The following is a 544,468-nucleotide window of genomic DNA, read 5'->3' on the forward strand; positions in this document are numbered from 1 at the left end:
CTAAACAATCCTAAATCTAACTTTCACTTTCAGCCAATAAAATACATCCGAAAAATCAGAACTTGTAATGTTGTAAATCCAAACCCGCTCATCCCTAATATATATATATATATATATATATATATATATATATATATATATATATATATATATATATGTAGGATGAACACAGTAAACGACTAAACTCTTCAGAGCGATGCAAGTATTCAAATCTAATAAAAATAATTCACATTACCTGTTAACAAAATAGATACTGAGCAAGTTCATTGGATACACGTAACTCATTACCATATATTCTAGACTATCCTGGCAAATGGTTTCTGCTTAAACCAGTTTAGTTGAGGAAGTAGCTGTGATATGCCTATTTAAACACCTGAACCTTCTGCCTTATACACTATCTTATACTGACACAGTTACCAGCCATTCAGGACTTGTCAGACAAGTTTTGTGCATATCACGTTTTGTGCATATCACATTTTTATTTTTTGTTTGTGTGTTTAAGGATTGTCCAAACCCTTTGGCTCAGAATTGTTAAGGAATTTTCCTGTACCAATCAGCTATTCACAACTACAAAATCAAGTTGGTCTACAAAGAAGGAGCATTCAGCTAAGTTCTCCCAGGTACATTTTATACTTCTCTTTCATTGCTCGCTGTAAATGATGACAGGTAGAAGATATCAGATCATTATAATTGACATTGTATCTTTGCCTAGCCCAGACCTTTCAGTAAATGTTTAATTTTGCAATAGGGTGATGTTTGCAGCAGCAAATTAACACAATAGGCTATATTTACTAAACTCAGAGTTTTCAGAAGTGGAGATGTTGCCCATAGCAACCAATCAGATTCTACTTAACATTTAACTAGCACCTTCTAAAAGATAATAGCTAGAATCTGATTGGTTGCTATGGGCAACAACTCCACTTCTGAAAACTCTCACTTTAGTGTGTTATGTTTTCTATTGACATATTATTTTAATACTAAATATTTATTTGGGTACTCAACATACATATAGATACTACATACTCTATATGCCCACATTTCAAAATATTTTAAAGGAACCACTTTACCTCAGATCCAGAAGTCTAATATGCTGTATGTAGCATTTTGTAGTAATTGCGCTTATAACCCAGCATGATATGTTGAACATAGTTATATTTTGTTTGTATATTAAATATTCCTCTGCAATAACTATATTATATCACATGATATTAAAAGATAAGGTGAGAATATATAATGAGTAATTGTACTTTTCAGTTTGGTCAAGGTTCAAGTCCCAAGATTTAAAGATTTGTTTCTAGAAATTTGACACAGTTGACAATCATATTGTTATATACTTTTGTTGCTGGACCACAGGTTTTAAATATATACAACTTTAACTTAGGGGTGTGCATCGGCCACGTTTTGTGTTTTGGTTTTGGATCTGGATCTTTCTTCGTGTTTTGGATCTGGATTGGTTTTGCCAAAACCACCCTTCCGTGTTTTGGGTCTGTATTTTTTGGGGAAAAAGCATAGAAACAGCTAAAATCACAGAATTTGTGTTTTTTTTCCCCTATGCTATTATTAACCTCAATAATATTAATTTCCACTCATTTCCAGTCTATTCTGAACACCTCATACCTCACAATATTGTTTTTAGGCCAAAAGGTTGCACCAAGGTAGCTGGATGACTATGCTAAGCAACACAAGTGGGCGGCACAAACATGTGGCCCATCTAGGAGTGACAATGCAGTGGCAGACAGTATGGCAGTTTGAAAAACTAGGCCAGAAACAGTACAAAATGCAAAGAAAAAAAAGATGTGCAAGATGGAATTGTCCTTGGGCCCTCCCACCCACCCTTATGTTGTATAAACAGGACTAGAGCAGTAACCAGACTTTTTGGTGCCCTGTGCCAGAAAGAGTATTGGCGCCCCCCTCATTTTTCAAAGGGACATAATGCACCCAAAAAAGGGCCATGGCTTCATGGGGAAGGTTCACGGAAGAGATAGGAGAGGCCAGGAGATGCTGGGGATGAAATAAGAGGAAGCTACAAGCAAGAATGTAATAAACAGAAATTTGACAGGCCAAAACAGCGCCCCCTGACCTGTGGTGCCCTGTGCGATGGCACCGGCCGCACTGCCCTAGCTACGGCCCTGAACAGGACATGCACACTTTAAGAAACCATTCATTTCAGCAGCAGGGTCTGCCACACGACTGTGGCTGAAATGTTTGGTTCGTTTGGGTCCCCACAAAGCAAGCTGGCAATTAATCTGTCACTGCGTAAACTGGCTCTACGGAGCCAAGATGTTGTCCTCATCCTCCTCATCCACCAATTCCTCACCCTCTTCAGTGTTGTGTACATCCTCATCCTCTCAGAGTCCCCGCTGGAATCCACCACCACCGGTCCCTCTGTACTTTCTGGAGGCTGGTCTCCCTGGAAGAATTGATAATTCATTTTGATGAACATCATCTTCTCCACATTTTGTGGAATCAACCTCCTACACCTTTTGCTGACAAGGTTTCCGGCTGCACTAAAAACTCTTTCGGAGTACACACTGGAGAGGGGGCAACTTAGGTAAAATAGAGCCAGTTTGTACAGGGGCCTTCAAATTGCCTCTTTGTCCTGCCAGTACAGGTACGGACTGTCTGACATGCCTACTTGGAAGCTGTCACCGATGTAATCCTCCACCATTCTGTCAATGGTGACAGTATCATATGCAGTGACAGTAAACATGTCAGAAATTGTTGGCAGGTCCTTCAGTTCAGACCAGATGTCCAAACTTGGTCCTGCCTGCCCTGCATCACCACCAGCGGGTTGCATAGGATATCTAAGTTGTTCCTGGCAGCCCCAGTTGTGGGACAAAATGAAGAAGGAGCTGTTAACGTGTCACATTCCGCTTCAGCTGACAGTGTTTTCACCAGCAGGTCTTTGCACCTCTGCAGGCTTGTGTCTGTTGGAAAGAGAGACACCAAGTAGGCTTTAAACCTAGGATCGAGCACGGTGCTCAAATCCACACCTGCTGGCTGCTGATGGCACACAGGGAGAGACAAGAGGCTGCTGGAGGGACATGGGTAGATGAGTTGCTGGGGGGATATAATTTGTAAGGGATACTACTATTGTGTGGAATAATGTGTTCTATGGGGCACTACTACTATGTGGCATAATATGTAAAGGGCATTACTTTGTGGTATAATGTGTATGGGGCATTACTGTGTAGTGTAAGGGGAATTATAGTGTGGCATAATATATAAGGGGCACTACTACTGCGTGGTATAATGTATATAAGGATTACTACTGTGTGGCATAATCTGAATGGGGTCTGTGTGGCATAACATGAATGGGTTCTGTGTGGGGGCATATGTATGTTTTATTAACCTCTGGGGGGGCTCTTTTAAGATCTTGCTAAATAACCCACAAAGTTCTAGTTACGCCTAGGGGTGCTGAAAGAGGGGGGAGCGGGTACTAATTCCCTGGATTCAGGCTTATCGGAGGGGCCTGGTGGGGACCCAGGCCTGATGCCACCCCCCCTTACCTGTCTGCAGCCCAGCACATACTGCTGTGTGCTGGGCTGCAATGGGAGACTGCTTGTTGCTGCTGCAGTCTCCTCTGATTGTGGGGGGGAGTGATCGCACTGATTGCGCCCCCCCGGATTTGTGCTGGGTTGAGGGGCTCACACCAGCCCCCTCCCTGGAATGCAGCAAAAGGGTTTATTTTTTTCATACAAACACAGAGGCTCTGGATTTAATATAAACCTGTCTGAGTCATCAAGTTTTCTCAGACTAAGGGTAAAATTATTATTTTGTAGCATTCTCACAGGCTTTTGGCAGACTGCTAATTTCTACTGGAGTTAGCCCTGGAACCTGTATAATTTAAGAGTATCCCCATTTTTAGTGATTATGTGACAGTGTGTGGCGCTAATGAAAACCTAATCCTGGTCAAACTACACCACATTGCCAAATTTGGTGGAGCTAGGTCCAAAACTCTGACTGTACATAAGGGCCAAAAAGACGGATAGACAGACATACTTTCCTGCTTATTATATAGATATATACTTTTAGAGCTTAATTCAATTTCAGTGTTGAAATTACTAATTACATGAAAGGATTGCAAGCTTACTGTTTAAGCAAACGAGCATCCAGCGCTTAAATCAGGTTATTCCTTCATATGGAATTTGTCAACTTGTGGAAAGGAAATGGGGGAAAATAAAAAAAAAACAGTACAAAATAGATGTAATAATGATGATGTCTGGTTTCTGGAAAGCTAACAGTATGTCAAAGAATCTTCAAGTACAGCATAAAGCCATAGTACTGATAAGAAGAGATGTCAAATGAGGCAAAACGTCATCTTTCACTGACATCTCAACACAGATGTCTATGAAAGATGACGTTTTGCCTCAATCTGAACTTTGCGAGAAAATCTTAGCCAAAACCGAACTGCTCATCTCTACTGATAAGTAGAAGTTACTAAAAAAAAAAACCCACATAGTTTGTGTAGTGACTTTAAGGGGTAAATTTACAAAAGTGAGAGTTTTTAGAAGTGGAGCTGTTGCCCATAGCAACCAATCAGATTCTAGCTATTATCTTCTAGAAGGTGCTAGTTAAATGTAAAGTAGAATCTAATTGGTTGCTATGGGTAACATCTCCACCTCTGAAAACTCTTACTTTAGTAAATTTACCCCATGGATTGGATTCTATGTATACGTTCATCATGGTATTGGGTATTCATGCAGTAGATAAATGAAGCAATAATAGGCTGCGATTCAATTCAATGCGATGTTAAATAGCCCCGGGAGAGAGCTCCTGGAGCTATTCAATTCAGCGCGCTGTTAAGTCAGAGAATTCCAGTTCTCACGACTTAACCCGGGTGTTTAGTCGCGAGAACCGGCATTCTCCGACTAAAGTGCCAACCGCGCGGATGTTAGCACTGCACTGAGGACCTCATTCAGAGTCGGTCGTTGCGGCCGCATGGTCGTACGTCAACTGATTTTCGCTATACTGCGCATGCGTAAAGTTCGCAATGCGCGTGCGCAAACTAGCCGCTACGATCAGAAATTTCTCTCTCCTTGAACACAGCCAGGTCGGTAGTTTGAGTGACAGATGGAGGCGTTTGTGGGTGGTAACAGGGGAAGTTGCTTGAAAACGGGGGAGTGGAGATCCAAACGCAGGCGTGCCTGATTATGCGAACGGCGTTTTATGGGAGTGCATACGGATTATGGGAGTGCATAATTAACAAAGTAGCGTCATGGCACATGTGACCTGGGTGGTTTTTACACTGACATGATCGTAGAGCTTAAGAGAGGGTATGGTCAACCTTAAACTCTACGACCTGTTCCGATGGTTCCCGATGGTCTCGATTAATCCTTATATGCCGAAGATGACGTGCAATGCGTACGAGAAGGGGGCGTATTTTTTTGTCTTCCAACCGCTTCCTCCCCTTGGTCGGCCAACTACCGATCCAAACTTAGGGACGCAACTTGCGAGGGAATCATTTGCATATCCGGCCCCTTTTTCCGTACGACTGTGCGGCCGCTTCGACCGACTCTGAATGAGGTCCTGAGACACTTTTGTCAGATTTCTCCTAGCATCCCAGGAGGGTGCAAGAGGAAATCCTTTAGCCCGACCAAACATTGCGTTGAATTAAATAGCTTTGGGTGCTCCCTCCTGGGGCTACTCAACATCGAATTGAAATAAATCACCCCCCTAGTCTTTAAACCCCTTGTTTGTCTTAATTTTCCAAAATCAGCTTTATGTTGTCCATGGTCCACCCATGAATAAACTATAATTGTGTTGCAATCCAGATGTCCCAGACAGTACTGTTTTGATCTTACCCTCTTTACAGCAGGACAATCCCTCATACAAAAAAACATAAGGTAATAATAGAACAAGATAATCCATTCTCACTCTTGCATGATGGTCTGTCAAAAAATCTGACACATTCTGTTCAGTAAGAACTAGGGATGTGCTCCGACCCCGTGTTTTGGTTTTGGACCAGCATCTCCTTTGTGTTTTGGATCTAGATTTGGTTTTGCCAAAACCGCCCTTGCGTGTTTTGGTTTTTGGATCTGTATTTTTTTTTATAAAAATTGCTAAAAAGTTAAAAACTGCTAAAATCACATAATTTGGGCTTTTTTTTGTTCGTACAGTATTATTAACCTCATTAACGGTAATTTCCACTCGTTTCCAGTCAATTTTGACCACCTCACAGCTCACAATATTGTTTTCATCTGGTTTAGTCCCAAAATTTGCAAGCTAGCTGGCTGACTAAGCTAAGCGGCACAAGTGAGCAACACAAACACGTGGCAGTTCAAGTTCCAACATGGCACATAAGGAAACATATGGTTTCATTAATCAAGAGGCCTGAGGAAGATAAAGTATGGATGTAGTTGAATGCAGGGACAGGAAGGGTTGATTGGTAGTAAATGTAATTGAAGTTTTTGATTCCGAAGCAAATTTATGGGGGAGGAGGGGAGTGCATGGGTGAACAATATGTCCCATGTTTTGCCCACAAAATCAACTTGGTGGTTCAGCATATTTTTTTAAATTAAAGGGGCATGCAGGAGATGCTGTCTGTGGCCAGAAACATTTCTGGATATTTTTGCCATTCAGCAACCACATGTCAAAGATTGCAGCAGCTGTGGCAGTTCAACGTCCTCCATGGCACATCAGGAAACAAATATATTTATTATTAAAGAGGACTGAGGGAGTTGGAGTATGTATGTAGTTGAAGGCAGGGAAAGGAAGATTTGATTAGTAGTAAATTTAATTTAATTTTTTGATTCTGAACCAAATTTATGAGGAAGGGGATGAGTGGAGGCATTTACAAAAATATTTAGATCTTTCACATCAGTCCTTGCCCCAGAAGTATCCTTGTGCGCTATGCCCGCTGCTGCTGCTGGGAGTGGATTTTCATCCCAGAAGGGGACCAGGAAGACTACTAATAGTACTTTAAAAAACAATTGACTGTTAAACAATCCTTTGCAAGGTGGAGCAAGTATGACAGCATTTACCCAGTTGCACAGCGGATCACTGACGCCATAACATCTATGCTGGTATTAGATGTGCGGCCAATATCTGCCAATAATGCAGTGGGTTTTAGACAGTTAATTGAGGTCATGTGTCCCCGCTACCAAATCCCATCTAGATTCCACTCCACTAGAAAAGCAATTCCCAACCTTGTAGCAGCCCCTTGTTGAACAACACAGCACCCCTTTCTGGACAACAAAGCACCCCTGAGGAGCAGCAGAGTGCGGACGGACCACCTGCAGAGTCACAAATACATTGATGATAAACTGCGGTCTGGCTGGCAGTTTCACTGAACAATAATAGCGTAACTAGTAGTTACTAACTACGAACTATGCACAGACACAAAAAAATTAGAAAAAATAAGAATTTAATTTTAACTTTTATTTTTATTACTGGGGAAGAGCATCCCTGGATTGACAGAGAACCCCTGGACAACACAGCACCCCTTTATTAACTGCAGCCCTAGCCCCTTGATGGACAAGACAACACAGCAGTACCCCTTTATGTACTGCAGCCAAAGTCCCTTTATGGACCACACAGCAGCAGCCCTTTATGTACTGCAGCCCCTGCCCCTTGATTGACAGGACAACAGTGAGTGACACAGCACCACCCCCCACTTTATGTACTGCAGACCCAGCCTGACAACACTGCACCCTTGAACAAATAGTGATAAGGTGACAACACACAACACTGACTGCACCCTAGAAGAACAGAGCACGTCTGCTCTGTACACTCTCCACAGCCAGAGTGAAAATGGCGCTGATCACCGGGACCTTTATAGAATCCAAAACCCGTGAGAATCCAACAGCAGGAGTATGACATTTTGCCCCATTTTCAGATCCGAGTCATGCGGGAAAACCCGAGCCAGACTCTGATCTCGCCTCAGAACACGAAAGTTCGGGTGGGTCCAGTTCTCCTAGAACCGGACCCGCTTATCTCTTGTATGAACAAGGTATGTGAATAAACGCTCTGCTTTTAATGAACCCTACTATGGTTGTGAACTAAAGCTAGTACGACAACCAAATGATGTGACCATTTAATGTATGTAAAGTATATACAGTAATGTAAAAGAACATAACATCTGAGTACAATAAATCAGGCTTAAAACAACAATATTAGAAAAACCAGCATGACACTCCTTCTTCCCACTGCTATAGGGATTGCTATAATTCACTACTGCTAAGCACTCCACTGTGGGATAGACAATGCTTACTGTTATGGAAGCCCAAAATGGAAAAGCAATATCCAATGCATTTGGTCACTCAGCTACTTTATCAAGGGATTGTGTATATAAGTCTATGCAGCTGGTAACCTCTTTCTATACAGCTACCTTCCTTGATCTAACAGAAATTGGTTAACTGCCTTGCATAAGTCACTTATCCATAAACAGTGGAAAAAAACATTGCTATTGAATTATAAAGATGTACATTTTGTATAATCTGTTTCTTCTATTGCTAATAACATAACAGCAGGAAAAATATTGCTAAGCACAATAGTAATTAAAATCCATCTAGAATATATATAGAACCTCCCCATATATATACATATTCATAGACAAATGAGTACATGATGCTTATATCTTTAAACATATTAATTACACTGGAAATGCTGTCATAAACTAAATACTCACAGCAGCAATCATGTGCAAGTTCAAAACAGGGTGACCTATATCTTATAAGTTGGTGTCACAGTACTATGAGTGAGAACTGAAAGATCGGAGGCAGCTCGCAGGACTGATGGGCGTGTTTTTTTTTCTTCAGGCCGCTCGCTAAGCTGTGGGTGACCACCCACAGCTTTTGCGAGTGGCCTGGAGCCCGTCGCGATTATCACGACCATCTGGCTTGCGAGGAGACCCTGTGGTAGGGTCTCAGCTCTCGCAAACCCGAGTATTCTCCCTGCTCTAATAGAGCAGGAAGTCCACTACTGACATCACGTGTGATGTCAGTAGGGCTGCCCACAAATGCCATGCATTCCTAAGGGAACACCTGCGTTTGTGTAGCCACCCCCCTCCCCGCCTACAAAATGGGGCGAGCTGTCAATCAATATCAACAGCCGCCCCATCTTGTAGCGAGACCCGTAGCAAAGGAGCAGCCTCCGGCGTGTGCATGCACAGTGGGGGACCATCGACCCGCTTGCGAGCGCCAGTGGGGGACCATCGACCCGCTTGCGAGCGCTGTGCGCTTGCGAGCGGGTCTGAATCAGGCCCATAGTGTATATCCGTAGAATACAGCCTAGAAAATACTTTCAATATCTATCACTGCAGTTAGACAGCCACAATTTTTAGTTATTTTGAATTCAATTTCTCTTTTTTGAAATTTAACAAAAATAACTTGTAACCTCTTCTATAAAATCATAGTACATAAATTATTCCCCTAGACACATACCCTCCAATGTCTGCTCACTTTGCAAATTTCCAAAAATGTAAGGCCCCCTAATGATGCATGTGAAACATTGAGTAGGTTATTATCATTATCAGAGCTGTGACAGGGCACAAATGCACCCTGTTCCGGTCGGCCCTCATAGTGTGTAACGTCCTGCCCAGGACTCAGGGTCTGGAGAGCGCCACTGTCACTGCCCCCTTGGCACCTATATTTTACTTGCAGGGTGTCTGGAACAACCAGTAGAGCAGATGCAGAGCTGACGTTCTAAGGACAGTCCAGATGCTCAGGTTCTTCCTGGTCCCTGCGAGCTCACCCCCTTGTTGTGACATCATGGCATCTCATGTGACGGGGCAGGGACTGCACAGGATGAATTATCGCTTTGCTATGACCCTGACTCATCATTGCGAGAGGGAGTATGTAGTGGTGAGTTGCAGAGGGAAGTTCAGCACTTGATGATCCTGTGGCCAACATATGAGTGAGACAACAATGTCAGAGTCACTGAAGGGGAGTAGGAGACATGTGAGCAGAGCACTGGTAACATGTATAGTCAGGGGTAGAACAAGAGGGAAGAGGGTTTTGCCTATGAGAACTTACATACTAAGGGGAAGAGGGGAAAAGTTTGAGGGTGATCTGGTGAATACATGGTGGAAGGGTAGAGGAGATGAGGTCCAAGGATGAGGGGGGCTGATAAGCTCTAATAAAGTAACCTAAAACATTTTCTGAGATCTGCCCTTTAGTACATAGTGTATACATAGTGTATACATAGTGTATACATAGTGTATACATAGAGTATACATAGAGTATACATAGACTTTTTCTTCCCATTTGGGATAACTCTTGGAGGTTGGGTCTTGTTCTCCCGCGCCCCTCCTTCCCCTTTGTCTTTTTCTTTGAATTGGCTCTTTTTTATATCGAATGTTTCCCTATGCTAATTTATTGTATTAGTTCACTATATACGTTGTTTTGTAATCTGCTTATTATGGCCATTGATAGATGGTCACCTCGGTTCATAAATATGTACGCTTCGCCACTGTTCTCCTGTTACGAGATATTCAGCAGCCATGCAATTGTAACACTTATATTACATACTGAATTATGTATAGTTGACACTTTTGATGGTTTACACAATAATATTTATTTGAAAAAAACAAACAAAAACATTTTCTAATATTTCTAAGATGCTCAGTGATCCTGACCTACATGTGAAACTAGTTGAAACACGTGTAATAAATGTTTGATGTTGAAATCCTTGTTTGTTATAATTCATATTAAACAATTAACAGCTTATTGTCTAACTTGTCCTTCCAGAAACATATTTAAATACTTTCATATTTAATAATTAGTCATCATAAATCAATTTGATTCTACTGAGACGATGTGCAAAAGGACCTTATTACAGGATGCTGTCATAATGTCAATAGTGACAATATATCAACATCCATCCAGTTATGTCGATAGGGTTAAAATGTCGACATAATAAATGTTGATGTAGTGTTAGCTTTAGTGTTAGGCTTAGAATGACATTAAACATACAGCATTGACATTCCGACCATGTCAACCATAGCCTCAGTGTCGACATGCTGAATGTAGATAATATGAACATGTCAACATAACCATGTTTAGGTTCTTATGTCAACATTTTGAATGCCAACATGATGAATGGCAACATAATATACCGACACCCCCTTATTACCTCTTTGCTAATATCTGGTTTTATTTTATTTCTGTGTTTGTTCCAAATTGTACAGCTCTGCAGATAAGTAATTAAATAAATAAAAGCTGTGAGGGCAACACAGTTAATCCACACATTAGTACTGTACAGTTAATATATGCCTCAAAGTGAATGTAGAAATGTTTAATGTTTTTATTATGATAGACAATTTACAGTGGGTCTTGATAGACATATGTGCTCTGTTACAGTGCTCTGTGCCTGATACTCTGCTCTGTTACAGTGGTCTATGCCTGATATTCTGCTCTGTTACAGCACTCTGTGCCTGAGACTGCTCTGTTACAGTGCTCTGTGCCTGATACTCTGCACTGTTACAGTGCTCTGTGCCCGATACTCTGCTCTGTTAAAGTGCTCTGTGCCTGAGACTCTGTTCTGTCACAGTGCTCTGTGCCTGAGACTCTGCTCTGTTACAGTACTCTGTGCCTGAGATTCTGCTCTGTTATAGTGCTCTGTGTCTGAGACTCTGCTCTGTTACAGTGCTCTGTGCCTGATACTCTGCTCTGTTAACAGTGGTCTGTGCCTGATGCTCTGCTCTGTTACAGTGCTCTGTGCCTGAGACTCTGCTCTGTTACCGTGCTCTCATTCAGACCCGCTCGCGAGCGCAGGACGCTTGCAAGTGGGTCGATGGTACCAAATGCGCATGTGCATGACAGAGGGAGCTCCGTCGTGCGCATGCGCGAGACCCAAGCTGTCGTTATGGGTCTCGCACTAAAGGGGGCGTACTGTCGATGGTGACAGACAGCACGCCCCCTTTAGTGGGCGTGCCGGGGGCGTGGTTACCAGACGGAGGCGTTCCCATGGGAATGCCTACCGTCTGGGTCCTGCCCCACTAACTAGTGATGTCAGTGGGAGTGATTTTGGCTCTGATAGAGCCAAAATCACTCCTGGGCTTGCGGCAGCGAGACCCTACCGCAGGGTCTCGTCGGAAGCCCGATCGTCGCGATGGTCTTGACCATCACAACCATCATCATGGATGCTCGCATAAGCTGTGGGTGGTCACCCACAGCTATGCGAGCGTCCAAGAGGCTGCTCCATTTTCAGGTAGGAGGGCCCTGATTCAGAGCGAGCGCTCTGGTCAGAGCGTCCGGCTCTCTGCTCTGTGCCTGATACTCTGCTCTGTTACAGTGGTCTGTGCCTGATGCTCTGTTCTGTTACAGTGCTCTGTGCCTGAGACTCTGCTATGTTACAGTGCTCTGTGCCTGATTCTCTACTCTGTTACAGTGCTCTGTGTCTGATACTCTGCTCTGTTATAGTGCTCTGTGCCCGATACTCTGCTCTGTTACAGTGCTCTGTGCCTGAGACTCTGCTCTGTTACAGTGCTCTGTGCCTGAGACTCTGCTCTGTTACAGTGCTCTGTGCCTGAGACTCTGCTCTGTTACAGTGCTCTGTGCCTGAGACTCTGCTCTGTTACAGTGCTCTGTCCCTGATACTCTGCACTGATACAGTGCTCTGTGCCTGATAGTCTGCTCTGTTACAGTGTTCTATGCCTGATACTCTGCACTGTTACAGTGCTCTGTGCCTGATACTCTGCACTGTTCAAGAAACAACAAAAAGTATTCCCCCAGCACTCAGAATGAAATCAGCAATAAGATTTGAAAAACTACATGGTGGTAGATAATTCAGAGATCTCAGTTGCATATATTTGCAAAGATATGGCTAAGCCTCCGGGCCGCGTCACGGCGTCTCGGATACCGGAGGTCCCTATCACTTGGTCAGAATCTGGGGTGCAGAACCCCAAAAAAGCCGGCGATAGCCAGCCACCCCAGCGAAGCACACCAGTGGGAGACTAAAGTGTTAATATAGGATGAAAGGAAAAACTATGGCCCTCATTCAGAGCCGCTCGCTATTTGCGTTCGTTTGTTCAAAAACAAGGGGTGGCTATTCAAATGATCCGTTCGCAAATTGCAGTCTGTTCACACCTCTAAGTCTGAACGAGCGAGCAAAACATACGCTCGTTTATTTGATAACAACGCCCCCTGGCCGCTCGCACCATACGTCATGTCCGCTATTTATTAGATTAATCGAGCACATCGTACAGCGTATGAACTGCTCGCTATTCTTGTGGTTGGTTTTTTCAACCGCTATTTTGCGAGCAGTTCTGAGTTAAAAAAAAACAAGTGACGTGGTCAATGACGCTGCTGTATTAATTATGCACTCCCTTAAAACGCCCGTTTTGACCTTTAAGCACGCCTGCGTTCGAATTCCACTCCCCCGTTTTCAAGCACCTTCCCCTGTTACCACCCACATACGCCTCATTCTGTCACTCAAAATAGCAGGCACTCGCTATATAGCGTACAAACGATTTTTGGCCGCACTGACTGGTTCGCGCATGCGTACTAAAAACCGTACGCATGCGCAGATGTGCAACCATCGCTCGGAACGAGCGTACTGCCGCTAGCGAGCGGCTCTGAATGAGGGCCTATGTGTTAATAAGTGAAGGTGTAATTAAAAAACTAAGAAAAAAAAAAAATATATATATATACACAAAATATATTGGAAAATGTAAAAGTGCTAAATAAAATGTTAATGTGTGCCTCACAAGAGCAGCCCAGCCACACCAACCCCAAGGGGCACCGCACCCCAAACTCATCCCCAAAACTGATAACTATATCCAATTTGGGTAATAATTGCCCAATATAAGGCCACATGATAATGGCACATACAAATATACCTGAATTGAGAGCTAGCTTACCTTGGAGTCACCCCTAAGTCCTCCTAATGGCACTACAAGAACCAGCACGCCCTCCTAACGCTGGTCCCATCTATGCCTCTCAATACAGAAATACAAGTTGGAAGCTGCTCAATCACTTCAGTAATATCACTCAGGTGCATGTAAGGGAGGGGTTAGTCTATACAAGAAACAACAAAAAGTATTCCCCCAGCACTCAGAACTCAGCACTCAAGGTAAGCTAGCTCTCAATTCAGGTATATTTGTATGTGCCATTATCATGTGGCCTTATATTGGGCAATTATTACCCAAATTGGATATAGTTATCAGTTTTGGGGATGAGTTTGGGGTGCGGTGCCCCTTAGGGTTGGTGTGGCTGGGCTGCTCTGGTGAGGCACACATTAACATTTTATTTAGCACTTTTACATTTTCCAATATATTTTGTGTGTGTATGTATGTATGTATGTATGTATGTGTATATATATATATATATATATATTATTAGTATTTTTTTTTTCTTAGTTTTTTAATTACACCTTCACTTATTAACACATAGTTTTTCCTTTCATCCTATATTAACACTTTAGTCTCCCACTGGTGTGCTTCGCTGGGGTGGCTGGCTATCGCCGGCTTTTTTGGGGTTCTGCACCCCAGATTCTGACCAAGTGATAGGGACCTCCGGTATCCGAGACGCCGTGACGCGGCCCGGAGGCTTAGCCATATCTTTGCAAATATATGCAACTGAGATCTCTGAATTATCTACCACCATGTAGTTTTTCAAATCTTATTGCTGATTTCATTCTGAGTGCTGGGGGAATACTTTTAGTTGTTTCTTGTATAGACTAACCCCTCCCTTACATGCACCTGAGTGATATTACTGAAGTGATTGAGCAGCTTCCAACTTGTATTTCTACTCTGCACTGTTACAGTGCTCTGTGCCTGATATCTGTTACAGTGCTCTTTGCCTGAGACTTTGCTCTGTGCCTGATACTCTGCACTGTTACAGTGCTCTGTGCCCGATACTCTGCTCTGTTAGAATGCTCTGTGCCTGATACTCTGCTCTGTTAGAATGCTCTGTGCCTGATACTCTGCTCTGTTAGAATGCTCTGTGCCTGATACTCTGCTCTGTTAGAATGCTCTGTGCCTGATACTCTGCTCTGTTAGAATGCTCTGTGCCTGATACTCTGCTCTGTTAGAATGCTCTGTGCCTGATACTCTGCTCTGTTAGAATGCTCTGTGCCTGATACTCTGCTCTGTTAGAATGCTCTGTGCCTGATACTCTGCTCTGTTAGAATGCTCTGTGCCTGATACTCTGCTCTGTTAGAATGCTCTGTGCCTGATACTCTGCTCTGTTAGAATGCTCTGTGCCTGATACTCTGCTCTGTTAGAATGCTCTGTGCCTGATACTCTGCTCTGTTAGAATGCTCTGTGCCTGATACTCTGCTCTGTTACAGTGCTCTGTGCCTGATACTCTGCACTGTTAGAATGCTCTGTGCCTGATACTCTGCTCTGTTAGAATGCTCTGTGCCTGATACTCTGCTCTGTTAGAATGCTCTGTGCCTGATACTCTGCTCTGTTAGAATGCTCTGTGCCTGATACTCTGCTCTGTTACAGTGCTCTGTGCCTGATATCTGTTACAGTGCTCTGTGTCTGATACTGTGCTCTGTTACAGTGCTCTGTGCCTCATACTCTGCTCTGTTAGAATGCTCTGTGCCTGATACTCTGCTCTGTTAGAATGCTCTGTGCCTGATACTCTGCTCTGTTAGAATGCTCTGTGCCTGATACTCTGCTCTGTTACAGTGCTCTGTGTCTGATATCTGTTACAGTGCTCTGTGTCTGATACTGTGCTCTGTGCCTCATACTCTGCACTGTTACAGTGCTCTGTGCCTCATACTCTGCTCTGACACAGTGCTCTGTGCCCAATACTCTGCTCTGACACAGTGCTCTGTGCCCAATACTCTGCTCTGTTACAGTGCTCTGTGCCTGATATCTGTTACAGTGCTCTGTGTCTGATACTGTGCTCTGTTACAGTGCTCTGTGCCTCATACTCTGCACTGTTACAGTGCTCTGTGCCTCATACTCTGCTCTGACACAGTGCTCTGTGCCCAATACTCTGCTCTGTTACAGTGCTCTGTGCCTGTTACTCTGCTCTGTTACAGTGCTCTGTGCCTGTTACTCTGGACCTCATTCAGAGTAGGTCGAAGCGGCCGCATGTTCGTACGGGAAAAGGGGCCAGGATATGCAAATGATTCCTTCGCAAGTTGCGTCCTTAAGTTCGGATCGGTAGCTGGCCGACCAAGTGGAGGAAGCGGACGGAATTTAAAAAAATACGCCCCATTCTTGTACTCATTGCACGTCATCTCCGGGCATATAAGGATTAATCGAGACCATCAAGAACCATCGGAACTGGTCGTAGAGCTTAAGGTTGACCATACCCTCTCTTAAGCTCTACGATCATGTCAGTGTTAAAACCTCCCATGTCACATGTGCCATGACGCTACTTTGTAAATTATGCACTCCCATAAACCGTATGCACTCCCATAAAACGCCATTCGCATAATTAGGCACGTCTGCGTTCGGATCTCCACTCTCCCGTTTTCAAGCACCTTCCCCTGTTACCACCCACAAACGCCTCAATCTGTCACTCAAACTACCGACCTGGCTGTGTTCAAGGAGAGAGAAATTTTTGATCATAGCGGCTAGTTTGCGCACGCGCATTGCGAACTTTACGCACGCGCAGTATAGCGAACATCGGTGGTGTACGACCGTGCAGCCGCTTCGACCGACTCTGAATGAGGTCCTCTGCTCTGTTACAGTGCTCTGTGCCTGATACTCTGCAATTACACTTTGAGATTGACTGGAGATTTAAGGAGAGGAAGCAGGAAGAATTATCCTCTTTGAATTCATACTTAGTTCTTTTTCCATCATATCTAATCCAGTTGAATTATTTATTTATGGCTAAATTAAGCATATGAAAGCATATTTCTTGTTTTAAGTTTGTTATTAGCTATAGATCAGGTTCTAAGATTCTCAAAGCTGATGCCTTGTCCAGAAGCATCCTTATATTTCATAATGAAAGCATAGAAATCTCCTTCTGATAAATCCAAATTTAGGGGCATATTTGTCAATGAAAATTTGCTGGGGGTACCTGCAAATATTAAAATACCCCTCAATGTATTTAGAGATATATGCTGCAATCCAATTTTCAACTGCAAAAGTAGCCCCTATTCATAATTGCCTATCTTTGTTGTCTCTTCCTTGGGAGATGCCCAGGGAGGAGAAGCAGGTGGGTGGTGATGGGGGTGGGGCCTGAATCATGTCATTAACCCCCAGCCCCCTACACAGGGACCCGCGATCGCCACGGAAATTCTCCCCATTCTGCTCACTTCACTAGGAAGTGGGCAGAATGTGGGAGAAGTGCCTAACCTTCCCGGGGTGCAGAAAAATCGGGAGCCTCCCGCGAAAACCAGGAGGGTAGGCATGTATGCCCCTATATAGGTTACACTCCGCAAAAGGTATTGGGAGAGGGATTCTTATGTTCCTTACCCGTCACCCTCTGCAGCAGCGTGGCCGGCCTCAGAAACTGAAAGTAAAGGGATCGCATGCTTGTGTATTTTAAATTTAATACATGCTGGTGGTACATCATTTCTCATTGCCGCAATAAGAAATTATATTTATTGGATCTTAAACATGGTAATTAATAAATGGACCCCCTAGTGACAAATCAGTTAAAACCAGGGCTATTTTTCAGGTGGAACGGACTGGAATGCTGTTCCTGAAGCTTTTTTGAGAAAGAATGCCATTAAAAGATCCGCTTGTCAGCACAGAGTATCAGGATTCAGGTGGCAGCGGTGTGGATTAGCAACGGGCTGTGAGCTGGTTGCCGATAACGGATCGGCAGCCAGCCAGGCATGGAGAAACAGCAGCGGCATTTTGAATTTGCCGCTTGTGATTGGCTGCCAGTCCTGCGATTAGCTCATGGCCGGCGCCAAATTCAAAATGCTGCCACTGTCTCTCCATGCCTAGCTGCTGGTCCATTATCTGCAACCAGTTCGCAGCTTGGCGCAAATCCACACCTCCCAAATATCCAGTCTTCTTTACCTTGTGCCCTCCACAAAGGTCCAGCCTTCTCTGTCTTGTTTCCCCCCACCAAGGACCAGCCTTGCCTGCCTTGTGCCCCCCATTAAGGTCTACTCTTCCCTGCCCTATGCCATTCCACCACAATGTCTAGCCATCCCTGTGCACCCAATAGATCCAGCACTCCTTGTTCTACACTTCTCCTTTGTCTAGCCCGCTGTTCCCTGTGCCCCCCAGGTCCAGCTCTCTCTGTCTTGCATACCCCCTTAGTTAAATCTTCCCTGCCCTGTGCCCCACCCCAACCTTCCCTGCCCCCCATTAAGGTCCAACCATCCCTGCCCTGTGCCACCCGCCACTATTTCTAGCCATCCCTGTGCACCCAGTAGGTCCAGCCCTCCCTGTCCTGCACTTGCCCTTTGTGTAGACCTTCCTGCCCTGTGCCCCCAGGTCCAGCTCTCCCTGCCCTGCAGACTCCAGGTCCAGTCTTCCCTGTCCGTTGACCTTCCAGTTGCAGTCCTCCCTGACCTCCCATATCCAGGTCTCCCATATATTGCCCCCACCACCTACCTTTCTCCTGTGCCCTTCACAAACCACTTTTCCTCTTGCCCTGCCCCTTATCGTGCCACCCCCTTTCATCCTCCACTTCTCAATTCTTCATCCTTTTCCATCTTCCTTCTCTTCTGCAGAAAGCGATGGAGTCCTGCTGCCCAACGATCAGAAGCGACGTGAAGAAACCAGAGCATGGCAGGTAAGAACAATCTTCTGTTTTAAATATTTTTTCCCTTCTAACGCTGCTATCGCTGGCGAAAACCCTGACAACAGTAAAATTTGCCAGTTTTCGTCAGTGAAGGCTTCCCCAGATGAATTGCACAAGCGTTATGGTGGTACTTGTATCGCCATAATAGCTATTTTATGTGGATCTGGCATTTTTAATGTATTTTATATGGATCTAGCTTTTTAAAAGTGTTTTTCTATGTGAATCTGGCATTTTCAATGTATTTTAGGTGGATATGGCTTTTTCAATTTCTTTTTTTAATGTATTTTAAATGGTTCTGGCTTATTCAATGTATTTATGTGGATCTGGCTTTTTCAATATTAATATGGATCCTGTTTTTCTTATATACTGTATGTATTGTTGTGGCTTGATGTGGCTTTTCCTATATATTTAGTATGGCTTGTGTGAATTTACAGTTTTCGTTCCTATATTTCTGTATTTGTATATATAATTATATAAAGCTCAAACTTTGAAATTTTTTTCCAAATTGGTTACGCACCAATTGATGCCCCACCCCCACTGTAGCTCTGCCCACCTCTGTCCCCACCCCCCAGGCATTCCTGAACCTATTTTTCTACAAAAACAGCACTGCTTAAAATCTTGTTTTGTTATTAATACATTTCTAACCCTAAAGCAATGACTCTAAATAATATACAGTCAGGTGCATAAATATTGGGACATTGACAGAATTTTCATATTTTGGCCTCTATTCACCACCACAATGGCTTTGAAATGAAACAAACAAGATGTACTTTAACTGCAGACTTTCAGATTTAATTTGAGGGTACTTACATCCAAATCAGGTGACCGGTGTAGGAATTACAACAATTTCTATATGTGCCTCTCACTTTTTAAGGGGCCAAAAGTAATGGGACAAACTAAACATTCCTAAATCTAACTTTCACTTTTTAATACTTTGTTGCAAATCCTTTGCAGACAATTACAGCCTGAAGTCTACGCGTTCCAGACATCACCAGACGCTGGGTTTCATCCCTGGTGATTCTCTGCCAGGCCTCTACTGCAAATGTCTTCAGTTCCTGATTGTTCTTGGGGCATTTTCCCTTCAGTTTTGTCTTCATCAAGTGAAATGCATGCTCAATTGGATTCAGGTCAGGGGATTGACTTGGCCATTGCATAACATTCCACTTTTTAGCCTTAAACTCTTTGGTTGCTTTTGCAGTATGCTTCGGGTCATTGTCCATCTGCACTATGAAGCGCCGTCTAATGAGTTCTGAAGCATTTGACTGAATATGAGCATATAATATTGCCCAAAACACTTCAGAATTCATTCTGCTGCTTTTGTCAGCAGTCACATCATCAATAAATACAAAGGGACCAGTTCCATTGGCAGCCATACATGCCCATGCCATGACACTACCACCACCATGCTTCACTGATGAGGTGGTATGTTTTGGATCATGAGCAGTTCCTTTCCTTCTCCATATTCTTCTCTTCCCATTACTCTGGTACAAGTTGATTTTTGTCTCATCTGTCCATAGGATGTTGTTCTAGAACTGTAATGGCTTTTTTAGATGTTTGGCAAACTCTAATCTGGCCCTGTTTTTGTGGCTCACCAATGGTTTACATTTTGTGGTGAACCCTCTATATTCACTCTTGTGAAGTCTTCTCTTGATTGTTGACTTTGACACATATACACCTACCTCCTGGAGAGTGTTCTTGATTTGGCCAACTGTTGTGAAGGGGTTTTTCTTCACCAGGAAAATAATTCTTCTGTCATCCACCACAGTTGTTTTACATGGTCTTCCGGGTCTTTTGGTGTTGCTGAGCTCTCTGGTGCATTCTTTCTTTTTAAGAATGTTCCAAACAGTTGATTTGGCCACACCTAATGTTTTTGCTATCTCTCTGATGGGTTTGTTTTGAGTTTTCAGCCTAATGATGGCTTGCTTGACTGATAGTGACAGCTCTTTGGATCTCATATGGAGAGTCGACAGCAACTGATTTCAAATGCAAATGTCACACCTAGAATCAACTCCAGACCTTTTACCTGCTTAATTGATAATGAAATAACGAGGGAATAGCCCACACCTGTCCATGAAATAGCTTTTGAGTTGATAGTCCCATTACTTTTGGCCCCTTAAAAAGTGGGAGGCACATATAGAAAGCACCGTTCACCTGATTTGGATGTAATTACCCACAAAATAAATCTGAAAGTCTGCAGTTAAAGCACATCTTGTTTGTTTCATTTCAAAGCCATTGTGGTGGTGAATAGAGGCCAAAATATGAAAATTCTGTCAATGTCCCAATATTTATGCACCTGACTGTATATTAAAACAGATGCACTTTCTGTTCCCAACTGTCACCTGAACACATACTAACTAATTCAGCTGGGTAACACAAACTATGGGTCACATCATGTGACATATTCCACAAATTATAGGTATGAAACAAATTATTTACATTTACAGGAAATCCTTTATGTGTTTGAAAGTATCGCTATCTCTGATGATGTGACCATTTACATCAAGACAGATCATATGGTCCATGGCCGTAACTAAAGTAGTGCGACCTGGCACAGGGCACTGCAGGGCAGGGGTCACTGTTCTGGCCTCTCAATTATCTGCTTATTATGATTCTCACTTATACTGTAGCCTCCTCTTCATTTATCCCTAGCATCTCCTGGCCTCCCCTATCTCTGGCCCTTCCTCATGAGGCCTTGGCCCTTTTTCGGGTGCGTGTCTTATGTCCCTATTTGAATAATAATGTGGGGAGGGGGGCACCAATGCTCTTTCTGGCACAGGGCACCAAAAAGTCTAGTTACGGCTCTGATATGGTCGTCCCTTTCTGCAATCCATAAGGCCACCAGACTCAATGAAAATTTGTGTAGTCTTCATTTTCTCAGGCACAATAGTTGTTTCTCAATTTTTTTTTTTACTAAACATTTTTATTGGCATTCAAAACACAATACAATATTGATATTGATATATGATGTAGAGAGTAATCAATATAATAATGTTAGGATTTGCAGTTAGCAAATTATCTTGGTGGCAATTCCCAGTCATAGTTGTTACTGGGATACTGCATCATGTCCTATCCTTGTTCTGGCTTTTTGCAGGAAGCCTGAAATCCTGTCTTGTCTGTGTCAATTCATAGCCTGTCATTCAGGTCTGTCTGTGTTTGTGTTGTTTCATGTGTTCACTAATTAACTAGCTCTCTCCTTGCAGAGCAGGTACACACATGCCTTTTTAATTAGGAATCACTCTCCAGGAATGGTCTCTGATTGGATCCTGCATCTCATAAGTATACACCCAGCCCTGATCTCATATGTCGTCATTACCAGTGTATGTTTGCTGTGTTCAGTTCCTAAGTGCTTGCCAGTCTACTGAGTACTTTGGTTATTGTATCTGTATCCTGTCTCCATTCAGCCCTGCAGTATTATACCACGGTCCTTTCTGTCTGCATTCATCTAGTTACTTGCAGTGTTTCCACCTCACTGCCTCCATTATGTGTTACTGCAGCATCTGAATCCACCTGTCTGCTGTTTAGGACCCTGCCTAGACCATCTCAGCTGCTTGTGTCAACAGGGCCACACAGGCCGCATTACAGAGTGTCTGTCAGTTCTCTCGGCCTGGCTGCAGAGTCAGGTTGTTCCTGTTCACTGAACTCCCACAAGACTTCCTAGCCGCATCTAGCAGTCCCCGAGCTACCGTCTGCTCAGCAATCTCCATATGGCTTCCTAGCCACTCCAAGTAGCTTCCGTGCTACCACCAATCTCCAAACAGCTTCCTAGCAGCTCTCGTGCTGCCAACATTCGCCATATGGCTTCCCAGCCGCTCCAAGTAGCTTCCGTGCTACCACCAATCTCCACACGGCTTTCTAGCCGCATCCAGCAGCTCCCATGCTGCCAACATTCCTCATTTGGCTTCTTAGCCGCTCCAAGCAGCTCCCTTGCCGCAACATCAGCATACTTGCCGCACCATCGGCTCTCAAAGCCATTATCAAACTCTAGACTGTTTATCAATGGCAATTGCCCCAACATCAGCACCATTGCTGCAACATCGGCCCACTTGCCGCACCATCGGCTCTCAAAGTCAATGAGGAATGTTGGCAGCACGGGATCTGCTGGATGCGGCTAGAAAGCCGAGTGGAGATTGGTGGTAGCACTGAAGCTACTTGGAGCGGCTAGGAAGTCGTATGGTGAACGTTGGTAGCACGAGAGCTGCTAGATGCGGCTAGGAAGCCATTGGGAGATTGGTGGTAGCACGGAAGCTACTTGGAGTGGCTAGGAAGCCGTATGGAGATTGCTGAGCAGATGGCAGCTCGGGGGCTGCTAGATGCGGCTAGGAAGCCATGTGGGAGTTCAGTGAACAGGAACAACCTGACTCTGCAGCCAGGCCAAGAGAACTCACAGACACTCTGTAATGTGGCCTGTTTCTCCACTGTCATAGAACCAAACCAAGGTTGGATGGTTGGTAGTGGGGTGTATTGTCTAGGGAGATCTGGCCCACAAAAACAGTGTGCTCCCTACTAGTAAAAACTAGCCCTGTGGTGATAGTTCTAAGGATCTTACCACACCCCTGGGCAGTGGGTGTGCCTTAATTAAATTGTTAATAATAGAATACATTTGCTGCCAATGAAAGAGGAATTAGGGTTGTTGTGTATTGCAGCCATCACTGACCTCTTAAATACTATACCATGGCCTAGACCAGGGTCAGTTATGTGGTGGTGGACAGGTGTACGCTTCTGTTTGTCCACATATTTACTTTACATTGACCATAAATAATTTGATTTGGTGCTGGACCACCAACCTGAGGCACCCCTGCAAGTGTACCAAGGCACTCGAGGGTGCCACGGCCCACAGTTTGGGAACCACTGGCCTAGACACTATTAATGCCACAAGCACAACTGCTCTCTAGGGCCGGATAAGGGCCACATGGGCCCTCCATCTGGCCCTACAGTATATGTGAAATGGCTCTAACACTGTTAGGCCGATAGTCATGGTCAAACCTATTCTACTCAATTTCTAAAATGATTATAAAAAATATAGGTGCCTTTTTTAATTTTAGAGTCTGTTTGTTGACTTGTTCGAAAATCCCAAATGTGACTGATTAAAGCATCTTTACTCATGTCAATTTGGTGTGAATCAGACCTCAGTCTATAGGAAGGAATGGGATGCGGTCAGAATGCCGACCGCCGGAATCCCGAAGATAAGTACTGGGGTTAGGGGGAGGGTTAGGAAGACAGTTCTTGCATACAATGTATCTTGTTTTGATATAAAAGTGTTGAGCAATTACAAGTATGGCATGTTTCCTTGCACTATGTTATAATGACAATGATAATTACCTTCTTTTTCCAGTCAATAGATTTTTTTTGTTTTCAATTTTGTATTAACATAAAGAAGATCTTCAAAAGGTTGTGGAGAAGGGGTCTTTGTGCATAAATATGAAACCATACAAGTTTTTTTAAAGTGTAATTTCAATTTCTATATTTAATTTAAATGTTCTATATTATACTAACTATATTATAATTATATTAATGTATGTAGACATATGCCCAAATACTTCTGTTATATGTGTATAAATATACTTACCATATCATTTTATTTTAATTAGAATGTCTGAATCAGAGGTGCCAATGAAATCTTCCAGAAGGATCACAGTAGCCATCATCAGCATAACCATTTTCATTATTGTGGCAGCAATTATATCAGGCATCGTCATTGCAATTGGTAAGAATTTGTTATAAATATAGTGATTCTTATTATTAGATATTATAACATGGTTGTATGTACATGTGGTTAAACTGTTCATTACCAGAGATACATTAACTCTTCATGACTCCACAATTTTATCTTTGGTTTAGGCTAGTTAAATTAAAATATATTTCTATTTACTAGGGTTTCTAAATGAATGTCCCATTGCATTACTATTCTCATAACAGACATCTTGGGAGGTCAGAATAGACACTGCAAATATAAGTACATTTTTGTACCTCCTACTTGTTAAAACTGGAGCTGAAATATCTTCTCTAATTAAAGCACAATAAACTAAAACATAGCGTTAAGGGAGGGTGGGGCTAAGCTAAGGGAAGGATGATGGTAGGGCGGGGCTAAGTAACTTGTGACAACTAAAAAAACATCTCTGCACCACCATTGGATCACAGCCATCAATGGCAAAACATCACCCATCTGTAGCAAACCATTGATGTTTACTAATTATCGGATGGTCGATGTCCATCACAGCACTTCATTATTTTGAATGCTGCACAGCTGAAATAAGGGAGTCAGGAACTATTAGTAATAGTTTTTGGTCATTTTTCTGGAATTTCAGTCAGTCAATGGCAGACATGGTCCAGGGGTAGATTGTAGAAAAGCTCATCATCAATAGGACAAAAAATCTGTAAAAAGGAAATTTGACCTCTGTTCCCCAGCTATTCACCAGATATTTGAACAGACATCTTATCTATGTATATTTTAAAGTGGATGTAGTTGGCATCCCACGGTCAGGATGCCGACAGTCAGAATCCTGGTGGTGGAATTCCGAAAACAGTCTGAATACCTACTCTAGAATCCTGCTGACATGATGTCATGCCAACATGAGGGTTAGGTTTAGGGTTAGGATTAGGCACTAGGGGGAAGGTTAGGGTTAATTACTAAAGGGGATGAAGTTGAACCAACCATGGCAGATTGCTGATTTTTCCAGCATTCTGGTTTAAAGTAACTTCAAATACTTAAAACAGCCGAGTATTCTGGTTAAATAGGTTGGCATGTGATGAACCAGGGAGTGCTTCATGGGATTACTCACATACAGTCATATGTCACAGTCTTAGGTTAAGAATTTACTGCTGAATGTATTTCATTCAGATGCAGAAAGGAAGAGCAGTCAGTTTGTTTATGCTCAGGTTGATAATCCATACTAGCTAATATAAGCACATTGTGGTAACAGTGCCACCAAGTGGTTTAGTTAAGCATCTATGTACAAAGCCTTGGAGAAAGACAAAGTGGATGCAGATAAAGGACCAACCAACTAGCTCCTAACTGTCATTTTTCAAACAGTCTGTGTCATGGCAGTTAGGAGCTGATTGGCTGGTACTTTATCTCCATTCACTTTATCTCCATCCAAGGCTTAGTAAATAGACCCCCTATATACCAAAATATCACAAGAAAACTTGTATGAAACAACCAAATAAAAACATTATACATTAATTTGCAATTCACTATGAAATAAATAAATACAATCTTGAAAGAAATTTAAAAATTTTAGTTTTCCATTATTTTCCCTTTAATATACATTCTCCTTCAAAATCTTTCTGCATTCTCCTGTTTTTTACGTTCACTTCCATTAGTATCAGATAACTTTGGTGACATGACTTTCTGGATGTACCAAGCCCATCACATGATCACACGTTGCTCAGGAGACCATGGCCCTCATTCAGAGGCGGTCGGAGGATGCAAGCGGTCACTCAGAAACTGTGCGGCCGCTTGCATCCTCACCGGCCGCCTCTGTTTTGGTCGTTAGGCTGTGGGTTAACACCCACAGCTCTAACGACCGCTAGGTTGATGGTCGCGATGGTCATTGACCATCGTGACCATCGGGGCTTACGACGAGACCCTAGGGTAGGGTCTCACTTGTCGTAAGCCCCGGAGAGCTTCTGGCTCTGTCAGAGCCAGAAGCTCTCCACTGACATCACTAGTGATGTCAGTGGGGCCTCCCCCAAACGGCAGGCGTTCACATGGGAATGCCTCCGATTGGGCTGCCACCCCCTCGGCCCGCCTTCCAAACGGGGCGAGCTGTCAATCAACATCGACAGCTCGCCCTCTTTGGAAAGAGACCCGCTATGACTGGCGCTGTCGGTAGTAGCGGGTCTCACGCATGCGCACGAAGGAGCCGGCTCCCTCGTGCGCTTGTGCACTAGACAAACATCGAGGCGGCCGTGCGGTCGTAGACCGTACGGCCGCCTCTGAATAAAGCCTGTCCTGTGATATTGTGGTGCATCTTCAGTTAATGAAATGTATCTGAGACAGCACCAGCTTCAGACTGCAAATCTATAGAATGTGCGGACAGAGCAACAGTAAATATTAATCTATTTAAGGGTGGTTATAGAGCAGACTACAGGTTTGCCCTGTGCAGGGTCCACTTCAATATCATTGTTAATAATCACAGTAACTGTCAATTTTTGGTACCATCCATGGTGACGCTTTTGCATCATTATGGCATCCCTCTGGGATCTGGAAGGGTTTCTTGCCGTCCTGCCAGTCGGAAAGAACTCCCAGGGAATCTAGAGTATCCCAGTGAGTAGACAAGTATATTTAAATGCTCTATAAACCCTGTATGCATCAGGCTGCACTTTTGGTTCCTCAAGCACTTAAAGTCAGTACTATGACAATGGAATCCTGCTAGTCAGGTGGGGGTGGCTACTGCTGTGCTGACTGGTAGAAGTGCAGAAACCCCTGCTGGCTCTATACCACCTTACAATGTGCTCTCTTACTGCTTATAATCTGGTCACAAGAAATTCACAGGGATTGCTTCTTCTTCATTCATTTAATGTCACAGTGAGTATTGTTGGCTTCAGGGCCGTAACTAGGGTAGTGCAACCTGTGCCATGGCACAGGGCACAGCAGGGCAGGGGGCGCTGTTTGGGCCTGTCAATTTTCCTGTTTATTATCATTCTCACTTGTAGCTTCCTCTTTTATCCCCAGCATCTCCTGGCCCACTATATCTCTCCCCTGGCCCTTCCCCATGAGGCCATGGCCCTTTTCAGGTTCACTATCTTATGTCTCTATTTTAAAAATGGGGGGGGGGGGCGGGGCGCCAATGTTCTCTCTGGCACAGGGCACCAAAAAGTCTAGTTACGGCTCTGGTTGGCTTACATAGATGGCTACATTTATCTTAAATGATAAGTGCTTACAATTGATTTGAATTATTCTTTTTTTTTTTTCTGTCTGCAGTAAAAAGTGGTTCATCACGGAGTGCCTCTCATTACTTTATAGGATCATTCCGAATAACTAACTTAATCTACAGTGATGGTTACAGAATAAGCAATAGTGCTGAATATAGAGCACTGGCGGCTCAAACTGAAACAATCGTAAGTATACATTTATATATACAACTGTATATTATTACACTGCCTTCTTAATTTGCCCTGTATGAACAATAAGAGTCCCAGGAAATGGACCTCATCTCTCTAGCAGTGCTCAATTGCTGAATGTGCCATATGGGTGACACTTTGCTTTGCTCTTTGATTATCATGTGTTTTGGTAATGTTTAAAATGTACTCATTTATTATACCTTTTTATATTACCAGGTTAAAGCAACATTTGCAAACTCAGTGCTCCAGCGCTACTATGATATGTCCAAAGTGATCAGCTTTAGGTAAGTCAAACTTTTGTAGATAAAGTGAATCGATGCTTAAACATACTATACATTATAGTTGGTTGATGATTTGGGGAGTCGTACAGACCACTTGGAGTGGACGAGATAGTCAGCTCCCCAATTAACTTTATTACTCTTCATGAGGCAATGCAGGCTGAAATTGTTGCATTAAGGGACAAGGTCAGTGATTTGGAAGATCTTGCAGAAACAACCTTAAAATACAGGACATAATTCCTGGTACCAAAGAGTAATGTGTTCATAAAGGGCTCTGTTAAACTTAACAGCTGACTACCTAAAAAGAGGAATGCCAATCCTCTCAGGGTATAACACAAAAACAGACAGGTAGGTGGCACTATAAAAAGTAAAAACAAAATCATTTTAAATGTAAAACATTTAATAGAATCGTATAATACACAAAATAATAACTACTGGGAGTGGGACAATGGAACCACAAAAAAAATAAAATAAATTATAATAATGTATATAAGCAGTACTAATAGATACATACAAATACAAAATATATGTATAGGTTAAAATAACCGCACTGCAGATATTCAGTCTGGCTGATATATAGCATGTGGTTATAGACAAAATATTATGAATACTGGAGATATGATCATCACTAATAGGTGTCTTGCAGCTCTGGGTAATCACGCAACCAGAGTTTATTTATCACAGAGGGAGTTTCCAATCATTAGTATGATGGAGCTCACGTCATTATATTAGGCGCTTTAGGGGGGTCGCACAGTCTGGTGTTTTCAATGCCAGCAGTGTAAGAGCCGCTAAGATGGAAAGAGACACTGGCCGTACCAGTAGATTAGTCCTCACCGGCAATAACTTTGTGGCTAAATCCTAATTTCAGCTGAAGCATCTAAATTGCTGCTGATTCTCACAGGTAATTGGGGGACCCCACAATCCAATACTCCTAGTGCCAGACAAGGTGACAGATGGCTCTGCTGGTAGCAAGGTTGTGCATTCTAATTCCAGTCGTAGCGTAGCTATCGCTGATAGGCCACACAAGTGCTCCAAGACCAGCATGTGGAACAGTAATATCACTTCAGGCATCCTTGAATCTGTTCCCTTCGCTGGGCTTAAGGATGTTGCATGAGAGCTTTTTCAGAATCTACTGCTGACCACTTATGCCTTTGACTTGCTTATTGACCATACACATTGTGTACTGAAGGCTAAGTATGCACTGGAAGGGGTCCCCAGAGACACACTTATTTGGATGCATTACTTCCATTTAAAGGAGTCAATCCTTTGAGCCTCTCGACCATCATTGGCCTAAGAAACAGCATTATGCGGCTTTTAGAACTTCGGTGACTTATCTCCAGCCACTTTAGCTAGACGTTGCTTCTTCCACCAGTTCACTTGAGTATTACAGAAGGCGAGCATTCCCTACCAGTGGGGATTTCCTACCAAGCTGATTGTCTCTCGCAACAGGTCTACTGCTGTTTTTACTAACCCAGATGATGGTGTCAAGTTGCTCATTTCTTGGAACTTACTCGGTGACTTGCCACCAGTTAGTCCCTGCCCTGTGCTTCAGCAGGATTAGCCACAGTGTGGCCAGCCGGATGACACTGCTTTAATTTGCTGTCTTTCACTTGGTATATTTGTGTCCACTAAAGTTTTTTTGCTTGCCAGATTCTAGACTGTTAGGTCATTTAACTGCTTGATATAGACTTGCCTGGTGTTGGGGGTGCTACCGCCCATGATGTCCAGGTGGTGTCCCAATCCAGGTGTGCTGTTTTATGCTTCCTTTATAGTTCTCAGTATGTGGACTTTCACTTCTTGTTTTCCATTTCTTTTTCACTGCTATGGTTGTGATTCATAATACATTTATTAATACTTATATCACTGTTTGAGTTGCTGTGTTTGGCAATCGCCACTTTAGGGCATTTGTTAAACGTATAGTGTAATGTTATGTTTTTGGGCATCGCACTAGTAGACTGCTTGTGTGGAAGGGGGGGGGGAGGGGAAAATGTTTTCAATAATATTGGCACTAAAGGATCTGACCCTGTAGATATAGCAACTGTTTTCACTGAATATTATTCCCATTTATATAATCTTCGCAATGACCCAAAGCATGACCCATCCCACAGGTGTGGGTATAATAATTTTTTTAGATGGCCCTTCAAATCTCTTCTGCTATTAGACAAGGTCTTAATTTGGCCTTAATGGTGGGTCAAGCTATTGATTCCCAACCTATACACAAGGCACCAGGTCCGGATGGGTACATGACTAACTTTTATAAAGTTTTTAAAACAGTATTAATCCCATACACCAAGACAATCAAAAGATTTATTAGGGCGCTAGTCTATCTGGTGACAATGTTACTAGTTAGATTGCAGCCTTCTAAAGGGTATTGCTCCGTTTTAATAATACAAATAAACTTCAAGGAAAAGATGAATGCGCTATTTAAATAGTACGATTAAAAAATTCAATTTATTAAAATAAATAAAAATAAATAACATACATTATTATAGCATGCTTATAATTTGTTGCAAAAAAAGAGAAAAGGCCTTTGTTTGGTAAAAAAAATAGTCACTTTGTAACCATGGGCTTGTAATCCTTTTATCCAACTATTGATTTTATATTCTAGTTTTGTGAACAAAATCATATGTAGAAGTTTTAATCACCTGTACTAGGAATATTGAGTATAAAATTGAATATGTATTCTTTGGCATCACAAGGGGGGCTCGGGGGCTGCGGCCCGCACCCGGGTGTCACCCAACGATGGGTGACACCAAGTTGCAGACTCCCCTTCAGTGACAGGAGCCGAGTGCTGCACTGTAGCATAAAGTGCAGCACTCTGCTCCTGACATTGTAAGAGAGCCGGGACTGCAACAAGGCACCTCCTGCACCCCCCCTCCAGCAGCAAGAACGGGACCACCGGGGTTCGGGCTGCGAGGCCACGCCCCATCCCACGAGGCCATGCCTCTTTTCGGCGGCGCACGTGGAGCCGCACGCACAGCGTCCCTCCCCGCACCAGGTGACACCGCGGGGAGGGACGCCACTGTATGTATTATATATAGGAAGCATTGAGCTAAAGATTTATATATATATATATATATATATATATATATATATATATATATGTTGTAAGATCCAGGTACCAGCATTGTGGATATATAATATGAATTATTACTCTTATATATGAAATGTATGTTATTTATTTTTGTTTATTTTAATAAATTGAATTTTTTAATCTTACTATTTAAATAGCGCATTCATCTTTTCCTTGAAGTTTATTTGTATTTAATCCCAGTTTTGGTTGAGCTGAACACAGATGTTAAGTTGTACACCAAACTGGTTGTCAATAGACTCGGACCCCTTCTTCCCTCACTCGATAAGCAGTATCAAGGGTGTTTTGTTATGGGCTGTTAGGCCCCTGATAACAAGCGTCGGGTATTTAATCTCTTGGAGTAATGAGAGGCTCATGGGGAACAGGTTTCGCTGCTCTCGCTGGACACCAAAAAGATGTTTGCGAGAATTCATTGGGGCTATCTGACGGATGTTTTGTGGCAGTTTGGAATTCGGGGGTGGTTCCTGGATTCTTTATTAGCTCTATATACTAAATATTCAGCGTGAATATTTTCTAAAGGCTTTCTCACCTTTTGGGTTTTTTTTATATTTTCATTGGGACATGCTAAGGCTGCCCGCTTTCCCCCCTGATTTTCGAGTTGGTGATAGAGCCCCTGGCTGAAAAAATCAGGAGGGTGACCTCTCTTGTGAGACCCAAACTCTGTGCCGTGCAACATAATATCTGTCAGTTTGCAGTAGGGGTGTGCACCGGCCACTTTTCGTGTTTTGTGTTTTGGTTTTGGATCTGGATCTTTCTTCGTGTTTTGGATCTGGATTGGTTTTGCCAAAACCACCCTTGCGTGTTTTGGGTTCTGGGTTTTGTGTTTTGGATCTGTATTTTTTTGAAAAAAAGCATAAAAACAGCTAAAATCACAGAATTTGTAGGTTTTTCTGCTCCTATGCTATTATTAACCTCAATAACCTTAATTTCCACTCATTTCCAGTCTATTCTGAATACCTCACACCTCACAATAGTGTTTTTATGTCCAAAAGGTTGCACCGAGGTAGCTGGATGACTATGCTAAGCGACACAAGTGGGCGGCACAAACACGTGACCCATCTAGGCGTGAAACTGCAGTGGCAGACAGGATGGCATTGAAAAACTAGGCCCCAAACTGTACATAATGCAAAGAAAAAAAAGAGGTGCAAGATGGAATTGTCCTTGGGCCCTCCCACCCACCCTTATGTTGTATAAACAGGACATGCACACTTTAACAAACCAATCATTTCAACGCCAGGGTCTGCCACACAACTGTGGCTGAAATGATTGGTTCGTTTGGGCCCCCACAAAACAAGCTGGCAATTTATCTGTCCCTGCACAAACTGGCTCTACGGAGGCAAGATGTCATCCTCATCCTCCTCATCCACCGATTCCTCACCCTCTTCAGTGTGTACATCCTCATCCTCACAGAGTATTAATTCGTCCCTGCTGGAACCACAGGTCCCTCTGTACGTTCTGGAGGCTGGTCTCCCTGGAAGAGTTGATAATTCATTTTATGAACATCATCTTCTCCACATTTTGTGGAAGCAACCTCCTACGCCTTTCGCTGACAAGGTTCCCGGCTGCACTAAACACTCTTTCGGAGTACACACTGGAGGGGGGGCAACTCAGGTAAAATAGAGCCAGTTTGTACAGGGACCTCCAAATTGCTTCTTTTTCCTGCCAGTACAGGTACGGACTGTCTGACATGCCTACTTGGATGCTGTCACCGATGTAATCCTTTAACAGACAGACGCACGCTTGTCGCTGCTGCTTTGAGGATGCAAGTGCGGCTACAGCCCACACAATTCACAAAGACAGAAGAAAAAAGAACAATATTTTAATTGTTTGTGTAGCACACTTTGAGGGTGTCACCACCCTTTAACAGACAGACGCACGCTTGTCGCTGCTGCTTTAAGGATGCAGGTGCGGCTACAGCCCACACAATTCACAAAGACAGAAGAAAAAAGAACAATATTTTAATTGTTTGTGTAGCACACTTTGAGGGTGTCACCACCCTTTAACAGACAGACGCACGCTTGTCGCTGCTGCTTTGAGGATGCAGGTGGAATCTAGACGGGATTTGGAACCGAGGACACACTACCTCCATCAATTGTCTAAATCCCACTGCACTAATGTCGGATACCGGACGCACGTCTAACACCAACATAGCAGTCAAGGCCTCAGTTATACGTTTTGCTTCAGGATGACTGCTGTCGTACTTCATCCTCATCGCTAGGGACTGTTGGAGGGTCAATTGTTTAGTAAAAGTAGTGATGTTCCTACTTCCTCTCTGGGATGATGAACAACTCCCAGCAGCAGCAACAGCACTAGGAGGAAGTGGTTCTTGATCTTTCCCTATTTTATTTTTATCGGAGAAAGTTTGGTCCTCCATTTATGTTATATTGATATATATACGTGCGGCTAAAGCGCACACAAACACAGAAAATATTATTTTATTTTTGCTGGAGAGTAGTGCACTTTGTGGGTTACACCACCCTTTAAGAAATGAGCCAGCCGGCTCTTTACTTATGGGACACAGGCGCACGCTTGGCGCTGCTCCTTTGTTGATGCACGTGCAGCCACAGTGCACACAATTCACAAACACAGAAAATAATTTTTTTTTTGGTTTGGACTGGAGTGTACTTTCGGGGGTTACAGCACCCTTAACGGTCAAGCCAGCCGGCCCTTTACTTATGACACAGGTGCACGCTTGGCACTACTTTGTTGATGCACGTGCGGCTACTGCGCACACAATTCACAAACACAGAAAATAATTTTTTTTTTGGTTTGGACTGGAGTGTACTTTCGGGGGTTACAGCACCCTTAACGGTCAAGCCAGCCGGCCCTTTACTTATGACACAGGCGCACGCTTGGCACTACTTTGTTGATGCACGTGCGGCTACTGCGCACACAATTCACAAACACAGAAAATAATTTTTTTTTTGGTTTGGACTGGAGTGTACTTTCGGGGGTTACAGCACCCTTAACGGTCAAGCCAGCCGGCCCTTTACTTATGACACAGGCGCACGCTTGGCACTACTTTGTTGATGCACGTGCGGCTACTGCGCACACAATTCACAAACACAGAAAATAATTTTTTTTTTGGTTTGGACTGGAGTGTACTTTCGGGGGTTACAGCACCCTTAACGGTCAAGCCAGCCGGCCCTTTACTTATGACACAGGCGCACGCTTGGCACTACTTTGTTGATGCACGTGCGGCTACTGCGCACACAATTCACAAACACAGAAAATATATTATTTTTTTAGCACTTGGGGGGAGCACCCCTGATGGACAGAGCACCCCCTGGACAACACTGCAGCACTCCTTTAGGACTGGGACACTGCACAGGACTTTGGAGTGGACACAGCCCCTATGGAGAACTGACTGCACAACACAGTCCAGCCAGCCCCTATGGACTTTGAAGTAGTGGACACAGCCCCTATTAACAACAGCAGCACAGCACAACACAGCCAGCCCCTATGGACTTTGAAGTAGTGGACAACAGCAGCACTACACTACACTACACTACACAGCCCTAACTCCCACCCTCCCTCTTCACTGTCCACAGCCGAGTGAGAAAATGGCGCCGACGTGGGTACCTTATATAGGATCCAAAACCCGAGAGACTCGGAAGGCGGGATGATGACGTTTTGCCTCGATTTCAGATCCGAGTCAGGCGGGAAAAGTCGAGCCTGATTCGGATCGGACTCGGATCGGGGGGGTTCGGATTTCAGAAATCCGAACCCGCTCACCCCTAGTTTGCAGGTGATATTTTGTTATGCCTCTCCACTCTTGAGACCTCACTCCCTTCCTACACTGTGGGCCTGATTCAGAGCCGGACGCTATTTGCGCTCGCTCGTTCAGAAAAAGGGGCCGGCTATTTAAATTGTGCGCTCACGAGTGAACGAAACATGCGCTCACTATCCTACGTCATCTCCGCTATTTATTTGATTAATCGAGTACATCGAAAGGCGTCTGAACTGCTCGCAGTGCTTGTGGTAGGATTTTCCTACCGCAATCATGCGAACAGTTCAGGCTAAGAGATAACCAAGTGACGTGGTCGATCACGCTGCTTTGTTAATTATGCACACCCTTAAAACGCCCGTTTTGACCGTTTGGCACGCCTGCGTTCGGATCGCCACTCCCCGTTTTCAAGCACCTTCCCCTGTTACCACCCACAAACGCCTCATCCTGTCACTCAAATTAGCAGGCACTCGCTATTTTGCGAGCGCTCGATTTCCGATGGCACTGACTGGTTGGAGCATGCGCATTACGACCCATACGCATGCGCACATGTGCGAACATCGCTCGGAGCGAACGAGTGGCCGCTTGCGAGCGGCTCTGAATCAGGCCCTGTGTGTTGAAGTGTTATTCCCGGGTGTCTTTGTACAGCTTTAATACTTCTAAGACGAATGCGCCTCCATGCCATGTTCCTCCTGTGAAGTAGTTATAATTATGCTTGGCAATCTAGTAGCCTTAGCTACCTGGTCGGACAAATTTCCTGCACGAGAGAGGGAGGTTATAGCTTGCAATTATCATCCTATTCTTAGAAAGATAGAAAAATTGTCATCAGTCTGGATGTTCCACAAGGTCACATACAATACCTAGCCTACTCCCTGGTTATCTCATCAATAAATTTTACTTTGTCATCTCCTAATTATGTTTGGAAACTAGGGAAGCTCAGATTGGCTTGGAGATTATGTCCCCAACCAAGGCAGGGGCGTGGAGGACTGGCATTCCCTGACTTGGAGAAATATCAGTCTGCATGTCTGTAAAGCCAAGCTAGGGATTGGTTTGTGTTACTGTTGTGTTTCCTGATTAGTGTGACTTACATTTAATGTATCTTTGGGTATATTGTGCATAGAAAGCTTATGTTAATTGCAATTTAATTATACACTAGACTACCTTATTTCTCTATAACAGCGTGTGTACTTAGTTTTGACATAGTCATTGAATGCTTGTTTCGTCTTTTTGATTAATAATGCCTGAAGTTTACTCCTACTGTATGTTTACTGAGTTGTTTATACATTCTACTTGACTATAAATATGTGCACTTATTCTAATTGTTGTATTTGTGGTGAGAATGAGCTAATCTCTTCACTATGTTTTAATGTGTATAGCCTATTTAATTATTTACGTTGTAATCACTGAATTGCTTCTCAGATTGTGGGCAGGTGGAATTATTCAACCACTCTAGCTACAGTAGTAATTCCAGAGGACTGGAAATGAGCAAATGTAGTCCCACTGCACAAAAGTGGAAGCACGGAAAAGGCAAGTAACTACCGACCAGCGAGTCTTACATCAGTAGTAGGGAAAGTAATGGAATCACCATTAAAATAAAGACTTATGGAACATTTCAAATCCAACAATTTACAGGATCCCAAACAGCATGGGTTTACTAGGGGGAGATCATGCCTAACAAATCTTATTGACTTTTTTGATGGGTTACCAAAGTAACAGATCAAGGGGGATGGGCATAGAAGTAGCTTATCTATCCTTTAGTAAGGCTTTTGTCACGGTCCCGCATCGCAGATTGAAAAATAAACTTGAAAACTTGGGACTGGATTCTAAGATGGTTAAATGGATAAGAACTTGGTTGCAGAATAGGAAACAGAGTTGTAGTAAATGGAGTGCAGTCTCAGGAAGGAATTGTGACAAGTGGTGTACCCCAAGGTTCTGTACTTGGACCAATGCTTTTTGATATCTTTGTTGGTGACATTGCAAATGGTGTTAAAGGGAAAGTATGCCTTTTTGCAGATGACACAAAAATATACAACAGGGTAGATACACCTGGAGGGGTAAGACAAATGATGGAGGTTCTAGATAGACAAGAGGCATGGTCAAGAACATGGCAACTGCAGTTTAATGTTAAAAAATGCAAAATCATGCGCTTGGGTCTCAAGAACCCAAAAGCTAAATATAGAATTAAGGGTGCTCTAATGGAAACTACAGAGGAGAAAAGGGATCTAGGAGTCACTATTTCAGGTGACTTAAAGGCAGGTCAGCATTGTAACAAAGCAATGAGAAAGGCAAGTCAGATGCTTGGTTGCATAGGGAACGGAATCAGTAGCAGGAAGAAAGAAATGATAATACCACTGTATAGGTCATTGGTATGGCCTCATCTAGAATACTGTGTTCAGTAGGCCACATCTCCAGAAGGATATAAATAAATTACAGACTGTACAAAGAAGGGCAACAAAAATGTTGCATAGCCTACAGCACAGAACTTACCAGGAAAGACTAAAATATCTTAGTATGTATAGTTTGGAGCAGAGAAGGGAAAGTGGGTACATGATAGAAACTTTTAAATATATCATGGTGCCGGAGGAAGACATTCTTGAAAAGAACACGAGGACATGCACTGAGCCTGGAGGGAGGTAGATTAAAAGTAAATTTGAGGAAAAATGACTCCACGGAAAGGGTAGTGGATTAGTGAAATAGCCTCCCATCAGAGGTGGTAGAGGCTAAGACAGTACATGCTTGAGATAAGCATAAGAATACCCTTACAAAGAACTGAGGATCACATAGGGTTGAGGTTACCAAAAGGTAAAAAAAGGGCAGACTAGGTGGGCCAAGTGGTTCTGATCTGCCGTCAAATTCAATGTTTCTATGAGTTCTGGATTTAAATGGATATAGAAATAATCTTGAACTTGATAAATGACAGTGGGCCTGATTCTGAGTCGCATGCATAGTGGGCGCTGCATCCAGATATAGGACCATATTCTAATGTGGCCACCCGCACGGCTTCATGCACATCTCTCAGGGTGTTTCTGTATGCAGCCACAACCATCACCATTAGTATCAGCACTTAGATCTACCCTATGCTGGGTGCAGGAGATCCATCTGATACAGACGTCCCATGACACTGCCACCACATGGTGCTCTTACGTACGTCTGCAAGGTAGCTGCCAAGTTGGCACCTAGAAACACATGTGAAGTTTGCAAATAATCACTAGATGCATCCGCATTTTGACACATATGATACAGAATCAGGCCCAGTATCCCTAAAGAGGGGTATTTTTAAAGAGTCTTTACAATCTCCAAGATTGGCATCTATTTGGTACATTCAGCGGGATGCAGTGAATAAGCTGGCGGTCGAAATGCTGACCGCCGGCTTCACGACTGTCAAATCCCGATGCCTGTTATTATACCTATGCCGGGACCCCAACGCCCGGCATACCGAACGAAGGTAAGCCGGGCGCCAAGTGCGGAAAGCCGCGGGGAGGAGGGTTAGGTTAGGGGGTCCTGGGGGGGACTTAAGGTTAGGCACCCCCATGGGAGGGTTAGGGTTAGGCCAGGGGAAGGGGGGGTTAGGGTTAGGCACCCCCCCCGGGAGACTTAGGTTTAGGCTGCAGGGACAGGGGGTTAGGTTTAGGCACTAGGGGGGGAGGTTAGGGTTAGGCATCCCTAAGGGAGGGTTAGGGTTAGGGGGGGGAAAGGGTTAGCGATGGGAAAGAAAACTAACTTTGTCGGGATCTTCATCTTCTAAGTTCCGGCGTCGGTATTAGGTCCGCCGGGCTCACGTCCGGCGGTATTGAATACCGATTACCATTCATCAATAGTAGAGTGATCTGACCATAGTTTTGAATAGATGGTCGCCTAAAATAATTTTGAATTCCAACACTACAGCCCATTATAATATCTATTCTGGAGAATGAGCCGTAAGGGTGGAAGAAAGAAGTATAAAGTCTAGATGAAAGATGTCCGTGCATCAAACTGACCAGCCTCATGTGGTTGTTAAAGGGTTTAGGATCAACACTCATAGGGCCAGAATCAGAGATGCATGCTATAGTGGCTGCGACTGCGTCTTTTGCTGCAGCGTGACAGTGTCTTTATGCTAATGCCGCTGATGATGGGATTCATACAGAGACGCCCACTGACTGCGGCCGCCGTAATCAGTGCAACTGCGGCAAAAAATGCAGTCACTGACCGCGACACGCCCGTGACACATCTGCGTCTGGCTGGTCACCCATTTTGTTACACCCAAAAACGGCCACCAAAATTGCCTCTCTGTGGGGTAAGTTTACTAAGAATCGTGTCTGGTTGAAATTGCAATCATGGGTGTGTTTGGCCTTTTTTTTTTTGAAACTCTGAAATTTACTAAAGGGAACCATGATTCTATCTGCAAAACACGGGTGAAAACACAACTAGAAATAAATACACCGTCTGCCAAACTCGCAAGTACGTTAGACAGGAATACAACACCGGAATTTACCAAGAATCGTGATTGCAATTACGGGTGTAAATTTAGCAAACGCTGTCCTAAATAGAAGTTTTAAATAGATCCCTTCCTGAGCAGTGTGTTTATTAGAAACATACACAGATTAGTGTGATCCATGTATGTTCCTTGTAATAAAGTAAAGAAAGGGTTAAAACAACCTCCCTCCTGAGCATAACCAGCCCGAGGCTCTCTGAACTGGCCTTGGTTCACATAATACAGGGGACAAAAAACGTAGGCATCCCCCGTATTTCATTAATCAGCACCAGGGTCTTTGCCCCGATGCTGGTAGTAAAAATACAGGGAAAAAAGGCATGTGGTTACCTCGTATCTTTACTACCAGCATCGGGCTCCACTAGCCAGGGTATAATGCCACAGCCAGGGGACCCATTCACCGGTTCCCATGGCCTAAGTATTAACAACTCAAACTAGTCAGCCTAGACCAGGGATCCCAGGGAAGGTCCCTGGCTATTAAAAAAAAAAAAAAAAAAAAAACACATTGTCCCAAGTCAGACCAGACTGAAAAGCTGTATGTGTTTACACATACAGTAGTAAGTGGTTGCTGATTGGCTGTGAGTGGCCTGGCTGTCAATCAACAGCCAGGCCACTGATTGGCCTGTCTGTTAGCCTTTCAATATCCATAATTAATTTCCGTATATGTATTTAATTGTGGAGATTTACATTAGGGATAGTGTGATCCTTGTTTGTTGTGGTGGGAAAAGTATTGCTTGACATCTGATGATGCCCCCTGTTTGCTATTCATTGTCACTTCTGCATTTTGGCCCACGATTAAATTCATTTAATGTGACATATGTGAAAATAAGGACTCTTGCTGTGATTCATAAGTTCTGGTAAAGGAATGGAACTTCACACTAGATTTTAGAAGAACGTTAACTTTTCCAAATGTCCTTATGTCTTAAAGACACCTTTAGTGAAGGACTGGGGATACATTTCAGAGTGTGGAATGGGATTAGTATAGTTCTTCAAACTTCTTTATCCCAGAGGTCATTCGCAACTGGAAGGGTGAGGGTCAAACTTCAGGTTCCAGACTGGGCAATAGAGCAAAAGACTTTAGCTGAAAATACTCTGTATTTTTAGAGATGACCACTAGAGGTCAGACATCTACACTTGTAACTAATATACTTTTATACTACACTATCAGGGGTATTCAATATGGGAGCGATAACATCGTTTTTGCGTTATTGACGTCATTATCGCAGGTTTGACTTTTACACCGTATTCAATTTCAAAGACTTATCGCAGTTTTGAAAAGTCTTTGATAAAAAAACGGGGATAACTTTTCACCATTGAATAGGTGTCGAAAAAAAGTGCAGAATTGGGGTTTAGGGGTGCAGACTTAAAAAAAATAGCCTGCACCCCTGGGAATGACATTTAAAAATGAACTGTCAAAAAAAGTTAAAAAAAAAATAGGGACACCCCAAAAAATTTATTTAAAAATTGGGGTGAAAAAAAAAAATGGGAAAAAATTGTTTAACAATAGGGAAATAGGTTCAGGGCTATTCTGCAAGTATGCGGCAGATGTTTTCTAGAATAGAATTATAGCGGCAGGTGCACAAATTCAGAATTTTTAAAAACTTACTTTAGGACATCAAAATATGCTAGTACCCATTTTCATGTACCCCAAATTTGATGGGACCACTTAAAAAAACGAAAAAAATAACCTAAGTGGTGCTCTTCTGCATCACTTCTTCAATGTCGGAAAAAAAACACCTGCTGCGGCTATTTAAATCCCCGACTTTCAATTAAAGGCTAAAACGGGGGTACCCATAGTGTTCCCCCATGTTTTTACAACTTTAGGGGGTCTTACAATTTTTTTTAAGGAAAAATTCGTCACTTTACGCAAATCCAACTTCGGAGTTTCCCGTTTTCGTTAATTTTATATTGAATACGGGTATAAGTGGGAGCGCGCCCGATACTTTAACGCAGGTAAAAACTCCGATATGAAACGTTAACTTCGACAGTGAAGTTAACGTTTCATATTGAATACCCCTGTAAGTACTTAAGTTGAAAATTCTTGACAGTTTAGTTATTTCTTAAACATCCTAATCGTTTTAGCAGGTAAGTAGACATATGAGGAAGCCAGGTACATCCAGCAGTGTGCAGTTTGCAGCATTCTGTAAGTGCCCGCTGCGGCCGTTGCTGATTGGCTGCCGTTCCGTGAGCTATGAGTGGATCGTGGCCGGCTCCGTTTTTGAAACGCAGCCTATGCTCTTTCTCCTGTCTGCCATCGTGTATTGTGCACTGCTGCCACCTAGGCCCCCTCTCTCTCCGGGCCCGGGACTGGATTCCCGGCAGTCTCCCCCTGATGGCGGACATTCCAGGAAAGTAGGAAAGAATACCTTGCATTTTACATTCTTTGTGCCTGCTAACATGAAGCCTGGTCTTAATTTTAGTGGTTCAGTTTTACTCAGTTATGTTTCGATCTTAAAAATGGCATCTTATTGGCTAGATGGCTAGCCTTAAGATAAATCCAAACTTGCCCTACTTTGGTGAAAAGAACCATGTCAAAACCAAACCGCTCATTTCTACTTAATTGTGCCTGGATGGGGCTTACAGCAGCAAAGGGACCATAATGTCAACATCGACTAGGGTAGGTGGGTTAAATATGCTATGAAAAGCCTCAGAAAAATGTAATACTACTTGTTATAAATGTTTTTCTATGGGGCTGATTCAGAGTCCGTTTTGTGGACTGGTCATGCGATCTTTCACACTGCACATGGGTCTGAACCAAGCATACACAAATATAAGCTACGATGAGCAATTCATACGCATCTCAGTCTCTTCTCCACTTGGGTCTGAATGGGAGGGGGGGAGGGTTAGGTTTAGGCACCCCCTGGGGGACTCAGGGATAGGCGCCCTACCGCAAGGGTTAGGTTAGGCTAGAGGAAGGGGGGGTTAGGGTTAGGCAACACCGGGGGGAGGTTAGGGTTAGGCACCTCCCTGGGAGGATTACATTTAGGGTGCTGGGAGGGGAGGGGGGTTAGGCACCACGGGGGGGACTTAGGGTTAGGCACCAGCCCTGGAGTTTTAGGATTAGGCACCCCCAAGGGAGGGTTAGGGTTAGTGGGGGAAAGGGAAAGGTTAAATATACTTACCAGCCAGCGTCAGGATATTGATCTGTCGGGATTCCAGGGTATTTCTTACCCAACCCATGCAGAGTTGTGTTTGCAGAGATCCATCTGATTTTGGACAGATCTCATGCACTAAGCGTTGGTGCAAATGGGCACTGATAGTGATGATGGCCACTGTAAACAGATTAAAGGGGAGCAGTGCACCCGCATAGATGTGTGCAACTCTGAATAAGACCCTATGAGAACAGCCAGGCCACAAGCCTGGGCTGGTCCATTTTAAATGTATGTTCTTATATTTTAAAATAACTATCAATATAATTCTGCAGTAATGTACAATGGTGGCATAAAAAGGTACAGAAAGTATATTTGATAACCAACAGATTGAATGGGTGAGGATCCTTTGAGGTTTTATGATTTACAGATTTATTATGTTAGCTAAAATCGTATTAGCTTCAGTGACATCATTATTTTTTAATGTATAGAGGCCAATCTGATAAATACAATACAGTGATCTTGGCTGAGAGCACTGCAGAACATAACTTGGAAGTGTCCTTTACTGGTGCCAATATAATATTTGAGCCAACACTTAGGGCATACTTGCCTACTTTTGAAAAGTAGTTTGAAGGAGATCATTTACGGAAGTAGCAAATGACGCGCGGTGTTGGAGGGCGTGGCCAGCACCGCCCAAAAGGCATGTCTAGATCCATCTATTGGTGTATCTATTACCACACACACACACACACACACACACACACACACACACACACACACACACACACACACACTAATAGGACCCCCCCACAGACACACAGTAATAGGACCCCCCACACAGGGAAGCAATAGGGAAGCCGACTGCCTATATACCAGCAGCCGGCTTCCCGACTGTCTTATCCCGGCATGGGTGAAATGCCGGGCGTCTAGATGTAGACGCCCACATTTCCCCGACGCCGGGAGACCGGCGCCCGGCATCACGATTGTAGTGATGCCGGGCGCCGCGAGCTGACAGCCGCGGGGGGGGGAGGGTTAGGTTTAGGGCTCCCGGGGGGGACTTAGGGTTAGGCACCCCCCCCCGGGAGGGTTAGGCTAGGAGGAGGGAGGGTTAGGGTTAGGCACCCCCGGGGGGGGACTTAGGGTTAGGCACCCCCGGGGGGGGACTTAGGGTTAGGCACCCCCGGGGGGGGACTTAGGGTTAGGCACCCCCGGGGGGGGACTTAGGGTTAGGCACCCCCCCAGGGGACGTAGGGATAGGCCCCCCCCCGGGGGACTTAGGTTTAGGTAGCGGGGAAGGGGGTGGTTAGGGTTAGGCACTTAGAGGGGGGATTAGGGTTAGGCACCCCTAAAGAGGGTTAGGGTTAGGGGGGTTAGGTTAGTGGATACTTACCTATCCACAATCGGGATTTCCAGCGCTGTCGGGCTTCTGCTGTGTCGCACTCTGCTCCTGTCGGGCTGCCGCTCACGGGAATCGAACCGCCGGCCATGCGGCCGGCGGTATTTCATACCTATTCCCCCCCCCCACACCACACACACACAGTAATAGGACCCCCCCACACACACACACAGTAATAGGACCCCCCCACACACTCACATTAATGGTCCCCCCACTGACAAACACACACACAGTAATAGGACCCCCCCACACAGACTCACATTAATGGTCCCCCCACTGACACACACACACACACACACATTAATAGACCCCCACACCCACACACACACTCTCTCTCTCATCCCCTCACCTGTCCTCTCCTGCAGCACCACTGACATTCATGGTTCTTGCTCGAGCTACAGTGCGCTCTGATCAGTCACACAGCTCCTCAGTCAGTTCAGCGTAGGCTCCTCCCCCAGCTGTCTGTCCTCCGTTATGGCTGGGAAGTCTGGGCTGGTCAGGGAATGCTGGAGCATCAGTCTCTCCCAGCAATCAGTGTGTGGTCCATGTGACTGTCAGCTGTGCAGGGGGCTGACCTGGGAGGCATCTCCGGGCTTCATAGCAAACAGACTCCCTGCCCCTGCGTCTTGCTGTATGCAAGCCTGGGCCCCATCGCGGATGCGCAGGTAGGATTTCCAGCAGGGCAGTGGGGAAAGCGGGGGATTGCATATACATTGCGGGGTAGTGGGAGCTCCCATCTTAATTTGGGAGGTTCCCGCAGAAATCGGGAGGGTAGGCAAGCATGACTTAGGGCCTGATTCAGACCCGGACGTAAGCATCCGTTTGCTCATACGCTGTCGCTGTTTTGCTACCGCGCATGTGTCCGGTCCATTATGCTCATGTGCGGCCGTATCTTTGCGATCACTTTTCGATCGCTCGAATGGACTGCGATCAGGAAGTGACTTCTGAAATTTGATTGACAGAATGTGCCGTTTGTGGGTGGTAACAGCAGAAGGTGCTTGTAAACGGGGGGAGTGGTGGTGTGGACACAGGCGTGTCTGACCATCAAAACGGCATTTAATGGGCGTCCATAATTACAAAGACGCGTCATTGTACACATCACCTAGCTTGATTTTTGACTGAAGTACTCACAGAACTTGCGGGCGCCTAGGGCTACCTTAACAATTGCGAGGGCTTCCGATGGTTCTCAATGTTACCGATGGTCTTATACACTTCCTGGAGATGTGTTCTGCAAGAGTAGAGGGGGCGGTATTAAGCTAGTTTGCGATCGCTTCGTCGCTGCTCGCAAAGACAAAAAGGGCGTCTTTGAGCCTTGCATTGCGATCAGGGTTTTTACATGGCCGGCCCATTTTTGTATGTGAGCGCTTCTAGCGAGCGTGTCTGAATCAGGCCCTTAGTCCAACTTATTGCACGTAGAATACATAACAAGGGCTTCTACCACTGTAAAGTGTTTTTATTTTCATGTTTGATGCCATTTTTTACAGACATGTATGTTTTCGTTTTGTTTCTGAATCATAGTATGTTCTATTATACATTTCTCAAAAAAACCTGACTTTTCAGTTAATACACCAGTTAATGTCACAAGGATCGTGGCAAGTACATCATTGTGAAGCATTTTTTAATGCATACAGGGCCTGCAGCATACGCAATTGTGAGTGCAGCTGCGATTTCAAACGGAATGCAGCTGCAAAAATATGCAATTGCTAGCCAAACAACAGCCGGCATAGGGGCGACTACTGCTGCTTTCTCATATTCATCCAACCTCGCTCTTCTGCGTATACATCGGTACCATCGTCGCACACCGGTCCGTCAAGCAGCATTTACACCAGGTCTGACCAGACGCAGAAACTGCAAGACTGCCGCAGTGAGCTCTCATGCTGCATATGCACTCGCAGTGGCTAATTTATGCACACCAATGAAACGGCGTTCAGACAGACACGCCTGCGTTTTTCTGACCACTCCCCTGTCACCACCCTCAAATGCTGTCACTCACTTTGCAATAGATTCCTTTATGCGTCCGTAATCGCAATGCAAATGCTGCTCAGTGCGGCTTGTACGCATGTGCAATGGCAAACAATCGTTCAACTACAGTACATCCGTAATCGCTATTTCGTACGCTGCTAAATGTTATGTATGTGGATATACTGTAGGACTATGTTATTTCACTTGTCTTCCATGATGTAATAATGAAAAATAGAAAACTGCACAGTCCTGCTTTCATGTACGTCACAATAATAACCTCTCTACATGATGATCATGTTCAAGAGTCCTAAGACAAAAGTTCTTGCAATGTAACCACAGCTGCTACAACTGTTACTATTGTACGTTGACAATTAGAAACATGTCCTGAATAACCGGCTGGAAATGTTTCCTTGATTATGTGAATAATATGTACATGGTATTTGCTTGAAGAAATTTTCAACAATGCTTAATGTACTTAGCATAAGCTTACTGCTTTATGGTCTTTGAAGAAGTAAGAAGCATTAGTACATTAGTATTATCTTTTCACAAATCTCCATTTACAGGGTGGTTTGTATGTTTTACTTATGACCTTTATATGGTTTAAGTGTTTTTTTTATTGCGTTTTGTTGTTAAATGCCATTCCATTGCAAAATTATCTGGTAGGAGGCTTCTGTGGATCGCCTCATTATGCTTCTGCTCCTCTGTACGCTGTTTCTATCTTACCGGAGGCTCAGAAGTACATATGCAATACATTTTCTTACCTTATAGGAAAGAATCCTGTTGTTCAAGAATCTTCATCTGACACAGATCTGTGTTGCTGGACATTTTAATGCAGTCATGAATTCGGAACTAATGAACACACAATGGACACAGTGAAACGCCCTGTCCTACAGTAGTGCCAATAGGCATGTACTGTCAGACATACATTTATTAATATAAGACTACAACAAGGATATTTGAAAAATCTAAATTACTAGCATTAGTTACCAACTAAAATAATTTGCAGACGAGATTTGTAAAGCCTCTGCTACTGCTTCTGTAGACGGTAAAATATCACACATTAGAGCTTGGCTTTTCTTGCCTACAATGGAACTGATGTGGAGTTGCAAACAAGTCAGCTGCAATGGCACTCACACTTCGTACATGGAACTAAGGGCCTGATTCAGAGCCGCTCGTTCGCTCTGAGCGATGTTTGCCCAACTGCGCATGCGTACGGATCGTTATACGCATGCGCAAACCAGTCAGTGCGGTCGAAATTCATGTGCTCGCAAAATAGCGAATGCCTGATAATTTGAGTGACAGAAAGAGGCGTATGTGGGTGGTAACAGGGGAAGGTGCTTGAAAACGGGGAGTGGAGATCCGATCGTAGGCGTGCTTAAAGGTCAAAACGGGCGTTTTATCGGTGTGTATAATTAAAACAGCAGCGTCATTGACCACGTCACTGGGTTATTTTACAGCCAGAACTGCTCGCAAAATTGTGGTAGCAAAAACCAACCACAAGAATAGCGAGCAGCTCATACCCTGGTCGATGTACTCGATTAATCTAATAAATAGCGGACATGACGTAGGATGCGAGCGGCCAGGGGGCGTAGTTTCCCAAAAAACGACCGCAAGTTTTGTTCGCTCGTTCAGACCTAGAGGAGTGAACAGACCGCAAATAGCGTCCGGCTCTGAATCAGGCTCTAAATGCAGATATGTATGTATGCCAGGTTTCAAGCATCTATGCTACTTAACTGCCATGATCCATACGTATGCTTGTGGAAGTAGCCACCATCATTAACGTTGTCACTTGCTCTAGCCATAAACTTGGCATAAGAAATCCGTCTGTATTCAGGTGGTTCTCTTCATATGCACAACTCAGCTCTCACTGAACTTCATGCAAACTCTCCTTTGCCAGTTACGCCTCATCAGGAGCAAGTAGAGATGTGTTGCTTACAGTTCTAAATTGCACGTAGCTGCTCATAGCTGCGCATGTTGGGCTTCGGAACACGTACAGTGCTAAAAATAGCAAGGTCTTTCTACAACTTGTGTGTAACTTTGCATCAGCCACTATATGTTTACAAGCCAAAGTTTCAGAAGAAATCCAACCCAAAGGACTCCATAACAGAAATTAATATGTAGTGTTCATCGTCCAAGAGCATATAAATATAAGGTGTACGTCAACATAAAACTCAACTCACTGAAAAAGAATAATTAAAAACCATTCATTGTGCTCATTTATCACTTAGATATAAAAAGAGACAAAAAAGCACAATAGTGTAATTTGTGTGGTAATAGTGTAAAAAAAATATTATAAGGGCTATTTACCTTATATAGACAAGGAGATAGCCTTAACAATGCAATAGTTATTGTCTCCAATAGTCCTGTGACCTTGGAGATGACTGTCATCTCTGTAATCTGATGACATGCTGTCCTTTCTGGAACCCTGGGACACAAGGCTGTTATAATTGGGACAAGGAGCAAGACAGTGATTAAAACCTTTGGCATATCAGTATTCTTTGACATCAGTCTATCCGTTGAATCTCTACCATGACAGTAATCTGTGAAACCTTGGCAAGGCAGTCGTCTCTGAGACTTTGGGTAAAACAGCAATAAAAAGAGATTGATCTCTGAGATCTCAGACAAGGCAGTAACTGAGACCATGGACACATAAGTCATCTCTGAGATCTTTGCTAAGGCAATGACTCAATCCTCAAGAAGGGAAGTAATTTCTAAAACAAGGAAGTATCTGAAACCTTGGGCAAGGCAACGATAAAACCACTGGGACCTTAGACTAGCCAGTAATCTCAAACACCTTGAATTGGGCAGTTGTCTCAGACACCAGGCAGGCAGATATCTTATATACCTCAGACTGGGCAGATAACTGAGACAGCTGGGAATGGGTAGTCATCTCAGACACGTAGGACTGAGAGGTCCTCTCATACAGCTTGAAATGTGCAGTCATCTCATACTGGGCAGATGTTTCAAACACCTAGGACTCAGCAGTCAAATCAGACACCAAAGAGAGGACAGACATTTCAGACAGAGCAATCTTGACAGGGCAATCTTCTCAGACATTGATGGAGGGGTGTGACTGGATTCTTAGGACAGAAAGCCGTGAATTTACTTTTCTGTACAGGACACAGTGACTGAACCTTCAGAACAGGAGGCAATAAATGGACCTCTAGGACAGGAGGCCACAATTGGAACCTTGAAACAGAAGAACTTGACACTGTAAACTTGCAACTGATGTAATTGACAGGAGTCTCAACAAGAAAATATGACTGGAACCTCAAAACCAGAGGACAAGAGAGGACACAACTGGAACCTACGAAGAGGAGGACGCAACTGGAACCTCAGAAAAAGAGGATACTACTGAAACTTTGGAAAGTGAGGATACTTCTTGAATCTTTTTAACAGGAGGATATGACTGGAAAAACTTATTTGAAGGACATGACAGGAACCTCAGAACAGGAGGACACGACTGGAACTTTGGAACCAGAGGACACAAATGGACCCTCAAATCTATTCTTCTATTCAAAATCACTTCCGAACATAGAGCCTCATTCAGCAGTGCAGGTAGGTGCACTGCTGAATGCAGATTCCCAAAAATCATGAATCTGGGCAGGAGCCAGACCCGTTCTGCGCATGTGCAGTTGTGGTCCTGCAGGATTGCATGCACAGTGGCAGCTGTCGTTTGGGGGCGGGGAGGCGACGGCCTCTGTTTCCCAAAAGTGATTGACAGTCTGCTGTCACTTGCGGGCGGTGACGGCCTCCGTTTACCAAAATGAGGAGTGTCGCTGCCGTTGGGGGCAGGGAAGAGGCTAGGATTTCCTGTCCTCTTTCCCTCTTCTGTGATGGCCGGTCTGCATGACCCATGGGCTCTCTGCCGGTCAGGGAGCACGCAGATGATCCGATGCTGCGTCCGAGGATGCATCTCGGATCATTAATGCATTCAGGAGACATGACGCCTCCTACTGCATTAACATAATTGCAAGGACAGAATTGCAAAGCTGCTTGTGTGCAGCTTTGCAATTCCGTCCACTACTGAATCACCCCCATAGATCAACAATTTATTTAAAAACGATTTGTCGTTCCAATCGGTTGAAAACAGCAATATCGTTTAAAAAATCGTACTATATGTGGGGGCCTTAACACTGATGTTGTAATTGGAAACACTCTTACTGAAAAGCTGGGTACACACTAGACGATTTATTGATCAATTTGTTGTTTTGGAACAAATCAGAACGACAAATCGTCCACCTCGTCCAGTGTGTACACACTATTGCAGGCCAATCTGAAGATCTGATGGCCGACATCATAGTTCTGGATGCGGCAGGGGAACAACATATCGGACGGTCAGGCACTAGATTGTGCATTTTGTATGGACTGCCCAGGCGCATCTGCAATCGCTGGGTACACACATCGTCTAGTGTGTACCCAGCATAAGTCTTGTAAGTTTGCAATTGCTTGTTAAAGTTTATAAATGTATTTTGGCCATTTAATATTTCTCCACATGTATATTTTAGTGTGATCTTCAGAATATATATATTTTTGAAAATAGGCTATAATTATGTTATTCATTTTTAAATATTTACTTTGAATATTATGCCCTTAGAATCTGTTTTTTAGGTCAAAATGTCAAATGTGTAAAAATCACTCCAGTCAGAGAAGATTCGGGGTATATTTGATAAAGTGAGAGTTTGTAGCAGTGGGGATATTCCCCGTATCAACCAAGCAGATTCTACTTAACATTTAACTTCACCATCTAGAAGATAACAGCTAGACTCTGGTTGCTATGGGGAATATCTCCACTTCTAAAAACTTTCACTTTAGTAAATATAAGGTGCCAACACACTGGACTACTGGCAAAAGATGCAATGTCATCAGCGATTTCCCAGCTCCCCGGGCAACTCACCGGCACTCCTGGACAGACGATATCTTGCCAAATTGTGCAATGTGACTAACGACATATCGTGCGTCATTAACGATTTCCAGTGCATCGTTAAGGAGATTGCCAGATCTTAACTGCCGTAGGTAAGATCTGGAGATACGACAAACGACTCGTGGGACCATGCACCGGTTCGTTATCGTTCCTGGAAGCTGCACGATTTGCACGTTTTTAAACCATGTATCGTTCCGATGTATCGTTTTCGTGCAAATCGTGCCTAAAATATGTCCAGTGTTAGGGGTAAATTTACTAAGATTCAAGATAGGTCGAGATGACCATCTCGGGTGATTTATTCATTTCTTTCCTGCTTGCAAATTTACTAACGGTAAAGTTGGGTGAGTTAGAGAGATTTCTCTCATCTCACTCGTAAAACTCGGGTGAGATAGCCATCTCAAATCAAATCACCATCTGGCGAAATCGGAAGTACTTTTCACCTAAACCATACATCTCTCAAATTTACCAAGAATCGGGATGACAAGCTCGGTTGAGATAGGAGCAAACTCTCTGTCAAATTAACTTTTCAAACTCTCAAGCCCCTGAGCTGCTAGATGGTCAGAAACATACACAAATCATTGTGATTTGTGTATGTTTCTTTGTGTAAATGGGTAAAATAGAGTTAATTTGTTAAAACAAATTACGTGAGGTTCCCCCCAAAAAACACTAACCAGCCCCGGATTTGGCAACTAGTCCTGGTTCTAAACATTACAGGGACCAAAATGTGTAGAGTTCCACTGTAATTTAAGAACCAGCACCAGGCACCAGGGACAAAGCTGGTTTTGAATATACGGGAAAAAAAAATTACGTGAGGTACCCGGTATATTTAAAACCAGCCCTGGACCCTTTCTAATGGGGGATTGATGCCACAGCCAGGGGTGCCCTTTCACCGGGCCCCCCAGCCACAGCCCAGGGCCTGGATACTCTGAATCAACACGCATCAGCATGTTGATACAGTAACAATAATGAGAACTCAGGGCTTGAGCTCTCATTATTGCCGGGATGTCAGCCAATCAGCGGTGGCTTACATTAGTGGCCGCTCATTGGCTGGGACCCACGTGGACTTAGCCAATGAGCGGCTCCTCCACTTGGGTCCCAGCCAATGAGCGTCCGCTAATGTTAGCCGCCGCTGATTGGCTGGCGGCCCGGGACTAAAGACAACTCTTTCCCACGAGCTGTCAATAGCTCACTGTAACAGCATGTAGAAACATGTTGTTACACTGTATCCGTAGCCCGTATTGGATTTCTAGGCAGAACATCGGCGGACATAAAGGTGAGTATTAGATCTTTTTTAACAGGTCATTCATTGGGATACTTTACATTGACAAGGGGACGGGAACATCTGGAAACAGGTGAGTATGTGTAAGTGTGTTTATGGATGCAATAAAGCTTTATTTTCATGGTGTGTTGTGTGTTTTATTAACCATTTCTTTACAGGTGAACTACAGGTACCAGTGGGCCCTTAATGCTCCGCATGCTGGTACTTGTGGTTCTACAAGTACCAGCCTGCAGGGGAGGCTTGCTGGGACTTGTAGTTCCACTGTAAAGACAATGATGAAAATTCTAATTTTTACACTACACCTAACACTATCAACCCACCACCCACCTCCCAGGGGTGGCGGGGATAGCCACGGGCTATCAGCCTAGGCCAGGGGTGCCCTGGAGAGGGTGACCCCTTTATTGGGGGTGTCCCCAACTTCCCAGGGATCCCTGGCCTGGGCTGACTAACGGTCAGGGCTGATGCTGTGGCTGGGGGGCCTGGTGAAAGGGCATCCCTGGCTGTGGCATCAGTCCCCCATTACAAAAAGGTCCAGGGCTGGTTTTAAATATACGGGGTACCTCACGTAATTTTTTTTTCTACGTATATTTAAAACCAGCTCTGTCCCTGGTGCTGGTTCTTAAATCACAGTGGAACTCTACACATTTTGGTCCCTGTAATGCTAAGAACCAGGACTAGCTGGCATGACCGGGGCTGGTTAGTGTTTTGGGGGGGGACCTCACGTCATTTTTTTAAAAAACATTTATCTATTTTTTACAAGTCTTAACACACAAGCAGCAAGCACATATCTCACTGATATGTGCTGGCTGCTAGCTCGTGAGAGATTTGCAGAGAGAAAACACTGCAATCTCAAGTGAGTAATCTCCTGCAAAACGAGTTACTCAGGAGATATCTCGTTCTGCTTCACCATCGGCAAACTCATTTAGCCTCAAATCGCCTGTTGGTAAATTTGGAAAAGAAAACCGAATTAAATCACCCGACTTTTGGCGAGTGCCAGCGAGATAAATCACTTTGAAAATCAGGACCATCTTGAATCTTAGTAAATCTATCCCTTAGACTCTATAAATCCCTGACCTGTACATCACTCTACAGAGGAAGCAAGAAGTGACCATATATATTATTCTCCCATTTGAGGTTCTCCTTGCCGAGTTTGTTTTGAAAAATAAACCTAAGTAGGCAGAAAAGGCCATGTCCATGTATGCATGATACAATCACACACACACTATATATATATATATATATATATATATATATGTATATTCACACTATGTTTTTGCTATCTCTCTGATAGGTTTGTTTTGATTTTTCAGCCTAATGATGGTTTGCTTCACTGATAGTGACAGCTCTTTGGATCTCATATTGAGAGTCGACAGCAACTGATTCCAAATGCAAATGTCACACCTAGAATCAATCAGACCTTTTACCTGCTTAATTGATCATGAAATAACGTGGGAATAGCCCACACCTGTCCATGAAATAGCTTTTGAGTTGACAGTCCCATTACTTTTGGCCCCTTAAAAAGTGGGAGGCACATATAGAAACTGTTGTAATTCCTACACCTGAATTGGATGTAATTACCCTCAAATTAAATCTGAAAGTCTGCAGTTAAAGCGCATCTTGTTTGTTTCATTTCAAAGCCATTGTGGTGGTGAATAGAGGCCAATATCTGAAAATTCTGTCAATGTCCCAATACTTATGCACCTGACTGTGTGTGTATATATATATATATATATATATATATATATATCTTCTATGATACTGTATCAGAAGTTTAGAAATATTTTTTATAAGTTATTTTAATTGATGAACAACTACATTAATCTATCCTTGTTGAAGTCTGATTTTAATAACCATATGGCTGACAGTACATTCCTAGCAACAGCACTAGCAACGGCACGGCATTCTACTGTTATTTGCTAAGTCATGGGTTCATTACAATGTCTAGAAAGGCAGATCTATATTAGGCTGAAAAGTCTTGTACAACAGGATTCTTTCCTCCATGGAAACAAATATTATTGTAAGTGCATCTTCAGACAAGATAAAACAGTTTTACTGATCGGAAGAAGACAAAAGTAATTGGTCCTCAACTTTCTCTTGGTGTGGATTAGCTGTCTTCTTTTATATTTATAGTGTCTATGTCTTCTGTTGTATTGTACACAAGAAAATAATATTGTCCTTGGGTTACAGAAATACCAAAAGTCCCCATATGTGCTGTGATTCCAAAGGCAATTCAGAGTTTAAGATTTGAAGCCTAGGAAAGAGATAAAGTGGAGAGATAAAGGGTGGGATGTATCATACATCGCATATTATATCCCGCCACTTATCGCATACATATCAGCGTTTAATAATGATGTATGCATGACTAATTGCAAATATAAATGCGAATGATAGCTCTTCTGATATGTTGTCCATTGCGTTGTTAGGACTTCCGGGTGTATGTAGTCGTTGGCCTGTGCATGTCAGAGAGGGATTCTTCAGATCCCTCTCAGCAGAATACTGCAGAAAGAAGTCCATAGGATTCTATAGGCAGCACTATCATTGGTTACAAGCTCCGAAAAGTTTTGCTTTCGAGCACTCGATACATATGGTGAATACGGCAAACCTACGAAAACTGCCTTTTCAGAGATTTGACCGCATTTTATCCTTAGTACATCCTGCCCAAATTATAGACCAATAAGCTTCTGTCATTTTACAGGCTGTGCTTGAAAAATAACAGCTAGAAGCTGATTGGTTTGTACTTTCTGTCTCCACTTTATGGGGTCTATTTACTAAGCAGTGTTAGCAGTGTGAGGAGTGAAAAGTGATAAGAAAGTGATAAGGTGCCAGCCAGTCAGCTCCCAACTGCCATCTCACAGGCTGTGTTTGAAAAATGACGGTTGAGAGCTGATTGGCTGGCACCTTATCACTTTCTTATCACTTTTCACTCTGTCTCCTAACACTGCTTAGTAAATAGACCCCTATATCTCTCAAAGGCTTGATACACCTACCCATTAACATCATAACCTCATACACTTGTACAAATCATCATGTGATCACTGTTGTTGGTGGAACATGCAGTTAAGCTCTAGTAGAGAGCTTACTATGTTTGCTGTCATTTTCCATCTGCAGTTATTGTGCACTGTAGGATCTGGCCATGAACTACTAGATGTCTCTGATTTCACTACATATGTGTGACTATTAGACATAGGCCCACACTGAATACATGTGATTGTTTGGCAGGACATGGTAATGATTCGTTCACATAGTGCCCTCCTGGCTTCCTGTTTGGCTGCTGATTTCACACATTGGCATAGTGGTCTTTGACTGGTCACATTGTATGTTTTGCACATTTTGAATAGTTTCACTGGCAACAAATAATAACAATTTCACCAGTTTCGATGAAAACTACCAAACTGAATGGCTAGGTATGCACGTGTGTGGTCAGCATTACAGGGAAAACTATTGTACACTGGCCCTGATTCAGAGCCGGACGCTCTGACAGAGCGCTTGCTCTGAATCAGGGCAGTCCCCCCTCCTTTTTGGAGCGGCCTCCTGGCTGCTCGCATAGCTGTGGGTGACCACCCACAGCTATAGCGAGCGGCAAAAATGATGGTCGCGATGGTCAAGACCATCGCGACCATCGGGCTTGTGACAAGACCCTTTTGGTAGGGTCTCGCTGCCGCAAGCCCTGGAGTGCTTTTGGCTCTATCAGCCATGGGAACGACCTCCGTCTGGGCAGGCACGCCCACCAAAGGGGGCTTGCTGTCAATCAACATCTACAGCACGCCCCCTTTGGTGCGAGACCCATAACGACGGCTTGGCCATCGTTATTCGGATCTCGTGCATGCGCACGACGGAGCCGCCCCCGTCGTGCGCATGCGCTCTTGGGCAACATCGACCCGCTTGCGTGTGCTCAGCACTCGCGAGCGGGTCTGAATCAGGCCCACTGTTCCATTAAGGATCTGAATATGTTGATTTATAAGATTGTTTTTGTAGAATGAAAAAAGATATAAAGTCTGACATTAGACTTCTGATTTGTATGCATAGCAAAAAATAAGTGTAATAAAGCAGATAGAGGAGATTAAGAGGGTAACCGTGACGTGCAGTGATGTCAATGACTGGGGAGGCACACATGAAGATGGGTCTGAGTCTGGGAGCCTGTCTCATCCCCTACTCTCTGTAACTTTCCCCTTCACTACACTAAGCTTCAGTGTCCATTAATTCTCATACCTGTATCACTGTGTCTTATCTTGGTGCTGCTGATTGAGCTCCGATTTCTAAACACTGCAGTGCACTTCCTGGTCACATGACACATCCAAGGTGTCCATCATCAAGGCTCGCCCCCCAAACTCAGAGGCATGCCTCTATTAGCTCTCTTTCTGTGGAGCTTACTGCTCGTGGTGTGGCCCCCCCTCCAGCTCAGCAAGCAGTGTCTGACTATGTGTAGCTTACTGCTCGTGGTGTGGCCCCCCTCCAGCTCAGCAAGCAGTGTCTGACTATACAGAAATGAGGTTGATTGGCTGTTGCTACCTGGAGGGTAACAATAGGTCAGTACTGTATGTTGATATGAAATTTTGTATGTTGTACATGAAGAGTTCCTCCTCCCACCACTGGCAACATTATAAGACAAGTACTAATGGCGTAGAGGCAACCTATATAGACCACACACTGTAATATTGCCCCAAAATTTTTATCTGAAATTTGTCCAAATGTGTTACTATGATTAGATCTAAATTAGCAGTATTTGATTATTTCTGTCCTAAAAAAGATCTGTTGTTTATTTTGCCCATATTTACAATATTTACAATCATTAAACTCTACCTGTTTTTTTGTAAAGTGTTTCATGTTAATATTAAGCAAGTAAAAATAAGATTCTTTGTAAAGTGGTTTTATTAACATAATGAATTTGTTGCTTTACAGCCCTGGAAGTGTTATACCAGAATTTGTGGTGCTATTTGAGGTTCCCAATGCGGAGAGTGGAACATTTTCCTCAGCCTCTGCCCAGAAAATATTCTCAGACAATTTAAAATATAATACGCAGCCAGGTTTTGACATCGATGAAAGCTCACTTCAGCTGTCAGGTAAGTAGGCATTATACTGCAATTACTGTAAATTTCATTCGCAAAAGGTGACTAGGCAAATGATGTGATGATATTCAACATCCAGCTAAATTGCTCCATCATGCTACAGAAGATATAATGTAAGCAGGAGCATCCTACCATGCAGTGAGGTTAGAATCTCATTCCAGGTGGCATTAAGGGACAGCATAGACCAGGTTGTCACCTTTCCTCCCAACATAATTCCCTTACTATACATTATCGCTATTTTAGTGATTGCATGGGAAAGTACAGTACACGGGCACATATGAGACTGAGACTGATTTTTAAATAAAGTTTATTTGAATAAAACATTCCTCAAACTCTCATTCGCTATAAATCCATCATAGTTCAATGGAAAATTATTGTTTGCAACCCAATTGGGACGTGAATTGGCCAGAACTTTTCTTAGCCGCTAGCCATTCACAAGCAGCCACTCTGTACTTAAAACATTTCCCTAGCCAGCCCCTATGTCTCACCTGCCAGTTACAGTAACACTACACCCTGTCACATACTCAGCCTGTCACCATCACATACTCACACTCACCCTGTCGCCTGTAACACTACACCCTGTCACAGACTCACACTCAGCCTGTCACCTGTAACACTACACCCTGTGACAGACTCACACTCAGCCTGTCACCTGTAACACTACACCCTGTCACATACTCACACTCAGCCTGTCACCTGTAATGCTACACCCTGTCACATACTCACACTCAGCCTGTCACCTGTAATGCTACACCCTGTCACATACTCACACTCAGCCTGTCACCTGTAATGCTACACCCTGTCACAGACTCACACTCAGCCTGTCACCTGTAATGCTACACCCTGTCACATACCTCTGGGGTCCCGGCCCGGGTGTACCGCTGTCAGCCCACATGGGAGCAGGAGCAGCCAGCAGGTACCCTCCCACATCCTCAGCTCCCCGCTGCCCAGCGGCATGTGAGAGGGAGTGTCAGCCGGGTGTCCCGCTGTCAGTCCGCACTGGAGCAGCCGGCAGGTACCCTCCCACATCCTTTGATCTCCGGTGCCTGGGCGGCATGTGAGACGGAGAGTCGGCCGCGGCTGCCGGGGAGGCCGAGCGGGGAGGATCCGGGACAGGGAGGAGGTAGACGGGTGGGGAGGTGCTGGGGCGGGTGAGGAGGAGGTGTCGGGAAGTGACTCCCTCCCACTCACCAACGGCTGCCAGGCCCTGGACGGACATCATAGGGGCGTACCTGGGACTCCCCGGCAGTCCTGTCTTTATTCTATCCCCTGACTATGGGAGGCACTGCCGGACGGCGCCCCCCCTCGGCCGGCGCCCCTGGCGAGTGCCATCCTGGCAATGTGTAGATACGTCCCTGGCCAGTAGTTTGATCTTTTTTGTTTGCTATAGTGAAACTACATATACTAATATACAGTAGCAAACTATGACAGGAATAGCATGGTTGTGCTTGTTGTCCAACAAGCACCAGAATGCCCTTCTAGTCATTGACTGCCAGTACATGCTGAAACTTGTTGTTTCAGTATAACAGACAGCAATAGTTGAAGCAAAAAAGACCTGGAAAATCAGTTTTAGATGTAAGAGAATGATTTTCGTGCTCCCCAAATTCTGCACTTTTGCACAATTTTCAGTGAACAGTAAAGCTCAGTGGTTTCTGAGCGATAGTGGTTTCAGGTGCGATATGTAACACTCATTTTTTCCCAGCAGCAAAAAATGACCTTTATAACACTGGACTCACTGAATAATCCTCTGTATGTCCAAAGCACAGTTTAAAAATGCATCACATTCTCATTACATATACAACACATGCTTTTTGATTATGTATTTATTACTGCAAAAATAATGATGGCTGTCACAGTGATTATACTGTAGCTTTACACTAATGTGCATATTTGACGTCCTTACATACAGTATATAGATAAAAGCTCACTTTCCCCTTGAGGGCACTGCTTTAGTGCGATTGCTTTGTGCCAACCACTGCTGGATTGCTGGTAAAGATTGCAAAGTCCAAATTGTAACATCACAATGCCATTATCAATTACAATATTTCCATTATCCTGCCAAAATAATGCTTGTAAGTTGTAATAGCCTAAATTAATTTTAAGCAAATGTGCCTATAACCAACTCAGTATAAGCCCATTTCTCTCTAATGATGGGCAGCAATCAGGTAGTTTGCAGGAGGAAGGGGCACTGCTGCCATTTGGTAAACTGGGAATATTCACCTCTGCAGCTCATGTAACACAGGCAACTTCTCATGCAAAGCAGTCACAAAATGCCTCCAATTCTTGCAGCGTTGTACGTGTCCCTAACAGGTTGGGTACAGGATTCCCTCACATACGTTTATAAACTTTATACACAGTAAGTATGCTGAGAGGTAAAAGGATACATTTCATGTTAAACCACATTTATATAATGCCAAAGTAACTGATAAAATATTTTCTGTAAAGTGCTATGTAATATCTAAAAGAAACCTGCTGGGTGACATGTCTGGTATAAATGTGACCTATATAAAAGTGTTTAGCTGTACATTTTTTCTATTGAACAATATAACAGCTATCGTGCATTTATAATTAATAAAATGTTGATGTTTTCTCTTAGAAATCCCCATGTCTGCAGCAGAGAATCTCCTCTATAGTGGTAAGATCCTGACACCTGCAATAGTCTATGCTTGTTATTCCGTCATTAAATATATACCTACAGTTAATAGTTTAGATATACAGTAGCTTGGTAGAGATTTCACAATCAGTGCACTTCCCAACATACTCTGCGGCTGATGGAATAGGAACAGCTGAAAATAGAGCATGCTATTCTCTCTCACATCCCTGTTCTATCATTTTCTCTGTAGAGTCAGATTAGTGTACTGTACCTTTGTTTCTCCTGGTGATCTATGTCTGTCTCTCCTCCATTCCGATGCCAAACATATGGGAATGGTGAGAAGATGGGATATAAGAAGAGAGTACACAGGCCAGAGGGCTAACTAATGGTCTGATTCATTACGGATCGCAAATGCGATTGCAATAGATATTACGCACGCAGTCTCACTGCGATAGTATGCTAATCCACTGTGATTGCTATGCCGTCACAGCACAACATAAGGACGCCGACCTTACCTTACACACATCCGGAATCCTTAGCAAAACTGCAAAACCATCGGTAACATCGACGCACACTTGGCCAAGCTCTGACCTTACTCAGGAATTGCTAACCTCATCGCACGCTGTGAGTACTCAAACTGCGTATGGCATTGCAGTGGATAATTTATGCACGCCCCTGCAATGGCGTTCAAACGCACTAGCACGCCGGCATTTTGCCGAACACTCCCCACAAACAGTACTTCCTTTCAATCACTCTGTGATGGGTCTGTGTAGTCACTGCGCAGTTCCGATCGAAGTGGCCAGTTCGCAAATGCGCCCTGTCATGCATATGCATACGCAGAACGCAACAATTGTCTGATTCCGTGCGTATTGCGATCGGTAATGAATCAGGCCCTGAGAACTGTTCTGATACATTCTCTCACCATGGGTCCCATTTCACTTTGTTTTGTCTGCAATTATCACCCACTGATACCGTCATAACTAATATATTCTATGGAACACATCTGAGTTTATAAAGCATGCAGCAATACTGATACTCTTATTAATTTGTAATAAGTTCATTGGGATGCACAGCAGTTTCCACACGACCACACCTTAAACTTAATGCATCTTCTTTCATGTTTTCTTACATCATTGAATGTCAGGGCCCCCTTGCTGCACTGAGCTGCTATTAAATTGCAGCACTGTATATGTACATTCATATAAGGTATAAGTACTGTTGACATTGTGAATATTGGCAGACGGCATGTCAATAATAGGATTTCCCATTCACTTTTACTCCGAGCCTAACAATAACCACAGCCTAACTCTAACCCTAATTTAAGCCTAACCCTAACTCTAATTGATGCTTAACACTAACATGGTGGGCCAAATGTAATAGGGTGAGAGTTTAGAAAATGTGTGAGTTTACCAGACGTCACGGTTCTGATCTTCAAGTGGTTTGGAATTCGGATTTTAAACCTGAATTTTGGGTTTTGGATTGTTTTTAAAAACTTTTTATCATTTAAAAAAAATAAAAATCCAGATCCAAAACTGAAACACTTGAGGGTGGATTTGAAAAACTAAAACATGAGGATGACTCCAGATCCAAAACCAAAACACAGCAGTCAGTGAGCGCATATCTCTATTTTTAGGATTTATCTGAGGGTGTGTCTGGGGGGAGGGGGTTAATGGCCTGACTACAGGAGGTAGTGGTCTGACTACAGGAGGTATAGCCCTCTGGCTCCTGGCTGTGTTAGATCCTGGAACAAAATGGGTAGGGAAAACTTGGTGTATTCTATTTAGCGAGGATCGCTGCAATCCACTGAATTATATTGCCATCAGGAAGTTTGTGCTTAGCCATCCCAAACCAGCATTGTATAGCTGCCCAAGTAACATTTTATTATTTTTTCTAAAAAAAAAAAAATCCAACAAAAAAAACCCCTTAATGTCCCTGACATAATCGCAAACACAGTTATACACTCTGCATCGCCCTTTGGGCCTGATTCAGAGCCGCTCGCAAAAGTGAGCGCTCGCTCTGAATCAGGGCGGGTGCTTGTTTTTTAAGTCGCAGCCTCCTGGCCGCTCGCATAGCTCTGGGTGACAGCTATGCGAGCTGTCGATCAACATCGACAGCTGCCCCGTTTGTTGTGAGCACCGGAGCGAGTGCTTTTTGCGCTCACTCCGGGGATCGCGCGCGCGCAGTGCGCACTGGCCCACCATCGACCCGATTGCGAGCGCTATGCGCTTGCGAGTGGGTCTGAATCAGGTCCTCTGTTCTCTCCTCCACAGCTCTACCGTTACAGTACACAAAGCAATAAAGACATCTCGCACGCACAGATTTTTCCATGTGTAAAGAAAACACAGATGTAACTACAATGCAACTGAATATTCTATTTTGACCTGCTGACTGTTACACTAACAATTGTGTCACACCGTATGCAGTAAGCCCTCTTTTACAAGAGTAGAATTGTAGTTTATAATCTTTTTGCTGCTATTTGAACAGATTGTGGTGTTGGAGGCCCTTCAGTATCAACCAGAATTGTAGGAGGAACATCAGCAACTAAGAATGCATGGCCATGGCAGGCTAGTCTGCGACTGAATGGTAGACATATCTGTGGAGCCTCACTGATCAGCAATACCTGGCTTGTGACTGCCGCTCACTGCTTTGATAATATGTAAGTTGTCTACATTACACTTAGGGGTAAATTTACTAAGAATTGAGTCTGGTTGAGTTTTTCGTTTTTCAACTCGATTAGCATCGCCGAAACTTGGGTGATTTGAGGCTCCTGAAGCTCAGAAATTTACAAAGAAGTGAGTATAGCTGAGAGTTAGTTGGCCGATGGTGAAGCAGATCGAGATATCTTCCCCGAGTAGCAAGTTTTGAAGGAGATTACTCATACGAAATTGCAGTGTTTTCTCTCTGCCTAACTCTCCCGAACAAGCAGCCTGCACATATCAGTGATATATGTGAAGGCTGCTTGTGTGCTGTAGCTGTAAAAATTGTGTTAAATTCTTTTAAAACATGACGACGTAGGGTCCCCCCCAAAAGCATAACCTGCCCCGGACTACTCAGCCAGTCCTGGTTCCAAAAATTATGGGGAACAAAATGAATAGGGTTCCACCGTAATTTAGGAACCAGCACCTGGCTGCAGGGCCAGTGCTGGTTTAAATATAGGGGGCAAAAAATGTGGGGGTCCCCCTATATTTAAATCCAGCACCGGACCCAAACCAAACAGGTTGTAATGCCACAGCCAGGAGACCCCATCACCGGGTCTCAATGGCCAAAGCATTTGCACCCCAAGCCGGGGATCTCAGGGGATGTGGGGACCCCCCCAAAAAGGGGTCCCCCCTCTCCCAAAACCCCAGGCTTGGGCTGAAGCCTGAGGCTCTTCCCGCATCCCTGGGCTGTGGGTACGGGGGTAATAATGTGTTAAATAGTTAGAAACTATTGTATTTTACAGTGGAACTACAGGTGCCAGCATGCCTGCCCTTTTGCACTTGTGGATCTACAAGTGCCAGCAGGCGGCCAGCACCTGTACCCCCACTGTAAAATAAATAGTTAAAAAAAAGAAAAAACACAGACACCGTCTAAAGTAAAACTTTATTACACACCTACTTACCTCACTCACACATACTTACGTGTGCCAGCTGGTCGATCCACTTCTCCCATGTAGAATCCGTTTAGAGCACCTGGAATAAAGATCCTATACTCACCTCCATCCTTGCGCTGCTCTCCGTAGCTTCCAAGGGTCTTGGCAACATAGCAAACTGAGTAACCGAACCCATACTGACAAGTAAATTTGCGAGTTGAAAAAAATGCCCAAACTCGCCAGAGATTTCTAACTCGACCGAACTCGAATCTTAGTAAATTTACCCCTTAGTGATCATAAAGCACTAGTTACAACGTATGTAACCTCAAAAAATATATTTTCATAATTGTGCCTAGCACAGAAGACTGACTGCACATACTAAAAAATCTTGATCTTATGCCACTGTGCAGGCTACAAGTAATTTTTGATGATCGTATCTTGTGTCCTTCTTTGACTGCTTTCTGTATTATCACCCCGATAGTGTTATATCCTGCCAGAGTCAGCTCTAGATTTTCTTTTAGGGGTGTGTGGTTTAATGATTAATCCTGACTCCCCTCTTTACAGTAATGACTCCTACCATTTCCAATCCTGACTCCTCCCCTTTCCAATCCCCACTCCTGTAGGTCGTGCACCGTACTACACTAATGGGCATATTGAATTAAGCGTGGTAAGCGTGTTAGCTCACAGCAGCTGATTCTGGCCCTGATTCAGAGCCGGACGCTCTGACAGAGCGCGCGCTCTGAATCAGGGCCGTCCCTGCTCCTTTTTGGAGCTGCCTCCTGGCCACTCGCATAGCTGTGGGTGATGATCAAGACCATCGCGACCATCGGGCTTGCGACGAGACCCTTGCGGTAGGGTCTCGCTGCCGCAAGCCCTGGAGTGCTTTTGGCTCTGACATCACTAGTGATGTCAGTGGGGCTGGCCCCAGATGGTAGGCGTTCCCATGGGAACGCCTCCATCTGGGCAGCCACGCCCCCGGCATGCCCACCAAAGGGGGCGTGCTGTCAATCACCATCGACAGCATGCCCCCTTTGGTGTGAGACCCATAATGATGGCTTGGCCGTCGTTATTTGGGTCTCGCGCATGCGCATGACGGAGCCGCCTCCGTCGTTCGCATGCGCACTTGGGCAACATCGACCCGCTTGCGAGCGCTCAGCGCTCGAGAGCAGGTCTGAATTAGGCCCTCTGTCCACAGTCAATGGAGTGCAAGCAGAAGTCAGTTACCGTAACTGCCCAAAAAATTAGCAGCTTCATTGCATCACATAAATGAATGTACTTTATGCTAGAAGTCGGTTAAGTTTGTTCTTTGCTTTAACTAAAATCTATGGGGCCTATTCATCATCACTTAATTTTCACAAAAGAATGTGAAAATGCACGTTTTCACATGCAATTGTGAAAATTAAGTTATCGGGCCATTCATCAAGAATGTAAAGCAGGAGATATCACAGATATCTCCTACTTACCTTTCTTTTGCAGAATGGCCCGCTGTCCCCATACACTAGTATGGGGACAGAATTCATGAAGCTCTGAAAATATAATATTTTTGGAGCTTGACTGCGGGAGCATTCGCCATCTTCCATCTGCTCCGGCATCGCAACCCGCTTCTTCCCTATGGGAAGAAGGTCTGGGTTGTGAAGAGGGATCCTTTCGGATCCCTCTGCCCATGTCCGGCTCCTTCCCCTGGACGTCGGGGCTCTTGTGCACGTGCGTGACCTGTAGGTTGTGCATGTGCATTCCCGTCACTGATCCGACAGGAGCAGTGAAGCCACTTGCGGGGCAGCTGATTTCGCATCAGAAGTCACCATGCCGGAGCAAGGATGAATTGTATTGGCAGCCGCAGCGAGTTAGGATGTTACTTACCGGGGTCCGTTCGGACCCCGATAATTAACATGATGAATAGGCCCCTTTATAGCAAAAGAAAAAACAACCCAATAATGGGGCCGAATGTAAGCAAAATGAAACTGCACCTGTGTTGCATGTAACTATTACTAAATGCGTATGTTCATGAAGAATAGAGGAGATTACGTTGCAAGAAACAGAATAAGAAGTAAATACATCATTCCCACTTCAACTGCAGTGTCCCAACAATGTGAGAGAGGCAGAATATATGCTTATACAGAACACAAGTACATAGGAAAACAATCTGGGGCCATCTCTTCAAGTAAAATATATTCTCCTTTATGACTGGAATGTAGAACAACTGGTATTTCGATACAATAGATCAGGTAATTGGAAATGTGCACATGATATATTGTGACAGAAAAAATAAAGCTTCTTTGGAAAGTGATTAGTCATATCCTTATGTGCACCTTTTAGTGACTGGTAGGTTACAAGGGGGGGCTATGTATTTTACATAAAATGATGCAGTAGCTGCAGTATTATGTATTGTTCTTATGTACTAATAGCACAATGCAGGAAATTTCACAGAAATGATCGCAGTCCCCATTATTATCAATGGGGACTGCGATCTGACCCCTATGTAACTCAAAAAAGCAAAGCTTTTCGGAGTTTAGCACTGGTACTTTACACCATCTTCAGATGGTGTAAACTACTGTCAGCCTATGGGTGTTACCAATGCAGGAGATAGACATTTCTATCTCTCCTCCGCAGCCTCCGGCGGGCCCGGGGAGCATGGCCGGATTTATAATGGGGCTAATGGGGCTGATGGAGCTACAGCTCCAGGCCCACCACCAGAATAGGCCCACAGCAGCATCTGCTGTGTGGGCCGTTACAGACAGGAACATTTTTTTCCTGCTTCATTAGCCAGCCAGTTCATGGCCACGCCTCCTCAACCCTGGCCACAACCACCCTCCTCCCCCTGCCTTGCTGCTGCGCTGGAAGATCACAAGCTGGCAACATAGACGGCGGTGCAGTAGAAGGCTTAATTAGCCTTCCCTGCACCGCTAATGCACAGTGACAGCGACGTCACTAAGATGCCGCCCGTCACCACCGCTCCCAGAAGTATCCCGTCGGGTCCAGCAGCACAGCCTCAGCAAACACAGCGGCTCTTGAAGGCGGCCCGGCAGTGGCAGGGTGTCCGACCCTCCTAACTGAGGTGAGGTGTCAGCCTGGCTATTTTTTTCTGATACTGTAGCATAAATTGTATGCATAATGTAGGGCATTCTGTGGCAACAGAGTTTAACAAAAATATAAAAATAAAATAATAATAAAAAATAAATATATATATATATATATATATATATATATAAAATACCTACCCAACAACATGACCCATTAGGTATATATAGGTGTGTGTATGTATGTATGTATATACAGTCAGGTCCATAAATATTGGGACATTGACAGAATTTTCATATTTTGGTCTCTATTCACCACCACAATGGCTTTGAAATGAAACAAACAAGATGTGCTTTAACTGCAGACTTTCAGTTTTAATTTGAGGGTAATTACATCCAAATCAGGTGAACGGTGTAGGAATTACAATGGTTTCTATATGTGCCTCCCACTTTTTAAGGGGCCAAAAGTAATGGGACTATCAACTCAAAAGTTATTTCATGGACAGGTGTGGGCTATTCCTTCGTTATTTCATTATCAATTAAGCAGGTAAAAGGTCTGGAGTTGATTCTAGGTGTGACATTTGCATTTGGAATCAGTTGCTGTCGACTCTCAATATGAGATCCAAAGAGCTGTCACTATCAGTGAAGCAAGCCATCATTAGTCTGAAAAATCATAACAAACCCATCAGAGAGATAGCAAAAACATTAGGTGTGACCAAATCAACTGTTTGGAACATTCTTAAAAAAGAACGCACCTGAGAGCTCAGCAACACCTAAAGACCCAGAAGACCACGGAAAACAACTGTGGTGGATGATAGAAAAATTATTTCCCTGGTGAAGAAAAACCCTTTCACAACAGTTGGCCAAATCAAGAACACTCTCCAGGAGGTAGGTGTATATGTGTCAAAGTCAACAATCAAGAGAAGACTTCACAAGAGTGAATATAGAGGGTTCACCACAAGATGTAAACCATTGGTGAGCCTCAAAAACAGGAAGACCATCTAAAGAAGCCATTACAGTTCTGGAACAACATCCTATGGACAGATGAGACAAAGATCAATTTGTACCAGAGTGATGGGAAGAGAAGAGTATGGAGAAGGAAAGGAACTGCTCATGATCCAAAACATACCACCTCATCAGTGAAGCATGGTGGTGGTAGTGTCATGGCATGGGCATGTATGGCTGCCAATGGAACTGGTCCCCTTGTATTTATTGATGATGTGACTGCTGACAAAAGCAGCAGAATGAATTCTGAAGTGTTTTGGGCAATATTATATGCTCATATTCAGTCAAATGCTTCAGAACTCATTGGACGGCGCTTCACAGTGCAGATGGACAATGACCCGAAGCATACTGCAAAAGCAACCAGAGAGTTTTTTAAGGCTAAAAAGTGGAATGTTATGCAATGGCCAAGTCAATCCCCTGACCTGAATCCGATTGAGCATGCATTTCACTTGATGAAGACAAAACTGAAGGGAAAATGCCCCAAGAACAAGCAGGAACTGAAGACATTTGCAGTAGAGGCCTGGCAGAGCATCACCAGGGATGAAACCCAGCGTCTGGTGATGTCTATGCGTTCCAGACTTCAGGCTGTAATTGCCTGCAAAGGATTTGCAACAAAGTATTAAAAAGTGAAAGTTAGATTTAGGATTGTTTAGTTTGTCCCATTACTTTTGGCCCCTTAAAAAGTGGGAGGCACATATAGAAACCATTGTAATTCCTACACCGTTCACCTGATTTGGATGTAATTACCCTCAAATTAAATCTGAAAGTCTGCAGTTAAAGCACATCTTGTTTGTTTCATTTCATAAGCCATTGTGGTGGTGAATAGAGGCCAAAATATGAAAATTCTGTCAATGTCCCAATATTTATGGACCTGACTGTACATGTGTGTGTGTGTGTGTGTGTGTGTGTGTATATATGTATGTATATATGTGTGTATGTGTATATATATATATATATATATATATATATATATACTGATATAATGTGTGTACATGTTTATGTAGTACAGTATTTGTATCTATATATGCATATCTATGTATATATAATATATGTATGTGCAGGGATTAAAGTGGGCCGGAACGTCAGTTGTAATTGGAGGCAGAACCAGTTCCGCCTCTGTCCCCCCACCATCCCTGACCTAAGATACGCTGCGGGCCAGTACTTATATAAATTGCATCTTAAACTGGTATACAGTACCGGCGTGAAGCAGTAAACGGGGTATGCGTTGCAGGACGGCACCAGCCTGAACAGGCGCCGTCCCTGCATTCTGCGTTGGCCTCATGCTACGACCTGCAATTAGGTTACACGCACTCAGCTCTGGCTATCCCCGGGTTCCTTCATTTCTCTTTCTCCGTGTTCTCGGCTCCTCCTCCCGCAGTCCTTGCCTATGTGAGCTGAGCCCCATCCAGGCAGAGACTTTTTTTGTGTGCGTTTCTATTTTATATTAACTTTCTTAAAATGTGTGGTGCCCTGGCCAGCGCTGGGTGACGTCAGGGTACAGAAGCTAAAGGGGATCATCATCTATCCACTTCCGCTAGCACTGATCAGGAGCTGGCCTGCCCTGGCCTCATCACTGTTCAATAGAGACGGAGCAGACATGAGGCCCCGCCTCCTCATTGCCCTAAGCTCCGTCTCTCACTGATGGCTGCAGCTGCTGCCTGGGCTGGGTAGGCACGCAGGTCTCTTCTCCTCCCACTGAATCGGAGCCGCACCGCCAGGGAAAGTCAGCCACCTCTTACGGACACTCCTCCCAGATTCCAGTAGCAGCCGGAGTTAGAAGGGCTTCTCAGGAGGCTGCTGTATGAGCGTGCAGTGCTGCAGCGAGTATTCGGGGCCTGGCAGAAAAGGTACAGCAGCAGGTGTTCCCAATCCAGTGTTTGCCCCTTCTCCAGCCCGGTTCCCCACCATTACTGATCCACTCATCCCAGTGACTCCCATCCTGTCAGCCCAGTGTCGTCCCCAACCAGCTCACTGCACCTCTATCACTGCCCACCCACCTAGAACCCCCCCATCCAGTACAGTCACAGTGATCACTGTAATTCAGCCCAGTGTCCCCCCCTCACACACTTAACTCACTAGCCCCTTCCCATCCTGCCCACTACCCCCTCCCCATCCAGTCCAGTGCCCCCCTTCATTCCTCCCAGTGTACCCCCTTCAGCTTAGTGTTCCTTCCTTCCACCCCTATCTCACTGCCCAACTTCCAATACAGCCTTGGACCTCCCCATTCACAATGCCCCCCCCATCCAGCACAGAGTCCTCACCATCTCATTGGCCCCCTATCCCACTGTCTCCCACATTTCCAGCCCAGTGTCTCCTCCCTTAACTCCCCAATCAGCCCGCTACCCCTCAGCAAGAACCCCCAGCCAGTCCAATCAGTGCCCCACTATTCAACAATAGTTAATAAACCTTGTCCTTGTACTGCAATGTTTTGTACTGTAATTCACTTTTTTGGGGGAGCTCATACCCTGTTTATGTATGCTGGAAGGTTCTGCAGAGACTTTCTGGCACCATAAAAATAAAGCATAATAATAAAATTGGTCATTGCTTTGGAGTGCTAGTCTCACTCTCGTTCTATACCTCAGTCTCCCCCTGCTCTGCTATATGGATGTATGTGTGACTATATACAGTATAGGTGTATGGTTCACAATCACACTTGAAGGGGAGGGGCTAGGGGTGTGGCATCTGCCAGGTAGTCAGGAAAGGGAGAGGCTCGAGGTGTCACCCATGGAGAGGAGTGTGGAAAGGGGGATGAGTTCCACCACCTCTTTAGGACCACTTTAAACATTGTGTATGTGTATATATTATAAATAAATATATATGTGTATATATTATATATAGAGAGCATGTATGATTTTTGGATGTCGGAAACAATGGCAAAAAAGAGCGCAATATTTGAATGAGATAGGAAGCGGCAGGTGCATGATTAAAATTTTTGTCAGGTTGCATACAAATTTAGGGACTCAGTTATCAACAAGTTTTATCGTCTCGTTGCATATGATAAATGGTGCTCCAGCCAATCAGCTCCCAACTATAATATTTCAAACAGATGTCAGTTGGGAGCTGATTGGCTGGAGCACCTTTATCATATACAACAAGTTTTACCACTCTTTGTGAATGATAAAACTCATTGATAAATGAGGCCCTTAATCCTTACCAAGCTCAATGTCTACACTGCACTTTATGCTAAAGGTAGTTTCCATTCGGCTAATGCAAAAATCCATGCGCCTGCAAGCAGGAAGCCGCTCCCCCCCACTGTTTTTCTGTTCAGAGCCACAAGTGTCATCATTAGTACCGGCACTAGGGAGATTGAGATGGCTGAAGGTAGGCGGGTAGCTATGCCCTCCATGGTGCTTCCTCACCCCTCGGCACAGACCACACACCCCACATCACTGGTCACACCCTCACATCAGAGGCCACACCCCTGTTATGCTGGTCACACCCCCTGCAGCATCACACAATAGGCCCTTCATAAATTTCAGCTCCAGGCCCATGTGGACCTTAATCTGGCACTGCCGGGGAGCTGACACTGTGCGCATGAGCAGTGTCAGCTTCCCCGGGGAAGTCTTTCACTTCTGTGAGGATTTCTCCTAAATGCCGAGGATATAACTCGCTGTCCCTGCGAGTTCCCTGTAGTACATAGCTGGGATATTTTTATTAAGAATCAAAATATCCCCGGCTAATTAGTTACATAAAAATAGCTGCTGGTCCTTAGTACATAGACCCCATAGACTTAGAAGTTCATGTAAAAGAGAAATACAACAATTATATTTAAAATAGATCACATAACGATCTAGGAGGATTTGTATCCTGGCCAGTATGATGACTCCCAGTAATAGACATTACACTGTCAGGATTGTGGGAAGTTATATTATTGGCAAACGCTACCTCTACCGTGCATCCCTGATTTTCTGTCTGTCTTCAGAAGGCACCAAGCTCTGGGGAGTGGTATGCTGATTTTCCAGTGTGGTAATTGTTAGATGAGGTGCCGGGCAATGAGCCGGCCCAGCCAGCCACCCACTCACAACAAATGTGACAACAGAATTCCCTTTACATATACCATTTATAAAATGCGAGGGTAAGGGTAATCGCGCAGGGATGTAGTCACCATCCCGGCGGTCGGGATGCTGGCAGCAGTGCCTGCTGTGGGAGAGGATGAGTATGGATGGACAGTGTTATCCTCCAACCCCCTGGCTTTGTCATTATACTCTGCCCCAAGGACATGTAAACCTTGTCTATTGGGAAAGCCCCAAACTATTGTATTGCGAGACGATTATTGCACCTCAATACAAATTGTAGGAGAATTTGAGGTGGAGATTAATGAGTTATGAGGAAGAATAAATAAAACAAAAGTGTATGTAGTGAATGGTGAAATATGCGCGTAGAGTTACTAGCATAGAAACTACATCAACTGTTTAGACATTTATCCCTTTTTATTTGCATTAGACAAATACTAGGGATACATAAATAATATAGTGTTAGAGTCCTTATAAGGTTAATACAATGAGTCTATTAAAGATTAACGAGTCATTCCAGTTTTGAACCTCAAAATTGAGATGAAAAATATTTGAATATAAGACATGAATAAATGAAATGTGATTAAACAAGTACAAGTATACAATACTCTAGCAACATTGTCTGTATGGGCCCAAACTTACCTCCGATTCCAATCAACACCCTATCAGTACCATCAGATATTAGTTTTGACTGGAGGAAAATAGGTATGGGCGATCTCTGCAGTGTTGGCTATTGTACAACTGCATCAATTGTGCCCCTATAAGATCCAGCCATTTGCCCTGTGCATCAGTCAAATCTTTATACTGTCATTTGGCCACACAGATCTACTGTACTAATTTCATTAGATTCTGGGCTGCGTTCACTTTATTATAGATGTACTTCAATAATGGAGTCTCCTTCTTCTGTTCTGATGGGCTTCAACAGAGGAGGATCTGATGAGCAGAGCTGAGCACAACATAGTGTTCTGTCAGGATACGTTCCCAGTGCTGCTGTTTCATTTCAGGGATCAAACCTTCTAAAGAGGACACATGGAGAAGTTGCCCATAGCAAGCAATCAGCTGCTAGCTATCATTGTATAGACATTACTTGATAAATGATAACTAGAAGCTGATTGGTTGTGTTGGCAAGTTATCCACTTGTGTTCTTTAGAAGATTTGATACATCTCCTCGATGCTGAGATTTGAAAATCCCATCTCCAATCCTTACCATGGCCAAGTATCATTATGGGTGAGATGTATGAAACCATTTAAAGGTGGAAAAGTGTACATGTGGAGAAGTTGCCTATAGCAACCAATCAGCTTCTACCTATCATTTTAAGAAATGTACTTGGTAAATGCTAACGAGCAGCTGATTGGTTGCTATGGGCAACCAATCATTTGAAGTGTGAAATCCTGTTTAAATCTCTCTACGGCTGTTGATGCCACATGGACGCACCTGGCGTATGGCGATACGCAAATGAGGATGCACAGTGTACGCAACGTGTGATGCATACACAATACCTTCCTATATTGTAACCCCAACAGTATGCATAATAGTTGCTATCTTCATATCAAAATACAATGTGAATTACAGTGCAATATATATGTATATATCACAGTATAATAACCTTACGTGAAAGCAAGTGAACACACACACCAGTTTCTGTGGTCCAATGCACAAAAGTAAATATTGTATTGAAAGTATATATAACATAATTATTACAAGTTATACATTGGTACAAAACAGTTCGCATGTGCTCCCTGGATCCAGAGTATAGTCATCACCAGAGGAGAGAATACAGGTAGAGAGCTGCTGCTCTCTGGATCAGGGGAGCCTAATTTATACAGTTAAATTATGGGTGTGTATAATAGCAGGCTGTGTCGTCTTCCATTGGTCCAGGGCCGGGACGTTTCCAGTTCACTGGGGGTCATTGGTTGGTTCAAACAGTGGGCGATGCTAAAGTGAAGTTGATTTTTTCAACTTCACTTTAGCAACTTTTAAATATGCTGACCCCCATTTTCAAGTACCCCAAATTTGCTGGGATAAGTTATTTTCAGGAAAAAATACTCCTGAATACTATTCTGCATCACGTATTGAAAAACGCTATTTAGCAGCTATTGAGCCAGTTTAAAAACACCAAATACCTTCAGCAAGCCAAATCGGGGGGTACCATAGTGAACCCCCATGTCAGAGCATCTTTTGGGGGGGTGTCCGGCTGATTTCCCCAATTCTGACAGTACTTTCCACCTGTTCAAGTTTCGCCGGGTCTCATTTTCGCATACTTTCAAATTGAATAAGGGGTAAAGCAGGCACGCGCACGATAATTTTCCGCCTACAAAACAGGCAAAGTAGGCGAAAAGTCTGGGCCGCAAAAAAGTATCGCAGCTTGGCTCAAATTGAATACGGCTCTTTATCTGTCTCCAAGGTTTAATACATCCCCATGTCTCTTATATGTTAAACATGTATCATTATATGTATATTTCTTGATTTACTTTCTTTTTATGTCTCCCCAGTATCAATGATATAAATATGTGGACAGTGGTATTAGGTACGCTTTCATCAAGCCCTGGATCTGGCCTAAGTCTTCAGAGAATCATAGTTCACGAAAATTATATTGCTCAAACACAACAAAATGACATTGCTGTTCTAGAGCTATCCAGTCCAGTCAACCTTAAAGCTGCTATCCGCCCTGTGTGCCTACCAAAGAGATCTGATGACTTTCCTGACAACTTGTCGTGTTATATCACTGGGTGGGGAGCTCTCGAATATGATGGTCAGTTGAATGTACTATACAAGAATGTGTAACATGTCGCATTGAACTACTTATCATTTCCATGAGATTAATTGCCCTGCATCAGTACTGACTCTGGTAACCCATATCAATGTGGTCCATGTTTTGCTTTGTTCCAAATTTTGTAGAGTCTAATGTTTTAATGTAGAATACTTGTTTTCCTCCTAGTGGGAATGAGTTTATATAGTTTACTCTATTTGAAATGTTAAGTAAGAAGGGATATGGCTTTTATAAATAGACTCCATGACAAGGATTTGACCCATAATTGTTTAAGCACATTACACATACTGTCCCACCATGTTAGTAAATAATTGCAGATTAGAAATTGGTGAATTAAATTTAGTCAGTCTACTGCTATATCAATGACAGCAGGTAATCTATTCCACATGCAGACTATGGAGAGAGACTGTGGATTATGGGCCTGATTCAGAGACGGATACTAATGCGATCTTTGCTGCGATTTCCTACGCATCACAGCTGTGATAATATGCTAATGGCTGCAAAGCTTACCCAAGCATAAGGATGTCCACCGCTGTCTTTTCATATATACGTACAACGACACTTACGTGCATAAATATCGGTAACATCGATGCAGAGGAGTAGCGTGGAACCATGGCAAAGTGCATGTCATATCACCCTTCCCTGTATTGAACTGTGCCGGTGGGTTATAGCCAGCCTGCGGGGGAATACTGAAGTGAAGAGAAAAAACAGCAAACAGTGGCAGTATCACTATCACGCTGGGCATTGAGGCCCAACTGGGGGAATAGAATGCTTAGGTGATGCACTGACATTAAGGGGTAGCTCCTTTGGCATTGCTTTATTTATGTATAGCACCTAGGATCTGACTTTTATCTCCTTTGAATCATTGTTATTAGTCAGTAGAGGAGATTGTATTATATATTCTGATCATTTAACTTAAATTGACAGAGTACATGTGCTAGAGTGAGATTCCACAGGGTGCACAGCTTATTACTGCAATTACTGCCCTGAGCAGCTTTCATTGGAGTGGTAACACCTATAGGAAGCTCCCTTCTCAGCTATGCTCCTACTTCGCTAATATACATTGCACCTATATTAATGTGAGTACTATTAATCATGCCATGTTCTGTCTAGCACCATTATTATTATTTCTGGTCTCCTAATATTTTTTAAAAGACCTTTCAAATAACACTGTGTGGTCATGCCTGGGAACACCTCCATTACTTTAACTATCAAAGCAGTGACTTTGTTTAATCTAATACCTTATAATTGAAGTTTAGGACTTTACCTCAGATGTGTCTCTTTTAAGCCCATTCAAGCACAATGAATGAATGAGGAGAGAAGGAGGGAGGGGATCAAAGAGGAGAAGGGAGAGGAAAGTGCCAATCAGAGAGGGGAGGTGACAGAGGCCAATAAGAAAGGAGAGGGGGGGGCAAAGCCAATCAGAAAGGACCAGCGACAGAAGCCAATAAGAAAAAGAGAGGAGAGGGGTGGTGACGGAAGCCAATAAGAAAGGAGAAGGAAGGAGCAAAGAGTCAATCAGAGAGGGGTGGTGACAGAAGCCAATAAGATAAGAAAGGAGAGGGGAGGGGCAAAGAGTCGATCAGCGAGGGGTGGTGACAGAAGCCAATAAGAAAGGAGTGGACAGGGGCAAAGAGCCAATCACAGGGTAGAGAGGGGAGGGAATTACAGAGGTGTGAAGTGAATGTAATCAATCTGACATGAAAGGGGAGCTGACAGAGGGTGATCATAGAGGAGTGAGCACTGGAGGGGAGGCAATCTGGGCAGCTTGATGGAGCATGAAATGTAGAATTTATTTAGGATATAGAGCAAACAAACCAAGATAAAACTAACAGACGGCCATCATACTGTGCACCGCCCCTTGAATTTGGGAACCCTGGATGGCGCCCTCTGTCCATTTTGGCGCCCAGAACTCATCCTCCACTGGAACCACCCTCGCTACACCCCTGCATCGACGCACATTGAGCAGCCATCTTGCCCTTGCAACAGGTCTGACCTGCCACAGCCATGGGAACACTTCTTATACGCAGAGCTGCTTAGGAAATAGCAATGGCTAATTTATGGATGCCCATGAAACAGCGTTCAAACGGACATGCACGCCTGCGTTTTTCAGCCCACTCCCCATCACCACCCGCAAACGCTGACAGTCTGTCACTCACTTTGCGATGGATTCTTTATTAGGCCTGATTCAGAGAAGTATGCTATTGAAATTTTTACACAGATTGAGCGATTATTTGCCAATGCGCATGCGTATAAGCCGCACTGAGCCCACGCTACAAATGGTTTGCGATTACCATGGGCAGAGGATCCATTTGCAAAGAGAGTGACAGGTAGTCAGCATTTGGGGGAGGTAACGGGGGGTGGTTAATAAAACGCAGGCGTGTTGGACCGTTTAAGCGCCGTTAAATGGGCGTGCAAGAATTAGCCCTTGTGGTCTCCAATGCAGAATGAGAGCCCTCTGCATGTCAGGAGAGCTAGTAGGAAAGATTTCTGGACTGCACACCCTGAATATACATATAATGGGAGGTGCTACCTGGTGAGACTAATTGCAGGCACAGAAACAGACAAATCTCAGGTACACAACTCCAAATTACTGATAATATATAAATGCAATAACATTTTGCAATCAATAGAGGTTTTTAGCATAATCATGGCCAAGGTTATGGGCCTACCCACCATATCCAGGTAACCTCTTTAGGGTAGGTCCCTTACATACAAGGCTTCAAATCCAGAGTGCATGACACCACCAAACTAGCTCAGCTAAGATGCCCCAGGGCACCGCCATAGTAAGAAAAGTGCAGTGTAAAAGAGGTAGTTAAGAGCAGCCACAGCTGCATATAAAGAATGAAAATATAAAAGTGAAGTACATGTATAATAAACAAACAGTGAAGGGTTAAAATGTGTTATAAAAGAAAAATGTGTTATAATGCGGTGCCCTGAAACAGATCAACCAAAGCAATCCAGGGGGACCCACGCCCCAAACCAAAAATGAACCAAAGTTGCAGCTTAGCTGGGCTAGTTTGGTGGTGTGCACCTGAGATTTGTCTGTTTCTGTGCCTGCAATTAGTCTCATCAGGTAGCACCTACCATTATATATATATATGTGTGTGTGTATATGTATATGTATATGTATATGTATATATATATATATATATATATATATATATATATTTTTTTTTTTTCAGGGTGTGCAGTCCAGGAATCTTTCCTATATACTCCATTTAATGTGCTTTATTGCACACCTGAGGGAAAGGAGACGCCTTCAGTCTGCCTTAGCACCCCTTCCTTATTGGTTTAAAAGCATGGAGTATGGTAATTTATATGCACACTGTATTAGGCACAATTCTAGGTAAGTCCTACAAGTTATATACTGTAGTGCAACTTTGGTTCATTTTTGGGGCATAAGTCCCCCTGGATTGCTTTGGTTGATCTGTTTCAGGGCACCGCATTATAACACATTTTTCTTTTATAACACATTTTAACCCTTCACTGTTTGTTTATTATACATGTACTTCACTTTTTTTTTATTTTCATTCATTATATGCAGCTGTGGCTGCTCTTAACTACCTCTTTTACACTGCACTTTTCTTACTATGGCGGGTGCCCTGGGGCGGCTTAGCTGGATTTGAACCCTAGTATGTTAGGGACCTACCCTAAAGAGGTTACCTGGATATGGTGGGTAGGCCCATAACCTTGGCCATGATTATGCTAAAAACCTCTATTGATTGCAAAATGTTATTGCATTTATATATTATCAGTAATTTGGAGTTGTGCACCTGAGATTTGTCTGTTTCTGTGCATGTCAGGAGAGCTGCAGTGTTTGTGGTTGCCTTCTATAAGGGCAAGATGACTGCTTGATGTGCGTCGATGTTAGCGATATTTACGGGTAGGTAAGAGACATTGGCAGCAGTGGGCTTCCCTATGCTCGGGTGATCTCTGAAACTATTAGCATGTTTTCACAGCTGCGTACCGTACGGAAAGACATGGACAGGTTAAGATATATCACACTGCCTAATTATCCCTTAGCGTCCATCTCTGAATCTGGCCCTTTGTCTGTAACAAGAACTGTGAATTGTATAGACAGCTATAATGTAATAGATTAAACATTTTCTTTTCCTAACAGGTCCCGGATCACCAGTTCTTCAACAGGCTGAAGTTAGGATAATAAATACTGATTTATGTCGTCGTGCTCAGGTGTATGGTGATTTAATATATCCGTCTATGATATGTGCTGGTTATATGGAAGGAAAAGTAGATGGTTGTCGGGTGAGTTGCGATAACATTAAGAACTCTATTTGATTGCCATATAATTGTCATTTTTATATTAATTTTGTATTGCTAATTATAGATTGTCTTGTAACATTTGAGTAATAGAAAAGAAAAGGAAAACAACAGTTCATTAAAAATAATATTACATCTTTCTGACACTACCATTCCACACAGCAGTGGTTTCAGCAGACAAGATGAAACCATGCCTGTAGTGAATGTGAGACTCCTCCATCCCATCCTAAGGGTGGCAGAGGTAGTGTTCTCATCCTCAGACTGTTCACGCTGCTATTAGGAAGCACAAGTTCTATGTCTTACACTGCAATTATTGAGGACTGTGGGCTGTGGCAAATGGTGGAGGGATAGGAGGAAGGGAGGGCATTCTGTTGAGTAGTTGTGCCTCAAGTGGTATAAAGTGGAGGAACGCCCATGATGGACAGTAGGAATAGTCATCAATTGGATAACCATCAATTGTGCCATTGGGGCTATACATTGATGAGATGAAATCATGATGGAAAAGCATCAATTATTTAAACCATTTATGGGCATCCCTTCTGTGGGACACGGCAGGCAGTGGGCCAATGAGGGAGCAGTGGATCTATCCCAGGAACAAAAACCCATAGCTGCATTTTTGCCACTGATAGTGGAGAACTGTCAGACCTCTGCCATCGATGACCAAACCATCGGCCACTCAATAAGAATTTAATCTAGATCTTGGGTCACAAAAGTAAAAAATTGTTCAGAGAATGTTATGGTGGAAGTTTATTATTTATAATATTTTCATCTTCATCCTTAACAGTTATACTTGTTAGCTTATATGTGAACAGGATAATACATATTGCATTCCTCTTGCTCCAATCTAGGGTGATTCTGGAGGTCCTCTCGTTGCCAAAAGATATAATGACAAATGGTCACTTGTCGGAATTGCAAGCTTTGGAGAAAACTGCGCTTTACCAAACAAACCCGGTGTCTATGCAAAAGTTACGTACCTGCGTAGCTGGATCACAGACAAAACTGGCCTGTAATGTATAATAGTCCTGATATTTTATTACAAAGTAATGGATGTGAAATTGGATGCTTGCTCCATGATCCTGACGACATTCATAAACCACAAATCAAGCCGTCTCTGACAATTCATTAGTTGAACCCGGAAGATGGGTAGCACAGAAAAATCACCAGAGCTACCCAAGATTTTTAAGTAGTAAGCAAACAAGCTGGATAATGAAACCACTCTCTGGAGAACTGACCATATCATAGATTGATTGATTGCTGTTATCTCGATGGTATAAAATATTCCAGTACTGGGCCAGGATATTCCAGGACAATGTATAATGAAAACTACCATCATGGAAACTTTGGAGAAGGCTTGCTCACAGCTTTTATTTAAAGACGCAAAAAAATTAAAGTAACTAAATATAAAGTTCCTTTAAACTGTGCTTTTTGTAAATGTAAGTTATTTTTAAGTTAAGCATCCTATTTATTTAATATTTCTTTTCACATTAATTAAAAAGGTCAGAGGACAATAAAGTAAATTATAAAGGATAATATAGAACAAATGTTTAAGAAAAAAATGTTAATCATATTTGACAATGTAATTTAGCTCCTTGTGCCACTGTTTTAGATATCTCCTGTTATACAGGATTATGTATGAGTCATTGCTTTTAGACAATGTAAATTTGTTTTGTTATGAATTCAATGTTTGTGCAATAACTATGTTATACCTGAGTACATAGTCATTTGTTTTTGCAAATTATCCACCTGCACGTTTATTCAACATAATAAACTTACTGTTATGGTGCATACACACGGTCAGATTTAGCAGGACGATATAAATGATAACGATATTGTTAGATTGTTTATATCGTCCATTTTTTAGCCCCTTCCAACCCCCAAACAACGGATGATACATTGGCACTGATGGTCGATAACGATAACGACCATCGCCCCTGCATGCAGTCCAACCTGGTCGATACTGACCAGGTTACTATAGGGACCTGCGACAGTTGATTGCGGGTCGTTTTAGTGGTTTGGAGGTTGGTGCTGTGCTGGATGTTCGATAATGATCATCCAGCACATGCAGGACGATCAGACAACAATATCTTTATCGTTGTCTGATCTGACCGTGTGTATGCACCATTACACTCTGGGAAATCAGTAGTGTGTTATACTGGCAAGCTACTTAACAGGCTAATGACTGTTCTATTTACTGTATCTAGATCATATTTTCTATTAGTTCAGTAGCCATGTTTAAAGCTTGTTACACACTTTACAATGTGCGACCCAGCAACAATGCAATGCAGTGTAACAATACATCGCCTGTGCCATACACACTGCACAAAGCGGTGCTTGTAACTGTACTGGGTTGTTCATTGCATTGCCCCATCGGCCGTGCAGAACAGCTGATGGGACAATGTGATGAACGACTGTCGTGAATGACGGATCGGGCGTACACACAGTGGCGTGGGCTAGAAGGGCCGTCGAAAGAAATGCCATAGCCTAAAGGGTGCAGCCATGCGCCCTGCCTGAACTCACCATCGCCCAGCTGGCACCGGCAGAAAATCCCACCCCCCACCCTATCGTTGGCGTTAATGGGTAAACGCTCAGGGGGAGGAAAGGGGCGCAGCAATGCAGCACAGGACGGCGCTGGGCGCAGAGGAGCCTAGCGCCGACCCCCTGTGTACACACTATACAATGAGTCAGAACGATATATTGTACAATATATATCGTATAGTGTGTACCCAGCTTAGTGTCTCTCAAAAACTGTTAAATTTGATACTATTTGTTTGTATTACATATCAATTTTGTACTTATTGAATGATTAAATATTTCTATTTAAACACGCTATATTGCCCTGTTATTTTTTAGATGTTATGAAATGTTATTACTGCAGGAAGACGGTGCCTTTGTATATGTTTATTTCTATAAGTGCAAATCTCTTGTACAAGAAAGGATTTTGCATATGAGCACTTTTAGTCCATCTCCTGCTCTGTTCTGTTCTTGAGAATTGAATGAAGCAATATTTTCACATAAAGAACATTGATATCTGTGATCTGCAGTACATCTCAGAGGTGATTAGCCCCGGTGTAGGGACCAGCAACCTTGGAGCAGGTACCAGCAGGATAGGCCTCCTTTATGGCCAAGGACAACCCTGAGAATCATCATCACCATGCAGATCACCCGCTTAACAACCTCAGTCCTGCCCTAACTTAATTCTCCTCACTACTCCTAGTGCTGCAGTCACGGCCATTCTCACCAATACCCGAATTCAGGAAGAACTGAAGCATAACACACTATATAGTATGTCAACTGTGTTCCTTCCTGCAAACAGTATTTACATATAGTGCCAGGGTCAACCCCACAGATACATATAGTGCCAGAGTCGGTCCCACATATACTTATATATTGTGCCAGGGTCAACCCCACAGATACTTACATATTGTGCCAGGGTCAACCCCACAGATACTTACATATAGTGCCAGGGTCGGCCGCACAGATACTTACACATAGTGCCAGGGTTGTTTATGTATAAGTATTGTATATGTAATAGATATACCACTTTGGGGTGTGTGGTCGCCCTCGGATATACTTATGCATTGGTATGCATTGTGAACTAAGAAGTTCGTATATTAGAGTGTTACCGTACACCCAAGAGTGGTATATCTATCTTATGAAATGGTCCCTGTTGTGACAACATAGTTCTATGTGGAGATGATGTAGGGTGATCTAGATATAGAATAGGAGGAGAAAATAGTTCAGAATAGGCTGTTTCAATTATTTTTAATGAATAAACATTTAACTGGATAACAGTGTAAGTGAATAAAATAGTTGGACATTCAGAATAGGCTGTATAAACAGTTGAATATGAATGACTACTGTCACTGTAAGGGGAATATTTTCTAAAGGTCGATTTCAATTGATATCAAAATCGATGTTCTGTCTCAGGGGCTTAATCACACATTTACATATACTGTAAAAAAACAAATCAATAACTGTTAGCAAATGTTTGATTGAACCCCAGAAACAACATCGATGTTGATCAATTTTAAATCGATAAAATCGATTAAAATTGACCTTTAGTAAATATACTAAATAAGGGGCCTATTCATCATGACATAATTATCACAAGTGATAATTATGTTTTAAATGCGCTGCGAGTTTCAAAAATGTTTTGGAGGCATTCGTCATGCCTCACGAATACCCCTTTTACACTGCTGCAAAAACCCAGGTTATTGTCGAGTCTAACAGGGTCGCGGCTCAGTGGAAAAGGGTCCCTGAAAAATAACCCGGGTCAAGTGACCTGGGAATCCAACTGAGGGTGCTACCAGTCATGCCTTCACACTGAACCCAGGTCATGCCTAAAATGAGCTGATTGGTGGTTGTTGAGCAGTCACCTCCCACTTTTTATGACTTCACAGGTTTAGCAGGGCAGACCTGGGTTCAGTGTGAACAGGGCTGACCTGGGAGTAACCCAGATTGAAGGTGCAGTATAAACGGGGTCTGACCTGGGTTGGAACTATGTCCAAAAACCCAGGCCAGACCCGGGTTTTTGGTGGAAAAGAGGTATCACAAAAGTAGCTGAGGTATCCATAAGGATTTCCTTACTGCTGCATGACTTTCCCTCTCTATGCCCCTGCTGTGTATCACCTACTCCCCTCACGTCCTATGGTGTCCGGCCGCAAACCCTTAATAGATCTTAATAGATCTCTCTGCTGTGGCTGGCTTGTATATCTTCACAGGCTGCCGTTCTAAATAGCAGCCTGTGAAGATTATCAGGGTCTGAACGCCATCTCAGGTTGGCGTTCAGTAACATCATCAAGTTCCGAAAAAAATGCTTTTTCAGAACTTGATGTGTAGCCCTGACACTTACTTTTCACAAAAGTATGTGAACTGAAAATGTAAATTTTCACCTGATTTTGTAAAACATAAGTGATGATGAATAGGCTCCTAAGAAAAAAAAAAAACAAGAGCTTAATGCTTCCTCAGGGTCAGGGCTGGCATGATGTGTATTCCAATTTCCTATCAGAGTGAGGCAGTTATATTGCAAAATAACAAACCGACTGAGCCCAGACCCCTCGGACACTGAAGAGATTTATGTGTTTCCACATACATCTCTTCCCCAGTAAATGACGTAGCCCTCGTGGCTTCCGTCATTTACCGGGCCACCAGCCAATCAGAGACCGATCTAGAGTAAGCAGCTGCTGATTGGTTGTGACCCGCATGGCTGTTGCTTGACAGCTATACGGCTTACAGCCAATCAGCGGCTGCTTACTCTAGAGGGGTATCTGATTGGCTGGAGGCCCGGCAAATGATGAAAACCACCCGGTCTCCCTCATTTACTGGGGAAGAGATGTATGTGGAAACACATATATCTCTTCAGTGTCCGAGGTGTCTGGGCTCAGATGGTTCGTTATTTTGTAAATGCCGGAACTCTACTGGAAAAGAGGACCAACCTGCGCTAGGAGATAGGTGAGTATTTCATTTTTTTTAAGGGAAAACCCTTGGATTACTACTGGAGAAGGGGACCGATCACTGGGGAGAAGATAAGTATGTGTGAGCGTGTGATACAATTTTTACTATCTACGGTGTATGTGTACTGTGGTTTTGTACTCATTTTTTTTCAGTGGGGATACGGGTACCAACTGCTTGCTGGCACTTGTAGTTCCACAAGTGCCAAAGGGCAGGCATGCTGGCACTTGTAGTCCCACTGTAAAAAACAATAGAACACATCTATTATTCCCACCATTACCACTTCACCCACCGGCGAGGGGTGCATGGAAGAGCCCCAGGCTTCAGCCTAGGCCTGGGGTGCTCAGGAGAGGGGGAACCCCTTTATTGGGGGGTCCCCTCCTCCCCTAAGATCCTCCACCTGGGTTGACTAGCTTGGGGTGTTCATGCCTTGGCTGGGGTGACCCAGGGGGAAGCAAATTGGTTTTGTGACTAGGATTGAAGAAAGAAACTTTTGCTAAATCCAATACAACTGCAATTTGTGCTATTGACTAATGGTAGAGCTTATTTCCCCTTCGCGCTAGGGACCTGGAAGTGACATGAATGAGGGTGGAAGTGCAGTTCCATGCCCATAAAGGCCACCTAAAGAAGAAACTTGTCCCCTTGCGGGCTCGGTGGCTTGCCACAAGATTATATTCCTCCTCTATGCTCACATGGATGGTAGGGAATGACGTTGAACAGTAGCTGATGACGTCAGGTTCCTGTCCGCGAAGGGAATCTAGACACTACTATTGACTAAGGCGTCCATTACTTTATTTCAACTAACAATAATAACTCACCTTAAACTAACTTATCAAATGCTAAAATATAGACACTGACACGGCTGCATTGGATTAAGGTCACAGCTTTTATTAGTTGACTGAGCATATTTTAATTCCTAAAGTGTGGCAAAGAAGATGCTACAATACAGTCAGCTCCAGCCAATTTATTCCTAACCCCCCCCTCTGCCCCCCCTTAGGTGTAACCTACACTGTGGACTTACCAACCATTACTATGGCATCTATGGCACAATACAGGTGCTTCCACAAAGAAAAGCTCCCAATGTCCCTCCGCATATGTAGGACATACCTACCATCCTTCAAAAGGGTAAGTGCCTAACAATGACCACTAATGCCACATGTGGCCGCTGGTTTGTAGCACCTTCCCACCACTGCCAGGTTCAATCAACTGTCGCCTGACACAGGAAAAAGTCCCAAAACAAGCTGACAAAAAATTAATCTAAGAAGGAAAAAAGGACCTTAAAAAAAATACCCAGCCTCAAGATGGATAAATGTATAACATCAGGCCTAAAATATTGGGAACTTTCCAAAACTAATAAACAACAATCCCGGCATTCTACATGTGGAGTCCCCCCCCTCAAAAGCATAACAAGCCCAAGACCAGTGACGTGCAGTGAGGTCAGTGGCTGGGGAGGCACACATGTATAAAAACACAGTTTTTATATCAACACTCTGGAGAATGACAGGGAGTATGATAGGGGAGGGAGTATGACGGGAGGCTCTGTCTACCCTGTACATCCCTGCCCTAGACCTCTGAGTTTAGTCTGGGACAGGAAAATTGGGGGAATGTCCCCCTATTTTTCTATAACCAGTATTGGGATACACCAGCTGGGGGGCTGACCAGTTTGGGGCTGGTTTACATTATGGCGGGGGACCCCACACTGTGTGTCTCCCTTGCTATAGTGTAAGCCCCCACTGGTTCGACCCGGTGCTGGTTATAGGAAAATGAGAACCCCACGTTGATCTTTCCCCCAATTTTCCTGTCTCAGACTAGGATCAGAGGTTCAGGGCTGGTTATGCTTTTGGGTGGGGACACCACACCTGTTTTTGAATTTTTCAAATGATCAAACACAATTCCATCAGCAAACACACGATTTAGTCAAACACGATTCGTAATAATTTTGTGAGTTTGACAACACTTTACCATATTTGTAAAATGCCATGAATGTTGTGTGTACATGGCATAACGTTGGGTCCATCCAAGGCAAACAAAATTACCTCCATCTGACAAATACAATTGTTTCCTTTACCTCTCTGACCCAATGTTTTTCATGCTCTTGGTGATAGTGACTGTGACGCAGAATCATTGGTATCTCTAAACGAAGGGTCAGGATTACCTGATACATATTGAGATGAACACTGATATGTAAGATTCAATTAAAAATGCTGATTTGCACAACTTACGGAGAGGTTGCACAATCTCTCTACAAGAAGCAACCTGAGAGAAGTGCATGATAAAGTGGATAAAATAGTCTGGAAACCAAAAAGTAGTAAATGAGATAGCAGGACCCATTAGATGTCTGTTATTGTCCATAAGTAAAGTTCTAAAGCAGGGCCGGATTTTCCACAAGGCAACCTAGGGCCCTGCGGGTCCCAAAGGTCCATGGCAGGGCTCAACGAAATCCGGCCTGTCCATCACAAGATGTAAATGTTTTACAGAGGTTCAGTAATGGGGCTCAGACCAGTATTAATATCTCTAATACGGGAAGTGGGCTCCGTTACTGTGCCTTTGTAAAACGATCCCAGAGAAGTATTGCGTACACCGCCTAACGCCATGACATCATGCGGACCCGCACTGCACTCCCAGAGTCCCACTTGGCACTGTGTCTGCCACCTAGCTGCCACCACAGTACAGTAGCTGCGTGCTGTGGTGGCAGCAAATGAAATGAGGGCCTGGGGAACGGAAGGACTGAGAGAGGCAGCGCTGACTGAGGACCAACATCAGGAGGACTGGTGATGAGCTTCGGGTGACAAGGAAGGCAGCTGCAGCACTGTACAGTCAGGTAATTAAACAAAATATATATATTACTAGTACATAATGGATGATGATTAATTTACCAATATTTTGTTATTGTTCGTGCCCAGGTTACTTGTAATATACTTGCCATATAACCTATATAAGTAGTATATTACAAGTAACCTAAGCACAAACAATAACATCAAAAAAATTTGGTAAATTAATCATCATCCATTATGTTGATGTTGGTGGTGTCTGCCGGTTTAAACGCCTATATGACTCCTTCTAAGGAGTCATAAATTAGGTAACTTAGTCATAACATCTTACTTAGGGTTAGGGTATTAGGGTTAGTTTAGGGGTTTGGTTTTAGGGTATTACGGATAGTGTATTAAAGTTGGCATAGCAGTTTGGGTTAGGGGTTAGGGTTAGTTTAGAGGTTAGAACAGTGGTTCCCAATCTCGGTACTCAAGGCACCCTGACGGTCCAGGTTTTTAGGAAATGCATGATTGAGCACAGGTGAATTAATTAGCACATTGGTCATTCTGATTTAATCATCTGTTCTCAGCCATGGTTAAGGTCAGGATTAGGGTAGGGGTACATGTCATGGACATTTTCCGCGGCAAGTTTCTGCCTTTAGCTGAGATCATGTTTGTAGAGAAACAATGTGTCAGTGTTGCTACTGCTGCTGCTAGACTGCCTAACCATAGGCTCACTTGGGGAGTCGATGTTCCTTGTTTTTGTGTAGATGCTGCATAAGTGTATACTGTGGACTTTGATATGGCTTCGGTTAGGGGTGTGCACCGGCCACTTTTCGTGTTTTGGTTTTGGATCTGGATCTTTCTTCGAGTTTTGGATCTGGATTGGTTTTGCCAAAACCACCCTTCCGTGTTTTGGGTTCTGGGTTTGTGTTTTGGATCTGTATTTTTTTGAAAAAAAGCATAAAAACAGCAAAAATCACAGAATTTGTAGGTTTTTCAGCTCCTATGATATTATTAACCTCAATAACCTTAATTTCCACTCATTTCCAGTCTATTCTGAACATCTCACACCTCACAATAGTGTTTTTATGTCCAAAAGGTTGCACCGAGGTAGCTGGATGACTATGCTAAGCGACACGAGTGGGCGGCACAAACACGTGACCCATCTAGGAGTGACACTGCAGTGGCAGACAGGATGGCAGTTAGAAAAACTAGGCCCCAAACTGTACATAATGCAAAGAAAAAAAAGAAGTGCAAGATGGAATTGTCCTTGGGCCCTCCCACCCACCCTTATGTTGTATAAACAGGACATGCACACTTTAACAAATCAATCATTTCAGCGCCAGGGTCTGCCACACAACTGTGGCTGAAATGATTGGTTCGTTTGGGCCCCCACAAAACAAGCTGGCAATTAATGTGTCCCTGCACAAACTGGCTCTACGGAGGCAAGATGTCATCCTCATCCTCCTCATCCACCGATTCCTCACCCTCTTCAGTGTGTACATCCTCATCCTCACAAAGTATTAACTCGTCCCCACTTGAATCCACCACCACAGGTCCCTCTGTACCTTCTGGAGGCTGGTCTCCCTGGAAGAGCTGATAATTCATTTTGATGAACATCATCTTCTCCACATTCTGTGGAAGCAACCTCCTACGCCTTTCGCTGACAAGGTTCCCGGCTGCACTAAACACTCTTTCGGAGTACACACTGGAGGGGGGGCAACTCAGGTAAAATAGAGCCAGTTTGTACAGGGGCCTCCAAATTGCCTCTTTTTCCTGCCAGTACAGGTATGGACTGTCTGACATGCCTACTTGGATGCTGTCACCGATGTAATCCTCCACCATTCTGTCAATGGTGACAGTATCATATGCAGTGACAGTAGACATGTCAGAAATTGTTGCCAGGTCCTTCAGTCCGGACCAGATGTCCAAACTTGGTCCTGCCTGCCCTGCATCACCGCCAGCGGGTTGCTTAGGATACCTAAGTTTTTTCCTGGCAGCCCCAGTTGCGGGAGAAAATGAAGAAGGAGCCGTTGACGTGTCACGTTCCGCTTCAGCTGACAGTGTGTTCACCAGCAGGTCTTTGCACCTCTGCAGGCTTGTGTCGGCCGGAAAGAGAGACACCACATAGGCTTTAAACCTAGGATCGAGCACGGTGGCCAAAATGTAGTGGTCTGATTTCAACAGATTGACCACCCTGGAATCCTGGCAAAGCGAATGAAGGGCTTCATCCACAAGTCCCACATGCCGAGCGGAATCGCTCCGTCTTAGCTCCTCCTTCACTTTCTCCAGCTGCTTCTGCAAAAGCCCGATGAGGGGAATGACCTGACTCAAGCTGGCAGTGTCTGAACTGACTTCACGTGTGGCAAGTTCGAAGGGCTGGAGAACCTTGCACAACACGGAAATCATTCTCCACTGCGCTTGAGTCAGGTGCATACCCCCTCCTTTGCCTATGTCATAGGTGGATGTATGGGCTTGTATGGCCTTTTGCTGCTCCTCCATCCTCTGAAGCATATAGAGGGTTGAGTTCCACAGCGTCACAACCTCTTGCTTCAGGTGATGGCGGGGCAGGTTCAAGAGTGTTTGCTGGCGCTCCAGTCTTCGGCACGCAGTCGCTGAATGGCGAAAGTGGCCAGAAATTTTTCGGGCCACCCAAAGCGTCTCCTGCACGCCCCTGTCGCTTTTCAGAAAATTCTGCACCACCAAGTTTATTGTGTGAGCAAAACATGGGACGTGCTGGAATTTGCCCAGATGTAATGCCCGCACAATATTGGTGGCGTTGTCAGATATCACAAATCCCCAGGAGAGTCTAAGTGGGGTAAGCCACTGGGCGATGATTTCCCTCAGTTTCTCTAAGAGGTTGTCGGCGGTGTGCCTCTTACTGAAACCGGTGATACACAGAGTAGCCTGCCTTGTAATGAGCTGGCGTTTCTGAGATGCTGCTACTGGTGACGCTGCTGCTGTTGCTGCGTAAGGTGATACATCTACCCAGTGGGCTGTCACAGTCATATAGTCCTTAGTCTGCCCTGTTCCACTTGTCCACATGTCCGTGGTTAAGTGGACATTGTGTACAACGGCATTTTTCAGGACACTGAGGACACTTTTTCTGACGTTTCTGTACAGTCTCTGTATCGCCTGCCTAGTGAAGTGGAATCTAGACGGGATTTGGAACCGGGGACACACTACCTCCATCAATTGTCTAAATCCCACTGCACTAATGGCGGATACCGGACACACGTCTAACACCAACATAGCAGTCAAGGCCTCAGTTATACGTTTTGCTTCAGGATGACTGCTGTCGTACTTCATCCTCCTCGCTAAGGACTGTTGGAGGGTCAATTGTTTAGTAAAAGTAGTGGTGTTCCTACTTCCTCTCTGGGATGATGAACGACTCCCAGCAGCAGCAACAGCAGCAGCGGCAGCAGTAGGCGTAGCAATGCAGGATCCTCCGGAGGAATCCCGGATAGGAGAGTCAGTCATGCCAGTGACATGGCCTGCAGGACTACTTCCGATCCTGACTAAGGAGGAAATTGACGAGGAGGGAGTTGACGGTGTGGTTTGCAGGCGCTTGGATACAACAGGACAACGGGATTTAGGTGTCCCTGGACTGCTTACGGTCTTAGCCAAAGTTTCTGAACTTGACAGTAACTTTTTATGAACGCGCTGCAGGTGCCGTATAAGGGAGGATGTTCCTAGGTGGTTGACGTCCCTACCCCTACTTATTTCACCTTTACATATGGTACATATGGCAAGACAGTTGTTGTCCGGATTTGGATAGAAATATTGCCAGACCAAAGAGGTGGAATGTTTGGTCTTCTGCCCAGGCATGACCGTGATGGGCTTTTTCATCCCACGGACAACAACTGTCTCCCCCGGAGCCTGATTTAAACAAACCACATCACCATCAGAATCCTCCTCGCCAACTTCCTCCTCAGCGCCAGCTACACCAGTATCCTCATCCTGTTGTACTTCAACAGTGACATCTTCAATTTGCATATCAGCAAGTGGACTGTGGGTGCTCCTTTCAGCACTTGCAGGGGGCGTGCAAATGGTGGAAAGAGCCACCTCTTCACGTCCAGTGCTGGGAAGGTCAGGCATCGCAACCACCACCACACTTGGACTCTCCTTGGGGATTTGTGATATCTTCTTAGAAAGCACAGTTCTTCGCTGTGCTTTTGCCAGCTTAACTCTTTTGATTTTTTTAGTGGGAGGAGGGCTTCCATCGTCATGTGAAGCTGAACCACTAGTCATGAACATACTAGGGATCGACCTTAGCCGTTCCTTGCCACTCCGTGTTGTAAATGGCATATTGGCAAGTTTACGTTTCTCTTCAGCTGATTTAAATGTCTTTTTCAAGGTCATTTTCCTGAACTTTGCCATTTGGGATTGTATGTGCCCTCTACTATGACATTGGGCATCGGCCTTGGCAGACGACGTTGATGGCATGTTATCGTCTATGTCATGACTAGTGGCAGCAGCTTCAGCACTAGGAGGAAGTGGTTCTTGATCTTTCTCTATTTTATTTTTATCGGAGAAAGTTTGGTCCTCCATTTATGTTATATCGATTTGATATATACGTGCGGCTAAACACAGAAAATAATTTTTTTTTTGGTTTGGACTGGAGTGTACTTTGGGGGTTACAGCACCCTTTAACGGTCAAGCCAGCCGGCCCTTTACTTATGACACAGGCGCACGCTTGGCACTACTTTGTTGATGCACGTGCGGCTACTGCGCACACAATTCACAAACACAGAAAATAATTTTTTTTTTGGTTTGGACTGGAGTGTACTTTCGGGGGTTACAGCACCCTTAACGGTCAAGCCAGCCGGCCCTTTACTTATGACACAGGCGCACGCTTGGCACTACTTTGTTGATGCACGTGCGGCTACTGCGCACACAATTCCCAAACACAGAAAATAATTTTTTTTTTGGTTTGGACTGGAGTGTACTTTTGGGGGTTACAGCACCCTTAACGGTCAAGCCAGCCGGCCCTTTACTTATGACACAGGCGCACGCTTGGCACGACTTTGTTGATGCACGTGCGGCTACTGCGCACACAATTCACAAACACAGAAAATTATTTTTTTTTGGTTTGGACTGGAGTGTACTTTGGGGGTTACAGCACCCTTTAACGGTCAAGCCAGCCGGCCCTTTACTTATGACACAGGCGCACGCTTGGCACTACTTTGTTGATGCACGTGCGGCTACTGCGCACACAATTCACAAACACAGAAAATATATTATTTTTTTAGCACTTGGGGGGAGCACCCCTGATGGACAGAGCACCCCCTGGACAACACTGCAGCACCCCTTTAGGACTGGGACACTGCACAGGACTTTGGAGTGGACACAGCCCCTATGGAGAACTGACTGCACAACACAGTCCAGCCAGCCCCTATGGACTTTGAAGTAGTGGACACAGCCCCTATTAACAACAGCAGCACAGCACAACACAGCCAGCCCCTATGGACTTTGAAGTAGTGGACAACAGCAGCACTACACTACACTACACTACACAGCCCTAACTCCCACCCTCCCTCTTCACTGTCCACAGCCGAGTGAGAAAATGGCGCCGACGCGGGTACCTTATATAGGATCCAAAACCCGCGAGACTCGGAAGGCGGGATGATGACGTTTTGCCTCGATTTCAGATCCGAGTCAGGCGGAAAAAGTCGAGCCTGACTCGGATCGGACTCGGCTCGGGGGGGTTCGGATTTCAGAAATCCGAACCCGCTCACCCCTAGCTTCGGTGGGTGTTTCTGCTTTTCTCTGGGCGGCTGCTTCACTTGCGATGCTTAGGAAGTCCATAGGCCTCAAAAATCTCAGCTGCATACGCATTAGCATACTAATCTGAATCTAGTGCCCAGTTACTCACTGAGACAGGCTAAAAAATGCCACTTTTAATTTAATTTAATGGTAAAAATTGCACCCTCAGTGTCAGTATTCTGCTATTGCGTGGTCTGTAAACAAAGCTAAATGGTGGTTGTTGTTCTGTGACATGATTGATGTATGTAAAGTCTGGACCTTGTGGTTTTCTTTCTTTGAGCACCATGCCTAAATATAGTAAAATCGCGTATAATGCCCAGTGTTGCCCAGGCCAAGAAACGTAACATACACAGCCACCCTGTCTTCACTAACTGTACCCAATACACAGCCTCTCATTCATTTATTTTACCCAATACACCTGTCACGATTGCAGGAGGGAATCGACTCCGATAGTGCAGAGCAGAGGACAGAGTAAGGAGATAGGTTGGGGGTACCCCTTGTAGATTGGTAGAAAGATAGACCTGCTACAGCCTTGAGGGCTGGAACACTTGGCTAGTGGCGGCCGTTATTGCCTTGAGGGCTGGTGATATGTAGCAGCCTTGAAGGCTGGTAAGCCTTGGCAAGAAGCAGCCTCTGGCTGTGTAACAAGATGCGGCCTTGGCCGTGTAGCAGCCTTGAGAGCTGGTAAGTCTTGGCGAGTAGCAGCCTTTGGGCTGTGATGCAAGATGTGGCCTTGGCCGTGTAGCAGCTTTGAGGGCTGGTAAGCCTTGGCAAGTAGCAGCCTCTGGGCTGTGTAGCGAGATGCAGCCTTGGCCGTGTAGCAGTCTTGAGGGCTGGTAAGCCTTGGCAAGTGGCAGCCTCTGGGCTGTGTAGCCAGATGCAGCCTTGGCCGTGTAGGCCTTGTCAAGTAGCAGCCTCTGGGCTGTGAAGCAAGATGCGGCCTTGGCCGTGTAGCAGCCTTGAGGGCTGGAAAGCCTTTGCAAGTAGCAGCCTCTGGGCTGTGTCGCAAGCGTTGGTACGCTGGATTGCATACTGTGGACGCTGAGGTGCGGCCTATGTTGCCGGGTTGACACAAGCGATGGCACGCTGGGTTGCGTACTTTGGATGCTGAGGTGCGGCCTATGTAGCCAGGTTGATACAAGAGATGGCACGCTGGGTTGTGCACTTTGGATGCTGAGGTGCGGCCTATGTCTCCAGGTTGACACAAGCGATGGTACGCTGATTTGCGCACTCAGGACTGTGAATGCACTGAGTGCCACTGGGATGACACAAGTGGCTGGGAGATGGAATACACACCGTGCCGCCTAGATGACACAAGTAGCAGGTGGAAGATGTTATGCGGACCGTGCTGCCTCAATGGTATAAACGGCAGGAAACAAATAAGGCTGACAGGATAATTGGAACTCGACTGGAAAAACAACAGGAGACTGATCACAACCGGAAACAAGTGAAACGCTATCACCGGAACCTGAGCAGCATTCACACCAGGAGGAGATAGAAGCAGGAGCCAATCCAGGTCGATCCCAGCATGATGGACAGGAGATAGGAGGAGTTTTCAACGAACGCTCGCCTGGCGTTCACCTCGCCCTGCATATGCGGCGGCTTGAGACATCACCACCCTCTTCACTCACTCTCCCCTATGTGCAGTTCTTGACATTATGGACCTGATTCAGACCCGCTCGATAAGACACGATCGCTCGCTCTCAGCGATTTTCGCCCATCTGCACGTGTATAATTCGCAGTGCGCGTGCGCAAGCCATTCCTTGCGATCTGATTTTGGTAGCTCGTAAGCCACTATCAGGTCGCTGCTTTGAGTGACAGATAGTGCCGTTTGTGGGTGGTAACAGGGGAAGGTGCTTGTGAACGGGGAAGTGAATGTGCTAGCCGCAAAAATGCCATTTAAAGGGCGTGCATAATTAGCAAAGTAGCGTCATTGTACATGTCGCCTGCATATATTTCAGCCAGCGCTGATTGCTGTGCTTGCAGCAGGCTAAGGCAGCCCCCAGCTCCGATGGCTCACTATGGTCCCGATTAATCCTTCATTTCCTGGAGATGACGTGTGTTGCGAGTGGCAAGGGGGCGACATTTGCGAGCGCACTTTGCCGTAGCTCGCTAAAAAATAGTGGGCGTCCTTACGCGACGCAGTGCGAGCGCTTAATTTAAATATCCGGCCCCTTTTTGCCAGCGAGCGATCGCATCTTGCGAGCGGGTCGGAATGAGCTCCTATGTACCTTGCGTGACAGCGTGGCGGGGTCTGCTTCCAGACAGGGTGTGTTCACAGGACTTGAGGCTTTTCCACAAACAAAGTACAGCTTGACAAAAGACCCAGTTAGGTTAGTAAATGGAGGGGGCAGGGTGGGGCCAACCCTCATTGAGAGTGCATGCTAGGTTTGTTACACCATGTGGCGCACACTAGGTAAGCTTTAAATTTTTTTATATAAGATGGAAAAACAACAAATAATGTGAGGGGCATGAATCAGCGATGAAAATATAGTGCTATGGATTGTTTGAGGGAGGGGGGCCCCAAAGCGGTATCTTGCCTAGTGCCCCATGAGGTCTAAATCCGGCTCTGTTCTGAAGGTTCTTAAAAGGCGTCAATTGGGTGATTTCAACCATGTCATCATTTTGAATATCAACATTCAGAATGTTGACATTCTTGTGTTGACATTCTGAATGTTGACATTATGACTACATTCCCAGAACATTTGTTTTACTTTTATGTGATCTACCAGTGTTTTTATACAAGGTTATAGAAAGTTGGAAAAAACACTTTTAGCTCCTATTTGCAAGTTCAATAACCACACTCCCATCAATAGAACCTCACCACGTACCCACCCCACATAATTTACACCTTGATACCTGTCCAAGCATAATTTACACCTTGATACCTGTCCCCCATCATTTACACCTCCACATACCTGTCCACATCATTTACACCTCCACATACCTGTCCACATCATTTACACCTCCACATACCTGTCCACATCATTTACACCTCCACATACCTGTCCCACATCATTACACCTCCACATACCTGTCCCACATCATTTACACCTACACACATCTCTCCCACATAAGTTACACCTCCACATATTGTACCTTTCCCACATCATTTATAGTATACCTCCACATACCTGCCCCGCATCATTTACACCTCCACATACCTGTATCGCATCATTTACACCTCCACATACCTGCCCCACATAATTTACACCTCCACATACATGCTCCACACCATTTACACCTCCACATTCCTGACCCACATCATTTACACCTCCACATACCTGTCTCACATCATTTACACTTCCACATACATGTCCCACATAATTTACAGTACCACAAACCTGTCCCGCATAATTTACCCCTCCACATACCTGTCCCACATCATTTACACCTCCACATACCTGTCCCACATCATATACACCTCCACATACCTGTCCCGCATCATTTACACCTCCACATACCTGTCCCTCATCATTTACACCTCCACATACCTGTCCCACATAATATACACATCCACATACCTGTCCCACATCATATACACCTCCTATATACCTATCCCACATAATATACTCCTCCGCATACCTGTCCAACATCATATACACCTCCACATACCTGTCCCACATCATATACACCTCCTATATACCTATCCCACATAATATACACCTCCACATATCTGTCCCACATCATATACACCTCCTATATACCTATCCCACATAATATACACCTCCACATACCTGTCCCACATCATATACACCTCCACATACCTGCCTCACATAATTTACACCTCCACATACCTGTCCCATATCATTACACCTCCACATAGCTCACCCACATCATTTACACCTCCATATACCTGTTCCACATCATTTAACCCATTATTGATGTTTTTAGAGAAATGTACCTGAAGCTGACATGTCTTTATTGGCCAAATTATGCTATTTAAATCCCTCCAAGTGCATGATTATTCATTGGGAGGGGTGTATTAGAGATTTTGCACTGTTGGTCTGATTCACTATGGATCGCTATTGCCATCACAGTCGCGATTACGCAAGCAGATCTGCTGCGAAAATATGCTAATATTTGCAATCGCAAAGTCAGCATAGAGCCGCCCACTACCGCTATCTCGCATCCGTAAGACCTCGCACACCTGCGTATACATCGGTACTATTGAGTAATATTGCTCCCTCACGCACAATTACAGCAGCCCTGACCTGTCTCAGAATATACAACTCTCGTCGCAAGTAGTGAGTACTCAAGCTGCATATGCCATCGCAGTGGCTGATTAATGCATGCCAAAGTAACGGCATTCAAACGGACTGGCACACCTGCACTTCTCCACCCATTCACACATCACCACCCACAAACGCTGACGTCCCGTCACTCACTCTGCGATGGCTTTCTTTCTGCATGTGTGATCGCAGAGCATATGCATGCGCAGTACGTACCATCGACTGATCTGCGTACATGGTTGCAATTGCAATCCATGCTGAATCAGACCCTGTGTCCCGATATTTTTATCTCAAAATTAAGATTTGCCCTTCCTTTTCACCTGCACCTGATCCCTTAGTGTTGCTCAGAAGAGTTAGGAGCTCACCCTTCTCTGAAGTGTGGCAGAAAAGGTACACAGGGGGTGATTCAGCAAGGATCGCAATTGCAAAGCTGCATGCAGACAGCTTCGAAATTATGTCCTTGCTATTATGCAAAATCAGCAGAAGGTGTATGACACCCCCTGGTGCATTTGCGATCCCAGCACTGTGAGGTAGGTCGCAGGCTGGGATCACCATCATGACCATCAGTGGTCGCTAGTCGCGATGGTGGACGGTGCCGTGTGACTATGCAGGACCCATTCTGCGCACTTTCAGAATGGGTCCTGCGCACGTGCAGATTCCCGATAATCTGCTGAATCAGGCACACAGTCTACTACATTAGCCTGTCTCCTAGGAAGAGGGAGGGGGCGACAAATGATCAAACAAGAAAAAAAAAACATCATGTATCCATAATTAAATAAATACATACTGTATCTAATGGCCTATAAGTAATAATTATGCTGCAGCATTTAATTATTTCTTTTTGTGATAAAAACTAATTATTGCTTATTTATTTATTATCGGGGCAATTGATCTTTTTTTTTTTTACTGGGGCAACATTTCTCACTCTACAAATACAAGTAAGCATTTGCATGCTAGTACGTGAAGTTCTACAAGCATGACCATGAAAGAACACTCCTGGACTTCAGTGCATGCTGGTACTTGTAATGCCATAAGGGGTAACATGATGTACTCAGAATTGGGCCAGTAGTCTCAAGGTGTGAAGTTCATTTATTTTAGGAACCCCAATAGATTGTCAAACTCAATATAAGGGGTAAAACCAGATGTGTCATGTTTTACCATGTGGTTTGGCATTCTGCATTTATTTTAGGGGTTAAGATGCATTTTGAGTTACCAACCTCCAAACCACATGATAATAAATCCTATGATTTAGATCTGAAGACCGCATCCAGCATTTGCATACTACATACATACAGTAGCACACTTTTGTAAGTTTCACCCTAAGGTTCAGGGACAGGATCAACAAAATGAGTCAGAGAACTACACACACCAGTTCATGACAAGAAGACCAAAACATTGTCACAAAAGGAGGTTACAATGATAAAATAATCCCAATAAATTGCAAAGAAGCATTCAACGCTGCCAACCAAGTTTAACATATCAACTGTAGCCATATGTGTCACCAATGTCTAAAATATAGGAACCTCAAAGCAATAAGGAAGCTAGCGTACTGTATGAACAGCTAAAGGTAGCAAGATTGATCTGTGTGGCCAGAAGATGATGTAACTTAGCTGCTTGAAATTAAAAATTACAAGGAAGTATTTTTCCCATAAAAGCATTAGCAGTGCTGGTCTTGCCTCACAGACATGATAGAATCAACAAGATATGACAGCCCAGGAAGGAGGAAGGATTTTCTCACATTCATCAATGATTAGTCAAGATGCACAATAGTCTTCCAGTTTCTTAGCAAGGATGGAATTGCTGAAGTAAACTGCTTAAGTAGATAACAAGTGAGACAGGATGCCAGAAATATTCCGTCATGTATTTATCAGATTAGTTAGTTTAGTATTCAATATCACAACTGGAAATCCAGTAGTACAGACACATTCTATCAGTAGTAAGTAGAGATGAGCGGGTCCGGTTCTCTGAAAACCGGACCCACCTGAACAGAGCCGTAGCTAGACATTTTGGTGCCCTGTGTGAGAAAGTTCATTGGTGCCCCCCCAACTACCTATATACAGTATATATATGTGTTATATACTCTTTGTACAGTTATTTGTTTTATTGCTAAATTCAGCACCAGCAGCACAGGAGTTGTAAAAGATGGGGTCTGGGGCAGGCTGCTGGGATGGCCAGTGGCCACAACTTTTAATACTGCCAGCCAGTAAGACCTCACCTGTCTGGCAGGTCCTCGGTCCTGTGTCATCCCACTCCTGTGTGTTGTGTCCACCGTGCCACCGCCACTCCTTGCCAGCCAGCCCCCACCACACAGCAGCCAACCCAGCAGCTCCTCATCGACCTCTGGGAGACTTGGTTGGGGAGACGTCATGACGTCATCACGTCTCCGTCTATCCTACCCTAATAGGTTGCTGGAGTCGGGACGTCAGAAGGAGGCGGGGAGGCTGCGTCTGTCTGACCTGCCTCCTCTGTACTGGGAGCCGCGAACACACAGTAGCGGCCGCCCGGCACTAGTGATTGGAATAAACTAATAGTATTATCAGATGGTGGGTGGGCGGTCGGTGTTCCGCCCTCAGCAATGTTGCGCTCTGTGCGGAGGCACCGACCGCACCACCCTAGCTACGGCCCTGCACCTGAACTCCCATATCCAAGGCGAAATCCGAGTCCAGCTCGGGTTTTCCCACCTGACTCGGATTTCGAAGTGAGGCAAAACGTCATCATCCCGATGTCGGATTCTCACGGGTTTTGGATTATATAAAAGTCCCTCCCCCACGGTGATCGGCGCCATTTGCTTGCTGAGTCTCGGGCTGTCAGGGCTGTTCTTCATCCAAGAGGGGCTGGTGTGTCCATCCTGGGGCTGCTGTATCCATCCAGGGGTTGCTATGTCCATCAAGGGCAGGGGCTTCTGTGTCTATCCAGGGTCTGCTGTGTCCATCCAGGGGTTGCTGTGTCCATCCAGGGGTTTCTGTGTCCATCCAGGGGCAGGGGCTGCTGTGTCCAACAAGGGGTGCTCTGTCCATCCAAGGGTGCCCAGTGTATAAAAAAAATAAAAAGCTAATAAATAATATAATTAATTAAAAAATAATATATTATATATATTTTTTGTGCTGTACCCGAGTGTACTATATATATTATATATATATATTTTTTTTTACTGTGACGCTGCCTGTCAGATCGCAGTGTAATATTCTTACATGTATTGTTTGTGACACTGTAAGTGGATGCGCAGTCTATAATAAATATTGTCACACTGTAAGTGGAAAACGCAGTGTTTTTGTAAAAAATATTGTCACATTGTTACTGGAAACGCAGTGTAGTCATAAAAAATATTGTCACACTGTTAGTGGAAACACAGGCCCTGATTCAGAGCCGGACGCTCTGACAGAGCGTTCGCTCTGAATCAGGGCAGTCCTTCTTCATTTTTAGAGCGGCCTCCCGGCCGCTCGTATAGCTGTGGGTGACCACCCACAGCTATAGCGAGCGGCCAGGAAGATGGTCGCGATGGTCAAGACCATCGCGACCATCGGGCTTGCGACGAGACCCTTGTGGTAGGGTCTCGTTGCCGCAAACCCTGGAGTGCTTTCGGCTCTATCAGAGTCGAGAGCACTCCCACTGACATCACTTGTGATGTCAGTGGGGCCGGCCCCAGATGGTAGGCATTCCCATGGGAACGCCTCCATCTGGGCAGCCATGCCCCCGGCACGCCCACCAAAGGGGGCGTGCTGTCACTCAACAGCGACAGCACACCCCCTTTGTAGCGAGACCCGGAGTGATGGCTTGCCCGTAACTATCCGGGTCTCGCGCATGCGCACGATGGAGCTGCCTCCGTCGTGCACATGACACTGGGCTAACATCGACCCACTTGCGAGCGTTCAGCGCTCGCGAGCCGGTCTGAATCAGGCCCAGAGTGTATTCGTAAAAAATATTGAGACACTGTAAGTGGAAAACGCAGTGTATTCCTAAAAAATATTGTCAAACTGTTAGTGGAAATGCAGTGTATTCGTAAAAAATATTGTCACACTGTTAGTGGAAACACAGTGTATTCGGAAAACATATTGAGACGCTATAAGTGGAAAAGGCAGTGTATTCATAAAAAAATATTGTCAAACTGTTAGTGGAAACGTAGTGTACTTGTATAAAATATTGACACACTGTTAGTGGAAACGCAGTGTATTCGTAAAAAATATTGTGACACTGTAGGTGGAAAACGCAGTGTATTTGTAAAAAATATTGTGACACTAAGGGCCTGATTCAGACCCACTCGCGAGCGCATATCGCTGCAAGCTGGTCGATGGTCGGGCAGTGCGGACACGCGGCATGCGCACTGCACGTGTGCAAGTCCTGGAGCGAGAGAGAACTTCACTCGCACGGGGCCCGCAGCAAAACGGGGCTACCACAAGGGTCTCATCGCAAGCCCGATGATCGCAATAATCGTGACCATCGCCAGGCCGCCCACACAAGCTGTGGGTGGTCACCCACAGCTATGCGAGGGGCCTGGAGGCTGATTTTTTTTTTTAAATCCGCCCTTATTCAGAGCAAGCGCTCACAAGTAGCGAGTGCCTCTGAATCAAGCCCTAAGTGCATTGTATTCGTAAAAAGTATTGTCACACTGTTAGTGGAAACGCAGTGTATTCGTAAAAGATATTGTCACACTGTTAGTGGAAAACGCAGTGTATTCATAAAAAATATTGTGACACTGTAAGTGGAAAACGCATTGTATTCGTAAAAAATATTGTCACACTTTTAGTGGAAACCGCAGTGTATTCATAAAAAATATTGTCAAACTGTTTGTGACAATATTTTTTACAAGTACACTGCGTTTTCCACTCTGTTAGTGGAGAATGCAGTGTATTCGTAAAAAATATTGTGACACTGTAAGTGTCGGCTGTCGATGGTGGGTTGGGAGGGGCGGCTGCATAAACGGAGGCGTTCCCAAAGGAACGCCTGCTGTTTCTGGTTGGCCCTACTGACATCACCCGTGATATGGAGTACTATCAGTTGAGAGGAGAGCAGGAACTACATACTAGTGGTGGAGCTGCTGCCAGTGCCACCAGTCATGACAATACTATTCCATCTACTAAAGCCGATGCCCAAAGGCATACAGTGCTTAAGTCTGGGCAACTAAAATCAAGCAGTACAGTATTACCCACCACAGTACAATAGGCCTCTGTGAGGCCTACTGTACATTAACCCCTACCTACTATAGACCACCAGGTCTGAAGAGAGGAAGAGGCGGCGCTGCTGGCCAGGAAGTGCCAGCAACAGAAGAAAGAAATGAGGACTGGAGAGGACTATGGGGGTGTAAAGCAAAAGAGCTAAAGAAGTTCCCCCTCACAGCTTCTTCCACCATAAAGGGTAGGCCCTCTGTGATGCCTACTGTACATTAACCCCTACTTAGACCACTAGGTGTAGGGCACTAGGCCATTGGGGGTAACGTTAGTAGTCTGGTTATTAATCCATGATCACTTTTGTATGCTCTAACTGTCCTTGAATTGTTTTGTGTGTCGCCATGCAGAGTATATTGATGTACTGTAGCTCTATTACCTGTTGCATTTGCAGATTGTGTTACATCACACACATACTGTAGTTTGTTAGGCTGGTGAGTTAGGGCCGATATTAATGTGGATAGGTGGATTAGTGTGACACACTGTTAGAGCAGGAAAGGGCCCTGCATGGCATATTCTCTCTCCTACAGAGATCTGTGTGTGGGATCGAGCGGGATGAAGAACAAGAGTATCTCCGGTGAGAACCTGTGTGTCTCTGTCTTTTACTGTCTGTTCTTCTCTGACTATCCTCCTTTCTGCAGGGCATACAGTGAACCTTGCACTCTGGTGCGAGGTTGAGTCTTCACCTGGTGCGCAAGCACCTACAGTATAGGTGAAATTCGGGATCTGAGGCCAAAAGTGTCAGTGATGATTCTCACTTAAAACTCAAATCTTTTTATGTAGTCCTCGGTCCGGTAGGGCGTATCGGTCGGCATTGAGGAAGGACAGTTTTCACGTAATCTCCTTCCTCCTAGGTAGTCATGTCCGTGTCCAGCTTGGAATTCCAGGACCGTCTGAGCAAGCTACGTACACCTGCACAGCAGCAGGCACCGCACCCCTCCTAGAAATGCATGCTAATGTCATAGGGCCTGATTCAGAGCCAGACGCAATTAGCGCTCGCTCGTCCAAAAAATAGGGGTGGCTATTCAAATGAACCGTTTGCTCTTTGCGGTCTGTTCACGCCTCTAGGTCTGAACGAGCGAACAAAACTTGCGGTCATTTTTTGGATAAATACGCCCCCTGGCCGCTCGCATCCTACGTCATGTCCGCTATTTATTAGATTAATCGAGTACATCGACCAGCGTATGAACTGCTCGCTATTCTTGTGGTTGGTTTTTGCTACCACAATCTTGCGAGCAGTTCTGGCCATAAAATAACCCAGTGACGTGGTCAATGACGCTGCTGTTTTAATTATGCACACCCATAAAACGCCCGTTTTGGATCTCCACTCCCCGTTTTCAAGCACATACCCCTGTTACCACCCACATACGCCTCTTTCTGTCACTCAAAATAGCAGGCATTCGCTATTTAGCGAACAAACGATTTTTGGCTGCACTGACTGGTTCGCACATGTGTATTACGATCCGTACGCATGCGCAGTTGGGCAAACATCGCTCGGAGTGGGCGTACTGCCGCTTACGAGTGGCTCTGAATCAGACCCATAGTGTAATACAGTTGTTGAGTAAAGACTTACTGAAAAAAAAACTGCAGTAATGTATATACTGTAGTAGATTCATACTGTATACTGTTAAACTATAACAGTGAATATATATTTAGTTCACTGTACACTACTGTGTTTGACCTACAGTACTTACAATAATCATTTTTGTTTACTTTTTCTAGTTGGCATCATGCAGTGACTATTGGCAAATCCATTTTGTTTTCATCTTATCTAAAAGCATGTATTAAAAAGGTGTGATTAACTGCATAAAGTATATTATGTTATGTTAAGTAAAATTGTCATTAATTTTCAAAATTAGTGTTTGTGTATTTCAGTCTTTAAGTGCTTCTAAGACCCAACACGTGCATCTGTCATTGCAAGGTACAGTTGGGGTTGTTGTGAATAATGTAGTGAGTTTGACACACTACCCCACCAGTAGTGAACAGGAATTAATCTTACTGTAAATCAGTACGTGACATACAGTACAGTAAGAACTATCGTGCATGATCTAACGATTTTTATATTAGATCGTATGCAATAGCAGAAGATGCTTGCAGCACGGATCAGGGAGATCCATGCTCCAAGTATCGGTGAAAAAAACAGATTACAGATGCATGCACGGATCAATGAGTACCGTGTTGCATGCAGCTAAAGTATGATAACAAAAAGTCAATAAGACACAGATGCATAATCCAGAGACCCCTTTTTAAAACAGAGCCCACTGCTAGTTTCAAAAGTCATGAAATCACTATAGTATCTAAGTCTGTGATGCACTGTGTGTGACTCCAGACCGGCTCCACTGTGCATGCACAGTACTATGAGACTCTAAACACCATATTGCAACTCGCAAGGCACTACGTGGGTACTGTATTGGAGCGCCGTCCACCACTTTTTTGAGCACACAGTGCATCAGCAATACAGTGGCATAAAGTAGCATAGAAATGCTAGGTGGTATGAAGTTGTAGACAATGTATTGAGTTCAGTTGGCTTTGATAAAAATACTGAACTTCAATTGCTCGGTCTACAGTATATGCAAAACTGGGAGTGCGTCTTTTTGGTCAACTCAGATACTGTACCTGTATAAATGACACAACCCACACACCACCAAGTCCTGTAGTGAAGATTTATTAAAAAAAAAAAATGTCCCTTACTAGGTCTCAAGCCCACGACGGTCACTCTTGCAAAGTGATCACCAAGCCTCTAACCCACAGTCGCACCTGTTGTATACAGCATGCAGTGCATCAGTGTAGTGCTGATAGCACTGTGTCACTCCAGATCAGCTCCACTAGGCATGAGCAGTACTATGAGACTCAATATGCCACAGCATAGTGCAACTAGCAGGGCATATGGAGTGGCTCCACTGGGCATGCACCAGAGATCACATGTGCTAGGCCCAGAGCTGTCAGCCACCACAGCGCAGATGTGATGACAGTGCCGCAAGTGTACGCTTTAAAATGCACAGTCAGTTTCTAATACTGAGATCCCACTTTTAAACAGAGCCCACTACTAGTTTTTAAAGACATGGAATCACTATAATGTCTAAACTGGGATGCACTGAGTGTGACTCCCGACCCACTGGGCATGCGCAGTACTATGAGCCTCCCATACGCCACAGCATAGCGCAACTAGCAAGGCACTGCATGGCTATGGAATTGAAAACATAGACAGCTCTAGAGAAGGGAACATATAACATAAATAAATAAGCCCATATGTATAATAAAGTGAAATAGCATTTAATGGATAATGAATTACTGTTCTAACAATTATAGTGCTAAAAATATATGTAAATACAGTTCACATAAAAAAGGGAACACAACCTTTATACAATTCTACACATATTCAATATATAATACATCAGGAAAAAATTGGCGAAAGTGTGCATTTTAAAATGCTTAGTCAGTTTATAATACAGAGACCCCACTTTTAAACAGAGCCCACTACTAGTTTCTAAATTCGTGAAATCACTATAGTCTGGGATGCAGCGTGTGACTCCTGACCCACTGGGTATGTGCAGTATGAGCCTCCATACACCACAGCATAGCACGACTAGCAGGGCGCTACATGGCATATGCAGCACCGCACACCACTTTCTCGTGTTCACACAGTGCATCAGCAGTACAGTGGCATAAAGTAGCATAGAAATGCCAGGTGCTGGGAAGTTGTGGATAATGTATTGAGTTCAGTAAGGGTTGGATAACAATACTGAACTTCAATAGCTTGGTCTTTAATGCAATGCTGGGAGTGCGTCTTTTTGGTCTACACGGATACAGTATCTGTATAAATGACAGAACTCACACACCACCAAGTGATTTCTTTGTAATCCTGTAGTGAAGATTTAAAAAAAGGTCTTATCCAGGTCTCGAACCCCCGGGATAAGCACTGTAGCAAGGTCGATCACCTAACCTCTAGCCCACACTGGCATATGGAGTGGCTCCATTTGGCATGCACCAGAGATCCCATTGCAACACCCAGAGCTGGCAGCCACCACAGTGTTGACGTGCCGACAGTGCCGCAAGTGTGTGGATTAAAACCCCACTTTAAAACAGCTCAGTGCTACAGTAGTTTCTAAAGTCATGAAATCACTATAGTGTTTGTCTGGGACAGCGCTGATAGTGCCGACATTGACGCAAGTGTGTGGATTAAGGCGCACAGTCAGTTTGTAATATAGAGACCCCTCTTTCAAACAGAGGCCCTGATTCAGAGCTGGATGCTCTGGCAGAGCGCTTGCTCTGAATCAGGGCCGTCCCTCCTACCTTTTGGAGCGGCCTCCTGGCCGCTCACATAGCTGTGGGTGACCATGAAGAGGGTATAATTAGCACTTAAGCGGCTATAATTTATGTCATACGAAGTATAGGGTTTTTAGTAATTCTGGACCAGCAATAACAGTAAGCCATTATATGTGCCTGAGCTGAATGTTTTTGTGTCAGATGTGGGCACCATCCCAAATCATTGGAGCAAGTTCCAGAATCTGGGAGGGGAGGGTGTGTCAGAAAAAGAATCTAGCACTGCCCTGGACATATGAACAGATTGGTCTCCTTTAGTACTGGATAGTGTATTATTATACAGCATTAATAATTTACCCTATAGATGGTCTATGTAGTGCACCCCTAATAGTGCATGTTTTCCAAATCTCCTAGTTGGTGCACAAGTATATATGGCGCTAATTATTTCATTTGTGACACTGAGGGGATCTTAGAAACATGCAACTTTAGTATTATATGCTATTTCTATTGTGACCATCATGGTGTGGGCTAGGGAGGAAGGTTTACCGGCAACCCGAAACCCCCCCTGCGTTTGCCTATGCGTCTCCTTCTCCTCCTATTCTTCTTCCGGGTGCATGGAGGAGGAGCAGGAGCCCAGGACTTCCTGCAGAGGTCACCAGCAGTAAGCTCCCGTGGCTAGGATGGGGAGGACAATATAAGCTCATTGCCTCCCAATGCATTCAATGGGAGATATGTAAGAAGCCCTGAAGCGGTATCAGCGATGTTATGTGCACTGATACCGCTTCTTCCCGATGCATGATTGGGGGTCTGGGCGGTAAATGACAGAGGTGCTATGCGCCCCTGTAATTATCGCCGATAGCCTGGGCCATGTATGAATGGTCAGATCGCCTGACCGTTCGGCCCGCTGTAGCTGTCGCTATAGACAGCTACAGCCTGGCGCTGCCCTATCTCCACAGCAGGGACAGCGCTGTCCCTGCTGCGGCGACTGCCAGCTCCAGGCTGCGCGCGGGGATCTCGTGATACTTGCAAGATCCCGCGCATGCTCAGTGGAGCCGGCTGGGACTGACACACATCGCATCAACACTAGGCTGATGCGATGTGGTCTGTAGCGGGTTGCACCAGAGGGGGGAGTTAACGCTCCCCCTCTCCGGCCGATGAGATGTTCATACATCTCATCGGTAGTGCTTCCTGCTTTGCCTCGGTAAAGAGGAGAAGCAGGCAGCATTATAGCAGCACGTTAAGTGCCGCTATTGTGGGAGGTCCAGGGCAGAGCGCCCCGCCTCCCACAAGGACGCCGACCACAACCGGACCCCGCGTCGCCGGGCGTGCCCACGTGGTGTGGCGCGCCATCACCGAGCGATGTGGAGGGCCAATGAGGACCCGCCGCGTCATCAACTAGAGGATGATGCGCAGCGGGATATTTAAACCCTGGCATGCGGCCCGGGGGCAGTGTCGTGCGGGAGTTACCAGAGCTGCAGGATCGCCACCGGAGAGGATCTAGGATGCGGTTCAGTGGATCAGGTAAGCCCTCAGTGAGGCCCCTTTTTGCTCATCTGTATCTGTGTTAGGTGATTGTATACCCACTGTACCACCACCGTGTGCGGCGCTAGGCTGAGACCACTGTAGCTGTGTTAGGCTATTGTGTACCCACTGTACTACTCCCACCTGCAGAAAACCAACGTCGGGGATTGGGTAACCCTCATGGCCACAAAGAACCTCCCCATTCCCATCCTGGGCATGGTGTGGATCGAGGTGGGACTATACGACTAACCCCTAGGGAAGAAAGGCATCATGGTTGTAGCCGGAGAAGAGTTGAAGCATGGACCTGTCATCCTAGGGATGAATATACTATGTTGCTGGGACCAAGCCCTGTTCCAAGAGAGAGGCCCCAGCTATTGGAGACACCTGGGGGACCAGAAGCCTGTGCAACAGGCCTTGCAGAGGGTGGTGCGCATTTGCGAGGAAACATCCCCAGCCTCCAACGCATCCCCTCTGGGGCGTATCAAAACTGGCCACAACCAAAGGATAAAGATCCCCGCCAGGCAGGAGGTGGTCCTTGACCTGGCCGTAAGAGCACAACAGCGACTGGAGGGAAGGGTAGTCCTGATAGAACCCTGCTGGTTTGGCCAGACCGAAGCCGGATTGATCGTACCTCGGACCTTGGCAGTGGTCAGGCATGGGGTGGTGCCTGTCCGAATCTGTAACCTGGGGGACTCCCCTGCCCGGATTTCACCCAGGACCATCCTGACCCAAGTAGAGGCTGTGCCCGAGGGCGGTGTGCAGTCAGGACAAGCCATTCTACTAGATCCTTACGTGCATTGGCCATGGACACTGGCCGTGAGGGTAGAAGAGCGGGAAGAGCCCACAGAGCACTGGAATGGACGAGTCATACTGGAACAAGTGGATGCCCCTCTGGACGAGTTCAGCCCGGCCGATGTCAAGAAGCTCGAGCGACTACTGTGGAGTAGGCAAAAGGCATTCTCTCGCAGCGAGGAGGACTTCGGCTACACACAGGAGCTGGAACATGAGATCAACACTGGGGACCAGCCACCCATCTGGGAGCACTACAGACCCATCCCACCAAAGCTGTACCAGGAGGTGAAGACCATGATCCGCCAGATGCTGGATAACCACGTCATCAAGGAAAGCAAGAGCCCGTGGGCAGCTCCTATCATCCTGGTTAAAAGGAAGGATGGGGCACTACGCTTCTGCGTGGATAACCAACTGTTGAACAACTGCACTGTACGGGACGCATACCCTCTGCCCCGCATCGAGGAGTCATTGGCGGCCCTTGGGAAGTCTCGTTTCTTCTCGACATTGGACCTGGCCAGTGGCTACTGGCAAGTGCCAGTGGCTGAAGGAGATCAAGCCAAGACCGCCTTTATCACAACCATGGGCCTATTCGACTTCTGCCGGATGCCCTTTGGACTGTCCAATGCGCCAGCTACCTTCCAGCGGCTCATGGAACGTTGTCTAGGGGACCTGAACTTTGACTCCATCTTGATCTATCTGGACGATATCATTGTGTTCGCCCCGACTATGGACGAGCATTTCCGGAGGTTGGATCAGGTACTGCAGAGGCTGAAACGATATGGGCTCAAGCTGAAGCCAAGGAAGTGCCACCTCGTCCAACCCAGCCTGGAGTACTTGGGGCACATCATCTCCCAAGACGGGGTGGAACCCACACCCGGCAAGCTGGCAGCAATTCAGGGATGGAAGACACCCACCACTGTGACAGAAGTACGGGCCTTCCTGGGGCTAGTCGGCTACTACCGCCAGTTCATTCGGGGCTTTGCCAAAATAGCCGGACCCCTGCATGAGCTGCTGAGAGGAGTGGCGACGGATGCAAGAAAAAGGATGGTGGCATGGGGCCGTGCGCAGGTCGACGCCTTAAACCAGCTGAAGGAGGCCCTCACCCAGGCACCAGTACTCGCCTACATGGACTTTGACAAGCCTTTCTTAATCTACACCGATGGCAGTCACAAGGGGCTGGGGGCGGTTCTCTCCCATGTCCAGGATGGGCAAGAACGGGTGATCGCCTATGGGAGCCAGGGGCTGCAGGACTCTGAAAGGAACCCTGAAAACTACAGCTCTTTCAAGCTCAAGTTGCTGTCCTTGGTATGGGCCGTGACTGAGAAGCTTGCAGAGTACCTGACAGCGGCCGAGTTTGAGGTCGTCACTGATAACAACCCCCTGGCACACTTGGGTACAGCCAAGTTGGGGGCCCTGGAGCAGCGCTGGGTCACCCAGCTGGCAAAATTTCAATACAAAATCAGATACCGCCCGGGGAAGGACAATGTCAATGCCGATGCCCTGTCCCACTTCCCCGTTGAGATGCCTAGAGGCCCGTCTGATGAAGACCAGGAGGGGCTGGAAATCCCCGACCTGGCCAGGGTGAGGCCACCCCCCCAACCCCTAGAAACCACCAGCTGTGGCCTCCATCTACAGAGGATTACACCCGAGTGGGCCCTGCAACACAAGCAAGACCCGGATCTGAGAGCCATTTGCGCCTGGAAGAAACAAAGTCATTGGCACTCCGCCAGCAAGAGGGGCCAGCTCGAGGGAATAGGCCAGAGGGTGCTGCACCAGTGGGATCGGCTGACTGTCCACGAGGAAGTGCTGTGCCGGTGCACCTACCTGGAGCAAGAGCTTGTATGGCAGGTGGTACTCCCGGAAGACCTAGCCCGAGGGTTAGTGGTGGAGTCGCATGAGGAGGGGGCCCACCTTGGGGTGGCCAAGACGCTGCAGTGGATCCGCCGCCAGTATTTCTTCCCAGGGCTGCAAGGGTTGGTGGAGGACGTGTGTCGGGCATGCCCAGTGTGCGGGGTCACCAAGCCCCCGCACACTGGGCAGACCATCCACACAAAGCGACCCCTGGAGCTGTTGATGGTGGACTATGTGCTTATCGGGGAATCGACGAGTGGCTATCGGTACGCCCTGCTGATGACGGATCACTTTACCAAGTTTACTGCAGTGGTGCCCACCAGGTACCAAACAGCGGAGACAGCCACCAAGGGCATCGTGGAACACTTCATCCGACGGTATGGCTGTCCTGAACGCATCCATTCGGACCAGGGGGCGTGCTTCCAGGGCCACGTGGTGGAACGACTCTGCCAGACCTATGGCATGCAAAAGTCCAAGACCACGCCATACCATCCCCAGGGGAACCAGGCCTGTGAACGATTCAAGCGGACTCTGCTGCAGATGTTGCGGACCCTGGAAGCTGAGGAACAATGCCGCTGGCCAGAATTCATTCAGGAGTTGGTGTGCTTGTACAACAACAGATTACACCAGACCACGGGCACTTCACCCTACCTCCTGCTGTTCGTTCGACCCGGAAAGGAACTGCAGGACCTCAACCTATCTTTACCCACAGGAGAAGATGAGTGGACCCATAGCGGGTGGATTGAAGAACAAAGACGACGGCTGAGGACCGCAGGAGAAGTGGCAGAATGAAACATCGTGTCCACCAGGCACCCCCAACCACAAGGGGCCATGGGGGACCCCTTGCCGGTTGGGCAGCGAGTCCTGGTCCACGACAAATGCCCTAGGAGCAAGCTAAGTCCGAGGTGGGAAGTGCTGCCCTACATTGTGCAGCGACAAGTCTCCCCCGATAACGCGGTCTACGAGGTAGGGCCAAGGACGGCAGCGGTCACACCTGCATCCTGCACCGAAACCTGTTGCGACGTTGGACCCACACCTCCAGGGGCCACAGGAGTCTGATCGCAACACTCAGCCGGGCAGACCATGCCGGGAAACACCCATTCCGCCAGCCGTACTGGGGGCCCCGAGGGTTACCCCATTCACATGGTGGGTTCCCCCACCCCCTACCAGTGCCCCTGACGCCTCAGCCGCCACAGAGGGGCCAGCAGAGGCCGAAACCCCCCTACTAGAAGCACAGGTAGGCCCGCCCCAGCCCAGACCCCCGGATAACACACCCCCAGGCAACACGACCCCCAATGCTCCAGCCCGGAGGTCCACGAGATCAACCCTGGGAGTGCCACACCACGGTTCGCGGACCTCAACTTCGAGTGGTCATGCGACTCGTTCTTTGTGGGGACCACAAAAGGAAAAGAGGGGGAGAGTGTGGGAGGTCCAGGGCAGAGCGCCCCGCCTCCCACAAGGACGCCAACCAAAACCGGACCCCGCGTCACCGGGCGCGCCCACGCGGTGTGGCGCGCCATCACCAAGCGATGCGGAGGGTCAATGAGGACCTGCCGCGTCATCAACCAGAGGATTACGCGCGGCGGGATATTTAAACCCCGGCGTGTGGCCCGAGTCGTGCGGGAGTTACCAGAGCTGCAGTATCGCCACCGGAGAGGATCTAGGACACGGTTCAGCGGATCAGGTAAGCCCTCAGTGAGGCCCCTTTTTGCTCATCTGTATCTGTGTTAGGTGATTGTGTACCCGCTGTACCACCACCGTGTGCGGCGCAGGCCGAGACCACTGTATCTGTGTTAGGTTATTGTGTACCCACTGTACCACCACCGTGCGGCGCTAGGCCGAGGCCACTGTAGCTGTGTTAGGTTATTGTGTACCCACTGTACCCCCACCGTGCAGCACTAGGCCGAGACCACTGCATCTGTGTTAGGTTATTGTGTACCCACTGTACCACCACTGTGCAGCGCTAGGCCGAGACCACTGCATCTGTGTTAGGTTACTGTGTACTCACTGTACCACCACTGTGCGGCGCTAGGCCGAGACCACTGTATATGTGTTGGGTTATTGTGTATCCACTGTACCATCACCGTGCGGCGCTAGGCCGCAGGTATTGCCCTTGCGCGGTGCTAGGCGTCTGTGCTCTCTTACAGGAGCAGCGACCAGGACTACTCGCCCAGCAAAGGGACAAGGGGTATACCCGGTGAGCGCATTCTGTGTTCGTGTGTCGTATCATTGTCGTGTGTCATCCCCTCTTCCCTTTTCCCTTTTTGGGCGTCTTCGTTCGGGTTGCACCCATGTGCCTGGCACGCGGGTGTAAACCAGTCTGAGGCCAAAAGTGCCAATGATGACCATCTTCTAGTCCCCGTAACACCTGTCTGTCAGTCAGTCCTGTGGCACCAAGGTCCAGCCCATAGGCTCAGCGTGTCCGACCTATCTTACAGGTTAGACTGTCCCTGGCTGTGCCAAACCGGAGAGACCCAGGACCGTCAGTCGGAGTAACCAAGGCAGCCTGAAGGTGAGAGCCACGGGGTGCGAGAGGTAAGTGCTCCGCCACACCTGCACGGCAGCAGGCGCACACACCAACCCACCCCTTGCCCCTCTTACACTATCATACATCAACCCCATTGGCTTCTGTCAGAAAACGTTTTTGTGTTTAGATTGTACAAATACGCTGGAAGTAACGGGAGATTAACATTGGTAGCTCCCTAATCTGTAATCATAGCATATTACATCCGAATTACTATGCAAACTCGCAGAAAACTCGCAGTGAGCCTAGGCGAGTACAATCTTGCACCAAACTTGCATCCTATTACATTTACCCCTACAGGTGGGAATCTATTGGTGAAGATATCTATCAACCATATCAACCAAAGACTATGTATACATACTATATATGCATGAAAACGTCAGCAACTTTTCAAAATACACAGTATCTTATACAGGAATGATGTAATGTACCCATGTGATATTGGTATGTGCATGTGTGGGGTTTTTTCAGTTGTTTTTTTTTTTGTACATCTGATCCAGTCACGGAAGTAATTTATTTTTAGTACACTTTACCAAAGTAACACACGTAGTATAAGTTTGTGTCTGCTTTTCTTTTCTCTTTCATTGAAGATCTCGCGTGTTTATCTAAGCTTGCTAGACAAGTTTTGCTCACAGCACTTGTTTTGTTAGCAGCAGTCGAACCCCCATGCACTCAGAAATAGTGATATATTTTTTAAAGTTATTTAATGTCCAAGCTATCTTTGAAGCTGACCTGACAAGGGACTTTCTCATAGGTAAGTTATACTTAAAATAAATATATATATATATATATATATAAAACAAGGAACCATTTTCATTGTTATGTGTCTAGATACGAGAAATTGGACAACATAATACAGTATTTTGTTGTAGTATCGTATGCAGTATTTTTGTGTTATATGTATATGTAGGTGTCTTGACAGCATCTACTACTCTTCCAATGTAATATATAATACTTTAATACATTACTCCTGAATTTTGGTTTTAATTAGTTTTGAAAAGAATTTTCCCTACTCATTGAAACATTTATTTAAAGTGTGGGATTTGGAAATGTGTTTATTTCTAAAATGCTTTATTTTCTGGTGCTCCTTCTTTTCTATTGTATGTTCCTTATATAAGAAGTATAAATAGGGCTGCAACAACTACTATTAATATTGTTGGTGTTATGTGTACTAAACATACAAAATATTACTAGTACACATTAGAGTTATGGGAAATGTATTTTAGTATTGTGTGTTATACCACTGTGCCATTCATTTATTATAATCCAGTATTCATTTTTATAACAACATCCTCACTTACAACTGAGTATATTTGCTGCTCAATACACATTAAAATGTATGTATTTCATTATGTAACACTATTTATATAATATCCCTATTACTGTATAATGACACTATTTGTCTATACATAAAATTAAGACTAATATGGCAAAAGTCAAGCAGTAAAAAGAATCACTGGTGAATATAATAGATTGGTGTTATTTTCCGGACTCACAATCTCCATTTTTGTAATTTAGTATAAATTTATTCCAAATTGTTAGTGGAGTATAAGAAATAGTATTACCTATAGGGCCAGATTCAATTATACGCGAAAAGCCGTAATCGGCGAAAAAGTTTTGGCTATTGCCGCTTTTCGCCTGTTTGCGTCTTATCTCCAAATTTAATTCCAGGACGTTTTTGCATAAACTCAATGCACAGAAATAGGTGGAAAAGTTTCTCCAATAAAGGTCAGGCGGAAAAAAGTGCAAAATCTCTATTTCGGGGTGCAAATGTGGGGATTTGATTCAGAACCCTTTGGACACCCCCCAAAGGACAAATCAGCCCCCAAAAATAAAAAAAATTATCTCAGAAAACCCCAAAAAAGATATGACATTTTTGGGGTGAAAAAGAAAAATGTGGGGGAAAAGGATAAAAACTAGCTAATTAGATTTCTTGGGGGGCTGTTTGAATGGGGCAGGTGTTTTTAGCATTGTAGGTGCTTGAAGCAGGTGTATTTTTCACTTTTTTTTAAAAGTGCACTTTAGAGATACAAAAATATGCTAGCACCCATTTTCAAGTACCCCAAATTTGACTGGACTATTTATTTTAACCAAAAAATACTGTTTTGTATCATTCTTCACCACTTTTACATAAAAGCATCTAGAAAGCTTTAACAAAACTTAAGGATACAAAGAATGTTTTTTAGGGCTAATATAACACATCAGTAATTATTTCCAGCGTCAGTGCATCTTATTTTGGGGTACAGACTTATTCCCCCATTCTATTCAGTACTTTCCGCCTGTTATGCATTCGCCTATTTGCGTTTTCTCCTGTTCTGCAATTGAATAGAGCAAATCGCAGGGACGCGCATGCCGCGACTTCGAGTCCCAAATAGGCAAATGCAGCGGAAAGTACAACAGGCGAAAAGTCAATGACCATTAAAGTGGATTGTGTGATAAAAGAAATTTTAGTTGTTAGTTTTAAGTCATTTTTAATGATTAAGCCAGTGGTTCCCAAACATTCTCTGGTTCATGGCACCCTTATTGTCTCAGAATCAGTTTGCTGCACCCCTAAGCCAAGGTGTAGATTCAATTAGCATTAAGGTTCTGTTGGAACTTTTCATGCTAATGTAACACTAACAACAGCAAGTGAGATACATACATACATACATACATACATACATACATACAATCAGGGTCACATATAGAAACATACATACAAACAGGCAGGATAAAAACATATACATACATACATACAGGCAGGGTAACACATAGACACATACAGGAATGGTCACATATACATATAAACACACATAGAGACAGTGTCATACATACATACATACACACATACACACACACACACACACACACACACACATAAAGCTGGGTCACACATACAGGCAGGGTCAGACATAGACACATACAGGTATGGTCACATATACATATATACACAGGCATGGTCACATATACATATATACACACATGCATGCAGGGTAACAAAGACATACCTTCATACAGATCACACACAGACACATACATGCATACACACACATACAGGCAGTGTCACATATACATACACTCATACAGGCAAAGTCACACATAGCCACATACAGGCATGGTCACACATACATACAGTGTCACCCAGACACATGCATACATACATTCACACATACAGGGTCACATATACATACACACATATACAGGCCAGTCACACATAGACACATACATACATACATACATGTATACATACACATACATACAGGCAGAGTCATACATACACATATACAGGAAGGGTCACGCATAGACATATACACATACAGGCAGGGTCTCACTTAGACATACAAACACACACATACAGGCAGGGTTACACATACAGTACACACGTAACACACACATACTGGCAGGGCCACACTTTGATACGTACGTACGTATGTACAGGCAGGGAAGGTTACACACTTAGAGGCAGGGTCATACATACATACATATAGTACATACATACAAACACACATAAAGCTGGGTCACACATACAGGCAGGGTCAGACATAAACACATACAGGTATGGTCACATATACATACATGCAGGGTCACACAAACATACCTTCATATAGGTCACACACATACACATACATACACACACATACAGGCAGTGTCACATATACATACACACATACAGGCAAGGTCACACATAGGCATATACATGCATGGTCACACATACATACATACATACACACAAACAGGCAGTGTCACACATGCATGCATGCATACATACAGGGTCAAACAGCCACATGCATGCATACATACTGTACATACATACATACTCACATACAGGCAGGGTCACAATTACATACAGACATGTACAGGCCAGTCACACATACATACATGCTTACATACACATACAGGCAGGGTCATACATACACATATACAGGAAGGATAATACATACATACATACATCCAGGGAGGGTCACACATAGACATATACACGGGATACGTTTAGGAAGCTGGCTGCCGCAATCCCGACCGCCAACTTCCCGAATCCTCCATCCCGCCTAGGGTTAAATGACAGGTGTCTAAAATCTAGACGCCTGTCATTTTCCCGACGCTGGGAGACAGGCACCCGGCATCCCGATTGAAGAGATTCCGGGGTGCCGCGAGCGGACAGCCGCGGAGGGGGAGGGTTAGGTTTAGGGCACCCGGGGGGGAAATAGGGTTAGGCTAGGGTGAGGGAGGGTTAGGGTTAGGCACCCCCGGGGGAGACTTAGGGTTAGGCATCCCCCCGGGGGACTTCGGGTTAGGCACTTAGAGGAGGGAGGTTGGGGTTAGGCACTTTGGGGGGATGTTGGGGTTAGGCACCCCTAAGGAGGGTTAGGGTTAAGGGAGTTGGTTAGGTTAGTTTATACTTACCTTAGGGACGATCGGATTTGCCAGCGCTGTCGGGCTTCCGCTGCCGGGCTCTGCTGTTTTGTCGGGCTGCCGCAGCCGGGAATCGAACTGCTGGGTTCACACATACATACATACATCCAGTACGTACGTACATAACACACACATACTGGCAGGGCCACACTTAGACAAGTACATACATACACACATACAGACAGGGAGGGTTACGCATACAGGTCACACATAGACACAACCAGACAGACAGGGGTACCTCTCTCACCTTGATGTAGAGCTAGTAGCTCCTTCCACCATGCAGCCAGGACATGCTACTGTAGTCCCGCCCTCTGCTGGGGTCAGAGGAACATGTGATCCTATGATCCCAGGACTCAGCGCACACTCTTCTCACACTGGAGTCACCATAGAGCATCAGAAAGGAAGGACTGGAGCTCCTGCTGCTGCTCTGTATCCCAAACCCCCACCCAATACTTCTCTAACACGGTTCTCCCAAAATCAGGAGAATCACATGACTCCAGAGCAGTGGCATAACTAGGGTATTTGGAGCCCAGGGCAAGTAACAAATAGGGGGGACTCCGTTTTCCGCTGAAGGCATGCATCAAAATAGTGGGCGTGGCCACATGCCACAAGGGGCGTCACCAATGGAAAATGGGGGCTTGGCAACATCACACACCACTGTTTCTCGTTACTCTGGGAACATTCCTTTCCATTCCTTATGCACCTTAATGCCCCAAGTAGTAATTCCCCTCTTGCAATGACCACTGTAATAGTGTTCCTTCTGCAACGTCTCCAGTAGCAGTGCCCCTTATGCATTGCCCCCTTTAGTAGTGCCCCTATACAGTGTCCCCAGTAGTGCACCGTTATACAGTACCCCCAGTAATGCACCCTTATACATTGCCCCCAGTAGTACCACTTATACAGTGCCCCCAGTAATGCCCCTTATACAGTGCCGCTAGTAGTGGTCCCCCTATGCAGTGCTCCCAGTAGTGCCCCTTATGTAGTGCCCACAGTAGTGGCCCACTTATGCAGTACCCCTAATACAGTGCCCCAGTAGTAGTCTCCCCTATGTAGTGCCCCCAGTAGTGGTCCCCCCTATGCAGTGCCCCTTATATAGTGCCCCCAGTAGTAACCCCTCCTATGGAGTGCCCCCAGTAGTGCCCCTTATATAGTGCTCCCAGTAGTGGTCCCCCCTATGAAGTGACCCTTATATAATGCTCCCAGTAGTAGTCCACCCTATGCAGTGCCCCCAGTAGTGGTACCCCCTATGAAGTGCCCCCAGTAGTGCCCCTTATATAGTGCCCCCAGTAGTAGCCCCCCTCTGCAGTGCTCCCAGTAGTGGTCCTCCTGATGCAGTGCCTCCAGTAGTAGCCCCCCCAGCAGTGTCAGACAAAGACAAACAAGTAAAAAAAATAAAACACATCCGAATGCTCGCTTCTGCTCCTCCATTCTCCTGGGCTGGCCCAATCTGCATTATGGGAGAGACGTCATGACATCACCCAGTGTGGGAGCCAGAAGATGAAGCTCATGAGTGAGCTCCAGCCCGGGTCCGGCAGTGGGCGCAGCAGTCAATGAGAGTCTATCTGACTGGCTGCCAGAACAAACACACTGCCGCCAGGTAGTATGAGTGTACTAGTCTGCAGCTGTGTTTGTTAGTGTGTAGTGTGGACTGCACTCTGTGACCACCCGTGTCCTGGACCGTGGTCAGCCGTGTCCCCCTCGCTGCTGGTCCGGTGGTGCCCTGGGCACGATCCCCGCTCGACCCCCCCCTAATTACGCCACTGCTCCAGAGACAGGCTAGGGAGAAATTGTTCTCCCTACAGCCTGATAAAAAAATATTACTATTATCATAAATTTTTTATAGAACGGCGAAAGGAATCATTAGTGCTTATAACATGCGTTGAAAAGTACAGTACAAACATACCAGCACATAAGGAGCTTAAAAATGTACAGCAGAAAAATAGCAGGACATAAACAATACCTACATCGTAGTCAAAAACAACACATTTTTATATGAATATATTCACTATAACTAAAAAAAAAAAACTTCACTGGATTAACCTGTTTCCCTATTGGCACAACAGACAGGTTCAGAGCCATATGAAAATATATACAGCTAATTAAACAAAGAGGTAATTACATTGCAAACCCATGTTTATATACACAGTGATTGAGAGGTCTGATTCTCTTTGATATGTGCATATTTATGATAGCATTACCATTGTAACATCTATTATAATGGCCCATGATTGTTTTGAGTATACTCTATATAGTTTGATAGACCTGTTTTATACTGGAAGTTTATTATTTTGTAAATATTTTTTTATGAATGATTTATGTATGAATTTGTAATAATAAATAGAGATGAGCGGTTCCAGTTCTCCGGACCCATCCGAACATTGCAATTCCGAGTCTGATCTGAGTCCAGCTCGGGTTTTACTTACTTACTCGGAATCCAAAACGAGGCAAAATGTGATCATCCCGCTGTCGGATTCTCGGGGGTTTTGGATACTAAAAAAGGTCCCGGTGATCGACGCCATTTACACTCTGGCTGTGGATAGTGGGCCTGATTCAGAGCCGGACGCTATTTGCGCTCGCTCGTTCAGAAAATAGGGGTGGCTATTCAAATGAACCGTTCGCTCTTTGCGGTCTGTTTACGCCTCTATGTCTGAACGAGTGAACAAAACTTGCGGTGGTTTTTTTAAAAAATATGCCCCCTGGCCGCTCACATCCTACGTCATGTCCGCTATTTATTAGATTAATCGAGTACATCGACCAGGGTATGAACTGCTCGCTATTCTTGTGGTTGGTTTTTGCTACCACAATTTTGCGAGCAGTTCTGGCTATAAAGTAACCCAGTGACGTGGTCAATGACGCTGCTGTATTAATTATGCACTCCCTTAAATTGCCCGTTTTGACCTTTAAGCACGCCTGCGTTCGGATCTCCACTCCCCGTTTTCAAGCACCTTCCCCTGTTACCACCCACATACGCCTCATTCTGTCACTCAAAATAGCAGACATTCGCTATTTAGCGAACAAACGATTTTCGTCAGCACTGACTGGTTCGCGCATGCGTATTATGCATGCGCAGTTGGGAAAACATCACTCGGAGCGAACGAGTGGCCACTTACGAGCGGCTCTGAATCAGGCCCAGTGTACAGACAGCAGACGTGCTCTGTGCAGCTCTGTCTGTCCAAGGGTGCAGTGTTGTCGGGGTGGGGCTGCAGTACATAAAGTGGGGGGGGTGCTGCTGTGTCACTGTTGTCCTGTCAATCAAGGGGCTGGGGTGGCTGCAGTAAATAAAGGCCTGCTGCTGTGTTGTCCAAAAAGGGGCCGGGGCTGCAGTACATAAAGTGTGTGTGTGGGGGGGTGCTGCTGTGTCACTGTTGTCCTGTCAATCAAGGGACTGCAGTACATAAAGGGCTGCTGCAGTGTTGTCCATAAGTGGCCTGGGGCTGCAGTACATAAAGGGGGGCTGCAGTACATAAAGAGTGCTGCTGTGTTGTCCTGTCCATCAAGGGGCTAGGGTTGCAGTAGAGGGTTGCGATGTCGTCATAAGGTGCTCAATCAGTCCAGGGGTGCTTTTCCCCAGCGTAAAAAAATAAAAATAAATAATGCATACTAGCCGACAATCAGCTCCAGCCTTCCGTGAGGGAGCTGATTGTCGGCTAACAGCGGGGGGCAGGGATGGCCATTGACAGCACATTGTGGGCAAAGCCAGGGCGGGGCCGCGCGATCGCGTTATCGTGTCCCCGCCCCTTCTTCGCAATGCCGTTATTCTCGGCATTGTGAAGCAGGGGGTGGGGCCACGATGACACGATTCAGAGCAAATCGCGTCACCCCCCCCCGCTGCGGGGGTTTCTAGATTTTTCTGCAGGGAGGTCGGGAGGGTCGCAGGCTTCCGGGAGGCTTGCCTGCCTTTCCGGGGGGCCAGGAGCGGCACCTGAAAATCGAGAGCCTCCTGGCCAAATCGGGAGGGTAGGCAAGCTATAAATAATGATGGTATAGATGCGCTCAAAAAAACCTTTTGCTCTGGTGTGCAAATGAAAATGATAAAAGAAACAAGGTATCTAAAGGTTTAAACTAATCTTTACTATTCGAAACTGAAAGTAAACATGCATAGAAAAATGGTATACATTAACAAAAAGTAGCTCTGATCAATGTCAAAGACGCAATAAAAAAATGTCCATACTAAGTAGCAAAGACAGCTAAAGCTGTAACGATGGTGGTGAACACCTGAATAAGGTGTGGGGGGAGGGGGGGAGTTAGATCTCTTATTCAGTTTAAACCTTTAGATACCTTGTTTCTTTTATCATTTTTATTTGCACATCAGAAAAAAAGGGGTTTTTGAGCGTATCTATACCATCATTATTTAATTTATTATCAGAAGGTCAGACACCCTTCTTCATAGACGCAGCACACCCCGCCCATTAGGACCTTACCCTATGCATAGTGATTTATCCAGATTTTTTTTTTAAAATAAAAATTAATATTTATCATTCCACAAAAAAATAAAAAATCTTTTTTTGTGTGTGTGTGTACTAGCTACACTGTTATTGTTCGGTGACATTGCCAGCCAGACCACAGTTTATGATCCACGTATTTGTGACTCTGTAGGTGGTCCGTCCGCACTCCGCAGGGGTGCATTGTTGTCCATAAAGGGGTGCTGTGTTGTTCATCAAGGGGCTACTACCTCATCCAGGGGTGCTCTTCCCCAGTGTAAAAAAAATTATTGTTCGGTGACACTGCCGGCCAGACCGCAGTTTACCATCCACATATTGTGACACTCTCAGTCATAGCGCAGTGTGTTATTCTTATTCATAAAAAATATTGTGACACTGTAAGTGGTAGCACAGTGTGTTATTCTTTTCTTATTCATAAAAAACCTTGTGACACTGTAAGTGGTAGCACAGTGTGTTATTCTTTTCATATTCATAAAAAATATTATGACACTGTAAGTGGTAGCAAAGTGTGTTATTCTTTTCTTATTCATAAAAAATCTTGTGACACTGTAAGTGGTAGCACAGTGTGTTATTCTTTTCATATTCACAAAAAATATTGTGACACTGTAAGTGGTAGCAAAGTGTGTTATTCTTTTCTTATTCATAAAAAATATTGTGACACTGTAAGTGGTAGCAAAGTGTGTTATTCTTTTCTTATTCATAAAAAATCTTGTGACACTGTAGGTCATTGATACCGCAGTGTAATATTTAAATTAGTACAAATTGACGTGTGTGCTGTATACCACTTCATTCGTGTTTGTTGATATGGAGAACGATCATTTGAGAGGAGAGCAGGAACCACATACTAGGGCTGGAGCTGCTGCCAGTGCCACCAGTCATGACGATACTAGTCCGTCTACATCATCTACTAAAGCCAATGCCCAAGGTCAACAGGGCTTAAGTCAGGGCATCTAAAATCAAAGAAGCAATCTTTTACATTGGTAAAGAAAAAAACATCAAAGAGAAAGTTAGCTGCAGAAAGACATAAAATTGGCAATATGCCTTCCACCACACGATGTGGCAAGGAAAGGCTAAGGCCTTTATTTATGACTGGTGGTTTTGCCTCTTATGAAGATGTAAGCACTTCTCCCTGTAGATGTTTTAAAAAAAAAATTGTTAAGGCACAGGAGCCAACTGTGCGCTCAGAAATGTAACAAATCCCTGAGGAGAGTCTAAAGGTGCCCATACACAGTGTGATTTGCAAACGATCCGATGTCATATGCAGGGGTGTTTCTAGAGAGGAGGAGGCCCATGTGCAGTCTCTGACACGGGCCCCCTCCTCTCCACCCGGCAGCCGGCAGCGTACTGAGCTGTGCGCGGCCAGCGCCGGAGTTATAGACTCTGGGCACTAGAGTGTGCCCAGAGTCTATAGTGTATGCACAGGTCACAGGGAAAATGGCCGCGGCGGGCATTTTCCCCTGTACTGCGCATGCGCAAACGATGGGAAACTGGCCGCCGCAGCCATTTTCCAGTCGTTTTACAGTGCCGGACCCCCGCGCAGATGTGGGACTCCGGAGAGGTAAGTAATATTATGGGTGTAGGGTGTGCGGTGCGGGGCCCCCCTGGAACCAGGGGCCCATGTTCCCCGCACACCCTGCACCCATTATAGATACGCCCCTGGTCGTATGCAATCTCCCTTGAACTCTCTCTGGCAGCTGAAATTACCGATGTGCAGCAAAAGCTGCACGATGTTCACCCAATCTATCATGCATGATCTAAAGAATTACATATTAATTTGATAGAGTGCGATATGACACAGATGCAGGCTCGTATCTGGGAGATCCGTGCTACATGCATCTGTGTCATTGACAGAAGCATGGACAGGATCAGTGAGACCCATCTGTGCTGCTGTGTAATTCAATGACACAGATGCACGCATGGACCAAGGATATCTGTGCTACATGCATCTGTGTCACTAACACAGAAGCACATACGGGATCAGTTAGACCCGTCTGTGCTGCTGTGTATTTCAATGACACAGATGCACGCATGGACCAGGGAGATCTGTGCTACATGCATCTGTGGGATCAGTGAGACCTGTCTGTACTGTTGTGGTAAAAAAAAATGATTCCTGTGTAAAAAAAAAAAAAAAAGGAAAAAAACGGCGTGCCCCCCCACCCCAAAGATCAACCAGCACCGGGCTTTTAGTGACCCAGTGCTGCTTCTGCTTAAATACGGGGGACAAACAATGTAGGGGTCCCCGTATTTTGCGCAACCAGCACAGGGCTCTGATCTGGTCCTTGTTCTGGAAATACAGGGGGAAAAAATTAATAGGGTCCCCCTGTATTATCCAGAACCAGCACCAGAGTTTTTCTAGCAGGGGACTAATGCCACAGCCAGGGGAGCCCTAGTCAGCCCAGGCTGGGGATCCCAGGGGAGATGGGGACCCCCTAATAAAAGAGTCCCCTCTCCAAGGCAACCCAGGCCTAGGCTGATAGCCCGGGGCTATCTCTGGCACCCCTGGGCGGTGGGTGCCGAGTTGATTATGTAGTGTTATCCATTTGAAGTGTGGAATATATTGTCTTTTGCTGTGGAACTGCAGGTCCCAGCAATCCTTCCCCGCATGCTGGTACTTGGAAAACCACAAGTACCAGAATACGGGGCATTTCGGGCCCGCTGGTACCTGTAGTTCCACAGCAAAAGCAATATTAAAATAAACACAGGACACACACTGTACAAAGTAAAAGTTTATTAAAACTAGGGGTGTGCACCGGCCACTTTTCGTGTTTTGGTTTTGGATCTGGATCTTTCTTCGTGTTTTGGATCTGGATTGGTTTTGCCAAAACCACCCTTCCGTGTTTTGGGTTCTGGGTTTTGTGTTTTGGATCTGTATTTTTTTGAAAAAAAGCATAAAACCAGCTAAAATCACAGAATTTGTGGGTTTTTCTGCTCCTATGCTATTATTAACCTCAATAACCTTAATTTCCAGTCTATTCTGAACACCTCACACCTCACAATAGTGTTTTTATGTCCAAAAGGTTGCACCAAGGTAGCTGGATGACTATGCTAAGAGATACGAGTGGGCGGCACAAACACGTGGTCCATCTAGGAGTGACACTGCAGTGGCAGACAGGATGGCAGTTTGAAAAACTAGGCCCCAAACTATACATAATGCAAAGAAAAAAAAGAGGTGCAAGATGGAATTGTCCTTGGGCCCTCCCACCCACCCTTATGTTGTATAAACAGGACATGCACACTTTAACAAACCAAACATTTCAGCGCCAGGGTCTGCCACACGACTGTGGCTGAAATGATTGGTTCGTTTGGGCCCCCACAAAACAAGCTGGCAATTAATCTGTCCCTGCACAAACTGGCTCTACGGAGGCAAGATGTCGTCCTCATCCTCCTCATCCACCGATTCCTCACCCTCTTCAGTGTTGTGTACATCCTCATCCTCACAGAGTTTTAATTCGTCCCCGCTGGAATCCACAACCACAGGTCCCTCTGTATGTTCTGGAGGCTGGTCTCCCTGGAAGAGTTGATAATTCATTTTATGAACATCATCTTCTACACATTTTGTGGAAGCAACCTCCTACGCCTTTCGCTGACAAGGTTCCCGGCTGCACTCAACACTCTTTCGGAGTACACACTGGAGGGGGGGCAACTCAGGTAAAATAGAGCCAGTTTGTACAGGGACCTCCAAATTGCTTCTTTTTCCTGCCAGTACAGGTACGGACTGTCTGACATGCCTACTTGGATGCTGTCACCGATGTAATCCTTTAACAGACAGACGCACGCTTGTCGCTGCTGCTTTGAAGATGCAAGTGCGGCTACATCGCACACAAATCACAAACACATTAAAAAAATAGTTTTTTATTTTTTGGAGCACTTTGAGGGTTACACCACCCTTTAACAGACAGACGCACGCTTGTCGCTGCTGCTTTGAGGATGCAAGTGCGGCTACATCGCAGACAAGTCACAAACACATAAAAAAAATAGTTTTTTATTTTTTGGAGCACTTTGAGAGTTACACCACCCTTTAACAGACAGACGCACGCTTGTCGCTGCTGCTTTGAGGATGCAAGTGCGGCTACAGCCCACACAATTCACAAAGACAGAAAAAAAAAGAACAATATTTTTAGTGTTTGTGTAGCACACTTTGAGGGTGTCACCACCCTTTAACAGACAGATGCACGCTTGTCACTGCTGCTTTGAGGATGCAAGTGCGGCTACAGCCCACACAATTCACAAAGACAGAAAAAAAAAGAACAATATTTTTATTGTTTGTGTAGCACACTTTGAGGGTGTCACCACCCTTTAACAGACAGACGCACGCTTGTCGCTGCTGCTTTGAGGATGCAGGTGGAATCTAGATGGGATTTGGAACCGGGGACACACTACCTCCATCAATTGTCTAAATCCCACTGCACTAATGGCGGATACCGGATGCACGTCTAACACCAACATAGCAGTCAAGGCCTCAGTTATACGTTTTGCTTCAGTATGACTGCTGTCATACTTCATCCTCATCGCTAGGGACTGTTGGAGGGTCAATTGTTTAGTAAAAGTAGTGATGTTCCTACTTCCTCTCTGGGATGATGAACAACTCCCAGCAGCAGCAACAGCACTAGGAGGAAGTGGTTCTTGATCTTTCCCTATTTTATTTTTATCGGAGAAAGTTTGGTCCTCCATTTATGTTATATTGATATATACGTGCGGCTAAAGCGCACACAAACACAGAAAATATTTTTTTATTTTTGCTGGAGAGTACTGCACTTTGTGGGTTACACCACCCTTTAAGAAATGAGCCAGCCGGCTCTTTACTTATGGGACACAGGCGCACGCTTGGCGCTGTTCCTTTGTTGATGCACGTGCAGCCACAGTGCACACAATTCACAAACACAGAAAATTATTTTTTTTTTGGTTTGGACTGGAGTGTACTTTGGGGGTTACAGCACCCTTTACCGGTCAAGCCAGCCGGCCCTTTACTTATGACACAGGCGCATGCTTGGCACTACTTTGTTGATGCACGTGCGGCTACTGCGCACACCATTCACAAACACAGAAAAAATATTTTGTTATTTGGTTTGGAGTGTACTTTGGGGGTTACAGCACCCTTTAACGGTCAAGCCAGCCGGCCCTTTACTTATGACACAGGCGCACGCTTGGCACTACTTTGTTGATGCACGTGCGGCTACTGCGCACACAATTCACAAACACAGAAAATATTATTTTTTTGGTTTGGAGTGTACTTTGGGGGTTACAGCACCCTTTAACGGTCAAGCCAGCCGGCCCTTTGCCTATGACACAGGCGCACGCTTTGCACTACTTTGTTGATGCTCGTGCGGCTACTGCGCACACAATTCACAAACACAGAAAATATTTTTTTTTTTGGTTTGGACTGGAGTGTACTTTGGGGGTTACAGCACCCTTTAACGGTCAAGCCAGCCGGCCCTTTACTTATGACACAGGCGCACGCTTGGCACTACTTTGTTGATGCACGTGCGGCTACTGCGCACACAATTCACAAACACAGAAAATAATTTTTTTTTTGGCTTGGACTGGAGTGTACTTTGGGGGTTACAGCACCCTTTAACGGTCAAGCCAGCCGGCCCTTTACTTATGACACAGGCGCACGCTTGGCACTACTTTGTTGATGCACGTGCGGCTACTGCGCACACAATTCACAAACACAGAAAATAATTTTTTTTTTGGTTTGGACTGGAGTGTACTTTGGGGGTTACAGCACCCTTTAACGGTCAAGCCAGCCGGCCCTTTACTTATGACACAGGTGCACGCTTGGCACTACTTTGTTGATGCACGTGCGGCTACTGCGCACACAATTCACAAACACAGAAAATAATTTTTTTGGTTTGGAGTGTACTTTGGGGGTTACAGCACCCTTTAACGGTCAAGCCAGCTGGCCCTTTACTTATGACACAGGCGCACGCTTGGCACTACTTTGTTGATGCACGTGCGGCTACTGCGCACACAATTCACAAACACAGAAAATAATTTTTTTTTTGGTTTGGACTGGAGTGTACTTTGGGGGTTACAGCACCCTTTAACGGTCAAGCCAGCCGGCCCTTTATTTATGACACAGGCGCATGCTTGGCACTACTTTGTTGATGCACGTGCGGCTACTGCGCACACAATTCACAAACACAGAAAATAATTTTTTTGGTTTGGAGTGTACTTTGGGGGTTACAGCACCCTTTAACGGTCAAGCCAGCTGGCCCTTTACTTATGACACAGGCGCACGCTTGGCACTACTTTGTTGATGCACGTGCGGCTACTGCGCACACAATTCACAAACACAGAAAATAATTTTTTTTTTGGTTTGGACTGGAGTGTACTTTGGGGGTTACAGCACCCTTTAACGGTCAAGCCAGCCGGCCCTTTATTTATGACACAGGCGCACGCTTGGCACTACTTTGTTGATGCACGTGCGACTACTGCGCACACAATTCACAAACACAGAAAATATATATTTTTTTGGTTTGGAGTGTACTTTGGGGGTTACAGCACCCTTTAACGGTCAAGCCAGCCGGCCCTTTACTTATGACACAGGCGCACGCTTGGCACTACTTTGTTGATGCACGTGCGGCTACTGCGCGCACAATTCACAAACACACAAAAAATATTATTTTTTTAGCACTTGGGGGGAGCACCCCTGATGGACAGAGCACCCCCTGGACAACACTACAGCACCCCTTTAGGACTGGGACACTGCACAGGACTTTGGAGTGGACACAGCCCCTATGGAGAACTACACTACACTACACAGCCCAGCAAGCCCTAACTCCCACCCTCCCTCTTCACTGTCCACAGCTGAGTGAGAAAATGGCGCCGACGCGGGTACCTTATATAGGATCCAAAACCCGCGAGACTCGGAAGGCGGGATGATGACGTTTTGCCTCGATTTCAGATCCGAGTCAGACGGGAAAAGTTGAGCCTGACTCGGATCGGCCTCGGATCGGGGCGGCTCGGGGGGGTTCGGATTTCAGAAATCCGAACCCACTCACCCCTAATTAAAACACATGCACACACATGTACTACTAAAAAAATGAAAAATTGCTAAAAATTGCTTTCTTTGTTGTTTTTTTTTTCTTTAAAAAATAAAATAATAATAATAATAATAATAATAATAATAATAATTAATAATAGTGTTAGGAGACAGAGTGAAATGTGATAAGGTGCCAGCCAATCAGCTCCAACTGTAATTTTTCAAACACACCCTGTGAGATGGCAGTTAGTAGCGGATTTGCTTAGTGTTACCTGCACTAGCACTTGAAGCCTATGTTGATAGTAGCAAAGTTGCAACAACCATTTCCAGCCTTTACCAGCCACGGCTGTTGCCACTATAGCAGAGTGACACACAAAGTGGGGTCCCCCACCAGTCCTATGTCAGTCAGAACAGGGCAGTATTCCCTAGTGACCAGCAAGAACAAGCCATTCCTGTGCTGATAGCACGAGAACTCATCCCAGCACCCTTGGGATGTGGGTGATGGGGTAATAATTATAGTTTAATGTTACAAAATATCTTTACTTACTGGCACACTTCAGGTCCCAGCAAGCAATGTCATGCCCAATTTTAATCTAGGGCCTGCTGGAACACACTATCCTCGTTTACCAATTTATGACTCACATGAATCCAATGGGAAGGTCCTGTTTGAGCCATGTCTGTTCCACCTCCTGATAGACAGGCATAGCACCTGTCATTTCTATATAAAGGAATGGTTGTGTACATGGTGTACTGCACATAGCTCTTCAGGCTGAAGGGTTTCCGGAAAGACTTCGCTAAGTGTCTACTGTCAGCAATATGGACGCTTCTGATAATGCTACGTATACAGTAGATGGCGTTGCCTAGTAGGGGAAAGTAAGGCATTACACTGCATGATAAGTAGATTTAAGCCACTGTCCCTATAATGTCTATGAGGATGATGGTAATTGATGGTAAGCTGCTTAAGACCGGAGGACATTAGTCCATTGATACATGGCTCAAATCAGTGAATACCTATTGGCTTTTCACTGTATGATAAATAGAGCCTCTGCTAGGTTAATTTATTGACTGACTGTTAGTGGAAAGGTATTTATTTTTTATATATTAACCTTTATTTATACAGCACATACATATTCTGCAGCACTTTACAGATATTTATTAGTCATTCACATCAGCAAATTTAAGTATAATGGTATATTTGGATGTGATAAATAGTCAATTGAGCAAACTATTTCCCTATAATGGTTTAATCAGTACCTTTTGATAGGATACTAAGATTCAAGTACTGTTTTTAAATGTCTGGGGTCATCACTGGGAATCCCAATCATGAATAGCATAAATAATTAAAATAATAAACAGTAGAAACTGACATTGTAGTACAGGTTGAGTCTCCCATATCCAAATATTCCAAAATACGGAATATTCCGAATTATTTTTGCATGACTGAGATAATGAAACCTTTCATTTTTGATGGTTCAATGTACACAAACTTTGTCTAAGGCACAAATTATTAAAGATATTGTATATAATTACCTTCAGGCTGTGTGTATAAGGTGTATATGAAACATAAATGAATTTCATGTCTGTACAGAAACTTTTCTTGAGCCACAAAATTATTGAAAATATTGTATAAAGTAACCTGCAGTCTTTGTGTATAAGGTGTATATAATACACAAATGCATTCTATGAGTATATTTGGGTCCCATTCCTAAGATATTTCATTATGTTATGCAATTATTCCAAATACGGAATATTCCGTTATCCAAAATACCCCTGGTCCCAAGCATTTTGGATATGGGAGACTCAGCCTGTACTACAATGAAGTCTGTAACCCCAAACAGCGCATTGTAGTCTTGTAGTTTCCACTTGTGTACTGACAACTCCACTTGTTTACTGACAATCACTAGTTGACTAAAACAACACTCAGCTCTTTTAACAGGCTTCAAACCGCAAAATGACAATGACTGGTATTTCTGTAGGCACCAAGACACTGCAGGCATTGGGGAATATTTCTGTAGGTAAAATCTGGACCTTAGAGTGGTAACACTACCTTGCTCATCCTACAACCCCTAGGGTGCCCATCTGCTGCCAGATGACCAATTCTAAATCTTTATTATTATTCATTAAATTGAGTTTGATTTGCTCTGTTCAGCTGTATTTGAATTCTTGACAATCAGAGTGAGGTAACAGAGCATCCTATATGTATCTAGTGCCGAGCTGCAGCCTCTGTATCTAGGGGCAGGTATAGCTGCAGTACTCAGACAGCACATCACAGGGTGATTGGGATCTGTCAATGATGATGGAAGTGACATTGAGGATTTAGAAGTAAGGAGTCTACAGCTTGCTATCTGGGACCATGTCACAGCTAGAACTGGACAGTGGCCACCATGAGCTGCACCCTGCCACCACAGAGGGATGGGGATTCCTTACTGACCTTTTTGCATTGGTATTGTTAGTATTGAGAAAGCTAATATTATTCTGACTATACCCTACGGAACATCATTCAGGGAGACAATGGCCTCCACAGAGTCTGTGGTGGCTTGGGGGCGCCGGGGGTTGTTGCTGCGCCACTGCAACTGTGAACGCTGACCTCTAAAGTGATTAGAGGCTAAAGAAGCCTCTGATTGCTTCAGAAGCCAGTGTTCCCAGTGATGCAGTGCGCGGGTGATATCATGGTTACCCGCGTTGTGAGGAGCCAGCGGGGCCGTGTTCTCAGGATCAAGTTAGATCCTTGCAACGTGGCGGAAGCGGCTGCCTGGACAGCGGCCGTGTGGAGTCAGTGATGCCCAGGCTGGACAGGTAAGTACTGGGGTCAGGTAAGTTCTGGGGGGCACTACTTTAAGCGGCACAACATAGGGCACTACTTTAAGGGGCACAAACGGGGGCACTGCATAAGGGGCTACAACTACAGGGGGCTCTGCATATGGGCTCAACTACAGTGGGCACTGCATATGTGCTCAACTACAGGGGCACTGCATATGGGCACAACTACAGGGGGCCCTGCATAAGGGGCACAACTACAGGGGACACTGCATAATGCGCACTACTACAGGGGGCATTGCATAAGGGGCACTACTACAGGTGGCATTGCATAAGGGGCACTACCACAGGAAGCACTGCATAATGGGCATAACTACAGCGGCAATAATATAGGGGGCACTGAATAAGGGGCACTAACTTGATACACACAGTTTACAGGTTATAAACTATGTTACCAATAATCTGGTTCTACACAGACATAGAAACTGTGCAACCTGTCTTGAGCTGAGGTGACAGATTGACAGGAGCAGAGAGGAGGGTTGGTGAGGTAGATCTTTCAGGGTAGGATGTAATGGGCATTACCGTGTGGCATTATGTGTAAGGGGCATTACTGTGTGGTACAATGTGCTATTAGGGGTATTAGTGTAGCATTATGTGTTATACGGGGCATTATTGTGTGGCATAATGTGTAAGGGGAATTACTGTGTGGCATAATGTGTTGTAAGGGGCACGCGCAGAAAAATGTCATCTTTGGGTGGGTTTGGGGGGGATGCCTGAAACTTTTTTGGCAGGGGGGAGCAAAATTAATATTTACGCCACTGATAATATCATCTGTTTTCCTAGGTGGATGGGGCATGACCAGGTCATGGAGGGATGTGACTAGTACTTTAGAAGATCCCATCTCCCTCCAAAGCAATACTGTGCATAGAACTGCTTGGTGCGGCACTGCCTTCATGTTGCTTGGAGCTGATGGACTCTACAAGGTAATTCTCCTAGTTTATTGAATCTGCTTAAGGTGTTGCCCCTCTAATTCAGCTCATGTCCTTGCATTTAAATATTTTGCCTATCTGCATATATTATACAAGGCCTCACATCTTGTCTCTTCGTCCTCGCACCTCTTTCCCCCTTGTCCTACTACACTTCTCCAGTCTCCCCTCTTTCCAATCCTTCCTGGCAAACACCTCTACCATTATGCCACTGTTATTACACAGTCTCATCCTCCTCAGTTTCGCCTAATCCATTATTTAACCTCCCCCTAATGTATCTTACCCTGTGCTTCTACATTTTAACTTTTTATGGGCAGGATCTTTAATAATATGCCCTATACAGCATGGATGGCCACGTTATAAGCAAAAATGATTATATGGATGATGGGTGTGGGGTGGCGTTAAGTCCTTCACTTTGCCAAGGGTGCCATTCCTAGAACCCCCCCATTATATTTACATATAATAAAATGTTATAAACAAAACACAGACAAAAGGGGTTAAAGCATATATGCCTACTCTCCCGGAGGTCGCGGGAGGCTCCTGATTTGTCAGGTAACCCCCCACACCCCAGGTAGAGTAGGCATTTCTCCCACATTCTGCCCACTTCACAATGAGGACATTTTCCGCGGTGATCGTGGGTCCCCATGTAGGGGACTGGGCTTAATGATGTGATTCTTGAAGAATCGCCTCATTTAGCCCCACCCCCTATTTAAATTTGTGTCAATCACAGCAATTTTCCACAAAGGGGTGGGCTTACCATCAGGCCTCACCCCCGTTGCAACCCGTCTGCTTCTCCTACCCGGCCTTCTCCCGGGGAGGAGAAAAAAAAAGTAGGCAAGTATGGATTAAAAGCCTTGGAAATCAGTTTACATATTTTCCCGTTTGTAATATTGTTTTCCAGTATTAACACAATTGGATTAGTGGGTACATTATTAATATACCACAACATGTTTAAGTCAAATACCAAAAATAAGCTGCTGGCAGTGATTAAGGGGTTTATTTATCATGGTGTGCGGGGGATAATCATCGCTAGAGCAATTCAGCTCTGAAAAGCAGCTGTTCCCATGATCGGTAACACTGCTACTTCAGTAGCAGCGTTACTTACCTGCCCCGTAGCCGGCATCTGCGCATGCATTACCTCAGGTCACACATGCGCATAGCCGCTGATTACGCAGTGATGAGGCAGTGGAGGGATCCATAGGCAAACGCAGGGGGGGTTTCCGTCTGCCTGGAAATCCCCCTCCCCATCCCACACCATGACCACAATAGAAATAGTAATATAATAGACTGCTACTTGTGCTGCATGATCTTCTCAGTATCACAAATGAAATAATTAGCACCACCTGTGGATCTTTTAACATGTATCAGCCAGTAATAAATAACCTGTGCACCAACTAGAAGATCTGGAAAACATGCACTGTTAGAGATGCACTGCTATAGAGCCCAATATGTACATATACAGTATGTCCAGGGCAGTGCTAGGTTCTTCTGCTGCTCCTCCAGGCTCCCGGACTTGCTCCAGTAGTCTGGAATGGTGCCCACATTTAAAATAAATACGTTCAGCTCAGGCAGGATGGCCTACTGGCGCATCTAATGGCTTACTGTGATCGCTGGTCCTGTATATGCAGGAATTATGACACACAATACACTTTGTATGATGCTTATTAAAGCTGGTTAAGTACTAGTTCTGCCCTTTTCATTGACAGTCCACACTCGCTCTAAAATTAAGACTTTGGAAACCCCCCCTCTGGAAATCCTGCGTTTGCCACTGGGATCCGCTGGGATCCCACTTTTCATTCCCAAAACTTCTTCCCATAGGAAGGAGCAGGGCTCCCAGAATGAGTGCCATCTGAAGATGGTGTTTGTTTTCGCAGGCAAACTCTGAAAACTTTTTTTCAGAGTTTGCTGAATATCAGGTGGTCCTATCGGAGCCCTGATGATGAACCTTAATTATGCAGAAACTGTGTAACAAGTCATTAAGGGACGATGAATAGACGTCTTAAACCTTTTGATATAACCACAGAAAGAAAGCAATTTGCAATATTTTATTAAGCTGCATGTTACTGGGATGCTTATTGCAATCAAACATAATGTTTTGACCACGGAGATGTAACTAGTCAATTAATAAAATAAAACTATAACTAAAAAATAAATGGTTCTTATACAAGTTTGACTACACTTGTCACAGCTTATTCAAGCAAGTTTGCAAATCTGATATATGGCTGAGTGCATGGAATATTTTAAGACATAAGAAAGGCTAAAAAAACTAGCATATTTCCATCTACTTTGCAAATAAGTAAGTACTTGTATGCCATTGCAACCCCTTCTAGTGCACTAATCACGATTTTTTTATGATACTTTTGTATTAAAGCTGTGCTATCATGTGCAGCAAATTGGCTCTGCCCCTTCCCAAAGTCCTGGGGGTATATTTACTAAATATAGAAGTAAATATACTTTATAGAAGTTTATAGAAGTGGAGGTGTTGCCCATAGCAACCAATATGATTCTACTTATCATTTATCTAGCACATTGTAGAAGATAATAGTTAGAATCTGATTGGTTGGTATAGGCAATTACTGCACTTCTAAAAACCTGCACTTTAGTAAATATACCCCCTGTTATCCTGTGGATGCAGACTAATAAAACAGGACCTCAGTTCAGTTATTGATCACAGCTGCTTCAAATAAGAAAAATTCTCTGATAAAAAAATTGTTACCAGATAGAAAAACAAAGAAACGCTATAGTAACCACGGCACCAATTAAGTGACATTTTTACTAATAAAATTGTAGTTTCAAAGATATAAGGGTCTATTTACTAAGCCTTGGATGGAGATAAAATGAATGGAGATGAAGTGAATGGAGATAAAGTGAATGGAGATAAAGTGGGACATGTACTAAGCTCTGGAAAGTGATAAATTGGAGAGTGATAAACTACCAGCCACTCATCTCCTAAAGGCCCTCATACACGGTGCAATAAAGCAGCCGATCCGACTGATTGGTACGATTTGGCTGCTATACCACACCATGTATGGGCCTGATGTCGGACCGAGCGTGCGACCCGTACATCGAACCCCCTGGTCTTACTGCAGGTTCAGTTGATCAAGGGATGCGATGTGCAATCTCATGCAATGCTATGTGGGAGGAGGAGGGGGGAGCTGGCATATTGGGCGGTCAGCCACCCGATTGCACCATGTGTGGGGACCGCCCGATATGGTGGACCCCTGATCCCCTGTCATGTCGCACGGTGCCTATCACGTCATGTATGGCCGCCATAACTGTCATGTTACAGGCTGTTTGAAAAATGACAGGAGCTGATTGGTTTGGTACTTTATCACTTTACAATTTATCACTTTCCAGAGCTAAGTACATCTGTCCCAAAGTCCCAACCAATCAGCACCTAACTGCCATCCCACAGGCTGTGTTTGAAAAATGACAGTAAAGGTGCCTAGACACTAGACGATGCAATATCGTCAGTGATTTCCCTTGAACTCTCCCCAGCACTCCAGAACATGATATGGTGAATAAACTGTACAATCTAACCAATGATCAATCATGCACAATCTAAAGATTTGCATATCTATAGTTCGTGCACGATATATAATGGGCTGTCAGAGACACACAAATGCATGAACGGATCAGTGAGATCCATGCAAGCATCTGTGTAAATTTAAAAAAAAAAAAAACGACGTGCCCTTCCCCCTAAACACTACCAGCTACTGGCTTTTCAGAGCCAGTCCTAGTTGTGAAAATACAGGGGACAAACAAGGTAGGGGTCCCCTGTATTTAACACAACCAGCATCAGGATTTTCAGAGCCAGTCCTAGTTGTCAAAATACAGGGTACAAAGGATATAGGGAACCCCTGTATCTAGCACAACCAGCACTGGGCTCAGCTAAGCCGTTCCTGGTTTTGGAAATACAGGGGACAAAAAGAGTATTATCCATAACCAGCACCAACTCTTTCTAGCGTGGGAGTAATGCCACATCCAGGGGAGCCCTTTCCCCGGGTCCCCCAGCCAAAGCATTACCTCCCCCAGCCAAGGCCGGGGGATCCCTGGGGGAGGTGGGATCATCAGTGCATCTGTGTCAAGTAATGACTTTAGCAAAGTGCGGGTCAACTGGACAATATGCTGTGGATCTTACCTGCTGTAGGTAAGATCTGAAGATACAATGGACGACCGGAGGGTACGTGCATCGGCATTGTTATCGTAAGTGGACCCTCATGATTTGCACATATTATGCACAATGTGTCATTCCGATGCGTCGGAATCGGCCAAATCATGCATAATATCGCCTAGTGTGTAGGCACATTTAGGAGCTGAACAGATATGGATTGTGGGAACAGAGCAAATGTAGTGTGTGTATTTAACCACTGCACGTAATATATATATAAAAAAAGGGTCAGTTTATTTATATTACAGAATTTTAATAACCTTCAGAAATTAAACATTCCAGTATCAATAAATATTTTTAGTTTAAAACTTGGTGGTGTATAAAGTAAGTACTAAATTAAAACCAGAAGGGAATCCCGGCATCAAAATATGTAAAGAGTCGCTAGTTGTAATAAGGACCTAACCTGTAGGTAGGTAATTGAAAGTGAGTTACCGTGTCCATACCATATAACAGGAGGATTCCCGAGATGATGGAATTTCTGCAGCTCCATGCAGTCACACTTGGGCTATTTTCTGTAATCCTGTGTTTTTATGAGGTAGGATTCAATAGGATCGGAGAAACAACTCACTCGCTTTTGACCAGCATTCAACTGGAAAATACCCGGAGTGATGGAATTCCTGCAGCTCCGTGCAGTCACTCTTGGGCTGATTCCGGTAGTTCGGTACTTCATGAGTTAGCATTCAATAGGACCGGAGAAACAACTCACTTGGTGGTAGTACTTAGACCAGCTATAATTTGATATGTGATCTGGGATTAATGATGGGGGGGTCTTCTAACACGTTTCACTGTTAGTCACAGCTTAGTCAGAGGCTTAGTGACCCCTTGAACTATTCCATGGGATAAATACCCTCCCAACATGATATCAATTACATGCAGGTGTACCAATTGCAGGGAAATTAATTAATGGATTAGAAATATATGCTACCCATATGTGCAGTGGATTAAGGGAAATAGTGCAGACAGATCTTGTATTCAAATTCAACTATATAAAAAGTATTTAAAAATTACTTACAGCTCTCCCGATTTTCCATTTGGATTTGTTTTACTAACCATAATAAAGAATCACTATGGACTGGAGCCAGTGACACGAATATCACATGTAGGGGTAATCATTGATATGGCTGGAGGTTTACGTGTTATGTCATGTGACCTTGGCTGTTGTTGAAGTAAGCTTCAGCTATGTATCTACTATGGCACATAGCTTGCATGTCTGTATTTCATTAGAGGGCTGTTGTAATCATGTAATCTATGATGTCACTAAGTATTTCTGATTGGCTAGTTTTCTTATCACGTGATGTAAATAGGTATTCGGTTGTCATGTGTCATGTCCACAACTTTAATTTTGTCAGTCAATAAAAATTGTATAGGGTTGTTTTCATTTCAGTACAGTAAATTAAACCGCCGTATCTATATTATTATCGGACATCATATTACATTGGACCAATCATATAGATGCTATAAAAACATCTTTGCAAAACAACCTCTTTGTATATAATCATATATATCACGAATATAGATGCTGGTAGATATGTTCAATTTCAATATATTGTATATAAATATTGATGTGAATAATATATCCTTAACTGACTGTTGCTTGTGTAAATTCTATTTATTTTTGTCTGTTATTTTCTTTAGGGAAATCACATTTTTTGGAGTCACTTCAATGTATATATATATATATACACCACATTCAAGAGGAAGAAATTATATAAAGATGGAGAAGACAGTTTAAAATTATCTTTTGAAACCTAGATAGGGAAAAATTTCCAGGATAACAAAGACCAGGAGGGAGGTGTGGAAGAGAAAGGGACAAGGGGGGAAATTAGGATATATAAAGAAGCTCATATATGATGGAATTGTAGACGAGAGACTGAAAGTTGAGGAATACTGGCATACAGGTTGTAGCCAGGGGTGGATTGTGGGGCCGGGCAGCCCCTAACACCATGCCACAAATCCCCGGTGTATTCGGTTATCGAATGGAATTGAGCTCTATTGCTTCATTGAGGCCATCTGGAAATATGGTGTTCAGCCTATACATCCAGTAAAGTTCTTGTTGACATAGGCGTAAGTACCTAACTCTGCCTCTGTTTGTACACAGGATGTGTTCAATACCCATTACTTTAAGATGTATGGGATTGCTTTGATGAACATCCAAGAAGTGTCTTGGAACACTGTGGTTCACCCTCTTGTTGATGATGTTCCTCCGGTGCTCCAAGAATCTTTCTTTAGGAAGATGTGTGGTTCTACTTACATAAAAGCATGGGCAGCTACAGGATAATATGTAAATGACAAAATTTGTGTCACAATTTATGAATTGTTTAATTTCAATTTGTGTATCTGTATTATATAGATTCAAGCTTTTTTGCCATTTTGTACATGATTACATGTTATGCATTGTTGCTTGTCAGACATGAGGGTTTTTATATGACTTGGTGCTAGTATGTTTTGTAGGTTCATATTCTTTTTATAAATGATAGTGGGTTTGGGTGGTATACAATTGTGCAACAATGGATCACATCTAAGAATGGCATAATTTGTCTGTACAATATTCTTTTTGTCACCTGAAAATGTGTTAAATTTGCATACAAAGAGTAAAGATTCTTCCATAAGGGTTTTTTCCTTTTGTTTTTAATTTTATAGAAATAAGCTCTGAATGATCTAAATTGTTGACCTTTTCTAATGCCTTCTTTAAGAGAGGTCCTAGATATTTTCTATCCCTAAAATTATTGATCATATGTTTTGCTTGTGCGTCAAACAATTCTTGAGATGAGCAATTTCTTTTTATTCTTCGCAGTTGCCCTTTTGGAATGTTGGTTTTCCATGGTCTGTAGTGTTCACTATGAAAGTGTAAATAATTATTTGCATCTATAGGCCTTTGAAAGTTAGAGGTATCTATTTTATTGTCTATTATTTGAAGAGTCACATCCAAGAATTGATACTCAAGGTGTTAAAGTTGTAGGTGAAAAATAAGTTGTAAGAATTGTGTTTAAGTAGTCTACAAAGGAAAGGGCTGTTTCTAGTGTACCATTCCAGATTATAAATAGGTTGTCTATGTATTGACCATAGAGCACCAGGTTCACCGCGAAGGGTCCCCCCTCCACATGGAAAGGCTCAAAGTCTCCCATGTAGAGGTTGGTATAACTCGGGGTGAACCTGGAGCCCATCGCTGTACCATGATTTGGAGATACTGTAATAAACATCCTGAAATAAAAAATAATTATGTTCTAGAATAAATTGTATAGCTTCTATAATGAAATCTCTATGTGACTCCGTTAAGTCCCCATCTTTATTCAATCTGGAATGGATCACAGACAAACCCAAATGGTATATTGGTGTAGAGTGCAGTGACATCTAGTGTTAGAAAAGCATATGTGTCTTGCCAAACCAATCCCTTAATTTTGTAAAAAAAATGGGTGGTATCTTTTATTTGTAAGTTTAAAGTGATTACCCGTCGTTGTAAAAAGTTGTCTACATAAAAGAAAAGATTAGAGGAAAGAGAGTTAATCCCAGAAATTATAGGACGACCCTGGAGTGAAGTGAGGGATTTGTGCAATTTCGTTAAGTGCTAAAAAATAGGAACTGTGGGAAACAGATTAAACAAAAATTATCTTTCTTCCTTGGATATGACCCCTCTAACCACAGCAATATCCAAAATCCTCAACAAATCATCCAGAAAGCTTCTAGTGGGCTTGGCACTCAATTCTTTATAAAAGTTTTTATCTTTCAGTTGTCTTAATGATTCATTGATATAATCTGCTCTATTCAGAATTACTAGCCCCCCCCCCGTCGACTTCTCTAATTACAATCAAACTATCTTTAGTCAAATTCTGATAAGCTATTTTTTCCCATTTATTAAGATTGGATTTGGTATTTTTCTTAACTAGGCACAGACTTCTGAAGTCTTCTAATGTTGTTTTATAAAACAAATTGATGTTATTTGTTTTCGCAGACATGGGGAAGAATTCAGATTGTTTTTACACATATTCTTATCTATCACATTAAACAATGGAATTATTGAATTATTGGTGGAGAAAGAAGAAGTAATCTCAGATTTAGTTTCTTCTAGAAGTTCTGTTAGTATTCCCACAGCCTCTGTATCTTGATGATCTAAGATGATTGGTATTCCTTCCTCTTGATTTTTCTTTAGGGATTTATTAGAAAAATATCTCCTACGGCAGAGTGACCTGGTGAATCTGTTCAATGCGACAAATGGATCAAACAGAATGGGTTCTGTTGTAATGGAAAATTTTAGACCTTTCCCCTGAATTGATAATTCCTCCACACTTAAGTGTCTGGATGATAAGTTAAAGATCCCGTTTTGGGATTTTTTGTTAATAAACATTTATTTTTATTTTTCTGTTGAATATTTTGCCATCCTCTAGGCTTTCTATTTTGGATCTTTTTTGAATGTGTGTAGCATCAAAATAAAGGTCTTGCCATGTACAGTAGATGTACCAGTCAAAGAGAAGAATTAGATTGGTACAACGGTTTTGGCGTGATGGAGTTGCAAATTTCCCATGTAAAGTAGTGTTTTATAATGACAGCATTCCCACTAACATGATTGGACACACTAGATCACGTGACTGTTCATTATTTCCCAACAGCCATAATTTTCCCAGTGTAACTACTCACCTGAACTACTTCCAACTGTCACATAACCACCTGTAAACAAATCCATCTGTAAACAACAGCATTACTGACTGATACAGATTCTACTCACAGGAAAGTAGCACATTGCCTCACTGGCAGCAGCACATCCCTGTCTCACTGACAGATATACACATTTCTGTTGCATACTTACCCATTGCATGTCTTCCCAGCTGCAAAAAAAAGAGAAACCAAATAAAGAGGCCCAGACTATCCAGCCCTCAGCCATCAACCTCTAGACAGCCAACCAAAATGGAGGCATTGATGGCAAACCTTGAAATCCCCGATTTGAACAGGGCCTTGCCACCACCCCATCTTGAACATCAGTGAGACATTGAACCAATTGGGACATCACCACTCTGAGCACTTTGCATATTTTTTGTTGCCCGATACATCAGATGAAGAAGAAGCAGAAGTGATTCCTCTCTTGATGCCAGCTACTTGTATAAGAAGATGTAAACCACACCTTTTGCTGCGTATTGAATCCTGATTTTTTTTGTGTGGGTTATTACAATCTAGGCCCTCTGTCCTTCGAATGTGAGTTCTGCAGAGCTTTACATTTCCATTGCGAAAAAATGTTGGCACCAAGACAAACTTTTACTTTTGTAGCTGTTGCCAAGGTAAAAAAGTTCTCCTGTCACCAACTCTTTCTTCTTCTTATTATTATTTCTCATTACTTGAAAATCTTCTGAAGAAAGATGGCAACTCTGACAAGCGTAATTTCTTAGACAACATCAGGAAATACAACAGCGCAATGTCATTAGCTTCTTTTGTAGCAAATTAAGCTTTTTTACCTGTAGAATGTAGCCCATATACTTTCAAGATCAATGGCCAGCTCCATTACAAATTGTCTCTTTGCATCCTCAGAACATTTTTGAGCAATCTTATACATATCTTTACATTATCAACATTGCTGAGGCAACTGAAATGAAAATTGGATGGAACTCAACCTGCGATCCTAATCTGATGGCAAAACTGCATGAAAAGATGCTCAAAGTCAACCTTCTAGTCCACAAGTACAAGATGATGGCAGAAGTTGAGAAGGCAGAGAACAAACTGGCAGTTATTGAATTAAGTCAAGGACAGACACTTATTTATTTTATTATTTATTTATTAACAGTTTCTTATATAGCGCAGCATATTCCGTTGCGCTTTACAATTGGAAAGCGCAACGGAAAGTCAAAGTCAGATTTTAACTGCCTGAACCACTCTTCTCACATGGTATGTTCTAGATTGCCCTATCTCGAGCAAAATCAAAGGATTCTGTTGCAGTAAAGATCACTCACGAAGATGCACCTGGATTACCTGCTGAAAATGTATGGACTCAAAATATTGTCTTTACTGAAGTCTTTGAATGAATTTGTAATATTTTTTTGTCAATCAAATAAAGTTTACATTAGTTGCTTGATATGAGTTTTTTAGAAAATCGAACCGTCGATTTCAACAGGTTTCTACTAGTTTTCCTTAACTCATGTATGCACGCTTCCACTTAATATGCAATTCATTTGGAAAAAGCTTATTCTGGTCTTTGTTCAACAATTTTTGCTGGTAATACCAACGTTAAGTGTGGGTGAATATGGGGAAATCAGCCTGTACCCCAAAAAATGCAAACTAATATTGGATAACTGTTTAGAAGTCTGATAGTGGAAAAAAACAAAGTATTTGGGGTTCTGTGTCAAATGGCTGTTACTGTATATGCATTTTTCAAAATCAGTGAAAAAAAGATAAAAAGCAAGTGTCTTCTGTAAAATAGTGAATACTTTGGATACATTTGGGGTGCATTAAAATGCATGTAAGTAGATATTTGTGTAATTTTAAGCCACTTTAAAAATGTGTTATCTGTAACTCCCACCTGCAAGCTTAAAAACACCTGTCCCATTCATACGGCACCACCTTATACCTGTCCTACATCTTGTATCCCATTATTTAGCATTTTGTGAAATAATTAGCGTATAATCCCATGGAGAATTAACGTACGTCAACTTGCATGCTAGTTGAATAGCTTAAAATTTGCTTTGACCGTAAAAAGTCACATTTACACACGTAGATGGGTTGTCGTGGCTGATTGAATTCGGCCCTTAAGGCCGGTACACACTAAACGATATCTAGTGTGTACCAACCTCGTTAGCGACGGGACCCATTGGGGTGTTGGCATCAGCAAGTGCGTACACATTTGCAGATGCCGGGAGCAACGGAGCGACAGTGTGGGCCATGCTGCATTCGGCAGCATAGCCCCCGCTGACGTTATCGCCTGTCAGACCTGCATCCGGAAGATGTCGCTGACGACACACGGGAGTGCGCATTGTCAGCTACATAACCGGTACACACTAGGCAATGTGGACGATATGTCGTCCGATCGGGAGTATATCGTCTAGTGTGTACCTGGCTTAAGTGTCACCAGCATGGTTGAGGGATTCCTTGGAGCGATTTATGATGACGATGAGAATCTGTAGAAATGGACAATGTAGCTTTTGTGTGATCTCCCCTCTGACACACTGCAGCCATTTCAGCAGGGTGAATTATTTATACTGAATACTGTAGCATACGTATAATGTACAAAATAAACACACTGGGATTTTTTTTTTAAATACCCCATCTACTGGTTCCTTACTTGTATATAATATTCATTTGTTAATTTAAAAACAGGTACTCCTTAATTTCCGGTAAACATAAGTACTCCTACTTGTATGAACTATAAAGCACTCTAATATTATCTTCCTAAGAAACCATCAACATGTAACAGAACAATTTCTCTACACCATGAGTCTCCACAATCTTCCTCAATTTGGGGGAGAATGCCTCTGTAACCCCTTCACTGCTGGGGTTTTTCTCACCCTTGTTCTAATGCCTAAGGCCATTATACGACGTTAGTGCCGATCACATTCCAAAATCAATATTACTAATTTATTTTATGCGGTACGCACACAAATTATAACTTGTTTTTTTATTTTTTCAGAAGACTTTGTATTTTCAGAAAATACTATTACCATTTTACCCTTTTTAGTCTTTCTAACATGCCAAGAAAAGTTTAACCCAAATGCCAAAAAAGTTTTTTGTTATTGAAATTTCAAGAAAAGGAAACAAAAGCAAATGTGATTTTTTTTCATCTTATAAACACCAGAAAGAAACACTATCAGGGCAATTCAATTTGGAGGGAAAAGTCAGTTTTTGCGATAATTTCGCACCGATGACGTCATTTTCGCTGGTATTGGTTTTACACCGTATTCAATTTCAAAGACTTTTTGCAGGTTCGAAAAGTCTTTGAAAAAAAAGGGGATAACTTTTCACCACTGAATAGGTGCCGAAAAAAAGTGCAGAATTGGGGTTTCGGGGTGCAGGCTTAAAAAAAATAGCCTGCATCCCTGGGAATGTCATTTTAAAATAAACTGTGTCAAAAAAAGTTTTTTCAAAAAAAATAGGGACACCCCAAAAAAATGATTGAAAATTTGGGGTGGAAAAAAAAAAAAAAAAAAAAAGGTAAAAAATTGTTTAAAAATAGGGAAATAGGTTCAGGACTTCGCCGGGTCCCATTTTCGTAGCTTTCAAATTGAATACGGGGATAAAGCGGGCGCGCGTCCGATACTTTATCCTAGGAAAATCTCCAATGTGGAGCGAAAAGTCCAGCACGGACTTTTCGCTCCCATATTGAATACCCCTCTATGTGGTTTGTTGTTTCAATATTTCCAAAATAGTAAAAAGCAGATTTTTAAGTGTAGGTTTTGACAAAAAAAAAATCTGCACTTGAAATGAAAATGCATTTTTTTTTTAAAATGTCACAGTTCGGTTTACCTGAAAAACAAACACACCTGATCCGAGTTGAATCGAGTCCCGGCTCAGATAACTTTTGGGGTTCCGAGTAGAACCGAGTTCTAGCTCGGGTCTGCTGTAAGTTCAGTACTCGGATTTAAAAACTGAACCTCGGGTTTTGGATAGCATGTAAATGGGTCGAATTTACGAGATTTTGGCTGTTTTTATCAATTTTAAAGAAGTCCAAAACCAAACCGAATCTGAACCAAAACAATTGAGGGTGATTTTGCCAAAACCATAACAATTGAGGGTGATTTTGCCAAAACCATAACATTTGAGGGTGGTTTTGCCAAAACCAAAACTAAAACATGGTGTCTGTTATATCTATAATTTAAAAGCTTCCTATGTGTAGGAAGAATAAGTTAGCCCAACCATTTTATAAGCTAGACAACCTACCACATTATATGAAGGGCCACTTTGTTTATTTGACACAAGAGAGGGGAGATGTGAGCTGTAGCTTCCCTCACATGTGGAAAATGTTATTTTTTGTGTACTGTTTCAGTTATTGGGATAAATTTATCACACCTTGGAGAGTGATAAAGTGGAGAGAGATAAAGGGGTCTAATCATATAGCAGTGAAAAGCCCTGTTTAGCTGAAAACAGGGATTTTCACTGCATTCTGCAAATCATTCAGTGGGTTACCATGGAGAAGGTTATTCGTTCTCCAGCGGCACCCCCGCTTTGTGTATGAATTGTATCACCGATTCACCATACTTTTGTATGGTGAGTGCAATTCATTAAAGAACGGAAAACTCAGCTTTCTGTTCCTCTGCAGTGTACAGATTCGCCATCTCAGGATGGAATAATCTGTACTGCGAAACAAGCAGAACAGGGAAGTTGAATACTTCCCTGCTCTCTGCCCAGCACCTGACCTGCTGCTATCAGACGCCGGCCATGCACAGTCAGAAGCAGACATATTGGGCTTCTCACTGATTCCAGGTATCGTGGAGGGGCCGGATACCAAACAAAGATGTCAGACAGGTAAGTGTACATGAATGGCTACTAAACATCACTATACAGTATATCACATCAATGTGATGCGATAGTGATACTTTTCATTAGCCAGTTTATGTTCTACATGAATAGACTCCAAAGTACCATCCAATCAGCCTCTAACTGCAATTTTACAGGCTGTACTTGAAAAACGACAGGCCGGTGCATACTAGATGATTTGCACACCCACAATTTATGGCTCTGGATCCATTAATATACACAGAATATTTTTGTAATTACTGCGATGCTTGCATGCCCCCAATTTTTCTAACAACTGTACAAAAAGACCTGGCGCTGATAGTATAGTAAATCACAATTAAAATAATATTAAATATTATCAATCAAGCAGCAAAGAGCTACTGTGCTTGTGGTTGCACATATAGATACACCTAGATACCAGGTGTTTCACAAAAAAACATTAAAACACCTTTGCGCTGATACTGTAGATGAAAGTCATAAATGCAAAATTATAAACATATTTATTATTACACATATAATATAATTCATTGACCGGTCAACAAAAATAATCCTATAACATCACATAAAATTCTTCATGGAATAAAAATAAATATTACAGGAATTTATACTTGAAAAGTTTTAACTATTATTCCTCTTGATTAGTTAGTTGAAGGAGGTGGATCTTATATTTTACACTGATTTCAATATATCAACAGCGGATTTTTATTGTGTCCACACACAGGCCCTCATTCAGAGCCACTCGCTATTTGCGGTCGTTCGTTCTAAAACAAGGGGTGGCTATTCAAATGAACCATTCGCTGTTTGCGGTCTGTTCACGCCTCTAGGTCTGAACGAGCGAACAAAACTTGCGTTAGCTTTTTGGAAAAATACGCCCCCTGGCCGCTCGCATCCTACGTCATGTCCGCTATTTATTAGATTAATCGAGTACATCGACCAGGGTATGAACTGCTCGCTATTCTTGTGGTTGGTTTTTGCTACCACAATTTTGCGAGCAGTTCTGGCTATAAAAGAACCCAGTGACGTGGTCAATGATGCTGCTGTTTTAAATATGCACACCCATAAAACGCCCGTTTTGACCTTTAAGCACGCCTGCGATCGGATCTCCACTCCCCGTTTTCAAGCACCTTCCCCTGTTACCACCCACATACGCCTCTTTCTGTCACTCAAATTATCAGGTATTCGCTATTTTGCGAGCACATGAATTTCGGCCGCACTGAGTGGTTCGCGCATGCGTATAACGATCCGTACGCATGCGCAGTTGGGCAAACATCGCTCGGAGCGAACGAGCAGCCACTTGCGTCCGGCTCTGTATCAGGGCCACAATTCCTAATGGTGTATAGATATTCAAATGTCCTCCTTTTTGAATATATAGGAAGTCTCTCAGTCTAATAGACTGTAGTCGCAATCAATATAAATACAAATGAATATTATAATACCTCTGTGTTGTTCATGACATGGGACACGGACATGGGTACGGACCTCCACTTTGGGTGGTCCGTACACCCCCTCTGAGCTGATTGGGGGAAAGAGAGGGAGGAGGGAGGCTTAATCTCTCCAACAGGAGACTTTCCAATTAATACCTGTCAGGCTATTATGTGCAGTGTATGTCCGGCTTGAAAAAGCCCCCATTGGTGGTGCGAAACACGTCAGAGGTTTGGACCCCTGGATATTTCTGTGACACCTACTTGTTTGCCGGTAAAGCCTGGAACTCCGGAGAGATGGACATACACTGCACTGTTGGACGTGAACCACCTTTGAGGTTGAAGCTGAGACCATACCACCGCTGATCGGGGGAAAGAGAGTGATTAGGGAGGCTTAATCTCTCCAACGGGAGACTTTCCAATTAATACCTGTCAGGTTATTATGTCCTTTAGTAAGCGGTGGTATGGTCTCAGCTTCAACCTGAAAGATGGTTCACATCTAACAGTGCAGTGTATGTCCGTCTCTCCGGAGTTCCAGGCTTTACCGGCAAACAAGTAGGCGTCACAGAAATATCCAGGGGTCCAAACCTCTGATGTGTTTCGCACCACCAATGGGGGCTTTTTCAAGCCGGACATACACTGCACATAATAGCCTGACAGGTATTAATTGGAAAGTCTCCTGTTGGAGAAATTAAGCCTCCCTCCTCCCTCTCTTTCCCCTATCAGCTCAGAGAGGGTGCACGGACCTCCCGAAGTGGAGCCCCAATTTTTCTACCAACTCTAAAGTTTGAGATCTCAGAAAAACAAATTAATTATTCTTATGCTTTACATTGTGTCCAATCTGATGAAAATATATTGTTAGGCTTTTATTAAATATTAATCAATTAATATCTGAATAATTGTTTCTTTAAATAAAATACTAGTGTAGTTCACGTGTCACATGATGTCTGTGGAATAGTGAGCACTTCAATTTACCAGTGATGAATAAAAATCCTGACTTTGCTACAAATCAGCAATGAATTCAAGTAATAATCCATCCAAAAGAATCCCTTCAATTAAAGACAACTTTTATTACATGATAATTAACCTATGTCCAATTTGCTCCTCCAACAATTTTTATAAATTAAATCATCATAAATTATTTTTATTGTGCTTTTGTTTGCTCATACACATTTCCTATTTTTGTTTGTCTCTTTGGTTATTTTTAGGTCACATGAAGCTGGTCTACCAAGGAAATTAAGTGGACATCGCAAGATATTAATAGCTGTTGCCATCATTATATTATTATTGGTTATTATTGCAGCTGTGACTTCTGCTGTCGTAATTGTAGGCATTAATGGTAAGAAGTACTTTTAATTTGCAGTTTGACAAAAATAAAGATTGCAGGCTTAGAGTGTCTAACTAATCTACTACTTTATTTAACAAGAGCTTCATACTGTATTAAACGTCACAGAGCAATCCATCGATGGTTTGCCACTGATGGTCAATCGTTTTGTCATAAATTGCTACGGTTCGATGGTTCTCTGCCATCAATGGCAGTGATGTACTGATGTTTTTTTCTCCCAGCACAGGGGGGCATGGAGCTTTGCCCTGCATATATAGCGATCTGCTTAGTCCTGCCCCAACTATGATTGGTCCACCACTTAATTCCGCCACCAGTCATGCCGGTCAGTGCCCACCGCATCCTACTGAAGTAATAACTATTGAAGATTCAAACAATTGATTGTTCCCAATGATGGAACCATCAATGGCTAACGCTTTGATGGCCATACCTACTCTTATGAGCATATAAAAGTGAAAAGTGTGAGTAAACAGTATGTATTGTATGTTAATTTCTTAAAACAACTGACACTAAAGGGTCTGAAAGAAGAAAAGTGTTTCAACAGAAGACCTATGACAGATATAAATTCACAGTCTAAAGCTGGGTGCATACTTAGCAATGTGTACTCGGACAATATGACGGCCTGTGGGGGTCATTCAGACCGGCTCGTGAGCGTCAGGATGCTCGCAAGCGGGTCGATGTTCCCCACTGCGCATGCGCACGACGGAGGGAGCTCTGTCGTGCACATGTGCGAGACCCGGGGAGCGACGGGCATTCCATCGCTCCGGGTCTCGCACCAAAGGGGGCGTGCTGTCGATGTTGATTGACAGCACGCCCCCTTTGGTGGGCGTGCCGGGGGCATTCCTGCCAGACAGAGGCGTTCCCATGGGAATGCCTACCGTCTGAAGCCAGCCCCACTGACATCACTAGTGATGTCAGTGGGAGTGATTTTGGCTCTGATAGAGCCAAAATCACTCCAGGGCTTGTGGCTGGGAGAGCCTACCGCAGGGTCTCCATCGCAAGTCCGATGGTCGCGATGGTCAAGACCATCGCGACCATCTTTTTGGCCGCTCACATATGCTGTGGGTGGCCACCCACAGCTATACGAGCGGCCCGGAGGCTGCTCCATTTTCATGGAGGAGGGCCCTGATTCAGAGCGTGTGCTCTGGTCAGAGCGTTCAGCTCTGAATCAGGCCCTGTATCCAATGATGTAACCACAAGGTTCACCTCAAGCAACCTTGTGGTTACATCATTGGATACAATGTCATGGTTCCCACCATAGAATTCAATGGAGATTTCTCACCATTGAAGTCTATGGAGGAGACAGGCTGACCGCACACAGCCAGTCAGCGAGCAGCTCTGACGGAGACACCCACTGATTGGCTGGCGCCTCCTGCAATGACTGGGCACACGTGGGCCCCAGTCATTCGCACGGAGGAAAGGCATGTGTAAACACATACCCTTCCTCCTGTCCGGCATGGTTTCGTTAATTTTCGGTTTGTTTTTTTAACCCCCTGGATGCCTACATGGAACGAAGAGGACCTGAACTATGCATAGAAGAGGTTAGTATGGATTTTTTATCATAGGTACCCCTATGGAATCCTACTGGGCAAGGGGACATGATGTAATCAGGGATACTAGGTGAGTATGTGTGATAGTGAGTGTGAGTGTGCATGTATGTTATAATAAACTTTTACTGATATGGTGTGTGTTGTGTTTTTTTAAGTATTATTTTGGTTGTGGAACTACAGAAACCAGCGGGCCCGTAATGCCCCGCATGTTGGTACTTGTGGTTCTCCAAGTACCAGCACGCGGGGGAGGCTTGCTGAGACGTGTAGTACCACAGCAAAAGACAATATTTACACCTCTATTTTACACTACACTTTGACACTATCAACCCAGCATCCACCACCCATGGGTGCCGGGGATAGCCCCAGGCTATCAGCCTAGGCCTGGGGTGCCCTGGAGATGGGGACTCCTTTATTGGGGGGGGTCCCCAGCTCCCCAGGTATCCCCAGCCTGGGCTTACTAGCGGTCAGGGATAATGCTTTGGCCAGGGAAACCGGTGAAAGGTTTTCCCTTTCTGTGGCATTACCCCCCTGCTAGAAAGAGTCTGGTGCTCATTATGGAGATTACAGGGGACCCCTACTCATTTTGGCCCTGATTCAGTGCCGGACGCTCTGAGAGAGCGCTCGCTCTGAATCAGGGCCGTCCCTGCTCCTTTTTGGAGCAACCTCCTGGCCGCTCGCATAGCTGTGGGTGACCACCCACAGCTATAGCGAGCGGCCAAAATGATGGTCGCGATGGTCAAGACCATAACGACCATCGGGCTTGCGATGAGACCCTTGCAGTAGGGTCTCGCTGCCGCAAGCCCTGGAGTGCTTTTGGCTCTATCAGAGCCAAAAGCACTCCCACTGACATCACTAGTGATGTCAGTGGGGCCGGGCCCAGACGGTAGGCGTTCCTATGGGAACGCCTCCATCTAGGCAGCCACGCCCCCAAAAGGGGGCGTGCTGTCAATCACCATCGACAGCACCCCCCCTTTGGTGCGAGACCCATAACGACAGCTTGGCCGTCGTTATTCGGGTATCACGAATGCGCACGACGGAGCCGCCTCCGTCGTGCGCATGCGCACTTGGGCAACATCGACCCACTTGCGAGCGCTCGCGAGCAGGTCTGAATTAGGCCCTTTGTCCACTATTTTTCACAGCAAAACCCTGGTTCTTAATACACAGGGGCCCCCTACGGATTTTGTCCCCTGTATTTTTAGAACCAGGACAGGCTTTATGAAGCCTGGCCCTGGTTATGCTTTTGGGGAGGGGCTGCACATCATCTTTTCAAACTATTTTCATATGTACACACAGAAAAATGCCCGTATCTCATGGATATGTGCATGTTTCTGAGTTACTCTGAACTGCTCAGGATAAATTTGCTATCCTGAAGCTGGTCTATTATTTGGGATCTTTGGTAAACTTTTTTTTGTCAGTTTGAAACTCGCACCCTATTACATTGGGCAAGTTGAGTGTTTTAAATGGGAAAACATCTGGATGCGATTTGATGATGGCGATTTTTAGTAACTCTGAAAAAATGCGAGTTCTATTGAACTGAGGGCCTGATTCAGACCCACTTGCGAGCGCTATGCGCTCGCAAGCGGGTCGATGGTGGTCCAGTGCGCATGCGCATGATGGAGCCAGCTCTGTTGTGCGCATGCGCGAGACCCGGATAGCGACGGGCAAACCGTCGCTCCGGGTCTCGTACCAAATGGGGCGTGCTGTCGATGTTGCGTGACAGCACGCCCCCTTTGGTGGGTGGGCCGGGGGCGTGGCTGCCCAGACGGAGGCGTTCCCATGGGAACGCCTACCGTCTGGGGCCGACCCCACTGACATCACAAGTGATGTCAATGGGAGAGCTTTCGGCTCTGTTTGAGCCGAAAGCTCTCTGGGGCTTGCGGCAACGAGACCCTACAACAAGGGTCTCGTCGTAAGCCCGATGGTCGCGATGGTCTTGACCATCGCGACCATCTTCCTGGCTGCTCGCTATAGCTGTGGGTGGTCACCCACAGCTATGCTATGCGAGCGGCCAGGAGGCCGCTCTAAAAAACAGAAGGCCGGCCCTGATTCAGAGTGACCGCTCTGTCAGAGCGTCCGGCTCTGAATCAGGCCCTGACACCCTATTACATTGGAGAGTTGTGAAAAAGTACGAATTTACCACAAAACTCGCAATTTACCAAAAACAGACAACCCATAACATTTGGCCCCATATTTAATGTATGGACATTAGACATAGCAGTATGAAATAATTCATACATAAAACAATAATGTATGAATGACCACATTGTAGCTTGGCACAAGGGCTGTTGGAGCACTGAAACATTTTCAACATTCTTTAGCAGTAGAATTGATGGTTGTCCGGAGACCTAAGGTAAGTATCTAATAGAATATTCCCTTCCAGGCAGGTGTACTTGGTGTTACAGCATTAATTTAGTTCTGAGTGGAAATTGTTGATTAAAAATAACTTTGATAAGATTTATTAAAGTGTTTGTTCTTTCATAGGTATAAACAGTGCAAGCACCAACTCTGTTTACTACAGTTGCTCCTTTAGGATCCTAAACTTAAACTACACAGCTGATTATGGACACGGAAATAGCCCTGGATTTCAGACCTTGGCTGCTCAAATTGAAGAATTTGTAAGTAGTTTTAATGTATGTGCTCAATATAATTCTTTCTGCTAAAATCCACATAAGCAGCATCAGGGCGTATCTATAAAAGGGTGCCGGGTGTGCGGTGCTCACTGGTCTCTGAGTCCAGGAGGGACCCAAACCACACACTCAGCACCCATATTACCTAACACTTACCTCTCCAAGGTCCCGCATCGGGTGTCTCAGCCCTGCACAAAACCCCAAAAAATGCCCGCTGCGGTCATTTTTCCGGTGTTTTGCGCATGCAGATTAGTGCCCAGAGTCTGATGCTGTGGTCTGCGGTCATACACGTCAGTCTGCTGCCAGCCACCGGGGAGAGAGGAGGGTGCCCCGGATGGGGAATGCACACGGGCCCCCTCCTCTCTTAATACGCCCCTGGGCAGCATAGTGATACTGAGGAGACAAATATCCTCATACATGTGAGTGTCTCTCCTCTGAAATTTCACTCCTAACATTACATACAAATTTCAGCATCTTTTCATTTTGTTTTAATATATGGTTTTGCATAAATCGATACACCATGTTACCAGATAATAGTATTAGTGGTATAGTTGTTACTGGCAATTGTAGTTATATTCTTCCTCAAAGCTATATTAACTTAATTTGCTCCTACAATAGTACATCAGGCTAGTAACTCTTGGTACTTGTTTGTTCCTCAAATAATTATTTTGAAAGTGATAAGAGGAATTCTCTTCATTGCAATATGGAGTGTCTCTGTGTATATTGAATACTGTTTGACAAATTATAATAACAGGCACAAATTAATTGTTGGGTGAAGATGGTACACACTGGTGGATTCAGATTATTGGCCAACAAGAGTTCCCTCCAGTCCCAAATGACAAATTGTCAGTACCAGGGGGAGACGTATCAAACCTTGGAGAGAGATAAAGCACCAATCAATCGACTTCTAACTTTCAATTTGCAAACACAGCCTGTAAATAGGCAGTAGAAGCTGATTGGTTGGTACTTTATCTCTCTTCACTTTATCTCTCTCCAAGGTTTGTTAAATCTTCTCTCCCCAATCAGAATTGTTGATACGAATTGTAGAGTCATATGCAACTCAGTTGCATCAGTGCTTGAGTATGAATGGGCGTAACTGAACTGTAGCAAGGTATACAGGTTTAGGCAAAGTTCAGTGAGGGCAGGTATACTGAAATGCAGGGTATGCACAGTTGTGCTTGCACATAAATATGCCTGTTTTCAGATGGATCTTTCACACAAGGGATAAAGCTGGTGCAACTGTGCACTGATAGTGGTGACAGCTATGAAACCACGTGTATGGATAGGGATGGTCCTGTCACAGGGATGAGTACATCCCTGCATACAGGTGGATATCTGCATCTAGCTCCATGCACGCAGCAGTGCGGTAGCAATTATGTCCAACTTATGTACAACTCTGCATCAGTCCTATGGTTTATAATATCCATATTATTTACTATAGTGAGAATGTAATACCATATATAATTGAACTGCTCATCTAAAGCTTAGTTTAATTTAGACTGATAGACTTAGCTGAAAAATGGCCATGTAATTACAATCACTGAAGCCGGCTGAGTATGATAATGGACGGGAAGTACTAAAGTGAAAATGTGGTAAAACCCCCCAAAATGCAGTTTTCGGGGTTTTACAGCTTTTCCCATAAGTACTAAGCACCGGAATGGGCTTCTTATTGGGCCTATGGACAGTGGCGTCCCAAGGGGGGTGACACCAAGATGCAGACTCCCCCTCAGTGACAGGAGCCGAGTGCTGCACTGCAGCATTAAGTGCAGCACTCGGCTCCGGATACTGTGAGGGAGCCGGAAACTGCACACAGAGCAGTCTGCACCTCCGGCACCCCACCCTCCCCAGTAAGAAGTACTGGATCTCAGGGGTTTTGGTCACGATGCCACACCCCATTCCCATGAGGACGCACCCCTTTTCGGGGCGTGGCCACACATCCCTCTCTGCAGCGGGGGACACCGCGCAGAGGGGCGCCACTGCCTATAAGCTTCTTACCGGGACGCCCCCTGAGAGGGATCCCATCTCCCTCTGTTGCGCTGGCATCCTTCTGTGCATGCCCATAAGGACAAAAGAGGGACTTCTAGGTGTTAAACCTGGATGTCCCTCTATTAGGGGGCATTGCAAAGGAAAGCTCTTATCGAAAGAGCTATACTTTGCAAATTAAATCGCATTGCTGAGTACATACTGCTGTAATCAACTGCAGTATGTTCCCGATGAGAGGTGGGATGTACCGCATTGTGGATGTGATGCTTAGTACATCCCGCCCAATAACCATAAAAGCATACTTGACATTACAAATGAAGTAATCTTAGCTCAGATATTTATTTGCAGTTAACTTGAAAATCTATGGCTATTCACAGCTAGAAAAGGGTTTATGTGTGCAATGTCTACAGGACCGATGAACACACATGTACATAAATATAGGGTACTAAACTGCTCTGATAAGGAGGTCCTGGCTGATTCTGAATTGGATGGATCTATTTGCATGGAGGCAAGTAGTGAGCATTAGCATAGAGCAAATGCAAATCTAGGAATATTTGCATATCTCCATCCTGTTCTGAGTCAGACGGAACTTTGCCAGATCTGTGTTTCCATGAAATTACTGTTTTGGGGCAATATCTGAGACAATGCTATCGCTGGGAGCTGGTATGCCTTGTGGGAGTGACATAGGTGTGTTGTGAGAGTTTCGTAGGCATGTAATTAGAGTTCTGTGCTAGTCTGAGTCTTACATGCAGAGATTGGAAGCCTAGCATAAGGTTGGTGCAAGTGCTGATACTAAAAATGATGGTTGTGGCTGTGGATGGAAAAACAATAGGTGGAGCAGCTTCCCACTCAAAGCAACATGGATCCTTGCATTACCCCTATGGAAATTTGCGTCAACCTAGGGTAGAAAACCAGACTTCCACAGCATCACACAAAAACAGCCAAAACAGAATCAGCCCCCTATCTGCAGCTTACCTATAGTGCAACAGAGCCCCATAAAGAGTAAGCAATCATTATGGAAGTGTATTTTTGAAGTATGATAATTGATTTGCTGAGGATCCCAAGTTTGAAGAATAATAATTGATTTGTTGAGGATCCGATGTTTGAAGAATAATAATTGATTTGCTGATGACAGTTGGAGATACGAGTGAGGAAAGACGGGGAGAGGTCAGGGGAGGAAAGGAAGATCTGAGTATCATCAGCATAGAGATGATAATTGAGGTCAAAAGAGCTGATGAGTTCACCTAGAGAGGACGTATAGAGGGAGAATAGTAGAGGTCAAAGAACAGAACCTTGGGGAACACCTACTGGAAGAGGCTGTGCTGCGGAAGAGGAGTCATGAGAAGAGACAGAGAAGGACCAGTCTGAAAGGTAGGACGACAGCCAGAAGAGAGCAGTGTCGCGTAAACCAAGGGAGTGAAGGATTTGCAGCAGGAGAGGGTGGTCAACAGTGTCAAAGGCAGCAGAGAGGTCAAGAAGAATAACCAGAGAGTAGTGGCCACTGGATTTGGCAGCAAGGAGGTCATTGCTTACTTTTGTGAAGGCAGTTTCAGTGAAGTAGAGAGAATGGAAGCCAGACTGAAAAGGATCAAGGAGGGAGTGGGAGGAAAGATAGGTGGTAAGGCGGTTGTAAACAACACGCTCAAGGAGCTTGGAGGCAAAAGGGAGGAGAGAGATGGGACTTTAGTTCGAGAGAGTGTTAGGATCAAGGGTAGGTTTATTAAGAATGGGGGAGACTATCGCATGTTTGAATGCAGAAGGGAAAGTGCCAGATGACAGGGAGATTTTGAGGAGGTAGGCAATATTGGAACAGGCACAAAGAGAGAGGTAGCAGAGGAGATGTGAAGGGATAGGGTCAAGGGGGGAGATAGAAGGGGGGGAGGGCCGGATGACAGCCATGACTTCCTCTCCAGATACAGGGGAGAAGGATGTCAGAGTCAGTGAAAGGTATGGAGATGGGTCATTAGGGAAAGGAGGAGGTGTAGAGCAGGGGGACTGGTGGGATATGATGTCCTGAGATATGGAATCGATTTTAGATGTAAAGTATGTAGCAAAGTCAATTGCAGTGAGTGAGGAGGGGAGGCAGGGAGGGGGTGGACAGAGGAGGGAGTTGAAGGTGGTGAAGAGACGCTGGGGATTTGAGGACTGGGAGGAAATGAGGTTCTTGAAATAGGACTGTTTAGTGAGGGAAAGGGCAACACTGTAGGATGAGAGCATAAATTTGAAGTGGAGAAAATCTGCCTTAGAGCGTGATCTTCTCCACTTAGAGGGAGGGCCAAGGGGACGGTAAATGACAGCTACTCACAGGTGTACTGGTTGGAAGAGGAGTATAGCATGAACCTCAAATGTAGAGAATGTAAGGGATTGTTCAGAGGGTAGGAGTTGGTAGGAGTAACCTGGGGATAGAAGGGCCCCCACACAACCACCATTGTGACTCCCGGGCCGACTGGTGTGAGAGAAGGTAAGGGCCCCTGAAGAGAGAGCTGCAGTAAAGTGGTGTCAGAGGGTGAAATCCAGGTTTCAGTAATGGCTTGGAGATGCAAGTTTTTGGAAATGAAATGGTCATGGGTGGGAACCAGTTTATTACAGACTGATCTGGCATTCCAGAGGGCACAAGATAGAGGGACAGTGTTTATGGGAGAGATGTGAATGAGATTATCAGGGTTGCTGTGACGAGAAGGTGAGATTAATTTGGGTGACCGAGATGAATGTAGTGGAGAGATTGTGCAGGCACCAGTGTTGGGAAGGGAACCTGAAGGTGGTGGGCAAGGAGGGAGTTTAATGAGATGTGGGTGGAGGTGGGGTGGCATGGCATGGAAGGGATGCTTGGAGGAAGAATTAGCGGTGTGGTAGTAGGACCCCGTTGAGGTAGAAGAGAACAAATGTGGAGTAATTAGAGAGGAGAGGGAGGAAGACAGACAGAGGAGGGGAGATAAAGGAAGGAGGAGGTGGAGGAGATAAGGGTGAAATGATAAAGGTGGAAGAAGGGGGCAAAGCAGTGGATCAGGTAGACACTGAGTGGAGGAGGAATTGGATGAAAACATGGTCATGGTGTGGCTGGGTTGAGTTTGGGGAGGAATTCTAGATGTAGGAATAAAGTATGAATGTGAGAGAGAGTGCAGGAGATTTGCAGAGAAGGAAGTAAAAGTAGAGTGGAAGAAGGTGTATCTGTGCAATGATAAGAGGTTATAATTGAGTGAAAGAAAAATGGAGATTTAGTGGGGAAGAAATGGAATATTAAAGTAAACTGTGTTAGAAGACAGATGACAGGCTTGGCAAATAATTAAGGTAGAGATAAACCGAAATTGGCACAGATACAGTACATCATGCTGGATGCGTATGCAAATTTGTCAAAGTGACACCACGGGAAGCGAACGCTTGCCATGGCATAATCTCGCCCACCATGTCTTAGCGATCGGCCACGATGTCTGAGCGTACGCCCAACCGCACAGGCAGAGCCGCCCACCAGCAGACGTCATCTCCAGGAAGTGTATTAAAACATTGGTACATCGAGCACCATCGGATGCTAACACAGTGCTTGCGGTTGCTTTACCGTACCGCAAGCATTGTGAGGAAATCAGTGTAAAAAAAAGGCAAGTGACGTGTACTATGACACTGCCTGTTAATTATGCACATCTCTAAAATGGCGTTGAAATACTCAGGCATGCCTATGTTCGCATCTTCAACCCCCCGTTATTAGTGTCCTGCAACTGTTACCACCCACAAACGGCCTCTCCTGTTACTCATTACCCTGGGCTGCCTTTGCTGGGCAAGTGAGAGGGTTGCGATCGCAGTGTGTAGTTTGCGTAGAAAGAAGCGTGCGCATGCACGTACGCAGAACATCGTGCCGCTTGCGAACACACAGCGCGAGCGAGCGGCTCTGAATCAGGCCCAGAGTCCAGTGATTAATGTCCAGGTTAATCAGACAGCGGTTGCTTGTAGAGAAGAGATTGTGAATTTACATAATGTAGTTGATCGGTAATGACTGATGGTGATATGAGAGATAATTCTCAATGGCAATTCCAGACTGCAGCAGATGGCATCTAAGTCTGGTTCCAGATTAAAGAAATAGAATAGGACGGACCGTTCAGATAAGGCATATCCGGGAACTCAGTACTTGAGCTGTAACTTCAGCGATTAGCGACGTTGTACTGGCAACAGAGGCCAGTCAGGAAATTAAATATATAGGGCAGAATCCCTGATGATTGGATACTACAGTCAGCAGGTCAGAAGGTAGTGTTCTGAATGGAAGCATGGCGTCAGGTGACAGAGTACACGATGGCTGCGCCCATATCCCAGTTCAGGAGGGAACTCCGATGTGCGGCCTGTCAGTCATCAAACATCAGCTGGGCACGGTGTGCAGCCCGGATGGACCTCTGTGCCATCCTGCATAGGCACCGGAGAGGAAAGAAGGCAGTTTTAGTAGTGCGAATCGTGACAGTATCTTTCTTAAACGTTTTGTCTGTTAGATCTACAATTAACAATGGTAACCTTATCACATGTAAAACACCTGCCTAGTTGGCTAAGATTTGCTAGTGTAAGCAAGTATCTGTTTTACCCAAATGTGAGTTTGTTAATTGCTGAATTTTGCTAATAGCAACTTTAGCCTATTATGTTATATAATCTGTGGCATGCGATGACCTATATAGTGAGACTGGATAGACTGGTTCCCTATGAGCACTGTTTGAAGTTTGGAGAGTACAGATACAGTAAGGGCTAAATTTACTAAAGTGAGAGTTTTTAGAAGTGGAGATGTTGCCCATAGCAATCAATCAGATTCTAGCTATTATCTTCTAGAAGGTGCTAGTTAAATGTTATGTATAATCTGATTGGTTGCTATGGGCAACATCTCCACTTCTAAAAACTGTCACTTTAGTAAATTTACCCCTAAGAGTCCCGAAGACTTCACTCTTAATGCCGGCAGCCTTGCATCCAAGAGGCACTCGGTCACACTAGTCTGGGACAGGCTATAAAAATCCATCTGGAACGTTTCAGTGTAAGCAGTCAGGGCTGCTTAAAGGTTCTGGATGCCCTAAAATAATACAATTGTGGTACCCCCTCCTTTCCGCTATGCACAGAGGACTGGGGGAATATGGGGTCTTCACTCACAAATTGTGGTTAGGAAGTGTTACTAATACAAAGAAACAGACAGCGTTGAAAGGGAAACATAAAACTCAATGGAAAATAGATGACCCATTATTAATGATAAAATACAATAGTATTTAATGTAGAATAGTTGATCTAACAATTTCATTAATAAAAGGTATGCAATAAGAAATAAAAATAAAAACATAACCTAATATAAATATAAGTACATTCAATGATACATCAAAAAATGATAATAAGAAAAAAATAGTTTTTTTGTTTGTTTGAGATATCCACAACAATGTTCTTGTACACTGAGCTTCCTGCTAGCTCCAATAATTGGAAATGGTGAAGACACAATCAGTCCCACAATGTAAACTGTACAATAATGTGTTCCATATGCTTAGGCTGTTCAGCCGAAAAAACATAGAATGTTACTAATTTGGTAACAGTGGGCCTGATTCAGAGCCGCTCGTAAGCGGCCGCTCGTTCGCTCCGAGCGATGTTTGTACATCTGCGCATGCATATGGGTTGTAATGCGCATGCGCCAACCAGTCAGTGCGGTCGGAAATTGTGTGCTCGCAAAATAGCGAATGCCTGCTAATTTGAGTGACAGAATGAGGCATTTGTGGGTGGTAACAGGGGAAGGTGCTTGAAAACGGGGAGTGGAGATCTGAACGCAGGCGTGCCAAACAGTCAAATGGGCGTTTAATGAGTGTGCATAATTAACAAAGCAGCGTCATTGATCATGTCACTTGGTTGTCTTTTAGCCTGAACTGCTCGCATGATTGCGGTAGGAAAATGCTACCACAAGAATAGCGAGCAGTTCATACGCCTTTCGATGTACTCGAATAATCTAGTAAATAGCGGAGATGACGTATGATGCGAGCGGCCAAGGGGCGTCTTACAAAATAGCGAGCGCATGTTTCGTTCGCTCGCTCAGACATAGAGGCGTCAACAGACCACAAAGAGCGAGCGCTCAATTTAAATATCCAGCCCCTTTTTTAGAACGGCAAATAGCGTTCGGCTCTGAATCAGGCCCTGTGTTCCAGCTCATATAAATGGAGACAAATGATCCGTTCTTCTCACAAGTGATACAAAATATCAAGCTGTGTGTAAAGGCAAAAGTACTGAACAGACAGATGTATATTTAGCTGGTAAAATGATTATTAGATTGTTACCTCCATCTGTGTACACAAAGAAGCCCACCTGAATAAATTGCTCTGTGCGTCTCCTGATCTCTGTATGAGTATGATCGGTGATTGCGTGAGGTAGGGCTCCAGTTTTCAGAGACCCAAATACAGTTGTAGACCTCCCGGTCTTTATCTTGTTGTCCCGGAGAGTGTGTCAATGCACCAGTCGGGAAAATCCAGTGCAGTCAGCCAGACCGCCAATCTCCGCATCCGACCCGCTGCAAGGTGGATGCACAGCACCCGAGTGCTGGCCGGGGAAACACCGAACACACGTGGGCAAGCTGGAAGCTGGAGCCATGATCTGTGCACGGCAATAACTCACGTCCGGCAGTTCAAATAGTGGGTAAGGAGACCCAAGCGGTGGAGCATACATGGTAATCTGTGTGTAGCCCGGCGTAACTTGTGTGGAGATCTCTCAATAGCTCTAACGCGTTTCTTCCCTTATTGGGATTTCATCAGAGGGGTGTTTCTTTGTATTAGTTTCTCATTGGTTTTCCACCTGATTTTGACAGCTGCGTAAGGGCACTTTCAATTCAATAGAATTCATTACATTTTAAACGTACATATTTATTATATATAATCTGTACTCCTACCAGCGCCATTGGCTATATTTTTCTCTCCCTATTTATGGTTAGGAAGTGTGACTGTCTAGATACAATATCTATGGAGATGCTGTGCTATCTATTTCTTGGGAATAGCTTTAGCATATCAAAGGAGTTAGGGGCCTCCAAACTTTGAACGGATTATTTTGACTTCAGGGCGGGTGCTATTTTCTTTATAAAAGCACCTAAAGACTTGTAAACAATGCACCCGGGACATTTGTTTTTTTTACATGTGAATGAAGCATGCAGTTATAGGTTTAATAAATGAATAAAACAGTTGTTTTTTTTATCACATGGCGGCTTTCCAGCAGACCTTGCAAATTGAGTGTGACAACAATAGGACATTTAATTCACTCAACTATTGTTACCAGATCTACTTTTTAATACTAGACACATAGATTTTAGCAGTAAATTACATGGTCACAGCGGAGCAAACATCTAGTGGTCACAATTACATATTCCCTTCATCACTGCTTTCTGATTACCAGATAACTAACAAGCTGTGCGGTGGGCAGGGGTTAGGCAGTCCCTTTAATTAAGCTCTGCGCCACCGACAGCACGGAATAAGTTTGATACTAATTTTATTCCCAGCTTCCATCTCACACCTCCCCAAATCCAGGTGGGTGCCCCAGACTGAAGCCTAATCAGCTTAATGGTTGACCAGACACTGAAGGTAGCCACAGAGTGAACAGCAAATTCTGGAGCACTTCTACGTCTACTGTGGGCGGTTTCATCAGAAGTCAGACCTAGCTAGCGAGAGTTCCAGTTTGAAATATACATGCAATCGTGGCATGGAGCTCCAAGCTCCAGCAAGGGCAGAAGGTGCCGCAAGGTGGAGCTCCAAGCACCAGCAAGGGCAGAAGGTGCCGCAAAGGGCTAGCTGTACCAGGGGTTAAAGTGGGCTGGAACGGGGCCGAACTGCGTTCCGTTATTTGTATTGTTAGGCTGAGCTAGTTCTGCGTCCACTGCGGCTCTGACAATGCAATTGTCCTAACAGGTGCCCAACAGCATCTGTTCCCGGATGGGGGCAGTCCAGGTGCCACGGCCCTGCTTTCTGAATGTGCAGTAAATACAGTGCAGAGTGGATCCCGAATCTCCTCCTCTAAGTCTTGTAATAGTGATTGGAAGCACTCACGAGATGTACACTGACACTGCTATTTTCTTCACTTTAGTGTGCCACAACATTTGGGGTGGGGGGGGGGGGGGGTGCTGTGACATGAGCCTGCTCCAGATGTCAACGGTCCATGCAAAATGTGCCTGTATTTTGGGGTGACAACTTTGCATCGCAGATATGGCCTTAAGCAAATTGGATTTACAGGCATTAATGGCATATGATAATCATATTGTAGTTAACATGTTTAATTCTTGTGCTGGCAAGTGAAATACTGTAAAATTAAATCAAGTTTTGTTACTCACAGGTTAAATCAACATTTGGCAATTCAGAACTCAGGGATCAATACAACAGGTCTCAAGTTGTTAATCTAAGGTATGTGATATTAGATAACTCTATGTATTTTAAATGTAACACCCCTTTCCAGTACCCTCTGAGATATGGTGTTGTCAGGGGCAACAGAATATTTTTAGGTAGGGGGGGCAAGATATAATTTAATTTTGGCACCACTATATATTTATATCTATTTTTATACAATATATATATGTATATAAATATATGGGATGTAATCGGCATCCCAGCGTGCCAATGGTATGAATACCGGCATCCCGAAGGTAAGTATTGGGGTGTTAGGGGGAGGTTAGGGTTAGGTAGCGGGGTTAAGGTTACGCATTAGGGGGAGGGTTAGGGTTAAGCACCGGGTAGGGAGTGTTAGGATTAGGGTGCAGGGCATACTTACCTACTTTTGAAAAAGCATTTCAGGGAGATTGTGAAAGCAGCACCTATGAGCATGGCGGTAAAGTGGGCATGTACTGCTACATCTGAGAGGTGTGTCATAAAACTGATTTACATCCAAATGTAAATGAGCCCAAAAGCATCTACTTGTTGATGAAAACACACTGATACTTTTCAGAAAATACATGTAGATATAGGGATCATTGTGCCTTATAACCAATGCAGGGAAATGACACTAATGATCCAATTTAAATGTATATATCTGTGGGATTTTTTTTAATAACAGCTACAAAATGGGGGTAAGGCGCAATCAGGGAGATTGCTACACCTTTCAGGGAGACAGGGAGATTGCTACTGTTTCAGGGAGTCTCCCTGACAATGAGGGAGAGTTGGCAAGTATGGTGCAGGGAGGGGGAGGTTAGGTTTAGGCACTAGGAGGGAGGTTAGGGTTAGGCACTGGGGAGGGTTGGTTAGGGTAGGGGTTAGAAAAATACTTACTGTGACTTCCTATGGGTGTCGGGATTTTGGCTGTCGGGATGCCGCTGTCGGTATTCTGACCAGCGGCATCCCGACAGCCGGAGTTTCATACCCAACCTATATATATATATATATATATATATATATATATCAGCACATCCAAAGAACATAAACAACATGTGGTAAGTCTATTTATGCTGTGATGGGGTACTGATGACGGGGCTGCGGCCTTGAAACGTCGACCCAAATATAATCTTTCTTGCTTTAAAACCTCTGAGTGCCAGTGTTCTTTGGATGTGCTGCTTATTTGTTTACTGAGCACTGAAAGACCGTTGGATTATTTTGTGAGTGCCAGGAGATTTTGGATGTGTGTGTGTATATATATATATATATATATATATATATATATATAATTCCAGGAATGGACAGCACTCCCTAACTAGTATATCTCAATGCCAGGTGCCTTCCCAAGTAACTCGGTAACACAGGTACAACATAAGCAGTGAAGTGGGCGGCACTCCGGTCAATAAACTCCTCCACACACGGCAGTAATGTTCAACGTTTCGAGGGTACTTTATTCCCTGATGACGAGGGAATAAAGTACCCTCGAAACGTTGAACATTACTGCCGTGTGTGGAGGAGTTTATTGACCGGAGTGCCGCCCACTTCACTGCTTATATATATATATATATATATATATATATATATATTTATATTTATACAATACTTGTGTATCTGGCATTAGCTGTTACTTGAAATCTTCACCCCACTGCCCTCTGCATAACATGCAGTGTAGTCCACATGTAAATTTGTATAGCCTCAATCAGCGGCACCTAGGTGTACAAGAGAGACAGACACTCTTCTAGTCACATTTCAATGTAGTGACATTTTCATCCTGATTGAGGCTGTATATATTTCATCCGTATTGAGGCTAGATGAATGAGGGCACGTTTGTAAAAAGGTTAGTTAGGTAGTAAAGTTATTTTTCTGTACATGTACACTTGTATATTTATTTAAATCATGGAACAGTATGATAAATCTGACCAAATCACCTACTCTCTTTACACCACTGTACTTCCAAATGCGCATTGGTAGTGGATGTGGCAATACCATGACATCCTGCTCTGGACTGTTTTTGGTAAAACTGTCTGCTTGCACCACAAATTTAAATCAGTAAATTGATTTGCAGTTGCTTGCCTGCTTTTCCATACATTAAATTATAATTCTAACAAATGCAATAAACATGATCCTGATATAAAATGCTCACGTCCACAATTGCCCTTTTCATCTGATAGCATCTTAGATACTGTTGCTCATGAAACCATTAAAAATCTCTAGGGTGTTAGGCACTAGTGCTACAGTGTTTCCCACAGGTTGCGGGAGCTACTGGGCACACGAGTTGTCCAGACTCGTAAATTATGGTCAGAGAATGAAAGAGGTTGTGTCCAGTGGTAACCTGAAATCTGAATACCTTAGTGTATAAAGTGATATCCGTACCCAGAAATTTGTACATATAGGAAAAAAAAAAGATGGAAAATTTGCATCTGTTACAACATATTTATTTATAGATGGAGGTAATCATGGTATATTAAAACAATTGGTATGGACAATTGGTCCTGAGTGTATGGCTCTTATTAGGTAAGGTCAGATGGCTCCTGTAGAGTGCCTCTTTCCGTAGGGTAGAGCTGCACCTACGTTTACCTATGGCCAATTGCTGTAAAAACAATTGAGCTGGCAATGTTAGGCTCAGTTCAATATAACATCTCATCCAGATATTTTCCCATTTTGAAGATAAAACTCGACCAATGTGAGAGATTACTGCTAAACTCGCACATTTTCTAAACTATCACCCTATTACAGTTGGCCCCAGGTGTCACTAGACCCAGTGCATTAGCCATAATCATAAGGAACCAGTGCAGCCATATAATGTGATCATCCTGGGATGTTATATTCTGAATTATTACATGAACCCCACCTATGAGGAATCCTTTGATTTCAATATATTTTGTGTCCTTCATTTATTTAGTTGTTTGACTTTTTTTTAATCCGCAACAACTGTATGTTGGGTAGCCAAAAGCAACACTTTTTCACTTTGTCTTTAAAATTAATTGTATGGATTTTATTTATGCAGCATTTTTTTTAGAATGTGTAGGAAATAGTGTTGTTCACTTTTCTATAATAAACATTGATTTCTGCATTTGTACTAAAAAGAGTTTCAATTTTATTACAGATCATATTTTTAAAGTTACAAAACTAATGCGGATATATTCAGCTTCAGGAGCTATCATTCTTCTCATTACTAGAAATGGTGTTCCTAGTGATTAGCCTAATTTGGAAGTTTAATTGATTTATTGCAGAACAGTGTATTACTGCGCTTCAACTGAATATATCTATTTATACAGTATTGCTTCCTCCTCTGCAGCCCAGGAAGTGTGATTCCAGATTTTGTGCTGATTTTCACATTTGCTAATGCAGTTAACAAAAATATATCAGTTCAGAAGATATTCACTGAAAGTATGAACAACTCCACTGGTGCACGATTCAATATTGACAAGAGTTCACTACAATTCAAAGGCAAGTGGACCGCATGCTGTTCACTTTAAAAAAAAATATTTTGTGTATTTACCAAGATGAGTAGAAATTGTACCCAGGACTGCAGATAATAGTATGCCCTATTAAAGCTGCCAATCTGAGACAAAAGAGAAATAATGTATGGTGCTGGTGCTGCTGTGGTGTTAAACCCTAAAGAAAGCAGGAACAAAACTACTCTACTTAATGTAGTATATATATAAATAAATAAATATATATATATATATATATATATACACTATATAGTATATATATTATACATAGTACTCTTATCTCATTTGTCACCATACAAAACCATCCTATAAAGGTTATACTTCTTGTATCACCCTGATTCTTACATTACAGGATATGAAAATGTAGTTAAAGTATTGTCCCCTTTCACAACTGTTCTTATCAAAATGTGGGATATTCCAGGACATGCATCATGTTGTGTAGTCCATGTTCTGGAAATCCTGTCATTAGTTATGTTCGCTTTACTTTTAGCTACTGTGGGGTAAATTGGGGTAAATTGACTAAGAATCGTGTCCTGCCTGTGTCTGTCCGTTTTTAAACACAGGCAGGAACGATCGGAAACGGTTGTTTTTTTCAAAAAAGATATTTGGGATTTTACTGAGCTCCCATGTTTGTCAGGATCGTGTTTCCCGATGGTGTATATGATCGTTCCTACCTGTGTTTAATCTCCATATTTCCTGCCCGTGTTTCCCTCCCAAACAAGCAGCCTGCACATATCAGTGAGATACATGCAGACTGCTTGTGTCTTTGAAAGTTATTAAATGATTAATTTTTTTTTTTTTAAATTGATGTGTGGTATCCCCTCCCAAAAGCATAACCAGACCCGGGCTCTTGAGCCAGTCCTGGTTCTAAAAATACAGGCAATAGACCCCCTCCTGAGCAGGATGTTGGCAGAATCATAGACAGATCAGTGTGATCCATGTATGTTTCTGCCGCTACTTCTTAAAATTAATGGTTAATATTAAAACCAAACAAAATGACGTGGGGCCCCCAGGTTTCTGATCAAGTCCTGGCTCTAAAAATACGTGGGACAAACTGTGTAGGGTTCCCCCGTATTTTAGGACCTAGCACTGGTCTCTGAGAGCCAGTCCTGGTTTTAAAAATAGGGGGAAAACCAGCACTGGACACCTAGCCGGGATGTAATACCACAGCCACCCACAGGGTACCCTTTCACTGGGTCTCCCCGGCCAAAGCATTAACACCCTAAACTAGTCAGCCCAAGCCAGAGATCTCAGGGGAGGTGGGGACCCCCCCAATAAAGGGTCACAGCCAATCAGCGGCCGCTCGAGAGTAAGAGGCTGTTTATAGGCTGTGACTCACTTGGCTGTTGATTGACAGCCATGCGGTCCTCAGCTGCTTACTCAAGCACGGCCTCTGATTGGCTGGCAGCCCGGCAAATGACAGAAACCACCGGGTGTCCATCATTTACCGGGGGAGAGATATATGTGTTAACACATAAATCTCTACATGTCAGAGGGGTCTGTGCAAATCGCTTTTTTATTTTGCCAAGTCCCGGGGAGTCTACTGGACAAGTGGATAAAAGCTACTCAAGAAGGTAGGTGAGTATTGGATGTTTTGTTTTTAGGAAAACCATGGGAATTCTACTGGAGAAGTGGACCGATCACCTGGTAGAAGGCAAGTATGTGTGAGTGTGTCTTGTATGCAATGAAACTGTACTTTCAAAAATGTGTGTGTCTACTTGTTTTTATAACTATATTTTTACAGTGGGGGTACGGGTGCCAGCCACCTACTGACACTTGTAGTTCTACAAGTACCAAAGGGCAGGTATGCTGGCACCTGTAGTCCCACCATAAAAAACAATAGTAACCAGCTTTTATTCACACTATTACCCCTGCACCCACCGGCCAGGGGTGCAGGGAAGATCCCTGGGCTTCAGCCAAAGCCTGGGGTGCTCGGGATAGGGGGGACCCCTTTATTGGGGGGTCCCCACCTCCTCTGAGATCCCCGGCTTGGGCTAACTAGCTTGGGGTGTTAATGCTTTGGCTGGGGTGACCCAGTGAAGGGGACCCTGTCTGTGGCATTACACCCCAATAAGTTGAGTCTGGTTTTAAAAATAGGGGGAACCTCACGCCATTTTTCCCCTTATTTTTTAAACCAACAAGGGCTCTCAGAGCCTAGTGCTGGTTCCTAAAATGCAGGGTAACCCTACAAACTTTGTCCACTGTATTTTAAGAACCAGGATTGGCTCAGGAGCCCGGGGACCCCACATCAATTTTTTTTAATAGTAACCCTTAATTTTAAGAAGTAGAAGCAGAAACATACATGGATCACACTGATCTGTGTATGTTTCTGCCAAATATGCTGCTCAGGAGGGGGTCTATTTGACACTTCTATTTTTAAACCTTGTTTCCTTGGAGTACACCCATGATTATAATAATGATTCTTGATAACTTCCTGTGTTGTATTCCTGTCTATGGAAAGTACTGCCGTTTTCAGACGATGGTGTATTCATTTGTATAGGTAGTTAAATTTGCATTTTAAGTACAAAAACACCCATGTTCACATGTAAAAAAGAGAAAATACTCCCGTTTTTGCCATAGTAAATTCCTGTGTTTGTAAAAATGACAAAATACTCCCGTGAATGCAAAAATGGACCAATACGATTCTTAGTAAGTTTACCCCTGACAGTCTTAAGTGTTCACAAAATGAGGAAAGAAGGAGCTATATCAAACTATTATTCAAGCTGCATGGCCTGAAGTGATGCAGTAGCAAGTGCGGGATAAAGTGTGCATAGATTCTAGTGAATGGAAGCTGCTAGCTAGCCTCCAGAAATAGAGTTTGTATTGTCTACTAGCCACCTATGCATGGACTTTGAATTTACTGGGTCCATCAGACTATGGGCTCGATTCGCTCCGGATCGCTATTGCGAGTGCAGCTGCGATTACGCACGCAGCCTTGCTGCGAAAATATGCTAATGAATGCTATCGTAATGCCGTTGCACAATCAGCATAGAGACGCCCACTGCCTCCCACTACCGCTATCTCACATCCGTAATACCTTGCAGTCCTGCGTATACATCGGTAACATCAAGTAACATCAGCCCCTCACGCACAATTACAGCAGGTTGGACCTTATCCAGACATTGCTAAACTCGTTCTGCAGTGATCAAGCTGCGTATGCCATCGCAGTGAATAACTTATGCACGCCCATGCAATGGCATTCAAATGGCCAGGCACGCCTGCGTTTTCACCGACCACCCCCCGTCACCACCCCCAAATGCTCATTGTCTACCAATCACTCTGCGATGGCTCTCTGTGGTCTGTGTGATCACAGTGATGCCTTCATGCACGTGCACTGCGATGCATGGGCATGCGCAGTACGCAACAATCGGCCATCTGCGTGCGCTTTAGCAGTTGCGATCCATGCTGAATCAGGCCCTATATTCTGTGTTGTGAAGAGTTCAATGTAAAGGTGTCAATAGAACAGGTTCTGTTGTTAGAGTATGGGCTCTTCATTGTTTAAGTGTATCTTTTTGTCACTGCAGGGTGTTCAATTAAACTTTATTTTCTGCAGTGCTACAACCCTTTCCCTAAGCAAGAGCTGGCAACTGTAACTGCAATTCATTCTACATATTATCTTAAAAAGACCAGAGCATATATAGTGCCATTACCGTAGTAGCAAACACAATTCCCCCATAAACACTTCATTAAATGTTAACTCTTATGGTCTGATAAAATACATTTGAACATTGGGCCTGATTCAGAGCTGGACGCTCTGAATCAGGGCCCTCCTACCTAAACTTGGAGCGGCCTCTTGGACGCTCGCATACTGTAGCTGTGGGTTACCATTGTCTGGACCCTTGGATTTAATGAATAAAGTAACAAGAACAGGTAAGTCAGACTTAATATGAGGTATAGCAATAATCAACTTTTTAATTACTATTTAAATTTGCTCATCACCACAGGGAATGCTGTAATTGTATTATTGAATCATAATCACATGTTGTTATTTTCACTTTTAGAAATCACTGCTGAGCTGGCACAGAACCTTATTTACAGTCGTAAGTAAAATCTTCAATATTTAAAGTTCCAATTTTGACACTTATGTTCTGAGACGTTCTGGGGTTAATTCAGAGTTGCATGTAAATCCATTTTGTGGATAGTATTACTATATTTAAACCTGTGAATCAGGGTCATTTTACTGCACACACACTTATTTCATCCATACTATAATTTCTCTTTCCTCGTAACAGATATAATTAATCCAACGTAGCATTTAAATAAAGCCAACTCTTTTTACTTTTGATTAAATTAAATAAACTAGAACACTCTATGGATTTGGTATATATTTACACTATGATTTACATATTTTAGCAAGACCGTGTTTCTTACCTATTTTGTATAGGACATACTATATATATATATATATATATATATATATATATATATAATTTTCTTTTATTTGTATTGTTAAAGTGTGAATATTTGGATGCAGATATTAACATTATATTTTTTGCTGTGATATACAGTAATTAATCAGTGATGTCCCTCCCCGCGGTGTCACCCGGTGCTGGGTGGTACATTGTGCAGGATGTCCCTGTGTGGAGTGCCAGCTGGCTCCCTCAGTGTCAGGAGCCAAGTGCTGCACTTAATGCTACAGTGCAGCGCCCGGCTCCTGTCAGTGAGTGGGAGTCTGCACCTTGGTGTCACCCCTCGGCGGGTGACACCTGGGTGCGGACCGCACCCCCGTTGTGACACCATTGAATTGAAACAATGAAGAATTCAGTTAGTTTATATTTATATATGAGCTGAGAAAATAATTACACTGACATTTTAAATACCTTGAAAGGATGCAAGTTAGTAGCACCTTCATGAGTGTTATTGTTGTTTCTTAATGTCTGCTAAATTGAAAGAATAAAATAAATTTCATTATTTATATTGCAATGAACTAATGCAAGATAGAAAACCATAATTTTCCCTCGAACTTTTTATTACAAAAAAATAAATATATATATATATATCCCTTGAAGAAGTCCAGGACACGGACGAAACGCGTTGGTGGCTCCTATTCTCTTCCCATTCATGAACTTGCCATTTTTATCAGATAAGCTACGATTTTTATCCCTATTTATTCTGATAAACTCACAGCTATTTTTATATATATAATACATATTTTTGTTCATGGTTTATGTGTTTTATGTCTTTTATCCTTCATGTGGGAGGATATTATTGTTGTGTCTGATTAAAAATAATTTATGTAATTTTAAAATGAACCTTTAGCATTTTCATTAATTTGCACTTTAAATTATTTCATGCACTGTTGTAATATTATTGCCATTAATTTATTCACTGATTCTTGAAGGATCTTTGCATTGGCACTTTAGTTGTACAGACTGTTTTTATTCTAAAGGTCACATACTAACAAGTTCATATGTATTTGAGGATGATGGTAGTTTAATACTGCTATCCTTGCATTAGCACTTTAGTTGCACAAAACCACTTTCACTACGTTTTTGGTACTAAGTTTATTTTATAATAAGTTATTTAAGCACAGGAGGCGCTCTATGCCAGCTCTTGCATTTTTTAATATATATATATATTTGTATAAAAGGTAGAACTGATAAACCATTATTTCAGATACTAATTACATAGCTCTAAAATACAAAGATTGTGACACTGTAAGTCAGGGGTGGGGAACCAGTTTTCTGCCGAGGGCCATTTTGACATATATAACATTATTTGCGGGCCCAGTGCAGGCCACGCCCCCTCCATGTGATGTCACACTGGGATGGCGCCACAATCGCCAGTGATTACAGCAATGCCTGGAGCATCCTGAGGATGCTCCGGGGAGCTGTAAGGGCAGAGGTGTGAAGAGTCCTAAGAACGCTCTAGGCGCCACTGCTGCATAGATTCTGGGAGCAGGGTGCCATTATAGGCACCCTGCCATCCAGATGAGGTTAGCAGAAAAAAGTTCAGAGGGCCAGACCAAATGATTCCGGGGGCCTTATCCGGGCCCCGGGCTTGAGGTTCCCCATCCCTGCTGTAAGTAGTAACGCTCCAAAATTGATTTACTTCATAATAGACATACATTATACTAACATTACACTTTTCTTGCATAACTCAGAGATAAATATTTGATTCATTTTCTGTGTCAGGAATTTTCCAATGTTTTAATGAGTTCTAAGAATTCTTGCAGATTCTGGGGCTGATTCAGAGGTGGCCGCAGTGGCGATGTCAGGCGCAAGTGGCCAATGTTTTCAGGCTGAGCATGCGTCCGAGTCACACTGTGCACGCGTCTCCATGGTTACCACCAGGGGGACACAGAACAGATTGGATGCAGAGAGTGATTTTCAGTGGGCATGTTTGGGTGCTAACAGGGGGGTGGCTAGCCAGACGAGGGGGTGTTATGGGTGTGTCACAGTCAACGGTTGCGTACAGAGACGTAGTTGCACTGACACAGGCGGCCATATTCAGAAGTAGAATCTGTGTCTCCATAGGACTGGTGCAATTCTTCCTAATACGCACAGTGACGGATTAGCGCCGCAGCTGGTGGGCATCTCAGTAGGAAGACCATCAACTGCGGCATTAGCATAAAGACACAGTCAGGGCTGCAACTGCGTCCACCTCTAAATCAGGCCCAGAGTTGGGAGCAAAGCAAAAAAGAGCCAGTAACTTTGCACCTTGGCAAATCCATGTTGCACTGCAGGTGGGGAGATCGGACATGTGCAGAGGGATTTAGATTTGACAGATGTGTGTCGAAACTCAAATTTAAATTGTGTAAAAATACAGATGTTCAGTATCTGTGGGCTACATGCAAAAGCAGCCAGTATTTACCCTGCATTCAAAAACCATAAATATATTCCTACCCCATGCAGAACAACATGGTTTGTCCAGGGGCAATGGTACTCCCCTTTTGCTTTACTTCGTACCAACTCTGAAACAGCCTCTCTAGCTTTATTTGTTTTGCGACTCACTCATATTCTCGTTATCTCCTCCCAAAAATCCAGTCTTAATCTAATTAATAGCTTTATAGTAAAACCATTATTGCAGGGATAAGTGAGGTATGTAATTTGGTATATCTGAGAATGTTTCCAAAGGTTACCTGAGATAAACTCAAATGTTATTAATGGATTAGAACATACCACTAATTTAGCAAGAGTGATATGCCACATATGAAGCACACAATAGCAGCTTTCACTGGAATAACATTAGCAGCTGTTTAATAACGCCATTTTAGACGTTACAAGGAAACTCTATGCATGGGGAAGGGAGGGTTAGTTCTGCTTGGAGAATTTGAGTGACTCCTTCTTGCTGTAGTAAACTATAGTTGTTGAGACATCTGGGGTCAGAGGAACGTGTGCTTAACCCTGATTGGTGGAGCCCCACACGTACTTCTCTGACCCAAGCAGGGGGCGGGGCTACATAAATTTGTGGCTGCAGCAGTCATACATAATGGAGAAGGAGGGAGCTCCTGCCATTCCCAGAACAAGGTAGAAGGGAAACACATTGTTGTGTGCCCCGGCTTGCCTGGCTGTGTGTCCCTGCTCCCCTCCCCCCATATATCTGTCACCCCTCCTAGGTATGTCTCTATATGTAATGCTCCATGTATATGTCTCTATATGTGACCCTCCATTTATGTGTATGCCTCTATATGTGATCCCTCATGTATATGTGTCTATATATGTGACTCTCCATGTATATATGTATGTCTCTATCTGTGACCCTCCCTGTATATGTGCATGTCTCTATGGGCTCTATTTATTAATATTATTATTACTAAAATAAAGTGAAAAATGGTGTTTTCACACCCTTTTCACATTATTTTAGTTTCACCTGTAGTTATTACAGGGCAATTGGAGTAGAATTAGTAAAATTGGAGTAGAATTAGTAAAATTCTACTCCAACCCCTAGTATCACTTATTTTTAGTAAAGCAGATCACATTTCCCATCATTGTAATGGGAAATGTGATCCGACCATAGTTACTAAAAATAAATTGTAAAAAAATACCGGGGGAAGCCCTGTGATAATAACGCCACCTGGAGGTGGCGTTATCCAGGGTCTCCCTCGGTTACCGGGCTCCCACTCTGCTCTAATGGGGAGAGCAGAGGTGGGAGCCGGTACCAGTAATCAGCTATGTGGTCTAAACAGACCGCAAGCTGATTGCTGTAAAAAAAAGAAAAAAAAAATGAAACATGGGATCCGCAGGGACAGAGCTTTATCGCAAGCTCTGTCCCTGCAAGGGATTTATAGTAAATCCCTGTGATATTGCCGGAATTCGCAATGCGAATTCACTCGGTAATATCACACTACAATCCGCATTCAGTATGCGGATTGTAGTAAATAGAGCTCTATATGTGACTGAGGTGAAGGAAATGCCTAATGATTTTGATTCTTCCTAACATATTTCATTTTGCGACACATATTAATTTTCTTTACATTAGCCTAAGTTTTTTATTATAATAAGTTGAATAACTTTTGATATCAACTCTTTCTGCACTGGACTTCATTTTTAATTGAATGTATATTTAATTTGTGGTTTAAGGTTTTTTAAGGTGCACTTCCTAACCACTGCCTTAGGCATAGCTACAGTAAAAGCAAGGGGTGTGGCTTCTATGGGGCCTGGGCTACCTCCAGGGCCCGGCCCTCCACTGCACCAGTTATGCTGCACCACACCGAGTCACCTCCTGAGTCTTGTGGACAGTTTCTCATTTCTTAGCAGTGAGCTGCTTCAGGCACAACTGCTGTCCTGTCAGCTCCATCTCTTCGAGTCCTCACTGATGCTGGGAAGAGGCATGGACATGCATAGCCTGCTGCCCTCGGACATCCCCGGACCATGGCCACACCTCCTCCCAGCATCAGGGAGGAGAGGCGAAGCTGGGCAGGACAGCAGATGTTCCTGCAGCACATGGTGCTCAGGAGGTGAGTGCCTTCCATGTACTGAGTAATGCACGGTAGGGGAGGCCTGTGAAAATTTTGCTATGGGGCTCTCATAGGTCTAGTTACATCCCTGACCAATGCCATTTTCTCCTCTTTCCTCTCTAGTTGATATACAGATGAGTCCTCATACTTCTAGCCTCAATGTACCATGCAGCGTTAATTTGATATGCAACACTTGTATATCTGTGTGCACCTAAGTCTGTATATGAATTACAACGAAACTTGGAATGAAAAAAGCTGTGGCCAATAAATTGTAGCATTTTGTATACAGATTCAGAGACTCAGTCGCACACAGATATACATATGTTGCATATCACATTAATCAGCACAGTATGCTGGTGCACAAAAAGACGCCTGAGTCTAGTAGAGTCTCATGGAACCCGGCATGCCGAGAGGGGCTTTTTAGCATGACTGCAGCAAAGATGTGTAAGGACATATCTGCACAGAATGCTTTGCACTTGGTGTTTGTATTTTGTGTTTATTGTATGTATAACATATTTGCCTACTCTCCAGCAATTGTCGGGAGGCTCAAGAAAATCGGGTGGCGTTGCACCTGGAAGAGTGGGCAAGTCTCCCGGCCAGCTGCCATCCCCTACACCCTCCCTCCAGCAACCCTTTTCCCCCCACAGCTGCCCTTTGATACAATACAAGTGGGTGGTATGGAAAGCTGAAATGCATCATCGTGGCCCCACCCCTTGCTGCACAATGCTGGTAATCTTGGCACTGTGTAGCGGGGGTGGGGACGCGATGATACGCTCATACAGACATGTCCTCCACTTAGCCCCCAAACTTGCATCACGAACCTCTCCATACCTCCCGCTGTGCCGACCTGGCTTCCTCCTCCCGGAGGGGGTAGCCAGATTGTCAGCAAGTATAATGTATAGCACTACTAAAATACGTAGGTAAATAGTAGGTTATAAATGGATTAATGGAGGGAGGCCCCAAACTGGTATCTTGCTTAGGGCCCCATGGGAATTTTAGTCCAGCTCTGTTCACATGTGCTTGTAGCTAGCCATGTCCCTGATCTAGTATTCTCGGAGTTCTTTACAAGTAACATTTTCAAGACAGAAGGCACAGGGCCTGATCCTGAGTATCATGCAGAAGCAGACACTTACCATCATTTGCCGCAGTCGCATCTGAAGCCTTATGCTAATACTGTTACAAAGCCGCTCTCTGGTGTATGAATGTTCAAGGACTGAGATGCCCATTTGCAGCATCTTTAGACATTGCTTTACTATCTAGTGCGTAAAGACGCACACATCGGTCGCACTATAGACAGGCATAGTTTCTCCACATGAGTATGGCCTTCTATATGACTGGTAGAGCTTTGTCTGTATGCAACTGATTTCACTGACACGTCTGTGACACTCACCTAATACACCCATAATAAACTTTCTCTGCGTCCACCTTTTTTGCCACCCCCTGTTGCCTCCCAAACACTACCCAGTAACGCCCCATTCATTGTCTATACAGTTTTTCCTGCACGTGCCTGAATTGCTACTGCAGCTTTGTAAGCATACAATGGAACGCATGCAACAGTGCGAGGTTTCCAAGCACGCGCATTAGCTAAAACTTGCTCAACTCCGTGAACATCGGCATTGCGTGCGAATGAAAATCAGGTCACAATGACATAGAATCTGGTACCCTAGATCCAATCCGCTCCCTAGATCAGCACTTTCCTCATCTGAGCAAGGGTAGTGGATGCATGGTGGAACTACTTTTGGGCTCAAGCCAACATAAAGATTCATTGCACATGTGCCAGGGCTGACACACCATTACCCTGGACCAGACACACCACCGTTACCCTGGACTGTGCAACCCCTACATCCATGGGGGTAACTACCATGGGTGAAGGGGGTGCAGCTGCTATGGGGCTCAGGCCACCTCCAGGGCCCAGCCCACCCCCTTCACTCAGTCATGCTGGAGAATGACACTTTTGCTCTCTTTGCTGGGATGGACTAAGTGACGACCACACTTCCAAACAGGCTCCCAAGCTACAAACAGCTCAGCCACCACCACACTGTGACACTACCTATTGCTTAGGGAGCAAGTTATGCCTAGTTAGAAATTGTATTGCACCAAGTCCAACATATGCTTCCTGGTTGGGGCTGGGTTAGTGATGGTGATGGGGGCGGACTCTGCAGCTCCATTGCTGGCTGCCAGTCTGAGGCAGCAGAAAGTAATGATCAAAGGAGCCGCAGTGTTGTGTATTACGTGTCGGCTGCCGGTGGCTTGCAACTGCGAGTGTGCAAGTAGAAGGTAACTGAGGAATTTTGTGCTGTCTGTTGTTGCTGGGCAAAGGTAACTTTCGGTACAGGAATCAGTAGGGACAGAAATAAGTGGGATCAGGTATCAGTGGGTACAGGAATCAATAGGGAAAGGTACAAGTGGGATCAGGTATAAGTAGGTACAGGAATCAGTATGGACAGGAATAGGTGGGATCAGGTATCAGTAGGGACAGGAATCAGCTGTCAGTAGGGACAGGAATCAGTGGGATCAGGTATCAGTAGGAACAAGAATCAGTGGGATCAGGTATCAGTAGGGACAAGAATCAGTGGGATCAGGTATCAGTAGGGACAAGAATTAGTGGGATCAGGTTTCAGTAGGGACAGGAATCAGCTACCAGTAGGGACAGGAATCAGTGGGATCAGGTATCAGTAGGAACAAGAATCAGTGGGATCAGGTATCAATAGGGACAAGAATCAGTGGGATCAGGTATCAGTAGGGACAAGAATAAGTGGGATCAGGTATCAGTAGGGATAGGAATCAGCTTTCAGTAGGGACATTAATCAGATATAAGTAGGGATCAGTGGGGACTTAAATTGGTGGGGACAGTTTGAGATTGCCTTTTATGTTCTTTAGTGAATTAGGTAACTTTTAGCCACCAGGATAATAAAACCCCCATGCCCTAAGCCCACAGTCATGACAGAAATTTATCTAATTAATTATTACTAATTATATTTAAATTTTAGATGTTGCAATGCCACTTTGTTCATCTTTAGATGCAACCTTCGGACACGCCATCTAAACTTGCAATAAACATTTGTCTGAATAGCTGCATCCCAGCAGGGCCGGATTAAGGGGGGGGGTGACAGGGGCGGTTGTCCCTGGGGCCCCCACACGCAGACGACCCCCAAACGGGGTCGGTGTGACCCTGCCGAGAACAGGTGCCGGCGGCACCTGTTCCCGGGAGGAGGGCGCTCTGCAGCTGCCGCCATTCTACTGCATGCAGCTGCACAGTCAGTGCTGCTACATCAGCTTGGGGCAGGGCGATAGTGTGGATGGCACATAAGTGCCATCCGCACTACACAGCACAAACACACAACCGCCGGTGACGGCAGCTGTATTTTTGTTTTAGCAGCCGATGAGAGTCAGTCAGACTCTCATCGGCTGCTGCTCCCACTGCCGGAGACTCCGTCTTCTGGCTCCCGCAGTGGCTGATGGGAGAGATGCCATGACATCTCTCCCATCATGCAGAGCGGCCTGGCCCGGGAGGACGGCGGATGGAGGAGCAGACGACAGAGCGGGGATTAAGGTAAGTGGAAGCTGTTGTTTTTTTTGTGTGGGGGTGGGTACTAGGGGCACTGCAGGGGGTAGTACAAAGGGCACTGCTGGGGGGGTACTACTACTACTAGGAGTACTGCAGGGGGTACTACAAGGGGCACTGCAGGGGGTAATATGAGGGGCACTGCTGGGGTACTACTACTACAACTACTACTACTAGTAGGGGCACTGCTGGGGGGGTACTACTACTAGGGACACTGCAGGGGGTACTACAAGGGGCACTGCTGGGGGGGTACTACTACTACTAGGGGCACTGCAGGGGGTACTATAAGGGGCACTGCTGGGGGTGCACTGCTGGAGGACTACTAGGGGCACTGCTGGGGGGGTACTACTACTAGGGACACTGCAGGGGGTACTACTAGGGGCACTGCTGGGGGGCTACTACTACTACTAGGGGCACTGCAGCGGGTACTACAAGGGGCACTGCTGGGGGTGCACTGCTGGGGGGACTACTAGGGGCACTGCTGGGGGGACTACTAGGGGCACTGCTGGGGGGGTACTACTACTAGGGACACTGCAGGGGGTACTACAAGGGACACTGCTGGGGGGTACTACTACTACTAGGGGCACTGCAGGGGGTACTACAAGGGGCACTGTTGTGGGGCACTACTGGGGGGACTACTAGGGGCACTGCTGGGGGGACTACTAGGGGCACTGCTGGGTGGACTACTAGGGGGACTACTTCTGGGGGCACTACACACTGGTGGGACCACTACTGGGGGACACAGCATAGAGGGGGATTACTACTAGGAGTACTCCTGGGGGGACTACTGTTGAGGGGGGACTACTACTGGGGGCACTGCTGGGGCAGACTGCTACTGGGGGCATGGCTGGGCTTGACTCTGTGTGGCTTGAAGGGGCCCCCCACAACTTAGTTGCCCTGGGGCCCCCACAAGCCTTAATCGGCCCTGCCTCCCAGTCACTGCCAAGGAATGCCTAATTTCCAATACATTTCTGAGTCGGCTTATCTTGATTGGTCTAGGAATTGTGCCTGGATTACATGTATCAAGTCCTCCACATAGAAGTAAAAATAGGCAAAATTTAAAATGTGCCCATCCTGCTTTGGCTGCTGAATTTCCCCTGTCTCCATCATAATTTTGCCTAAGTATCTGCAGAATGTTGCTATAATTATTGTTCTGTGGATTTCTCCCTCATTGGCTCTGTACCGTGTCATGACGTGCATATGTTTTACTCGGTGATACATGAAACAAGGTACACACTATAAGTCAAAGTTATGATGTAGACAGAGAGAGAGAGAGAGAGATACTAACAATGAGAGATGAATGATGTGAAAAGAAGTGAGAAAGAAAAAGTGTGTAAAAGCTGTGGGAAATAAAAAAAAGTGAAAATAGGAGAACAGAAAAGTAAACATAAAAGATAATAAAATTATGAAAGAAGAAAGTGAGAAAATTACTAAGAAAAAGAGCTAAAAAGACATGGAATAGTAGAGAGAAAAAAGTGTGTCAACGAAAAAGGAAAAAAACAGTGTAATAAAGAAAAATTTGGGTAAATTCAATTAGGTGCTAGCTGGTACGAATTGGCTTGTGTGAGCAGTTTTCAAAGAAAATTCAAACTGCGAATTGCATTTGCTATCAAATTCCAAACTCATATTTTTTTTAGAGGAAACTCGCCTTTTTTGTGTCACCCCCCTAGGGGTGTGAGATTGTAGGGAAAATCTTTAATTTAAGATAAAAATGTCGGGACACAGTGCAGAACCCCTTAGACAGCCCCCCTAATGACTAATTAGGAATTTAGATATTTTCAGTTATCTTAATTGGCCTAATCATTTTTGGGGGATTAAAAAACAAATGACTTTCCATTTAAAAAAAAAATAATAATTAAAGTGGCCTCAAATTACTGTAAATTTACTTTTTTTCTCCTTTTTTCAGTTCTTAGTTTAATTCGTTTGAGATTAAATAATTTTTTTTTTAAATGCACAAATCAACCATTTGACACCATTTAAAAACCTCTACTACCAGACTTTTATATGGTCCCGCTAATGAAATAAAAAAATTTGGTCTTACCACTTTCTCATGCACTTCTCCTAAGTTGCATGCTATAGATAATTCGCACACCCTCACTGCGAGTAGTGTGAGTTGGCATCTCTAATTGGATCGCGTGATTATCGGGAGCAAGCATTCATGCAAAGTGTGAGAGTTTAATGCGAAAGATGAACCTTCCAAAGCAATCATAATACTGTTATAAAATGTTTTAAAAAATGGGCATAGTGTTGTGTTATTTAGTAACATTACTGGTAAATGAAGAAGGACATGGGGTCAGCACCAAAACGATACACTAAGCAGCATTATGCTGCACGTAGGGCCCCCAGTGCTCATTTTATAAGGATATTTATGTGGTAAATTAATATTATTATTATTATTATTATTATTATTATCCTTTATTTATATGGCACCACAAGTGTTCCGCAGCACCTTACATAGTACATAAAACAAGTAAGTGAACAAGAAACAAGTAACTTACAGTACATTACAGTGCAGGACAAGGAGACAATTTATATACATTGCTGCAATAGCGATTAAAGCACTCACAATAAGCAGCCGGGAGTTGGCAGTCACGTGTTAGGTGCCCTTATGGGGAGTAAAGAGTAGAAGAAAATGTAAAGAGAAGCACATGATGGAAGAGGTCCCTGCTCGTGAGAGCTTACATTCTATAGGCTTACATTAATAAGATAAAAATGTTCCTAATTTAGTGATTTTAATGTTCCTTACAAACATTTTCAATGAAGAATACATAGTAACATGAAACCAGCCCCATAGAATTTAAATCTGTATGCAGGTTTGTATTATGTGTCACATCTACAAATTCTTCCACAAAGGACCTCATCTATATCTAATATAAACTGCATTTAATACTAAATATATTTTAAAATGTTTATTTATTTATATTTGTACATTTTGCTACAAGATTTCATAATAAAGCATATTGAAATGTAGGATAAAATGTTAAATGAGAAGATCACCAGTCATACAATAATCATAATATTTCCATTTCAGCGCCAAACAATGTTGTAGTTAACGCAACCACTCAAATCTCTGATCAGCCTTTTACAGGTTTGTGTTAAAATACAATACATTGAGTCTCCCATATCCAAAATGCTTGGGACCAGGGGCATTTTGGATAGCAAAATATTCTATATTATGGAATAATTGCATACCATAATGAAATATCTTGGGAGTGGAACCCCAATATACACACAGAATACATTTATGTGTTATACACACCTTATACACACAGCCTGCACGTAATGTTATACAATATTTTCAATAATTTTGTGGCTCAAGCAAAGTTTGTGTACAGAAATTAAATTAATTTATGTTTCATATACACCTTATACACACAGGCTGCAGGTCATTTTATGCAATATTTTTAATAATTTGTGCCTTAGACAAAGTATGTGTACATTGAACCATCAAAAATCAAAGGTTTCATTATCTCAGCCATGCCAAAATTATTCCGTATTTCGGAATATTTGGATATGGGAGACTCAACCTGTACTAACATTTCATTATGTGTCAATATTAACCAGAACTGAATATATGTTTACAAAACAACCGATCCAAATCTCTGAATAGTTGTGTTGTTTACTTATAGACAAACTAAAATAATATTAGGAATTGTGCCTGCATTACATGTATCAAGTCCTCCAGATAGAGATGAAAATTGGCAAAACTGTTCCATAGAAAATTTGCCCTATTCTGTTTTGGCTACTGAATTTCCCTTTTCTCCATCATAATTTTGCGTAAGGCATACCTGCAGAATTTTTATATAATTATTGTTCTGTGCATTTCTCCCTCATTGGTTCTGTACTGTCATGACGTACACATTTTTTATTTGGTGAGACATGAAACTAGGTAAACGCTATGAGCCACAGTTATGAGAAAAAACAACTGATGTAGACAGAAAGAGAGAGAGAGAGAATAACAATGAGAGAGGAATTGTGCGAAATGAAGTGAGTAACCACTGAAATCCCTGATCAGTCTTTTAAGGCGCACATCCACTAGGCGATATTAATGAGCGATTGAACGATAATGACATCATTATGATTCAATTGCTCGTTAATCGTGCACAAATAGTGTACCAAAATGTGGGAAATGACCAGCGAAGTGCGCTCCCGCTGGTCGTTTCCGCCATCAATCATCGCCGGTCAATTTGCTGATAATGACAGATTGGCCATGTTCAGGGATGATGTATGGTTGCTCAGTGTCAGGCTGGGGAATAAATGGCCCACTGGGGGAACGCAGTGATAGGAACCCATACTTATTGGTATGGCCAGCCTCCAGAGTGGATCTGGGCCCCTTTAAGTATATACATACAGTATATATATATATATATATATATATATATATATAAATATGTATATATATATATATATATATATATATAGTAAATACTGCTAGTGAATGTATGATACTGTACCAGATTAATAACAGTAGTGCATTGAAAATACACAATAGTCCTGTGCAGTATAATTCAAGTGCACAGTCTAGAACCTGATCCCTAGAGGAAAGGGTGGGCCATCAGGCAGTGGGGCCCACCGGGGGTTTCCCCTGTACCCCTGTGGGCCAGTCCAACCCTGGAGTTGCTACAATTAATGTATAATCGTTCAGTGTAGGCACCTATTGGGGATGAGAAACGACGGTACAATTACAATGTTGTAATCATACTGTCATTACCCCATCTCCTAGTGGATGTGCACCTTTACTGGGGTGTGTTAAAATACACCATTAATATTTCATTATGTGTCAATATTAACCAGAACTGTATATATGTTTAAAAAACAACTGATCCAAAGGTCTGAATAGTTTTGTTGTTTAACTATAGACAAACTGGAATAATACTAGGAATTATGCCTGCATTACATGTATCAAGTCCTCCAGATAGAGATGAAAATTGAGAAAACAGTTCTACAGAACATTTGCTCAATGCTGCTTTGGCTGCTGAATTTTCCCTTTCTCCATCATAATTTGGCTTAAAGGATACCTGCAGAATTTTGCTATAATTATTGTTCTGAGGATTTCTCCCTTGTTGATGCTGTACCGTGTCATTACATACATGTTTCACTCGGTGAGACATGTAACAAGGTACACACTATGAGCCACAATTATGAGAAAAAACAACTGATGTACAGAGAAAGAGAGAGAGAATAACAATTAGAGAGGAATGGTGAGAAAGAAAGGGTGTGGAAAAACTGGGGAAAATTAAAAATATTAAATGTAAAAGCTGGGGAAGATGAAAATAAATATGAAAATATGACATCAGAAAAGTAAAAATGAAAAATAATAAAATTAAGAAAGAAGAGAGTGAAAAAATTGCTAAGAAAAAGTTTGAAAAAAGAGACAGGAAAAAGGAGAGAGAAAGAAAAGAGTGCATGAAAAAGAGAGTGAGACAACAAAACAATGGAGTTAATCCAAATAGGTGTGAGTTGCCTTGTGTGACCTTTCTTCAGGGTAAACTCGCACAGCAAATTGCATTTGCAATCCAGTTCCAAACTCAAATTTTTTTCAGAGGAAATTCTCGTTTTATTGTGCACCCCACCTGATGGTGTGAGATGGTAGGGAAAATCTTTATTGTAATATAAAAATGTCAGGACACAGTGTAGAACCGCTTAGACAGCCTTCCTAATGACTAATTAGGCATTTAGAAATTTTCAGTTAGCTAAATTGGCAAATAAGTACATGTCATTTTTGGGTATTTAAGAAATAAATGGCCCATGAGCCACAGTTATGAGAAAAAACAACTAATGTAGACAGAGAGAAAAAGAGAGAATAACAATTAAAGAGGAATTGTGAGAAATAACGTGAGATAGAGAAAGTGTAAAAGTTGGAGGAAATTATAAATAAGTGAAAATAGGAGAAAAGAAAAGTAAAAAAGGAGATCGTCTTTATCTAATATAATCTGAATTAATTACTAAATATGTTTTAAAATGTTTGTATATATACATTTTACATTTTACATACATTGTACATTTTGCTACTGGCTTTCAAAGTATATTGAAATGTAGGCTAAAATGTAAAATGAGAAAATCACGTCATAGAATAATCATAAAATTTCCATTTCAGAGCCATACAATGTTGTAGTTAGTGCAACCACTCAAATCCCTCATCAGACTTTAACAGGTGTGTTTTAAAATACACTACTAACATTTATTTATGTATCAGTATTAACCAGCACTGTATATATGTTTACAAAACAACTGATCCAAAGGTCACTAACATTTATTTATGTATCAGTATTAACCAGCACTGTATATATGTTTACAAAACAACTGATCCAAAGGTCTGAATAGTTTTGTTGTTTAACTATAGACAAAATGGAATAATACTAGGAATTATGCCTGCATTACATGTATCAAGTCCTCCAGAACGAGATGAAAATTGAGAAAACTGTTCTACAGAACATTTGCTCAATGCTGCTTTGGCTGCTGAATTTTCCCTTTCTCCATCATAATTTGGCTTAAAGGATACCTGCAGAATTTTGCTATAATTATTGTTCAGAGGATTTGTCCCTTGTTGATGCTGTACCATGTCATTACATACATGTTTCACTCGGTGAGACATGTAACAAGGTACACACTATGAGCCACAGTTATGAGAAAAATCAATTGATGTACAGAGAAAGAGAGAGAGAATAACAATTAGAGAGGAATGGTGAGAAAGAAAGGATGTGGAAAAACTGGGGAAAATGAAAAAAAAATGTAAAAGCTGGGGAAGATGAAAATAAATATGAAAATATGACATCAGAAAAGTAAAAATGAAAAATAATAAAATTAAGAAAGAAGAGAGTGAAAAAATTGCTATGAAAAAGTTTGAAAAAAGAGACAGGAAAAAGGAGAGAGAAAGAAAAGAGTGCATGAAAAAGAGAGTGAGACAACAAAACAATGGAGTTAATCCAAATAGGTGTGAGTTGCCTTGTGTGACCTTTCTTCAGGGTAAACTCGCACAGCAAATTGCATTTGCAATCCAGTTCCAAACTCAAATTTTTTTCAGTGGAAATTCTCAATTTATTGTGCGCCCCACCTGATGGTGTGAGATGGTAGGGAAAATCTTTATTGTAATATAAAAATGTCAGGACACAGTGTAGAACCCCTTAGACAGCCTTCCTAATGACTAATTAGGCATTTAGAAATTTTCAGTTAGCTAAATTGGCAAATAAGTACATGTCATTTTTGGGTATTTAAGAAATAAATGGCCTATGAGCCACAGTTATGAGAAAAAACAACTAATGTAGACAGAGAGAAAAAGAGAGAATAACAATTAAAGAAGAATTGTGAGAAATAACGTGAGATAGAGAAAGTGTAAAAGTTGGAGGAAATGATAAAAAAGTGAAAATAGGAGAAAAGAAAAGGAAAAAAGGATATCGTCTTTATCTAATATAATCTGAATTAATTACTAAATATGTTTTAAAATGTTTGTATATATACATTTTATATTTTACATACATTGTACATTTTGCTACTGGCTTTCAAAGTATATTGAAATGTAGGCTAAAATGTAAAATGAGAAAATCACGTCATACAATAATCATAAAATTTCCATTTCAGTGCCAAACAATGTCGTAGTTAGTGCAACCACTCAAATAATTCATCAGACTTTAACAGGTGTGTTTTAAAATACACTACTCACATTTATTTATGTATCAGTATTAGCCAGCACTGTATATATGTTTACAAAACAACTGATCCAAAGGTCTGAATAGTTTTGTTGTTTAACTATAGACTAACTGGAATAATACTAGGAATTATGCCTGCATTACATGTATCAAGTCCTCCAGATAGAGATGAAAATTGAGAAAACTGTTCTACAGAACATTTGCTCAATGCTGCTTTGGCTGCTGAATTTTCCCTTTCTCCATCATAATTTGGCTTAAAGGATACCTGCAGAATTTTGCTATAATTATTGTTCTGAGGATTTCTCCCTTGTTGATGCTGTACCATGTCATTACATACATGTTTCACTCGGTGAGACATGTAACAAGGTACACACTATGAGCCAAAGTTATGAGAAATAACAACTGATGTACAGAGAAAGAAAGAGAGAATAACAATTAGAGAGGAATGGTGAGAAAGAAAGGGTGTGGAAAAACTGGGGAAAATGAAAAAAAGAGTGTAAAAGCTGGGGAAGATGAAAATAAATATGAAAATATGACATCAGAAAAGTAAAAAAGAAAAATAATAAAATTAAGAAAGAAGAGAGTGAAAAAATTGCTAAGAAAATGTTTGAAAAAAGAGACAGGAAAAAGGAGAGAGAAAGAAAAGAGTGCATGAAAAAGAGAGTGAGACAACAAAACAATGGAGTTAATCCAAATAGGTGCGAGTTGCCTTGTGTGACCTTTCTTCAGGGTAAACTCGCACAGCAAATTGCATTTGCAATCCAGTTCCAAACTCAAATTTTTTTCAGGGGAAATTCTCGTTTTATTGTGCGCCCCACCTGATGGTGTGAGATGGTAGGGAAAATCTTTATTGTAATATAAAAATGTCAGGACACAGTGTAGAACCGCTTAGACAGCCTTCCTAATGACTAATTAGGCATTTAGAAATTTTCAGTTAGCTAAATTGGCAAATAAGTACATGTCATTTTTGGGTATTTAAGAAATAAATGGCCCATGAGCCACAGTTATGAGAAAAAACAACTAATGTAGACAGAGAGAAAAAGAGAGAATAACAATTAAAGAGGAATTGTGAGAAATAACGTGAGATAGAGAAAGTGTAAAAGTTGGAGGAAATTATAAATAAGTGAAAATAGGAGAAAAGAAAAGTAAAAAAGGAGATCGTCTTTATCTAATATAATCTGAATTAATTACTAAATATGTTTTAAAATGTTTGTATATATACATTTTACATTTTACATACATTGTACATTTTGCTACTGGCTTTCAAAGTATATTGAAATGTAGGCTAAAATGTAAAATGAGAAAATCACGTCATAGAATAATCATAAAATTTCCATTTCAGAGCCATACAATGTTGTAGTTAGTGCAACCACTCAAATCCCTCATCAGACTTTAACAGGTGTGTTTTAAAATACACTACTAACATTTATTTATGTATCAGTATTAACCAGCACTGTATATATGTTTACAAAACAACTGATCCAAAGGTCACTAACATTTATTTATGTATCAGTATTAACCAGCACTGTATATATGTTTACAAAACAACTGATCCAAAGGTCTGAATAGTTTTGTTGTTTAACTATAGACAAAATGGAATAATACTAGGAATTATGCCTGCATTACATGTATCAAGTCCTCCAGAACGAGATGAAAATTGAGAAAACTGTTCTACAGAACATTTGCTCAATGCTGCTTTGGCTGCTGAATTTTCCCTTTCTCCATCATAATTTGGCTTAAAGGATACCTGCAGAATTTTGCTATAATTATTGTTCAGAGGATTTGTCCCTTGTTGATGCTGTACCATGTCATTACATACATGTTTCACTCGGTGAGACATGTAACAAGGTACACACTATGAGCCACAGTTATGAGAAAAATCAATTGATGTACAGAGAAAGAGAGAGAGAATAACAATTAGAGAGGAATGGTGAGAAAGAAAGGATGTGGAAAAACTGGGGAAAATGAAAAAAAAATGTAAAAGCTGGGGAAGATGAAAATAAATATGAAAATATGACATCAGAAAAGTAAAAATGAAAAATAATAAAATTAAGAAAGAAGAGAGTGAAAAAATTGCTATGAAAAAGTTTGAAAAAAGAGACAGGAAAAAGGAGAGAGAAAGAAAAGAGTGCATGAAAAAGAGAGTGAGACAACAAAACAATGGAGTTAATCCAAATAGGTGTGAGTTGCCTTGTGTGACCTTTCTTCAGGGTAAACTCGCACAGCAAATTGCATTTGCAATCCAGTTCCAAACTCAAATTTTTTTCAGTGGAAATTCTCAATTTATTGTGCGCCCCACCTGATGGTGTGAGATGGTAGGGAAAATCTTTATTGTAATATAAAAATGTCAGGACACAGTGTAGAACCCCTTAGACAGCCTTCCTAATGACTAATTAGGCATTTAGAAATTTTCAGTTAGCTAAATTGGCAAATAAGTACATGTCATTTTTGGGTATTTAAGAAATAAATGGCCTATGAGCCACAGTTATGAGAAAAAACAACTAATGTAGACAGAGAGAAAAAGAGAGAATAACAATTAAAGAAGAATTGTGAGAAATAACGTGAGATAGAGAAAGTGTAAAAGTTGGAGGAAATGATAAAAAAGTGAAAATAGGAGAAAAGAAAAGGAAAAAAGGATATCGTCTTTATCTAATATAATCTGAATTAATTACTAAATATGTTTTAAAATGTTTGTATATATACATTTTATATTTTACATACATTGTACATTTTGCTACTGGCTTTCAAAGTATATTGAAATGTAGGCTAAAATGTAAAATGAGAAAATCACGTCATACAATAATCATAAAATTTCCATTTCAGTGCCAAACAATGTCGTAGTTAGTGCAACCACTCAAATAATTCATCAGACTTTAACAGGTGTGTTTTAAAATACACTACTCACATTTATTTATGTATCAGTATTAGCCAGCACTGTATATATGTTTACAAAACAACTGATCCAAAGGTCTGAATAGTTTTGTTGTTTAACTATAGACTAACTGGAATAATACTAGGAATTATGCCTGCATTACATGTATCAAGTCCTCCAGATAGAGATGAAAATTGAGAAAACTGTTCTACAGAACATTTGCTCAATGCTGCTTTGGCTGCTGAATTTTCCCTTTCTCCATCATAATTTGGCTTAAAGGATACCTGCAGAATTTTGCTATAATTATTGTTCTGAGGATTTCTCCCTTGTTGATGCTGTACCATGTCATTACATACATGTTTCACTCGGTGAGACATGTAACAAGGTACACACTATGAGCCAAAGTTATGAGAAATAACAACTGATGTACAGAGAAAGAAAGAGAGAATAACAATTAGAGAGGAATGGTGAGAAAGAAAGGGTGTGGAAAAACTGGGGAAAATGAAAAAAAGAGTGTAAAAGCTGGGGAAGATGAAAATAAATATGAAAATATGACATCAGAAAAGTAAAAAAGAAAAATAATAAAATTAAGAAAGAAGAGAGTGAAAAAATTGCTAAGAAAATGTTTGAAAAAAGAGACAGGAAAAAGGAGAGAGAAAGAAAAGAGTGCATGAAAAAGAGAGTGAGACAACAAAACAATGGAGTTAATCCAAATAGGTGCGAGTTGCCTTGTGTGACCTTTCTTCAGGGTAAACTCGCACAGCAAATTGCATTTGCAATCCAGTTCCAAACTCAAATTTTTTTCAGGGGAAATTCTCGTTTTATTGTGCGCCCCACCTGATGGTGTGAGATGGTAGGGAAAATCTTTATTGTAATATAAAAATGTCAGGACACAGTGTAGAACCGCTTAGACAGCCTTCCTAATGACTAATTAGGCATTTAGAAATTTTCAGTTAGCTAAATTGGCAAATAAGTACATGTCATTTTTGGGTATTTAAGAAATAAATGGCCTATGAGCCACAGTTATGAGAAAAAACAACTAATGTAGACAGAGAGAAAAAGAGAGAATAACAATTAAAGAAGAATTGTGAGAAATAACGTGAGATAGAGAAAGTGTAAAAGTTGGAGGAAATTATAAAAAAGTGAAAATAGGAGAAAAGAAAAGTAAAAAAGGAGATCGTCTATATCTAATATAATCTGAATTAATTACTAAATATGTTTTAAAATGTTTGTATATATACATTTTACATTTTACATACATTGTACATTTTGCTACTGGCTTTCAAAGTATATTGAAATGTAGGCTAAAATGTAAAATGAGAAAATCACGTCATAGAATAATCATAAAATCTTCAATTCAGAGCCATACAATGTTGTAGTTAGTGCAACCACTCAAATCCCTCATCAGACTTTAACAGGTGTGTTTTAAAATACACTACTAACATTTATTTATGTATCAGTATTAACCAGCACTGTATATATGTTTACAAAACAACTGATCGAAAGTTCTGAATAGTTTTGTTGTTTAACTATAGACTAACTGGAATAATACTAGGAATTATGCCTGCATTACATGTATCAAGTCCTCCAGATAGAGATGAAAATTGAGAAAACTGTTCTACAGAACATTTGCTCAATGCTGCTTTGGCTGCTGAATTTTCCCTTTCTCCATCATAATTTGGCTTAAAGGATACCTGCAGAATTTTGCTATAATTATTGTTCTGAGGATTTCTCCCTTGTTGATGCTGTACCATGTCATTACATACATGTTTCACTCGGTGAGACATGTAACAAGGTACACACTATGAGCCAAAGTTATGAGAAAAAACAAATGATGTACAGAGAAAGAAAAAGAGAATAACAATTAGAGAGGAATGGTGAGAAAGAAAGGGTGTGGAAAAACAGGGGAAAATGAAAAAAAGAGTGTAAAAGCTGGGGAAGATGAAAATAAATATGAAAATATGACATCAGAAAAGTAAAAAAGAAAAATAATAAAATTAAGAAAGAAGAGAGTGAAAAAATTGCTAAGAAAATGTTTGAAAAAAGAGACAGGAAAAAGGAGAGAGAAAGAAAAGAGTGCATGAAAAAGAGAGTGAGACAACAAAACAATGGAGTTAATCCAAATAGGTGTGAGTTGCCTTGTGTGACCTTTCTTCAGGGTAAACTCGCACAGCAAATTGCATTTGCAATCCAGTTCCAAACTCAAATTTTTTTCAGAGGAAATTCTCGTTTTATTGTGCGCCCCACCTGATGGTGTGAGATGGTAGGGAAAATCTTTATTGTAATATAAAAATGTCAGGACACAGTGTAGAACCGCTTAGACAGCCTTCCTAATGACTAATTAGGCATTTAGAAATTTTCAGTTAGCTAAATTGGCAAATAAGTACATGTCATTTTTGTGTATTTAAAAAATAAATTGCCTATGAGCCACAGTTATGAGAAAAAACAACTAATGTAGACAGAGAGAAAAAGAGAGAATAACAATTAAAGAGGAATTGTGAGAAATAACGTGAGATAGAGAAAGTGTAAAAGTTGGAGGAAATTAAAAATAAGTGAAAATAGGAGAAAAGAAAAGTAAAAAAGGAGATCGTCTATATCTAATATAATCTGAATTAATTACTAAATATGTTTTAAAATGTTTGTATATATACATTTTACATTTTACATACATTGTACATTTTGCTACTGGCTTTCAAAGTATATTGAAATGTAGGCTAAAATGTAAAATGAGAAAATCACGTCATAGAATAATCATAAAATTTTCAATTCAGAGCCAAACAATGTTGTAGTTAGTGCAACCACTCAAATCCCTCATCAGACTTTAACAGGTGTGTTTTAAAATACACTACTAACATTTATTTATGTATCAGTATTAACCAGCACTGTATATATGTTTACAAAACAACTGATCCAAAGGTCTGAATAGTTTTGTTGTTTAACTATAGACTAACTGGAATAATACTAGGAATTATGCCTGCATTACATGTATCAAGTACTCCAGATAGAGATGAAAATTGAGAAAACTGTTCTACAGAATATTTGCTCAATGCTGCTTTGGCTGCTGAATTTTCCCTTTCTCCATCATAATTTGGCTTAAAGGATACCTGCAGAATTTTGCTATAATTAGTGTTCTGAGGATTTCTCCCTTGTTGATGCTGTACTGTGTAATTACATACATGTTTCACTCGGTGAGACATGTAACAAGGTACACACTATGAGCCTAAGTTAAAGGAGAAAACACAACTGATGTACAGAGAAAGAGAGAGAGAATAACAATTAGAGAGGAATGGTGAGAAAGAAAGGGTGTGGAAAAACCGGGGAAAATGAAAAAAAAGAGTGTAAAACCTGGGGAAGATGAAAATAAATATGAAAATATGACATCAGAAAAGTAAAATTGAAAAATAATAAAATTAAGAAAGAAGAGAGTGAAAAAATTGCTAAGAAAAAGTTTGAAAAAAGAGACAGGAAAAAGGAGAGAGAAAGAAAAGAGTGCAAGAAAAAGAGGAAAAAGAGAGTGAGACAACAAAACATTGGAGTTAATCCAAATAGGTGTGAGTTGCCTTGTGTGACCTTTCTTCAGGGTAAACTCGCACAGCAAATTGCATTTGCAATCCAGTTCCAAACTCAAATTTTTTTCAGAGGAAATTCTTGTTTTATTGTGCGCCCCACCTGATGGTGTAAGATGGTAGGGAAAATCTTTATTGTAATATAAAAATGTCAGGACACAGTGTAGAACCACTTAGACAGCCTTCCTAATGACTAATTAGGCATTTAGAAATTTTCAGTTAGCTAAATTGGCAAATAAGTACATGTCATTTTTGGGTATTTAAGAAATAAATGGCCTATGAGCCACAGTTATGAGAAAAAACAACTAATGTAGACAAAGAGAAAAAGAGAGAATAACAATTAAAGAAGAATTGTGAGAAATAACGTGAGATAGAGAAAGTGTAAAAGTTGGAGGAAATGATAAAAAAGTGAAAATAGGAGAAAAGAAAAGTAAAAAAGGAGATCGTCTATATCTAATATAATCTGAATTAATTACTAAATATGTTTTAAAATGTTTGTATATATACATTTTACAATTTACATACATTGTACATTTTGCTACTGGCTTTCAAAGTATATTGAAATGTAGGCTAAAATGTAAAATGAGAAAATCACGTCATAGAATAATCATAAAATTTCCATTTCAGTGCCAAACAATGTTGTAGTTAGTGCAACCACTCAAATCCCTCATCAGACTTTAACAGGTGTGTTTTAAAGTACACTACTAACATTTATTTATGTATCAGTATTAACCAGCACTGTATATAAGTTTACAAAACAACTGATCCAAAGGTCTGAATAGTTTTGTTGTTTAACTATAGACTAACTGGAATAATACTAGGAATTATGCCTGCATTACATGTATCAAGTCCTCCAGATAGAGATGAAAATTGAGAAAACTGTTCTACAGAACATTTGCTCAATGCTGCTTTGGCTGCTGAATTTTCCCTTTCTCCATCATAATTTGGCTTAAAGGATACCTGCAGAATTTTGCTATAATTATTGTTCTGAGGATTTCTCCCTTGTTGATGCTGTACCATGTCATTACATACATGTTTCACTCGGTGAGACATGTAACAAGGTACACACTATGAGCCAAAGTTATGAGAAAAAACAACTGATGTACAGAGAAAGAAAGAGAGAATAACAATTAGAGAGGAATGGTGAGAAAGAAAGGGTGTGGAAAAACTGGGGAAAATGAAAAAAAGAGTGTAAAAGCTGGGGAAGATGAAAATAAATATGAAAATATGACATCAGAAAAGTAAAAAAGAAAAATAATAAAATTAAGAAAGAAGAGAGTGAAAAAATTGCTAAGAAAATGTTTGAAAAAAGAGACAGGAAAAAGGAGAGAGAAAGAAAAGAGTGCATGAAAAAGAGAGTGAGACAACAAAACAATGGAGTTAATCCAAATAGGTGCGAGTTGCCTTGTGTGACCTTTCTTCAGGGTAAACTCGCACAGCAAATTGCATTTGCAATCCAGTTCCAAACTCAAATTTTTTTCAGAGGAAATTCTCGTTTTATTGTGCGCCCCACCTGATGGTGTGAGATGGTAGGGAAAATCTTTATTGTAATATAAAAATGTCAGGACACAGTGTAGAACCGCTTAGACAGCCTTCCTAATGACTAATTAGGCATTTAGAAATTTTCAGTTAGCTAAATTGGCAAATAAGTACATGTCATTTTTGGGTATTTAAGAAATAAATGGCCTATGAGCCACAGTTATGAGAAAAAACAACTAATGTAGACAGAGAGAAAAAGAGAGAATAACAATTAAAGAAGAATTGTGAGAAATAACGTGAGATAGAGAAAGTGTAAAAGTTGGAGGAAATTATAAAAAAGTGAAAATAGGAGAAAAGAAAAGTAAAAAAGGAGATCGTCTATATCTAATATAATCTGAATTAATTACTAAATATGTTTTAAAATGTTTGTATATATACATTTTACATTTTACATACATTGTACATTTTGCTACTGGCTTTCAAAGTATATTGAAATGTAGGCTAAAATGTAAAATGAGAAAATCACGTCATAGAATAATCATAAAATCTTCAATTCAGAGCCATACAATGTTGTAGTTAGTGCAACCACTCAAATCCCTCATCAGACTTTAACAGGTGTGTTTTAAAATACACTACTAACATTTATTTATGTATCAGTATTAACCAGCACTGTATATATGTTTACAAAACAACTGATCGAAAGGTCTGAATAGTTTTGTTGTTTAACTATAGACTAACTGGAATAATACTAGGAATTATGCCTGCATTACATGTATCAAGTCCTCCAGATAGAGATGAAAATTGAGAAAACTGTTCTACAGAACATTTGCTCAATGCTGCTTTGGCTGCTGAATTTTCCCTTTCTCCATCATAATTTGGCTTAAAGGATACCTGCAGAATTTTGCTATAATTATTGTTCTGAGGATTTCTCCCTTGTTGATGCTGTACCATGTCATTACATACATGTTTCACTCGGTGAGACATGTAACAAGGTACACACTATGAGCCAAAGTTATGAGAAAAAACAACTGATGTACAAAGAACGAAAAAGAGAATAACAATTAGAGAGGAATGGTGAGAAAGAAAGGGTGTGGAAAAACAGGGGAAAATGAAAAAAAGAGTGTAAAAGCTGGGGAAGATGAAAATAAATATGAAAATATGACATCAGACAAGTAAAAAAGAAAAATAATAAAATTAAGAAAGAAGAGAGTGAAAAAATTGCTAAGAAAATGTTTGAAAAAAGAGACAGGAAAAAGGAGAGAGAAAGAAAAGAGTGCATGAAAAAGAGAGTGAGACAACAAAACAATGGAGTTAATCCAAATAGGTGTGAGTTGCCTTGTGTGACCTTTCTTCAGGGTAAACTCGCACAGCAAATTGCATTTGCAATCCAGTTCCAAACTCAAATTTTTTTCAGAGGAAATTCTCGTTTTATTGTGCGCCCCACCTGATGGTGTGAGATGGTAGGGAAAATCTTTATTGTAATATAAAAATGTCAGGACACAGTGTAGAACCGCTTAGACAGCCTTCCTAATGACTAATTAGGCATTTTGAAATTTTCAGTTAGCTAAATTGGCAAATAAGTACATGTCATTTTTGGGTATTTAAGAAATAAATGGCCTATGAGCCACAGTTATGAGAAAAAACAACTAATGTAGACAGAGAGAAAAAGAGAGAATAACAATTAAAGAGGAATTGTGAGAAATAACGTGAGATAGAGAAAGTGTAAAAGTTGGAGGAAATTAAAAATAAGTGAAAATAGGAGAAAAGAAAAGTAAAAAAGGAGATCGTCTATATCTAATATAATCTGAATTAATTACTAAATATGTTTTAAAATGTTTGTATATATACATTTTACATACATTGTACATTTTGCTACTGGCTTTCAAAGTATATTGAAATGTAGGCTAAAATGTAAAATGAGAAAATCACGTCATAGAATAATCATAAAATTTTCAATTCAGAGCCAAACAATGTTGTAGTTAGTGCAACCACTCAAATCCCTCATCAGACTTTAACAGGTGTGTTTTAAAATACACTACTAACATTTATTTATGTATCAGTATTAACCAGCACTGTATATATGTTTACAAAACAACTGATCGAAAGGTCTGAATAGTTTTGTTGTTTAACTATAGACTAACTGGAATAATACTAGGAATTATGCCTGCATTACATGTATCAAGTCCTCCAGATAGAGATGAAAATTGAGAAAACTGTTCTACAGAATATTTGCTCAATGCTGCTTTGGCTGCTGAATTTTCCCTTTCTCCATCATAATTTGGCTTAAAGGATACCTGCAGAATTTTGCTATAATTAGTGTTCTGAGGATTTCTCCGTTGTTGATGCTGTACTGTGTAATTACATACATGTTTCACTCGGTGAGACATGTAACAAGGTACACACTATGAGCCTAAGTTAAAGGAGAAAACACAACTGATGTACAGAGAAAGAGAGAGAGAATAACAATTAGAGAAGAATGGTGAGAAAGAAAGGGTGTGGAAAAACTGGGGAAAATGAAAAAAAAGAGTGTAAAACCTGGGGAAGATAAAAATAAATATGAAAATATGACATCAGAAAAGTAAAATTGAAAAATAATAAAATTAAGAAAGAAGAGAGTGAAAAAATTGCAAAAAAAAATGATTGAAAAAAGAGACAGGAAAAAGGAGAGAGAAAGAAAAGAGTGCATGAAAAAGAGGAAAAAGAGAGTGAGACAACAAAACATTGGAGTTAATCCAAATAGGTGTGAGTTGCCTTGTGTGACCTTTCTTCAGGGTAAACTCACACAGCAAATTGCATTTGCAATCCAGTTCCAAACTCAAATTTTTTTCAGTGGAAATTCTCATTTTATTGTGCGCCCCACCTGATGGTGTGAGATGGAAGGGAAAATCTTTATTGTAATATAAAAATGTCAGGACACAGTGTAGAACCTCCAAGACAGCCTTCCTAATGACTAATTAGGCATTTAGAAATTTTCAGTTAGCTAAATTGGAAAATAAGTACATGTCATTTTTGGGTATTTAAGAAATAAATGGCCTATGAGCCACAGTTATGAGAAAAAACAACTAAAGTAGACAGAGAGAAAAAGAGAGAATAACAATTAAAGAAGAATTGTGAGAAATAACGTGAGATACAGAAAGTGTAAAAGTTGGAGGAAATGATAAAAAAGTGAAAATAGGAAAAAAGAAAAGGAAAAAAGGAGATCGTCTTTATCTAATATAATCTGAATGAATTACTAAATATGTTTTAAAATGTTTGTATATATACATTTAACATTTTACATACATTGTAAATTTTGCTACTGGCTTTCAAAGTATATTGAAATGTAGGCTAAAATGTAAAATGAGAAAATCACGTCATACAATAATCATAAAATTTCCATTTCAGTGCCAAACAATGTTGTAGTTAGTGCAACCACTCCAATCCCTCATCAGACTTTAACAGGTGTGTTTTAAAATACACTACTAACATTTATTTATGTATCAGTATTAACCAGCACTGTATATATGTTTACAAAACAACTTATCGAAATGTCTGAATAGTTTTGTTTGTTTAACTATAGACAAACTGGAATAATACTAGGAATTATGCCTGCATTACATGTATCAAGTCCTCCAGATAGAGATGAAAATTGAGAAAACTGTTCTACAGAATATTTGCTCAATGCTGCTTTGGCTGCTGAATTTTCCCTTTCTCCATCATAATTTGGCTTAAAGGATACCTGCAGAATTTTGCTATAATTAGTGTTCTGAGGATTTCTCCCTTGTTGATGCTGTACTGTGTAATTACATACATGTTTCACTCGGTGAGACATGTAACAAGGTACACACTATGAGCCTAAGTTAAAGGAGAAAACACAACTGATGTACAGAGAAAGAGAGAGAGAATAACAATTAGAGAGGAATGGTGAGAAAGAAAGGGTGTGGAAAAACCGGGGAAAATGAAAAAAAAGAGTGTAAAACCTGGGGAAGATGAAAATAAATATGAAAATATGACATCAGAAAAGTAAAATTGAAAAATAATAAAATTAAGAAAGAAGAGAGTGAAAAAATTGCTAAGAAAAAGTTTGAAAAAAGAGACAGGAAAAAGGAGAGAGAAAGAAAAGAGTGCAAGAAAAAGAGGAAAAAGAGAGTGAGACAACAAAACATTGGAGTTAATCCAAATAGGTGTGAGTTGCCTTGTGTGACCTTTCTTCAGGGTAAACTCGCACAGCAAATTGCATTTGCAATCCAGTTCCAAACTCAAATTTTTTTCAGAGGAAATTCTTGTTTTATTGTGCGCCCCACCTGATGGTGTAAGATGGTAGGGAAAATCTTTATTGTAATATAAAAATGTCAGGACACAGTGTAGAACCACTTAGACAGCCTTCCTAATGACTAATTAGGCATTTAGAAATTTTCAGTTAGCTAAATTGGCAAATAAGTACATGTCATTTTTGGGTATTTAAGAAATAAATGGCCTATGAGCCACAGTTATGAGAAAAAACAACTAATGTAGACAAAGAGAAAAAGAGAGAATAACAATTAAAGAAGAATTGTGAGAAATAACGTGAGATAGAGAAAGTGTAAAAGTTGGAGGAAATGATAAAAAAGTGAAAATAGGAGAAAAGAAAAGTAAAAAAGGAGATCGTCTATATCTAATATAATCTGAATTAATTACTAAATATGTTTTAAAATGTTTGTATATATACATTTTACAATTTACATACATTGTACATTTTGCTACTGGCTTTCAAAGTATATTGAAATGTAGGCTAAAATGTAAAATGAGAAAATCACGTCATAGAATAATCATAAAATTTCCATTTCAGTGCCAAACAATGTTGTAGTTAGTGCAACCACTCAAATCCCTCATCAGACTTTAACAGGTGTGTTTTAAAGTACACTACTAACATTTATTTATGTATCAGTATTAACCAGCACTGTATATAAGTTTACAAAACAACTGATCCAAAGGTCTGAATAGTTTTGTTGTTTAACTATAGACTAACTGGAATAATACTAGGAATTATGCCTGCATTACATGTATCAAGTCCTCCAGATAGAGATGAAAATTGAGAAAACTGTTCTACAGAACATTTGCTCAATGCTGCTTTGGCTGCTGAATTTTCCCTTTCTCCATCATAATTTGGCTTAAAGGATACCTGCAGAATTTTGCTATAATTATTGTTCTGAGGATTTCTCCCTTGTTGATGCTGTACCATGTCATTACATACATGTTTCACTCGGTGAGACATGTAACAAGGTACACACTATGAGCCAAAGTTATGAGAAAAAACAACTGATGTACAGAGAAAGAAAGAGAGAATAACAATTAGAGAGGAATGGTGAGAAAGAAAGGGTGTGGAAAAACTGGGGAAAATGAAAAAAAGAGTGTAAAAGCTGGGGAAGATGAAAATAAATATGAAAATATGACATCAGAAAAGTAAAAAAGAAAAATAATAAAATTAAGAAAGAAGAGAGTGAAAAAATTGCTAAGAAAATGTTTGAAAAAAGAGACAGGAAAAAGGAGAGAGAAAGAAAAGAGTGCATGAAAAAGAGAGTGAGACAACAAAACAATGGAGTTAATCCAAATAGGTGCGAGTTGCCTTGTGTGACCTTTCTTCAGGGTAAACTCGCACAGCAAATTGCATTTGCAATCCAGTTCCAAACTCAAATTTTTTTCAGAGGAAATTCTCGTTTTATTGTGCGCCCCACCTGATGGTGTGAGATGGTAGGGAAAATCTTTATTGTAATATAAAAATGTCAGGACACAGTGTAGAACCGCTTAGACAGCCTTCCTAATGACTAATTAGGCATTTAGAAATTTTCAGTTAGCTAAATTGGCAAATAAGTACATGTCATTTTTGGGTATTTAAGAAATAAATGGCCTATGAGCCACAGTTATGAGAAAAAACAACTAATGTAGACAGAGAGAAAAAGAGAGAATAACAATTAAAGAAGAATTGTGAGAAATAACGTGAGATAGAGAAAGTGTAAAAGTTGGAGGAAATTATAAAAAAGTGAAAATAGGAGAAAAGAAAAGTAAAAAAGGAGATCGTCTATATCTAATATAATCTGAATTAATTACTAAATATGTTTTAAAATGTTTGTATATATACATTTTACATTTTACATACATTGTACATTTTGCTACTGGCTTTCAAAGTATATTGAAATGTAGGCTAAAATGTAAAATGAGAAAATCACGTCATAGAATAATCATAAAATCTTCAATTCAGAGCCATACAATGTTGTAGTTAGTGCAACCACTCAAATCCCTCATCAGACTTTAACAGGTGTGTTTTAAAATACACTACTAACATTTATTTATGTATCAGTATTAACCAGCACTGTATATATGTTTACAAAACAACTGATCGAAAGGTCTGAATAGTTTTGTTGTTTAACTATAGACTAACTGGAATAATACTAGGAATTATGCCTGCATTACATGTATCAAGTCCTCCAGATAGAGATGAAAATTGAGAAAACTGTTCTACAGAACATTTGCTCAATGCTGCTTTGGCTGCTGAATTTTCCCTTTCTCCATCATAATTTGGCTTAAAGGATACCTGCAGAATTTTGCTATAATTATTGTTCTGAGGATTTCTCCCTTGTTGATGCTGTACCATGTCATTACATACATGTTTCACTCGGTGAGACATGTAACAAGGTACACACTATGAGCCAAAGTTATGAGAAAAAACAACTGATGTACAAAGAACGAAAAAGAGAATAACAATTAGAGAGGAATGGTGAGAAAGAAAGGGTGTGGAAAAACAGGGGAAAATGAAAAAAAGAGTGTAAAAGCTGGGGAAGATGAAAATAAATATGAAAATATGACATCAGACAAGTAAAAAAGAAAAATAATAAAATTAAGAAAGAAGAGAGTGAAAAAATTGCTAAGAAAAAGTTTGAAAAAAGAGACAGGAAAAAGGAGAGAGAAAGAAAAGAGTGCATGAAAAAGAGAGTGAGACAACAAAACAATGGAGTTAATCCAAATAGGTGTGAGTTGCCTTGTGTGACCTTTCTTCAGGGTAAACTCGCACAGCAAATTGCATTTGCAATCCAGTTCCAAACTCAAATTTTTTTCAGAGGAAATTCTCGTTTTATTGTGCGCCCCACCTGATGGTGTGAGATGGTAGGGAAAATCTTTATTGTAATATAAAAATGTCAGGACACAGTGTAGAACCGCTTAGACAGCCTTCCTAATGACTAATTAGGCATTTTGAAATTTTCAGTTAGCTAAATTGGCAAATAAGTACATGTCATTTTTGGGTATTTAAGAAATAAATGGCCTATGAGCCACAGTTATGAGAAAAAACAACTAATGTAGACAGAGAGAAAAAGAGAGAATAACAATTAAAGAGGAATTGTGAGAAATAACGTGAGATAGAGAAAGTGTAAAAGTTGGAGGAAATTAAAAATAAGTGAAAATAGGAGAAAAGAAAAGTAAAAAAGGAGATCGTCTATATCTAATATAATCTGAATTAATTACTAAATATGTTTTAAAATGTTTGTATATATACATTTTACATACATTGTACATTTTGCTACTGGCTTTCAAAGTATATTGAAATGTAGGCTAAAATGTAAAATGAGAAAATCACGTCATAGAATAATCATAAAATTTTCAATTCAGAGCCAAACAATGTTGTAGTTAGTGCAACCACTCAAATCCCTCATCAGACTTTAACAGGTGTGTTTTAAAATACACTACTAACATTTATTTATGTATCAGTATTAACCAGCACTGTATATATGTTTACAAAACAACTGATCGAAAGGTCTGAATAGTTTTGTTGTTTAACTATAGACTAACTGGAATAATACTAGGAATTATGCCTGCATTACATGTATCAAGTCCTCCAGATAGAGATGAAAATTGAGAAAACTGTTCTACAGAATATTTGCTCAATGCTGCTTTGGCTGCTGAATTTTCCCTTTCTCCATCATAATTTGGCTTAAAGGATACCTGCAGAATTTTGCTATAATTAGTGTTCTGAGGATTTCTCCGTTGTTGATGCTGTACTGTGTAATTACATACATGTTTCACTCGGTGAGACATGTAACAAGGTACACACTATGAGCCTAAGTTAAAGGAGAAAACACAACTGATGTACAGAGAAAGAGAGAGAGAATAACAATTAGAGAAGAATGGTGAGAAAGAAAGGGTGTGGAAAAACTGGGGAAAATGAAAAAAAAGAGTGTAAAACCTGGGGAAGATAAAAATAAATATGAAAATATGACATCAGAAAAGTAAAATTGAAAAATAATAAAATTAAGAAAGAAGAGAGTGAAAAAATTGCAAAAAAAAATGATTGAAAAAAGAGACAGGAAAAAGGAGAGAGAAAGAAAAGAGTGCATGAAAAAGAGGAAAAAGAGAGTGAGACAACAAAACATTGGAGTTAATCCAAATAGGTGTGAGTTGCCTTGTGTGACCTTTCTTCAGGGTAAACTCACACAGCAAATTGCATTTGCAATCCAGTTCCAAACTCAAATTTTTTTCAGTGGAAATTCTCATTTTATTGTGCGCCCCACCTGATGGTGTGAGATGGAAGGGAAAATCTTTATTGTAATATAAAAATGTCAGGACACAGTGTAGAACCTCCAAGACAGCCTTCCTAATGACTAATTAGGCATTTAGAAATTTTCAGTTAGCTAAATTGGAAAATAAGTACATGTCATTTTTGGGTATTTAAGAAATAAATGGCCTATGAGCCACAGTTATGAGAAAAAACAACTAAAGTAGACAGAGAGAAAAAGAGAGAATAACAATTAAAGAAGAATTGTGAGAAATAACGTGAGATACAGAAAGTGTAAAAGTTGGAGGAAATGATAAAAAAGTGAAAATAGGAAAAAAGAAAAGGAAAAAAGGAGATCGTCTTTATCTAATATAATCTGAATGAATTACTAAATATGTTTTAAAATGTTTGTATATATACATTTAACATTTTACATACATTGTAAATTTTGCTACTGGCTTTCAAAGTATATTGAAATGTAGGCTAAAATGTAAAATGAGAAAATCACGTCATACAATAATCATAAAATTTCCATTTCAGTGCCAAACAATGTTGTAGTTAGTGCAACCACTCCAATCCCTCATCAGACTTTAACAGGTGTGTTTTAAAATACACTACTAACATTTATTTATGTATCAGTATTAACCAGCACTGTATATATGTTTACAAAACAACTTATCGAAATGTCTGAATAGTTTTGTTTGTTTAACTATAGACAAACTGGAATAATACTAGGAATTATGCCTGCATTACATGTATCAAGTCCTCCAGATAGAGATGAAAATTGAGAAAACTGTTCTACAGAATATTTGCTCAATGCTGCTTTGGCTGCTGAATTTTCCCTTTCTCCATCATAATTTGGCTTAAAGGATACCTGCAGAATTTTGCTATAATTAGTGTTCTGAGGATTTCTCCCTTGTTGATGCTGTACCGTGTCATTACATACATGTTTCACTCGGTGAGACATTGAACAAGGTACACACTATGAGCCAAAGTTATGAGAAAAAACAACTGATGTAAAGAGAAAGAGAGAGAGAATAACAATTAGAGAGGAATGGTGAGATGGAAAGGGTGTGGAAAAACTGGGGAAAATGAAAAAATAGAGTGTAAAAGCTGGGGAAGATGAAAATAAATATGAAAAAATGACATCAGAAAAGTAAAATTGAAAAATAACAAAATTAAGAAAGAAGAGAGAGAGAAAATTGCTATGAAAAAGTTTGAAAAAAGAGACAGGAAAAAGGAGAGAGAAAGAAAAGAGTGCATGAAAAATGGAGTGAGACAACAAAACCATGGAGTTAATCCAAATAGGTGTGAGTTGCCTTGTGTGACCTTTCTTCAGGGTAAACTCGCACAGCAAATTGCATTTGCAATCCAGTTCCAAACTCAAATTTTTTTCAGTGGAAATTCTCATTTTATTGTGCGCCCTACCTGATGGTGTGAGATGGTAGGGAAAATCTTTATTGTAATATAAAAATGTCAGGACACAGTGTAGAACCCCTTAAACAGCCTTCCTAATGACTAATTAGGCATTTAGAAATTTTCAGTTAGCTAAATGGGCAAATAAGTACATGTCATTTTTGGGTATTTAAGAAACAAATGGCCTATGAGCCACAGTTATGAGAAAAAACAACTAAAGTAGACAGAGAGAAAAAGAGAGAATAACAATTAAAGAAGAATTGTGAGAAATAACGTGAGATAGAGAAAGTGTAAAAGTTGGAGGAAATGATAAAAAAGTGAAAATAGGAGAAAAGAAAAGTAAAAAAGGAGATCGTCTATATCTAATATAATCTGAATTAATTACTAAATATGTTTTAAAATGTTTGTATATATACATTTTACATACATTGTACATTTTGCTACTGGCTTTCAAAGTATATTGAAATGTAGGCTAAAATGTAAAATGAGAAAATCACGTCATAGAATAATCATAAAATTTTCAATTCAGAGCCAAACAATGTTGTAGTTAGTGCAACCACTCAAATCCCTCATCAGACTTTAACAGGTGTGTTTTAAAATACACTACTAACATTTATTTATGTATCAGTATTAACCAGCACTGTATATATGTTTACAAAACAACTGATCCAAAGGTCTGAATAGTTTTGTTGTTTAACTATAGACTAACTGGAATAATACTAGGAATTATGCCTGCATTACATGTATCAAGTCCTCCAGATAGAGATGAAAATTGAGAAAACTGTTCTACAGAATATTTGCTCAATGCTGCTTTGGCTGCTGAATTTTCCCTTTCTCCATCATAATTTGGCTTAAAGGATACCTGCAGAATTTTGCTATAATTAGTGTTCTGAGGATTTCTCCCTTGTTGATGCTGTACTGTGTAATTACATACATGTTTCACTCGGTGAGACATGTAACAAGGTACACACTATGAGCCTAAGTTAAAGGAGAAAACACAACTGATGTACAGAGAAAGAGAGAGAGAATAACAATTAGAGAGGAATGGTGAGAAAGAAAGGGTGTGGAAAAACTGGGGAAAATGAAAAAAAAGAGTGTAAAACCTGGGGAAGATAAAAATAAATATGAAAATATGACATCAGAAAAGTAAAATTGAAAAATAATAAAATTAAGAAAGAAGAGAGTGAAAAAATTGCAAAAAGAAATGATTGAAAAAAGAGACAGGAAAAAGGAGAGAGAAAGAAAAGAGTGCATGAAAAAGAGGAAAAAGAGAGTGAGACAACAAAACATTGGAGTTAATCCAAATAGGTGTGAGTTGCCTTGTGTGACCTTTCTTCAGGGTAAACTCACACAGCAAATTGCATTTGCAATCCAGTTCCAAACTCAAATTTTTTTCAGTGGAAATTCTCATTTTATTGTGCGCCCCACCTGATGGTGTGAGATGGAAGGGAAAATCTTTATTGTAATATAAAAATGTCAGGACACAGTGTAGAACCTCCAAGACAGCCTTCCTAATGACTAATTAGGCATTTAGAAATTTTCAGTTAGCTAAATTGGAAAATAAGTACATGTCATTTTTGGGTATTTAAGAAATAAATGGCCTATGAGCCACAGTTATGAGAAAAAACAACTAAAGTAGACAGAGAGAAAAAGAGAGAATAACAATTAAAGAAGAATTGTGAGAAATAACGTGAGATACAGAAAGTGTAAAAGTTGGAGGAAATGATAAAAAAGTGAAAATAGGAAAAAAGAAAAGGAAAAAAGGAGATCGTCTTTATCTAATATAATCTGAATGAATTACTAAATATGTTTTAAAATGTTTGTATATATACATTTAACATTTTACATACATTGTAAATTTTGCTACTGGCTTTCAAAGTATATTGAAATGTAGGCTAAAATGTAAAATGAGAAAATCACGTCATACAATAATCATAAAATTTCCATTTCAGTGCCAAACAATGTTGTAGTTAGTGCAACCACTCCAATCCCTCATCAGACTTTAACAGGTGTGTTTTAAAATACACTACTAACATTTATTTATGTATCAGTATTAACCAGCACTGTATATATGTTTACAAAACAACTTATCGAAATGTCTGAATAGTTTTGTTTGTTTAACTATAGACAAACTGGAATAATACTAGGAATTATGCCTGCATTACATGTATCAAGTCCTCCAGATAGAGATGAAAATTGAGAAAACTGTTCTACAGAATATTTGCTCAATGCTGCTTTGGCTGCTGAATTTTCCCTTTCTCCATCATAATTTGGCTTAAAGGATACCTGCAGAATTTTGCTATAATTAGTGTTCTGAGGATTTCTCCCTTGTTGATGCTGTACCGTGTCATTACATACATGTTTCACTCGGTGAGACATTGAACAAGGTACACACTATGAGCCAAAGTTATGAGAAAAAACAACTGATGTAAAGAGAAAGAGAGAGAGAATAACAATTAGAGAGGAATGGTGAGATGGAAAGGGTGTGGAAAAACTGGGGAAAATGAAAAAATAGAGTGTAAAAGCTGGGGAAGATGAAAATAAATATGAAAAAATGACATCAGAAAAGTAAAATTGAAAAATAACAAAATTAAGAAAGAAGAGAGAGAGAAAATTGCTATGAAAAAGTTTGAAAAAAGAGACAGGAAAAAGGAGAGAGAAAGAAAAGAGTGCATGAAAAATGGAGTGAGACAACAAAACCATGGAGTTAATCCAAATAGGTGTGAGTTGCCTTGTGTGACCTTTCTTCAGGGTAAACTCGCACAGCAAATTGCATTTGCAATCCAGTTCCAAACTCAAATTTTTTTCAGTGGAAATTCTCATTTTATTGTGCGCCCTACCTGATGGTGTGAGATGGTAGGGAAAATCTTTATTGTAATATAAAAATGTCAGGACACAGTGTAGAACCCCTTAAACAGCCTTCCTAATGACTAATTAGGCATTTAGAAATTTTCAGTTAGCTAAATGGGCAAATAAGTACATGTCATTTTTGGGTATTTAAGAAACAAATGGCCTATGAGCCACAGTTATGAGAAAAAACAACTAAAGTAGACAGAGAGAAAAAGAGAGAATAACAATTAAAGAAGAATTGTGAGAAATAACGTGAGATACAGAAAGTGTAAAAGTTGGAGGAAATGATAAAAAAGTGAAAATAGGAAAAAAGAAAAGGAAAAAAGGAGATCGTCTTTATCTAATATAATCTGAATGAATTACTAAATATGTTTTAAAATGTTTGTATATATACATTTAACATTTTACATACATTGTAAATTTTGCTACTGGCTTTCAAAGTATATTGAAATGTAGGCTAAAATGTAAAATGAGAAAATCACGTCATACAATAATCATAAAATTTCCATTTCAGTGCCAAACAATGTTGTAGTTAGTGCAACCACTCCAATCCCTCATCAGACTTTAACAGGTGTGTTTTAAAATACACTACTAACATTTATTTATGTATCAGTATTAACCAGCACTGTATATATGTTTACAAAACAACTTATCGAAATGTCTGAATAGTTTTGTTTGTTTAACTATAGACAAACTGGAATAATACTAGGAATTATGCCTGCATTACATGTATCAAGTCCTCCAGATAGAGATGAAAATTGAGAAAACTGTTCTACAGAATATTTGCTCAATGCTGCTTTGGCTGCTGAATTTTCCCTTTCTCCATCATAATTTGGCTTAAAGGATACCTGCAGAATTTTGCTATAATTAGTGTTCTGAGGATTTCTCCCTTGTTGATGCTGTACCGTGTCATTACATACATGTTTCACTCGGTGAGACATTGAACAAGGTACACACTATGAGCCAAAGTTATGAGAAAAAACAACTGATGTAAAGAGAAAGAGAGAGAGAATAACAATTAGAGAGGAATGGTGAGATGGAAAGGGTGTGGAAAAACTGGGAAAAATGAAAAAATAGAGTGTAAAAGCTGGGGAAGATGAAAATAAATATGAAAAAATGACATCAGAAAAGTAAAATTGAAAAATAACAAAATTAAGAAAGAAGAGAGAGAGAAAATTGCTATGAAAAAGTTTGAAAAAAGAGACAGGAAAAAGGAGAGAGAAAGAAAAGAGTGCATGAAAAATGGAGTGAGACAACAAAACCATGGAGTTAATCCAAATAGGTGTGAGTTGCCTTGTGTGACCTTTCTTCAGGGTAAACTCGCACAGCAAATTGCATTTGCAATCCAGTTCCAAACTCAAATTTTTTTCAGTGGAAATTCTCATTTTATTGTGCGCCCTACCTGATGGTGTGAGATGGTAGGGAAAATCTTTATTGTAATATAAAAATGTCAGGACACAGTGTAGAACCCCTTAAACAGCCTTCCTAATGACTAATTAGGCATTTAGAAATTTTCAGTTAGCTAAATGGGCAAATAAGTACATGTCATTTTTGGGTATTTAAGAAACAAATGGCCTATGAGCCACAGTTATGAGAAAAAACAACTAAAGTAGACAGAGAGAAAAAGAGAGAATAACAATTAAAGAAGAATTGTGAGAAATAACGTGAGATAGAGAAAGTGTAAAAGTTGGAGGAAATGATAAAAAAGTGAAAATAGGAGAAAAGAAAAGGAAAAAAGGAGATTGTCTTTATCTAATATAATCTGAATTAATTACTAAATATGTTTTAAAATGTTTGTATATATACATTTAACATTTTACATACATTGTAAATTTTGCTACTGGCTTTCAAAGTATATTGAAATGTAGGCTAAAATGTAAAATGAGAAAATCACGTCATACAATAATCATAAAATTTCCATTTCAGTGCCAAACAATGTTGTAGTTAGTGCAACCACTCAAATCCCTCATCAGACTTTAACAGGTGTGTTTTAAAATACACTACTAACATTTATTTATGTATCAGTATTAACCAGCACTGTATATATGTTTACAAAACAAGTGATCCAAAGGTCTGAATAGTTTTGTTTGTTTAACTATAGACAAACTGGAATAATACTAGGAATTATGCCTGCATTACATGTATCAAGTCCTCCAGATAGAGATGAAAATTGAGAAAACTGTTCTACAGAATATTTGCTCAATGCTGCTTTGGCTGCTGAATTTTCCCTTTCTCCATCATAATTTGGCTTAAAGGATACCTGCAGAATTTTGCTATAATTAGTGTTCTGAGGATTTCTCCCTTGTTGATGCTGTACCGTGTCATTACATACATGTTTCACTCGGTGAGACAAGTAACAAGGTACACACTATGAGCCAAAGTTATGAGAAAACACAACTGATGTACAGAGAAAGAGAGAGAGAATAACAATTAGAGAGGAATGGTGAAAAAGAAAGGGTGTGGAAAAACTGGGGAAAATGAAAAAAAAGAGTGTAACACCTGGGGAAGATGAAAATAAATATGAAAATATGACATCAGAAAAGTAAAATTGAAAAATAATAAAATTAAGAAAGAAGAGAGTGAAAAAATTGCAAAAAAAAATGTTTGAAAAAAGAGACAGGAAAAAGGAGAGAGAAAGAAAAGAGTGCAGGAAAAAGAGGAAAAAGAGAGTGAGACAACAAAACATTGGAGTTAATCCAAATAGGTGTGAGTTGCCTTGTGTGACCTTTCTTCAGGGTAAACTCGCACAGCGAATTGCATTTGCAATCCAGTTCCAAACTCAATTTTTTTCAGAGGAAATTCTCGTTTTATTGTGCGCCCCACCTGATGGTGTGAGATGGTAGGGAAAATCTTTATTGTAATATAAAAATGTCAGGACACAGTGTAGAACCGCTTAGACAGCCTTCCTAATGACTAATTAGGCATTTAGAAATTTTCAGTTAGCTAAATTGGCAAATATGTACATGTTATTTTTGGGTATTTAAGAAATAAATGGCCTATGAGCCACAGTTATGAGAAAAAACAACTAATGTAGACAGAGAGAAAAAGAGAGAATAACAATTAAAGAAGAATTGTGAGAAATAACGTAAGATAGAGAAAGTGTAAAAGTTGGAGGAAATTATAAAAAAGTGAAAATAGGAGAAAAGAAAAGTAAAAAAGTTGATCTTCTATATCTAATATAATCTGAATTAATTACTAAATATGTTTTAAAATGTTTGTATATATACATTTTACATTTTACATACATTGTACATTTTGCTACTGGCTTTCAAAGTATATTGAAATGTAGGCTAAAATGTAAAATGAGAAAATCACGTCATACAATAATCATAAAATTTCCATTTCAGTGCCAAACAATGTTGTAGTTAGTGCAACCACTCAAATCCCTCATCAGACTTTAACAGGTGTGTATTAAAATACACTACTAACATTTATTTATGTATCAGTATTAACCAGCACTGTATATATGTTTACAAAACATCTGATCCAAAGGTCTGAATAGTTTTGTTGTTTAACTATAGACTAACTGGAATAATACTAGGAATTATGCCTGCATTACATGTATCAAGTCCTCCAGATAGAGATGAAAATTAAGAAAACTGTTCTACAGAACATTTGCTCAATGCAGCTTTGGCTGCTGAATTTTCCCTTTCTCCATCATAATTTGGCTTAAAGGATACCTGCAGAATTTTGCTATAATTATTGTTCTGAGGATTTCTCCCTTGTTGATGCTGTACCGTGTCGTTACATACATGTTTCACTCGGTGAGACATGTAACAAGGTACACACTATGAGCCAAAGTTATGAGAAAAAACAACTGATGTACAGAGAAAGAGAGAGAGAATAACAATTAGAGAGGAATGGTGAGAAAGAAAGGGTGTGGAAAAACTGGGGAAAATGAAAAAAAGAGTGTAAAAGCTGGGGAAGATGAAAATAAATATGAAAATATGACATCAGAAAAGTAAAAAAGAAAAATAATAAAATTAAGAAAGAAGAGAGTGAAAAAATTGCTAAGAAAATGTTTGAAAAAAGAGACAGGAAAAAGGAGAGAGAAAGAAAAGAGTGCATGAAAAAGAGAGTGAGACAACAAAACAATGGAGTTAATCCAAATAGGTGCGAGTTGCCTTGTGTGACCTTTCTTCAGGGTAAACTCGCACAGCAAATTGCATTTGCAATCCAGTTCCAAACTCAAATTTTTTTCAGAGGAAATTCTCGTTTTATTGTGCGCCCCACCTGATGGTGTGAGATGGTAGGGAAAATCTTTATTGTAATATAAAAATGTCAGGACACAGTGTAGAACCGCTTAGACAGCCTTCCTAATGACTAATTAGGCATTTAGAAATTTTCAGTTAGCTAAATGGGCAAATAAGTACATGTCATTTTTGGGTATTTAAGAAATAAATGGCCTATGAGCCACAGTTATGAGAAAAAACAACTAATGTAGACAGATAGAAAAAGAGAGAATAACAATTAAAGAGGAATTGTGAGAAATAACGTGAGATAGAGAAAGTGTAAAAGTTGGAAGAAATGATAAAAAAGTGAAAATAGGAGAAAAGAAAAGGAAAAAAGCAGATCGTCTTTATCTAATATAATCTGAATTAATTACTAAATATGTTTTAAAATGTTTGTATATATACATTTTACATTTTACATACATTGTAAATTTTGCTACTGGCTTTCAAAGTATATTGAAATGTAGGCTAAAATGTAAAATGAGAAAATCACGTCATACAATAATCATAAAATTTCCATTTCAGTGCCAAACAATGTTGTAGTTAGTGCAACCACTCAAATCCCTCATCAGACTTTAACAGGTGTGTTTTAAAATACACTACTAACATTTATTTATGTATCAGTATTAACCAGCACTGTATATATGTTTACAAAACAACTGATCCAAAGGTCTGAATAGTTTTGTTTGTTTAACTATAGACAAACTGGAATAATACTAGGAATTATGCCTGCATTACATGTATCAAGTCCTCCAGATAGAGATGAAAATTGAGAAAACTGTTCTACAGAATATTTGCTCAATGCTGCTTTGGCTGCTGAATTTTCCCTTTCTCCATCATAATTTGGCTTAAAGGATACCGGCAGAATTTTGCTATAATTATTGTTTTGAGGATTTCTCCCTTGTTGATGCTGTACCGTGTCATTACATACATGTTTCACTCGGTGACACATGTAACAAGGTACACACTATGAGCCTAAGTTAAAGGAGAAAACACAACTGATGTACAGAGAACGAGAGAGAGAATAACAATTAGAGAGGAATGGTGAGACAGAAAGGGTGTGGAAAAACTGGGGAAAATGAAAAAAAAGAGTGTAAAACCTGGGGAAGATAAAAATAAATATGAAAATATGACATCAGAAAAGTAAACTTGAAAAATAATAAAATTAAGAAAGAAGAGACTGAAAAAATTGCAAAAAAAAATGATTGAAAAAAGAGACAGGAAAAAGGAGAGAGAAAGAAAAGAGTGCATGAAAAAGAGGAAAAAGAGAGTGAGACAACAAAACATTGGAGTTAATCCAAATAGGTGTGAGTTGCCTTGTGTGACCTTTCTTCAGGGTAAACTCACACAGCAAATTGCATTTGCAATCCAGTTCCAAACTCAAATTTTTTTCAGTGGAAATTCTCATTTTATTGTACGCCCCACCTGATGGTGTGAGATGGTAGGGAAAATCTTTATTGTAATATAAAAATGTCAGGACACAGTGTAGAACCCCTTAGACAGCCTTCCTAATGACTAATTAGGCATTTAGAAATTTTCAGTTAGCTAAGTTGGCAAATAAGTACATGTCATTTTTGGGTATTTAAGAAATAAATGGCCTATGAGCCACAGTTATGAGAAAAAACAACTAAAGTAGACAGAGAGAAAAAGAGAGAATAACAATTAAAGAAGAATTGTGAGAAATAACGTAAGATACAGAAAGTGTAAAAGTTGGAGGAAATGATAAAAAAGTGAAAATAGGAGAAAAGAAAAGGAAAAAAGGAGATCGTCTTTATCTAATATAATCTGAATTAATTACTAAATATGTTTTAAAATGTTTGTATATATACATTTTACATTTTACATACATTGTAAATTTTGCTACTGGCTTTCAAAGTATATTGAAATGTAGGCTAAAATGTAAAATGAGAAAATCACGTCATAGAATAATCATAAAATTTCCATTTCAGTGCCAAACAATGTTGTAGTTAGTGCAACCACTCAAATCCCTCATCAGACTTTAACAGGTGTGTTTTAAAATACACTACTAACATTTATTTATGTATCAGTATTAACCAGCACTGTATATATGTTTACAAAACAACTGATCCAAAGGTCTGAATAGTTTTGTTGTTTAACTATAGACTAACTGGAATAATACTAGGAATTATGCCTGCATTACATGTATCAAGTCCTCCAGATAGAGATGAAAATTGAGAAAACTGTTCTACAGAACATTTGCTCAATGCTGCTTTGGCTGCTGAATTTTCCCTTTCTCCATCATAATTTGGCTTAAAGGATACCTGCAGAATTTTGCTATAATTATTGTTCTGAGGATTTCTCCCTTGTTGATGCTGTACCGTGTCATTACATACATGTTTCACTCGGTGAGACATGTAACAAGGTACACACTATGAGCCAAAGTTATGAGAAAAAACAACTGATGTACAGAGAAAGAGAGAGAGAATAACAATTAGAGAGGAAAGGTGAGAAAGAAAGGGTGTGGAAAAACTGGGGAAAATTAAAAAAAAGAGTGTAAAAGCTGGGGAAGATGAAAATAAATATGAAAATATGACATCAGAAAAGTAAAAAAGAAAAATAATAAAATTAAGAAAGAAGAGAGTGAAAAAATTGCTAAGAAAAAGTTTGTAAAAAGAGACAGGAAAAAGGAGAGAGAAAGAAAAGAGTGCATGAAAAATGGAGTGAGACAACAAAACCATGGAGTTAATTGAAATATGTGTGAGTTGCCTTGTGTGACCTTTCTTCAGGGTAAACTCGCACAGCAAATTGCATTTGCAATCCAGTTCCAAACTCAAATTTTTTTCAGTGGAAATTCTCATTTTATTGTGCACCCTACCTGATGGTGTGAGATGGTAGGGAAAATCTTTATTGTAATATAAAAATGTCAGGACACAGTGTAGAACCCCTTAAACAGCCTTCCTAATGACTAATTAGGCATTTAGAAATTTTCAGTTAGCTAAATTGGCAAATAAGTACATGTCATTTTTGGGTATTTAAGAAACAAATGGCCTATGAGCCACAGTTATGAGAAAAAACAACTAAAGTAGATAGAGAGAAAAAGAGAGAATAACAATTAAAGAAGAATTGTGAGAAATAACGTGAGATAGAGAAAGTGTAAAAGTTGGAGGAAATGATAAAAAAGTGAAAATAGGAGAAAAGAAAAGTAAAAATGGAGATCTTCTATATCTAATATAATCTGAATTAATTACTAAATATGTTTTAAAATGTTTGTATATATACATTTTACATTTTACATACATTGTACATTTTGCTACTGGCTTTCAAAGTATATTGAAATGTAGGCTAAAATGTAAAATGAGAAAATCAAGTTATACAATAATCATAAAATTTCCATTTCAGTGCCAAACAATGTTGTAGTTAGTGCAACCACTCAAATCCCTCATCAGACTTTAACAGGTGTGTTTTAAAATACACTACTAACATTTATTTATGTATCAGTATTAACCAGCACTGTATATATGTTTACATAACAATTGATCCAAAGGTCTGAATAGTTTTGTTGTTTAACTATAGACAAACTGGAATAATACTAGGAATTATGCCTGCATTACATGTATCAAGTCCTCCAGATAGAGATGAAAATTGAGAAAACTGTTCTACAGAATATTTGCTCAATGCTGCTTTGGCTGCTGAATTTTCCCTTTCTCCATCATAATTTGGCTTAAAGGATACCTGCAGAATTTTGCTATAATTATTGTTCTGAGGATTTCTCCCTTGTTGATGCTGTACCGTGTCATTACATACATGTTTCAATCGGTGAGACATTGAACAAGGTACACACTATGAGCCAAAGTTATGAGAAAAAAAACTGATGTACAGAGAAAGAGAGAGAGAATAACAATTAGAGAGGAATGGTGAGAATGAAAGGGTGTGGAAAAACTGGGGGAAATGAAAAAAAAGAATGTAATAGCTGGGGAAGATGAAAATAAATATGAAAAAATGACATCAGAAAAGTAAAATTGACAAATAACAAAATTAAGAAAGAAGAGAGTGAGAAAATTGCTAAGAAAAAGTTTGAAAAAAGAGACAGGAAAAAGGAGAGAGAAAGAAAAGAGTGCATGAAAAAGAGGAAAAAGAGAGTGAGACAACAAAACATTGGAGTTAATCCAAAGAGGTGTGAGTTGCCTTGTGTGACCTTTCTTCAGGGTAAACTCACACAGCGAATTGCATTTGCAATCCAGTTCCAAACTCAAATTTTTTTCAGAGGAAATTCTCGTTTTATTGTGCGCCCCACCTGATGGTGTGAGATGGTAGGGAAAATCTTTATTGTAATATAAAAATGTCAGGACACAGTGTAGAACCCCTTAGACAGCCTTCCTAATGACTAATTAGGCATTTAGAAATTTTCAGTTAGCTAAATTGGCAAATAAGTACATGTCATTTTTGGGTATTTAAGAAACAAATGGCCTATGAGCCACAGTTATGAGAAAAAACTAAAGTAGACAGAGAGAAAAAGAGAGAATAACAATTAAAGATGAATTGTGAGAAATAACGTGAGATAGAGAAGTGTAAAAGTTGGAGGAAATTATACAAAAGTGAAAATAGGAGAAAAGAAAAGTAAAAAAGGAGATCGTCTATATCTAATATAATCTGAATTAATTACTAAATATGTTTTAAAATGTTTGTATATATACATTTTACATTTTACATACATTGTAAATTTTGCTACTGGCTTTCAAAGTATATTGAAATGTAGGCTAAAATGTAAAATGAGAAAATCACGTCATACAATAATCATAAAATTTCCATTTCAGTGCCAAACAATGTTGTAGTTAGTGCAACCACTCAAATCCCTCATCAGACTTTAACAGGTGTGTTTTAAAATACACTACTAACATTTATTTATGTATCAGTATTAACCAGCACTGTATATATGTTTACAAAACAACTGATCCAAAGGTCTGAATAGTTTTGTTTGTTTAACTATAGACAAACTGGAATAATACTAGGAATTATGCCTGCATTACATGTATCAAGTCCTCCAGATAGAGATGAAAATTGAGAAAACTGTTCTACAGAATATTTGCTCAATGCTGCTTTGGCTGCTGAATTTTCCCTTTCTCCATCATAATTTGGCTTAAAGGATACCGGCAGAATTTTGCTATAATTATTGTTTTGAGGATTTCTCCCTTGTTGATGCTGTACCGTGTCATTACATACATGTTTCACTCGGTGACACATGTAACAAGGTACACACTATGAGCCTAAGTTAAAGGAGAAAACACAACTGATGTACAGAGAACGAGAGAGAGAATAACAATTAGAGAGGAATGGTGAGACAGAAAGGGTGTGGAAAAACTGGGGAAAATGAAAAAAAAGAGTGTAAAACCTGGGGAAGATAAAAATAAATATGAAAATATGACATCAGAAAAGTAAACTTGAAAAATAATAAAATTAAGAAAGAAGAGACTGAAAAAATTGCAAAAAAAAATGATTGAAAAAAGAGACAGGAAAAAGGAGAGAGAAAGAAAAGAGTGCATGAAAAAGAGGAAAAAGAGAGTGAGACAACAAAACATTGGAGTTAATCCAAATAGGTGTGAGTTGCCTTGTGTGACCTTTCTTCAGGGTAAACTCACACAGCAAATTGCATTTGCAATCCAGTTCCAAACTCAAATTTTTTTCAGTGGAAATTCTCATTTTATTGTACGCCCCACCTGATGGTGTGAGATGGTAGGGAAAATCTTTATTGTAATATAAAAATGTCAGGACACAGTGTAGAACCCCTTAGACAGCCTTCCTAATGACTAATTAGGCATTTAGAAATTTTCAGTTAGCTAAGTTGGCAAATAAGTACATGTCATTTTTGGGTATTTAAGAAATAAATGGCCTATGAGCCACAGTTATGAGAAAAAACAACTAAAGTAGACAGAGAGAAAAAGAGAGAATAACAATTAAAGAAGAATTGTGAGAAATAACGTAAGATACAGAAAGTGTAAAAGTTGGAGGAAATGATAAAAAAGTGAAAATAGGAGAAAAGAAAAGGAAAAAAGGAGATCGTCTTTATCTAATATAATCTGAATTAATTACTAAATATGTTTTAAAATGTTTGTATATATACATTTTACATTTTACATACATTGTAAATTTTGCTACTGGCTTTCAAAGTATATTGAAATGTAGGCTAAAATGTAAAATGAGAAAATCACGTCATAGAATAATCATAAAATTTCCATTTCAGTGCCAAACAATGTTGTAGTTAGTGCAACCACTCAAATCCCTCATCAGACTTTAACAGGTGTGTTTTAAAATACACTACTAACATTTATTTATGTATCAGTATTAACCAGCACTGTATATATGTTTACAAAACAACTGATCCAAAGGTCTGAATAGTTTTGTTGTTTAACTATAGACTAACTGGAATAATACTAGGAATTATGCCTGCATTACATGTATCAAGTCCTCCAGATAGAGATGAAAATTGAGAAAACTGTTCTACAGAACATTTGCTCAATGCTGCTTTGGCTGCTGAATTTTCCCTTTCTCCATCATAATTTGGCTTAAAGGATACCTGCAGAATTTTGCTATAATTATTGTTCTGAGGATTTCTCCCTTGTTGATGCTGTACCGTGTCATTACATACATGTTTCACTCGGTGAGACATGTAACAAGGTACACACTATGAGCCAAAGTTATGAGAAAAAACAACTGATGTACAGAGAAAGAGAGAGAGAATAACAATTAGAGAGGAAAGGTGAGAAAGAAAGGGTGTGGAAAAACTGGGGAAAATTAAAAAAAAGAGTGTAAAAGCTGGGGAAGATGAAAATAAATATGAAAATATGACATCAGAAAAGTAAAAAAGAAAAATAATAAAATTAAGAAAGAAGAGAGTGAAAAAATTGCTAAGAAAAAGTTTGTAAAAAGAGACAGGAAAAAGGAGAGAGAAAGAAAAGAGTGCATGAAAAATGGAGTGAGACAACAAAACCATGGAGTTAATTGAAATATGTGTGAGTTGCCTTGTGTGACCTTTCTTCAGGGTAAACTCGCACAGCAAATTGCATTTGCAATCCAGTTCCAAACTCAAATTTTTTTCAGTGGAAATTCTCATTTTATTGTGCACCCTACCTGATGGTGTGAGATGGTAGGGAAAATCTTTATTGTAATATAAAAATGTCAGGACACAGTGTAGAACCCCTTAAACAGCCTTCCTAATGACTAATTAGGCATTTAGAAATTTTCAGTTAGCTAAATTGGCAAATAAGTACATGTCATTTTTGGGTATTTAAGAAACAAATGGCCTATGAGCCACAGTTATGAGAAAAAACAACTAAAGTAGATAGAGAGAAAAAGAGAGAATAACAATTAAAGAAGAATTGTGAGAAATAACGTGAGATAGAGAAAGTGTAAAAGTTGGAGGAAATGATAAAAAAGTGAAAATAGGAGAAAAGAAAAGTAAAAATGGAGATCTTCTATATCTAATATAATCTGAATTAATTACTAAATATGTTTTAAAATGTTTGTATATATACATTTTACATTTTACATACATTGTACATTTTGCTACTGGCTTTCAAAGTATATTGAAATGTAGGCTAAAATGTAAAATGAGAAAATCAAGTTATACAATAATCATAAAATTTCCATTTCAGTGCCAAACAATGTTGTAGTTAGTGCAACCACTCAAATCCCTCATCAGACTTTAACAGGTGTGTTTTAAAATACACTACTAACATTTATTTATGTATCAGTATTAACCAGCACTGTATATATGTTTACATAACAATTGATCCAAAGGTCTGAATAGTTTTGTTGTTTAACTATAGACAAACTGGAATAATACTAGGAATTATGCCTGCATTACATGTATCAAGTCCTCCAGATAGAGATGAAAATTGAGAAAACTGTTCTACAGAATATTTGCTCAATGCTGCTTTGGCTGCTGAATTTTCCCTTTCTCCATCATAATTTGGCTTAAAGGATACCTGCAGAATTTTGCTATAATTATTGTTCTGAGGATTTCTCCCTTGTTGATGCTGTACCGTGTCATTACATACATGTTTCAATCGGTGAGACATTGAACAAGGTACACACTATGAGCCAAAGTTATGAGAAAAAAAACTGATGTACAGAGAAAGAGAGAGAGAATAACAATTAGAGAGGAATGGTGAGAATGAAAGGGTGTGGAAAAACTGGGGGAAATGAAAAAAAAGAATGTAATAGCTGGGGAAGATGAAAATAAATATGAAAAAATGACATCAGAAAAGTAAAATTGACAAATAACAAAATTAAGAAAGAAGAGAGTGAGAAAATTGCTAAGAAAAAGTTTGAAAAAAGAGACAGGAAAAAGGAGAGAGAAAGAAAAGAGTGCATGAAAAAGAGAGTGAGACAACAAAACAATGGAGTTAATCCAAATAGGTGCGAGTTGCCTTGTGTGACCTTTCTTCAGGGTAAACTCGCACAGCAAATTGCATTTGCAATCCAGTTCCAAACTCAAATTTTTTTCAGAGGAAATTCTCGTTTTATTGTGCGCCCCACCTGATGGTGTGAGATGGTAGGGAAAATCTTTATTGTAATATAAAAATGTCAGGACACAGTGTAGAACCGCTTAGACAGCCTTCCTAATGACTAATTAGGCATTTAGAAATTTTCAGTTAGCTAAATGGGCAAATAAGTACATGTCATTTTTGGGTATTTAAGAAATAAATGGCCTATGAGCCACAGTTATGAGAAAAAACAACTAATGTAGACAGATAGAAAAAGAGAGAATAACAATTAAAGAGGAATTGTGAGAAATAACGTGAGATAGAGAAAGTGTAAAAGTTGGAGGAAATGATAAAAAAGTGAAAATAGGAGAAAAGAAAAGGAAAAAAGGAGATCGTCTTTATCTAATATAATCTGAATTAATTACTAAATATGTTTTAAAATGTTTGTATATATACATTTTACATTTTACATACATTGTAAATTTTGCTACTGGCTTTCAAAGTATATTGAAATGTAGGCTAAAATGTAAAATGAGAAAATCACGTCATACAATAATCATAAAATTTCCATTTCAGTGCCAAACAATGTTGTAGTTAGTGCAACCACTCAAATCCCTCATCAGACTTTAACAGGTGTGTTTTAAAATACACTACTAACATTTATTTATGTATCAGTATTAACCAGCACTGTATATATGTTTACAAAACAAGTGATCCAAAGGTCTGAATAGTTTTGTTTGTTTAACTATAGACAAACTGGAATAATACTAGGAATTATGCCTGCATTACATGTATCAAGTCCTCCAGATAGAGATGAAAATTGAGAAAACTGTTCTACAGAATATTTGCTCAATGCTGCTTTGGCTGCTGAATTTTCCCTTTCTCCATCATAATTTGGCTTAAAGGATACCGGCAGAATTTTGCTATAATTATTGTTTTGAGGATTTCTCCCTTGTTGATGCTGTACCGTGTCATTACATACATGTTTCACTCGGTGACACATGTAACAAGGTACACACTATGAGCCTAAGTTAAAGGAGAAAACACAACTGATGTACAGAGAACGAGAGAGAGAATAACAATTAGAGAGGAATGGTGAGACAGAAAGGGTGTGGAAAAACTGGGGAAAATGAAAAAAAAGAGTGTAAAACCTGGGGAAGATAAAAATAAATATGAAAATATGACATCAGAAAAGTAAACTTGAAAAATAATAAAATTAAGAAAGAAGAGACTGAAAAAATTGCAAAAAAAAATGATTGAAAAAAGAGACAGGAAAAAGGAGAGAGAAAGAAAAGAGTGCATGAAAAAGAGGAAAAAGAGAGTGAGACAACAAAACATTGGAGTTAATCCAAATAGGTGTGAGTTGCCTTGTGTGACCTTTCTTCAGGGTAAACTCACACAGCAAATTGCATTTGCAATCCAGTTCCAAACTCAAATTTTTTTCAGTGGAAATTCTCATTTTATTGTACGCCCCACCTGATGGTGTGAGATGGTAGGGAAAATCTTTATTGTAATATAAAAATGTCAGGACACAGTGTAGAACCCCTTAGACAGCCTTCCTAATGACTAATTAGGCATTTAGAAATTTTCAGTTAGCTAAATTGGCAAATAAGTACATGTCATTTTTGGGTATTTAAGAAATAAATGGCCTATGAGCCACAGTTATGAGAAAAAACAACTAAAGTAGACAGAGAGAAAAAGAGAGAATAACAATTAAAGAAGAATTGTGAGAAATAACGTAAGATACAGAAAGTGTAAAAGTTGGAGGAAATGATAAAAAAGTGAAAATAGGAGAAAAGAAAAGGAAAAAAGGAGATCGTCTTTATCTAATATAATCTGAATTAATTACTAAATATGTTTTAAAATGTTTGTATATATACATTTTACATTTTACATACATTGTAAATTTTGCTACTGGCTTTCAAAGTATATTGAAATGTAGGCTAAAATGTAAAATGAGAAAATCACGTCATAGAATAATCATAAAATTTCCATTTCAGTGCCAAACAATGTTGTAGTTAGTGCAACCACTCAAATCCCTCATCAGACTTTAACAGGTGTGTTTTAAAATACACTACTAACATTTATTTATGTATCAGTATTAACCAGCACTGTATATATGTTTACAAAACAACTGATCCAAAGGTCTGAATAGTTTTGTTGTTTAACTATAGACTAACTGGAATAATACTAGGAATTATGCCTGCATTACATGTATCAAGTCCTCCAGATAGAGATGAAAATTGAGAAAACTGTTCTACAGAACATTTGCTCAATGCTGCTTTGGCTGCTGAATTTTCCCTTTCTCCATCATAATTTGGCTTAAAGGATACCTGCAGAATTTTGCTATAATTATTGTTCTGAGGATTTCTCCCTTGTTGATGCTGTACCGTGTCATTACATACATGTTTCACTCGGTGAGACATGTAACAAGGTACACACTATGAGCCAAAGTTATGAGAAAAAACAACTGATGTACAGAGAAAGAGAGAGAGAATAACAATTAGAGAGGAAAGGTGAGAAAGAAAGGGTGTGGAAAAACTGGGGAAAATTAAAAAAAAGAGTGTAAAAGCTGGGGAAGATGAAAATAAATATGAAAATATGACATCAGAAAAGTAAAAAAGAAAAATAATAAAATTAAGAAAGAAGAGAGTGAAAAAATTGCTAAGAAAAAGTTTGTAAAAAGAGACAGGAAAAAGGAGAGAGAAAGAAAAGAGTGCATGAAAAATGGAGTGAGACAACAAAACCATGGAGTTAATTGAAATATGTGTGAGTTGCCTTGTGTGACCTTTCTTCAGGGTAAACTCGCACAGCAAATTGCATTTGCAATCCAGTTCCAAACTCAAATTTTTTTCAGTGGAAATTCTCATTTTATTGTGCACCCTACCTCATGGTGTGAGATGGTAGGGAAAATCTTTATTGTAATATAAAAATGTCAGGACACAGTGTAGAACCCCTTAAACAGCCTTCCTAATGACTAATTAGGCATTTAGAAATTTTCAGTTAGCTAAATTGGCAAATAAGTACATGTCATTTTTGGGTATTTAAGAAACAAATGGCCTATGAGCCACAGTTATGAGAAAAAACAACTAAAGTAGATAGAGAGAAAAAGAGAGAATAACAATTAAAGAAGAATTGTGAGAAATAACGTGAGATAGAGAAAGTGTAAAAGTTGGAGGAAATGATAAAAAAGTGAAAATAGGAGAAAAGAAAAGTAAAAATGGAGATCTTCTATATCTAATATAATCTGAATTAATTACTAAATATGTTTTAAAATGTTTGTATATATACATTTTACATTTTACATACATTGTACATTTTGCTACTGGCTTTCAAAGTATATTGAAATGTAGGCTAAAATGTAAAATGAGAAAATCAAGTTATACAATAATCATAAAATTTCCATTTCAGTGCCAAACAATGTTGTAGTTAGTGCAACCACTCAAATCCCTCATCAGACTTTAACAGGTGTGTTTTAAAATACACTACTAACATTTATTTATGTATCAGTATTAACCAGCACTGTATATATGTTTACATAACAATTGATCCAAAGGTCTGAATAGTTTTGTTGTTTAACTATAGACAAACTGGAATAATACTAGGAATTATGCCTGCATTACATGTATCAAGTCCTCCAGATAGAGATGAAAATTGAGAAAACTGTTCTACAGAATATTTGCTCAATGCTGCTTTGGCTGCTGAATTTTCCCTTTCTCCATCATAATTTGGCTTAAAGGATACCTGCAGAATTTTGCTATAATTATTGTTCTGAGGATTTCTCCCTTGTTGATGCTGTACCGTGTCATTACATACATGTTTCAATTGGTGAGACATTGAACAAGGTACACATTATGAGCCAAAGTTATGAGAAAAAAAACTGATGTACAGAGAAAGAGAGAGAGAATAACAATTAGAGAGGAATGGTGAGAATGAAAGGGTGTGGAAAAACTGGGGGAAATGAAAAAAAAGAGTGTAATAGCTGGGGAAGATGAAAATAAATATGAATAAATGACATCAGAAAAGTAAAATTGACAAATAACAAAATTAAGAAAGAAGAGAGTGAGAAAATTGCTAAGAAAAAGTTTGAAAAAAGAGACAGGAAAAAGGAGAGAGAAAGAAAAGAGTGCATGAAAAAGAGGAAAAAGAGAGTGAGACAACAAAACATTGGAGTTAATCCAAAGAGGTGTGAGTTGCCTTGTGTGACCTTTCTTCAGGGTAAACTCACACAGCGAATTGCATTTGCAATCCAGTTCCAAACTCAAATTTTTTTCAGAGGAAATTCTCGTTTTATTGTGCGCCCCACCTGATGGTGTGAGATGGTAGGGAAAATCTTTATTGTAATATAAAAATGTCAGGACACAGTGTAGAACCCCTTAGACAGCCTTCCTAATGACTAATTAGGCATTTAGAAATTTTCAGTTAGCTAAATTGGCAAATAAGTACATGTCATTTTTGGGTATTTAAGAAACAAATGGCCTATGAGCCACAGTTATGAGAAAAAACTAAAGTAGACAGAGAGAAAAAGAGAGAATAACAATTAAAGATGAATTGTGAGAAATAACGTGAGATAGAGAAGTGTAAAAGTTGGAGGAAATTATACAAAAGTGAAAATAGGAGAAAAGAAAAGTAAAAAAGGAGATCGTCTATATCTAATATAATCTGAATTAATTACTAAATATGTTTTAAAATGTTTGTATATATACATTTTACATACATTGAACATTTTGCTACTGGCTTTCAAAGTATATTGAAATGTAGGCTAAAATGTGAAATGAGAAAATCACGTCATAGAATAATCATAAAATTTCCATTTCAGTGCCAAACAATGTTGTAGTTAGTGCAACCACTCAAATCTCTCATCAGACTTTAACAGGTGTGTTTTAAAATACACTACTAACATTTATTTATGTTTCAGTATTAACCAGCACTGTATATATGTTTACAAAACAACTGATCCAAAGGTCTGAATAGTTTTGTTTGTTTAACTATAGACAAATTGGAATAATACTAGGAATTATGCCTGCATTACATGTATCAAGTCCTCCAGATAGAGATGAAAATTGAGAAAACTGTTCTACAGAACATTTGCTCAATGCTGCTTTGGCTGCTGAATTTTCCCTTTCTCCATCATAATTTGGCTTAAAGGATACCTGCAGAATTTTGCTATAATTATTGTTCTGAGGATTTCTCCCTTGTTGATGCTGTACCGTGTCGTTACATACATGTTTCACTCGGTGAGACATGTAACAAGGTACACACTATGAGCCAAAGTTCTGAGAAAAAACAACTGATGTACAGAGAAAGAGAGAGAGAATAACAATTAGAGAGGAATGGTGAGAAAGAAAGGGTGTGGAAAAACTGGGGAAAATGAAAAAAAGAGTGTAAAAGCTGGGGAAGATGAAAATAAATATGAAAATATGACATCAGAAAAGTAAAAAAGAAAAATAATAAAATTAAGAAAGAAGAGAGTGAAAAAATTGCTAAGAAAATGTTTGAAAAAAGAGACAGGAAAAAGGAGAGAGAAAGAAAAGAGTGCATGAAAAAGAGAGTGAGACAACAAAACAATGGAGTTAATCCAAATAGGTGCGAGTTGCCTTGTGTGACCTTTCTTCAGGGTAAACTCGCACAGCAAATTGCATTTGCAATCCAGTTCCAAACTCAAATTTTTTTCAGAGGAAATTCTCGTTTTATTGTGCGCCCCACCTGATGGTGTGAGATGGTAGGGAAAATCTTTATTGTAATATAAAAATGTCAGGACACAGTGTAGAACCGCTTAGACAGCCTTCCTAATGACTAATTAGGCATTTAGAAATTTTCAGTTAGCTAAATGGGCAAATAAGTACATGTCATTTTTGGGTATTTAAGAAATAAATGGCCTATGAGCCACAGTTATGAGAAAAAACAACTAATGTAGACAGATAGAAAAAGAGAGAATAACAATTAAAGAGGAATTGTGAGAAATAACGTGAGATAGAGAAAGTGTAAAAGTTGGAGGAAATGATAAAAAAGTGAAAATAGGAGAAAAGAAAAGGAAAAAAGGAGATCGTCTTTATCTAATATAATCTGAATTAATTACTAAATATGTTTTAAAATGTTTGTATATATACATTTTACATTTTACATACATTGTAAATTTTGCTTCTGGCTTTCAAAGTATATTGAAATGTAGGCTAAAATGTAAAATGAGAAAATCACGTCATACAATAATCATAAAATTTCCATTTCAGTGCCAAACAATGTTGTAGTTAGTGCAACCACTCAAATCCCTCATCAGACTTTAACAGGTGTGTTTTAAAATACACTACTAACATTTATTTATGTATCAGTATTAACCAGCACTGTATATATGTTTACAAAACAAGTGATCCAAAGGTCTGAATAGTTTTGTTTGTTTAACTATAGACAAACTGGAATAATACTAGGAATTATGCCTGCATTACATGTATCAAGTCCTCCAGATAGAGATGAAAATTGAGAAAACTGTTCTACAGAATATTTGCTCAATGCTGCTTTGGCTGCTGAATTTTCCCTTTCTCCATCATAATTTGGCTTAAAGGATACCGGCAGAATTTTGCTATAATTATTGTTTTGAGGATTTCTCCCTTGTTGATGCTGTACCGTGTCATTACATACATGTTTCACTCGGTGACACATGTAACAAGGTACACACTATGAGCCTAAGTTAAAGGAGAAAACACAACTGATGTACAGAGAACGAGAGAGAGAATAACAATTAGAGAGGAATGGTGAGAGAGAAAGGGTGTGGAAAAACTGGGGAAAATGAAAAAAAAGAGTGTAAAACCTGGGGAAGATAAAAATAAATATGAAAATATGACATCAGAAAAGTAAACTTGAAAAATAATAAAATTAAGAAAGAAGAGACTGAAAAAATTGCAAAAAAAAATGATTGAAAAAAGAGACAGGAAAAAGGAGAGAGAAAGAAAAGAGTGCATGAAAAAGAGGAAAAAGAGAGTGAGACAACAAAACATTGGAGTTAATCCAAATAGGTGTGAGTTGCCTTGTGTGACCTTTCTTCAGGGTAAACTCACACAGCAAATTGCATTTGCAATCCAGTTCCAAACTCAAATTTTTTTCAGTGGAAATTCTCATTTTATTGTACGCCCCACCTGATGGTGTGAGATGGTAGGGAAAATCTTTATTGTAATATAAAAATGTCAGGACACAGTGTAGAACCCCTTAGACAGCCTTCCTAATGACTAATTAGGCATTTAGAAATTTTCAGTTAGCTAAATTGGCAAATAAGTACATGTCATTTTTGGGTATTTAAGAAATAAATGGCCTATGAGCCACAGTTATGAGAAAAAACAACTAAAGTAGACAGAGAGAAAAAGAGAGAATAACAATTAAAGAAGAATTGTGAGAAATAACGTAAGATACAGAAAGTGTAAAAGTTGGAGGAAATGATAAAAAAGTGAAAATAGGAGAAAAGAAAAGTAAAAAAGGAGATCGTCTTTATCTAATATAATCTGAATTAATTACTAAATATGTTTTAAAATGTTTGTATATATACATTTTACATACATTGTACATTTTGCTACTGGCTTTCAAAGTATATTGAAATGTAGGCTAAAATGTGAAATGAGAAAATCACGTCATAGAATAATCATAAAATTTCCATTTCAGTGCCAAACAATGTTGTAGTTAGTGCAACCACTCAAATCCCTCATCAGACTTTAACAGGTGTGTTTTAAAATACACTACTAACATTTATTTATGTATCAGTATTAACCAGCACTGTATATATGTTTACATAACAATTGATCCAAAGGTCTGAATAGTTTTGTTGTTTAACTATAGACAAACTGGAATAATACTAGGAATTATGCCTGCATTACATGTATCAAGTCCTCCAGATAGAGATGAAAATTGAGAAAACTGTTCTACAGAATATTTGCTCAATGCTGCTTTGGCTGCTGAATTTTCCCTTTCTCCATCATAATTTGGCTTAAAGGATACCTGCAGAATTTTGCTATAATTATTGTTCTGAGGATTTCTCCCTTGTTGATGCTGTACCGTGTCATTACATACATGTTTCAATCGGTGAGACATTGAACAAGGTACACACTATGAGCCAAAGTTATGAGAAAAAACAACTGATGTACAGAGAAAGAGAGAGAGAATAACAATTAGAGAGGAATGGTGAGAATGAAAGGGTGTGGAAAAACTGGGGAAAATGAAAAAAAAGAGTGTAAAAGCTGGGGAAGATGAAAATAAATATGAAAAAATGACATCAGAAAAGTAAAATTGAAAAATAACAAAATTAAGAAAGAAGAGAGTGAGAAAATTGCTAAGAAAAAGTTTGAAAAAAGAGACAGGAAAAAGGAGAGAGAAAGAAAAGAGTGCATGAAAAAGAGGAAAAAGAGAGTGAGACAACAAAACATTGGAGTTAATCCAAAGAGGTGTGAGTTGCCTTGTGTGACCTTTCTTCAGGGTAAACTCACACAGCGAATTGCATTTGCAATCCAGTTCCAACCTCAAATTTTTTTCAGAGGAAATTCTCGTTTTATTGTGCGCCCCACCTGATGGTGTGAGATGGTAGGGAAAATCTTTATTGTAATATAAAAATGTCAGGACACAGTGTAGAACCCCTTAGACAGCCTTCCTAATGACTAATTAGGCATTTAGAAATTTTCAGTTAGCTAAATTGGCAAATAAGTACATGTCATTTTTGGGTATTTAAGAAACAAATGGCCTATGAGCCACAGTTATGAGAAAAAACTAAAGTAGACAGAGAGAAAAAGAGAGAATAACAATTAAAGATGAATTGTGAGAAATAATGTGAGATAGAGAAGTGTAAAAGTTGGTGGTAATTATAAAAAAGTGAAAATAGGAGAAAAGAAAAGTAAAAAAGGAGATCGTCTATATCTAATATAATCTGAATTAATTACTAAATATGTTTTAAAATGTTTGTATATATACATTTTACATACATTGCACATTTTGCTACTGGCTTTCAAAGTATATTGAAATGTAGGCTAAAATGTGAAATGAGAAAATCACGTCATAGAATAATCATAAAATTTCCATTTCAGTGCCAAACAATGTTGTAGTTAGTGCAACCACTCAAATCTCTCATCAGACTTTAACAGGTGTGTTTTAAAATACACTACTAACATTTATTTATGTATCAGTATTAACCAGCACTGTATATATGTTTACAAAACAACTGATCCAAAGGTCTGAATAGTTTTGTTTGTTTAACTATAGACAAACTGGAATAATACTAGGAATTATGCCTGCATTACATGTATCAAGTCCTCCAGATAGAGATGAAAATTGAGAAAACTGTTCTACAGAATATTTGCTCAATGCTGCTTTGGCTGCTGAATTTTCCCTTTCTCCATCATAATTTGGCTTAAAGGATACCTGCAGAATTTTGCTATAATTATTGTTCTGAGGATTTCTCCCTTGTTGATGCTGTACCGTGTCATTACATACATGTTTCAATCGGTGAGACATTGAACAAGGTACACACTATGAGCCAAAGTTATGAGAAAAAACAACTGATGTACAGAGAAAGAGAGAGAGAATAACAATTAGAGAGGAATGGTGAGAAAGAAAGGGTGTGGAAAAACTGGGGAAAATGAAAAAAAGAGTGTAAAAGCTGGGGAAGATGAAAATAAATATGAAAATATGACATCAGAAAAGTAAAAAAGAAAAATAATAAAATTAAGAAAGAAGAGAGTGAAAAAATTGCTAAGAAAAAGTTTGAAAAAAGAGACAGGAAAAAGGAGAGAGAAAGAAAAGAGTGCATGAAAAAGAGAGTGAGACAACAAAACCATGGAGTTAATCCAAATAGGTGTGAGTTGCCTTGTGTGACCTTTCTTCAGGGTAAACTCGCACAGCAAATTGCATTTGCAATCCAGTTCCAAACTCAAATTTTTTTCAGTGGAAATTCTCATTTTATTGTGCACCCTACCTGATGGTGTGAGATGGTAGGGGAAATCTTTATTGTAATATAAAAATGTCAGGACACAGTGTAGAACCCCTTAAACAGCCTTCCTAATGACTAATTATTCATTTAGAAATTTTCAGTTAGCTAAATTAGCAAATAAGTACATGTCATTTTTGGGTATTTAAGAAACAAATGGCCTATGAGCCACAGTTATGAGAAAAAACAACTAAAGTAGACAGAGAGAAAAAGAGAGAATAACAATTAAAGAAGAATTGTGAGAAATAACGTGAGATAGAGAAAGTGTAAAAGTTGGAGGAAATGATAAAAAATTGAAAATAGGAGAAAAGAAAAGTAAAAATGGAGATCTTCTATATCTAATATAATCTGAATTAATTACTAAATATGTTTTAAAATGTTTGTATATATACATTTTACATTTTACATACATTGTACATTTTGCTACTGGCTTTCAAAGTATATTGAAATGTAGGCTAAAATGTAAAATGAGAAAATCACGTCATACAATAATCATAAAATTTCCATTTCAGTGCCAAACAATGTTGTAGTTAGTGCAACCACTCAAATCCCTCATCAGACTTTAACAGGTGTGTTTTAAAATACACTACTAACATTTATTTATGTATCAGTATTAACCAGCACTGTATATATGTTTACATAACAATTGATCCAAAGGTCTGAATAGTTTTGTTTGTTTAACTATAGACAAACTGGAATAATACTAGGAATTATGCCTGCATTACATGTATCAAGTCCTCCAGATAGAGATGAAAATTGAGAAAACTGTTCTACAGAATATTTGCTCAATGCTGCTTTGGCTGCTGAATTTTCCCTTTCTCCATCATAATTTGGCTTAAAGGATACCTGCAGAATTTTGCTATAATTATTGTTCTGAGGATTTCTCCCTTGTTGATGCTGTACCGTGTCATTACATACATGTTTCAATCGGTGAGACATTGAACAAGGTACACACTATGAGCCAAAGTTATGAGAAAAAACAACTGATGTACAGAGAAAGAGAGAGAGAATAACAATTAGAGAGGAATGGTGAGAATGAAAGGGTGTGGAAAAACTGGGGAAAATGAAAAAAAGAGTGTAAAAGCTGGGGAAGATGAAAATAAATATGAAAAAATGACATCAGAAAAGTAAAATTGAAAAATAACAAAATTAAGAAAGAAGAGAGTGAGAAAATTGCTATGAAAAAGTTTGAAAAAAGAGACAGGAAAAAGGAGAGAGAAAGAAAAGAGTGCATGAAAAAGAGGAAAAAGAGAGTGAGACAATAAAACATTTGAGTTAATCCAAAGAGGTGTGAGTTGCCTTGTGTGACCTTTCTTCAGGGTAAACTCACACAGCGAATTGCATTTGCAATCCAGTTCCAAACTCAAATTTTTTTCAGAGGAAATTCTCGTTTTATTGTGCGTCCCACCTGATGGTGTGAGATGGTAGGGAAAATCTTTATTGTAATATAAAAATGTCAGGACACAGTGTAGAACCCCTTAGACAGCCTTCCTAATGACTAATTAGGCATTTAGAAATTTTCAGTTAGCTAAATTGGCAAATAAGTACATGTTATTTTTGGGTATTTAAGAAACAAATGGCTTATGAGCCACAGTTATGAGAAAAAACAACTAAAGTAGACAGAGAGAAAAAGAGAGAATAACAATTAAAGAAGAATTGTGAGAAATAACGTGAGATAGAGAAAGTGTAAAAGTTGGAGGAAATGATAAAAAAGTGAAAATAGGAGAAAAGAAAAGTAAAAAAGGAGATCTTCTATATCTAATATAATCTGAATTAATTACTAAATATGTTTTAAAATGATTGTATATATACATTTTACATTTTTCATACATTGTACATTTTGCTACTGGCTTTCAAAGTATATTGAAATGTAGGCTAAAATGTAAAATGAGAAAATCACGTCATAGAATAATCATAAAATTTCCATTTCAGTGCCAAACAATGTTGTAGTTAGTGCAACCACTCAAATCCCTCATCTGACTTTAACAGGTGTGTTTTAAAATACACTACTAACATTTATTTATGTATCAGTATTAACCAGCACTGTATATATGTTTACAAAACAACTGATCCAAAGGTCTGAATAGTTTTGTTGTTTAACTATAGACTAACTGGAATAATACTAGGAATTATGCCTACATTACATGTATCAACTCCTCCAGATAGAGATGAAAATTGAGAAAACTGTTCTACAGAACATTTGCTCAATGCTGCTTTGGCTGCTGAATTTTCCCTTTCTCCATCATAATTTGGCTTAAAGGATACCTGCAGAATTTTGCTATAATTATTGTTCTGAGGATTTCTCCCTTGTTGATGCTGTACCGTGTCATTACATACATGTTTCACTCGGTGAGACATGTAACAAGGTACAGACTATGAGCCAAAGTTATGAGAAAAAACAACTGATGTACAGAGAAAGAGAGAGAGAATAACAATTAGAGAGGAATGGTGAGAAAGAAAGGGTGTGGAAAAACTGGGGAAAATTAAAAAAAAGAGTGTAAAAGCTGGGGAAGATGAAAATAAATATGAAAATATGACATCAGAAAAGTAAAAAATAAAAATAATAAAATTAAGAAGACATTGAAAAAATTGCTAAGAAAAAGTTTGAAAAAAGAGACAGGAAAAAGGAGAGAGAAAGAAAAGAGTGCATGAAAAATGGAGTGAGACAACAAAACCATGGAGTTAATCCAAATAGGTGTGAGTTGCCTTGTGTGACCTTTCTTCAGGGTAAACTCGCACAGCAAATTGCATTTGCAATCCAGTTCCAAACTCAAATTTTTTTCTGTGGAAATTCTCATTTTATTGTGCACCCTACCTGATGGTGTGAGATGGTAGGGAAAATCTTTATTGTAATATAAAAATGTCAGGACACAGTGTAGAACCCCTTAAACAGCCTTCCTAATGACTAATTAGGCATTTAGAAATTTTCAGTTAGCTAAATTGGCAAATAAGTACATGTCATTTTTGGGTATTTAAGAAACAAATGGCCTATGAGCCACAGTTATGAGAAAAAACAACTAAAGTAGACAGAGAGAAAAAGAGAGAATAACAATTAAAGAAGAATTGTGAGAAATAACGTGAGATAGAGAAAGTGTAAAAGTTGGAGGAAATTATAAAAAAGTGAAAATAGGAGAAAAGAAAAGTAAAAATGGAGATCTTCTATATCTAATATAATCTGAATTAATTACTAAATATGTTTTAAAATGTTTGTATATATACATTTTACATTTTACATACATTGTACATTTTGCTACTGGCTTTCAAAGTATATTGAAATGTAGGCTAAAATGTAAAATGAGAAAATCACGTCATAGAATAATCATAAAATTTCCATTTCAGTGCCAAACAATGTTGTAGTTAGTGCAACCACTCAAATCCCTCATCTGACTTTAACAGGTGTGTTTTAAAATACACTACTAACATTTATTTATGTATCAGTATTAACCAGCACTGTATATATGTTTACAAAACAACTGATCCAAAGGTCTGAATAGTTTTGTTGTTTAACTATAGACTAACTGGAATAATACTAGGAATTATGCCTACATTACATGTATCAACTCCTCCAGATAGAGATGAAAATTGAGAAAACTGTTCTACAGAACATTTGCTCAATGCTGCTTTGGCTGCTGAATTTTCCCTTTCTCCATCATAATTTGGCTTAAAGGATACCTGCAGAATTTTGCTATAATTATTGTTCTGAGGATTTCTCCCTTGTTGATGCTGTACCGTGTCATTACATACATGTTTCACTCGGTGAGACATGTAACAAGGTACAGACTATGAGCCAAAGTTATGAGAAAAAACAACTGATGTACAGAGAAAGAGAGAGAGAATAACAATTAGAGAGGAATGGTGAGAATGAAAGGGTGTGGAAAAACTGGGGAAAATTAAAAAAAAGAGTGTAAAAGCTGGGGAAGATGAAAATAAATATGAAAATATGACATCAGAAAAGTAAAAAAGAAAAATAATAAAATTAAGAAAGAAGAGAGTGAAATAATTGCTAAGAAAAAGTTTGAAAAAAGAGACAGGAAAAAGGAGAGAGAAAGAAAAGGGTGCATGAAAAATGGAGTGAGACAACAAAACCATGGAGTTAATCCAAATAGGTGTGAGTTGCCTTGTGTGACCTTTCTTCAGGGTAAACTCGCACAGCAAATTGCATTTGCAATCCAGTTCCAAACTCAAATTTTTTTCTGTGGAAATTCTCATTTTATTGTGCACCCTACCTGATGGTGTGAGATGGTAGGGAAAATCTTTATTGTAATATAAAAATGTCAGGACACAGTGTAGAACCCCTTAAACAGCCTTCCTAATGACTAATTAGGCATTTAGAAATTTTCAGTTAGCTAAATTGGCAAATAAGTACATGTCATTTTTGGGTATTTAAGAAACAAATGGCCTATGAGCCACAGTTATGAGAAAAAACAACTAAAGTAGACAGAGAGAAAAAGAGAGAATAACAATTAAAGAAGAATTGTGAGAAATAACGTGAGATAGAGAAAGTGTAAAAGTTGGAGGAAATTATAAAAAAGTGAAAATAGGAGAAAAGAAAAGTAAAAATGGAGATCTTCTATATCTAATATAATCTGAATTAATTACTAAATATGTTTTAAAATGTTTGTATATATACATTTTACATTTTACATACATTGTACATTTTGCTACTGGCTTTCAAAGTATATTGAAATGTAGGCTAAAATGTAAAATGAGAAAATCACGTCATACAATAATCATAAAATTTCCATTTCAGTGCCAAGCAATGTTGTAGTTAGTGCAACCACTCAAATCCCTCATCAAACTTTAACAGGTGTGTTTTAAAATACACTACTAACATTTATTTATGTATCAGTATTAACCAGCACTGTATATATGTTTACATAACAATTGATCCAAAGGTCTGAATAGTTTTGTTTGTTTAACTATAGACAAACTGGAATAATACTAGGAATTATGCCTGCATTACATGTATCAAGTCCTCCAGATAGAGATGAAAATTGAGAAAACTGTTCTACAGAATATTTGCTCAGTGCTGCTTTGGCTGCTGAATTTTCCCTTTCTCCATCATAATTTGGCTTAAAGGATAACTGCAGAATTTTGCTATAATTAGTGTTCTGAGGATTTCTCCCTTGTTGATGCTGTACCGTGTCATTACATACATGTTTCAATCGGTGAGACATTGAACAAGGTACACACTATGAGCCAAAGTTATGAGAAAAAACAACTGATGTACAGAGAAAGAGAGAGAGAATAACAATTAGAGAGGAATGGTGAGAATGAAAGGGTGTGGAAAAACTGGGGAAAATGAAAAAAAGAGTGGAAAAGCTGGGGAAGATTAAAATAAATATGAAAAAATGACATCAGAAAAGTAAAATTGAAAAAAAACAAAATTAAGAAAGAAGAGAGTGAGAAAATTGCTAAGAAAAAGTTTGAAAAAAGAGACAGGAAAAAGGAGAGAGAAAGAAAAGAGTGCATGAAAAAGAGGAAAAAGAGAGTGAGACAACAAAACATTGGAGTTAATCCAAAGAGGTGTGAGTTGCCTTGTGTGACCTTTCTTCAGGGTAAACTCACACAGCGAATTGCATTTGCAATCCAGTTCCAAACTCAAATTTTTTTCAGAGGAAATTCTTGTTTTATTGTGCGCCCCACCTGATGGTGTGAGATGGTAGGGAAAATCTTTATTGTAATATAAAAATGTCAGGACACAGTGTAGAACCCCTTAGACAGCGTTCCTAATGACTAATTAGGCATTTAGAAATTTTCAGTTAGCTAAATTGGCAAATAAGTACATGTCATTTTTGGGTATTTAAGAAACAAATGGCCTATGAGCCACAGTTATGAGAAAAAACTAAAGTAGACAGAGAGAAAAATTGAGAATAACAATTAAAGATGAATTGTGAGAAATAACGTGAGATAGAGAAGTGTAAAAGTTGGAGGAAATGATAAAAAAGTGAAAATAGGAGAAAAGAAAAGTAAAAAAGGAGATCGTCTATATCTAATATAATCTGAATTAATTACTAAATATGTTTTAAAATGTTTGTATATATACATTTTACATACATTGTACATTTTGCTACTGGCTTTCAAAGTATATTGAAATGTAGGCTAAAATGTGAAATGAGAAAATCACGTCATAGAATAATCATAAAATTTCCATTTCAGTGCCAAACAATGTTGTAGTTAGTGCAACCACTCAAATCCCTCATCAGACTTTAACAGGTGTGTTTTAAAATACACTACTAACATTTATTTATGTATCAGTATTAACCAGCACTGTATATATGTTTACAAAACAACTGATCCAAAGGTCTGAATAGTTTTGTTGTTTAACTATAGACAAACTGGAATAATACTAGGAATTATGCTTGCATTACATGTATCAAGTCCTCCAGATAGAGATGAAAATTGAGAAAACTGTTCTACAGAATATTTGCTCAATGCTGCTTTGGCTGCTGAATTTTCCCTTTCTCCATCCTAATTTGGCTTAAAGGATACCTGCAGAATTTTGCTATAATTAGTGTTCTGAGGATTTCTACCTTGTTGATGCTGTACCGTGTCATTACATACATGTTTCACTCGGTGAGACATGTAACAAGGTACACACTATGAGCCAAAGTTATGAGAAAAAACAACTGATGTACAGAGAAAGAGAGAGAGAATAACAATTAGAGAGGAATGGTGAGAAAGAAAGGGTGTGGAAAAACTGGGGAAAATGAAAAAAAGAGTGTAAAAGCTGGGGAAGATGAAAATAAATATGAAAATATGACATCAGAAAAGTAAAATTGAAAAATAATAAAATTAAGAAAGAAGAGAGTGAAAAATTTGCTAAGAAAAAGTTTGAAAAAAGAGACAGGAAAAAGGAGAGAGAAAGAAAAGAGTGCATGAAAAAGAGGGAAAAGAGAATGAGACAACAAAACATTGGAGTTAATCCAAATAGGTGTGAGTTGCCTTGTGTGACCTTTCTTCAGGGTAAACTCGCACAGCGAATTGCATTTGCAATCCAGTTCCAAACTCAAATTTTTTTCAGAGGAAATCTCGTTTTATTGTGCGCCCCACCTGATGGTGTGAGATGGTAGGGAAAATCTTTATTGTAATATAAAAATGTCAGGACACAGTGTAGAACCCCTTAGACAGCGTTCCTAATGACTAATTAGGCATTTAGAAATTTTCAGTTAGCTAAATTGGCAAATAAGTACATGTCATTTTTGGGTATTTAAGAAACAAATGGCCTATGAGCCACAGTTATGAGAAAAAACTAAAGTAGACAGAGAGAAAAATTGAGAATAACAATTAAAGATGAATTGTGAGAAATAACGTGAGATAGAGAAGTGTAAAAGTTGGAGGAAATGATAAAAAAGTGAAAATAGGAGAAAAGAAAAGTAAAAAAGGAGATCGTCTATATCTAATATAATCTGAATTAATTACTAAATATGTTTTAAAATGTTTGTATATATACATTTTACATACATTGTACATTTTGCTACTGGCTTTCAAAGTATATTGAAATGTAGGCTAAAATGTGAAATGAGAAAATCACGTCATAGAATAATCATAAAATTTCCATTTCAGTGCCAAACAATGTTGTAGTTAGTGCAACCACTCAAATCCCTCATCAGACTTTAACAGGTGTGTTTTAAAATACACTACTAACATTTATTTATGTATCAGTATTAACCAGCACTGTATATATGTTTACAAAACAACTGATCCAAAGGTCTGAATAGTTTTGTTGTTTAACTATAGACAAACTGGAATAATACTAGGAATTATGCTTGCATTACATGTATCAAGTCCTCCAGATAGAGATGAAAATTGAGAAAACTGTTCTACAGAATATTTGCTCAATGCTGCTTTGGCTGCTGAATTTTCCCTTTCTCCATCCTAATTTGGCTTAAAGGATACCTGCAGAATTTTGCTATAATTAGTGTTCTGAGGATTTCTACCTTGTTGATGCTGTACCGTGTCATTACATACATGTTTCACTCGGTGAGACATGTAACAAGGTACACACTATGAGCCAAAGTTATGAGAAAAAACAACTGATGTACAGAGAAAGAGAGAGAGAATAACAATTAGAGAGGAATGGTGAGAAAGAAAGGGTGTGGAAAAACTGGGGAAAATGAAAAAAAGAGTGTAAAAGCTGGGGAAGATGAAAATAAATATGAAAATATGACATCAGAAAAGTAAAATTGAAAAATAATAAAATTAAGAAAGAAGAGAGTGAAAAATTTGCTAAGAAAAAGTTTGAAAAAAGAGACAGGAAAAAGGAGAGAGAAAGAAAAGAGTGCATGAAAAAGAGGGAAAAGAGAATGAGACAACAAAACATTGGAGTTAATCCAAATAGGTGTGAGTTGCCTTGTGTGACCTTTCTTCAGGGTAAACTCGCACAGCGAATTGCATTTGCAATCCAGTTCCAAACTCAAATTTTTTTCAGAGGAAATCTCGTTTTATTGTGCGCCCCACCTGATGGTGTGAGATGTTAAGGAAAATCTTTATTGTAATATAAAAATGTCAGGACACAGTGTAGAACCCCTTAGACATCCTTCCTAATGACTAATTAGGCATTTAGAAATTTTCAGTAAGCTAAATTGGCAAATAAGTACATGTCATTTTTGGGTATTTAAGAAATAAATGGCCTATGAGCCACAGTTATGAGAAAAAACAACTAATGTAGACAGAGAGAAAAAGAGAGAATAACAATTAAAGAGGAATTGTGAGAAATAACGTGAGATAGAGAAAGTGTAAAAGTTGGAGTAAATGATAAAAAAGTGAAAATAGGAGAAAAGAAAAGTAAAAAAGGAGATCGTCTATATCTAATTAAATCTGAATTAATTACTCGATATGTTTTAAAATGTTTGTATATATACATTTTACATACATTGTACATTTTGCTACTGGCTTTCAAAGTATATTGAAATGAAGGCTAAAATATAAAATGAGAAAATCACGTCATAGAATAATCATAAAATTTCCATTTCAGTGCCAAACAATGTTGTAGTTAGTGCAACCACTCAAATCCCTCATCAGACTTTAACAGGTGTGTTTTAAAATACACTACTAACATTTATTTATGTATCAGTATTAACCAGCACTGTATATATGTTTACAAAACAACTGATCCAAAGGTCTGAATAGTTTTGTTGTTTAACTATAGACAAACTGGAATAATACTAGGAATTATGCTTGCATTACATGTATCAAGTCCTCCAGATAGAGATGAAAATTGAGAAAACTGTTCTACAGAACATTTGCTCAATGCTGCTTTGGCTGCTGAATTTTCCCTTTCTCCATCATAATTTGGCTTAAAGGATACCTGCAGAATTTTGCTATAATTATTGTTCTGAGGATTTCTCCCTTGTTGATGCTGTACCGTGTCATTACATACATGTTTCACTCGGTGAGACATGTAACAAGGTACACACTATGAGCCAACGTTATGAGAAAAAACAACTGATGTACAGAGAAAGAGAGAGAGAATAACAATTAGAGAGGAATGGTGAGAAAGAAAGGGTGTGGAAAAACTGGGGAAAATGAAAAAAAGAGAGTAAAAACTGGGGAAGATGAAAATAAATATGAAAATATGACATCAGAATTTAAAAATGAAAAATAATAAAATTAAGAAAGAAGAGAGTGAAAAAATTGCTAAGAAAAAGTTTGAAAAAAGAGACAGGAAAAAGGAGAGAGAAAGAAAACAGTGCAAGAAAAAGAGAGTGAGACAACAAAACAATGGAATTAATCCAAATAGGTGTGAGTTGCCTTGTGTGACCTTTCTTCAGGGTAAACTCGCACAGCAAATTGCATTTGCAATCCAGTTCCAAACTCAAATTTTTTTCAGAGGAAATTCTCATTTTATTGTGCGCCCCACCTGATGGTGTGAGATGGTAGGGAAAATCTTTATTGTAATATAAAAATGTCAGGACACAGTGTAGAACCCCTTAGACAGCCTTCCTAATGACTAATTAGGCATTTAGAAATTTTCAGTTAGCTAAATTGGCAAATAAGTACATGTCATTTTGGGGTATTTAAGAAATAAATGGCCTATGAGCCACAGTTATGAGAAAAAACAACTAATGTAGACAGAGAGAAAAAGAGAGAATAACAATTAAAGAGGAATTGTGAGAAATAACGTGAGATAGAGAAAGTGTAAAAGTTGGAGTAAATGATAAAAAAGTGAAAATAGGAGAAAAGAAAAGTAAAAAAGGAGATCATCTATATCTAATTAAATCTGAATTAATTACTCAATATGTTTTAAAATGTTTGTATATATACATTTTACATTTTACATACATTGTACATTTTGCTACTGGCTTTCAAAGTATATTGAAATGTAGGCAAAAATGTAAATGAGAAAATTACGTCATACAATAATCATAAAATTTCCATTTCAGTGCCAAACAATGTTGTAGTTAGTGCAACCACTCAAATGCTTCATCAGACTTTAACAGGTGTGTTTTAAAATACACTACTAACATTTATTTATGTTTCAGTATTAACCAGCACTGTATATATGTTTACAAAACAACTGATCCAAAGGTCTGAATAGTTTTGTTGTTTAACTATAGACAAACTGGAATAATACTAGGAATTATGCCTGCATTACATGTATCAAGTCCTCCAGATAGAGATGAAAATTGAGAAAACTGTTCTACAGAATATTTGCTCAATGTTGCTTTGGCTGCTGAATTTTCCCTTTCTCCATCATAATTTGGCTTAAAGGATACCTGCAGAATTTTGCTATAATTAGTGTTCTGAGGATTTCTCCCTTGTTGATGCTGTACCATGTCATTACATACATGTTTCACTCGGTGAGACATGTAACAAGGTACACACTATGAGCCAAAGTTATGAGAAAACACAACTGATGTACAGAGAAAGAGAGAGAGAATAACAATTAGAGAGGAATGGTGAAAATGAAACGGTGTGGAAAAACTGGGGAAAATGAAAAAAAAGAGTGTAAAACCTGGGGAAGATGAAAATAAATATGAAAATATGACATCAGAAAAGTAAAATTGAAAAATAATAAAATTAAGAAAGAAGAGAGTGAAAAAATTGCAAAAAAAAATGTTTGAAAAAAGAGACAGGAAAAAGGAGAGAGAAAGAAAAGGGTGCATGAAAAAGAGGAAAAAGAGAGTGAGACAACAAAACATTGGAGTTAATCCAAATAGGTGTGAGTTGCCTTGTGTGACCTTTCTTCACGGTAAACTCGCACAGCGAATTGCATTTGCAATCCAGTACCAAACTCAAATTTTTTTCAGAGGAAATTCTCGTTTTATTGTGCGCCCCACCTGATGGTGTGAGATGGTAGGGACAATCTTTATTGTAATATAAAAATGTCAGGACACAGTGTAGAACCGCTTAGACAGCCTTCCTAATGACTAATTAGGCATTTAGAAATTTTCAGTTAGCTAAATTGGCAAATAAGTACATGTCATTTTTGGGTATTTAAGAAAAGCCACAGTTATGAGAAAAAACAACTAATGTAGACAGAGAGAAAAAGAGAGAATAACAATTAAAGAAGAATTGTGAGAAATAACGTGAGATAGAGAAAGTGTAAAAGTTGGAGGAAATGATAAAAAAGTGAAAATAGGAGAAAAGAAAAGTAAAAAAGGAGATCTTCTATATCTAATATAATCTGAATTAATTACTAAATATGTTTTAAAATGTTTGTATATATACATTTTACATTTTACATACATTGTACATTTTGCTACTGGCTTTCAAAGTATATTGAAATGTAGGCTAAAATGTAAAATGAGAAAATCACGTCATAGAATAATCATAAAATTTCCATTTCAGTGCCAAGCAATGTTGTAGTTAGTGCAACCACTCAAATCCCTCATCAGACTTTAACAGGTGTGTTTTAAAATACATTACTAACATTTATTTATGTATCAGTATTAACCAGCACTGTATATATGTTTACAAAACAACTGATCCAAAGGTCTGAATAGTTTTGTTGTTTAACTATAGACTAACTGGAATAATACTAGGAATTATGCCTGCATTACATGTATCAAGTCCTCCAGATAGAGATGAAAATTGAGAAAACTGTTCTACAGAACATTTGCTCAATGCTGCTTTGGCTGCTGAATTTTCCCTTTCTCCATCCTAATTTGGCTTAAAGGATACCTGCAGAATTTTGCTATAATTATTGTTCTGAGGATTTCTCCCTTGTTGATGCTGTACCGTATCATTACATACATGTTTCACTCAGTGAGACATGTAACAAGGTACACACTATGAGCCAAAGTTATGAGAAAAAACAACTGATGTACAGAGAGAGAGAGAGAGAATAACAATTAGAGAGGAATGGTGAGAAAGAAAGGGTGTGGAAAAACTGGGGAAAATGAAAAAAAAGAGTGTAAAACCTGGGGAAGATAAAAATAAATATGAAAATATGACATCAGAAAAGTAAAATTGAAAAATAATAAAATTAAGAAAGAAGAGAGTGAAAAAATTGCAAAAAAAAATGATTGAAAAAAGAGACAGGAAAAAGGAGAGAGAAAGAAAAGAGTGCATGAAAAGAGGAAAAAGAGAGTGAGACAACAAAACATTGGAGTTAATCCAAATAGGTGTGAGTTGCCTTTTGTGACCTTTCTTCAGGGTAAACTCACACAGCAAATTGCATTTGCAATCTAGTTCCAAACTCAAATTTTTTTCAGTGGAAATTCTCATTTTATTGTACGCCCCACCTGATGGTGTGAGATGGTAGGGAAAATCTTTATTGTAATATAAAAATGTCAGGACACAGTGTAGAACCCCTTAGACAGCCTTCCTAATGACTAATTAGGCATTTAGAAATTTTCAGTAAGCTAAATTGGCAAATAAGTACATGTCATTTTTGGGTATTTAAGAAACAAATGGCCTATGAGCCACAGTTATGAGAAAAACAACTAATGTAGACAGAGAGAAAAAGAGAGAATAACAATTAAAGAAGAATTGTGAGAAATAACGTGAGATAGAGAAAGTGTAAAAGTTGGAGTAAATGATAAAAAAGTGAAAATAGGAGAAAAGAAAAGTAAAAAAGGAGATCTTCTATATCTAATATAATCTGAATTAATTACTAAATATGTTTTAAAATGATTGTATATATACATTTTACATTTTACATACATTGTACATTTTGCTACTGGCTTTCAAAGTATATTGAAATGTAGGCTAAAATGTAAAATGAGAAAATCACGTCATAGAATAATCATAAAATTTCCATTTCAGTGCCAAACAATGTTGTAGTTAGTGCAACCACTCAAATCCCTCATCAGACTTTAACAGGTGTGTTTTAAAATACACTACTAACATTTATTTATGTATCAGTATTAACCAGCACTGTATATATGTTTACAATACAACTGATCCAAAGGTCTGAATAGTTTTGTTGTTTAACTATAGACTAACTGGAATAATACTAGGAATTATGCCTGCATTACATGTATCAAGTCCTCCAGATAGAGATGAAAATTGAGAAAACTGTTCTACAGAACATTTGCTCAATGCTGCTTTGGCTGCTGAATTTTCCTTTTCTCCATCATAATTTGGCTTAAAGGATACCTGCAGAATTTTGCTATAATTATTGTTCTGAGGATTTCTCCCTTGTTGATGCTGTACCGTGTCATTACATACATGTTTCACTTGGTGAGACATGTAACAAGGTACACACTATGAGCCAAAGTTATGAGAAAAAACAACTGCTGTACAGAGAAAGAGAGAGAGAATAACAATTAGAGAGGAATGGTGAGAAAGAAAGAGTGTGGAAAACTGGGGAAAATGAAAAAAAAGAGTGTAAAAACTGGGGAAGATGAAAATAAATATGAAAATATGACATCAGAATTTAAAAATGAAAAATTATAAAATTAAGAAAGAAGAGAGTGAAAAAATTGCTAAGAAAAAGTTTGAAAAAAGAGACAGGAAAAAGGAGAGAGAAAGAAAAGAGTGCAAGAAAAAGAGAGTGAGACAACAAAACAATGGAGTTAATCCAAATAGGTGTGAGTTGCCTTGTGTGACCTTTCTTCAGGGTAAACTCGCACAGCAAATTGCATTTGCAATCCAGTTCCAAACTCAATTTTTTTTCAGAGGAAATTCTCATTTTATTGTGCGCCCCACCTGATGGTGTGAGATGGTAGGGAAAATCTTTATTGTAATATAAAAATGTCAGGACACAGTGTAGAACCCCTTAGACAGCCTTCCTAATGACTAATTAGGCATTTAGAAATTTTCAGTTAGCTAAATTGGCAAATAAGTACATGTCATTTTTGGGTATTTAAGAAATAAATGGCCTATGAGCCACAGTTATGAGAAAAAACAACTAATGTAGACAGAGAGAAAAAGAGAGAATAACAATTAAAGAGGAATTGTGAGAAATAATGTGAGATAGAGAAAGTGTAAAAGTTGGAGTAAATGATAAATAAGTGAAAATAGGAGAAAAGAAAAGAAAAAAAAGGAGATCATCTATATCTAATTAAATCTGAATTAATTACTCAATATGTTTTAAAATGTATGTATATATACATTTAACATTTTACATACATTGTACATTTTGCTACTGGCTTTCAAAGTATATTGAAATGTAGGCTAAAATGTAAACTGAGAAAATCACGTCATAGAATAATCATAAAATTTCCATTTCAGTGCCAAGCAATGTTGTAGTTAGTGCAACCACTCAAATCCCTCATCAGACTTTAACAGGTGTGTTTTAAAATACACTACTAACATTTATTTATGTATCAGTATTAACCAGCACTGTATATATGTTTACAAAACAACTGATCCAAAGGTCTGAATAGTTTTGTTGTTTAACTATAGACTAACTGGAATAATACTAGGAATTATGCCTGCATTACATGTATCAAGTCCTCCAGATAGAGATGAAAATTGAGAAAACTGTTCTACAGAACATTTGCTCAATGCTGCTTTGGCTGCTGAATTTTCCCTTTCTCCATCCTAATTTGGCTTAAAGGATACCTGCAGAATTTTGCTATAATTATTGTTCTGAGGATTTCTCCCTTGTTGATGCTGTACCGTGTCATTACATACATGTTTCACTCGGTGAGACATGTAACAAGGTACACACTATGAGCCAAAGTTATGAGAAAAAACAACTGATGTACAGAGAAAGAGAGAGAGAATAACAATTAGAGAGGAATGGTGAGAAAGAAAGGGTGTGGAAAAACTGGGGAAAATGAAAAAAAAGAGTGTAAAACCTGGGGAAGATAAAAATAAATATGAAAATATGACATCAGAAAAGTAAAATTGAAAAATAATAAAATTAAGAAAGAAGAGAGTGAAAAAATTGCAAAAAAAAATGATTGAAAAAAGAGACAGGAAAAAGGAGAGAGAAAGAAAAGAGTGCATGAAAAAGAGGAAAAAGAGAGTGAGACAACAAAACATTGGAGTTAATCCAAATAGGTGTGAGTTGCCTTGTGTGACCTTTCTTCAGGGTAAACTCACACAGCAAATTGCATTTGCAATCTAGTTCCAAACTCAAATTTTTTTCAGTGGAAATTCTCATTTTATTGTACGCCCCACCTGATGGTGTGAGATGGTAGGGAAAATCTTTATTGTAATATAAAAATGTCAGGACACAGTGTAGAACCCCTTAGACAGCCTTCCTAATGACTAATTAGGCATTTAGAAATTTTCAGTAAGCTAAATTGGCAAATAAGTACATGTAATTTTTGTGTATTTAAAAAACAAATGGCCTATGAGCCACAGTTATGAGAAAAAACAACTAAAGTAGACAGAGAGAAAAAGAGAGAATAACAATTAAAGAAGAATTGTGAGAAATAACGTGAGATAGAGAAAGTGTAAAAGTTGGAGTAAATGATAAAAAAGTGAAAATAGGAGAAAAGAAAAGTAAAAAAGGAGATCTTCTATATCTAATATAATCTGAATTAATTACTAAATATGTTTTAAAATGATTGTATATATACATTTTACATTTTACATACATTGTACATTTTGCTACTGGCTTTCAAAGTATATTGAAATGTAGGCTAAAATGTAAAATGAGAAAATCACGTCATAGAATAATCATAAAATTTCCATTTTAGTGCCAAACAATGTTGTAGTTAGTGCAACCACTCAAATCCCTCATCAGACTTTAACAGGTGTGTTTTAAAATACACTACTAACATTTATTTATGTATCAGTATTAACCAGCACTGTATATATGTTTACAATACAACTGATCCAAAGGTCTGAATAGTTTTGTTGTTTAACTATAGACTAACTGGAATAATACTAGGAATTATGCCTGCATTACATGTATCAAGTCCTCCAGATAGAGATGAAAATTGAGAAAACTGTTCTACAGAACATTTGCTCAATGCTGCTTTGGCTGCTGAATTTTCCTTTTCTCCATCATAATTTGGCTTAAAGGATACCTGCAGAATTTTGCTATAATTATTGTTCTGAGGATTTCTCCCTTGTTGATGCTGTACCGTGTCATTACATACATGTTTCACTTGGTGAGACATGTAACAAGGTACACACTATGAGCCAAAGTTATGAGAAAAAACAACTGATGTACAGAGAAAGAGAGAGAGAATAACAATTAGAGAGGAATGGTGAGAAAGAAAGGGTGTGGAAAACTGGGGAAAATAAAAAAAAAGAGTGTAAAAACTGGGGAAGATGAAAATAAATATGAAAATATGACATCAGAATTTAAAAATGAAAAATAATAAAATTAAGAAAGAAGAGAGTGAAAAAATTGCTAAGAAAAAGTTTGAAAAAAGAGACAGGAAAAAGGAGAGAGAAAGAAAAGAGTGCAAGAAAAAGAGAGTGAGACAACAAAACAATGGAGTTAATCCAAATAGGTGTGAGTTGCCTTGTGTGACCTTTCTTCAGGGTAAACTCGCACAGCAAATTGCATTTGCAATCCAGTTCCAAACTCAAATTTTTTTCAGAGGAAATTCTCATTTTATTGTGCGCCCCACCTGATGGTGTGAGATGGTAGGGAAAATCTTTATTGTAATATAAAAATGTCAGGACACAGTGTAGAACCCCTTAGACAGCCTTCCTAATGACTAATTAGGCATTTAGAAATTTTCAGTTAGCTAAATTGGCAAATAAGTACATGTCATTTTTGGGTATTTAAGAAATAAATGGCCTATGAGCCACAGTTATGAGAAAAAACAACTAATGTAGACAGAGAGAAAAAGAGAGAATAACAATTAAAGAGGAATTGTGAGAAATAACGTGAGATAGAGAAAGTGTAAAAGTTGGAGTAAATGATAAAAAAGTGAAAATAGGAGAAAAGAAAAGTAAAAAAGGAGATCATCTATATCTAATTAAATCTGAATTAATTACTCAATATGTTTTAAAATGTTTGTATATATACATTTTACATTTTACATACATTGTACATTTTGCTACTGGCTTTCAAAGTATATTGAAATGTAGGCTAAAATGTAAAATGAGAAAATCACGTCATAGAATAATCATAAAATTTCCATTTCAGTGCCAAACAATGTTGTAGTTAGTGCAACCACTCAAATCCCTCATCAGACTTTAACAGGTGTGTTTTAAAATACACTACTAACATTTATTTATGTATCAGTATTAACCAGCACTGTATATATGTTTACAATACAACTGATCCAAAGGTCTGAATAGTTTTGTTGTTTAACTATAGACTAACTGGAATAATACTAGGAATTATGCCTGCATTACATGTATCAAGTCCTCCAGATAGAGATGAAAATTGAGAAAACTGTTCTACAGAACATTTGCTCAATGCTGCTTTGGCTGCTGAATTTTCCTTTTCTCCATCATAATTTGGCTTAAAGGATACCTGCAGAATTTTGCTATAATTATTGTTCTGAGGATTTCTCCCTTGTTGATGCTGTACCGTGTCATTACATACATGTTTCACTTGGTGAGGCATGTAACAAGGTACACACTATGAGCCAAAGTTATGAGAAAAAACAACTGATGTACAGAGAAAGAGAGAGAGAATAACAATTAGAGAGGAATGGGGAGAAAGAAAGGGTGTGGAAAAACTGGGGAAAATGAAAAAAAAGAGTGTAAAAACTGGGGAAGTTGAAAATAAATATGAAAATATGACATCAGAATTTAAAAATGAAAAATAATAAAATTAAGAAAGAAGAGAGTGAAAAAATTGCTAAGAAAAAGTTTGAAAAAAGAGACAGGAAAAAGGAGAGAGAAAGAAAAGAGTGCAAGAAAAAGAGAGTGAGACAACAAAACAATGGAGTTAATCCAAATAGGTGTGAGTTGCCTTGTGTGACCTTTCTTCAGGGTAAACTCGCACAGCAAATTGCATTTGCAATCCAGTTCCAAACTCAAATTTTTTTCAGAGGAAATTCTCATTTTATTGTGCGCCCCACCTGATGGTGTGAGATGGTAGGGAAAATCTTTATTGTAATATAAAAATGTCAGGACACAGTGTAGAACCCCTTAGACAGCCTTCCTAATGACTAATTAGGCATTTAGAAATTTTCAGTTAGCTAAATTGGCAAATAAGTACATGTCATTTTTGGGTATTTAAGAAATAAATGGCCTATGAGCCACAGTTATGAGAAAAAACAACTAATGTAGACAGAGAGAAAAAGAGAGAATAACAATTAAAGAGGAATTGTGAGAAATAACGTGAGATAGAGAAAGTGTAAAAGTTGGAGTAAATGATAAAAAAGTGAAAATAGGAGAAAAGAAAAGTAAAAAAGGAGATCATCTATATCTAATTAAATCTGAATTAATTACTCAATATGTTTTAAAATGTTTGTATATATACATTTTACATTTTACATACATTGTACATTTTGCTACTGGCTTTCAAAGTATATTGAAATGTAGGCAAAATGTAAATGAGAAAATTACGTCATACAATAATCATAAAATTTCCATTTCAGTGCCAAACAATGTTGTAGTTAGTGCAACCACTCAAATGCTTCATCAGACTTTAACAGGTGTGTGTTAAAATACACTACTAACATTTATTTATGTTTCAGTATTAACCAGCACTGTATATATGTTTACAAAACAACTGATCCAAAGGTCTGAATAGTTTTGTTGTTTAACTATAGACAAACTGGAATAATACTAGGAATTATGCCTGCATTACATGTATCAAGTCCTCCAGATAGAGATGAAAATTGAGAAAACTGTTCTACAGAATATTTGCTCAATGTTGCTTTGGCTGCTGAATTTTCCCTTTCTCCATCATAATTTGGCTTAAAGGATACCTGCAGAATTTTGCTATAATTAGTGATCTGAGGATTTCTCCCTTGTTGATGCTGTACCATGTCATTACATAAATTTTTCACTCGGTGAGACATGTAACAAGGTACACACTATGAGCCAAAGTTATGAGAAAAAACAACTGATGTACAGAGAAAGAGAGAGAGAATAACAATTAGAGAGGAATGGTGAGAAAGAAAGGGTGTGGAAAAACTGGGGAAAATGAAAAAAAAGAGTGTAAAACCTGGGGAAGATAAAAATAAATATGAAAATATGACATCAGAAAAGTAAAATTGAAAAATAATAAAATTAAGAAAGAAGAGAGTGAAAAAATTGCAAAAAAAAATGATTGAAAAAAGAGACAGGAAAAAGGAGAGAGAAAGAAAAGAGTGCATGAAAAAGAGGAAAAAGAGAGTGAGACAACAAAACATTGGAGTTAATCCAAATAGGTGTGAGTTGCCTTGTGTGACCTTTCTTCAGGGTAAACTCACACAGCAAATTGCATTTGCAATCTAGTTCCAAACTCAAATTTTTTTCAGTGGAAATTCTCATTTTATTGTACGCCCCACCTGATGGTGTGAGATGGTAGGGAAAATCTTTATTGTAATATAAAAATGTCAGGACACAGTGTAGAACCCCTTAGACAGCCTTCCTAATGACTAAATAGGCATTTAGAAATTTTCAGTAAGCTAAATTGGCAAATAAGTACATGTCATTTTTGGGTATTTAAGAAACAAATGGCCTATGAGCCACAGTTATGAGAAAAAACAACTAAAGTAGACAGAGAGAAAAAGAGAGAATAACAATTAAAGAAGAATTGTGAGAAATAACGTGAGATAGAGAAAGTGTAAAAGTTGGAGGAAATAATAAAAAAGTGAAAATAGGAGAAAAGAAAAGTAAAAAAGGAGATCTTCTATATCTAATATAATCTGAATTAATTACTAAATATGTTTTAAAATGATTGTATATATACATTTTACATTTTACATACATTGTACATTTTGCTACTGGCTTTCAAAGTATATTGAAATGTAGGCTAAAATGTAAAATGAGAAAATCACGTCATAGAATAATCATAAAATTTCCATTTCAGTGCCAAACAATGTTGTAGTTAGTGCAACCACTCAAATCCCTCATCAGACTTTAACAGGTGTGTTTTAAAATACACTACTAACATTTATTTATGTATCAGTATTAACCAGCACTGTATATATGTTTACAATACAACTGATCCAAAGGTCTGAATAGTTTTGTTGTTTAACTATAGACTAACTGGAATAATACTAGGAATTATGCCTGCATTACATGTATCAAGTCCTCCAGATAGAGATGAAAATTGAGAAAACTGTTCTACAGAACATTTGCTCAATGCTGCTTTGGCTGCTGAATTTTCCTTTTCTCCATCATAATTTGGCTTAAAGGATACCTGCAGAATTTTGCTATAATTATTGTTCTGAGGATTTCTCCCTTGTTGATGCTGTACCGTGTCATTACATACATGTTTCACTTGGTGAGACATGTAACAAGGTACACACTATGAGCCAAAGTTATGAGAAAAAACAACTGATGTACAGAGAAAGAGAGAGAGAATAACAATTAGAGAGGAATGGTGAGAAAGAAAGGGTGTGGAAAAACTGGGGAAAATGAAAAAAAAGAGTGTAAAAACTGGGGAAGATGAAAATAAATATGAAAATATGACATCAGAATTTAAAAATGAAAAATAATAAAATTAAGAAAGAAGAGAGTGAAAAAATTGCTAAGAAAAAGTTTGAAAAAAGAGACAGGAAAAAGGAGAGAGAAAGAAAAGAGTGCAAGAAAAAGAGAGTGAGACAACAAAACAATGGAGTTAATCCAAATAGGTGTGAGTTGCCTTGTGTGACCTTTCTTCAGGGTAAACTCGCACAGCAAATTGCATTTGCAATCCAGTTCCAAACTCAAATTTTTTTCAGAGGAAATTCTCATTTTATTGTGCGCCCCACCTGATGGTGTGAGATGGTAGGGAAAATCTTTATTGTAATATAAAAATGTCAGGACACAGTGTAGAACCCCTTAGACAGCCTTCCTAATGACTAATTAGGCATTTAGAAATTTTCAGTTAGCTAAATTGGCAAATAAGTACATGTCATTTTTGGGTATTTAAGAAATAAATGGCCTATGAGCCACAGTTATGAGAAAAAACAACTAATGTAGACAGAGAGAAAAAGAGAGAATAACAATTAAAGAGGAATTGTGAGAAATAACGTGAGATAGAGAAAGTGTAAAAGTTGGAGTAAATGATAAAAAAGTGAAAATAGGAGAAAAGAAAAGTAAAAAAGGAGATCATCTATATCTAATTAAATCTGAATTAATTACTCAATATGTTTTAAAATGTTTGTATATATACATTTTACATTTTACATACATTGTACATTTTGCTACTGGCTTTCAAAGTATATTGAAATGTAGGCAAAAATGTAAATGAGAAAATTACGTCATACAATAATCATAAAATTTCCATTTCAGTGCCAAACAATGTTGTAGTTAGTGCAACCACTCAAATGCTTCATCAGACTTTAACAGGTGTGTGTTAAAATACACTACTAACATTTATTTATGTTTCAGTATTAACCAGCACTGTATATATGTTTACAAAACAACTGATCCAAAGGTCTGAATAGTTTTGTTGTTTAACTATAGACAAACTGGAATAATACTAGGAATTATGCCTGCATTACATGTATCAAGTCCTCCAGATAGAGATGAAAATTGAGAAAACTGTTCTACAGAATATTTGCTCAATGTTGCTTTGGCTGCTGAATTTTCCCTTTCTCCATCATAATTTGGCTTAAAGGATACCTGCAGAATTTTGCTATAATTAGTGTTCTGAGGATTTCTCCCTTGTTGATGCTGTACCATGTCATTACATACATGTTTCACTCGGTGAGACATGTAACAAGGTACACACTATGAGCCAAAGTTATGAGAAAACACAACTGATGTACAGAGAAAGAGAGAGAGAATAACAATTAGAGAGGAATGGTGAAAATGAAAGGGTGTGGAAAAACTGGGGAAAATGAAAAAAAAGAGTGTAAAACCTGGGGAAGATGAAAATAAATATGAAAATATGACATCAGACAAGTAAAATTGAAAAATAATAAAATTAAGAAAGAAGAGAGTGAAAAAATTGCAAAAAAAAATGTTTGAAAAAAGAGACAGGAAAAAGGAGAGAGAAAGAAAAGGGTGCATGAAAAAGAGGAAAAAGAGAGTGAGACAACAAAACATTGGAGTTAATCCAAATAGGTGTGAGTTGCCTTGTGTGACCATTCTTCAGGGTAAACTCGCACAGCGAATTGCATTTGCAATCCAGTTCCAAACTCAAATTTTTTTCAGAGGAAATTCTCGTTTTATTGTGCGCCCCACCTGATGGTGTGAGATGGTAGGGACAATCTTTATTGTAATATAAAAATGTCAGGACACAGTGTAGAACCGCTTAGACAGCCTTCCTAATGACTAATTAGGCATTTAGAAATTTTCAGTTAGCTAAATTGGCAAATAAGTACATGTCATTTTTGGGTATTTAAGAAATAAATGGCCTATGAGCCACAGTTATGAGAAAAAACAACTAATGTAGACAGAGAGAAAAAGAGAGAATAACAATTAAAGAAGAATTGTGAGAAATAACGTGAGATAGAGAAAGTGTAAAAGTTGGAGGAAATGATAAAAAAGTGAAAATAGGAGAAAAGAAAAGTAAAAAAGGAGATCTTCTATATCTAATATAATCTGAATTAATTACTAAATATGTTTTAAAATGTTTGTATATATACATTTTACATACATTGTACATTTTGCTACTGGCTTTCAAAGTATATTGAAATGTAGGCTAAAATGTAAAATGAGAAAATCACGTCATAGAATAATCATAAAATTTCCATTTCAGTGCCAAGCAATGTTGTAGTTAGTGCAACCACTCAAATCCCTCATCAGACTTTAACAGGTGTGTTTTAAAATACACTACTAACATTTATTTATGTATCAGTATTAACCAGCACTGTATATATGTTTACAAAACAACTGATCCAAAGGTCTGAATAGTTTTGTTGTTTAACTATAGACTAACTGGAATAATACTAGGAATTATGCCTGCATTACATGTATCAAGTCCTCCAGATAGAGATGAAAATTGAGAAAACTGTTCTACAGAACATTTGCTCAATGCTGCTTTGGCTGCTGAATTTTCCCTTTCTCCATCCTAATTTGGCTTAAAGGATACCTGCAGAATTTTGCTATAATTATTGTTCTGAGGATTTCTCCCTTGTTGATGCTGTACCGTGTCATTACATACATGTTTCACTCGGTGAGACATGTAACAAGGTACACATTATGAGCCAAAGTTATGAGAAAAAACAACTGATGTACAGAGAAAGAGAGAGAGAATAACAATTAGAGAGGAATGGTGAGAAAGAAAGGGTGTGGAAAAACTGGGGAAAATGAAAAAAAGAGTGTAAAACCTGGGGAAGATAAAAATAAATATGAAAATATGACATCAGAAAAGTAAAATTGAAAAATAATAAAATTAAGAAAGAAGAGAGTGAAAAAATTGCAAAAAAAAATGATTGAAAAAAGAGACAGGAAAAAGGAGAGAGAAAGAAAAGAGTGCATGAAAAAGAGGAAAAAGAGAGTGAGACAACAAAACATTGGAGTTAATCCAAATAGGTGTGAGTTGCCTTGTGTGACCTTTCTTCAGGGTAAACTCGCACAGCAAATTGCATTTGCAATCCAGTTCCAAACTCAAATTTTTTTCAGTGGAAATTCTCATTTTATTGTGCGCCCTAACTGATGGTGTGAGATGGTAGGGAAAATCTTTATTGTAATATAAAAATGTCAGGACACAGTGTAGAACCCCTTAAACAGCCTTCCTAATGACTAATTAGGCATTTAGAAATTTTCAGTTAGCTAAATTGGCAAATAAGTACATGTCATTTTTGGGTATTTAAGAAATAAATGGCCTATGAGCCACAGTTATGAGAAAAAACAACTAATGTAGACAGAGAGAAAAAGAGAGAATAACAATTAAAGAGGAATTGTGAGAAATAACGTGAGATAGAGAAAGTGTAAAAGTTGGAGTAAATGATAAAAAAGTGAAAATAGGAGAAAAGAAAAGTAAAAAAGGAGATCTTCTATATCTAATATAATCTGAATTAATTACTAAATATGTTTTAAAATGATTGTATATATACATTTTACATTTTACATACATTGTACATTTTGCTACTGGCTTTCAAAGTATATTGAAATGTAGGCTAAAATGTAAAATGAGAAAATCACGTCATAGAATAATCATAAAATTTCCATTTCAGTGCCAAACAATGTTGTAGTTAGTGCAACCACTCAAATCCCTCATCAGACTTTAACAGGTGTGTTTTAAAATACACTACTAACATTTATTTATGTATCAGTATTAACCAGCACTGTATATATGTTTACAATACAACTGATCCAAAGGTCTGAATAGTTTTGTTGTTTAACTATAGACTAACTGGAATAATACTAGGAATTATGCCTGCATTACATGTATCAAGTCCTCCAGATAGAGATGAAAATTGAGAAAACTGTTCTACAGAACATTTGCTCAATGCTGCTTTGGCTGCTGAATTTTCCTTTTCTCCATCATAATTTGGCTTAAAGGATACCTGCAGAATTTTGCTATAATTATTGTTCTGAGGATTTCTCCCTTGTTGATGCTGTACCGTGTCATTACATACATGTTTCACTTGGTGAGACATGTAACAAGGTACACACTATGAGCCAAAGTTATGAGAAAAAACAACTGCTGTACAGAGAAAGAGAGAGAGAATAACAATTAGAGAGGAATGGTGAGAAAGAAAGAGTGTGGAAAACTGGGGAAAATGAAAAAAAAGAGTGTAAAAACTGGGGAAGATGAAAATAAATATGAAAATATGACATCAGAATTTAAAAATGAAAAATTATAAAATTAAGAAAGAAGAGAGTGAAAAAATTGCTAAGAAAAAGTTTGAAAAAAGAGACAGGAAAAAGGAGAGAGAAAGAAAAGAGTGCAAGAAAAAGAGAGTGAGACAACAAAACAATGGAGTTAATCCAAATAGGTGTGAGTTGCCTTGTGTGACCTTTCTTCAGGGTAAACTCGCACAGCAAATTGCATTTGCAATCCAGTTCCAAACTCAATTTTTTTTCAGAGGAAATTCTCATTTTATTGTGCGCCCCACCTGATGGTGTGAGATGGTAGGGAAAATCTTTATTGTAATATAAAAATGTCAGGACACAGTGTAGAACCCCTTAGACAGCCTTCCTAATGACTAATTAGGCATTTAGAAATTTTCAGTTAGCTAAATTGGCAAATAAGTACATGTCATTTTTGGGTATTTAAGAAATAAATGGCCTATGAGCCACAGTTATGAGAAAAAACAACTAATGTAGACAGAGAGAAAAAGAGAGAATAACAATTAAAGAGGAATTGTGAGAAATAATGTGAGATAGAGAAAGTGTAAAAGTTGGAGTAAATGATAAATAAGTGAAAATAGGAGAAAAGAAAAGAAAAAAAAGGAGATCATCTATATCTAATTAAATCTGAATTAATTACTCAATATGTTTTAAAATGTATGTATATATACATTTAACATTTTACATACATTGTACATTTTGCTACTGGCTTTCAAAGTATATTGAAATGTAGGCTAAAATGTAAACTGAGAAAATCACGTCATAGAATAATCATAAAATTTCCATTTCAGTGCCAAGCAATGTTGTAGTTAGTGCAACCACTCAAATCCCTCATCAGACTTTAACAGGTGTGTTTTAAAATACACTACTAACATTTATTTATGTATCAGTATTAACCAGCACTGTATATATGTTTACAAAACAACTGATCCAAAGGTCTGAATAGTTTTGTTGTTTAACTATAGACTAACTGGAATAATACTAGGAATTATGCCTGCATTACATGTATCAAGTCCTCCAGATAGAGATGAAAATTGAGAAAACTGTTCTACAGAACATTTGCTCAATGCTGCTTTGGCTGCTGAATTTTCCCTTTCTCCATCCTAATTTGGCTTAAAGGATACCTGCAGAATTTTGCTATAATTATTGTTCTGAGGATTTCTCCCTTGTTGATGCTGTACCGTGTCATTACATACATGTTTCACTCGGTGAGACATGTAACAAGGTACACACTATGAGCCAAAGTTATGAGAAAAAACAACTGATGTACAGAGAAAGAGAGAGAGAATAACAATTAGAGAGGAATGGTGAGAAAGAAAGGGTGTGGAAAAACTGGGGAAAATGAAAAAAAAGAGTGTAAAACCTGGGGAAGATAAAAATAAATATGAAAATATGACATCAGAAAAGTAAAATTGAAAAATAATAAAATTAAGAAAGAAGAGAGTGAAAAAATTGCAAAAAAAAATGATTGAAAAAAGAGACAGGAAAAAGGAGAGAGAAAGAAAAGAGTGCATGAAAAAGAGGAAAAAGAGAGTGAGACAACAAAACATTGGAGTTAATCCAAATAGGTGTGAGTTGCCTTGTGTGACCTTTCTTCAGGGTAAACTCACACAGCAAATTGCATTTGCAATCTAGTTCCAAACTCAAATTTTTTTCAGTGGAAATTCTCATTTTATTGTACGCCCCACCTGATGGTGTGAGATGGTAGGGAAAATCTTTATTGTAATATAAAAATGTCAGGACACAGTGTAGAACCCCTTAGACAGCCTTCCTAATGACTAATTAGGCATTTAGAAATTTTCAGTAAGCTAAATTGGCAAATAAGTACATGTAATTTTTGTGTATTTAAAAAACAAATGGCCTATGAGCCACAGTTATGAGAAAAAACAACTAAAGTAGACAGAGAGAAAAAGAGAGAATAACAATTAAAGAAGAATTGTGAGAAATAACGTGAGATAGAGAAAGTGTAAAAGTTGGAGTAAATGATAAAAAAGTGAAAATAGGAGAAAAGAAAAGTAAAAAAGGAGATCTTCTATATCTAATATAATCTGAATTAATTACTAAATATGTTTTAAAATGATTGTATATATACATTTTACATTTTACATACATTGTACATTTTGCTACTGGCTTTCAAAGTATATTGAAATGTAGGCTAAAATGTAAAATGAGAAAATCACGTCATAGAATAATCATAAAATTTCCATTTTAGTGCCAAACAATGTTGTAGTTAGTGCAACCACTCAAATCCCTCATCAGACTTTAACAGGTGTGTTTTAAAATACACTACTAACATTTATTTATGTATCAGTATTAACCAGCACTGTATATATGTTTACAATACAACTGATCCAAAGGTCTGAATAGTTTTGTTGTTTAACTATAGACTAACTGGAATAATACTAGGAATTATGCCTGCATTACATGTATCAAGTCCTCCAGATAGAGATGAAAATTGAGAAAACTGTTCTACAGAACATTTGCTCAATGCTGCTTTGGCTGCTGAATTTTCCTTTTCTCCATCATAATTTGGCTTAAAGGATACCTGCAGAATTTTGCTATAATTATTGTTCTGAGGATTTCTCCCTTGTTGATGCTGTACCGTGTCATTACATACATGTTTCACTTGGTGAGACATGTAACAAGGTACACACTATGAGCCAAAGTTATGAGAAAAAACAACTGATGTACAGAGAAAGAGAGAGAGAATAACAATTAGAGAGGAATGGTGAGAAAGAAAGGGTGTGGAAAACTGGGGAAAATAAAAAAAAAGAGTGTAAAAACTGGGGAAGATGAAAATAAATATGAAAATATGACATCAGAATTTAAAAATGAAAAATAATAAAATTAAGAAAGAAGAGAGTGAAAAAATTGCTAAGAAAAAGTTTGAAAAAAGAGACAGGAAAAAGGAGAGAGAAAGAAAAGAGTGCAAGAAAAAGAGAGTGAGACAACAAAACAATGGAGTTAATCCAAATAGGTGTGAGTTGCCTTGTGTGACCTTTCTTCAGGGTAAACTCGCACAGCAAATTGCATTTGCAATCCAGTTCCAAACTCAAATTTTTTTCAGAGGAAATTCTCATTTTATTGTGCGCCCCACCTGATGGTGTGAGATGGTAGGGAAAATCTTTATTGTAATATAAAAATGTCAGGACACAGTGTAGAACCCCTTAGACAGCCTTCCTAATGACTAATTAGGCATTTAGAAATTTTCAGTTAGCTAAATTGGCAAATAAGTACATGTCATTTTTGGGTATTTAAGAAATAAATGGCCTATGAGCCACAGTTATGAGAAAAAACAACTAATGTAGACAGAGAGAAAAAGAGAGAATAACAATTAAAGAGGAATTGTGAGAAATAACGTGAGATAGAGAAAGTGTAAAAGTTGGAGTAAATGATAAAAAAGTGAAAATAGGAGAAAAGAAAAGTAAAAAAGGAGATCATCTATATCTAATTAAATCTGAATTAATTACTCAATATGTTTTAAAATGTTTGTATATATACATTTTACATTTTACATACATTGTACATTTTGCTACTGGCTTTCAAAGTATATTGAAATGTAGGCTAAAATGTAAAATGAGAAAATCACGTCATAGAATAATCATAAAATTTCCATTTCAGTGCCAAACAATGTTGTAGTTAGTGCAACCACTCAAATCCCTCATCAGACTTTAACAGGTGTGTTTTAAAATACACTACTAACATTTATTTATGTATCAGTATTAACCAGCACTGTATATATGTTTACAATACAACTGATCCAAAGGTCTGAATAGTTTTGTTGTTTAACTATAGACTAACTGGAATAATACTAGGAATTATGCCTGCATTACATGTATCAAGTCCTCCAGATAGAGATGAAAATTGAGAAAACTGTTCTACAGAACATTTGCTCAATGCTGCTTTGGCTGCTGAATTTTCCTTTTCTCCATCATAATTTGGCTTAAAGGATACCTGCAGAATTTTGCTATAATTATTGTTCTGAGGATTTCTCCCTTGTTGATGCTGTACCGTGTCATTACATACATGTTTCACTTGGTGAGGCATGTAACAAGGTACACACTATGAGCCAAAGTTATGAGAAAAAACAACTGATGTACAGAGAAAGAGAGAGAGAATAACAATTAGAGAGGAATGGGGAGAAAGAAAGGGTGTGGAAAAACTGGGGAAAATGAAAAAAAAGAGTGTAAAAACTGGGGAAGTTGAAAATAAATATGAAAATATGACATCAGAATTTAAAAATGAAAAATAATAAAATTAAGAAAGAAGAGAGTGAAAAAATTGCTAAGAAAAAGTTTGAAAAAAGAGACAGGAAAAAGGAGAGAGAAAGAAAAGAGTGCAAGAAAAAGAGAGTGAGACAACAAAACAATGGAGTTAATCCAAATAGGTGTGAGTTGCCTTGTGTGACCTTTCTTCAGGGTAAACTCGCACAGCAAATTGCATTTGCAATCCAGTTCCAAACTCAAATTTTTTTCAGAGGAAATTCTCATTTTATTGTGCGCCCCACCTGATGGTGTGAGATGGTAGGGAAAATCTTTATTGTAATATAAAAATGTCAGGACACAGTGTAGAACCCCTTAGACAGCCTTCCTAATGACTAATTAGGCATTTAGAAATTTTCAGTTAGCTAAATTGGCAAATAAGTACATGTCATTTTTGGGTATTTAAGAAATAAATGGCCTATGAGCCACAGTTATGAGAAAAAACAACTAATGTAGACAGAGAGAAAAAGAGAGAATAACAATTAAAGAGGAATTGTGAGAAATAACGTGAGATAGAGAAAGTGTAAAAGTTGGAGTAAATGATAAAAAAGTGAAAATAGGAGAAAAGAAAAGTAAAAAAGGAGATCATCTATATCTAATTAAATCTGAATTAATTACTCAATATGTTTTAAAATGTTTGTATATATACATTTTACATTTTACATACATTGTACATTTTGCTACTGGCTTTCAAAGTATATTGAAATGTAGGCAAAATGTAAATGAGAAAATTACGTCATACAATAATCATAAAATTTCCATTTCAGTGCCAAACAATGTTGTAGTTAGTGCAACCACTCAAATGCTTCATCAGACTTTAACAGGTGTGTGTTAAAATACACTACTAACATTTATTTATGTTTCAGTATTAACCAGCACTGTATATATGTTTACAAAACAACTGATCCAAAGGTCTGAATAGTTTTGTTGTTTAACTATAGACAAACTGGAATAATACTAGGAATTATGCCTGCATTACATGTATCAAGTCCTCCAGATAGAGATGAAAATTGAGAAAACTGTTCTACAGAATATTTGCTCAATGTTGCTTTGGCTGCTGAATTTTCCCTTTCTCCATCATAATTTGGCTTAAAGGATACCTGCAGAATTTTGCTATAATTAGTGATCTGAGGATTTCTCCCTTGTTGATGCTGTACCATGTCATTACATAAATTTTTCACTCGGTGAGACATGTAACAAGGTACACACTATGAGCCAAAGTTATGAGAAAAAACAACTGATGTACAGAGAAAGAGAGAGAGAATAACAATTAGAGAGGAATGGTGAGAAAGAAAGGGTGTGGAAAAACTGGGGAAAATGAAAAAAAAGAGTGTAAAACCTGGGGAAGATAAAAATAAATATGAAAATATGACATCAGAAAAGTAAAATTGAAAAATAATAAAATTAAGAAAGAAGAGAGTGAAAAAATTGCAAAAAAAAATGATTGAAAAAAGAGACAGGAAAAAGGAGAGAGAAAGAAAAGAGTGCATGAAAAAGAGGAAAAAGAGAGTGAGACAACAAAACATTGGAGTTAATCCAAATAGGTGTGAGTTGCCTTGTGTGACCTTTCTTCAGGGTAAACTCACACAGCAAATTGCATTTGCAATCTAGTTCCAAACTCAAATTTTTTTCAGTGGAAATTCTCATTTTATTGTACGCCCCACCTGATGGTGTGAGATGGTAGGGAAAATCTTTATTGTAATATAAAAATGTCAGGACACAGTGTAGAACCCCTTAGACAGCCTTCCTAATGACTAAATAGGCATTTAGAAATTTTCAGTAAGCTAAATTGGCAAATAAGTACATGTCATTTTTGGGTATTTAAGAAACAAATGGCCTATGAGCCACAGTTATGAGAAAAAACAACTAAAGTAGACAGAGAGAAAAAGAGAGAATAACAATTAAAGAAGAATTGTGAGAAATAACGTGAGATAGAGAAAGTGTAAAAGTTGGAGGAAATAATAAAAAAGTGAAAATAGGAGAAAAGAAAAGTAAAAAAGGAGATCTTCTATATCTAATATAATCTGAATTAATTACTAAATATGTTTTAAAATGATTGTATATATACATTTTACATTTTACATACATTGTACATTTTGCTACTGGCTTTCAAAGTATATTGAAATGTAGGCTAAAATGTAAAATGAGAAAATCACGTCATAGAATAATCATAAAATTTCCATTTCAGTGCCAAACAATGTTGTAGTTAGTGCAACCACTCAAATCCCTCATCAGACTTTAACAGGTGTGTTTTAAAATACACTACTAACATTTATTTATGTATCAGTATTAACCAGCACTGTATATATGTTTACAATACAACTGATCCAAAGGTCTGAATAGTTTTGTTGTTTAACTATAGACTAACTGGAATAATACTAGGAATTATGCCTGCATTACATGTATCAAGTCCTCCAGATAGAGATGAAAATTGAGAAAACTGTTCTACAGAACATTTGCTCAATGCTGCTTTGGCTGCTGAATTTTCCTTTTCTCCATCATAATTTGGCTTAAAGGATACCTGCAGAATTTTGCTATAATTATTGTTCTGAGGATTTCTCCCTTGTTGATGCTGTACCGTGTCATTACATACATGTTTCACTTGGTGAGACATGTAACAAGGTACACACTATGAGCCAAAGTTATGAGAAAAAACAACTGATGTACAGAGAAAGAGAGAGAGAATAACAATTAGAGAGGAATGGTGAGAAAGAAAGGGTGTGGAAAAACTGGGGAAAATGAAAAAAAAGAGTGTAAAAACTGGGGAAGATGAAAATAAATATGAAAATATGACATCAGAATTTAAAAATGAAAAATAATAAAATTAAGAAAGAAGAGAGTGAAAAAATTGCTAAGAAAAAGTTTGAAAAAAGAGACAGGAAAAAGGAGAGAGAAAGAAAAGAGTGCAAGAAAAAGAGAGTGAGACAACAAAACAATGGAGTTAATCCAAATAGGTGTGAGTTGCCTTGTGTGACCTTTCTTCAGGGTAAACTCGCACAGCAAATTGCATTTGCAATCCAGTTCCAAACTCAAATTTTTTTCAGAGGAAATTCTCATTTTATTGTGCGCCCCACCTGATGGTGTGAGATGGTAGGGAAAATCTTTATTGTAATATAAAAATGTCAGGACACAGTGTAGAACCCCTTAGACAGCCTTCCTAATGACTAATTAGGCATTTAGAAATTTTCAGTTAGCTAAATTGGCAAATAAGTACATGTCATTTTTGGGTATTTAAGAAATAAATGGCCTATGAGCCACAGTTATGAGAAAAAACAACTAATGTAGACAGAGAGAAAAAGAGAGAATAACAATTAAAGAGGAATTGTGAGAAATAACGTGAGATAGAGAAAGTGTAAAAGTTGGAGTAAATGATAAAAAAGTGAAAATAGGAGAAAAGAAAAGTAAAAAAGGAGATCATCTATATCTAATTAAATCTGAATTAATTACTCAATATGTTTTAAAATGTTTGTATATATACATTTTACATTTTACATACATTGTACATTTTGCTACTGGCTTTCAAAGTATATTGAAATGTAGGCAAAAATGTAAATGAGAAAATTACGTCATACAATAATCATAAAATTTCCATTTCAGTGCCAAACAATGTTGTAGTTAGTGCAACCACTCAAATGCTTCATCAGACTTTAACAGGTGTGTGTTAAAATACACTACTAACATTTATTTATGTTTCAGTATTAACCAGCACTGTATATATGTTTACAAAACAACTGATCCAAAGGTCTGAATAGTTTTGTTGTTTAACTATAGACAAACTGGAATAATACTAGGAATTATGCCTGCATTACATGTATCAAGTCCTCCAGATAGAGATGAAAATTGAGAAAACTGTTCTACAGAATATTTGCTCAATGTTGCTTTGGCTGCTGAATTTTCCCTTTCTCCATCATAATTTGGCTTAAAGGATACCTGCAGAATTTTGCTATAATTAGTGTTCTGAGGATTTCTCCCTTGTTGATGCTGTACCATGTCATTACATACATGTTTCACTCGGTGAGACATGTAACAAGGTACACACTATGAGCCAAAGTTATGAGAAAACACAACTGATGTACAGAGAAAGAGAGAGAGAATAACAATTAGAGAGGAATGGTGAAAATGAAAGGGTGTGGAAAAACTGGGGAAAATGAAAAAAAAGAGTGTAAAACCTGGGGAAGATGAAAATAAATATGAAAATATGACATCAGACAAGTAAAATTGAAAAATAATAAAATTAAGAAAGAAGAGAGTGAAAAAATTGCAAAAAAAAATGTTTGAAAAAAGAGACAGGAAAAAGGAGAGAGAAAGAAAAGGGTGCATGAAAAAGAGGAAAAAGAGAGTGAGACAACAAAACATTGGAGTTAATCCAAATAGGTGTGAGTTGCCTTGTGTGACCATTCTTCAGGGTAAACTCGCACAGCGAATTGCATTTGCAATCCAGTTCCAAACTCAAATTTTTTTCAGAGGAAATTCTCGTTTTATTGTGCGCCCCACCTGATGGTGTGAGATGGTAGGGACAATCTTTATTGTAATATAAAAATGTCAGGACACAGTGTAGAACCGCTTAGACAGCCTTCCTAATGACTAATTAGGCATTTAGAAATTTTCAGTTAGCTAAATTGGCAAATAAGTACATGTCATTTTTGGGTATTTAAGAAATAAATGGCCTATGAGCCACAGTTATGAGAAAAAACAACTAATGTAGACAGAGAGAAAAAGAGAGAATAACAATTAAAGAAGAATTGTGAGAAATAACGTGAGATAGAGAAAGTGTAAAAGTTGGAGGAAATGATAAAAAAGTGAAAATAGGAGAAAAGAAAAGTAAAAAAGGAGATCTTCTATATCTAATATAATCTGAATTAATTACTAAATATGTTTTAAAATGTTTGTATATATACATTTTACATACATTGTACATTTTGCTACTGGCTTTCAAAGTATATTGAAATGTAGGCTAAAATGTAAAATGAGAAAATCACGTCATAGAATAATCATAAAATTTCCATTTCAGTGCCAAGCAATGTTGTAGTTAGTGCAACCACTCAAATCCCTCATCAGACTTTAACAGGTGTGTTTTAAAATACACTACTAACATTTATTTATGTATCAGTATTAACCAGCACTGTATATATGTTTACAAAACAACTGATCCAAAGGTCTGAATAGTTTTGTTGTTTAACTATAGACTAACTGGAATAATACTAGGAATTATGCCTGCATTACATGTATCAAGTCCTCCAGATAGAGATGAAAATTGAGAAAACTGTTCTACAGAACATTTGCTCAATGCTGCTTTGGCTGCTGAATTTTCCCTTTCTCCATCCTAATTTGGCTTAAAGGATACCTGCAGAATTTTGCTATAATTATTGTTCTGAGGATTTCTCCCTTGTTGATGCTGTACCGTGTCATTACATACATGTTTCACTCGGTGAGACATGTAACAAGGTACACATTATGAGCCAAAGTTATGAGAAAAAACAACTGATGTACAGAGAAAGAGAGAGAGAATAACAATTAGAGAGGAATGGTGAGAAAGAAAGGGTGTGGAAAAACTGGGGAAAATGAAAAAAAGAGTGTAAAACCTGGGGAAGATAAAAATAAATATGAAAATATGACATCAGAAAAGTAAAATTGAAAAATAATAAAATTAAGAAAGAAGAGAGTGAAAAAATTGCAAAAAAAAATGATTGAAAAAAGAGACAGGAAAAAGGAGAGAGAAAGAAAAGAGTGCATGAAAAAGAGGAAAAAGAGAGTGAGACAACAAAACATTGGAGTTAATCCAAATAGGTGTGAGTTGCCTTGTGTGACCTTTCTTCAGGGTAAACTCGCACAGCAAATTGCATTTGCAATCCAGTTCCAAACTCAAATTTTTTTCAGTGGAAATTCTCATTTTATTGTGCGCCCTAACTGATGGTGTGAGATGGTAGGGAAAATCTTTATTGTAATATAAAAATGTCAGGACACAGTGTAGAACCCCTTAAACAGCCTTCCTAATGACTAATTAGGCATTTAGAAATTTTCAGTTAGCTAAATTGGCAAATAAGTACATGTCATTTTTGGGTATTTAAGAAATAAATGGCCTATGAGCCACAGTTATGAGAAAAAACAACTAATGTAGACAGAGAGAAAAAGAGAGAATAACAATTAAAGAGGAATTGTGAGAAATAACGTGAGATAGAGAAAGTGTAAAAGTTGGAGTAAATGATAAAAAAGTGAAAATAGGAGAAAAGAAAAGTAAAAAAGGAGATCGTCTATATCTAATTAAATCTGAATTAATTACTAGATATGTTTTAAAATGTTTGTATATATACATTTTACATTTTACATACATTGTACATTTTGCTACTGGCTTTCAAAGTATATTGAAATGTAGGCTAAAATGTAAAATGAGAAAATCACGTCATAGAATAATCATAACATTTCCATTTCAGTGCCAAACAATGTTGTAGTTAGTGCAACCACTCAAATCCCTCATCAGACTTTAACAGGTGTGTTTTAAAATACACTACTAACATTTATTTATGTATCAGTATTAACCAGCACTGTATATATGTTTACAAAACAACTGATCCAAAGGTCTGAATAGTTTTGTTATTTAAATATAGACAAACTGGAATAATACTAGGAATTATGCCTGCATTACATGTATCAAGTCCTCCAGATAGAGATGAAAATTGAGAAAACTGTTCTACAGAATATTTGCTCAATGTTGCTTTGGCTGCTGAATTTTCCCTTTCTCCATCATAATTTGGCTTAAAGGATACCGGCAGAATTTTGCTATAATTAGTGCTCTGAGGATTTCTACCTTGTTGATGCTGTACCGTGTCATTACATACATGTTTCACTCGGTGAGACATTGAACAAGGTACACACTATGAGCCAAAGTTATGAGAAAAAACAACTGATGTACAGAGAAAGAGAGAGAGAATAACAATTAGAGAGGAATGGTGAGATTGAAAGGGTGTGGAAAAACTGGGGAAAATGAAAAAATAGAGTGTAAAAGCTGGGGAAGATGAAAATAAATATGAAAAAATGACATCAGAAAAGTAAAATTGAAAAATAACAAAATTAAGAAAGAAGAGAGTGAGAAAATTGCTATGAAAAAGTTTGAAAAAAGAGACAGAAAAAAGGAGAGAGAATGAAAAGAGTGCATGAAAAAGAGGAAAAAGAGAGTGAGACAACAAAACATTGGAGTTAATCCAAAGAGGTGTGAGTTGCCTTGTGTGACCTTTCTTCAGGGTAAACTCGCACAGCAAATTGCATTTGCAATCCAGTTCCAAACTCAAATTTTTTTCAGAGGAAATTCTCGTTTTATTGTGCACCCCACCTGATTGTGTGAGATGGTAGGGAAAATCTTTATTGTAATATAAAAATGTCAGGACACAGTGTAGAACCCCTTAGACAGCCTTCCTAATGACTAATTAGGCATTTAGAAATTTTCAGTTAGCTAAATTGGCAAATAAGTACATGTTATTTTTGGGTATTTAAGAAACAAATGGCCTATGAGCCACAGTTATGAGAAAAAAAAACTAAAGTAGACAGAGAGAAAAAGAGAGAATAACAATTAAAGAAGAATTGTGAGAAATAACGTGAGATAGAGAAAGTGTAAAAGTTGGAGGAAATGATAAAAAAGTGAAAATAGGAGAAAAGAAAAGTAAAAAAGGAGATCTGCTATATCTAATATAATCTGAATTAATTACTAAATATGTTTTAAAATGATTGTATATATACATTTTACATTTTACATACATTGTACATTTTGCTACTGGCTTTCAAAGTATATTGAAATGTAGGCTAAAATGTAAAATGAGAAAATCACGTCATAGAATAATCATAAAATTTCCATTTCAGAGCCAAACAATGTTGTAGTTAGTGCAACCACTCAAATCCCTCATCAGACTTTAACAGGTGTGTTTTAAAATACACTACTAACATTTATTTATGTATCAGTATTAACCAGCACTGTACATATGTTTACAAAACAACTGATCCAAAGGTCTGAATAGTTTTGTTGTTTAACTATAGACAAACTGGAATAATACTAGGAATTATGCCTGCATTACATGTATCAAGTCCTCCAGATAGAGATGAAAATTGAGAAAACTGTTCTACAGAACATTTGCTCAATGCTGCTTTGGCTGCTGAATTTTCCTTTTCTCCATCATAATTTGGCTTAAAGGATACCTGCAGAATTTTGCTATAATTATTGTTCTGAGGATTTCTCCCTTGTTGATGCTGTACCGTGTCATTACATACATGTTTCACTTGGTGAGACATGTAACAAGGTACACACTATGAGCCAAAGTTATGAGAAAAAACAACTGATGTACAGAGAAAGAGAGAGAGAATAACAATTAGAGAGGAATGGTGAGAAAGAAAGGGTGTGGAAAAACTGGGGAAAATTAAAAAAAAGAGTGTAAAGCTGGGGAAGATGAAAATAAATATGAAAATATGACATCAGAAAAGTAAAAAAGAAAAATAATAAAATTAAGAAAGAAGAGAGTGAAAAAATTGCTAAGAAAAAGTTTGAAAAAAGAGACAGGAAAAAGGAGAGAGAAAGAAAAGAGTGCATGAAAAATGGAGTGAGACAACAAAACCATGGAGTTAATCCAAATAGGTGTGAGTTGCCTTGTGTGACCTTTCTTCAGGGTAAACTCGCACAGCAAATTGCATTTGCAATCCAGTTCCAAACTCAAATTTTTTTCAGTGTAAATTCTCATTTTATTGTGCACCCTAACTGATGGTGTGAGATGGTAGGGAAAATCTTTATTGTACTATAAAAATGTCAGGACACAGTGTAGAACCCCTTAAACAGCCTTCCTAATGACTAATTAGGCATTTAGAAATTTTCAGTTAGCTAAATTGGCAAATAAGTACATGTCATTTTTGGGTATTTAAGAACCAAATGGCCTATGAGCCACAGTTATGAGAAAAAACAACTAAAGTAGACAGAGAGAAAAAGAGAGAATAACAATTAAAGAAGAATTGTGAGAAATAACGTGAGATAGAGAAAGTGTAAAAGTTGGAGGAAATGATAAAAAAGTGAAAATAGGAGAAAAGAAAAGTAAAAAAGGAGATCTTCTATATCTAATATAATCTGAATTAATTACTAAATATGTTTTAAAATGTTTGTATATATACATTTTACATTTTACATACATTGTACATTTTGCTACTGGCTTTCAAAGTATATTAAAATGTAGGCTATAATGTAAAATGAGAAAATCATGTCATACAATAATCATAAAATTTCCATTTCAGTGCCAAACAATGTTGTAGTTAGTGCAACCACTCAAATCCCTCATCAGACTTTAACAGGTGTGTTTTAAAATACACTACTAACATTTATTTATGTATCAGTATTAACTAGCACTGTATATATGTTAACATAACAATTGATCCAAAGGTCTGAATAGTTTTGATTGTTTAACTATAGACAAACTGGAATAATACTAGGAATTATGCCTGCATTACATGTATCAAGTCCTCCAGATAGAGATGAAAATTGAGAAGACTGTTCTACAGAATATTTGCTCAATGCTGCTTTGGCTGCTGAATTTTCCCTTTCTCCATCCTAATTTGGCTTAAAGGATACCTGCAGAATTTTGCTATAATTAGTGTTCTGAGGATTTCTACCTTGTTGATGCTGTACCGTGTCATTACATACATGTTTCACTCGGTGAGACATGTAACAAGGTACACACTATGAGCCAAAGTTATGAGAAAAAACAACTGATGTACAGAGAAAGAGAGAGAGAATAACAATTAGAGAGGAATGGTGAGAAAGAAAGGGTGTGGAAAAACTGGGGAAAATGAAAAAAAAGAGTGTAAAACCTGGGGAAGATAAAAATAAATATGAAAATATGACATCAGAAAAGTAAAATTGAAAAATAATAAAATTAAGAAAGAAGAGAGTGAAAAAATTGCAAAAAAAATGATTGAAAAAAGAGACAGGAAAAAGGAGAGAGAAAGAAAAGAGTGCATGAAAAAGAGGAAAAAGAGAGTGAGACAACAAAACATTGGAGTTAATCCAAATAGGTGTGAGTTGCCTTGTGTGACCTTTCTTCAGGGTAAACTCGCACAGCAAATTGCATTTGCAATCCAGTTCCAAACTCAAATTTTTTTCAGTGGAAATTCTCATTTTATTGTGCACCCTAACTGATGGTGTGAGATGGTAGGGAAAATCTTTATTGTAAAATAAAAATGTCAGGACACAGTGTAGAACCCCTTAAACAGCCTTCCTAATGACTAATTAGGCATTTAGAAATTTTCAGTTAGCTAAATTGGCAAATAAGTACATGTCATTTTTGGGTATTTAAGAAATAAATGGCCTATGAGCCACAGTTATGAGAAAAAACAACTAATGTAGACAGAGAGAAAAAGAGAGAATAACAATTAAAGAAGAATTGTGAGAAATAACGTGAGATAGAGAAAGTGTAAAAGTTGGAGTAAATGATAAAAAAGTGAAAATAGGAGAAAAGAAAAGTAAAAAAGGAGATCGTCTATATCTAATTAAATCTTAATTAATTACTAGATATGTTTTAAAATGTTTGTATATATACATTTTACATTTTACATACATTGTACATTTTGCTACTGGCTTTCAAAGTATATTAAAATGTAGGCTATAATGTAAAATGAGAAAATCATGTCATACAATAATCATAAAATTTCCATTTCAGTGCCAAACAATGTTGTAGTTAGTGCAACCACTCAAATCCCTCATCAGACTTTAACAGGTGTGTTTTAAAATACACTTCTAACATTTATTTATGTATCAGTATTAACTAGCACTGTATATATGTTTACATAACAATTGATCCAAAGGTCTGAATAGTTTTGATTGTTTAACTATAGACAAACTGGAATAATACTAGGAATTATGCCTGCATTACATGTATCAAGTCCTCCAGATAGAGATGAAAATTGAGAAAACTGTTCTACAGAACATTTGCTCAATGCTGCTTTGGCTGCTGAATTTTCCTTTTCTCCATCATAATTTGGCTTAAAGGATACCTGCAGAATTTTGCTATAATTATTGTTCTGAGGATTTCTCCCTTGTTGATGCTGTACCGTGTCATTACATACATGTTTCACTTGGTGAGACATGTAACAAGGTACACACTATGAGCCAAAGTTATGAGAAAAAACAACTGATGTACAGAGAAAGAGAGAGAGAATAACAATTAGAGAGGAATGGTGAGAAAGAAAGGGTGTGGAAAAACTGGGGAAAATGAAAAAAAAGAGTGTAAAAACTGGGGAAGATGAAAATAAATATGAAAATATGACATCAGAATTTAAAAATGAAAAATAATAAAATTAAGAAAGAAGAGAGTGAAAAAATTGCTAAGAAAAAGTTTGAAAAAAGAGACAGGAAAAAGGAGAGAGAAAGAAAAGAGTGCAATAAATAGAGAGTGAGACAACAAAACAATGGAGTTAATCCAAATAGGTGTGAGTTGCCTTGTGTGACCTTTCTTCAGGGTAAACTCGCACAGCAAATTGCATTTGCAATCCAGTTCCAAACTCAAATTTTTTTCAGAGGAAATTCTCATTTTATTGTGCGCCCCACCTGATGGTGTGAGATGGTAGGGAAAATCTTTATTGTAATATAAAAATGTCAGGACACAGTGTAGAACCCCTTAGACAGCCTTCCTAATGACTAATTAGGCATTTAGAAATTGTCAGTTAGCTAAATTGGCAAATAAGTACATGTCATTTTTGGGTATTTAAGAAATAAATGGCCTATGAGCCACAGTTATGAGAAAAAACAACTAATGTAGACAGAGAGAAAAAGAGAGAATAACAATTAAAGAGGAATTGTGAGAAATAACGTGAGATAGAGAAAGTGTAAAAGTTGGAGTAAATGATAAAAAAGTGAAAATAGGAGAAAAGAAAAGTAAAAAAGGAGATCATCTATATCTAATTAAATCTGAATTAATTACTCAATATGTTTTAAAATGTTTGTATATATACATTTTACATTTTACATACATTGTACATTTTGCTACTGGCTTTCAAAGTATATTGAAATGTAGGCAAAAATGTAAATGAGAAAATTACGTCATACAATAATCATAAAATTTCCATTTCAGTGCCAAACAATGTTGTAGTTAGTGCAACCACTCAAATGCTTCATCAGACTTTAACAGGTGTGTGTTAAAATACACTACTAACATTTATTTATGTTTCAGTATTAACCAGCACTGTATATATGTTTACAAAACAACTGATCCAAAGGTCTGAATAGTTTTGTTGTTTAACTATAGACAAACTGGAATAATACTAGGAATTATGCCTGCATTACATGTATCAAGTCCTCCAGATAGAGATGAAAATTGAGAAAACTGTTCTACAGAATATTTGCTCAATGTTGCTTTGGCTGCTGAATTTTCCCTTTCTCCATCATAATTTGGCTTAAAGGATACCTGCAGAATTTTGCTATAATTAGTGTTCTGAGGATTTCTCCCTTGTTGATGCTGTACCATGTCATTACATACATGTTTCACTCGGTGAGACATGTAACAAGGTACACACTATGAGCCAAAGTTATGAGAAAACACAACTGATGTACAGAGAAAGAGAGAGAGAATAACAATTAGAGAGGAATGGTGAAAATGAAAGGGTGTGGAAAAACTGGGGAAAATGAAAAAAAAGAGTGTAAAACCTGGGGAAGATGAAAATAAATATGAAAATATGACATCAGACAAGTAAAATTGAAAAATAATAAAATTAAGAAAGAAGAGAGTGAAAAAATTGCAAAAAAAAATGTTTGAAAAAAGAGACAGGAAAAAGGAGAGAGAAAGAAAAGGGTGCATGAAAAAGAGGAAAAAGAAAGTGAGACAACAAAACATTGGAGTTAATCCAAATAGGTGTGATTTGCCTTGTGTGACCTTTCTTCACGGTAAACTCGCACAGCGAATTGCATTTGCAATCCAGTTCCAAACTCAAATTTTTTTCAGAGGAAAATCTCGTTTTATTGTGCGCCCCACCTGATGGTGTGAGATGGTAGGGACAATCTTTATTGTAATATAAAAATGTCAGGACACAGTGTAGAACCGCTTAGACAGCCTTCCTAATGACTAATTAGGCATTTAGAAATTTTCAGTTAGCTAAATTGGCAAATAAGTACATGTCATTTTTGGGTATTTAAGAAATAAATGGCCTATGAGCCACAGTTATGAGAAAAAACAACTAATGTAGACAGAGAGAAAAAGAGAGAATAACAATTAAAGAAGAATTGTGAGAAATAACGTGAGATAGAGAAAGTGTAAAAGTTGGAGGAAATGATAAAAAAGTGAAAATAGGAGAAAAGAAAAGTAAAAAAGGAGATCTTCTATATCTAATATAATCTGAATTAATTACTAAATATGTTTTAAAATGTTTGTATATATACATTTTACATTTTACATACATTGTACATTTTGCTACTGGCTTTCAAAGTATATTGAAATGTAGGCTAAAATGTAAAATGAGAAAATCACGTCATAGAATAATCATAAAATTTCCATTTCAGTGCCAAGCAATGTTGTAGTTAGTGCAACCACTCAAATCCCTCATCAGACTTTAACAGGTGTGTTTTAAAATACACTACTAACATTTATTTATGTATCAGTATTAACCAGCACTGTATATATGTTTACAAAACAACTGATCCAAAGGTCTGAATAGTTTTGTTGTTTAACTATAGACTAACTGGAATAATACTAGGAATTATGCCTGCATTACATGTATCAAGTCCTCCAGATAGAGATGAAAATTCAGAAAACTGTTCTACAGAACATTTGCTCAATGCTGCTTTGGCTGCTGAATTTTCCCTTTCTCCATCCTAATTTGGCTTAAAGGATACCTGCAGAATTTTGCTATAATTATTGTTCTGAGGATTTCTCCCTTGTTGATGCTGTACCGTGTCATTACATACATGTTTCACTCGGTGAGACATGTAACAAGGTACACACTATGAGCCAAAGTTATGAGAAAAAACAACTGATGTACAGAGAAAGAGAGAGAGAATAACAATTAGAGAGGAATGGTGAGAAAGAAAGGGTGTGGAAAAACTGGGGAAAATGAAAAAAAAGAGTGTAAAACCTGGGGAAGATAAAAATAAATATGAAAATATGACATCAGAAAAGTAAAATTGAAAAATAATAAAATTAAGAAAGAAGAGAGTGAAAAAATTGCAAAAAAAAATGATTGAAAAAAGAGACAGGAAAAAGGAGAGAGAAAGAAAAGAGTGCATGAAAAAGAGGAAAAAGAGAGTGAGACAACAAAACATTGGAGTTAATCCAAATAGGTGTGATTTGCCTTGTGTGACCTTTCTTCACGGTAAACTCGCACAGCGAATTGCATTTGCAATCCAGTTCCAAACTCAAATTTTTTTCAGAGGAAATTCTCGTTTTATTGTGCGCCCCACCTGATGGTGTGAGATGGTAGGGACAATCTTTATTGTAATATAAAAATGTCAGGACACAGTGTAGAACCGCTTAGACAGCCTTCCTAATGACTAATTAGGCATTTAGAAATTTTCAGTTAGCTAAATTGGCAAATAAGTACATGTCATTTTTGGGTATTTAAGAAATAAATGGCCTATGAGCCACAGTTATGAGAAAAAACAACTAATGTAGACAGAGAGAAAAAGAGAGAATAACAATTAAAGAAGAATTGTGAGAAATAACGTGAGATAGAGAAAGTGTAAAAGTTGGAGGAAATGATAAAAAAGTGAAAATAGGAGAAAAGAAAAGTAAAAAAGGAGATCTTCTATATCTAATATAATCTGAATTAATTACTAAATATGTTTTAAAATGTTTGTATATATACATTTTACATACATTGTACATTTTGCTACTGGCTTTCAAAGTATATTGAAATGTAGGCTAAAATGTAAAATGAGAAAATCACGTCATAGAATAATCATAAAATTTCCATTTCAGTGCCAAGCAATGTTGTAGTTAGTGCAACCACTCAAATCCCTCATCAGACTTTAACAGGTGTGTTTTAAAATACACTACTAACATTTATTTATGTATCAGTATTAACCAGCACTGTATATATGTTTACAAAACAACTGATCCAAAGGTCTGAATAGTTTTGTTGTTTAACTATAGACTAACTGGAATAATACTAGGAATTATGCCTGCATTACATGTATCAAGTCCTCCAGATAGAGATGAAAATTGAGAAAACTGTTCTACAGAACATTTGCTCAATGCTGCTTTGGCTGCTGAATTTTCCCTTTCTCCATCCTAATTTGGCTTAAAGGATACCTGCAGAATTTTGCTATAATTATTGTTCTGAGGATTTCTCCCTTGTTGATGCTGTACCGTGTCATTACATACATGTTTCACTCGGTGAGACATGTAACAAGGTACACACTATGAGCCAAAGTTATGAGAAAAAACAACTGATGTACAGAGAAAGAGAGAGAGAATAACAATTAGAGAGGAATGGTGAGAAAGAAAGGGTGTGGAAAAACTAGGGAAAATGAAAAAAAAGAGTGTAAAACCTGGGGAAGATAAAAATAAATATGAAAATATGACATCAGAAAAGTAAAATTGAAAAATAATAAAATTAAGAAAGAAGAGAGTGAAAAAATTGCAAAAAAAAATGATTGAAAAAAGAGACAGGAAAAAGGAGAGAGAAAGAAAAGAGTGCTTGAAAAAGAGGAAAAAGAGAGTGAGACAACAAAACATTGGAGTTAATCCAAATAGGTGTGAGTTGCCTTGTGTGACCTTTCTTCAGGGTAAACTCACACAGCAAATTGCATTTGCAATCTAGTTCCAAACTCAAATTTTTTTCAGTGGAAATTCTCATTTTATTGTACGCCCCACCTGATGGTGTGAGATGGTAGGGAAAATCTTTATTGTAATATAAAAATGTCAGGACACAGTGTAGAACCCCTTAGACAGCCTTCCTAATGACTAATTAGGCATTTAGAAATTTTCAGTAAGCTAAATTGGCAAATAAGTACATGTCATTTTTGGGTATTTAAGAAACAAATGGCCTATGAGCCACAGTTATGAGAAAAAACAACTAAAGTAGACAGAGAGAAAAAGAGAGAATAACAATTAAAGAAGAATTGTGAGAAATAACGTGAGATAGAGAAAGTGTAAAAGTTGGAGGAAATGATAAAAAAGTGAAAATAGGAGAAAAGAAAAGTAAAAAAGGAGATCTTCTATATCTAATATAATCTGAATTAATTACTAAATATGTTTTAAAATGATTGTATATATACATTTTACATTTTACATACATTGTACATTTTGCTACTGGCTTTCAAAGTATATTGAAATGTAGGCTAAAATGTAAAATGAGAAAATCACGTCATAGAATAATCATAAAATTTCCATTTCAGTGCCAAGCAATGTTGTAGTTAGTGCAACCACTCAAATCCCTCATCAGACTTTAACAGGTGTGTTTTAAAATACACTACTAACATTTATTTATGTATCAGTATTAACCAGCACTGTATATATGTTTACAAAACAACTGATCCAAAGGTCTGAATAGTTTTGTTGTTTAACTATAGACTAACTGGAATAATACTAGGAATTATGCCTGCATTACATGTATCAAGTCCTCCAGATAGAGATGAAAATTGAGAAAACTGTTCTACAGAACATTTGCTCAATGCTGCTTTGGCTGCTGAATTTTCCCTTTCTCCATCCTAATTTGGCTTAAAGGATACCTGCAGAATTTTGCTATAATTATTGTTCTGAGGATTTCTCCCTTGTTGATGCTGTACCGTGTCATTACATACATGTTTCACTCGGTGAGACATGTAACAAGGTACACACTATGAGCCAAAGTTATGAGAAAAAACAACTGATGTACAGAGAAAGAGAGAGAGAATAACAATTAGAGAGGAATGGTGAGAAAGAAAGGGTGTGGAAAAACTAGGGAAAATGAAAAAAAAGAGTGTAAAACCTGGGGAAGATAAAAATAAATATGAAAATATGACATCAGAAAAGTAAAATTGAAAAATAATAAAATTAAGAAAGAAGAGAGTGAAAAAATTGCAAAAAAAAATGATTGAAAAAAGAGACAGGAAAAAGGAGAGAGAAAGAAAAGAGTGCTTGAAAAAGAGGAAAAAGAGAGTGAGACAACAAAACATTGGAGTTAATCCAAATAGGTGTGAGTTGCCTTGTGTGACCTTTCTTCAGGGTAAACTCACACAGCAAATTGCATTTGCAATCTAGTTCCAAACTCAAATTTTTTTCAGTGGAAATTCTCATTTTATTGTACGCCCCACCTGATGGTGTGAGATGGTAGGGAAAATCTTTATTGTAATATAAAAATGTCAGGACACAGTGTAGAACCCCTTAGACAGCCTTCCTAATGACTAATTAGGCATTTAGAAATTTTCAGTAAGCTAAATTGGCAAATAAGTACATGTCATTTTTGGGTATTTAAGAAACAAATGGCCTATGAGCCACAGTTATGAGAAAAAACAACTAAAGTAGACAGAGAGAAAAAGAGAGAATAACAATTAAAGAAGAATTGTGAGAAATAACGTGAGATAGAGAAAGTGTAAAAGTTGGAGGAAATGATAAAAAAGTGAAAATAGGAGAAAAGAAAAGTAAAAAAGGAGATCTTCTATATCTAATATAATCTGAATTAATTACTAAATATGTTTTAAAATGATTGTATATATACATTTTACATTTTACATACATTGTACATTTTGCTACTGGCTTTCAAAGTATATTGAAATGTAGGCTAAAATGTAAAATGAGAAAATCACGTCATAGAATAATCATAAAATTTCCATTTCAGAGCCAAACAATGTTGTAGTTAGTGCAACCACTCAAATCCCTCATCAGACTTTAACAGGTGTGTTTTAAAATACACTACTAACATTTATTTATGTATCAGTATTAACCAGCACTGTATATATGTTTACAAAACAACTGATCCAAAGGTCTGAATAGTTTTGTTGTTTAACTATAGACTAACTGGAATAATACTAGGAATTATGCCTGCATTACATGTATCAAGTCCTCCAGATAGAGATGAAAATTGAGAAAACTGTTCTACAGAACATTTGCTCAATGCTGCTTTGGCTGCTGAATTTTCCTTTTCTCCATCATAATTTGGCTTAAAGGATACCTGCAGAATTTTGCTATAATTATTGTTCTGAGGATTTCTCCCTTGTTGATGCTGTACCGTGTCATTACATACATGTTTCACTTGGTGAGACATGTAACAAGGTACACACTATGAGCCAAAGTTATGAGAAAAAACAACTGATGTACAGAGAAAGAGAGAGAGAATAACAATTAGAGAGGAATGGTGAGAAAGAAAGGGTGTGGAAAAACTGGGGAAAATTAAAAAAAAGAGTGTAAAAGCTGGGGAAGATGAAAATAAATATGAAAATATGACATCAGAAAAGTAAAAAAGAAAAATAATAAAATTAAGAAAGAAGAGAGTGAAAAAATTGCTAAGAAAAAGTTTGAAAAAAGAGACAGGAAAAAGGAGAGAGAAAGAAAAGAGTGCATGAAAAATGGAGTGAGACAACAAAACCATGGAGTTAATCCAAATAGGTGTGAGTTGCCTTGTGTGACCTTTCTTCAGGGTAAACTCGCACAGCAAATTGCATTTGCAATCCAGTTCCAAACTCAAATTTTTTTCAGTGTAAATTCTCATTTTATTGTGCACCCTAACTGATGGTGTGAGATGGTAGGGAAAATCTTTATTGTACTATAAAAATGTCAGGACACAGTGTAGAACCCCTTAAACAGCCTTCCTAATGACTAATTAGGCATTTAGAAATTTTCAGTTAGCTAAATTGGCAAATAAGTACATGTCATTTTTGGGTATTTAAGAACCAAATGGCCTATGAGCCACAGTTATGAGAAAAAACAACTAAAGTAGACAGAGAGAAAAAGAGAGAATAACAATTAAAGAAGAATTGTGAGAAATAACGTGAGATAGAGAAAGTGTAAAAGTTGGAGGAAATGATAAAAAAGTGAAAATAGGAGAAAAGAAAAGTAAAAAAGGAGATCTTCTATATCTAATATAATCTGAATTAATTACTAAATATGTTTTAAAATGTTTGTATATATACATTTTACATTTTACATACATTGTACATTTTGCTACTGGCTTTCAAAGTATATTAAAATGTAGGCTATAATGTAAAATGAGAAAATCATGTCATACAATAATCATAAAATTTCCATTTCAGTGCCAAACAATGTTGTAGTTAGTGCAACCACTCAAATCCCTCATCAGACTTTAACAGGTGTGTTTTAAAATACACTACTAACATTTATTTATGTATCAGTATTAACCAGCACTGTATATATGTTTACAAAACAACTGATCCAAAGGTCTGAATAGTTTTGTTATTTAACTATAGACAAACTGGAAAAATACTAGGAATTATGCCTGCATTACATGTATCAAGTCCTCCAGATAGAGATGAAAATTGAGAAAACTGTTCTACAGAATATTTGCTCAATGCTGCTTTGGCTGCTGAATTTTCCCTTTCTCCATCATAATTTGGCTTTAAGGATACATGCAGAATTTTGCTATAATTATTGTTCTGAGGATTTCTCCCTTGTTGATGCTGTACCGTGTCATTACATAAATGTTTCACTCGGTGAGACATGTAACAAGGTACACACTATGAGCCAAAGTTATGAGAAAAAACAACTGATGTACAGAGAAAGAGAGAGAGAATAACAATTAGAGAGGAATGGTGAGAAAGAAAGGGTGTGGAAAAACTGGGGAAAATGAAAAAAAAGAGTGTAAAACCTGGGGAAGATAAAAATAAATATGAAAATATGACATCAGAAAAGTAAAATTGAAAAATAATAAAATTAAGAAAGAAGAGAGTGAAAAAATTGCAAAAAAAAATGATTGAAAAAAGAGACAGGAAAAAGGAGAGAGAAAGAAAAGAGTGCATGAAAAAGAGGAAAAAGAGAGTGAGACAACAAAACATTGGAGTTAATCCAAATAGGTGTGAGTTGCCTTGTGTGACCTTTCTTCAGGGTAAACTCGCACAGCAAATTGCATTTGCAATCCAGTTCCAAACTCAAATTTTTTTCAGTGGAAATTCTCATTTTATTGTGCGCCCTAACTGATGGTGTGAGATGGTAGGGAAAATCTTTATTGTAAAATAAAAATGTCAGGACACAGTGTAGAACCCCTTAAACAGCCTTCCTAATGACTAATTAGGCATTTAGAAATTTTCAGTTAGCTAAATTGGCAAATAAGTACATGTCATTTTTGGGTATTTAAGAAATAAATGGCCTATGAGCCACAGTTATGAGAAAAAACAACTAATGTAGACAGAGAGAAAAAGAGAGAATAACAATTAAAGAGGAATTGTGAGAAATAACGTGAGATAGAGAAAGTGTAAAAGTTGGAGTAAATGATAAAAAAGTGAAAATAGGAGAAAAGAAAAGTAAAAAAGGAGATCGTCTATATCTAATTAAATCTGAATTAATTACTAGATATGTTTTAAAATGTTTGTATATATACATTTTACATTTTACATACATTGTACATTTTGCTACTGGCTTTCAAAGTATATTGAAATGTAGGCTAAAATGTAAAATGAGAAAATCACGTCATAGAATAATCATAAAATTTCCATTTCAGTGCCAAACAATGTTGTAGTTAGTGCAACCACTCAAATCCCTCATCAGACTTTAACAGGTGTGTTTTAAAATACACTACTAACATTTATTTATGTATCAGTATTAACCAGCACTGTATATATGTTTACAATACAACTGATCCAAAGGTCTGAATAGTTTTGTTGTTTAACTATAGACTAACTGGAATAATACTAGGAATTATGCCTGCATTACATGTATCAAGTCCTCCAGATAGAGATGAAAATTGAGAAAACTGTTCTACAGAACATTTGCTCAATGCTGCTTTGGCTGCTGAATTTTCATTTTCTCCATCATAATTTGGCTTAAAGGATACCTGCAGAATTTTGCTATAATTATTGTTCTGAGGATTTCTCCCTTGTTGATGCTGTACCGTGTCATTACATACATGTTTCACTTGGTGAGACATGTAACAAGGTACACACTATGAGCCAAAGTTATGAGAAAAAACAACTGATGTACAGAGAAAGAGAGAGAGAATAACAATTAGAGAGGAATGGTGAGAAAGAAAGGGTGTGGAACAACTGGGGAAAATGAAAAAAAAGAGTGTAAAAACTGGGGAAGATGAAAATAAATATGAAAATATGACATCAGAATTTAAAAATGAAAAATAATAAAATTAAGAAAGAAGAGAGTGAAAAAATTGCTAAGAAAAAGTTTGAAAAAAGAGACAGGAAAAAGGAGAGAGAAAGAAAAGAGTGCAAGAAATAGAGAGTGAGACAACAAAACAATGGAGTTAATCCAAATAGGTGTGAGTTGCCTTGTGTGACCTTTCTTCAGGGTAAACTCGCACAGCAAATTGCATTTGCAATCCAGTTCCAAACTCAAATTTTTTTCAGAGGAAATTCTCATTTTATTGTGCGCCCCACCTGATGGTGTGAGATGGTAGGGAAAATCTTTATTGTAATATAAAAATGTCAGGACACAGTGTAGAACCCCTTAGACAGCCTTCCTAATGACTAATTAGGCATTTAGAAATTGTCAGTTAGCTAAATTGGCAAATAAGTACATGTCATTTTTGGGTATTTAAGAAATAAATGGCCTATGAGCCACAGTTATGAGAAAAAACAACTAATGTAGACAGAGAGAAAAAGAGAGAATAACAATTAAAGAGGAATTGTGAGAAATAACGTGAGATAGAGAAAGTGTAAAAGTTGGAGTAAATGATAAAAAAGTGAAAATAGGAGAAAAGAAAAGTAAAAAAGGAGATCATCTATATCTAATTAAATCTGAATTAATTACTCAATATGTTTTAAAATGTTTGTATATATACATTTTACATTTTACATACATTGTACATTTTGCTACTGGCTTTCAAAGTATATTGAAATGTAGGCAAAAATGTAAATGAGAAAATTACGTCATACAATAATCATAAAATTTCCATTTCAGTGCCAAACAATGTTGTAGTTAGTGCAACCACTCAAATGCTTCATCAGACTTTAACAGGTGTGTGTTAAAATACACTACTAACATTTATTTATGTTTCAGTATTAACCAGCACTGTATATATGTTTACAAAACAACTGATCCAAAGGTCTGAATAGTTTTGTTGTTTAACTATAGACAAACTGGAATAATACTAGGAATTATGCCTGCATTACATGTATCAAGTCCTCCAGATAGAGATGAAAATTGAGAAAACTGTTCTACAGAATATTTGCTCAATGTTGCTTTGGCTGCTGAATTTTCCCTTTCTCCATCATAATTTGGCTTAAAGGATACCTGCAGAATTTTGCTATAATTAGTGTTCTGAGGATTTCTCCCTTGTTGATGCTGTACCATGTCATTACATACATGTTTCACTCGGTGAGACATGTAACAAGGTACACACTATGAGCCAAAGTTATGAGAAAACACAACTGATGTACAGAGAAAGAGAGAGAGAATAACAATTAGAGAGGAATGGTGAAAATGAAAGGGTGTGGAAAAACTGGGGAAAATGAAAAAAAAGAGTGTAAAACCTGGGGAAGATGAAAATAAATATGAAAATATGACATCAGACAAGTAAAATTGAAAAATAATAAAATTAAGAAAGAAGAGAGTGAAAAAATTGCAAAAAAAAATGTTTGAAAAAAGAGACAGGAAAAAGGAGAGAGAAAGAAAAGGGTGCATGAAAAAGAGGAAAAAGAGAGTGAGACAACAAAACATTGGAGTTAATCCAAATAGGTGTGATTTGCCTTGTGTGACCTTTCTTCACGGTAAACTCGCACAGCGAATTGCATTTGCAATCCAGTTCCAAACTCAAATTTTTTTCAGAGGAAATTCTCGTTTTATTGTGCGCCCCACCTGATGGTGTGAGATGGTAGGGACAATCTTTATTGTAATATAAAAATGTCAGGACACAGTGTAGAACCGCTTAGACAGCCTTCCTAATGACTAATTAGGCATTTAGAAATTTTCAGTTAGCTAAATTGGCAAATAAGTACATGTCATTTTTGGGTATTTAAGAAATAAATGGCCTATGAGCCACAGTTATGAGAAAAAACAACTAATGTAGACAGAGAGAAAAAGAGAGAATAACAATTAAAGAAGAATTGTGAGAAATAACGTGAGATAGAGAAAGTGTAAAAGTTGGAGGAAATGATAAAAAAGTGAAAATAGGAGAAAAGAAAAGTAAAAAAGGAGATCTTCTATATCTAATATAATCTGAATTAATTACTAAATATGTTTTAAAATGTTTGTATATATACATTTTACATTTTACATACATTGTACATTTTGCTACTGGCTTTCAAAGTATATTGAAATGTAGGCTAAAATGTAAAATGAGAAAATCACGTCATAGAATAATCATAAAATTTCCATTTCAGTGCCAAGCAATGTTGTAGTTAGTGCAACCACTCAAATCCCTCATCAGACTTTAACAGGTGTGTTTTAAAATACACTACTAACATTTATTTATGTATCAGTATTAACCAGCACTGTATATATGTTTACAAAACAACTGATCCAAAGGTCTGAATAGTTTTGTTGTTTAACTATAGACTAACTGGAATAATACTAGGAATTATGCCTGCATTACATGTATCAAGTCCTCCAGATAGAGATGAAAATTGAGAAAACTGTTCTACAGAACATTTGCTCAATGCTGCTTTGGCTGCTGAATTTTCCCTTTCTCCATCCTAATTTGGCTTAAAGGATACCTGCAGAATTTTGCTATAATTATTGTTCTGAGGATTTCTCCCTTGTTGATGCTGTACCGTGTCATTACATACATGTTTCACTCGGTGAGACATGTAACAAGGTACACACTATGAGCCAAAGTTATGAGAAAACACAACTGATGTACAGAGAAAGAGAGAGAGAATAACAATTAGAGAGGAATGGTGAAAATGAAAGGGTGTGGAAAAACTGGGGAAAATGAAAAAAAAGAGTGTAAAACCTGGGGAAGATGAAAATAAATATGAAAATATGACATCAGACAAGTAAAATTGAAAAATAATAAAATTAAGAAAGAAGAGAGTGAAAAAATTGCAAAAAAAAATGTTTGAAAAAAGAGACAGGAAAAAGGAGAGAGAAAGAAAAGGGTGCATGAAAAAGAGGAAAAAGAGAGTGAGACAACAAAACATTGGAGTTAATCCAAATAGGTGTGATTTGCCTTGTGTGACCTTTCTTCACGGTAAACTCGCACAGCGAATTGCATTTGCAATCCAGTTCCAAACTTAAATTTTTTTCAGAGGAAATTCTCGTTTTATTGTGCGCCCCACCTGATGGTGTGAGATGGTAGGGACAATCTTTATTGTAATATAAAAATGTCAGGACACAGTGTAGAACCGCTTAGACAGCCTTCCTAATGACTAATTAGGCATTTAGAAATTTTCAGTTAGCTAAATTGGCAAATAAGTACATGTCATTTTTGGGTATTTAAGAAATAAATGGCCTATGAGCCACAGTTATGAGAAAAAACAACTAATGTAGACAGAGAGAAAAAGAGAGAATAACAATTAAAGAAGAATTGTGAGAAATAACGTGAGATAGAGAAAGTGTAAAAGTTGGAGGAAATGATAAAAAAGTGAAAATAGGAGAAAAGAAAAGTAAAAAAGGAGATCTTCTATATCTAATATAATCTGAATTAATTACTAAATATGTTTTAAAATGTTTGTATATATACATTTTACATTTTACATACATTGTACATTTTGCTACTGGCTTTCAAAGTATATTGAAATGTAGGCTAAAATGTAAAATGAGAAAATCACGTCATAGAATAATCATAAAATTTCCATTTCAGTGCCAAGCAATGTTGTAGTTAGTGCAACCACTCAAATCCCTCATCAGACTTTAACAGGTGTGTTTTAAAATACACTACTAACATTTATTTATGTATCAGTATTAACCAGCACTGTATATATGTTTACAAAACAACTGATCCAAAGGTCTGAATAGTTTTGTTGTTTAACTATAGACTAACTGGAATAATACTAGGAATTATGCCTGCATTACATGTATCAAGTCCTCCAGATAGAGATGAAAATTGAGAAAACTGTTCTACAGAACATTTGCTCAATGCTGCTTTGGCTGCTGAATTTTCCCTTTCTCCATCCTAATTTGGCTTAAAGGATACCTGCAGAATTTTGCTATAATTATTGTTCTGAGGATTTCTCCCTTGTTGATGCTGTACCGTGTCATTACATACATGTTTCACTCGGTGAGACATGTAACAAGGTACACACTATGAGCCAAAGTTATGAGAAAAAACAACTGATGTACAGAGAAAGAGAGAGAGAATAACAATTAGAGAGGAATGGTGAGAAAGAAAGGGTGTGGAACAACTGGGGAAAATGAAAAAAAAGAGTGTAAAAACTGGGGAAGATGAAAATAAATATGAAAATATGACATCAGAATTTAAAAATGAAAAATAATAAAATTAAGAAAGAAGAGAGTGAAAAAATTGCTAAGAAAAAGTTTGAAAAAAGAGACAGGAAAAAGGAGAGAGAAAGAAAAGAGTGCAAGAAATAGAGAGTGAGACAACAAAACAATGGAGTTAATCCAAATAGGTGTGAGTTGCCTTGTGTGACCTTTCTTCAGGGTAAACTCGCACAGCAAATTGCATTTGCAATCCAGTTCCAAACTCAAATTTTTTTCAGAGGAAATTCTCATTTTATTGTGCGCCCCACCTGATGGTGTGAGATGGTAGGGAAAATCTTTATTGTAATATAAAAATGTCAGGACACAGTGTAGAACCCCTTAGACAGCCTTCCTAATGACTAATTAGGCATTTAGAAATTGTCAGTTAGCTAAATTGGCAAATAAGTACATGTCATTTTTGGGTATTTAAGAAATAAATGGCCTATGAGCCACAGTTATGAGAAAAAACAACTAATGTAGACAGAGAGAAAAAGAGAGAATAACAATTAAAGAGGAATTGTGAGAAATAACGTGAGATAGAGAAAGTGTAAAAGTTGGAGTAAATGATAAAAAAGTGAAAATAGGAGAAAAGAAAAGTAAAAAAGGAGATCATCTATATCTAATTAAATCTGAATTAATTACTCAATATGTTTTAAAATGTTTGTATATATACATTTTACATTTTACATACATTGTACATTTTGCTACTGGCTTTCAAAGTATATTGAAATGTAGGCAAAAATGTAAATGAGAAAATTACGTCATACAATAATCATAAAATTTCCATTTCAGTGCCAAACAATGTTGTAGTTAGTGCAACCACTCAAATGCTTCATCAGACTTTAACAGGTGTGTGTTAAAATACACTACTAACATTTATTTATGTTTCAGTATTAACCAGCACTGTATATATGTTTACAAAACAACTGATCCAAAGGTCTGAATAGTTTTGTTGTTTAACTATAGACAAACTGGAATAATACTAGGAATTATGCCTGCATTACATGTATCAAGTCCTCCAGATAGAGATGAAAATTGAGAAAACTGTTCTACAGAATATTTGCTCAATGTTGCTTTGGCTGCTGAATTTTCCCTTTCTCCATCATAATTTGGCTTAAAGGATACCTGCAGAATTTTGCTATAATTAGTGTTCTGAGGATTTCTCCCTTGTTGATGCTGTACCATGTCATTACATACATGTTTCACTCGGTGAGACATGTAACAAGGTACACACTATGAGCCAAAGTTATGAGAAAACACAACTGATGTACAGAGAAAGAGAGAGAGAATAACAATTAGAGAGGAATGGTGAAAATGAAAGGGTGTGGAAAAACTGGGGAAAATGAAAAAAAAGAGTGTAAAACCTGGGGAAGATGAAAATAAATATGAAAATATGACATCAGACAAGTAAAATTGAAAAATAATAAAATTAAGAAAGAAGAGAGTGAAAAAATTGCAAAAAAAATGTTTGAAAAAAGAGCCAGGAAAAAGGAGAGAGAAAGAAAAGGGTGCATGAAAAAGAGGAAAAAGAGAGTGAGACAACAAAACATTGGAGTTAATCCAAATAGGTGTGATTTGCCTTGTGTGACCTTTCTTCACGGTAAACTCGCACAGCGAATTGCATTTGCAATCCAGTTCCAAACTCAAATTTTTTTCAGAGGAAATTCTCGTTTTATTGTGCGCCCCACCTGATGGTGTGAGATGGTAGGGACAATCTTTATTGTAATATAAAAATGTCAGGACACAGTGTAGAACCGCTTAGACAGCCTTCCTAATGACTAATTAGGCATTTAGAAATTTTCAGTTAGCTAAATTGGCAAATAAGTACATGTCATTTTTGGGTATTTAAGAAATAAATGGCCTATGAGCCACAGTTATGAGAAAAAACAACTAATGTAGACAGAGAGAAAAAGAGAGAATAACAATTAAAGAAGAATTGTGAGAAATAACGTGAGATAGAGAAAGTGTAAAAGTTGGAGGAAATGATAAAAAAGTGAAAATAGGAGAAAAGAAAAGTAAAAAAGGAGATCTTCTATATCTAATATAATCTGAATTAATTACTAAATATGTTTTAAAATGTTTGTATATATACATTTTACATTTTACATACATTGTACATTTTGCTACTGGCTTTCAAAGTATATTGAAATGTAGGCTAAAATGTAAAATGAGAAAATCACGTCATAGAATAATCATAAAATTTCCATTTCAGTGCCAAGCAATGTTGTAGTTAGTGCAACCACTCAAATCCCTCATCAGACTTTAACAGGTGTGTTTTAAAATACACTACTAACATTTATTTATGTATCAGTATTAACCAGCACTGTATATATGTTTACAAAACAACTGATCCAAAGGTCTGAATAGTTTTGTTGTTTAACTATAGACTAACTGGAATAATACTAGGAATTATGCCTGCATTACATGTATCAAGTCCTCCAGATAGAGATGAAAATTGAGAAAACTGTTCTACAGAACATTTGCTCAATGCTGCTTTGGCTGCTGAATTTTCCCTTTCTCCATCCTAATTTGGCTTAAAGGATACCTGCAGAATTTTGCTATAATTATTGTTCTGAGGATTTCTCCCTTGTTGATGCTGTACCGTGTCATTACATACATGTTTCACTCGGTGAGACATGTAACAAGGTACACACTATGAGCCAAAGTTATGAGAAAACACAACTGATGTACAGAGAAAGAGAGAGAGAATAACAATTAGAGAGGAATGGTGAAAATGAAAGGGTGTGGAAAAACTGGGGAAAATGAAAAAAAAGAGTGTAAAACCTGGGGAAGATGAAAATAAATATGAAAATATGACATCAGACAAGTAAAATTGAAAAATAATAAAATTAAGAAAGAAGAGAGTGAAAAAATTGCAAAAAAAAATGTTTGAAAAAAGAGACAGGAAAAAGGAGAGAGAAAGAAAAGGGTGCATGAAAAAGAGGAAAAAGAGAGTGAGACAACAAAACATTGGAGTTAATCCAAATAGGTGTGATTTGCCTTGTGTGACCTTTCTTCACGGTAAACTCGCACAGCGAATTGCATTTGCAATCCAGTTCCAAACTCAAATTTTTTTCAGAGGAAATTCTCGTTTTATTGTGCGCCCCACCTGATGGTGTGAGATGGTAGGGACAATCTTTATTGTAATATAAAAATGTCAGGACACAGTGTAGAACCGCTTAGACAGCCTTCCTAATGACTAATTAGGCATTTAGAAATTTTCAGTTAGCTAAATTGGCAAATAAGTACATGTCATTTTTGGGTATTTAAGAAATAAATGGCCTATGAGCCACAGTTATGAGAAAAAACAACTAATGTAGACAGAGAGAAAAAGAGAGAATAACAATTAAAGAAGAATTGTGAGAAATAACGTGAGATAGAGAAAGTGTAAAAGTTGGAGGAAATGATAAAAAAGTGAAAATAGGAGAAAAGAAAAGTAAAAAAGGAGATCTTCTATATCTAATATAATCTGAATTAATTACTAAATATGTTTTAAAATGTTTGTATATATACATTTTACATTTTACATACATTGTACATTTTGCTACTGGCTTTCAAAGTATATTGAAATGTAGGCTAAAATGTAAAATGAGAAAATCACGTCATAGAATAATCATAAAATTTCCATTTCAGTGCCAAGCAATGTTGTAGTTAGTGCAACCACTCAAATCCCTCATCAGACTTTAACAGGTGTGTTTTAAAATACACTACTAACATTTATTTATGTATCAGTAGTAACCAGCACTGTATATATGTTTACAAAACAACTGATCCAAAGGTCTGAATAGTTTTGTTGTTTAACTATAGACTAACTGGAATAATACTAGGAATTATGCCTGCATTACATGTATCAAGTCCTCCAGATAGAGATGAAAATTGAGAAAACTGTTCTACAGAACATTTGCTCAATGCTGCTTTGGCTGCTGAATTTTCCCTTTCTCCATCCTAATTTGGCTTAAAGGATACCTGCAGAATTTTGCTATAATTATTGTTCTGAGGATTTCTCCCTTGTTGATGCTGTACCGTGTCATTACATACATGTTTCACTCGGTGAGACATGTAACAAGGTACACACTATGAGCCAAAGTTATGAGAAAACACAACTGATGTACAGAGAAAGAGAGAGAGAATAACAATTAGAGAGGAATGGTGAAAATGAAAGGGTGTGGAAAAACTGGGGAAAATGAAAAAAAAGAGTGTAAAACCTGGGGAAGATGAAAATAAATATGAAAATATGACATCAGACAAGTAAAATTGAAAAATAATAAAATTAAGAAAGAAGAGAGTGAAAAAATTGCAAAAAAAAATGTTTGAAAAAAGAGACAGGAAAAAGGAGAGAGAAAGAAAAGGGTGCATGAAAAAGAGGAAAAAGAGAGTGAGACAACAAAACATTGGAGTTAATCCAAATAGGTGTGATTTGCCTTGTGTGACCTTTCTTCACGGTAAACTCGCACAGCGAATTGCATTTGCAATCCAGTTCCAAACTCAAATTTTTTTCAGAGGAAATTCTCGTTTTATTGTGCGCCCCACCTGATGGTGTGAGATGGTAGGGACAATCTTTATTGTAATATAAAAATGTCAGGACACAGTGTAGAACCGCTTAGACAGCCTTCCTAATGACTAATTAGGCATTTAGAAATTTTCAGTTAGCTAAATTGGCAAATAAGTACATGTCATTTTTGGGTATTTAAGAAATAAATGGCCTATGAGCCACAGTTATGAGAAAAAACAACTAATGTAGACAGAGAGAAAAAGAGAGAATAACAATTAAAGAAGAATTGTGAGAAATAACGTGAGATAGAGAAAGTGTAAAAGTTGGAGGAAATGATAAAAAAGTGAAAATAGGAGAAAAGAAAAGTAAAAAAGGAGATCTTCTATATCTAATATAATCTGAATTAATTACTAAATATGTTTTAAAATGTTTGTATATATACATTTTACATACATTGTACATTTTGCTACTGGCTTTCAAAGTATATTGAAATGTAGGCTAAAATGTAAAATGAGAAAATCACGTCATAGAATAATCATAAAATTTCCATTTCAGTGCCAAGCAATGTTGTAGTTAGTGCAACCACTCAAATCCCTCATCAGACTTTAACAGGTGTGTTTTAAAATACACTACTAACATTTATTTATGTATCAGTATTAACCAGCACTGTATATATGTTTACAAAACAACTGATCCAAAGGTCTGAATAGTTTTGTTGTTTAACTATAGACTAACTGGAATAATACTAGGAATTATGCCTGCATTACATGTATCAAGTCCTCCAGATAGAGATGAAAATTGAGAAAACTGTTCTACAGAACATTTGCTCAATGCTGCTTTGGCTGCTGAATTTTCCCTTTCTCCATCCTAATTTGGCTTAAAGGATACCTGCAGAATTTTGCTATAATTATTGTTCTGAGGATTTCTCCCTTGTTGATGCTGTACCGTGTCATTACATACATGTTTCACTCGGTGAGACATGTAACAAGGTACACACTATGAGCCAAAGTTATGAGAAAAAACAACTGATGTACAGAGAAAGAGAGAGAGAATAACAATTAGAGAGGAATGGTGAGAAAGAAAGGGTGTGGAAAAACTAGGGAAAATGAAAAAAAAGAGTGTAAAACCTGGGGAAGATAAAAATAAATATGAAAATATGACATCAGAAAAGTAAAATTGAAAAATAATAAAATTAAGAAAGAAGAGAGTGAAAAAATTGCAAAAAAAAATGATTGAAAAAACAGACAGGAAAAAGGAGAGAGAAAGAAAAGAGTGCATGAAAAAGAGGAAAAAGAGAGTGAGACAACAAAACATTGGAGTTAATCCAAATAGGTGTGATTTGCCTTGTGTGACCTTTCTTCACGGTAAACTCGCACAGCGAATTGCATTTGCAATCCAGTTCCAAACTCAAATTTTTTTCAGAGGAAATTCTCGTTTTATTGTGCGCCCCACCTGATGGTGTGAGATGGTAGGGACAATCTTTATTGTAATATAAAAATGTCAGGACACAGTGTAGAACCGCTTAGACAGCCTTCCTAATGACTAATTAGGCATTTAGAAATTTTCAGTTAGCTAAATTGGCAAATAAGTACATGTCATTTTTGGGTATTTAAGAAATAAATGGCCTATGAGCCACAGTTATGAGAAAAAACAACTAATGTAGACAGAGAGAAAAAGAGAGAATAACAATTAAAGAAGAATTGTGAGAAATAACGTGAGATAGAGAAAGTGTAAAAGTTGGAGGAAATGATAAAAAAGTGAAAATAGGAGAAAAGAAAAGTAAAAAAGGAGATCTTCTATATCTAATATAATCTGAATTAATTACTAAATATGTTTTAAAATGTTTGTATATATACATTTTACATTTTACATACATTGTACATTTTGCTACTGGCTTTCAAAGTATATTGAAATGTAGGCTAAAATGTAAAATGAGAAAATCACGTCATAGAATAATCATAAAATTTCCATTTCAGTGCCAAGCAATGTTGTAGTTAGTGCAACCACTCAAATCCCTCATCAGACTTTAACAGGTGTGTTTTAAAATACACTACTAACATTTATTTATGTATCAGTATTAACCAGCACTGTATATATGTTTACAAAACAACTGATCCAAAGGTCTGAATAGTTTTGTTGTTTAACTATAGACTAACTGGAATAATACTAGGAATTATGCCTGCATTACATGTATCAAGTCCTCCAGATAGAGATGAAAATTGAGAAAACTGTTCTACAGAACATTTGCTCAATGCTGCTTTGGCTGCTGAATTTTCCCTTTCTCCATCCTAATTTGGCTTAAAGGATACCTGCAGAATTTTGCTATAATTATTGTTCTGAGGATTTCTCCCTTGTTGATGCTGTACCGTGTCATTACATACATGTTTCACTCGGTGAGACATGTAACAAGGTACACACTATGAGCCAAAGTTATGAGAAAAAACAACTGATGTACAGAGAAAGAGAGAGAGAATAACAATTAGAGAGGAATGGTGAGAAAGAAAGGGTGTGGAAAAACTAGGGAAAATGAAAAAAAAGAGTGTAAAACCTGGGGAAGATAAAAATAAATATGAAAATATGACATCAGAAAAGTAAAATTGAAAAATAATAAAATTAAGAAAGAAGAGAGTGAAAAAATTGCAAAAAAAAATGATTGAAAAAAGAGACAGGAAAAAGGAGAGAGAAAGAAAAGAGTGCTTGAAAAAGAGGAAAAAGAGAGTGAGACAACAAAACATTGGAGTTAATCCAAATAGGTGTGAGTTGCCTTGTGTGACCTTTCTTCAGGGTAAACTCACACAGCAAATTGCATTTGCAATCTAGTTCCAAACTCAAATTTTTTTCAGTGGAAATTCTCATTTTATTGTACGCCCCACCTGATGGTGTGAGATGGTAGGGAAAATCTTTATTGTAATATAAAAATGTCAGGACACAGTGTAGAACCCCTTAGACAGCCTTCCTAATGACTAATTAGGCATTTAGAAATTTTCAGTAAGCTAAATTGGCAAATAAGTACATGTCATTTTTGGGTATTTAAGAAACAAATGGCCTATGAGCCACAGTTATGAGAAAAAACAACTAAAGTAGACAGAGAGAAAAAGAGAGAATAACAATTAAAGAAGAATTGTGAGAAATAACGTGAGATAGAGAAAGTGTAAAAGTTGGAGGAAATGATAAAAAAGTGAAAATAGGAGAAAAGAAAAGTAAAAAAGGAGATCTTCTATATCTAATATAATCTGAATTAATTACTAAATATGTTTTAAAATGATTGTATATATACATTTTACATTTTACATACATTGTACATTTTGCTACTGGCTTTCAAAGTATATTGAAATGTAGGCTAAAATGTAAAATGAGAAAATCACGTCATAGAATAATCATAAAATTTCCATTTCAGAGCCAAACAATGTTGTAGTTAGTGCAACCACTCAAATCCCTCATCAGACTTTAACAGGTGTGTTTTAAAATACACTACTAACATTTATTTATGTATCAGTATTAACCAGCACTGTATATATGTTTACAAAACAACTGATCCAAAGGTCTGAATAGTTTTGTTGTTTAACTATAGACTAACTGGAATAATACTAGGAATTATGCCTGCATTACATGTATCAAGTCCTCCAGATAGAGATGAAAATTGAGAAAACTGTTCTACAGAACATTTGCTCAATGCTGCTTTGGCTGCTGAATTTTCCTTTTCTCCATCATAATTTGGCTTAAAGGATACCTGCAGAATTTTGCTATAATTATTGTTCTGAGGATTTCTCCCTTGTTGATGCTGTACCGTGTCATTACATACATGTTTCACTTGGTGAGACATGTAACAAGGTACACACTATGAGCCAAAGTTATGAGAAAAAACAACTGATGTACAGAGAAAGAGAGAGAGAATAACAATTAGAGAGGAATGGTGAGAAAGAAAGGGTGTGGAAAAACTGGGGAAAATGAAAAAAAAGAGTGTAGAAGCTGGGGAAGATGAAAATAAATATGAAAATATGACATCAGAAAAGTAAAAAAGAAAAATAATAAAATTAAGAAAGAAGAGAGTGAAAAAATTGCTAAGAAAAAGTTTGAAAAAAGAGACAGGAAAAAGGAGAGAGAAAGAAAAGAGTGCATGAAAAATGGAGTGAGACAACAAAACCATGGAGTTAATCCAAATAGGTGTGAGTTGCCTTGTGTGACCTTTCTTCAGGGTAAACTCGCACAGCAAATTGCATTTGCAATCCAGTTCCAAACTCAAATTTTTTTCAGTGTAAATTCTCATTTTATTGTGCACCCTAACTGATGGTGTGAGATGGTAGGGAAAATCTTTATCGTACTATAAAAATGTCAGGACACAGTGTAGAACCCCTTAAACAGCCTTCCTAATGACTAATTAGGCATTTAGAAATTTTCAGTTAGCTAAATTGGCAAATAAGTACATGTCATTTTTGGGTATTTAAGAACCAAATGGCCTATGAGCCACAGTTATGAGAAAAAACAACTAAAGTAGACAGACAGAAAAAGAGAGAATAACAATTAAAGAAGAATTGTGAGAAATAACGTGAGATAGAGAAAGTGTAAAAGTTGGAGGAAATGATAAAAAAGTGAAAATAGGAGAAAAGAAAAGTAAAAAAGGAGATCTTCTATATCTAATATAATCTGAATTAATTACTAAATATGTTTTAAAATGTTTGTATATATACATTTTACATTTTACATACATTGTACATTTTGCTACTGGCTTTCAAAGTATATTAAAATGTAGGCTATAATGTAAAATGAGAAAATCATGTCATACAATAATCATAAAATTTCCATTTCAGTGCCAAACAATGTTGTAGTTAGTGCAACCACTCAAATCCCTCATCAGACTTTAACAGGTGTGTTTTAAAATACACTACTAACATTTATTTATGTATCAGTATTAACCAGCACTGTATATATGTTTACAAAACAACTGATCCAAAGGTCTGAATAGTTTTGTTATTTAACTATAGACAAACTGGAAAAATTCTAGGAATTATGCCTGCATTACATGTATCAAGTCCTCCAGATAGAGATGAAAATTGAGAAAACTGTTCTACAGAATATTTGCTCAATGCTGCTTTGGCTGCTGAATTTTCCCTTTCTCCATCATAATTTGGCTTTAAGGATACATGCAGAATTTTGCTATAATTATTGTTCTGAGGATTTCTCCCTTGTTGATGCTGTACCGTGTCATTACATACATGTTTCACTCGGTGAGACATGTAACAAGGTACACACTATGAGCCAAAGTTATGAGAAAAAACAACTGATGTACAGAGAAAGAGAGAGAGAATAACAATTAGAGAGGAATGGTGAGAAAGAAAGGGTGTGGAAAAACTGGGGAAAATGAAAAAAAAGAGTGTAAAACCTGGGGAAGATAAAAATAAATATGAAAATATGACATCAGAAAAGTAAAATTGAAAAATAATAAAATTAAGAAAGAAGAGAGTGAAAAAATTGCAAAAAAAAATGATTGAAAAAAGAGACAGGAAAAAGGAGAGAGAAAGAAAAGAGTGCATGAAAAAGAGGAAAAAGAGAGTGAGACAACAAAACATTGGAGTTAATCCAAATAGGTGTGAGTTGCCTTGTGTGACCTTTCTTCAGGGTAAACTCGCACAGCAAATTGCATTTGCAATCCAGTTCCAAACTCAAATATTTTTCAGTGGAAATTCTCATTTTATTGTGCGCCCTAACTGATGGTGTGAGATGGTAGGGAAAATCTTTATTGTAATATAAAAATGTCAGGACACAGTGTAGAACCCCTTAAACAGCCTTCCTAATGACTAATTAGGCATTTAGAAATTTTCAGTTAGCTAAATTGGCAAATAAGTACATGTCATTTTTGGGTATTTAAGAAATAAATGGCCTATGAGCCACAGTTATGAGAAAAAACAACTAATGTAGACAGAGAGAAAAAGAGAGAATAACAATTAAAGAGGAATTGTGAGAAATAACGTGAGATAGAGAAAGTGTAAAAGTTGGAGTAAATGATAAAAAAGTGAAAATAGGAGAAAAGAAAAGTAAAAAAGGAGATCGTCTATATCTAATTAAATCTGAATTAATTACTAGATATGTTTTAAAATGTTTGTATATATACATTTTACATTTTACATACATTGTACATTTTGCTACTGGCTTTCAAAGTATATTGAAATGTAGGCTAAAATGTAAAATGAGAAAATCACGTCATAGAATAATCATAAAATTTCCATTTCAGTGCCAAACAATGTTGTAGTTAGTGCAACCACTCAAATGCCTCATCAGACTTTAACAGGTGTGTTTTAAAATACACTACTAACATTTATTTATGTATCAGTATTAACCAGCACTGTATATATGTTTACAATACAACTGATCCAAAGGTCTGAATAGTTTTGTTGTTTAACTATAGACTAACTGGAATAATACTAGGAATTATGCCTGCATTACATGTATCAAGTCCTCCAGATAGAGATGAAAATTGAGAAAACTGTTCTACAGAACATTTGCTCAATGCTGCTTTGGCTGCTGAATTTTCCTTTTCTCCATCATAATTTGGCTTAAAGGATACCTGCAGAATTTTGCTATAATTATTGTTCTGAGGATTTCTCCCTTGTTGATGCTGTACCGTGTCATTACATACATGTTTCACTTGGTGAGACATGTAACAAGGTACACACTATGAGCCAAAGTTATGAGAAAAAACAACTGATGTACAGAGAAAGAGAGAGAGAATAACAATTAGAGAGGAATGGTGAGAAAGAAAGGGTGTGGAAAAACTGGGGAAAATGAAAAAAAAGAGTGTAAAAACTGGGGAAGATGAAAATAAATATGAAAATATGACATCAGAATTTAAAAATGAAAAATAATAAAATTAAGAAAGAAGAGAGTGAAAAAATTGCTAAGAAAAAGTTTGAAAAAAGAGACAGGAAAAAGGAGAGAGAAAGAAAAGAGTGCAAGAAAAAGAGAGTGAGACAACAAAACAATGGAGTTAATCCAAATAGGTGTGAGTTGCCTTGTGTGACCTTTCTTCAGGGTAAACTCGCACAGCAAATTGCATTTGCAATCCAGTTCCAAACTCAAATTTTTTTCAGAGGAAATTCTCATTTTATTGTGCGCCCCACCTGATGGTGTGAGATGGTAGGGAAAATCTTTATTGTAATATAAAAATGTCAGGACACAGTGTAGAACCCCTTAGACAGCCTTCCTAATGACTAATTAGGCATTTAGAAATTTTCAGTTAGCTAAATTGGCAAATAAGTACATGTCATTTTTGGGTATTTAAGAAATAAATGGCCTATGAGCCACAGTTATGAGAAAAAACAACTAATGTAGACAGAGAGAAAAAGAGAGAATAACAATTAAAGAGGAATTGTGAGAAATAACGTGAGATAGAGAAAGTGTAAAAGTTGGAGTAAATGATAAAAAAGTGAAAATAGGAGAAAAGAAAAGTAAAAAAGGAGATCATCTATATCTAATTAAATCTGAATTAATTACTCAATATGTTTTAAAATGTTTGTATATATACATTTTACATTTTACATACATTGTACATTTTGCTACTGGCTTTCAAAGTATATTGAAATGTAGGCTAAAATGTAAATGAGAAAATTACGTCATACAATAATCATAAAATTTCCATTTCAGTGCCAAACAATGTTGTAGTTAGTGCAACCACTCAAATCCCTCATCAGACTTTAACAGGTGTGTTTTAAAATACACTACTAACATTTATTTATGTATCAGTATTAACCAGCACTGTATATATGTTTACAAAACAACTGATCCAAAGGTCTGAATAGTTTTGTTGTTTAACTATAGACTAACTGGAATAATACTAGGAATTATGCCTGCATTACATGTATCAAGTCCTCCAGATAGAGATGAAAATTGAGAAAACTGTTCTACAGAACATTTGCTCAATGCTGCTTTGGCTGCTGAATTTTCCCTTTCTCCATCCTAATTTGGCTTAAAGGATACCTGCAGAATTTTGCTATAATTATTGTTCTGAGGATTTCTCCCTTGTTGATGCTGTACCGTGTCATTACATACATGTTTCACTCGGTGAGACATGTAACAAGGTACACACTATGAGCCAAAGTTATGAGAAAAAACAACTGATGTACAGAGAAAGAGAGAGAGAATAACAATTAGAGAGGAATGGTGAGAAAGAAAGGGTGTGGAAAAACTAGGGAAAATGAAAAAAAAGAGTGTAAAACCTGGGGAAGATAAAAATAAATATGAAAATATGACATCAGAAAAGTAAAATTGAAAAATAATAAAATTAAGAAAGAAGAGAGTGAAAAAATTGCAAAAAAAAATGATTGAAAAAAGAGACAGGAAAAAGGAGAGAGAAAGAAAAGAGTGCTTGAAAAAGAGGAAAAAGAGAGTGAGACAACAAAACATTGGAGTTAATCCAAATAGGTGTGAGTTGCCTTGTGTGACCTTTCTTCAGGGTAAACTCACACAGCAAATTGCATTTGCAATCTAGTTCCAAACTCAAATTTTTTTCAGTGGAAATTCTCATTTTATTGTACGCCCCACCTGATGGTGTGAGATGGTAGGGAAAATCTTTATTGTAATATAAAAATGTCAGGACACAGTGTAGAACCCCTTAGACAGCCTTCCTAATGACTAATTAGGCATTTAGAAATTTTCAGTAGGCTAAATTGGCAAATAAGTACATGTCATTTTTGGGTATTTAAGAAACAAATGGCCTATGAGCCACAGTTATGAGAAAAAACAACTAAAGTAGACAGAGAGAAAAAGAGAGAATAACAATTAAAGAAGAATTGTGAGAAATAACGTGAGATAGAGAAAGTGTAAAAGTTGGAGGAAATGATAAAAAAGTAAAAATAGGAGAAAAGAAAAGTAAAAAAGGAGATCTTCTATATCTAATATAATCTGAATTAATTACTAAATATGTTTTAAAATGATTGTATATATACATTTTACATTTTACATACATTGTACATTTTGCTACTGGCTTTCAAAGTATATTGAAATGTAGGCTAAAATGTAAAATGAGAAAATCACGTCATAGAATAATCATAAAATTTCCATTTCAGAGCCAAACAATGTTGTAGTTAGTGCAACCACTCAAATCCCTCATCAGACTTTAACAGGTGTGTTTTAAAATACACTACTAACATTTATTTATGTATCAGTATTAACCAGCACTGTATATATGTTTACAAAACAACTGATCCAAAGGTCTGAATAGTTTTGTTGTTTAACTATAGACTAACTGGAATAATACTAGGAATTATGCCTGCATTACATGTATCAAGTCCTCCAGATAGAGATGAAAATTGAGAAAACTGTTCTACAGAACATTTGCTCAATGCTGCTTTGGCTGCTGAATTTTCCCTTTCTCCATCATAATTTGGCTTAAAGGATACTTGCAGAATTTTGCTATAATTATTGTTCTGAGGATTTCTCCCTTGTTGATGCTGTACCGTGTCATTACATACATGTTTCACTTGGTGAGACATGTAACAAGGTACACACTTTGAGCCAAAGTTATGAGAAAAAACAACTGATGTACAGAGAAAGAGAGAGAGAATAACAATTAGAGAGGAATGGTGAGAAAGACAGGGTGTGGAAAAACTGGGGAAAATTAAAAAAAAGAGTGTAAAAGCTGGGGAAGATGAAAATAAATATGAAAATATGACATCAGAAAAGTAAAAAAGAAAAATAATAAAATTAAGAAAGAAGAGAGTGAAAAAATTGCTAAGAAAAAGTTTGAAAAAAGAGACAGGAAAAAGGAGAGAGAAAGAAAAGAGTGCATGAAAAATGGAGTGAGACAACAAAACCATGGAGTTAATCCAAATAGGTGTGAGTTGCCTTGTGTGACCTTTCTTCAGGGTAAACTCGCACAGCAAATTGCATTTGCAATCCAGTTCCAAACTCAAATTTTTTTCAGTGTAAATTCTCATTTTATTGTGCACCCTAACTGATGGTGTGAGATGGTAGAGAAAATCTTTATTGTACTATAAAAATGTCAGGACACAGTGTAGAACCCCTTAAACAGCCTTCCTAATGACTAATTAGGCATTTAGAAATTTTCAGTTAGCTAAATTGGCAAATAAGTACATGTCATTTTTGGGTATTTAAGAACCAAATGGCCTATGAGCCACAGTTATGAGAAAAAACAACTAAAGTAGACAGAGAGAAAAAGAGAGAATAACAATTAAAGAAGAATTGTGAGAAATAACGTGAGATAGAGAAAGTGTAAAAGTTGGAGGAAATGATAAAAAAGTGAAAATAGGAGAAAAGAAAAGTAAAAAAGGAGATCTTCTATATCTAATATAATCTGAATTAATTACTAAATATGTTTTAAAATGTTTGTATATATACATTTTACATTTTACATACATTGTACATTTTGCTACTGGCTTTCAAAGTATATTAAAATGTAGGCTATAATGTAAAATGAGAAAATCATGTCATACAATAATCATAAAATTTCCATTTCAGTGCCAAACAATGTTGTAGTTAGTGCAACCACTCAAATCCCTCATCAGACTTTAACAGGTGTGTTTTAAAATACACTACTAACATTTATTTATGTATCAGTATTAACCAGCACTGTATATATGTTTACAAAACAACTGATCCAAAGGTCTGAATAGTTTTGTTATTTAACTATAGACAAACTGGAAAAATACTAGGAATTATGCCTGCATTACATGTATCAAGTCCTCCAGATAGAGATGAAAATTGAGAAAACTGTTCTACAGAATATTTGCTCAATGCTGCTTTGGCTGCTGAATTTTCCCTTTCTCCATCATAATTTGGCTTTAAGGATACATGCAGAATTTTGCTATAATTATTGTTCTGAGGATTTCTCCCTTGTTGATGCTGTACCGTGTCATTACATACATGTTTCACTCGGTGAGACATGTAACAAGGTACACACTATGAGCCAAAGTTATGAGAAAAAACAACTGATGTACAGAGAAAGAGAGAGAGAATAACAATTAGAGAGGAATGGTGAGAAAGAAAGGGTGTGGAAAAACTGGGGAAAATGAAAAAAAAGAGTGTAAAACCTGGGGAAGATAAAAATAAATATGAAAATATGACATCAGAAAAGTAAAATTGAAAAATAATAAAATTAAGAAAGAAGAGAGTGAAAAAATTGCAAAAAAAAATGATTGAAAAAAGAGACAGGAAAAAGGAGAGAGAAAGAAAAGAGTGCATGAAAAAGAGGAAAAAGAGAGTGAGACAACAAAACATTGGAGTTAATCCAAATAGGTGTGAGTTGCCTTGTGTGACCTTTCTTCAGGGTAAACTCGCACAGCAAATTGCATTTGCAATCCAGTTCCAAACTCAAATTTTTTTCAGTGGAAATTCTCATTTTATTGTGCGCCCTAACTGATGGTGTGAGATGGTAGGGAAAATCTTTATTGTAATATAAAAATGTCAGGACACAGTGTAGAACCCCTTAAACAGCCTTCCTAATGACTAATTAGGCATTTAGAAATTTTCAGTTAGCTAAATTGGCAAATAAGTACATGTCATTTTTGGGTATTTAAGAAATAAATGGCCTATGAGCCACAGTTATGAGAAAAAACAACTAATGTAGACAGAGAGAAAAAGAGAGAATAACAATTAAAGAGGAATTGTGAGAAATAACGTGAGATAGAGAAAGTGTAAAAGTTGGAGGAAATGATAAAAAAGTGAAAATAGGAGAAAAGAAAAGTAAAAAAGGAGATCTTCTATATCTAATATAATCTGAATTAATTACTAAATATGTTTTAAAATGTTTGTATATATACATTTTACATTTTACATACATTGTACATTTTGCTACTGGCTTTCAAAGTATATTAAAATGTAGGCTATAATGTAAAATGAGAAAATCATGTCATACAATAATCATAAAATTTCCATTTCAGTGCCAAACAATGTTGTAGTTAGTGCAACCACTCAAATCCCTCATCAGACTTTAACAGGTGTGTTTTAAAATACACTACTAACATTTATTTATGTATCAGTATTAACCAGCACTGTATATATGTTTACAAAACAACTGATCCAAAGGTCTGAATAGTTTTGTTATTTAACTATAGACAAACTGGAAAAATACTAGGAATTATGCCTGCATTACATGTATCAAGTCCTCCAGATAGAGATGAAAATTGAGAAAACTGTTCTACAGAATATTTGCTCAATGCTGCTTTGGCTGCTGAATTTTCCCTTTCTCCATCATAATTTGGCTTTAAGGATACATGCAGAATTTTGCTATAATTATTGTTCTGAGGATTTCTCCCTTGTTGATGCTGTACCGTGTCATTACATACATGTTTCACTCGGTGAGACATGTAACAAGGTACACACTATGAGCCAAAGTTATGAGAAAAAACAACTGATGTACAGAGAAAGAGAGAGAGAATAACAATTAGAGAGGAATGGTGAGAAAGAAAGGGTGTGGAAAAACTGGGGAAAATGAAAAAAAAGAGTGTAAAACCTGGGGAAGATAAAAATAAATATGAAAATATGACATCAGAAAAGTAAAATTGAAAAATAATAAAATTAAGAAAGAAGAGAGTGAAAAAATTGCAAAAAAAAATGATTGAAAAAAGAGACAGGAAAAAGGAGAGAGAAAGAAAAGAGTGCATGAAAAAGAGGAAAAAGAGAGTGAGACAACAAAACATTGGAGTTAATCCAAATAGGTGTGAGTTGCCTTGTGTGACCTTTCTTCAGGGTAAACTCGCACAGCAAATTGCATTTGCAATCCAGTTCCAAACTCAAATTTTTTTCAGTGGAAATTCTCATTTTATTGTGCGCCCTAACTGATGGTGTGAGATGGTAGGGAAAATCTTTATTGTAATATAAAAATGTCAGGACACAGTGTAGAACCCCTTAAACAGCCTTCCTAATGACTAATTAGGCATTTAGAAATTTTCAGTTAGCTAAATTGGCAAATAAGTACATGTCATTTTTGGGTATTTAAGAAATAAATGGCCTATGAGCCACAGTTATGAGAAAAAACAACTAATGTAGACAGAGAGAAAAAGAGAGAATAACAATTAAAGAGGAATTGTGAGAAATAACGTGAGATAGAGAAAGTGTAAAAGTTGGAGTAAATGATAAAAAAGTGAAAATAGGAGAAAGAAAAGTAAAAAAGGAGATCGTCTATATCTAATTAAATCTGAATTAATTACTAGATATGTTTTAAAATGTTTGTATATATACATTTTACATTTTACATACATTGTACATTTTGCTACTGGCTTTCAAAGTATATTGAAATGTAGGCTAAAATGTAAAATGAGAAAATCACGTCATAGAATAATCATAAAATTTCCATTTCAGTGCCAAACAATGTTGTAGTTAGTGCAACCACTCAAATCCCTCATCAGACTTTAACAGGTGTGTTTTAAAATACACTACTAACATTTATTTATGTATCAGTATTAACCAGCACTGTATATATGTTTACAATACAACTGATCCAAAGGTCTGAATAGTTTTGTTGTTTAACTATAGACTAACTGGAATAATACTAGGAATTATGCCTGCATTACATGTATCAAGTCCTCCAGATAGAGATGAAAATTGAGAAAACTGTTCTACAGAACATTTGCTCAATGCTGCTTTGGCTGCTGAATTTTCCTTTTCTCCATCATAATTTGGCTTAAAGGATACCTGCAGAATTTTGCTATAATTATTGTTCTGAGGATTTCTCCCTTGTTGATGCTGTACCGTGTCATTACATACATGTTTCACTTGGTGAGACATGTAACAAGGTACACACTATGAGCCAAAGTTATGAGAAAAAACAACTGATGTACAGAGAAAGAGAGAGAGAATAACAATTAGAGAGGAATGGTGAGAAAGAAAGGGTGTGGAAAAACTGGGGAAAATGAAAAAAAAGAGTGTAAAAACTGGGGAAGATGAAAATAAATATGAAAATATGACATCAGAATTTAAAAATGAAAAATAATAAAATTAAGAAAGAAGAGAGTGAAAAAATTGCTAAGAAAAAGTTTGAAAAAAGAGACAGGAAAAAGGAGAGAGAAAGAAAAGAGTGCAAGAAAAAGAGAGTGAGACAACAAAACAATGGAGTTAATCCAAATAGGTGTGAGTTGCCTTGTGTGACCTTTCTTCAGGGTAAACTCGCACAGCAAATTGCATTTGCAATCCAGTTCCAAACTCAAATTTTTTTCAGAGGAAATTCTCATTTTATTGTGCGCCCCACCTGATGGTGTGAGATGGTAGGGAAAATCTTTATTGTAATATAAAAATGTCAGGACACAGTGTAGAACCCCTTAGACAGCCTTCCTAATGACTAATTAGGCATTTAGAAATTTTCAGTTAGCTAAATTGGCAAATAAGTACATGTCATTTTTGGGTATTTAAGAAATAAATGGCCTATGAGCCACAGTTATGAGAAAAAACAACTAATGTAGACAGAGAGAAAAAGAGAGAATAACAATTAAAGAGGAATTGTGAGAAATAACGTGAGATAGAGAAAGTGTAAAAGTTGGAGTAAATGATAAAAAAGTGAAAATAGGAGAAAAGAAAAGTAAAAAAGGAGATCATCTATATCTAATTAAATCTGAATTAATTACTCAATATGTTTTAAAATGTTTGTATATATACATTTTACATTTTACATACATTGTACATTTTGCTACTGGCTTTCAAAGTATATTGAAATGTAGGCTAAAATGTAAATGAGAAAATTACGTCATACAATAATCATAAAATTTCCATTTCAGTGCCAAACAATGTTGTAGTTAGTGCAACCACTCAAATCCCTCATCAGACTTTAACAGGTGTGTTTTAAAATACACTACTAACATTTATTTATGTATCAGTATTAACCAGCACTGTATATATGTTTACAAAACAACTGATCCAAAGGTCTGAATAGTTTTGTTGTTTAACTATAGACTAACTGGAATAATACTAGGAATTATGCCTGCATTACATGTATCAAGTCCTCCAGATAGAGATGAAAATTGAGAAAACTGTTCTACAGAACATTTGCTCAATGCTGCTTTGGCTGCTGAATTTTCCCTTTCTCCATCCTAATTTGGCTTAAAGGATACCTGCAGAATTTTGCTATAATTATTGTTCTGAGGATTTCTCCCTTGTTGATGCTGTACCGTGTCATTACATACATGTTTCACTCGGTGAGACATGTAACAAGGTACACACTATGAGCCAAAGTTATGAGAAAAAACAACTGATGTACAGAGAAAGAGAGAGAGAATAACAATTAGAGAGGAATGGTGAGAAAGAAAGGGTGTGGAAAAACTAGGGAAAATGAAAAAGAAGAGTGTAAAACCTGGGGAAGATAAAAATAAATATGAAAATATGACATCAGAAAAGTAAAATTGAAAAATAATAAAATTAAGAAAGAAGAGAGTGAAAAAATTGCAAAAAAAAATGATTGAAAAAAGAGACAGGAAAAAGGAGAGAGAAAGAAAAGAGTGCTTGAAAAAGAGGAAAAAGAGAGTGAGACAACAAAACATTGGAGTTAATCCAAATAGGTGTGAGTTGCCTTGTGTGACCTTTCTTCAGGGTAAACTCACACAGCAAATTGCATTTGCAATCTAGTTCCAAACTCAAATTTTTTTCAGTGGAAATTCTCATTTTATTGTACGCCCCACCTGATGGTGTGAGATGGTAGGGAAAATCTTTATTGTAATATAAAAATGTCAGGACACAGTGTAGAACCCCTTAGACAGCCTTCCTAATGACTAATTAGGCATTTAGAAATTTTCAGTAAGCTAAATTGGCAAATAAGTACATGTCATTTTTGGGTATTTAAGAAACAAATGGCCTATGAGCCACAGTTATGAGAAAAAACAACTAAAGTAGACAGAGAGAAAAAGAGAGAATAACAATTAAAGAAGAATTGTGAGAAATAACGTGAGATAGAGAAAGTGTAAAAGTTGGAGGAAATGATAAAAAAGTGAAAATAGGAGAAAAGAAAAGTAAAAAAGGAGATCTTCTATATCTAATATAATCTGAATTAATTACTCAATATGTTTTAAAATGTTTGTATATATACATTTTACATTTTACATACATTGTACATTTTGCTACTGGCTTTCAAAGTATATTGAAATGTAGGCTAAAATGTAAATGAGAAAATTACGTCATACAATAATCATAAAATTTCCATTTCAGTGCCAAACAATGTTGTAGTTAGTGCAACCACTCAAATCCCTCATCAGACTTTAACAGGTGTGTTTTAAAATACACTACTAACATTTATTTATGTATCAGTATTAACCAGCACTGTATATATGTTTACAAAACAACTGATCCAAAGGTCTGAATAGTTTTGTTGTTTAACTATAGACTAACTGGAATAATACTAGGAATTATGCCTGCATTACATGTATCAAGTCCTCCAGATAGAGATGAAAATTGAGAAAACTGTTCTACAGAACATTTGCTCAATGCTGCTTTGGCTGCTGAATTTTCCCTTTCTCCATCCTAATTTGGCTTAAAGGATACCTGCAGAATTTTGCTATAATTATTGTTCTGAGGATTTCTCCCTTGTTGATGCTGTACCGTGTCATTACATACATGTTTCACTCGGTGAGACATGTAACAAGGTACACACTATGAGCCAAAGTTATGAGAAAAAACAACTGATGTACAGAGAAAGAGAGAGAGAATAACAATTAGAGAGGAATGGTGAGAAAGAAAGGGTGTGAAAAAACTGGGGAAAATGAAAAAAAAGAGTGTAAAACCTGGGGAAGATAAAAATAAATATGAAAATATGACATCAGAAAAGTAAAATTGAAAAATAATAAAATTAAGAAGAGAGTGAAAAAATTGCAAAAAAAAATGATTGAAAAAAGAGACAGGAAAAAGGAGAGAGAAAGAAAAGAGTGCTTGAAAAAGAGGAAAAAGAGAGTGAGACAACAAAACATTGGAGTTAATCCAAATAGGTGTGAGTTGCCTTGTGTGACCTTTCTTCAGGGTAAACTCACACAGCAAATTGCATTTGCAATCTAGTTCCAAACTCAAATTTTTTTCAGTGGAAATTCTCATTTTATTGTACGCCCCACCTGATGGTGTGAGATGGTAGGGAAAATCTTTATTGTAATATAAAAATGTCAGGACACAGTGTAGAACCCCTTAGACAGCCTTCCTAATGACTAATTAGGCATTTAGAAATTTTCAGTAAGCTAAATTGGCAAATAAGTACATGTCATTTTTGGGTATTTAAGAAACAAATGGCCTATGAGCCACAGTTATGAGAAAAAACAACTAAAGTAGACAGAGAGAAAAAGAGAGAATAACAATTAAAGAAGAATTGTGAGAAATAACGTGAGATAGAGAAAGTGTAAAAGTTGGAGGAAATGATAAAAAAGTGAAAATAGGAGAAAAGAAAAGTAAAAAAGGAGATCTTCTATATCTAATATAATCTGAATTAATTACTAAATATGTTTTAAAATGATTGTATATATACATTTTACATTTTACATACATTGTACATTTTGCTACTGGCTTTCAAAGTATATTGAAATGTAGGCTAAAATGTAAAATGAGAAAATCACGTCATAGAATAATCATAAAATTTCCATTTCAGAGCCAAACAATGTTGTAGTTAGTGCAACCACTCAAATCCCTCATCAGACTTTAACAGGTGTGTTTTAAAATACACTACTAACATTTATTTATGTATCAGTATTAACCAGCACTGTATATATGTTTACAAAACAACTGATCCAAAGGTCTGAATAGTTTTGTTGTTTAACTATAGACTAACTGGAATAATACTAGGAATTATGCCTGCATTACATGTATCAAGTCCTCCAGATAGAGATGAAAATTGAGAAAACTGTTCTACAGAACATTTGCTCAATGCTGCTTTGGCTGCTGAATTTTCCTTTTCTCCATCATAATTTGGCTTAAAGGATACTTGCAGAATTTTGCTATAATTATTGTTCTGAGGATTTCTCCCTTGTTGATGCTGTACCGTGTCATTACATACATGTTTCACTTGGTGAGACATGTAACAAGGTACACACTATGAGCCAAAGTTATGAGAAAAAACAACTGATGTACAGAGAAAGAGAGAGAGAATAACAATTAGAGAGGAATGGTGAGAAAGAAAGGGTGTGGAAAAACTGGGGAAAATTAAAAAAAAGAGTGTAAAAGCTGGGGAAGATGAAAATAAATATGAAAATATGACATCAGAAAAGTAAAAAAGAAAAATAATAAAATTAAGAAAGAAGAGAGTGAAAAAATTGCTAAGAAAAAGTTTGAAAAAAGAGACAGGAAAAAGGAGAGAGAAAGAAAAGAGTGCATGAAAAATGGAGTGAGACAACAAAACCATGGAGTTAATCCAAATAGGTGTGAGTTGCCTTGTGTGACCTTTCTTCAGGGTAAACTCGCACAGCAAATTGCATTTGCAATCCAGTTCCAAACTCAAATTTTTTTCAGTGTAAATTCTCATTTTATTGTGCACCCTAACTGATGGTGTGAGATGGTAGAGAAAATCTTTATTGTACTATAAAAATGTCAGGACACAGTGTAGAACCCCTTAAACAGCCTTCCTAATGACTAATTAGGCATTTAGAAATTTTCAGTTAGCTAAATTGGCAAATAAGTACATGTCATTTTTGGGTATTTAAGAACCAAATGGCCTATGAGCCACAGTTATGAGAAAAAACAACTAAAGTAGACAGAGAGAAAAAGAGAGAATAACAATTAAAGAAGAATTGTGAGAAATAACGTGAGATAGAGAAAGTGTAAAAGTTGGAGGAAATGATAAAAAAGTGAAAATAGGAGAAAAGAAAAGTAAAAAAGGAGATCTTCTATATCTAATATAATCTGAATTAATTACTAAATATGTTTTAAAATGTTTGTATATATACATTTTACATTTTACATACATTGTACATTTTGCTACTGGCTTTCAAAGTATATTAAAATGTAGGCTATAATGTAAAATGAGAAAATCATGTCATACAATAATCATAAAATTTCCATTTCAGTGCCAAACAATGTTGTAGTTAGTGCAACCACTCAAATCCCTCATCAGACTTTAACAGGTGTGTTTTAAAATACACTACTAACATTTATTTATGTATCAGTATTAACCAGCACTGTATATATGTTTACAAAACAACTGATCCAAAGGTCTGAATAGTTTTGTTATTTAACTATAGACAAACTGGAAAAATACTAGGAATTATGCCTGCATTACATGTATCAAGTCCTCCAGATAGAGATGAAAATTGAGAAAACTGTTCTACAGAATATTTGCTCAATGCTGCTTTGGCTGCTGAATTTTCCCTTTCTCCATCATAATTTGGCTTTAAGGATACATGCAGAATTTTGCTATAATTATTGTTCTGAGGATTTCTCCCTTGTTGATGCTGTACCGTGTCATTACATACATGTTTCACTCGGTGAGACATGTAACAAGGTACACACTATGAGCCAAAGTTATGAGAAAAAACAACTGATGTACAGAGAAAGAGAGAGAGAATAACAATTAGAGAGGAATGGTGAGAAAGAAAGGGTGTGGAAAAACTGGGGAAAATGAAAAAAAAGAGTGTAAAACCTGGGGAAGATAAAAATAAATATGAAAATATGACATCAGAAAAGTAAAATTGAAAAATAATAAAATTAAGAAAGAAGAGAGTGAAAAAATTGCAAAAAAAAATGATTGAAAAAAGAGACAGGAAAAAGGAGAGAGAAAGAAAAGAGTGCATGAAAAAGAGGAAAAAGAGAGTGAGACAACAAAACATTGGAGTTAATCCAAATAGGTGTGAGTTGCCTTGTGTGACCTTTCTTCAGGGTAAACTCGCACAGCAAATTGCATTTGCAATCCAGTTCCAAACTCAAATTTTTTTCAGTGGAAATTCTCATTTTATTGTGCGCCCTAACTGATGGTGTGAGATGGTAGGGAAAATCTTTATTGTAATATAAAAATGTCAGGACACAGTGTAGAACCCCTTAAACAGCCTTCCTAATGACTAATTAGGCATTTAGAAATTTTCAGTTAGCTAAATTGGCAAATAAGTACATGTCATTTTTGGGTATTTAAGAAATAAATGGCCTATGAGCCACAGTTATGAGAAAAAACAACTAATGTAGACAGAGAGAAAAAGAGAGAATAACAATTAAAGAGGAATTGTGAGAAATAACGTGAGATAGAGAAAGTGTAAAAGTTGGAGTAAATGATAAAAAAGTGAAAATAGGAGAAAAGAAAAGTAAAAAAGGAGATCGTCTATATCTAATTAAATCTGAATTAATTACTAGATATGTTTTAAAATGTTTGTATATATACATTTTACATTTTACATACATTGTACATTTTGCTACTGGCTTTCAAAGTATATTGAAATGTAGGCTAAAATGTAAAATGAGAAAATCACGTCATAGAATAATCATAAAATTTCCATTTCAGTGCCAAACAATGTTGTAGTTAGTGCAACCACTCAAATCCCTCATCAGACTTTAACAGGTGTGTTTTAAAATACACTACTAACATTTATTTATGTATCAGTATTAACCAGCACTGTATATATGTTTACAATACAACTGATCCAAAGGTCTGAATAGTTTTGTTGTTTAACTATAGACTAACTGGAATAATACTAGGAATTATGCCTGCATTACATGTATCAAGTCCTCCAGATAGAGATGAAAATTGAGAAAACTGTTCTACAGAACATTTGCTCAATGCTGCTTTGGCTGCTGAATTTTCCTTTTCTCCATCATAATTTGGCTTAAAGGATACCTGCAGAATTTTGCTATAATTATTGTTCTGAGGATTTCTCCCTTGTTGATGCTGTACCGTGTCATTACATACATGTTTCACTTGGTGAGACATGTAACAAGGTACACACTATGAGCCAAAGTTATGAGAAAAAACAACTGATGTACAGAGAAAGAGAGAGAGAATAACAATTAGAGAGGAATGGTGAGAAAGAAAGGGTGTGGAAAAACTGGGGAAAATGAAAAAAAAGAGTGTAAAAACTGGGGAGGATGAAAATAAATATGAAAATATGACATCAGAATTTAAAAATGAAAAATAATAAAATTAAGAAAGAAGAGAGTGAAAAAATTGCTAAGAAAAAGTTTGAAAAAAGAGACAGGAAAAAGGAGAGAGAAAGAAAAGAGTGCAAGAAAAAGAGAGTGAGACAACAAAACAATGGAGTTAATCCAAATAGGTGTGAGTTGCCTTGTGTGACCTTTCTTCAGGGTAAACTCGCACAGCAAATTGCATTTGCAATCCAGTTCCAAACTCAAATTTTTTTCAGAGGAAATTCTCATTTTATTGTGCGCCCCACCTGATGGTGTGAGATGGTAGGGAAAATCTTTATTGTAATATAAAAATGTCAGGACACAGTGTAGAACCCCTTAGACAGCCTTCCTAATGACTAATTAGGCATTTAGAAATTTTCAGTTAGCTAAATTGGCAAATAAGTACATGTCATTTTTGGGTGTTTAAGAAATAAATGGCCTATGAGCCACAGTTATGAGAAAAAACAACTAATGTAGACAGAGAGAAAAAGAGAGAATAACAATTAAAGAGGAATTGTGAGAAATAACGTGAGATAGAGAAAGTGTAAAAGTTGGAGTAAATGATAAAAAAGTGAAAATAGGAGAAAAGAAAAGTAAAAAAGGAGATCATCTATATCGAATTAAATCTGAATTAATTACTCAATATGTTTTAAAATGTTTGTATATATACATTTTACATTTTACATACATTGTACATTTTGCTACTGGCTTTCAAAGTATATTGAAATGTAGGCTAAAATGTAAATGAGAAAATTACGTCATACAATAATCATAAAATTTCCATTTCAGTGCCAAACAATGTTGTAGTTAGTGCAACCACTCAAATCCCTCATCAGACTTTAACAGGTGTGTTTTAAAATACACTACTAACATTTATTTATGTATCAGTATTAACCAGCACTGTATATATGTTTACAAAACAACTGATCCAAAGGTCTGAATAGTTTTGTTGTTTAACTATAGACTAACTGGAATAATACTAGGAATTATGCCTGCATTACATGTATCAAGTCCTCCAGATAGAGATGAAAATTGAGAAAACTGTTCTACAGAACATTTGCTCAATGCTGCTTTGGCTGCTGAATTTTCCCTTTCTCCATCCTAATTTGGCTTAAAGGATACCTGCAGAATTTTGCTATAATTATTGTTCTGAGGATTTCTCCCTTGTTGATGTTGTACCGTGTCATTACATACATGTTTCACTCGGTGAGACATGTAACAAGGTACACACTATGAGCCAAAGTTATGAGAAAAAACAACTGATGTACAGAGAAAGAGAGAGAGAATAACAATTAGAGAGGAATGGTGAGAAAGAAAGGGTGTGGAAAAACTAGGGAAAATGAAAAAAAAGAGTGTAAAACCTGGGGAAGATAAAAATAAATATGAAAATATGACATCAGAAAAGTAAAATTGAAAAATAATAAAATTAAGAAAGAAGAGAGTGAAAAAATTGCAAAAAAAAATGATTGAAAAAAGAGACAGGAAAAAGGAGAGAGAAAGAAAAGAGTGCTTGAAAAAGAGGAAAAAGAGAGTGAGACAACAAAACATTGGAGTTAATCCAAATAGGTGTGAGTTGCCTTGTGTGACCTTTCTTCAGGGTAAACTCACACAGCAAATTGCATTTGCAATCTAGTTCCAAACTCAAATTTTTTTCAGTGGAAATTCTCATTTTATTGTACGCCCCACCTGATGGTGTGAGATGGTAGGGAAAATCTTTATTGTAATATAAAAATGTCAGGACACAGTGTAGAACCCCTTAGACAGCCTTCCTAATGACTAATTAGGCATTTAGAAATTTTCAGTAAGCTAAATTGGCAAATAAGTACATGTCATTTTTGGGTATTTAAGAAACAAATGGCCTATGAGCCACAGTTATGAGAAAAAACAACTAAAGTAGACAGAGAGAAAAAGAGAGAATAACAATTAAAGAAGAATTGTGAGAAATAACGTGAGATAGAGAAAGTGTAAAAGTTGGAGGAAATGATAAAAAAGTGAAAATAGGAGAAAAGAAAAGTAAAAAAGGAGATCTTCTATATCTAATATAATCTGAATTAATTACTAAATATGTTTTAAAATGATTGTATATATACATTTTACATTTTACATACATTGTACATTTTGCTACTGGCTTTCAAAGTATATTGAAATGTAGGCTAAAATGTAAAATGAGAAAATCACGTCATAGAATAATCATAAAATTTCCATTTCAGAGCCAAACAATGTTGTAGTTAGTGCAACCACTCAAATCCCTCATCAGACTTTAACAGGTGTGTTTTAAAATACACTACTAACATTTATTTATGTATCAGTATTAACCAGCACTGTATATATGTTTACAAAACAACTGATCCAAAGGTCTGAATAGTTTTGTTGTTTAACTATAGACTAACTGGAATAATACTAGGAATTATGCCTGCATTACATGTATCAAGTCCTCCAGATAGAGATGAAAATTGAGAAAACTGTTCTACAGAACATTTGCTCAATGCTGCTTTGGCTGCTGAATTTTCCTTTTCTCCATCATAATTTGGCTTAAAGGATACTTGCAGAATTTTGCTATAATTATTGTTCTGAGGATTTCTCCCTTGTTGATGCTGTACCGTGTCATTACATACATGTTTCACTTGGTGAGACATGTAACAAGGTACACACTATGAGCCAAAGTTATGAGAAAAAACAACTGATGTACAGAGAAAGAGAGAGAGAATAACAATTAGAGAGGAATGGTGAGAAAGAAAGGGTGTGGAAAAACTGGGGAAAATTAAAAAAAAGAGTGTAAAAGCTGGGGAAGATGAAAATAAATATGAAAATATGACATCAGAAAAGTAAAAAAGAAAAATAATAAAATTAAGAAAGAAGAGAGTGAAAAAATTGCTAAGAAAAAGTTTGAAAAAAGAGACAGGAAAAAGGAGAGAGAAAGAAAAGAGTGCATGAAAAATGGAGTGAGACAACAAAACCATGGAGTCAATCCAAATAGGTGTGAGTTGCCTTGTGTGACCTTTCTTCAGGGTAAACTCGCACAGCAAATTGCATTTGCAATCCAGTTCCAAACTCAAATTTTTTTCAGTGTAAATTCTCATTTTATTGTGCACCCTAACTGATGGTGTGAGATGGTAGAGAAAATCTTTATTGTACTATAAAAATGTCAGGACACAGTGTAGAACCCCTTAAACAGCCTTCCTAATGACTAATTAGGCATTTAGAAATTTTCAGTTAGCTAAATTGGCAAATAAGTACATGTCATTTTTGGGTATTTAAGAACCAAATGGCCTATGAGCCACAGTTATGAGAAAAAACAACTAAAGTAGACAGAGAGAAAAAGAGAGAATAACAATTAAAGAAGAATTGTGAGAAATAACGTGAGATAGAGAAAGTGTAAAAGTTGGAGGAAATGATAAAAAAGTGAAAATAGGAGAAAAGAAAAGTAAAAAAGGAGATCTTCTATATCTAATATAATCTGAATTAATTACTAAATATGTTTTAAAATGTTTGTATATATACATTTTACATTTTACATACATTGTACATTTTGCTACTGGCTTTCAAAGTATATTAAAATGTAGGCTATAATGTAAAATGAGAAAATCATGTCATACAATAATCATAAAATTTCCATTTCAGTGCCAAACAATGTTGTAGTTAGTGCAACCACTCAAATCCCTCATCAGACTTTAACAGGTGTGTTTTAAAATACACTACTAACATTTATTTATGTATCAGTATTAACCAGCACTGTATATATGTTTACAAAACAACTGATCCAAAGGTCTGAATAGTTTTGTTATTTAACTATAGACAAACTGGAAAAATACTAGGAATTATGCCTGCATTACATGTATCAAGTCCTCCAGATAGAGATGAAAATTGAGAAAACTGTTCTACAGAATATTTGCTCAATGCTGCTTTGGCTGCTGAATTTTCCCTTTCTCCATCATAATTTGGCTTTAAGGATACATGCAGAATTTTGCTATAATTATTGTTCTGAGGATTTCTCCCTTGTTGATGCTGTACCGTGTCATTACATACATGTTTCACTCGGTGAGACATGTAACAAGGTACACACTATGAGCCAAAGTTATGAGAAAAAACAACTGATGTACAGAGAAAGAGAGAGAGAATAACAATTAGAGAGGAATGGTGAGAAAGAAAGGGTGTGGAAAAACTGGGGAAAATGAAAAAAAAGAGTGTAAAACCTGGGGAAGATAAAAATAAATATGAAAATATGACATCAGAAAAGTAAAATTGAAAAATAATAAAATTAAGAAAGAAGAGAGTGAAAAAATTGCAAAAAAAAATGATTGAAAAAAGAGACAGGAAAAAGGAGAGAGAAAGAAAAGAGTGCATGAAAAAGAGGAAAAAGAGAGTGAGACAACAAAACATTGGAGTTAATCCAAATAGGTGTGAGTTGCCTTGTGTGACCTTTCTTCAGGGTAAACTCGCACAGCAAATTGCATTTGCAATCCAGTTCCAAACTCAAATTTTTTTCAGTGGAAATTCTCATTTTATTGTGCGCCCTAACTGATGGTGTGAGATGGTAGGGAAAATCTTTATTGTAATATAAAAATGTCAGGACACAGTGTAGAACCCCTTAAACAGCCTTCCTAATGACTAATTAGGCATTTAGAAATTTTCAGTTAGCTAAATTGGCAAATAAGTACATGTCATTTTTGGGTATTTAAGAAATAAATGGCCTATGAGCCACAGTTATGAGAAAAAACAACTAATGTAGACAGAGAGAAAAAGAGAGAATAACAATTAAAGAGGAATTGTGAGAAATAACGTGAGATAGAGAAAGTGTAAAAGTTGGAGTAAATGATAAAAAAGTGAAAATAGGAGAAAAGAATAGTAAAAAAGGAGATCGTCTATATCTAATTAAATCTGAATTAATTACTAGATATGTTTTAAAATGTTTGTATATATACATTTTACATTTTACATACATTGTACATTTTGCTACTGGCTTTCAAAGTATATTGAAATGTAGGCTAAAATGTAAAATGAGAAAATCACGTCATAGAATAATCATAAAATTTCCATTTCAGTGCCAAACAATGTTGTAGTTAGTGCAACCACTCAAATCCCTCATCAGACTTTAACAGGTGTGTTTTAAAATACACTACTAACATTTATTTATGTATCAGTATTAACCAGCACTGTATATATGTTTTACAATACAACTGATCCAAAGGTCTGAATAGTTTTGTTGTTTAACTATAGACTAACTGGAATAATACTAGGAATTATGCCTGCATTACATGTATCAAGTCCTCCAGATAGAGATGAAAATTTAGAAAACTGTTCTACAGAACATTTGCTCAATGCTGCTTTGGCTGCTGAATTTTCCTTTTCTCCATCATAATTTGGCTTAAAGGATACCTGCAGAATTTTGCTATAATTATTGTTCTGAGGATTTCTCCCTTGTTGATGCTGTACCGTGTCATTATATACATGTTTCACTTGGTGAGACATGTAACAAGGTACACACTATGAGCCAAAGTTATGAGAAAAAACAACTGATGTACAGAGAAAGAGAGAGAGAATAACAATTAGAGAGGAATGGTGAGAAAGAAAGGGTGTGGAAAAACTGGGGAAAATGAAAAAAAAGAGTGTAAAAACTGGGGAAGATGAAAATAAATATGAAAATATGACATCAGAAAAGTAAAAAAGAAAAATAATAAAATTAAGAAAGAAGAGAGTGAAAAAATTGCTAAGAAAAAGTTTGAAAAAAGAGACAGGAAAAAGGAGAGAGAAAGAAAAGAGTGCATGAAAAATGGAGTGAGACAACAAAACCATGGAGTCAATCCAAATAGGTGTGAGTTGCCTTGTGTGACCTTTCTTCAGGGTAAACTCGCACAGCAAATTGCATTTGCAATCCAGTTCCAAACTCAAATTTTTTTCAGTGTAAATTCTCATTTTATTGTGCACCCTAACTGATGGTGTGAGATGGTAGAGAAAATCTTTATTGTACTATAAAAATGTCAGGACACAGTGTAGAACCCCTTAAACAGCCTTCCTAATGACTAATTAGGCATTTAGAAATTTTCAGTTAGCTAAATTGGCAAATAAGTACATGTCATTTTTGGGTATTTAAGAACCAAATGGCCTATGAGCCACAGTTATGAGAAAAAACAACAAAAGTAGACAGAGAGAAAAAGAGAGAATAACAATTAAAGAAGAATTGTGAGAAATAATGTGAGATAGAGAAAGTGTAAAAGTTGGAGGAAATGATAAAAAAGTGAAAATAGGAGAAAAGAAAAGTAAAAAAGGAGATCTTCTATATCTAATATAATCTGAATTAATTACTAAATATGTTTTAAAATGTTTGTATATATACATTTTACATTTTACATACATTGTACATTTTGCTACTGGCTTTCAAAGTATATTAAAATGTAGGCTATAATGTAAAATGAGAAAATCATGTCATACAATAATCATAAAATTTCCATTTCAGTGCCAAACAATGTTGTAGTTAGTGCAACCACTCAAATCCCTCATCAGACTTTAACAGGTGTGTTTTAAAATACACTACTAACATTTATTTATGTATCAGTATTAACCAGCACTGTATATATGTTTACAAAACAACTGATCCAAAGGTCTGAATAGTTTTGTTATTTAACTATAGACAAACTGGAAAAATACTAGGAATTATGCCTGCATTACATGTATCAAGTCCTCCAGATAGAGATGAAAATTGAGAAAACTGTTCTACAGAATATTTGCTCAATGCTGCTTTGGCTGCTGAATTTTCCCTTTCTCCATCATAATTTGGCTTTAAGGATACATGCAGAATTTTGCTATAATTATTGTTCTGAGGATTTCTCCCTTGTTGATGCTGTACCGTGTCATTACATACATGTTTCACTCGGTGAGACATGTAACAAGGTACACACTATGAGCCAAAGTTATGAGAAAAAACAACTGATGTACAGAGAAAGAGAGAGAGAATAACAATTAGAGAGGAATGGTGAGAAAGAAAGGGTGTGGAAAAACTGGGGAAAATGAAAAAAAAGAGTGTAAAACCTGGGGAAGATAAAAATAAATATGAAAATATGACATCAGAAAAGTAAAATTGAAAAATAATAAAATTAAGAAAGAAGAGAGTGAAAAAATTGCAAAAAAAAATGATTGAAAAAAGAGACAGGAAAAAGGAGAGAGAAAGAAAAGAGTGCATGAAAAAGAGGAAAAAGAGAGTGAGACAACAAAACATTGGAGTTAATCCAAATAGGTGTGAGTTGCCTTGTGTGACCTTTCTTCAGGGTAAACTCGCACAGCAAATTGCATTTGCAATCCAGTTCCAAACTCAAATTTTTTTCAGTGGAAATTCTCATTTTATTGTGCGCCCTAACTGATGGTGTGAGATGGTAGGGAAAATCTTTATTGTAATATAAAAATGTCAGGACACAGTGTAGAACCCCTTAAACAGCCTTCCTAATGACTAATTAGGCATTTAGAAATTTTCAGTTAGCTAAATTGGCAAATAAGTACATGTCATTTTTGGGTATTTAAGAAATAAATGGCCTATGAGCCACAGTTATGAGAAAAAACAACTAATGTAGACAGAGAGAAAAAGAGAGAATAACAATTAAAGAGGAATTGTGAGAAATAACGTGAGATAGAGAAAGTGTAAAAGTTGGAGTAAATGATAAAAAAGTGAAAATAGGAGAAAAGAATAGTAAAAAAGGAGATCGTCTATATCTAATTAAATCTGAATTAATTACTAGATATGTTTTAAAATGTTTGTATATATACATTTTACATTTTACATACATTGTACATTTTGCTACTGGCTTTCAAAGTATATTGAAATGTAGGCTAAAATGTAAAATGAGAAAATCACGTCATAGAATAATCATAAAATTTCCATTTCAGTGCCAAACAATGTTGTAGTTAGTGCAACCACTCAAATCCCTCATCAGACTTTAACAGGTGTGTTTTAAAATACACTACTAACATTTATTTATGTATCAGTATTAACCAGCACTGTATATATGTTTACAATACAACTGATCCAAAGGTCTGAATAGTTTTGTTGTTTAACTATAGACTAACTGGAATAATACTAGGAATTATGCCTGCATTACATGTATCAAGTCCTCCAGATAGAGATGAAAATTGAGAAAACTGTTCTACAGAACATTTGCTCAATGCTGCTTTGGCTGCTGAATTTTCCTTTTCTCCATCATAATTTGGCTTAAAGGATACCTGCAGAATTTTGCTATAATTATTGTTCTGAGGATTTCTCCCTTGTTGATGCTGTACCGTGTCATTACATACATGTTTCACTTGGTGAGACATGTAACAAGGTACACACTATGAGCCAAAGTTATGAGAAAAAACAACTGATGTACAGAGAAAGAGAGAGAGAATAACAATTAGAGAGGAATGGTGAGAAAGAAAGGGTGTGGAAAAACTGGGGAAAATGAAAAAAAAGAGTGTAAAAACTGGGGAAGATGAAAATAAATATGAAAATATGACATCAGAATTTAAAAATGAAAAATAATAAAATTAAGAAAGAAGAGAGTGAAAAAATTGCTAAGAAAAAGTTTGAAAAAAGAGACAGGAAAAAGGAGAGAGAAAGAAAAGAGTGCAAGAAAAAGAGAGTGAGACAACAAAACAATGGAGTTAATCCAAATAGGTGTGAGTTGCCTTGTGTGACCTTTCTTCAGGGTAAACTCGCACAGCAAATTGCATTTGCAATCCAGTTCCAAACTCAAATTTTTTTCAGAGGAAATTCTCATTTTATTGTGCGCCCCACCTGATGGTGTGAGATGGTAGGGAAAATCTTTATTGTAATATAAAAATGTCAGGACACAGTGTAGAACCCCTTAGACAGCCTTCCTAATGACTAATTAGGCATTTAGAAATTTTCAGTTAGCTAAATTGGCAAATAAGTACATGTCATTTTTGGGTATTTAAGAAATAAATGGCCTATGAGCCACAGTTATGAGAAAAAACAACTAATGTAGACAGAGAGAAAAAGAGAGAATAACAATTAAAGAGGAATTGTGAGAAATAACGTGAGATAGAGAAAGTGTAAAAGTTGGAGTAAATGATAAAAAAGTGAAAATAGGAGAAAAGAAAAGTAAAAAAGGAGATCATCTATATCTAATTAAATCTGAATTAATTACTCAATATGTTTTAAAATGTTTGTATATATACATTTTACATACATTGTACATTTTGCTACTGGCTTTCAAAGTATATTGAAATGTAGGCAAAAATGTAAATGAGAAAATTACGTCATACAATAATCATAAAATTTCCATTTCAGTGCCAAACAATGTTGTAGTTAGTGCAACCACTCAAATGCTTCATCAGACTTTAACAGGTGTGTTTTAAAATACACTACTAACATTTATTTATGTTTCAGTATTAACCAGCACTGTATATATGTTTACAAAACAACTGATCCAAAGGTCTGAATAGTTTTGTTGTTTAACTATAGACAAACTGGAATAATACTAGGAATTATGCCTGCATTACATGTATCAAGTCCTCCAGATAGAGATGAAAATTGAGAAAACTGTTCTACAGAATATTTGCTCAATGTTGCTTTGGCTGCTGAATTTTCCCTTTCTCCATCATAATTTGGCTTAAAGGATACCTGCAGAATTTTGCTATAATTAGTGTTCTGAGGATTTCTCCCTTGTTGATGCTGTACCATGTCATTACATACATGTTTCACTCGGTGAGACATGTAACAAGGTACACACTATGAGCCAAAGTTATGAGAAAACACAACTGATGTACAGAGAAAGAGAGAGAGAATAACAATTAGAGAGGAATGGTGAAAATGAAAGGGTGTGGAAAAACTGGGGAAAATGAAAAAAAAGAGTGTAAAACCTGGGGAAGATGAAAATAAATATGAAAATATGACATCAGAAAAGTAAAATTGAAAAATAATAAAATTAAGAAAGAAGAGAGTGAAAAAATTGCAAAAAAAAATGTTTGAAAAAAGAGACAGGAAAAAGGAGAGAGAAAGAAAAGGGTGCATGAAAAAAAGGAAAAAGAGAGTGAGACAACAAAACATTGGAGTTAATCCAAATAGGTGTGAGTTGCCTTGTGTGACCTTTCTTCACGGTAAACTCGCACAGCGAATTGCATTTGCAATCCAGTTCCAAACTCAAATTTTTTTCAGAGGAAATTCTCGTTTTATTGTGCGCCCCACCTGATGGTGTGAGATGGTAGGGACAATCTTTATTGTAATATAAAAATGTCAGGACACAGTGTAGAACCGCTTAGACAGCCTTCCTAATGACTAATTAGGCATTTAGAAATTTTCAGTTAGCTAAATTGGCAAATAAGTACATGTCATTTTTGGGTATTTAAGAAATAAATGGCCTATGAGCCACAGTTATGAGAAAAAACAACTAATGTAGACAGAGAGAAAAAGAGAGAATAACAATTAAAGAAGAATTGTGAGAAATAACGTGAGATAGAGAAAGTGTAAAAGTTGGAGGAAATGATAAAAAAGTGAAAATAGGAGAAAAGAAAAGTAAAAAAGGAGATCTTCTATATCTAATATAATCTGAATTAATTATTAAATATGTTTTAAAATGATTGTATATATACATTTTACATTTTACATACATTGTACATTTTGCTACTGGCTTTCAAAGTATATTGAAATGTAGGCTAAAATGTAAAATGAGAAAATCACGTCATAGAATAATCATAAAATTTCCATTTCAGTGCCATACAATGTTGTAGTTAGTGCAACCACTCAAATCCCTCATCAGACTTTAACAGGTGTGTTTTAAAATACACTACTAACATTTATTTATGTATCAGTATTAACCAGCACTGTATATATGTTTACAATACAACTGATCCAAAGGTCTGAATAGTTTTGTTGTTTAACTATAGACTAACTGGAATAATACTAGGAATTATGCCTGCATTACATGTATCAAGTCCTCCAGATAGAGATGAAAATTGAGAAAACTGTTCTACAGAACATTTGCTCAATGCTGCTTTGGCTGCTGAATTTTCCTTTTCTCCATCATAATTTGGCTTAAAGGATACCTGCAGAATTTTGCTATAATTATTGTTCTGAGGATTTCTCCCTTGTTGATGCTGTACCGTGTCATTACATACATGTTTCACTTGGTGAGACATGTAACAAGGTACACACTATGAGCCAAAGTTATGAGAAAAAACAACTGATGTACAGAGAAAGAGAGAGAGAATAACAATTAGAGAGGAATGGTGAGAAAGAAAGGGTGTGGAAAAACTGGGGAAAATGAAAAAAAAGAGTGGAAAAACTGGGGAAGATGAAAATAAATATGAAAATATGACATCAGAATTTAAAAATGAAAAATAATAAAATTAAGAGAGAAGAGAGTGAAAAAATTGCTAAGAAAAAGTTTGAAAAAAGAGACAGGAAAAAGGAGAGAGAAAGAAAAGAGTGCAAGAAAAAGAGAGTGAGACAACAAAACAATGGAGTTAATCCAAATAGGTGTGAGTTGCCTTGTGTGACCTTTCTTCAGGGTAAACTCGCACAGCAAATTGCATTTGCAATCCAGTTCCAAACTCAAATTTTTTTCAAAGGAAATTCTCATTTTATTGTGCGCCCCACCTGATGGTGTGAGATGGTAGGGAAAATCTTTATTGTAATATAAAAATGTCAGGACACAGTGTAGAACCCCTTAGACAGCCTTCCTAATGACTAATTAGGCATTTAGAAATTTTCAGTTAGCTAAATTTGCAAATAAGTACATGTCATTTTTGGGTATTTAAGAAATAAATGGCCTATGAGCCACAGTTATGAGAAAAAACAACTAATGTAGACAGAGAGAAAAAGAGAGAATAACAATTAAAGAGGAATTGTGAGAAATAACGTGAGATAGAGAAAGTGTAAAAGTTGGAGTAAATGATAAAAAAGTGAAAATAGGAGAAAAGAAAAGTAAAAAAGGAGATCATCTATATCTAATTAAATCTGAATTAATTACTCAATATGTTTTAAAATGTTTGTATATATACATTTTACATACATTGTACATTTTGCTACTGGCTTTCAAAGTATATTGAAATGTAGGCAAAAATGTAAATGAGAAAATTACGTCATACAATAATCATAAAATTTCCATTTCAGTGCCAAACAATGTTGTAGTTAGTGCAACCACTCAAATGCTTCATCAGACTTTAACAGGTGTGTTTTAAAATACACTACTAACATTTATTTATGTTTCAGTATTAACCAGCACTGTATATATGTTTACAAAACAACTGATCCAAAGGTCTGAATAGTTTTGTTGTTTAACTATAGACAAACTGGAATAATACTAGGAATTATGCCTGCATTACATGTATCAAGTCCTCCAGATAGAGATGAAAATTGAGAAAACTGTTCTACAGAATATTTGCTCAATGTTGCTTTGGCTGCTGAATTTTCCCTTTCTCCATCATAATTTGGCTTAAAGGATACCTGCAGAATTTTGCTATAATTAGTGTTCTGAGGATTTCTCCCTTGTTGATGCTGTACCATGTCATTACATACATGTTTCACTCGGTGAGACATGTAACAAGGTACACACTATGAGCCAAAGTTATGAGAAAACACAACTGATGTACAGAGAAAGAGAGAGAGAATAACAATTAGAGAGGAATGGTGAAAATGAAAGGGTGTGGAAAAACTGGGGAAAATGAAAAAAAAGAGTGTAAAACCTGGGGAAGATGAAAATAAATATGAAAATATGACATCAGAAAAGTAAAATTGAAAAATAATAAAATTAAGAAAGAAGAGAGTGAAAAAATTGCAAAAAAAAATGTTTGAAAAAAGAGACAGGAAAAAGGAGAGAGAAAGAAAAGGGTGCATGAAAAAGAGGAAAAAGAGAGTGAGACAACAAAACATTGGAGTTAATCCAAATAGGTGTGAGTTGCCTTGTGTGACCTTTCTTCACGGTAAACTCGCACAGCGAATTGCATTTGCAATCCAGTTCCAAACTCAAATTTTTTTCAGAGGAAATTCTCGTTTTATTGTGCGCCCCACCTGATGGTGTGAGATGGTAGGGACAATCTTTATTGTAATATAAAAATGTCAGGACACAGTGTAGAACCGCTTAGACAGCCTTCCTAATGACTAATTAGGCATTTAGAAATTTTCAGTTAGCTAAATTGGCAAATAAGTACATGTCATTTTTGGGTATTTAAGAAATAAATGGCCTATGAGCCACAGTTATGAGAAAAAACAACTAATGTAGACAGAGAGAAAAAGAGAGAATAACAATTAAAGAAGAATTGTGAGAAATAACGTGAGATAGAGAAAGTGTAAAAGTTGGAGGAAATGATAAAAAAGTGAAAATAGGAGAAAAGAAAAGTAAAAAAGGAGATCTTCTATATCTAATATAATCTGAATTAATTACTAAATATGTTTTAAAATGTTTGTATATAACATTTTACATTTTACATACATTGTACATTTTGCTACTGGCTTTCAAAGTATATTGAAATGTAGGCTAAAATGTAAAATGAGAAAATCACGTCATAGAATAATCATAAAATTTCCATTTCAGTGCCAAGCAATGTTGTAGTTAGTGCAACCACTGAAATCCCTCATCAGACTTTAACAGGTGTGTTTTAAAATACACTACTAACATTTATTTATGTATCAGTATTAACCAGCACTGTATATATGTTTACAAAACAACTGATCCAAAGGTCTGAATAGTTTTGTTGTTTAACTATAGACTAACTGGAATAATACTAGGAATTATGCCTGCATTACATGTATCAAGTCCTCCAGATAGAGATGAAAATTGAGAAAACTATTCTACAGAACATTTGCTCAATGCTGCTTTGGCTGCTGAATTTTCCCTTTCTCCATCCTAATTTGGCTTAAAGGATACCTGCAGAATTTTGCTATAATTATTGTTCTGAGGATTTCTCCCTTGTTGATGCTGTACCGTGTCATTACATACATGTTTCACTCGGTGAGACATGTAACAAGGTACACACTATGAGCCAAAGTTATGAGAAAAAACAACTGATGTACAGAGAAAGAGAGAGAGAATAACAATTAGAGAGGAATGGTGAGAAAGAAAGGGTGTGGAAAAACTAGGGAAAATGAAAAAAAAGAGTGTAAAACCTGGGGAAGATAAAAATAAATATGAAAATATGACATCAGAAAAGTAAAATTGAAAAATAATAAAATTAAGAAAGAAGAGAGTGAAAAAATTGCAAAAAAAAATGATTGAAAAAAGAGACAGGAAAAAGGAGAGAGAAAGAAAAGAGTGCTTGAAAAAGAGGAAAAAGAGAGTGAGACAACAAAACATTGGAGTTAATCCAAATAGGTGTGAGTTGCCTTGTGTGACCTTTCTTCAGGGTAAACTCACACAGCAAATTGCATTTGCAATCTAGTTCCAAACTCAAATTTTTTTCAGTGGAAATTCTCATTTTATTGTACGCCCCACCTGATGGTGTGAGATGGTAGGGAAAATCTTTATTGTAATATAAAAATGTCAGGACACAGTGTAGAACCCCTTAGACAGCCTTCCTAATGACTAATTAGGCATTTAGAAATTTTCAGTAAGCTAAATTGGCAAATAAGTACATGTCATTTTTGGGTATTTAAGAAACAAATGGCCTATGAGCCACAGTTATGAGAAAAAACAACTAAAGTAGACAGAGAGAAAAAGAGAGAATAACAATTAAAGAAGAATTGTGAGAAATAACGTGAGATAGAGAAAGTGTAAAAGTTGGAGGAAATGATAAAAAAGTGAAAATAGGAGAAAAGAAAAGTAAAAAAGGAGATCTTCTATATCTAATATAATCTGAATTAATTATTAAATATGTTTTAAAATGATTGTATATATACATTTTACATTTTACATACATTGTACATTTTGCTACTGGCTTTCAAAGTATATTGAAATGTAGGCTAAAATGTAAAATGAGAAAATCACGTCATAGAATAATCATAAAATTTCCATTTCAGTGCCATACAATGTTGTAGTTAGTGCAACCACTCAAATCCCTCATCAGACTTTAACAGGTGTGTTTTAAAATACACTACTAACATTTATTTATGTATCAGTATTAACCAGCACTGTATATATGTTTACAATACAACTGATCCAAAGGTCTGAATAGTTTTGTTGTTTAACTATAGACTAACTGGAATAATACTAGGAATTATGCCTGCATTACATGTATCAAGTCCTCCAGATAGAGATGAAAATTGAGAAAACTGTTCTACAGAACATTTGCTCAATGCTGCTTTGGCTGCTGAATTTTCCTTTTCTCCATCATAATTTGGCTTAAAGGATACCTGCAGAATTTTGCTATAATTATTGTTCTGAGGATTTCTCCCTTGTTGATGCTGTACCGTGTCATTACATACATGTTTCACTTGGTGAGACATGTAACAAGGTACACACTATGAGCCAAAGTTATGAGAAAAAACAACTGATGTACAGAGAAAGAGAGAGAGAATAACAATTAGAGAGGAATGGTGAGAAAGAAAGGGTGTGGAAAAACTGGGGAAAATGAAAAAAAAGAGTGTAAAAACTGGGGAAGATGAAAATAAATATGAAAATATGACATCAGAATTTAAAAATGAAAAATAATAAAATTAAGAAAGAAGAGAGTGAAAAAATTGCTATGAAAAAGTTTGAAAAAAGAGACAGGAAAAAGGAGAGAGAAAGAAAAGAGTGCAAGAAAAAGAGAGTGAGACAACAAAACAATGGAGTTAATCCAAATAGGTGTGAGTTGCCTTGTGTGACCTTTCTTCAGGGTAAACTCGCACAGCAAATTGCATTTGCAATCCAGTTCCAAACTCAAATTTTTTTCAAAGGAAATTCTCATTTTATTGTGCGCCCCACCTGATGGTGTGAGATGGTAGGGAAAATCTTTATTGTAATATAAAAATGTCAGGACACAGTGTAGAACCCCTTAGACAGCCTTCCTAATGACTAATTAGGCATTTAGAAATTTTCAGTTAGCTAAATTTGCAAATAAGTACATGTCATTTTTGGGTATTTAAGAAATAAATGGCCTATGAGCCACAGTTATGAGAAAAAACAACTAATGTAGACAGAGAGAAAAAGAGAGAATAACAATTAAAGAGGAATTGTGAGAAATAACGTGAGATAGAGAAAGTGTAAAAGTTGGAGTAAATGATAAAAAAGTAAAAATAGGAGAAAAGAAAAGTAAAAAAGGAGATCATCTATATCTAATTAAATCTGAATTAATTACTCAATATGTTTTAAAATGTTTGTATATATACATTTTACATACATTGTACATTTTGCTACTGGCTTTCAAAGTATATTGAAATGTAGGCAAAAATGTAAATGAGAAAATTACGTCATACAATAATCATAAAATTTCCATTTCAGTGCCAAACAATGTTGTAGTTAGTGCAACCACTCAAATGCTTCATCAGACTTTAACAGGTGTGTTTTAAAATACACTACTAACATTTATTTATGTTTCAGTATTAACCAGCACTGTATATATGTTTACAAAACAACTGATCCAAAGGTCTGAATAGTTTTGTTGTTTAACTATAGACTAACTGGAATAATACTAGGAATTATGCCTGCATTACATGTATCAAGTCCTCCAGATAGAGATGAAAATTGAGAAAACTGTTCTACAGAATATTTGCTCAATGTTGCTTTGGCTGCTGAATTTTCCCTTTCTCCATCATAATTTGGCTTAAAGGATACCTGCAGAATTTTGCTATAATTAGTGTTCTGAGGATTTCTCCCTTGTTGATGCTGTACCATGTCATTACATACATGTTTCACTCGGTGAGACATGTAACAAGGTACACACTATGAGCCAAAGTTATGAGAAAACACAACTGATGTACAGAGAAAGAGAGAGAGAATAACAATTAGAGAGGAATGGTGAAAATGAAAGGGTGTGGAAAAACTGGGGAAAATGAAAAAAAAGAGTGTAAAACCTGGGGAAGATGAAAATAAATATGAAAATATGACATCAGAAAAGTAAAATTGAAAAATAATAAAATTAAGAAAGAAGAGAGTGAAAAAATTGCAAAAAAAAATGTTTGAAAAAAGAGACAGGAAAAAGGAGAGAGAAAGAAAAGGGTGCATGAAAAAGAGGAAAAAGAGAGTGAGACAACAAAACATTGGAGTTAATCCAAATAGGTGTGAGTTGCCTTGTGTGACCTTTCTTCACGGTAAACTCGCACAGCGAATTGCATTTGCAATCCAGTTCCAAACTCAAATTTTTTTCAGAGGAAATTCTCATTTTATTGTGCGCCCCACCTGATGGTGTGAGATGGTAGGGACAATCTTTATTGTAATATAAAAATGTCAGGACACAGTGTAGAACCGCTTAGACAGCCTTCCTAATGACTAATTAGGCATTTAGAAATTTTCAGTTAGCTAAATTGGCAAATAAGTACATGTCATTTTTGGGTATTTAAGAAATAAATGGCCTATGAGCCACAGTTATGAGAAAAAACAACTAATGTAGACAGAGAGAAAAAGAGAGAATAACAATTAAAGAAGAATTGTGAGAAATAACGTGAGATAGAGAAAGTGTAAAAGTTGGAGGAAATGATAAAAAAGTGAAAATAGGAGAAAAGAAAAGTAAAAAAGGAGATCTTCTATATCTAATATAATCTGAATTAATTACTAAATATGTTTTAAAATGTTTGTATATATACATTTTACATTTTACATACATTGTACATTTTGCTACTGGCTTTCAAAGTATATTGAAATGTAGGCTAAAATGTAAAATGAGAAAATCACGTCATAGAATAATCATAAAATTTCCATTTCAGTGCCAAGCAATGTTGTAGTTAGTGCAACCACTCAAATCCCTCATCAGACTTTAACAGGTGTGTTTTAAAATACACTACTAACATTTATTTATGTATCAGTATTAACCAGCACTGTATATATGTTTACAAAACAACTGATCCAAAGGTCTGAATAGTTTTGTTGTTTAACTATAGACTAACTGGAATAATACTAGGAATTATGCCTGCATTACATGTATCAAGTCCTCCAGATAGAGATGAAAATTGAGAAAACTGTTCTACAGAACATTTGCTCAATGTTGCTTTGGCTGCTGAATTTTCCCTTTCTCCATCCTAATTTGGCTTAAAGGATACCTGCAGAATTTTGCTATAATTATTGTTCTGAGGATTTCTCCCTTGTTGATGCTGTACCGTGTCATTACATACATGTTTCACTCGGTGAGACATGTAACAAGGTACACATTATGAGCCAAAGTTATGAGAAAAAACAACTGATGTACAGAGAAAGAGAGAGAGAATAACAATTAGAGAGGAATGGTGAGAAAGAAAGGGTGTGGAAAAACTGGGGAAAATGAAAAAAAAGAGTGTAAAACCTGGGGAAGATAAAAATAAATATGAAAATATGACATCAGAAAAGTAAAATTGAAAAATAATAAAATTAAGAAAGAAGAGAGTGAAAAAATTGCAAAAAAAAATGATTGAAAAAAGAGACAGGCAAAAGGAGAGAGAAAGAAAAGAGTGCATGAAAAAGAGGAAAAAGAGAGTGAGACAACAAAACATTGGAGTTAATCCAAATAGGTGTGAGTTGCCTTGTGTGACCTTTCTTCAGGGTAAACTCGCACAGCAAATTGCATTTGCAATCCAGTTCCAAACTCAAATTTTTTTCAGTGGAAATTCTCATTTTATTGTGCGCCCTAACTGATGGTGTGAGATGGTAGGGAAAATCTTTATTGTAATATAAAAATGTCAGGACACAGTGTAGAACCCCTTAAACAGCCTTCCTAATGACTAATTAGGCATTTAGAAATTTTCAGTTAGCTAAATTGGCAAATAAGTACATGTCATTTTTGGGTATTTAAGAAATAAATGGCCTATGAGCCACAGTTATGAGAAAAAACAACTAATGTAGACAGAGAGAAAAAGAGAGAATAACAATTAAAGAGGAATTGTGAGAAATAACGTGAGATAGAGAAAGTGTAAAAGTTGGAGTAAATGATAAAAAAGTGAAAATAGGAGAAAAGAAAAGTAAAAAAGGAGATCGTCTATATCTAATTAAATCTGAATTAATTACTAGATATGTTTTAAAATGTTTGTATATATACATTTTACATTTTACATACATTGTACATTTTGCTACTGGCTTTCAAAGTATATTGAAATGTAGGCTAAAATGTAAAATGAGAAAATCACGTCATAGAATAATCATAACATTTCCATTTCAGTGCCAAACAATGTTGTAGTTAGTGCAACCACTCAAATCCCTCATCAGACTTTAACAGGTGTGTTTTAAAATACACTACTAACATTTATTTATGTATCAGTATTAACCAGCACTGTATATATGTTTACAAAACAACTGATCCAAAGGTCTGAATAGTTTTGTTATTTAAATATAGACAAACTGGAATAATACTAGGAATTATGCCTGCATTACATGTATCAAGTCCTCCAGATAGAGATGAAAATTGAGAAAACTGTTCTACAGAATATTTGCTCAATGTTGCTTTGGCTGCTGAATTTTCCCTTTCTCCATCATAATTTGGCTTAAAGGATACCGGCAGAATTTTGCTATAAATAGTGTTCTGAGGATTTCTACCTTGTTGATGCTGTACCGTGTCATTACATACATGTTTCACTCGGTGAGACATTGAACAAGGTACACACTATGAGCCAAAGTTATGAGAAAAAACAACTGATGTACAGAGAAAGAGAGAGAGAATAACAATTAGAGAGGAATGGTGAGATTGAAAGGGTGTGGAAAAACTGGGGAAAATGAAAAAATAGAGTGTAAAAGCTGGGGAAGATGAAAATAAATATGAAAAAATGACATCAGAAAAGTAAAATTGAAAAATAACAAAATTAAGAAAGAAGAGAGTGAGAAAATTGCTATGAAAAAGTTTGAAAAAAGAGACAGAAAAAAGGAGAGAGAATGAAAAGAGTGCATGAAAAAGAGGAAAAAGAGAGTGAGACAACAAAACATTGGAGTTAATCCAAAGAGGTGTGAGTTGCCTTGTGTGACCTTTCTTCAGGGTAAACTCGCACAGCGAATTGCATTTGCAATCCAGTTCCAAACTCAAATTTTTTTCAGAGGAAATTCTCGTTTTATTGTGCACCCCACCTGATGGTGTGAGATGGTAGTGAAAATCTTTATTGTAATATAAAAATGTCAGGACACAGTGTAGAACCCCTTAGACAGCCTTCCTAATGACTAATTAGGCATTTAGAAATTTTCAGTTAGCTAAATTGGCAAATAAGTACATGTTATTTTTGGGTATTTAAGAAACAAATGACCTATGAGCCACAGTTATGAGAAAAAACAACTAAAGTAGACAGAGAGAAAAAGAGAGAATAACAATTAAAGAAGAATTGTGAGAAATAACGTGAGATAGAGAAAGTGTAAAAGTTGGAGGAAATGATAAAAAAGTGAAAATAGGAGAAAAGAAAAGTAAAAAAGGAGATCTGCTATATCTAATATAATCTGAATTAATTACTAAATATGTTTTAAAATGATTGTATATATACATTTAACATTTTACATACATTGTACATTTTGCTACTGGCTTTCAAAGTATATTGAAATGTAGGCTAAAATGTAAAATGAGAAAATCACGTCATAGAATAATCATAAAATTTCCATTTCAGAGCCAAACAATGTTGTAGTTAGTGCAACCACTCAAATCCCTCATCAGACTTTAACAGGTGTGTTTTAAAATACACTACTAACATTTATTTATGTATCAGTATTAACCAGCACTGTATATATGTTTACAAAACAACTGATCCAAAGGTCTGAATAGTTTTGTTGTTTAACTATAGACTAACTGGAATAATACTAGGAATTATGCCTGCATTACATGTATCAAGTCCTCCAGATAGAGATGAAAATTGAGAAAACTGTTCTACAGAACATTTGCTCAATGCTGCTTTGGCTGCTGAATTTTCCTTTTCTCCATCATAATTTGGCTTAAAGGATACCTGCAGAATTTTGCTATAATTATTGTTCTGAGGATTTCTCCCTTGTTGATGCTGTACCGTGTCATTACATACATGTTTCACTTGGTGAGACATGTAACAAGGTACACACTATGAGCCAAAGTTATGAGAAAAAACAACTGATGTACAGAGAAAGAGAGAGAGAATAACAATTAGAGAGGAATGGTGAGAAAGAAAGGGTGTGGAAAAACTGGGGAAAATTAAAAAAAAGAGTGTAAAAGCTGGGGATGATGAAAATAAATATGAAAATATGACATCAGAAAAGTAAAAAAGAAAAATAATAAAATTAAGAAAGAAGAGAGTGAAAAAATTGCTAAGAAAAAGTTTGAAAAAAGAGACAGGAAAAAGGAGAGAGAAAGAAAAGAGTGCATGAAAAATGGAGTGAGACAACAAAACCATGGAGTTAATCCAAATAGGTGTGAGTTGCCTTGTGTGACCTTTCTTCAGGGTAAACTCGCACAGCAAATTGCATTTGCAATCCAGTTCCAAACTCAAATTTTTTTCAGTGTAAATTCTCATTTTATTGTGCACCCTAACTGATGGTGTGAGATGGTAGGGAAAATCTTTATTGTACTATAAAAATATCAGGACACAGTGTAGAACCCCTTAAACAGCCTTCCTAATGACTAATTAGGCATTTAGAAATTTTCAGTTAGCTAAATTGGCAAATAAGTACATGTCATTTTTGGGTATTTAAGAACCAAATGGCCTATGAGCCACAGTTATGAGAAAAAACAACTAAAGTAGACAGAGAGAAAAAGAGAGAATAACAATTAAAGAAGAATTGTGAGAAATAACGTGAGATAGATAAAGTGTAAAAGTTGGAGGAAATGATAAAAAAGTGAAAATAGGAGAAAAGAAAAGTAAAAAAGGAGATCTTCTATATCTAATATAATCTGAATTAATTACTAAATATGTTTTAAAATGTTTGTATATATACATTTTACATTTTACATACATTGTACATTTTGCTACTGGCTTTCAAAGTATATTAAAATGTAGGCTATAATGTAAAATGAGAAAATCATGTCATACAATAATCATAAAATTTCCATTTCAGTGCCAAACAATGTTGTAGTTAGTGCAACCACTCAAATCCCTCATCAGACTTTAACAGGTGTGTTTTAAAATACACTACTAACATTTATTTATGTATCAGTATTAACTAGCACTGTATATATGTTTACATAACAATTGATCCAAAGGTCTGAATAGTTTTGATTGTTTAACTATAGACAAACTGGAATAATACTAGGAATTATGCCTGCATTACATGTATCAAGTCCTCCAGATAGAGATGAAAATTGAGAAAACTGTTCTACAGAATATTTGCTCAATGCTGCTTTGGCTGCTGAATTTTCCCTTTCTCCATCCTAATTTGGCTTAAAGGATACCTGCAGAATTTTGCTATAATTAGTGTTCTGAGGATTTCTACCTTGTTGATGCTGTACCGTGTCATTACATACATGTTTCACTCGGTGAGACATGTAACAAGGTACACACTATGAGCCAAAGTTATGAGAAAAAACAACTGATGTACAGAGAAAGAGAGAGAGAATAACAATTATAGAGGAATGGTGAGAAAGAAAGGGTGTGGAAAAACTGGGGAAAATGAAAAAAAAGAGTGTAAAACCTGGGGAAGATAAAAATAAATATGAAAATATGACATCAGAAAAGTAAAATTGAAAAATAATAAAATTAAGAAAGAAGAGAGTGAAAAAATTGAAAAAAAAAATGATTGAAAAAAGAGACAGGAAAAAGGAGAGAGAAAGAAAAGAGTGCATGAAAAAGAGGAAAAAGAGAGTGAGACAACAAAACATTGCAGTTAATCCAAATAGGTGTGAGTTGCCTTGTGTGACCTTTCTTCAGGGTAAACTCGCACAGCAAATTGCATTTGCAATCCAGTTCCAAACTCAAATTTTTTTCAGTGGAAATTCTCATTTTATTGTGCGCCCTAACTGATGGTGTGAGATGGTAGGGAAAATCTTTATTGTAATATAAAAATGTCAGGACACAGTGTAGAACCCCTTAAACAGCCTTCCTAATGACTAATTAGGCATTTAGAAATTTTCAGTTAGCTAAATTGGCAAATAAGTACATGTCATTTTTGGGTATTTAAGAAATAAATGGCCTATGAGCCACATTTATGAGAAAAAACAACTAATGTAGACAGAGAGAAAAAGAGAGAATAACAATTAAAGAGGAATTGTGAGAAATAACGTGAGATAGAGAAAGTGTAAAAGTTGGAGTAAATGATAAAAAAGTGAAAATAGGAGAAAAGAAAAGTAAAAAAGGAGATCGTCTATATCTAATTAAATCTGAATTAATTACTAGATATGTTTTAAAATGTTTGTATATATACATTTTACATACATTGTACATTTTGCTACTGGCTTTCAAAGTATTTTTAAATTTAGGCTAAAATGTAAAATGAGAAAATCACGTCATAGAATAATCATAAAATTTGCATTTCAGTGCCAAACAATGTTGTAGTTAGTGCAACCACTCAAATCCCTCATCAGACTTTAACAGGTGTGTTTTAAAATACACTACTAACATTTATTTATGTATCAGTATTAACCAGCACTGTATATATGTTTACAAAACAACTGATCCAAAGGTCTGAATAGTTTTGTTATTTAACTATAGACAAACTGGAATAATACTAGGAATTATGCCTGCATTACATGTATCAAGTCCTCCAGATAGAGATGAAAATTGAGAAAACTGTTCTACAGAATATTTGCTCAATGTTGCTTTGGCTGCTGAATTTTCCCTTTCTCCATCATAATTTGGCTTAAAGGATACCGGCAGAATTTTGCTATAATTAGTGTTCTGAGGATTTCTACCTTGTTGATGCTGTACCGTGTCATTACATACATGTTTCACTCGGTGAGACATTGAACAAGGTACACACTATGAGCCAAAGTTATGAGAAAAAACAACTGATGTACAGAGAAAGAGAGAGAGAATAACAATTAGAGAGGAATGGTGAGATTGAAAGGGTGTGGAAAAACTGGGGAAAATGAAAAAATAGAGTGTAAAAGCTGGGGAAGATGAAAATAAATATGAAAAAATGACATCAGAAAAGTAAAATTGAAAAATAACAAAATTAAGAAAGAAGAGAGTGAGAAAATTGCTATGAAAAAGTTTGAAAAAAGAGACAGAAAAAAGGAGAGAGAATGAAAAGAGTGCATGAAAAAGAGGAAAAAGAGAGTGAGACAACAAAACATTGGAGTTAATCCAAAGAGGTGTGAGTTGCCTTGTGTGACCTTTCTTCAGGGTAAACTCGCACAGCGAATTGCATTTGCAATCCAGTTCCAAACTCAAATTTTTTTCAGAGGAAATTCTCGTTTTATTGTGCGCCCCACCTGATGGTGTGAGATGGTAGGGAAAATCTTTATTGTAATATAAAAATGTCAGGACACAGTGTAGAACCCCTTAGACAGCCTTCCTAATGACTAATTAGGCATTTAGAAATTTTCAGTTAGCTAAATTGGCAAATAAGTACATGTTATTTTTGGGTATTTAAGAAACAAATGGCCTATGAGCCACAGTTATGAGAAAAAACAACTAAAGTAGACAGAGAGAAAAAGAGAGAATAACAATTAAAGAAGAATTGTGAGAAATAACGTGAGATAGAGAAAGTGTAAAAGTTGGAGGAAATGATAAAAAAGTGAAAATAGGAGAAAAGAAAAGTAAAAAAGGAGATCTGCTATATCTAATATAATCTGAATTAATTACTAAATATGTTTTAAAATGATTGTATATATACATTTTACATTTTACATACATTGTACATTTTGCTACTGGCTTTCAAAGTATATTGAAATGTAGGCTAAAATGTAAAATGAGAAAATCACGTCATAGAATAATCATACAATTTCCATTTCAGAGCCAAACAATGTTGTAGTTAGTGCAACCACTCAAATCCCTCATCAGACTTTAACAGGTGTGTTTTAAAATACACTACTAACATTTATTTATGTATCAGTATTAACCAGCACTGTATATATGTTTACAAAACAACTGATCCAAAGGTCTGAATAGTTTTGTTGTTTAACTATAGACTAACTGGAATAATACTAGGAATTATGCCTGCATTACATGTATCAAGTCCTCCAGATAGAGATGAAAATTGAGAAAACTGTTCTACAGAACATTTGCTCAATGCTGCTTTGGCTGCTGAATTTTCCTTTTCTCCATCATAATTTGGCTTAAAGGATACCTGCAGAATTTTGCTATAATTATTGTTCTGAGGATTTCTCCCTTGTTGATGCTGTACCGTGTCATTACATACATGTTTCACTTGGTGAGACATGTAACAAGGTACACACTATGAGCCAAAGTTATGAGAAAAAACAACTGATGTACAGAGAAAGAGAGAGAGAATAACAATTAGAGAGGAATGGTGAGAAAGAAAGGGTGTGGAAAAACTGGGGAAAATTAAAAAAAAGAGTGTAAAAGCTGGGGAAGATGAAAATAAATATGAAAATATGACATCAGAAAAGTAAAAAAGAAAAATAATAAAATTAAGAAAGAAGAGAGTGAAAAAATTGCTAAGAAAAAGTTTGAAAAAAGAGACAGGAAAAAGGAGAGAGAAAGAAAAGAGTGCATGAAAAATGGAGTGAGACAACAAAACCATGGAGTTAATCCAAATAGGTGTGAGTTGCCTTGTGTGACCTTTCTTCAGGGTAAACTCGCACAGCAAATTGCATTTTCAATCCAGTTCCAAACTCAAATTTTTTTCAGAGGAAATTCTCATTTTATTCTGCGCCCCACCTGATGGTGTGAGATGGTAGGGAAAATCTTTATTGTACTATAAAAATGTCAGGACACAGTGTAGAACCCCTTAAACAGCCTTCCTAATGACTAATTAGGTATTTAGAAATTTTCAGTTAGCTAAATTGGCAAATAAGTACATGTCATTTTTGGGTATTTAAGAAACAAATGGCCTATGAGCCACAGTTATGAGAAAAAACAACTAAAGTAGACAGAAAGAAAAAGAGAGAATAACAATTAAAGAAGAATTGTGAGAAATAACGTGAGATAGAGAAAGTGTAAAAGTTGGAGGAAATGATAAAAAAGTGAAAATAGGAGAAAAGAAAAGTAAAAAAGGAGATCTTCTATATCTAATATAATCTGAATTAATTACTAAATATGTTTTAAAATGTTTGTATATATACATTTTACATTTTACATACATTGTACATTTTGCTACTGGCTTTCAAAGTATATTAAAATGTAGGCTAAAATGTAAAATGAGAAAATCACGTCATACAATAATCATAAAATTTCCATTTCAGTGCCAAACAATGTTGTAGTTAGTGCAACCACTCAAATCCCTCATCAGACTTTAACAGGTGTGTTTTAAAATACACTACTAACATTTATTTATGTATCAGTATTAACTAGCACTGTATATATGTTTACATAACAATTGATCCAAAGGTCTGAATAGTTTTGTTTGTTTAACTATAGACTAACTGGAATAATACTAGGAATTATGCCTGCATTACATGTATCAAGTCCTCCAGATAGAGATGAAAATTGAGAAAACTGTTCTACAGAATATTTGCTCAATGCTGCTTTGGCTGCTGAATTTTCCCTTTCTCCATCCTAATTTGGCTTAAAGGATACCTGCAGAATTTTGCTATAATTATTGTTCTGAGGATTTCTCCCTTGTTGATGCTGTACCGTGTCATTACATACATGTTTCACTTGGTGAGACATGTAACAAGGTACACACTATGAGCCAAAGTTATGAGAAAAAACAACTGATGTACAGAGAAAGAGAGAGAGAATAACAATTAGAGAGGAATGGTGAGAAAGAAAGGGTGTGGAAAAACTGGGGAAAATGAAAAAAAAGAGTGTAAAAGCTGGGGAAGATGAAAATAAATATGAAAATATGACATCAGAAAAGTAAAATTGAAAAATAATAAAATTAAGAAAGAAGAGAGTGAAAAAATTGCTAAGAAAAAGTTTGAAAAAGAGACAGGAAAAAGGAGAGAGAAAGAAAAGAGTGCATGAAAAAGAGGGAAAAGAGTGAGACAACAAAACATTGGAGTTAATCCAAATAGGTGTGAGTTGCCTTGTGTGACCTTTCTTCAGGGTAAACTCACACAGCGAATTGCATTTGCAATCCAGTTCCAAACTCAAATTTTTTTCAGAGGAAATTCTCGTTTTATTGTGCGCCCCACCTGATGGTGTGAGATGTTAGGGAAAATCTTTATTGTAATATAAAAATGTCAGGACACAGTGTAGAACCCCTAAGACATCCTTCCTAATGACTAATTAGTCATTTAGAAATTTTCAGTAAGCTAAATTGGCAAATAAGTACATGTCATTTTTGGTATTTAAGAAATAATTGGCCTATGAGCCACAGTTATGAGAAAAAACAACTAATGTAGACAGAGAGAAAAAGAGAGAATAACAATTAAAGAGGAATTGTGAGAAATAACGTGAGATAGAGAAAGTGTAAAAGTTGGAGTAAATGATAAAAAAGTGAAAATAGGAGAAAAGAAAAGTAAAAAAGGAGATCGTCTATATCTAATTAAATCTGAATTAATTACTAAATATGTTTTAAAATGTTTGTATATATACATTTTACATTTTACATACATTGTACATTTTGCTACTGGCTTTCAAAGTATATTGAAATGTAGGCTAAAATGTAAAATGAGAAAATCACGTTGTAGAATAATCATAAAATTTCCATTTCAGTGCCAAACAATGTTGTAGTTAGTGCAACCACTCAAATCCCTCATCAGACTTTAACAGGTGTGTTTTAAAATACACTACTAACATTTATTTATGTATCAGTATTAACCAGCACAGTATATATGTTTACAAAACAACTGATCCAAAGGTCTGAATAGTTTTGTTATTTAACTATAGACAAACTGGAATAATACTAGGAATTATGCCTGCATTACATGTATCAAGTCCTCCAGATAGAGATGAAAATTGAGAAAACTGTTCTACAGAATATTTGCTCAATGCTGCTTTGGCTGCTGAATTTTCCCTTTCTCCATCATAATTTGGCTTAAAGGATACCTGCAGAATTTTGCTATAATTATTGTTCTGAGGATTTCTCCCTTGTTGATGCTGTACCATGTCATTACATACATGTTTCACTCGGTGAGACATTGAACAAGGTACACACTATGAGCCAAAGTTATGAGAAAAAACAACTGATGTACAGAGAAAGAGAGAGAGAATAACAATTAAAGAGGAATGGTGAGATTGAAAGGGTGTGGAAAAACTGGGGAAAATGAAAAAATAGAGTGTAAAAGCTGGGGAAGATGAAAATAAATATGAAAAAATGACATCAGAAAAGGAAAATTGAAAAATAACAAAATTAAGAAAGAAGAGAGTGAGAAAATTGCTATGAAAAAGTTTGAAAAAAGAGACAGAAAAAAGGAGAGAGAATGAAAAGAGTGCATGAAAAAGAGGAAAAAGAGAGTGAGACAACAAAACATTGGAGTTAATCCAAAGAGGTGTGAGTTGCCTTGTGTGACCTTTCTTCAGGATAAACTCGCACAGCGAATTGCATTTGCAATCCAGTTCCAAACTCAAATTTTTTTCAGAGGAAATTCTCGTTTTATTGTGCGCCCCACCTGATGGTGTGAGATGGTAGGGAAAATCTTTATTGTAATATAAAAATGTCAGGACACAGTGTAGAACCCCTTAGACAGCCTTCCTAATGACTAATTAGGCATTTAGAAATTTTCAGTTAGCTAAATTGGCAAATAAGTACATGTTATTTTTGGGTATTTAAGAAACAAATGGCCTATGAGCCACAGTTATGAGAAAAAACAACTAAAGTAGACAGAGAGAAAAAGAGAGAATAACAATTAAAGAAGAATTGTGAGAAATAACGTGAGATAGAGAAAGTGTAAAAGTTGGAGGAAATGATAAAAAAGTGAAAATAGGAGAAAAGAAAAGTAAGAAAGGAGATCTGCTATATCTAATATAATCTGAATTAATTACTAAATATTTTTTAAAATGATTGTATATATACATTTTACATTTTACATACATTGTACATTTTGCTACTGGCTATCAAAGTATATTGAAATGTAGGCTAAAATGTAAAATGAGAAAATCATGTCATAGAATAATCATAAAATTTCCATTTCAGAGCCAAACAATGTTGTAGTTAGTGCAACCACTCAAATCCCTCATCAGACTTTAACAGGTGTGTTTTAAAATACACTACTAACATTTATTTATGTATCAGTATTAACCAGCACTGTATATATGTTTACAAAACAACTGATCCAAAGGTCTGAATAGTTTTGTTGTTTAACTATAGACTAACTGGAATAATACTAGGAATTATGCCTTCATTACATGTATCAAGTCCTCCAGATAGAGATGAAAATTGAGAAAACTGTTCTACAGAACATTTGCTCAATGCTGCTTTGGCTGCTGAATTTTCCTTTTCTCCATCATAATTTGGCTTAAAGTATACCTGCAGAATTTTGCTATAATTATTGTTCTGAGGATTTCTCCCTTGTTGATGCTGTACCGTGTCATTACATACATGTTTCACTTGGTGAGACATGTAACAAGGTACACACTATGAGCCAAAGTTATGAGAAAAAACAACTGATGTACAGAGAAAGAGAGAGAGAATAACAATTAGAGAGGAATGGTGAGAAAGAAAGGGTGTGGAAAAACTGGGGAAAATTAAAAAAAAGAGTGTAAAAGCTGGGGATGATGAAAATAAGTATGAAAATATGACATCAGAAAAGTAAAAAAGAAAAATAATAAAATTAAGAAAGAAGAGAGTGAAAAAATTGCTAAGAAAAAGTTTGAAAAAAGAGACAGGAAAAAGGAGAGAGAAAGAAAAGAGTGCATGAAAAATGGAGTGAGACAACAAAACCATGGAGTTAATCCAAATAGGTGTGAGTTGCCTTGTGTGACCTTTCTTCAGGGTAAACTCGCACAGCAAATTGCATTTGCAATCCAGTTCCAAACTCAAATTTTTTTCAGTGTAAATTCTCATTTTATTGTGCACCCTAACTGATGGTGTGAGATGGTAGGGAAAATCTTTATTGTACTATAAAAATGTCAGGACACAGTGTAGAACCCCTTAAACAGCCTTCCTAATGACTAATTAGGCATTTAGAAATTTTCAGTTAGCTAAATTGGCAAATAAGTACATGTCATTTTTGGGTATTTAAGAACCAAATGGCCTATGAGCCACAGTTATGAGAAAAAACAACTAAAGTAGACAGAGAGAAAAAGAGATAATAACAATTAAAGAAGAATTGTGAGAAATAACGTGAGATAGAGAAAGTGTAAAAGTTGGAGGAAATGATAAAAAAGTGAAAATAGGAGAAAAGAAAAGTAAAAAAGGAGATCTTCTATATCTAATATAATCTGAATTAATTACTAAATATGTTTTAAAATGTTTGTATATATACATTTTACATTTTACATACATTGTACATTTTGCTACTGGCTTTCAAAGTATATTAAAATGTAGGCTAAAATGTAAAATGAGAAAATCACGTCATACAATAATCATAAAATTTCCATTTCAGTGCCAAACAATGTTGTAGTTAGTGCAACCACTCAAATCCCTCATCAGACTTTAACAGGTGTGTTTTAAAATACACTACTAACATTTATTTATGTATCAGTATTAACTAGCACTGTATATATGTTTACATAACAATTGATCCAAAGGTCTGAATAGTTTTGTTTGTTTAACTATAGACAAACTGGAATAATACTAGGAATTATGCCTGCATTACATGTATCAAGTCCTCCAGATAGAGATGAAAATTGAGAAAACTGTTCTACAGAATATTTGCTCAATGCTGCTTTGGCTGCTGAATTTTCCCTTTCTCCATCCTAATTTGGCTTAAAGGATACCTGCAGAATTTTGCTATAATTAGTGTTCTGAGGATTTCTACCTTGTTGATGCTGTACCGTGTCATTACATACATGTTTCACTCGGTGAGACATGTAACAAGGTACACACTATGAGCCAAAGTTATGAGAAAAAACAACTGATGTACAGAGAAAGAGAGAGAGAATAACAATTAGAGAGGAATGGTGAGAAAGAAAGGGTGTGGAAAAACTGGGGAAAATGAAAAAAAAGAGTGTAAAAGCTGGGGAAGATGAAAATAAATATGAAAATATGACATCAGAAAAGTAAAATTGAAAAATAATAAAATTAAGAAAGAAGAGAGTGAAAAAATTGCTAAGAAAAAGTTTGAAAAAAGAGACAGGAAAAAGGAGAGAGAAAGAAAAGAGTGCATGAAAAAGAGAGTGAGACAACAAAACAATGGAGTTAATCCAAATAGGTGTGAGTTGCTTGTGTGAGCTTTCTTCAGGGTAAACTCGCACAGCAAATTGCATTTGCAATCCAGTTCCAAACTCAAATTTTTTTCAGTGGAAATTCTCGTTTTATTCTGCGCCCCACCTGATGGTGTGAGATGGTAGGGAAAATCTTTATTGTAATATAAAAATGTCAGGACACAGTGTAGAACCACTTAGACAGCCTTCCTAATGTCTAATTACTCATTTAGAAATTTTCAGTTAGCTAAATTGGCAAATAAGTTCATGTCATTTTTGGGAATTTATGAAATAAATGGCCTATGAGCCACAGTTATGAGAAAAAAAAAATAATGTAGACAGAGAGAAAAAGAGAGTATAACAATTATAGAGGAATTGTGAGAAATAACGTGAGATAGAGAAGTGTAAAAGTTGGAGGAAATGATAAAAAAGTGAAAATAGGAGAAAAGAAAAGTAAAAAAGGAGATCATCTATATCTAATTAAATCTGAATTAATTACTAAATATGTTTTAAAATGTTTGTATATATACATTTTACATTTTACATACATTGTACATTTTGCTACTGGCTTTCAAAGTATATTGAAATGTAGGCTAAAATGTAAAATGAGAAAATCACGTCATACAATAATCATAAAATTTCCATTTCAGTGCCAAACAATGTTGTAGTTAATGCAACCACTCAAATGCTTCATCAGACTTTAACAGGTGTGTTTTAAAATACACTACTAACATTTATTTATGTATCAGTATTAACCAGCACTGTATATATGTTTACAAAACAACTGATCCAAAGGTCTGAATAGTTTTGTTTTTTAACTATAGACAAACTGGAATAATACTAGGAATTATGGCTGCATTACATGTATCAAGTCCTCCAGATAGAGATGAAAATTGAGAAAACTGTTCTACAGAATATTTGCTCAATGTTGCTTTGGCTGCTGAATTTTCCCTTTCTCCATCATAATTTGGCTTAAAGGATACCGGCAGAATTTTGCTATAATTAGTGTTCTGAGGATTTCTCCCTTGTTGATGCTGTACCGTGTCATTACATACATGTTTCACTCGGTGAGACATTGAACAAGGTACACACTATGAGCCAAAGTTATAAGAAAAAACAACTGATGTACAGAGAAAGAGAGAGAGAATAACAATTAGAGAGGAATGGTGAGATTGAAAGGGTGTGGAAAAACTGGGGAAAATGAAAAAATAGAGTGTAAAAGCTGGGGAAGATGTAAATAAATATGAAAAAATGACATCAGAAAAGTAAAATTGAAAAATAACAAAATTAAGAAAGAAGAGAGTGAAAAAATTGCTAAGAAAAAGTTTGAAAAAAGAGACAGGAAAAAGGAGAGAGAAAGAAAAGAGTGCATGAAAAAGAGGGAAAAGAGAGTGAGACAACAAAACATTGGAGTTAATCCAAATAGGTGTGAGTTGCCTTCTGTGACCTTTCTTCAGGGTAAACTCGCACAGCGAATTGCATTTGCAATCCAGTTCCAAACTCAAATTTTTTTCAGAGGAAATTCTCGTTTTATTGTGCGCCCCACCTGATGATGTGAGATGGTAGGGAAAATCTTTATTGTAATATAAAAATGTCAGGACACAGTGTAGAACCCCTTAGACAGCCTTCCTAATGACTAATTAGGCATTTAGAAATTTTCAGTTAGCTAAATTGGCAAATAAGTACATGTTATTTTTGGGTATTTAAGAAACAAATGGCCTATGAGCCACAGTTATGAGAAAAAACAACTAAAGTAGACAGAGAGAAAAAGAGAGAATAACAATTAAAGAAGAATTGTGAGAAATAACGTGAGATAGAGAAAGTGTAAAAGTTGGAGGAAATGATAAAAAAGTGAAAATAGGAGAAAAGAAAAGTAAAAAAGGAGATCTTCTATATCTAATATAATCTGAATTAATTACTAAATATGTTTTAAAATGATTGTATATAAACATTTTACATTTTACATACATTGTACATTTTGCTACTGGCTTTCAAAGTATATTGAAATGTAGGCTAAAATGTAAAATGAGAAAATCACGTCATAGAATAATCATAAAATTTCCATTTCAGAGCCAATCAATGTTGTAGTTAGTGCAACCACTCAAATCCCTCATCAGACTTTAACAGGTGTGTTTTAAAATACACTACTAACATTTATTTATGTATCAGTATTAACCAGCACTGTATATATGTTTACAAAACAACTGATCCAAAGGTCTGAATAGTTTTGTTGTTTAACTATAGACTAACTGGAATAATACTAGGAATTATGCCTGCATTACATGTATCAAGTCGTCCAGATAGAGATGAAAATTGAGAAAACTGTTCTACAGAACATTTGCTCAATGCTGCTTTGGCTGCTGAATTTTCCCTTTCTCCATCATAATTTGGCTTAAAGGATACCTGCAGAATTTTGCTATAATTATTGTTCTGAGGATTTCTCCCTTGTTGATGCTGTACCGTGTCATTACATACATGTTTCACTTGGTGAGACATGTAACAAGGTACACACTATGAGCCAAAGTTATGAGAAAAAACAACTGATGTACAGAGAAAGAGAGAGAGAATAACAATTAGAGAGGAATGGTGAGAAAGAAAGGGTGTGGAAAAACTGGGGAAAATGAAAAAATAGAGTGTAAAAGCTGGGGAAGATGAAAATAAATATGAAAATATGACATCAGAAAAGTAAAAAAGAAAAATAATAAAATTAAGAAAGAAGAGAGTGAAAAAATTGCTAAGAAAAAGTTTGAAAAAAGAGACAGGAAAAAGGAGAGAGAAAGAAAAGAGTGCATGAAAAATGGAGTGAGACAACAAAACCATGGAGTTAATCCAAATAGGTGTGAGTTGCCTTGTGTGACCTTTCTTCAGGGTAAACTCGCACAGCAAATTGCATTTGCAATCCAGTTCCAAACTCACATTTTTTTCAGTGGAAATTCTCATTTAATTGTGCACCCTAGCTGATGGTGTGAGATGGTAGGGAAAATCTTTATTGTACTATAAAAATGTCAGGACACAGTGTAGAACCCCTTAAACAGCCTTCCTAATGACTAATTAGGCATTTAGAAATTTTCAGTTAGCTAAATTGGCAAATAAGTACATGTCATTTTTGGGTATTTAAGAAACAAATGGCCTATGAGCCACAGTTATGAGAAAAAACAACTAAAGTAGACAGAGAGAAAAAGAGAGAATAACAATTAAAGAAGAATTGTGAGAAATAACGTGAGATAGAGAAAGTGTAAAAGTTGGAGTAAATGATAAAAAAGTGAAAATAGGAGAAAAGAAAAGTAAAAAAGGAGATCGTCTATATCTAATTAAATCTGAATTAATTACTAAATATGTTTTAAAATGTTTGTATATATACATTTTACATTTTACATACATTGTACATTTTGCTACTGGCTTTCAAAGTATATTGAAATGTAGGCTAAAATGTAAATGAGAAAATTACATCATACAATAATCATAAAATTTCCATTTCAGTGCCAAACAATGTTGTAGTTAATGCAACCACTCAAATGCTTCATCAGACTTTAACAGGTGTGTTTTAAAATACACTACTAACATTTATTTATGTATCAGTATTAACCAGCACTGTATACATGTTTACAAAACAACTGATCCAAAGGTCTGAATAGTTTTGTTGTTTAACTATAGACAAACTGGAATAATACTAGGAATTATGCCTGCATTACATGTATCAAGTCCTCCAGATAGAGATGAAAATTGAGAAAACTGTTCTACAGAATATTTGCGCAATGTTGCTTTGGCTGCTGAATTTTCCCTTTCTCCATCATAATTTGGCTTAAAGGATACCTGCAGAATTTTGCTATAATTAGTGTTCTGAGGATTTCTCCCTTGTTGATGCTGTACCATGTCATTACATACATGTTTCACTCAGTGAGACATGTAACAAGGTACACACTATGAGCCAAAGTTATGAGAAAAAACAACTGATGTACAGAGAAAGAGAGAGAGAATAACAATTAGAGAGGAATGGTGAGAAAGAAAGGGTGTGGAAAAACTGGGGAAAATGAAAAAAAAGAGTGTAAAAACAGGGGAAGATGAAAATAAATATGAAAATATGACATCAGAAAAGTAAAATTGAAAAATAATAAAATTAAGAAAGAAGAGAGTGAAAAAATTGCTAAGAAAAAGTTTGAAAAAAGAGACAGGAAAAAGGAGAGAGAAAGAAAAGAGTGCATGAAAAAGAGGGAAAAGAGAGTGAGACAACAAAACATTGGAGTTAATCCAAATAGGTGTGAGTTGCCTTCTGTGACCTTTCTTCAGGGTAAACTCGCACAGCGAATTGAATTTGCAATCCAGTTCCAAACTCAAATTTTTTTCAGAGGAAATTCTCGTTTTATTGTGCGCCCCACCTGATGGTGTGAGATGTTAGGGAAAATCTTTATTGTAATATAAAAATGTCAGGACACAGTGTAGAACCCCTTACACATCCTTCCTAATGACTAATTAGGCATTTTGAAATTTTCAGTAAGCTAAATTGGCAAATAAGTACATGTCATTTTTGGGTATTTAAGAAATAAATGGCCTATGAGCCACAGTTATGAGAAAAAACAACTAATGTAGACAGAGAGAAAAAGAGAGAATAACAATTAAAGAGGAATTGTGAGAAATAACGTGAGATAGAGAAAGTGTAAAAGTTGGAGCAAATGATAAAAAAGTGAAAATAGGAGAAAAGAAAAGTAAAAAAGGAGATCGTCTATATCTAATTAAATCTGAATTAATTACTAAATATGTTTTAAAATGTTTGTATATATACATTTTACATTTTACATACATTGTACATTTTGCTACTGGCTTTCAAAGTATATTGAAATGTAGGCTAAAATGTAAAATGAGAAAATCACGTCGTAGAATAATCATAAAATTTCCATTTCAGTGCCAAACAATGTTGTAGTTAGTGCAACCACTCAAATCCCTCATCAGACTTTAACAGGTGTGTTTTAAAATACACTACTAACATTTATTTATGTATCAGTATTAACCAGCACAGTATATATGTTTACAAAACAACTGATCCAAAGGTCTGAATAGTTTTGTTATTTAACTATAGACAAACTGGAATAATACTAGGAATTATGCCTGCATTACATGTATCAAGTCCTCCAGATAGAGATAAAAATTTAGAAAACTGTTCTACAGAATATTTGCTCAATGCTGCTTTGGCTGCTGAATTTTCCCTTTCTCCATCATAATTTGGCTTAAAGGATACATGCAGAATTTTGCTATAATTATTGTTCTGAGGATTTCTCCCTTGTTGATGCTGTACCATGTCATTACATACATATTTCACTCGGTGAGACATGTAACAAGGTACACACTATGAGCCAAAGTTATGAGAAAAAACAACTGATGTACAGAGAAAGAGAGAGAGAATAACAATTAGAGAGGAATGGTGAGAAAGAAAGGGTGTGGAAAAACTGGGGAAAATGAAAAAAAAGAGTGTAAAATCTGGGGAAGATGAAAATAAATATGAAAATATGACATCAGAAAAGTAAAAATGAAAAATAATAAAATTAAGAAAGAAGAGACTGAAAAAATTGCTAAGAAAAAGTTTGAAAAAAGCGACAGGAAAACGGAGAGAGAAAGAAAAGAGTGCCTGAAAAAGAGAGTGAGACAACAAAACAATGGAGTTAATCCAAATAGGTGTGAGTTGCCTTGTGTGACCTTTCTTCAGGGTAAACTCGCACAGCAAATTGCATTTGCAATCCAGTTCCAAACTCAAATTTTTTTCAGTGGAAAATCTCATTTTATTGTGCGCTCCACCTGATGGTGTGAGATGGTACGGAAAAATATTAGCAAAAACAACTGATGTACAGAGAGAGAGAGAATAACAATTAGAGAGGAATGGTGAGAAAGAAAGGGTGTGGAAAGACTGGGGAAAATGAAAAAAAAAGAATGTAAAAGCTGGGGAAGATGAAAATAAATCTGAAAATATGACATCAGAAAAGTAAAAGTGAAAAATAATAAAATTAAGAAAGAAGAGAGTGAAAAAATTGCTAAGAAAAAGTTTGAAAAAAGAGACAGGAAAAAGGAGAGAGAAAGAAAAGAGTGCATGAAAAAGAGAGTGAGACAACAAAACAATGGAGTTAATCCAAATAGGTGTGAGTTGCTTGTGTGACCTTTCTTCAGGGTAAACTCGCACAGCAAATTGCATTTGCAATCCAGTTCCAAACTCAAATTTTATTCAGAGGAAATTCTCATTTTATTGTGCGCCCCACCTGATGGTGTGAGATGGTAGGGAAAATCTTTATTGTAATATAAAAATGTCAGGACACAGTGTAGAACCCCTTAGACAGCCTTCCTAATGACTAATTAGGCATTTAGAAATTTTCAGTTAGCTAAATTGGCAAATAAGTACATGTCATTTTTGGGTATTTAAGAAACAAATGGCCTATGAGCCACAGTTATGAGAAAAAACAACTAAAGTAGACAGAGAGAAAAAGAGAGAATAACAATTAAAGAAGAATTGTGAGAAATAACGTGAGATAGAGAAAGTGTAAAAGTTGGAGTAAATGATAAAAAAGTGAAAATAGGAGAAAAGAAAAGTAAAAAAGGAGATCGTCTATATCTAATTAAATCTGAATTAATTACTAAATATGTTTTAAAATGTTTGTATATATACATTTTACATTTTACATACATTGTACATTTTGCTACTGGCTTTCAAAGTATATTGAAATGTAGGCTAAAATGTAAATGAGAAAATTACATCATACAATAATCATAAAATTTCCATTTCAGTGCCAAACAATGTTGTAGTTAATGCAACCACTCAAATGCTTCATCAGACTTTAACAGGTGTGTTTTAAAATACACTACTAACATTTATTTATGTATCAGTATTAACCAGCACTGTATACATGTTTACAAAACAACTGATCCAAAGGTCTGAATAGTTTTGTTGTTTAACTATAGACAAACTGGAATAATACTAGGAATTATGCCTGCATTACATGTATCAAGTCCTCCAGATAGAGATGAAAATTTAGAAAACTGTTCTACAGAATATTTGCGCAATGTTGCTTTGGCTGCTGAATTTTCCCTTTCTCCATCATAATTTGGCTTAAAGGATACCTGCAGAATTTTGCTATAATTAGTGTTCTGAGGATTTCTCCCTTGTTGATGCTGTACCATGTCATTACATACATGTTTCACTCAGTGAGACATGTAACAAGGTACACACTATGAGCCAAAGTTATGAGAAAAAACAACTGATGTACAGAGAAAGAGAGAGAGAATAACAATTAGAGAGGAATGGTGAGAAAGAAAGGGTGTGGAAAAACTGGGGAAAATGAAAAAAAAGAGTGTAAAAACAGGGGAAGATGAAAATAAATATGAAAATATGACATCAGAAAAGTAAAATTGAAAAATAATAAAATTAAGAAAGAAGAGAGTGAAAAAATTGCTAAGAAAAAGTTTGAAAAAAGAGACAGGAAAAAGGAGAGAGAAAGAAAAGAGTGCATGAAAAAGAGGGAAAAGAGAGTGAGACAACAAAACATTGGAGTTAATCCAAATAGGTGTGAGTTGCCTTCTGTGACCTTTCTTCAGGGTAAACTCGCACAGCGAATTGAATTTGCAATCCAGTTCCAAACTCAAATTTTTTTCAGAGGAAATTCTCGTTTTATTGTGCGCCCCACCTGATGGTGTGAGATGTTAGGGAAAATCTTTATTGTAATATAAAAATGTCAGGACACAGTGTAGAACCCCTTACACATCCTTCCTAATGACTAATTAGGCATTTTGAAATTTTCAGTAAGCTAAATTGGCAAATAAGTACATGTCATTTTTGGGTATTTAAGAAATAAATGGCCTATGAGCCACAGTTATGAGAAAAAACAACTAATGTAGACAGAGAGAAAAAGAGAGAATAACAATTAAAGAGGAATTGTGAGAAATAACGTGAGATAGAGAAAGTGTAAAAGTTGGAGTAAATGATAAAAAAGTGAAAATAGGAGAAAAGAAAAGTAAAAAAGGAGATCGTCTATATCTAATTAAATCTGAATTAATTACTAAATATGTTTTAAAATGTTTGTATATATACATTTTACATTTTACATACATTGTACATTTTGCTACTGGCTTTCAAAGTATATTGAAATGTAGGCTAAAATGTAAAATGAGAAAATCACGTCGTAGAATAATCATAAAATTTCCATTTCAGTGCCAAACAATGTTGTAGTTAGTGCAACCACTCAAATCCCTCATCAGACTTTAACAGGTGTGTTTTAAAATACACTACTAACATTTATTTATGTATCAGTATTAACCAGCACAGTATATATGTTTACAAAACAACTGATCCAAAGGTCTGAATAGTTTTGTTATTTAACTATAGACAAACTGGAATAATACTAGGAATTATGCCTGCATTACATGTATCAAGTCCTCCAGATAGAGATAAAAATTTAGAAAACTGTTCTACAGAATATTTGCTCAATGCTGCTTTGGCTGCTGAATTTTCCCTTTCTCCATCATAATTTGGCTTAAAGGATACATGCAGAATTTTGCTATAATTATTGTTCTGAGGATTTCTCCCTTGTTGATGCTGTACCATGTCATTACATACATATTTCACTCGGTGAGACATGTAACAAGGTACACACTATGAGCCAAAGTTATGAGAAAAAACAACTGATGTACAGAGAAAGAGAGAGAGAATAACAATTAGAGAGGAATGGTGAGAAAGAAAGGGTGTGGAAAAACTGGGGAAAATGAAAAAAAAGAGTGTAAAATCTGGGGAAGATGAAAATAAATATGAAAATATGACATCAGAAAAGTAAAAATGAAAAATAATAAAATTAAGAAAGAAGAGACTGAAAAAATTGCTAAGAAAAAGTTTGAAAAAAGCGACAGGAAAACGGAGAGAGAAAGAAAAGAGTGCCTGAAAAAGAGAGTGAGACAACAAAACAATGGAGTTAATCCAAATAGGTGTGAGTTGCCTTGTGTGACCTTTCTTCAGGGTAAACTCGCACAGCAAATTGCATTTGCAATCCAGTTCCAAACTCAAATTTTTTTCAGTGGAAAATCTCATTTTATTGTGCGCTCCACCTGATGGTGTGAGATGGTACGGAAAAATATTAGCAAAAACAACTGATGTACAGAGAGAGAGAGAATAACAATTAGAGAGGAATGGTGAGAAAGAAAGGGTGTGGAAAGACTGGGGAAAATGAAAAAAAAAGAATGTAAAAGCTGGGGAAGATGAAAATAAATCTGAAAATATGACATCAGAAAAGTAAAAGTGAAAAATAATAAAATTAAGAAAGAAGAGAGTGAAAAAATTGCTAAGAAAAAGTTTGAAAAAAGAGACAGGAAAAAGGAGAGAGAAAGAAAAGAGTGCATGAAAAAGAGAGTGAGACAACAAAACAATGGAGTTAATCCAAATAGGTGTGAGTTGCTTGTGTGACCTTTCTTCAGGGTAAACTCGCACAGCAAATTGCATTTGCAATCCAGTTCCAAACTCAAATTTTATTCAGAGGAAATTCTCATTTTATTGTGCGCCCCACCTGATGTGTGAGATGGTAGGGAAAATCTTTATTGTAATATAAAAATGTCAGGACACAGTGTAGAACCCCTTAGACAGCCTTCCTAATGACTAATTAGGCATTTAGAAATTTTCAGTTAGCTAAATTGGCAAATAAGTACATGTCATTTTTGGGTATTTAAGAAATAAATGGCCTATGAGCCACAGTTATGAGAAAAAATAACTAATGTAGATGGAGAGAAAAAGTGAGAATAACAATTAAAGAGGAATTGTGAGAAATAACGTGAGATAGAGAAAGTGTAAAAGTTGGAGTAAATGATAAAAAAGTGAAAATAGGAGAAAAGAAAAGTAAAAAAGGAGATCATCTATATCTAATTAAATCTGAATTAATTACTCAATATGTTTTAAAATGTTTGTATATATACATTTTACATTTTACATACATTGTACATTTTGCTAATGGCTTTCAAAGTATATTGAAATGTAGGCTAAAATGTAAATGAGAAAATTACGTCATACAATTATCATAAAATTTCCATTTCAGTGCCAAACAATGTTGTAGTTAATGAAACCACTCAAATGCTTCATCAGACTTTAACAGGTGTGTTTTAAAATACACTACTAACATTTATTTATGTATCAGTATTAACCAGCACTGTATATATGTTTACAAAACAACTGATCCAAAGGTCTGAATAGTTTTGTTGTTTAACTATAGACAAACTGGAATAATACTAGGAATTATGCCTGCATTACATGTATCAAGTCCTCCAGATAGAGATGAAAATTGAGAAAACTGTTCTACAGAATATTTGCTCAATGTTGCTTTGGCTGCTGAATTTTCCCTTTCTCCATCATAATTTGGCTTAAAGGATACCTGCAGAATTTTGCTATAATTAGTGTTCTGAGGATTTCTCAGTTGTTGATGCTGTACCATGTCATTACATACATGTTTCACTCGGTGAGACATGTAACAAGGTACACACTATGAGCCAAAGTTATGAGAAAAAACAACTGATGTACAGAGAAAGAGAGAGAGAATAACAATTAGAGAGGAATGGTGAGAAAGAAAGGGTGTGGAAAAACTGGGGAAAATTTGAAAAAAAGAGTGTAAAAGCTGGGGAAGATGAAAATAAATATGAAAATATGAAATCAGAAAAGTAAAAATGAAAAATATTAAAATTAAGAAAGAAGAGAGCGAAAAATTTGCTAAGAAAAAGTTTGAAAAAAGAGACAGGAAAAAGGAGGGAGAAAGAAAAGAGTGCATGAAAAAGAGAGTGAGACAACAAAACAATGGAGTTAATCCAAATAGGTGTGAGTTGCCTTGTGTGACCTTTCTTCAGGGTAAACTCGCACAGCAAATTGCATTTGCAATCCAGTTCCAAACTCAAATTTTTTTCAGAGGAAATTCTCGTTTTATTGTGCGCCCCACCTGATGGTGTGAGATGGTAGGGAAAATCTTTATTGTAATATAAAAATGTCAGGACACAGTGTAGAACCGCTTAGACAGCCTTCCTAATGACTAATTAGGCATTTAGAAATTTTCAGTTAGCTAAATTGGCAAATAAGTACATGTCATTTTTGGGACTTTATGAAATAAATGGCCTATGAGCCACAGTTATGAGTAAAAACAACTAATGTAGACAGAGAGAAATAGAGAGAATAACAATTATAGAGGAATTGTGAGAAATAACGTGAGATAGAGAAGTGTAAAAGTTGGAGGAAATGATAAAAAAGTGAAAATAGGAGAAAAGAAAAGTAAAAAAGGGGATCGTCTATATCTAATATAATCTGAATTAATTACTAAATATGTTTTAAAATGTTTGTATATATACATTTTACATTTTACATACATTGTACATTTTGCTACTGGCTTTCAAAGTATATTGAAATGTAGGCTAAAATGTAAAATGAGAAAATCACGTCATAGAATAATCATAAAATTTCCATTTCTGTGCCAAACAATGTTGTAGTTAGTGCAACCAATCAAATCCCTCATCAGACTTTAACAGGTGTGTTTTAAAATACACTACTAACATTTATTTATGTATCAGTATTAACCATCACTGTATATATGTTTACAAAACAACTGATCCAAAGGTCTGAATAGTTTTGTTGTTTAACTATAGACTAACTGGATTAATACTAGGAATTATGCCTGCATTACATGTATCAAGTCCTCCAGATAGAGATGAAAATTGAGAAAACTGTTCTACAGAACATTTGCTCAGTGCTGCTTTGGCTGCTGAATTTTCCCTTTCTCCATCATAATTTGGCATAAAGGATACCTGCAGAATTTTGCTATAATTATTGTTCTGAGGATTTCTCCCTTGTTGATGCTGTACCGTGTCATTACATACATGTTTCACTCGGTGAGACATGTAACAAGGTACACACTATGAGCCAAAGTTATGAGAAAAAACAACTGATGTACAGAGAAAGAGAGAGAGAATAACAATTAGAGAGGAATGGTGAGAAAGAAAGGGTGTGGAAAAACTGGGGAAAATGATAAAAAAGAGTGTAAAAACTGGGGAAGATGAAAATAAATATGAAAATATGACATCAGAAAAGTAAAAAAGAAAAATAATAAAATTAAGAAAGAAGAGAGTGAAAAAATTGCTAAGAAAAAGTTTGAAAAAAGAGACAGGAAAAAGGAGAGAGAAAGAAAAGAGTGCATGAAAAAGATAGTGAGACAACAAAACCATGGAGTTAATCCAAATAGGTGTGAGTTGCCTTGTGTGACCTTACTTCAGGGTAAACTCGCACAGCAAATTGCATTTGCAATCCAGTTCCAAACTCAAATTTTTTTCAGTGGAAATTCTCATTTTATTGTGCGCCCCACCTGATGGTGTGAGATGGTAGGGAAAATCTTTATTGTAATATAAAAATGTCAGGACACAGTGTAGAACCCCTTAGACAGCCTTCCTAATGACTAATTAGGCATTGAGAAATTTTCAGTAAGCTAAATTGGCAAATAAGTACATGTCATTTTTGGGTATTTAAGAAATAAATGGCCTATGAGCCACAGTTATGAGAAAAAATAACTAATGTAGACGGAGAGAAAAAGTGAGAATAACAATTAAAGAGGAATTGTGAGAAATAACGTGAGATAGAGAAAGTGTAAAAGTTGGAGTAAATGATAAAAAAGTGAAAATAGGAGAAAAGAAAAGTAAAAAAGGAGATCATCTATATCTAATTAAATCTGAATTAATTACTCAATATGTTTTAAAATGTTTGTATATATACATTTTACATTTTACATACATTGTACATTTTGCTAATGGCTTTCAAAGTATATTGAAATGTAGGCTAAAATGTAAATGAGAAAATTACGTCATACAATTATCATAAAATTTCCATTTCAGTGCCAAACAATGTTGTAGTTAATGAAACCACTCAAATGCTTCATCAGACTTTAACAGGTGTGTTTTAAAATACACTACTAACATTTATTTATGTATCAGTATTAACCAGCACTGTATATATGTTTACAAAACAACTGATCCAAAGGTCTGAATAGTTTTGTTGTTTAACTATAGACAAACTGGAATAATACTGGGAATTATGCCTGCATTACATGTATCAAGTCCTCCAGATAGAGATGAAAATTGAGAAAACTGTTCTACAGAATATTTGCTCAATGTTGCTTTGGCTGCTGAATTTTCCCTTTCTCCATCATAATTTGGCTTAAAGGATACCTGCAGAATTTTGCTATAATTAGTGTTCTGAGGATTTCTCCGTTGTTGATGCTGTACCATGTCATTACATACATGTTTCACTCGGTGAGACATGTAACAAGGTACACACTATGAGCCAAAGTTATGAGAAAAAACAACTGATGTACAGAGAAAGAGAGAGAGAATAACAATTAGAGAGGAATGGTGAGAAAGAAAGGGTGTGGAAAAACTGGGGAAAATTTGAAAAAAAGAGTGTAAAAGCTGGGGAAGATGAAAATAAATATGAAAATATGAAATCAGAAAAGTAAAAATGAAAAATATTAAAATTAAGAAAGAAGAGAGCGAAAAATTTGCTAAGAAAAAGTTTGAAAAAAGAGACAGGAAAAAGGAGGGAGAAAGAAAAGAGTGCATGAAAAAGAGAGTGAGACAACAAAACAATGGAGTTAATCCAAATAGGTGTGAGTTGCCTTGTGTGACCTTTCTTCAGGGTAAACTCGCACAGCAAATTGCATTTGCAATCCAGTTCCAAACTCAAATTTTTTTCAGAGGAAATTCTCGTTTTATTGTGCACCCCACCTGATGGTGTGAGATGGTAGGGAAAATCTTTATTGTAATATAAAAATGTCAGGACACAGTGTAGAACCGCTTAGACAGCCTTCCTAATGACTAATTAGGCATTTAGAAATTTTCAGTTAGCTAAATTCGCAAATAAGTACATGTCATTTTTGGGACTTTATGAAATAAATGGCCTATGAGCCACAGTTATGAGTAAAAACAACTAATGTAGACAGAGAGAAATAGAGAGAATAACAATTATAGAGGAATTGTGAGAAATAACGTGAGATAGAGAAGTGTAAAAGTTGGAGGAAATGATAAAAAAGTGAAAATAGGAGAAAAGAAAAGTAAAAAAGGGGATCGTCTATATCTAATATAATCTGAATTAATTACTAAATATGTTTTAAAATGTTTGTATATATACATTTTACATTTTACATACATTGTACATTTTGCTACTGGCTTTCAAAGTATATTGAAATGTAGGCTAAAATGTAAAATGAGAAAATCACGTCATAGAATAATCATAAAATTTCCATTTCTGTGCCAAACAATGTTGTAGTTAGTGCAACCAATCAAATCCCTCATCAGACTTTAACAGGTGTGTTTTAAAATACACTACTAACATTTATTTATGTATCAGTATTAACCAGCACTGTATATATGTTTACAAAACAACTGATCCAAAGGTCTGAATAGTTTTGTTGTTTAACTATAGACTAACTGGATTAATACTAGGAATTATGCCTGCATTACATGTATCAAGTCCTCCAGATAGAGATGAAAATTGAGAAAACTGTTCTACAGAACATTTGCTCAGTGCTGCTTTGGCTGCTGAATTTTCCCTTTCTCCATCATAATTTGGCATAAAGGATACCTGCAGAATTTTGCTATAATTATTGTTCTGAGGATTTCTCCCTTGTTGATGCTGTACCGTGTCATTACATACATGTTTCACTCGGTGAGACATGTAACAAGGTACACACTATGAGCCAAAGTTATGAGAAAAAACAACTGATGTACAGAGAAAGAGAGAGAGAATAACAATTAGAGAGGAATGGTGAGAAAGAAAGGGTGTGGAAAAACTGGGGAAAATGATAAAAAAGAGTGTAAAAACTGGGGAAGATGAAAATAAATATGAAAATATGACATCAGAAAAGTAAAAAAGAAAAATAATAAAATTAAGAAAGAAGAGAGTGAAAAAATTGCTAAGAAAAAGTTTGAAAAAAGAGACAGGAAAAAGGAGAGAGAAAGAAAAGAGTGCATGAAAAAGATAGTGAGACAACAAAACCATGGAGTTAATCCAAATAGGTGTGAGTTGCCTTGTGTGACCTTACTTCAGGGTAAACTCGCACAGCAAATTGCATTTGCAATCCAGTTCCAAACTCAAATTTTTTTCAGTGGAAATTCTCATTTTATTGTGCGCCCCACCTGATGGTGTGAGATGGTAGGGAAAATCTTTATTGTAATATAAAAATGTCAGGACACAGTGTAGAACCCCTTAGACAGCCTTCCTAATGACTAATTAGGCATTGAGAAATTTTCAGTAAGCTAAATTGGCAAATAAGTACATGTCATTTTTGGGTATTTAAGAAATAAATGGCCTATGAGCCACAGTTATGAGAAAAAATAACTAATGTAGACGGAGAGAAAAAGTGAGAATAACAATTAAAGAGGAATTGTGAGAAATAACGTGAGATAGAGAAAGTGTAAAAGTTGGAGTAAATGATAAAAAAGTGAAAATAGGAGAAAAGAAAAGTAAAAAAGGAGATCATCTATATCTAATTAAATCTGAATTAATTACTCAATATGTTTTAAAATGTTTGTATATATACATTTTACATTTTACATACATTGTACATTTTGCTAATGGCTTTCAAAGTATATTGAAATGTAGGCTAAAATGTAAATGAGAAAATTACGTCATACAATTATCATAAAATTTCCATTTCAGTGCCAAACAATGTTGTAGTTAATGAAACCACTCAAATGCTTCATCAGACTTTAACAGGTGTGTTTTAAAATACACTACTAACATTTATTTATGTATCAGTATTAACCAGCACTGTATATATGTTTACAAAACAACTGATCCAAAGGTCTGAATAGTTTTGTTGTTTAACTATAGACAAACTGGAATAATACTGGGAATTATGCCTGCATTACATGTATCAAGTCCTCCAGATAGAGATGAAAATTGAGAAAACTGTTCTACAGAACATTTGCTCAGTGCTGCTTTGGCTGCTGAATTTTCCCTTTCTCCATCATAATTTGGCATAAAGGATACCTGCAGAATTTTGCTATAATTATTGTTCTGAGGATTTCTCCCTTGTTGATGCTGTACCGTGTCATTACATACATGTTTCACTCGGTGAGACATGTAACAAGGTACACACTATGAGCCAAAGTTATGAGAAAAAACAACTGATGTACAGAGAAAGAGAGAGAGAATAACAATTAGAGAGGAATGGTGAGAAAGAAAGGGTGTGGAAAAACTGGGGAAAATGATAAAAAAGAGTGTAAAAACTGGGGAAGATGAAAATAAATATGAAAATATGACATCAGAAAAGTAAAAAAGAAAAATAATAAAATTAAGAAAGAAGAGAGTGAAAAAATTGCTAAGAAAAAGTTTGAAAAAAGAGACAGGAAAAAGGAGAGAGAAAGAAAAGAGTGCATGAAAAAGATAGTGAGACAACAAAACCATGGAGTTAATCCAAATAGGTGTGAGTTGCCTTGTGTGACCTTACTTCAGGGTAAACTCGCACAGCAAATTGCATTTGCAATCCAGTTCCAAACTCAAATTTTTTTCAGTGGAAATTCTCATTTTATTGTGCGCCCCACCTGATGGTGTGAGATGGTAGGGAAAATCTTTATTGTAATATAAAAATGTCAGGACACAGTGTAGAACCCCTTAGACAGCCTTCCTAATGACTAATTAGGCATTGAGAAATTTTCAGTAAGCTAAATTGGCAAATAAGTACATGTCATTTTTGGGTATTTAAGAAATAAATGGCCTATGAGCCACAGTTATGAGAAAAAATAACTAATGTAGACGGAGAGAAAAAGTGAGAATAACAATTAAAGAGGAATTGTGAGAAATAACGTGAGATAGAGAAAGTGTAAAAGTTGGAGTAAATGATAAAAAAGTGAAAATAGGAGAAAAGAAAAGTAAAAAAGGAGATCATCTATATCTAATTAAATCTGAATTAATTACTCAATATGTTTTAAAATGTTTGTATATATACATTTTACATTTTACATACATTGTACATTTTGCTAATGGCTTTCAAAGTATATTGAAATGTAGGCTAAAATGTAAATGAGAAAATTACGTCATACAATTATCATAAAATTTCCATTTCAGTGCCAAACAATGTTGTAGTTAATGAAACCACTCAAATGCTTCATCAGACTTTAACAGGTGTGTTTTAAAATACACTACTAACATTTATTTATGTATCAGTATTAACCAGCACTGTATATATGTTTACAAAACAACTGATCCAAAGGTCTGAATAGTTTTGTTGTTTAACTATAGACAAACTGGAATAATACTGGGAATTATGCCTGCATTACATGTATCAAGTCCTCCAGATAGAGATGAAAATTGAGAAAACTGTTCTACAGAATATTTGCTCAATGTTGCTTTGGCTGCTGAATTTTCCCTTTCTCCATCATAATTTGGCTTAAAGGATACCTGCAGAATTTTGCTATAATTAGTGTTCTGAGGATTTCTCCGTTGTTGATGCTGTACCATGTCATTACATACATGTTTCACTCGGTGAGACATGTAACAAGGTACACACTATGAGCCAAAGTTATGAGAAAAAACAACTGATGTACAGAGAAAGAGAGAGAGAATAACAATTAGAGAGGAATGGTGAGAAAGAAAGGGTGTGGAAAAACTGGGGAAAATTTGAAAAAAAGAGTGTAAAAGCTGGGGAAGATGAAAATAAATATGAAAATATGAAATCAGAAAAGTAAAAATGAAAAATATTAAAATTAAGAAAGAAGAGAGCGAAAAATTTGCTAAGAAAAAGTTTGAAAAAAGAGACAGGAAAAAGGAGGGAGAAAGAAAAGAGTGCATGAAAAAGAGAGTGAGACAACAAAACAATGGAGTTAATCCAAATAGGTGTGAGTTGCCTTGTGTGACCTTTCTTCAGGGTAAACTCGCACAGCAAATTGCATTTGCAATCCAGTTCCAAACTCAAATTTTTTTCAGAGGAAATTCTCGTTTTATTGTGCGCCCCACCTGATGGTGTGAGATGGTAGGGAAAATCTTTATTGTAATATAAAAATGTCAGGACACAGTGTAGAACCGCTTAGACAGCCTTCCTAATGACTAATTAGGCATTTAGAAATTTTCAGTTAGCTAAATTCGCAAATAAGTACATGTCATTTTTGGGACTTTATGAAATAAATGGCCTATGAGCCACAGTTATGAGTAAAAACAACTAATGTAGACAGAGAGAAATAGAGAGAATAACAATTATAGAGGAATTGTGAGAAATAACGTGAGATAGAGAAGTGTAAAAGTTGGAGGAAATGATAAAAAAGTGAAAATAGGAGAAAAGAAAAGTAAAAAAGGGGATCGTCTATATCTAATATAATCTGAATTAATTACTAAATATGTTTTAAAATGTTTGTATATATACATTTTACATTTTACATACATTGTACATTTTGCTACTGGCTTTCAAAGTATATTGAAATGTAGGCTAAAATGTAAAATGAGAAAATCACGTCATAGAATAATCATAAAATTTCCATTTCTGTGCCAAACAATGTTGTAGTTAGTGCAACCAATCAAATCCCTCATCAGACTTTAACAGGTGTGTTTTAAAATACACTACTAACATTTATTTATGTATCAGTATTAACCAGCACTGTATATATGTTTACAAAACAACTGATCCAAAGGTCTGAATAGTTTTGTTGTTTAACTATAGACTAACTGGATTAATACTAGGAATTATGCCTGCATTACATGTATCAAGTCCTCCAGATAGAGATGAAAATTGAGAAAACTGTTCTACAGAACATTTGCTCAGTGCTGCTTTGGCTGCTGAATTTTCCCTTTCTCCATCATAATTTGGCATAAAGGATACCTGCAGAATTTTGCTATAATTATTGTTCTGAGGATTTCTCCCTTGTTGATGCTGTACCGTGTCATTACATACATGTTTCACTCGGTGAGACATGTAACAAGGTACACACTATGAGCCAAAGTTATGAGAAAAAACAACTGATGTACAGAGAAAGAGAGAGAGAATAACAATTAGAGAGGAATGGTGAGAAAGAAAGGGTGTGGAAAAACTGGGGAAAATGATAAAAAAGAGTGTAAAAACTGGGGAAGATGAAAATAAATATGAAAATATGACATCAGAAAAGTAAAAAAGAAAAATAATAAAATTAAGAAAGAAGAGAGTGAAAAAATTGCTAAGAAAAAGTTTGAAAAAAGAGACAGGAAAAAGGAGAGAGAAAGAAAAGAGTGCATGAAAAAGATAGTGAGACAACAAAACCATGGAGTTAATCCAAATAGGTGTGAGTTGCCTTGTGTGACCTTACTTCAGGGTAAACTCGCACAGCAAATTGCATTTGCAATCCAGTTCCAAACTCAAATTTTTTTCAGTGGAAATTCTCATTTTATTGTGCGCCCCACCTGATGGTGTGAGATGGTAGGGAAAATCTTTATTGTAATATAAAAATGTCAGGACACAGTGTAGAACCCCTTAGACAGCCTTCCTAATGACTAATTAGGCATTTAGAAATTTTCAGTAAGCTAAATTGGCAAATAAGTACATGTCATTTTTGGGTATTTAAGAAATAAATGGCCTATGAGCCACAGTTATGAGAGAAAACAACTAATGTAGACAGAGAGAAAAAGAGAGAATAACAATTATAGAGGAAATGTGAGAAATAACGTGAGATAGAGAAGTGTAAAAGTTGGAGGAAATTATAAAAAAGTGAAAATAGGAGAAAAGAAAAGTAAAAAAGGAGATCGTCTATATCTAATATAATCTGAATTAATTACTAAATATGTTTTAAAATGTTTGTATATATACATTTTACATACATTGTACATTTTGCTACTGGCTTTCAAAGTATATTGAAATGTAGGCTAAAATGTAAAATGAGAAAATCACGTCATAGAATAATCATAAAATTTCCATTTCAGTGCCAAACAATGTTGTAGTTAGTGCAACCACTCAAATCCCTCATCAGACTTTAACAGGTGTGTTTTAAAATACACTACTAACATTTATTTATGTATCAGTATTAACCAGCACTGTATATATGTTTACAAAACAACTGATCCAAAGGTCAGAATTGTTTTGTTGTTTAACTATAGACTAACTGGAATAATACTAGGAATTATGCCTGTATTACATGTATCAAGTCCTCCAGATAGAGATGAAATATGAGAAAACTGTTCTACAGAATATTTGCTCAATGCTGCTTTGGCTGCTGAATTTTCCCTTTCTCCATCATAATTTGGCTTAAAGGATACCTGCAGAATTTTGCTATAATTAGTGTTCTGAGGATTTCTCCCTTGTTGATGCTGTACCGTGTCATTACATACATGTTTCACTCGGTGAGACATGTAACAAGGTACATACTATGAGCCAAAGTTATGAGAAAAAACAACTGATGTACAGAGAAAGAGAGAGAGAATAACAATTAGAGAGGAATGGTGAGAAAGAAAGGGTGTGGAAAAACTGGGGAAAATGAAAAAAAAAGAGTGTAAAAGCTGGGGAAGATGAAAATAAATATGAAAATATGACATCAGAAAAGTAAAATTGAAAAATAATAAAATTAAGAAAGAAGAGAGTGAAAAAATTGCTAAGAAAAAGTTTGAAAAAAGAGACAGGAAAAAGGAGAGAGAAAGAAAAAGTGCATGAAAAAGAGGAAAAAGAGAGTGAGACAACAAAACATTGGAGTTAATCCAAATAGGTGTGAGTTGCCTTGTGTGACCTTTCTTCAGGGTAAACTCGCACAGCGAATTGCATTTGCAATCCAGTTCCAAATTCAAATTGTTTTCAGAGGAAATTCTCATTTTATTGTGCGCCCCACCTGATGGTGTGAGATGGTAGGGAAAATCTTTATTGTAATATAAAAATGTGAGGACACAGTGTAGAACCCCTTAGACATCCTTCCTAATGACTAATTAGGCATTTAGAAATTTTCTGTAAGCTAAATTGGCAAATAAGTACATGTCATTTTTGGGTATTTAAGCAATAAATGGCCTATGAGCCACAGTTAAGAGAAAAAACTACTAATGTAGACAGAGAGAAAAAGAGAGAATAACAATTAAAGAGGAATTGTGAGAAATAACGTGAGATAGAGAAAGTGTAAAAGTTGGAGGAAATGATAAAAAAGTGAAAATAGGAGAAAAGAAAAGTAAAAAAGGAGATCATCTATATCTAATATAATATGAATTAATTACTAAATATGTTTTAAAATGTTTGTATATATACATTTTACATTTTACATACATTGTACATTTTGCTACTGGCTTTCAAAGTATATTGAAATGTAGGCTAAAATGTAAAATGAGAAAATCACGTCATAGAATAATCATAAAATTTCCATTTCAGTGCCAAACAATGTTGTAGTTAGTGCAACCACTCAAATCCCTCATCAGACTTTAACAGGTGTGTTTTAAAATACACTACTAACATTTATTTATGTATCAGTATTAACCAGCACTGTATATATGTTTACAAAACAACTGATCCAAAGGTCTGAATAGTTTTGTTGTTTAACTATAGACTAACTGGAATAATACTAGGAATTATGCCTGCATTACATGTATCAAGTCCTCCAGATAGAGATGAAAATTGAGAAAACTGTTCTACAGAACATTTGCTCAATGCTGCTTTGGCTGCTGAATTTTCCCTTTCTCCATCATAATTTGGCTTAAAGGATACCTGCAGAATTTTGCTATAATTATTGTTCTGAGGATTTCTCCCTTGTTGATGCTGTACCATGTCATTACATACATGTTTCACTTGGTGAGACATGTAACAAGGTACAATCTATGAGCCAAAGTTATGAGAAAAAACAACTGATGTACAGAGAAAGAGAGAGAGAATAACAATTAGAGAGGAATGGTGAGAAAGAAAGGGTGTGGAAAAACTGGGGAAAATTAAAAAAAAGAGTGTAAAAGCTGGGGAAGATGAAAATAAATATGAAAATATGACATCAGAAAAGTAAAATTGAAAAATAATAAAATTAAGAAAGAAGAGAGTGAAAAAATTGCTAAGAAAAAGTTTGAAAAAAGAGACAGGAAAAAGGAGAGAGAAAGAAAAGAGTGCATGAAAAAGAGGAAAAAGAGAGTGAGACAACAAAACATTGGAGTTAATCCAAATAGGTGTGAGGTGCCTTGTGTGACCTTTCTTCAGGGTAAACTCGCACAGCGAATTGCATTTGCAATCCAGTTCCAAACACAAATTTTTTTCAGAGGAAATTCTCGTTTTATTGTGCGCCCCACCTGATGGTGTGAGATGGTATGGAAAATCTTTATTGTAATATAAAAATGTCAGGACACAGTGTAGAACCCCTTAGACATCCTTCCTAATGACTAATTAGGCATTTAGAAATTTTCAGTAAGCTAAATTGGCAAATAAGTACATGTTATTTTTGGGTATTTAAGCAATAAATGGCCTATGAGCCACAGTTAAGAGAAAAAACAACTAATGTAGACAGAGAGAAAAAGAGAGAATTACAATTAAAGAGGAATTGTGAGAAATAACGTGAGATAGAGAAAGTGTAAAAGTTGAAGGAAATGATAAAAAAGTGAAAATAGGAGAAAAGAAAAGTAAAAAAGGAGATCGTCTATATCTAATATAATATGAATTAATTACTAAATATGTTTTAAAATGTTTGTATATATACATTTTACATTTTACATACATTGTACATTTTGCTACTGGCTTTCAAAGTATATTGAAATGTAGGCTAAAATGTAAAATGAAAAAATCACGTCATAGAATAATCATAAAATTTCCATTTCAGTGCCAAACAATGTTGTAGTTAGTGCAACCACTCAAATCCCTCATCAGACTTTAACAGGTGTGTTTTAAAATACACTACTAACATTTATTTATGTATCAGTATTAACCAGCACTGTATATATGTTTACAAAACAACTGATCCAAAGGTCTGAATAGTTTTGTTGTTTAACTATAGACTAACTGGAATAATACTAGGAATTATGCCTGCATTACATGTATCAAGTCCTCCAGATAGAGATGAAAATTGAGAAAACTGTTCTACAGAATATTTGCTCAATGTTGCTTTGGCTGCTGAATTTTCCCTTTCTCCATCATAATTTGGCTTAAAGGATACCTGCAGAATTTTGCTATAATTAGTGTTCTGAGGATTTCTCCCTTGTTGATGCTGTACCATGTCATTACATACATGTTTCACTCGGTGAGACATGTAACAAGGTACACACTATGAGCCAAAGTTATGAGAAAAAACAACTGATGTACAGAGAAAGAGAGAGAGAATAACAATTAGAGAGGAATGGTGAGAAAGAAAGGGTGTGGAAAAACTGGGGAAAATTTGAAAAAAAGAGTGTAAAAGCTGGGGAAGATGAAAATAAATATGAAAATATGAAATCAGAAAAGTAAAAATGAAAAATATTAAAATTAAGAAAGAAGAGAGTGAAAAAATTGCTAAGAAAAAGTTTGAAAAAAGAGACAGGAAAAAGGAGAGAGAAAGAAAAGAGTGCATGAAAAATGGAGTGAGACAACAAAACCATGGAGTTAATCCAAATAGGTGTGAGTTGCCTTGTGTGACCTTTCTTCAGGGTAAACTCGCACAGCAAATTGCATTTGCAATCCAGTTCCAAACTCAAATTTTTTTCAGTGGAAATTCTCATTTTATTGTGCACCCTAACTGATGGTGTGAGATGGTAGGGAAAATCTTTATTGTACTATAAAAATGTCAGGACACAGTGTAGAACCCCTTAAACAGCCTTCCTAATGACTAATTAGGCATTTAGAAATTTTCAGTTAGCTAAATTGGCAAATAAGTACATGTCATTTTTGGGTATTTAAGAACCAAATGGCCTATGAGCCACAGTTATGAGAAAAAACAACTAAAGTAGACAGAGAGAAAAAGAGAGAATAACAATTAAAGAAGAATTGTGAGAAATAACGTGAGATAGAGAAAGTGTAAAAGTTGGAGGAAATGATAAAAAAGTGAAAATAGGAGAAAAGAAAAGTAAAAAAGGAGATCTTCTATATCTAATATAATCTGAATTAATTACTAAATATGTTTTAAAATGTTTGTATATATACATTTTACATTTTACATACATTGTACATTTTGCTACTGGCTTTCAAAGTATATTAAAATGTAGGCTAAAATGTAAAATGAGAAAATCACGTCATACAATAATCTTAAAATTTCCATTTCAGTGCCAAACAATGTTGTAGTTAGTGCAACCACTCAAATCCCTCATCAGACTTTAACAGGTGTGTTTTAAAATACACTACTAACATTTATTTATGTATCAGTATTAACTAGCACTGTATATATGTTTACATAACAATTGATCCAAAGGGTCTGAATAGTTTTGTTTGTTTAACTATAGACAAACTGGAATAATACTAGGAATTATGCCTGCATTACATGTATCAAGTCCTCCAGATAGAGATGAAAATTGAGAAAACTGTTCTACAGAATATTTGCTCAATGCTGCTTTGGCTGCTGAATTTTCCCTTTCTCCATCCTAATTTGGCTTAAAGGATACCTGCAGAATTTTGCTATAATTAGTGTTCTGAGGATTTCTACCTTGTTGATGCTGTACCGTGTCATTACATACATGTTTCACTCGGTGAGACATGTAACAAGGTACACACTATGAGCCAAAGTTATGAGAAAAAACAACTGATGTACAGAGAAAGAGAGAGAGAATAACAATTAGAGAGGAATGGTGAGAAAGAAAGGGTGTGGAAAAACTGGGGAAAATGAAAAAAAAAGAGTGTAAAAGCTGGGGAAGATGAAAATAAATATGAAAATATGACATCAGAAAAGTAAAATTGAAAAATAATAAAATTAAGAAAGAAGAGAGTGAAAAAATTGCTAAGAAAAAGTTTGAAAAAAGAGACAGGAAAAACGAGAGAGAAAGAAAAGAGTGCATGAAAAAGAGGGAAAAGAGTGAGACAACAAAACATTGGAGTTAATCCAAATAGGTGTGAGTTGCCTTGTGTGACCTTTCTTCAGGGTAAACTCGCACAGCGAATTGCATTTGCAATCCAGTTCCAAACTCAAATTTTTTTCAGAGGAAATTCTCGTTTTATTGTGCGCCCCACCTGATGGTGTGAGATGGTAGGGAAAATCTTTATTGTAATATAAAAATGTCAGGACACAGTGTAGAACCCCTTAGGCAGCCTTCCTAATGACTAATTAGGCATTTAGAAATTTTCAGTAAGCTAAATTGGCAAATAAGTACATGTCATTTTTGGGTATTTAAGAAATAAATGGCCTATGAGCCACAGTTATGAGAGAAAACAACTAATGTAGACAGAGAGAAAAAGAGAGAATAACAATTATAGAGGAAATGTGAGAAATAACGTGAGATAGAGAAGTGTAAAAGTTGGAGGAAATTATAAAAAAGTGAAAATAGGAGAAAAGAAAAGTAAAAAAGGAGATCGTCTATATCTAATATAATCTGAATTAATTACTAAATATGTTTTAAAATGTTTGTATATATACATTTTACATACATTGTACATTTTGCTACTGGCTTTCAAAGTATATTGAAATGTAGGCTAAAATGTAAAATGAGAAAATCACGTCATAGAATAATCATAAAATTTCCATTTCAGTGCCAAACAATGTTGTAGTTAGTGCAACTACTCAAATCCCTCATCAGACTTTAACAGGTGTGTTTTAAAATACACTACTAACATTTATTTATGTATCAGTATTAACCAGCACTGTATATATGTTTACAAAACAACTGATCCAAAGGTCAGAATTGTTTTGTTGTTTAACTATAGACTAACTGGAATAATACTAGGAATTATGCCTGTATTACATGTATCAAGTCCTCCAGATAGAGATGAAATATGAGAAAACTGTTCTACAGAATATTTGCTCAATGCTGCTTTGGCTGCTGAATTTTCCCTTTCTCCATCATAATTTGGCTTAAAGGATACCTGCAGAATTTTGCTATAATTAGTGTTCTGAGGATTTCTCCCTTGTTGATGCTGTACCGTGTCATTACATACATGTTTCACTCGGTGAGACATGTAACAAGGTACATACTATGAGCCAAAGTTATGAGAAAAAACAACTGATGTACAGAGAAAGAGAGAGAGAATAACAATTAGAGAGGAATGGTGAGAAAGAAAGGGTGTGGAAAAACTGGGGAAAATGAAAAAAAAAGAGTGTAAAAGCTGGGGAAGATGAAAATAAATATGAAAATATGACATCAGAAAAGTAAAATTGAAAAATAATAAAATTAAGAAAGAAGAGAGTGAAAAAATTGCTAAGAAAAAGTTTGAAAAAAGAGACAGGAAAAAGGAGAGAGAAAGAAAAAGTGCATGAAAAAGAGGAAAAAGAGAGTGAGACAACAAAACATTGGAGTTAATCCAAATAGGTGTGAGTTGCCTTGTGTGACCTTTCTTCAGGGTAAACTCGCACAGCGAATTGCATTTGCAATCCAGTTCCAAATTCAAATTGTTTTCAGAGGAAATTCTCATTTTATTGTGCGCCCCACCTGATGGTGTGAGATGGTATGGAAAATCTTTATTGTAATATAAAAATGTGAGGACACAGTGTAGAACCCCTTAGACATCCTTCCTAATGACTAATTAGGCATTTAGAAATTTTCTGTAAGCTAAATTGGCAAATAAGTACATGTCATTTTTGGGTATTTAAGCAATAAATGGCCTATGAGCCACAGTTAAGAGAAAAAACTACTAATGTAGACAGAGAGAAAAAGAGAGAATAACAATTAAAGAGGAATTGTGAGAAATAACGTGAGATAGAGAAAGTGTAAAAGTTGGAGGAAATGATAAAAAAGTGAAAATAGGAGAAAAGAAAAGTAAAAAAGGAGATCATCTATATCTAATATAATATGAATTAATTACTAAATATGTTTTAAAATGTTTGTATATATACATTTTACATTTTACATACATTGTACATTTTGCTACTGGCTTTCAAAGTATATTGAAATGTAGGCTAAAATGTAAAATGAGAAAATCACGTCATAGAATAATCATAAAATTTCCATTTCAGTGCCAAACAATGTTGTAGTTAGTGCAACCACTCAAATCCCTCATCAGACTTTAACAGGTGTGTTTTAAAATACACTACTAACATTTATTTATGTATCAGTATTAACCAGCACTGTATATATGTTTACAAAACAACTGATCCAAAGGTCTGAATAGTTTTGTTGTTTAACTATAGACTAACTGGAATAATACTAGGAATTATGCCTGCATTACATGTATCAAGTCCTCCAGATAGAGATGAAAATTGAGAAAACTGTTCTACAGAACATTTGCTCAATGCTGCTTTGGCTGCTGAATTTTCCCTTTCTCCATCATAATTTGGCTTAAAGGATACCTGCAGAATTTTGCTATAATTATTGTTCTGAGGATTTCTCCCTTGTTGATGCTGTACCATGTCATTACATACATGTTTCACTTGGTGAGACATGTAACAAGGTACAATCTATGAGCCAAAGTTATGAGAAAAAACAACTGATGTACAGAGAAAGAGAGAGAGAATAACAATTAGAGAGGAATGGTGAGAAAGAAAGGGTGTGGAAAAACTGGGGAAAATTAAAAAAAAGAGTGTAAAAGCTGGGGAAGATGAAAATAAATATGAAAATATGACATCAGAAAAGTAAAATTGAAAAATAATAAAATTAAGAAAGAAGAGAGTGAAAAAATTGCTAAGAAAAAGTTTGAAAAAAGAGACAGGAAAAAGGAGAGAGAAAGAAAAGAGTGCATGAAAAAGAGGAAAAAGAGAGTGAGACAACAAAACATTGGAGTTAATCCAAATAGGTGTGAGTTGCCTTGTGTGACCTTTCTTCAGGGTAAACTCGCACAGCGAATTGCATTTGCAATCCAGTTCCAAACACAAATTTTTTTCAGAGGAAATTCTCGTTTTATTGTGCGCCCCACCTGATGGTGTGAGATGGTATGGAAAATCTTTATTGTAATATAAAAATGTCAGGACACAGTGTAGAACCCCTTAGACATCCTTCCTAATGACTAATTAGGCATTTAGAAATTTTCAGTAAGCTAAATTGGCAAATAAGTACATGTTATTTTTGGGTATTTAAGCAATAAATGGCCTATGAGCCACAGTTAAGAGAAAAAACAACTAATGTAGACAGAGAGAAAAAGAGAGAATTACAATTAAAGAGGAATTGTGAGAAATAACGTGAGATAGAGAAAGTGTAAAAGTTGAAGGAAATGATAAAAAAGTGAAAATAGGAGAAAAGAAAAGTAAAAAAGGAGATCGTCTATATCTAATATAATATGAATTAATTACTAAATATGTTTTAAAATGTTTGTATATATACATTTTACATTTTACATACATTGTACATTTTGCTACTGGCTTTCAAAGTATATTGAAATGTAGGCTAAAATGTAAAATGAAAAAATCACGTCATAGAATAATCATAAAATTTCCATTTCAGTGCCAAACAATGTTGTAGTTAGTGCAACCACTCAAATCCCTCATCAGACTTTAACAGGTGTGTTTTAAAATACACTACTAACATTTATTTATGTATCAGTATTAACCAGCACTGTATATATGTTTACAAAACAACTGATCCAAAGGTCTGAATAGTTTTGTTGTTTAACTATAGACTAACTGGAATAATACTAGGAATTATGCCTGCATTACATGTATCAAGTCCTCCAGATAGAGATGAAAATTGAGAAAACTGTTCTACAGAATATTTGCTCAATGTTGCTTTGGCTGCTGAATTTTCCCTTTCTCCATCATAATTTGGCTTAAAGGATACCTGCAGAATTTTGCTATAATTAGTGTTCTGAGGATTTCTCCCTTGTTGATGCTGTACCATGTCATTACATACATGTTTCACTCGGTGAGACATGTAACAAGGTACACACTATGAGCCAAAGTTATGAGAAAAAACAACTGATGTACAGAGAAAGAGAGAGAGAATAACAATTAGAGAGGAATGGTGAGAAAGAAAGGGTGTGGAAAAACTGGGGAAAATTTGAAAAAAAGAGTGTAAAAGCTGGGGAAGATGAAAATAAATATGAAAATATGAAATCAGAAAAGTAAAAATGAAAAATATTAAAATTAAGAAAGAAGAGAGTGAAAAAATTGCTAAGAAAAAGTTTGAAAAAAGAGACAGGAAAAAGGAGAGAGAAAGAAAAGAGTGCATGAAAAATGGAGTGAGACAACAAAAACATTGGAGTTAATCCAAATAGGTGTGAGTTGCCTTGTGTGACCTTTCTTCAGGGTAAACTCGCACAGCAAATTGCATTTGCAATCCAGTTCCAAACTCAAATTTTTTTCAGTGGAAATTCTCATTTTATTGTGCACCCTAACTGATGGTGTGAGATGGTAGGGAAAATCTTTATTGTACTATAAAAATGTCAGGACACAGTGTAGAACCCCTTAAACAGCCTTCCTAATGACTAATTAGGCATTTAGAAATTTTCAGTTAGCTAAATTGGCAAATAAGTACATGTCATTTTTGGGTATTTAAGAACCAAATGGCCTATGAGCCACAGTTATGAGAAAAAACAACTAAAGTAGACAGAGAGAAAAAGAGAGAATAACAATTAAAGAAGAATTGTGAGAAATAACGTGAGATAGAGAAAGTGTAAAAGTTGGAGGAAATGATAAAAAAGTGAAAATAGGAGAAAAGAAAAGTAAAAAAGGAGATCTTCTATATCTAATATAATCTGAATTAATTACTAAATATGTTTTAAAATGTTTGTATATATACATTTTACATTTTACATACATTGTACATTTTGCTACTGGCTTTCAAAGTATATTAAAATGTAGGCTAAAATGTAAAATGAGAAAATCACGTCATACAATAATCTTAAAATTTCCATTTCAGTGCCAAACAATGTTGTAGTTAGTGCAACCACTCAAATCCCTCATCAGACTTTAACAGGTGTGTTTTAAAATACACTACTAACATTTATTTATGTATCAGTATTAACTAGCACTGTATATATGTTTACATAACAATTGATCCAAAGGGTCTGAATAGTTTTGTTTGTTTAACTATAGACAAACTGGAATAATACTAGGAATTATGCCTGCATTACATGTATCAAGTCCTCCAGATAGAGATGAAAATTGAGAAAACTGTTCTACAGAATATTTGCTCAATGCTGCTTTGGCTGCTGAATTTTCCCTTTCTCCATCCTAATTTGGCTTAAAGGATACCTGCAGAATTTTGCTATAATTAGTGTTCTGAGGATTTCTACCTTGTTGATGCTGTACCGTGTCATTACATACATGTTTCACTCGGTGAGACATGTAACAAGGTACACACTATGAGCCAAAGTTATGAGAAAAAACAACTGATGTACAGAGAAAGAGAGAGAGAATAACAATTAGAGAGGAATGGTGAGAAAGAAAGGGTGTGGAAAAACTGGGGAAAATGAAAAAAAAAGAGTGTAAAAGCTGGGGAAAATGAAAATAAATATGAAAATATGACATCAGAAAAGTAAAATTGAAAAATAATAAAATTAAGAAAGAAGAGAGTGAAAAAATTGCTAAGAAAAAGTTTGAAAAAAGAGACAGGAAAAAGGAGAGAGAAAGAAAAGAGTGCATGAAAAAGAGGGAAAAGAGTGAGACAACAAAACATTGGAGTTAATCCAAATAGGTGTGAGTTGCCTTGTGTGACCTTTCTTCAGGGTAAACTCGCACAGCGAATTGCATTTGCAATCCAGTTCCAAACTCAAATTTTTTTCAGAGGAAATTCTCGTTTTATTGTGCGCCCCACCCGATGGTGTGAGATGTTAGGGAAAATCTTTATTGTAATATAAAAATGTCAGGACACAGTGTAGAACCCCTAAGACATCCTTCCTTATGACTAATTAGTCATTTAGAAATTTTCAGTAAGCTAAATTGGCAAATAAGTACATGTCATTTTTGGGTATTTAAGAAATAATTGGCCTATGAGCCACAATTATGAGAAAAAACAACTAATGTAGACAGAGAGAAAAAGAGAGAATAACAATTAAAGAGGAATTGTGAGAAATAACGTGAGATAGAGAAAGTGTAAAAGTTGGAGTAAATGATAAAAAAGTGAAAATAGGAGAAAAGAAAAGTAAAAAAGGAGATCGTCTATATCTAATTAAATCTGAATTAATTACTAAATATGTTTTAAAATGTTTGTATATATACATTTTACATTTTACATACATTGTACATTTTGCTACTGGCTTTCAAAGTATATTGAAATGTAGGCTAAAATGTAAAATGAGAAAATCACGTCATAGAATAATCATAAAATTTCCATTTCAGTGCCAAACAATGTTGTAGTTAGTGCAACCACTCAAATCCCTCATCAGACTTTAACAGGTGTGTTTTAAAATACACTACTAACATTTATTTATGTATCAGTATTAACCAGCACAGTATATATGTTTACAAAACAACTGATCCAAAGGTCTGAATAGTTTTGTTATTTAACTATAGACAAACTGGAATAATACTAGGAATTATGCCTGTATTACATGTATCAAGTCCTCCAGATAGAGATGAAAATTGAGAAAACTGTTCTACAGAATATTTGCTCAATGCTGCTTTGGCTGCTGAATTTTCCCTTTCTCCATCATAATTTGGCTTAAAGGATACCTGCAGAATTTTGCTATAATTATTGTTCTGAGGATTTCTCCCTTGTTGATGCTGTACCATGTCATTACATACATATTTCACTCGGTGAGACATGTAACAAGGTACACACTATGAGCCAAAGTTATGAGAAAAAACAACTGATGTACAGAGAAAGAGAGAGAGAATAACAATTAGAGAGGAATGGTGAGAAAGAAAGGGTGTGGAAAAACTGGGGAAAATGAAAAAAAAGAGTGTAAAAGCTGGGGAAGATGAAAATAAACATGAAAATATGACATCAGAAAAGTAAAAATGAAAAATAATAAAATTAAGAAAGAAGAGAGTGAAAAAATTGCTAAGAAAAAGTTTGAAAAAAGCGACAGGAAAACGGAGAGAGAAAGAAAAGAGTGCCTGAAAAAGAGAGTGAGACAACAAAACAATGGAGTTAATCCAAATAGGTGTGAGTTGCCTTGTGTGACCTTTCTTCAAGGTAAACTCGCACAGCAAATTGCATTTGCAATCCAGTTCCAAACTCAAATTTTTTTCAGTGGAAAATCTCATTTTATTGTGCGCTCCACCTGATGGTGTGAGATGGTACGGAAAAATATTAGCAAAAACAACTGATGTACAGACAGAGAGAGAATAACAATTAGAGAGGAATGGTGAGAAAGAAAGGGTGTGGAAAAACTGGGGAAAATTTGAAAAAAAGAGTGTAAAAGCTGGGGAAGATGAAAATAAATATGAAAATATGAAATCAGAAAAGTAAAAATTAAAAATATTAAAATTAAGAAAGAAGAGAGTGAAAAAATTGCTAAGAAAAAGTTTGAAAAAAGAGACAGGAAAAAGGAGAGAGAAAGAAAAGAGTGCATGAAAAAGAGAGTGAGACAACAAAACCATGGAGTTAATCCAAATAGGTGTGAGTTGCCTTGTGTGACCTTTCTTCAGGGTAAACTCGGACAGCAAATTGCATTTGCAATCCAGTTCCAAACTCAAATTTTTTTCAGTGGAAATTCTCATTTTATTGTGTGCCCCACCTGATGGTGTGAGATGGTAGGGAAAATCTTTATTGTAATATAAAAATGTCAGGACACAGTGTAGAACCCCTTAGACAGCCTTCCTATTGACTAATTAGGCATTTAGAAATTTTCAGTAAGCTAAATTGGCAAATAAGTACATGTCATTTTTGGGTATTTAAGAAATAAATGGCCTATGAGCCACAGTTATGAGAGAAAACAACTAATGTAGACAGAGAGAAAAAGAGAGAATAACAATTAAAGAAGAATTGTGAGAAATAACGTGAGATAAAGTGTAAAAGTTGAAGGAAATGATAAAAAAGTGAAAATAGGAGAAAAGAAAAGTAAAAAAGGAGATCGTCTATATCTAATATAATATGAATTAATTACTAAATATGTTTTAAAATGTTTGTATATATACATTTTACATTTTACATACATTGTACATTTTGCTACTGGCTTTCAAAGTATATTGAAATGTAGGCTAAAATGTAAAATGAGAAAATCACGTCATAGAATAATCATAAAATTTCCATTTCTGTGCCAAACAATGTTGTAGTTAGTGCAACCAATCAAATCCCTCATCAGACTTTAACAGGTGTGTTTTAAAATACACTACTAACATTTATTTATGTATCAGTATTAACCAGCACTGTATATATGTTTACAAAACAACTGATCCAAAGGTCTGAATAGTTTTGTTGTTTAACTATAGACTAACTGGATTAATACTAGGAATTATGCCTGCATTACATGTATCAAGTCCTCCAGATAGAGATGAAAATTGAGAAAACTGTTCTACAGAACATTTGCTCAGTGCTGCTTTGGCTGCTGAATTTTCCCTTTCTCCATCATAATTTGGCATAAAGGATACCTGCAGAATTTTGCTATAATTATTGTTCTGAGGATTTCTCCCTTGTTGATGCTGTACCGTGTCATTACATACATGTTTCACTCGGTGAGACATGTAACAAGGTACACACTATGAGCCAAAGTTATGAGAAAAAACAACTGATGTACAGAGAAAGAGAGAGAGAATAACAATTAGAGAGGAATGGTGAGAAAGAAAGGGTGTGGAAAAACTGGGGAAAATGATAAAAAAGAGTGTAAAAACTGGGGAAGATGAAAATAAATATGAAAATATGACATCAGAAAAGTAAAAAAGAAAAATAATAAAATTAAGAAAGAAGAGAGTGAAAAAATTGCTAAGAAAAAGTTTGAAAAAAGAGACAGGAAAAAGGAGAGAGAAAGAAAAGAGTGCATGAAAAAGATAGTGAGACAACAAAACCATGGAGTTAATCCAAATAGGTGTGAGTTGCCTTGTGTGACCTTACTTCAGGGTAAACTCGCACAGCAAATTGCATTTGCAATCCAGTTCCAAACTCAAATTTTTTTCAGTGGAAATTCTCATTTTATTGTGCGCCCCACCTGATGGTGTGAGATGGTAGGGAAAATCTTTATTGTAATATAAAAATGTCAGGACACAGTGTAGAACCCCTTAGACAGCCTTCCTAATGACTAATTAGGCATTTAGAAATTTTCAGTAAGCTAAATTGGCAAATAAGTACATGTCATTTTTGGGTATTTAAGAAATAAATGGCCTATGAGCCACAGTTATGAGAGAAAACAACTAATGTAGACAGAGAGAAAAAGAGAGAATAACAATTATAGAGGAAATGTGAGAAATAACGTGAGATAGAGAAGTGTAAAAGTTGGAGGAAATTATAAAAAAGTGAAAATAGGAGAAAAGAAAAGTAAAAAAGGAGATCGTCTATATCTAATATAATCTGAATTAATTACTAAATATGTTTTAAAATGTTTGTATATATACATTTTACATTTTACATACATTGTACATTTTGCTACTGGCTTTCAAAGTATATTGAAATGTAGGCTAAAATGTAAAATGAGAAAATCACGTCATAGAATAATCATAAAATTTCCATTTCAGTGCCAAACAATGTTGTAGTTAGTGCAACCACTCAAATCCCTCATCAGACTTTAACAGGTGTGTTTTAAAATACACTACTAACATTTATTTATGTATCAGTATTAACCAGCACTGTATATATGTTTACAAAACAACTGATCCAAAGGTCAGAATTGTTTTGTTGTTTAACTATAGACTAACTGGAATAATACTAGGAATTATGCCTGTATTACATGTATCAAGTCCTCCAGATAGAGATGAAATATGAGAAAACTGTTCTACAGAATATTTGCTCAATGCTGCTTTGGCTGCTGAATTTTCCCTTTCTCCATCATAATTTGGCTTAAAGGATACCTGCAGAATTTTACTATAATTAGTGTTCTGAGGATTTCTCCCTTGTTGATGCTGTACCGTGTCATTACATACATGTTTCACTCGGTGAGACATGTAACAAGGTACATACTATGAGCCAAAGTTATGAAAAAAAACAACTGATGTACAGAGAAAGAGAGAGAGAATAACAATTAGAGAGGAATGGTGAGAAAGAAAGGGTGTGGAAAAACTGGGGAAAATGAAAAAAAAAGAGTGTAAAAGCTGGGGAAGATGAAAATAAATATGAAAATATGACATCAGAAAAGTAAAATTGAAAAATAATAAAATTAAGAAAGAAGAGAGTGAAAAAATTGCTAAGAAAAATTTTGAAAAAAGAGACAGGAAAAAGGAGAGAGAAAGAAAAAGTGCATGAAAAAGAGGAAAAAGAGAGTGAGACAACAAAACATTGGAGTTAATCCAAATAGGTGTGAGTTGCCTTGTGTGACCTTTCTTCAGGGTAAACTCGCACAGCAAATTGCATTTGCAATCCAGTTCCAAATTCAAATTGTTTTCAGAGGAAATTCTCATTTTATTGTGCGCCCCACCTGATGGTGTGAGATGGTAGGGAAAATCTTTATTGTAATATAAAAATGTGAGGACACAGTGTAGAACCCCTTAGACATCCTTCCTAATGACTAATTAGGCATTTAGAAATTTTCTGTAAGCTAAATTGGCAAATAAGTACATGTCATTTTTGGGTATTTAAGCAATAAATGGCCTATGAGCCACAGTTAAGAGAAAAAACTACTAATGTAGACAGAGAGAAAAAGAGAGAATAACAATTAAAGAGGAATTGTGAGAAATAACGTGAGATAGAGAAAGTGTAAAAGTTGGAGGAAATGATAAAAAAGTGAAAATAGGAGAAAAGAAAAGTAAAAAAGGAGATCATCTATATCTAATATAATATGAATTAATTACTAAATATGTTTTAAAATGTTTGTATATATACATTTTACATTTTACATACATTGTACATTTTGCTACTGGCTTTCAAAGTATATTGAAATGTAGGCTAAAATGTAAAATGAGAAAATCACGTCATAGAATAATCATAAAATTTCCATTTCAGTGCCAAACAATGTTGTAGTTAGTGCAACCACTCAAATCCCTCATCAGACTTTAACAGGTGTGTTTTAAAATACACTACTAACATTTATTTATGTATCAGTATTAACCAGCACTGTATATATGTTTACAAAACAACTGATCCAAAGGTCTGAATAGTTTTGTTGTTTAACTATAGACTAACTGGAATAATACTAGGAATTATGCCTGCATTACATGTATCAAGTCCTCCAGATAGAGATGAAAATTGAGAAAACTGTTCTACAGAACATTTGCTCAATGCTGCTTTGGCTGCTGAATTTTCCCTTTCTCCATCATAATTTGGCTTAAAGGATACCTGCAGAATTTTGCTATAATTATTGTTCTGAGGATTTCTCCCTTGTTGATGCTGTACCGTGTCATTACATACATGTTTCACTCGGTGAGACATGTAACAAGGTACAATCTATGAGCCAAAGTTATGAGAAAAAACAACTGATGTACAGAGAAAGAGAGAGAGAATAACAATTAGAGAGGAATGGTGAGAAAGAAAGGGTGTGGAAAAACTGGGGAAAATTAAAAAAAAGAGTGTAAAAGCTGGGGAAGATGAAAATAAATATGAAAATATGACATCAGAAAAGTAAAATTGAAAAATAATAAAATTAAGAAAGAAGAGAGTGAAAAAATTGCTAAGAAAAAGTTTGAAAAAAGAGACAGGAAAAAGGAGAGAGAAAGAAAAGAGTGCATGAAAAAGAGGAAAAAGAGAGTGAGACAACAAAACATTGGAGTTAATCCAAATAGGTGTGAGTTGCCTTGTGTGACCTTTCTTCAGGGTAAACTCGCACAGCGAATTGCATTTGCAATCCAGTTCCAAACACAAATTTTTTTCAGAGGAAATTCTCGTTTTATTGTGCGCCCCACCTGATGGTGTGAGATGGTATGGAAAATCTTTATTGTAATATAAAAATGTCAGGACACAGTGTAGAACCCCTTAGACATCCTTCCTAATGACTAATTAGGCATTTAGAAATTTTCAGTAAGCTAAATTGGCAAATAAGTACATGTTATTTTTGGGTATTTAAGCAATAAATGGCCTATGAGCCACAGTTAAGAGAAAAAACAACTAATGTAGACAGAGAGAAAAAGAGAGAATTACAATTAAAGAGGAATTGTGAGAAATAATGTGAGATAGAGAAAGTGTAAAAGTTGAAGGAAATGATAAAAAAGTGAAAATAGGAGAAAAGAAAAGTAAAAAAGGAGATCATCTATATCTAATATAATATGAATTAATTACTAAATATGTTTTAAAATGTTTGTATATATACATTTTACATTTTACATACATTGTACATTTTGCTACTGGCTTTCAAAGTATATTGAAATGTAGGCTAAAATGTAAAATGAGAAAATCACGTCATAGAATAATCATAAAATTTCCATTTCAGTGCCAAACAATGTTGTAGTTAGTGCAACCACTCAAATCCCTCATCAGACTTTAACAGGTGTGTTTTAAAATACACTACTAACATTTATTTATGTATCAGTATTAACCAGCACTGTATATATGTTTACAAAACAACTGATCCAAAGGTCTGAATAGTTTTGTTGTTTAACTATAGACTAACTGGAATAATACTAGGAATTATGCCTGCATTACATGTATCAAGTCCTCCAGATAGAGATGAAAATTGAGAAAACTGTTCTACAGAACATTTGCTCAATGCTGCTTTGGCTGCTGAATTTTCCCTTTCTCCATCATAATTTGGCTTAAAGGATACCTGCAGAATTTTGCTATAATTATTGTTCTGAGGATTTCTCCCTTGTTGATGCTGTACCGTGTCATTACATACATGTTTCACTCGGTGAGACATGTAACAAGGTACAATCTATGAGCCAAAGTTATGAGAAAAAACAACTGATGTACAGAGAAAGAGAGAGAGAATAACAATTAGAGAGGAATGGTGAGAAAGAAAGGGTGTGGAAAAACTGGGGAAAATTAAAAAAAAGAGTGTAAAAGCTGGGGAAGATGAAAATAAATATGAAAATATGACATCAGAAAAGTAAAATTGAAAAATAATAAAATTAAGAAAGAAGAGAGTGAAAAAATTGCTAAGAAAAAGTTTGAAAAAAGAGACAGGAAAAAGGAGAGAGAAAGAAAAGAGTGCATGAAAAAGAGGAAAAAGAGAGTGAGACAACAAAACATTGGAGTTAATCCAAATAGGTGTGAGTTGCCTTGTGTGACCTTTCTTCAGGGTAAACTCGCACAGCGAATTGCATTTGCAATCCAGTTCCAAACACAAATTTTTTTCAGAGGAAATTCTCGTTTTATTGTGCGCCCCACCTGATGGTGTGAGATGGTATGGAAAATCTTTATTGTAATATAAAAATGTCAGGACACAGTGTAGAACCCCTTAGACATCCTTCCTAATGACTAATTAGGCATTTAGAAATTTTCAGTAAGCTAAATTGGCAAATAAGTACATGTTATTTTTGGGTATTTAAGCAATAAATGGCCTATGAGCCACAGTTAAGAGAAAAAACAACTAATGTAGACAGAGAGAAAAAGAGAGAATTACAATTAAAGAGGAATTGTGAGAAATAATGTGAGATAGAGAAAGTGTAAAAGTTGAAGGAAATGATAAAAAAGTGAAAATAGGAGAAAAGAAAAGTAAAAAAGGAGATCGTCTATATCTAATATAATATGAATTAATTACTAAATATGTTTTAAAATGTTTGTATATATACATTTTACATTTTACATACATTGTACATTTTGCTACTGGCTTTCAAAGTATATTGAAATGTAGGCTAAAATGTAAAATGAGAAAATCACGTCATAGAATAATCATGAAATTTCCATTTCAGTGCCAAACAATGTTGTAGTTAGTGCAACCATTCAAATCCCTCATCAGACTTTAACAGGTGTGTTTTAAAATACACTACTAACATTTATTTATGTATCAGTATTAACCAGCACTGTATATATGTTTACAAAACAACTGATCCAAAGGTCTGAATAGTTTTGTTGTTTAACTATAGACTAACTGGAATAATACTAGGAATTATGCCTGCATTACATGTATCAAGTCCTCCAGATAGAGATGAAAATTGAGAAAACTGTTCTACAGAATATTTGCTCAATGTTGCTTTGGCTGCTGAATTTTCCCTTTCTCCATCATAATTTGGCTTAAAGGATACCTGCAGAATTTTGCTATAATTAGTGTTCTGAGGATTTCTCCCTTGTTGATGCTGTACCATGTCATTACATACATGTTTCACTCGGTGAGACATGTAACAAGGTACACACTATGAGCCAAAGTTATGAGAAAAAACAACTGATGTACAGAGAAAGAGAGAGAGAATAACAATTAGAGAGGAATGGTGAGAAAGAAAGGGTGTGGAAAAACTGGGGAAAATTTGAAAAAAAGAGTGTAAAAGCTGGGGAAGATGAAAATAAATATGAAAATATGAAATCAGAAAAGTAAAAATGAAAAATATTAAAATTAAGAAAGAAGAGAGTGAAAAAATTGCTAAGAAAAAGTTTGAAAAAAGAGACAGGAAAAAGGAGAGAGAAAGAAAAGAGTGCATGAAAAATGGAGTGAGACAACAAAACCATGGAGTTAATCCAAATAGGTGTGAGTTGCCTTGTGTGACCTTTCTTCAGGGTAAACTCGCACAGCAAATTGCATTTGCAATCCAGTTCCAAACTCAAATTTTTTTCAGTGGAAATTCTCATTTTATTGTGCACCCTAACTGATGGTGTGAGATGGTAGGGAAAATCTTTATTGTACTATAAAAATGTCAGGAGACAGTGTAGAACCCCTTAAACAGCCTTCCTAATGACTAATTAGGCATTTAGAAATTTTCAGTTAGCTAAATTGGCAAATAAGTACATGTCATTTTTGGGTATTTAAGAACCAAATGGCCTATGAGCCACAGTTATGAGAAAAAACAACTAAAGTAGACAGAGAGAAAAAGAGAGAATAACAATTAAAGAAGAATTGTGAGAAATAACGTGAGATAGAGAAAGTGTAAAAGTTGGAGGAAATGATAAAAAAGTGAAAATAGGAGAAAAGAAAAGTAAAAAAGGAGATCTTCTATATCTAATATAATCTGAATTAATTACTAAATATGTTTTAAAATGTTTGTATATATACATTTTACATTTTACATACATTGTACATTTTGCTACTGGCTTTCAAAGTATATTAAAATGTAGGCTAAAATGTAAAATGAGAAAATCACGTCATACAATAATCTTAAAATTTCCATTTCAGTGCCAAACAATGTTGTAGTTAGTGCAACCACTCAAATCCCTCATCAGACTTTAACAGGTGTGTTTTAAAATACACTACTAACATTTATTTATGTATCAGTATTAACTAGCACTGTATATATGTTTACATAACAATTGATCCAAAGGTCTGAATAGTTTTGTTTGTTTAACTATAGACAAACTGGAATAATACTAGGAATTATGCCTGCATTACATGTATCAAGTCCTCCAGATAGAGATGAAAATTGAGAAAACTGTTCTACAGAATATTTGCTCAATGCTGCTTTGGCTGCTGAATTTTCCCTTTCTCCATCCTAATTTGGCTTAAAGGATACCTGCAGAATTTTGCTATAATTAGTGTTCTGAGGATTTCTACCTTGTTGATGCTGTACCGTGTCATTACATACATGTTTCACTCGGTGAGACATGTAACAAGGTACACACTATGAGCCAAAGTTATGAGAAAAAACAACTGATGTACAGAGAAAGAGAGAGAGAATAACAATTAGAGAGGAATGGTGAGAAAGAAAGGGTGTGGAAAAACTGGGGAAAATGAAAAAAAAAGAGTGTAAAAGCTGGGGAAGATGAAAATAAATATGAAAATATGACATCAGAAAAGTAAAATTGAAAAATAATAAAATTAAGAAAGAAGAGAGTGAAAAAATTGCTAAGAAAAAGTTTGAAAAAAGAGACAGGAAAAAGGAGAGAGAAAGAAAAGAGTGCATGAAAAAGAGGGAAAAGAGTGAGACAACAAAACATTGGAGTTAATCCAAATAGGTGTGAGTTGCCTTGTGTGACCTTTCTTCAGGGTAAACTCGCACAGCGAATTGCATTTGCAATCCAGTTCCAAACTCAAATTTTTTTCAGAGGAAATTCTCGTTTTATTGTGCGCCCCACCTGATGGTGTGAGATGTTAGGGAAAATCTTTATTGTAATATAAAAATGTCAGGACACAGTGTAGAACCCCTAAGACATCCTTCCTAATGACTAATTAGTCATTTAGAAATTTTCAGTAAGCTAAATTGGCAAATAAGTACATGTCATTTTTGGGTATTTAAGAAATAATTGGCCTATGAGCCACAATTATGAGAAAAAACAACTAATGTAGACAGAGAGAAAAAGAGAGAATAACAATTAAAGAGGAATTGGAGAAATAACGTGAGATAGAGAAAGTGTAAAAGTTGGAGTAAATGATAAAAAAGTGAAAATAGGAGAAAAGAAAAGTAAAAAAGGAGATCGTCTATATCTAATTAAATCTGAATTAATTACTAAATATGTTTTAAAATGTTTGTATATATACATTTTACATTTTACATACATTGTACATTTTGCTACTGGCTTTCAAAGTATATTGAAATGTAGGCTAAAATGTAAAATGAGAAAATCACGTCGTAGAATAATCATAAAATTTCCATTTCAGTGCCAAACAATGTTGTAGTTAGTGCAACCACTCAAATCCCTCATCAGACTTTAACAGGTGTGTTTTAAAATACACTACTAACATTTATTTATGTATCAGTATTAACCAGCACAGTATATATGTTTACAAAACAACTGATCCAAAGGTCTGAATAGTTTTGTTATTTAACTATAGACAAACTGGAATAATACTAGGAATTATGCCTGTATTACATGTATCAAGTCCTCCAGATAGAGATGAAAATTGAGAAAACTGTTCTACAGAATATTTGCTCAATGCTGCTTTGGCTGCTGAATTTTCCCTTTCTCCATCATAATTTGGCTTAAAGGATACCTGCAGAATTTTGCTATAATTATTGTTCTGAGGATTTCTCCCTTGTTGATGCTGTACCATGTCATTACATACATATTTCACTCGGTGAGACATGTAACAAGGTACACACTATGAGCCAAAGTTATGAGAAAAAACAACTGATGTACAGAGAAAGAGAGAGAGAATAACAATTAGAGAGGAATGGTGAGAAAGAAAGGGTGTGGAAAAACTGGGGAAAATGAAAAAAAGAGTGTAAAAGCTGGGGAAGATGAAAATAAACATGAAAATATGACATCAGAAAAGTAAAAATGAAAAATAATAAAATTAAGAAAGAAGAGAGTGAAAAAATTGCTAAGAAAAAGTTTGAAAAAAGCGACAGGAAAACGGAGAGAGAAAGAAAAGAGTGCCTGAAAAAGAGAGTGAGACAACAAAACAATGGAGTTAATCCAAATAGGTGTGAGTTGCCTTGTGTGACCTTTCTTCAAGGTAAACTCGCACAGCAAATTGCATTTGCAATCCAGTTCCAAACTCAAATTTTTTTCAGTGGAAAATCTCATTTTATTGTGCGCTCCACCTGATGGTGTGAGATGGTACGGAAAAATATTAGCAAAAACAACTGATGTACAGAGAGAGAGAGAATAACAATTAGAGAGGAATGGTGAGAAAGAAAGGGTGTGGAAAAACTGGGGAAAATTTGAAAAAAAGAGTGTAAAAGCTGGGGAAGATGAAAATAAATATGAAAATATGAAATCAGAAAAGTAAAAATTAAAAATATTAAAATTAAGAAAGAAGAGAGTGAAAAAATTGCTAAGAAAAAGTTTGAAAAAAGAGACAGGAAAAAGGAGAGAGAAAGAAAAGAGTGCATGAAAAAGAGAGTGAGACAACAAAACCATGGAGTTAATCCAAATAGGTGTGAGTTGCCTTGTGTGACCTTTCTTCAGGGTAAACTCGGACAGCAAATTGCATTTGCAATCCAGTTCCAAACTCAAATTTTTTTCAGTGGAAATTCTCATTTTATTGTGCGCCCCACCTGATGGTGTGAGATGGTAGGGAAAATCTTTATTGTAATATAAAAATGTCAGGACACAGTGTAGAACCCCTTAGACAGCCTTCCTATTGACTAATTAGGCATTTAGAAATTTTCAGTAAGCTAAATTGGCAAATAAGTACATGTCATTTTTGGGTATTTAAGAAATAAATGGCCTATGAGCCACAGATATGAGAGAAAACAACTAATGTAGACAGAGAGAAAAAGAGAGAATAACAATTAAAGAAGAATTGTGAGAAATAACGTGAGATAGAGAAAGTGTAAAAGTTGGAGGAAATGATAAAAAAGTGAAAATAGGAGATAAGAAAAGTAAAAAAGGAGATCATCTATATCTAATATAATATGAATTAATTACTAAATATGTTTTAAAATGTTTGTATATATACATTTTACATTTTACATACATTGTACATTTTGCTACTGGCTTTCAAAGTATATTGAAATGTAGGCTAAAATGTAAAATGAGAAAATCACATCATAGAATAATCATAAAATTTCCATTTCAGTGCCAAACAATGTTGTAGTTAGTGCAACCACTCAAATCCCTCATCAGACTTTAAAAGGTGTGTTTTAAAATACACTACTAACATTTATTTATGTATCAGTATTAACCAGCACTGTATATATGTTTACAAAACAACTGATCCAAAGGTCTGAATAGTTTTGTTGTTTAACTATAGACTAACTGGAATAATACTAGGAATTATGCCTGCATTACATGTATCAAGTCCTCCAGATAGAGATGAAAATTGAGAAAACTGTTCTACAGAACATTTGCTCAATGCTGCTTTGGCTGCTGAATTTTCCCTTTCTCCATCATAATTTGGCTTAAAGGATACCTGCAGAATTTTGCTATAATTATTGTTCTGAGGATTTCTCCCTTGTTGATGCTGTACCGTGTCATTACATACATGTTTCACTCGGTGAGACATGTAACAAGGTACATACTATGAGCCAAAGTTATGAGAAAAAACAACTCATGTACAGAGAAAGAGAGAGAGAATAACAATTAGAGAGGAATGGTGAGAAAGAAAGGGTGTGGAAAAACTGGGGAAAAAGAAAAAAAAGAGTGTAAAAGCTGGGGAAGATGAAAATAAATATGAAAATATGACATCAGAAAAGTAAAATTGAAAAATAATAAAATTAAGAAAGAAGAGAGTGAAAAAATTGCTAAGAAAAAGTTTGAAAAAAGAGACAGGAAAAAGGAGAGAGAAAGAAAAGAGTGCATGAAAAAGAGGAAAAAGAGAGTGAGACAACAAAACATTGGAGTTAATCCAAATAGGTGTGAGTTGCCTTGTGTGACCTTTCTTCAGGGTAAACTCGCACAGCAAATTGCATTTGCAATCCAGTTCCAAACTCAAATTTTTTTCAGAGGAAATTCTCGTTTTATTGTGTGCCCCACCTGATGGTGTGAGATGGTAGGGAAAATCTTTATTGTAATATAAAAATGTCAGGACACAGTGTAGAACCCCTTAGACATCCTTCCTAATGACTAATTAGGCATTTAGAAATTTTCAGTAAGCTAAATTGGCAAATAAGTACATGTCATTTTTGGGTATTTAAGCAATAAATGGCCTATGAGCCACAGTTAAGAGAAAAAACAACTAATGTAGACAGAGAGAAAAAGAGAGAATAACAATTAAAGAGGAATTGTGAGAAATAACGTGAGATAGAGAAAGTGTAAAAGTTGGAGGAAATGATAAAAAAATGAAAATAGGAGAAAAGAAAAGTAAAAAAGGAGATCATATATATCTAATATAATATGAATTAATTACTAAATATGTTTTAAAATGTTTGTATATATACATTTTACATTTTACATACATTGTACGTTTTGCTACTGGCTTTCAAAGTATATTGAAATGTAGGCTAAAATGTAAAATGAGAAAATCACGTCATAGAATAATCATAAAATTTCCATTTCAGTGCCAAACAATGTTGTAGTTAGTGCAACCACTCAAATCCCTCATCAGACTTTAACAGGTGTGTTTTAAAATACACTACTAACATTTATTTATGTATCAGTATTAACCAGCACTGTATATATGTTTACAAAACAACTGATCCAAAGGTCTGAATAGTTTTGTTATTTAACTATAGACAAACTGGAATAATACTAGGAATTATGCCTGCATTACATGTATCAAGTCCTCCAGATAGAGATGAAAATTGAGAAAACTGTTCTACAGAAAATTATCTCAATGCTGCTTTGGCTGCTGAATTTTCCCTTTCTCCATCATAATTTGGCTTAAAGGATACCTGCAGAATTTTGCTATAATTAGTGTTCTGAGGATTTCTCCCTTGTTGATGCTGTACCGTGTCATTACATACATGTTTCACTCGGTGAGACATGTAACAAGGTACACACTATGAGCCAAAGTTATGAGAAAAAACAACTGATGTACAGAGAAAGAGAGAGAGAATAACAATTAGAGAGGAATGGTGAGAAAGAAAGGGTGTGGAAAAACTGGGGAAAATTTGAAAAAAAGAGTGTAAAAGCTGGGGAAGATGAAAATAAATATGAAAATATAACATCAGAAAAGTAAAATTGAAAAATAATAAAATTAAGAAAGAAGAGAGTGAAAAAATTGCTAAGAAAAAGTTTGAAAAAAGAGACAGGAAAAAGGAGAGAGAAAGAAAAGAGTGCATGAAAAAGAGGAAAAAGAGAGTGAGACAACAAAACATTGGAGTTAATCCAAATAGGTGTGAGTTGCCTTGTGTGACCTTTCTTCAGGGTGAACTCGCACAGCAAATTGCATTTGCAATCCAGTTCCAAACTCAATTTTTTTTCAGAGGAAATTCTCGTTTTATTGTGCGCCCCACCTGATGGTGTGAGATGGTAGGGAAAATCTTTATTGTAATATAAAAATGTCAGGACACAGTGTAGAACCCCTTAGACATCCTTCCTAATGACTAATTAGGCATTTAGAAATTTTCAGTAAGCTAAATTGGCAAATAAGTACATCTCATTTTTGGGTATTTAAGAAATAAATGGCCTATGAGCCACAGTTATGAGAAAAACTAACTAATGTAGACAGAGAGAAAAAGAGAGAATAACAATTAAAGAGGAATTGGAGAAATAACGTGAGATAGAGAAAGTGTAAAAGTTGGAGGAAATGATAAAAAAGTGAAAATAGGAGAAAAGAAAAGTAAAAAAGGAGATCGTCTATATCTAATATAATCTGAATTAATTACTAAATTTGTTTTAAAATGTTTGTATATATACATTTTACATACGTTGTACATTTTGCTACTGGCTTTCAAAGTATATTGAAATGTAGGCTAAAATGTAAAATGAGAAAATCACGTCATAGAATAATCATAAAATTTCCATTTCAGTGCCAAACAATGTTGTAGTTAGTGCAACCACTCAAATCCCTCATCAGACTTTAACAGGTGTGTTTTAAAATACACTACTAACATTTATTTATGTATCAGTATTAACCAGCACTGTATATATGTTTACAAAACAACTGATCCAAAGGTCTGAATTTTGTTGTTTAACTATAGACAAACTGGAATAATACTAGGAATTATGCCTGCATTACATGTATCAAGTCCTCCAGATAGAGAGGAAAATTGAGAAAACTGTTCTACAGAATATTTGCTCAATGTTGCTTTGGCTGCTGAATTTTCACTTTCTCCATCATAATTTGGCTTAAAGGATACCTGCAGAATTTTGCTATAATTAGTGTTCTGAGGATTTCTCCCTTGTTGATGCTGTACCGGGTCATTACATACATGTTTCACTCGGTGAGACATGTAACAAGGTACACACTATGAGCCAAAGTTATGAGAAAAAACAACTGATGTACAGAGAAAGAGAGAGAGAATAACAATTAGTGAGGAATGGTGAGAAAGAAAGGGTGTGGAAAACTGGGGAAAATGAAAAAAAAAGAATTTAAAAGCTGGGGAAGATGAAAATTGATATGAAAATATGACATCAGAAGAGTAAAAATGAAAAATAATAAAATTAAGAAAGAAGAGAGAGAAAAAATTGCTAAGAAAAAGTTTGAAAAAAGACACAGGAAAAAGGGGAGAGAAAGAAAAGAGTGCATAAAGAAGAGAGTGAGACAACAAAACAATGGAGTTAATCCAAATAGGTGTGAGTTGCTTGTGTGACCTTTCTTCAGGGTAAACTCGCACAGCAAATTGCATTTGCAATCCAGTTCCAAACTCAATTTTTTTTCAGAGGAAATTCTCGTTTTATTGTGCGCCCCACCTGATGGTGTGAGATGGTAGGGAAAATCTTTATTGTAATATAAAAATGTCAGGACACAGTGTAGAACCCCTTAGACATCCTTCCTAATGACTAATTAGGCATTTAGAAATTTTCAGTAAGCTAAATTGGCAAATAAGTACATCTCATTTTTGGGTATTTAAGAAATAAATGGCCTATGAGCCACAGTTATGAGAAAAACTAACTAATGTAGACAGAGAGAAAAAGAGAGAATAACAATTAAAGAGGAATTGGAGAAATAACGTGAGATAGAGAAAGTGTAAAAGTTGGAGGAAATGATAAAAAAGTGAAAATAGGAGAAAAGAAAAGTAAAAAAGGAGATCGTCTATATCTAATATAATCTGAATTAATTACTAAATTTGTTTTAAAATGTTTGTATATATACATTTTACATACGTTGTACATTTTGCTACTGGCTTTCAAAGTATATTGAAATGTAGGCTAAAATGTAAAATGAGAAAATCACGTCATAGAATAATCATAAAATTTCCATTTCAGTGCCAAACAATGTTGTAGTTAGTGCAACCACTCAAATCCCTCATCAGACTTTAACAGGTGTGTTTTAAAATACACTACTAACATTTATTTATGTATCAGTATTAACCAGCACTGTATATATGTTTACAAAACAACTGATCCAAAGGTCTGAATTTTGTTGTTTAACTATAGACAAACTGGAATAATACTAGGAATTATGCCTGCATTACATGTATCAAGTCCTCCAGATAGAGAGGAAAATTGAGAAAACTGTTCTACAGAATATTTGCTCAATGTTGCTTTGGCTGCTGAATTTTCACTTTCTCCATCATAATTTGGCTTAAAGGATACCTGCAGAATTTTGCTATAATTAGTGTTCTGAGGATTTCTCCCTTGTTGATGCTGTACCGGGTCATTACATACATGTTTCACTCGGTGAGACATGTAACAAGGTACACACTATGAGCCAAAGTTATGAGAAAAAACAACTGATGTACAGAGAAAGAGAGAGAGAATAACAATTAGTGAGGAATGGTGAGAAAGAAAGGGTGTGGAAAACTGGGGAAAATGAAAAAAAAAGAATTTAAAAGCTGGGGAAGATGAAAATTGATATGAAAATATGACATCAGAAGAGTAAAAATGAAAAATAATAAAATTAAGAAAGAAGAGAGAGAAAAAATTGCTAAGAAAAAGTTTGAAAAAAGACACAGGAAAAAGGAGAGAGAAAGAAAAGAGTGCATAAAGAAGAGAGTGAGACAACAAAACAATGGAGTTAATCCAAATAGGTGTGAGTTGCTTGTGTGACCTTTCTTCAGGGTAAACTCGCACAGCAAATTGCATTTGCAATCCAGTTCCAAACTCAAATTTTTTTCAGAGGAAATTCATGTTTTATTGTGCTTCCCACCTGATGGTGTGAGATGGTAGGGAAAATCTTTATTGTAATATAAAAATGTCAGGACACAGTGTAGAACCGCTTAGACCGCCTTCCTAATGTCTAATTAGGCATTTTAGAAATTTTCAGTTAGCTAAATTGGCAAATAAGTACATGTCACTTGTGGGAATATATGAAATAAATGGCCTATGAGCCACAGTAATGAGAAAAAACAACTAATGTAGACAGAGAGATAAAGAGAGAATAACAATTATAGAGGAATTGTGAGAAATAACGTGAGATAGAGAAGTGTAAAAGTTGGAGGAAATGATAAAAAAGAGAAAATAGGAGAAAAGAAAAGTAAAAAAGGAGATCGTCTATATCTAATATAATCTGAATTAATTACTAAATATGTTTTAAAATGTTTGTATATATACATTTTACATTTTACATACATTGTACATTTTGCTACTGGCTTTCAAAGTATATTGAAATGTAGGCTAAAATGTAAAATGAGAAAATCACGTCATAGAATAATCATAAAATTTCCATTTCAGTGCCAAATAATGTTGTAGTTAGTGCAACCACTCAAATCCCTCATCAGACTTTAACAGGTGTGTTTTAAAATTCACTACTAACATTTATTTATGTATCAGTATTAACCAGCACTGTATATATGTTTACAAAACAACTGATCCAAAGGTCTGAATAGTTTTGTTGTTTAACTATAGACAAACTGGAATAATACTAGGAATTATGCCTGCATTACATGTATCAAGTCCTCCAGATAGAGATGAAATATGAGAAAACTGTTCTACAGAATATTTGCTCAATGCTGCTTTGGCTGCTGAATTTTCCCTTTCTCCATCATAATTTGGCTTAAAGGATACATTCAGAATTTTGCTATAATTAGTGTTCTGAGGATTTCTCCCTTGTTGATGCTGTACCGTGTCATTACATACATGTTTCACTCGGTGAGACATGTAACAAGGTACATACTATGAGCCAAAGTTATGAGAAAAAACAACTGATGTACAGAGAAAGAGAGAAAGAATAACAATTAGAGAGGAATGGTGAGAAAGAAAGGGTGTGGAAAAACTGGGGAAAATGAAAAAAAAGAGTGTAAAAGCTGGGGAAGATGAAAATAAATATGAAAATATGACATCAGAAAAGTAAACATGAAAAATAATAAAATTAAGAAAGAAGAGAGTGAAAAAATTGCTAAGAAAAAGTTTGAAAAAAGAGACAGGAAAAAGGAGAGAGAAAGAAAAGAGTGCATGAAAAAGAGGAAAAAGAGAGTGAGACAACAAAACATTGGAGTTAATCCAAATAGATGTGAGTTGCCTTGTGTGACCTTTCTTCAGGGTAAACTCGCACAGCAAATTGCATTTACAATCCAGTTCCAAACTCAAATTTTTTTCAGTGGAAATTCTCATTTTATTGTGCGCCCCACCTGATGGTGTGAGATGGTAGGGAAAATCTTTATTGTAATATAAAAATGTCAGGACACAGTGTAGAACCCCTTAGACAGCCTTCCTAATGACTAATTAGGCATTTAGAAATTTTCAGTTAGCTAAATTGGCAAATAACTACATGTCATTTTTGGGTATTTAAGAAATAAATGGCCTATGAGCCACAGTTATGATAAAAACTAACTAATGTAGACAGAGAGAAAAAGAGAGAATAACAATTAAAGAGGAATTGGAGAAATAACGTGAGATAGAGAAAGTGTAAAAGTTGGAGGAAATGATAAAAAAGTGAAAATAGGAGAAAAGAAAAGTAAAAAAGGAGATCGTCTATATCTAATATAATCTGAATTAATTACTAAATATGTTTTAAAATGTTTGTATATATACATTCTACATACGTTGTACATTTTGCTACTGGCTTTCAAAGTATATTGAAATGTAGGCTAAAATGTAAAATGAGAAAATCACGTCATAGAATAATCATAAAATTTCCATTTCAGTGCCAAACAATGTTGTAGTTAGTGCAACCACTCAAATCCCTCATCAGACTTTAACAGGTGTGTTTTAAAATACACTACTAACATTTATTTATGTATCAGTATTAACCAGCACTGTATATATGTTTACAAAACAACTGATCCAAAGGTCTGAATAGTTTTGTTGTTTAACTATAGACAAACTGGAATAATACTAGGAATTATGCCTGCATTACATGTATCAAGTCCTCCAGATAGAGATGAAAATTGAGAAAACTGTTCTACAGAATATTTGCTCAATGCTGCTTTGGCTGCTGAATTTTCCCTTTCTCCATCATAATTTGGCTTAAAGGATACCTGCAGAATTTTGCTATAATTAGTGTTCTGAGGATTTCTCCCTTGTTGATGCTGTACCGTGTCATTACATACATGTTTCACTCGGTGAGACATGTAACAAGCTACACACTATGAGCCAAAGTTATGAGAAAAAACAACTGATGTACAGAGAAAGAGAGAATAACAATTAGAGAGGAATGGTGAGAAAGAAAGGGTGTGGAAAAACTGGGGAAAATGAAAAAAAAGAGTGTAAAAGCTGGGGAAGATGAAAATAAATATGAAAATATAACATCAGAAAAGTAAAATTGAAAAATAATAAAATTAAGAAAGAAGAGAGTGAAAAAATTGCTAAGAAAAAGTTTGAAAAAAGAGACAGGAAAAAGGAGAGAGAAAGAAAAGAGTGCATGAAAAAGAGGAAAAAGAGAGTGAGACAACAAAACATTGGAGTTAATCCAAATAGGTGTGAGTTGCCTTGTGTGACCTTTCTTCAGGGTGAACTTGCACAGCGAATTGCATTTGCAATCCAGTTCCAAACTCAAATTTTTTTCAGAGGAAATTCTCATTTTATTGTGCGCCCCACCTGATGGTGTGAGATGGTAGGAAAATCTTTATTGTAATATAAAAATGTCAGGACACAGTGTAGAACCACTTAGTCATCCTTCCTAATGACTAATTAGGCATTTAGAGATTTTCAGTAAGCTAAATTGGCAAATAAGTACATCTCATTTTTGGGTATTTAAGAAATAAATGGCCTATGAGCCACAGTTATGAGAAAAACTAACTAATGTAGACAGAGAGAAAAAGAGAGAATAACAATTAAAGAGGAATTGGAGAAATAACGTGAGATAGAGAAAGTGTAAAAGTTGGAGGAAATGATAAAAAAGTGAAAATAGGAGAAAAGAAAAGTAAAAAAGGAGATCGTCTATATCTAATATAATCTGAATTAATTACTAAATATGTTTTAAAATGTTTGTATATATACATTTTACATTTTACATACATTGTACATTTTGCTACTGGCTTTCAAAGTATATTGAAATGTAGGCTAAAATGTAAAATGAGAAAATCACGTCATAGAATAATCATAAAATTTCCATTTCAGTGCAAAACAATGTTGTAGTTAGTGCAACCACTCAAATCCCTCATCAGACTTTAACAGGTGTGTTTTAAAATACACTACTAACATTTATTTATGTATCAGTATTAACCAGCACTGTATATATGTTTACAAAACAACTGATCCAAAGGTCTGAATAGTTTTGTTATTTAACTATAGACAAACTGGAAAAATACTAGGAATTATGCCTGCATTACATGTATCAAGTCCTCCAGATAGAGATGAAAATTGAGAAAACTGTTCTACAGAATATTTGCTCAATGCTGCTTTGGCTGCTGAATTTTCCCTTTCTCCATCATAATTTGGCTTTAAGGATACATGCAGAATTTTGCTATAATTATTGTTCTGAGGATTTCTCCCTTGTTGATGCTGTACCGTGTCATTACATACATGTTTCACTCGGTGAGACATGTAACAAGGTACACACTATGAGCCAAAGTTATGAGAAAAAACAACTGATGTACAGAGAAAGAGAGAGAGAATAACAATTAGAGAGGAATGGTGAGAAAGAAAGGGTGTGGAAAAACTGGGGAAAATGAAAAAAAAGAGTGTAAAAGCTGGGGAAGATGAAAATAAATATGAAAATATGACATCAGAAAAGTGAAAATGAAAAATAATAAAATTAAGAAAGAAGAGAGTGAAAAAATTGCTAAGAAAAAGTTTGAAAAAAGAGACAGGAAAAAGGAGAGAGAAAGAAAAGAGTGCATGAAAAAGAGAGTGAGACAACAAAACAATGGAGTTAATCCAAATAGGTGTGAGTTGCCTTGTGTGACCTTTCTTCAGGGTAAACTCGCACAGCGAATTGCATTTGCAATCCAGTTCCAAACTCAAATTTTTTTCAGAGGAAATTCTCGTTTTATTGTGCGCCCCACCTGATGGTGTGAGATGGTAGGGATAATCTTTATTGTAATATAAAAATGTCAGGACACAGTGTAGAACCCCTTAGACATCCTTCCTAATGACTAATTAGGCATTTGGAAATGTTCAGTTAGCTAAATTGGCAAATAAGTACATGTCATTTTTGGGTATTTAAGAAATAAATGGCCTATGAGCCACAGTTATGAGAAAAAACAACTAATGTAGACAGAGAGAAAAAGAGAATAACAATTAAAGAGGAATTGTGAGAAATAATGTGAGATAGAGAAGTGTAAAAGTTGGAGTAAATGATAAAAAAGTGAAAATAGGAGAAAAGAAAAGTAAAAAAGGAGATCGTCTATATCTAATATAATCTGAATTAATTACTAAATATGTTTTAAAATGTTTGTATATATACATTTTACATTTTACATATATTGTACATTTTGCTACTGGCTTTCAAAGTATATTGAAATGTAGGCTAAAATGTAAAATGAGAAAATCACGTCATAGAATAATCATAAAATTTCCATTTCAGTGCCAAACAATGTTGTAGTTAGTGCAACCACTCAAATCCCTCATCAGACTTTAACATGTGTGTTTTAAAATACACTACTAACATTTATTTATGTATCAGTATTAACCAGCACTGTATATATGTTTACAAAACAACTGATCCAAAGGTCTGAATAGTTTTGTTGTTTAACTATAGACTAACTGGAATAATACTAGGAATTATGCCTGCATTACATGTATCAAGTCCTCCAGATAGAGATGAAAATTGAGAGAACTGTTCTACAGAACATTTGCTCAATGCTGCTTTGGCTGCTGAATTTTCCCTTTCTCCATCATAATTTGGCTTAAAGGATACCTGCAGAATTTTTATATAATTATTGTTCTGAGGATTTCTCCCTTGTTGATGCTGTACCGTGTCATTACATACATGTTTCACTCGGTGAGACATGTAACAAGGTACAGACTATGTGCCAAAGTTATGAGAAAAAACAACTGATGTACAGAGAAAGAGAGAGAGAATAACAATTAGAGAGGAATGGTGAGAAAGAAAGGGTGTGGAAAAACTGGGGAAAATGAAAAAAAAGAGTGTAAAAGCTGGGGAAGATGAAAATAAATATGAAAATATGACATCAGAAAAGTAAAAATTAAAAATAATAAAATTAAGAAAGAAGAGAGTGAAAAAATTGCTAAGAAAAAGTTTGAAAAAAGAGAAAGGAAAAAGGAGAGAGAAAGAAAAGAGTGCATGAAAAAGAGAGTGAGACAACAAAACAATGGAGTTAATCCAAATAGGTGTGAGTTACCTTGTGTGACCTTTCTTCAGGGTAAACTCGCACAGCAAATTGCATTTGCAATCCAGTTCCAAACTCAAATTTTTTTCAGTGGAAATTCTCATTTTATTGTGCGCTCCACCTGATGGTGTGAGATGGTACGGAAAAATATTAGCAAAAACAACTGATGTACAGAGAGAGAGAATAACAATTAGAGAGGAATGGTGAGAAGGAAAGGGTGTGGAAAAACTGGGGAAAATGAAAAAAAAAGAATGTAAAAGCTGGGGAAGATGAAAATAAATATGAAAATATGACATCAGAAAAATAAAAATGAAAAATAATAAAATTAAGAAAGAAGAGAGTGAAAAAATTGCTAAGAAAAAGTTTGAAAAAGAGACAGGAAAACCCCAAAGGAGAGAGAAAGAAAAGAGTGCATGAAAAAGAGGAAAAAGAGAGTGAGACAACAAAACATTGGAGTTAATCCAAATAGGTGTGAGTTTCCTTGTGTGACCTTTCTTCAGGGTGAACTCGCACAGCGAATTGCATTTGCAATCCAGTTCCAAACTCAAATTTTTTTCAGAGGAATTCTCGTTTTATTGTGCGCCCCACCTGATGGTGTGAGATGGTAGGGAAAATCTTTATTGTAATATAAAAATGTCAGGACACAGTGTAAAACCGCTTAGACAGCCTTCCTAATGACTAATTAGGCATTTAGAAATTTTCAGTTAGCTAAATTGGCAAATAAGTACATGTCATTTTTGGGAATTTATTAAATAAAAGGCCTATGAGCCACAGTTATGAGAAAAAACAACTTATGTAGACAGAGAGAAAAAGAGAGAATAACAATTAAAGAAGAATTGTGAGAAATAACGTGAGATTGAGAAAGTGTAAAAGTTGGAGGAAATGATAAAAAAGTGAAAATAGGAGAAAAGAAAAGTAAAAAAGGAGATCGTCTTTATCTAATATAATAGGAATTAATTACTAAATATGTTTTAATATGTTTGTATATATACATTTTACATTTTACATACATTGTACATTTTGCTACTGGCTTTCAAAGTATATTGAAATGAAGGCTAAAATGTAAAATGAGAAAATCACATCATACAATAATCATAAAATATCCATTTCAGTGCCAAACAATGTTGTAGTTAATGCAACCACTCAAATGCCTCATCAGACTTTAACAGGTGTGTTTTAAAATACACTACTAACATTTATTTATGTATCAGTATTAACCAGCACTGTATATATGTTTACAAAACAACTGATCCAAAGGTCTGAATAGTTTTGTTATTTAACTATAGACAAACTGGAATAATACTAGGAATTATGCCTGCATTACATGTATCAAGTCCTCCAGATAGAGAGGAAAATTGAGAAAACTGTTCTACAGAATATTTGCTCAATGTTGCTTTGGCTGCTGAATTTTCCCTTTCTCCATCATAATTTGGCTTAAAGGATACCTGCAGAATTTTGCTATAATTAGTGTTCTGAGGATTTCTCCCTTGTTGATGCTGTACCGGGTCATTACATACATGTTTCACTCGGTGAGACATGTAACAAGGTACACACTATGAGCCAAAGTTATGAGAAAAAACAACTGATGTACAGAGAAAGAGAGAGAGAATAACAATTAGTGAGGAATGGTGAGAAAGAAAGGGTGTGGCAAACTGGGGAAAATGAAAAAAAAAGAATTTAAAAGCTGGGGAAGATGAAAATTGATATGAAAATATGACATCAGAAAAGTAAAAATGAAAAATAATAAAATTAAGAAAGAAGAGAGAGAAAAAATTGCTAAGAAAAAGTTTGAAAAAAGACACAGGAAAAAGGGGAGAGAAAGAAAAGAGTGCATAAAGAAGAGAGTGAGACAACAAAACAATGGAGTTAATCCAAATAGGTGTGAGTTGCTTGTGTGACCTTTCTTCAGGGTAAACTCGCACAGCAAATTGCATTTGCAATCCAGTTCCAAACTCAAATTTTTTTCAGAGGAAATTCATGTTTTATTGTGCGCCCCACCTGATGGTGTGAGATGGTAGGGAAAATCTTTATTGTAATATAAAAATGTCAGGACACAGTGTAGAACCGCTTAGACCGCCTTCCTAATGTCTAATTAGGCATTTTAGAAATTTTCAGTTAGCTAAATTGGCAAATAAGTACATGTCACTTGTGGGAATTTAAGAAATAAATGGCCTATGAGCCACAGTTATGAGAAAAAACAACTAATGTAGACAGAGAGTAAAAGAGAATAACAATTAAAGAGGAATTGTGAGAAATAATGTGAGATAGAGAAGTGTAAAAGTTGGAGTAAATGATAAAAAAGTGAAAATAGGAGAAAAGAAAAGTAAAAAAGGAGATCGTCTATATCTAATATAATCTGAATTAATTACTAAATATGTTTTAAAATGTTTGTATATATACATTTTACATTTTACATATATTGTACATTTTGCTACTGGCTTTCAAAGTATATTGAAATGTAGGCTAAAATGTAAAATGAGAAAATCACGTCATAGAATAATCATAAAATTTCCATTTCAGTGCCAAACAATGTTGTAGTTAGTGCAACCACTCAAATCCCTCATCAGACTTTAACATGTGTGTTTTAAAATACACTACTAACATTTATTTATGTATCAGTATTAACCAGCACTGTATATATGTTTACAAAACAACTGATCCAAAGGTCTGAATAGTTTTGTTGTTTAACTATAGACTAACTGGAATAATACTAGGAATTATGCCTGCATTACATGTATCAAGTCCTCCAGATAGAGATGAAAATTGAGAGAACTTTTCTACAGAACATTTGCTCAATGCTGCTTTGGCTGCTGAATTTTCCCTTTCTCCATCATAATTTGGCTTAAAGGATACCTGCAGAATTTTGATATAATTATTGTTCTGAGGATTTCTCCCTTGTTGATGCTGTACCGTGTCATTACATACATGTTTCACTCGGTGAGACATGTAACAAGGTACAGACTATGTGCCAAAATTATGAGAAAAAACAACTGATGTACAGAGAAAGAGAGAGAGAATAACAATTAGAGAGGAATGGTGAGAAAGAAAGGGTGTGGAAAAACTGGGGAAAATGAAAAAAAAGAGTGTAAAAGCTGGGGAAGATGAAAATAAATATGAAAATATGACATCAGAAAAGTAAAAATTAAAAATAATAAAATTAAGAAAGAAGAGAGTGAAAAAATTGCTAAGAAAAAGTTTGAAAAAATTGAAAGGAAAAAGGAGAGAGAAAGAAAAGAGTGCATGAAAAAGAGAGTGAGACAACAAAACAATGGAGTTAATCCAAATAGGTGTTTTAACCTTGTGTGACCTTTCTTCAGGGTAAACTCGCACAGCAAATTGCATTTGCAATCCAGTTCCAAACTCAAATTTTTTTCAGTGGAAATTCTCATTTTATTGTGCGCTCCACCTGATGGTGTGAGATGGTACGGAAAAATATTAGCAAAAACAACTGATGTACAGAGAGAGAGAATAACAATTAGAGAGGAATGGTGAGAAGGAAAGGGTGTGGAAAAACTGGGGAAAATGAAAAAAAAAGAATGTAAAAGCTGGGGAAGATGAAAATAAATATGAAAATATGACATCAGAAAAATAAAAATGAAAAATAATAAAATTAAGAAAGAAGAGAGTGAAAAAATTGCTAAGAAAAAGTTTGAAAAAGAGACAGGAAAACCCCAAAGGAGAGAGAAAGAAAAGAGTGCATGAAAAAGAGGAAAAAGAGAGTGACAACAAAACATTGGAGTTAATCCAAATAGGTGTGAGTTTCCTTGTGTGACCTTTCTTCAGGGTGAACTCGCACAGCGAATTGCATTTGCAATCCAGTTCCAAACTCAAATTTTTTTCAGAGGAATTCTCGTTTTATTGTGCGCCCCACCTGATGGTGTGAGATGGTAGGGAAAATCTTTATTGTAATATAAAAATGTCAGGACACAGTGTAAAACCGCTTAGACAGCCTTCCTAATGACTAATTAGGCATTTAGAAATTTTCAGTTAGCTAAATTGGCAAATAAGTACATGTCATTTTTGGGAATTTATGAAATAAAAGGCCTATGAGCCACAGTTATGAGAAAAAACAACTAATGTAGACAGAGAGAAAAAGAGAGAATAACAATTAAAGAAGAATTGTGAGAAATAACGTGAGATTGAGAAAGTGTAAAAGTTGGAGGAAATGATAAAAAAGTGAAAATAGGAGAAAAGAAAAGTAAAAAAGGAGATCGTCTTTATCTAATATAATATGAATTAATTACTAAATATGTTTTAATATGTTTGTATATATACATTTTACATTTTACATACATTGTACATTTTGCTACTGGCTTTCAAAGTATATTGAAATGAAGGCTAAAATGTAAAATGAGAAAATCACATCATACAATAATCATAAAATATCCATTTCAGTGCCAAACAATGTTGTAGTTAATGCAACCACTCAAATGCCTCATCAGACTTTAACAGGTGTGTTTTAAAATACACTACTAACATTTATTTATGTATCAGTATTAACCAGCACTGTATATATGTTTACAAAACAACTGATCCAAAGGTCTGAATAGTTTTGTTATTTAACTATAGACAAACTGGAATAATACTAGGAATTATGCCTGCATTACATGTATCAAGTCCTCCAGATAGAGAGGAAAATTGAGAAAACTGTTCTACAGAATATTTGCTCAATGTTGCTTTGGCTGCTGAATTTTCCCTTTCTCCATCATAATTTGGCTTAAAGGATACCTGCAGAATTTTGCTATAATTAGTGTTCTGAGGATTTCTCCCTTGTTGATGCTGTACCGGGTCATTACATACATGTTTCACTCGGTGAGACATGTAACAAGGTACACACTATGAGCCAAAGTTATGAGAAAAAACAACTGATGTACAGAGAAAGAGAGAGAGAATAACAATTAGTGAGGAATGGTGAGAAAGAAAGGGTGTGGAAAACTGGGGAAAATGAAAAAAAAAGAATTTAAAAGCTGGGGAAGATGAAAATTGATATGAAAATATGACATCAGAAAAGTAAAAATGAAAAATAATAAAATTAAGAAAGAAGAGAGAGAAAAAATTGCTAAGAAAAAGTTTGAAAAAAGACACAGGAAAAAGGGGAGAGAAAGAAAAGAGTGCATAAAGAAGAGAGTGAGACAACAAAACAATGGAGTTAATCCAAATAGGTGTGAGTTGCTTGTGTGACCTTTCTTCAGGGTAAACTCGCACAGCAAATTGCATTTGCAATCCAGTTCCAAACTCAAATTTTTTTCAGAGGAAATTCATGTTTTATTGTGCGCCCCACCTGATGGTGTGAGATGGTAGGGAAAATCTTTATTGTAATATAAAAATGTCAGGACACAGTGTAGAACCGCTTAGACCGCCTTCCTAATGTCTAATTAGGCATTTTAGAAATTTTCAGTTAGCTAAATTGGCAAATAAGTACATGTCACTTGTGGGAATTTAAGAAATAAATGGCCTATGAGCCACAGTTATGAGAAAAAACAACTAATGTAGACAGAGAGTAAAAGAGAATAACAATTAAAGAGGAATTGTGAGAAATAATGTGAGATAGAGAAGTGTAAAAGTTGGAGTAAATGATAAAAAAGTGAAAATAGGAGAAAAGAAAAGTAAAAAAGGAGATCGTCTATATCTAATATAATCTGAATTAATTACTAAATATGTTTTAAAATGTTTGTATATATACATTTTACATTTTACATATATTGTACATTTTGCTACTGGCTTTCAAAGTATATTGAAATGTAGGCTAAAATGTAAAATGAGAAAATCACGTCATAGAATAATCATAAAATTTCCATTTCAGTGCCAAACAATGTTGTAGTTAGTGCAACCACTCAGATCCCTCATCAGACTTTAACATGTGTGTTTTAAAATACACTACTAACATTTATTTATGTATCAGTATTAACCAGCACTGTATATATGTTTACAAAACAACTGATCCAAAGGTCTGAATAGTTTTGTTGTTTAACTATAGACTAACTGGAATAATACTAGGAATTATGCCTGCATTACATGTATCAAGTCCTCCAGATAGAGATGAAAATTGAGAGAACTTTTCTACAGAACATTTGCTCAATGCTGCTTTGGCTGCTGAATTTTCCCTTTCTCCATCATAATTTGGCTTAAAGGATACCTGCAGAATTTTGATATAATTATTGTTCTGAGGATTTCTCCCTTGTTGATGCTGTACCGTGTCATTACATACATGTTTCACTCGGTGAGACATGTAACAAGGTACAGACTATGTGCCAAAATTATGAGAAAAAACAACTGATGTACAGAGAAAGAGAGAGAGAATAACAATTAGAGAGGAATGGTGAGAAAGAAAGGGTGTGGAAAAACTGGGGAAAATGAAAAAAAAGAGTGTAAAAGCTGGGGAAGATGAAAATAAATATGAAAATATGACATCAGAAAAGTAAAAATTAAAAATAATAAAATTAAGAAAGAAGAGAGTGAAAAAATTGCTAAGAAAAAGTTTGAAAAAATTGAAAGGAAAGAGGAGAGAGAAAGAAAAGAGTGCATGAAAAAGAGAGTGAGACAACAAAACAATGGAGTTAATCCAAATAGGTGTTTTAACCTTGTGTGACCTTTCTTCAGGGTAAACTCGCACAGCAAATTGCATTTGCAATCCAGTTCCAAACTCAAATTTTTTTCAGTGGAAATTCTCATTTTATTGTGCGCTCCACCTGATGGTGTGAGATGGTACGGAAAAATATTAGCAAAAACAACTGATGTACAGAGAGAGAGAATAACAATTAGAGAGGAATGGTGAGAAGGAAAGGGTGTGGAAAAACTGGGGAAAATGAAAAAAAAAGAATGTAAAAGCTGGGGAAGATGAAAATAAATATGAAAATATGACATCAGAAAAATAAAAATGAAAAATAATAAAATTAAGAAAGAAGAGAGTGAAAAAATTGCTAAGAAAAAGTTTGAAAAAGAGACAGGAAAACCCCAAAGGAGAGAGAAAGAAAAGAGTGCATGAAAAAGAGGAAAAAGAGAGTGACAACAAAACATTGGAGTTAATCCAAATAGGTGTGAGTTTCCTTGTGTGACCTTTCTTCAGGGTGAACTCGCACAGCGAATTGCATTTGCAATCCAGTTCCAAACTCAAATTTTTTTCAGAGGAATTCTCGTTTTATTGTGCGCCCCACCTGATGGTGTGAGATGGTAGGGAAAATCTTTATTGTAATATAAAAATGTCAGGACACAGTGTAAAACCGCTTAGACAGCCTTCCTAATGACTAATTAGGCATTTAGAAATTTTCAGTTAGCTAAATTGGCAAATAAGTACATGTCATTTTTGGGAATTTATGAAATAAAAGGCCTATGAGCCACAGTTATGAGAAAAAACAACTAATGTAGACAGAGAGAAAAAGAGAGAATAACAATTAAAGAAGAATTGTGAGAAATAACGTGAGATTGAGAAAGTGTAAAAGTTGGAGGAAATGATAAAAAAGTGAAAATAGGAGAAAAGAAAAGTAAAAAAGGAGATCGTCTTTATCTAATATAATATGAATTAATTACTAAATATGTTTTAATATGTTTGTATATATACATTTTACATTTTACATACATTGTACATTTTGCTACTGGCTTTCAAAGTATATTGAAATGAAGGCTAAAATGTAAAATGAGAAAATCACATCATACAATAATCATAAAATATCCATTTCAGTGCCAAACAATGTTGTAGTTAATGCAACCACTCAAATGCCTCATCAGACTTTAACAGGTGTGTTTTAAAATACACTACTAACATTTATTTATGTATCAGTATTAACCAGCACTGTATATATGTTTACAAAACAACTGATCCAAAGGTCTGAATAGTTTTGTTATTTAACTATAGACAAACTGGAATAATACTAGGAATTATGCCTGCATTACATGTATCAAGTCCTCCAGATAGAGAGGAAAATTGAGAAAACTGTTCTACAGAATATTTGCTCAATGTTGCTTTGGCTGCTGAATTTTCCCTTTCTCCATCATAATTTGGCTTAAAGGATACCTGCAGAATTTTGCTATAATTAGTGTTCTGAGGATTTCTCCCTTGTTGATGCTGTACCGGGTCATTACATACATGTTTCACTCGGTGAGACATGTAACAAGGTACACACTATGAGCCAAAGTTATGAGAAAAAACAACTGATGTACAGAGAAAGAGAGAGAGAATAACAATTAGTGAGGAATGGTGAGAAAGAAAGGGTGTGGAAAACTGGGGAAAATGAAAAAAAAAGAATTTAAAAGCTGGGGAAGATGAAAATTGATATGAAAATATGACATCAGAAAAGTAAAAATGAAAAATAATAAAATTAAGAAAGAAGAGAGAGAAAAAATTGCTAAGAAAAAGTTTGAAAAAAGACACAGGAAAAAGGGGAGAGAAAGAAAAGAGTGCATAAAGAAGAGAGTGAGACAACAAAACAATGGAGTTAATCCAAATAGGTGTGAGTTGCTTGTGTGACCTTTCTTCAGGGTAAACTCGCACAGCAAATTGCATTTGCAATCCAGTTCCAAACTCAAATTTTTTTCAGAGGAAATTCATGTTTTATTGTGCGCCCCACCTGATGGTGTGAGATGGTAGGGAAAATCTTTATTGTAATATAAAAATGTCAGGACACAGTGTAGAACCGCTTAGACCGCCTTCCTAATGTCTAATTAGGCATTTTAGAAATTTTCAGTTAGCTAAATTGGCAAATAAGTACATGTCACTTGTGGGAATTTAAGAAATAAATGGCCTATGAGCCACAGTTATGAGAAAAAACAACTAATGTAGACAGAGAGAAAAAGAGAATAACAATTAAAGAGGAATTGTGAGAAATAATGTGAGATAGAGAAGTGTAAAAGTTGGAGGAAATGATAAAAAAGTGAAAATAGGAGAAAAGAAAAGTAAAAAAGGAGATCGTCTATATCTAATATAATCTGAATTAATTACTAAATATGTTTTAAAATGTTTGTATATATACATTTTACATTTTACATATATTGTACATTTTGCTACTGGCTTTCAAAGTATATTGAAATGTAGGCTAAAATGTAAAATGAGAAAATCACGTCATAGAATAATCATAAAATTTCCATTTCAGTGCCAAACAATGTTGTAGTTAGTGCAACCACTCAAATTCCTCATCAGACTTTAACATGTGTGTTTTAAAATACACTACTAACATTTATTTATGTATCAGTATTAACCAGCACTGTATATATGTTTACAAAACAACTGATCCAAAGGTCTGAATAGTTTTGTTGTTTAACTATAGACTAACTGGAATAATACTAGTAATTATGCCTGCATTACATGTATCAAGTCCTCCAGATAGAGATGAAAATTGAGAGAACTGTTCTACAGAACATTTGCTCAATGCTGCTTTGGCTGCTGAATTTTCCCTTTCTCCATCATAATTTGGCTTAAAGGATACCTGCAGAATTTTGCTATAATTATTGTTCTGAGGATTTCTCCCTTGTTGATGCTGTACCGTGTCATTACATACATGTTTCACTCGGTGAGACATGTAACAAGGTACAGACTATGTGCCAAAATTATGAGAAAAAACAACTGATGAACAGAGAAAGAGAGAGAGAATAACAATTAGAGAGGAATGGTGAGAAAGAAAGGGTGTGGAAAAACTGGGGAAAATGAAAAAAAAGAGTGTAAAAGCTGGGGAAGATGAAAATAAATATGAAAATATGACATCAGAAAAGTAAAAATTAAAAATAATAAAATTAAGAAAGAAGAGAGTGAAAAAATTGCTAAGAAAAAGTTTGAAAAAATTGAAAGGAAAAAGGAGAGAGAAAGAAAAGAGTGCATGAAAAAGAGAGTGAGACAACAAAACAATGGAGTTAATCCAAATAGGTGTTTTAACCTTGTGTGACCTTTCTTCAGGGTAAACTCGCACAGCAAATTGCATTTGCAATCCAGTTCCAAACTCAAATTTTTTTCAGTGGAAATTCTCATTTTATTGTGCGCTCCACCTGATGGTGTGAGATGGTACGGAAAAATATTAGCAAAAACAACTGATGTACAGAGAGAGAGAATAACAATTAGAGAGGAATGGTGAGAAGGAAAGGGTGTGGAAAAACTGGGGAAAATGAAAAAAAAAGAATGTAAAAGCTGGGGAAGATGAAAATAAATATGAAAATATGACATCAGAAAAATAAAAATGAAAAATAATAAAATTAAGAAAGAAGAGAGTGAAAAAATTGCTAAGAAAAAGTTTGAAAAAGAGACAGGAAAACCCCAAAGGAGAGAGAAAGAAAAGAGTGCATGAAAAAGAGGAAAAAGAGAGTGAGACAACAAAACATTGGAGTTAATCCAAATAGGTGTGAGTTTCCTTGTGTGACCTTTCTTCAGGGTGAACTCGCACAGCGAATTGCATTTGCAATCCAGTTCCAAACTCAAATTTTTTTCAGAGGAATTCTCGTTTTATTGTGCGCCCCACCTGATGGTGTGAGATGGTAGGGAAAATCTTTATTGTAATATAAAAATGTCAGGACACAGTGTAAAACCGCTTAGACAGCCTTCCTAATGACTAATTAGGCATTTAGAAATTTTCAGTTAGCTAAATTGGCAAATAAGTACATGTCATTTTTGGGAATTTATGAAATAAAAGGCCTATGAGCCACAGTTATGAGAAAAAACAACTAATGTAGACAGAGAGAAAAAGAGAGAATAACAATTAAAGAAGAATTGTGAGAAATAACGTGAGATTGAGAAAGTGTAAAAGTTGGAGGAAATGATAAAAAAGTGAAAATAGGAGAAAAGAAAAGTAAAAAAGGAGATCGTCTTTATCTAATATAATATGAATTAATTACTAAATATGTTTTAATATGTTTGTATATATACATTTTACAATTTACATACATTGTACATTTTGCTACTGGCTTTCAAAGTATATTGAAATGAAGGCTAAAATGTAAAATGAGAAAATCACATCATACAATAATCATAAAATATCCATTTCAGTGCCAAACAATGTTGTAGTTAATGCAACCACTCAAATGCCTCATCAGACTTTAACAGGTGTGTTTTAAAATACACTACTAACATTTATTTATGTATCAGTATTAACCAGCACTGTATATATGTTTACAAAACAACTGATCCAAAGGTCTGAATAGTTTTGTTATTTAACTATAGACAAACTGGAATAATACTAGGAATTATGCCTGCATTACATGTATCAAGTCCTCCAGATAGAGAGGAAAATTGAGAAAACTGTTCTACAGAATATTTGCTCAATGTTGCTTTGGCTGCTGAATTTTCCCTTTCTCCATCATAATTTGGCTTAAAGGATACCTGCAGAATTTTGCTATAATTAGTGTTCTGAGGATTTCTCCCTTGTTGATGCTGTACCGGGTCATTACATACATGTTTCACTCGGTGAGACATGTAACAAGGTACACACTGTGAGCCAAAGTTATGAGAAAAAACAACTGATGTACAGAGAAAGAGAGAGAGAATAACAATTAGTGAGGAATGGTGAGAAAGAAAGGGTGTGGAAAACTGGGGAAAATGAAAAAAAAAGAATTTAAAAGCTGGGGAAGATGAAAATTGATATGAAAATATGACATCAGAAAAGTAAAAATGAAAAATAATAAAATTAAGAAAGAAGAGAGAGAAAAAATTGCTAAGAAAAAGTTTGAAAAAAGACACAGGAAAAAGGGGAGAGAAAGAAAAGAGTGCATAAAGAAGAGAGTGAGACAACAAAACAATGGAGTTAATCCAAATAGGTGTGAGTTGCTTGTGTGACCTTTCTTCAGGGTAAACTCGCACAGCAAATTGCATTTGCAATCCAGTTCCAAACTCAAATTTTTTTCAGAGGAAATTCATGTTTTATTGTGCGCCCCACCTGATGGTGTGAGATGGTAGCGTAAATCTTTATTGTAATATAAAAATGTCAGGACACAGTGTAGAACCGCTTAGACCGCCTTCCTAATGTCTAATTAGGCATTTTAGAAATTTTCAGTTAGCTAAATTGGCAAATAAGTACATGTCACTTGTGGGAATTTATGAAATAAATGGCCTATGAGCCACAGTAATGAGAAAAAACAACTAATGTAGACAGAGAGATAAAGAGAGAATAACAATTATAGAGGAATTGTGAGAAATAACGTGAGATAGAGAAGTGTAAAAGTTGGAGGAAATGATAAAAAAGTGAAAATAGGAGAAAAGAAAAGTAAAAAAGGAGATCGTCTATATCTAATATAATCTGAATTAATTACTAAATATGTTTTAAAATGTTTGTATATATACATTTTACATTTTACATACATTGTACATTTTGCTACTGGCTTTCAAAGTATATTGAAATGTAGGCTAAAATGTAAAATGAGAAAATCACGTCATAGAATAATCATAAAATTTCCATTTCAGTGCCAAATAATGTTGTAGTTAGTGCAACCACTCAAATCCCTCATCAGACTTTAACAGGTGTGTTTTAAAATTCACTACTAACATTTATTTATGTATCAGTATTAACCAGCACTGTATATATGTTTACAAAACAACTGATCCAAAGGTCTGAATAGTTTTGTTGTTTAACTATAGACAAACTGGAATAATACTAGGAATTATGCCTGCATTACATGTATCAAGTCCTCCAGATAGAGATGAAATATGAGAAAACTGTTCTACAGAATATTTGCTCAATGCTGCTTTGGCTGCTGAATTTTCCCTTTCTCCATCATAATTTGGCTTAAAGGATACATGCAGAATTTTGCTATAATTAGTGTTCTGAGGATTTCTCCCTTGTTGATGCTGTACCGTGTCATTACATACATGTTTCACTCGGTGAGACATGTAACAAGGTACATACTATGAGCCAAAGTTATGAGAAAAAACAACTGATGTACAGAGAAAGAGAGAAAGAATAACAATTAGAGAGGAATGGTGAGAAAGAAAGGGTGTGGAAAAACTGGGGAAAATGAAAAAAAAGAGTGTAAAAGCTGGGGAAGATGAAAATAAATATGAAAATATGACATCAGAAAAGTAAACATGAAAAATAATAAAATTAAGAAAGAAGAGAGTGAAAAAATTGCTAAGAAAAAGTTTGAAAAAAGAGACAGGAAAAAGGAGAGAGAAAGAAAAGAGTGCATGAAAAAGAGGAAAAAGAGAGTGAGACAACAAAACATTGGAGTTAATCCAAATAGATGTGAGTTGCCTTGTGTGACCTTTCTTCAGGGTAAACTCGCACAGCAAATTGCATTTACAATCCAGTTCCAAACTCAAATTTTTTTCAGTGGAAATTCTCATTTTATTGTGCGCCCCACCTGATGGTGTGAGATGGTAGGGAAAATCTTTATTGTAATATAAAAATGTCAGGACACAGTGTAGAACCCCTTAGACAGCCTTCCTAATGACTAATTAGGCATTTAGAAATTTTCAGTTAGCTAAATTGGCAAATAACTACACGTCATTTTTGGGTATTTAAGAAATAAATGGCCTATGAGCCACAGTTATGATAAAAACTAACTAATGTAGACAGAGAGAAAAAGAGAGAATAACAATTAAAGAGGAATTGGAGAAATAACGTGAGATAGAGAAAGTGTAAAAGTTGGAGTAAATGATAAAAAAGTGAAAATAGGAGAAAAGAAAAGTAAAAAAGGAGATCGTCTATATCTAATATAATCTGAATTAATTACTAAATATGTTTTAAAATGTTTGTATATATACATTTTACATACGTTGTACATTTTGCTACTGGCTTTCAAAGTATATTGAAATGTAGGCTAAAATGTAAAATGAGAAAATCACGTCATAGAATAATCATAAAATTTCCATTTCAGTGCCAAACAATGTTGTAGTTAGTGCAACCACTCAAATCCCTCATCAGACTTTAACAGGTGTGTTTTAAAATACACTACTAACATTTATTTATGTATCAGTATTAACCAGCACTGTATATATGTTTACAAAACAACTGATCCAAAGGTCTGAATAGTTTTGTTGTTTAACTATAGACAAACTGGAATAATACTAGGAATTATGCCTGCATTACATGTATCAAGTCCTCCAGATAGAGATGAAAATTGAGAAAACTGTTCTACAGAATATTTGCTCAATGCTGCTTTGGCTGCTGAATTTTCCCTTTCTCCATCATAATTTGGCTTAAAGGATACCTGCAGAATTTTGCTATAATTAGTGTTCTGAGGATTTCTCCCTTGTTGATGCTGTACCGTGTCATTACATACATGTTTCACTCGGTGAGACATGTAACAAGGTACACACTATGAGCCAAAGTTATGAGAAAAAACAACTGATGTACAGAGAAAGAGAGAGAGAATAACAATTAGAGAGGAATGGTGAGAAAGAAAGGGTGTGGAAAAACTGGGGAAAATGAAAAAAAAGAGTGTAAAAGCTGGGGAAGATGAAAATAAATATGAAAATATAACATCAGAAAAGTAAAATTGAAAAATAATAAAATTAAGAAAGAAGAGAGTGAAAAAATTGCTAAGAAAAAGTTTGAAAAAAGAGACAGGAAAAAGGAGAGAGAAAGAAAAGAGTGCATGAAAAAGAGAGTGAGACAACAAAACATTGGAGTTAATCCAAATAGGTGTGAGTTGCCTTGTGTGACCTTTCTTCAGGGTGAACTCGCACAGCGAATTGCATTTGCAATCCAGTTCCAAACTCAAATTTTTTTCAGAGGAAATTCTCGTTTTATTGTGCGCCCCACCTGATGGTGTGAGATGGTAGGAAAATCTTTATTGTAATATAAAAATGTCAGGACACAGTGTAGAACCACTTAGACATCCTTCCTAATGACTAATTAGGCATTTAGAGATTTTCAGTAAGCTAAATTGGCAAATAAGTACATCTCATTTTTGGGTATTTAAGAAATAAATGGCCTATGAGCCACAGTTATGAGAAAAACTAACTAATGTAGACAGAGAGAAAAAGAGAGAATAACAATTAAAGAGGAATTGGAGAAATAACGTGAGATAGAGAAAGTGTAAAAGTTGGAGGAAATGATAAAAAAGTGAAAATAGGAGAAAAGAAAAGTAAAAAAGGAGATCGTCTATATCTAATATAATCTGAATTAATTACTAAATATGTTTTAAAATGTTTGTATATATACATTTTACATTTTACATACATTGTACATTTTGCTACTGGCTTTCAAAGTATATTGAAATGTAGGCTAAAATGTAAAATGAGAAAATCACGTCATAGAATAATCATAAAATTTCCATTTCAGTGCCAAACAATGTTGTAGTTAGTGCAACCACTCAAATCCCTCATCAGACTTTAACAGGTGTGTTTTAAAATACACTACTAACATTTATTTATGTATCAGTATTAACCAGCACTGTATATATGTTTACAAAACAACTGATCCAAAGGTCTGAATAGTTTTGTTATTTAACTATAGACAAACTGGAAAAATACTAGGAATTATGCCTGCATTACATGTATCAAGTCCTCCAGATAGAGATGAAAATTGAGAAAACTGTTCTACAGAATATTTGCTCAATGCTGCTTTGGCTGCTGAATTTTCCCTTTCTCCATCATAATTTGGCTTTAAGGATATATGCAGAATTTTGCTATAATTATTGTTCTGAGGATTTCTCCCTTGTTGATGCTGTACCGTGTCATTACATACATGTTTCACTCGGTGAGACATGTAACAAGGTACACACTATGAGCCAAAGTTATGAGAAAAAACAACTGATGTACAGAGAAAGAGAGAGAGAATAACAATTAGAGAGGAATGGTGAGAAAGAAAGGGTGTGGAAAAACTGGGGAAAATGAAAAAAAAGAGTGTAAAAGCTGGGGAAGATGAAAATAAATATGAAAATATGACATCAGAAAAGTGAAAATGAATAATAAAATTAAGAAAGAAGAGAGTGAAAAAATTACTTAGAAAAAGTGTGAAAAAAGACAGGAAAAAGGAGAGAGAAAGAAAAGAGGGCATGAAAAAGAGGAAAAAGATAGAGAGTGAGACAACAAAACATTGGAGTTTATCCAAATTGGTGTGAGTTGCCTTGTGTGACCTTTCTTCAGGGTAAACTCGCACAGTGAATTGAATTTGCAATCCAGTTCCAAACTAAAAAATTTTTCAGAGGAAATTCTCATTTTATTGTGCGCACCACCTGATGGTGCGACGTGGCAGGGAATATCTTGATTGTAATATAAAAATGTCAGGACACAGTGTAGAACCCCTTAGACAGCCTTCCTAATGACTAATTAGGCATTTAGAAATTTTCAGTTAGCTAAATTGGCAAATAAGTACATGTCATTTTTGGGAATTTATGAAATAAATGGCCTATGAGCCACAGTTATGAGAAAAAACAACTAATGTAGACAGAGAGAAAAAGAGAGAATAACAATTATAGAGGAATTGTGAGAAATAACGTGAGATAGAGAAGTGTAAAAGTTGGAGGAAATGATAAAAAAGTGAAAATAGGAGAAAAGAAAAGTAAAAAAGGAGATCGTCTTTATCTAATATAATCTGAATTAATTACTAAATATGTTTTAAAATGTTTGTATATATACATTTTACATACATTGTACATTTTGCTACTGGCTTTCAAAGTATATTGAAATGTAGGCAAAAATGTAAATTGAGAAAATCACGTCATAGAATATTCAAAAAATTTCCATTTCAGTGCCAAACAATGTTGTAGTTAGTGCAACCACTCAAATCCCTCATCAGACTTTAACAGGTGTGTTTTAAAATACACTACTAACATTTATTTATGTATCAGTATTAATCAGCACTGTATATGTGTTTACAAAACAACTGATCCAAAGGTCTGAATAGTTTTGTTATTTAACTATAGACAAACTGGAATAATACTAGGAATTATGCCTGCATTACATGTATCAAGTCCTCCAGATAGAGATGAAAATTGAGAAAACTGTTCTACAGAATATTTGCTCAATGCTGCTTTGGCTGCTGAATTTTCCCTTTCTCCATCATAATTTGGCTTTAAGGATACATGCAGAATTTTGCTATAATTATTGTTCTGAGGATTTCTCCCTTGTTGATGCTGTACCGTGTCATTACATACATGTTTCACTCGGTGAGACATGTAACAAGGTACAGACTATGTGCCAAAATTATGAGAAAAAACAACTGATGAACAGAGAAAGAGAGAGAGAATAACAATTAGAGAGGAATGGTGAGAAAGAAAGGGTGTGGAAAAACTGGGGAAAATGAAAAAAAAGAGTGTAAAAGCTGGGGAAGATGAAAATAAATATGAAAATATGACATCAGAAAAGTAAAAATTAAAAATAATAAAATTAAGAAAGAAGAGAGTGAAAAAATTGCTAAGAAAAAGTTTGAAAAAATTGAAAGGAAAAAGGAGAGAGAAAGAAAAGAGTGCATGAAAAAGAGAGTGAGACAACAAAACAATGGAGTTAATCCAAATAGGTGTTTTAACCTTGTGTGACCTTTCTTCAGGGTAAACTCGCACAGCAAATTGCATTTGCAATCCAGTTCCAAACTCAAATTTTTTTCAGTGGAAATTCTCATTTTATTGTGCGCTCCACCTGATGGTGTGAGATGGTACGGAAAAATATTAGCAAAAACAACTGATGTACAGAGAGAGAGAATAACAATTAGAGAGGAATGGTGAGAAGGAAAGGGTGTGGAAAAACTGGGGAAAATGAAAAAAAAAGAATGTAAAAGCTGGGGAAGATGAAAATAAATATGAAAATATGACATCAGAAAAATAAAAATGAAAAATAATAAAATTAAGAAAGAAGAGAGTGAAAAAATTGCTAAGAAAAAGTTTGAAAAAGAGACAGGAAAACCCCAAAGGAGAGAGAAAGAAAAGAGTGCATGAAAAAGAGGAAAAAGAGAGTGAGACAACAAAACATTGGAGTTAATCCAAATAGGTGTGAGTTTCCTTGTGTGACCTTTCTTCAGGGTGAACTCGCACAGCGAATTGCATTTGCAATCCAGTTCCAAACTCAAATTTTTTTCAGAGGAATTCTCGTTTTATTGTGCGCCCCACCTGATGGTGTGAGATGGTAGGGAAAATCTTTATTGTAATATAAAAATGTCAGGACACAGTGTAAAACCGCTTAGACAGCCTTCCTAATGACTAATTAGGCATTTAGAAATTTTCAGTTAGCTAAATTGGCAAATAAGTACATGTCATTTTTGGGAATTTATGAAATAAAAGGCCTATGAGCCACAGTTATGAGAAAAAACAACTAATGTAGACAGAGAGAAAAAGAGAGAATAACAATTAAAGAAGAATTGTGAGAAATAACGTGAGATTGAGAAAGTGTAAAAGTTGGAGGAAATGATAAAAAAGTGAAAATAGGAGAAAAGAAAAGTAAAAAAGGAGATCGTCTTTATCTAATATAATATGAATTAATTACTAAATATGTTTTAATATGTTTGTATATATACATTTTACAATTTACATACATTGTACATTTTGCTACTGGCTTTCAAAGTATATTGAAATGAAGGCTAAAATGTAAAATGAGAAAATCACATCATACAATAATCATAAAATATCCATTTCAGTGCCAAACAATGTTGTAGTTAATGCAACCACTCAAATGCCTCATCAGACTTTAACAGGTGTGTTTTAAAATACACTACTAACATTTATTTATGTATCAGTATTAACCAGCACTGTATATATGTTTACAAAACAACTGATCCAAAGGTCTGAATAGTTTTGTTATTTAACTATAGACAAACTGGAATAATACTAGGAATTATGCCTGCATTACATGTATCAAGTCCTCCAGATAGAGAGGAAAATTGAGAAAACTGTTCTACAGAATATTTGCTCAATGTTGCTTTGGCTGCTGAATTTTCCCTTTCTCCATCATAATTTGGCTTAAAGGATACCTGCAGAATTTTGCTATAATTAGTGTTCTGAGGATTTCTCCCTTGTTGATGCTGTACCGGGTCATTACATACATGTTTCACTCGGTGAGACATGTAACAAGGTACACACTGTGAGCCAAAGTTATGAGAAAAAACAACTGATGTACAGAGAAAGAGAGAGAGAATAACAATTAGTGAGGAATGGTGAGAAAGAAAGGGTGTGGAAAACTGGGGAAAATGAAAAAAAAAGAATTTAAAAGCTGGGGAAGATGAAAATTGATATGAAAATATGACATCAGAAAAGTAAAAATGAAAAATAATAAAATTAAGAAAGAAGAGAGAGAAAAAATTGCTAAGAAAAAGTTTGAAAAAAGACACAGGAAAAAGGGGAGAGAAAGAAAAGAGTGCATAAAGAAGAGAGTGAGACAACAAAACAATGGAGTTAATCCAAATAGGTGTGAGTTGCTTGTGTGACCTTTCTTCAGGGTAAACTCGCACAGCAAATTGCATTTGCAATCCAGTTCCAAACTCAAATTTTTTTCAGAGGAAATTCATGTTTTATTGTGCGCCCCACCTGATGGTGTGAGATGGTAGCGTAAATCTTTATTGTAATATAAAAATGTCAGGACACAGTGTAGAACCGCTTAGACCGCCTTCCTAATGTCTAATTAGGCATTTTAGAAATTTTCAGTTAGCTAAATTGGCAAATAAGTACATGTCACTTGTGGGAATTTATGAAATAAATGGCCTATGAGCCACAGTAATGAGAAAAAACAACTAATGTAGACAGAGAGATAAAGAGAGAATAACAATTATAGAGGAATTGTGAGAAATAACGTGAGATAGAGAAGTGTAAAAGTTGGAGGAAATGATAAAAAAGTGAAAATAGGAGAAAAGAAAAGTAAAAAAGGAGATCGTCTATATCTAATATAATCTGAATTAATTACTAAATATGTTTTAAAATGTTTGTATATATACATTTTACATTTTACATACATTGTACATTTTGCTACTGGCTTTCAAAGTATATTGAAATGTAGGCTAAAATGTAAAATGAGAAAATCACGTCATAGAATAATCATAAAATTTCCATTTCAGTGCCAAATAATGTTGTAGTTAGTGCAACCACTCAAATCCCTCATCAGACTTTAACAGGTGTGTTTTAAAATTCACTACTAACATTTATTTATGTATCAGTATTAACCAGCACTGTATATATGTTTACAAAACAACTGATCCAAAGGTCTGAATAGTTTTGTTGTTTAACTATAGACAAACTGGAATAATACTAGGAATTATGCCTGCATTACATGTATCAAGTCCTCCAGATAGAGATGAAATATGAGAAAACTGTTCTACAGAATATTTGCTCAATGCTGCTTTGGCTGCTGAATTTTCCCTTTCTCCATCATAATTTGGCTTAAAGGATACATGCAGAATTTTGCTATAATTAGTGTTCTGAGGATTTCTCCCTTGTTGATGCTGTACCGTGTCATTACATACATGTTTCACTCGGTGAGACATGTAACAAGGTACATACTATGAGCCAAAGTTATGAGAAAAAACAACTGATGTACAGAGAAAGAGAGAAAGAATAACAATTAGAGAGGAATGGTGAGAAAGAAAGGGTGTGGAAAAACTGGGGAAAATGAAAAAAAAGAGTGTAAAAGCTGGGGAAGATGAAAATAAATATGAAAATATGACATCAGAAAAGTAAACATGAAAAATAATAAAATTAAGAAAGAAGAGAGTGAAAAAATTGCTAAGAAAAAGTTTGAAAAAAGAGACAGGAAAAAGGAGAGAGAAAGAAAAGAGTGCATGAAAAAGAGGAAAAAGAGAGTGAGACAACAAAACATTGGAGTTAATCCAAATAGATGTGAGTTGCCTTGTGTGACCTTTCTTCAGGGTAAACTCGCACAGCAAATTGCATTTACAATCCAGTTCCAAACTCAAATTTTTTTCAGTGGAAATTCTCATTTTATTGTGCGCCCCACCTGATGGTGTGAGATGGTAGGGAAAATCTTTATTGTAATATAAAAATGTCAGGACACAGTGTAGAACCCCTTAGACAGCCTTCCTAATGACTAATTAGGCATTTAGAAATTTTCAGTTAGCTAAATTGGCAAATAAGTACATGTCATTTTTGGGAATTTATGAAATAAATGGCCTATGAGCCACAGTTATGAGAAAAAACAACTAATGTAGACAGAGAGAAAAAGAGAGAATAACAATTATAGAGGAATTGTGAGAAATAACGTGAGATAGAGAAGTGTAAAAGTTGGAGGAAATGATAAAAAAGTGAAAATAGGAGAAAAGAAAAGTAAAAAAGGAGATCGTCTTTATCTAATATAATCTGAATTAATTACTAAATATGTTTTAAAATGTTTGTATATATACATTTTACATACATTGTACATTTTGCTACTGGCTTTCAAAGTATATTGAAATGTAGGCAAAAATGTAAATTGAGAAAATCACGTCATAGAATATTCAAAAAATTTCCATTTCAGTGCCAAACAATGTTGTAGTTAGTGCAACCACTCAAATCCCTCATCAGACTTTAACAGGTGTGTTTTAAAATACACTACTAACATTTATTTATGTATCAGTATTAATCAGCACTGTATATGTGTTTACAAAACAACTGATCCAAAGGTCTGAATAGTTTTGTTATTTAACTATAGACAAACTGGAATAATACTAGGAATTATGCCTGCATTACATGTATCAAGTCCTCCAGATAGAGATGAAAATTGAGAAAACTGTTCTACAGAATATTTGCTCAATGCTGCTTTGGCTGCTGAATTTTCCCTTTCTCCATCATAATTTGGCTTTAAGGATACATGCAGAATTTTGCTATAATTATTGTTCTGAGGATTTCTCCCTTGTTGATGCTGTACCGTGTCATTACATACATGTTTCACTCGGTGAGACATGTAACAAGGTACACACTATGAGCCAAAGTTATGAGAAAAAACAACTGATGTACAGAGAAAGAGAGAGAGAATAACAATTAGAGAGGAATGGTGAGAAAGAAAGGGTGTGGAAAAACTGGGGAAAATGAAAAAAAAGAGTGTAAAAGCTGGGGAAGATGAAAATAAATATGAAAATATGACATCAGAAAAGTAAAAATGAAAAATAATAAAATTAAGAAAGAAGAGAGTGAAAAAATTGCTAAGAAAAAGTTTGAAAAAAGAGACAGGAAAAAGGAGAGAGAAAGAAAAGAGTGCATGAAAAAGAGAGTGAGACAACAAAACAATGGAGTTAATCCAAATAGGTGTGAGTTGCCTTGTGTGACCTTTCTTCAGGGTAAATTCGCACAGCGAATTGCATTTGCAATCCAGTTCCAAACTCAAATTTTTTTCAGAGGAAATTCTCGTTTTATTGTGCGCCCCACCTGATGGTGTGAGATGGTAGGGATAATCTTTATTGTAATATAAAAATGTCAGGACACAGTGTAGAACCCCTTAGATATCCTTCCTAATGACTAATTAGGCATTTGGAAATGTTCAGTTAGCTAAATTGGCAAATAAGTACATGTCATTTTTGGGTATTTAAGAAATTAATAGCCTATGAGCCACAGTTATGAGAAAAAACAACTAATGTAGACAGAGAGAAAAAGAGAATAACAATTAAAGAGGAATTGTGAGAAATAATGTGAGATAGAGAAGTGTAAAAGTTGGAGTAAATGATAAAAAAGTGAAAATAGGAGAAAAGAAAAGTAAAAAAGGAGATCGTCTATATCTAATATAATCTGAATTAATTACTAAATATGTTTTAAAATGTTTGTATATATACATTTTACATTTTACATATATTGTACATTTTGCTACTGGCTTTCAAAGTATATTGAAATGTAGGCTAAAATGTAAAATGAGAAAATCACGTCATAGAATAATCATAAAATTTCCATTTCAGTGCCAAACAATGTTGTAGTTAGTGCAACCACTCAAATCCCTCATCAGACTTTAACATGTGTGTTTTAAAATACACTACTAACATTTATTTATGTATCAGTATTAACCAGCACTGTATATATGTTTACAAAACAACTGATCCAAAGGTCTGAATAGTTTTGTTGTTTAACTATAGACTAACTGGAATAATACTAGGAATTATGCCTGCATTACATGTATCAAGTCCTCCAGATAGAGATGAAAATTGAGAGAACTGTTCTACAGAACATTTGCTCAATGCTGCTTTGGCTGCTGAATTTTCCCTTTCTCCATCATAATTTGGCTTAAAGGATACCTGCAGAATTTTGATATAATTATTGTTCTGAGGATTTCTCCCTTGTTGATGCTGTACCATGTCATTACATACATGTTTCACTCGGTGAGACATGTATCAAGGTACAGACTATGTGCCAAAGTTATGAGAAAAAACAACTGATGTACAGAGAAAGAGAGAGAGAATAACAATTAGAGAGGAATGGTGAGAAAGAAAGGGTGTGGAAAAACTGGGGAAAATGAAAAAAAAGAGTGTAAAAGCTGGGGAAGATGAAAATAAATATGAAAATATGACATCAGAAAAGTAAAAATTAAAAATAATAAAATTAAGAAAGAAGAGAGTGAAAAAATTGCTAAGAAAAAGTTTGAAAAAAGAGAAAGGAAAAAGGAGAGAGAAAGAAAAGAGTGCATGAAAAAGAGAGTGAGACAACAAAACAATGGAGTTAATCCAAATAGGTGTGAGTTACCTTGTGTGACCTTTCTTCAGGGTAAACTCGCACAGCAAATTGCATTTGCAATCCAGTTCCAAACTCAAATTTTTTTCAGTGGAAATTCTCATTTTATTGTGCGCTCCACCTGATGGTGTGAGATGGTACGGAAAAATATTAGCAAAAACAACTGATGTACAGAGAGAGAGAATAACAATTAGAGAGGAATGGTGAGAAGGAAAGGGTGTGGAAAAACTGGGGAAAATGAAAAAAAAAGAATGTAAAAGCTGGGGAAGATGAAAATAAATATGAAAATATGACATCAGAAAAATAAAAATGAAAAATAATAAAATTAAGAAAGAAGAGAGTGAAAAAATTGCTAAGAAAAAGTTTGAAAAAGAGACAGGAAAACCCCAAAGGAGAGAGAAAGAAAAGAGTGCATGAAAAAGAGGAAAAAGAGAGTGAGACAACAAAACATTGGAGTTAATCCAAATAGGTGTGAGTTTCCTTGTGTGACCTTTCTTCAGGGTGAACTCGCACAGCGAATTGCATTTGCAATCCAGTTCCAAACTCAAATTTTTTTCAGAGGAATTCTCGTTTTATTGTGCGCCCCACCTGATGGTGTGAGATGGTAGGGAAAATCTTTATTGTAATATAAAAATGTCAGGACACAGTGTAAAACCGCTTAGACAGCCTTCCTAATGACTAATTAGGCATTTAGAAATTTTCAGTTAGCTAAATTGGCAAATAAGTACATGTCATTTTTGGGAATTTATGAAATAAAAGGCCTATGAGCCACAGTTATGAGAAAAAACAACTAATGTAGACAGAGAGAAAAAGAGAGAATAACAATTAAAGAAGAATTGTGAGAAATAACGTGAGATTGAGAAAGTGTAAAAGTTGGAGGAAATGATAAAAAAGTGAAAATAGGAGAAAAGAAAAGTAAAAAAGGAGATCGTCTTTATCTAATATAATATGAATTAATTACTAAATATGTTTTAATATGTTTGTATATATACATTTTACATTTTACATACATTGTACATTTTGCTACTGGCTTTCAAAGTATATTGAAATGAAGGCTAAAATGTAAAATGAGAAAATCACATCATACAATAATCATAAAATATCCATTTCAGTGCCAAACAATGTTGTAGTTAATGCAACCACTCAAATGCCTCATCAGACTTTAACAGGTGTGTTTTAAAATACACTACTAACATTTATTTATGTATCAGTATTAACCAGCACTGTATATATGTTTACAAAACAACTGATCCAAAGGTCTGAATAGTTTTGTTATTTAACTATAGACAAACTGGAATAATACTAGGAATTATGCCTGCATTACATGCATCAAGTCCTCCAGATAGAGATGAAAATTGAGAAAACTGTTCTACAGAAAATTATCTCAATGCTGCTTTGGCTGCTGAATTTTCCCTTTCTCCATCATAATTTGGCTTAAAGGATACATGCAGAATTTTGCTATAATTAGTGTTCTGAAGATTTCTCCCTTGTTGATGCTGTACCATGTCATTACATACATGTTTCACTCGGTGAGACATGTAACAAGGTACACACTATGTGCCAAAGTTATGAGAAAAAACAACTGATGTACAGAGAAAGAGAGAGAGAATAACAATTAGAGAGGAATGGTGAGAAAGAAAGGGTGTGGAAAAACTGGGGAAAATGAAAAAAAAGAGTGTAAAAGCTGGGGAAGATGAAAATAAATATGAAAATATGACATCAGAAAAGTAAAAATGAAAAATAATAAAATTAAGAAAGAAGAGAGTGAAAAAATTGCTAAGAAAAAGTTTGAAAAAAGAGACAGGAAAAAGGAGAGAGAAAGAAAAGAGTGCATGAAAAAGAGAGTGAGACAACAAAACAATGGAGTTAATCCAAATAGGTGTGAGTTGCCTTGTGTGACCTTTCTTCAGGGTAAACTCGCACAGCAAATTTTATTTGCAATCCAGTTCCAAACTCAAATTTTTTTCAGTGGAAATTCTCATTTTATTGTGCGCTCCACCTGATGGTGTGAGATGGTACGGAAAAATATTAGCAAAAACAACTGATGTACAGAGAGAGAGAGAATAGCAATTAGAGAGGAATGGTGAGAAAGAAATTGTGTGGAAAAACTGGGGAAAATGAAAAAAAAGAGTGTAAAAGCTGGGGAAGATGAAAATAAATATGAAAATATGACATCAGAAAGGTAAAATTGAAAAATAATAAAATTAAGAAAGAAGAGAGTGAAAAAATTGCTAAGAAAAAGTTTGAAAAAGAGACAGGAAAAAGGAGAGAGAAAGAAAAGAGTGCATGAAAAAGAGGAAAAAGAGAGTGAGACAACAAAACATTGGAGTTAATCCAAATAGGTGTGAGTTTCCTTGTGTGACCTTTCTTCAGGGTAAACTCGCACAGCGAATTGCATTTGCAATCCAGTTCCAAACTTAAATTTTTTTCAGAGGAAATTCTCGTTTTATTGTGCGCCCCACCTGATGGTGTGAGATGGTAGGGAAAATCTTTATTGTAATATAAAAATGTCAGGACACAGTGTAGAACCGCTTAGACATCCTTCCTAATGACTAATTAGGCATTTAGAAATGTTCAGTTAGCTAAATTTGCAAATAAGTACATGTCATTTTTGGGTATTTAAGAAATAAATGGCCTATGAGCCACAGTTATGAGAAAAAACAACTAATGTAGACAGAGAGAAAAAGAGAGAATAACAATTAAAGAGGAATTGTGAGAAATAACGTGAGATAGAGAAGTGTAAAAGTTGGAGTAAATGATAAAAAAGTGAAAATAGGAGAAAAGAAAAGTAAAAAAGGAGATCGTCTATATCTAATATAATCTGAATTAATTACTAAATATGTTTTAAAATGTTTGTATATATACATTTTTCATACATTGTACATTTTGTTACTAGCTTTCAAAGTATATTGAAATGTAGGCTAAAATGTAAAATGAGAAAATCACCAGTCATACAATAATCATAAAATTTCCATTTCAGTGCCAAACAATGTTGTAGTTAGTGCAACCACTCAAATCCCTCATCAGACTTTAACAGGTGTGTTTTAAAATACACTACTAACATTTATTTATGTATCAGTATTAACCAGCACTGTATATATGTTTACAAAACAACTGATCCAAAGGTCTGAACAGTTTTGTTGTTTAACTATAGACAAACTGGAATAATACTAGGAATTATGCCTGCATTACATGTATCAAGTCCTCCAGATAGAGATGAAAATTGAGAAAACTGTTCTACAGAAAATTTGCCCAATGCTGCTTTGGCTGCTGAATTTTCCCTTTCTCCATCATAATTTGGCTTAAAGGATACCTGCAGAATTTTCCTATAATTATTGTTCTGAGGATTTCTCCCTTGTTGATGCTGTACCGTGTCATTACATACATGTCTCACTCGGTGAGACATGTAACAAGGTACACACTATGAGCCAAAGTTATGAGAAAAAACAACTGATGTACAGAGAGAGTGAGAGAGTGAGAATAACAATTAGAGAGGAATGGTGAGAAAATAAGTGAGAAAGAAAGGGTGTGAAAAAATAGGTGAAAATTGAAAAAAAAAGTGTAAAAGCTGGGGAAGATGAATATAAATATGAAAATATGACATCAGAAAAGTGAAAATGAATAATAAAATTAAGAAAGAAGAGAGTGAAAAAATTACTTAGAAAAAGTGTGAAAAAAGACAGGAAAAAGGAGAGAGAAAGAAAAGAGGGCATGAAAAAGAGGAAAAAGATAGAGAGTGAGACAACAAAACATTGGAGTTTATCCAAATTGGTGTGAGTTGCCTTGTGTGACCTTTCTTCAGGGTAAACTCGCACAGTGAATTGAATTTGCAATCCAGTTCCAAACTAAAAAATTTTTCAGAGGAAATTCTCATTTTATTGTGCGCACCACCAGATGGTGCGACGTGGCAGGGAATATCTTGATTGTAATATAAAAATGTCAGGACACAGTGTAGAACCCCTTAGACAGCCTTCCTAATGACTAATTAGGCATTTAGAAATTTTCAGTTAGCTAAATTGGCAAATAAGTACATGTCATTTTTGGGAATTTATGAAATAAATGGCCTATGAGACACAGTTATGAGAAAAAACAACTAATGTAGACAGAGAGAAAAAGAGAGAATAACAATTATAGAGGAATTGTGAGAAATAACGTGAGATAGAGAAGTGTAAAAGTTGGAGGAAATGATAAAAAAGTGAAAATAGGAGAAAAGAAAAGTAAAAAAGGAGATCGTCTTTATCTAATATAATCTGAATTAATTACTAAATATGTTTTAAAATGTTTGTATATATACATTTTACATACATTGTACATTTTGCTACTGGCTTTCAAAGTATATTGAAATGTAGGCTAAAATGTAAAATGAGAAAATCACGTCATAGAATAATCATAAAATTTCCATTTCAGTGCCAAACAATGTTGTAGTTAGTGCAACCACTCAAATCCCTCATCAGACTTTAACAGGTGTGTTTTAAAATACACTACTAACATTTATTTATGTATCAGTATTAACCAGCACTGTATATATGTTTACAAAACAACTGATCCAAAGGTCTGAATAGTTTTGTTGTTTAACTATAGGCTAACTGGAATAATACTAGGAATTATGCCTGCATTACATGTATCAAGTCCTCCAGATAGAGATGAAAATTGAGAAAACTGTTCTACAGAACATTTGCTCAATGCTGCTTTGGCTGCTGAATTTTCCCTTTCTCCATCATAATTTGGCTTAAAGGATACCTGCAGAATTTTGATATAATTATTGTTCTGAGGAATTCTCCCTTGTTGATGCTGTACCGTGTCATTACATACATGTTTCACTCGGTGAGACATGTAACAAGGTACAGACTATGTGCCAAAGTTATGAGAAAAAACAACTGATGTACAGAGAAAGAGAGAGAGAATAACAATTAGAGAGGAATGGTGAGAAAGAAAGGGTGTGGAAAAACTGGGGAAAATGAAAAAAAAGAGTGTAAAAGCTGGGGAAGATGAAAATAAATATGAAAATATGACATCAGAAAAGTAAAATTGAAAAATAATAAAATTAAGAAAGAAGAGAGTGAAAAAATTGCTAAGAAAAAGTTTGAAAAAAGAGAAAGGAAAAAGGAGACAGAAAGAAAAGAGTGCATGAAAAAGAGAGTGAGACAACAAAACAATGGAGTTAATCCAAATAGGTGTGAGTTACCTTGTGTGACCTTTCTTCAGGGTAAACTCGCACAGCAAATTGCATTTGCAATCCAGTTCCAAACTCAAATTTTTTTCAGTGGAAATTCTCATTTTAATGTGCGCTCCACCTGATGGTGTGAGATGGTACGGAAAAATATTAGCAAAAACAACTGATGTACAGAGAGAGAGAATAACAATTAAAGAGGAATGGTGAGAAAGAAAGGGTGTGGAAAAACTGGGGAAAATGAAAAAAAAGAGTGTAAAAGCTGGGGAAGATGAAAATAAATATGAAAATATGACATCAGAAAAGAAAAAATGAAAAATAATAAAATTAAGAAAGAAGAGAGTGAAAAAATTGCTAGGAAAAAGTGTGAAAAAACAGACAGGAAAAAGGAGAGAGAAAGAAAAGAGTGCATGAAAAAGAGGAAAAAGAGAGTGAGACAACAAAACATTGGAGTTAATCCAAATAGGTGTGAGTTGCCTTGTGTGACCTTTCTTCAGGGTGAATTCGCACAGCGAATTGCATTTGCAATCCAGTTCCAAACTCAAATTTTTTTCAGAGGAAATTCTTGTTTTATTGTGCGCCCCACCTGATGGTGTGAGATGGTAGGGAAAATCTTTATTGTAATATAAAAATGTCAGGACACAGTGTAAAACCGCTTAGACAGCCTTCCTAATGACTAATTAGGCATTTAGAAATTTTCACTTAGCTAAATTGGCAAATAAGTACATGTCATTTTTGGGAATTTATGAAATAAATGGCCTATGAGCCACAGTTATGAGAAAAAACAACTAATGTAGACAGAGAGAAAAAGAGAGAATAACAATTAAAGAGGAATTGTGAGAAATAACGTGAGATAGAGAAAGTGTAAAAGTTGGAGGAAATGATAAAAAAGTGAAAATAGGAGAAAAGAAAAGTAAAAAAGGAGATCGTCTTTATCTAATATAATATGAATTAATTACTAAATATGTTTTAATATGTTTGTATATATACATTTTACATTTTACATACATTGTACATTTTGCTACTGGCTTTCAAAGTATATTGAAATGTAGGCTAAAATTTAAAATGAGAAAATCACGTCATACAATAATCATAAAATTTCCATTTCAGTGCCAAACAATGTTGTAGTTAATGCAACCACTCAAATGCCTCATCAGACTTTAACAGGTGTGTTTTAAAATACACTACTAACATTTATTTATGTATCAGTATTAACCAGCACTGTATATATGTTTACAAAACAACTGATCCAAAGGTCTGAATTGTTTTGTTATTTAACTATAGACAAACTGGAATAATACTAGGAATTATGCCTGCATTACTTGTATCAAGTCCTCCAGATAGAGATGAAAATTGAGAAAACTGTTCTACAGAATATTATCTCAATGCTGCTTTGGCTGCTCATTTTTCCCTTTCTCCATCATAATTTAGCTTAAAGGATACATGCAGAAGTTTGCTATAATTATTGTTCTGAGGATTTCTCCCTTGTTGATGCTGTACCATGTCATTACATACATGTTTCACTCGGTGAGACATGTAACAAGGTACACACTATGAGCCAAAGTTATGAGAAAAAACAACTGATGTACAGAGAAAGAGAGAGAGAATAACAATTAGAGAGGAATGGTGAGAAAGAAAGGGTGTGGAAAAACTGGGGAAAATGAAAAAAAAGAGTGTAAAAGCTGGGGAAGATTAAAATAAATATGAAAATATTACATCAGAAAAGTAAAATTGAAAAATAATAAAATTAAGAAAGAAGAGAGTGAAAAAATTGCTAGGAAAAAGTTTGAAAAAAGAGACAGGAAAAAGGAGAGAGAAAGAAAAGAGTGCATGAAAAAGAGAGTGAGACACCAAAACATTGGAGTTAATCCAAATAGGTGTGAGTTGCCTTGTGTCACCTTTCTTCAGGGTAAACTCGCACAGCGAATTGCATTTGCAATCCAGTTCCAAACTTAAATTTTTTTCAGAGGAAATTCTCGTTTTATTGTGCGCCCCACCTGATGGTGTGAGATGGTAGGGAAAATCTTTATTTTAATATAAAAATGGCAGGACACAGTGTAGAACCGCTTAGACTTCCTTCCTAATGACTAATTAGGCATTTAGAAATGTTCAGTTAGCTAAATTTGCAAATAAGTACATGTCATTTTTGGGTATTTAAGAAATAAATGGCCTATGAGCCACAGTTATGAGAAAAAACAACTAATGTAGACAGAGAGAAAAAGAGAGAATAACAATTAAAGAGGAATTGTGAGAAATAATGTGAGATACAGAAGTGTAAAAGTTGGAGTAAATGATAAAAAAGTGAAAATAGGAGAAAAGAAAAGTAAAAAAGGAGATCGTCTATATCTAATATAATCTGAATTAATTACTAAATATGTTTTAAAATGTTTGTATATATACATTTTACATTTTACATACATTGTACATTTTGCTACTGGCTTTCAAAGTATATTGAAATGTAGGCTAAAATGTAAAATGAGAAAATCACGTCATAGAATAATCATAAAATTTCCATTTCAGTGCCAAACAATGTTGTAGTTAGTGCAACCACTCAAATCCCTCATCAGACTTTAACAGGTGTGTTTTAAAATACACTACTAATATTTATTTATGTTTCAGTATTAACCAGCACTGTATATGTGTTTACAAAACAACTGATCCAAAGGTCTGAATTGTTTTCTTATTTAACTATAGGCAAACTGGAAAAATACTAGGAATTATGCCTGCATTACATGTATCAAGTCCTCCAGATAGATATGAAAATTGAGAAAACTGTTCTACAGAATATTTGCTCAATGCTGCTTTGGCTGCTGAATTTTCCCTTTCTCCATCATAATTTGGCTTAAAGGATACCTGCAGAATTTTGCTATAATTATTGTTCTGAGGATTTCTCCCTTGTTGATGCTGTACCGTGTCATTACATACATGTTTCACTCGGTGCGACATGGAACAAGGTACACACTATGAGCCACAGTTATGAGAAAAATCAACTGATGTACAGAGAAAGAGAGAGAGAATAACAATTAGAGAGGAATGGTGAGAAAGAAAGGGTGTGGAAAAACTGGGGAAAATGAAAAAAAAGAGTGTAAAAGCTGGGGAAGATGAAAATAAATATGAAAATATGACATCAGAAAAGTGAAAATGAAAAATAATAAAATTAAGAAAGAAGAGAGTGAAAAAATTGCTAAGAAAAAGTTTGAAAAAAGAGACAGGAAAAAGGAGAGAGAAAGAAAAGAGTGCATGAAAAAGAGAGTGAGACAACAAAACAATGGAGTTAATCCAAATAGGTGTGAGTTGCCTTGTGTGACCTTTCTTCAGGGTAAACTCGCACAGCAAATTGCATTTGCAATCCAGTTCCAAACTCAAATTTTTTTCAGTGGAAATTCTCATTTTATTGTGCGCTCCACCTGATGGTGTGAGATGGTACGGAAAAATATTAGCAAAAACAACTGATGTACAGAGAGAGAGAGAATAACAATCAGAGAGGAATGGTGAGAAAGAAAGGGTGTGGAAAAACTGGGGAAAATGAAAAAAAAGAGTGTAAAAGCTGGGGAAGATGAAAATAAATATGAAAATATGACATCAGAAAAGAAAAAATGAAAAATAATAAAATTAAGAAAGAAGAGAGTGAAAAAATTGCTAGGAAAAAGTGTGAAAAAAGAGACAGGAAAAAGGAGAGAGAAAGAAAAGAGTGCATGAAAAAGAGGAAAAAAATAGAGAGTATGACAAAAAAACAATGGAGTTAATCCAGATAGGTGTGAGTTGCCTTGTGTGACCTTTCTTCAGGGTAAATTCGCACAGTGAATTGCATTTGCAATCCAGTTCCAAACTCAAATTTTCTTTCAGAGGAAATTCTCGTTTTATTGTGCGCACCACCTGATGGTGTGAGGTGGTAGGGAAAATCTTTATTGTAATATAAAAATGTCAGGACACAGTGTAGAACCCCTTAAACAGCCTTCCTAATGACTAATTAGGCATTTAGAAATTTTCAGTTAGCTAAATTGGCAAATAAGTACATGTCATTTTTGGGTATTTAAAAAATAAATTACCTATGAGGCACAGTTATGAGAAAAAACAACTAATGTAGACAGAGAAAAAAAGAGAGAATAACAATTAAAGAGGAATTGTGAGAAATAACATGAGGTAGAGAAAGTATAAAAGTTGGGGGAAATGATAAAATAGTGAAAATAGGAGAAAAGAAAAGTAAAAAAGTAGATTGTCTATATCTAATATGATCTGAATTAATTACTAAATATGTTTTAAAATGTTTGTATATATACATTTTACATACATTGTACACTTTGCTACTAGCTTTCAAAGTATATTGAAATGTAATCTAAAATGTAAAATGAGAAAATCACCGGTCATACAATAATCATAAATTTCCTTTTCAGTGCCAAACAATGTTGTAGTTAGTGCAGCCACTCAAATCCCTCATCAGACTTTAACAGGTGTGTTTTAAAATACACTACTAACATTTATTTATGTATCAATATTAACCAGCACTGTATATATGTTTACAAAACAACTGATCCAAAGGTCTGAATAGTTTTGTTGTTTAACTATAGACAAACTGGAATAATACTAGGAATTATGCCTGCATTACATGTATCAAGTCCTCCAGATAGAGATGAAAAATGAGAAAACTGTTCTACAGAATATTTGCCCAATGCTGCTTTGGCTGCTGAATTTCCCCTTTCTCCATCATAATTTGGCTTAAAGGATACCTGCAGAATTTTGCTACAATTATTGTCCTGAGGATTTCTCCCTTGTTGATGCTGTACCGTGTGATTACATACATATTTCACTCAATGAGACATGTAACAAGGTACACACTATGAGCCAAAGTTATGAGCAAAAACAACTGATGTACAGAGAGAGAGAGAGAGAGAGAGAGAATAACAATTAGAGAGGAATGGTGAGAAAAGAAGTGAGAAAGAAAGGGTGTGGAAAAACTGGGGAAAATGAAAAAAAAGAGTGTAAAAGCTGGGGAAGATGAAACTAAATATGAAAATATGACATCAGAAAAGAAAAAATGAAAAATAATAAAATTAAGAAAGAAGAGAGTGAAAAAATTGCTAAGAAAAAGTTTGAAAAAAGAGACAGGAAAAAGGAGAGAGAAAGAAAAGAGTGCATGAAAAAGAGGAAAAAGATAGAGAGTGAGACAACAAAACATTGGAGTTTATCCAAATAGGTGTGAGTTGCCTTGTGTGACCTTTCTTCAGGGTAAACTCGCACAGTGAATTGCATTTGCAATCCAGTTCCAAACTCAAATTTTTTTCAGAGGAAATTCTCATTTTATTGTGCGCACCACCTGATGGTGTGAGGTGGTAGGGAAAATCTTTATTGAAATATAAAAATGTCAGGACACAGTGTAGAACCCCTTAGACAGCCTTCCTAATGACTAATTAGGCATTTAGAAATTTTCAGTTAGCTAAATTGGCAAATAAGTACATGTCATTTTTGTGTATTTAAGTAATAAATGGCCTATGAGCCAAATATATTAGAAAAAACAACTAATGTAGACAGAGTGAAAAAGAGAGAATAACAATTAAAGAGGAATTGTGAGAAATAACGTGAGATAGAGAAAGTATAAAAGTTGGGGGAAATGATAAGAAAATGAAAATAGGCGAAAAGAAAAGTAAAAAGAGATCGTCTATATCTAATATAATCTGAATTAAGTACTAAATATGTTTTAAAATGTTTGTATATACATATATATATATATATATATATATTTGTACATTTTGCTACTAGCTTTCAAAGTATATTGAAATGTAGGCTAAAATGTAAAATGAGAAAATCACCAGTCATACAATAATCATAAAATTTCCTTTTCAGTGCCAAATAATGTTGTAGTTAGTGCAACCACTCAAATCTCTCATCAGACTTTAACAGGTGTGTTTTAAAATACACTACTAACATTTATTTATGTATCAGTATTAACCAGCACTGTATATATGTTTACAAAACAACAGATCCAAAGGTCTGAATAGTTTTGTTGTTTAACTATAGACTAACTGGAATAATACTAGGAATTATGCCTGCATTACATGTATCAAGTCCTCCAGATAGAGATGAAAATTGAGAAAACTGTTCTACAGAACATTTGCTCAATGCTGCTTTGGCTGCTGAATTTTCCCTTTCTCCATCATAATTTGGCTTAAAGGATACCTGCAGAATTTTGCTATAATAATTGTTCTGAGGATTTCTCCCTTGTTGATGCTTTACTGTATCATTACATACATGTTTCACTCAGTGAGACATGTAACAAGGTACACACTATGAGCCAAAGTTATGAGAAAAAACAACTGATGTACAGAGAGCGAGAGAGAGAGAGAATAACAATTAGAGAGGAATGGAGAGAAAAGAAGTGAGAAAGAAAGGGTGTGTAGTAACTGGGGAAAGTGAGATAAAAAAGTGTAAATGCTGGGGAAGATGAAAATAAATTTGAAAATAGGACAACAGAAAAGTAAATATTAAAAATAATAAAATTATGAAAGAAGAGAGTGAAAAAATGAATAAGAAGAAGTGTAAAAAAGAGACAGGAAAAAGGAGAGAGAAAAAAAACAGTGCATGAAAAAGAGGAAAAACATAGAGTGAGACAACAAAAGATTGGAGTTAATCCAATTAGGTGCAAGTTGCCTTGTGTGACCTTTCTTCAGGGTAAACTAGCACTGCAAATTGCATTTGCAGTCCAGTTCCACACTCAAATTTTCTTTCAGAGGAAATTCTCTTTTTTTTGTTTGCACCCCCCTGATGGTATGAGATATTAGGGAAAATCTTTATTTTAATATAAAAATGTCGGGACATAGTGCAGAACCCCTTAGAGAGCCTTCCTAATGACTAATTAGGCTTTTAGAAATTTTCAGTTAGCTTAATTGGCAAATAAGTACATGTCATTTTTGGGTTTTTAAGAATTAAATGGCCTCAAATTACCCCCAAATCAACTGTTCATAAGTTTAGGCATCCCAAAATTAATTTCAGTATTTTTGAATGGAAAATCAATTGCTTCTTTCCATTTATTACATGAAGAAATCAATTAAAGTGGCCTCAAATCACTCTGAAATCACCTGTTTTCCTACTTTTATAGCATTTTTCATTTAGTTCATTTGAGATTAAATAAGAAAAGTTTGCTTTTCATCATTTGTTTTGAATTTTTTTAAAAATGCACAAATCAGCCTTTTGATACCATTTAAAAACCTCCAGTACTTTCCTTTTTCTAACGAACAGCCATCTATATGCTCCTGCTAATGAAATGATCATTTTTTGGGGGTCCAGGATTGTCACTTCACTTATTCATGAACTTCTCCCAAGTCACATGCTTTAGGGAATTTGCATACCCTTACTGCGAGTAGTGAGATTTGGCATCTCTAACTGGTTTGCGTGATTCTCAGGAGCAAGCATACATGCAAAGTGTGTCATGGGGTCAGCACAAAAACGATACAATAAGCAGCATAATGCAGTACCTAGGACTCCAAGTGCTCAGTTTATAGGGATATTTATGTGGCAAATTAATAAGCTAATAATATTCCTAATTTAGTAACTTTAAAACTCCTTACAAACATTTTCAATGAAGAATACATAGTGATATGAAACCAGCCCCATAGCATTTGAATCTGTATGTAGGTTTGCATTATGTCACATCTACAAATTCTTCAACTAAGGAGCACATCTATATCTAATAAAAAACTGCATTTAATACTAAATATGTTTTAAAATGTTTGTAAATTTATATTTGCACATTTTGCTACAAGCTTTCATAATAACACATATTGAACTATAGGCTAAAATGTTAAATGAGAAGATCACCAGTCATACAGTAATCATAATATTTCCTTTTCAGCGCCAAACAATGATGTAGTTAACACATCCGCTCAAATCTCTGATCAGACTTTTACAGTTGTGTGTTATACACTACTAATATTTCATTATGTGTCAATATTAACCAGAACTGTATATATATATATGTTTACAAAACAACTGATCTAAATCTCTGAACAGTTGTGTTATTTGATTATAGACAAATGGGAATAATACTAGGAATTGCGCCTGGATTACATGCATCAAGTCCTCCAGAAGGAGATGAAAATTGGCAAAACTGTTCCATAGAAAATTTGCCCTATTCTGCTTTGGCTGCTGAATTTCCCTTTTCTCCATCATAATTTCTCCTAAGGGATACCTGCAGAATTTTGCTAGAATTATTGTTCTGTGGAATTCTCCCTCATTGGTTCTGTATTGTGTCATGACGTAGACATTTTTTATTCGGCGAGATATGAAACAAAGTACACGCTATGAGCCACAGTTATGAGAAAAAACAACTAATGCAGACAGAGAGAGAGAGAGAATAACAATGAAAGGAATTGTGAGAAATGACGTGAGTTAGAAAAAGTGTAAGAGTTGGAGGAAATGATAAAAAAGTTAAAATAAGAGAAAAGAAAAGTAAAAAAGGAGATAATCTATATCTAATATAATCTGAATTTAATACTAAATATGTTTTAAGATGCTTGTATATATATATATATATATATAAATATAAATATATGTATATGTATATTTAGATATATATATTTGTACATTTTGCTACTAACTTTTAAAAGTATATTGAAATGTAGGCTAAAATGTAAAATGAGAAAATCACCAGTCATACAATAATCAAAAACTTTCCTTTTCAGCGCCAAACAATGTTGTAGTTAGCGTATCCACTCAAATCCCTCAACAGACTTTTACAGGTGTGTTTTAAAATAAACTACTAACATTTCATTATGTGTCAATATTAACCTGCACAGTATATATGTGTACAAAACAACTGATCCAAAGGTCTGAATAGTTTTTTTGTTTAATTATAGACAAACTGGAATAATACTAGGAATTATGCCTGCATTACATGTATCAAGTCCTCCAGATAGAGATGAAAATTGAGAAAACTGTTCTACAGAATATTTGCCCCATTCTGCTTTGGCTGCTGAATTTCCCCTTTCTCCATCATAATTTGGCTTAAAGGATACCTGCAGAATTTTGCTTGTTGATGCTGTACCGTGTCATTACATACATGTTTCACTCGGTGAGACATGTAACAAGGTACACACTATGAGTCAATCTTATGAGAAAAACAACTGATGTACAGAGAGAGCGAGAGAGAGAGAGAGAGAGAGAGAGAGAATAACAATGAGAGAGGAATGGTGAGAAAAAAAGGGTGTGTAAAAACTGGGGAAAATATTAAAAAAAGAGTGTACATGCTGGGGAAAATGAAAATAAATATGAAAAAAGGACAACAGAAAAGTAAAAATGAAAGATAATAAAATTATGAAAAAAGAGAGTGAAAAAATTGCTAAGAAAAAGTGTGAAAAAACAGACAGGAAAAAGGAGAGAAAACAAAGAGTGAATGAAAAAGATAGAGAGTGAGACAACAAAAGATTGTAGTTAATCCAATTAGGTAGAAGTTGCCTTTTGTGACCTTTCTTCAGGGTAAACTAGCACTGCGAATTGCATTTGCAATCCAGTTCCACACTCAAATTTTTTTTCAGAGGAAATTCTCTTTTTTTGTTTGCAGCCCCCTGATGGTGTGAGATATTAGGGAAAATCTTTATTTTAATATAAAAATGTCGGGACACAGTGCAGAACCCCTTAGAGAGCCTTCCTAATGACTAATTAGGCATTTAGAAATTTTCAGTTAGCTAAATTGGCAAATAAGTACATGTCATTTTTGGGTGTTTAAGAATTAAATGGCCTCCAATTACCCCCAAATCAACTGTTCATTAGTTTAGGCAACCCAAAATTAATTACAGTATTTTTGAATGGAAAATCAATTGCTTCTTTCCATTTAATACATGAAAAAATCAATTAAAGTGGTCTCAATTAACTCTAAAATAACCTGTTTTCCAACTTGTATTGCATTTTTTATTTAGTTCATTTGAGATTAAATGATAAAAGTTTGCTTTTTATCATTTGTTTAGAATGTTTTTAAAAATGCACAAATCAGCCTTTTGACACCATTTAAAAACTTCCAGTACTTTCCTATTTCCAACTAACAGCCTTCTATATGCTCCTGCTAATGAAATTATCCATTTTTGGGGGTCCAGCATTGTCACTTCACTTATTCATGAACTTCTCCCAAGTCGCATGCTTTAGGGAATTTGCATACCCTTACTGCGAGTAGTGAGATTTTGGCATCTCTAACTGGTTTGCGTGATTCTCGGGAGCAAACATACGTGCAAAGTGTCACATGGGGTCAGCACAAAAACGATACAATAAGCAGCATAATGCAGTACCTAGGATTCCAAGTGCTCAGTTTATAGGGATATTTATGTGGCAAATTAATAAGCTAATAATATTCCTAATTTAGTAACTTTAAAATTCCTTACAAACATTTTCAATGAAGACTACATAGTGATATGAAACCAGCCACATACTGTAGCATTTGAATCTGTATGTAGGTTTGCATTATGTGTCACATCTACAAATTCTTCCACTAAGGAGCACATCTATATCTAATAAAAAACTGCATTTAATACTAAATATGTTTTAAAATGTTTGTTTATTTATATTTGTACATTTTGCTACAAGCTTTCATAATAAAGCATATTGAAATGTAGGCTAAAATGTTAAATGAGAAGATCACCAGTCAAACAATAATCATAATATTTCCTTTTCAGCGCCAAACAATGTTGTAGTTAGCGCAACTACTCAAATCTCTAATCAGACTTTTACAGGTGTGTGCTAAAATACACTACTAACATTTCATTATGTTTCAATATTAACCAGCACTGTATATATGTTTACAAAACAAATGATCCAACGTTCTGAATAGTTTTGTGTTTAATTATATACAAACTAGAATAATACTAGAAATTGGGCCTGCATTACATGTGTCAAGTCCTCCAGATAGATATGAAAATTGTGAAAACTGTTCTACAGAATATTTGCCCCATTCTGCCTTGGCTGCTGAATTTCCCCTTTCTCCATCATTTTTTGGCTTAAAGGATACCTACAGAATTTTGATATAATTATTGTATTGTGGATTTCTCCCTTGTTTGTTCTGTACTATGTCATTACATACACATGTTTCACTCGGTGAGACATGTAACAAGGTACACACTATAAGTCACTATAAGCCAAAGTTATGAGAAAAAACAACTGAGAGAGAGAGAGAGAGAGGGAATAACAATGAGAGAGGAATGGTGAAAAAAGAAGAGAAAATGAAAATAAATTTGAAATAAAGACAACAGAAAAGTAAAAATTTAAGATAATTAAATTATGAAAGAGAGTGAGAAAATTACTAAGAAAAAGTGTGAAAAAAGAGACAGGTAAAAGGAGAGAGAAAGAAAAGAGATTGAGACAAAGATAGATTGAAGTTAATCCAATTAGCTGCGAGTTGGCTTTGTGAGCTTTTTTCAGGGAAAACTAGCACTGCAAATTGCATTTGCAATCCATTTCCAAACTCCAATTTTTTTTTCAGAGGAAATTCTCGTTTTTTTGTGCGCACCCCCCTGATGGTGTGAGATGGTAGGGAATATTTTTTAAGATAAGAAGTCAAGACACAGTGCAGAACCCCTTAGACAGCCTACCTAATTACTAATTAGGCATTTAGAATTTTTCAGTTAGCTAAATTGGCCAATAATTACATGTCATATTTGGGTGTGTAAGAAACAAATGGCTTCAAATTACCCCAAAATCAACTGTTCATTAGTTTAGGCACCCCACATTTAATTACAGTATTTTTTTATGGAAAATCAATTGCTTCTTTCCATTTTATTACATAAAAAACCTATAAAAATGGCCTCAAATTACTCTAAAATCACCTTTTTTTCCTAGTTATTTGCATTTTTTATTTAGTTCGTTTGAGATTAAATAAGAAAATTTTGCTTTCATCATTTGTTTTGAATTTTAAAAAAAATGCACAAATCATCCGTTTGACATAATTTAAAAACCTCCAGTACTTTCCTTATGCCCACTACCAGCCTTCTATTTGGTCCTGCTAATGAAATGAAACATTTTTGGGGGTCCAAGAAGGTCTTCCAACTTATTCATGAACTTCTCCCAAGTCACATGCTATAGGGAATTTGCACGCCATCACTGCGAGTAGTGCGAGTTGGCATCTCTAAATGGATTGCATGATTCTTGGGTGCAAGCATTCATGCAAAGTGTGAGAGTTTCATGAGACAAGCTCGTACTTGCTAACTCATTTTAAAACGTATTGACCCCATAGAAAAAGAACAAAAGAAGATACTTCCAAATCAGTCATAATATTGTTATAAAATATTTTTAAAAATGGGCATAGTGTTGTGTAATTTAGTAACATTACAGGTTAATGTTATGCATCAGGAAGGACAAGTGGTACCTGCAGAATTTTGCTATAATTATTGTTCTGTGGATTTCTTCCTCATTGGTTCTGTACTATGTCATGACGTACACATGTTTAATTCGGTGAGACATGAAACATGGTACACACTATAAGCCAAAGTTATGAGAGAAAAAAGCTGATGTAGACAGAGAAAGAGAGAATAGCAATGAGAGAGGAATGGTGAGAAAAGAAGTAAGAAAGAAAAAATTTATAAAAGCTGGGGGAAATAAAAAAAAGTAAAAATAAGAGAACAGAAAAGTAAAAAATATAGATAATAAAATGATGAAGGAAGAGAGTAAGAAAATTACTAAGAAAAAGAGCAAAAAAGATAAGGAAAAGCAGAGAATATAAAGCGTTTGTTAAAAAGAGGAAAAAGAAAGTGAGACAAAGAAAGATCTGGGTTAGTCCAATTAGGTGCTAGCTGGTGCAAGTTGACTGTTTTCAGGGAAAACTTGCACTGCGAATTGCATTTGCAGTCCAATTCCAAAAAATTTTTTTTTCAGAAGAACCTCACCTTTTTTTTGCACTGCCCCCCCCCCCCCCATTGGGTGTGAGATTGTAGGGAAATATTTATTTTAACATAAAAATGTCAGGACACAGTGCAGAATCCCTTAGACAGCCCCCCTAAGGACTAATTAGGCATTTAGACATTTTCAGTTATCTTAATTGGCCTAATCGCTTTTGGAGGATTAAAAAACAAACGGCCTCAAGTTACACCCAACTCAACTTTACATTAGTTTAGGCACTCCAAATTTTATTAAGGTTTTCTGAATGGAAAAAGAATTGCTTCTTTCCATTTAAAAAAACAAACAAACAAAAACTATTAAAGTGGCCTTAAGTTACTGTAAAATGACCTTTTTTCTACTTTTTCTCAATTCTATGTTTAATTAGTTTGAGATTAAATGACAAAAGTTAACTTTTTATAATTTATTTGGATTTTTTTTTTAAATGCACAAAACAACCTTATGCCCACTACCAGCCTTCTATTTGGTCCTGCTAATGAAATGAAACATTTTTGGGGGTCCAGGATGGTCTCCCTACTTTTTCATGCACTTCTCCCAAGTCACATGTTATAGAGAATTCGCACACACTCACTGCGAGTAGTGTGAGTTGGCATCTCTAATTGGATTGCGTGATTCTCGGGAGCAAAACATTCATGCAAAGTGTGAGAGTTTCATGAGACAAACTTGCACTCGCAAACTCATTCCAAATTTAATTGACCCCATAGAAAGAGAGCAAAAGAAGAATCTTTCAAAGCAATCATAATACTGTTATAAAGTGTTTTTTTTTGTCATAGTGTTGTGTTATTTAGTAACATTACAGGTAATGTTATGTATCAGGAAGGACATGGGGTCAGCACCAAAACAATACAATAAGCAGCACTATGCTGTATTTAGGACTTCTAGGGGTAAAAGTTTTTTAGTTTTTAAACTCACTTTGCTTCACCAAAACTCGGGTGAGTTTTTCCTTTAACAACTCGCAAATTTACTAAGAAGTGAGTTTAGGTGAAAGTGAGTTTTTCGATGTTGAAGCAGATCGAGTTTTTTGTCCAAATTGTGAGTTTAGAGGAGAGTTTAAGGAGAGTTTAGATACTCACCCAAGATTGCTGAGTTTTCACTCTTACAAACTCACCCGAGTAAGCAGCCTGCACATATCAGTGAGATATGTGTAAGATGCTTGTGTGTTAAGACCTGTAAAAAATGGGTTAAATAATATAAAAAAATTACATAGGGTCCCCCCCCCTAAAGCTTAACCAGCCCCAGACTTGCCAGCCAGTCCTGGTTCCTAAAATTATGCGGAACAAAATGAATAGGGCTCCTCCATAATTTAAGAACCAGCACCAGGCAGCAGGGCCAGACTTGGTTTTAAATATAGGGTTAAAAAAATTGCGTGAGGTTCACCCTATATTTAAAACCAGCTCCAGACCCTTTCTAGTGGGGGACTAATGCCACAACCAGGGGAACCCTTTCACCGGGCCCTGCAGCCGCAGCATCAGCCCTGACTGCTAGTCTGCCCAGGCCAGGGATCCCTGGGGAGTTGGAGACCCCTCCAATAAAGGGGTCCCCCTCTCAAGGCCCCCCCCCCTTCGTGGGCTGGTGGATGGCGGGTTGATAGTGTTAGTATATGTAAAATAAATGGTTAAATATTGTTTTTATTTGTGGAACTACACATCCCAGCAAGCCTCCCCCACATGCTGGTATTTGGAGAACCACAAATACCAGCATGCAGGGCCACTACATTGTATCATTGATGTAACCACATCAATCTTGTGGGTCCCAGCATAGACTTCAATGTATATTTCTCACCATTGAAGTCTATGGGGAGATATGCTGACCGCATACAGCCAAACAGCGAGCTGCTCTGACGGAGATGCCCGCTGATTGGCTGGTGGCTCCTTCAATGATGGGGCACACGAGTGCCTCGGTCATTTCGCGGAGTAAAGGTATGTGTACACACACATACCTTTGCTCAGTCTGCTTTGAATCAGGTACTCATTTTTTATTTTAACCCTTTGGATGCCTACTTGGAGAAGAGGACGTGACCTACGCATAGTAGAGGTGAGTATGGATTTCTTTTATAGGTATGCAGGGCCCGTAATGCCCTGCATGCTGATATTTGTGGTTCTCCAAATACCAGTATGCGGGGGAGGCTTGCTGGGATGTGTAGTTCCACAACTAAAAACAATATTTAACCATTTATTTTACACACACTAACACTATCAACCCAGCACCCACCGATCCAGGGGTGCCGGGGATAGCCCCAGGCTATCATCCCACGACAGGGATGCCCTGGAGAGGGGGACCCCTTTATTGGAGTGGTCTCCAACTCCCCAGGGATCCCTGGCCTGGGCTGTCTATCAGTCAGGGCTGATGCTGCGGCTGGGGGGCCCGGTGAAAGGGCTCCCCTGGTTGTGGCATCAGTCCCCCGCTAAAAAGTGTCTGGAGCTGGTTTTAAATATAGGGTGAACCTCATGCAATTTTTTTTAACCCTATATTTAAAACCAGGTCTGGCCCTGCTGCCTGGTGCTGGTTCTTAAATTATGGTGGAACCCTATTCATTTTGTTTTCCATAATTTTAGGAACCACGACTGGCTGGCAAGTCTGGGGATGATTATGCTTTAGGGGGGAAACCCTATGTAATTTAAAAAAAAAAAAAAATACTTTATATTAGGTATACAGGCAGAAACATACACAAATCACACTGATCTGTGTATGTTTCTGCCAAACTCGCAACTCAGGAGGTGAGTGTTTAAAACTTCTATTTCACAGTGAGTTTGCTACAATCTCACACGAGATTGGAAATCAAATCTTAGTACATTTGTGAGTTGCCGCTTTTTCATCTAAAGTACTTCATATTTTTGGCAAATGGTGAGTTTATTCCAGTTTGCAAACTCACATGAGTTTTAACAGTGAAAAAAGAGAACTCACTTCAAACTCACTCGAGTTTGTCTTTAGTAAATTTGCGAGATGAAAAAAATGCACAAACTCACACAAACTCGACCCTTAGTAAATTTACCCCCTAGTGCTCATTTTATAGGTATATTTATGTGTGAATACATAGTGACATGAAACCAGCCCCATAGCATTTGAATCTGTATGTAGGTTTGCAGTATGTGTCACATCTACAAATTCTTCCACTAAAGAGCACATCTATATCTAATATAAACTGCATTTAATACTAAATATGTTTTAACATGTTTGTATATATTAGTACATTTTGCTACTAGCTTCCAAAGCATATTGAAATGTAAGCTAAAATGTTAAATGAGAATATCACCAGTCATATAGTAATCATAATATTTCCTTTTCAGTGCCAAACAATGATGTAGTTACCACAACCACGCAAATCCCTGATCCGACTTTTACAGGTTTGTGTTAAAATACACTACTAACATTTCATTATATGTCAATATTAACCAGCACAGTATATATGTTTACAAAACAAGTGATTCAAATCTCTGAATAGTTTTGTTGTTTAATTATAGACAAACTAGAATAATAATAGGAATTGTGCCTGCATTACATGTATCAAGTCCTCCAGATAGAGATGAAAATTGAGAAAACTGATCCACAGAATATTTGCCCTATTCTGCTTTGGCTGCTGAATTTCCCCTTTCTCCATCATAATTTGGCTTAAAGGATACCTGCAGAATTTTTGCTATAAGTTTTGTTCAGTGGATTTCTCCATTGTTCTTTCTGTACCATGTCATTACGTACACATGTTTCACTCGATGAGACATGTAATAAGGTACACACTATGGGCCTGAAGGCTCCACTATGATTGCAGTGACTACACAGACCAATCGCAAAGTGATTGACAGGAAGTGAGTATTTGGGGGGGGTGACGGAGGGGGTGGTCGGTTGTACGCAGGCGTGCCATTGCATTTGAATGCTGTTACAGGGGAGTACATAAATTAGCCACTGTGATGCCAAACGCAGCTTGGGCTTTCACTGCGTGCGATGAGGTTAGCAATTTCTGAGTAAGGTCAGACCTCTGCATGTGTCCGATGGTACTCAATGTTACTGATGGTTTCACAGACTTGCAAAGTATTACGGTAGTATGTAAGGTAAAGTGGGCTTCCTTATGTTAGGCTGTGACAGCATTGCAATAGCATTCATTAGCATATTTTTGCAGTGGAACTGCGTGCGTAATCACAGCGGCTATTGCAATTGTGATCTGTAATGAATTAGGCTCTATAAGCCAAAGCTATGAGTAAAAACAGCTGATGTAGACAGATAGAGAGGGAATAACAATGAGAAAAGAAGTGAGAAAGAAAATGTGTGTAAAAGCTGGGGGAAATTAAAATAATTGTGAAAATAGAACAGAAAAGTAAAAATAAAGATAATAAAATTATGAAAGAAGTGAGAAAATTATTAAGAAAAAGAGCAAAAAAGGGACAGGCAAAAGGAGAGAGAAAAAAAAGTGTGTGTGAAAAAGAGGAAAAAGTTTGAGTAAGATAAAGAAAGATCGGAGTCAATCTAATTAGGTGCAAGTTAGTGCAAGTTGGCTTGTGCGAGCTGTGTTAAGGGCAAACTCACACTGTGACTTGCATTTGCAATTCAATTCTAAACTTAAATTTTTTTTCAGAGGAAATTCAAGTTTTTTGTGCTCACCCCCTGGGTGTCTGAGATGGTTGGGAAAAATCTATTTTTAAGGTAAAAAATGTTGTGACACAGTTTAGAACCTCTTATGCAGTCCCCTAAATGCCTAATGACTAATTAGGCATTTAGAATTTTTCAGTTAGCTTAATTGGCCCAATATTTACATGTCTTTTTTGAGTGCTTAAGAAATGACCTAAAATTACCCCCAAACCAACTTTTTTTTTCACACACCCCTTATTTAATTACAGTATTTTTTGAATGGAAAAATAATAGCTTTTTTATTTTTTTTACATATTTTTAATTCAAAGTGGCATCATATTACTCTAAAATCACCTTTTCATGTTTTTAAAGTGACTTCAAATTACTATAAAATCACGTTTTTCCTACTTTTTTGCATTTTTTTTTCGTTGAGATTAAATGAAAAAAGCTTGCTTATTATAATTTTTTAGATTTTTTTCTAAATGCAGAAATCAGCCACTAACAGTTTTCTATATGGTCCTGCTAATGAAATTATAAACTTTTGGGGTTTCAGGATGGTCTCCAAACTTTTTCATGCACTTCTCCAAAGTCTCATGTTATAGGGAATCCACACACCCTCACAGCGAGTAGTGCGAGTTGGCAGTGGCGTAACTACTGTCCCTGCAGCCCCCGCGGTGGCTTGGGGGCACGCGCTGAACAAGGGCAGAGCCGGCGTCATGGACGTGAGGGGGGAGAGGCAGCCGCGCTGTACCTGAGCCGGAGACTGGACTGGAGCTGGAGACGGAGTCACTGTCTTCAGGTGGGGCAGTAAGTGTGTGGGACCCGGCGCGGACCGCGATGTTACAGGGCTGGGCAGAGGCTGCTCCTCCGGGCTGTGTGTCACTCACTGTGTGACTAAAAGTGGAGTGCACTGCTGTCTGCTGATCGATCCTGAGAGTAAGGACCGTGGGCGGCCTGCGGGGGCGTGGGAGCCGACACTCGGTGATACAGGGCTGGGTTGCACCTGCGGTTGCTCCTGGCTGTATGTCGCAGTGTGTCACACTGTCTGTCATCGATCCTGATTCCTGAGGTGAGGCCCGCGGGTGGCCTGCGGGGGTGTGGGTGCCGGCAGTGAATGATATAGTTACGCGCCACTGCCACTGGCCATGTGCCTGAAAAGATGAAGGATATTTGGGATGAGAGGTCAGGTGTATGGGTGCTTTGGGAAGGGGAGGCTGACACCGGGTGATTGGGGAGGTATATTGGAATATTGGGGGTGATTAATGTGAGGTGGTGGGTGCAGGCTGTTGGGGAGCAGGAGGGACTTAGGATTTGTGGCAGGCGCACTGGCGCAGGATCTGTACAACAGGATAGGGTGCTGCTGACATGAATGCAATAGTTACCCCAGAAGATCTCAGGCCTCTTGACAGCAGGGAGAGACATCCAGAGGGTGTAAGAGACAGTTTTGCAGCTCAGTCTGATGAGACATCATTAAAATGGTGGCCACTTAGTCCAAAGCCTGCCGCTAGTTATGTACTGTATGTGTCGTGTGCATAGTTAGTTATGTATATGCCATGTGCCTGCTATGTATAGTTAGTTATGTATATGCCATGTGCCTGCTATGTATAGTTAGTTATATACAGTATATGCCATGTGCCTACTATGTATAGTTAGTTATGTATATGCCATGTGCCTGCTATGTAAGGTTAGTTATGTACAGTATATGCCATGTGCCTACTATGTATAGTTAGTTATGTATCTGGGGGGGGTGCCAGGAACTTTTTTGGCAGGGGGGAGCAAAATTTATAGTTACGCCACTGCGAGTTGGCATTTCTAATTGGATTGCATTATTCTCAGGAGCGAGCATTCGTGTGAAGTGTGTGAGTTTAATGCGACAAACTTGCACTTGCAAACTTGCTCCTAATTGGATTGACCCCATAGAAACAGAGCAAAAGAGAGAACCTTCCAAAGCAATTATAATATTGTTAAAAAATGTATTTAAAAATGGGCATAGTGTTGTGTTATTAATACCCCATTTTCACCAAAATCCGGGACAGACCCCATTCCCACTGCGGCTCTGACCCGGGTCTATACTGGGTCAGCACCATTTACCCTGCACCCAGGTGCAGACTCTCTCTCTGCCACCACTTGGAGATGACATCATCTACAAATGCTGGGAAATCCAGTTCTCCCCGGGATTGGGTCAAAACCAGAATGGTCCAGAGCCCAGAATGCTGGACTGGACTGACAACCTGCAGCGGGGGGAGGGGTGTACTGTCTGGGAGGGTGTATGTCACAGCTGTCACCTGGGAAATGGGCAGAGCGTGATTACAGCCTCCTCGTATGAAGCGGGGATGGGGTAAAAGCCATAACGGACCATATGGGGAGCCTTTAATCTCTCCCTCCCCAGTGACAGATGTCACAGACAACGTTCCATTTTTAACCAAACCCCAAGTGTAAATGTTCTTTTTTTTAACCCTTTTACACTGAGCTGCAACATGGGTTACCACGGCAAAAAGCCAAGTTTTAGTGGCAGTGGAAGAGGGTATTAGTAACATTACAGATAAATGTTATGCATCAGGATGGACATGGGGACAGCACCAAAACACTACACTAAGCAGCTTTATGATGTACCTATGACTCCCAGTGCTCTATTTCTAGGGATATTTATGTGGCAAATTAATTAGCTAAAAATTTTCATAATTTAGTAGACTACTTTTAATGTTCCTTACAACAATATTTCCAATGTGACATGAAACCAATTAAATATTTAAAATTATATTAGGACATGGGCAGCATGGGCAGCATGGAGGGTGTAATGGTTAGCATTACTGCCTCACACCACCTAGGTCTTAGGTTCAGTTCCCACCATAACCCTAATCCTGTGGAGTTTGTATATTCTCCATGTGCATACGTGGGTGTCCTCCATTGTGGAATATGTATGCACTATGTAAATATTTGGTAAGAAATAAATTATGCCAAATGATGTAGAAAATACTAGCAATCATGTTTGTATTTAACCACTGCCTACATAATCCTTTTCACTTAAGGAGGCAATTTTCCTAAATGATTCCAAATTTAAACTGTACTAAAGTGTTACATAATTGAACTTTAGCATAGCATACAAGCAATAATATTGCATCATTCTTGCATACAATTCTAATAATAATAATAAGGATAGATAAAATATTTGTTTTACATTTTATCTTTATTTTAGATTTTAAATTTAGTAATTTATTTTCATGTTTATTTATTTAATATGGGTGTCATAGTATTAAGCTGGATACACACTATATGATGTGTTTACTGAGCAACGTAATGACATGATGTAAAAATATATCATGCACGCAGTACCCACTGCACGATCCGGTGTACGACGGCACAAAATTTTTCGTTTGCGTCATCACATCTGCTGTGCAGACCCTTGTGAACGTACAATCGGGCATACACACTGCCTGATCCATAGGATATATCGTTCCAGTATGCATCAGCAGTGGCGTAACTATAAATTTTGCTCCCCCCTGCCAAAAAAGTTTCTGCCATCCCTCCAAAAAAAAAAATGTTCTGCCTGCGTCTCTGGCATGTTTACTCCCGTGTGGTCTCGTGATACTGTAATGTCCCTTACATATTATGCCACACTATTATCCCTTTTACACTGACTTAAAAATCCCGGGTTGACGCACGCGAACGCGCATCAACCCGGGATTTTTGTCAGTGTAAATGGATCAACCCGGGTCCAGTGACCAGGGGATCCAACCCAGCTAGCTTGCGGGGTTGAGCACGGGTCATTCCCATGTCACCCTGCAGTGTAAATGGCGCGACCCGGGTCATGATGATCCGGGTCACACCGCATGCCACCCGATTGGCATGCTTCAGTAGTACTTGGAGATAACATCATCCCCAAGCATCCACTGCCAGGCTGACCAGAACAGAGCAGCAACCCCACCCGCCCTTCCTGCCTCTGGACCACTGTGTAGAGAGGTAAGAGGGTTGCAGAGGTGGAGGGAGGGAAATAAGCACTGCTTACCTGTGCCGGAGAGCTGAGTCAATGCTGACCCAGCTCCGGTGTGAACGGTGTCTGTCCCGAGTCTGATCCAGGTTGGAAACATGTTCCAAATCCCTGGTCAGACCCAGGACTTTGGTGTAAAAGTGGTATAAGTAATGCCCCTTATAACACATTATGCCACACCATAATGCCGTTATAACTAGGGGTGTGCACCGGCCACTTTTCGTGTTTTGTGTTTTGGTTTTGGATCTGGATCTTTCTTCGTGTTTTGGATCTGGATTGGTTTTGCCAAAACCACCCTTCCGTGTTTTGAGTTCTGGGTTTTGTGTTTTGGATCTGTATTTTTTTTTTAAAAAGCATAAAAACAGCTAAAATCACAGAATTTGTTGGTTTCTCTGCTCCTATGCTATTATTAACCTCAATAACCTTAATTTCCACTCATTTCCAGTCTATTCTGAACACCTCACACCTCACAATAGTGTTTTCATGTCCAAAAGGTTGCACCGAGGTAGCTGGATGACTATGCTAAGCGACACGAGTGGGCGGCACAAACACGTGACCCATCTAGGAGTGACACTGCAGTGGCAGACAGGATGGCAGTTAGAAAAACTAGGCCCCAAACTGTACATAATGCAAAGAAAAAAAAGAAGTGCAAGATGGAATTGTCCTTGGGCCCTCCCACCCACCCTTATGTTGTATAAACAGGACATGCACACTTTAACAAATCAATCATTTCAGCGCCAGGGTCTGCCACACAACTGTGGCTGAAATGATTGGTTCGTTTGGGCCCCCACAAAACAAGCTGGCAATTAATGTGTCCCTGCACAAACTGGCTCTACGGAGGCAAGATGTCATCCTCATCCTCCTCATCCACCGATTCCTCACCCTCTTCAGTGTGTACATCCTCATCCTCACAAAGTATTAACTCGTCCCCACTTGAATCCACCACCACAGGTACCTCTGTACCTTCTGGAGGCTGGTCTCCCTGGAAGAGCTGATAATTCATTTTGATGAACATCATCTTCTCCACATTCTGTGGAAGCAACCTCCTACGCCTTTCGCTGACAAGGTTCCCGGCTGCACTAAACACTCTTTCGGAGTACACACTGGAGGGGGGGCAACTCAGGTAAAATAGAGCCAGCTTGTACAGGGGCCTCCAAATTGCCTCTTTTTCCTGCCAGTACAGGTATGGACTGTCTGACATGCCTACTTGGATGCTGTCACCGATGTAATCCTCCACCATTCTGTCAATGGTGACAGTATCATATGCAGTGACAGTAGACATGTCAGAAATTGTTGCCAGGTCCTTCAGTCCGGACCAGATGTCCAAACTTGGTCCTGCCTGCCCTGCATCACCGCCAGCGGGTTGCTTAGGATACCTAAGTTTTTTCCTGGCAGCCCCAGTTGCGGGAGAAAATGAAGAAGGAGCCGTTGACGTGTCACGTTCCGCTTCAGCTGACAGTGTGTTCACCAGCAGGTCTTTGCACCTCTGCAGGCTTGTGTCGGCCGGAAAGAGAGACACCACATAGGCTTTAAACCTAGGATCGAGCACGGTGGCCAAAATGTAGTGGTCTGATTTCAACAGATTGACCACCCTGGAATCCTGGCAAAGCGAATGAAGGGCTTCATCCACAAGTCCCACATGCCGAGCGGAATCGCTCCGTCTTAGCTCCTCCTTCACTTTCTCCAGCTGCTTCTGCAAAAGCCTGATGAGGGGAATGACCTGACTCAAGCTGGCAGTGTCTGAACTGACTTCACGTGTGGCAAGTTCGAAGGGCTGAAGAACCTTGCACAACACGGAAATCATTCTCCACTGCGCTTGAGTCAGGTGCATACCCCCTCCTTTGCCTATGTCATAGGTGGATGTATAGGCTTGTATGGCCTTTTGCTGCTCCTCCATCCTCTGAAGCATATAGAGGGTTGAGTTCCACCGCGTCACAACCTCTTGCTTCAGGTGATGGTGGGGCAGGTTCAAGAGTGTTTGCTGGCGCTCCAGTTTTCGGCACGCAGTCGCTGAATGGCGAAAGTGGCCAGAAATTTTTCGGGCCACCCAAAGCGTCTCCTGCACGCCCCTGTCGCTTTTCAGAAAATTCTGCACCACCAAGTTTATTGTGTGAGCAAAACATGGGACGTGCTGGAATTTGCCCAGATGTAATGCCCGCACAATATTGGTGGCGTTGTCAGATATCACAAATCCCCAGGAGAGTCTAAGTGGGGTAAGCCACTGGGCGATGATTTCCCTCAGTTTCTCTAAGAGGTTGTCGGCGGTGTGCCTCTTACTGAAACCGGTGATACACAGCGTAGCCTGCCTTGTAACGAGCTGGCGTTTCTGAGATGCTGCTACTGGTGACGCTGCTGCTGTTGCTGCGTAAGGTGATACATCTACCCAGTGGGCTGTCACAGTCATATAGTCCTTAGTCTGCCCTGTTCCACTTGTCCACATGTCCGTGGTTAAGTGGACATTGTGTACAACGGCATTTTTCAGGACACTGAGGACACTTTTTCTGACGTTTCTGTACAGTCTCGGTATCGCCTGCCTAGTGAAGTGGAATCTAGACGGGATTTGGAACCGGGGACACACTACCTCCATCAATTGTCTAAATCCCACTGCACTAATGGCGGATACCGGACGCACGTCTAACACCAACATAGCAGTCAAGGCCTCAGTTATACGTTTTGCTTCAGGATGACTGCTGTCGTACTTCATCCTCCTCGCTAAGGACTGTTGGAGGGTCAATTGTTTAGTAAAAGTAGTGGTGTTCCTACTTCCTCTCTGGGATGATGAACGACTCCCAGCAGCAGCAACAGCAGCAGCGGCAGCAGTAGGCGTAGCAATGCAGGATCCTCCGGAGGAATCCCGGATAGGAGAGTCAGTCAAGCCAGTGATATGGCCTGCAGGACTACTTCCGATCCTGACTAAGGAGGAAATTGACGAGGAGGGAGTTGATGGTGTGGTTTGCAGGCGCTTGGATACAACAGGACAACGGGATTTAGGTGTCCCTGGACTGCTTACGGTCTGAGCCAAAGTTTCTGAACTTGACAGTAACTTTTTATGAACGCGCTGCAGGTGCCGTATAAGGGAGGATGTTCCTAGGTGGTTGACGTCCCTACCCCTACTTATTTCACCTTTACATATGGTACATATGGCAAGACAGTTGTTGTCCCTATTTGGATAGAAATATTGCCAGACCAAAGAGGTGGAATGTTTGGTCTTCTGCCCAGGCATGACCGTGATGGGCTTTTTCATCCCACGGACAACAACTGTCTCCCCCGGAGCCTGATTTAAACAAACCACATCACCATCAGAATCCTCCTCGCCAACTTCCTCCTCAGCGCCAGCTACACCAGTATCCTCATCCTGTTGTACTTCAACAGTGACATCTTCAATTTGCATATCAGCAAGTGGACTGTGGGTGCTCCTTTCAGCACTTGCAGGGGGCGTGCAAATGGTGGAAAGAGCCACCTCTTCCCGTCCAGTGCTGGGAAGGTCAGGCATCGCAACCACCACCACACTTGGACTCTCCTTGGGGATTTGTGATATCTTCTTAGAAAGCACAGTTCTTCGCTGTGCTTTTGCCAGCTTAACTCTTTTGATTTTTTTAGTGGGAGGAGTGCTTCCATCGTCATGTGAAGCTGAACCACTAGTCATGAACATACTAGGGATCGACCTTAGCCGTTCCTTGCCACTCCGTGTCGTAAATGGCATATTGGCAAGTTTACGTTTCTCTTCAGCTGATTTAAATGTCTTTTTCAAGGTCATTTTCCTGAACTTTGCCATTTGGGATTGTATGTGCCCTCTACTATGACATTGGGCATCGGCCTTGGCAGACGACGTTGATGGCATGTTATCGTCTATGTCATGACTAGTGGCAGCAGCTTCAGCACTAGGAGGAAGTGGTTCTTGATCTTTCTCTATTTTATTTTTATCGGAGAAAGTTTGGTCCTCCATTTATGTTATATCGATTTGATATATACGTGCGGCTAAACACAGAAAATAATTTTTTTTTTGGTTTGGACTGGAGTGTACTTTCGGGGGTTACAGCACCCTTTAACGGTCAAGCCAGCCGGCCCTTTACTTATGACACAGGCGCACGCTTGGCACTACTTTGTTGATGCACGTGCGGCTACTGCGCACACAATTCACAAACACAGAAAATAATTTTTTTTTTGGTTTGGACTGGAGTGTACTTTGGGGGTTACAGCACCCTTTAACGGTCAAGCCAGCCGGCCCTTTACTTATGACACAGGCGCACGCTTGGCACTACTTTGTTGATGCACGTGCGGCTACTGCGCACACAATTCACAAACACAGAAAATAATTTTTTTTTGGTTTGGACTGGAGTGTACTTTCGGGGGTTACAGCACCCTTTAACGGTCAAGCCAGCCGGCCCTTTACTTATGACACAGGCGCACGCTTGGCACTACTTTGTTGATGCACGTGCGGCTACTGCGCACACAATTCACAAACACAGAAAATAATTTTTTTTTGGTTTGGACTGGAGTGTACTTTCGGGGGTTACAGCACCCTTTAACGGTCAAGCCAGCCGGCCCTTTACTTATGACACAGGCGCACTCTTGGCACTACTTTGTTGATGCACGTGCGGCTACTGCGCACACAATTCACAAACACAGAAAATAATTTTTTTTTAGGTTTGGACTGCAGTGTACTTTCGGGGGTTACAGCACCCTTAACGGTCAAGCCAGCCGGCCCTTTACTTATGACACAGGCGCACGCTTGGCACTACTTTGTTGATGCACGTGCGGCTACTGCGCACACAATTCACAAACACAGAAAATAATTTTTTTTTGGTTTGGACTGGAGTGTACTTTCGGGGGTTACAGCACCCTTTAACGGTCAAGCCAGCCGGCCCTTTACTTATGACACAGGCGCACGCTTGGCACTACTTTGTTGATGCACGTGCGGCTACTGCGCACACAATTCACAAACACAGAAAATAATTTTTTTTTGGTTTGGACTGGAGTGTACTTTCGGGGGTTACAGCACCCTTTAACGGTCAAGCCAGCCGGCCCTTTACTTATGACACAGGCGCATTCTTGGCACTACTTTGTTGATGCACGTGCGGCTACTGCGCACACAATTCACAAACACAGAAAATAATTTTTTTTTAGGTTTGGACTGGAGTGTACTTTCGGGGGTTACAGCACCCTTAACGGTCAAGCCAGCCGGCCCTTTACTTATGACACAGGCGCACGCTTGGCACTACTTTGTTGATGCACGTGCGGCTACTGCGCACACAATTCACAAACACAGAAAATAATTTTTTTTTGGTTTGGACTGGAGTGTACTTTCGGGGGTTACAGCACCCTTTAACGGTCAAGCCAGCCGGCCCTTTACTTATGACACAGGCGCACGCTTGGCACTACTTTGTTGATGCACGTGCGGCTACTGCGCACACAATTCACAAACACAGAAAATAATTTTTTTTTAGGTTTGGACTGGAGTGTACTTTCGGGGGTTACAGCACCCTTAACGGTCAAGCCAGCCGGCCCTTTACTTATGACACAGGCGCACGCTTGGCACTACTTTGTTGATGCACGTGCGGCTACTGCGCACACAATTCACAAACACAGAAAATAATTTTTTTTTTGGTTTGGACTGGAGTGTACTTTTTGGGGTTACAGCACCCTTAACGGTCAAGCCAGCCGGCCCTTTACTTATGACACAGGCGCACGCTTGGTACTACTTTGTTGATGCACGTGCGGCTACTGCGCACACAATTCACAAACACAGAAAATAATTTTTTTTTTGGTTTGGACTGGAGTGTACTTTCGGGGGTTACAGCACCCTTAACGGTCAAGCCAGCCGGCCCTTTACTTATGACACAGGCGCACGTTTGGCACTACTTTGTTGATGCACGTGCGGCTACTGCGCACACAATTCACAAACACAGAAAATAATTTTTTTTTTGGTTTGGACTGGAGTGTACTTTGGGGGTTACAGCACCCTTTAACGGTCAAGCCAGCCGGCCCTTTACTTATGACACAGGCGCACCCTTGGCACTACTTTGTTGATGCACGTGCGGCTACTGCGCACACAATTCACAAACACAGAAAATAATTTTTTTTTTGGTTTGGACTGGAGTGTACTTTCGGGGGTTACAGCACCCTTAACAGTCAAGCCAGCTGGCCCTTTACTTATGACACAGGCGCACGCTTGGCACTACTTTGTTGATGCACGTGCGGCTACTGCGCACACAATTCACAAACACAGAAAATAATTTTTTTTTTGGTTTGGACTGGAGTGTACTTTCGGGGGTTACAGCACCCTTAACGGTCAAGCCAGCCGGCCCTTTACTTATGACACAGGCGCACGCTTGGCACTACTTTGTTGATGCACGTGCGGCTACTGCGCACACAATTCACAAACACAGAAAATAATTTTTTTTTTGGTTTGGACTGGAGTGTACTTTTGGGGGTTACAGCACCCTTAACGGTCAAGCCAGCCGGCCCTTTACTTATGACACAGGCGCACGCTTGGCACTACTTTGTTGATGCACGTGCGGCTACTGCGCACACAATTCACAAACACAGAAAATAATTTTTTTTTGGTTTGGACTGGAGTGTACTTTCGGGGGTTACAGCACCCTTTAACGGTCAAGCCAGCCGGCCCTTTACTTATGACACAGGCGCACGCTTGGCACTACTTTGTTGATGCACGTGCGGCTACTGCGCACACAATTCACAAACACAGAAAATATATTATTTTTTTAGCACTTGGGGGGAGCACCCCTTATGGACAGAGCACCCCCTGGACAACACTACAGCACTCCTTTAGGACTGGGACACTGCACAGGACTTTGGAGTGGACACAGCCCCTATGGAGAACTGACTGCACAACACAGTACAGCCAGCCCCTATGGACTTTGAAGTAGTGGACACAGCCCCTATTAACAACAGCAGCACAGCACAACACAGCCAGCCCCTATGGACTTTGAAGTAGTGGACAACAGCAGCACTACACTACACTACACTACACAGCCCTAACTCCCACCCTCCCTCTTCACTGTCCACAGCCGAGTGAGAAAATGGCGCCGACGCGGGTACCTTATATAGGATCCAAAACCTGCGAGACTCGGAAGGCGGGATGATGACGTTTTGCCTCGATTTCAGATCCGAGTCAGGCGGGAAAAGTCGAGCCTGACTCGGATCGGACTCGGATCGGGGGGGCTCGGGGGGGTTCGGATTTCAGAAATCCGAACCCGCTCACCCCTAGTTATAACACATTATGCCACACCTTAATGCCCTTATAACACAATATGCTACACTGTAATGCACTTATTACACATTATGCCACACTGTAATGCCCTTATAACACATTATGCCACACAGTAATGCCCCTTACACATTATGCCACACAATAATGCACCTTATAACACATTATTCCACATAGTAATGCCCTTTATAACACATTATGCCACATTAATACCTCTTATAGTACATTGTGCCACATAGTAATGCCACACACTTATAGCACAGTAATGTGCCACACATGGTACAGGGGGGAGCAGGAGGATGCTTGCAGCAATTATCAGTATATTTGGATGCAATAGTGCAGCATGAACACCATCAGGATAATAATTACAGCTACCAGCTAATATCTCCTGCAAGTTGAGGTGACCCCTGGCACTGTGGAGTGGGACAGGGGGGTGTTGGCAGCTGATCTTATTACTATTAGAGTGCTTTGTAACAATGGCATAATACAGCTTTGTAACATCAGCATAATACAGGGACCATAGGACCCTCTCATCCTCCTCACAGGACCCAGAAGGGATCTGTGCAATCCAAATTGATATAAAGGCCTGTTATTGCTGCAATACTACTGGTACCCTCTCCTATTTCCCATGATGGGGAAGAGGAGGGGTAGCAGTAATATAGCAGCAGTAACAATAACAGGCCTATATATCAGTTTGGATTGCAAAGTGACCCAATCCTGGCCCTCTCCCTCCTGGTTATCTTGCTGTCTGCAGCTCCCAGCACATGCCACACCATTACGTGAGTATTACTTACATTTTGTGGGGCTTGGTAGGAGTAGAAGCCTCTGGTGCTGACATTGCCGATGCTGAAGCAGGAAAGCAGGCACACTCACTCTCTCACAGGCTCTGCTCCTGGTAGAGATGGCCAATCCCAATCCACAACCCTGCAGTGCATGGCCATCCCTTACTGACATCACACTCAGGCTCCACCCCCGAAACCTCCTGACAAGTGTAGAATGTGCAATGCAGTGGCGTAGCAATGCCCCCCCACCCCCCAAAAATGTAGACCCCCATCACCCCCAAGCCATTGCAGGGTCTCTGGGGGCCATTGTTGTGCCACTGTGCATCGGTATACTATATCATACGTTATATTGTGTAGTGTGTACCCAGCTTAACAGTAGCTGGCATTCTAAACAAGCTACATGGAAACTGTCAGTGCTGACACCTAGGAGTCACCTGATACAAATATCCCCAATCCCTATAAAGATCTTGGGAATTCTTTGGTGATGTCACCTTTGTGAATCACTGGATATCCCTCAATCATTGCGGAAGCTCTCACTTACACATTGAGTTAAACACAGTGGAACCTTGGACTGACATTGATAGCCCCATTTTTTGGTGTAGAGCTGTGCATAGCCAAAACAGTCAGCATATTGTGTAACTAAATTTACTTCCATTCAGCACAAAGTTCGCTTATCAGGATAAATGTATATTCCAGACAATTCTCTATTATGTAAATATTGTTTTTAGAGTATACTTCGTCTGCTAGTGGTGCACCCCGAGTCAGTATAATGCAAAAACAGATAGCGGAGAAAAAGAAAAAAGACTCTGGGGGCACTCTAAAAAGTGGAGACCACTCAGACTGTACAGTTTATAGAAGTATGTTTTGTATATGTCAAACTTAAAACTTAACTTTTATTATTCATTAAATTTAAATAATGGTTTGGTAGGATATACAATTGTGTGCATGTGCAGTTTTTCTGATTTTTATGGTTTAGCCCTTTTGGTATTAAATTTACTTTTACAATACATTATTTGCAGTGTTTTGGAGGGGCTTTGCAGATCAATTGTTTTATACAATATCTGGGTAGAGGTGGGTTTAGCCAAATAGTTTTCATATCATATACTATATAGACATTGCTACGTGCTAGCTGAGCGCAGTTTATTCTCTTTCTTATATGACATATCAAACAGATGAATAATTTCATTACAAAACAATGGTGTTCTTTGTTTTAATGTATCTTTATTCATTATTAAGTTTTAACATAAAATTTATAGGATCTGTTTGAAGTGCTGTCCACCAGTGTTAAGGCTACTCTCTTTCCCATTCCTGATGAACCTTGGCCAACATGTCTGGCTGAATCTAAGCATCAACAATTCTTTGTTGCAGATGATAATGATCTTGCATCCTCACAGCATAAATACAGTATGTTCCTTCAGGTAACTCCACAGAATAAATTAGGATTTTACCCATCCTATGATAACAATGAGGAAAAAATTTCTTCATCTAACAACCTCTTGTAATGTGCTACTGTTATTGTTCTATCAATGAAGAATGATCCCGCAATACGGATAACCCACAAACCACACCATTCCAACTGTTTTGCCAAGACTACAACCCTACAAGCAGCCATCCAGTGAGGGTTTGTCTCTGACCAGTACCTGTGGTTCTGTTTGTTTACGTCACCATTGATGAAGAAATTTGCCTCATCACTAAACAATACCTGGCATGGAAAATAAGGGTTCAGTTGAAGTTGCTTTGCTACACATTGTGCAAACTTCATCTGACATTCTGGGTCATCCCTAGTCAGGTGTTGTAAAATCTGAATCTTGTAGGGGTGCCAATTATGTGTAGACCAAATTCTCAAAATGACTGTACAACTAACCCAACATTGACAACCCAACGATGAGTGCTACATTGTGGGCTCTTTGAAAATGATGCCAGCACAGCAGTTGTTGTTGCTTCATCTGTAACAGGTTTTGGTCATCGTCTTTTTGGTTTATCTGCAACTGATCTGGTTTCTTTAAATTTGGCAAGGAGTTTGGCAACTACACTGTGAGTAATGGGTGGCCTATTTGGGTGACATTGGTTGAAATAATTTACAATAGCACATGTGCTTCATTCTCCAGATATCAAGACAATCTCAACATGTTCAATTTGTGTTAGCACCATTGTCATTAATGTCACTACCTGCAAAAGAAAATTCAGCTAAAACTCAAGAATACAAAATACTCTGGGCACTGTATTACAGTAGTCATTATGACACTGGAATTACACGTTGCCTGAAGCACTTTCCTGACCTTAGTGAATCAAAAATTCTGAACGCTCTTTTATATTCTATTCGAGTTTTATCTGCTACTATCAGGAAATGTTTTATTAAAAAAATTATAGGGGATATTTCTACCCCTCTTGTAGGCATTTAATTGGTTTTTCCTCTCCATCCACTTGCCCAAAATGTACAAGACCAGATGCTTCCCATTTTGGCTTCAAGTAAAGCAATTTGCTTTTTCAGAACTAGTGACATTTTTACCGCTGACCCCAGATTGCGCCATCTTTGACATTCTCACAACCACCTCTACAATTTTACCAGGTTGTAGTAGACTGCTTTTGATTTTCTCAGCTGAGGAAAAGTGTATATTACAACAATTGATACAATATTTCCCTCCATCTATACACATGTTTAAGGAAAAGCTTTTTCAGGTGGTCAAGATGGACTGGGTAGAGACGTCCTTATATAATGACTGGAGATATGTTTCTCTATATGGGAATCTTTTATTGATTATTGATATCTCAATCAAACAACAAATTCATACAGTAACTGTTTTCATTCTATGTTTTGGTATGAAACTAGAGTGTTTCTATCTGATCCTCCTATTCAATTGAGCTAAACTAATGGCTCAAGCTATAGATGGTATTGGGCTACAGGTGATTTTTTTTTTCGTTCTTGTTTTTTCTCTTTTTTTTTTTCTTCTTCCCTCTTTTCCTTTTTTTCTTCTCCCCGCCCCCTCACCTTTTTTCTTTCTCCTTCTTTTCTTTATTTTCCTTTTTCCCTTCTTCTCATCAATAATTAGAGTAATTACTATATATGTTTCATGTTTTGTATAATTGTTTTTATGTGGGGATATATTCCCATTTATTGATATGTTATATGATTATTGTCACCCACCATTTTGTTATCACTTTTTTGTATGTTTATACAATCTATTGTATCTATTAGAGTGAAAATTCGAATATAAACATTTTGGGAAAAGAAAAAAAGAACACCATTGTTTTTCTAATGAAATTCTGCATCTGGTTTGATATCTCACATGACTACCTTCACAATTAAAAATTAAAGTTGCATTCAAGATGGCCTACTTCAAGATGGCCACCATACTGATGACATACCCTAAAACATTCCCCACTCCCTTATCCTATGTGTAGATACTGGATTAATATCTTCTTACTCATTTCCTTTTTATAAGGGTATTTCCATGCTTATGGGCCACCCTGTATATCAAATGTGATTGAGCTCCACCGTGAGCCGGTTAATATACCAGCATCAAACATATTGTATTCATCAAACACATTTTGTAAATCCGCACTAGTATAAGTATGGAATATCTTTTTTGACAGAGAAAATGTTTTTTTGATCCAACTCTCATATCATATATATCATTGTGTGATATTTTTAATCATTTACTATTATTTTTGTCTATTTCCTGAGGTGCACTTTTGGATCAATTTTCGAGTAGATCTCTGTCAACCAATAACTAAAATCATTAGTCTTTATTAAATATTTCTTTAAAAAATGATGTGTTACATGAAAAGGTGAAATATTAATTAAAATTACAGATTGTGAATATAGTAAGAATATGAAAAGATAACATAGAAAGATATGGGTTTAAAAGAAGATTCCCCTTTCACTGCTGGTTGTATAAATAATATTATTTCTCAATGCCGATTAATATTGTTCCCAAAACGTGATTAGCACCTATTCATATTCAATCACTCTTTATATTATTTTCTGTATAGTTCTCCCAGTAACTTGATATTTGTTTGCCACTGTTATATCTTGGTCTTATACAGCTATTGCGGGTGTGCTATTAACAATAACTCGTTATGTTTTCCTGTGAGGATATAATACCATGCCAACTGTGAGCTTTTTCACATATTGTGAATTCTTCACGTTGCACACTTCACTCCAAACTATGCATCTTAGTATCAATCACTGACACAGTATAAGATTATGGCTCACTCTGTATCTTTCACTCTGGATACAGACTCGCGCTAAGCAGCATTATCAATTAAGTATGACAGTTTTGTATGAGTCTCTTTTACGATCTAAATTTTTGCTACACAGGGCTTGTTAGTTAATGTTATTAAATATCCAGTAACACTCTTGCCACCTGTCCGATTCAATCGGCATTGACACAATAACCACAATCGTACAGTATATCTTTCTATAATAGGAAACAGCAGCTATTCGGGGAACAACGACGCGCATTTTGCTGGGCTGCTTTGTTGTTTAGTGCAAGTCTGTATCCAGAGTTCAATTATATTGTATTCATGTTTTCATTATTAGGAAGAGTAGTAAAAAAAATAACATGCTACCCTTTTTCTATCATAATTTGAATGACCAACATTATAGGGCTGGTGCACAGTTGGAAGTAAAATGGCTGTACAATACGAAACACCCCCCTTGCCACATTTATAATTACCTTCAGGGAATGCAGGTAACCATGCTGGCCTTATATTGTTATTCTGAATTTTCTCTTTTTTAAGGACACTTGGTACTAAGATATATATATATATATATATATTCATCAATACATTTTTATTGAATATATTGCAAAATATTTATGGGGGTATAGAAAAAAGATTAAGGAAACATATTAGGGGATATAATTAAATGAACAAATAAAAAGAAAAAAATAGAAAGGTACATCCAAAAACATAACATAAATATCAGATCTGTATATACAGAAATGGCAAATAAATTAGGCATCTAATCTCCCTGTGGAAGTTCATTTAAATTGAGAGTGGGTGAGGAACTCCGGGAGTTCGGGCATGGAAGAGGAGCACCCTTTCCTTCTGTAACGTATAGGTGCCAAGGGAGCCATTTTACAATAGGGGAGGAAGCAGCCATGGAGTAAGCGACCTCTCTTGTCTCCATTTCAAATGGAAATGTGTTTTCGCTATAACTTTGGCAAATGGAGGGAGGGAAGGGGATTTCCAATGTTGAGCTATAGCAGCCCTAGCAGATATCAAAATATGGCCAAGAACATAACGATCAGATTTAGGGACAGAAATTGGATACCAGTGCAAAAGGCAAAGGAGGGATCTAGAGGGAGAGCAAGTCCATCTTGGATAAGAGTAAATACTTCCTCCCAGAAAGGACGTAAAACAGGGCAGTCCCCAAAAAGATGAATGATAGAACCTTCAGAGTGACAAAGGCGCCATCAAAATTTGGAAACTGTAGGCCATATTTAATGCAACCTACAGGGGGTTTGATATAATCTATTTAGAAGTTTGACATGCATTTCAATATGGTTAGTACATTTAGATAAGGAAAAAGAGGAGAGATGAATAGTCTATCATTGTTTAAGGGTAAAAGAATGTTGAAGGTCTATTTCCCACTGAAGTTGAGCAGAGGATTTTATTGTCAAATCAGTAGGGGATAATTGGGAACACCAATGTAGCACCACGGGAGGAAGGTGTAGAGAATTTACTCAAAATTTGACTCGCCGGTGCTTGGGAAACAGTGGGACCTGTATACATCAGAGCATACCAATGTGTAAGTTGGATATAGTAGAACCAGGCTGAGGGGTTTAATGAATACTTAACACAAAGTTCAGTATGTGATAGAATAGAAGATGAGGAAAAAAAATCTGCCATGGACTCAATACCCAAACACATCCAGTAGGATATATTAAGATTGGGTAAAGCTCTGTCTAATGCTTGAAGGGAACCATTCCTATTGGGAAGAATAAAATCAAAGCGAGTCGAGATCCCAAACTTTTAAAGTATCAATGACAGCTTTAGGAAATAATGAGAGTTGTGGTCTAAGTTGTTGGAGCAACCAGAGGAGGTCTGGAAGAGAAAATCTCTGAAGGAGTGCTTGCACCAGGTCTACCCAAGATTTAATATTAGGGGGAGGGAATCAGTCACAGACTTGGGAGAGCAGGGCTGCTTCATGGTATCTAGACAGATCGGGGAGATTGAGGCCTCCCTGTGGTATAGAATGAACCATACAACTGTAAGCCATTCTAGGGGCTTTATGTTTCCATATATAGGATAGCATCAATCGCCTCATCTGATGTAATAGTTTTCGAGGTATAGTATATGGGATGGCTTGGCATAAATACATAATTTTAGGCAATAACGGCATTTTAAACACCACTAAATGACCCAACCAGGAGACCTTGTGATTCATCCAAGCAGTAACTAGAGATGACAACTGAGTCAGAAGGGAAACTTAATTTACATTAAAAACATTGTGAATAGTGGTGGGGATAGAGATACCCAGATATGATAAAAAGGAGTCTCTCCATATAAAAGGGAAAAGTCCTTTCAAAGAACGGAGAGTCAAAGGGGAGATATTAATAGATAAAGCTTCAGTTTTTGTAGTATTTAATTTATAATAATAAGCCAAACTATTTTGTCTAAGATAGAATGGAGGGGTATCAACGAGGTCTCTGGGTCAGTTACAAATAATAAAACAACATCTGCAAAGACACATAATTTGTGCGAGGTATCGTAAACTGAGAGTCCAGGAAACTCAGAAGATTAATAGATTTGGGCCAAGGGTTCTATAGCTAGCAAAAATATTGATGGGGAAAGGGGGCATCCCTGTCTATTGCCATTAGAAATCAAAAAGGGTGAGGAGAGAAACCCATTGCTAAAAACACGAACCAGGGGGTTGGAATAAAAGGCATTAATGGAGGTCAGAATATCGCCCTGGAATCCAAATCTAGATAACACCTGGTGCATATAGTCCCAATGGAGCCTAAAGAATGCTTTTTAAGTGTCAAGAGAGAGAAGAAGAAATTGTGGATTATATGACACCCATTTAATTAAGTCTAAAACCCTACTGGTATTATCAGGAGCCTGACGTCCAAGAACAAACCCCACCTGGTCAGGATGTATCAGTTGTGGAAGTAAAGGATTCAAACTATTAGCTATCAACTTAGCATAAATTTTCACATCCGTGTTAAGTAGCGCTATTGGTCTATAGTTTTTGTATTAAGAGGGGTTACGATTTGAGCCTCCACCATTTTGGCCAAAAAAGAACCAATGTTAGAAGCCTCTGAATATAATTTTAGGAGAATTGGGGAAAGGACCCCACTGAATGTAGAGTAGAAGGAATTAGTAAAGCCATCAGGGCCAGGGGCCTTCCCCATGGGTAGTTGTTGGACTATTACCTGTATTTCTTCCAAAGACCAAGGGGTATTCAAGGACGCCAGGTTATCATCATCTAAAGAAGGGAGAGATAAGCCATCTAAAAAAGAGGAAATAAAGTCAGCTGAGGGTTGGGGAATGGAAGAGTGATCACATAAATTATACAATTTTACATAGCAGTCTGAAAACAAGTTAGCAATATCAAGAGGGATAAGGCATTTTGAACCAGAGGGAGTAAGAAGGCATTTAATTCTATTACGTGCCTGATGTACACGAAGTTTGTGTGCTAGGAGGTGGGAGGCTTTATTACCAGCGGTATAGAATTTATGGAGGAGGCGGGTAAGAGCCGAATGCATGCGCGACATAAAAAGTTTCTGGAGCTGTTGCCGCACCTCCTGGAGTTGTTTGCTTGGGTGGACTCCAAGTCACTCTGTATCTTACAGAAGCGAGCTTTAAGTTGAGCCCCATTCTGAATAGAAATGCTATGGAGAACCGCTTTTAAAGCACACCAATAGGTGAAAACTGAAGTATCATCAGGCGAATTAGTCTGTGTACACATCGTGAAAGAGTTATTAAGGACCCTTAGAATCTCAGGATCACGTAATTGATATTCAGTGAAGCGCCATAAAACAGGAGCATGGTCAGACCAGGTAATTGGGAGAGTTTTAACCTTTTTAGTAGATTGGAGAATTCTTTTATCTAAAGAATAAGGTCTATTCTAGAATAGCTATTATGCACAGAGGAAAAAAAAAAGTATGATCTTTTTCATCCGGTAAATGGGTGCGCCAGGAGTCATATAAATTATACTCCGCTAATTATTTTTTAACAGCCAACAAAGGGCTTGCGTCATGAGGAGAGAAGGGGTGGCCACGAGGAGAAGATCTATCCAATTTGGAGTCAATAACTAAATTAAAGTCACTCATTAATATAAGTGTCCCCTGGCGGACCTTTGAGATTTCCTCAAAAGTTTCCCATATAAAAGGGACTTGACGGGAGTTAGGGGCATAAAGGGAGACTAGAGTGACCAGGGTTTCCTCAACTACCCTAATGAGAATAAGGAATCTACCATTCTTGTCCTCAGTTTTCTGATGTAAAACAAATGGAGTATTCACTTGGAACAGAATGGCAACACCATTACGTTTAGACGGGCCGTTAGTAGTATAGCATAAGGGATATCTATGATCCTCAATATAGGAGGAGCTAAGGATGAAAATTCTGTTTCCTGTAGGGCCACAATATTAGCTTTATGCTGGTGAAAAGTTGATAGGGCCAAGCGCCTCTGAATCAGGGAGTTGAGTCCCTTAACACTTAAAGAAAAGACTTTAACCATTGGACATAATAAAACAGTGATAAAAAGGGGAATGTACTAGATGTAGCTGTTACACAAAGAAGAGAAAAAACAAGCATGGAACTAAAAAGAAAAAGCAAACAAAGACACAAAAAAGAAACAAAAGAAACAAAAAGCCCAGTGTCGGGCCCCAGTAGTTGCCATAAGGGAACAATACGGCAAAATGGACTGTGCATTCCCCACCCATAAGACTTGTTATAAAATATAATATAGAACAGTAAACAGCAAACACATTTACCACATCTCCCAGTATGGAAAGGAAAGATATGTAAATAAAACAGTGAAACCACTTAAGCTAAGCAGTATATCCAATCAGAACTGTAAAAATACAACATATAACAAATCAAAAGCTGGGAATATGAGAATACTCGCAGCTGATGGATTCAACATGCAGCATCCATAGCATCCATAGGTGAGACACAGAACTATGGATGTCAAAGAAAACTATGCTTCTGACTAGGGGGGGTACATTCTGTAGCGGTTAGCATTAATATGACAAAGTAGCATACAATATCTCAGTTCAGAGCAGTTCCAAGTTCAGCTGGAAAATAGTAAATAACAATAACTGAAGAAATCCGAGGAGATAAACTGGAACATCTTCAACTCACACGGGCCACTCCGACTGAATAAGGGGACCTTGAGAGGACAAGGGAATGGAGATGGAGATATTCTATTCCAACAGCAATTTGGCACCAGCTTCCTGAGATGACATGGCAAATGTAGAGCCATCTTTCCGCCCTAAGAGCTTTAATGGGAAACCCCATCTGTATTGAATGTCATTATCTCGCAGTGCTTTTGTAATAGGTTGGAATGAAGATTATTGAGAACAGCCGCATCCTGTGCCTCACGAGCAGCTCTAAGTATATCCTCCTTGATATGAAAGAAATGAAGGACATCTCAGGGGGAACTTGCTGGAGCTGAACGGGGATTTGGAAGACTGTGAATGCGATCAATCAACAAATCCTGGGCTGCTACAGAAGGCAGTAATTTCTGAAAGATGTTGAAAGCAAAGTCCTGGAGATCAGCATTAGACATAGATTCCGGGACACCTCTGATCTTGACATTATTTCTCCTGGATCTATCCTCCAAATTGGCAAGTTTATCTTTAACAGCCGCCAGTTCTGTCAGGACCGAATTAAGGGAGGTTAGGAGGTCATTGTGAGAGGACACTAATTCTTGAATTTTATTTTCCAAGTTGCTAGTGCAATCACCGATACCTGTCACCTCGCCAGTAAGTTGTTTAATAGAAACCTGAAAATCAGAGGTAAAGTCCGTTCGGAATGCTTGTAGCACTTGGTAGAGCATACAGACTGTAAGCAGAGCATCAGCAGAGAGGTCAAAACTAATATCAGAGCTAGGTGAGAAGGTAGCCTTAGACATCAATGGAAATTTTCCAGAAGGTGTTGGATCGGGGGTTTTTGTGGTACAAATCTGATAGGGGATGCATGGATACACTGACTCTATATCTCACAGCCTCCACTCCAGTTTACATCTCAATTATTACCTTGTCCACAGCATGAACACCCTTACTTCACACAACCCCCATATTCTATGTCCACATAATCCTCTACTTTATCCATCCCTCTCCTCCCCCTCCTGTTTCCTCCACTTGCTGTTCTTCCTTTTTTTTCTCTCATCAGTCTGCTTCCAACCCTCTGCTTCTTTCCCCCACCTCTCCTATACCTCCACTCTCAACCACCTCCCTCCATGGTCTTGTTACCCCACTACTAAGCCCCATTCCCTCCTCGTTCTGTCTGTCACCTCCAGTGCTGCCAAGAGAAATTCTGGGCCCGGGTACTGCAACATCCTGTGGGACCACATCATGTATGGCTGCACCCATTTGTGAGTGGGTCTAGCATGTGAGATGCACCCACTCACAGGAGCATGGCATAGCACCCAGCAGCTGGAACTAAAGTAGTCACTACTGTATTAGGATGGCGGGACAGTCCCATAATAGCTGCATTTCTTGTCAGGCTGTATATAGATGCTAAAATGTAACACACAAATTAAAGTGCTTCTACTTTACTTTGTACATCTCTCATGTAAATAACACAAACAATCTATTTTCTATCATAGAGATAGATGTATGAAGGACTTAATTTTTACATAACATCAGGTCGTCTTATACACACACATTCCGCAGCACATATCCTAACCCACTGCTCCATGCTCCTTCTTCACTATCTACCCCTCTGTGTCGCCCCTGTCTGTCTGCCCTTCCCCTTTAGAATGTAAGCTCTCACGAGCAGGGCCCTCATCCTCACGTGCTTCTCCTCCCCCTACTTATAGTATAATTTACTCCTAACTCCCTACAATGGCACCTACCACCTGGTTGCTCATGTCCTGCTGCTTGTGTTTTGCAGCTGAGTTTATAACCTTGTCCTTGTCCTGCATTGTTTTGTATTACTATTAACTGTTTTTCTTGTGTGCTCATTTATGTACTGTGTAAGGCGCTGCGGAACCTTTGTGGCGCCATATAAATAAAGGATAATAATAATAATAATAATACATAGCTTGCCCTGTTTAATAGGCATAGTGGCTCCTTCAGACAGCAAATGCAAACAGTAATGAAAAGGTAAGTGGATTGATGAGTGATCAAAACTATATCAGGTGAATGTGAACTGCGGAGATCTCATAGGGGTGGGTATGGGATATCACTGAAGAGACATGCAGACAGGGGATATTACTACCTTGCAGGGAGAAGATAAATGAGAAACTTAAAAGTCAGTCACCAGCCAGGGAACATTGGTAGAGCAGAGGTCTGGGAGCCATAAAACTGGTGTGGCAGGAGCTGAAAGAGGTAGATTAGGCAGCATCCAGGCACCCTGTTGATATGGAACAGGGACTTAAAATGACGCTCCCCCCCCTGCAATGCTCAGGAAGGGACACCACTGACCTTGCAGGCAGCACCTCCATGAAGAGGGAGTTTGGGTCCAGGCCAGCAGAGGAGGTTAGAGGTCATGGCCAGTGTAGCCCAGCGGAGAGCAGGTAAAGTGGCGACCATGGCGGTGACATCACACTGCCTTGCGTCTGAGCTCTAAACTCAAGGCTGCAGCTTCTGGAGGACAGGTATGTTGCGATGCGCTGAACTTCACCAGAATTTCGGAGGGTCCGTGGATCCAAACAGAGACACAGCGGCACCTCAGGGAGGCCAAATGGGCAGAGCAAACTGTGTAGTGCAGGCAGATAAGGCCAATAAATATAAGGCCAGCAGCAGCTCCAGCAGGGCACGTCCACTCAGAAAACCAGCAAGCCACGCCCCTGGTGCTAAAATATTTTTAAGATTTTTATTTTTTTCAAATACAACTTTTATCTTAGAATCTATTGCCCCATTCAATATTGGATCCTCCTTTAGTATATTGAAACTTTTTGTTAACGCTTTTTTAATTGATTAGATTTATTATTATATATTAAAATGAACAGTAGTTCTGAATCAGTCTGTTTGAAGGGTGCCCATTGACCACCACCATTAACCATATGTTCTTTTTTTGAAATTAGTAGAGTCTCTCTATCTATTTTCAATGATTTATCATAAGCTTTTTTTTATAAGATTATGAGGATAACCTATTGAGATAAAATCCTGGGACATAATATCTGCCCGTATTGGAAAGGATTCAGTTGATGTGCAGTTCCAACGTAATCTGTTAAACTGACTTTGTGGTATGTTTTTTAACCAAGGTTTGCAGTGCCCACTAGAAAAATGGAGGAAGTTATTGGTGTCCACTGTTTTTCTATAATTAATAGAAGTAGGTTTGTCTCCCTCAGTGGAAATTGTGAGATTTAAATAATTACCCCGTGAGTAATCAAAACAATGTGTGAATTTTAAATTCCAATTATTGCTATTCAAAAAAGAAACAAAATCCAGTGCTCAGTGTTCTCCCCCATCCTAAATTATAAATAAATCATCTATATAATGGCCACAGTACACTAGGGCCCTCATTCAGACCCACTCGCGAGCGGCTGTCCGCTCGCAAGTGGGTCGATGGTCCGAACTGCGCATGCGCACGATGGAGGGAGCTCCGTCGTGCGCATGCGCGAGACCCAACGAGCGAAGGACTTTCCTTCGCTCAGAGTGTCTCATCAAAGGGGGCGTGCTGTCGATGTTGACTGACAGCACGCCCCCTTTGGTGGGTGTGCCGGGGGCGTGCCTGCCAGACGGAGGCGTTCCCAAGGGAACGCCTACCGTCTGAAGCCGGCCCCACTGACATCACTAGTGATGTCAGTGGGAGTGATTTTGGCTCTGATAGAGCCAAAATCACTCCTTGCCTTGCGGTTGAAAAAGGCTTTTGCTCGCAGTTTCGATGGTCGCGATGGTCAAGACCATCGCGGCCATCATCCTGCATGCTCGTATATGCTGTGGGTGGTGACCCACAGCTATACGAGCGTCCAGGAGGACGCTCCATAGTAATGGAGGTGGGCCCTAATTCAGAGCGAGCGCTCTGGTCAGAGCATCCGGCTCTGAATCAGGGCCTAGGTTCGCAGCAAATGGGCCATTCCATATAAATAGTTCTTTGAATTTACCCATGAACAAACCTTGCAAACCTTGGTGCTAACCAAATGCCTATGGCCATCCCCACCACCTATAAATAGTGATTGTTTTCAAATGTGAAGTGGTTGTGTTTCAAAATGAAAGTGATGGATTCTAATATAAACTTACTATCGATGTAGGAAAAGATGTACTAAGCTGTTGGAGATAGATAAAGTACCAACCAATTAGTCCTAACTGTCACTTTACAGGCTGTGTTTGAAAAATTATAGTTAGGAGCTATTTGGTTGGTACTTTATCTCTCTCTCTCTACTTTATCTCTATCCAAGGCTTAGTACATCTAACCCAGAGTGAGAGAAAAAGAGAGTGAGAGAGAGAGAGAGAGAGAGAGAGAGACAGAGAGACAGAGAGAGAAAGAAAGATGAAGACAAAGATAAAGACAAGAAAATAAAAAATAACCACTTTGGTTATCAGAACATCTTTGATACAGGAGGAATTCCCATGGAGACTGTTATTGTCTCTGGTATCAGGATATTTCCAAGCCATTATTCTGTCTAAGAAACTAGACCAGTCCAAGCTTATTGTATTTAGACAAAGGCCCTCATTCAGAGCCGTACGCTCTGAGCAGAGCGCACGCTCTGAATGAGGGCCGGCCTCCATAATTATGGAGCGTCCTCCTGGACGCTCGTATAGCTGTGGGTCACCACCCACAGCCTATACGAGCGTGCAGTTTGATGGCCGCGATGGTCTTGACCATCGCGACCATCGCCACTGCTAGCCGGAGCCTGCGGTTGAGGTTTTCAACCGCAAGGCCCGGAGTGATTTTGGCTCTATCAGAGCCAAAATCACTCCCACTGACATCACTAGTGATGTCAGTGGGCCGGCTTCTGACGGTAGGCGTTCCCTTGGGAACGCCCCCGTCAGGGAGGCACACCCCCGGCACGCCCACCAAAGGGGGCGTGCTGTCAATCAACATCGACAGCACGCCCCCTTTGATCAGACACAACGAGCGAAGGAAAGTCCTTCGCTCGTCGCGTCTGGCGCATGCGCACGACGGAGCTCCCGCCATCGTGCGCATGCGCAGTGCACAACATCGACCCACTTGCGAGCGGATAGCCGCTCGCGAGTGGGTCTGAATCAGGCCCAAAGAGTGGTGATTGAGGAGCAATCTTTGGAAACATGAGTCTTAACTATTACTTTGCTCCTCAAATTGCCTTCTATTAAACATCTATTGATTTACCCCATTCTCCATTGATAGCAAAGATGCAGAGAATTGAAACATATTTCCCCCACTTACTTCCCAATTACACTTACCTTGGCCGCCCTCGGTAAAGGTCACAGATGGGAATGCTGAGAATCAGTATTCTTACAGCTAAAAGAGAAAAATTATGTGTCTCAGACTTTTAATCGCTTTATACATCGCTGATTGATGGTAACATCTTCCCAGGTTTGCTCCACTTTACAAGAGTATAGGGGTTAGACCAAAGGATGTCTGTAAGTGATAAATGTTGGACCAAAGTCTTTCAAGTCATAGTTGGCATACAGCGTTTCAGTTTAGAAAACTCAATTTAAAGTCTTCTGCCTAAGCCAGCTTTGTAAAATATGTCATTGGATCTCAGGCAATTACTGAAGATGTGATACAGCTTTTGGCACCTTACTCCACATCTGATAGTTTTGTCAAAATATTATCTCTGCTTAAAAGATCTTGGGAAGCAGGGTACACAGTGGCCAAGAGTTTGGCTTTCAAAGTTATCTACTATGCCAGCTTCACAATATAAAACAATCCCTGCTGAGACACTTCAGGAATGCAGCTACAGCAGTCTTACTTGCTCATTGGGGAAGACAATCTGGGTGAATGGTTCTGTAGCCTAGTATATTGTAGGGACATGGATGACTTTAAACCAAGGTCATGGGTTAGTGCAAGGTTTAATTGGCTTGACTTTGAAGACTTGCGTACTTTTCCAAACTTTATCAAAAACAACCAGCTGACAGGGAATAAACCTATCACATCTTTATTTGAGACCTTTCTACTTATCAGTTGCCTTTATATATTCGTAAAATAACTTCCCACTTGTACATGGAGTTCTTCTTTCAATCTGCGCCTCCCCCAGATCCACTTCTTTCTTCCTAATTATTTTACCCTCTGGGTGCTGTTTGTTATTTCCCATTCTGTATTACCATAATGTATTATATTGGAGGATTACCTCCTTTTGTGTTTGTCTCTTCCTCATTGCATTGAGTGTGACCCTGGTCTGGTTTCTGTTGGTTACTGTTGGGTATTCCTTTTTGTTCAGTAAACAAAAATGATACAAAAAATGTTTTTAAAAAATCACGCGACTTATCTTGCGACTCTGTCAGTAGAAGTATCTTTTTATGTTATTTCCCACTCTTCAAAATGTCTAATCTTTTTATTATAGTTTTATTGATTTATTTTTCAAACATCTACTAAGTAATGTAAGATTTAGATGAAAGCATTGAATTCGTATTTAATGTCATCATCAATACCTGATGAATAATATTCATACTAATTTTTGAAGTCATGCAACTGTGATCTTATGAAACTGTATTCGGTAGATGTATGTGCTACATTTTGGAGGACAGAGTTTGTGGGAATGGCTCATATTTTTTATTAGTAATATATGCAGTTAAAAGCAGCACTGCTATAATTTTTATACATGACCCTGTGCATGCTGGGATGTTATTTGCCTAATTAATGCATGAACCATAATTGTTTGGAAGTCCTTGCTTCATGTCCCTCATTTACCCAAGTGTTTCCACTTTTTAACCTTTATCTATTTGTTTCATGTCTAGATATCTTCACTGGGTAGCATATGCTCTATAAAATATTTAGAAGAAAAAAAATGTGTACAGTATATGCAAATTTCAATGACAGCTCTATCAAATAAAGCAACTATAAAGTTAAGTTAAATGAGCATGCCATAGTTTTCCAGTCAAGTTCCAAGGCCTTGAGAATAATACCCTTTCAGACCCAGAAAAAAAACATGTTTTGGGAGAAGATTGTCCCTTCTACAAAATCACTTGCAGTAGTTTCTGCATCTGGTATATCTCTTTATTGCAGGAAGCAACAGTTGCATGAGGAGCTATCAAAGCAGATATTTAGGAAAATTGAATGTGCCACTTGAATTTTGCAATCACGAAATTTGATGTATTTGTCACTGTCATACTTCTTTTACACAAAAGTTCCGGGTCTGACCCAGGGGTTAGAACAGGAATTGGTATGAAATACCACCGGCCGCATGGCCGGCGGTTCGATTCCCGGCAGCGGCAGCCCGACATCAGCAGAGTTCCGAGCAGCGGAAGCCCGACAGCGCTGGAAATCCCGATCGTGGATAGGTGAGTATCTACTAACCTATCCCCCCTAACCCTAACCCTCCTTAGGGGTGCCTAACCCTAACTTCCCCCCCAAGTGCCTAACCCTAATCCCCCCTCTAAGTGCCTAACCCTAACCACCCCCTTCCCCGCTGCTTAAACCTAAGTCCCCCGGGGGGGTGCCTAATCCTAAATCCCCCCCGGAGGTGCCAAACCCTAACCCTCCCTCCCCCTAGCCTAACCCTAACCCTCCCGGGGGCGTGTCTAACCCTAAGTCCCCCCCGGGAGCCCTAAACCTAACCCTCCCCCCGGTGGCTGTCCGCTCGCGGCGCCCGGCATCACTACAATCGGGATGCCGGGCACCGGTCTCCCGGCGTCGGAGAAATGCCGGGCGTCTACATCTAGACGCCCAGCATTTCACCCTTGCCGGGATATGACAGTCAGGAAGCCGGCTGCCGGTATTTAGGCAGTCGACTTCCCGATTGCATACCGTTAGAATAGGGTTCCAATCCTGAACAGTCCCGGAACTTAACCTTTTCCTACTGCGGCGCTGACCCAGGATATTCCCGAGTCGGCACTGTTCTCACCGGAGCAGGGTCTGCAGTGACCCGGCTCTTTCAGCATTGCAGTGCGCGCTTGGAGATTACGTCATCAGCCAATTGGGCGGCATGTGGCATTGTGAACCAGATCACGCCATTTACACTGCAGAGTTTCACAGGCTGTTCCTGTGTTAAACTCTGCAAGTTACCTTGGTTGAATTCCCGTGTCACTCGACCCAGGAATAATGAGAAGGTCTTCTTTTGGCCATGGGGGGTGTAGAAATGGATTATGCCCCACAAAAAGGGTTTTTAGCTGGGGTGGGGGGGAATTATTAAAAATATACAATTACATATACAGTGACTCATGAGGAAGGCAGGCACTAATACAAGCGAGGGTCATTGCCATGGGAGGTGGGGAGTGACTTTACAATGGACAAGGGAGGTTACAAAACACCCCCTATGTATAATTTAATTAAATAAAATATTTAAATATATTTTAAAAACTAAACTTTATTAAATAAAAGGAAAATTACAATTTCTAAGTGTTTTTGTGAAAAAAAATTGTCAGCTAAGTGGTTAAAGTTAGTTTTCATGTTTTTACTATCCACTGTTTAATTTCAGAATATCTCATCTCTAAATATGGGTGGCTTATAGTGGCAGAACTATGGGAGACAATGGAGGCACCTGCCGCCGGGCATCAGCACGGAAGGGGCACCTCCTCCATTTCACACAATATATTCACCCCTCATTATACCCTTTTATGTATGCTACTTTTATTGTATTATCAATATCACTTCTTTTTATAAGCTTCATTTGTAAGTGATGTCATTGTTAACAAAACTCACTGTTCTTATTATATTGATTGCAATTTTTAACAACATCCAAAACAACCAATATACTGGAAATGGAGGGTGCAGCTTGGTTAGTTTTATGTAATAATTGAAGAGGTGAGTGGATCAAATTGTTATGTTACATTTAAAAGAAACTGACATAATAATCTTTGTTTATAATTAGTGGGGTCCAACATTTTCTAGTCCTGCTATATACCAAAAAATATCCCCTAATACCACTTTCACACAGAAATATTCCTAATACCCTTTTTTGCCGGTCCCAGCATGACCCCACCCCCCTCTTCAGACAGAAAAGCAAATTACCGGGTCAAGCAAGTCTACCCGGTAATTTGCTGATCAACACAGGTTTTTTTTCTGTCTGAAAGGGTCAATCCCGGTCCAAATTCCCGGTTCTCCGACCCTGATTTTTTACCCAGTAAGTCTTGGGAATTTTGACCCGGGTTGACCCTTACAGACAGAAAAAGGACCCGTGTTGATCAGCAAATTACCAGGTAAAAGTGCTTTACCTGGCAATTTGCTTTTCTGTTTGAAAGGGTTATAAGCTATCTTGGGACTTTTAAAGCATTGTGCTTCCACCTAGTGTTTATATATTGAATGTGCAATGATTTATATATGACATGCAAACAGTGTTGAACTGGGGCATGATGGACCCACCTGGGAAATGCAATTGTAGGGGCCCATGCTCAGAGGCGCAGAGAGCCCGGCCAGGAGGCATGGCCACGCACTCTTGAGCACAAAAAAAAGTAACACTTTTGCAGCTCCGCGTAGTGCCACTGCGTGCTGGGGAGGGGGGCGCTGTAAGCCCCTCAACCCGGTGCAAAGCCGGGGGGGGCGTGATCAGTGTGACTGCTCCTCTCCACAGGCATAGGAGACTGCTGCAACTGCTGATCAGCAGCCACGAACAGTCTCCCCCTGCAGTCCAGCACACGCTGGGTAAATAGTTCCCACATCCCCCCTTCTCAGCACCCCTGTCCATGTTAAAGGGCTGTAGTGAATACACAATAATCCTTTGAATGCAGTATAATGTAACAGATGCACAGACTGGACCCTTAGAGGAGGGGGTGGGCCCACCGGGGATTTCCCCAGTACCCCTGTGGCCCAGTCCGACTTTGCATGCAAACTAAGGTGAAGATTTTATAAGCTGCTCCTCTGTGTTTTTCAGCAGGAAGATTAGAACAGCAATAATTTTCAAAGCAAAATATGTAGTTTTGACCCATACATTATTACAAACCTATGCACGCAAGTAGGATCAGGGCAGGCTCAGATTTAAAGCTATCAGGAATGAATTAATGTATTTATTATACATTTATATATTGAAGTTTTTTTAAATGTGTACATTCAGCAAAGAATGTTACAAACCTGCAATTTACACATATGTTTGTTACTCCACTACTTCAACAGGTTGCGGTGTTGGAGGTCCACAAAGATCAAGTAGAATAGTAGGAGGAACAGAGGCATCTCTGGGTGCATGGCCATGGCAGGCCAGTCTGCATCTCAGGGGGACCCATAGATGTGGAGCCTCACTGATCAGCAATACCTGGCTAATTACTGCTGCCCACTGTTTTAGTGTGTAAGTTAATATATCTATCTTATGCTTACAATTTCCTTTACTGAAATAGTCAAACATATTATATATAGTTACACATTATTTAACTCCTGAGAGTCCATTACTGCAGTTTATATAACTGTAAGAATCATGGCTTAATAACACTGTTTAAAAACTGTTCAAAAATGAAAAAAACTAAAAGTCTTACTGTAGTTGCCTCTTTGACCAACACCGCCGATGTCACTGATCGCTATTACAGTCCCACACCACACTCATCTTTCCATTTACTGTTCACTTTATTACATTTAGGCCAAGTTGGTGTTTCTGAAGATACCTGGGTAAAGATTTTTGCCACTTTTCCCTTCTGGCTAGTACCTAAATATAAATTCAATAAGAATGTCAATATAATTTTTGCTATACTTTTAAATTGGGTTGAGTCAGGGGAGTAACTAGGTATTTGAAGGCCACATAGCAAAAGTTTGTAAACATTTCTTTGTCTATCCTCAGGGCCATAGACAGATTTTTGTGGGCCCCATAGCAACATTTTGAAGAGTCGCCTTCCACCTTCTAGAGAGACACTTCTCTCCACAGCAGTTGTTCTGTTTATGCACCATAGTAGTATCCTAGTTCATTTTATACCCCATAGTGCTGCCCTAGTTGATTTTATGAACTATAGCGGTGCCCTAGTTAATATTATGCCCCATAGTAGGGCCCTAGTTCACATTATACCACACTGTGACCCCCAGCTCATATTATGCCACATTACAGTGCCCCAAGTGAACAATATGCTGCATTGTACTACCTCCAGTACACATGCCACACAGTTCCACCAGTTCATATTACGCCACACAGTACTTAGCGGGCAATTCCAGAAACCTGGTAGACAACTATATTACCTGGGTGCAATTGAGTCAGGCCACAGAGGTGGGCTCCCTAAGCCTCTGGGCCCCATAGCAATGGAACCCCTGCACCAACTATAGCTATGCACATGCCTATCCATATAGTCTCTAGGGAAGTAAACAAAGTGGCCCAAATGTAATAGTCTACAAGTTGGAGTCAGCAGCAAGATTTGGTGATGTGGCCCCTAGATTCTTATTTGATGATCGCTCGGGTTAATGTGGCATCTTTCAGTAGCTGCCTGTATATAAAGGAGTCCCACCTTATATATCAAATACAATGAACAAATGTTTGTGGCACTTAACTTAAGATATTCTATCCTGACATACCTATCGAATGATGTACTGTACATGACTGACCTATCACGTATAGCATTTGGAGTTATATGAGGACAGAATATCTTTAGTTAAGTGCTGCAAATTTTTGGTCATTGCCTTAATACAAATTGCCTATGCTTTTCTTTAACATTGCTTGAAGTCATAGAAAACTTTTGTCTGTCTTTAGTTTAAAAACACCTGAAAAAAATCCCTGCATGTTTTCTAAACTCATCTATCATAAAAGTAACAGAAACTGTGCATACCAGTTTTCACTCATCTTAATTAAGTACACACTAGTCTATGCAATAATCGGACCGAACAGCTAATTATACACTGTACTGATTGTACACTGCAACACGGGACGATTATTGTCCCACAACCAGTTGGATCAGATGATTGGATCTTACCTACTGCATGACATTTCTCCAAAATGATGAGTTGATATCTTGCACATTATTTAGTGCGGAAGAATTTCTGATTATTATCTGTCCAACATTTCAGCAGATAGTTCATTTAAAAACCTCAGCTTTGTGAAGATCTAGGGCAGATAATAAATAAATTGGAAAGATAAATCAGTAGCGTGTACACTTGAAATTGAATGTTCTCAAGATCATTTAATCACTCTGAAAACTGTAAAGGTCGGATCGTGACTGAAATCGTTCAGGTGTGGTTTTAGTTTTAGCAGTGCTATTCAACATTAGCCACCTAAAACTGACAGATATAATTTCATCCCCATGCCCTCTGCAATTACCACTGGACCTTCCCTTTAGGTTTTAAAAGTATACAAAATACGGACTAATCCCATCACAAATATATATGATGTACAATTGTACAAAAAGGGTACAATTGCACTAATGAAAATATTGTGCCTACTGTGATAATTATCACACAAAGGGGCCTATTCATCATGGGGGACCGTATTAAGTATCCAACTTGCAGCAGAGTGAAACTTTACACCGATGCAATTCATCATTGTGCCGGTGCGGGGACAGCTGCTCTGAAAAGCAGCTGTCCCCGCGGTAAGTAGCGCAGCTACAGAAGTCGCTGTGTTACTTACCTCTCCACCGTGCGGCTATGCAAAGCTGAGAAGGCGGTGGAGGGATCCGCTTGGATCGCTCTTCGCGTCCCCGGAACTCCTTCCCATAGGAAGGAGCAGGGATCCGAGAACAAGCGCCATCTGAAGATGGCACTTGTTCTCGCAAGCAAACTCCAAAAGCTGAAAGTTTTCAGAGTTTCTCGAATATCAGGCGGTCTATTCGGTACCCCTGATGATGATTGGCTTGGTAACCTACGTTCTCGCATGGTTACTGTGCCATTTATCGTTTCATGAATAGGCCCCTACACACCTGTTACATTTGGAATCCCTACATCAACATTCTGGTCTTGTCCTGAGGGTGTAATTAAGGTAAGTTAAGAAAACCCAGTGTCAAGATTAAATAAACTGAAATATGTCAACCTGTAAAAGCCAATATTTTTCATTACAATTCCGAACCAACATGGAACATTGCTATATCATATTGATACATTTTCAATCATGACAGTATTTGTATGTTGTATGCTTAAAAATATATGTAAATATAAGTTCTAGAATCACTCATATGGTTATGTTAGACAATGGCAATTTATACAGTACTGTGTAAAAACAAAAAATCCTTTTATCTCCAGCCATATCTCACATACATACTGGCCTATTCATTAAACATTAAAATTCTCTGGAGATAATTAGCTTTAGAACTCTCATGGAGTTCTAGCTAATTATAGGTGGAATTCATCATTCCACCTCTCCATAAGTATCTATTCCGAAAAGCTGTCATTTTTGCGATGACAGCTTTTCGGGAAATAGATACTTTTCCCTGCCTACACTACCTTATCGCATCTGGAAACAGTGCTGCGCATGCGCTGTTACATCTGTAAAACCAGCGCATGCGCAGCACTGCCTACAGATGCGTTAAGTTTCGTACCACCCCCTGATCCCCCCCCACCCCCCTCCGCTCACCTTCCCCCCCCCCCGACTTACCTGTCCGCGCAGCAGCCTCCGGCTCCGTCCTGCTGGTCTGTCATGTGGTTTCCCAGCAGACCACATGACAGATTAGAAAAAAAAAATGTTTTTTTCTTTTTCCAAACTTTCTTGTGCTCTGCTGGGGAACACACATGTCCGACCAGCCTCCGGAGCCTGAGGACGGAGCAGAGCCTGGGGAGTGTGGAAATTAACGCAGGGGAACTTAGCAAGGAGATATCTGTGATATCTCCTGTGTTAAGTCTGTTCATGAATACCAAAATAACGTTATTTAAGGAAAATGTCCTTAAAAACGTTATTTTAGTGTTGATGAATAGGCCCCATAATCAGTTAATCTCCAAGTGTGATGTGTAAAATGAAACAAACTTTTGCTCCTAGTTATATAAAAGTGACAGTAAGATATATGTTTTGCCATAATGACTGTAGAGAAATACGAATACCATGATTAAGATGTGGTTTTATGTTTTCACAGGGTTAAAGATGTGACTTTATATACAGTAGTCTTAGGAACAGTATCTTTAAGTACTGGATCTGGTTTACAGCAAGTTAATAACATCATTATTCATGAGAATTATTCCAGTGATACACAATTAAATGACATTGCACTTCTTCAGCTGTCAAATCCGCTAAACTTTACACCGTATATCCAGCCAGTATGTCTCCCAGAGATATCCAATATCTTTCCTGACAACTCCTCATGTTATGTTACCGGATGGGGAACACTGACAGATGGAGGTTGGTAACATCAAAGTATATCTGTAAAGCATTAGAAAGCATTAAGGATGTCTACCCTGGGACACACTGGATATGATAAAAAGTTTTGTTCTGTTTAAAGGGAATTTAGCATCAGTTCTACAACAGGCTGAATTGAAGATAATTAACAAAGCATTATGCAGCAGTCTCCAAGTTTATGGAAATTTAATAAAGTCATCAATGATATGTGCTGGTTATCTAGCAGGAAAAATAGATTCATGTCAGGTAAGTTTGCTTAATTCTTTTATCTGTAGATTATAATGAGACTATTTTTGTGAATAAGGGAGTTTAAAGTCTGGGCAGCCATCTCTGAATTCACTAGACATTCAGTGACATCACTGATTTTAATGAATGAATAGTTCTAATGAAGGGGCAAGCCTCCACTTGTCACCGTTTCTAAGCAAAGGCTACATTTTCATGAATATTGGTTCAGTCCACAAAACATCTACCTTTATGGCCTGTAGGACACAACTGGCATTTCATATATCCAAAAGTTCCTACTAGATATTAATAACAGTGACTACTGCAGTAATTAAGGAACGACAATGGGCCTGATTAGGAATTGCGGAGTTAGGAGCAAATAAAAAGAGAAGCATATAAAAAAAGGGGTTTTAGGAACCTGCGCTTCACTGTATGCAGCTATACGTGTCTAGGGGGTTTTCTCTATAAAGACCCCAGTGGAAATGTGAATAAAAACAAAAGAGAAGACACACAAACGCAAAAACTAGAGTTGTAGAAAATAAGTTAAGTTTCGGATAGAATAATGTCCAATTGAAATAGTTCAAAAACAATAGTTCATATTCAAAAAATCCTTAATAAAAGGAGGGTATAAAATAATTCCAAGGTTATTGATCGTGGATCAGTCTTCAGATCTCCCATAAGACATATGTTGAAACATGGAAGATAGAAAGAGAGGGTTTACCATAGTATATTACCATTTATTATGGATTCAAATAAAATATCACATGAAAAATAACTTTAAAAACACCAGACATTTGATAAAATAAAAGGCGTACCAGATGGTGTGGGTGTAAATGCTCTACACCTACAAACACTTAGTTGGAAGTCCAATACTTCCTGGGATCAGGAGTCCACTGTCCTTCCACTGTTTAGAAGTGCCTGGTCATAATCCCAACCTTCTAGGTCTCAGCCATAGTCCAACACCAACGCGTTTCAACTGCTTATGAGCAAAAAAATAAATACACTTGCACCCCATTACAACATGGTTTATTCCAGGAGCAATTGCACCTATTTTGCTTCTTTTTTTATTTGCTCCTAAATCTGAATCAGGCCCACAGTTTGTGATGTCTGAATGTACTTGGTTTCATTTATCATTACTTAAATGCGAAATAGGCTACTGTCTTAAATTGTGCTCTAGCAAATAATCATAAATACACAGAGGGGCTCCCTGCTATGCTTATTTACTATAGGAATGCACCTTACTAGAATATTTTTATGTATTTGATATACTCATTTACTATTTATTAAATGTACTTTATGATACAGTAAAGTATGGAGGGTTCCAGAAGAAATTCTTACAGTTGTGTATTATCATGTTTAGAAATGTAAAACATATTAACCACAAAGTGTGTGTGTTTTCTTCCCTCAATGCAGGGAGACTCAGGAGGTCCTTTGGTTGCATTACACTCTAACAATAGATGGACACTTATAGGAATTGTTAGTTTTGGCTATGGATGTGCCTTACCAAACAAGCCTGGTGTCTATTCCAGTGTCACTTATCTACGCAGCTGGATTACACAGAAATGTGGTTTGTAAAGCCGGGTTGGGTATGATATCCTTGTGGTGAGTATCCCGACGGTCTCAATACCGGCAGCGAAATCCCGAAGGTCAAAACCCAATGAATTTTAGTAAGTATTTCTAACCATAACTCACCCCTCCCACAGCCTAACCCTAACCGTCCCCTTCAGCAACCTAACAGTCCCCTACTACAGCCTAACCCTAACCATCCACTTTGGCAGCCTAACCGTCCACTACTGTAGACTAACCCCAACCCTACCCCTAGTGCCTAACCCTAAACCTGACCCTAATACTTACTGTTGGGATTCGTCTGTATTTTGACCATCACGATTTTGCTGCTAGTATTGTGACCATTAGGATGGTCACTGCTGGAATCCTGACTACATCCCTGTAAAGCCACGACTAGCAAGAAATAATGGACTCATTTCTGACTCACACCATCCATCAGTAGCAAGTTCCTTATGTGGCAGCCAAGAACAGAATATTTGCAATTTCGGTTCATTTCAATGCTATAAGCTCTGGAGACCTTCTATTTACTGAACAATCAGTGATGACTGTAAGGGTCAATGAAAAAGCTGATATGCCAATAATGTTGAGTTGCTGTTTTCCATGGGTTAATAGGCAACTTGAACAACATCTAATTTGCCAATAGCATTAAAAGTTGCTTCTCAACAAAAGGATTATTTTGTGATTTTTTTTTATTTGGATATAATTTTTGCTCTAAACACGGAAATCTATTTCAAGTCTATAAAAGACCATTAATTTCATACTGCACATGCACTGACATTCATTTCATTTTATTTTTTTCAATAATGTAATATATTTGTTCAAAAATGTTGCAAAGTTTAAAGTTAATAAGATGGATGAGAAAAAAATATATATATATTTTGGTACATATACTATGTATATGTTTTGTTATTGCATGCTCATATTGAAATGTACAGTTATCACATTCTTTCAACTGTATAAATAAATACTACTTGATTGTAAATTATAACACCATCATCTTTAACTTGTTAATAAATACTTTATAATGCAGATCATTGGACCATCTCCATTTATGGTTCTGTAAATAAAATATGTATCAATACAAACAGTGCTTTCTGACACCAGAATGTGATGACTGACATGAAGTATCTTCCACTGGATTTTAAATGTTACCTCGGATCAGTGTCGGACTGGCCCAACTGGGTACAGGGGAAATCCCCAATGGGACTGTTTGCCAGTGAATCCCAACTTTCATTTATTTCAAAGGGAGTGGGGCATAGACTGAAGACACTGAACCCCGCACTGCAATGTCTGCACCCAGGGGTGCAGAGGGGGGGGGCGGATACTAAATACCCAGGCCCGGGCTGCTGGAGGAGCCCGGCGGGAGTCTGGCGCTGCCCCCCCCTCCCTCTTAAATCACCGCAGCCCAGCACATGCTGCTGTGTGTTAGGCTGCAGTGGGAGACTGCTGTGGAAGGGAGCGATCACGCTGATCGCGCTCCCCCATGGCTTTACTCACAGCGCTCCCCTCCCTAACCAAAGGGGGCATGGCCACGCCTCCCTTGATTAGACCACGCCCCCTTCACTCGGGCCTGGTCGGCTCTCTGTGCCCCTGACTGCACCAGGACCAGTGTCTTTTAACAATACTTATTCCTAAAACCTTTTACAAGCTATTCACCCATCCTCAGCTGAGCATAGAAATAGATGGTCTCAATCTATCTCTAATAACCTGCAACCTCCCTTTATCCTTTTCCACTTGCATTTTCACTTGTAAGTTCACGTACCTCATATAAACACTTGTACTTGTATGAGGCAATATGGTCCTCATTCTGAGTCACACATAATTCTAAATGCGGATGTATCTTGCGATTGTTAGTAAACTGCACATGCTTCACAGCCAACATACATTGCTATGAGAGACTGAGTTGTGTGCATCTCATTCACTTCTCACTAATGGCTGATTTGGCGTTACAGGGTGGCAACAGGACATCAATGGGTTTGCAAGTAAGAGAAGCATCCTGTGGGCATGTTGTGGGCGTATAGTCAGAGTTGTGACCTATTCTGAGTTGTGCATACAGAGGGTACATGCTATGTTCAGTCACATCTTAATCACCAACCATGCCGTTAGTTACCAGTGAGGATGGCAGCTCTTGTGGCTCAGGGTGGTGCAGTTGCAGAATATGAGTGGATAGTCGCATAAAACTTACGATCGCTGTATGTGTCTGGAATTGCAACCACATTATGTGCAACTAAGAATCAGGCCCTACGTTTCTATTTATTAAATATGATGTTTTAACTTAAAGTTGGTGATGGTGGGCAAAACAATAGGTCTATTATTAAATGGGAAAACTATTAATTTAATGTTGCGGTTGGCTGGGTGAAGGAGATCTATGTATCAAGCAAAACAGATTATCATCTCATGTTGAGCTAATTAGAGGGTGAGGAATCATATTTATTAAATGTAGGTGCTACTGATTTATTATTGTGTTTGATGGAGGAGGAGGGGACACAGCCTATAATGTTCATTAATTGCTCAGCTTTCCAAGAGATTAATAGTACCCATCTATTTTCCAAACAGTGGGTCTGATTCAGAGCCGGACGCTATTTGCACTCGCTCGTTCAGAAAAAGGGGGTGGCTATTCAAATTAACCGTTCGCTCTTTGCGGTCTGTTGACGCCTCTATGTCTGAACGAGCAAACAAAACTTGCGGTCGTAATTTTGAAAAAAACGCCCCCTGGCCGCTCGCATCATACGTCATGTCCGCTATTTATTAGATTAATCGAGTACATCGAACGGCGTATGAACTGCTCGCTATTCTTGTGGTTGTTTTTTTTTACCGCACTCTTGCGAGCAGTTCTGACTATAAAACAACCAAGTGACGTGGTCAATGACGCTGCTGTATTAATTATGCACACCCTTAAAACGCCCGTTTTGACCTTTAGGAACGCCTGCGTTCAGAATTCCACTCCCCATTTTCAAGCACCTTCCCCTGTTACCACCCACATACGCCTCCTCCTGTCACTCAAAATAGCAGGCATTCGCTTTTTAGTGAGCACATGATTTTCGGCCGCACTGACTGGTTCGCGCATGCGTATTACAATCCGTACGCATGCGCAGATGTGCGAACATCGCTCGGAACGAACGAGCGGCCGCTTACGAGCGGCTCTGAATGAAGCCCTGTGTCCCAACATTCCAAACTCAGAACATGCTCATGTTTCAATGTCACAAGCTTACATAATTAAGAGGCCTATTTATGAATGCCAAAACCATCATGGTTATAACAAGTATGAATTTTGCTTGCCATTTGTTATGGTGATAAAAAAACACTTATTACCAGTAATTATGAAAAAAGTATAATATATTCTAGGCAGATGAGCAATATTCATCTGCCCCAACAATACTGGCCAGGAGTGGCGAGAGTTAATTGATCGCTTTGCCAGGCTCTGCAATTGTGCGCATACATGAGAATCTGCTCTTGTAATTTCTAATCTACATCTTGCATTTCTTTTATTAGCTGAGGCGTGATTCAGAGATGTAATGCAGATTTTTTTGCAGAACAAGTGTTTTTTTGCTATTGTGCATGCGTCAAAGTCGCACTGCGCACACGCTGCTATTGTCTTGCCATTACACACACACAGAGAACCCATTTGCAGAGTGAGTGACAGATAGCGTTTGGGGAAGGTAATTGGGGTGTGGTTAGAAAAACGCAGGTGTGTCTTTCTGTTTAAATGTCGTTGCATGGGCGTGCATAAATTAGTAATTGCGATCTCCTATGCAATATGAGAGTTCTCTGTTTGTCATGAGAGCTGCTGTGCTTAAGACAGGTCAGATATGCCTCAAGGGCTGCATGGCTGGTCCATGTGCGTCGATTTACCAATATTTACGGTGTTATGCGATGTCAGATGCAGAAGCAAAGGCAACAGTTGGCATCCCTATGCTTGGGTAAGCTCAGGTAAGCTTTGGAACTATTAGCATATTTTCACACCTGCAGTCCGTGTGAAATCGCAGCTGCGATTGCATTAGCTTCCATTTCTGAATCAGGCCCTGAGTGGGGAAACCACCATTGCTCCTTCAATACATTAGGCTTCATTCAGTTCTGCATTTAAATGCCATTGCAGCTGCGAGCTTTCACAATTTGCAATTGCGAAAAGATGCAAATATCTCCAAAGCTTACCCGAGCATAGGGACGCACACTGCTAACCTTCTCATATACGTCCGATGCCGTGCAACAGTGTGAACATCGGGAACATCGACGCAGATCTGTGAGCCATGCAACTCCAGAGTAAAGCTGGCCACACATCTAAAGATTATCTGTCCAACCAGCCAACTAGTTGATTGGTTGGAATGAAAATCTGGTAAGGAATGGGAGTAACTGATGATCAGCAATTTGCTCCTAAATGCCAGAAAACAGATGAAAATGGTCGTCAGACAAGTTTGTTAAATGTTTGAGCTAAACAATTTGTTCAAACAGTTTTTGTCCATTTTCCAGCATTTGGGAGCAAATTGCTGATTGTCATTTGCTTTCATACCTTACCAGATTTTCATTCCAACCAATCAACTAGTTGGCTGGTTGGACAGAAAGTCTTTAGATGTGTGGCCAGCTTAAGTCTGACCTGTCTCAAACGCTGCAACCAGCAGGGGCTCCTGCCCTCTTACCTGAGGGGAGCTGCCGCTGCTCTGGCCGTAGCTGTGTGGGTCCCGACAGTCCCAGGGGGAAGACACACCTCCCCCTGGGGCTGCCTGTCCTTTGAGTGACTGGCAGGTGGTGCTTCCAATGGGAAGCCACCTCTAGTCACAGTGAAGAGAGTGCAACAGATTCACTGAAGTAGCGGATTTTACCTGTGGGGACGACTGCAGCCCCTAGGTAAAATCCGTCACTGGCTGCGACTCTCCTGACATGCTAAGAGCTCTCATGCTGTGAAGGAGATCGCAATGGCTAATTTATGCACGCCCATGAAATGGAGTTTAAACAGTACCGACACGCTTGCATTTGCTTAGCCACCCCCCATTACCTCCTCCAAACGCTGACTACCTGTCACTCACTTTGCGAGTGAATCATTTGTATGAACTTAGTCGCAAATAGATGGCAGTGCGTGCACAATGCAGCTTTTGCGCATGCGCAATGGCTAACAATCGCTCAATCTGCATAAACATCGGCATTTGTGTGCGTATCTGAATCAGGCACATAGTCAGGCCATGTCTTCAACTTTGCAGACAGTGTGACACAGTTGGTGACAGAGATGGCACATTGTGTAATTACTGTATGTGGGAACGGGAAAACGGGAGTAAGATTCGCCCACAGGAGAAAAAAATCTCTAATAGTTTATACTTTGAGTGAAAGCATCCAAAAAATGAGGTGCACCCAGAGCCATATACAGTAAATATGAACAAAAAAACAGACAGAAAAAGAAACTCTAGAAAAAAAAGGGGAACACTCTTGATATACGATAGGTCATACTAAAATGTTACTTTTACTAGTTAATTAAAAATGGATGCTATTAAATATCAAATATAGACTGAACATGAAAAAAAAACAAAAAAAACTATATAAAGAGCAAAATAGCAAGAATAATAAAAGTACAAAGATGTGTAGTGGAAATTGTGTTATTCCACTATTATATAGTGTCCCCTTGCCCACACTCCCTAACCCCCACCCTCACTTACTTTCTCCATCTCACTCACCCTTCCTCCCACACTTCCTCCCACTTTCCCTCCCTCCCATATGCCCTCCCTCTAACACTCCCTCCATGCATCCTTCAGTCCTTACACCCACCACCTCCCTTCCAACACTCCCTAACTCCCAGCTTCCCTGCACCCCTACCTGTTCCCACCCATTGAACCCTCTTTCCCTTTCTCTCAACTGACAGTTTTTGCAAAGCAGTGACAGTTATACCAAAGCTGACATCACAATGGCTGTTTATGAAGCAAGCCTGTCACATGATCAGCCTACCAAGCAGTGACTTTAACAACAGAGCTGGCTGACATCACAACGGTTGTTTATTGTCACAAGAGGGTTAAGTACTTGCAGAAATGAACCTGGGGTGGATTCAGGGGAGTTTATAGGAGCAGACATCTGATATTAAAAGGACGCTGGTCTGTGTTGTGTGTTGCTCATGGATGGCCCACTAATGAAGAATAAACGCTGGAGGCGAGATACACCTGGAGAGGACTGCGGATACACCCAACAGGTAACTGGAACTTCCGGGAGGATCACAGACTGTCAGGATAGCCTAAGCAGAGCCTCAGCAGGAACAAGGAATAGCAGGGAACTCAGAGAACTAACACCCAGCTAGGCTGGGAACAACGTTGCACTGGAATGAAAGAACTGCAGATCAGCCCTTAAATACCCGGTGGAAGTGCAGGATTGGTTGCTAGGACTCCCAGAATGCTCTGCCTGGATTGTTTGAAAGGAGTCCCCTGATCACATCCAAGATGGCGGCGCCCATGTCGCGCTGCAGCACTGCCAAAGTGTGCAATACTCACACTAGCAGCCAGGACACTATGCCTCCAGACCCCTGTAGCAGTGCGGACCTCCATGTGCCTGCACCCCCACGAGAAGGACCCCGCCAGAGCATCTGGACAGGTAAGTGCCGCTGACCCCGACCCCTCACAGCCCTGGTCGTGACAGTACCCCCTCCTTTATGAGTGACCTCTGGGCATTTTTGGGGTTTTCCTGGGTTTTCGAAATGAAACTTAGCCACTAGACAGGATGCATTGACATCCTCACTCTTCACGCAACATCTCTCTTCCAGTCCGTAACCCTTCCAATCTAGGAGATACTGGAGTTGACCATAATGGACTGGAGAATTCAGAATTTGTTTTATTTCAAATTCCTCCCCTCTTTTGATATGGACCTTTGGAGGTGAAGGCAGAACTTGAAGGAATCGGTTAAGGATCAAGGGTTTGAGCAAGGAGTTATGGAATGAGTTTGGGATCTTGAGGTAAGTGGGTAGTTGAATATTTCTGTAGTGGCAAAAGGCCCGATGAAGCAAGGGGCATATCTCCTTGAGGGTACCCGAAGTAATTAGTTACAATTAGAAAGCCAAATTTGATCCCCGATTTTCATGCTGGGAATAGACTGTCCCTAACTTGTAGAGACTGGATGTCCTCATTAAAGAGGAGTGGACTTGGGACTAGATTCAGGAGAATTGTTGAAGCAAAGAATTGACCGCTTTGACATCGAAGACAGGAAGACTTTGGAACCCAGGGACTCTGGGATGATGGCCGTAGACAACGAGAAATGGGGTTTGTCTGGTAGAGGAGTGATATGAACTGTTATGTGCGAATTCCGCCCAGGGTAAAGAATCCACCCAATTATCCTGGGAAGAGAACATATAAATTCTTAAGAATGTCTCTATGTCCTGATTCATTCTCTACGTGCACCCGTTGGTTTGGGGGTGATAGGCCGTGGAGAACTTTAGCTTGACCTATAGTGCTGAACATAAGGCTCTCCAGAATCAGGCCACGAACTGGACTCCTTGGTCCAAGACAATTTTGGTTGGTAACCCATGCAGACGGAATATGTGAGAGATGAAGAGTTGAGCCAGATCAGAAGCGGAAGGTAGTTTTTTGAGTGGTATTTAGTGCACCATCTTGGAAAAATGGTCGATCCCTACCCAGATGGTAGTGTATCCATTAGAGATGGGGAGTTTGGTTATGAAATCCATGGATAGATGAGTCCAGGGACGGGTTGGTATGGGTAGCAGTTGAAGTTCTCCGGCAGGAGCTTGACAGGATGTCTTGTGCTGAGCACATTGGGTGCAAGAGGAAATAAATTCAGATATCATGGCAGGCCACCAATAAGACCTTTGGATAAATTCTAAGGTTTTGCGAACCCCATGTGGCTGGAGAAGCGAGATTTATGGGCCCATTTTAACAGCTGCTTCCTGAGTTCGGGGCCCAGGGGGAGTTTGAATGTTTATGGCAACAAAAACTTTATGTTCCAGAACTATAGACACTGCAGATTCCTCTGTAGTGTTCTCGGAAAAGAGAGAACGTGATAGGGCATTGGCCTACAGGTTTGTGACCCCGGACGGAATGTTAGGGAGAAATCAAACCAGGAGAAAAAGATTGCCCACTGGGCCAAATGAAGACAGATGCAGTGGATGTTCTTTATGAAGAGTAGGTTTCGATGGTCTGTGAACACTGAGATGGGATGTTTAGCCCCTTCGAGTAAATAGCGCCACTCCTCGAAAGCGAGTTTGACTGCTAGCAGTTCTTGTTCTCTTATGGGATAATTTATTTCCGCTGGTAGGAACTTTTTGGAGGAGTATTCACAAGGATGGATTCGGTTGTCCTCGAACCTCTGGGACAGTACTGCTCCAACCGCCTTGGAAGAATCGTCCACCTCCAAGAAGAAAGGTCTCTCAACGTCAGGTTGTCTTAGGATGGGAGCAGAGATAAATGCTTGTTTCAGCAACTGTAACGCTGATTCAGCTTTGGGAGGCCATCGAGCAGGAACTGCTCCGTTCTGAGTCAGAGCGGATATGGGTGCCACTAGGGTAGAGAGGACCTCATTCAGAGTCGGTCATTGCGGCCGCTCGGTCATAAGGTAAAAGGGGCCGGATATGCAAATGAAGCGCTCGCAAGTTGTGTCGTTAAGTTGGGATCGTTAGCTGGGCGAGCGAGGGAGGATGCGGCTGTAAGACTAAAAATACGCCCCCTTCTTGTTCACAATACACGTCATCTCTGGGCATATAAGGATTAATCGAGACCATCGGAGCTGGTTGTAGAGCTTAACATAGACCATACCCTCTCATAAGCACTACGATAAAGTCAGTGTAAAAACCTCCCATGTCACATGTGTCATGACACTACTTAGTTAATTATGCACTCCCATAAAACACTGTTTGCATAGTCAGGCATGCCTGCGTTCGGATCTCCACTTCCCCGTTCACAAGCACCTTCCCTTGTTACCACCCACAAACGCCTCATCCTGTTAGTCAAACTAATGACCTGGCGAAGTTGAAGGAGAGAGAAATTTCTGATTGTAATAGCTAGTTTGCGCACACACATTGCAAATTTTATGCATGCGCAGTTTAGCAAACATCGGTGGTGTACGACCGAGCGGCCGCAACAACTGACTCTGAATGATGTCCAGAATCCCTTAATGAAATGTCTGTAATAATTGGCAAATCCTAGGAACCTCTGGACTGCTTTCAAGGAAGTAGGACGGGACCAGTCCAGAATGGCTTACGCATGCTTAGGATCCATTTCCAGCCCAGATCCCACAAATGGAAGGAACCTAAAAACAAATTTTTAAATTTTGCAAAACAAATGGTTTCTTCTGAGACGGGACAGGACTTCTTTCATGCGTTTCCGATGCTCATCCAATGAAGATGAGAAAACCAGGATGTCATCGAGGTACACAACCATTGAGGAATAGAGCAAGTCTCTGAAAATCTCATTAATGAAGCTTTGAAAAACCGCTGTAGCATTGCATAACCCGAAAGGCATAACTAAATGCTCGAAATTTCCATCGCGAGTATTAAAAGCGGTTTTCCACTCGTCAGGTGGTATTCGGATGAGGTTGTATGCTCCTCGTAAGTCCAATTTTGAAAACACTGTAGATCCCTTTACCGTATCAAATAACTCAGTGATGAGAGGTAAAGGGTAACAATTTTTCACTGTAATCTCGTTTAATCCCCGATAGTCGATACAAGGAAGGTGGCCCCCGTCTTTCTTGGTTACAAAGAAGAAGCCCGCAATGGCTGGGGAGGTAGAAGATCTGATGAAGCCTTTTTGCAGGTTCTCCTGAATATACTCAGACATGGCCTTGGTCTCTGGCAGGGACAAAGGGTAGGTGTGGACACGTGGTGGGGTTTTCCCTGGTATCAACTCAATGGGGCAATCCCAGTCTCGGTGCAGCGGTAAGGAATCCGCCCCAGCTTTACTAAATACGTCACAGAAAGAATGATGTGGACACGGAAGTCATAACTATTCCTCATTCAGTGAGGAAGGAAGATCCCTAGTGGAGAGATTGTCCTTTACTTAGTCTGAAAGACCACTCCAGAACGCCGCGATCAAGGCCTCCTCATTCCACCTCAGCTCCGAAGCCAGCGTCTGGAACTGGACTACATACTGACTCATGGTGGGGTTGCCTTGGCGTAGTCATAGAATCTCAGCGGCAACTGACGACATTCTTCCTGGCTCATCAAAGATTCTCCTAAAGGAGGCCATTAATTCAGGATAATTGTCCAGCACAGGATCAATGGGCAGTTGACATTGCTGGCAATGATCTCTACCTACAAACTGGCTCTACAGAGGCAATATGTTGTTGCCACTAACATCCTCACCCTCATCAGTACATCATCTTCTTCACACAATATTAATTCGTCCCTGCTGAAACCCACCATTACAGGTGCCTCTAGACTTTGACATAATTACCGGTAATGGTCTTCCTCATGGAATTTGTAGTTAATTTTGATGAACATCATCTTTTCCACATTTTGAGGAAGTAGCTTCCTATGCAAATCACTGACAAGGTTCCCGGCTTTGCTGAAAACTCTTTCTGAGTACACACTGGAGGGTGGGCATCTTAAGTAAAGCAAAGCCAGTTTGTGTAAAGGCCTCCAAATTGGCTTTTTTTCCTGCCAGTAGTCAAAAGGACTACCTGTCATGTCTATTCAGATGCTGTCTGAAAATAATCTTCAACCATTCTTTGAATGGTGACATATCAGATGGAGTTGCGGTAGAGGTGATAGTGTCGGCAATTCTGTTTGACCCAACCAGATGTCAAAATGTTGTGATCTGCATCTGGGTCTCTTAGGAAAGCTGAGTTTTTTCTTGGCAGCCGCAGTTGCCGAAGAAACTGAAGGAGATGTCGTCACGTCACGTGCCACTTGAGCTTACAACTTGCTCTCCAACAGCTCTTTGCAACTCTTCAGATCAAACAATCCCATTTTTCAGGCACTGCCCCACTGTTCCACTCGCAGGATGACGTGTCCCGTGGGCGGGAGGCTGGGCACCTCCACGGCCACACCTGTGTGGAGGTGCTGGCTCTGGGGAAGAAAAATGGATGCCATGTGCATGCGTGAAGCATCCATTCAGTGCAAGGAGAGAGCTGGGGCAGCCGAGCTACTGACGTAGTGCTGGGCTCACCCTCAGCCTGATGTTACATGGGAGGTGTGCCATATTGGCACGCCCCCAAATAGTGTCATTTTGGGGGCGTGAGCTATGGTAATTATGCACACCCCTTTTCATCAGCGCTCATGTTTTGGGGTGTCTGTGTTCCTGGCTGCACAGGGCACGGCTCCTGCTGGAGCTGGCCCTGGTGTGTTGGGTGCCGTCCACAGTGTACCGCGCGGGCGGGGGGGAATTGCTGTGCAGCAGTCACCACCGGTGAATAGATGCTGTCAGGGGTGGATCCAGAAAAGAATTATAGGGAGGCACTGTGATTGGGGAAGCATGGTTTCAGGGTTTGGCCAGATGGGGGAGATGGAGTGGAGATGTGGCCCCACACGTCTGCTGTTTATACATCCACCTAAAGTTGTTGTGCCAAATGGTATAGCAAATTAACATCTCACTTATATTTTGAGCAGCTCAGTGACTGAAGTTAGTAAGTAGAAGTGCTTGTATGTAAATTTAAAGTAGATGGCCGGGGGTCTTGGGGACGCTTTATGGATATTGAAAGTGTGAAATTAAGTTTAGATGCATTTTCTGCACTTCTGCCACCAACTGAGACTCAAATGTTAAGCCACTTAAAAAGAAGTATAGCTACCTACTTTTACTAGTCTGTCACACTCTTTAATGGACAAAGGCCCTCATTCAGAGCCGTACGCTCTGAGCAGAGCGCACGCTCTGAATGAGGGCCGGCCTCCATAACTATGGAACGTCCTCCTGGACGCTCGTATAGCTGTGGGTCACCACCCACAGCCTATACGAGCGTGCAGTTTGATGGCCGCGATGGTCTTGACCATCGCGACCATCGAAACTGCGAGCCGGAGCCTGCAGTTGAGGTTTTCAACCGCAAGGCCCGGAGTGATTTTGGCTCTATCAAAGCCAAAATCACTCCCACTGACATCACTAGTGATGTCAATGGGCAGGCTTCTGACGGGAGGCGTTCCCTTAGGAACGCCCCCGTCAGGGAGGCACGCCCCCGGCACGCCCACCAAAGGGGGCGTGCTGTCAATCAACATCGACAGCACGTCCCCTTTGACCAGACACAACGAGCGAAGGAAAGTCCTTCGCTCGTCGCGTCTGGCGCATGCGCACGACGGAGCTCCCTCTGTTGTTCGCATGCTCAGTGCAGAACATCGACCCACTCGCGAGTGGAGAGCTGCTCGCGAGTGGGTCTGAATCAGGCTAAAAGTGTGCTGATCTTACCTAGAACTCTATATGTAGGCACAGAAAAAGACAAATCACAGGTGCTCAACTCTAAATTACTAATTATATAAAAATACATTATGCAATAACATATAGGTATTTGGCATAATCATGGCCAAGGTTATGGGCCTAAACACCATATCCAGGTGACCTCTGTAGGGTAGGTCCCTAACATACTAGGGTTCAAATCCAGAGCACAGGACACCTCCAAACCAGCTCAGCCAAGCCACCCCAGGGCATTGCTCTAATGAGAAAGGTGAAGTGTAAAGTAAGTTAGGTAATTAGTAATTTGGAGCTATCAGCTATTTCCAGCTATCAGGCAAATGTACGTTAAGAGAGACTATTAGCGCAAGGTTTGTCTCGGCATAACAATTAATATAAATATGGTGATTGCGATGTGCCACCAAAAACTGCAGTATATATTTAAGACAAAACAAAGACCCCATAATCTCTATTCTCATCCTCACCTCTCCTCCTTCAGCATTCCATCTCACCTTCCTCCTTTAGTCAATTCAACTCACCTCTGCTTTTTTTCAATCCACCTCACCTCTGCTCCTGTAGTCTTTCTACCTCACCTTACCTCCTTAAGTCTCTCAGCATCTTTGTGCTGGGGCTAGCTGACGCTGACTCATAGGTGGATTGGAAATTCAAAATGGCCCTGGAAAAATTGCCTAAAGTGGCCCTATATAGGTTTTCTTGCTTTGGAGATTGGGAACTTTGCATGCTCCTAAAAAGGGGCTGTGGCCTTGTGACAAGGGGCATGGCCTTGCATAAAAGGCCATGTTCGCGAATCAAGCTCCACATTTTCAGCATGCTGAGGGCATTCCCAGCCCTCCCAGAACAGCTGGGCATGCCCCCAGTCCCTCTTTCCAGTGAAAAGACACAAAGTGCATATGCATGCCATCTATATACAGCTTGCCCTGCTAAGGAGAAGCAAGTGAGAGGGAGCCTCCCAATGCCCCACTGAGGGAGGAGTTCTGTCTCACAAGATAAGGATCAGCGCCAGCACTAGGTTTCTCAGCACCCAACGCAGTCCTGTGGTGCACTGTCACCCCTTCCATTCCCCTGAATGTATACCAATAACGCCAGCAGGAGGGTGAAGGGCGGGTTTTACTAGAGCGGGCCAGGTTGTCGTTCTGGCGCCCTTGTGCGGATACCCTGGCAGAACGTATCTCAAGCCAGCCCTGACAAGGATGGCATCATCTCTTGATGCTAAGAGATTCTCCACAGGCTGTTCTGCTTGCTATGACAGATGCCAGTGGGTTGCTTGTCATACAAGTGCGTCACAACTTGCAGGGACGATTCCAGACCAAATAGAGCACAGGGAGAAAAATCCCATTGACATTCACCTTAAAAAAACATCTATGCAGAATTTTTGTATGTACTAAATAAAAATACACCTTATTTATATGGTAGTTTCTCTGCAACAGGTAACCTTGGCTGAATTTGATCATCCCTGGGCAGATAGCATCTTCAGACGGTATATGATATTCATGTAGGAGATCTGGAAGATGCCCATATTTGTGTAGAAATATATTCAATGTCATCATCATACAAACAGAGGTTCAATCAGTCATGCTCCCTGTGTCACCTATTGATTACTAATAGTCGCTAGTCGCTATTTAGTGCTGCAAGTTGCTTAAGAAAGAATTGCTTTCCAGTCCAATCATGTGGTTCCAAAGCACAAAAAGTTATTTATGTTAAAGGGATAACACAATGTAAAATTTAACAAGTAGAGTAAAAAGCAATGAAAATAGTACAAGCCGATACATACGCGTGCGCACTGGTCCCAGTATACAGTCATCAATCCAGAAGTCTGCGGTCGCAAGAAGATGTCTGAACACTGGCATCGGGTCACAGCCTATATACCTTACAGATTTCAGAGTTAACAAATGGACAAGTTGACAGGTTTCCATTGGTTCTTGCTTCTGGTCAATCTGGTTATTGGTCAGTTCATACGGTGTCATCAGGGGTATGGCTCATTCTTTCAACAGTTTCTTTGTGTAGCTTCCCGCCGAACAACTGGTTAAAACTGGCTACAACACTGCACATAAGTAATAACATTCTTAGCAATAACTCCCTATCATCCATAACTAGCGGACGCATGATGCGATTTCCTTGCCGATAGAAACGGATGTCTGCAAATAAACAGGGATTTAGTATATGAATTCCTATTAATCTTTATACCCTAAAGTTGCTATTTAGCGTTGCGTGTACACAAGAAATAATTGCTTTCCAGACTTTGAGTGTGGTTCCAAAGCACAAAATCTTATTATTATATAAAAAGTATTCAGTTACACACCTTGATCTAAACACAATTTAGCGCAAAAGATTATACATATACAAGGTACAGTCGATACATACGCATGCGCCCTGGATCCAGATTTTTCCTGGCATCAAATGTGAAACCTCTGCCAACAGAAAGAAAAAGACTACCAGATCTAGAGTGCTTGTATATATACCCTTACAGAGATAGGCAATACAATAGAACGAGTTGGCATAATCCCATTGGTTCTTCCTCCTGGTTCTTCTGTTACAATACAGTTCATAGGTCAGTTTGTATTATAATAGTTCAGCCCTCCAACGGCTCTTTGTGTGCATTTTCCCGCCGAAGAACAAGTCTAAACTGGCTAATAAACATTACATTACAGAGTACATTTCAATGCCTATCTCTCTATGATCCATAACTTGCAAACGCATGTTGTGATTACCTTGCCGATGGAACCGGAAATCTGCAAATAAACAGTGGTTTAGAATAGCATCAAACACGGTCTGCTTATCATGTATTAAACCTTAAATACCAAATATATGTATTTCACAATAGAGTTGATAACGTATAAAACCTTTAATATTAACCTTAATGCTAGGGAACCTTTTGTGTAAGTATGTAATGTGTCAGTGTGGGGATATTGCGTATAGTCGCTAATATGCGTGGTGCGTTTTATGTGTAGAGTGCTTTGATAAACAGCGCAACTGTGTGCTGTGCGTCTTGTATATTATATGTATGGTTTAATGTGCGTATGGGGTATGGTAGGACTTTTAACAATATGCGGTAGCAATGCAGTCGCATGATGCTAATAATAGCATATTAGCATTGCACACAATGGTTTCATGTTGATGACGCAAGATGGTGTCATCAGAGGCAACATAAAATGGCATCGCCTGATATTAACTTGAGATCTGGTCTCAGTCAATCATCCGGCTTCGACAAGTATGATACCAAACATGACATGTCCACTGTATTCTAAACTTTAGATCTCATTTGAGTACATATTATATAATAATTATTAACATATAATACCTTTAATAACTCTGGTTATTAACTATAATGTGTATGAACCCTTTTATATGCATGCATTCGCATGTGTGCATCTGTGTATTGAAAATAGCAAATGTGCGTATGTCTGTATGTGAATACATGTATGAGCGTCTATGTGTACGTATGTAGATACACATACGAGCGTCTATGTGTGTGCATTATGTGTATCAGTGTATGTGTGTGGTGGGTTCGCATTTGTGTGCATTGGATTGCGCAAAGCAAAGTAGCATCCAACTTACTCGCCATAAGACTATAGACGACTAGATCGTCAGATAATAATTGTAAGCGATCATATCCAATTATTTGACTTTGACAGTCCACCCTTTGATAGCAAACATAAAACTATCACATTCTATTCTTAACCTTTTTTAGTCATGCATAATAAATTAGTTATCAATGTTCTAAATGGTATGACACAGTTGAACGGTATTGAACCGTCAATAATGCATGTCAGGAAAGGGTAAAACAACCCTTATACGCCATCTGCGGATCTATAGGGGATCATTGGTGTGATGTGGGACTTCATCGAACCTATAAAGGAAGTTTGGGGGGGAAATTGAGAGTACATTATCTATGATGTTTTACGGAACATTTACAATACATTTTATTATACATGACCAAGCCTATTCACATGTTATTATCTGATGCTACATTCAATTTCAGGATTGTAGTGCAGTTCTTTATCAACCTTAGTACCTAAACCACCACCATTCACCACCATCATGATTTCATTTTCACGGTTTACCTTGGTGGTACATATTCCACCCTTTGCCACAGTAAGAACACATCTGACACATAAACCAATTACTAAAATGACAACAAGTATAAGAATAAGGAGCTTACCTATACTAGCAACCATCTCCTGTACCCACTCTCCCAGACGGCGAACCATTTGACACAGTTTAGAACCATTTCTCTACCTTTACCTCTAATCTCATACAAGGAAGTATTATGGTCCTTCCGAAATTCCCACTTCAGTTGTAGGATTTCATCCATTTTCTGGTCTATCACCTCTTTGGGGTCACTAGTATTATTGGTGATGTACGTGCAACACTTGACACCAAATTGGGTGGCCAAAGTCACACAATATCCACCAGTAATAGATGTTAGGTAGATTAACACTAGCCTATGTTGTTCCAGTTCCTTTTTATAAGCCTGTAGCTCCTTACCAGTATACTTGAAAGTGTCATCATACATCTCGGTGATGTTGTCTATTAATTTAGCCAGGTCTTGGACGTATCTAAAATTTAAAGTTCCCCGAGTGATCCTGGTGGGATCTAATGCTACCAAACTTTGGAAGCCAGTTGTTTCACTAATCAACTGTGTGGCTATATGTTCTGCACCAGGTATCATATTTCTTTTGTCACGATGTTCATACTGTATGTGTATGTATGGAGGTGGTGTGGTTTTATGGATACCAATCATTTCATAATGTGTAAGGGTCATTACCTTTGGGACCAATTTACCTATGAAACATAAACCCTTGGAACTCAGAGATAACCAAGAATAAGCACTCCTTCCACAAACATAGTATACATTATGTGGGAGGACATATGGTATATTACAATCCTGCACAATATCACATAAAGTTTTTAACAAAACTACCTATGCCTATTGTCCTCATCTGCTCAAGACATGTTTCAGCCTAAACAACATTTCGACAATACCACATAGGAACCTTTCCAATAGATACCACATTCGGTTGTTCCTTGCCTCTGGGGTTTGTCACTACTGGTGTGGCAAGCCATTGTCTGATCCAATACATCTGCTTCCCAATTCTCCAGTCTTTCTATGTATGAAATGTTCAGACACAGCAAAGAACGATCTATGGAGTATTGGTGCAGCTTTAAACTAGGGGACCTGGTAATGTTATACTTCCCGTCTATGGACTTCCCTCCCGGTAATTCAAGGACCTCAGAGAAATGTAATGGGAATGGTACTAATCCTACATTATGTTGTCCCTGAGGCACGTAAGTGCACACCCAACATTCAGTCTGGTTTAAGACCTTACCCACTAAGGAATGGTAATCCTTTAAAGGATGCTTGCCCAAATACAGATTACTCTTGGACTGGCATTGTTGGATGCATTTCCCATCAACTAGGGATCCACAGTACTCACATATACAATATTCCTCAGACAATAACCCCTCACACTGTCTCTGAGTTCCATGGCTAACAGATCTGTTAACAATCCTAAACTGAGTTTGACCATAGGTTGCCCTGATTGTTTTATCGCTCTCTCCTCCGACTCCACTCTATCAGCCTCCCTCTCCGTCATCTGTCCTCCATCACAGAAATAGGAAATCCTGAAACAAATAAGGATGAGAAGAACCCTGGAACAAAATAAAGACACAAAAACAGATCACCACTCCATTGCTGGAATTGTAATCTGTACACGTCTCTGGCTCAGGTGTTTCACTGCAGTCTTTAGTTCTCCCAGAACAGGCTCACAATCGACAGGTCCACGTTGGCTGTCTCGACTTTGCCTTGTACCTCCTTCGGGTGGTTGACCTTTCTGCAGTGAGTGGAATGGACCCAGGTATCTCTTTCTGCTACCTTCAAAGATGTGGTACTTGTCATCAACACCTGGTACAGACCTTCCCACTGGTCTGTCAAAGAACCTGAGCGTAAGAAATTTTGGATCGTAACATATTCTCCAGGTTCAATATCATGACAGTTTGTTTCTGGCATATCAGGTAACAACATTTTCAATTTCTGTGGCTGCTGTTTCAGCTGTCTACTCATTTTTATAAGATATTTCACAGTAACCTCATTATTACTCTTCAAATCTTCCTGTGTACTTATAATCAAATGAGGTTGCCTCCAAAACAGTATCTCAAAAGGGGACAGATTAAAAGGAGATTTAGGAGTGGTTCTGATGCTATGGAGGATGAGCAGTAAGGCTTCTGGCCATCCTAATGCAGTTTCAGCCATGATCTTACTCAGTTTGTTCTTAATAGTACCGTTTACCCTCTCCACCTTGGCACTGGCTTGTGATCAGTAGGGGGTGTGAAGTCTACTATTGATACCCTTAAGCTTACACATGTTCTGGAAAACATCACCAGTGAAATGAGTACCCTTATCACTTTCTATGATTCTAGGGATACCGTGTCTGCATAAAAACTCCTGAACAATCTTTTTAGCAGTAAAAACAGCAGAATTAGTGGCAGCTGGATATGCCTCTACCCAATTAGATATACGTCAGTACAAACTAATACACACTTGAGATTCCTGCAAGATGGTAATTGGATGAAGTCAGTTTGTATTACCTGAAAAGGACTGTCTGTCAGAGGGATATGATATGGGATGGCTCGGTGGGTATTGTCTTCCTGACATTTTTCCTCAAATAAGTCAGACAGGGCATTGCTCTCTTTCCAGCTTGAGAAGAAAAGCCTGGTGCACACCAATATGCTCTGACCAACTTGCGCATACCTTCTTAATGCCTCCAGTTCAGCCACCTGGGCTGAGTGAGGTGGACCAAGTGGTTCAGCTTCTACAACATCCTCATCATTTACAACAGCATAACCTGTGCATAATTCTTCTGCGTCTGCCTATGACAACTCCCAGCCGTGTAAAATATCAAGTGTATATCTTCTATTGGTGTGTCACATATGTCTGGTCTTGCAGTAAAGGTCTGATTCAAATACTCCATACAATCATGTGTGTCAGTATACCTGCAAAACTCACCTTCAACCAGAGACTCACCTTCCTCCACCCTTTGTTCATCTCGAGGCACATATGGTAAGTACGTTACTGGATTTAAAGTATTGCACTGTTTAATGGTAATATTTGCAGGTGCCATTAGAGCTAGTTCCCATTTCATGAACCTTGCTGAAGAGACATGTCTGGTTTGGGCAGAATTTAACAAAGCAGATACTGCATGCGGTGTATAGACAGTTGTATTATGTCCTAATACTATATCCTCACTCTTATTTACCAGAAGAGCAGTTGCAGCTACACTTCTTAAACATGTTGGGAGTGATCTTGCTACAGTGTCCAATTGTGCACTTAGTATGCTACAGGTCTGCTAGCATCACCATGTTTCTGTGTGAGGACACCTGCTGCGCAGCCATCAGCTTCAGTACAATATAACTCAAAGGGTTTTCATAATCTGGCATTCCCAAGGCAGGTTCTTTCGTCAGACTATCCTTAAGATTAAGGAAAGCCTGCTCTGTCTCCTCAGTGTGTGTGACACGATCGGGCTTTGAGGATGAAACTAAGTCCTGCAATGGTAATGCCAAAATAGAAAAACCTGGGATCCACGTCCTGCAGTATCCACACATGCCCAAGAATGTATGGATTTGCTGCTGGTTTTGCGGCAGTGTCATGGTCTGTATGGATTGAATTCTGTCTGTTGTCAAGTGTCTTAGCATCTGGGTTAGATAGTGTCCCAAGTATTTAACCTTAGTCTGGCATAGCTGTAATTTGTCCTTTGCAACAATAGTTTAGTATCATTTATACATGACATAAACGAATCAGAGCACAACACCAAATCATCTTAAACAATGTATTATGCATATTCAGCAAACCTTCAAATCATAATCAATTATAACTAAAACATTATATGTGGTTTACATGTGATCTAATACACAGATAATAAAGTATAACACACCACATGTTATAACTTACTCAGAAGTGAATTCCTTAACTACTGTATTGCAAGGATTTTCTTTTTCAGGAGTACATATAAACTCCACACAGAAAATTATCATATGCAGCACATACAAACTATACACAGAGAGCTTTCATATTTGGGTTTGCTGTGATTAAATATGAATTCTCCAGTACTTTAAAACATGCACTATACATGTGCCAATGTGTACCTTAATGCATAAATTTCACTGCAGATATGCTGCAGGGTTTATTCCTGCTGTTCAGTGTGAATTAAACAATGAATGGATCCATTGTCTAGACTTCCAAGTAGATCAAAGAAAAAAAACCTGATCTTACCAGAATGCACAATGACTAAGACTGCGTTCACTTAACACATACAGTACATTCAAATTATGTATGTAAAACATCCACTAGGGTCAGAATCACTGAAAATTATGAATGATTACCTAACTATCTAAAATGTTAACAATTGCCCCTTTATGGCCATGATACACTTAATCTCACCAATTTCAGCCACTGCCTTTCCTTGTCTCTGTGGAACATCTAGCAAATTAACAGCTTGGGAAATGGCTGAAATTACAGTGGGTTCATCATCTTCTACAATAACATTTTCCTTGAGTTGACTTAAAACAGGGTATAAGTTACTTGCTATGATTTTTATTTTTTTTTGTATCGGCTGTACTTTCACCTGCGGCCGCATATGGTGGCAGAGGTGCACATGCGCTATCTTCTTTATGTGCGGTGACGCTACCTTGCAGCATGGGTACGCTACCTGGCGGCATGCTGCTTTGCAGCATGAGTATGCTGTTTTGCGGTGTGCTACTGTGCCACGTGTGTATGCTACTTTGTGGCATGAAGACTCTACTTTGCGGCGTGTGCACGCTGCCTACCAGTGTGAGTACGCTGCTTTGCGGCGTGCATACACCACCTTGCCATGTTTTCCCCTCTTCCTGCCACAACTTTAAACAATCATTATACTTTACTCTTTTCTTCAAAGATTTGACTAAACATAGGTTATCTCTAGCATCACTTATTACCTCCGAATCGAAACTGCCAACTTTGGGAAAGGGTTTCATACATTCTTTGATCATCGTGACCCATATGTTGCAGTACGCCGTAGTGTCTGTGCCATACGTCACATTCATTATATACCTTGCGGAACCAGTTGGCCCTTCCATAAGCAACATCTCCTCGACCATCCCTAGCGACTGCTTAGCACCCATCTGGCACAATGCTTTTCTACTTTCGTTAGAGATTTCAACCGGTGGACGAATTCACAAGCTGCGTCCACTCACTTCTTCCCACTGTGCACAACCGACCGCTAAGCGTGTTTTGCCAGTTTTACACAATGAGGAGCAGAAAATAGCCTATGCAATTTTTCTGCCTTCCAGCACAACCCTTTGTCACAATCATAGTTTTATATGCAACTATGCGGTGTGTACGCAACCGTGCAGTCCAATCACATTGCCTACAGATACTAACTTATCAATAAGCTTTGTGATTACTATTGGGTGTGCCTGCCGAAAACCCCTTCCAGTTTTCGCCGAAAACAGAAATCCCTGTTTTCGCTACCAGTATACCTGCTGTGTATACCTACTCGGTAGTAGTTGTGCCTCATCAGACACCTACCGGGTCTCTCCTGTCTTGTACCAACAGTGAAGAAAAAACCTTTTCCATTTTTCTTTTCCCTTATCACATCACATACATTCACATTCATATACCTTTGTTTTCTGCGCAGAAAAAAAATGCTTTCCCTCGTGGCAATACCTATTTAGAGGTTTTAACAAGTGATACAAGACTGCATGTGGCAGTAATACAGGGAAGACGCATACGCTATTTGCGAATCGCCTATTGCAGCGCAAAAATGACAATAAAAGAAACAGACTTTTCTCTGTTGTCCCTAGATTCTAATCAGCGCTCCTTGAATCACACAAAAACGGACTATCGGTTTCACAACATAAAGTGATAAACAGGCTTCGCACGCAGTGCGTTCTTACCCGTATATAATGCGCATCTCCACCCTTTGTTGAGGAACCGAAATCCATACACTTTGCGTAATTCCTGGTAGCGTGATCTCAAGGATGACCCCCATCTATTGATTACTAATAGTCGCTAGTCGCTTTTTAGCGCTGCAAGTCGCTTAAGAAATAATTGCTTTCCAGTCCAATCGTGTGGTTCCAAAGCACAAAAAGTTATTTATGTAAAAGGGATAACACAATGTAAGATTTAACAATTAGAGTAAAAAGCAATGAAAATAGTACAAGCCGATACATACGCGTGGGCACTGGTCCCAGTATACAGTCATCAATCCAGAAGTCTGCGGTCGCAAGAAGATATCTGAACACTGGGATCGGGACACAGCCTATATACCTTACAGATTTCGGAGTTAACAAAGGTACTAGTTGACAGGTTTCCATTGGTTCTTGCTTCTGGTCAATCAGGTCATTCGTCAGTTCATATGGTATCATCAGGGCTATTGCTCATTCTTCCGACAGTCTCTTTGTGTAGCTTCCCACCGAACAACTGGTTAAAACTGGCTACAACACTGCACATAAGTAATAACATTCTAAGCAATAACTCCCTATCATCCATAACTAGCGGATGCATGATGCGATTTCCTTGCCTATAGAAACGGATTTCCAAACATGACATGTCCACTGTATTCTAAACCTTAGATCTCATTTAAGTACATATTATATCATAATTATTAACATATAATACCTTTAATAACTCTGGTTATTAACTCTAATGTGTAGGAACCCTTTTATATGTATGCGTTCACATGTGTGCGTCTGTGTAGTGAAAATAGCAAATGTGCGTATGTCTGAATGTGAATATGCGTATGAGCATCTATGTGTATGTATGTGTGTGCATTATGTGTATCAGTGTATGTGTGTGGTGGGTTTGCATTTGTGTGCATTGGATTGCGCAATGCAAAGTAGCATCCAATTTACTCGCCATCAGACTATAGACGACTAGATCATCAGATAATAATTGTGAGAGATCATATCCAATTATTTGACTTTGAAACAACTCCTGCTCACTGGGTCTCTCCAGCCTCATCCCTCTCTGCATTTCACCAGCCCCATCCCCTGAATATCTTCAATGCAATCCCCCCTGTAATGTCTACCCTCCTTGTCTCTCCAGCCTCATACCCATACATCACTCCATTACCATGATCCTTCCCTGTGTCCCTTCATGTCTGCCATCCTGACCTGTCTCCCTCCAGCACCACCATACTGAGCTGTCTCCCTCCAGTACCATCATCCTACCCTGTCTCCCTCCAGCACCACCATCCTGCCCTCATGCCCTGTTTCCTAGAGCACCATCATCCTGCCCTCATGCCCTCTCTCTGTCCAGTGCCATCATCCTGCACTCATGTCCTGCTTCCCTCCAGTGCCACCATCCTGCCCTCATGCCATCTCTGTCCAGTGCCAGCATCCCGCCTTCATGACCTGTCTCCATCCAGTGCCACCATCCTGCCCTTATGCCCTATCTCTGTCCAGTGCCACCATACTGCCCTCATGCCCTGTCACCATACATTGCCACCATCCTGACCTTATGCCATCTCGCTTGAACTCCACCATCCTGCCCTCATGCCGTCTTCGTCCATCACACCATTCTGCTCTCATGCCCTGCCTTTGTCCAGTGCCACCACCCTTCCCTCATGCCCTATCTCCATCCAGTGCCACCATCCTGCCCTCATGCCCTGTCTCTGTCCAGTTCCTCCATCTTGCACTCATGCCCTGTCTCCATCCATTGCCACCACCCTGCCCTCGTACCCCATCTCCATCCAGTGCCACCATCCTGCCCTCATGTAATCTCCCTCAAACTCCACCATCCTGCCCTCATGTTCTGTCTCTGTACATCACACCATCCTGCTCTCATACCCTGTCTCCATCCAGTACCACCACCCTGCCCTCATGCTCTGTCTCAGTCCAGTGCCACCATCCTGCCCTGACTCCATCCAGTTCCACAACCCTTCCCTCATGCCCTGTCTCAGTCCAGTGCCACCATCCTGCCCTCATCCCATCTACCTTGAACTCCACCATCCAGCCCTCATGCCCTGTCTCCTTCCAGCACCACCCCTAATCCTTACCTTCTCTCTTCTGGGCTGACAGATTGCTACATATGTCTCCTCATTCCTTCAGCTTCTTATTGGTTCCATCCACAAGAGGAGAAGGGGAAGGCGGGCTGACTGATGGTAGCGCAGCCTGCATTTGATGTGTCACAACAGTCACAGTACCTACTACAGCTGCCCATACTGACTGAGCCAAGCTCTCACACCTCCAGGGTCACATCACAACAGCGCATCTCAAGTTTACTTTCCTTTCAGCAGGTCACGTGGGCTGGCACCTGTCCAATCAGAGGTTATGGACGGGTGCTGGCTGAGCGGGTTCCTACTTCCTTCATTCCTTACATTCCCATCACATTGATTGCAATAAAGAAATTGGAATAAAAAAACTAGGTGCCCGAATATGACAGGTGGGGTATGTGCCTGGGTGCCCCCCTGAATCCACCACTGGATGCCGTGCACATGCGCACAGCATCTATTCACAGTGAGAGGAGAGCTTGGTGGTGGCCCAGCATGTCCATAAGTGCTGGGTATGCCCCCAAGAGTGATGAAAAGGGGGTGCATTTTTCCTCATGGCCACACCCCCTTTTCAGAGGTGACATGCCCTTTTTGAGGCACGGTGCCCTGCCCAGCACCAGGCCTAGAATTAATACTAAGCACTCTGGAGAATACTCTCAGTTTTATGCAAGCTACTGAAACCATTTGAAATTGTAACCAACAAAGTGAGTTCAGACACTGGCAGTCTAAGTCAGGTCATAATCAATCTACAGGAAAAGCAGCTAGAAAAGCTGAAGGAGATGAAACTAAGTGATTCCGCTAGGTATGTTCTTTATTCACTTCGCCAAGATCAAAGGGTTTGCAACATCTTGCAAGTAGATCAGTGCATGTTTGCAACCATGCTTGATCTAAAGCCGGGTATCCACTTGCCGATATAAATGGATGATTGAATGATAACGACATTGTTATCATTCAGTCGTTCATTAATCGTGCAGTGGATATGCTTGCAACGTCCAGTGAAGCGCGCTCCCACTGGTCGTTGTTGGCATCGCTCATCGCTCGAACATGACGATCAACCTGACGATATCATCAGGTTGAGCATGTTCGGGGATGAGGGAGGGTGCTTGAACTGAACAACATATCGTTCAGTGTGGGCACTACACAGTATTATGAATGACTGAACGATAACGATATCGTTATTGTTCAGTCCTTCATTGTCGCTAAGTGGATATGCGCGTTTAGGTTTAAGTCCTACATAATGTCTTGCTTTCTAACTGACACAGATCTTAAGAGATGCAAAGCGCTCTTTGCAAGCAAGTTTTCAGCTCAAGTGGCACATGACACAATGGACCTCATTCAGAGCTGGACGCTATTTGCGCTCGCTCGTCCAGAAAAAGAGGCTGGCTATTTAAATTGAACGTTCGCTCTTTCTTTGCGGTCTGTTGATGACTCTATGTCTGAACGAGCGAACAAAACATTCAGACGTTATTTTGTAAAAAACACCCCCTGGCCGCTCGCATCATACGTCATCTCCGCTATTTATTAGATTAATCGAGTACATCGAAAAGCGAATGAACTGCTCGCTATTCTTGTGGTTGCATTTTCCTACCGCAATCATGCGAGCAGTTCTGGCTAAAAGACACCCAACTGACGTGGTCGATGACGCTGCTTTGTTAATTATGCACACCCTTAAAACGCCCATTTTGACTGTTTGGCACGCCTGCGTTCGGATCTCCACTCCCCTTTTTCAAGCACCTTCCCCTGTTACCACCCACAAACGCCTTACTCTGTCACTCAAATTAGCAGGCATTTGCTATTTTGCGAGCACACGATTTCTGACCACACTGACTGGTTTGTGCATGCATACTAAAACCCATACGCATGCGCAGATGTGTGAACATCGCTCGGAACGAACGAGCAGCCGCTTACGAGCGGCTCTGAATCAGGCCCAATGTCTCCCACTTCAGTTTCTCCTGCAAATGCTGCCAGGAAAAAGTGGCCTTTTCCGAGAGACCCACTGGTGATGATGAGGATGATGAGTTAGCTCAGCACACCAGTGCGAATCATTATGATATCTGGCAAGGCTTGAAAGAATTGCCCACATATATTGAAACCTCTACATTGACTCAAGCTAATACAGTAAGTATCAATAGAAGGTGAAGGATTACTTAAATGATAATGTACAACTTAGCATCTTACACAGTCACTTTGAATTTTGAGAGTAAAAAGGGCAATTTGGAGCCCCTTGTATAATCTAGCTATTGTGTACTTAAGCTGCCCACCTTCCAGTGTGTACTCTGAAAGAATGTTTAGTACAACCGGAAACCTTGTGAGGAATCGGTGTAGGAAGCTACTTCCACAAAAATGTGGAAAAACTGATGCTCATAAAAATGAATTACTAATTCTACGCAAGACTGCTTCCTACTATTTTGGAAAGGTGGACTGTTGGTGAAACAAGAACTACAAATTTTTTATATGTGGTATTTATGAAAGAGTAAAAAAAACATTTCATTTTAGTTACGTTTCTTGAATTTCAATGAAAAAAACTTTTATTTTGGCCATTTGGGTTAATTATTTTTTACATTTTAAAACAGTAAAAAGATAAATGTTTTTTTTCTGAAAATACAAGGTATAATTTGTGTGGGTACCGCATAAAAAAATCAGTGATATTGATGTGGGATTATTCCATTTATAATGTTGTTTCAAATAAGTTAATCATTTGTTCATTACTTCATGCCACCTAGTGGTACACACATGGTACTACATAATGTCCATATGTCTACCAACATTTACAGTTATTTTTTCCAGATTTATACATTTATAAATCTGTTTGAGTAATAATAATTATAATTTATTTCCCCATTTTTCTCATTTCTATCACCATTAAACAAATTTTCTTCCTGCTGCAAATAATAAAAAAAAGATATACCTTAATTGTACCAAACAAACAGTACAAAACAACTATTGTTGTGTTATTAGTGATCAATTAGGCTGCATAGACTTTGGCTGCATTAGTCAGCGTTAGATTCAAAGTGTTAGATTATTAGTGTAATTACAATTTGATAACTAAGACGGAGTTACACCAGGGTTAAGTTTGAGGAAAACTGAGGGAAAACCTCCTCAAAACCAGGACACTTTCTGAACGTCATTAAGCAACATATTTATGTGAATTACCAAATTCACCATCTGCTGCTGTATGAATATCCAGGAAACTCCTTACTGCACTCACTGCCCCATTCCATCCTGGTTCTGCTTGTCACCTCCATTTACTGCCAAGAGAAATTCTGGGCCCGGGTACTGTAACATCCTATGGGACCACAGCATGTTGGGCATGGCTGCACCCACTTGTGAGTGGGTCTAGCATGTGAGATGCACCCACTCACAGGAACATAGCATAGCACCTAGCAGCTGGGACTAAAATAGTCACTACTGAATTAGGGTGGCAGGACAGTCCCATAATAGCTGCATTTTTTTAACAAAATGTATTTAGATACTAAAATGTAACACACAATAATTTAAGTGCTACAACTTTATTTTGTACATCTCTCATGTAAATAACACATAAACAAAATCTATTTTCTGTCAGAGATAGATGAATGAAGGACTTAATTTTGACATAACACAAGGTCATCTTAAACACACACATTCCGCAGCACATATCCTAACCCACTGCTCCATGCTCCTTCATCACTATCTACCTCATCTGTGTCGCCCCTGTTTGTCTGCCCCTCCCCTTTAGAATGTAAGCTCTCACAAGCAGGACCCTTTTCCCTCATGTGCTTCTCCTCCCCCTACTTATAGTATCATTTACTCCTAACTCCCCAATTGGCACCTAAGACTTGGTTGCTGAGGCCCTGCTGCTTGTGTTATGCAGCTATGTTTATAAACCATGCCCTTGTCCTGCATTGTTTTGTATTACTATTAACTGTTTTTCTTGTGTGCTCATTTATGTACTGTGTAAGGCACTGCGGAACCTTTGTGGTGCCATATAAATAAAGGATAATAATATAATAATAATAATAATAATAATAATAATAATAACAACTAAATACAAGTGTTACCAAGAGGCATGCTTACTGGCTCAGCTTCAGGAATGGTTCTGTCAACCTACTGCCAGTTGTTGGATGCCCCTTGAACAGACTTGTTGCCCTGATTCCCCCTTAGAAGATCTACTGTGAACTCCTAAACACATTTGACCCTCCATTCTTCCATTACTTTCCTCCATGAAAGCCTCATTACATGTCTGGGATAGGTTGGTCTCCTGAGTCCCAGCATTTTTTCCCCTAACTCCTGCCCTTTCTCTCAGGGCTGTGGCTAAATTAATTCCTAATCCTAATATTTCCCTTTGGTATTGCTGGGGTATTAAAACTTTGGGGGATCTCATGAATAGTGACCTCTTCCTTTCATTCCCTAGTTTACAAGATCACTATTTCCTCCCTCCTACAGAAATATTTCAGTATCTCCAGATTCACCACTGGTTCCGGAGTGTGATACATTTCTCTGGGCCCCTGAAACTACCCGCTAGTGACCTTTTATCCCATCAAACAGTGGGTGGGAATAAGGAGACTATGGCCCTCATTCAGAGGTGCTTGCAAGAAGCGAGCGCTCGTTCTGAATGAGGGCGGCTGCTTGTATGTTTTAGTGCGGCCTCCTGGTCGATAGCAAAGCTGTGGGTTACCACCCACAGCTTCAGTGACCGACCGGGTTGATGGTCGCGATGGTCAAGACCATTGCAACAATCGGGGCTTGTGACGAGACCCTAAGGTTGGGTCTCGGCAACCGCAAGCCCCAGGGAGCTTCCTGCTCTTATCGAGCAGGAAGCTCCCCACTGACATCACTGCTGATGTCAGTGCGGCCACCCACAAAATGGCAGGCATTCCGGAGTGCCTCCGTTTGTGTAGCCACCCCCCTGCCCCGCCTACAAAATGAGGTGAGCTGTCGATCAACATCGACAGCCACCCCTTTTGTAGTGAGCTCCGGAGCGAGAGAATTTCTCTCTCGCTCCAGGGCATGCGCACGCGCAGTGCGGCCACTGTGCATGTGCAGGGCCTTAACATCGACCCGGTTGTGAGCACTCAGTGCTTGCGACCGGGTTTGAATGAGGGCCAATATGTTTTTGATATACATTTCTCTTAGGGTTATGTCCTGTTGTTAAATAATCTATCCAACTCTGGTGGAACTGGAATTTGGTCACCCTATTTTGATTCCCAATAGGAGTTGATTTATTCCATGTCTTTCCCAATGTGTCAATGTTTAAACCATTTGGAAATGCATGTTAAGCTATTAAATAGATAATATCTTAAGGGGCCTATCCCACCTAGCGTTCAGTCCTGCAGGTCACCGGGTGCGGTGCCCGCACTGAACGGCGTTCACTGACCGTCATTCAGTGCAGGAGACTGGCCTCCCTATCTGCGAACATGTGGAACCTGATGAGCGTCATCAGGTTGACCAGCATGTTTGGTAGATAGTTGGGGTCGGCAAGGACCCAGAATGCATGCGCTGTTACCATTTCGGTAATTATTCATATTTTAGAAATATGAGGATTAGAGATATTGCCTGAATTAAAATACCATTAATGATTGAATGTGATTTACACCATATTGAATAGTATATATATATTTTGTAGCAAGAAGTTCAGTAGATGTGTTACAATATTTTTGTGTATGCAGTATGTACTGCATATTCGATTTGTGTTTCTGCACAAGATTGATTTCACCATCCATTATGTATCATTTATATGTTAATCACATCTTGTCCTGCCTATATCACCTGCACGGCACCTCCGCGCATTTCGGAGCATTTTTCTCATTTTTGTCATTATCAGTTGTCACTCCATTATTCATGCTCAGACACCTCGTTACTTACAACATATTATCTTCATTCATAGCCTGCATTTATCTTTATTTATCTTACCCCACATAGCACTCAGACGTCCGACGCTTGCGTGAGTTGCGCCAAGTCACGTGACCGCTCCACAAGCCGGGTTGCCACAGCAACCAATATGCGGCACCTGGAGCTCCAGACGGTCGCGTCATCATGGCGGCGCCGGCCCCGCCTCTATGACGTTGGTCAACGGGCAGGCGGCAGGTCAATTGGGCATGGACATTATGGGATGTCACGGGGTATTTAGGTAAGATGTGTTGTACTTCACTGTTGTTCTTGATAAAAGTCACACCGACTGAAACGTTGGACGCTGATCCTTTGGAGTCGTGGGTCTCATTTATTTTCAAGTCCTGTGAGTGCCGCTGTTTTTTTCTCTCTCTCTCTCTCTCTCTCTCTCTCTATATATAAAACATATGTTAATTGAACTTTATCTATATTTAAAATAGCTTTATAAATATAGTAAAGAAACAATATTATTGGAGACTCCATCTTCAATAATCGGCAACCCATGGTATAAATATAAAATATAGAAACGATTCCTCTACAATTGGTGACCACGAAGGGACATGTTAGATTCCGGTATCTGATTGTAATATTTATATTAAGCAGTAGCACATGCTGTAAGTCAGCTCCCAAATTTGTAGAATCACAGTGGGGATATATTTAAGCATAATAATTATAAGCCTTATTATCATTGTATTTATCTTATCTTGTATTTTGTATACCTAGAATAGATGTATTAGTGAAATAGAGCTGGTTATAAAACTATATGATACCTTATATTTATTAGGAGCAGCATAATGGGCGGTAACCCTGCTGACAAAAACAAGATCACTTTGGAATAGCTGGTAATGACTAGAAAGGCCTAGGATAAAAAGAAATGAATAATGATTAGCGGATATTAGAGTTTAACTCATCAGGCTAGCGAACAGATGAGGGACGATATCACTCTTAAAAATTATTTAAAATATTGAAATTGAATACTCCCAAATAAATGAATGTACTTAACATATATTAATGTAACCATTAAGACACCGACAATCTTATGGGGAGGATATATGTGTAAAACAGAGGGAATAAATAAATATAGCATGGTAAAATAAATGCAATGTTGAATTTGATAAAACAGGGAATAAATAAATAAATATAGCATTGTAAAATAAATGCAATGTTGAATCTGATAAAACAGGGAATAAATAAATAAATATAGCATTGTAAAATTAATGCAAATTCAAATATGTACACAATTATTGTGGCATATAGTAAAATGCACCAAAGTGCTAATTCAGCCAAAGAGGCTAAACAGAAATGTAATTAGAAATCAGGCTCAAGTCTTTATAAAGTATGCTTGACCGTTAATGCAAAAATGCATTCATTATTAAAATTCCTCAAAGGCAAAGGGAATAAAATTAAACAGAAAAATTTGGAAGCCAAAAGCCTGTCAGGTTGTACTCAAACTGTCAAGACCTCTGAGGAGGAGGAGATCATAGAAACACCCAAAACTACAAAAGGAAATATTGTAGATTAATTTGAGACTTTGTACACGGAGTCGACTGGAGTCAGGATTAATATAATCAATCAGGTTCCTGTAATTGAGAAAGAGAAAATCATGGTGCAGGATGTATTAATCCAAAAAGAGCAAATTGATGCAAAGAAGGTAGGAGCAATGTCAAATGTCTCCTATACAATTTTTGCTGAAGTGAGTGATCAATGGAGCTCTGATTATGAGAAGGAGAGTGATTCTACTGAATACACACTCACAGGCCCCAATGTGATGGAAGAATTAGTTGCACCACTAGGAAAAATGGAACAGACAGTCTCAAACACAGACAAGAGCAAAGAAGTGCACACAGGAGTAGATACATTTTCTAAAGTGCAGATCCCTGAAATCAGTTCAGCCACAAACATGTTGACAGAGCTGAACTATGAAATGAATTCAGAAGTGCAGACATCTAGTCAGACACACAGCTCCAACTCCTATGGAAACCCCACACATCACTCAGAGCCATCTAGTGGTGGAGCAAATGTTTGCAGTCTCTCAGAGAGACCACATGCAGAGTGTCATTCTGAAAACACCATACCAAATTACAAAAAGAATCACCAGGGGAAAAATATTTGTGTGCCTTTGCGCCACAATCATTTTGTGGCACTTCTGGACAAAGCCCTGGAACCATCAAATGATATATGGCCCAGCTTTACAAGTTTTTCTCCACATGAGAATATTTAGCAGAATCTCCAAGACGCTTCACAGCTAAGGAGTCCCACTGATGAGGAAAATCCACGATTGAAGAAATTCTGGACCCAGATATTTCCTCAAAAGAGTATGATCTCAAGCCAGGATGGCAGTATCACTTCTTTACTTGGCTTACCTTTTAGATCAAATGCAGCCACTATGGGGATTGAAATTAGAAATTTCCCTATAGAAATCCCACATGGCAAAATAATCTCTCATTTCATGATTGAATCCAACCTGCAGATTATCTGCAGCAAAGTTTGTATTGTCAATGGCACACAATATTACAGAGATAAAAAGAAACTGGATGTTAGTAAATCCTTAAATACCCAGATATGTAAATTCTGTACCTCATATAACATGCAGGAGACAGGACAGAACGCATAGCAAGCAATGCTAAATCGCTTTGTAAATAGCCATTATATTCATTGTATTTCTTTGTTTGAATTTTAGTTTACAAATACAGATTCGCTACAGAACCCATGATGTCAGTGATTGGCGACACAACAGAAGATCATTAGCACAGCAGTCGACACCTGCCATAAATACTGACACATGGACAAATCCCAAAAGCAGTTTTCAGTTCCAGGAAGGGGAAGTTTCCGTTAACCCTTTCATCACTACAATCGTTTGAAATGTTCTATGTCAAATTGTTTTCAACTCATACATGTACACACCAATTACAGTGTACATTTCATCACTGCAATTATACAAAATAGTTTTATTTTTACATATAACTTTGAAATCACATGCCAGTATACATGAACGATGTACATTTTATATCAGAACATACTTTGTAAATAGTTTATTTTGTTTTATTTTGTATTACACAGTGGGATATTTATGCTTCCATCTTAAAGGCTTCAAACATAAATTAAGTATCTAGTGAAGATGGTATACCCCGTTGGGACAAATTTATTAATTGGGAGAAATTATTATTCTCTTAATACATACCGCATGGGTCTAAGAGAATTTAATTTTAGCACAAAAAGGGTCGTTGTAATCATATGCACATTGTGGCATATGGCGTAATGCAGAATGGGGTTACACATATAGAAAGCCATTCCTGAAAGATATTTAATGTCTGTTATAAGCATATATGTATAGTCATTTATTTTATTGATAGGATGTTATGATAAACACATTAAAGCATTCCAAATAGTATTGCTAATCTTATTGTAAGTTAAATATAGAAAGCCATCGAATAGGGTTTTTCTAGTGTAGGGTTATTTTAGTTTTAATTTAGAAAATAGATACTATATAGGAACATGGAAAGAATGTGACCTTACTGTATGGAAATTTATTCAGTGAGGAAAATAATATAGAGAATATGGTTGACATTATCTACTCCAGTCATTTGGAATGCCATTGGACAAAGAAAATTGAGATTAATTATATACAACCAAGAAAGGAGAAGAGACTTTGTTTCATATATATACCTGCTCTCTATTCAACACCAAAACCTTAAAAGACTATTATATGGACACTTGTCATAGCTGCATCATTGGATAATCGTAAAGCACGCACAATGCACATCTGCGAAAGACTGTATTACCGAGGTGACACTGAAGGTACTGAGTGGTACAGCATTGTGATGAAGAAGAAATAATGAATAAAGACCACAGCACTCAAAGTACACAGGACTCTGTGCAGCAAGCAAAATGGCAGCTTCCACAAATTCTACTGCCTCCATACTGCAAAGGTAACGTGTCTCCAATGGCATGCAAGACACACAGATGATAGTCCAAACAGGAGCAAATTTTTGTTGGCACAGGACAGAAGATGTATCTTAAAGACATCAGCACACATAGAGAATGGGATATCTACAATCAAGCTATGCTATGGTATTTTAAATGACTGATCAAATATTTTCCTCAGGAATACTGAATAAAAACCTCAGTAAAAGTTACAATAGAGTAAGATAGTGAGCTAAGCTAAAAATATCTTAGAGAAAATATATGCAACCATCACAATGGTTATTACTGTTATCTTTATGGTTTAAAATAATGATTAGGGAAGGAAAAGTATGGTTTGAAATATTTCAAAATGTATTGGGAAAAATTACATTAGTTTAATATGTGGCAATTCATTTCTCATGGCCACAAGGGGGCAACTGTTACCATTTTGGTAACTATTCATATTTTAGGAATATGAGGATTAGAGATATTGCCTGAATTAAAATACCATTAATGATTGAATGTGATTTACACCATAGTGAATGGTATATATATATATATGTATATATATATATATATATATATATATATATATATATATTGTAGCAAGAAGTTCAGTAGATGTGTTACATTAGTTTATACGAGTATGTATACATGTATAAAATACTTTAGGGAATGATTTAAATAATCAAGTTTATATGTCTGATGTACATCAAATGTAGCACTGTTGTTAGGACAGTTTGAACAAGTTTTCCTGCTTATATCATAAAACAATGGAATGGGCACTGGTATGCACAGGTGCGTAGGCAACACACACATACAATTAAGATCAAGATCAAAGTATTGCATACCTTGGACAATTATAAACCAGCTCATCTATCATCCAGGCCAGGGGCAATTTATCTACTATATCATCAAGAGGGCACATCTATTGATGCTAGCACCTTAGGCAAAACAGATCTGTTTGCACATCAAATAATCAAAGGTAAATCGTTTGATGAATAAACAAATATCAAATTTTTATGATCCCAAAATTCGTTCCCTACTGCCCACCTGAGGGGTAAAAGTGAGCTGACACTTTTATAGCACTTCAGAATCTGATTTAGGGAAACCCATAATTATCTGCCACATTGGACAGAGTGGGAGATGGCAAAATTAATTTTGAAAGATTTAGGATAAAAGATAGCACTGGAAGTACAGCTTAGTTAGGGGAGAACAGAGGAGATGTAAGAAGAGGTCAGGTATGGTGAGTATAGGAGCTCAGCCTGGAGAGAGGTCAGCACAATGTAACACAGAGTCCAGAAGAACATAAAGTTTGTGCAGGAGGAAGTACGGTAACTAATATTTGCAAGTATATAATCTGTGTTGTTATTAATTGTCTAAGGCCCTCATTCAGACCCACTCGCAAGCGGGCGCACGTACGTTAGGCGTACGTACAAAATTATTTAAATTCAATGGCTCGCTCGTATTTTCGTTCGCATCTAAAATTCCTCCCTAAACTCAGGCGACCCCTCCTCTAACTAACGAGCGTGCGAAATAGCGAGCGTACATCCCCGAAATGGCTTGAAGGGAACGCACGCACAAGTGAAACCGGAAGTGGCCTTGTCAGATGTCGATTACCTGCTCCTTTATTCTGCCTACCTCCCTCAATCGTATCATGCCAATCAATGTATCAATTAGCTTAATTTTTTTTTTTTTTTCAACACAGTGCAAGAAACTTTACTCTTGTCCGTGTTTGTGTTTACCCGCAGAATACGTACGGATGGAACATTCGCTTTTATTGTTCAAAAAACATGTGAACCACAATTAAACAATTGTTCTATTGCTGTGGATCCCCGCATATTTTCCGGGGTTCATTTCTTTATTTAAATTTGCAAACGCATGTCACTGCATCAAGCCTATCATAACTCTCCAGAGATTTCTGGCCCTGTTGAACACATGACTCATACACTAACCAATAAAATTGCTCCTGTTAATTTCCAAAATACATTAGCCAATCAGAAATTTTTGGCACACTTTATCAAAAATGTTTTGTATGAAAAACTCCATTGCCATCATGAGAGCCTCCGCATTCACCAGGCGCGAGCTGCTGGTGCTTTCGGAGGTGATGGATAGGCGGATCACCAGCCAGCCTCCACCCATCACCAACCGGCAGAAGCGCTCCGCGTATGCGGAGGCACGGTCCCGCCTGCGGTCGTTGGGTTCACGCCGCAACATCGGGCAGCTGGAGCGCAGGTGGTCAGACCTGCAACGGCGAACGCCCCGCTTGCTGGCATGCTTTCACATGCAGATCCTTGAAAGTAAGTGTTATGTATTGTGGTTTTCATGTTTGTGTTTGTGGGGCAAACTGCGTGTGCATGTTTTCCTGTCTGTCCTATTTATTATTTGTCCTCATATCTGCGTGTGCATGTTTTCCTGTCTGTCCTATTAATTATTTGTCCTCATATCTGCGTGTGCATGTTTTCCTGTCTGTCCTATTAATTATTTGTCCTCATATCTGCGTGTGCATGTTTTCCTGTCTGTCCTATTAATTATTTGTCCTCATATCAGCGTGTGCTTGTTTTCCCTCTATTTCTGTTTTTTTCATTCTACTCCTTTTTGCATGTTTTTTGTTGCTGGTTTTTTTTTTTTTATTTGGGCCCCGGATTTGCCCAGAAACTAACCTCAATTTGTTTGACATATTTTAGGAGGACAGCCAAGACTACGCCGTCACCGTCCGGCCAGACGGCGTTCCCGGCCACTATCCCCAACCCCCAGCCAACACTCCACCCCAAATATTTCCCCTATACCCCACTCCTCCCCAGCCTTCCCAGACCCTCTCCCGGAACTGTCGGGCCTCCTTCCCCTCCGTCCCACTTCCCCCTCTCCTCCACCCACCCCTCTTCCAATTACCCCCTCCCCGGAGTCCATCATTACCCCTCCCCGTTCTTTGGGGAATGAAGGCTCCTCCGAGGAGGAACATGGAGGGACTTCCGGAGCTCCCGTTTTGGCTCCCGGTATGTTTTTCTTTCTCATTTTTTTTAACCACAAACTGTTTGTATGTAATCATGTGTCGTGCCTTTATTCGTGCTTGTTTGGTTTACTTTTGGTGATTTAGCAGTTTGCCTTTACCTCTTCCTGCTGATTTCAACATACACATATCACACCTGTGTGAATTTGTACATAGGCCTTGTATTTTTGGCAGCACCCCCTTTTTGTTTTGGTTTTTCTTTTTTCGGTTTAGGAGTGATTTCGTTGTGTTTTTGTTTTTTTAATGTGGATTCCCTATTGTTTTATTAATCCACACACTTTTCTCACCCACAGAGGAACAGAGGCGTCGACAAGAGGTGGACGATTGTGTTGGCCAGATGCGCCAACATGTCATTGGCATTCTTGTGGCCCTTGACCGGCTGTCTGGCATCCTTCGCCAGTAGTTTTTTTTGTTTATTTTTGTTTTGTAAATAAATTTTGTAGTTCTAATATACGTTCTGGCTCATTCTTTTTTTCAAAAACAAAAATAGTTTTCCCTGACATAAGTAGACTGTTCCTGCAAGGATTTCCCTTTTTTAAAAGTTAGATTGTATTTTGTATTTGTATGTTAAATAGCCACAAGAAACACATAACAGTAACAATGTCATTTCCCTTTTTGGGTGTAGTGTAAATTAGATATTTCGCCATTTTACAGGTTCCTAGTTGGTGTGCAAGCTGCTTAGGCCAATCTTCAAAATCCAAAGGTTTGGACAGGCTTCCTTTTGGTGTGGGTTGGGAACCTGCAAACATATTTCAGTTTACATCAACTGGTGTCAGTACTGGATTACCCCTTAGTCAAATGTAAGGTGTGTTAACCTGGTTACACTTGCTGTTAACGTCCAAAAAAAGGAAGACCATTTCACTCTCCAAACATTTATTCACAACATAAATGAGAAATCAAAGTGGTCAGTCCCAAAAAAAAAAAACAGTGATAATCTCAAATACAACACATACAAATAAAATATTTAATTAAAAAAAACAATCAAGAACTGGTTGACGAAGGACCATGCCAACATGATTCCACAAACATGGCGTTGCGATATGGGTTCCAGAATATATGGACAAAATCACCAGATCCAGGTTTGGTAAGGGTAGCAGGAAGTAGTGAGCGTTGGAGTGGCAAAGATTATGTGAACAAACAGAAGATGGTGAAAAAAAAATAAATAAATTAGATGTTCGCAAACAAACACAAACACATTAGGTATAAACACTGTAGTTTGGGTCAAACTTACCTAAAAAATCTGGCCACCACATCATCGCGTATGGCCCCCCACATACTGACCTCCGACCAACCTCGGGGGGCCATCCTCAGGTAAGGTATCCTATGACTGCATTGGGACACCACTCCTTATGGCGATGTTGTGAAATATCCCACACAGGACCACAATTTTCGACACCATATCCGGCAAATACATGAGCTCGCCACCAGAGCGGTGGAGGCATCTGAATCGGCCTTTTAAAAGGCTGATACAGTGCTCCACCACTTGCCTGGTGGCTGTAAGTGCGGAATTATACTCACTTTGTGGGCCTGGTGTGAGCAGCCAGGACATGCAAGGGTATCCACTGTCTCCTGTGAAAAATAAGAGACAACATCAGGAACACTGTGTATCAAGCTTAACATTGTTATGTACTAAAGGTCTCCACTTACCCAGAAGCCACGCATCACCAGCTTGTAGGTTGGTTAATTTCTGCCATATCCCTGATTGCCGGATGACGAAGGAGTCATGTGCACTTCCTGGTAACTTAGCATTCAGGGACAGGATCTGGAGGGAGGCATCACATACCACCATTACATTCAGGGAGTGATAGTGTTTCCTGTTTCTAAATATTGCCTCCAGCCGTGCTGGAGGCTGAAGTGGTATGTGAGTACCATCCACAACCCCTATGATGTGTGGGAAGCCAGCTATTTGGTAAAAATTGGCCTTGGCCACACTAAGGGCACCCATATCCAAAGGCATTTGAATAAAATGATGGAGGTGCTTGAAAAGTGCCTCCATCACTGCCCTCAGGATCCGGGAAAAGGAGGATTGGGAGATGCCCGCCACTATTCCCACTGTTGTTTGAAACGATCCTGAGGCACAGAAATGTAACACCGCCATAAATTGCGTCAGTGGTGGTATTGCTGTTGGACTGTCAATTTGCCGCTCAAGATCACTTTCTATTAATGAGAGAGTGTCTATGATGATTTTGGGAGGTAGACGGTAGCGTCTTAAAACCTCATCATCGGGCATTCCAAAAAGGGTGACACGTGTTCAAAATATCTGGGGCCTTGCATGCCTACGATGCCTACGCCTGGGATGAGATTGAGGTTGGTCGGCTTCCGGGAGCATGGCCAGAACAATCCGCCCCAGATCAACCTGAAATTCCAAAATTTCAAAGTAAGGCTTTTGACCCACCCCAAAACTATATTAAAACAACTTAGCTTGATGATACCATCCATTGCTGCTTACATGCCGGGGTATTGTCATGATACGTCCAAACTGAAAATAAACAACAAAATTACTTGACACATTTCACTCTATGCATTTTTGTTGATACATTTTGTGCTAGACCAAAGTTCAAATATGCCAAACACCCATTTAGCAAAACCGCAAAGCGACATTTAACACAGTACATCAAAACGGGTCGAAATGTTGGCTCAAAAAGCGAAAGCTAAACCATCCAAAAGTTAGAATGATTATTAAGCTGTTTAAAATGCGCTAATTAGTTCGCTAATACAAGTCACAAGAGTAACTACTAAAAATGTGCTAATTAGTTCGCTAATACAAGTCACAAGAGTAACTACTAAAAATGCACTAATTAGTTCGCTAATACAAGATAAAAAATGGACTTACCAAGAGCAAATATCTAAGATGCAAAATCAAAAGGTCTTTGGGGTCGAAAATAAACAAAATCTAAAATAGAATAAATTAGGTATCCAAAAATTACAAAATATACGAAACACAATGAAACAACAATTGAACAAAAGTTAGACTTCACATAACTTACCAAATCAACAAACGAGGTCCCAAAAATATAAACCAACAAAGATAACGGACAAAAAAACGCAAATCTAACCAACAAACTAATCTCCAACCTCCAACTCCTTTCTACGCAATCAATAAACTCCAGCCAAGATAACCTCCAACAATCCAAAAACGCCACCTCGACTTGAGACACACCAAGCCATAAATAGTGTTTCGTTTCCCGCACAAATTAAGGAGGGATCATAGGGCCGCACAATCAATGATGCGGCCGCAAAATAAGGACGCATGTATAAATACGTCACGAAAACACATTCAAATTCTGGTGTATTTCTTGTTTGGACCTCAGACATGGCGACAGACCAGGGAAAAAATGCACAAGAGTCAGGCGGTAAGTCTTTCATGCATTTTCTATCAACGATTAATTTGAAACATAAGATTAGGCAAGTTGTGATTTTTGAATTCTGTAAATTTACACAAATAGGTGAGGAGGATGACATGGAAGAGGCTGCTGGGCCCAGTATTCCGGCCAAAGCGGGCAAAAAAAAAAGGCAGCCACATTTCACAAGAAAGGAGATGGAGGTTTTGATCCAGAAGTGTGTGGACATCCTGCCACAGGCAGACAGGAATATGAGTCTAAGCCAGAAGTGGAGAATGTGGGAAGAGGTAGCCGTTGCTGTCAATAGAGTGGGTGATTATGTCCGTCTAGCCCGGGATGTCAAACGGCGGTAAGTAAACCCTTGCCCCCCCTAAAAACAAACCCCATTTTAAACCAAAGGATAATGGCTTCCATTTTTCCCCACAGATGGGGCGACTTCAAATATCGCCTAAAGCAAAAACTCGCGGACAGGGCTAGGCATGCAAGGGGGACAGGTGGGGGTCCCACCCCTGTGTCATTGGAGTTGACGGATTTAGAAGAGCTGGCACAGGGGTGTGTGCAGCCTGTGGAGGTGTTTGGCGTGTCCAACATGGATACAGACATGCCAGACTTTGCGGCTCCTCATGTTGGCCCAGGTAAGTATTGTGATGTCACCAACTCTGAAATGCTATTGTGCCAATATGTAGATTCTAATGTGATTCTTTTCTCATTTTTCCAACAGAGACACAGGCGGATGAGTCTGCTCCAGAGGGAAGCCTTGGCCGCAGAATTTCTGCTGGCTCTGCAGGGGAGGAACCAGTACATCCGGCTGAGGACCCTGCAGAAGCCAGTCCAGGGCGTGCCCCCTCGCAGGCAGTGGGCCTCCTCACAGAACTCAATTTCAAATCGGATTTCCATACGGAGATTCTGCAGAGGATGGACGCCAGTCTGATACGGGTGGCTGAGGCCCTGGAGCAAAATGCTGCGGCCAACGTGACCATTGGTCAGGCCCTGGCGGAAAATACCAGGGCCAACATCCGCATCGCCGATGCCCTGGAGCAGCTCGTTCGCCAGCACATGGTGGAGCCGACCTCCCTTCCTGCCTGAACATCAGGATCCTCCACCTCTGGCACAACATCAGCCAATCCTCCAAATGTGCCTAGCCCTGTGCCTAGTCCAGAGGCCACAACATCTGCCTCTGGACAGGCCAGCCCGATGGCATCCCGGACCCGGTCTGGCGCCCACCCTCCCCCATCCAAACGGGCGAAAAAACGGTGACAGCAATGGCGACTTTTCCCACACTCCTTCTGTGCTTGGCTCATATTCCTTTCTGGTCAAAACTTCCCTCTCCTTTCTTGTGAAATGTTTTTAAGTTATTTTTGTACGTTTATGTTATCAGTTATTGATTATTTATTTTTGATAAAAAGTATCTTTGGCAGAAAAAAAAAATATATATATTATGCCAATTGGTTTGTGTTTAAACAATAAATTTATGAAAAAAATCTGACATTGTATTGTGACATTATTGTACAAATGGGTTACATTTAATCCTGGCCCTAAAGGCAAAAAAGGACACAAAAAACCATTTCATTTGTATACAAAAAAGGCCTCTTGAGTGAACGTTTAAAAAAACACATAACGATGCAAATTCCACATTAAAAAAAAAAAGGGGAGCTAATTAAAACATGATGACATTATTGTCACAATAGGCCATAAACAACAAATTGAGGCCAAAAAACCCCCCCCAAAATGTACGCCAATTGATTGTGTAATCCTGACATTAGCAGGTATGATTTCCACCTGCGTACGGTTTTGTGCTATCCCAATAAACTGCTTTCCAAACACATACCAAGCCGGTTTTCAATACAACACTAATTGCTTTTGTGACCACCCGTGATTAATCGCTGCAACATCATGGAGTCCTGGGACGGAGGAGAAGGCCATCGCCAATGTGGTCGAGTAATCCAGACCCTAAACTGTGCGAGCATTTTGAAGGGAAAGAGGATGTTCCAGTGACGTATGTGACGGTCCGAACACATTTGACGTTCGCATCTGCTAATGTATGTACGCCCCAAAAACGCCTCGCCACGCCTGCGTTTTTCCATCTCCACCCCCGTCAACACCCAAAAACGCCCTGTTCTGTCAATCACATTTGACATGTCACTTCCTGTACGCTATTTTAGGAACGAGAGACAAAAAGCTCGCAATCTGCCGTACGCACATGCGTAGTGTAACACCGACGCATGCGCGGTTAGTCAACATCGGAACGCAACGAGCGTACTGCTGTTTGCGAGTGGCTCTGAATGAGGGCCTAAGTTTGTTAATTGTTTATTAAGTTTTATTTTTTAGGAAGCATAGATATAATTAGTATATATGTAACTACTGTGTATATCTCATTCTGTATCATTCAATTTGCCTGTAAATAAATATCAGAAATCAGAGACTGAACTTCACGTCTGAACTCATTGGAATCATAATATCATTAATTCATACATATGCATGTATTTGCATATATATATATATATATATATATATATATATATATCTATCGGATGTTAATTGAACTTTATCTATATTTAAAATATCTTTATAAATATAGTAAAGAAACAATATTATTAGAGACTCCATCTTCAATAATCGGCAACCCATGGTATAAATATAAAATATAGAAACGATTCCTCTACAGCGCATCACTGGTCCTTGCCGGCTATCTATTAGACAACTTTCTGAATGATGCATCCAAAACCTCCTGGTTTTGGTCGGATCATTTAAAAAGTCATCTAATGTATAGGTCCCTTTACTCCTGACAGATTACACACCTTTTGGCCCTCATGCTCTCAGTTTTATTGGCGAAATTGCGGTGAGGTGTGCCAAGTTTTCCATGTTTTTTGGTCTTGCCCCCTTCTTAGCAATGTTTGGTTAGAAGTGTTCTCCCTTCTAGTGCTTGGTGTGTTGCGCTCTCCATCAGGGTTGGGTATGGGATGCCGGCTATCAGAATACCGACAGCACCATCCTGACAGAATCCCGATGCCTGAAGGTAAGTAGCCTAACGCTAAACCTCCCCCAATACCAATCTTAAATAGATTACAACAAAATAATTGCTTTAGATGGGCTAATAAAGCTGTAATAATATGTGTATGACAAAATGCAAAGGAAAAAGTACAATATCACTTTGAAAAACAAGATAAAATACTTGCCTATGTTAGAAAACAAGTGAGACATGGTTCAAATAGAAGCAATGAAGATGTACATTACTATACTGTATATTTTATGCAAATTCTCACCAAAACTATGTACAAGTGGTTTAGAATAGCTATAGGGAATTTTTTATTGATCTTTGGGAGCCATAATGTAATGCCTCCCAGTATTTCTGTGAGAATGTCCTCTTATGCCCTTCTAAGAGAAGCAATTCAAACAGTATTCAACAAAAGACTTGGAGCTCAATTCAGACCCACTCACTAGATGTGTGTGCTCGCACCCAGCGTATGCAAATTTGGCTAAGTGACGACAAGGCAGGCGCATGTAGACGCCCCTCAGCCTGTCTTAAGGATCCCAATTGCGCATGTCATCTCCAGGAAGTGTATGCAACCATCAGTACAACGGGTATCATTGGATGCGATTGCAGCAATTTAGGCTGACTATACCCTGCTGCAAGCACTTCAGTGTAAAAAACAGCCAGGTGACATGTACAATGATGCTGCCTCTTAATTATGCACGCCTCTGAAATGGCGTTGGGATGCTCAGGCATGCCTTCATTCTCATCTTCACTCTGTTTATAGTGGCCAGCCCCTGTCACCACCCACATATGGCCTCTCCTGTCACTCACTCTGCTGGGCTATCTATGCGCAACAAGCGAATGCTTCCCGATCTCTCACACTGGTTTGCGCACGTGCACTGCAATGAGTATGCATGCACAGAAAGCGACAAATGACCAGCTGCGAGTGAACGCATCCTAGCGAGCGGGTCTGAATCAGGTCCTTGCTTTCACTTTGTCCTATATGCCTGTAAGCACTATTCGGTAATTATTTACACATACAGTATATGCAATGTGTTTGCAAAATTGATTTCAGTGGGATTATTTTTATGTGTGACATGGGGTATTTTTATCTATACACTTCTCAGAGTATTTTTTTGCAAAAGATACCCCTCAGAGTATGACTGTGCATGCGCCATCTGCTCCCAGATCTGCAATCAAGGGTCATATAAATCGTGTCTACACAGGGCCAGCATCAGGGGGGTACAAGGGATATCAGTGTACAGGGGCCCAGACTGGCAGCGCGGCCCATTCATGTTAATGTTTCTAGTTGCAAACTGCTTCTTATTCACAGGCAATCATATAACTATGAGTAAAAACCAGTTTGCAGCAAGGATCATCGCTGCTGGTGCCCCCCCCCAGTGAGGTTATGATCAGCATCTCATCTCTAAAGTCCAGCAGAGATATGGGGGTACATGGTTTGTGTGGCCTCTGTAGCATAACCCATGTCATCTTCATAGGCTGCATGTATTCCTGTATTTTGTGTAGAAAAAATATGTATTTCAAATTGTATGGCAGATGGCTGGGAGATAATTGACTGGCTAGTGTTTACTTATAGCCACTAGGTCCTCAATGTACAAGTTGTTAATATCTGTGGTTTGTCTTGCTGGGAACACTGATCAAAGACTGGGGTCTGTTTATAACCTCACAGGGGGTCAGGCTTACAGGCCAAGGAGAGACAGACCAGCCAGCAAGGTGTTGAATCTTTTTCCTAGCCAGCTGTAAGAATTGTCCAGGTCTGTTGACACAGGCCTGGTCTCTGAGCTTCAAACAGGATGGAGTGAGTAAATTAACTAACCCCTGCTCATGTTGCCAGGAGCCCCTGTGTTACAGTCACCTAAACAATTAACTGTGATCTGGGAAGGGTTAAAAACTATCCCAAGGGGGGTAGTGACCAAGATGAGCCTGCAAAAGGGCATTACAAATGTGTGTTTGGTATGAAACACTGTGCATTACTCGTGAGGAGGCGAAGACATGCTAGGGTGCGACCATACCTGTAGGAAGAGACCTCACTTTCGCCATCGTTTGGCCCTGTCCAGTTGTTCCGAATGGTGATTCTTACCTTGTTTGTTATTTTCTTTTATTTCTTGAGTAACTGGTGTGACCTTTTAAAATTATTATCATCTTTGTAACTTTTTTGTAACATAAGCTTTGAAGATATTCTCGGAATTAAATATTTAAAATTCTAGTTCTGATTCTGTGTTCTTAGACCCAAGGCCTCATGTGTCCCATGTTACTTATTTTACTAAGTGTCCATAATTGTGTGTATTCCCCTTTGCTGGTGGCAGTGACCGTGTTTGAGTAACCACACAGGCTGAGGTAACCAGTAAAGTCACAGGCGGCGATTCTAAGATTGGCATATTTGGAGGGTCGGCCTGCAGGACTGTGACAGACTCTTTCTCAGGGGGCTTCAGTTTCTCTTCTCTCTTTCCTTGTCCACAGATCTCTTCATTTGATCTGCTGCTGGATTAATGTGGGGACACAGGGTTAGAAATTAGAAATGGTTGTGTCAGCTCCTCGCTGGCAACGGATCTAGAAAACAGACATACAAAAACAGAGAAGATGCTCAAAATGTAGTATATAGACACCTTTTCATCAAAAGTACAAACCCCATGACGCCAACTAGCAAACACGGAGAAGGAAGAATGACAGTCTAGGGTTCCATTTTCTAAATCTCAACTTGCAAAGAGTGACAGGCATCATGAACCAAAAGGGCTACCACAAATTTCACAGCACCATGCAATACCCACTGGCCTACACCTAGTAGTTAAAAGGTTAATATACAGCAAGATTAGAGATGTGCTAAGCCTTACTGTAATTTTTCAAACACAGTCTGTAAAGTGACAGTTAGAAGCAAATTGGTTGGTACTTTATTTCTCTCTACTTTATCACTCTCCAAGGCTTATACATCTCTTGTGACCCTTCAGGTTATGCTAGAACTACCTTTGAGGAAAATAACAGGACAGTAGGCTTAAAATCATGGAAATGCTAGGACAGTCTGAAGACTTAAACCCATCAAGCTGACTTGAGATGAACTAGAAAGAAGGGTCAAAGCAAAGAAACTGTGAGCCTGATTCAGATGTAAACGCTAATGCACTAGCTGCTGCGATTTTGTAAGTAGCTGCAGTGCGAAAATATGCTAATGCTACAGCCAGCTGGAAATGCATTGAGACGCCCACCGGTGGTCTCGCAGATCCAAGTAAGTGTGTACAAATACACAGCGGTGGTCATAGATCCTTCATTAATCGATCATCTGAGTAATCATCTGAGTAAGCCTATGGTGATACAGAATGGCTGAGGGAACTGAGATGCTGGCACCATATACACAACCCGAGACCGGTCACGACATGCCTGCATTTCTGCTGCCACTCCCTGTTACCTCTCACAAACTGAGCCTTGTCTGTCAATCACTTGCAAACAAATCCTCACTACAACCATAGTCAAATTTGCACTTGCGCTTGCGGCTAGAACACATGCGCAGTCCACCGATAATCGTTGAACTGCATGAACTTCGAAATAGCATCTACATCTGAATCAGGCATTGTGTTGGGAAGAACTTCATAAACAAAATGTGATTTACATTGTAGAAGGAATGCCACAAGTGTGTTACTTTGAAGGGTCAAAACTGTAGATTAAATTTTGTGCAACAAAATCATCTATGATTTATCTACAATTGTTTATTTTTTCTATACTTTCATTTCAGAATTTCACATTGAAACATTAAACTGAATAAATTTCAGCAAAAAAAAAAACTGTGAAAATGGGACTATTCTAAAACATTTGACCAGTAGGGTGTGTATATGTCCAGTATAAATAACAATAGTCAGTGAGTTGGGGCTACAACCCAAAACCACTTGAATTGATACAATAACACAAATATGGAAAATAATAATAAGAGTCCAAAGGAGAAAAGTCTTATGTAAATATAGGTACCTCCGCTGAGTGGAGGGTGGTAGCTAATCTTCTAAACCAGTTGTACTTCTGGTAAGTGATATCTGTGGAAATGTTAGATAGGCACCTACTAGGTGTAGTATTTTGTGTGAACATCAAAATTAATACAAAAATAAATAAATATGCTTGTACCAGAGCATTCATGCAACAACTAATAATGCATTAAGTTTAGTACAACAGGCGCAGTCAGGGACAGATTGGGGACTAAGGGCAGTGAAAAACGTGGAGAATTGGACCAGTGGAGAAGTTGCCCATAGCAACTAATCAGCTTTGAAGTAGCATTTATCAAGTACAGTCTATAAAATAATAGGTAGGAGCTGTTTGGGTGCTATGGTCAACTTTCCCACTGGTCCACTTCTCCACACTTTTCACTGCTTGATAAACAGACCCCTAAAAGTTGCCCTGGAAAAATTTCTGGAAGTGGCCTCACATGGGTGGTACCAAATCAACTGTAGGCAGAGCCAACACCAAAGTAGGCAGAATTACAACATCACTATACCTGGACATATTGATTCACTGCCAGACTGTTACAACGCTGCAGTTGGTGAGGTACCTAGTTAGTGATAGGACTCTGCGAGCAGTTCCTTGGCAGCTCCATACATTCAGCCAGAGCCGAGGAGTGGTTTAGAGTGAGAGCAGCGGAAAGATGAGTCCTCCCTGTCCACGCAAAGTGCATCTGCGTGGGTCCGGGACAAGAGAAGACAGTCAGATGCCTCCAGAGACAGTCAGGGGTACAGAGACAGAGGAAATACCTGGTGCTTCATGGGTCAGGCTCCAGACATTACACTTGAATAATACATCGTTACTCAACCAGAGGGTCATTTACTTGGCAGAGCAGGACCATGGACTGGAGCAGGAGGCGCCATGACAACAGTTTTTAACAGTGAGCGGCAGAGATTCAGGCCTGTCCTATGGGAGGAGAGTGCCAATAGCCCTATCTGTCACTGAGCTCCTCCTATAACCACAACAGACTGCTCTTCAGCCCAGCCAGCACCAGGTACAGTGGGATCTGTTCAGAAGGTACCAATGCTGTAATGATATTAAAGTAACCATGAGTACTGACAGTGTCAAGCATGTCTAACACCATTTGCCTAAAGAAGCGGCAAATAATATGTAAAAGCTGCCTAACCCTAATTGCAGCCTAATCCTAACCCTCTCCTAACTGCAGCCTAACCTAACCACAGCCTAATCCTAACCTCATACTAACTGCAGCCTATCCTACAGTAACTGCAGCCTAACCCTAACTGCAGCCTAACCCTAAAGGCAACCTAATCCAACCTCACCCTAACTGTAGCCTAACCTAACTGGGGGGGACTTAGGGTTAGGCACCCCCCGGGGGACTTAGGTTTAGGCAGCAGGGAAGGAGGGGTTAGGGTTAGGCACTTACAGGGGGGATTAGGGTTAGGCACTTGGGGGGAGGTTAGTGGTAGGCACCCCTAAGGAGGGTTAGGGGGGTTAGGTTAGTCATTACTTACCTTACGATGATTGGGATTTCCAGCACTGTCGGTCTGCCACTGCCGGGATCTGTTCCAGTGTCGGGCTGCCGCTGCCTGGAATCGAACCGATTCCTGTATGACTTCCCTATATATTAAAGATGAGCAGGTTCGGTTCTCTGAGAACCGGACCCACCCGAACTTCCAGATCTGAGTCGAGAACCAAGCTAGGCTCAGGTTTTCCCACCTGACTCGGATCCAAAAAGGAGGCAAAATGCATCATCCTCCCGCTGTCGGATTCTGGCAGGTTTTGGATTATATAAAGGTCCCCACGATCGGCACCATTTTTACTCCGGCTGTAGAGAGAGAAACTAGCAGACGTAGTCAGTCACTCAGTGTGTGTGTCCAGTCGGGGTCTTGGCCCTGAAGTCTGCTGCTGTGTTGTCCATAAAGGGGCTTAGGCTGCAGTATATAAAGGGGGGCTTCCTTCAGTGGGTGCTGCAGCTGCTGTGTCACTTGTCCTATTAATTAACTGTGGCTGCTGCTGTCACTGTGTTGTTGTCTTGTCCATCAGGCTAAGTCTGCAGTCCATAAAGGGGTGCTGTGTTGTCCAGGAGGGGGTGCTTTGTCAATTAGGGGTGCTCTTCCACAGTGTAAAAAAAATAAAAGTACTTCTTTGTGTGTGTGTATTAGCAACTTAGCTGCGCTATTATTATTATTACTGCCGTAGTTTATCGTCCAAGTATTTGTGACTCTGCAGGTGGTCTGTCCACACTCGGCAGGAGTGCTTTGTTGTCCAAAAAAAGGGGTGCTGTCTGTGTTGTTCATCAAGGGGCTGCTGCTTCATTCAGGGGTGCTCTTCCCCAGTGTCCAAAAAAACAAAAGTGCTTTATTTGTGTGTGTGCGTGCGTTAGCAACTTAGCTGCGCTATTATTGTTTGGTGACACTGCCGGCCAGACCGCAGTTTATCATCCATGTATTGTGATACTATAAGTTGTAGTGCAGTGTGTTATTCTTATACATAAAAAATCATGTGACACTAAGTAGTAGCGCAGTGTGTTATTTTTATTCATAAATAATGAATCTTGTGACACTGTAAGTGGTAGCGCAGTCTAATATTCAACTTTTCACTTCTTTCCTCAATTGTGAATAAATGATTAGTCTACACACCGACTACAAGACCACAACAAAGTGCTAAATAACATGTGTTATATATATAAAACATAATGACATCACTGTAAGTGGCAGCGCAGTGTGTTATTCTTATTTATAAATAATCTTGTGATGACAATGTAAGTGGTAGCACAGTGTGTTATTCTTATTCATAAATAATCTTGTGACACATAGGGCCATATTCAATTAGGCAATGAAAACTCGTTATCGGCGATACTTTATCACCGATTATGTCAATTTTGCCGTTTTCACTTTTCCCCATATTCAATTTCAAAGACTTTTTGCAGGTGCCAAAAGCCTTTGTCAAAATCCTAGGATAAGTTTTCACCTTAGAATAGGTGGCAAAAAAAGTGCAGAATTATAGTTTTGGGGTACAAACTTAAAAAAAGTACCCTACACCCCTTGGAATGCCCCCTAAAAGTAATCTGTGTCAAAAATGTTTTAAAAGTTCCATAGGACACCCCCAAAAAAAGTGGTTTCGTTTTGGGGGCAAAAAAAACAGTTGGGGGGCAAACTTATAAACTAGCAAAATAGACTCGGGGGGGGTCCCCAAGTATGTGGCAGGTGTTTTTTTGGTTGCGGTTGGTTGCGGCAGGTGGATTTTTAAAGATTTTTTTAAAGTTCACTTTAGGGACTTAAAAATATGCTTGCACCCATTTTCATGTACCCCGAATTTGATGGGACTAGTTATTTGTAAAAAAAAATGTTGCTAAATGCTATTCTTCACCACTTTGTTAAAGACGCATTAAAGCACCTGTAGAGACCATTTAAAAACCCCAAATAACTTTAGCAGGGCTTTTCGGGAGTACCCATAGTGATCCTCCATATTAGTGCATCTTTTGGAGAGTGACAGGCTGATTTCCCCAAAATTTACAGGACTTTTCGCTACTTACCTTTCCGCCGGGTCCCGTTTTCATCGATTCCAAATTGAATATGGGGATACTCGGGCACGCGCCCGATACTTTATCCCCAAGAAAAGCTCCGATGACGTTGAAAAGTTCAGCAACTTGTCTTTTCGCCTCTAATTGAATTTGGCCCTAAGTGGTAGTGCAGTGTGTTATTCTTATTCATAATTAATCTTGTGACACTGTAAGTGGTAGCGCAGTCTAATATTCAACTTTTCACTTCTTTCTTTAATCGTGAATAAATGATTAGTCTACACGCCGACTACAAGACCACAACAAAGTTTTAAATAACATGTTATATATAAAACATAATGAGATTACTGTAAGTGGTAGCGCAGTGTGTTATCCTTATTCATAAATAATTAATCTTGTGACACTGTAAGTGGTAGCACAGTGTGTTATTCTTATTCATAAATAATTAATCTTGTGACATTGTAAAGTGGTAGCGCAGTTTGTTATTCTTATTCATAAATAATTAATCTTGTGACACTGTAAGTGGCAGCGCAGTGAGTTATCCTTTTCTTATTCATAAAAAATCTTGTGACACTGTAGATCATTGATACCGCAGTGTAATATTTAAAATTGGTACAATTGACTCGTGTGCTGTACCCCACTTCATTTGTGTTTGTTGATATGGAGAACAATCACTTGAAACTTCAGAGGAGTGCAGGAACCACATACTAGTGCTGGAGCTGCTGGCAGTGCCATCAGTAATGACGATACTAGTCCATCTACATCATCTACTAAACCCGATGCTCAAGGGCATACAGGGCTTAAATCAGGGTATCTAAAATCAAGAACCAATCTATTACAGTGGTAAAGAAGAAAGCATCAAAGGGAAAATTAGCTGCAGAAAGACATAAAATTGGCAATATGAAAGTTTCACCACATGAAGTGGAAAGGAAAGGCTAAGGCCTTGGTCTTTATTTATGAATGGTGGTTCTGCCTCTTATGATAATGTAAGCACAAGTGAACATGCTGAGATAGAAATCGAGGATGCTTCTGTGGAAGAGCATCAGGATGAGCAGGATATTTGTGTAGCTGATGCTAATAAGGATGTTGATGATGAGGATGTTGATAATGAGGATGATGTTGATGAGGATGTTGTTTGTGTCAATTACACACCAGTGGATGAAACAGTTGTTGCCCATGATAAGGAAAAGCCCATTGTCATGCCTGGGCACAATACAAAAAAACTTGGTTGTGTTGACTCATCTGCATCACAAGTATTTTTTTGGGGGGGAAAGTTTAGTTCTTTCTCAGCAGATGCATTTGCTGGAGAAACTGAAGGAGAAGCCGCTGCTGCATCACGTGCCACTTGAGCTGACAATTTGCTTAACAAGAGCTCTTTGCATCTCTTTAGATCTGTGTTCGACTTCATCCCTTCTGGGATGAAAATCTACTCCCAGCAGCAGCAGTGGTAGGCATAGCACTCAAGGATTCTCAAGAAAGACACAACATAAGACTTAAACCTTAAATATTGCATTTTGTTCTGTTCAGCTTGTCCATATATCTGTGGTTAAGTGGACAGTGGATACAATGGCATTTTGGAGGCCACTAATTAAGTTTTTTTAATGTCCCTATACAGGTTGGGAATTGCTTTTCTAGTGAAGTGGAATCTTCTCAAAGGATTGTTTACCAGTCAATAGTTTTTAAAGCACTACTAGTAGTCTTCCTGGTCCCCTTCTGGGATGAAAATCCACTCCCAGCAGCAGCAGGCATAGCACTCAAGGATTCTTCTGGGGCAAGGACTGATGTGAATGAGTAAAATATTTTTTGGAAATGCCTCCCCTCCTCCCTCATCTCCTGCATGCCCCTTTAATTTTAAAAAAATATTCTGAACCAGCAAGTTGATTATGTGGGCAAAATATGAGATAAATTGTTCACCCATGCTCTCACCTCCTCCCTCATAAATTTGCTTCGGAATCAAAAAATGTAATTAAATTTACTACTAATCATATCTTTCTTTGCCTGCCATCAACTACATACATACCCCAACTCCCTGAGGCCTCTTGAATAAAACATTTGTTTCCTGATGTGCCATGTGGTTGCTGAATGCCAAAAATGTCCAGAAATGTTTGTGGGCACAAACAGCATCTCCTGAAAGCCCCTTTAATTTAAAAATAACATGGTCTCCCCTCCTCCCTCATTAATTTGCTTCGGAATCAAAAAATTTAATAAAATGTACTACCAATCAACCCTTCCTGTCCCTGCTACTACATACATACATACTCCTCTTCATTAATTAAAACATATGTTTCCTTATGTGCCATGTTGGAAGTTGAACTGCCACGTGTTTGTGCCGCCCACTGCTGCCGCTTAGCTTATCTTAGTCAGCCAGCTAGCTTAATGCATATTTTGGGCCTAAACCAGATAAAAACAATATTTTAAGCTGTGAGGTGGTCAAAATTGACTGGAAACTAGTGGAAATTAATGTTATTGAGGTTAATAATACTGTAGGAATAAACAAAAATTTTTTTGGTGATTTTAGCAGATTTGATCAATTTTTTAAAAAAATATACAGATCCAAAACCATAACCAAAGCACGCAAGGGGCGGTTTTGGCAAAACCAAATCTAGATCCAATACACAAGGAGATACAGATCCAAAACCAAAACACGGGGGTGGCACACATCCATACTGTATATATTTGTACTGCCTCTGCTTTGAATAAACTGTTGTGTGTGAGCTGCATTGGGGACATGTTACTGTGAGATACTCTGCAGGGGTTCCCCCCCCCCCTCTCCCCTGATACACTGCAGCTGGGGGAACCATTGGGCTGAGAGAGAATTTTAACTTGCTTGTGCTGTGGGCGGGAAACATCCTGGCACCTAGCCAGAGGCGATATAGAGCAGCTCTCACTCCCCCTGAGGAGAGAGCTGCTGAGGTAACATTCTGAGCAGCTGGAGCTGCGCTACCAGAGTGCTGCCTGTCAGGGTGGCAGTCCGGCCAGTGACTTGTCGGCTGTGAGAGGAGAGGCACCAGGAAGTTCTGAGGTGCCCATTCAGTGGACTGGCTATGGTGCTGAGGTGCTGCTGGTGACTGTGCCTGTGTATGAGCCGCATCTCAGTGACAGCAGCCGGGTGAGGAAGAATCCCCAGTACTGAAGCGTTGCCCTTCTGCCCACCTGTCAGTCAGCCCAGCCCCAAAGCCCTTGTTGGTAAAGTGACTGCTCCACAGGTCTGGCTACGAGGCATAGACTTCTGATACTGGCTAATAATGGCAGTTCTGCCCTACAGGTTTTGTAGCGAATGCTGACAAGTGAAAGCAGCCTAGCCCCTCTTGTTTTCCTAAGTGTTTCTCTACTTTATAAGATTACTATTCCCCCAATTACATCCCTGTCAGTATGTAATCATTGCTGCCTGTCAGTTAGAGGATCCAGTTAAGCCACAGTTATAGGAAGCCCTGGCAGCTCAGTTGTGAGACTCCACCCCCTACTACTGACTGCTCAAGAAACACCTGCTTGGTACCCATGATGCTGCTCATCTGCATATCCAGCCCAGCTCCACCAGGACCCAGCATGCCTTGAGAAACTTCTAAAACAGACTTTGGAAGTAAGTAGTAAGGTACCTAACTTGCATGCTTGAATCCATTGTGCACAACATATATTAGGAGCTGCAGTATGAATAAGGATGCACAAAACAAATAAGTCTTCTTCATATAGAGCAGCTTGATCTTCGCATTGCAGGGTCTCCAATAAAGACTTACGTGCATGTACAAGTAACCTAGATAACTGATGACCAAGCCAAGTTGCAGCTTTCTCAGGGATATTGTTGCCAGGAAATTACAAAACTTGGACTATATGTCTCAATACTTCCTAAACTGTTCAAAACCAGACAGCAAACTTCATATCACCATTTTAACTGAATTGGGCCTAAGCCATTACAGTGGAGAGAGTTAATCTATTAAAAAAATGGGTATACGGTTTGTGACCCGGGTCAATTTGCAGAAAACACAGTTATCTAGGTTAGATATATCGGCCATATATCAGTTTAAGAAACCGTATACAGATTGTAATTGTTGTATTGTTTGCACTGTATAAGATTAGTGTTAGTTTAAGGTAACGGGTTTAACCCTCAGATTTATACATAATAGAAACTATATTGCTGAAATATGTTTATTTCAAATTGTGAAATTGAATCTTTGACTTATTAATATCTGCTTAACTTACATTCCAAAGTAAAATAGTGATTTATTTAATTCTGCTAGATTTGCATGCTAACATTGCATAGGCTAATAAAACATAGGCTATTTGAAAGTACGGTGTCATTTAGTATGTGAAAAAACATGGGAGTCCTTAACTCTCTGTATGAGAAAGAAGGAAGAATTAACTGGTTAGAGTCAGTGACATTTATCGCTAGTCAGGACTACAAGTAGAGGGACTCATTTAAGCGGAGTATTACATATCCCTAACCTAACTACAGCCTATCCATAACTTAAGTACAGCCTAACCGTAACCGCAGCCTAATCTTAACCTCACCAAAACTGCAGCCTATACCTAACTTAACTACAGCCTAACCGCAGCCTAATCCTAACTCTACCCTAACTGCAGGCTAACCCTAACCACAGCCTAATCCTAACCCTACGCTAACTTCAGCCTATCCCTAACCTAACTACAGCCTAACACTAACCGCAGCCTAATCTTAACCTCACCCTAACTGCAGCCTAACCCTAAAGGCAGCCTAATGCTAACCTCACCTTAACTGTAACCTAACCTAACTGCAGACTAACCGCAGCCTAAGTTTAACTCTACTCTAACTGCAGATGAACCTTAATCGCAGCCTAATCGTATCCCTGACTTAAACTACAGTCTATCCATAACCTAACTACTGCCTAACCGCAGTCAACTCTTAACCTCACCCTAACTGCAGCCTATCCCTAACCTAACTACAGCCTAACCACAGCCTAATTCTAACTCTACCCTAAATGCAGCCTAATCCTAAACTTACCCTAACTACAGCCTATCCCAAACCTAACTGCAGCCTAACACTAACTGCAGCCTAATCATAAACTTCACCCTAACTGCAGCCTAATCCTAACAGCAGCCTAATCCTAACCTCACACTAACTGTAGCCTAGCCTAACTGCAGCCTAACTGCAGCCTAAATTTAACTGTACCCTAACTGCAAACTAAGCCTAACCACAACCTAATCGTATCCCTTCCCTAACTACAACCTATCCATAACCTAACTACAGCCTAACCCTAACCGCAGTCTAATCCTAACCCTACCCTAACTGCAGCCTAACCGTAGTGGCAGCCTAATCCTAACCTCACTGTAACCTAACTGCAGCCTAACCACAGCCTAATTTTAACTCTACCCTAACTGCAGACAAACCCTAACCACAGGCTAATCATATCCCTCCCCTAACTGCAGCCTATCCCTAACCAAACTACAGCCTAACCGCAGCCTAGTTCTAACTCTACCCTAACCCTAACTGCAGCCTAATTCTAACCCTACCCTAACTACAGCCTATCCCTAACCTAACTACAGCCTAACACTAACCGCAGCTTAATCTTGACCGCACCCTAACGGCAGCCTAACCGTAACCACAACCTAATCCTAACCTCACCCTAACTGCGCCTAACCTGACTGCAGCCTAACCCTAACTGCAGTCTAATCCTAATTCTACTCTTACTGCAGCCTAACTCTAACTGCAGCCTAATCGTAACTCTACCCTAACTGCAACCTAACCGCAGCCTAATCCTATCTCTACTCTAACTGCATCCTAACCCTAATCGCAGCCTAATCCTACTCTAACTACAGTCTATCCTTAACCTAACTACAGCCTAACCCTAACCACAGCCTAATCTTAACCACAACCTAACTGCAGCCTATTCCTAACCTAACTACAGCCTAACCACAGCCTAATCCTAACTGTAACCTAACTGCAGGCTAACCCTAACCGCAGCATAATCCTAACCCTACTCTAACTGCAGCCTATCCCTAGCCTAACTGTAACCACAACCTAATCCTAACTGCAGCCAGACCTTAACCGCAGCCAGATCCTAACTCTACCCTTACTGCAGCCTAACCCTAACTGCAACCTAATCCTAACTCTACCCTAACTGCAACCTAACCACAGCCTAATATTAACTCTACTCTAACTGCTGCCTAATTGCAGCCTAATCCTAACTCTACCCTAAATGCAGCCTAATCCTAACTCTACCCTTACTTCAGTCTAACCCTAACTGCAGCCTAACGCTAACCTCAGTCTAATCCTAACCCTAAATTTATGCATCAACTTTCTGGCTGTTGACACGCACAACGACGGCATGTCAATGTCGACATTGTGAACATGTTGACATCCTGAATGTCAACATTATGGTGTCAACATTCTAAATGTCAGCATGATAACTACATAACCTCCAGTGCTCTTCATTTCTAATATATAGCTACTTTATATTAATAATAATTCATAAGTGTAACATGTCACTTACCTTCAATGTGGAGAAATAGGATTCACTGGTTCTGTAGCTCTCACCAAGGATGATGTTGGTGTGTGGACGGTCATGATGACGCTTGGCTCTTCCCTCTTTCAGTCTTTATTCACTGCTGGAGAACCGGAGTGAGAGGGGGGATCAGGTTGCTACGGAAGGGGAGGGAGGGTTTGGAGCTTTGAGAGTAGAGAGCAGGAGAGGGGAACCTGTGTGGGGGAGGGGGGTCAGGGTACTGTGGATGGGGGGAGTTTAGCTATTGGAGGAGGGAGAGAGCAGGAGAGGGAAACCTGTGTGGGAAAGGGGGGATGCCATGAATGGGGAGGGGTTTGGAGCTGTGACGGGAGAGATGGCAAAAGGGGGAATCTGTGGGGCGGTCATTGTTTGGGAGGAGTTGGAGCTATGAGGGGAGAAAGAGCAGAAGAGGGAAATCTGTGTGGGGAGGGGGGAGTCGGGAGGCCACAGATGGGGGGGTGGTTGGAGCTGTGAGAGAGGAGAGCAGGAACGAGGAATCTGTGCATGGGAGGGGGGTCATGAGGATGCTGCGGATGGGGGGAGGGAGTTTGGAGCTGTATGAGGAAGAGCAGTGTACCTGTGTGGGGAAGGTGGAGTCAGGGGGTGCAACAAATGGGGAGACGGAGTTTGGAACTGTGAGGGGAGAGAGCAGGAACAGTAAAGCTAAGTGGGGGAGGGGGTGGGGTGCTGTGGATGCGGGGAGGGAGTTTGGAGCTGTATTAGGGGAGAGAGCAGGAGCAGGGAACCTGTGTGGGGGAGGGGGGACGGGTCAGGGGGTGCCGCGGATGGAGGGAGGAAGCTTGTAGCTGTGAAGGGAGGGCAGAAGCAGGGAACATGTGTGATGAATGGAGGAGCTCTGTTTCGTGAGATGATCATGACAGCCTATGACAGACAGAGCTCCTCCAAGCCATGGACCTGTGGCAATAGCCGATCTGCCAATATATCTGGTGCCCATCGACCATTGTGTACCAGCAATGTGTCTGTGAATGACATCATTCACAGACATATCGCAACAGCTATACTGCACAGCCGATGTCAGATATATCTGTCCATCGGGCAATGTGTACAAGCGGTCTGCAGACCAACCGTACGCATGCAACAGAGGCCGCTGGGAGGGGGGTGGAACACCTCTCCCCGCCAACGGGACCCACGGCCAGAAGCAGATGATGGCTGTTCAGTGTGTATGAACGAACATCATCTGCAGATATATCTGTGCAGTGTGTACCCACCTTACTAGAGTCTCAGCTGGTGGTAGGAGTGTTAAAAAAAAAGCATCTGAAATTAATTTCTCACTATCAAAATTCCTGAAACGTCTGGGGTCTAGACAGTCCCCAGGCACCATGCTATCCACTTTAAATTTCCATACCAACACTTTTAAAAGCACTTTGACTGCTCAAACTTTAAAGCAGAAGTGAGATTGTTTTCCCCAACTTCCCTCCACCGTGGGACACTGCGGCCTGTGGGTGGGACAGCGGGACAGTACCTGAATAGCGGGACTGTCCCACCAGAAGCGGGACAGATGGGCAGTATGCTTTAGTAAATCTACCCCTGTGTGTCCCTAACTAACTAGCTCTATTTTGTGTTTTGTTAGTTAGATGGTGTGGTTGGCAATTTCCCTAGTTTTGAAGTTTTTGAAAACCTTATTTTCACCCTTTGCTCCCCTTCACTTCAAAACCTGGCTATGCTACTGGTTACTGGGCCTACTGATGATGGTTAACAGGCTCCTAGGAAAAAGCATACCTCCCAACTCCAACTGTCTCGCATCCAGCGGGGCAGTCCCGTTTTTCTGGGACTGTCCCTCTGTCCCACCCGCGGGCCGCAGTGTCTCGCGGTGGGAGGGAGGTTGGGGAGAGCACAAATCGCTGCTCTGCATAGCGCTTCATGGCGCTGCAAATCTTAATTTTTTCCCGGGAAGGGGGCGTGGCCAGGCCTCCCGCAATTAGGCCACGCCCCCTATTACCCGGGCCCGCCGCGGCTCTCAGCGGGCCTGCCCCTCGCCCCCACTGATGGCTCCACTGTACTGCGTCCCCTGTACCCCAGCTCTCCACATAACTGTCATTAACCCCTCCACCTCGCGGTTGCCTGGCCCTCCCCCCCTCCCGCCACAGCCGCCAGTGTCTGTCCCTCCTTCCTTGGCTGCCGGTGTCTGTAGCCGACCCCCCCACCTTGACCGCCGGTATTAGTTCCGGCCCCCTCTCCCTGTGGCTGCCGGTGTCAGTGCCGTCCCCCTCCTCCCGTGGCAGCTTGTGAATGGTATCGAATGCTGTAAAGCACCAACCAATCAGCTCCTAACTGTCAGTTTACAGGCTGTGTTTGAAAATGACAGTTAGGAGCTGATTGGTTGGAACTTTATCTCTCTCCACTTTTTCTCTTTGCAAGGCTTAGCACATCTACACTTAAATCTGACATCATCCATAATTCTATCTTCCTCTACCAAATATAGAATTATCTTTATGATACATTAAAGATAATTCTCATATGTATCTGCAAATTCGTCATTATATTGCCTCATTACCCCAAATCACCTCTACTTTACATACTCTGTTCAGTTTTGCCTCCACAAACCTATACAAGACCAAATACTTTTATCCTGAACTTGCAACCACCCTAACTAACTCTTCCTGGCAGAAAAATATACCCACAGTAATATCCCTTGATGACCTTTTCAAACATTATGATAAAACAGTGGAAATTTTACAATCTGCTTACCTACAAGAGGTACATATGCATACCATTCACAGGGCATATGTCTCCCCAAACCAATGCAAACATATGGTACCCACTGATTTAGTTGCATGCCTTAAATGTTACCATTTGAGAATGTGGGTAGATCAAGAAATTCTGGTATAAAGTATAATTATATATAAATGACTTGTTTGTGCTTTCTCTCTCCCCCGGATTCTTTAGCCTGCATATGTGGCAATTTTACAAATAGGGACCTAGGTCCCAATAAGATATCCATAATACCCCTTCTGACGATGATGGTTACCATGTCTAAAAAATTATATTGATGCACTGGACTATCTCCTCTTCACCCTCCCTTAATGAACTAAAACATAAAATGTTACAACTGATGTATTTTGATAGGTCATCCACGCTGCCAGACATTAAGAAAGTTGTGATAAAATGTTATAAAAAATGGGGACATTTCAAGCTGGATACCCCGCAGAAACAGGTCTTTAAAATATTTGAGAAGACAGAATGGTAGTACTGACATCATCATCTGCTTTTAGAGGTGTAGAGAAATTACACTTCATTTCACATACTGTATTTTGTTGTGTTGTGAATTGTTTGATACTGCAGTCTTGGAACTCGGGATTCTCAGCTCCTGCATCACTCCCCCGCCCCTACCTTCTTATTATTATTTCCCTATCCTTTTGTGTTTTCCTTTGTCTACCCCAACCTTTCCCCACCACTATACACCCCCAAACTCATATTGTTTTCTCATCTTGTTAATTACTTGTCTGCTGATATCTACAAGATATGCTCCTCATTAATATCTGATTCCTGGAAAGACAGCCTTACCCTCTTTTAACAGTGTTTTCATATTATAATTCTTTGGACACTTATTGTAAATTTTGTATTATGTTTTACTGTTTTTGTATTACTCACCCTGTGGCAGTCACCACTTTTCTAGTATATGTTACTAGTATACTTCATATTATGGAGTCAATCCAATTAGGTGCGAATTGTGAGGTGCGAGTTGCTATTTTCTCTTCGAATTCACATAGGGCCTGCGCTCGCTCGTTCATTAAAAAGGGGTGGCTATTCAAATTAACCGTTCGCACTTTGCGGTCTGTTCACGCCTCTATGTCTGAACGAGCGAACAAAACTTGCGGTCGTAATTTTGAAAAAGACGCCCCCTGGCCGCTCGCACCATACGTCATGTCCGCTATTTAAGAGATTAATCGTTTACATCGAACAGCGTATGAACTGCTCGCTATTCTTGTGGTTGGTTTTTCCTACCACAATCTTGCGAGCAGTTCTGACTACAAATCAACCAAGTGACGTGGTTAATGAAGTTCCTGTATTAATTATGCACACCCATAAAACGCCCGTTTTGACCTTTAAGCACGCCTGCGTTCTGATTTCCACTCCCAGTTTTCAAGCACCTTCCCCTGTTACCACCCACATACGCATCCTTCTGTCACTCAAAATAGCAGGCATTCGCTATTTAGCGAACAAACGATTTTCGGCCGCACTGACTGGTTCGTGCATGCGTATTAAAATCGGTACGCATGCACAGTTGTGCGAACATCGGTCGGAACGAACGAGCGGCCGCTTACGAGCGGCTCTGAATCAGGCCCATAGTGAATTCATTTTGCAATCCAATTAGCAACTCACACTGAACCAGTCAGACTGAATTCACATTTTTCCATTCGCAAGTTTTTTTCTACTTTTTTTTTTTGCATTTTTCGTTTCATTTGTTTGAGATTAAATGAAAAAAAAAGTTTGCTTTTTATAATTTTTTAGCATTTTTTAAGAAAAGCACAATTCAGCCATTTGAAACCATTTAAAAACCTACAGTACCTTCCTAATGCCCACAAACAGCCTTCTATACTGTCCTGCTAACACAATTATTAGTTTTGGGGTGTCCAAGATGGTCTCCCCACTTTTTCATGCACTTCTCTCAAATCTCATTTGGCAGTCAGTTCGCAATCCTCCACTGCGAGTACCGTGAATAGGCATTTTTTATTGGATTGGAGCGTTCTCGGGAGCGCGCATTTGTGTGAAGTCTGCGAGTTTCAAGAAACAAATTTGCTACTCGCAATTCGCACTTAATTGGATTGACCCCATAGTCTTTTTATTATCACTATTCAGATTTGCAGCTGCGATAATATGCAACTGCTAGTTTCAGCATTCCCCTTGTGAACTTGCAAGTGTGGACATTGCAAGCCCCGAGACGTCCACTTACAATATCTGTGGACAATGCAAATCCAATGATGGACTCAAACACTCCACCATTGCAATCAAAATTGACACTTATGACGCCCTATGTCTGGCGCAGTGTCTCCTTCTGAACTCTCTGTAAATATGGCCTATGTGGCTGCGGCTCTGCGTTTGAGAGTGCAGTAGCCCAGCAGCGTTCACTGACATGCCTGTGACACTCCCATAACACACCCATGAGATGGCCTTTTTTTTGCATTCACTTCACGCGCAATGGTTAACAACCGCTCAATCTGCATAAACATCGGCAATTGCATCCGAATCTGAATCAGGACCAAAGTCACCTGTGCTCGAGCATGGCTATCAGACTGTAATGGCAGAATTGGGGACCACTGCCCTATGCCATGATGAATGTGATCATGCATGAAATAGAATGGATGGCAAGAACTGTACCTAAAATGCAGAAAAATAGGTATTCTATTGTGTAGTAAGCACGTAGATGGTCAATACTAAAAACTATTCCAGTTACATATACAAAAATTTCCTAGGGATTGATCATTAAAACCTGAGACAAATCCTGGAAAGTTGGGGCAGTTGGCATCCAGACCCTCCAAAATTAACCCTTCCATCAGGTACAAAATACTCTGTTCCTGGACAGGTGTGGATGAACAGACAGACAGTAAAAAGGTTGACAGTGTCTAGATAGACACCAGGGGCCAAATGTAATACGGTGAGAGTTTCGAAAATGCGAGAGTTTTCTCACACTTTTTAAACTCGGCCAATGTAATGGAGTCCGTAAACAAAGCAACAGAGCAAACTTGCATGTTTTTTAGACTCAAAAAACTCATGATTTAAAATCTCATTCAGATTATTTTCCATTTTGAAGATAAAAGTCGACTAATGTGAGAGTTTACTGCTAAACTCTCACATTTTCTAAACTCTCACTCTATTACATTTGGCCCCAGATGTTAGACAGTCAATAGGTCAACTGGGACAAAAGGTCGACACACTAAAGGTCGACATGTAAGAAGGTTGACAGGTACAAATGGTTGACAGGGTCAAAATGGTTGATACGAAAATGGTTAACACATGGTTTTTTTTTTGCATTTTAGCCCTAATCTTCACCCTAACCTTACCCTTGGTGCCTAACCCTAACCCTCCCCTTGGTGCCTAACCCTAACCCTCCATCCTGGTGCCTAACCATAACCATCAGGGTAGGTGCCTAACCCTAACCCCCCCTCCTGGTGCCTAACCCTAACTGTTGGTGTAAGTGCCTAATCCTAGCCCTCTGCTAAGTGCTTAACCCTAAACCGAAAAAAAACCCTAAAAATTCATGAGTCGATCCGTTTTATGTCGACCTTTTGACCCTGCCAACCATCGTACATGTCGACATTTAGTGTGTCGATCTTTTGTCCCAGTCGACCTATTGACTGTCTAACGTCCGGTGTCTATCTAGGTCAGGGATGGGGAACCTCAGGCCTGGGGGCCGTATAAGGCCCGCGCAAACATTTGGTCTGGCCCTCGGAGCATTTTTCTGCTAGCCTCATCTGGCTAGCAGGGTGCCTAGAATGGCACCCTGCAGCCAGAATCTATGCAGCAGTGCCGCCTGGAGTGTCCTTAGGTCGCTTTGGACGGTCACACCGCTGCCCTTACAGCTCCCTGGAGCATCCTAAGAATGGTCCTTGCATTGCTGTAATAACCAGCGATTGTGGCCCGCCCTGTGTGACGTCACACGGATAGGTCGTGGCCGGTCCTGGGCCCACAAATAATGTTATACATATCAAAAAAAGGTAGAAAAAAGGTTCCCCACCCCTGATCTAGGCATTGTCGACCATTTTACTGTCTATCTATAGTCCGGAACCTCGCCTGGACTTCTCTCAATTTATGACATACTTGCCTACTTTTGAAAAAGCATTTCATGGAGATTGTGAAAACAATACCTATGAGCGCGGCGGTAAAGTGAACGTGTATTGCTACATCTGAGAGGCGTGTTATAAAATTGGTTTACATCCAAATGTAAATGAGCCCCAAAGCAGTTAATAAGATCTATTTGTGGATGAAAACACACTGATACTTTTCAGAAAATGCATGTAGCCATAAGGAACATAGGGAACATTGGGGGAGAAGAAGCCCAGAAGCAGTATAAGTGCACGTTAGGTGCGCTGATACCGATTCTCCCCGATGTATGATCGGGGGTCTAGGTGGTAAATAACAGAGGTGCTATGCGCCCCTGTCATTATCGGCGCTGCTATCTACAAGATAGCAGCACCGATAGCCTGGGCCATGTACGAACGGTCAGATCGCCTGACCGTTCGGCCTGCTGTAGCTGTCGTTATCCACAGCTACAGCCTGGCGCTGCCCTATCTCCACAGCAGGGACAGTGCTGTGCCTGCTACCGGCTCCAGGCTGCACGCGGGGATCTCGCAATACTTGTGAGATCCCGCGCATGCTCCGTGGAGCTGGCTGGGACAGAGACGCAGCGCATCAGCACTAGGCGTGGTCTCTAGCAGGTAGAGCCGGAGGGGGGAGTTAACGCTCCCCCTCTCCGGGCCGATGAGAAGTAGTGCTTCCTGCTTCGCCTCGGTAAAGAGGCGAAGCAGGAAGTGTTATAGCGGCACGTTAAGTGCTGCTATCATACATCTACCCCAATATGCTTTAGCAAAAATGCAGGGAAATTATACTAATGGTGCCATTTGAATGTATATATCTCTGTTTTTTCTTTTATATAACAGCTTCATAATGGGGGTAATGTGAAATCTGGGAGATTGCTAGACTCTTCAGGGAGACAGGGAGATTGCTACTATTTCAGGGAGTCTCCCTCACAATCAGGGAGAGTTTTCAAGTATGATTTATGATTGCAGCCACGTGTGTTGATCTAGTTAATTTATGAGAAGAGAAGAGTTTCTACACAGGTGACAACAATCATTAATTAAGAAGGAAGACCAGGAATATTTTGCACCTGATGGAAGAATAGCGTCATTGTAGCCCCGCCCCCTGCTTTATAATGCCGGTAATATCGGCATTACAAGCAGGGGATGGGGCCCCAATGACGCGATCACGGCGGCACGCCCCCGCTCTGCCTGCCTAAACTGCTCCCACCCGCCCTGTTGCACCGACCTGGCAGTCCCCTCCTGTAGGGGGCTGGCCAAATGTCGGTAAGTATGTCTGGGCATCTAATATACATTCTCTATATAGGCATCAACTAATCCACTAAAAATTGTGTAATCTGGGGCTAACTGATACACAGGTGGTTGCTCATCCACATTTGCATATAATCACCTACTGTAGTTATCTTTTTCTTATATAACTGAAACGTAGTATAAACTGCAGACTTTATTTATTAAA

At 38.4% G+C, this 544,468-nt stretch overlaps 2 protein-coding genes across 4 annotated transcripts; both read left to right on the forward strand.

Moving 5' to 3' along the window:
* The first annotated feature begins 580 nt into the window (after nucleotides 1-580).
* LOC148477668 (transmembrane protease serine 11G-like) lies at nucleotides 581-80,983 on the forward strand. Of its 3 annotated transcripts, none has more exons than XM_088456404.1 (11): nucleotides 581-620; nucleotides 18,541-18,602; nucleotides 24,200-24,315; nucleotides 27,535-27,671; nucleotides 27,891-27,958; nucleotides 56,788-56,948; nucleotides 59,551-59,589; nucleotides 62,032-62,203; nucleotides 73,647-73,906; nucleotides 78,048-78,190; nucleotides 79,054-80,983. In XM_088456404.1, exons 2-11 carry the CDS (start codon nucleotides 18,547-18,549, stop codon nucleotides 79,213-79,215), a joined length of 1,314 nt encoding a protein of 437 aa, XP_088312530.1. In that variant the 5' UTR covers nucleotides 581-620; nucleotides 18,541-18,546; the 3' UTR covers nucleotides 79,216-80,983. The 3 variants fall into 3 exon arrangements, with proteins under 3 accessions (XP_088312530.1, XP_088312527.1, XP_088312528.1); XM_088456401.1 differs by lacking the exon at nucleotides 581-620 and adding an exon at nucleotides 7,874-7,951; XM_088456402.1 differs by lacking the exon at nucleotides 581-620 and adding an exon at nucleotides 13,947-14,013.
* A 32,193-nt stretch (nucleotides 80,984-113,176) lies between these two features.
* Nucleotides 113,177-479,640, forward strand: LOC148477669 (transmembrane protease serine 11C-like). Its single transcript, XM_088456393.1, has 12 exons — nucleotides 113,177-113,274; nucleotides 131,937-132,076; nucleotides 148,306-148,436; nucleotides 152,471-152,604; nucleotides 162,898-162,965; nucleotides 166,225-166,376; nucleotides 170,386-170,424; nucleotides 440,382-440,438; nucleotides 472,967-473,135; nucleotides 476,815-477,077; nucleotides 477,178-477,320; nucleotides 478,710-479,640. Exons 2-12 carry the CDS (start codon nucleotides 132,063-132,065, stop codon nucleotides 478,869-478,871), a joined length of 1,332 nt encoding a protein of 443 aa, XP_088312519.1. The 5' UTR covers nucleotides 113,177-113,274; nucleotides 131,937-132,062; the 3' UTR covers nucleotides 478,872-479,640.
* The last annotated feature ends 64,828 nt before the right edge of the window (nucleotides 479,641-544,468 follow it).

This window comes from Taudactylus pleione, unplaced genomic scaffold (genome assembly GCF_031769625.1).
Source record: "Taudactylus pleione unplaced genomic scaffold, aTauple2 ptg000703l, whole genome shotgun sequence".
In the NCBI taxonomy this organism is placed as follows: domain Eukaryota; kingdom Metazoa; phylum Chordata; class Amphibia; order Anura; family Myobatrachidae; genus Taudactylus; species Taudactylus pleione.

Excerpts from the sequence above, each read along its gene's own strand:
- LOC148477668 (XM_088456401.1), top strand. Across the intron at positions 24,316-27,534 it reads AGGCATCGTCATTGCAATTG|TAAAAAGTGGTTCATCACGG; the intron begins GTAAGAATTTGT and ends TTCTGTCTGCAG. Across the intron at positions 56,949-59,550 it reads AAGCTCACTTCAGCTGTCAG|AAATCCCCATGTCTGCAGCA; the intron begins GTAAGTAGGCAT and ends GTTTTCTCTTAG.
- LOC148477669 (XM_088456393.1), top strand. Across the intron at positions 162,966-166,224 it reads TCTCAAGTTGTTAATCTAAG|CCCAGGAAGTGTGATTCCAG; the intron begins GTATGTGATATT and ends CCTCCTCTGCAG. Across the intron at positions 473,136-476,814 it reads GCTGCCCACTGTTTTAGTGT|GGTTAAAGATGTGACTTTAT; the intron begins GTAAGTTAATAT and ends ATGTTTTCACAG.